This window comes from Symphodus melops (assembly GCF_947650265.1).
Source record: "Symphodus melops genome assembly, chromosome: 18".
NCBI classification, from domain to species: Eukaryota; Metazoa; Chordata; class Actinopteri; order Labriformes; family Labridae; genus Symphodus; species Symphodus melops.
Genome location: NC_136708.1, coordinates 17,804,085 through 18,380,800, shown reverse-complemented (window position 1 = coordinate 18,380,800; position 576,716 = coordinate 17,804,085). Strand labels below are relative to the sequence as shown.

The 576,716-nt window shown below is 41.7% G+C and overlaps 8 protein-coding genes and 4 long non-coding RNA genes across 25 annotated transcripts in view; 6 read left to right on the top strand and 6 right to left on the bottom strand.

Annotated features, from left to right (window-relative positions):
* Window positions 1-13,745, top strand: part of osbpl10a (oxysterol binding protein-like 10a) — a 52,684-nt gene extending 38,939 nt beyond the window's left edge. The window contains 6 exon segments of the mRNA XM_079368074.1: window positions 7,145-7,294; window positions 7,411-7,909; window positions 9,821-10,007; window positions 10,648-10,830; window positions 10,937-11,090; window positions 11,948-13,745. Of these exon segments, the coding sequence (XP_079224200.1) occupies window positions 7,145-7,294; window positions 7,411-7,909; window positions 9,821-10,007; window positions 10,648-10,830; window positions 10,937-11,090; window positions 11,948-11,992 (1,218 nt within the window). The 3' untranslated portion in view covers window positions 11,993-13,745.
* cratb (carnitine O-acetyltransferase b) overlaps window positions 1-69,706 on the bottom strand; it is a 184,389-nt gene extending 114,683 nt beyond the window's left edge. For both annotated transcript variants that reach the window (XM_079367927.1, XM_079367928.1), the window contains exon 1: window positions 69,694-69,706. The gene's annotated coding sequence lies outside the window, so the exon portion shown is untranslated. The remainder of the gene's footprint in view (window positions 1-69,693) is intronic.
* Window positions 15,659-94,653, bottom strand: LOC306839310 (dolichyl-diphosphooligosaccharide--protein glycosyltransferase subunit STT3B). Its single transcript, XM_079367926.1, has 16 exons — window positions 94,120-94,653; window positions 61,606-61,714; window positions 52,764-53,051; window positions 43,401-43,466; window positions 35,802-35,901; window positions 33,966-34,064; window positions 31,795-31,941; window positions 27,870-27,918; window positions 26,876-27,030; window positions 25,378-25,589; window positions 22,748-22,935; window positions 21,733-21,904; window positions 21,115-21,288; window positions 19,984-20,097; window positions 18,019-18,225; window positions 15,659-17,299 (listed from the first exon to the last, which is right to left on the bottom strand). Exons 1-16 carry the CDS (start codon window positions 94,398-94,400, stop codon window positions 17,225-17,227), a joined length of 2,436 nt encoding a protein of 811 aa, XP_079224052.1. The 5' UTR covers window positions 94,401-94,653; the 3' UTR covers window positions 15,659-17,224.
* A 12,410-nt stretch (window positions 94,654-107,063) lies between these two features.
* Window positions 107,064-126,212, bottom strand: tgfbr2a (transforming growth factor beta receptor 2a). Its single transcript, XM_079367383.1, has 7 exons — window positions 126,018-126,212; window positions 122,361-122,502; window positions 121,428-121,606; window positions 117,912-118,696; window positions 116,983-117,124; window positions 109,164-109,288; window positions 107,064-108,066 (listed from the first exon to the last, which is right to left on the bottom strand). Exons 1-7 carry the CDS (start codon window positions 126,088-126,090, stop codon window positions 107,887-107,889), a joined length of 1,626 nt encoding a protein of 541 aa, XP_079223509.1. The 5' UTR covers window positions 126,091-126,212; the 3' UTR covers window positions 107,064-107,886.
* Window positions 126,213-129,537: 3,325 nt separating this feature from the next.
* LOC306839281 lies at window positions 129,538-141,407 on the bottom strand. 2 transcript variants are annotated; one of them, XR_013781173.1, is made up of 3 exons: window positions 141,223-141,407; window positions 138,692-138,744; window positions 129,538-129,641 (listed from the first exon to the last, which is right to left on the bottom strand). It is a non-coding gene; the product is annotated as an uncharacterized lncRNA (long non-coding RNA). The 2 variants fall into 2 exon arrangements; XR_013781174.1 differs by lacking the exon at window positions 129,538-129,641 and adding an exon at window positions 138,242-138,607.
* A 10,256-nt stretch (window positions 141,408-151,663) lies between these two features.
* On the bottom strand, window positions 151,664-430,439 carry LOC306839969 (RNA-binding motif, single-stranded-interacting protein 3; the record flags this gene model as incomplete). 8 transcript variants are annotated; one of them, XM_079368934.1, is made up of 17 exons in its annotated part: window positions 430,335-430,439; window positions 430,121-430,233; window positions 428,064-428,255; window positions 376,111-376,335; window positions 317,191-317,348; window positions 300,803-300,861; window positions 273,593-273,684; window positions 227,300-227,457; window positions 220,776-220,855; window positions 196,290-196,396; window positions 189,554-189,594; window positions 187,041-187,137; window positions 182,776-182,826; window positions 169,971-170,081; window positions 161,301-161,390; window positions 159,350-159,474; window positions 151,664-158,447 (listed from the first exon to the last, which is right to left on the bottom strand). In XM_079368934.1, the coding sequence occupies exons 2-17, from the start codon at window positions 430,124-430,126 to the stop codon at window positions 158,444-158,446; spliced, it is 1,596 nt and encodes a 531-aa protein (XP_079225060.1). In that variant the 5' UTR covers window positions 430,127-430,233; window positions 430,335-430,439. The 8 variants fall into 8 exon arrangements, with proteins under 8 accessions (XP_079225060.1, XP_079225063.1, XP_079225061.1 ...); XM_079368937.1 differs by lacking the exon at window positions 376,111-376,335; XM_079368935.1 differs by having other exon boundaries at window positions 430,121-430,429.
* LOC306839976 lies at window positions 346,685-347,897 on the top strand. Its single transcript, XR_013781281.1, has 2 exons — window positions 346,685-347,330; window positions 347,366-347,897. It is a non-coding gene; the product is annotated as an uncharacterized lncRNA (long non-coding RNA).
* On the top strand, window positions 429,784-433,386 carry LOC306839974. Its single transcript, XR_013781280.1, has 3 exons — window positions 429,784-429,982; window positions 430,953-431,010; window positions 433,237-433,386. It is a non-coding gene; the product is annotated as an uncharacterized lncRNA (long non-coding RNA).
* A 51,544-nt stretch (window positions 433,387-484,930) lies between these two features.
* eomesa (eomesodermin homolog a) lies at window positions 484,931-489,747 on the top strand. 3 transcript variants are annotated; one of them, XM_079367494.1, is made up of 7 exons: window positions 484,931-486,503; window positions 486,908-487,062; window positions 487,735-487,856; window positions 488,041-488,199; window positions 488,339-488,400; window positions 488,547-489,268; window positions 489,395-489,747. In XM_079367494.1, the coding sequence occupies exons 1-7, from the start codon at window positions 485,806-485,808 to the stop codon at window positions 489,406-489,408; spliced, it is 1,932 nt and encodes a 643-aa protein (XP_079223620.1). In that variant the 5' UTR covers window positions 484,931-485,805; the 3' UTR covers window positions 489,409-489,747. The 3 variants fall into 3 exon arrangements, with proteins under 3 accessions (XP_079223620.1, XP_079223619.1, XP_079223621.1); XM_079367495.1 differs by having other exon boundaries at window positions 485,940-486,055; window positions 486,136-486,503; window positions 488,547-489,747; XM_079367493.1 differs by having other exon boundaries at window positions 484,932-486,503; window positions 488,547-489,747.
* A 6,905-nt stretch (window positions 489,748-496,652) lies between these two features.
* LOC306839859 (sodium bicarbonate cotransporter 3-like) lies at window positions 496,653-533,389 on the top strand. 2 transcript variants are annotated; one of them, XM_079368804.1, is made up of 24 exons: window positions 496,653-496,873; window positions 509,685-509,766; window positions 510,499-510,648; window positions 513,211-513,349; window positions 514,006-514,166; window positions 514,325-514,513; window positions 519,857-519,972; window positions 520,714-520,871; window positions 521,076-521,163; window positions 521,412-521,558; window positions 521,867-521,973; window positions 523,371-523,545; window positions 524,245-524,378; window positions 524,510-524,755; window positions 525,083-525,188; window positions 525,379-525,540; window positions 525,990-526,103; window positions 527,089-527,250; window positions 527,895-528,146; window positions 528,355-528,423; window positions 528,636-528,809; window positions 528,933-529,070; window positions 529,736-529,833; window positions 531,248-533,389. In XM_079368804.1, the coding sequence occupies exons 1-24, from the start codon at window positions 496,832-496,834 to the stop codon at window positions 531,327-531,329; spliced, it is 3,291 nt and encodes a 1,096-aa protein (XP_079224930.1). In that variant the 5' UTR covers window positions 496,653-496,831; the 3' UTR covers window positions 531,330-533,389. The 2 variants fall into 2 exon arrangements, with proteins under 2 accessions (XP_079224930.1, XP_079224931.1); XM_079368805.1 differs by lacking the exon at window positions 531,248-533,389 and adding an exon at window positions 530,146-530,525.
* A 1,121-nt stretch (window positions 533,390-534,510) lies between these two features.
* On the bottom strand, window positions 534,511-541,036 carry LOC306839860 (homocysteine-responsive endoplasmic reticulum-resident ubiquitin-like domain member 2 protein). The gene is made up of 9 exons (XM_079368806.1): window positions 540,931-541,036; window positions 540,167-540,512; window positions 538,320-538,397; window positions 537,382-537,495; window positions 537,077-537,207; window positions 536,496-536,609; window positions 536,107-536,394; window positions 535,514-535,622; window positions 534,511-535,253 (listed from the first exon to the last, which is right to left on the bottom strand). The coding sequence occupies exons 2-9, from the start codon at window positions 540,311-540,313 to the stop codon at window positions 535,086-535,088; spliced, it is 1,149 nt and encodes a 382-aa protein (XP_079224932.1). The 5' UTR covers window positions 540,314-540,512; window positions 540,931-541,036; the 3' UTR covers window positions 534,511-535,085.
* A 22,531-nt stretch (window positions 541,037-563,567) lies between these two features.
* On the top strand, window positions 563,568-576,512 carry LOC306839663. Of its 2 annotated transcripts, none has more exons than XR_013781229.1 (3): window positions 563,568-563,767; window positions 568,186-568,374; window positions 576,415-576,512. It is a non-coding gene; the product is annotated as an uncharacterized lncRNA (long non-coding RNA). The 2 variants fall into 2 exon arrangements; XR_013781230.1 differs by lacking the exon at window positions 576,415-576,512 and adding an exon at window positions 568,701-569,901.
* Window positions 576,513-576,716: the final 204 nt, after the last annotated feature.

Below are 576,716 nucleotides of genomic sequence, written 5' to 3'. Positions count from 1 at the left end.
TGTAAAGCTTAATAATACTGTATATCAATGAACACAAGTCAATTAGTAAGCTTCCAACAGTGGCAATAATGTTATCGTCTAATAATCTTTGTAGGTCTGTAATTATGCAACAACCTTTAAGGGGTTCATTTATTTCTCTGTTTATTAGAAGTGAATTACTTCAGGTTTATGACGCCTTAATAATCAGCTCAAGTATTAGAAAGTGTTGCGTGACAGTGCTTCAGTTTGACCTAAGTCTTATTAACTAGTACAAAGGTCGTGTCAATCCGAGGATGAAAACCTCACATAAAGAGCTGCGTGTTCTTCGGTTTGAGCTCAGCGTGGAAAATATCAACCCATGACTCACTCTCTGCCCCCTAATCCACACTCCTTATTGAACTCAGGATATACTTAAGGGATTCTGGAAAATACTGGCTGTAGGAAAATACTTTCCCCCTGTGTCGTGTTTTCAATTAAAACTCTCTACAGTTTTCCACAATCAAAGGCAGAAAATAACAGACAAATATAGTAGTTGTTTTAACAACCAAAATCTTTGATTAGCTGATGAGTTTTATAGACTGTTTTCTCTCTAAATGGTCCCTTGGTCTCATTTGAAGAGATTCCCTGATGTTCTGGAAAAGACACTAAACATTGTTTAAAATGTCTTTAAACTTCACATCAGCTAAAGAACACTTCTACAAAGACACACTGAGAAAGAATTTTTCCTGCCCTTGCTATGCCCATGTATTAATTCCTTTCAACTCTTTAATTGCTCACATTGGCCTCAGTATTACTCTATCCGAAGTGTAACATAACAAAGTACGTTTCCTTCCAAATTTGAGTGTGTATGTGCGCGTGTGAATGTGAGCCATAATTGCTGTGTCTGCACCGCCTGTGTTTCATATCCTCTCATTAGAGGCTGTGCTGATGAAACAGCTCATGATGATTTATATATGAAGCACTGAGACTCAACATCTCAGCCCTACTTGCCTCATGTTTTTGAAGAAGTGAAAGAGATTTGGGAGGTCTGATGCTGGCTCAGTGTTTATTAACTTTTACATTCAAAGCTGCTAAAGTGCTATTTAAAAGCACATTTCATGGCTTTATTCTTCCGGTACTTGGCTGCAGCTTAACTTTTGGTCATTTTTTAGGTACAGAAAACACTTGTTTAGTCCTTTGCCCAATATAACTTCTATTCAATAAAGCCCCTTAGCCCCAAATTGCTCCTGTAAAATCAACATACTGCAACTTCTTAATAACTGTTACATTAAATTTATGCCATTTAAATGGCAATTGTCCACTGATGAGTAAAGGAAGGAGTGTGTGTGTTAGGGGGTTAATGCTATTTTAAAACTCATAAGAGTTTATAGTGAAATATACTAAGATAAGAGAAAAAACAGAGGGATATTGGGGCATATGATACCATTTAATAGTTACATGATATGACAGACAAGAACAACCTGTAACTCTAGGTCAAATGTATCAAAGCCTAGGAGTAAAACACACTTGATGTAGCCTAATCAAACTGTTGTGTTAGCCAGAAAGTTGCTGAATGCTGAGGTTAGCACTCGTCTAAGGGGTTAACACTTCAGGAAACACAGCCAGCTAATTACAAATAAAGTCGGGGTGGGTGGAGATGGAAAAAAAATAATTTGCCCAACAAATCTGTCCTCTGCTGTGCTGGTGATGACTAATAAATAGGTTTCAATTTTACTTAGTTTCTGCTCACTTTGCCCAAAGGAGCAGAAGTAGGAAAAGGAGGAGAAAACCACTTTGCTCCAACATACAAACTTCAAAGGCAGAGCTAGAAAGAGGACGCTTCTGTTGGGGAATGGTTTCAAAGCACCATTCCCCATTTCTCAGGTGATGTTTTGACCAAAAATAAATTATCTGGCTTGTTCAAAATTCTGCAGTTGAAGGAGACTTTGAAGTGGGAGCATGCAGACTTGTCCTATCTAAGCCTTCTGTAGACGCCCACACTGGTCCCTGATGACTGAGGGAGAGAGAGAGAGAGAGAGAGATACAGAGAGAGTTAAAGAGGAAAGAAACAGAACAGGAAGCAGGAAGGAAACCATACTGAGACAGTGAAGGAGAAAGATGGTGATGAAACAGCATAGTGGATGGCTTGAATGAAGAGTGTGAATGGAAGAAATTATGACAAAGATGACAGTGCGGGGGTGGAGGAGCAGAGAGGAAGAATAAATCAAAAATGACATTGGAGTCAATTAAAAGAAAGATTGTGAAGCTCGAACGGATTATATAAGACGATGGTTGCAGAGAGAATTACATTTAGAGAGAGAAATTGTCTAAGAATGGAGATTAAGTATTTGAAGTGCCTGACAGGCGCTCATTCACAATATTCATGTGGTAGCCATTTTGTTCTGACATGGGTGGGATATTAAAACGTTGCTATGGTCTTTGGAAAAATACCTACCTAAAAACACGTTAACTACATTAGGACAATTCATCAAAAAAAAAAATGTGTGCACGTAAGCAAAGAGAACAACTAATGTTAGCTTATTTATAGTTAGCTAAAGTAAGAGAACAGCTAATGTTAGCTTATTTATAGTTAGCTAAAGTAAGAGAAGAGCTAATGTTAGCTTATATTTAGTTAACTACTGTAAGAGAACATCTAATGTTAGCTTATATTTAGTTAACTACAATGAGAGTACAGCTAATGTTTGTAACAAAAAGCCTACTTGTTGATACTTGAACTGTTGCAATATTCAAGCAAACTGGATTCTTATCTGTCTATGACACATTTTAAGGCCCCGTTTTAAACTCTTAAAAACTTTGCATCCTTTTTATTTTTTTTAACTAAGACTAATTTTATCTTTAAATGACTGAATGCTTACCAATGCTGTTGTCTTACCTTAGCTTTTGGTTATCAAAATGTTTGTTTAAACTTGAAATTTAGTGTAAATTTCAGGGGGTATTGGAAAGCAATGTTATAACAATATTTGAGATGCCCACCCTAAATATGACAGAGGAAAATAGTCACCATGTGAAAATGACAAGTGGGCTATCTAGGTTTGTTAGGTGGAGAAATAGATTATGTAGGAGGAGGAGGAGGGATGAACGCAGGGATGCATGTCAAAGGAGTACAGGAGCGACGGCAGTGCAGGGACAAGTGACAAGGAAAGCAGGGAGGGAGGAAGTAAAAATGGAAAGAGATGTAGGGAAGCACGCCAGAGGGATGAAGGGAGGAGGATGCAGAGGGAAACGTCACTGGGACTTTCCTTGAGCTTTTCTGTCTTCCCCCCACCTCCCCGTTTTGTCAGAGTGGGTGGTGGGAGAGACTCTGCAAGTCACGCATAGCAGCTCACCACCTTAACTCAGCCACATAGTTCGTCTCTGGAAACAAGACAAACGATTCCTAAAGGAAAGCAGCTCTGTTTTTTTTTGTCTATGGCACCCTTCAGAATTAAGAACTTTTAAAAGAAACACTCTTATGACAGGATTTCCATGGAGGCGACACCTCTTTGATTGGATATTGTACTGATTTCGACCGCGTGGAGTGGCTGTCTTGTTTGTGGAGGAAGAACTTCTCTTCCTTTTTCTGGATTCTATTTTTAATTGTTTACAGTTATTTGACTTTTCCTTTTTTTTTTGGAGATGAGATCCAGTTTTATTCCAGTCAAGCCTGTAGCGACACAGCAATGCAGCGTGAGTGTTAAGATGTTTGTGTTTGTGCCTGTGTCCTCACATGGTGTGCTGCTAGTCTTTGCATCTGTTTTTGGATATGGGTTGAAAAGGGAAGTTGCAGCCTAGGGGGCTACCCAGCATGCACTTGGAAGCAGTTTGCAGTAAACATCACTTATCAGAAATGTGAAGCAGTTTTCCTCCAACACAGAGTCTTTGTTGACTTCATAAATTATAGAACAAACTAGCCAGCTGGGCTTGTTCTGGCAGTAAACATTTACAAGCATCGCATCCTAAAAAGTTGCTATGCTGGATAGTTAATGGTGAAATAAAAAGTTTGTTCTTCTATCACGGCTAAGATGTCTTCATTGTATTTTTAATTAGGGGGTTCGATTTTGTAATGAAGCAGCATTTATCAAAAGATGTAACTAATTGCTTTATTGATTGCTTAGTCAATACATACTCATGCTGTATTGATCAGACATTAGCTGTAAATATAAAGTTCTAGCTTCTTTTCATCCTTTCTATTTTCTGTTAATATAATACAGAATTCACACTATTCCACTCCACAATTAAGTTTAGGCATATATATATATATATATATATATATATATATATATATATATATATATATATATATATATATATATATATAATTACTCCAATACTGTATAGTTTCAGGTTTATTTTAAAATGCATTGAACAACTTATGTAATCATATATATATATACATATATATGTAATCATATCACATTCAGACCTCCAACTTTTCAGCAAAGACATCTCTATAAATCCACTCCAGATAGCAACCCGCCCCAGAGATGATGGGGACTAAAAGTGTGTTGGGGGGGCCGACATTCATGAGCATATTTTGTTCTGTTCTGCTTAATGCGTAAAACGGTTTTCTTCAAATGTGCCATTTCAAGTTTAAAGGCGAAATCAAAAATTTCCTGATTAAAAAAAAAAAACAAAAACACATTACAACGTACAATCTTAGATCAAAATGGGCCAGTTCTCATTCAAAGTTTACAAATTTAACACTCTGTACCTACCTCTGTAATGTTACAGATGAAAGTTGATAATGGGGCAGCTATGGTTTAGTGTTAGAGACCCCTTGTCTCCAATACGAAAGGTTGCAGGTTCAATCCCCAGCTCCGATGCTTCATTGGCAGCGTATAAATGTGTATGAATGAGGTTAGCTAATACAGCAGCCCTTTATGTAGCAGCCATCAGTGTGTGAATGTGTGTGTGGCCTGCTGTGGAAAAAAAAGCTCAAGTCCATTTACCTTAACACACACACACACACACACACACACACACACACAAATTCTGCATTTATTAATCCTTCAACCCATTATTAATCCCTTCCGAACCAGTTAAACTAAACCGTCTTTGTGTGTGTAATGACAAGCATCAAATTTGCCAATATATTCACTGGAGGGTTTTTCTGCTGAGATGCGTCCACCTCTTCAGCAGCAATTTCCTGTTTCTGTCAAGAGCCTCTTTAATTAGTTAGAACCTCTGGAATCATAATAGACCTCCCCCTACAATACCTCCTCTCCTTTCCCCTCCACGTCTATATATATCGCTCTGCACAGAATACCAAACAAGCTCCTGGGACTCCTGTCCGTGTGTGTCTTCACGCATGCTCCCTCGTGTATTTGTGAGTGTGAGTGTGTGCGTGCGTGTCCATGTCTTATGTGTGAAATGTTATGGTGCAGAGTGTGTACTCAGGGTGCATATGTGGGGCATTTTGCATGCATGCAATGGAATGAAATATTCAGGTAACATCCGAGCAGGCACTTTCTTTACAGTTATTCTCCTTCATGCAATTATTATTCCCTCATCATTCCCTGTCATTTAGCTGTTTTTGTAGCAGCAGCTTCACTGAAATTAGATCTCTTAAATTGTATAAAAAGACATGTATGCATTGAGGACAGATTGAAACATAGGATAAAAAGCAGTGTGACGAAGACTGGAGCACAGAGAGTTGTTGTTGCCCACAGGCTTGAGCGCACTTTCTGCATTATACATCAGCCTCTTTCTTGGGTTTTTTTTTTTTTCTATCTTCCTTTCTGCCCCAAGTAACGGCAGGAGATATCAAAGGCATCAGCACTTCTTTAAACTCGACTAGATCCGTTTCCAGTTGAATGCTGGAGCACAAACGGAAGACACAACTACAAATACAACCTTTCCCTGCTGTACTCCCAGGAAGCCATTGTGTATGCCTATTGTCAAGAGGCACTCAGCTGCTCAGAGATATGTAGGCCTCTATATGAAACGCTGAAAGGGGCTTGAAAGGTGGGACGATATAGCTGAATGGAGGATGAGTGGGGTGCTGTGAGAAGTAAATGAGGTTGTGTCCTGTGGTATTTATAGGCTGCCTCTCTCACAGGTCTGCCTCTGGCCTCTTTAAGCTTTGAATGAGTTATGGTGACCTCATCATAGGTATTGACAGGTCAGTGTTTGGAGGAAGGAAACGGCTTCATCTTCCTCCGTTTGGCCTTTTCCGTGTGATGTCACCTGTCACTGCTGTGAGGATGTCGAACAGTCATCCTTGGCAGACTCCAGATAGAATACATTTTTCTCTTTACAGCTGTGTGTTTACTGTCCTTTTTTATTCTTGATCTGAATCTGTGATGGAGGCTTGAAAACTAAAATCACATGAGTTCATTACATAACAGCCTTCAAATATTGTTTGACACTTCTTTTTTTCTCTCCAAATCACTGGAAACACATTAACGGGTCGCACAGTTGTATTGAATGGTACAACCTCTTATCACCATGTTGTAATGAATGAATGATGAATGCATTAATCCAGAGCTGCCAAAGGTTTCCAACAAACGCTCTATTTACTCCCGTCCTAGTCAAAACTGCAGCGGTCGGCTCTTTGAAGAGACGAGTGTGTGACGTGTGTGACCTGGTTTTTAAAGACTTCCACCTTTAGTTGGAACTGGTGAGCGTTGAGCTGAGAGTGGAGAGGCGGTATGAATTAGATGGATAAACAAAGATTATGTTTCTCTTTTTATTGATTGATTGTATTTATTTGCGTGCCATTCGCTACAAAGAGCCCAACTCTCATTGGTTTATAAGACACCAGTAATTCAGGTACACTTACACAACAAACGTTAAACTCTTTCTTCCTCTGGAGTGACGTTAAACTGCTGGTCCTTAAAGCTTTTGAACAAATGATACTACCCTGTAACGATCCTTTAAGAGACAATACGTTTGTAGTTTTGGTGTACTCCCCATATCAGTAGACCATTTCACGCTCTACATCAGAAACATTTGACTCCCCTGAATATCACAGGGTAACTTCTTTAAAGAAGTTACAGATTTCAGCTCATTAGCTTAGTGATGACAAGTATCCTAAATAAAAAGTCTCTGAGCCGACCTCCTAACAAGTCTACTCAAAAGTCGAAGCTTTTCACATGTCATCCCAGTATATCAGCATGGTCTCACAGACTCTGAACAGCAAAGCTACAGTCAGCCCTGTGTTTAGTTTTTCTTCTTGTTTTAATAGCACCATCCAGGGCTTGAAGACATCAGCCCCAGTGAAGAGGTGACAGATACAGAGGACAATGAAGAGGAGGACCTGGGTGTCCTGGACGACCAGCGGAGCATCATCCTCCACCTGCTCTCCCAGCTCAAACTGGGCATGGACCTCACACGGGTAAGACACTGAGACTGACTGTTGAACTAAGAAAGACAAAACAGATGCACTTCTGACTCCTAGAAATAAACATATTATGATTTCTCATAGATAATTTTTTTTCTCGCATTTTCTAGGTGGTGTTGCCAACTTTTATTTTGGAAAAGCGATCACTTCTGGAGATGTACGCCAACTTCATGGCCCACCCTGACATGTTCCTGTCAATCACAGCCGGGGCAACAGCCGAAGACAGGATTGTACGTTTTGTCGAGTACTACCTGACCGCCTTCCACGAAGGGCGGAAAGGAGCCGTGGCCAAGAAGCCGTACAACCCGGTGCTGGGAGAGACCTTCCACTGTTCCTGGGACGTGCCTCGGGAAAAAGTCAAACCTTCGGTCAGATCCAACCAGGGGTCGTCATGGGAGCCGAGCAGAGGCCCTAACAACACACAGCAGGAGGACGATTCCCCGGGAGATTGCTGCAGGGTTCGGTTTGTGGCCGAGCAGGTCTCCCATCATCCACCAGTGTCAGGTTTTTACTGTGAGTGTCAGGAGAGGAGGATGTGCGTCAACGCTCACGTGTGGACCAAAAGCAAGTTCATGGGGATGTCGATAGGAGTGTCCATGATGGGGGAAGGTGAGCTGACACACATCTGAGGAAATACTGAAGATCTGAAACATTCTTTCACATTGGGTTGAACTTTCTCATCCTTTCATTGAGAAACATGAAATTGCCATTGAGATAAGGATTTGATATTCTGTCTTTACTGATGTATAAACAGATATCCAGACAGTCACAGTGTCGTACAGGGTGTTGCTTCACCCCCACTTCCGTGCCATATTTTTTACATCACTTCTCATCTCAGGAGACCTCTGTACCCCCTACAATCAGACCGCGATAGTTTCCATTGTAAGGGGAATATATGAATGAGCAGATTTAGAAGACTTCAGGGGCAGCCCTCCTGAAATTCTCTAGAAACTTTCAGGTGTGCATATGTGAAAACAGTGCCAGTGTCCTGTCCTTTATAAAGAAGAGAACAGGATCTTTCCAATGGCAATCAATAATCCAGTGCACCCTGTCAGCACCTTCACACCAAGTACTGTAGGCTTTTTTCCCCTTTTTTTTATGAGTCACCCTGAGCAGGGACAGAGGAAGTCTTTGAGCCTTATCGACTGAATCTGGATGTATGACCTGATCCGTTCAGACATCACAGCTCAGAGCTCCTCTGATCGCCCGTCAGCTGGTCGTGACGCAGCAGAACATCGGCGTGTTCGGACGCTCGTGCTCCCGTCAGAGAACAAAGTGACCCACGTAGACAGAGAATATTGATTGGTTGGGTTTTTCTTTGTTACTGCATTCCTGATAGCAGTCGACTGTGTGAGTTTATAATTGGCTCAGACTTTATGGATCGACTGTCAGTGAGCACGCAGAAAAAGGAAGAGAGGCTTCTCAAACGAGAATACTTTCTGGTGTTATCGCTCCCACTGTGACGGCACATGTCGTTGAAAAACCTTTTCCCAGGAGTAGACAAATCTGTTCAATGTGAAAAATATCAGCCAATTAGTTAATATTTTAAATCCCCAGACGCAACTCTGCAGCGCCCCCTGTGACCACAGTGTCCCCCCCCCCCCTCGGCCTGAGTAAAGGCCTCATAAATGAAGTTGGGTCACGGGTAAGCAGCTCATATCAGCGCCATTTAAATACTGCCTTTAAAATTCATGAGGAGGTATTTCTAAACTTTAAAAGATAACAGATCTCTTTCTCCACTTTGTGAGCTCCATAACTTCATGTTTTTTTCCTGCATTATTCATACTTTGACTCTTTAAGTTCATTTTAATTATAAAACGTCTGAACTTTATTTAACTTCCGGATACTAAACTTGCAGATTATCTTGACGCTCAATGATTTCCTCTGTCACGACTTAGAAATGAACTGAATCCCTGGTACCCACGTGGCGAGGCTTACAGACTGATCCACCACTTTTATGAACCGAGATGCAAACTGGAACATTCTCAGAACTCGATGTCTGCAGACCAGTGTTGTGATTAAACAGGTTAATCTCTCAGTGTGTGAAGCCTCTGTTTCATGACGGGACCGCACAATGGATGCAGGCGCTCCTGATCCTGTGTAAACATGTGATTATGGAGTAAGAACAGGAGGCTATTCATGGACATGTGAGGAGCAGAGGCGAATCAGAAAGACGTTGTTTACCACAAAATAAATCCACTTATGCACCGACTGTGTGACTCAGATGATGACTAACATGTGCTGAGAGGCAATCAGGAGCTTAACGTATAATAGGCTCTCTTCTGAGACACACTGCCTGGAGGAGATATCAGCTGCTTTATGTAATGTACTTCAATGTGGGACTTTATTATACTAAGTATTATATGTTAAGTACATGATACCAGCAGCAAACTGCAGTGATTGTTTATTATACTCTACTTAATTATCTTTTTCTAAATAAAACAATTTCCTTGCATTCTTTGCTAATCAGATTTTTCCCATCATGCATCTCATCTCCCCTCTCTCTCTTCCTCCTCTCAGGGGTCCTCTGTCTGCTGGAGCACGACGAGGAGTACGTCTTTACGTTACCCTGTGCCTACGCCCGCTCCATCCTCACTGTGCCCTGGGTCGAGCTGGGCGGAAAAGTCTCCATCAACTGTGCCAAGAGCGGCTACTCCGCCACCGTCACCTTTCACACGAAGCCGTTCTATGGAGGGAAGGTTCACCGGTGAGTGTTTATAACTCTTCATTCCTTCTCCGATGGAAAGACCTTCGTTCATGTGGTAAATACTGGATACCTTCATCGCTTTTCGTGAAGATATCTTTTAAACATTTCCTCTCCTGCATCTTCTTTATGACCACAGTGTGACTCCCTTTTACATCTTGATTTTATCGAACCAAAAACATCATCCACAGTCTGTCAAACTGTGAAACACATATTCCACTTTTCATACTGTCTACATCTGCACAGTTAAACAAGTCAGCAGTACATAAGCTTTATGCTCTAAAGACATTTCACTTTTTTTGATCTTTAAAACATTCGACAGACTAAACAATAAAAAAAAAATTCAGCACACGCAGTATGGATATTAAAACGTTATTAAAACGTTTCTACTTCGGTCTTCAGTAAAGTAAAATAATTCAGGTCCAGGATAGAAGAATAAGGTCACTCACTATTTGTAATTCTGCACATTGTGATGTCACTACCTGTCCTAAAAACTCAATGAATTCGTGTCCACTGAACACAGAGTGGGCAGCAAAGTTGTAGGTCAAGTGCAAATACAAATGTTGTTGGATGTTGAAAAAAAAAAAAAAAAAATATGGTCGACAACAATGTCAACAACAATGTCTCTGTTTGGCACACACAGAGTGACAGCAGAGGTCAAGCACAACCCGACCAACACCATCGTGTGTAAAGCTCAGGGCGAATGGAACGGCACGCTGGAGTTCACCTACAGCAGCGGAGAAACCAAAGTGATCGACACGGCCAAACTACCCGTCACCAGAAAGAAGCTCCGACCCGTGGACAGACAGAGCAGGACAGAATCGAGGTGAGGAAATCCATACAGGTAACATAATGCTGCTTTCTACACAGGTGAGGTGGTGCCAGGTAAGGGAACATTGTTCATTAATCTTATCCTCCACTTGCATTTCAAGGCGTTTATGGCAACATGTCACCAAGTCTCTGAAGGAAGGGAACATGGACGAGGCCACGGAGCAGAAACACAGACTGGAGGAGCGACAGAGAGGAGAGGAGAGGCAGAGAGCAGCTGACAACAAACCCTGGACTCCCAAATACTTCACCAAAGAGGTACAGTGGACGGATTGTGATGGCTGAGCAGCAGGTTTCCATGAAGGTTCAGGAGCGTGATCCTCATGCTGCATTCCTTCTTACATTTCTAAATAAGAAGTTCTGTTTACTCGATAGTGCTATTTATTTACCGTCTGACATTTAATACAAAAATAACGTGATGTTAAAGCTACCATGAGGAGTTTTGAGCTAGCTTTGAAAAAGACTGAAATTGAAATTAATGTCTCTTTATGATCCACACAATGAAAAGAGTCAGTCAGCCACCACATGAAATATTTCTGTAAAGTCATTTTAATGTTTAAAACTGCTGCCAGCAGTTTAACTTCAAGCCGCCCAAACAGCATTTGTCTTTTTTAAAATGTACAACCTAAAGATGGTTGATGAGAGATAAATCCTCTGTTACAAGAAAGCAGGAAAAGGATTTTGTTCAAAATATTCTACAAACACATGTTCAGGACTAAATTAGTGAAGAGAGACAATACAGCACTTTGTCCACAGGGGCCGCCAAAAACAACACAAACGCAAAGTTCCTCAAAGGAGCTTTAAGTTTGTTAACTCCAGGTGGCGCTCTGTTTACATCAACTTTCTCACTTTGGTATCTCGTTTTACTGAAGGTTTCCAAACATAAATGCTGCATTAATACTGTGTTCTCTTGTTTGGAAGGTAGTTATGGTTTCTGAAATCATTTCTGGGTGGATTTATATTTGGATTGAAGCAGAAATATTAGTTTTTTAATAGGTAAAAGAGGTAAAACAAATATTCTGCATGGCTACTTTGGGTAATTTGGGGGAATTGACGTTTACTCAAAGTTCGTAATTTTTCTTTTATTCTGCCATTTTTCTGCCTCACATGTGAAGGGAGACGGTTGGACCTACAACAGTCCCATGTGGAAGTCGACCTGAAAGCATCTCTCCTCTAGCGGACAATAACTGATCTCCTGCCTCACCACGCTGAGTCAGCGGTCAGGACGTCAAACAAAGGGAGCAGAGTCCTCCTGGATTACAGACTCCCAGAGTGACACACAAAGGAAAATGAAAGGTGCCAAAAGGGATCTCCACTGTTACAAGCAGGACCAAGCGGTTGGAGCTCTTGGGACAAAAGTAGATTTTTATAAATAGTATTACTATTCAAATTAGAGTATTTCTATTTTTCACCTTGCCAAGGCCTTTTCTGCACACACATACAAGCACACACACACACACACACACACGCACACACACACACACACACACGCACACACACACACACACAAACACACGCACACACACACACACACACACACACACACACACACACACACACACACACACACACACACACACAATGATGACGTTTTCCACAGGTGTTCAGTTTTGTGTTTTCTCAGACAGTGTCAATGTTTAGTTTCAAGCTTTTAGTTAAAAATGCAGCGTTATAGAATGAATATAAAAAAGTTCCTTGTTACACATTATACTGTAGCTGTAATTGAGTTGTTTATTAAAGCACTTTTCCCATAGAAATAAATTAAATCTTTTATATCTATGGCTTTTACCAGTCAGGGTGGTCTCTCACGGCTTTGCAGGAAATAAGGACACCTTAAATAAATCTGAACTTTAAATATAAACCAACAGGTGAAACATTAGATTGTGTGTTAATATAAAATAACGTGAGTTAAAGTATGCTTCTAGAAAGTGATTGTTTTGTCTGCACTATGAATGTATTTGGGCACATTTACACAAGATAGGATACTTCTTTTCCGTCTTTTACTGGTACTGCGTCGTGTTTTGCCTTTTTTTTCTTTTAAAGGTCTCTCAAAATATATGATCTCCAACAAGTGAGACGCAGACCTTTTACATTTCCATTACTACCTCTCGTACTCGGCTATTCCAGCCATTAGCAACTTATTATTCCAAAAGAAAACACGAGTTTGTGTGTGGCAGAATCCTCACTCTTTTCAATCTTTTCTTTCCTTTGTGTTTGTATCCGTGCCCTCAAGATAGCGCTTGTGTAATTAGACAGCCCGTACCTTCTGAAGTTCATACTTCTTGTAAGGTTGCTGTGGTTCTTGTAAGCTTGCAGAAATACACAAACAGGCTCTCATATATAGGGGATAATGGAAGTTTTCAAGGTTTTAAATCTGGGCTGTCTATGCCTTTATTTAGTGAGTGCACAGGGAAAATCAGGGAAAGAGAGAGTGGAGAATGAGCCCTCTGTCGGATTCGAACCCTGGGTCGCCCACTTTGAGGACACAATGGTCTCTGTTCGTGGGGCGCTGAACTGTAGGCTTCTGATTTAAAGATGTAAACATTTATCCATTGCAAACTTGCAAACTTGCATTTAGTATTTTTGCCTTATATTTTAATGTCCTGACTGCCTGCTTTCAGTTGTCGTTTCAGTTTGAATATTCATTCAGTATATAAAGCCAGGTGACTTTTACCAGATGCCTCTTTGTAGCGGACGTCATTTCCATGACAACATGCAGGACAGACCTGCCACCACTGAGAGAACCTGTTATCTGCAGCATACCACTGTTCATTACTGTTTGATGACACTCGCCTTACATGATACTTACAGATTTTTTTTTTTTTTTATATATATCTTATAAAGGATTTACTAAAGTAGAAAATGATTGTGATAAAAGAGGAACTGTCCATGAATAAAGACCTTTTACTTTTGTTTTTGTTTGAAATGAAACGCCTTCTTGTGACGTCTTATGTCAGTTATGTACACACAGCTTTAATTTTTCAGGTGGAATCTTTCATAAAAATGCTCAATAATTCACCTTCAGAGGACTTCTTAAACACTTTACATCGAATTACTAAAGTCATTAAATGATACTGCTTCAAGAGGAAGGTGCAGCTTTACATATATATGAAAGTGTTGTACGTCTCTGGACAAACTGGATTTGGAGATTTTACCTCGCACCACTGGATACCACCTGGTTGGCATGAAATAACAAACATGCTTCTGAAACCCATCACCAACCGCCCCCAGACTTTAAGTCACTCTGTGCACTCAACGCTGCAGAAGAAAATGTCTTCGACTGAAGGCTAATGCTGCCACCAAGTGGTCGGCTTTCAGCTGAAAGAAATGAATATATTTAATGCAATGTTTCAAATTCAGGATTGTCCAGTTTAAAATGGCATTCAGCTTCAGGAAGAGGAGGGGACACATGAATAACAACACCGTACACATTTTTTTTGTCATTAAGGTGTATATTTAAAGATGGCTGAACAGAACAACAATGAAAAAATGTAAACTTTGAAGGGGAGGGATTTCATCGAACTAAAACAGTGTTGAGGACAGACGGCACTGAGCAACTAAGACATAAGTAAACTTAGTAGAGGAAGGAAGCGTTTTGCTGCTCCTAATGAACCCAAAATGAAAAACAGAAAGAGGGCAAAGAAAAAAAAAAAAACTGTACATCACATTAAGGCTTAGTCTGAATTCTCTCTCCTCTTGAGAAAAAAAAAAAAGTCATGGGAAATCTAAGGACGTGACACAGTTTAGGCGAGTTACAAAAACAATGTGGCATTTGTCGAAGGTCTGACGCCTCCGAATAATGACACTGTGTTTGAGGGACGATCAAAGCGAAAAGAACAAAGCAACTCAGACAAAACACAAAAGACATGAACAGGTGATACGAATTAGAAAAGTCACTTTTCAGTGAGATGTGACAAAACAAGTTCGACTGTTTGATGTTTGAGTCGTTTGATGTGTCAGTTATTTGATACAAAAAACTGCTGAAGCGTGCGTACACGTACACACACACACACAGACACACACGCGCACACACACACTTATAGTGTTTGGACCTGGCATCTGTAAATCCAGACACAAAGAACAGTGCAGTGCCTGAAAAATTACAAGTCAAAGATTTATGTTCTTAGTTGAGCTGTGTCCTAAAAGTAAACCATAAGAAAGTGACAAAAGTTAGGAAGATGTTTATGATTCATTTGAGTCATATTTTAGGTAAAATAATAAAACTTTTCTTTGTTTCAATTAAAGAACGGGGTTTGGGCAAATATGTCAGCTGGTGAGAAAAGAGTTAACTAGTAATGTGATGTTTAACGGGGGACGGCTTCAACGATCCATTTAATCGAGCCAGTTCATTACAGCACAAACTGTAAATTGATTAGAGTGGTAAAAGGGTCATGTCACCATTGGTAATAATGGAAGCCAATGAAATATTAAGATCAGTATATACAAATTATTTTTCAAACATTTAACTTGTTACAAACTCAGGGCGAGTTATACGAAAGAAGTTTAATCGACATTAAGATGCATCATTTTTGGAGTCTAATTGAAGATGTGAAAGTGTACCGAAGAAGCACCAATCATTCTCCCCTTACGTTAGGTCTTCAATGTTACCACGTCATGTTTTATTGCCTAGTTCAAAGATAGTGCTGTTTTTGTTTCATATCAGAGCAAATTGTAGTTTTTGGAAGGTGAAAGGTCAAGGCTTAGAAAACATGACATTTCATGAAACCATGTTGGGCTCCAGGAAACGATCCGTTTTAAAGAATACAACCATCTGTGGTTGATAATGACCGTTACACACTTCTTAATGCTGGCATGTAATAACTGGAGTAGCTTTAGATTCTTTATGAGAATAATTTACATTTGGGGTGAAATGCATCCACCATGTTTTTTTTAGAACAAAGGTAAAGTGGTCAAGAAAAAAAAAACTTCTTCCATCTTCCCTGCATCACATTAATCTATTTTCTCCAAAACATTTTACTGACAAAACTCCACGTTGCAGCCCTCACGCGTTGACATGTTTAAGAATGATCAAGAGTACCTCTTCTTCTGTGTTTGCAGTATTGGGTTAGGACACAGCTCTTAAACACACACGGATGGCGAGTCCATCTTTGTCACAGACATCGATGGGAATGTTGATCTTTCCTGACCTTTCTGATCTTTCCTATTTTCAGTGCTCGTGTACCAACTACCCTTCTTCACAGTTCAGCAGTACATTTCCAGACATCTTGGAAAAAAACAAAAGTCTAGTCTCCAAAGCTTCAGCCTGGTAGAAGCACTAAATTCATGAGCTAAACTACTAAACAAAAAAGGTAGACAGTAACAAGTAAATGAGGCGATGATGACCAGCAATGAGGCACTAGGCTTTGCACATTGAACCAAGCCAGCTCCCCCTGCAGGGCGGGAGGCCTAATTTATTATCACTACTTTTTACACACAGTTGCCTGCTTCTGTCTTTAAAACCCTAGCAGCAGAAGAAATGTACAATCTATGCAATTTAATATGAAAAAGAGGGCCGGGGCGAAGGAGAACATTGTAAAAATTCACATTCATTCTTCCAACAAAATCTCAGGCCTTTCTATACAAGAATTATTGCATTCACTGATCTATTTGCTGTCATACAAAACAAAAAAGTCACAAAGAAATTAAGGAAAACAAAAACTGCATATTTTAAAAATCACCACAATAATCCAATATATTATCATCCTTTTAGACATTTTTTGTACACAACCTACACAACATATTTACACATTAGGCCAATTTTTTATTGAAGACTTTGTTGGAAAAGTAGGACGGGGAGCCAGGCAGACGTAAAGGAGATGACGAAGATGATAAAACGGTTAATATTACAAATGAACTGTGCCTAAATGTTGACGTTCCTCCATACCGCATACTCTCCTCTGTACACGTGTCAGGAACAAGTCCATAGCTTTCACTCCTGCGCTTCCTCTTGCTTAGTGATGAGTCCACACGTGTCATGGAGCAAGGTTGATGGGTCTTTGGTGCAAATGTTCCAAGTCTTCTCTCCTTCCCTCCCTCTCTTCACATCCACTCAACCAGATCCACGCACTGATAAGCAGTTAATTTAAGTACCACAAAAATTAATCGACACAGAACCAAGTAGAGCAGCCCGATGCCTCGCCACACATTCAAGTAAAAAACAAAAAAAACTGCAGAAAAAAAAATGAGCAAGAAAAAAATCCTCAGGATAAAACAGACAACCGATCTGGAACTAGCCAGATATGACACTTCAACCTCCTCACCACACGGTAGCGCTCTAATGGGAAGCGCTTGAGTGCCAAGTGCCAGATAAACGGCCCCCAGTGTTCTTCTTCATTGGTTGTTCGAGGTTTCTTCGCATTTGTTTGTTTTCCTAGAAGAGTCCGTGGTCATCGTTACTTTTTTTGGAGTTTCTTGCCTTTCCTCAGAGCAAGCTTGTTCTTGATGTGTCCTCGCTTCCTCTTGGCAGTCTGATGGAAGAGAGAAGAACACAATGTTTGAGGAATAGGTGGGTTTACATTGGTTCATGTCATTTAGCATTTCAATTCATAAAATGTTTTGAATCTGGACTGCAGTACCAAGTTTAAACACTGGGTGTCAGGGTTACATATTGCTCCTTTAATGTGCTGCTGATGAATATTGATCAAAAAGCAGAAACACAAGAAACAAAGCTACAGAATGAGCCGGGGCAGCGGTGAGGCGAGAAACAGGCGTGTTAAGATTTGTTAGATTTGGTAAAAGTTTTATTTTTGCATTTACACAGTATGATTAAACGCCAAGTTGTCATACTTTTTAATTTACACTCCTGGATGTTTGCAGGAGGGAACCGAGTCTGGTAACCACAAGGTGACCTTCAAGAAAAGTTATGCAGCAAGTACAAAATGCTGGTATAAATTTGCATACACAGACATTTAAAGAAACTCCCTGTAGGGTTAAATGTGGGCCGACAAACTATGAATGAAATTGTTTTTGCAGGATTTCTGAGCTCTAAATGATCGTCCCTTCGAGTGTGTAATTGTTTAGAAGTCTGTGAAATCAGAGTATGTTTGTAAAATACTTGAATATGATTCATCAAAAACTGCTTAGTTTCTGTACCGAGCCAGCTGTGTGAGACCGGCTGGAATGATGAAAGAATGGATTTAGACCAGGAGAGAAAAAGGCACCAATCAAACACAGCGTCTCACACTACCTTCTTGGACGTGTACTTCTGCCTGGGCACCACGCTGCGAGGCTTGTGGTCCAGCGGCTCTCTGTTGTCCAGCTTCTTGACCTTGTAGATCCTGACCAGCCAGTGCTCGGACGTGAACGCCTCCTCCAGGTGCTTGAACTTAATGTCCTTGTTGCCGATCTCTGCGTTACGCGTCCGGTCGAAACCAGGTGGCGTCCGGAAATCCAGCTTAGAGAGGAGTATGGATGTTTTAATAAACGCTACGTTTCAACAGTTTTTTGTAAGGTAATAATATGAGTGAATGGAGTCATGCAGGTTTGTCATCAATACAGTGAAGCAACAGCCAGCTGGTGATTAGCTTAGTGTTACACGTAGACTATAAACAGAAAAGCAGCTAGAATGGCTTCGTCTCAAGGTGACAAAACAAAAGAATGATTTTCGGGAGGAAACAAATGAGCTCTTCCCATTTCAAGATGTGAAGCGGATTCAAAGAAAGTAGCTGCTGGCTGTAGCTTCATACTTTCTGACATAAGGGAGGATTTTATCTGCTCATGGTATCATCTCTTTAAACAAAACTTTACCATGACATACTGTGATGAAGAAAAATAAACTGGACAGATAAAAACATAACCGAAAAAAAAAGAAAAGATGACGGCACTTAGTTTACAGTGCAGCGCCTGCCCTTATACCACTATTACATTACTCCCAGTATAACTTAATAACAACCTCTCATTGTTCCCATTGTGCTCTTAAAGCCTCTGGCTGCTCCTCGTACTGCATCCTTCTCACTTTTGATGTGCCCTTGTCACCTCCGTCTTCAAAGCTGCAGTCTCCATCCACCTCGCCTCTGTTTGCTGATTTCTCTTCACTCGCCTCTTTCTCTCCCCCTCTTATTGTGTACTCATCTAAAACACCTCGTGTATGCCTCCAGAGAGCCTCAGTGGACACACTGTGTGGTATTTAATTATTAGAAGTCACAACAGTTTAGTCTGCTGACTTGTATTTATTCCGATTGTTTAGCAAGACGTTAAAATGTGACGACAAATAATGAAATACGTGGATTTTCAGTAGATTAGGAGTCCCTACTTTTTATTCGGCGCTGTATTATTCATCGACTCCAGTCAGCTAAAATCTCCACTAGCCTGAATAGCTCAACAAAATCTACTCATTGTCTTTCTCCTGATGTCCTCTAAGCCTCAGTTTCTCCTTGTCACATCCTGTTCTGTAAATCTAATCCCACCCCCCCACTCTAACTCTTTTCTTCTTCCCTTGCCTGACTCATTCCCTCCTCTCCTCCCTCTCCTCTCACGCTGCAGTCTCTCTCTCTCTCTCCATCCTTTCACGTTAAAACAGCAGTGTGAGCTACACAGAGCTTTGGCTGTTTGTCTACGGATGGTGGCTGCATTGATTCTCCCATCTAAACCGAGCTGCTGTCCCGGCGAACAGGATCCCCCTCATCTCCCCTCTGCTACATGCCAGAAGTAGCTGTGGCACATTTCAAAGCTTCAGCCAATCCTTCGTATCCCCCCTCCATTCTTTCTTTCCACCCAGCTGCCTCTTCTCAGAACCTCAGGAGCTCCCGAAAGGCATCCCCTTAAATCCTCTTCTGCCTGCCCGCTCTGCTTTTAGGATACAGGAGCAAGAAGTTTTACACCTTTAGTGTTGGCAGCTGCTTGTCATTCTTTGGTAAAGCTGCATGCTGGATTTATATAGCAGCTGTACTTTTCTTTGGTGGTGCTGGCAGCCTGTTACTTTCTGATCCTGGCAGAGAACTGGAACTAAAATTATTTGTACCTACAAATCGGATCATAACCCCCCCCATTAAACACCTCTAAAAAATATATACAGTATATCAAAGGACAGTCTCTCTTTGGTCCTGACCTTCCCGTCCTCGTCTGGAGGTGAAACATCAATCAAAGACATGCAGACTGGAACTTTTTTTCTGAAAATGTTTTTGCTTGGCCCGAAGGTTACGTCTTTCATTACCTGCATTTCACCAAAGCGATAATAGGACATCTTGTACATGAGGCAGTTGAGCAGAGTTGGTGAACCGGCTTTGTCCACCCTGAACTCTCCCTGAGGGGTGAAGTAGTCACTTTCCTGAAGGAGACAAGGACGGAAGGATGTGAAGAGCACACAACACTCGGTGCAGCATGACCGTTAAAATAAAAATCAAACTACAGAAGTATAAACGAGTCGAGTCAAGTCAAACTTTGTATGAAACCATTCGGTGCTTGTACACGACTCACAACATTTCAAAATCAATCCGAGTTTCAACCGCGAGCCAATCGAGGGATTTCAAAACTCGGATAATGTTTTTATATTTTTTTGGGTTCAGGAGTTAATACAATAATATAAGTGAGTGTTAGTAAATAAAGATTGAATAGTAGTGGCCAGAGAATAGACCCTTGAGGAACTCCACAAGATGCACTGGCTTTGTTTGAGCTCTAATTTTCCTGAAGGTTTGTTCTGAACTGGAGCAGACGAGAGAATAGTTCAACATATGGGAAAGCACATCTATCATGTTTCAGTGATGAGCCAGGAGAGCTGTTTACAGTTGATAAGCTTGATTCAGTGCTCGACTTACAATCTGATGGTAAATGTCATCACACTCTTTGCAAAGAAGGATTTCTATTAAAATAGAACATGGTTACTATTATTGATGTAGTCATAGTTTCACTCCTACCCATGAGCATGACAAAGACTTCAGATGGTTCATTAATGCTGAGAGCACACAACAACACTGGCTGATACTGAAACTGTCACATAGTGTAGCTTCCAAGTTAGAGATAACACAGAAATCTGTTCTGCAGAATACCTGTCGATTTTTTTTTTTATGAGAGTGTAAGAATCAAATGAAGTGTTTTTTAGGGGTCTGACATGTAGTTATGAGTTGTGTGTTCATGTGCTGAAAAGATTTTGCCCTTGTGCCATAGAGATAATTAAACAGGGAAATGAAGGACAATAAAAAGGGCTCCCGTTCAGGATGTGTGATGAACAATGGGCTGAACATCGTCTGTCTCTGAGGAACACTTTAAAGAGCCACATGACACATGGCGACATGACTTCCTGGGGAGCGGCGTCAGAGACAGGTGGACGCTGCTGTCTCACACTTACCCTGATGTCCTTGGGGTGCTCTCCCTCCGCTATCCTCACCATCCACAGGAACTTGTTGATATCATCTCCTGAGTAGCCGATCACCCCCCCGAAGATGATCAGCACATAGTCCACGTCCAGCGACCTCATTATTTTGTAAGCTGCGCTCTCATTGGATGACATGGCTTTCCCCACCTTAAAGCAGAGTGAAGAGTGACAGAAGGTGGAGCTTAAATAAGGTTTCCTCTGCAATCAGTTAACAGAGATTTGTCTCGTCTTCCCTGGACAGATGTGGGCACAACAGGCAGCAGGTAGAGAGAAGAAAGCAACAGAGACAATAACATGCTCAGTATTTGGCAGCAGAGGTACAGTGAAAAACAAATTTAATCAAACGCAGAGAACCTGACAGCTATTAACAGAATTTTCGGCTCAGTGTAAATTGAGTGTGATAACAGTCTGAAACAAGATAATGTTGCTTGTAGTAGGGAGCAGTTTTATACAGTGCAGCAATAACATCAAAAAGTTCGCCAAAAGAGCTCGCTAATCATCCGATGGAAGCTACTAGAAGTCATCACTGCGTGCACAAATCCAAAGAATGAAAAAAAAAAAAAAAAAGAGAGAAGGAAACCCAGTGTTTACCAGTGCTATGTGACTGTTGTTCCACGTGTTGTTATCGACGAGCGTGGTCCTGTTAGCCATGCCGGCTATTTGGTAGCCGTAGTCCCACCACGACATGACGCGTGCGTGCTCGTCTGTATTCTGCCTGAGCCAGTAGTAGGCCTCCCTGAAGTCATCCAGAATGTTTCGTGTCCTAACAAGACAGAAGAAAAAAAAAAAACAGGTTGACAGGTAAAGACGTTGACGGGCTGCAAAGACATGAATATTTAATAAGACTTTAAATCAGGAGGGCAACAGGAGCTGGAAATAGATGATAAACAGAGGGTTAAAAAACACCTCGCTCTTTGACGATCATGTCCTAAATTTACCTCCGGGAGCGAGGAGCAGACATAAAGCCAGGCAACCAATTAAGTGAAGGTATGGTAATCACATTGAGTGTAAGTGTGTGCAGTTATGTGTGTGTGTGTGCGTGCCAGAGAAAAGAGCAGAGTGACAGCTCCTCTGCTCACAGAAGCGCGGCTGAAGCATTGTCTAAGAGCCGCCGTGCCACCCATTAATATATGTATGAGAACTTGATTCTACCATTTAGTCTTGGCATTCAATATTTCCTCCCTAATGCATAAAGAGAATAATTATGCCGGTAAAGAATGTCAGAGAGAATAATAAATCAGCCTTTTGTGAATTCAGAGAGGGTTCACAGATGTTTTCTGTGACCTAGAAACACCGAGTAAAGCAATCATATTAAAGGTGCACAGATCTATATTTCCCCAATCCTCTTAGGATACCTACATATCCTTATAAGACATTTTCCCTGCTGTGCCGAGTGCTCTCGCACACTTACGCACTCACATGTCATCAGCATGCAAGGAAGAACAATCGTACCTTCTGCATTATGGACTGTTAAGATTTGCATTAACATCCATCAACACATCTCAGCCTGTGTGTGTGTGTGTGTGTGTGTGTGTGTGTGTGTGTGTGTGTGTGTGTGTGTGTGTGTGTGTGTGTGTGTGTGTGTGCGTGTGTGTGCGTGTCGTACCCGTCGTGGTTGTACGAGGCGAGCACCACGCTGGGGCTGGAGTAGGCGTTGCTGGTCACCCAGGTGCAGTGGACGGCGAACATCATCAGCAGCATCAACATGAGCATGGTGACGATGGACTTGATGTTGGGACCCAGGCCCTCCTCTGCCTTCTCCTGCTCTGACACATGCTTGCGCACCTTTCCGGCCTGCAGGGGGAGACAAACACTATGACCGTGACGTGCTGCAGAGTCTGTGGCGTTTGCAGGAAGATGAATTATTGAGTGGGATAAATTATTGAATGAACTAATTGAGCAAAGTATATTAGGGCATCCAGAGCTTTTTTGCCTCCCCATGCTGTGTGATTAATAAATATTATTTTACACTTGCAGCAGAGAAAATGTGCACGATGAGAACATTTATCATCACCAGCTGTTTTAATTATTTGCTTTTACACCTAAAGCTGAACAACAGACGAACCACGAAGTTTGAAACAAAGTAGAATCAGACAATTCATTCAGGGAGGGAGAGTCTCCTGGTTATTGGTATTTAGATTGTTGACGAACTGATTCATGTTTAAAATTCTTTTTATAACTGATTAAAACAGACTTAATAATCTGACCTATCCATCAACATGAAAACTGTATGATGTTTAATGTATTAACAACAAAGACAGGAGGATGGGGTCTGTGTCTGAAAGCAACCATGTAGTACCATGAGTATTGTTTCTATGTAACATTGCTTTATAATTTTGACTTTTTAATTCCTTTCCTTTTGAGTTTTTTTGGTTGCAAGATACACATCTGCGCTGGGATGCATCATCAGTCATGTTCCTGGTCTCATGGAAGGTTTCAGGTCTTTCAACATCAGACCCACCTCAGGTGACCCATCCAAGGTTGATCAAGTCCCAGATGGCATCCTCGCAGCAGTAACCCACGGGCTCGCCTCCTTTATCTGAAGCCACCTGGAGGCTTTCTGTGCAGCTTCAGTAAAGTATGCCCTCACAGTTCCCATTACACCAAGAAACGCCAGAGTTTTGCTGATGGAGAGCCCAGCAAACCTCCGACAGCCCACTTTAAAATCGACTCATAAAGAGCCCGCCGGCCAGAGTTTCCTCTCGTAAGCCTCCTCCGTGTGTTCTTCCCAGAATTACTCTCATCTGTTACGGTTCAATGTTGATGGATTTTAAATGCATTCATTGTAACCAGTCACAATGATGCAATAGATTTATTTTTTTTCTCAGTTTTTAAATACATTTTATGTAATACCAATTCATTTTGGAGCCGTGCATTATTGTATTTTGATTTAGTTAAGTCTGTGCTCCACACTCATTACGTTTTAGACCCAGGCCTCGTTATCTGCAGAAAGAAGGTTTGCTGTATTTTTCCACCAGAGCAGCCAAAAAGGACGAACAGTGGAAGCTCACACAGACTGTTTTGGTGTACACATGATGGCTGGAAGATTTCCTTTTTGGTCACATAATTGTGTTGGAGTTAAATATTATTGGAGAAACACTTCGAGGGGAGGGAGAGACACTTGTGGGTAGCACATGTAATGGTGTCGTTGTGAAGAGGAGTGGCTAAAACAAAGCCACAGTGTGTCTCTGCTGTGAAAGCAGCCAGACTGCTCAAATCTATGCTAACAGGATCAAACGGTTGCAGCTGATTCACAGTTGAATCACAGTTTGTGGAAAGTGGTGAGCGAGACAGGAGAGTGAAGAGGGAAGCTGACAAACATGAAGTAACTCAACAAAGAGTGTTTAAGGTCCACGAGAAACTCCACGACATCACTTTTCTGTTGTTGAGTCTTTTCACGTTCGCTCTGGTGTGAGAGGAGAGGAAAGGACGACATTTTAATCCTCTGATGAGACCAATTAAAACACTGCAGTTTAAAAAGCGGTCAAAATGTTTCCCTACCAGAAGTTTTCAAATGATACAATCTCATTTAACAGATATTTTGTCTCCTCTCACACCACAGAAAGCGAGCGGAGTGACGGATTTACACAAACACATTGCCAAAATATTTGTGCAATTTAGACAAGGTGCAGTAATGATGGCTATTTTTTTGTAGCAAAAACCAAAAAACTTCTGAATACTTGCTGATATTAATGTTTACTGCTGAGGTATCGAAAAAGGTTCTGATGTTGTTTGGTCATAGATACCATCATATCTAAGGAAAAGTCCACACGTGCTAACTTCCCCAAAACATCGACGTCTTACGACTGTCATGAGCATGTCAAGTCAAAAACAACATGCTAAAGTGTTCTCGCTGTTCCCCTGCGATGACCATTTCACTTTTCAAAGTTGTCCACTCAGGCGCCTCCGCTCGTCAACATAGTGGAGGGCGCTAGCTCGGTGCCGTTTGCTATCGCACCAATCTCACGGAAACAAAAGTGACGACGATGACGTCAAACGGAGGCGCACAGTGTGACATCACAAGCCCCCCCCCCCCCCCCCCAAGTCTAAACGCAAACACTTCCTGAAAATCTTCACCCTGGAAGGAGTTCTCCATACAGTGTGTTTTCACTGACCCAAAACGCTGTTTTCCACGTGTAGGACAGGCCTCAGTCTGACACTGTGACAGCCCCAGTACTTAAGCTACAAGAGATATTCTGTTACTTCATATCTGTACATGATGGAGTGCATTTTGACCTTGTCATAAAGATTCCCAGAATTCCTCTTGTCGTCCTCGTCGCTGCTGTCCTCGGCGGGAGGTTTCTCCCTCTTTGTGTCGTCTCCCATGTAGTGCTCAAAGACGCTGGAGAAAGCCACCGCAGACAGCATGCACACCACCGGAGTCAGTGTCAGCATTAGACGCACCATCACTCCGGCGAAATAGACCGCACTGATGGCGTACAGGGCCACTGCGAGGTAATAGGAAAAGAAGGCGATGAGTGTGTGCAGGGAGAGAGGGGGGGGGGGGTTGGAGTAGATAAAGGTCGGACAAGGAGAGAGACGGCGTGAATGTAAAGAAGCGACAGGAAATGGAGCGGAGAGGGGGAGAAGGCGATAACGACATGAAAAAAGAGAAATCGAGTTGTTAGACTAACGCAGTATAATCAGTCGACGCTGGCTCTGCTGAAGTCAAACCCTAAATGAGGAGAGCGCTGGCTGCTCTCTCCGTCCTTGAAAAGTGGCGACCCTGCTCAACAGGTTTCGAGGCTAATCAATAGCTGTAATAGGCTGATTAAGTCGGAGGGAGAAAGGAGAGCGCAGAAGGACTGATTTCAGCGCTCAGAGGTTCTCTGCCCTTGATCCTGGCTTATATTAAAGTTTGAGTTGTTGTTAAAGAAAGTCAGTCTCACGCTCAGTTTTTCACTTTCAGGCAGTTAGACAGCTGAAAGTGCATCATGACATCACAGAAGATAAACTATTCACGAATGATAATTGTTAATTATAGCCGATTAGATAAATGACAGTCCAAACAGAACAATTAGCCATTTACGAACGACCCACTTAAGCTGACAAATGAGGAAAAGAGAAAAATAGAGTTCTGAAGTGGGAGGCCCATTAGCTTCAGACAATATGATCCGACTGACGACTGGAGACCTGCCAAGGCTGGGACAGAAAACTTCTGTTTAAATAAACTGTGTAATTTGGTCCTTTAATACAAAAGTCAAAAGGTAAAAACCTGTGTCATTAATTAGGTAGTGTAGTTAAAGTTTCACTTTGGTCCATAAACTTTGAAATGTAGTCGCTAGTTGTTAACAGAGTGAAGCCAAGCTAAAAATCCAGATGTTAAAAACACCAGAAATCCAACGTAGGTCACTTTTAGTCACGATTATAATGTGTTCTGAGAAATGCTCAACATGCTCACATCAACTGTTGTAGATTGAGAAACTGATCAGGTCATACGTATTTTCAAACACAGTAATAGAGAGCCTACAGACGTTTGATCTGATCATGTCGATGCAGTAAGAGAAAAGTCACAAGATCATCATCCTTATTGTACAACACAGAGGGGGGCAGCAATGTATGTCTGAAAAAATATAAACAGGCAGGAAATCTATTTTATTTTTATATGTAGATTAACATCCATTTAAGTAAAAGGCTAACCTGGGAATTCAAACACTTTCAGAAAAAATGGCTATGAAGATTTTAGAGCATCTAAAAAAAAAAAAACATGTACATGAAGATTTGAGTTGCCTACCAAACACTCGTTCATCATTAATGTTCTTGATGCAGAACCAGAGGCCTGCTGGGAATGTGCAGACCAGGATGTGGAGGTCGAAGAAGAAAGAGACCCACGTCGTCGGCTGGTGCTCCGACACAGACGCTATGATGGGGATGTGGATCTTAGCATAGCTGAGAGAGACAGGAGAGAGGAGGAGGAGAGGAGATGAGGAGAGGAAGGAGAGGAGAGGAGAGAAGAGGAAAGAGAGGAGAGGAAGGAGAGGAGAGAAGAGGAAAGAGAGGAGAAGGAGAGGAGAGGAGAGGAGAGGGAGGGGAGGAAGGAGAAGAGGAAGGAGAGAAGGAGAGGAAAGAGAAGAGAGGAAGGAGAGGAGAGGAGAGGAACAAGAGGAGTTAATTTGTGTTGTGTTAAGAGCGTTGGGAGCGCTGAGACAAATGATACAATAAAATTCTCCTGATTAACTCCTGAATTATGAGGAGCAAAAAATAATTTACCTCCCTAGAATGCTTGCGGTATAAAATGGACAAATTTGGCATCAGGGCTGAGTTACATTCTCTATGATGCTGTCAGTGTTTTTATCATCAGTGTGATCTCTCTTGGTCGACACAGCAGCAGTTTCTATCTGATTTGAAATATTTTTCTGTAAAGTGTTGTGTGATTACAGCTGGAAAAGAGAAAATACAGCGCATTAAGAAATTAGTCTCAGCCTTGAGAGGAAGGGGAGGGGGGAGGAGGGGGGGGGAAGAAAACCCTCCCATACTGCTTCAGTCAGCAGACAAGGGGAGAATTGATTGGCTGTGCTGAATTTAAAAACACGTTGCAGTGCGTTTGGAGAACACAGGGTGCTCGGTGCGATTTGGAAGAAAGACAATTTCTCAACATAGAGTCTGCACTGTTAGGTTTTCCCCTCTGGGACGCTGCAGGAGAGGGGGGGGGGAGAGAAACCCACACATGCACTCGATTGAACAAGTGTTTCATCGATAGTGAGAATGTGAAGGTCAGTAGAGCTTACCCGGTGTCCCAGAGAGAGTAGAAACGACCACTCCACGGAGCAATATATCCTGAAAAAAGAGAAGACAATCAATACAGAATATATATATATACGCCTCGTCATTTTCACACTCTGTATTTCAAAGAGTGTTCGTACGACCGCAGGAAGTTATGTTGAGCGTAAAAAGAAGGACCACTGGTTTTTTAATTATTAAAAGAAGAATGTCACTTCTGTTTTGTTTAATTTTTTTATCATTTATACGACACATTCAAGCTGGCTGTACAGCAGGAATACAGAACACCTCCTGAGCCACAGGCCAGTGAGGACGTGAGCAAAGAGTGCCTGAGGATAATACAAGGCCTGTTTACAGTCCAGTTTGTGTATTCCTCGGGTGAAACGATATGTTAATACGCGGCATAATGTTGAACCACACATCTGCTTACTGGAAAAACTAGAGGAAAGTTTCGACCCCAAGAAATGTTCTATGAGGGTAACTGATAGCTAGCTAGCTTTAGCCTCATCTGATTGCATCAAAATGGTGTGATGTTGGCCATTATCCTCAGGCCTCCATCAAATAGAGAAAACATTTTTTTTTTTGTTGCATTGAATAGTTTTTCTTTGTGCGGTTGATCATTTGCATGTAACTCTGAAATCCAGCCCTATCACGTTGAGTTTTCCTTACAAGCAGAGCGTCTCCGCTCTACTGAGAAGATTCTGTCATGTGCCTTCTTCAGTTCAAAACCAAGAAGAAGAAAAAAACCTCAGATGACAATTTGTCATCGCAGACAAATATGTTCAATTGATGGTTCTTAATGAGTGGAATTGACTTGTTTACAAATGTAACTGAAACCGTTTAGGCTGCAAATGAGAGTGCACATGGCTTTAAATGCACGCATACAAACATCTTATTCTGATGAGGCTTTGATCTAGGAATACATTTCAGCTGTGAACCGTTGCCTGGAGCCGCTCACACACACACACACACACACACACACACACACACACACACACACACACACACACAAAAAACACTATTTAAAATCATGTGATGTGTTGTCACCAGCGTACGGCTCCACCATGCCCTTTGATGCTCTTTTAAAGACACTGTGCCCAATCTGTTTCAAAATAATGACGGCATAAATCCCTGCCAACATCAGGAAGGAAAAAAAAGAAAGAGCATTCAAAGTAAGAAGCTGAGTCACAGCAGTGAAAAAAGGCAGAAAAGGGTGAGATGAGGAAGATATTCTAGAGGTGAATTAAAGGATGACTCTGATTTAACCAATCAATATTTGCTTCATGCTGAGGAGGCCGGAGAAACCGAGAGATATCCTGGAGATGAGACAGAATATGAGCGAGCGGAGCAGAACATGCGCAGTGCTACTGAAAGTCTGGCTAAATACAAACAGTCACTGACTCCCACTGCTCAATTCAGACATTGGACAGATCCCACCATGAAAACAGACGTCCAGCTGAAGCCTGGACCCTCAAGAGACCGGACTTTTGCAACCACGAGAGCGGCCAATCACTTCTAACGCAGACAGGAAACATAGCAGAGGATGCCAGAATTACTGTGGATGAAACGTGCCTGCCTGTTTTTGTTTTTTTGCTGCAGTTTTTACAGAATCTGGAGCAACAGTTACATTTTCAGTTGAGAGAAAGTAAATCATCTGCTTCCTATCCTGAACTAAGAAACAAATATGTGGCACTGTGTAAGAACAGTCACATTCTTTATCAAGGTTCATTAAACAGAGCAGAGGAGGTGTATATACACGGCCTGATGGGGGAGGCGAGCTCTCTTCTTACACATTAAAATATAATAGCTTTCTTGGGAGCCGTCTGAAGTAATACACCACTAGATAAGAGGCGTAAAGTCAGAGTGATGCTGCACGAAGGTGTTTTTAAATGACTTCTGTTTCTGTGCACGGAATTCTCCCTCCACTGGTGCTTCGAAAATAAACTGGTAAGCTATACAGTATACGTATATGTGAATAAGCCCTGACTCGGAGCATCAACTCCCATCTTGACTTCAGCAGAAGACAAATAAAATCAATAAAGAAGAAGGAGGCAACATTTGAAAGGTCTGAAACCTTGAGGCCTGCACTTTGACCACTGAGCCGGGCTGAGCTGAAAAATCACAAAGAAAAAAAAAAACATGTTCAGGGATAAAGTTCAGCCAGCTGGCTGTGTGCACCAGGGTTCAACCAGGGCAGGGAAAAGCAACACATATAGTCATGTATAAAAAGACACGCAGCATAGCAAAAAACCTCCACCAACGCTCACAGTTCTCCAACTTTCTAAGCTGCAGTGTCCATCTCAGTAGCAATATCCTTCCAGGTTGATTTTTCTGACAAACCTAAACATTGACTAGAAGCCCACTGAGGGCCTGTAGCTTAAACTATCCAGGCATGATGAAAGCAAGTGAAACTTTTGGCTAAAAAAAAGAAAAAGAAAACACACATTCTAACATGGCTAAAATCCCAGATCTGGATCACCATCGAAATCAAGCTAACTGTTCCGCGGAACAAAAGGCTAACGGTCTGCCACATCTCAGCAAAATCCAGGAAACATTTTTTAAACATATTGTACTTAAAAAAAAGGCAGACTGCTGGAGAGAATAATACCCATCTTTTTTTATTTAATTGAGTATTGTATTCAAAGGAAGAGTTTGGGACATTTTGATCCAGTAGATGTCGCCCTTGAGCACCAGCATGAAATCACAACAAACTGGCGTTTGACCACCGACCCCTCTCCACTCGCGTTCACACAGTTATCCATTAGAACACGATGTAATTAAGCACCCTTGGCGGACAAAATTGCTTCGCTCGAGCTGTCGGTGCTTGTGACCTGCATTTTTTTGTAAGCGGCTAATGCTAGCACACTTTGGTTAGCTCGTAGCTTTGTTGCACATGAATTGACACAGAATGGCCGTGATCTAAAGGCCCTTACGTGACATCCAAATGAGCAGCGAGTAGACTATGTTATTCTTCTTTCCTGTAGTTTTATATGAAAGGTCGTCCCATCCATATAAATGAGATGTAAACAACAATGCAGCCGGCGGGACTCTCGCTTCTCTCTTATGTAGACTGCTGTGACTCAGAGATATTAACGGAGGATAAACTTGATTTCTGCTATATTTATGTGTAAATGATTCTTCCTTTAAACAGGCATGTTGACAGTGGTAGCTAAGATGGCATGTGGAAATAACCCAGAACATATATAACGTAAATACAAGTTCTGTTTGCATTAGCAAACTTTAACTTTCACACGATATTTCACACGATATTAAACATTACAGCAGCGTGTTCAGTCTGAATTCAGTGAGTATTAATGAACCCAAAGGAAGCGTGAATTAATGTGCTGACATTTAGAAGAATATTCTGCCTGTGTTGTGTACAATAACGGGTACGAATAAAAAAAACATCCCGTAGTAAAGCTTTAATTAATAGATGAAAGTAATTCCATGTCATTTTTTTTCTCTTTGTTGATTGGCTGTTTGTTTATGTTCCGTAATACGTTTATATATAAACTGCCAGGCGTTGATAACGGTCGCGACTAATTATAATTGATTATATGGAGGGCTACAATCTATGATTGTTTTTGAATAAAAATGAATCCATCGATTTTTTTCTCCCTGAATTAATTGAGCTTCTAAAATGTCACAACACTGCGATAAATTCCCCAGAGCACAAGATACTCTTTAATTTGCTTTGTTAATGACTAAAAGTCTAAAACCAGTTTACTAATTTAAAAAGGAGAAAAACAACCACATTTTAGAAAGTCAGCGTGACTGGATCTTTGAGTATTATACCAAGAAAAAAACAAGTTAGCTGAAAAGGGAATCAAGTCATTGCATCATCTCCACTACAAGAAGAAAAAAAAGATGATATTTAACATAGTTCATGCGGACTGAGGACATCCTGAAACCATCGAGGGGAGAGGCACAAACCTGTGTATGTGAGATAGATGACAGTGAGGAAGACCGCGCCGGCAGCAAGGGACACCCCGAGGAAGAAAAGCGTCTGGAATTCCTGTCTGGTCAGCCGGTCCTTCAGGTACTGCAGCAAGGCGTACGCTTGGAGGAGTGCAAACACACCTGAGAAAAACCACAGAAGGAAACAAGGGAATGAGCAAACATCGAAGAGGGAAAACTAACGCTGGAAGATGTCCTCATTCGCGCTGCCTCCTGCAGGGCACAAGGGGGGGGGGGGGGGGGGGGGGGGGGGGGCTACGTGGTTAAAAGGCGCCTTTGTCAGATTGGCAGAATTCTCTACAAAGCACTTTGTGATATCCCTTTTGGCTGTTCATGTGAAAGACAAATACTGCAGGACAACATATTCTAAATGTATGAGACAGATTGGTGTGTCAAGCCCTTCTCCTTCTGCTCACATCGTCTTCGCAGCCGCTTCCATCATATTTTCCCAGCTCACTTCGTCAATCCCCGTCTCATTTCCTCTGTTTCTTCTGGTTTGTACAATGGATTCAAAAGACACTTTTTTTAAAAGAGGCATGGTTTCCCCTTACTGTCGTCTCTTCCAATCCTTTGACGAACCTTGTGTGATATCATCCTAATCCTCCACTGGCCCACTGATGCTCACAGCCGGCCTCACCCATTTCCAAGGTTAAGCCCCTGACTGTCTCCTGGAGAGCGGCCACAGTGCTAACACGCTTGTCACTCTGTGCCACCCTGCCTGCCTGCCTCAGGGGCTGACATCTCAAGGGTACCAACCGTGGTTCTGTCACTCTCTTCCTGTTTCCCACTGTGCTCCCTGAAAGCCACCACCAGATGTTCTGAGCAGCTGCTATCCCGGCGACATGAGAACACACTCAGTCTTTAAGATATGGAGAGCACGGAGAGCCAAAAGCAGAGGGTGGCAGAGATGATTTTGTTGGCGGTGTCTTTTTCAAAGCATCACATAATGCTGCTTGTTTTAGTCGGCACGGAGGAAAGCAGGGACACTTCAACGTACGCCTGCTGCAGTGTTATAAGACAAGGTGCGGCTCAGTCATCTCCAAATCTGGATGGAAATGATACAGGCGCCGCGCGTACACATATGTAACCATCCGTGCTGTCGGGCAGCAGATGGGCCCACACTTGAGTTTGAAGATGCAAAACTGAACGAGCTTTAATAAAGTACCCGCAAGCCAAAAATGAAAAGTACTTAAAATGCCGAACCCATATGGGCTGCTTACTTATTTTCTATTTTATAAATGTATTCTGAGACGTCCCTGTGTTCTTCTGAGGGGATTCAGTCCCCCGCTGCAGAACACCAAATCTTAAAGTGTGCGCTATAAGCGAGCGGCTTATGTAAAGTAACACCTTTAATACATGAACTACAGCAGAAAGCTTTAACCTTTCTTCTGTGTTCTGCGGCTTAAATTTATTGGCAGGGCTTAGGGCACGCTGGGAGTTGACACAAGAGCTCTTAAAATAAAAAGCTTGGCGATTGAAGAAGTGCGTCCTTGTAAACAGACGGTCTGTTCTAAACCTTGATGTGACTCTAAACAGGATTGTTCCCTGTAATTTAAGGCAGTGTTTGTCACAAGGGGAAACCAGAATCCCTCAGGGTTCTTTGGTGAACAGCAGGGGGTACTTCAGACTTTATTTGAATGTTAATTAAAAAAAACGAGTCGTGCATAATCCCTAAAACAATTATTGTCTTTTAAAAGTTCAATAGAAATGCTAATTTCAGTTCCAATCTTTTTTTCTTTTTCTTCTTCAAACAGCTCTAACATCGGTGAGAAAGCTAAAATAAAGATCAGAAATGTGTTGCCAGTCCTGCATGTCGCCGGACATTTCTATAAACTCAAATTTGACACCACTTCTGAACTCTCCATACAACCTTTAGAAATTTGAAGGGCACATGTTCTCCTCCTTTTCATGAAGTTTAAATCAGTCTCAGAGCTGCCCCATAACATGTCTAAAGTTTCTTTTTCTAAAATCCACTCTGATCCTGTATCTGTCATGTTGGCGTCTAACCAGATTATTTTACCTGCCATAACTAACTTTTATTTTTCTCTCAGGCAGATTTTATTCCCTAAAAACACAAAGATACATTTGAGGAGAAATAGTGATTTTTTTTTCTTCTCTTCCAGCAACTAGAGAGGAGCAGGACTTACCGGCTGCAGCCATGTGCTCGCTGGTCCTGATTGGCTGGAAGCCGACAAAAGGGATCTGCATCGACAGTACTAGACCCACGATGAAGAAAGTGCTGTAGGCTGTGGAGGGAGAAGGCAGAGACAGAGAGAGAGAGAGAGAGAGAGAGAGAGACAGAGACAGAGACAGAGACAGAGACAGAGACAGAGACAGAGAGAGAGAGAGAGAGAGAGAGAGAGAGAGAGACAGAGAGAGACAGAGAGAGAGAGAGAGAGAGATGTAAAATACATGAGAAATCGGGTAATCAAAATAAACTATTGCACGACTCTGTGCCACCATTGCTTGGGAGCCACTGAGGGAAATCAACCTCAATGGAGGTATTTAGAGTCTATTGATTTTCAGTGTCACACCTCAGAGGGAGTAAACACAAAATACCTAATCTAATGCTATTTAGGGAGAAAAAGGGAGCTGGCTCGGGCGCAGAGTGGCGGCGAGGCCCGGAGTGAATACGACAGTGCTGCAAACAGTGCGACTCCCACCTCTGTAGCTGGAGGGAAGCGAAACGCAGACGCAGTGGCTTAATTAAGATTTCATACTCTTCCTGAAGAGTGTGCCTCATTTTTTGAAGTAGTGGTGAACGCCCTCAGCGATCTCTCTCGCACACGTCTGTTATTGACTCAAGACAGAAGGAGATGAATTGTGAGGGGGGGAAAAAAAAAGTCTACAAGGTATTTTATTAAACTGGGATTTTTAGATTTTCGTCTCTTGAAGCGACAGAGACACCTGGCTCTGCAAAGACGAGCAGCGACATGCAAAGGATGAGGACGGGTGAGGAGTGCAAGGAGCACTCGAGGACCTAATTTCTTTTCCGTCAGAGGAATATGACTACAAATACATTTCTCCACTTCTCATTCGCCACCGAAAAGGTGCACAAGGTATGCCGGTATGACGCTCTGGCTGCACACATCCTTGAAGAACAATGAAGGCGGAGGGGAAATTTTCCACTTCATCTAACAGCCCTTCATTGTCAAGTAGAGTTTCATTGTTGAAGCAGCGTTTTGGAGACAGAGTACACGCAGGTCAAAATCCATCTCGCCGTGAAGGCCGTCATTCATTTTCAAAGCTTTCCAAAGACCGTGCCGAGCGGATACAATGAACACAGAGTCAAATTGTGTGTAAATGATACTTGACATGGTTTAATTTTTCTTGACTACAAGAGGAGTGCCTGACGATGAGCTCACGGCTAATCTGACAGAGGAGGGGCTGGAGTGGAGACGGTCTGAATGATTGAGTTCTCAGAGCTGCAGGATAATGAGCTGGAGCTGCCACATGTTGTGTGAAGCTGGGGAAAAAGGACGTCTATGTTTTTCTTCCCCCTGGTGCGCTGCACTTGCTATTTGCAACTACATTTCTATTCAATAAAGAAGTGAGACATGATCAGGAAGCAGGTGGCTGCGTTTACCGCAAAGTGTTGTGTGGGCGTGCGGACGCCGGCGCAGGTTTGTTTGGATGTGTGAGCTTGTTTCAGGGGGAAAACATTTGGGCAACGATGTACAGCGGAAGGACGAGGAGTTAGTCTGTGTGTGTGTGTGTGTGTGTGTGTCTCTGTGTGTGCGTGTGTGTGTTTATTTCTATTCTAATGGAAGAGGATCTGAAAACACTGACTTTACATTCTAGCTACGACATGAGGGGGAGTTCTAAACAACTCGCACACTACGGTCTGCTTTAATTGCATGTGAGTGTGTGTGTGAGTGTGTGTGTGTGTGTGTGTGTGTGTGTGTGTGTGTGTGTGTGTGTGTGTGTGTGTGTGTGTGTGTGTGTGTGTGTGTGTGTGTGTGTGTGTGTGTGTGTTAACTTACCAATGTACACTCTCCGGCTGTAGCGTTGCATCAGCAGCAGCACAAACACATGCAGAGGAATCAGGTTGATAATAAACACATAACCTCCCCATGCTGACACCTAGAACACACACACACACACACACATAAACACGTCAGTCGGTCGACTATCACAGTTTCTCTTAAACATTATTTACAGAAACGTGACCCTCATGATCAATTATTCAACATTAATTCTTCCTGACGCTCGCCTGTTGAAAGGCTACAAATTAGCTTTGTGTCAGGAACCAATCAGAAGCAGATGTAAGCATCCTATACTGCACTGTTAAATAAAACAAGCCTACTGCCAGCTTTGACTTTATTGGTTTAGATTTATTGAAGGATTAAGAGCTCTTTATGGATCGGAAGAAGCCTGGGGCCTTCATCAGTGGTAATAAGAAGAGTGTTCGATAGGCCCACTTAAATGCATTCACAGTAATCCATCATTAAAGCACATATCAGATAATCCCCTACTTATTAACAACCTATCACATCCCTCGATAGTGGCGGCGCTAGAAATGACAGTCAATCATTTTACAAGAGAGTGTTGCACCATCTACCTGTGACACAAGGAAGCGGTTAAAGGAGATCTTTTGTGCTGACCCGCATTTAAATACACACAAATAATGCTACGATGTTCAATGTCCATAATAAACGCTGGAAAAGCTTTTTTCTTTTTTTTTTTAAACATGACATACACAGTTGTTGGTGTAATCCCTGGACGCGTTTACTCTGCTGCTCTGAACAAGAAACCTCACGAGACTCGGCCTGGACATGATGTAACACTTCGCCGTAACGTCCAGTTTGTTTGACTCGTGTGAGCGGCCCTGGCACGCTTCGCCACAGTGCAGGTCGTGCATGAGCACAGGCGCACGCACACAACGTGGACAGTCCTTATCGAGAAATCACGAAGTCGCTGTGGTGTTCCCCGTGCTGTTCTCCGATGACTCCACCGTACGTCACTTTAATTTTTTTTATTCATTATGGCAGTATCGAACTAACATGACTCAAAAGAAGCCAGTCTGTAAAGTAGCTGTCATGTTCTGCGTTGTTCTCCGACGTGCAGACACGGGTGCGACAGCGCGTCACTTTCTCTCTCTTTTTTTTTTTTTGCTTGTGTCCGCCTGTCTTGGAAACTGAGCACGCCTCATGATAACATAAAGCCTCGCTCAGGCCCAGTTAGTCCTTGAGCAGTGTGAGTGCAGGCGAGCGGGGACAATCAGGCTTTGAGCACAGGACAGGAAGACTTTGCAAGAGTGACTTCGACCCAAGAGGGAAGCGTGGAGCAAAGTTGTAGGACATGCTTTACACCGGCAGCTCTTTCAAGGACACGCCCACCTGGAAAGCTCACTCTTAATTTCCCACACAATTACAAAAAGAGCTGGCCAATCAGAGCAAAGTGGGCACAGGGGGAGGGCCTTAAAGAGACAGCAGCGTTGAAGGATCCGTTTCAGGCAGAGGCTGAAATTAGGGATTTTACTGACACCAGTCTAAATAAATAAAGAGGTGTTAAACGACACATCTCACAACACTACTCAACAGGCGTCCCAGAGTGAGCATAACAGACCTCATTTAAATCTCTGAATTGTTCATTTATGTTAAAGCAGCTGAAATGAAGCAAAGTCATTTGAATGGTTCTGTTCTTCATTCCCAGGCCCGAGACGGTAAAATGACCTCTTGAGATAAACAAACGTTTAAAAAATGTCACAACACATTAGACGGTAACTGTTTAGAAATATTTATCACAGAAAAGCAGAAATATCTTCCATTCATTGAAGCGGAAACCACTTTGCTGTATTTATACATTTTACTTTCAAATATCTGAAAACAATTCAAAGCAGATTTATTGTCGTCTACCATAAATGGTGGAATTCATAATCCTCTAGATGTGATTCATGTGCTGCCTGAGTTTAACAAAAAGTCATTACATCCACGTACTGTGACATGTTTGCACGCCTGCCCACAAATCAAGGCACACTTGAATAAGAATTGTTCCAGAGTGGCAGTAAAAACATCTCACCGCTGTTTCTCTATTAGACACGAGCTCACAGCTATAAAAAAAACAAAGTATATAGAATCCATAAAAGCCGGGCAATCATACTTTACATGTTGGATGTAAAATGTGAGATGCTCCAATAATTTTAAAAGCTCCACTAAAATTACACCTCGAGCGTTTTGGAGGTCTACTAAGTATCACACCTCTGGATAAGGGCGCCATAAAACAAATTCACAAAAACACTACCAGCAAGTTTTCAATTGCCTGTACTTAACTAGAGCAAAGGGCAAATGTAAACGCTGAGAGCCCTCGAAAGATGAGAGCGAGTTGGAAGAGTGAAAGCTAACAAAGAAAGCTGGAAAGTAAAAGAAGAGTTGTCCTGGAAAGTGAAACGGAGAGACGGAGAGACAGCCGAGAGGGAGAGAGAATCAAACAGAAAAGGTAGCATGTAAGCAAATCATTTGATCCTTTTCACAGCAGCTTGTCAGACAGAGCCCCGCTGCACCTGCTAGGCAGGATGAAAAGAGCATTTATAACACTTCTGCTAGCGGAGGAGAAAAAGAGACACATCATTTGTAATTGATCAGAACATTAATATGCTACTTTAAAAAGGAGGGAGTGAAGGACAAAAACTGATTAGGTAGAATTATCATCCAGCAGATGTTTGCATCTGTTCTCTCAGATGGTGACGGCCAATTAGCAGCATGTGAACTGTAACTCTTCGTAACACCAGAGAAGACTTGAAAGTGTCGACACACGGTGGTGGATCCAGTCTTTGTCGCATGGCCACCGCCTCTGTGGGTGCACGCCGATGGATAAAACAGCTTGTATGTACATTTATAAAGGCTCAGGATTATTATACATTTTAAAATGAAAAGAAAAAAAAATCTAATGGAATTTGCCCAGAGCTGACCAAAATCTACTTTAGAAACCAAACATGCTTTAAGCACAGTATAAAGTCAGTAAAGGCACGAGTCACTCAAAGTCTGTCGTTTGTGAAATCCTGTTATGTGTTAATACACAAATACAAAACCTTCCACACCCGTGTCCCTGAGGCTTAACCAAAGAAGAGCCTCTTTAAATGATTGAGCTCTCTGCGTCTATCTGCACCTCTATCTGCCAGGTGCATTATTGACTCAGTGCGTCAATTTCAACATTATTCTTTTGGGCTTGTTTTTTTGCCCTTTGGACACTTCACTGTGCAACAGAGTGGGAGGCTCAATGTCAAGGTCAGAGGAGAGAAACATGTTGACGGTTAGTTTTTTCAAGTAACTCCGAATACCGATAGGTCGCAGAATAAATAACTGATCATTTACATGTTGGTGTTTCCATGTTTCCCTCCTAATTAAAGCTCCTATGAGAAGTTTTTATAAAGTCATGAAACAAACTTTTCAAATTAAGTCTGTCTTAGCAGAGCAGAGACCCGCTCATAATAATAACTACTCAGTTGTCAACATCGGACACGGGTATAAACCCTCAAATGCATCTTTCAGTTTTAGAGTTACCTCTTCACTTCGTAGCCTAAATGGCCTCCCCGCCGGTGGGAACTCCCACTGGAGGAAAAAGAAAGGGACAGACTCGCTATCTGGTCACATGAGCGGACCATTGCAAAGATGAACGCCTATGACAAAAGCAAAGCTGTGCGAAATGACGGTTCTGAGCTCGAGCCCTCTGACCGAGCCACGGGCTAACAGCTGAGGGCGGGAATCACAAAGCGTCTGGAGCAAAGTCTTTCAGCCGTTATCGCTCCCTGCATTTCACACCGGGCGTATCTGATGACCTCGGGGGGCCAATCCGAAGAGGATAGAGAGAGCACAGCATGCTACAGGGAGAACAGGTTTACATCTATATTGGTGGTGTTGGCTGGCTACCTTCAGGCTTTTGTTTGACGTCTTAATGTTCCTGTGGGCTTATTCAAACTCTGCTTTCTCTGGTTCGATCCAAACCCTGACTCTCAGACGGCATCAAAATCAACATTTTTAACGATCACGGATCGACACATACTGTGGGCAGAAGTTGCCAAAGAGACAGCTTTGTGAAGCTGCTGTTAGATAGGACGTCTCTATCATTCTGCCTGCGTGGGACTTGAATGGTGATCACATCTCAGCTCAAGATCAGACTATATACTTTTTTTTTCTTCTCCCAAATTACAATGATGTCAAGTTGAGACTAGTGGTGTTATTATAAAGTGCTAAGTGTCCCCAACCTTTGTAGGCGTAAGCATATTCACAAATTACAACAAATTACAGATGAGATGGTCTGGATTAAACCTTTAAGTTTTGCAGATATTTATTTGGTCGCAAACAGATTCAGGTTTTTTTTTTTTTTTTTTTAAGTGGCAGTGATATATGAAAAGCAGCAGAGAGAGAGAGAGAGAGAGAGAGAGAGAGAGAGAGAGAGAGAGAGAGAGAGAGAGAGAGAGAGAGAATATAACTTCCAGCGACGGGTATGTGCTGGGGTGGCACTCAGAAATGACTCAGACTTAAGTGTATGCACTCTACCACTTGAACAATGCAGCCTGAATACTTTAAGGGAGAACTGTTCAAAAAAAAAAAAAAAAAAAAAAAAAAAAAAAGGTGTGAAGATACTTCAACTGAAAATGACATGTTTACCTCACAGGAGCACAAGGTTGAAACATTTAGATGGAGGCGAGGTGGTGCAGATGCAGCTCATGCCTTGTGCATTGATTCGTCGAGCAGGTGTCGAGATATGCCACAGGACAGGTGAACTCTTTGATCTGCTGCTGGCTGTATTAGTGGGCCTCTTCCTCCTGGGGCCATGGCGGTCTACGTAACGTCTCACATGAATCCATCTATTAGCGGATCAGATGTTTCAGACGGGATCAAAGTCACAGAACAACCTCTCACTGACACGCGTTGCTCGTGTGGCTGAAGAGTAAATAGCCGCGTGATCAGGTAGACGAGCATCTGCTGTGTCCTAATGAGGCAGGAAACACAGGCCCCGGCTGCTGGAGGAGACTATGAAGGGGTTAAAGGGAAAAAGGAAAAAAAAAAAAAAAAAAAAAAAAAAAAGGGAAGGGAAGCGAGTAGGAATGAGCAGTGCGGTGCAATTGATCCGTGCATCTACTTCTGCTCTATCCTCCTCCTTTCCCCTCCTCTCGTTTCAGCCCAGCTCCTGCAGGGATGAAAGGAGGATGTTTCACGGTGAAGCTGTGGCTCCTGTCCATCAGCCGGTCCGGGCCGCTTCAGATCCTCCTCTTTATCTCGTCCTTCTCTGTCCTCTCCCTTCTGATTATGCCAATATACAGGCAGGGAATCTCTCCCTGTCCGTCTCCATCTCTGCTTTTAAGGGTGTCACATCTGATTAAGCCCCGAGGGAGAGCTAGCCGTGGCTACATCCTGATGAAATTGACAGGAAAAGGTGATGAAGTTGTCAAACAAAGTGGGGATAAGGTCAGCGGGTGTATAGGGTGCTTGGTGTGCAGGGCGAGGAAGAAGAGCAGGACGGAGGAGGCTGGTGTTTGCGGCACAGAGAGACATCACATCACTGAGGAGACGAGGGAGAAGATGGAGTGAGGGAGAGGTAGGAGGAATATGGAGACTCGATGTTCCCCTTCGCTGCTCACTCGGACAGTGCAGAGGTTGCAAACTCTCTCTTTTCTTATTATTCCGTTTCTCTCCGTCTTCTTCCCTCCTTTGCCCTCCGTCTCTGTCCGTCTGCCTCGGTCCCTCTGCTTTGACTCCTCTTCTTTTCATCCCTCCTCTCTTTTGTCTGTCCAGTCCTCTGATGTTGTGGCCCCGCGTGTGATCGATCAAGCTGGATTTGAGTAATCTGTTTCGTTTGATATCTGTCTCACAGCACGGCCGCAGAGATTAAACCCGAAATGAGCAAGAAGCTGCAGATTTTCATGGAAGCTCCCACACACACACACACACACACACACACACACACACACACACACACACACACACACACACACACACACACACACACACACACACACACACACACACACACACACACACACACACACACACACACACACACACACACACACACACACACACACACACACACAAACAATCTGTCGCTGAGGCTGTGTGCCTGGGTCGTCTTTTCATCTCATCTCGCTCATCAATGCCCCGATGGGCTCGCTCCTGAATTTATAAATAATGCAGGAAACACTGGCTCAACTGTTCGGCCTCTTTCTCCATGCATCACCATCATCATCCACGACGTCCACCATCTTAAGAAAACAGACAGAAACGGGCTCTCCAATTTCGCTCATCAACACTGAAAGGCAAAGTTTGGCTCTCCTGTAGTCGACGAGATTATCGGCACGCACTGTTTGGAAAGGGCCAGAGCTGGAACTTTTACAAAGACGGCTGCAATACATGGCAAGACTTTCACAGGACGACATGACGCAGCATTTCCTGCAGCCGATGCAGCGTGTTTGATGTCCGCTCGAGTAATCATCAAGCCAAAAGAATCAGTTATTGCTAGCTTGTTCTGCTCAAGCGGAGACGCCTTTGATACACTGAATGCTCTTTCTGCATGCTAAATCAAGCCCTATTTAGACTTCCTGGATTTTACTGTTTAACTAAACAGAGTCACTAAACCTTTTGATGCCGATGATTCACTGATTGTTTATGCCAGCACGAATACGCTGGGTGTATTTCTGGTGTCATCTCTGACTCAAAGACCAGGAGAAAATAGGTTTGTTGATGTGAATTAAAACCCAAATGCAGAAGATGAACTCAGGTTTAAGGGGTTTCTCTGATCAGTGATCTTTTCGGTGGGGCTGACATCACAGCAGTGAAAGAGAAAAACAACAAAAAGGACCGTCAGATGGATTCGCCCATTTCGGCTGGTACACGTGTCAGAAGTGTTACTTGACCGCGAGAATCTATCCATCCATTATTCTGCACAGCTTTTCATGTTCGGGGTGTCAGGGGGGGGCTGGAGCCGAGCCTAGATGTCGTTAGGGCGGGAGGCAGGGTGGTCGCCAGCCAATCACAATCACACCTACGGGCAATTTTGAGGCACGGAATCAGCTAACAGGCATTGGTTTCTGACAGCGAGAGGAAACGGGAGTACGCTGCAGGAGCCCACGGAGAGGACATGAAAACTCGTGTCGGGCCTTTCTGCTATGAGGCAACAACACAAACCAGCGTGCAGCCAAACATTCATGTGCTTTAAATAATCAAATGTTTCACTCAATGTGAATCACTGCCGAGGAAAAACTAAATACAGGAGAAAAAAGAAAGAAAAACAATCACGGCGTCTGTTAGCACCAAGCATTAACGATACGTTACATAAAAATAGTTGCTCGAGTCCTGATGGTCTCGTTTGCTTATCTAGAGGCGTCACTATTTATTTCACTCTTTAATAACCAGGTGCATTATTTTCCCAGGAGCTTTTAAGTTATTTAAAATTGGAGTCAGATTATGAATAATGCAAACAAGCAGACATAAAAATGGAAATAAGCCCATGTTATATTTCACCTTTAGTTTGAGCGGAGCAAAAGGAAAAATGATGATTAAATCCGTCCCGTCTTATCCGGTCGGATGGCGAGCACGTACCTGATGTTTGTGAGTCAACGTGTGCGTTTGATCTTTTCTTACCATGTAGAAATAGCAGAGGCAGCAGCCGATGGTCCAGAACACAGAGCCCGTCTTCACTGATTTCACCTGACAGACAGAGAGGATCGTTTCAGGGTTAAAGAGTAAAGACACTAATACCACAGCTGGAGTCACCGACAGAGAACACGTCACAGTTTGTTTTGCAAACTGGAAACAAGGCGCCACACGATGCATCAATCACACTTCATTTCTGTAGCATCACAAAATGCTTTAAATCATTAAACAGCAACAACACAACTCCCTCATCCACCCCACAATTCAAAAACTTAGGTCAAATTATTTGATGAAAACAGGTTCTGACGCGTGCATGTGTTCTTTCTTTGCTTTCACTGTGATCCAGCAGATCTCAGAGCAGGTTAGGATGTGTTTTTTTTTTACTTCCATCGACACACTTGCGCCTTGGATTAAAAGAAGACGACGCTTCATACGTCATCATGCTAATGATCAGAGCAGATACGGAACTGCCAGCTGTAGCGAGACAGGATTAGAGGAGAGCAGACTCGACCAACGAACAACATCTGAAGGTGTGAAACGTCACCACAGGTCCGTGAAGTCAACAAAGTATTCACGTCCACGTCCCGAAACACAGGAAGGATAACTCTTCAGTACTGTGGAGAGAAATGCTTCACATCGTCACCTTTAAAACCTCGAGCTCATCGGCAGGGAGGAGGAGGGTGCCAGTTCAAGTCCCGGCTGGACCAAAGTGTGGAATTTGCTTTTGGTTGCTGAAAAGATTCAGGTTGCCGGTTCACTTCCTGAGCACTTCAGAGGTGCTCTTGAGCAAGGCAGCAAACCCTGAAACTGCTCGTGTGCTCTTCCATGTGCAGTCTCTCTCTCTCTCTAGGTTCTTGTTGGTGAGTGTGTGTGTTGTGTAATCCTGGTGTGTGTGTGTGTGTGTGTGTGTGTGTGTGTGTGTGTGTGTGTGTGTGTGTGTGTGTGTGTGTGTGTGTGTGTGTGTGTGTGTGTGTGTGTGTGTGTGTGTGTATTTGCGCGCTTGTGTTTAAAAGCTATTTTAAAAAACAGGATTTTCTGCCGGGGATTAAAAAGGTATTTCTTCTTCTTCTTCTTCTTCTTGGAGCACTTTTGTCAAACTTCAAACAAAATGATCGGAGCCCGTCGGTGGCTTCACCTAAATAACCGGCAGAGCGTCACAGACCAGCCACACATTAATCACCTGCACTGATAGACACACCGCAGAGAGACCTGAATAATCGTCTTTCCCCGAGTGTCGAGGTGGGCTGCACTAAGTAGGTGACCTGATTATTATCGTCTCCTCTCACAAATATAGAGCCTGTGTTTGTGAAGGTAGGAAATGACAATTTTTCTAGCGCGCCGACGGCTCTGTTTGAGGCTGGCATAACAGGAATTAGACCCAATTCAGAGGAGATTTATTCCTCTCGGGGAGGTGATTTCATTCTGACACTGACGGTAACTGCTTGTGAAGCCGTCTTGTGCACAAAACGCCTGATAATTCATATGACAGAAGAAAGAAAAAGAAAAAATCACAGCTCTGTAAGCTTGCTGTTCGTCATCAAGCTTGCTGATAATTTAAGACCAGTCCAGGAAGACTTCTTTTTTTTTTTTTTTTTAACAGTTCATCTCAGTTCTAAGTCAGACTTCAAAGAGAGAAACACCAGAGAGCAAACTTGCAGCTTAAATCGGACCGCCAATTGGGAAAAGATGTGTTGTCAGGTGATTGTGTATGATGCATGTCAGGATGCAATCAGTGCAGCTCGAGTTGCTTGCTTCAACTAGCTCGCAGGCGTCCCCTCCATTTTTATTTATTTTTAATTTAACTTTCATTGAACCAGGAGAAAACGTGTTGAGATTAAAAATCTGCCCTGACTGAAACGAGGAGCAGCGCAGGCAGAAAAGTTTCTCGCAAACAACGAGCAGCCCAATTTTCAAACTGTACGGTTTTAAAGCTGCCAAGAACAGATAGCTGTAAATGAGTATGTGCTTCTTTTGTCAAAGTGTAACTCAGCACAACGGCAGATTAGTGAGACAACAGCTTTTTTTTTTTTTTTTGGAAAAGCTGGCAGGACAATACTTCCTCTCAGGCCGGGGCCGAGCCAGCGTGCAGCCTGGTGTTGTTTTATACGGAGGGCGAGTCGGAGTCGTTGTTCGCCTGGTGCCTCGGCCCGCTCTCCCCGCTGTCGCCCGGGCCGCCACCGTCTTTGTGAATCACAGAAGTCACGCAGCGGGAAACCAGTCCAGCTAATTAAATGTGAGCCGTGAGAGAAAGAGTGGAATTACTGTCAGCCACAATGTGGGCATGCAGCTCAGGGTTAGAGCACCGGGAGGAGGGCAGTGCTACTCTGTGTGTGTGTGTGTAGTCATCTTACCAAGAGCTATGGCGTTAAGAAGAGCAGCTCTCCTGGGTGTGAGAGGATTCAATTATAGATTATGGGAGTGTGATTGGGTGTGTGTGTGTGTGTTGGAATGGAAGGGGGGGGGGGGTAAACACAGATTAAGCGGGTGCAGTTGAATGGTTTATTAGCGGATAAAACGAAGGAGTCGGATAATGAAGATTGGGCTGAGACTTGAGAGTACAGCTTTCGCGCGCTTTTGCCATGTGGAGGAGAAAAGGGGGGGGGGGGAGAGAGAGAGAGAGAGAGAGAGAGACGGAGGAAGAAAATGAATGAGCAGAGCAAAGCAAAAGCAATACAAGGAACAGGAGGAGACAAAAGACAATTAAAAGGAAGATGAGATGGACGGAAGACAGGGAGGAGGACGGGAAAAACGCAATGACAAATGTGGGTAAATGAGAGCGATAATGGGAAGCAGTGGTGCGTGGCCAGGATGATTGTTTCTCAGGGCTCTTGCCAAATAGAACGAGAGACGTGAGAGACGAGGGAAGGAGGGGTGGTGATGACACATCACCGTCAGAGGCTATGACGGAGACGTATTGATCAAGCACACGAGATGACAAGAGGGCGCCAGCTCAAAGAGATCCCCTCAGACCCAGTTTCTTGGTGTGGGACTTGTGGGTCTGAAGAAGTCCTGGACGGCTTTTATGCGGCGTTAAGAAATCGTTTCAAATGGACACTGGAGGCGAACAGGCTCCAATGAAGGATAAGGATGCACGGCTTTCTCAAGGTTGTAGTTTGCCAAAAGTACTGCAAAATGTTACGCAATCCACGTCGAGAAGAAAGTCGTCTCCATAAAGAAGCTGACTAGCATTAAAAGCATTAGGAGGATTAAAGTCATGGCATCTTGGCTGAACCGGCTCTGACCTGAAGATATTCAGTCATTGTTCTGTTCCTCGGGATTTCTTTTTTTTCCCCTCAAACATCTAAAACTTTAAAATGGGGACTGATCATTTTAAATCAGACTCAAAAGAAAATCCCATTTTAGATGTTGCATATACTTTTTTTTTTTTCTTCTCCTCCTGTAGATTATTTAAGAGAGCGGGAGAATAAAGCAGTCGGTCCAGGTTTCAGTGCAGAGACGGTTCACCTGGAGTTCACCGCTTACTAAATTCACTTATCTGCCGCTCAGTGCAAAGTTTGCAGTCCTCGTTGCCCAGCTCTCAACATTCCCCGTGCCAGCTCCATCTTCTGCCTGACTTCTTATTATTTGCTTTGACTGGTTTATTTCAACACGACCACATCAAGGTAAACTGTCTTGTATTCTTAGTACAGTCATGCCTGGCGTGTCCCTGGTCATCAAGTCGAACTGATAGATTATACAAAAGTTCAATATTTAATACTTTCTGACCTAAGAGTCTGTTCATCTTTTCATTTGGTAAAAAAAATAAATAAATAAATGGTCCTGACATGTGCTGTGAGGTTCTCTGCTGATCCTGATAATCTTCCAGATGTTCCCCATTTCAATGAATTTACCATTCTGGCCTCTTATAGGCTGTTCATAGCTGATGGATAGATACTTTATTGATCCCGAGGGAAATTCAATTTTTTTTTTATTTTTTAAGATAGATAGATTTTATCCATACATGCATAATGTTGTATTTGTGGTTCTCAAATATGCCATTGACTGTATGTTTGAGGATGTGAATTATTTCAGTGAGTGGCACTGTCGACTGTTTGGCTTTAGGCTGGCGAGCCAGCACACAGACTCCCAGCCAGTTGTGTTGTAACAGGACTCACACTGTGGACACAACAGGCGTGCTCAGCCAGCTGCCTGGACACTGAACTGCAGGTTATTGCCAGATCAGTGACAGTCAGCGAGTTCTGAATGAGGCCAAGGAGCCAGAGTGACTCACACTACCTTGAACCAAATGTGGAGATGTGTCCACGCACGATTTGATAAAGTGACAAGAGCTGGGACGGCTGAATCCTCGGACAGATTTTTTATTTTTTATTTTTTTAAAAAGGTCTCTTCCAACCCGACGGCAACTGTACTGCCAAGCTTGTTATGCTGTGACGGACAGCAGCGAGGCATGACGAAATACCTGCATCACTATACTCCCGGGATAAAAGACTCCGCGCAACATTTCTTTACACTCAAACAGAAAAGGAAATCAATGCCTGGAAGGTAAAATAAAATAAGATACAAGCTACTATTACCACTCTGACTGCCTGTGGCCTGCATAAAAAAACGTGTTTACTTTTCTGAAACACTCAGTAAGGGATCCAGTCAGTCTAATGATGGCTAACTCATCCATTCAGAACATTGGTTTTGCTTCAACTGTGAATTCAGATCAGAGTTTATGAATGAGAAATTTAGAAATATACTCAAACAGATCAAGGCTGAATCTGCTCATTTAAATTCACAAAAGAAAAAAGAAATGATCCGAGTCAATTAATGATAAAGAGTGCTGAACATTATGTGAATGCTGCTGTCGATAATCTTTCTGGGACTACCAATTCTATTTGAGAATCACATACTGGTATACAGATCAGAGGTTTGTAGCACATGCATCCGAGTGTCTCGTTTGAGTCTCTTCGTGCAACACATCAAGTGACAACCTTGATTCGGCTGTTTACCAGGTAAACATCTGCGACTGTCAGGGGGGAAACACGTCCTTGCATTCTTTATGTGGAGAGTCGAGGATTAGCTGTCTGGATCTGTTGCCGAGTGCTGGGTGGTAATTGACTCACCAAACTCTCAGCTGAGGTGGGACCTTTATCCTGAATGCTGAAGAGCTGAGTGCTAACGGCCTCCAAATACCCGACTCCGCTAACGTTAGACTTTCAAATGTTGTAATAGTGAGTGTGTTCAGGAGGTCATGTCAGCACTGCAGAGATGATGAAGAATATAATAAAGCCTGATAAAACTGTTTGTTTTTTTTTCTTTAAAGTTCTTCAGTGATGTGACCGAGCCAGGACAGATGCTTCTCGAGACGACAGAAGAGCTGCGGCTGGTCATGAACGATCTGTACGAGCTTCTGCTGGCTTTGATCTTTTCTGACTGATAAGGAAGCCTGCGAGTTAAAACATTATATATTCTGATTGTTAAAGCAAAGCAAAGACGCCGACAAAAAGAAGCTTCAGTCAGGAGTAAATAATGGACACGACAGTTGATGTGCATTTCAATTCCTTCTTTCAGTATTTGAAAGATAAAAGGTGAAGAGAGCTTTAACTTCATAGCATGAATACAGGAAGGCAGTCAGAAGCCTGCTTCTTTTGTAAGTAAAGCATTAAAGAGAAATGAATCCTTTGTGCAGTCTCCTTTCACAGCGAGCGTGTTTGGGAGGAGGCCTTGAAGGTTTTGGGTCGGCTGGCTGCTCGCAGGTTCACTTTTAATAAATACAGGCTGGATAAACCGTCCTGAAAAATAATTTCCTTACAATCAATATCCCCCCCCTTTCCGTTATCGGCTAAAATCTCCGATATTACATTTGGAATTAATTTTCACCTCCAAACTCCTCAGACAGCTGCTGCTGCACAGGCTAAGTGCAGAAATGAAAATCCCTCCACACTGATGACTTTCATCGCTTCCATTTAACCTGCTCCCTTTCATTTCATCGCTGCCGTCTACAGGAACAGTGGGATATTTTGTTGATAGGAAATCATTTCCAGAAATTGCACTAGATGACGCTGAATAAAAAAAGAAAAAAAAAGAAAAATGAAATTTGCCCTTAGTGCTCCAATGGCAAGCAGAGACTGCTGGTAGAGTATCTGCAGCGAGCATCTCTAGCATCAGCAGCAGGAACAGGATTACTTTCACCTTTACCATCTATATATATATTAAGCTGATGTTCAGCATGACAGAAAAAGATATGCTAAGCATTTTAGTCGTTGCAGTGCACAGCTACCAGCATGCACTATGATCCTCAACAAATGGTCCACTGTGTTCATCCACATCGGATGAACACAGTCACCTCAATCATTATTGGACAATGCAAACATCTGTTGTTGTGCTTTGTAGACACACATACAACAGATTTTAAATTACAATTAATTTGAATATGTTTTTGCATGTTTTTCAGCTATTTTGTAGATAGAAACTGTTTGAAAAACAATATCTAAACTGACAGCACATTTCAGGGCGCCAAGAGAAAACTGGACTCTTCTCCCTTCAATGCCTTCAGCAAGTAAAAAGCATTCTCTGCTGCAGTTCAGATCAGGTAATTGATTTAGCGTTTCAGGAAGATGCCACTTTTTTTTTTTTCCTCCTGTAGAAGTCTGTGGTGGTGTTAGCGTCAGTCCTGCTGCAAGTGTGAAGTGTTGATGAAGTTTGAGGCCCTCAGTTCAAGCCGGGCGCAGCGGAGTGATCCGTACGCCACAAAATGTTTTCAACTTCTTTCGTCAGCAGTCATTGTCATCGACAAATACAAGATGGTTTATTAAGCGTCACTTCCACCATACTTGACAGACGAGGTGGTCTGCATAGGAAAATGGGCTTCTTTTTTTTTTCCCCACCAAAAAAAAATAATAATAAAAGGTCTGTATTTCGCCCACACTGCTGGTTGTTTATCAGTGCTTAATTAGTCAGCTCAGCGGTCGCTCCAGCGTATGTGATTTAAACCTAATCACCCCCGCCTGCCTCACATCCGTCTCTCCTCCACTATTGATCGTTTTGAGACTTACCTTAAAACCTTTTTTCTACTCAATTGCCTCCAATAACCCTTGAAGCTCAGGGATCCATTGCTCTGTATGTTTTGGGTTACACTGTACATAACTCTTACCCGTTCTTTCATCTACACTGTTGTTGTTCCTGTCTGTTGCTTCCTTCTTCTTTGTTATTCTTTATCTGCTCGGTTTAAACTTGTTCAGAGTTGGGTTGTGTGTACAGTATGTGTGAAGACTTGGAAGAGGCAGCTATCGTCTCATGATCTTTCTACTCTCCACATTTTGAAGCCTTTCTTGCTGTATAATGAACCGGCTTCTCGGGTGTGTTTGCACCTCATGGTGAACCCACTGCACTTATTGTGGCGACGTTTTCTCCCTATCGAGGCTTTTTGTCAGAAAAGTCTTAATATTTGAAAGATCTTTTGATGTGTGTGCAAGTTGAAAATTGGTTTTAATTAAGAAGCAAAGGATTCCTCAGTCATGCACAGCAACACTTCTTTTTCATATACTGTATATACCAAACACTTGATTGGGACAAACCTTATGTTTCTCCTTTTTTTTCCCAGATTGTTTGGATTTTTTATTTCACAAAGGTCTCCTATATAGTTACATAATCACAAGTTTTCATGTTGAGGGATACAAACTAAAACGCCACACTATAAGCCTCGTGTTAGCTGCTTTGTTCATGAAACACTGATACGATACACACACACACAGCCGAAGAGTCTAGACAGTTAAGGTCTTGGGGGATTGCAGGAATAAATGTCTGGCATTTCTAAATACAATTTACATGTAAATGTCTTTACATTAAAGTTGGAAAATGGAATCTAAATGCAACTATTTACATTCTTATTTTCTTCCAAATCCATTTCAGTGTAGCAAAGAGCCAAATCACCAAAATGGCACCATTTAGCAGAATAGTGAAGGAGCTGACTGTGAAGGTTACTTTATCTGCAAATGAACTTAGTGGCGGTTTATTGAGGTTGAAACAGGAAACGAGGCACTTCTATTAAAAGGCTTCTCGAACAAAAAAAATAAAATAAAAAATAGGGACTTTCTTATCTACAATGGCTGACTCTTTTTGTAGTCCCACTTTGATAAAGGTGTCTGGCAACTGAATACATTTTCTGTCAGCATTCAGCAAGAACTTCATAACACTGTCTTTTGTTTGTTTAAAAGTATTTCAGCTTCAATATTTGACATCCAAGTGCCTTTTCATTCAGCTGTATCTTTACTGCAACAAAAACATTTCAGCAGTGAAGTTTCCGAGAGACTTTTGCTTTGCTGCTCCTAAATTTGTTGATGTGGTGTTGAAACAACAAAATCTCAAAACCAAACTTCGAATATCATCAGAAACACATTCAGCAGCAGACGCTGATAATATGACATAATGAACACAATGTTTCTTCGCTTGAGTTTTCACATGCATCCTATTTCTAACTATCGCCAAAAGGATAAATCTACATGTTGAATGAAAAGCTCAGTAAAAGGTGGACGACTATAAACAAGAAGGGGATCGCTGATAAACGTGTTTGGCAAAGAGGAGTTCTTCGATTCCACACACAGGCACATATAGAGACACAAAAAGCATGAGGTGCATTTCAAGTACGATAGCTGCAGGCTCCGAGGTAGCTGCTGATGCAACTGAAGAGAGTGGACGCAGTCCGTCTGTTCCAGCTTGAAAAGCTTCTTCCCCTCACTACCTGTGAATGGCCATTTCCAAAATTCTCTTCAGTGGAAGCTCCCCCCCCCCCGTCGAGGTCTTTTGTCAAGAACAAGAGGAGCCATGGCCATGTATGTTTTAATCAATGAAGAGTGAGGTGTTATGTCACAATGGGAAAAATAAGGAAGGCAAAGATGAAGTAACCATAACAAGGTCAGCGTCCCTGTAAAGTCAAACACAAGCAGTTGTGTTTGCTTCGTGCATTTATGATAAGACAGAATAGGAGGGGGCGCTATCCAGACTTTAACCTAAGATCTTTTGAAATCTGCTCATGAAGGTCATTTTATTGTGAAGGTTTCATAGTGCGGCATGCGGTTTTCTTGGTCTCCAAATGGTCTGCACAGATGCCCAGTGTGCCTTTCAAGGGATCTCTGGATAAATAATTCAACGTGTGAGAGCAAGAAAGATGGAAAATAGGTCCACTTGATCAGGCTACATAAAGCCCATGACCTAAAAATGAACAAAAGACAGAACCCAAGAGATTTAAAAAAAAAAAAATTCTTCAGTTTTCCAAGCTAACTCAGATGGAGCATAGTAACAGGCTCTGCTCTATCCTCTCAGATCAGGAAGTTCATAATGTGTCACCCTCTGTACAGACGATGTTATCACATGTTTCTATATGGTAGGATTCTTAAGTGTACATACCCAGAGGTAGTAGGTGAATTGCAGCGCGAAGATGGCGATGCCCTCGTTGTCGAAAGAACCGGCGACGGAGCGGGAGATGTAGCCGGGCACGATGGCGATGAAGCAGGCCGCCAGCAGCCCGGCGCCCTGGTTCCACAGCTCCCGTGTCAGCAGGAAGGTGGAGATGGCGGTGAGACCGCTGAACACTGGCGCCAGAAAGACGCATACGTCACGGATGTGGACGGTGATGTGGAGCAGGTTGAGCACATAGTGGATGAGGCCAGCTGTCACCATTAGCCCTGGATAAACCTAGAGAGAGAGAGAGAGAGAGAGAGAGAGAGAGAGAGAGAGAGAGAGAGAGAGAGAGAGAGAGAGAGAGAGAGAGAGAGAGAGAGAGAGAGAGAGAGAGAGAGAGAGAGAGAGAGAGAGAGAGAGAGAGAGAGAGAGAGAGAGAGAGAGAGAGAGAGAGAGAGAGAGAGAGAGAGAGAGAGAGAGAGAGAGAGAGAGATTAAAACATACATTTAACTAATATGTATGTGCAGCAAAGATGACGTCGAGGCTTGTGGGGAATCATGGGAGTTCTCTCTGCAGCTCATATTTGTATGGTGAATTTGAACTCTGTAACGTAACAGCAGACTTCCCTCTCTCTCTTTCAGAGCCTGTATCAGTCGTACTCACACTACCTCAGCTATAGGTAGATAGTGAGATGGGTTTTTTTTTGATCCACATAGGATCATAGATGCTGCTTGCTTGTTCAAAAGTTGAGGATGTCAAGCAGCTTGTTGGAAACTCTCAAACAAGCACATGGTGGGGGATTTCAAAATAAGAGCGCACCATGAAGATGACCGTGTTATTTAGACGGATGTTTTGACTTTCCATCGATTTGATTCGATCTTTCCTCAATCACTGATCCAATCTATGACGGGATGCCAACTGGGTTTTGAAAACGGTCTTTTTGGAATTATGACTTCTGCTTAAAAGTAGTTGTTAGATTCTAGTCTTGGAAATGTTTTTACTCCATGGCCGACTCAGTTGTTTGTACCCTCCACATTTCCAACGGTAACGTGATTGAGGTTGATTGAGGGTTCTGTTCTATTCCTGAATGTTGTTTACATTTCTTAACCATTCACCACCTTCACTCCTACAGTCCACATTGCTCAGTTTAGTGTGAACTTCACGACTCTTTTTAAAGTTTATTTCTCTGACCTGAAACTGGTTTTGAGTCTGTTACCCTCCTTTGTTTCCCTCTACTCCTTTCTCTTCGGCCTGAGTGAATTATTTGATGTTGAACATACTGGACGTCTCCCTGTGGATTTAGCTTATTTGACTTGTCCTCCGCAGTTTGGTGTGGTGTGTGATTCATAACAGAAATCTGCCCCACAGAAATAACAGAGAGTAGAACGTTATAAATGACTAATCAACATTCACTGAAGCCCTGTAATAAAATGAATCAAACGCCTCCCCTCAGTGGAAGCTAGTGGGTGAGCATCCGATTAGGTGCTGGGTGCAGTCCACTGGCTGTCTGTAGTAAAACTTGAAATAAAACCTAAAGAGGCTCTGTTTAAGGCCTGAGTGATGTCCCTGATGTGTGCTCACTGGAGACCCGGTCTGTGCACTTTGCCTTGCAGCTTATAAACTGCGGTCTTCGCTCTCTAATTAGCTGGGTGCCAAGGAGACCGGAGCTTCATCAACCAGTTGTAAAAAATCAACAATGTCTGCCCTCCCTGCTCTGAGGGATGGACTCTTGTCTGATGCCATTTACAAAACTACTATTGTAATCATCAGGCATTTTGGACTCCTTGTGGTCGTAGGGCACAGATCTCCAAAACGTCAGAGAGATGACGGATAACGTTCGAGAAGGTTCTGCGGTGAAATTAAGCCTGATGAATAAAAAGCCGTTTGTAATTTGACACTTTGACAATTGGCTTTCAAGAGTGCATGACACTGCATGTTCATTATGAAAATATCATCAACCTGAGCTGACAGCGGCCGTTACCCAAAATGACCTTGAGTCATTGTTTTTTTTTTTTAATGGTAACGGAGAGTGGGTGATCGGCTTGGCAGCCCACTGTCGTAATAGACTGTCACGTCGGAGGAGCCTTCCGTTCTTATCAGTGGCTCAGGAGAAAGAGCAGCAGACAGTTGTCCTCAGGGGACTGGAGGGTGAAAAGGGGGATTTAAAAACACAGAGGGCAGCTGGACTGGTGCAGGCAGAGAGAGAGGGAAGCAGAGTGCCACATCACTGAAATCGGCTCGTCCGTCTTCCAAACGGTGCGACCCACACGACCGCTGAAGGACTTAACGCTATCATGCACAATTAATGAACACCGCCAGGATCATCTGTATAAATCTGAATAAAAGGAGGGGGGCGGGGTGATGGTGAGGATAGTGAGAGGAGACAGGGAGACTTTGGAGAAATGTGGAGGCAGACAGTTACAGGGAAATGATGAAAGATAAAAGAGGATGGGAAGATAGAGGAGAGAAAGGATGTGTAAAGGAAGGAAGGGAAAAGGTTGAATACAAAAGACTAAAGTCTCGGTTGTCGCTGTCAGTCGGAGCAAAGGTGGTGTTATGAATTCCACCTGGAGCCAGAAGAGTCCCGGACCACCGGTCGGCATGATAAAAGGAGTTTGACATTGTTCAAATGTCAGGACAGCTTTTTGGAAAACGCGGACGGAATGTAACTTTGTCATTCATAAACTTTTACCAAACAGCTGTGAGTGGATCGTAGGCTAGGAAACAGACTGTGCCAATCGGAGATGAGCCAACCACTTGTCCACACCCCTGCATGTTTTAAAAAGCACAGGCTTGATGCATATAAAGAGCTCTCTCATATTCATTTTTGTGGCTTTCGATGCAGCGTGGGAGTAAAACAAAATGCCCTTCTTCCCTGAAGCCCGACTATGTTCAGGAGAAACATTCCGTTAGGTAGGCAAATATGTGGGATTTTGACAATTAGCCCACACGCTTTAATGAGTAAGGCTTTCAGTTACTCTGTCAACCGATGCCATGATGCCTTCGAGCAACGCAATGGATTATCGCGTCTGCAGAAATAAACCAGCAGGTAAAAGACGGCGAGTGAGCAGGCTGGTTGAGCTTCTGCAGTAACTCTTTGAGATCTAATCTATTCACACGCTTCTATGTCTTGGAGCATTTTGCATAGATTTGCATGTTGTAGAAAGACATTTGCATCCAGGATGGCCAACAGAGTGACCTGCCCTCCTGCTAGAGAGCTCCACACAGAAGAACGTGACTAACCATCTGCCACTAAACTTCTCACAAGTCAAACACGGGTCATTAGGAGACAAAGCCACACAGCAGATGGACTCTGTAGTTTTTAGCAAACAAGAATGAATAATGCATTAGCAGGGGACTATTTTTGGCTGTAGATTACAGTTATTGATTCGATTAATATAATGACACATACTGTACAAAAAAAATAAAAAGCCTCGCCCTCAAATGCAGCACATGCTAGTTGAGTCAGTTCACTGTTCAATATGAGCTTGTTGGAAATAAAGCAAAAAAAAAAAATCTCCATCCTAAGCAAATGATCATGTAAAGAAAAGTATGGGTTGCAGGTAGGGATGTTCCTTGCGTCCTAGCTAAATGTATTTGTCCATTAAATTAAAAGCAAAGTTGAAATTAAGTTTCTAAGTGAGAATCAAAAACATTAGCACATTGACTTTAACACTGCTAAACACCTTATTCCTTTATAACACAGTGGATGGCTATTTTAAAGATAAACGTCATTAAGTGCTTTGTTTCATTTAGCTAACATTAGCAGTGTTAGCATCACCAGCCTGCCTAAGCTGAATGTGGTGACCGATCCCCCGGTCGAGTCATTCACCTTGACACAGCCTACATAAGTGGTCACATCCGTCCGCTGTGATGGTTCACATCTGGGCCCATCAACCAACCAGGGCTGCAGCCCCAGCTTGTGGCAGGAGGCTGCATTACAACTTAGACGCAACATGAAATCGACACTGCTGGCCTACCTTAATTGGAGTATTAATGATTTGTTAATCTACTGACGCACATCAGTAGGTGTAGGACACTTTATTAGTTGTTTCCAAATGCACAGCAAGTGGTCTTGGTTGCAGTGATGTGTAAACCATCATCCGCAGACAGTTCAACATAATAACATGCTGCAAGGACAGCATGACAGTCATCATTGCTCAGTAAATACTATATATGCAAGCCAGGCAATCACTTCACGCATAATACCCACTGAAATGACTACACTTACCTCCTCTGTAAGAGCACACTAACACGAAAAGGACATTATATAGGTCTCGCCTCACAGCAGCTTTTAGTTTTTCAATCTGCATTTGATTTGATGAAACTCTTATTAATATCAAATCACGATGTGAAAGTGATTTCCTGCGTAATAAAGTGTTCAAGGCTGTTTCACCTTAGTGAACCACAAGCGCATTCAAAAGCTGCTATAAATGACGGGTGTTCTGGCAGGAAATTGATGACATTGTTAATATTCAGAAAGGCAAACGACCGAGTGAACGACGTCTTCAAATTAGACGGACGCTCATCACGGCATCGTCTTCTCATCTAATACAACAACCTGAGAACTCTAAAACAGCAGAGGCTCTCTCCTGTCCTCTATTTGCTGGTTGAGGCTGAGGAGAGTCTGCTGAGCAAACCCAAAATATTCAAAGTGAAGTCGTCGTTGAAAATGAACTTGCTTTATGTAAAACTCAATTCAAGCGGAGAAAAAAAAAAAAAAAGAAGAGAAAAAAAAAAAAGATCAGCACAACTGGCTAATCTCTTTCAAAGAAACCATGTGTGAATAACTGCGGTTATTTGTTCTTTTGCTCATGCGTTCATGAAATGTGAATACAAGTGTGCAGGGGATATTTGTGAGCACTGTGGACTTATTTGTATGCAGAAGACAATGCATCTCGCAGTCAAGGGATCTTGTAAATGTCGTGAAAATTCATTTCATATTGTACGCCTTCCATTTCCGATTACCAGTCTAATCAGGAGTTTCAGCTTCCTCGCTATGACTGCAAGACCTATCCCAAGTATTCAGGTGCCCTAGCATAACCAGGACATCCATTATTAGGAGCTAGGCCTGTCAAATGCAATCACCAGCAGCAGATGGTAAATGCATATGACAGACTGCTGATGGACGGAGTTTGGGTTCTAATTCCTGTCCTTTCTTGTCCATTCGTGAAGACTGTTTTCAAACATCTGCATGTGGCATGGTTTAAGCTCCTGCCCTCCACCATCTGCTTCTTTATGCTGTAATGATGACGGCGACTGGTAACGATGTACAAACAAACAAACACGCTTTGTTGTCTCAACTGTGCAGCGGAACTGCCCAAACAGCCCCGAGTTTACACCAGAGACAGTTTGGTCAAGACAGGGGCAATAAGTGGATTAGTACACATCACATTACGCGCATCAAAGACTTATTTCATCTGGTTAAGAATACACAGGGCTCTGTTTCACAAGGACAGTTATTCATCAGTCTATAATCAGTGTGGACACAGGACACATAGCGGTCTGGTTGTTGTGGTGTAAAAAATGAAGAAGAAAATAGAAAGCTGGGAAAAAAACTGCAGAAAATGTCAAAGGAGAGAGATTTTCTATTTCAGCAAACACCAAAATAAGAGATCTAAACATAATTGTTTTTGGATGCCAAAAAGACTTGAGAAAAGTCCCTTTTCGCCAAGTTTAAATATTCAGATGGATCACAGCTGCCCTCTAGCTTGGGTTAATTTCAGTCGATCATTGACGCCATATTTTAAAACCACACATCTGAAGTGTATCTGAAATGTGTCACCCTCGACAACCTTAACAGGACCCATCTATTCTCATGCACAGCTATTCAATGCTGCAGTCAGGCCGCTGACTTGCCGTTACGTCATTATCACTGTCTCACGCACACTGGGGTTGTAGACTTGACAATGACATTGTCTGCTGACGACTGCTGTCATAGAAGAAGCCCTTCACATCCAAACACCATTTATAATCTAAAATAACACAGGACATCAACTTACCTGATTGGTACATTGATCAATTCAGTTAGTTCAACAATATGACACCAAACCATAAAGGACTGTAGAGATTGAAAGAGTGAGGTGACAATATACAGGCCCCTGGGCTCTAGACTGACTGACCGCAATGATAGAAACATGTTGGGAGAGGTTTCCATATTGTGTAATCCTGACCCATCATTATGTTGTGCAATCATAGCTCAGTGAAAACCTAGGGACCCATGAAGCCGAGTCAAAAGAGAAAAGGGGCAGGTGGGATTATCAAAGCGGACATGGGGATGGATGGGAGTGAGTTCTTCTCCTCACAGCTCACAGGATGCAGGACAGAGGGGATGAACAATGGAGGGGAGGCGGAGGAAATGACAGATAAAATCGTGTGCAATCATCATTTTTTTTCCACAGAAAAGGGTCCCTGTTTCACGACGCTGGTTGAGTAAAAAAAAAAAAAAAAAAAAGTGTATACAGAGTATACTAGGAAGCAGGATTTGGAGCTATCAGGGAGTTTTCAGTACGACTGAGGTGGCTTCCTTTCTTACAAGGGGAGATCACCATGGCAACTTCAGCTGAACACCGAAGCAGGTTTTGTTCAAGATAATGGCTCATCCTGTGAAAATACATCCACCCACTTGACCAAACAAAATCTCTTTATCGTGGAGCTTTGTGAGCTGATCGAGAAAGGCGAGGCGGGAGAGAGAGAGAGAGAGAGACGAAGAGTCCAGCAGATGTGTTCATAAGATGTAAAGTATCCTGACTGTGCATTTTCAGATTCCATTTTATTTGTTCCATAACGCTTTCATTTAAACCTGTCTATATACCAGAATGAGGTAGAGCAACTTCAGGAAATACATGCGAGTGGTTGCAATACACCTGGAGCCACCCAGCTTCGAGGGGGGAGGAGGTGAACCACTGGAACACGAGGGGAGTGGAGGAGTAAAGTCAAGAGAAAAATTTTAATTTCCCTTTTTGATAATCCCAATTTTCCACATGCCCAATTTATTGATCAGCCCGGTTTGTAGTGTCGGCCCCGGGTCAGCAGCAGAGGGGGAATCTGTCGAGTTAACAGCTCACTGTTGCAGCTTGAAACCAAGCTGGTGGATGGAAGCTTCCGGGGCTCGTTGGTACCCCTGCACTGACTTGTCTAACCCGAGATAACCCCACATAAAAAGAACACGGTGAGCAGTGAGGATAGCACAGACTGATCAAACACAGGTATAATCTCATCGTGCTCATGAGTATTAACAAGTCGAGAGAACATCGATTCATTTGCTTTCCATTTATTCAAAGAATTAATTGGCGCCTGACTTTCTTAATAATAGGCTGACTGCAACATGTTTGAATATCGCTCAAAATGTCTTTTAATGTAATGGGATTGAGACTGATTTTTTTTCATGTGCTGATTAAAAAAAATCTCTTTAACAAGGTCGGGGTCACAGTTAAAGCGCACAAAGCAAAGCAGTCCAGACGTCTTTTTTTTCTTTCCTGCAGGGAGCTCCTCCTGCGGGATCCTGGAGTTCTCCTGGGTCGGGTTTGATGTGATGATGAGTCTCTCTTCAGCCTGTTCTGAGGTCCGTCTGGGATGGTTTCCCAGTAGAAAAAAAAAAAGCTTGGACTTATTCAGCGAGCAGGGAGGAAAAGGAGGCGCTCCGATCAGATTCCCAAACAGTCTGATCCGTTTCCATTAACATGATAGAGCGGTACAATGAGATATTTTTATATGTCTGAGCTCCTCATCCAATCCCTAAGGATAAGACCAGAAACCCTGCGTAGAAAAACTCATTACAGCAGCGTGAATGTGTGTTCTTATTCTTTCAGTCACTACCCAAAGCTTATGACCACAGGTGAAAGATCAACCTCTCTGAGAGCTTTGCCGGCTTCAGGCTTAGCTCCCAAGTACAACAGCCACACCACTGTCAAGGCAATACTAACTTGAACAAGTTCCCAACTTACTTGTTCACCGAGGTCAAACTGCAGGAGGCAATCAAGCAGAGTAGCATGGCCTCACACTCCCAGTTGCTGACTCTCATTCCCCCCCTCGACTGCAAAGCAAGCCAGTTCACACAGGAGGTCACGGTCTGAACAAGCCAACACCATTATCATCAGCGAAATGTCGAAGATGCAATTTTGATATAACCAAACTGGAGACTCTGTGCGTCTCAGATGTGCCCACCATTTAAATCAAGACACTTCGAACCTTGGCAGAGCCCGGTGTCATCAGAAAATATCTTGAACTTTTTTTTAAATGTATAAACTTTAATTGCATAAATAAATGCTTAAATTGGATAAAGTAAAAAAAAAAAAAAGCCCAAAAAGACAAAACAAAAAAAGTTTGCTGACAGTAAACGCTCGTTTCCTGATCAGACACCAGGGATTAAAGTGAAAAAAATCCTGATCCTGAAATTTTTTTCTTCAAGGGCTATTGGCAAATACGGCTCTGAAATTCGTGAAAAATTCTGTTTGGGTGATTTCTCGATATCATCGATAATTCTTAAATTTCTGCCTTAAATGGGTGCAAAAGAACCTTGGCAGCATTTAACACGATGTGGACAGTGTCTCCTGAGACACTGAGTGGGGGACGGTTCTCTTTCCTTTCTTGTGACTACCTGCTGCCACTCAAGCCCACAGGACAGCAGGACAGCTTTCATTTCATGGATGCAATATTTATAGACAGATAAATAACGGGCTCTTTTCTATTTATCGGGCTAATTATTTCATTATTTCGTGCCGCATGCCCAACGCCTGAGTTCAGGCATGCAGGCCTCGATACACCCTGAAATTCAGGAACAACAAGAGAAAGGTGCAGACGTTTTAAGCATGGAGCCTGACTGCATCAATTAGGAGCTGAAACTTACTGTTCCACCTACGATCCTGCCCAAAGGGTACCACGCTCTTTCATCAAACCAGTTGAGGAACTCGTAGAAGCCATTGGTGGTGAGATGGTGCGTTGATCTGTAGTTGAACCTGAAGCAAGAAAAAAAAAAGGAAAAGAAGGATGGCTGAATAAAAGAAGACATAAGAAGCACATATAGAGGAAGGGGAACATCTATTTTCATTTACAGGACATGTTTGGTCTAAAAATAAAGGCGGTGACAGACCAACACTTAAACTCAAGGAAAGAATGGGTTATTTTATTTCCAGATTTTCTGAAGGCGGACTGAATGGGCGAGCTGCAGAGACTTTGCCTTGATAGGATAGAGGAGATAAAGCCTCCATTCACTGTGTGAGCCTTTGTGCTGATGCCAACGACTCCCAGGTCAGTTCTCGGTTTATATATTTATTTAAAAAAAAAAAAAAGAAGAGGGATGAAGGGCTCTCACACATACTGTTGTATTTTCAGGACAAAGCCAGCTTATTGTACAGATAATTCCTGTGTGCGGGGTGCTGAGGTGACAGCCGAGTAAAACGTGTCTGCTGTTAGAACACAGAAATAGCACAAAAAATAAAAAACAAAAAACAAATAAACCAACAAACAACAAAAAAAAAACCCTGGGAATAAATAGAAGGAATATCAGTGAGAACAGGTCCTGATTCAGTGTGTAGCTGTGGTAAGCCGAGGGGGCTGGATCACTGTCAAGCAGCAGAACGAAAGAGCTGACACTGTGGAGAACGCTGCTGCCAAAGAGAAAGAGGCGAGTGTTCAGTACATTTTCAGCGTTTCGCCTTCTCCGCTGCACGGCTCATTAATGTAGTCTGCTTTATGGTGCGTTCGGAGGCCCATATACCTCATGGAAGACCCTTCATGTACTGAGAATCTATAGGAAGGCAGAGCTGTGAGCTTAAGGAAAACTGCCTGTTCTGCAGCAGAAATAACAGACGATGACATCATCTCTGGGGTTTATTAGCTCATTTACACAGTTCCTTTAAATCTATACCAAGTATACCCATACTGACAGACTACAGACGAGGTTACAACATGGAAAAATGTCACGCTCTTTGAGTTTGTATTATGTTGAACAACCTTAGCTTTTTGTGTTAACTCCTCCCCCCCCTCTGATGCATGTGGAGCTGCTCTGCTGCAGTAATAGCAGGTCGGAGAGCTTTAAAACAGCTGATGCTGGTGAATTCATGCACATCTTTTTATCATACAAATGCCTCCCCTTGCTTTACAGTTTTTACAGCAGCATTGAACACAGACTTAAATCTGCCTTTTACCACGAAAAACATCACATTTCAGAATACAAGTCATCAGCGTTTAGGCGACATTTCTGTTACCCGACGAGGCTTTTTCACAGTCCAGGCCAACTGGGATTGCTGGTTTCCTACCACAAGATGCTCTTGCTCCCATCTGTTTGCCCACTGATGTGTTGGTCTAATATTAAGTGTGGTTCAGCACATTCATGGTGAATTGCTCTCTTGATGTTGCAGAAAGCTACAGCACTGTTAACCCACAGAAACATGGATTGTAGTCAATGGCTCTGTATTATTTTTGCGTTTTGGGGAATGCTCCCTTACACCACGCCTTTTCTCCTCAAAAGGACTCACAGCAGTACTTGTGAACATCAGTTAAGAACGAGTGCTTTGACTAATTTAAAGAGAGAGCGATCACGTTTGTGTCCCTGTCCTTTGATTGTGACACAGCCATTCCAGTGATGCCAGAAGGCTACACGCTAACTGCTAGCTCACCTTCAGTGGTCTAAAAAGTGAAAGTCCGTCTTCCACCACTGAGCCACAGCTGGCGCGCCGCTAAAATTCCTGCTCTCGACATGCATGCACCAAATACTCCAAAAAGCGAGCCAGCTTGGCGTCAGGCCCGCGAGGCATGTTACATCAGAACCAAACATGAGTAATTAAGAGAGTATATGAAAAGTGATATTAGCATTGCCCCTGGCTTCACACACAGATTATGTGCTGTTTGACTGAATCTGAAATGCCCTACATTCACTTTGGTCATGATTTTTAGACTGTCTGTTTTAACTGCGCACTAAGTCTTCTCATGTTTTTATAATTTAATACATATTGTTTGGGACACGTCTCAATGTCTATCTTTTAAAACAATCAGTGACAGTCCATTAAAAATAAATGAATATTTTTTACGTCATTCATTCATTCAAAAAAAAAGGTCAAAACTGTTTTGTATGAAACACAATCAATAACTAAATAAAGGAAGAGGCCAATCAGGAGCCCAAGACTTATTTTTGATTACCCTTAATATCACAACTCAACTCTAAACTCTTCCTTCTTTCTGAATCAGTTGATGTCTAATCATTCATTCATTTGCATTTTTATTAAACTCTGCAGAGAACTCGTCACTAACATGTTGGTGAAAAATGTTTAATTCATAAAGTGATTCGATCTGCACCTGGATCCACATCTGGGCAGAACCGTTACGAAGCATTGTTTAGTTTACAACACAGAGACACATCTGCATTTTTTGTGAATTGTCCTGACTGGTGTACTTCTTCACAAACTGGATCCTCTTCAGCGCCGATTGTCATGTTAATTGTGGACTGAATGGAAAGCAAACGCTGCACAGCCTCAGAAAAGTAGGCCTGTCAACTGTCCCCAAGCAACTCCACATTATTTCCTCACTTTCAAACATCGAGTCCACCGCAGCTTGAGATTTATTAGGTGCTGGCTCAGTTTAGGATTGTGTGTGTGTGTGTGTGTGTGTGTGTGTGTGTTGTCACACGGCTGCTGGAGTGTGTGCCACTTCCACTCCGGATCAGGACAGTGCGTTTCAAATTGCTGGCAGAAGGTGAAGCTCATTAATCATCACGAGGTGCCTGCGTTCCTGCCGCCTCCACATCGCACCTGAAGTCAGAGCTCTTCTCCCTCATGCAGGGCGTCCAATCCTGGCTCTGCTTCCCGGAGCGCACGCGGTGGTCGGGCATTAGTCATTTCAAGGCGGAGAAGCGGTCCGGTCTCTTGTGTCTATCTCGTGCTTCATTTGTCCTGGTTCCAGCGTCGCCACAGACGACAGCTTGCTCGAGTGTCTCCGCATCGTTCTATGTCTTTTTGTCGTCTATCATCCAACTTTGCTTTACATATTAACTACCAACTAGTGGTGCAATGGATCACAAATCTCACAGATTATTCTCACGGATCGGATCGTTTTCTTGATCTACACACACACACACACAAAAAAATTCTAATAAAACTTTTCTACTCCTTCGCTCGCCATGACTCAAACTGTATATTTGAACACTCAGAGTTTCTTCTTAGAGCTTTGACACTGCTGAATATGTAACAGACACACACTCTGCATTTAGCAGATGTGTGTGCACACGTTGCTCCTGTATCGCTCTGTGTGTGTGTGTGTGTGTGTGACTCAGACAAACACACGTTTAGGGACTACATAAGTCAGTTTTTTTTTAACTCAACAAAGCGCTCTGTAAGAGGGAGCGTTTGGCTACGTTTACAGCAGGCTGTAATGTCACGAAAGTCGAGCTCCTGATTTTGTTCCCACGCAGCCACCAGCTGATGCCGGCATGAACGCAAACGCGGCGAGATGAAAGGAGGAAATAGGAAGCAGCGTGTCTTCCTATTAATACCGTGGGGTCTCCATGGCACCAAATAAATAAACGCTGCCTTCTATTCACTGAGACTGTGCACGTGGATTTCGAGGAAGGATTTGTTTTTCCACAACGTTCAGACTTTCTTCGATCGATCGATCCGTAGAACACACGCGACCTTGCACAGTGGGAAGACGTTCACGGATCACCTGGGATCTGTTTCAACACTTCACTAAGATGAGCTGAAGCATCCTTCAGCTTCCTTTTTTTTTAATTAAAGCTGCATGTATATAGTATAGTTACTCAACAACCCGTCTATGTGCAGATCGAAAGCAGTCAAGGTTGACATCTTAGAGAAAGATTTCTGGGGACATTTCAAGGTCATTCGATTGATCCAGGAACACAAAGGCCCTTTTGGAATTCCCCCCCATCAGTCAGATGATATATTCATGAATGTGAAGTGAGTGATGGAAATCTGTGTGCAACATTCAGAAGGAAATAGATGAACACACTGAACAAATAGACCAGTGTGTAACATTGCATGCAGAGTTTTAGTGTGATCTGAAAAAGCCACCCAGCCGCTGACATGAATTCTTATTGCGGCCCTTGGGCAATTATATCATATTACTCAACGACCGCAGGCCTGGGGGCTTGAATCAGGGAACAGCACAAAGTAGGACAAACAAAGCAGCCAGCTGGAAAGCTAGAGTCACATGCAAAATAATTCATTTTCATTCAACTTGGAGGTACCTTTTTTTTTTTTTTTTTTTTAAAGCAGAATTCACCACCAATTTGACCAATTTTCATAACAACTTAGTATGAATCATTCAGGACTATTATGACTGCACACAGTTTGCAACAGCTAACCAAACTGTCTTTATTAACAGATGGTGGGCTCCAAAAACACTTCTTCTTTTTTTACACCATCGTGAGAGAGTGTTTCCTCACGCAAAAAGGTGCGTCAAGAACAACAAAGGGTAAAGCTACAATGGCAGCCTGGTGTGAAGGTTCTGCCACAGTGCGACCTTGAATGCTGATGGAACTGTCTGCCTACTTTTTGCCTCATTGTTCTGCAGCTGTCAAACCAGCAGGGCAGAAATGAAGCCAATTCAAAGCAGGATTCTAAAAAGACAACTCGCTGCCAAGCCCGAGCCACACAAAACCCACCCCCCCCATTTTCCAATGATCTCACGGACGGCCGAGCGGAGTGCTTTATCCCTGCCCTTGTCACTTTGATGGGGCGGATAATGTAGCACTGCCAGGCAAATAAGCAATTTAATGCATAGCTGCCAATATGGTCTCAGGCCAAAGAGCACATGACGACGAGACGTTCCACCGCCGCTCCTCCTGATACCACCGAGCGAGCGTCGAGTTAAATCATTTTAAAATAACACTCCTGGATTAATAGCTCAAGCGTTGAAGGGTAAAAAAATGGGCCTCTTTATCAACTCCTCAGATAATATATCAGAGAAATAAAGATAATTAGGAGCAACATATGATGCACTTTAGATCACTGGGGCCCCCTGCAGGCATCATAACTCATTTTAATCAAGGTCCGTCTCACTGATTACTGGTGTCCTGTAGAGACACGGCCATCGTCAGCTGCATGACTAAGTGACTTCTATCGCTGTTTACCAGCCAGCGATGCCTCATGCAGCATCCGCTTCCTAATCAGGTACATCCCTCCCTCTTCCCCGCCGACTCCAGACGTGCTCTGAACAGACTGTCGGTTCCAGCGGCGTAATCAGCATCTCCACAAATGATCTGCTTCCGTCAAACTCGGGAGTGAATAATCTGCTAACGGGAACCTGCGAAGGGACCTCGGGGGTTAGGTGAGTATACGCACACACATCAGCTTTACATCACCCATATGACAAAAAAAAAAGCTTTTACAATCTCCAAGGGTTTTATGTTTGCCGAAAGAAGCAGTCTCGAAAGTATCTGACGTACGACACAATCAAGAAAGGACAGATTGAAAGAATGAATTGGTATGCACGTCTTGCATTCAGAATTTTAGATGAATATGATTTTTAAAAAAAGTGTAAATGTGGACTTTGCTAAGGAGGAGAAACTTCAGAAAAAAAATCTGTTAGAGAAGCGAGAACCACCACGACGGATTACACCTACCGACCTCCAACATGATCTGCCTTTCATAGTTTTACAAAATCATGAAAATCTCTAAGCGTTACCTTTTAAGTGTTGCACAATGGATTCTTTTGAGTCACACTACAGTTTTCCATTCGCCTCCTAACTCGCACCTCCATGCAGGTAGAAAGGGTCACACTCCCTGCCTCATTGGAGAGCTGCCAGAGCTTTGATAGCGCTGAGTGTCCGGCATGCCCGCCATCACCTGCCGAGACGAGGCATCCTGGCATTTCATCGAGCGGCTGAGTCACTTCAATGGAAGGTTTGTGTGTGCGTGTGTGTGTGTGTGTGTGTGTGTGTTCAAACCATAAACCAGAAGGAGAAATTGTATTTGGTGGATAAGTGAGGGCATTATTGTTCACATGCTAACAAGACAAGACTTGGTAAAAGTGAAATTACATATTGGCTGCAGTGACTGCCAGCCTGCCAGAACAGGCAGCGTCTTTAATGAGACGCCGTCTCAGATGATGCTGGTGATGTTTATGGAAACTAGAGCAGCTAAATTGCAAGAACAGAACCGTGAGGAGATAAATGCCAAATGACGCTGATTATTCTGTCTGGTCGAACATTTCCAAAAGTCCCAACCAGCACAAGAAAAAAAAAAATTATTATGCTGATTTCCATATATGAACACTTGCTGACACGGCAGTGAGCGTTCTTGAAATTGAATCTTGAGAGCAGAGCTCATCTTTTAAGATAAAGAGGTCCAGGAAGACCAATTTATTCCTTTTTGCAATGCTTTTATAAATCAGACAAAATTCAGCTGACAATACTTTCTAATGAAATGAAAGTGTCTGTAATAAACTTGTTTAAGTTACAAGTTGTTGTATTTATTGACGTCATGTAAGCGCAGTCATCTGAGGTTAGATTGCAGCGAACCCTTCGAGAGGAGAAGAATGTCCGTCTGTTGGCAGATTAGACGCCTATTGAGTTGTCCCGTCCAACTCGTTGGTCATGGTGCCTGCATGGACAAAAGCATGCTTAAAAGAAGTGAAATGGGGACAGCAGAAATAGGCAAGGACAAGCATGCATTTGGCAGCTGAACCTTTTGCAAAGTAGACACAAACTGGGGTGAAAAATAAGACACATGAAGAAGCATGAATGAGGGCTGATTAAAGAGCTTGACGCCCCTCTACTCTTCTTCGTTGAACCAATAGAACCCGATGGTCTCCATGTTGGTGCCTGGGCTCTACCTTTCAATACGCCTTCCTGTTGAAGCTAATGATTGAAAATTGAAAAATGTAAAACACTTCATGAGACATAATGGCATAAATATTGACTTGCCCGGGGGAATGGCTTTGATGCACATTACTCTGCTCCAGCTCTAACTGGCAGCACCCATTAGACACAGAATAGCTATGAACTACGAGCACTGTTTATGTGCTCCGGTGGCTCCGCATTTAGAGAGTCAAGATAAAGATTCAGACATAAAACAGTTTGGAACTGTTGGGAGCGGAGTTATTGAATTCTGAAACGGAGAGGCGTCTGATAAAGATTCGTCTGTTCCTTGGAGCTGCTCGGTGAACGTGTCGATGCCGTGTGTCTCACAGGCCATTTTAAAAGAAGCTCGTTGCTTCCTGAGGTCGGTTCAGTCCTTAAAACTGGCTGCTTTTGGTGTTAAAAAACAAAAACAAGAAACATGTCAGAGTTATCTGAAGGCAATTAGCCAACAAGCTCAATGTTTTCCAGACAACAGACTTATAGAGCAGAGTCGCACCTATTGACATCCTCGTTATCTTTTCACGGGCTCTTATTCACACCTGTGTGAGAACAGCTTTGCAATACCATCACAGTGACACAGGCCTATAACGGCCCTATGGGTGTAATAGAACAATCGATCTTGAATTAGGCTATTTTCTTAGCCGAGCTCGACAGGTTGCTTACACAAGCGATACGAGGACACGGAGAGACACCTGAATAATAAATGATCACAGCAGAGCTCAGAACGCACAGGGGCCATTAGCGTTTTAAAACATGAAGAAAGAGCACGACCACTGGTCTGAGTCAAGCAGGACCAGACACAACAAGTACAGTTCTTGAAGTTTATTCAGATATTAAGCTAAAATGATTCCAATTCCACTTGTAAGGTGTTTTTGTTGTTTATAATGAGGCCAAGAAGAGTTTTAAAGTATGACTCATGACAGGTATAAAAAAAATGAAGCTTTCATCAGATAGATTTATTAATAAGTTCAATTATCCCTTTATATTTGAGAATTAATATCATGAAAATAAACAAGAATCTCATGTCAAATATCTCTGATTATTCTTGCTAAATACATTTGGGTATGTAAATGACACATAGCCAATAAGAGTGCCTCAAATGGGGAACAGGTTGATCCTAACTTGGCATCGTCCTCTGGCAGCGACACAAAGGTTTTTCAGCTGCAAATGAAAAACTTTGTTGAAAAAAAAAAAAAATACCTGTATAAAAGTTGTGTGAAAGTGAAAACAGAAAGCATTTAACCTCGTGACATCTGTGTGGAGGCCTGCTGCTTCTGCTGCTGGAGGAGGAGGGAACAGGGCTGAGGAGGTGTTTTAAGAGATTTCAAAAAGAGGGGTTTGGGGGGGGGGGGGGGTGTACACAGAACCATTTCACAGTCCAGTGCGTCCTGCATTTCACATTGAACAATGACAAAGACATTTGAGATTTAAACAATGCAGCTCTCTCTCCGTGTGATCGAGCTGCTCTCCAAAACTGTCATCCGTCTCAGAGACCCTTCCCCTACTGTCATGATTCAACTACAAACAGACCTTTTCCACCTTTAGTATTTACATTCAAACAGGAGACCAATGAAACATGTAAAAGCAGGATAAACTGTACCGTTGTGCTCAGCAGCACGGTAGGGGATGATAATTCAGACAGTGGGAGGACAATCTCCAGGACTGCTTTTATCATTAGTATTCTATGGAGGTATAGAAAATCTTACTAGTCTGAAGACTTCATTGCGTGTCCCTCTATTATATGTAAGTTGACGAGAGCATAAATATAACGTCGCCTCAGTATAAAATACAGTCTGAGAATCTGCATCTCTGTGAAAGCTCCTTTCTTTCTTATCAGAAGAAAAAGATTCAAAAGTGTAATTATCATTCACAGATAACTGAATACTGGTCTCGTCATTCGTAATGTCTAAGTGTACTGGGTGGATTTTTTTTTTCTTTCCACCAAACATATGGCAAGTGTAGTAAAAAAAATAAAAATAAATAAGCACCACAAAAATAGATCTTAACAACAGACGGTTGGCCAACTAAGAGCAGGGTCAGCCTTAACAGGCGGGGTCGGGGTAATCGGCACTTTGAAATCTGCAGGCTGACGTGCAGGGAATCCATCAATGACAAAACCATTAGGCAAGTGTGCTTTCTGTGTTCAATAAGAGAATACAGAGGTGGCCATGTGGCGTACAATTAAATAACTGCAGCGAGGTTAATATTGATTAGTTGTAAGAGAAGAAAGATGAGAACCCCGGACGGCACTGATTTATTCTTTGAGTAAGAAGCTGCCTGACATACACCTGCGCTGGACACAAACTGTACAAAATGTTCACTAGAAAATAGCTTAAAAGGGAGATTTGAATGATATTTCCTGGAATAATCTTTAAGTATATCTCCCGCTTAGACGTCATACTCAGATTATGAACGCAGCTGAGGAAACGCGTCTTCTTCTCAGTGTGGGCCGGAACGGTGTGAATTCTCCACGAAGCTTAGCGTCCGATCTCGCATGAACAACAATATTGGACTGAGTGAGGCTGAAAGCAAAACTTTTCACATGAATCCTCCAGTAAGGATGGTCAGGAACTAAAGCATCAACTTAGCTGAAGCAACACATTTACTGAAGTTATTTGTGTGATTTTTGTATTCCTGTCAGAGTCAAGCAGAACAGTGCTAGAACCAGTTCTCTAATTGCGTCTGAACTTGTAGATACATCATCTTAAAAACTAAGTTATGCCTCCATTTCAGTGGCATTAAGAAGTACTCGTAACGGTACTCTGCATCAGTGAGTACCCAAATGTACGTGCACTCGGTTTGCAAACAAGTTGTTTTGGTGCATCTCTAGTGTACACACACACACACACACACACATTACATAAATCAATAAATCATGCCTCAAACACGGCTTGTGTTTTTTGTTTTTTTTCGCGCTCAAACCAGAAAATGGCATCATGATAGTGATGCCCAAATCCCTAAAAAAACAAACTTTAAACTAGCTGTTAACAAACCGATATAACTGGGGCACTGGTGGGGTTTTATCTCGCACATCCTCACAGCCCGTTAATATCTCACAGGGGCTCAGATTGCTGGAGTAAAATCCACGATCCTGAGCCAAGATCGCACAGTTTCAAGTCATTGGCTTTCAATCTGCATCAGACTCGTCTAAAGGAAAGCTCTGAAAGATCCTGTGTGATGAACATGTTGGCTTGACAGCTGATGAGTGGACTTGATTTGTAACAGATGTTGCAGTGACAGTCTCTGAACACTACATGGGCACCAGATGGGGGAAGTTAAAGCTTGGTTCCTCACACTGGAGATCAAGAACATGCACAGAGATGAGAGGAACCGACTGCGATGTGGACTGCTGGTGGCGCTTGGTTTTTAGCTTTTAGCCTTCGCCTGAGTTACCTGAATGAAGCGCGTGATTTTGAGTTCTTCATTTTGGTCTTCTGTAACGTAATCAGGAAAACACCATGTGCCATATATGACAACTGAAGAGCGAAACACTTGACAGAAATGAGCCGTCTACAGGCTACCTGCAGGGCTCAGCCGCTGCTCTGACACAGACTGAGCTCAGCACGGTGCACGTCGGAGGTTAAGTGAGAATGTAGCAGGATGTTATGTGGAGAATTCCCCTCGAGTCAGTGGGGAGAAGGTGGTGAAGTTTATCTCCTGAGACATGTGGACGGTGCATAGACGTGATGTATGAGCACGAACTCTACCATCTCCACATACGTGATGTTAGTGCTGCGGTATGTTCGTGACTCTTCAGCGTGTTTTTATCCGCTCTTTTGTTGACTCTGTGATTCCATTGACCTATACGGACATAAAGGCAATCCTCCCGAAAGTATCTCGATATTTTTCAGGAGTGTAAATGTGACAACGACAGAGTTTACAGCTGCAGTGTCCAATTTATTTTAAAAAATATATTAAAAAAAGACGCGTAAATAAGCCATTGCAAACAAGCCGATACAGGGCTTTATTTCCTGTACATAAAAGGAAGGGGAACTTTTCTAATTTAGTTTTCTTTCATAACTTATCCATCAAGGTCAGTCCTGTGCTGTGGGTAAATAAACACTACTCCCTGAATCCTTTGATAAATGATGCATAGAAAGAAAGCTATACAGCGCTGGGTTAAGTAATATGTTGGACGTCCTTGAAACATGAGTGTTGCTCGGGCAAGTGAAGACTTTTTTAGTTGGAGTCCGTTTAAAAAGGTAAGGAGAGGGCTAGAAACAGGACGTTCCCAAAAGCGCAGTTGCTTGATTTCAAACTGAAAAAAAAAGAAAAGAAAAAAGAAGCTTGTATCGAATGAAATGGATGAAAGGCATGCCAATTCCACATTTAGCCAAGAAGTCCACTGGGACCAGAGGCTTCTCTTTCATCAAAACCCACTGTTACCATCGCCCCAAAAATAGGCAAGGCACTGGGAGAGCCAGGCAGACACAGCAGGTTGCAAGTGAATCCCGGAGTAATTACTGGCACACAAAGAGCTTTCCGTTATAACAGGCGGCTCATCAATTGGATATCACAAACACAAACACAGAGGACAAACAGCAGCAATAATTACCCGACTAATCATCACATGCTGAGATCTCAATTGAAGAGATTCTTAAAGGAGCTCACGTGAGAAGGCTTCAGCATTAAAATTTGTGTGGCGAAGGCAATAACATATTTATATAACGGCGAGAGCGTTAGCCCACAAAGTATCCCTGATTTGGATGTGAAGGAACTCGACTCAAAGGCTGTTGTGCTTAGACAGACCAGCACATTTTGGAGCTACACACCAGCAATACTAAATCCCCCACTGTGAAGCTCTAGGCTGAAAATCCTGCAGTGAGGGTTAACCGAGGGCAGCTGCCCACAGACATCCACAGCCTAAAAAAAAAAAAAAGGGAAAAAATCATCTCCTCTTCCATTCAAACATCCACCTGCTCCAGCAGAGCGGGAATCTGGGAGAGAAAAAAACCACAAAGGACTGAAATGAAAGCATCAAACTAGATGTTAAAAACACAGCTGTGGACAATTACATAGCCTACATGCAATGGCTTCCCCTTGGTCGAAAAAACGCTGTTATTGCTCTTTCCTTGAGCACATTCGCCGAGAGCTGTTGAGTCACTGAGAGACAGAAGAGAAAGTGGGTTAAGACATTTACGCCTCATTGGCTTAAACAGCAGTTTTAATACCGCTCCAGTCAGGAAGAAGATACTGAGCACTTTACACAATGTCTCTCTGCAAACTCCACAGTCGTTAATACAGAGCGCCAACATCATAAGACAAGTTATAGCTGCCCCAAAGCTGCCATATCTCCACCAATGGGCCAGCCACTCTGCTTCAGAAACCCTGAGGGGTCAAAATTTACAGCCAGCGCTGAGTAATTACACACTGTCTTCTGTACCACCGCTGTCCCTTCATCATTATTTCCCAACACATAGCTGCCTCTGCTGTTTCATATTTTTAGGCTTGAAGATAATGGAGGGAAAAAATAGATGCATGCCTCTCTCTCTCTCTCTCTCTCTCTCTCGTTCTCTCTCTGACATCTTTAAAGTCTCTTTTCCTAGAGTGGCAACAAAGCAATGCTTCATTCTTCCACGGGGGAGTCTTTTTGGTGGTACAAATTCCCAAATCGTGTCCTTTCTCCACCGCACGGAGAACACAGACACACCGAGTCTGGAGCTGGAGAAGTTACTCACTAGCTAAAAAAGAAGGGCTGTTTGCAGCCAGTAGCTGGTTGATTTGCAGTTAAATTTCAAGGGAATTAGACTCTGCTCTTTGAAAATCAAACACGCGTCAGCCCTCTGAGACCTGAACACACTTCAGTGATGAGCAGGATTTCCACTTTCCCCTACCACAAAAAAAAAAAAAAAATGAGTTTTTAATTAACATAAATCTTTTGATTCACACATCTGCCTGGAACACTTCTAATTCATCGCTATAGCATGATGAACCGAGTCATGTCTTACTTTCCACCCTTTCAGATAGCGCTTCAGCTATACTGCTCGATATAAAGAGAAGCAACAGAGCATAAATCTCATGAGTCATTTTAACTCTGCATGCACAGTGGTCATTTCTCTGACGACTGATGGTGACATCAGACGGGCTTTATTAAAACAATCAGCATGTCATGCTTTAGGTCACGCTGCACGTTCTGAGCCTGCGTACGTCACAATGGTAAACCCATTTATTCATCTGTACTAATCTGTTTGTAGTTAGCGCGTCACTGTCAACCAACCGTCGATCAAGTGTAAACTACAAATTCAAACAAGTTTTCTTAAAGCCGCCTTTCCAAGAAGCATCGACGGCAGGCGTTCTATGATCAGCACCACGGTGATGTTTCACAGACGGCCACCTTTGACCGACAGAAAGGAATCACACACACAGAGTAAACCGTTAGCTTTCCAGCTACAATACCTCCGTTTGTTTGTTCCCTTACAAGCTTGGTCCTGTGTTGTCGTGTACGAACCAATACTGCAGGAAAAACTTACCCACAGTTTAAAAAAAAAAAAAAAAGATTTTTCAGGAAGATACAACAGGTTTTTTTGTGCAGCTTCAAAACTCACCTGCCAAAAAAAAAAAAAAAAAAAGTGTCACTAACTGTCTGTGTGCTCCATTTTCTTCGACAGCAGCGCTCCTAACAGTCGCCGACATTTATAACAATGAAGTGTTACGTTCTGTTTGGAGAAACAGGGGAGGTGTTAACGCTAAACCATTCTGTTGGCAGACTGCGTCTACGCGTTCTGCATACAGAGCCATACCAACGTTTTAGAGCTCCCCATTAACTTTCATTTGAATTTTATTTAACCTGAGTGAACTAGTGTGACAGAGTGCATCGCTCATGCTTACAAAAGATGTTGCCCTTCAGTGAAGCGGAGAGACACTCAGAGTAAACATTCTCAGCAATTAAAGCTTTCGGCTGACTTACTCAAGTAGACTAATAAACAGTTGTCGGCCCTTTAATGTGTGTGTGTGTGTGTGTGTGTGTGTGTGTGTGTGTGTGTGTGTGTGTGTGTGTGTGTGTGTGTGTGTGTGTTTTGGCATTGAAAACAAATCACGTCGTATTTTATTCAAAAAGAAAGAGAAACTGCTCGTCAACTTCCGCGGTGGACGCAGAGAAAAGAAGGAATCCATGGGCTGCTTCGACGATGCGATGGCAGATCGGGTCTCCGTTGTCGAAGCTGGAGATGCACAGACAACATGAGCTCGCAACCAAAAAAGAAGGCGTGTTTGATGTCTCAGCTCTTAATGAGCCACGCAATCTAATGAGCAGCCATGCAGAACACAGATATCACCATGGGAGCCTTCTTGACTTTGTAAAACACGGGGAAAAGCTTCGCCATCAGGACTGTGGCTCTGCCGTTATAATGAAGCTGCAGGGAGAGGACGCCGATTGGTCTGCTGGGGGGGTAAGACTGCGGCGGTAATTTCCCGCAGACAGAAGACAATGAGCCTTTGGATGTGCTTCCAATTCAACGTCATCGACGACGTGGTGAGGCCTCGGTGCTCAGGGGTCGGGGTCTCCAACGAGGGAGAACAAGCTACCGGTAGCTCGCAGGCTCTCAATAAGTAGCTCGCCAAGCAAAAGCAAAATTAAAAAAAATTCTGAAAATAAAAAGAATCTACCCAATGCATAAAGGAAACCTCACTCATAGCAAACTGCATCTACTTAATACAACTCTAGATGTACCTAACCAGATTAAAATGCACGGGAGCTGACAGCATGCAGGGTCAGAAATTTAATTAAAAGGTAAGCATATAAGAATATTAATATAGACTGCAAAAACAAAATCAAAGTAAGGGGAGTAGAAGTTGCTCTTGACTCGGTTTATCTTTTGAAAGTTGCACTCATCCTAAAAAAGGTTGGAGACGCCGGCTGCAGGGCTTCAGTGCAGAGGATGAAGAATAGCAGATGCACTGTAGCTTTAAGAAGTTCCGTCTTATCAGTGAGGCCGAGGCATTCCTAATGCGTCTCAGCACTGGGACGACTTTTATTAAGTGTCTGAGACAGTGCAGAACAAGCTGTGAAGGTCCACACTTTAGTCCGAGTTAACGCAATTTTTTACAGCCCGCTCAACTCGCTGTGTTCTCTCAAACAGCTGTGTGACCTATTTTGGGTGGAACGGCATGAGCAGAACGATGGAGCTAATTCGCACTGGTTCCACATTCTCCCACTCGAAAGACAAAACTGGCTGCAGCCATGTGGATACATGTTCAGATTTTCACAACAGTTTACTGCTCGAAAGTGTCCTTTGCGCTCGCCCTATTGCCTCAGGTTGTCACTAAAACAGACAAACAAAAAAAGCCGGACAATTATGGGCCACGATGACGCAATTTGGTGGCCGCAAAACCGCGCTCGAAGGCAGTCGGCTCTGTGAGGCGACGAGAACGGTGTTTAAAAACTCCCCCAGCCACAGAAACCTAATCACTCATCCCTCCATGAAAAACACACAGCTGCCCTAATCCGACTTTAGAACTTCAGCAAAGATAAGAATCAAGCAGCGCAAATGCATGGTGATAGCATCTAAGCTAGCAAGCGGGGCTGCAGGCGAAGAGGATACATAAAAAGCAACGATGAGCTCATGCTGGATGAAGGATCCACACTCGACAGATTTTGGAGTGCTGAGTGAGAGAGAGGAGAGCTTCCTCGCGAGCTCTTGTCTAGGTAGCAAATCTGGAAAAAAATAAAAATAAAAATCCAAGCCGGGGGGGGGGGGGGGGGGGGGGAGTAGACGTGATCCAGCACCCAGTTACAGCTCGCCTGAGAGATGGGACTGTGGGACGTTTGCAGCCAAATTCTGCTTTTGTCTTGCAGGCCTGGTGAAATAGGGCTCAACCTTGGCTGTGAGTGTCATCGTGACATTACACCAGCTCAAGCTGCAGCACCCGCAGGTACAGTGTGTGTGTGTGTGTGCGTGCGTGTGTGTGTACACACATGTGGGATGAGGAGAGGGGGTGGCACTGTGGCAGAGAAGGAGAAAGAAACGGATGACTCTCTCAGGCCGACTCCTGATTGAACTGCAGCCCAGAAATGCAGAAGGGGGGGGGGGGGGGGGGGGAAATGGTCTCTCTGATTCCTTTCTACCAGTGAGTGATGCTGATGCAGACAGAGATGCTAATGTGACGAGCTGTTACAATGCAGCACCTTTAGGAGACATGCCTTGTGCCCGCTTCAGAATGTCCCCAAGTACGGCAAGGAGAGATATACAGTCATGTAAAGAATGAGTAGGGCAGCTTGCAGTAACACACTACCTTCAGCTTCTCTGAAAAGGCTCATTTACTCTTACTCTGGGTGAAATGAACTTATTAACACTTCGGCTGGACGAGAGCAGCTTGACTTGTCCCAGCCTGAATAAAATGTTAATCGGGTTGAACCAACCATCCCTAAACAGTCCCTCTGAGGAATCCATTCAACGGAAGAGCATCTGGCTAATGGCCACCTACTGGCCCAAAACTACGACCTCGCCATAATGCAGCCTTGCGTAGCAGCACCACAGTCTGCTATTTGTACAACATCGTTAAAAATTAAGGACTTCGCCTGGAGGGGTTCAAGCTCAGCCCGTTCAAATAAAAAAACATGTTCACATTTCGATGTGGTGAAATAATCCCTCTTTGCCTGTATAATGGCCGAGGAGGACGAGCAGGGCCGACTCCAAAGGTCAGGAAAGATGGGCCTTATGATTTGATCTAATTTGCCCGTTGCTTTCTTGGAAAGTCCAAAGACGGTTTTATCCATGAAATTTTAGAAAATGGGGAAAGGTCGAGGATATCCCAAAGCTAAAAAAAAAAACACGCTGCTTCTTTTCTCTTATTTAATGTATTCAAATAAGTTAGCAGTCATACAAAGGAAAAGAAGCAGAGAACATTTCCAACTGAGGCTCAACAATGATTGTGTTTGGCACTTTCTATTAAAAATATCTAATGTCTTTTTTTCTGCCTATCTACTGTTTTGACCTCATTTAAGGTCTAAAAAGGTCAACTTTAGTTTAAAGTATCCGCGGCGATAATCATAAACGGGACACATTGTTTATCAGAAGTTTCAGTCGAGGGACATTTAAAGTATCAGAATCCGTGTGAAACCCAGTCGAAAAAACCCACAGGAGTTTACATCACACGATGTACCAGATGGTAGCAGTGAGAGCATTATCCAATAATAATATCCCATAACAAGCTGACTGGCACAATGACAAACTACAGCTGTTAGCATTCAGCCAACGTTAGACAAATATTCAAAGACCTCAACAATCGTTGGTGACTCTAAATAAAGCAGGTGTGAATGTGAGCGTAGCTGGTGGTCCGTCTCTATACGTCAGCCCTGTGATTGACAGGTGACCAGTCCAGGGTCTACCCCGCCCCTCTCCCAATGACAGCTGGGATTGGCTCCAGCTGCCCCCGCGAGGAAAGCGGTAAAGAAAAAGGATGGAATGCACCTTAACAGTGCTATTTTTGAGGAGATTCCCAAAGGTTGGATGTAATATGATTGATAATGGTGAATAGGGGTTCCAGGTCTGTGACTTTATAAAACGATCTGTGGCAGGGCTTTTCAAGGCCTCCACAAGATGGTCATGCTTTGAAATGAAAGTTGTGGGAGCTTGGAGGCGCAGATGGGAGTTGGATCACAGTTTGAGAACGAAGCAACAAAGACGAGCCGACGGGAAGAGAACAAAGAAACGTGAACGAAAGAAAGAAAGAAAGAAAGCAAATAAGAAAGTGAGTGATGACTTGAGTACCTTCATCTCTTCAACGGAGAAAGTTTATTTCAAGGTCAAGATAAGCAGTCATGGTAAATGAAATTCTAATGGCCGTGGTAATTGCCAAATTGCTGGAGCTATATTGCAAGGGAAATGTGGATGTCTGAGGTCACTTATCTCTCCTGAGTGAAATCATATCAAGTGCCTAATGATCTCCTTCATATATTCCAGTGAAGCTTTGGAAGCATTTTTAATGGAGAGGCGCCATCATCAGAGGCAGATTCATCCCGTAAGTGTCGGAAATATCCCGCTTGATCTCCCTAACTGGGGTGCACCTGCTTTAAAGGAGACTTTGCTTTTGAAGGTCACGGGTTGAGATGAAACAGACGACGAGCCATCACAGGCCGACTGCATTGACTTCCCCCCTCTTTGATTTTAAGAGTCACACACACGAAAAAAAAGCAGCGAGGGGAGCGCTTTTCAAGTGACAAGCGGGTTAAGGATGTAATCGCCGCTGCGAGTGACGAAACCCTTTTGAAGAAATGTAACTTAAACGTTTGCACGAAGTTAAGAATGCGCAGAACTCCACGCAGACTGAGGAGGAAGTCGAAGGTCGCGGTTAACGCACGGCTACGTCTTTAATGGACTCTCGTCTGATCGAGAACACCAAAGCTTGACTTCCATCATCTCACATTTGATGCTTCTGGATATTTTTATTCATGCTGGTAACGGTTTTTACTTGAGCATTACAGAAACAGCTTGATTGGTCCTGATTGTTAATGCAGACCATTTTTAATGAATCCACTCGCCTTACTCTTGTTTCTGGACGGTATCTGAGGTGATCTAAATATCTGTGCTCGATTAATTGACTGAAGAAAGTGTGCATTTTATAGGTTTGGGGAAGAAAGCATAATGCTTGTTGTGTCAAGATGTCGGTGCGACGTCCACATTTTACTTCCTGCACAGCAGCACGATACTGCTGCCATGGTTTATAAATGTATACACTTAAACATGTTTGCTGGCAACAACTGGAATGTGAATAAATGTGTTTTCAAATCTGCTTGACTTTGTCTGTTTTAGATGATACATAGCCAACAAAGTCTCTAAATGTTCACCGTGTTTCTCTCGCTAAAAGCAGAAAGAAAGGAGAGGAATGTGAAGGCTTTGTTGGCATCACCATGGCGTCCATATGGAGTCTGACTCAGAGAGGAGCGTTGGAATCAGGCTGCCAAACTGCTGCTGTGACTCAAAACTACAAGAATAGTTGGCTTTCGTCTCCACCGACAAGAAAGAAAAAAAAAAAAATCATCTTCACAAAAACAGTGGAACAAGTGGAAGCGAGATTACAACGAGTGGCACCTGCTCTCGAGACAGCACGAGGCAAAGAGTGAGGCAGGATCACACAAGTGGCCTGCAGCGGACAGCTTGGCTCCTCTTTGACCCAGCTCTGACTTTTTTTTTTTTTCCCCCACACAGATTCTGATGTTTTAACATTTTATGAGGGCTACTTTCTTGTGGGTACACACTGGAGGTCTGATCCAGGCCACATTTAAAAATCAACGTGAAAAGCCAAAACAAAATATCAGATCTGAAAAATGTAGCATTAATGCTTGCAGTGCAAACGCAGTCCAAGGCTTGAAATCCAGAGGTTAAGTCCATCCAGTTGTTGGCAAATGTCAAAGGGCCTCAGCAGACGACAGGGGCCATGGCATTGGGGCCAATGATTAGCATGTGGAGGGAAGAGTTGTTCTACATGTTTCAAGGACACGTTACATGTTGAACTGTTGTCTCAACTTATTTATTAATTCCAGCAATCCGTCCTGAAGATTTCAAGATCAAGAAGAAGAAGCAGCATGAAAGGCAAAGTGGGAGGGCAGAGTCGAGTCCCAATGCATGGGCCTTGACCGGTGGAAACTGAAACCATGGCTAAGTGGTTCTTGTGATGTATTTTTTTTAGGCCCTAGCACTGGACATATGAAGCACAGTGTCAGGGTACAACCACATCGACAAACAGGGTTTAGCTGATTGTCGCATCGGTGGAAAATGAGTCCAAACTCGTGACATTCTGTGATGATGTTGACACCAATAAGATTTTTTTTTTTTTTTTATATACCGGAAAAGTAAAGCCAGTATGATTACCCAGCTGTTCTTTACCCAACATTTCATCAAGGCATTTCAGGTGACTGTTGGAGAGCTTGGTGTTTGCTCACAAACACAGAAGGAACATTGCCTCTGTAAACTCAAGCCTGTCTCCGACTGAGAAGTCCATTTCCCCTTTTTTCATTCCACCATTTATAGAGAGCAGTTTCTTTATCAAGCCGTCAAATAAGGGTTCAGAGGGAATCGGTGATAAGCCTATAATCTTTCAGTGGAATTTGAAAGCACTGCTTTTTTCTCTCTCTCTGTCTTTTTTTTTTTTTTTTAAATCAAAGATGTCTTAAGGCCTGAAACTAACGGTTTATCTAATGGCCTGAAAAGTGCTACGATGCCCCTTGTAGGTTGCCTGGAGCCCCAATGACTCACGCTGGTCTCAAAGCACACTTATTATAGCAGCATGCCAACAATGCTCGCAGTTTCCATGAGGGGGGGGGGGGGGGGGGGGGCCCTGTTCTCAGAGAGCGCTCGCATTACATCGGGCCTTCTGTCACCCTGGTCAGGGTGGACATCATAGTGGGAGCCAGCTGTTCAAATAATAACACTGACCTACGAGGTTCAGGCTGAAATGAAAGCAAACGCAGCATCCCAGAGTTTTTCTTCATGGGTCAATAAGTAAAATCCAATCAGATCTTATTGTCTTCTTTAAACCGTGTCCAAAAAAGTTGATTGCGCCAGAACGGGCTGGAAATGGTTAAAACCTCTGACGGTGAGTATTAAATCTCTTAAATGGATTTTTAAGGGCTTTTAACCTCATTGAATAAATTTGTTGCAAGTCATTAATTTAGATATTGATTTCCCTCCATTTTGGTGTCAAGCTGAAATCTCACATTTGCCATGCGTGGATCTTCAGCTTAATATGTGCTTTAGAAATCAGCAGCAAAAACAAAAAGGGGAGCTTTGCCAAATCTGCTAAAAAGCAATAACAGTCAACCCTACACAAAAATATTATGACCTTATGATCTACAGCATTTTTTTATATATATATTAATGGGCAACAACTCAATATTATGTGGCTATTTCAATGGAAGTTCAATATGTAACACACGTGGAAACTGAGAGTACGCTCTGTACAGAAGCAGCATCGACACAATCTTCAGGTTTCACTCGTCGTATGATGAGTAAAAGCCAAAAAGGAAAATTGATCCAGTTTTTTTTTTTTTTTCAGTTTTAGTGGTTAAATCTTTCTTGTCAAACGTCCAGTGTAATCCTTGATACTGGTAAGGTCCTTTACCTGCTGTTTGTATTTGTGTATTGAGATAACACTTGTTATAAATTGATGCTATACAAATAAAGATTGATTGGTTTATTGGTCGTGTAGTTAGTTTTTCCTGTTGGGAAAATGACCCAACAATGCGTCCTTGCTCTCCATAAGAACATGTAGACTGGAGGTTAGGTGTCACTTTTAACAGCTGGTATAGCACTGCACAGTAAGTGTAACCTATACACTGCGCTCCGCCTTGCTTCACAGCTGGTGTGACTCGGCCAGACTACCTGCTGCCAGATGCCCCGCTTGATAAGCGTGATGATATGACAGCGGCCTGACAGGCTCGTCTTTCTCTGCCGGCCGCAGATTGACAACCTATTCCAGCTGCCATTCTGTCCTGGTTGACAACCACTTCCTCCGTCCATCTGTCATTCCTCAATCTCTGCCCTGAGCTCTGCTCCGCCCACGCGCTTCCCCACCGCTGCTCCTCCACGCGCCTGTGCCCGACGAAGAACAAAAAGCCCTCCCTGGGCAGCTGTGTCCTTTGCCTGGCGCTCAGCTGTACTGCCGGCTTGAAACAAAGCCACGGCCTCAGACCATAATGCTGCATAATGTCACACCAGGTGGGCTTGCCAGCGCCTGTGCGGGGACAATAAAGTCATCTCCTCTGAATGGGCCGAGGAAAATGAACAAAAACACAACAGCTGAACAATGGACACATCTGCACCAGAAAACCCAGAGGCCAAGAGCTGCCACAATCGAGACAGAGATGTCAGTAATTCAATACTTGCTAATAGTTCAATCACTTCCCAAACCAAGGAAACAGGACGTTTGAATAGAAACAGTCAAATGAAGTCAAGGATTACTTGGCCGCTCAGTTGTTCTTATCTCTCTCTCCAAAAAAACTCAGAGCAGAGCAGCTCGTGTGAACTGTACTGGATAGAGTCCTGACTAATGCTGCCTTCCAGCTGAACTGGGGAAATTCCATGTTCCCAGTCGGGAAGTGTCGACTGAAGTCGTATTTACTAGTCTGAGAACATTTCGCTGCACGAGTTGGAATCCAACATGGCTGCTACGTTCATCAACCTCGCGTTAAATCTGGAACCGTCGTCTCTATTGGCCGCTTGAGTCTCTGTGGACGAGCTGCCATTTTTATTTTTGTGCACAAACTGTCTCGTAGTGTCGTCGTTATTGTCGTGTTGTACGCGTTGCTTCTTCCGACTGGAACACGTTCAACTCGGGCGTGACGTCATCGCCAGCTCCGAGGTAAACCGAACGCATCATCGTCATAAATACACAACGACTATTTCTGTTGAAATCAGTGAGATTTTCAAATGAAAAAAAAATGACAACCAAACTCAAGACATTTACAGGCTGCCGGCGTGAAAAATGGCCGACCATCTAACCAGGGCTCTGACCAGTATGTAACATAGACTCAATGTGGTTGTGAATTAACGTAACAGGTAATCAGCTCACTGGGTGGAAAACCCAAAGAACTTAATTCTGACACTGAGCATGGCGGCATACCTTCCAGCACCTGACCTTGAAAACAACCTCGACTTTGGGATTTAGTTCAGTAAGCCAACGCTTTGCACATCTACCTGGATTTGCTGCTGATGCTAAACAGTGAACTCCAGGGGAGTTTCTTACTAAATGTTGGAGGGATTATACGAAAAGGAGAAGCTGATGTGAGCTATTTTGACTATTGAGTAATTCTTTGGAGATGCTTTAAGCAGTGATGTTATTAAATAGGCTCTGCTGGAAGAAGTCTATCAGCTACTGAAGACATTCAATTTAACCTGAAGGCCACAAAATAATTAATCAAGCCTGTCCTCCGAGCACATGCACACAAAGCAAAAGACATTCCACGAGTGCGTGAGCATACAGACAGATGCATGGAGCCGCGTTTGGAACAATGGAAACCTCTTTGGCTCCACCACCAAAACCTCCCTCAGATTGGCTGCCTGGCAGGCACTCTCTCCCTCCCTCTCTCTCTCTCTCTCTCTCTCTCTCTCTCGCACCATCATACCATTGCTTCTCTCTGTATGCAGGTGTTCAGGCTCACAGAGCTGCCTGCTGACTCCTGTCAGTAAGAGGACAGGGATGTATGATAAGCACAGATTCTCCGCGCTTTTCAGATTTTGTATTTTTTTTTCCCTACCCCATCCAGAGGGCATCAAGAAGCACTTCAGAGCACAACATGAAGTAGAAAAGGAAAACACAGAGGCTGAGCCAACATTCAAGAACTGTCTGAGTAGAAATGATCTCCAGTAAGACTGACAAACAAGCAGATATTGCACAAGCGTATCTCCTGGTGTGTCCCCCTCGGGATAAGCCCTACTTAGGGGTTGAGTCTGCAGATGCATCGTCTCCACCTGTTGTTGCCTTTCACTGCAGCTTTCATCCAAAAATCTGCAGGAAAGGACTGCACGCTGCGAACTGCGGACAAACACGTCTTAGTTCACTGATACGGAAGAGTGAAGCGATGTCTGTGCTGAAACTCAAAAGCATGAAGACCGACCGCTGGCCACAAACATTTCTCCATCACCGATGCAGCGAATGCTATAGAGAGGGGGAAAAAAAACACACGGAGAAGAGAACACACGCTCGCACAGAGCGCTCTGAAGCGTCAACGTCAATTAGAGAGCGCCGCATTCGTTAAGCGAACACGTCTCTGCTTGTGTGGATGTTTTTTTTGTTTTTTTTTCTCCCCCGGACAGATGAGTTCTGCAGGATGGCTGGTCATGCAACAACAATCACATCAAAACGCACACGACAACGCAGAACAAACAGCTTGACAAAAGCGGCGCATTTCCGCTCGGCGTGATTCACTGATTGAGTGTGTGCGTGTGTGTGTGTGTGTGTGTGTGTGTGTGTGTGTGTGTGTGTGTGTGTGTGTGTGTGTGTGTGTGTGTGTGTGTGTGTGTGTGTGTGTGTGTGTGTGTGTAAAAAGTCTGTCCGGTGTTTTCTGTTGCATTCTCTTTAGATGAGGCCACAGGGGGATGAAGTCGGTTCAGCTAAACATGTCTTGTGGTTTTTTTTGGGCCCAGTCCACGCTCATCTCCACACAGCGATAGACTCAGTGCTTGTTGGACATTTATATCACAGCTTATCGAGTCTGCCAAGTGCAAGAAAAACAGTGCAACAATACCCCCCCCCCCTTTGATACAGCTTTATCTGAGCGTACTTTCTGAAATGTTATTGCAAACGCACACTTTGAAATTCTATCTTATAAATACTTTATCAACCTTAAACTTAGTGGCATAATCCCCTGATTAGAGTCGGCCTTATCTGTCTTTGCAACGACACCTTTCATGGGCTTCATTGCAACAGTTGAGGTAACATTTTCAAAGCCACTAACACTGACTGCATGAATAACGATGCCGTTTCAACGCAGCGGCTCATTCCTGTGCCAGCGCTAATAATAATAACAACGGCGTTGTGCTCTTTCAGATTTCAGCAGCTTGACGAAGTCTTCGCACACTTCGGAGCGTTTCAGAGACGGTGGCAGGACGTCCTTCAAGACGAACAACTCACCTGTCACAACACGTCAAGCGAGAAGAAGTGAGAGCAACCTCAAATGTGGCCGCATAACATAACCAAAGTTGTTCTTTTTTTTTTTTACCTCCCTTCTTTTTTTTTTTTTTTTAAAGATATGTTTTGGGCCATTTTTGCCTTAATTCGATGGGACAGCTAAAGAAAGAGAGAGAGAGAGAGAGAGAGAGAGAGAGAGAGAGAGAGAGAGAGAGAGAATGATGGGAGGACAGAGAGTAGAGAGAGAGAGAGAGAGAGAGAGAGAGAATGATGGGAGGACAGAGAGTAGAGGACGACGTGCAGCAAAGGGCCGAGGTGGGATTTGTAAACCACAGCCGCTGTGCCTCTATACATGGTGCCAACATAACAGCTAGCAGCGCTCTCCAAAGACATCCTTTATATATGCAACTTGCCTTCCTTGTTTGCATTTGAACAACATGGTGTAATGTATTGATTGGGCATGGAATGTCAATGAAACCACGCTGATTATTATTTTTAGCACTGCGACACAGGGATCTGTCGTATCACTTCAAATATGTGGAGTTTCTGAATTTCACAGGCGACAGTTCAGAAGGAGTTAGTGATGGGTACGATGTGCGAACCACAGACGGTCCTGCAGACACAGTACTGATGGGCGGGCTACCTCAGGAGAACGAGGCTGAACACTGGGAGGTCCGTGTTCCACTTTTTTCTTTCAGGTCAAAGTATAGAAGGAGCGGTTCGTGTTCGTAGGGTAACGTGAGTACTCAAGTATTTAGATTCCATTAAATCCAGAGTCGATCTAGACCAGCTCCGTTAGGCCCCGTTTCCACCAAGCAGTCCGGTTTGGTTCAGTTTGGTACGGTAAACTCTGATCTTGCTCGCGTTTCTACAGCCAACTGTAGCCATGTTTGATAAGCCGAGTGTGAACCAGGTGAAGATAGCCGTGAAAGAGTGCGAAATCATCCGCGTCGGCCACCAACGGGACACAGTACATAAAAGGAACCCTAACAGAAGGGTACCAAAAAAGTCGGACGGTACAGATCCCTCATTTTGGTACCATTCCCAACTTTTGACGGTGGAAACGCCAATAAAAGGGTAACAAACCGACCCGACCCGGAGCGCTCGGTGCAAACGGGGCTTTTCTCTATGAGCAGCACCAGGCGTGGTAGCAAGCAGCTGCTTGTGTTGCATTGCTGCCATCTCTTAAAGTTATAGTAAGACACGTTCACAGTCCTTACCTCCAATAAAGAGCAAAGAGTTGGAACACACGGTGCTCAATCTGTCAGAGGACAATGCTCTTAAAATCTCATTAGCGAGTGCCTGCCAAGACGAGCGAGGAGACTGCGGTTCAAAGAGGTGGGGCGGAGGAGCAGCTCAAGGTAATTTGCTATGAATAATAGCCGTAGCTACATTGTACTGTAGCAGCAGGTTACGCTGGACCTCTCCCACCCGCGTGCATTCAAATGTTAAATTAAAGAACACTTTAATTCGTCTCCAATCCTGCCGCGCAGCTCATAGAATAAACACACACAAAGACAAATACTGGTCTGAATGTGCAGCACGGCCAATTCATCAGGCTAACAAATTGGGCTAGCTCTCAGTGCCATTATCCTCTATCAAGGCTTCTGTGACTCTTGTAGCCTCGGGGATGCTGACAAGCACCTCTTGTTGGGTAGCAATCTCGCAAACAATGTCAGAAATGCCCAACCAATTTGGCTGACAGGCAAATTGCGGGCTTGAAACTGGGGCATCATCTTCCTCTTTTCAGTGTGAATGAGTCAAGAAAAGCTTTTTTCGCCTCACACTGCGTGTTGCCCTTCGCTAACTGCCGCCTGGACTCGCTAAAGAAAAACAATGCACAACTTTCTCTTTCATCCAACAGCATCACCTGAAAGAGGAGGGTATGAAGGCAGAGGGAGGGGATTCAACTAAGAAGTAATGACAGACATATCTTATACCGTCCTATGTAGAGTAGAAGACAAAGCAAAAGACGGAGCCTGGTCTGGTAGGAAATGTGCATTTCATTGTGCTTGGTGTCCTCGCCCTGATCCTTCTTGCGGCGGTTAGCTCATCTCCACATGCGACGATCGCTCTCCGTCTTGCAAAAGCACCCAAGCAGCGTAGCTCCGAGTCACAAACTCTCTTCTTCCACGCCTGACGCTGGGAGGCCCGGCCTCGGGGGAATAGCACTTAATCATCGGGGGGCTTGACATGAGGTCCCCTGACTGAGCGGTAAATAAAAAAGAGAGTTCTACCAGGGAGAATCAAAAGTGAGTGTGTTAGCTTTCTACTGTACGTGTTGTGGACTTCTGGAGCGGAGACAAAAGAGCCTCGGCCAGGATAGTCATTACCTTTGGCACTGAGATATGATGTGAAGTGACTAATATGTTGCCGTGGTAACTCCTAATCTTTTCCCAGAGAAATGATGTTTGCACTGAGGAAAACTTCTCCCGCTGCAGGTGAAAGGAAAAAGTCTCATCGCTGAATATTTCATGAGTGTTTGGACAGTGCAGTTGGTCGGGGGGGGGGGGGGTTAGGCCGGGATCACAGCTGCAGCCAAAACTCTGGTAGGAAGATCAATCATGAATAATCCATCCATTTTACCACAATGGCGTGCCAGCAGCAGGCGCTCCCGGGATGGCCTTATCTACTTTAAGACAGACGTGGTTTCTGTGTGGAAAAGGGAGAGAAGCCGAGGGAAAGAAAAGAACACACACACACACACACACACACGCGCACACACACACACACACACACACACACACAGCTACCTGTACTCATTTCTGCTGGCTTCCCAAAAAAAAAAAAAGCCGATGTGGCAACAACACTTGTGGGGGAGATTTCCTTATTCACAGCACTTTGTGCAGCAAAGACTACATAATCAAAGGAGGGTCAGAAAACCTCTGTTGAGGTGTTAACTGCTATCAAAGTGTTGTTTGAGAGAGTGGAGGGTGGAACAAAAGCTTCTGCAGGAACTACTGACGCAGCGTGCGTTTAATCACACGGCTCCTTTTTTTTTGATCAGGATCATCAAATGCACTCGGCGGTTGTCTTTGTGTGTTACATGCAGTGATGTCACCGGCTCGTCCCTTTCACTCTGCAGTAGCGTAAGAGCACTTAGGGTTCCCTCCCAAATAAGGATGTCGATGGGGGCGCTGGTAGCATCGCCTCCCGTACAGAGTCCTCGCCCCCCCAGTGGCCGTGAGTTTGAATCCCACCTCCTCCCTTCTCTGCACGTCTCCTCTCAACATTTCCACTCTCTCTCTTCAGCTGTCAAATCCAATAAAAGACACACGTGGCCCCAAAAGGATGCTGATGCAGAAGATGAAAGTGTTTTTTGTTTTTTTTTACAGTTTTTTGATACGTATTTCCAGAGTGAAAAAAAATAAATAATGACAAAAATCTAAATCGACTGCACGTCAAATGTAAAGGGTGCACGAAGAGAAACACATTCAAATATAGCAGCAAGCAGAATGGTGCTGAAAGAAAGAGCTGATATAAGCTGATGTGTTCTGATAGTTTCAGAGCACGTTAGGCACCTCTCCAAAGGCTCCTGGGCTGAAAAGCTTCTTCTAACCTGGCGACGCTGCTGAGTTGAGTCGGCACGCAGATGGCAAACAAACGCGACAGAACATCTGAGTCTTACTAGCTTAACCTGAACGCGAGCTTACCTGAAACAAAAAAAAAAAAAAAAAAAAGGGATGTTGCATGTGGCAAGCGTTGGTAAAAATCACTGTGCAGGGAGCAGACGTGCTGTTTCAGCTTGAAACAAATAGGAGGACCGAGCCAAGCTGTTTAATGCAGTGATGAGGAGAATCTTCCTGAAGAAGGCCGGACGCCAAAACAGAGTCAAAGATGCTGTTTTTTCTTCATGTTCTACTTTACAGTATGTGCCCACTTAATAAATGCATCTACACAGGTGACTGCCTATATTTGTTCAAGAGGTGCTCGGGCCCTCTAACAAACCTCACAGTCCTGTTTGCATTGATCTCGTTTTAAGAAGCTCACCAAGTTAGGCGTAATATGACATATACACTTTGAATATATGGATCTTTTTTGACTTGATCAGCTGTCGATTGAAACACTATTGACTGGTGTGTTTGTTCAGACTGCTGCTGCAGCGGACGTGTGCACTTGGGTTTTTAAACGCACAGCAGGGAAACGCGTCCCACAGGGCTCTCAATGAAAACGATGTTGAGGCTGGTGGGGAATCATGGGAGTGATTTTCTCTGCTACTCTGTGAACATTAGTAACTACATTCTACATATCGACAACAAGTGCCACAGAGGTGTAGTCCAGGCTTCGTAACGTCGCTGCGTTCAGGCAGTTCAGGGACCAGCAGACAAGCTGCGTCGAGCTATCTGAACACTGGAGGAGAATCGTGCAGAGCTCAAGCCACTGATCAAAACTTTCAAAAAATCGGATTATCTAACAGCACCTCGGAAACGGTGCTTTCTAACAGGACAGAATACTGAGGTGTTGTTTTTTCGTCCAATCAAAAAAAAAAAAAAAAAAGACGATTTCAGCACAAAAGTCCAAACACACTGTCTGAATAGAAGAAAGAAAGAAAAAAACAACCTGACATCCCAGGTGAAACACTGCGGGTATCCACGTAGACCTTGAACAAAGCTCCAGTCATGCGAAGCAGCAGCGGTTGTGATGTCGAGCAGAGGAAGAGAGAGGGAGAGTTTAAGTGTGGGAGTGAATGTGTCTGTCTGTGCTGCCATAGCCGAGTATCCTGCTCATTATTTGCCTGACAGAGATGCCTCTGGCTCCGTCTCCTGACACAGCCAAGGTGGAAAATACTGGCCTGCTACCAGGGAGAGTTCCACGCACACATGCATGGGCCTCAGCGTACAGCTTTCAGTCGAGTTCCCCGTCCATGAACTCGATGAACTGGACAGAATATGTGTACGAAAGTCAAGCAGGGAAGCGGGAACAAATGGTTCTCTTCAGCACGAGAAGCAGCTCGGCGTTACGCCGGTTGCTCAAAGGATGGGTCAATAACTTTCCGCCACAACGGCTGAAGTTTACGAGACAATTATGACAAGACTCTTAGCAGAATGCACCCACCGAATCATACCAATTAAAAACGTATAACTTGTAATCTGGAGTCAGCTAAAGCTGTGAAATTCAATTTTAAGTCAGGTCACAAGTTCTGAAACTAATTATGTTCCTGAAAAGGGGAAGAAGAAAAAAAGAGAGAGAGATGGAACAAAAAAAAACAAAAAAAACTCACTTGAATGCCGCTCTAAAAATAATCAACAAATATTAGTAAAGCAAAATGAGCAGAGGCAGATAACAGGCGGGTAATATCAGGGGCTCGCTTACAAAATCATTTCAGCTGGCGTTGCTTGCATACTGCAGAATAAGCCTGACATTTCAGAGCTTGTAAATCCAATCTTGATTCTTCAAATTGCCGGCTTGTTTAATGTAATGGTTAGCTGCAAATAATTTGAAGCTCTGCGCAGAGGAACAAATCAATAGCAGCATCCAAGCATTCAGAGGAAAATGGCACTAATCATGTGCGTCTGGGAGGGGGGGGGGGACGGTCACTTCCAATCAGCATCCGATACGCCTGCAGTTGTAGAACGCTTTCTCTCTTTAGTACTAAAATTAAAAAAAAAGGTGAGAAATCATTCACTCTAATGCAGCATAATGCTGAAAGAAAAAAAATCTGCCTTTACGAGTGATGCAGGCGGTTTTCATTTCTCTCAGTCAAGACAAGATATTAGAACAAATCTTTGAATAATGTTCCATTTAGTATGCTTGGCACAATACTTACTAGGGTCACGTTTCTGTGTTAAGACAGAAAGACTCTACAGACTGTTATGGCTGCTATGCATGCTGCAGAACTCCCCAGACTGTTAGCGATTGAATACATGCAGGATAATGGTTCAGAGTGATCTGATCAGCGAAAACACAAGAGGTCAAGACATGCAGAGGGAGGAGTGGGTTGCACCATATGTGTGAGATACATTTCAGATGTAACTCTGTGATATTAGATGTCAAATCTATGTACAATGAGTAGTTTAAGCCGTTTTAAAGGGGACATATTGTGGAAAAAAAAACGAAGAAAAAAAAAAACACTTTGGCAGTGCTTTTGAATGTTTATTTGGGTAACCCGAGTGTCTACCAACCCAGAACATATGAAATAAACCCATCCATTCCTTTGTTTGTGGTCTGCATGAGTCTTACAACACTGAGAAAAAAAGATCCATTTCAAAAAAAACAAAAAAAACAACCCCTCCCCTCTCCTGGTATCTCCGGGCATGGACACCAGCCCTGCCATTTTTTTTCTCGCTTGTGAAAGATTGACGTCAACCAGTTAAACTCGGGGGGGGGGGGGGGGGGGGTCATTGCATTTAAAGAGACACACACCTAAATGGAGCGTTCAGGGAGAGCTGGTCTATACAAGGTCACAAACGTCCCCTGGTGCTTGATTCTTTTTATATTTTGACCAAAGCAAAGCACAGTATAGATGTTTCATTACAACCGCAGGGGGGCTGTTTGAAAAGGTGAAAACATTGACGTAATATGTCTTCTTTAAAACCATACACTAAGCCTAATCCACCATTTGGCTCATATCAGCCTGCAATATTAAGTCTCATCCAAGTTTTGTTCTGTTCTCTGAGTTAAAGAGAACAACAGAGGTAGACTACACATAGCTAGAAGGGCTTTCAAACCTTGGAAAATCAAAGGGCGTCTATTTTCTGTACCAAGGGGCCAAAGCATTGTGCAGTTCTAACTCTGAAACTGATGCAGCTTTATTGCCTCAGACTGACTGACAGAGAACTGCTCCCACTTCCACTGTGAAAGGCTTCTGTGTACCGGCTGGATGACCACCCAGGGAACTTATAATCGGATCAAAGCCGTAGGAGAAAAAAAATGTTGAAAGAAAATTGCGGGGTCTAATGAGTGTGTGACAGGAGGGGGCCGGTGCAAGTTCCCCGTCTCGTGGCAGGATCAAGCTCTCCTGAACCGTGTGGGACCCCTGAAAGACATAAGCCTTGGCCCATGTAGGCTATAAAACACAATCAAGTTATCAACATAATTGAAGAGGCCAGTGTCACCCTGAGCAAGATGGAGCACCTGTCCTTGAAAATTAATAAATGAATGCATCAGTCGTGCACGTCTCACACGGAGAGAGTGCATGAGAGCAGCGAGGGGGGGATGACTGTGCATGTGCTTTTCAAGCAGGCAGGCTGACAGACACTTGTGGGCCCCATGTGACACTGTTACAAGGCGGAATAATCCTGCATTGTGATGGCAGACAGACAAAAAGGGATCAGCTGGCTTCCGGGTTAAAGCAGGTTACTGATGTGATGAGCAGCGGCTGTAATTTGCGTGGGAAATACCTGGCAGGGTTTTCAACTAACTTTGAAGTTATGTAAAAAAAAAAAAAAAAAGAAACAATCCCAGCAGTAGCAAAGGCTCGATCAATCATATCGACGTACGCCGAGGATAATCCCCCGTAGATGCAACCATTTCTCAACTTCAAGCACTCTGTCCGAAATAGGTTTTGAATGAGCTAAAACACACGCAGAGCACAGAGAGAGACCACGCAGGTCTCCATCCCAGTTATCTCCCCACATGTTTTTCCTCCAATCTCAACAAAAGTTGCACCTGCAGCTGAAGCCTCCTCGTGCACGCGACGGAATCACTGTTTCTCATACATCTGCACAATGTGAGAGTGGTCAAACCAGACGTGCCACTCAGGATCATCTCATTTAAATGTCAAGGTCCTGGAGACAAACATGAAGAAGCTCAGATCATATTCAAAGTGTGCGTGTCCCCTATATCATATCCAGCCTTAGGTCATTATAAGAGACTGGGAGGGGAGATCAGAAGTAGTTAAAGCTTTCTTTAAACAAGCAAACACAATACATTCAAATTCAGTCATGTTAGTTTCGAAAAAAAAAAGAAAAAAACACTTTACTCTGTCAATTACTCCTACTATAAGAAAGTGTTCCCGGACTGACACATGTAAAGACAGCTTACCATGGGTCAAACTCGTGGATGATGCTCTCGAACCGGATCACCGCGAAAAGTCTGGAGCTGAATCCTGCCAGACAGGCCAGAAAAAGAATGCTAAAGGAGAGTAAAGACTGCCACCCTGCCGGCTGTGTCAGCCCGCCAGACAGGCCTCCTTTCCCCCCTCCTCCTCCTCCTCCTCCTCCACCGGCTGCGGCTCCGGGTCTGCTGTTCCCGTGCACCGAGCCCCCGGCGTTGGTGGACGCTTTGTGCTGCTTGCCGTCGCTGGCAGTGTGGTGCTCCGCCATTTCTGCGCGCGGTGTCGGTCCCTCCTGCCACACACTCCTGTATCTCCCTCCACTCCGTGCTTTGTCGTAAACTCCCTTAGTTAAGCTCTTATCTCTCTTGTGAGTCCCCCAGTTATGATTTTTCCTTTAAATGCAGTATTGGTACTCCGGGTGAGAATCGTTACATCCCGAAACGCACACTCATGCGCCAGTCACACCGCCTGCCGATTGTACGCCGGTGGAAAGGGGGCGGGGTTTATTAAGAGGGCGGGGCGTTGGAAAGCCATGTCGTCCTCTCACAGATCGACAGGTACGAGAAAGCGGGGTTGCATGTCTTTTAGCCAATCAGAATGCAACCCTGGCTAGACAGTCAGATTAGTCCACCAATAGAAACTCAGTAATGTATTGCTGCTTCTGATTGAAATAAGGATTATCCCCTGTTATATATTAAATTGAGTCATGAGCACGAGCTCACTATAAATACAATCCCTTTTTTCTTGGCTCAAAATTACTGAGTTGAATTTGTCTTTTTTTTATGGAGAATAAGAAAAAGAAGATAATTTACAGTCAACGTAAATGCATAGGATGTTTCCTCACAGCTAAAGGCTATAGGCAGGTGTGTGAAGATAAATGTTCTCCGTGAGTGCAATATTTCTGTTGCCCTTGGATGTTCTGGACTGGGTTTGGTAGTAATAGAGATTGATGTGTCTCATCATTATTATGTCCCCCAGCAATGACAAAAACACAGCATTCATCATTCTCTTAAACTCAGGATGTACTTTCACAACTTTCCCCTGAAGCTTTGAAAGCCTATATTGGACTGAGACACCTTTTTTTTAAAACACATCAAATAAATGCTCAAGTTTTTTGATTGATTGTGTACATTCTTTTTTTTTTTTTGTGCCTGCACTGTTTCACATAACCACAAGACAGAGGCAGGAAGCGTTATTGATTTATTTAAGATGATTCACTCTCATAGAAGGAAAACAAAAGAGCAACAGTCCTATTCTGTGAAATGTCATCAATAGAGACAACTTTCCTTCACTGTGAGTTGGCAGAAAAATAAGTTGTTTTTCTACATTTCCCCTCGACATTGTTGCAGATATTGTTGCTTTATCTGGATCCATTGCACACTAGCTATAATACTGAGGTTAGTCCTGAATCATGGTACAGTCAAAGGAGCCTTTTATTCAATATGCTGCAATTGAAACAAATTACTGACCTCTAAAATGCAATTATAAATTATATAGTGTTTATGTACTGCAGTTTATTTCAATGCCAAATGCTTTAGGTAATTTATGGGAATGTTTAAAGATGCAGCACACTCACGCCATAAATACTTATTGGATGTATGATTAAGAAATACTGCATGCATTTTCAAAATCAAACAAGTTGTTAATTACATCATTTTTTAGCTCTACACTTCAATTCAAGAATATCTCATTTTAATGTTTGAAAACCTCTCAAATTGGCCCCATTTCCCCTTCCTTACTTTTCATCAGCAGTGTTTACAGCTACCCTGTCACCCGTAAGACGATGATGACTTAAAAAATGTAAATAAAATATTCATGTTGAAGAATTGGACTGAAGTTTGAGCCGGCTTAGTGAATCTGTGGATCGAGGCTATCTTCTGCGTAGACGAGGAGGAGATAAGAGGGAGATGAGACTGAGGCATTGGAGAGATGGGGAGATAAAAGGCTGATCAGAAAGGGAAGTACAAAAAAATTGGATTATGAAAAATGATGAGGGTCATCATGGAGAGTGTGTGGAGTGGCAGGAATGGATAAGAGTTTTGAGTTCATGAAGCAATCACAGACGGAATCAAAAGTCAGCGGCAAAAATGATTTACACGCACTTTCAAGATTCAGTGCATGAAAACACACAGAGTGCCACACACATGCACGCTGACATAAATACATCTTCATGTAGTCTACACAAGCCTATGCACACCAGATCCTCGGCCATTCATCAACGCCTGCTTATGCCCAGATGAGCACTCTACCCCTTCAACCTTTCCCCCTTCTACCTTCAAATTCTGAATGGATGACCTTTCAGACAAATAGAAATGCAGGCTGTGAAGATTGCTTCAATCGCATCTATTGTCAAAAGGCCAAGCCCAGATGAAAAGCAGCCAAAAGGAGGGCTGTTGCCAGGCAAGGCAGCTTTGCTTTCCTCCGTCGCAGGAGGCATACTCAAATGTTTGTGTTTGCTTTGTCTTTTCTGTTTTGTTTTTTCAAACTCCGCTGAGTTAATGCTTGGCATTCTTGGGCGTCTTCATGTCTTTACTTTGCCAAAGGCCAGTCGTGCTAAAAAGGCTTAAGATGCCTGACATGAAACACTCTTTGCACCTTTCTCTTTGTCTCCACTCTTTGCTCTGACTGTGTGAGGGTGTTAGACAGGGAGCGAGAGAGAGAGAGAGAGAGAGAGAAGGCACAGCTGGTCAAGATGATTACAATCATCATTTTGACATTTTTTGTCACGGCTGATCGCACTGAAAATGGTACATCCACAGAATCCTCCAATCTACAACCAGATAGGGTATTATCTTGTATTGACTCAATTCAGCAATTTGTCTCAAGATGCATAATCATCTCAAATCTCTCAATAATTGTGCACGGTGTTATGTAAGCATGTGGGACAAAGCGAAGACTCCTTTTTGAACATGCTGTCCCTGATTAAACCACAGTTTAAAGCAGACGATGATGAAGTGCACAGCGGGAAAGGAAACCCTTTTTTTTTTTTCTGTGAAAGACACATGGATGCCGTTTGAAGGATCTCTGAGAAACAGGGCACAACATGTTCCCAGATCCCTGACAACGTGGAACACATCTCAGAGGAGACTTTGTGCACCGGCAACAGGGGGCGGGATCACAAATGAGGATTATAGATCCATGTTTTATCTATACCCACTTTGTACTATTGAGGGTGGTTAGAATGGGTTGGAGTCTTTCTCAGCATTGTGGTGGGTGGAAGGAAGAAAAAACACTAGATTGATTGCCAATCCATCACCAAGAGAAAAAAAAAACAGAGTCCAACACGCCCACACCTGTGCAGAGTCTTCAATCCAGTTAAAAACAAATATTCTGTCGTTGTGTCTTGGCTTTTCTCGAATAATTACTTCCAACCAAACAGCACAGGGACTTGTGAGCACAAAAATGAGAAGAGAGAGTAATACATTGTCATACTGACTCCATCTGATTTAAATACTGTAGTATACTCTGCCTACGCCAAGGGGTTCTGAATACAGATATAATGATACAGTATAAACAATACATAGTAACACAGCAGATAGTGTTGGTATTCATTGATGTAACTAGTAACTTAGAATCACACAACAGACTCTTATTTCACTAGTCGTATGACACATTGGTCCACACAAAGACATGTACATATTACAAAGAAAACGTGTCTACCAAAGTGGCAAGGGTGTAGAATGACAAGAGTCGAGTCTCAGCCAAGTTTTTGAGCTAGCTGTGATGGTGAAGCCAGAACAATTATAATCCCATTTGTCTGATTGTTGTTCTGCTTGTAGAACCAAAAATGTTTGCCTGTTTTAATCGATATAAGACAAAAGATGTAAAACGCGGGAAAAACGGTTATCACACAGAATATCACACTTGAGGTTTTCACAACTGTGACTATCTTTTCAGTACCCAATCTCAGTGGTGCTAATAGTCCGTTTAATATCACTCCCTCTTATGAGATATTGCTTTGATCATTTGTTTCCAACCTAGGTACCACTGAGGAAATGGAAACACTCCGGACCCCTCTAGGGGGGTGTGAGGCTTTCTCTGCTCTGAGGTTATCAAAATTTGGATATCAGATTTTGATAAACTCTTGTTAGAACATAACTGGGAAACTTAGACAAGAGTATTTTTTGGTAAAAACAAATGCATAGGGATGTTGTGGTGTGATTTATTGAAAACTGTTTACATTTTATGTAAATCTTTGAAAGCAATGTATCCCTATTTTTTGCATGGGTGGGCTCCGCTTTTTCTCAGATACAAGTAGGAGGGTGGGTGGGGAGACTGGGACTCACTGGCTGAGACAGAATCCCAGAGAATCCTTTTAATATAAAAACCAACAGACAATTCGTTCTGTATTTCCGATCACAAAGCATGTTAAAACAGGATGTTGTGCACATCATGAAGGCTAGGAAGACTCCAAGGAGCATGTCTGTGAGATCCAGTGAACAACAATGATTAGCTTGTGCCTGGGGATTGCCACTGTGCACACCCATCTGCACCACAATCATTGACAGGAATGAGTGCACTTAAAGAAAACCACTTAGCATCCCATTGAGGTGAACTGTTGTTAAGAAGTTATTTACCTACTGACGCCAACAGAGCGCAAGAGTCAGTTTTCCCGAAGCTGTATAGCATCATAATTATCAACCCAAGGTCAAATGTTATGTGTCGTATGAAGAGTTGCTCGTTCAACCTGGAAATGTATTCAGGTGTCAAGCTGTTTCCCCGTGACAAACAGTCTTAGTGATGAGTCAAGACAAACTAACACACAAATATGAGTAATGACCTCCGGTGACTTCTACTAGGATGTGGGGCCTTTCACAGAGTGCGAGGGGCTACCAGGGTGCCCTCATCAGTGACACCCCATTTCACTCCGAGCATGCCTCATTTCTTCAGCAGTCAATGAGGCACAGAGAGGCAGTTAAATCTACCAGATGTGAACATGACCCACTCAGTCCCAGGCAACACGGTGTGCCGAATACTCCGCCCACTGCACAACATCTTCATCTTGACTTAGATGAAAGATGGGCTGTCACGAGACTTTCACCTTTTCTGATAGGACGGGTAATCTTGATGACGCCACGGCTGATTATGTACGGCACTGCAGCACTTAGCTATTCATACACACACCATTCTAAAGTGAACTCAGGCTCTTCTGCTTGTTGTGATAAGAAATGAAAGAGCACACAAAGTTCCTCTATTTTGTAACAGAATACAGCGTGCTTTATCATCCGGCAGATCGGAGAGCTTTGGCTCAATTTATAAAGTTGCATCAGCCTCTGGATGCTTTTGCATTCATTGCATTCATCTGTCATTTTCCAAAGCATATAAAAAGTTATGTCTCACCAAGAGGCTGCCAGCTGCAGAGACAGTGACAGTTTGGATTGTAAATGTCTTTTCACTTTTTATTTGACTGAAATAATCCTTTAAGCGTCTCCAAGACGGGAACAAAGCAATCAACACAACAATCTTGTCGAAGAAAGAATCTTTTTAAATGAAAAATGACAATATATTACCATTTGGTAAAAGTCAGATCTTTGCATTTTATGTTATCCTGATAAATTATTTCAAACAATAACACAATCACGAAAACATTAGTCTTAATTGTTTCAGCAAGGCTCCAATCACAGTAATTACCCCATGAAATGATGCAATAATTACACAATCGTACAACTTAAGAAATAAATCGTTTTGCATTCACTTTTAGCTCGTCTTATTTCTCTGCACCGCTCTTAAAAACTTACCGCCATAGAAGATTGCATGTAACATCCACAGTTCCCCACAGTCATCAAGATTGATTGTGACCTGTCGACACTGACAACGCTTGCAGCGATGCTCCGAATCCTATCAGCATGTTGCATAAAAAAAGTTTTATTCAAAAAAAGTTTCGATGAGAGAGTGATGGGGGAGGGGGGAGGGGGGAGGGGGGATAAGTAGGAGTGGGCTACCAACCTGAGCTCAACAGAGATATCAACTGTCTGCAGGCAGAATGTCAGACTCTGAAAAGTTGGCATTCCTCCCTCCTCAGAATAACAGCAGCCTTATCAACATTTCCCCTGCTCTGGCATAGTTTGAGCATCCTCTGCATGGTGTCTTTGGAGGGGGGGCCCCTGCCATTCAGATATGAGAAATGCAGTCCTACGTCGTAAACAGTTGAACTTGGTTTGACATTATCCCTGCAGGAGAGAAAAAAACATGACTCACTTGTTGACAATTGAAGTATGCCACCCAATTTCCCAGCAACCTCTGTTTGACAAATGACCCCCCCTCTTTCACTTTCCTGAGTGGCCGACATGGTCTCGATTCGCGAGACAACAGATTTATGTGGCGTTGCTTCAATGACAGCAGTGAAACCTCTGAGGTGAAATTACTGCAGCAGCACTCAAAAAACCAAAAAGGACAAGACAACTCAATTCTGCGGTCAAAAAGCACGTCAGTCGTGTTCTTCGGAAGTTTATAACGAGGTCAGACATGAATGAAAAACACTAACTTTTCCTATAAAGATGGATCTTTGTATTCAAAGACATGTTCTCACTGTGTTTACCTCCATCCATCTCAAATGTAGTTTTTGTTCAATGGACAGACTTGTTTTAATGGACTTTTGTATAATGGGCAAACACATTAAATTAAAAGGTCTCCTCTTCTCTTTCTCTCAGACCAAACAGCGCTCAGATGGTTCAATACCAAGTGGCCCCTCGTTCAGGACTGCACATCGCTGTGCTCAGACCATTTCCAATCGATTCTCCTCCTGGTTGCCCTCGATCGGTCATCTGACAGAGCAAAATTCACGCCTCTGAAATAAAGTTAAACATAGTTGGATGGGATGAAATAGGGAGCAGAGAGAGGGGGGGGGGGGGGGGGGCAATGAGAAGCGAGACAGGGTGGAGGAGAGAGAGACACCGCCAGCACTCTGTAGCCTGTTTAGAGCCGGTGATGTCATTACAGACAAAGTCCCTGTTGGTAAGAAACAACAGACATAATCACACATCATAAAAACAAAAATGTTTTTCCTTTTGTAATCGATATGTAATGAGACAATGATTTTATTTAACACAAAAAAGGCAGACAGAAGAAGTTGAACTCTAAATGACATCTTAAAAGGTCTGACATAATGGGAAATAGAATTGTTATCTTTCCTTGAGAGAATGAAGCAGAAACATTATTCCCATATCTGTTCATCTAATAAGGAACCAAAGGCACGAGACGGTAAAATGGCATTAAAACTAAAGGCAGGCCCTAAAAGCAAGTCAGTTAGCTTGGAGCCTCATCTTAAAATTTCACAGCAGTTAGCTTTATGGCTCATAAAGCCTTTTGAAGCTAACAACATGCAACAGTTTAATAACTTTCTATGGAAGGACGTGACCTTGGTATAAATATGAGAATATGTTCCTTTAAGAAACAAAAAAACACAAGAGGTTACAACAGTAAACATTTTGAGATGTGACAGTAAGACGTGTCACCAAAAACCAGGAGTCAACAATCTATAATTCACGTATGCAGACATTCTTATCCACAGCAATGCACATCAGAGCGTTAGTGCAACACAAGCAAAGATATGGAGGAGACGATGTCAGTGACTGCAAATGATCAGTTTTGAGTCCGATTGGACACACAGTAGCTGAAAGGAAGGGCACAGAGGCAAAGCACTACGTCGGAGGCTGTTCTTCAGAGCTCTAATCAGTATCTTAAAAAAATCTCTTTAGCTTTAGAACCAGAGATCTGGCTCATCTGAATGGAATGCAGACAGTAATAACGTTATGAATACAGCTGTGATTTCCTCCAAGTCCAAATGTCTGCAGTGCTTGAATCCTTTCTCTTCGAATAAGTGCAATTTGCAGCAGTGTAGTGATACTTTCATACAAGTGATGGGTTACAATTATCACCATCTTGTCATACTCTCACATTCCCAGTCATTCCACATTCAGCATTTACTGATAATAGTAAATGAAGGGTATTTTCTCTCATGTCCTGCATTGACTTTGGTTGACCTGTGAGGAAAACGTTTCTACATTTCAAAGCAGGTTTTAACTGCAGAGATTAACGTCACCATGTCAGGCTCGCTGCGGTCTCTCGTGCGACATTAACTGGCACAGCGAAGCAATCAGTACATTATTTCTAAACAGACAAATTAATGTGGAGCACAGATTAAAGGATATACGGAGCCAAATTAGTCCCGAATCATCATCACACCCTACATACAGTATGTACAACAAGAGGATGATTGATGCAGGGAAATAAGCAGAATGACATTGCCCTTGTTGGCTCTATTGATGAAATCATTCCTTCTTTGGTTGGAGGGGAAACACATCTGCAGTGGTGTTGTTAAATGTAAGCAAAAACACTTTCCCCCCGACAAACACCTTCAGATCAAACATTGTTCCATTTGTGACACAGCCGTGTTTGTCCTTGAAAAGCGTTTTTTTTTCTTCTTCTTCTTCTTTTAAAGCACACAAAAGGCTGCTAGCTGATTCAGGCATTAGGAATTTGAGCAATATCTGCACTATCAAGTCCAGAGCCATCAGACAGAAATGTGCGAGGGGACAGCAGGGGTAATGGCTCCTAATGCACCAGCACACTCCTCTCTCCATCTCCGGGCCTTGGCGGCCTGCTGCTCTTATCTTAACAGGCATATCATCCCCTGGACAATTGCTGCATCCAATTGTGGCTCAGGGCCTTAAAGTTTCCTCAAGAATGTGGCTCCCACTGCTGCCACTAATGCTGCCAATAGCACGGCTACACATCTCAAGTGTTGCTTTGTGATATGTGAAAGATAACGTCTAAATCTTATGAGTCTATGAAAGAGGACAAATGGGATGAGTTAACAGATGAGAAGGACACAAAGTGAGTATCGCACTTTTTTTTCTTTTCTTCGACCGAGGTGGCCAAACCGGGGCATTGTTTTATTTTTTTCACCATTTCTGTTTACATCAGTCATTTTTCACAGAGACCCAGCACACGCCCATCTTGAACAAGCACTTTGGCATTATATGTCAAACAGTGACAAGTACAACTTCCTTTAACCAGCAGAGTCCTCCAGACCAGAAGCAGCAGCAACAATTTCAAGCAACAAGGCAATGGACCACTGAAAGTCAATCAGTCAATCAAACCAAGATGACAAAGACACATGGTAAATCATTAGTGGGGCTTGAATACATGTGTAGCAACATGCAAATCCCTCATGCTTATTTTTTAAAATTCAAACTGCAGAAAAGAAACCCCCCCAAAAGAAGAAAACAATCGTATTCTAAGAATGACGAGGTGACCTTTGGGGCAGCCTATTAGCTTTCAGAGTGACCAATGTCAGTTCAGAGCCACCTCTTGTTACGTCCCTGGAGGGGAGTGGCCTAAGTCCTGAGTTGACCTGGAGGGGGAGATGAAATCAAAGCCTTCAGTAAGTCACTTCTTAAGTGGAGCTTAAAATGTTGTTTAAAGCTCTCACAAACCAACCAACACACTTCCAGAGACCTTGATTGGTGAATGAGGCATTACCATGGCAACCAGCATGCGAGAATGACAAGTGACTTTGGCAGGAGACTGTCTCCTTCTGGATTATTATGACCACCTCAGGGTTGAGTGAGTGTGTCTTCTGTATGTGTATATACATATATGGGTAAGCAATGATGAGTTGGCGAGACGCTCCGCATGCTGCTGCCTCCCACTCCAAGGGTTGATCGGGTTAGAATGTATCATGGCTGAATACATGCAGGAGTTTCACCGGCACACAGAGAGTGCTGCACACTTGTCTTGAGCCTACACTTTGTGATGCACAGTGACAGGCGAGTGATGGAAAGTGCTGTGAGGAGAGAGAAGAGGGAGAGACGCAGCCGAGTGAAGGAATCACTTGGAGAAAAATGTTAAGTTATGCTTGCCAACAGCAGCTGTTTAAATGCAATTAGGTCCCACCAGGATACAACATGACTCCAGTGTGTGGTGACTGGTTAGTGTGACTCAGTACTGTCACATCTTGAGCTCAGACCCTTCATTTTCACAGCGCAGTTCGGGTTGTTTTTTTTTTTAACCCTCAAAGCACAAACGCCAGCTCTCATTGGATGCGGCACTTCAGCACTGAAACCAGGCTGCTTCCAGAGGGCACAAGTGAGGGCTTTGTAGGCAGTGTCAAGTAGAACCATTACGCCCTCTACTGGTTGAAACATAAAATGCAGGTTATTGGCACATGGTGGCCAAGATTCTGCAGCTCTGTTTGCTGGCAATGAAGGAAAGTGGCGCTCACAACCTTTTATGTTGCCCTAATTTAAACTCACACTGAGAAAGTGAACATAACGAACAAGCAAATGAATAATCATCAACTACTGCATCATTTTGTTTTTGTAATGCTAAACTCCACTACTTTTTACAACCTTTGTGTTTGACCTTTTCTGGGTTTCTATTTTTAACTATTTTTGAGCTTTAATGCGGATTTTTGTGCAAGAACGTCGAAAGCAATGGGGAAAAAACGAGCTAAATGACTTGACAGAAATGACAGAAAATCTGACTACATTAAAGCCCAACGGGTAAAAAAAAAGAAGACAAATCACATCATATGATGTATTTGTTCTCTTTGTCGTGACAACAATTCCTAAATTCAAAGTTGACGGAATCCATTTGCGAGTTAAACTGGCATGCAGACAGGATTAAGAATAACAGGATTATTCTTTACTGACTGTGCGACCTACATCATTCACATGGAATTAATTTACAGTTGTCACACCCTGCTAAACAAAATGGAACAATGCCGTCTTTCCCCCCCCTCTCCCATGTCAATCAATCCATTGTATCCGAATCCTGCGAAGAACTGTTTCCATCCATAATGAACAAAATAACTGTGTCAATAAAGAAACATGTCTCCTGGAGGCTTTTAGAGAAATCATTTTCTTTAACATGAATCTCCTCTTTTTCTTGCTTTTCTGGAAATTAACATCCAATTATTTCATTGTGAAGAGAAATGACTACAACCCTGTGGTAATCCACTTCTAATACAAAGCATAAATATCATTTATCATCAGCTTATATTATCCTGCAGCCATGTCTGTAGTGCTGCCCACATCAAGCGGGCCCTTTGGCATAGTTTATGTAAATAGAGGATGTAAGCTGTGGGAAGGGCAACGGAAATCTCCCCGTGAGATGACAAGGAGGCCTGTTGAAGTTGATAAATCACTCTGCAAACTGTTCCCCAGTGCATGTGTTTACCACTTTGTGCTTTTTAAACATTGATGCTTCACCGTTAATGCGTTTTGAATTAATAAGACACAATCTTGATGTGGAAGAAGAACGATTGCTTGAGGCGGAGATTCTCTTAAAGCATGCGATGCTTCAGGGAATCACAGAAACATCGACGTGCTGCTGCATTGTTCAAATCTCTGCCTACAGATGTTATAGCACTACTTTCTTTTACAGTCTTTTTTGAGCTCCACTGCAAAACAGATTCAGAGAGCCTGTGGAACAAAAAAATAAAAAATTGAAAGCAGCTGCCTGCATCAGACACACAGACCTACGTACAGACACACTGGCAGAGAAACAGGCAAAAAAAAATAAAAATAAAAAAAAGTGTCAAAGACAGGTAGGCAGAAAGCCACAAACAGACAAACACACATTTTCCAGTCTGACTCAGCTGTGGGCTCAGGATGAAAAGTCTGCCAGCATCATATTCTGTCTGCATTCACACTCTGAGCCAAACACTGTTTCCTCCAGCTTTATGAGCCTCTTACCTTAGCCTCATCAGACACACACACACACACACACACACACACACACAGTCAATGTAAAAGCATTCATCTGTCAATCAATGACACTACCACCACTGAAATATGAACCAACACCTAAAACAACACCTACATTATGAAGCATCTTTGTGTCCCTATGCTGAACACACTTCCTGCGCAGGGATGAGTGATCGTGTCGACACCAGCGTGCACATGCATTGTGCATATAGTATGCATGATGGAATATACAGGTTTACGTGCAAGAAAAATGTTTATAGGCATGCCTGCTTTGCTTGTGCAGAGATGATTTAAGTTCGTTTCACAGCGTGCCAGAAGTGGAACATAAACTTCCTGCTCCAAGTCCCGATGTGCGACCTTGATCATAATTCTATGAAGCGTGTCACCGTGCAGGAGCAGGTTTCCTCCTGAAATTTATTACACCGCTATTTCAAGACCAGTATCATACTTTCAGTGCAGAAGGTGAATTAAAATGTGGACATTTCATACCCATCACTTTGTACAGATTGCATGAAGTCATTCCGTGGGTGTCCATTTGTAAACAGCATTACAGAATCTTACAGAAGAGTACACTTGAATTTCCCTCGGGATCAATAAAGTATCTATCTATCTATCTATCTACTCCTCAGCTAACACTAATGGATCAAGATTAACAAACCTGTTAATAAAAAAGTAAATGTCACTCACAGAGGTCACCGTTTTACAGAGTCTTGTGCTTTGATATTATACCTTAGATTAACACACAGGCTTTTGAACAAGGCTGTAAATGTGTTCATGTCTGCTGTAGGAATGAGCTTTCTTGAATGGCCGTGCATGTTACTTCAAATGCTTTTGCAGCCAGCCTCAGCCTCAAGTGGACATTTGAGGAACTGCGACTTTCTGCACTTCCCTCATTGGCTTCATTGATCAGACTTGAACCCAGGCTGATTAAATGGCGCCAGACCAAACAGCGAGGCTAACCAACGGGAAGCTGATGCAGGGAGTTCATCTGCCATAACAAAGCTTTTTTGTACATTATTTTTGTGGGATAACAGAGAGTAACGTGTGAGTATTGTGTTACATTTAGAGTAGAGGACAACATATGGTTCAGAGTTAAATAGTTCAGATGTTTATGGGAAAGAATGTAAAGTCAACAATCACGACTGTTCATGTCCCACACTCTGCAGGGAATAAAGTTTGAAAGCCATATAACTGCATTAAAAACTCCACTGATTCAAACAGGAAGTACTGTAATACTTTAATCATGGCTTTACATTTTTATACAAAAATTAAATGCATCTTTTTTTTCTGATCACTGGATCAGAATTTCCTTTTTCTGCAACAAAGAAGTTTAGCTTTTAAAACATTGTACACTGTAGGCGTCCAGTTTCAATCACGATATACACAAATGTATTCCTCCTATTTCTGTGATTCAACAGACAAAAAGATTTGGATCAGCTTCCTCTGAACACACACACAAGCGCACACACACACACACACAAGCGCGCGCACACACACACACACACTCACACACACACACAAACGCGCGCACACACACACACACACACACACACACACACACGCACACACACACACACACACACACGAATATATCTCTGTGTATTTTTGCTTTCAGGCTGGTTTTTCTGTCTTTATTTCACAATTCATAGCTCTTGAGATTTGATATCAGCTTTCCCTGCAGGTTCCTGCCATGGGTGGCTTTCTTCTATTTCTTTGTTGTGAATTCATCTTTTCCTTTTCATGCAACAACAATGCATAATGACACCATGGAAATACACAAACACAAAAGCATCCAGTCCTAAAATCTGTCAAAAGGTTATTTAGTGTTCTTTAGCATCTTTATAATGTACACGTCTCCCTTCACCGACTCCTCTGTGTGCTCTCCCTTTATTTCCTTTACCTGAAAAGTATTGCAAGATGAAGAAAAAGGGTTCTTTTTATTCATATCTATATATATCATTTGTTGTGCATAGATGTTGGTAAAGTGCAAAAGAACTTTGGTTTCCTGTGCCGCCTCAATGGGGGAAGAGTTTGTGTAAGGCTCTACTTCTCATCGACCACAATGATTTCTCCGGGGATCTTCTCCTCTGAGTCAGAGCGATCCGACAGCTTGTCCAGATATTCCATGTCGTTAAAGCGCTCGGCAACGCACTGGGCTGTGAGCCGGGCCTCTGGGTCGTGGTCCCAGCACTCGTCTATGGAGGCGCACACTATCTGGATGCCCTGCAGAGGGAGCAGTGGAGCACAGACACAGTCAGTGATACTTCCAGCTGAGACCGTACGTGTTCACGTTTATGTGTTAGCGCACCAGTGAGTTTTATATGAATGAAATGTAAAGTTTGGCAGTTTTTTACTTTTCTTAATCTTTTATATTCTAATACTAGACTCCTGAAATCAACCCAACCTGCATGGAGGTCACGATGTTTTTATGTAAGCTGTTAGAGAGGTTGTGGTTAAACAGGACGACGACATCAAAGACTGTAGTTATTGAAGCTGCTGAACTTTAATGACCTCACCTCACGGATGTGAATAAGAACAAACTGGACTGAAAATTCGGACTCACCTCTGGACTATCAGCAGGAAGATACTGTGTTTAAATGATCTAATCGGTTGATCTGTTTCTTGGGGTATTACCTCGGCCTGTTGATCAGTGAATCAGTGAAACCTTTGGTGTGATGCAGATTGTGTTCCCCGTTTGCTGACGTAGTAAAACTCAGCCTAAAAATGTCTCCACAGTGCAACCAGAGGTCCAGACAAAGGAACTCCAATTCCAGTATTTTCACTTCCCATTACTAAAACCTTTTTGTTCTCCTTTAGTTGCTGCTCGAGCATTGGTTGAACCTTTTAAGGTCAGCAAAACAAAAAACAAAAAACAAAAAAAAGACATGTTCTATGCCGTTAATGCTCATTCTTATATTTTATGTTTTAACTCATTAAAACCAAGCAGGACCTCGAGGAGCAAGTGTGTTTGAATATTATTGCTCAACTATTGCTTTCAACTTTCATCATCCCAATGATGCCATTAAACAGATTCATGTCAAAAATGCCCCGAGTTAGCTCTCGTCACAGAGGAAAACTAACTGTTTCAACCTTTCCTGGCCTTACACAGCTGAGTAATCAGGATTTCACTTAGTTCTGCTACCATAACAAGGTCACTGTTAAAAGGTTGGGTTTTTTTTTTTTTACTGTTTCGGGAGCTTTCGGTTTTGGATTTTGCAGCTTCAGCTATATTTCGAATTCAACTAAAAACAAAGGAAACACTGTAGGAGTTCAGTATTATTGATACAGTGAGAAAGTATAGTACGTGGGACGTCTCTTACCGAGTGGTTAATCCAGCCGTCGGGGATCTCAGGTCGTCCTTTGTCTCGCAGAATGCTGTCCTTCATGCTCTCCACACACGGGTTTTCCCTGAGGTTTCCAAAGGGTGGCACGTACTCTTTCACCTCTGCATGAAAACACACACACACACAAACAAAGAAATCAGCCTTTGAACTGTTGTTTGGTACTAGCTAAGAATTCTGGAACGTATTCCTAACAGCTCTGTTGAAGAGAGGGAGCAGATCAGATGGCAGAGCCCCACAGCGCTCACATCAACAACACCTCTCAAAGGATTCACTGTGCGCTCCAAATTAAAACTGCAGGTTGCAAACTTTAAATAGCACCGAAGCAGCACAAACAAGTCAAGAACCCTGTGCTGCTGAAGAAGGGCCAAGGGGGAGATTTGCTATAGAGAAACACTTATCACATTTTTACCCTCAGCGTCAGGGGGCTTAAAGTCTCTCCCCGGTGCAGCTCTGGCTTTCTGTCGGCTCGCTTACACAACAACGGCCGGAGTGCTTGTCAGGGCGATTTGCTCGGCGAGTTTACTCTGGGTGAGATTTCAAAGCACTGGCGTGGAGAATATAGTCTGGAAGCTGCGGGTCAGAAGTTTCCAAGTACAAGTCCTCTCTTCATGAATTAATGCATCCTCAGAGTAAAACAACAAATCCAAGTCGAAACAGGCTTTGAAGCGTGAAGGGCTCGTTTAAAGAAAACGCGCGTTTCAGAGAATCCATCGAGATCTGAGAAGAGCGAGACGAGATCAGGCACATGACTGAGGGAAGATTATTCAAGTAAATCATTCCACTGATTAAAAGATGACCGGGAGAAGAAAGAGCAGTCTGAGAAACACGAGACAATCCACAAATAACGTCTCGACAGAGACAGACGCCGTCGAGCGGAGAAAAGCTTGATCTGATTTTATTTTTGGCTGCTTTGAAAACTTTCGCTTTTTAGAAAGGAGGAACGTACGAGCTGCAATGGAAACTCTTGACGAAGAACGATGATGTCATGAAAAAAACAAACTGCTACAGCTGCTCCACTGGAGTTGAAATACCTGCTTTCTGGTGTCACATATATTCCGTTTCAATAAGAGCCCGACTGATTAAATATTTTCCCCTGATACAAGCTTATCCTGTGACTATCGGCTAACTTTATTGCAGATGTGCTCAGATAATACTCGACTTATCCACCAATCAAATACCATTTCATTTGAGTTTCATTGAATTACACTGACAGCTTCTCACTATGTGGATTACAACAACTATTGTCACTCTGTCATGTGATGATCGTACGCGTGCTGTTATTTTCCAGTCGAGTGACCATCTTCTCTTCATTGAACATCTTTTCCACAAGTTTTTGAGAACTGCATTTGAGGGATCAACATACTAAGTGTGTATATTTATATCCATCTATCTCTACAGATCGAGCATGGATAAAAAAAATAAACTTAATAGTCGCTCTATAAAATCGGTATTGGATGTTTTAACTCCCAAATATCGATATCGACATCGGCCTAAAAAATACGATATCGGTCAGGACTGTAGCAAGATATCTTCTTTTAGTCTATTACTGTTATTGAGGTTTATCTTGAATTTCCCTCGGGATCAATAAAGTATCTATCTGTCTGTCTGTCTTTATTTGTAAATAGCATTTAGAATCTTATTGTTGCAAAGTGCATTGTTGATGTTTCACTGCAAACTGAAGCTAAACCGTTTCTTGTTCAACTAATATTTCAAAAAAGACAAAGTCTGGGGTTCTTAAGAAGCCAGCGGGTTAAACGAGTAGGTTTGAGAGTAAATGTTCAGAGAAAGAAAGCATAGAGTGAATCAAGAGGCACCGTGTAGAGTCGTCTTGTGTTTGCCTGAACACTAAAGTGCAAATCTCCGTTTACATGAGACACTCGTCCAGTCACGAGGAAAACACGTCGCCTCCAAGAGAGCTGACATGGAGTGTGTGTGGATAAGAAAATAAGACCGTTAAAAGTTTTTTAAAAGACGCGTTTTTTTTTGCCTCATTAAAAGAAGCTCACAGAAAGATAGAAAGCCCCTGTGAAGGAATCAGAGGCTTCTGGGACTACGACCAGGACAACCCACGACTCTTTTCCTCAAATGAAACTTTTCTCTTTTTATTTGCAAGCCGATGTCTCTAGTTTGGTGTTTAATCTTAAAACACAGCCACTAACAAATCGAAGTCTGAATTTCAGCCAAAAAAAAAAAAAAAGGGACAGATGTTTCTTCTTGTTTTGACGGATCTGAGCGAGTGTAACACTGGTGTTCTGGGACTGAAATCCACTTTGCAAACATGTTTATGTGTTCCTTTCCAAACAATGGGTGGAAAAAAAAAAAAGATGTGCCGTGCAGAAAACTTCCAGAGTAAACAAAAGTGTGTATTCCAGGATGGAAAGATCGGTCAATCGTACCTCCACAAAAAGCAAAGCTGGGGTTTCCAGGCCAACCTTAAATTAAAAGTCTGAACGAGCAAAAAGCTTTCTGTAAACACAACAACACCGGGGAAGGCAGGAATGCTGCGGTGTGCAGAAGTCACTCACAACGTTTCTGCAAAGCAATCTAACAAGGTAACAATGAGGAACTTACACTATGCCTCCTACTACATGTAGTGATGTGGCTTTTGCAAAGCGTGCACATATTTCCTCCTCAGTGTCTCTTCCTCATGTGAGACATGGCTGCAGCCAGTCAGTCTGGGAATACACAGCCAAGAGAAACTCGGTTTAAATTTAGCTTCAAAGGCCGGCTGTGATACTTCTCTCTGATGTTACCCATCAGGAGCTCGGCGATATGAAGTTCAATCACCAGTTACACAGTTCAAACCACAATGACACTATTTCAAGGTCCAGCAGTTCCATGTGGCTGCTTTAAAGCTCCTGCGTGCTGATGTTGTCTTCACGTAACGTAGTGACACTTTTCATCTGCAGCTCAAAAGGTCTCAGAGGAGCTTTAAGCAGCACTGCTGCAGCCTGTTTCAAGCTTTATTGATACAAACTCGGTTGACACGTACAAAAATGATTTTTATGGTAATTTTTGGATTCCTTGTAGCAAAAGAACATTCTGGGTTAAGGAGAGTAAAAAAGCTGGATGGGGTTAATCTGTAGGCTTTTTTTTTTTTTTTTTTAACCCTAACCCTTTTTTAACTTAGTAATAGTCTTAGTTGATGCTTAATTCATTTCACAGCAGACGGTTTCAAGAAGTCTAAACTGAATGCTATTTGATATATTCTGTAAATCAGACTAAAGTCTTGGACTTTTATAAATGATCTTTTTCACAATTTACATTTCACTTGTACTGAATTGGACGTGTGATTGATGGATTTGGATCTGGGAGATATTTTTAAGTATCAATGGTCTAAACGCGGACGCCACCAAACGGATCCAAAAGCTACAGGAAAGGAGAAACAACAAATCCTCCCACATCCTCCCAGCGCAGTTGAAAGCGAGCAGAAAAAAAACACGATGCCAGCATCTGAAAACACTGCTTGATATTCGTGTCCCGCTGCCCTTCCAAGTTAACATTCTTCTCTAATTATGTTCGACAAAGCATAAATACAGAAAACAGAACAGAAACCCTTGTCACCTAAACACATAAATAATGCAGACAAACGGCTCCCCGCAGAGCGACGACATGTGCTTGGAAACAAATGAGTAACACAGTCATGCAAACATCTTTAAATTCCCCGAGTCTGCAACCAAAATCTTGACTAATCCTTTCCCAGCCGCCTCAGCTGCTTTTCATTAGACCGCGGTGGCTGCGACACTTGTTTGTGTTCCTTGCAGGTTGTTAAAAGTCATTTAGTACAGATGTATGCATGTACGTTACACGTTAGCGGGGGCTCACTTGTGGACATGTGGTGCAGTGTTACCCTGCCATTAACTATCCCCGGTACAGGCTCTAACCCCAGAGAAAAACAACAACCCAGAAAGCTTTTTCAGCACCTGGTGGAAGCATCTCCAATAAAAATAAAATAAAAGGAGGATACATTGTCTTTCACAATCAAACCAAACCATAGTCCACATGTTCTTAATCGTGGACTATGGCAGACGCACACCAGACGAGTATCAGCCCTCCCGGCCCGGGAGGACTTTGTGGTGTGACATCTGGAGAGCAGCTGCCCCAACCTCTCCAGTCTAGGCCAACCTCTTCCTCCAGGGAATGAAGGCATTTCTTCGTCTGCAGCTCCACACACACACACACACACCGCTCCACCATTATCCCTCTCCGTAGCCCCACCCGCCCGAGAAACGCCCTCGCTGTCTCTCCAAGCCCTAAATCTGGAACCAGCTAAATTATACAGAAGAGACATTTTAGGGAACAGAGGGAGAGATAAAAAAAAAAAAAAAAAAAAAAAAAAAGGGACTGAGGCTTTTGAATCCAGCTTTTGAATCCCTCTGAGGTACGTCGATCTCTCAGTTTTCAGCTCTTCCTCTGACTTTATAGTCATGGAAGATGAAGACAGGAAAGAGATGGCTCATGGCTGGCTGACTGGCGCTGACGACAGACGTCTGTGTTCTTCTCGCCTGGTAGATCTCAGATCAGACCGTGGCCTCAGGAGCTGTGACGGAGCTGTGGAGCTATGTGGTGCAGAGCAGACATCTGTCTTACACACACACACACACACACACAGAAAGGTGGCAACAGAGACTAGAAGAAACCAGGGCTTCACCCCAGTCATTATAATAATGCCCTGGGATGTGTCACCCTGAGTTTCGGGGGGAGAGCGCACGTGTTCTTATTTTGTCTCATGTGAGGTGAGGTGACTTTCAGGGGTCTTGTTTTGACTCGCTGACTTCCAGGAACATGTGGCAATTTCAAGAAAACCAAGAAGCACGAAAGTATGAAACTTTTTTTTTTTTGGTTCCACTGCGTAAACACGTCAGTTTCTGTCTCATGGGACTCCGATTTCAAATCAATACCAGATTTCTGCCAGCTTGTTTTGATTTGTTTCTAACATGTTAGATGTCAATCACAAAACATGTTCATCAAGGTCTGAAGCGGTTTGTGTTTTTAACACAGTCTGAACTCTTCTAGTCGAAATGTTCTCATTGGATTAAGGCCTTGATGAACGACAGATTTCTCCCCTCTGCTCTTGATAAAACTGGTAGCGATAACAAAAACACACACAGTGTATTCCGGCTCATCTTTAACCTCTATTCTGGAGCTGAGACACGAGCCCCCTCGGTTTCCCCCCTCGCTCCAAGAAATCCAAGCATGCCTGTCCTCCACGTCTGTCTGTGCTGACATGAGTGAAGCTGAATGTCTGTCTGCAGTGTGGCGGTGCAGTGGGAGAGTAATTAACTGCTGCTTCACCTGCCTGAGGGGAAGGAAGAGGAAAGACAGGAAAGGAAAGGAACATGTAGAAATACTGAGCAAGAAAGTTTGGAAGCAGAGAGCGTCACAGTTTCTTTGGGGGTTTTTTTTGGTGCGAGGAGTCAGAAAAAAAATAAGATCTCAACGGGGATCTGAAATCGAGGTTGATGCAGTGGGAAATGAGTTCGCAAAGGAGTGACAGGAATGGACAGGGGCAGTTAGTCGGATGAATGGAACTATTGTCCCTAAAATCCTTTAAAAGGAAACCAAGCAAAGCCCCGCAAAACTTCATCGAGCGAGTCTGGATTCATTGAGTCCACCTTTACCAACATGTGTCCTGTGGCGCTCTGTTCTCAGGAGACGTTCCCCGCAAAGCATCCTTAAGTTAAAGCAGACATCCATACAACGCCGGCCTCAGAACAGAACGTCTCGGGGACTCTGCGTCTCAGAACAAAACAGGATATCGCCTGTTTTTCTTTTCCAAAAGGTGTACCCACAGGGCCCACATATTCCTGCTGTTTGGGAGGAAAAGCAGAGGGTGGAGGGGGGGGGGGGGGGGGGATTTGTGGGTCACACGGCCATGTTGTTTCTTAAGGGCACTCTGGGGCAGTTGTGACTGTGTGGTACATTTTAGAAGGAGGCCTCACGGGGGGATCAAAACAGGAAAACGCCAAAGTAGAAGCGTTGGTGCCCATAAGCCGGCTTTCAATCACCGCTCTGACACAATGGAGACAGGAGCAGTCACAGAAACGAGCCGGACCACAGAGACACTAAAAGGAAGTGAACACAAACGACTGACTGCTGACATGAAATACTGCGGCTTCAGATAATCACCCATTTCTATTATTTGCACATTTCCTGGCCTTGTTTTTGCAACAGAATGACAAACACAAGTAACGGTACATTAGGAAAGTGAAGGCTTTGAATCCTTGGAACTACGACGAGATGGATCGTGTGTTTGTCACTTTAGGATATGGTTCCCACAGAGATGAATGGGTCATCGAGGACACACACACACACACACACACACACAAGTCCTGTCACTGATGTAGTGAGTAAGCTCGAGGCAGACGCAGTCGGGAAATGTTCAGTGTGTTTGTGTCCTTAGAGGTCAGACGAGCTCTTTTCTTTTACTGTATTTCGGAGGATATTTATAAACACTCTGAAGGGAATTTCATCAATCAATACTTGTATTGATTTCCTTTAGACTCAGCAGCCCAGGCTAATGTCTAATTTAGCAGATGCACAGTAGATATCTCTATTATTAACTACAGTAAAGGTCACGTGGGGTGTTTATGTGCACAGTGGGGACGTATCAGGTTGATCGGGATAAAGACGCAGGGTTGGATGTTTAAAGCAAATAAGTGAAAGTCGGACTCAAGGAAACGGTTTGGACATTTTGGGGTACATGCTTATCATTTTTTTTAACAATTAAAGCTTTGTGAGGAATTTTATTTTCTGACGAAACTGGAAATAGTCAAACTGTGTTCACATGGGGGAAACGAGAACAACACAAAGCGAAAGTTCCTCATAGGAGGTTTATCGTTTTGATTGTAGATTTACTTTTTTATTTGAGAGACAAGACAGCGGTTAGAGCGGGGAATCAGCCTCTGTACATGGTGCAGGCGAGCTAACCGCTAGGCCCATGTTCGCCCACGCACAGGAGGTTCCTGGCAGTCTTCATGTTCTGCCTCAGCAGACAGGATGTGTGCTTGGCTTTTCTTTCTGCTGTGGAGGCCACTTGGAAGTTGTTGCCTTAGAGGCTCTGGTATGCAGATTGTGTTTCTCTAGCTTGGGACAGATCCTGGCACAGCGCTTCCTACAGTGTTCCCTTTATCATATGCTTTCTGATATCTCGTAACAAACACTGGATTTAAAAAACAAACAAACAAAAAACATTCCATCAACGAGTCCATCTATTAGGAACTGTTAAAACATCACAGAACAGCAGAGTGTGCTGAATCTACTGAGTGGTCGAGAAGGACACGTCACTCACTTCTGGCCTGTTTTTTTTCAAGCTGTCCTGGTTTTATGAGAGAAGGGGACAAGCTACATGGGTAAAACAAAGTCTTACTCACATACTGTATGTGCTACGTAAGGAGTAACGCTAATCCAGCATGGACTCTGCCTGTCGAGGTATCTGCACCCTTCTCAACACAGCCGAGTCCATTCTCGGCTGTGTCATAATTTTTATATTTATTCCCTTAATCCTCCAGGATCTTATTCATATGAGGCTTATCTCAACAGTTTACTAAAAGCTGCCCAGACTAAAAAGTCAAATGTTGTGATTAGGTTTCTGAAGGTTTTACATCATGAAAATATTGATGACAAAAAGTAAACACAGAAACGTTCCAAGATTGTTTCCTTTCATGTGATGATCACGCTTTGAATTCAAACACTGACCAAGCGATAGCACGGGTGAGCTTTCTCAAAGCAGTCATATCTACCATCCAAACAGTTTGTCATCCTGGATATGGCGTGTTTGATCATGCCTTCTTACCTCCTATTGCGTCACACCTGGAGATGATCTCCCACAGCACCAGAGCCATGGAGTAAACATCAGCCTGTTTGAAGCACTCGATGTTTTCCAGGTTCATTCTGGACTCCAACATCTCCGGGGCCATGTACCTGGCTGTTCCCACCTTAGGCAACAAAAACAGGGGGGGGGGGGGCTTAGTGTCTTACAGTACGTCGTGCTCATTGAATGGGAATGCATCACATGGCTTTGAATATCTTAAACAGATCGCTACAGTTCAGGGAGCTGGTTAAAACAATCACTTCCTTTTTTATTATTACAGTCTAAAGACGTCCTTAGCAAAGTGTTATTTACCTGCTGTAGTAAGTTGTCCCATTACAGTTTAACCTGAATTACAACCACCTTCAGGAGTACATCATAATTGAAAAAACAAAAGGTGGCTCGAAGAACAACAACACGACGCTTGTCTGCACTTAATAACGACCTTCAAAATGAGTTCACGGCTGCCTGCTCGAAAATGCATTGAAGGCATTACAATGCGTCGAAAAAGTGAAGCCTTTTCATAACACAGTGTAATATGACTCTTGCTTTATTCCATCAGGGTAATGAGTCCATTAAAAATCAATCAGGCCTGTCTGTTACACCTAAGATCTCGAACAGCACTGCGTCTATCGGCGTTATCCATCAGAGGCCGAGATCGAGCCGGTGAATAATATTTAGAGACGGTGTCCTGCGAGTGATGAGACCAGGAATGAAAGCTTGATGGATAGGACGGCTGTTTTCATGGTCTGATAACCTCAAAGATAAAAACCACGGGGTTCGATTGGTCTGTGTCTGAGGTGCCGGTGCACATTATAACAGAGGAGTGTTCTTTCTTTTTTAATCTCTAAGGGAATAAAAGACAAGAAAAGACTCATTGGAAACCCAGAAATAAGGATTAAAAAAGGTTTCACCTGTCCACTGTTGGCTAACTCATCCACAGACAGAGTGTTGTCCAGGCGGAGGGCAAGGCCAAAGTCACACAGGCAGCAGGTCAGGTCGCTTTTCACCAGTATGTTGGAGCTCTTAATGTCCCTGTGGGCGATTGGCACCTTGTAGCGGCCGCAGAGCGTGTGGTCGCTGTGAATGTGCGCCACGCCTTGCGCTAGCGAAGCCCCCAGTCGACACAGTTCGTGCCAGCTGACAACATGGTGGATCAAGTATTCTTGGAGGTTCCCTCTCGGCTGGTACGCTGTGATCAACCAGTACTGTCTCTGCGCCTTCCTCTCCTCCGCTGTCAGGAAGTGGAGCACGTTTTCGTGCCTCAAATCCGCGTCCGAGAAAATGTCCTTCTCGTTCTTCCACGACGCGTACTCTTCGCACTGGAAAATCTTCACAGCCACGGTCTCGAACGCCTGCTCCTCGCTCACAGACGAGCCCTGCTTCAGCTTGGCTTTGTAAACCTCCGCAAAGCGTCCTTTTCCCACCTGGACGTCCAGCTCGATGGGCAGCAGCTCCGTGTTGTGGTTGAGGTTGTTGGCGTGCATGGAGCTGCTCTCGGAGCCCTCGTCGTCGATCATGATGGCGTGAGCGTCGCTGAAGTCGTGCGGGGTTCCCTTCTTGCGTCTGGAGCTGGCCTGTCTCTGGCGGTAGACCCGATAGCAGTAGAAGGAGGTGATGACGACGACAGCCATGACCAGCAGAGGCACCAGGCTCACCAAGATGACCGCCACCACATGGGACTCCTTATCTGAAGGAACTAAATCACAGGATGAAGATGATGACGATGCCAAAAATTATATTCTGTTAACAGCAGCAAAAAAAAACAAAACACAAAGAGGTTTTTCTAAACTCTGCTCATTCCCTTCGCATTTTAAAAGTTCAAGAACAGCAGCTACATTGAGTTTAATCATCGTATTTATGTGGTAAAAAAACCCCCTGTTTATTACTCTCTAGGATTTGTAATCTATTTTAAAACACTTTATTCCACTTGTTTTTTTACTAGGAATGATTGTAAATACACTAACAGTTTGCTTCCTAGAATAAACAAATGAAAAACTCAAATTCTGTCTCATCAGATTTGATCAGCAGCATCAAGTTAAAGGTAATTTAATGTTTTCTCGGAACGGCGGGGAAACCTGAACCCCACCCTTTGGAATGCCGAAAGAGCATCTGAAAGCTAAAGTTAGCGCCTGGACCACAAAGGCAAAGTGCTCCAAAGCCTTTACCCAGCCAACCACATATTGTTTCTCTTTATAGTCTGTCTGATTCTTTTTCATTTTAGACACGCTGTGTCTGGGAGCTGCTCGGGGTTTGGCAAACTGTGTTTATGGTCCACTTTTTGAAGCTGCAGTCATAAAAACAGGACTATAAAAGCTATTACTAGAAAACCTCAAGTGGTCCTCAGTTTGATGACTTCTAAATCATCATTTGCATAGTGTCTATTTTCGAGAGTGTCACACCTCTTTTCCAAACATTTACAAAATACTCTACATCTGAAACCTAGCTGAAGATTTGGATTGCAAAATGTGAAATGGTGATATTTCAAAAGCAGAAATATTCTTAAATGTTGACCATACTGCTCAAGAAAAAAAAAACATACATTTATTTTCCAGTACTGTGAGAACAGAGATGTGCTAAAGGAGGAGGAGACTGCCCAGTCAAGCCCTCTGGTTCTCTTTATTTTTCTTTATGCTAAACAGGAAACCGCATGTCTGAAATCCTCAACGTTGCCACAGACGGTTTGTTTTCACTTCCACTGAGTGAGAAGCTATTTCTCTCAACAAACCTGTCTCTGTGCCTCCTGGACTCGCTCAGCATTAGCCAAACATTTTTTAGGAGGATGAAATATTTAATGTTTGGGAGAACGGCTTCTGTGAGCAGAGTATATTGTGAGTAATCATGAGCAGGCTGCCATCGCGGACGAGCTTCGGTGTTTCTCCAGCTCGGCATCGGTCCGGAAACCTTTCGGAGCTTCTCCAATATCTCCGGGGATAAATATCTCCAATATCTCCCGTTTTATCACGTTCCTGTTTCTGGGGCGTATCAGAAACATGTGGAGAGCTTTAAGGTTGACCTACCTTCTCTGGTCCAAATAATCCAGACCTTTCTTCATCTTAGAACATAGTGTCTGCTGTGTTGTTGTGAGAGTTGGGAACGTTTCATCATAGCATGTTTCATTACACTGATGGACATCATTTCAATGTATTAAACTACAACTTAAAGCTCCCCCCTAAATTAATAATTGATACATTTAATAGAGTGTTTTTTTTCTTCTTCTGATTGACCTAGTAAGACAAGCTTATTGTTCTCAGGTTCAGTCCCTTTAACTTCCTGTTTTCCTGAGCAAAAGATTTCTGAAAAAATAAAAATTTCTTAATATGCTTAAAAGCACCATGAGCCTGCATGTGAAATAGCTCAGCTGACATTTGTCAGTAAGAGGAAGTTCTGTGTTTTTTGTGACATGTGCTTTGGGGTTATTTTGTATCCTTAGGTAGGAGCTTAAATCAGAGCAATGCTTTAAGCAACACCGACGCACCGGTCACTAGCCAGAATAAAAAACTCCTACCTGACTGGTATTGTTGCCTCACATTTGTTATTTCTCTTGCAGCACCTTCATTATACCGCTGTCTCATGTTAGTCCCCGAGAAGTCAGAGAGAGTGCACAGACATTCTCAGCAGCGAGACCATGTATTTCCATTGCGTGGTGGTTCGCACTGTGCAGATGCTTTCAATTTGGCTCTCGGTGCAGAGCCAGGTCGCGGAAATGCCTCAGTGTTATTATTGCCTGGATGCTATAGTCAAAATACATCTGATACCAGGGCTGGAGCTGTAACCGGATTTGAAAAGTCAATGTTTCCCAAACCTGTTTGTGATCACGTATCTGGAGGGTCTGACTGCACACAACACATGTGTTAGCGTTCATGCATGACGCCTTACATGACAAGCTGAGAGAAGGGGGCATTATATCAGGTCGACTGTGACTATGACGTTATGTTGGACAGATGTACGAACCAATGAGAATTTAGAAAAAAATCAAATAGATACAAGAGATATTGACCAAAAGGAAATGTATGTAACTGTTGTTAAATATGTATTTCTGCTCTTTTAACACAGTGCTAGGTGGAAAGATTGATATCGCTATTTTTCGGTGACTGTAAGGAGAAACAGTTAACCAGACTTGTAACTGACTTGTCAGACTTTGATAACCTCCAACACTGCAAACTAGCTGCACGTAAAAGCAAGATCTCTGGTCTTCATGCACAGCTACTTTAACTACTACTGTAGCTGCAGAGGAGTGTTTATTGTGATTGCACGTTATCATAGGTCTATAAACGTGGTGTTTCCCATGTTTTAATAGATGCACGATCACAGAGGACTTTTAAAATCTTTTTTTTTTTTTTTAAAAAGGCATCTGTGGAAAAAAACTCCACAGAGATGATGTTTGAATACATAAGATGAGAAGGTGAGAGTCTTGTGTTGAAACTTACGGGACTTGAAGAAGATGCGTTCGTTGCACTCGTCCTCGGAGCAGGAGCAGATGAACAAGCCCTTCCTCTCTTTCATCTCACACTTGCTGTTGTTGTAATCCTCCAGGACCAGGCCGTACAGCTTCTGGGACGGGTCGTGGCAGACCGTGTCAAAGGTGACGTTGTCATCCTTCTTCCTCCTGGAAAAAAGAGAGGAGACGCACAGAAAATGCTGCCTTTACTGGATTGAGTTTGATTGATACACTTTTGGCCCAAGTTCACTTTTTTTTGGAGATGCAATGTTATAATGTATCAAGCAAATGTTTGCACGTCTACAGCTGTGCAAATAAAGCATTTTTCAGTCGTACGGTGATAAAGCGGGAACTGTAAAAGTCAAATTTGTCTCCTTCAGCAGTCTACAGTCTCAGCAGTATGTAAATGATTGAATACACAGGTCACATTTGCAAACAGCAAGAGTTTTAAGCACCAGTACAAACAGGAAACAAGGAAAACCCTGAAACTGCACAAATATACATATTTAAAATTCACTCCCCTGCTGAGCAGCGACGTGAGAAACATTTTAAAGAGGCACTGCTGTCCATGAGCCGTTACCTTTCTGCTGACCTCAGCTCGTAACATGCCCGCAACTACGCCTAAAATAATGAGAAACAGCAGCACGGCCTTAAAGTTCGAACACAAACACAAATCTGCTTCCTGCTGCTTCTCACAATGAAAGTGAGATTTAATGCTGAGGGGGGCGGGGGGGGCGGGGCTGCTGTCATTATCCAGCTAACTGTCTCTCCAGACTGACAGAGGAAGACACTTTAACATCTGAGAGGAAATGATTCCTGAACTCATCCGCAAACAAGCGTCCCTCCTCGTTTATTCGAACACGTCGAATGAAGTAAGCGAACGACACAGTGGGGGAAAAATTTACCTTTTCATGAAACTCACCAGATACTGACGCACACGTCTTCATAGTTGGGACAAATGGACGTAATCTCACAGTCCGCATTGCAGCTCCCTTTGCCGTTGCAGTCGGTTTCCCGCACGTCACAGAACTTGCACAGCCTTCTCAACTTCATGATACTGGATTCTAGGAGAGGGAAAACAAAGATGCTGAGAGATGTATTGAACATGGTTTTGACTAAGTTTGGTTTCTTTTTGTTTTGTAACCAAAAGCGACCGTATCTGGACAAACAGCGTTTCCGGGCTGATACGTCACCGTCGTGCATTTTCATTCACACGTAGATAACTCTGATTCTTTTCATCCATTTCACTCCAAAAGGGACCATAATTCACTCTGTATAAGATAAAAAACTAGATAAAGAGACCAAAAAATCCACAGGGGAAAAAAAGTTGGCAGTGGTTACAAAAATCTATATGGGCTCTTTTTTTTTTTTTTTTTATCAAATCTTGTTTGGTACAATCAGCCTTCTTTTTATCAGACAGACGCTACAAAGTCCCAACAGTCGAGAAAAAATATCAACAAAAAAAAAAAACACACTCATTCCCTCAGCGGTAAGCGTTCTGAACAAAATGAAACTCTCTTTTTAGAAGCTCTTTTAATGTCTGAGTGACACTTTCTGTTTTTAATGTAAGTTGTGTTTATTGGTTGAGCACGGTCAAAGGAGAATTTGGGTCACTGTTGGGACAGACAAAGAAAGTTGATCTATCTTAAGCCAGCAGTGTAGTCAGCCTTGCTGGTCATTAAAAGAAAGGTAATTCAAATGACTTCACTTCACAAAAACTAAAAGTCTTTGAGTATCTTCTTATAGTTTAATCGACTCGACTCAGCAGCATTTGAAAAACAACTTTAAAATGATGAAACACATCTATGTTGATTAATAACTGTATATTAGCATTTTAATTAAAGGGACGGAGCCTTCTGGAATGTTTCAATAAGTAAAAGCAGATTTTTCAACCGACCACGAGAAAAAATCCAAACTATGTGATCCTAGAGGGCAGGACAGATTTCTTCCCCTGTGAAGTCTGAACAATAAGAGCAGCGCGCAGTGGCATCCACCTCCTTTGGTCTTGTTCAGACTTGACTTTGCCGCCAGGCAGGCAGGCAGGCAGGCAGGCAGGCAGGCAGACCCGTATCAGTGAGACAGACTGGATTGTGTGATGAGTGCCTGTGGGTTTGATAGTCATCTCAGGAGACAACTGGCAGACAGGCAAGAACAACAAACAAAGGAGAAGCGAATGCATCTCACTGCGCTGAGGAGTCTCCCATTTGTCACGCCGATGAATTAGCTCGCCACGTCGAGCGCTGCTGTGCCGTGGGTTGTTCACGAGTAGCGGAGACTTTGAATGTGCGAAGAGAGAAAAAAAAATTAAATGTGTGCACCTGTGTTTACATGTTGAGTTCTTGCATTGTACAGATGTTTTGAGTGTGTCCTTGGACTGATACAGAATCATCCAGGCATCATGCTCCTGTTCCAAATACAGAGGACAGATGGAGCACTAAGGAAGCTACACAATCTCTACACTCCTCTCAAACTTTCCTTTTTCCGAAATTAGAGTCCTTCCCCGCCACATTAAAAGGACTGGCGTTGGAAATGATCCTAAAAGAGGATCCTCCAACTTTCCCAGGATCAGTCTGAGAGGAGGAAGAAGAGGTTGAGGCGTCATCAGGAAAGAATGCTCCTTACATTTAAGTCCACGTGACTTTGGTGGGTTTGTGTAAGTGTGCACAAAGAAGAGTTGGGAGGCACGTTTAAGAAACAGCTGGGCGCGTCGCAGGGATTTTTTTTTTTTTTTAATCGAGAGAGGTCGAGGGTCACTAGCACGCTGAAGACGGTACTCTTTCAAGTTGTATTCAAGCTCACGTTGACAAACGACAGACGAGACACCGAAACAGGAAATGAAAAGACTTGACAGTTCTGCTGCAGCGCAACTGCACAAACCCTCTTGATGTATTCTCCACGTGCACAGGAAGTTGAACTTTGCATCAGAATAGACGAGCTGAGATCAAGGCTGGGAGAAAAATTAGGTTTACAAACTGTAGTTGAAAGCTCCCAGGGATAAGAAGTACTGCAAATAAATACGTGTGATGTACCTGAAGAGGTAGCTGGTTTTTCTAAAGATGGCATTGGCTGTGTCTTTGATCACATGACCACAAAGTGAGTCGAGTTGCAATATAACTACACTTCTCAGCAGTCAGAAGATTCTGTGAAGAAGTGTGCTGACTTGAGGAAAAGGTGCTGGGTGTGTGTGTGTGTGCGCTCTTAACCCCTACACAAGAAGCCGTCTGTGTCAATCGGACCAATCTACAGGGTGGAGTCAGACCTGCAGCATGTAGCAGCAGAAATAGAGCAACAACTTGAGAGTAACTGAGTAGTAGAGAGTAATAAGTGTTGAAAGCATCCCGGCCCTGCTGCCATTTAGTCCGATCCAGAAAGAGATAGTGATGATGAGCTTCTAACAAACGGCTCCTTGCTGGCTCGTGTGTCATATCCTGTCTCTGTGTCATCGTTAATTTATACGAGAAAAAAACAAAACATTCACATAACTTTCCCTTAAATATAAATCAAGAAATATCAATCAATAGCAACAAGAAAACCAGTGAAGCATGTGAGGCCTCTGTAACTTTTAATGGCCTCAGATATGCAAAGCTAATAAGAAGGTGCACACATACTACGCAATTCTGGCGTGATAAATTTAGCTTCAGTAATAATCCAGAGGGGATAATAATAAATGAATGAGAAGTTTGGGGGCCAGAAGCTCAGCTCCCTAAAAAGGATCTAAAAGCCCCACCACTGTAATAACAACATTGTACTTTTACTTCCTGGAACTCTCACAAACAATAACACAAAATTGATGATACTAGAACTCTGGTCTGAGAGCGATTTAAAACTCTTGGTGAGAGTTTGAAGTTAATCAGCACTGAGGGGGAGAGATAGGAAGGTGGTTGAGCTGGAGTAATTATATCATTAGAGCAATCCTCTGGAAGAGCATGTCATTTAAACCCAGGAGGCGGTGCTATGGAAGGGATGAATGGTAGTAATTGTCACCCAGGGCTAGCTATAATTGCAGAGAAGAGGGGGGAAAGAGGATTAGGAGCAGCCAAAGCCACTTGGTGCCTCTGGGACTCAGTCTGAGATACATGAAGGTAAAAACAGTGTACTCCAAAGGGGGGGATGTTACTGTATAGACCTGTTAGCAATGCGGGTGTGTACATCAAAGATGGAGATGCAGTAGGTGGGCTTTAGAGGAAGTACTGTAAGGACAGGTGATGGCCACCTCTGAGCGAATGTAGCATTTACAGGCAGGTATAGGAAAGAAGTTAAAGAACATAACAAGGAGACAGGAACTGTGCCAGCAAGTAGCCTAAACTCAAAGGCTCGTGAGCGACTTCAAGGCTAAATAACCTGCGCACTTAAATATCAAATATGGCGCTCTCTTTAAATCTAGGGCGCTTTAATTTGAAATTTAAAAACGTTTAAAACACTCCTGTTAAAAAGTAAAGAGCATAAAAACCCTATAATGTTTTCGGAGAGGAAGCAATTTGTCAATATGAAGCACGCTAATGGGTCACAGACGCAGCTCTTAATCAGACGCAGCCGCGTTCGCAGCTTTTGGCAACTTTTCGAAAAGCTTGAAACTCACCCGCTTCCTCCAGCAGAAGACCAGCAAAGAGTATCACTCCACAACAAAAAGCGGAAAACCGAAGTAGCTCCATTTAGAAACGGCGTGTGTGCTCCTTTCTCTGTCATTAATTAACCGAAGAAGTTTAAACGAGTAGACATCCAGACTTCTGCCAGCCTGTTGCTGCTCTGAACTCCCTCACAGCTCTGAGTAGTAGGAGCAGAGTAAACACACCAGGCAGGACTTGCCCTATATGACTCACAGTATGTGTGTACTTTTCCTGAAACAGGAAATCTTCTGAGGGGTTGGACAGTTTTTTTTTCTTCTTCTTCTTCTGCTCATGTGGCTCACACACACACAGTCTTGAACCATGTCATTAAGAGGCTAGGACTTGAAATGACATGCTTGAAAATAGCTAAACCAGAGGCTTCACCTATGGGCCACAAGTAAAAAAGCAAACACCATGATTTACTTCAAAGTAGTCACACCTTGAAGTAAAGAATGCTTGTATTTAATTTGATAATTTATACACAGTGAACTCCTTTAAGTGTCCATAAAATTACATTCCTCTGCTACCTTTCTGGAGAGGTGCCAAGCTCAGTTAATCAAGGACGACACAAGAAGTGTTGAGAGTAACTCCATATCTCATAGTGTTGGTTTTTATCGAAGACACACAGAGGTTAAGTCCACTCTAACACCCATAAATTAGCCGTTATTGCCGAGGCTTTGCAGATGTGTTTTTTGTTCTGCATACTCAAGAGGTGATGTCAGGTTTTTCACTCCTGACCCTGTGACCCCGGATCTTATAACTCTCCACACAGGACGTCTGCTCCCTCTTACGCCATCGCCTCACTAAGCTTTATTATCGGCTCTTGTACTGCTGAGCATATTAAGGCGTAGGTGTAGTGTGGAAGATGGAGTGCCTCAAATCTGCAGAACTTGACTTAAAATAGTCACTCGTCTTAACTTTCTTTAGTATATTCGAAATAATATATTCGAAGTGACTCCTCCTGTCTGTATATTCATGGTGTTGACTTTTAACAGGAACAAATACAGTTAGTAAATCAAATAAAAGAATACACATCTAAAATGTTATTATTATTTTAGTAATTTTAATAGCCTTAGAAAAGGTTATTAAAATGCAAGCATAAAATGAAAATAAATTGTCAGGGTCATTTGGTCATGATGGAATTCAATTCAACAAACATAACACTGAGTTAAATGAATTTCATGGTTGATGGCGTCAGTTTAGAAAAAAGTGACAAGTGGTTACAAACACAGGGCTCAGTTGTGTGACTCATAATGTGAGAGTTTGCACCTTTGTTTAGCCCATTTCACTGACCTTATTTGACTTTGGGCTCTGGTGGGCGTGTGCAGCTGGTGTGCGTTTCTGTGTGTGTGCCAATAGACAGTGGTTAAGCACTGCAAGACGGGGTCCAAGCCACAAGGTGGAGACCCGACAGCACTGTGGGCATTTCCCCATTGACATTTGCACATGTGGTGTCCCAGAAGGTCACAACATCCTGCTCGCTGACCACAACACCCAAACAAACTTTATTTGCTTCATTTTGACAGGAAACCTCCAGAAAAGCTTATTTAAAACGTGACTTCTTTTAGTGTCCTGCATGCCTTTTTCACTTTAAGCTTTTCCTCTGAACAAGTTTCAGTATTCTTCTGCCTCTAAACCTCCTCTTCCCTACCTCATTGCACAAACACGGATAAACAAGCAGCAGGCAAACATCCTGAGTGGTATTATGCTCGATAGCAGGTGGTTGGCGTTCCTGTAAACTGCTTTGGTCGAGTGGAAAGGTAAACAGAGCAACCCGATGACAAGTCTCTGGACGCATGCCTTGAGATAACACGATGGCAAACACGCGGCGTGCTGCAGCACATCACAAAGGCATTTGGAGGTGTTGGTCTCTTTGCACCCTGCTCTGCGCTTTAAAGGGCCAAAAAAAGTGGTATAACAAACGCAGCATCTCTCCCACACACAGGTTTATATGCATCTATTGTATGCACATTTTCTTATAAGATCTCTCACCCACACTGAGTGCAAACTGGAGGTATGCCACACACAGAGAGAGAAAGAGAGAGAGGCCTCACAGGGAACCTGAATCATCAGTCAGTACTAAGCTCAGGCCCCCCAAGTACTGCAGAGCTATGATGCTGAACTGCTGCTGCGGAAACTTAAAACCAATATCTGACGATTATGTAGAAATTCAGCTTTGACTAGTAGAAAGTGAAAATACAGCTCATGTCAGAGACTTAATAAAGAAGACTCCTTAGTCCTACAAGCTTAGGCATGTGTACAACAGACAAATGTCAAACAACTTGCAAATCACTTGAGAATAATGGCACAAAACAATCAGGTTTAAAACAGCACTGTCTTCAGTCACACAGCACATGATTAAGCTGCCAACGCCACACGAATATGGAATATGAATTTCCTCTTTGAGTGTGTTATTTTTTTCAACCTGTGAGGTGAATATGTACCTCGATTTCCCTCGGCAATCCTTCAAATACCCTTTTTCGTCCCCAGAGAGTTCTCATCATCTCTCAAAGTATTTTAATAACACTGCAGAGGATTCAGAAAAGAAAGCGTATTCTAAGGATGCGAGTGCACCTGCAGTACAGAAAGAGGAGGGCAGAAAGTTAAAGGTGAAGTTATGGTAAGGTATCTGTCCGTCTGTCGACACACGGGTTGCCGTTTCATGAACATGGAAGCTTCAGTGTTTAACCAGTCGGTTTTTTAGGGATGTTTATTTTTCAAAAGCATTTCCAGTGTTTTACCATGTTTCTGTTCATTAAGCGTGTTAGAAAAATACCTATATATAGGCTTTTTTGTTGGAGTAGAATCAGTTACAGCATCCAAACCAGTTCACTTACCCACTTCCATTGCTGTAGCACCAGTTGGTTTGCCAAGAAAACTGGTGTCATATCTGTCAAACTGAGGGACGTAGTAAACAGCCGCGTGGGGGTGCTTTAATTATCGTTTTTGATGCATATTTTACTAGCTCTTTAATTATTGTTTTGATGCATATTTTTTCTGCGCTTATATTTTTTAATCTTTTGCACTGTGTGATTTTCTTCTGCTATCCTGCTGTGCCGCTGTAACACTGTAAATGTCTCTGCTTGCGAGATGAATAAAGGATTATCTTATCTTCAAACAGCCTACAGTCTCTGCTTAAAACAATTACATACCAATTGGAACGAGAATCTGAACTCAGAAGAAAGACGTACTGGCTGCTGCGTTGTTGCCAGAGAGGCCAGCACTTCAACATGTTTCAGCATGTTTCCTTAAGATGTGATGATAAAGCAAAGTGTTTGTATGATTTATTTCACTAGATACAGCATCTTACATATCTTTAAACAGCTTTGAGTTTCATTGCCACCACTTTACTACAAATTCTACCAAAGTCCAGAGGAAATCTGAGTCAACACAACTGGCCAAATAGTTTGGCCACTATAAACACACATAGTGGTACACATGCAGTCATACACAATAACTCCCACACAATGGATTGGCACTGTTTACCTTTTGCCATTGGTTAATCTAAGGAAGTCGCAATGGCCCAATCAAACAACAACAGCCTCTCTCTGTCCGCTCCTGTCCGCTGTGCTTTGTCCAGCTGTAGGAGTCAGATGCTGTAAAGGAAGGGAAAGTTTATCTTATCAGCTTCAAAGGTTGCAACCTTTGATATCAGGACACTTTTAGGGCTATTGTTCTCTGGTAGAACATTGATAGGTGTCCCAAACACTCCCAAAAGTTGTTTAGAAAGAAGAATTAATAGCAGGGGGAAGCAAACTTGTGAGAAAAACATTGCGGTGTGACTCTCATCACTGTGTGACAGTGAACTTCCTGTTACCTGGTGCTGTTGAAATGCAGTGACAGACGTAAGGTAAGATGTGATTCAACTTTTCGTACACATTTCGCATGCAATGCTGTTCGATTAGTATACATTGTCTACCTGACAGCAACCTCTAGAGCTAAAAATATAAGTCACATAACTGCAAATACAGGAAATGAAACAAAGAGAGAAAAAAACAAGTTAACTAACAAAGCACAAAAAAACCCCACATCTTCTTTCATTTACTGAAAATGTTTGAAGAAACCCTTCTCCTTCGAGCGTAATGCCACTCATCAACCATTTCAGTGGCTTTTACCACAGATACATCCCACGTTTCTACAGTAAATGGTCTAAGGGGGGTTCATGAAGATCCTGAAGATGTTGGTCATATACGATTCACCAAACCAAGATTAAAGGGAACAGACTGTTTAAGCCAACAGAACTGTGGTTTAGCTGCCCTGCCCCCAATAAAACGTTTCAATATGAGTCCCTAATGTGGCCGAGGATACAGTTACACACAAATCCAACCAAGGTCTGGTCTGTTGCAAGAAGGGAAATACATCATATCAAAGAGGTTTTTTTTTTTTTTTTAAAGGAAACATACTGCATGTACTTTATGCATTAATAAAAGACAGCTGATTTGTTTGCAGGCCCGTTCAGCATAGAAAAAGACCGCATCATATCAGCAATCAGATCCACTCATACAGTACTGAGGAATGTTAGAACATTACAAATTGCATATTCAACTTCTAAAACCTGGGCAATTGTTGATAACTTAATGTTTCAGTCTACTGGGAAATAAAATGCTAATGCATCTGAAACCTCTCAGTCTTGTGTGTATTTCTAAGTTATGTTGTGTCTGGAGGCAACAATCATTCACTATAAATTACATATTTTGTTGTGAAATGTGCCTGTAGCTACATGCTAGGCTAGGAAGCAAGATGTAATTTAAATGGCTTTTTTTTTTCTCCAACATAATAAAAAGCTATTAGCAAAATTCAGGAACCCTCACTTTCAGTCTGTGTGGAATGTGGACTGCAAATACCCTTTGATTAATACTGATAAGAATGCAGAGTTGAATGGATTGAGCCATCTCTTGATTGCTAAATAAAAAGCCTTAATGTCTCATGATGCCGCCCTAAATACAAAGTCGTGATTGGTCTGACCTAATTCAGGCCAGATGGAAATCTGTCCAACTGGGAGAGTAATCAACACATCAACCACTGCAAACACGAATTAGCAAGTGGTTTTGCAGGGCTCCTAATTCACGTTATGAGTTAAACCTCGAGTATAATTAACTAGATTTATGCAACATAACATGTACTTTTTGTGCATGGAACTGTCAAATCCAAACGTTTTAATCTGGGAAGCATGTTTTGTAAGGTCTCAGTCACATCCACCTTCTAACTTAGAAAATGAAAAATGTAAGTGGTTAACTTGGATCTGCAGTACACAAACAGCATCCTCTGATTTACAGTTAGCTCTTTATGGGAGGCAGCTTGAAGATGGAGGAGATGGGCGTTTACATAGAAAACCGTATTTCCAATGACATGCAACGAGCCACACTCCAAATACATCTAGTGAGTGAGCCCAGCGATCATGGCTTCCCAAGAAACCCACTTCTAATGAACCTTCAGCATCAGACTGTTTGAAGGGCAGGTCCTGGTCTGTGCAGCCACATGCCTATTTACAAACAGCTGCAGATTTCCCCCCGATGAGACCAAAGATTGTGCCGTTTACTTCCCATGGGAAAGACGGCAGAGATCGAGATGAAACAACATTCAAGCCAAACAAGATTATCGCTATTAAAATAGTAGATGACAGTATGTTAATGTGACTCTGCTGGACTCACAGGGACGGTAAAAGAAGACGCCCGCTCTTAAAAGGATATTAATACAATACATACATAATTTTAATCATTCTTTTACTCTTAAAACAGGATGTTGTAAATCATTGTAGGTTAAACCAAACTTTAACTCAGCTAGGTTTGTTTTTGCCCTATTAGCATGAACCTGGATTTTTATTGTGACAATGATGTTCATTTGAAAACAGAAATAAAATGATGATCGAGTCCTCCTCATGTCTCAGACCTTTCTGACCCTTATTCAGTGAATTGCATGCTGTCCACACAAGCCAATGAACCCAGTAAAATTCAAATAAACTGCAAACCGCCTTCAGCCAACCACCCGTCAGTATCTCACCGCTGTCTTTGATCTCCTGCAAACTGATGCATGAGCTATTGGATGAAAACATGCTCTGTATATTGAGGGCATCGGTAACATTTCCTGTGACTGCGGTGCAGATCGGATCAGGCCAGTGCGTACACGTTGGGTGTGCCAGCACAGGAAGCAGCACTCATCCTGTGCCACCTTCTGCTCTTGTTGCAGGCAGGAAATACCACCATGACACAACACTGATAAGAACATGAGCTGAACCATGGCATGTGGCAACAACGCCAGACAATAGTGGAACCATATATATATATATGTAATTATGTGCATGTTGGAGAGAAAACAAGGGAAAGAGACTGATAGTGATGGGAGAAGAAGAGTAAAATACTGAAGTGCATCCATGTGGAAGAACCCTTATGTTAAGGTATCTTTACGTTTAGGATTAAAAAGAGAAGTCATATCTAAAACCGTCTCATGAACATGGTTTGAAATGCACGGTGCAAGGGCATGAAGAGCTTTTTAATCTCAATCTTTAATAGTAAAAAGGTGCAAAATCTGAGTGAAAAGCAAGGCTAGATTCAAAGATGATATTTAGTCACTTGATATCTTTGACCATAAAATACACTAATCCAAGTGTCATTGTTTTGATCCGATTTGTGACTAGTAAATGGGATTTTTTTCAGGAAAATGTCTGCATTTTTTGTGGGATGTTTCAGGGGAAACCTTTTTTGTTTTGATGCCAAGAGTCAGATGAAAGACCAAAACTACCTTCAGTTTTTTCACCATAACTTAAAAGACTCATCAAGTGGGTATAGCTTTGCATTAAGACTAGAACGAAAGGGAATCAGAGAGAGTAGCTCTATCAAATGTTTTAATACTCACACACCAGGACTACACCTTGTTGTCTTTTGGTCTTGCATGTTATTTGTAGTTTGTTTAATCTAAGTCTCTAAATGAAAGGGCCAAACATGGCCAAGTGATAGCCTAAGACTGAACTATTCTTGTACCAGTGTTAGACCTTACCTTTTGCCTATGACATAGCTGTTCTTGTTTTTTCAAAATTTGTAATTGTGGAAAAGCTGAATCTAGAAAAAAGTTATCTTAAACAAGAGGAGCACATGATATACAGTTAAACATTTGTATTTGCTTTCAATGAATGAGTGAAATATTTTAAACCTGTTTATATTGGGAGTTCAGTGATTGAATCCCATGATTCAAGTGTTGAGTCTAGATTTATTTCAGCACTGGCAATATACTCAAAAATGTGTTTAATATCACTTCCATCAACTAAGCACTCAGCCAACATGTTCAATGGGCTTTTTTGGTCCACTGAGAAATATTCAAGACATTTTAAGATTCAGCTGTAATGCATCGCTGTGACGTCAATAGACCAAATGGATTCAATTTGACGCCTCATTCCATGAGCTTTTACTCGGTCCAAGCAGTCCCTCTCCCTCGCCAGTTTCTAAATTCAGCGCGACTGTGAACATGCATTTTTTTTCCCCAGGCACTCCGTGGAAAAGTGAGGCGAAACTCAGCCCTTGTGGATGGCTTTGATCATGGAAACCCTGCATGCATTTTTTTCCTTTTAAACAAACTGTGCGTGACGTAAGAGTGTGATTGAATCTCCCCATGTCCCTCATAGCCTGCGCAGCATCACAGCGCGCAAACGACAGGAAAATTACAGCGCTACATTGATAGAGCCATTGTAGGCTTTGTTCAGTACAAACACTGTATGCAGCTGCATATAGAGCTGCATACATATGATATTGCTGCTGATGCAATATCATAAAATATTCTCCAGAGAATACAAGCTGCGCAGATTTGCACATGTCAAAGCTGAATACTGATGTCTTTTTCTGTTGAAAATGCTGCTTTCAGAAAAGATAATTTTCCATTTGGTCAAAGCGGGATCAATTTCACATTTAGTTATCAAATGATCTCATACAGTTTGCTCTTCCTGTTGGAGCCAGTCACCTCTTTTACTTTGCCAGCTTGCAGTGTGTTTATCCATACAGAGTGACTGCCAGCTTTCTCTCCGTTTCAGCTGTGAGGAATTTCCTTGCCGAGCGCTCCCACCACTTCCCCTGATACTGGCAATGATTTCGATATTACAGGAAGTCAGGCTTTAGCGCTTAGATCTGCTCTGGCACAATTCTGAGACACTAGAGTCCTTATTTATGAATTTTTATTTGCAGGAATTTCAACATTTGATCCAAATTGGCCATATGCTGTTTCTCAAACCTTCCCTGGAAAGTTGGCCAAATGATTTACAGTAAGTCGTTCCAAAACACATCTGACTCACCAAAAACAACATTAAGCAATAGTTTCGCAATATCAGGTTTTTATATCGGTGCATTGGAAAAGGCCACAAACAGCTCAAAGCCAAGCAGATATGAATAGTCTAACAACATTGTTTTTAAACTTACCTGGTCTGTTGTCCAGGCTTGAACTCCCATCTGTTCTGGTTAGTTGTGTATGGTAGCAACATGGAATGAGGAAAATAGAGGAGAGAAATACAGTGTGTTCCACATTGTTAAAAAAAGGGTCTTACAACATAATCAGCTAGTGCATGCACAATGCCAACACTGTCAGAGATGTGTCGGCCTTTGTTGACATGGTTAACAGAGTTGGTCTTTTCTATGTCAATGCTGCTCTCTCAAGCTGCTTTCCACCACTTGCCTCCAAAGATCAGAGTTTAAAGTGCTTTCAATCTTTCAGATGGCTGTTGAAATGTCCTTCTTGAGCAAGAAAGAGCATTCATCATGTTCTTTTTGACTGCAAGATTAAGACATTCACAGTTGAAATTCAGGGAGTTCAACATATTACATTGAATTTGCAAGATCTGGACGTCTCTCTCAGGCAGCCAAGCAGACCAGCTCTCAGCCATAATAGATTAGCAAAGGAAGGTTTCCTTAAATGTGCTTTCAGTGAGCTAAGATTAAATTCCGAGTGGGAGCAGGGGGGGCAGTCCACACAGCTCTTCATTCAGGACTATATATTCTGGCATAATGTGTTAGGCATAAAAGCCCATTTTCTCCACAGCAGCCCATTTTCATGCACGCCAGGCCCTGTCCTGAAACTCTGCAGAGGAAATGGACCACACTGCGTCTATTTCCAGGACTGCCTCATTAAAATGCATTGCCGTTATGGCTCAACTTTTGCCTCAAGTTGCTGCCTAAGCTCTTTGTTTTAAGTGCAGCTGCTGGGTGAGGTGAAATTCTCCTCCGCTGCAGGATGGCTGTAACCTCAGCACATTGTTCAAGGCACACAAGGTGAAAAGGTTGAATGTTTCCAATCTGATAACAGAAAGAGAGAGAGAGTATATATGAGTTCTAATCAATTGTAGGGAGGTTTTCCAACTGACCTAACTTTGTCTGCACCTGACCACTGGCCAAACAACATAACAATGATAGCAGTGACTGAATGGTACACGAGGGTTGTATTGTACTCACAGGAAAACCACAGGTGCTAATTCTGGCTGTTGCTGTCTATCGGAAAGAGTGTGGTCACCTGAAATCAGCCACAAAATTATAGCTGGCATTTTCATGCCTGGACTTTTCAAGTGGGTCTATTGTGTCTGAGACAATTTATGGTGTCTTGGAAAAGGAAAGTGTAGCAACAAAGTATGCACAATATTTTGGCAGAATGGTTTGCACGTTTATAAATCATATTCTCCTAATGTGGAGCCAATTACAGTAGTTTCACCTATGGGACATGCTCCCGACTGCCAGCACTGAATATAAGAGCTGCACACAGTCGTGAAAGAGCAAAGAGAATAAGCTCCACTTTTAAAATTAAAGGTCAAAAAAGTCAGAACACGACCATCATCGTAAAATGTCAACAGATAAATACTATTGAATGATAAGCTACTAACCTCAACAGCGCCCTATTTGACCTTGGTTCTCACTTTTTAAGCCACTTCCTGGATCTTACTGCTCAAAACCTAAATGGGAATTCCTGTATCTGCAGTTTTAGCTTTAAAGTATCAAACCTAGTTATTTGAATAAAAAAAACAAAAACATGTACCTACAATATCTTCTTGTCGTATTAAATTTCAGTTTTGTAAAGCGTTTTCACTGCCTTTAACCGCTGTAGTCCTTTTTTTTTCAGTTGGGGATCTTTGTGTTGGATGGTCGGGACCCTATAGATGTAAAAACTCTATGATGTTGTCTTTGTTTAAAACCTGTCACAACAACATCTCATTTTCAGTTGTATCTGTCCTTGCTTAATGCATGATTGCAGCGCAACAATTATTTGGAAATGAGATCATTGTGATTATACGCTTGTGCCTCCACCTAGTTCTTAGCTCCTGTGTGAACTGCTCGAGTCTGGGTGTGTGGAGAGGAGAGATGACTGTCGTATGGCTTGTCACTCTTCCTCTTTGAAGCATTATTCCAGTGTTGCTCTGTCAAACAAAAAAACCACATCTTCATAATCAATCAGAAATAAACAAAATATACTCAGAAGCAATGCTTATAATACCAATTCTCATGTGAATTAATATAGCAAAGTCAGACAACAACACTTTGAGAGAGAAATAAAAGAGAATACTGACCTGTATGAAGTCCCATTCAGAGTTGGGGTTTCTTCAGTAGCATGGAGACATGTTAACAGCAGGAGACTTCTTCTGGACAATAACATCTGTCTTCTTGGAAAAACCTTTGAACCAAATCAACAAAACATGTTAGTTCAGATACAACAGCCAAAGTGGTCTAACTACACTTTCAGAGGACAAGGATGACACTTGTTGAGCTTTCGAACAACTCCAACAGCAATCTGGCAAAACAGTCAAAATTTGTATACATTATTCTGTGCCACTATTATGCCACAGTCATTAACCAAAAGTGTCAAGGTTTTGTGTTTGATTTAAAAAAAAAAAATGATTAAAAAAAAAGAAAAACATTTTTTATGTGTACATAGGAATTTTTGGGTTAGGGGGGCGGGGGAGGGTGAGGTCACCGCGACCTCTCCTGACCCCGTGTCACTTCTCCTGGGGGGTGGGGGAGGGTGAGGTCACCGCGAACTCTCCTGACCCCGCGTCACTCATCCTGGAGGATATCTAAACTTTTTAACAGTTTAGATATCATGCCCAGTTGGAAAAATGTATATTCGCTTGTGAACACACTTTTCCAACTGGGCATAATATCTAAACTCTTAAAAAGAAAAAGAAAGTCTAAACATACCTCTTGAATCATTGTGAGATTGCAACAGTTGACAAAACACTGAATAATCAATAGATTGTCAAACAGATCATACACGTGTGAATCAATTCAGTCCGAATAATGTCTCACCAATACGTTTGATGATTCATTACCGATCAAGGAGTGAAGGCCAAGCTTCTAGGCTCTCAATTAATTTGAGAGTCCGGGCCCTCCGATCTTAGATCGCCCGGATCGGCTTTGAATTCGGACCGTAGTGACCACACCCTGATTTCTAATTCACAATGTATATCCCAGTAGTTACCTATAACCACCCTCTTCGTTCCCAATATGATTGACACTGACCGTGTGATATTGCCACCAATTCGAGTCTTCCCTGGGAAGTCTCTACGATGTCAATATACACGTCAAAAAGTTGTCATTTGTGTGTCAATCTCCCACCCTTTAACACATTTCTGCTCACATTTTAGTTGGGGGGCCCCCTTGAATTGTCTGCAGAGAAGTCCGCCGACTCCACCGCGCATGGTCCTCATTTTTATAGCAATAACTTTATTTATAAAGCGCTTTCAGACAAAGTGCTGTACAGGAACTAAAAAATTAACACAATAAAAACAAATCAGGACATATAGCGGAGTGTAAACAAGTGGGTCTTGAGCTATATATAGTTATACTAATGTAAAGAAACGTTTACTTTACTTGCTATAACAGTGCAAGGTTAGATATTACACCCAGTTGGAAAAGTTGCCAGATGCCCAAAGCTCATGACCATAGGTGAGGGTAGGAACGAAGGTCAACCAGCAAATCGAGAGCCTCGCCTTTCAGTTTAGCTCCTTCTTCACCACGACGGACCGATACAGTGACCGCATGACCCACGGACGCCGCATCCATCTGTTGATTTCACGCTCCATCCTCCCCCCCACTCGTGAACAAGACCCAGAGATACTTAAACTCCTTCCACCTGGGGCAAGGACTCCCCACCGACCCAGAGAGGGCAAGCCACCTTTTTCCGGTCAAGAACCATGACCTCAGATTGAGAGGATCTCGTCTCTGCTTATTGTGGATGATGTGGTCCTGCTGGCGCCATCGAACCTGGACCTCGAGAGCACACTGGGGCGGTTCGCTGCCGAGTGTGAGGCAGCTGGGGAGTTCTGAACAGCATCGTGGAAAATCACATATCACAGTTCTTTAAAAGGAACTGTTCAAATACCTGACACATGTCTTGTTAGTGCTCTGGTCTGGGCTGTGAAACAGATATCTCATGTTATTTGAGTCCCATTCCTCCGTATCAATCACAGCTGTGGTATGTTTTAAAACGCATACACCACCAAGGAGGCAGCGCCACACTTTGTGGTGAGTTCAAAGCCATGAACAAACATTGGGGAAACAGTGAATCATGACAAGGAAGTGAAGGTCCCACAGACTCCTGGTATCTTTAAGTAGAAGGAAAGACAAAAAAAGGCTTATGTACTTTTCCAAATATGTTTCACAGCTTCAAGCGAAAGCACAGAACTCACCTCACTGTCAGGAACAAACTGGAGATTTTCCTCCAGCATTATCTTCCTCACTCCTTTAAAGCAAACAGACAAGAAAATATTCAACAATTGTGACACAATCTTTTCCAACAGGCCTTTTAACTTTGTGCAACTGTTTCACGTTTCAATTTATCTTTTACCCATTAGCTTTGTTTAAAGAGCACCAAAAACCAACGCTACAAAGTTCTTTACATTATGTACTTATCCTGACAAGACACAAAGATTCAATAAAACCTTGAAAGAAAAACAACAATGTAGCAATATACATGACACAGGGCTTTTACACTTGCAGAAAACGCATGAACAACTCCTGATATATGCCAGAGAAGCTGAATGTGTGAATGCATAGGGCCACATTATTCAGTCCGACTTCACCTGGAGTTTCTCCTTCAGACCCCGAATATTTTTTCTGCAGCAAATCAAAGTGAGCTAATGTGAGATCTCAGCAGGATATTATCTGAAGAATTTACATTACGTACTGTACTTGTAAACAAGAGCTGACTGAAATTAAGCAATCACTGACAGAGTGAGTAAAACACTTCTGAGCCTTATGAGGGTCCATCATCTAGTGAGTCGTAACTTTATCACCCTGTGAAGAAAACAGTGTTACAAAAACCTACAGTATTAAAGGATGGTTTTCAAACTGACCAACATTTCTAAGAAAGATTGCAAAAGATTGTATAAAAGCATGCATTTAAATTCAGTAGATGTCGCTCCCTTGAGCACCACCATTAAATCAAAACAAACACCTCCGCTATTCTGAAGTCTCTGCTCTCCTCTGACACACCTCCAAATCCCTCTCCACTCGCATTCACACAAAGATTAATCAATTAGAAGACACTGTAATTAAGCACCATTTAGAGCAGGTGGTGAAAAAAAAAAAAGTCCTTTTTATCGAATAGCAAAATGCCATGGTCTGCATTGTTGTGTTAGCATGTTAATGTTAGCACACTGTTAACTGATTGACACAGAATGACCGATATCTAAACACATTTACATAACATCTGAATAAGCAGTAAGTATGTTATTCTGACTGTGACAACACTCATTGTAGACATTTAAAGAGACTTTATTTTTGCTGTGTTTCTGTGTAAAATGTTGCACAAGCTCCATTATCAAAAATATTTTATTATTTTTTTAAGTTTAGCTGTCATACACATTATTTTGGCTTACATATGTTCATTTGAGGAATATATGATCAGATGTATTATATTTATCAGAGACAATCACTTTAAGAAGATATCCTTTATTAATCCACATATACAGTATGTATACATATATACACATTCATTCACAGCAACAAAACCATGCAGAGCCACGATACAGAGAATGGTGGCCAATTCCTTATTCTGAACAAGTACGACTGAAGTCAGCTGTCACACAATGCAACGTAAACGATCTTTCTTCCCACTCTATGTTTAACAGAAGTTAGGTTTGAACTCTCTGCTTCTCCTGTCCTCTGTCTGTGAGCTGACGGTAAGTCATGTTGCTTCCTGTTTATGGCTCCAATGATGCTAATCGGCTGCTCCGATTGGTCAACAAAATCCTTTAACTCAAATTATATTTCATTAATCTCATCGTATCAAATTTAATTTACTTTCAAACAATAATCATTTTAACATTAGTTTTTTTTTTATTAACATGTTCTGTGACCTGGGTTACAGTAGCCATTTAGTTCATGGCAATAAACAAGGCCTTAAAAAGTACTTATTCTGCACAAATATAATATTTTACAGTAGTTTGGAGAATTAATTCACTTTATTAAATTAGACTGTATTTTATTTACCATGTAGAACTTCATAGGAGCAAAACTTTCTCAACTCTTCTCCTGTCTCTCCAACCGGCAATGTGAAATGTGTGGGAGACCTGGCGGAGCTAAGCTATTAATTAACTCTGTGCAGAGTGAGACTAACACCAACGGATCAACACTGAAACAACTCCAACACTAAACACCATTTAATTCAGAATGAATTAAAACAACACATTGGGAGTTAAAATAAACTCTGAAAAGTTCAACCCTGAAATTTTAACTCTTCATTTTTTGCTTTGCATGTGAAGAGGTGAACACACAGTTTCCTCTTAAAACATCTCCTACAAACCAAAACATGCTAATTTTACAAACAATAAAGGGCTTCATCAGCCTTTGAGACTAAGCAGCATCAAAATAATAACAAATAATATAATAAAATACTCTTTACATTCTTATGTTCAGACAAATACCCTGCCAGTTATTTCTAACTTTTTCTGTCGTAAAAAAGCTGATTAGTTTAACATTATACAGTAATCCTTGATTATTAAATTATCCATCATTAAAACATACTTCTGGTTTAAAAAAAAAAGGGGGGGGAAGGGTCCGTTTTATAGTGTATTTAAATTTGAGCTACTTTTGTATTTTTACATGACTACATTTTTAAACTGGTACTTTTACTTGTGTTTAAGTAGATGTGTTTTTAAGTAACACTACTTTTACTTGAGTATAATATTTTAGTACTCTTACACCTCTGCTGACTTACCTTTCCTGGGTATTCACCGGACCTGTAGGCCCTCGTTTGTTCCTTTGTAAAAATTAAAATAATACTTGCAAAAAGGGCCAAACAAACGAAGAGACTGAGCTTTAAACAATACCAGTCTGGGCCCTCGCAGCTCTGTACACTCCTCACTAAACTGTCGAAACGTACCAGTTCTGTTCCACTTCAACTCCAAACTCCAACTCAGAGGCTCTTAATTCTCCTCCTCTTATATAGGAGCTGGAACCAACCATAAGGGTGTGGAAATCAGTTAACTCTCAGGTGAGTATTACCTGTTCTAAAACAACACAAACTATCTGCAATAAAGCTAAAGCATGCAAAAATACATTTCAGTTCAGTAAATACTGATACGGAAATAAAACTGCCTTTTAATTAACATCTTTAATCTCAACAACCTAAACATCCCTCCACTTCTACCAAACATGGCACCTTCCACTTGACACACCCCCATATGAACCCAAGGCTGGGTTCAGCTCTGTTTGACACTTCCTGGTCTGTTTGACACTTCCTGGTTGCTCCACAGATTCAAGTCTGTGGAGCAACAGGTGACTGACTGACAATTTGATGTGTAACAATAAATAAAATATTTTAATGTGAAATTGTCAATGTGTAATGTGTATCAAAGTAGAATCTGAGTCCCCAAAAGCTGAACACGCAAACTATTCTAATATAGGTGTTCTGTCCTGTTTGAACATTGAAATATTGCATTTGTATGTGGTGCTATTCAAATGATCCTCCAAAGATTCTCCATTCAGGAGTTGATGGCTTTGGGTATTTTAATAAAGAAAAATAAGCAGTAGTATATGTTTAGAAACAATGTAGCATTGTAATGTCGCATCATAGGCTGTAAATAATACGCGCAGCATACACCCACAGGTTGTCATTAACATTACTGTATAAATTATCTAATCTTACCTTTGTCAACCAAATGAAATTGTTGAGTTAAATTATCCACACTCTCTTTATGTCTTGTGACCAGGTGATAGCTGCTGAATTCAAAAGCAGAAAAAAATGCGCAAAATAACATGAAGTGCTCGTCAACTAAAAACTGGCAGTAAATAAGCAGAATAAGCAGTTACTATCTTAAACATTTTTGTTTGAAAGTTACTAAAATAATTGCCACAAAATCAAGGACGCATTTATATTGAATACATCTTATCAGATATATTGTTAAATGTACATGATTATAGAATCAATTATTACAGTGTACAGCATGAGGATCCCAGCCTAAAACATCTACTGGCTTTTTAAAAATCAGCTCCGATGGAAAGTACCCAAGTAACCCTAACCCTAGGAAATGGCTAATGATGGGAACAAAAGGCCGGCCATTGCAGCAAGAAGAAACTGGGCCAACACCAACAGACAACTCTGATGGGCCTTCTGTCTTTCAGTATGTCTCTGCTCTGTTTTAGGAGCCTTGTTTAATGCTCACTCTTTATTGCTTTTCCTCCTGTTGGTCTGTTTTTCTGCCCAAATGTGGGAATGTGTGTGTCCATTCCAAACTCCAGATATCATAGTGAAGGTCTAGCAGAGTGAAGCCCCGTTGCCATAGTAGTAGCTGGACAACAAGTGTACACAGTGGTGAAGTTTAAGACCTGCAGGCAAAGAGCTCTGCTGTGGGTAATGATGCCGTAGAGTGCCAGCAGGGCATTCCTAACTGCTTTTCCATGGAACTAAACAAGAATTTCAAGAGAAATTTAAAACGACATACAACAGTACCTAGTGGCACTGGAAGGAGAGATGGCAGCCAGCTATTTAGACCTAAATATCTAAAGAACGGGGACTTGTTAGTTAAAAGTGTTTTGAATGAGTGTCTCTATAAAGTACAGTCTCTCTCTCTGGGAATGTCATGTGTCACTCTTGATGGGAAGACAAGAAAATGAATCATGGAGACTGAACTGATACGATACAATACACTTTATTGTCATCTTGGGGAAATTTGTCTTGGACTCAAAGTGCTGCCAAACATTCAGGTGCTCCCATTCAAATCAATAAACAAGAATAGTGTCACGAACAGAGGTAGAAAAACAGGGAGGAGGACCCACTTAAATAATAAATCCAGAATTCCAAAAACCAAGAACAGAACAAAGTAAATCCAAGGAGCAAACGACAGGCTAAGACTGACACTCATGACAGACTACAGACATCAATGAACCAACACAGAGGGTTACAAAGACAGAGACTAAATAGACAAGAGGTAATTAGACACAGGTGAGACTAATGACACAGGTGAGGACAATCGGGCAATCACACAGGCAGGAAACAAATTGCTGATAAAACAAAAACAGGATCTTATGGTCAACAACAAACAGCCTGAGTCTACGATAGAAGTACATTCTTTGTTGTAAATAAAACACAAATAATTCTCATGAGATTTCCAGCTAAAACAGGTCATTTATGTGTATACCAAGACACCTGTAGGAGCTGACCTGGCTTACTCTTTTGTCATGGATAACAACAAGGATGTGATCTCCCACAGATCGCGGATCCAGTTCCATCTCCTCTTTTTTAATTGCATTTAGAACAAGTGAACATCACACCACTGAACATCATCAGTGAACTGGGGATGGGGATGAGGATGAGGTGGGCATCGTTGTCAGAAAACTTAAAAAGGACATTACCTGGGATCTGTTACAAAAAAGTTTGATCTACACATTGAGAGTGCAAAAGGCAGATGTGTGCTACAGACAAATTCTTCCTTAAGTAGAGGCACGCAGCCATAGTTTTAAAATGTTGTAGCGAACTGACTTTTTTACTACGCTTCAGACGAGACGATAGATACCACTTATGTCTGTTTGTTACTTAAAGAGCCTCCAGCCAGAGGCTTGGCTTAACTTCAACAGTTGGAAACAGTTAGCCTTGCTCTTTCTAAGAGTAAAGTACACCGACAAGCATCACTAAATCTTTCCAATGCACAAGCTATTAACCTATGTTCTTTGTTTAATCCACAAAAACCACAGAGTGGAAACAACAATGTGAGGTTCTTGTGAGTTTTTCGCCAGCTTTCTCTGTTTGCTTTATATTTGCAGGTACAGGCATAGAGAGGTCTGAAGTATCTCACACAGAGTTTTACACACAAAAACAGAAGGAGAACAGAAGATTAAATAAATAGTTCTGTAAACATCCCCTGCATATAAGAATACTTGGCCAAATATGTCTTAAAGTAGGCATGAATGACAAGTTGAAAGTTTCCAAAAGTACAGTAAGAAAATGATTGCTTCATACAGGCCGCTGTGGAGTTAGATTCAATGATTACATCTCTTTCCACAGCTTCTCTTTTTCTCTGCTTTTGAGGATTTGGCTCAAGCGATCTTTTAACACTAACAACAGGTACGTTTTTTGCTGCTCGTTTTTTGTGCCCTTTTAAAGTTTTTTTTGTTTTCTTCAAGTATTTTGAAGAAAAGGCATTTTATGTTAAGCGCTGTAAAAAGAAGACAAGAAGGAGCTGAAAGAGATGAAACACAATGTAAAACTGCAAACCACAGAGTCAAGTAGTATAACTGTGTTACTGACCTAATGATGGACCCTGTTTGCATCACATTATGTGACAATGTGAACACCATCAGCATAAAAATAATCATTAAAGTGGCTTAAGGGATCAGGTCTTTGACACTGTGAAAATTGACTCTGCCAAGTTTGTCAAGTTGGGAGCATTTATTACAGGTTTGACTTGTGTGATTTATCAGAGGGAAACCAGACCAGACAGTTCTGGGGCCAAGATTCTGAGACAGCCAATGGTGGCTCTGATTTGTTCAGTTTAGTCCTGAGGGCTGAGGCCTTCAGACACATGCACAGACAGATACTAATTCAAGAAATGAAGTCTCACGTTATAGGTTAACTCAATTCCTCAGAAATGAATTCCAACCTAAAATGTACACTTACGAGCTAACGTTGGCTCAGAGCGCATGTGGGAGTACTCAGGCCTTTTTTCTGACTGCAGCTTCACGCACAGTGCGCATAGTTTCTTTGTAGTTCAGCAGACGGTTATTCTGCCGCAGACATAACATGTGTAGGGTTACATAACTCGGCTGAGATCAGAAAACATTCTGCTGGAAACACAAAGATAAATATGTCTTTGCAGTTTATCAGCATAAACAAAATGAGGGGCTTTGGTGCAGGGATTGGGCCACTGACCCACGATAAGTAGCACCCATTTCTTTTCTCTTCTTTACCATCCACACCCCTCTGCTTTATCTCAGCGTCAGTCATCAGACCTTTCACAGACTCACACACAGCACCTCTAACATATTTATAGCGTGGTATTTCCCTCACTTGTTGCCCTTAACTAAGTCCACCTTCCATTGTTATTCCGCATGAAGAGGGCACGACATTTCTGGTATATGCATCGTTCTTTCACATGCACTCTCACAACAAGGGCAAAGGGTGATCCAGCTGACAGACAAACTGAACAACACCCTGTAAAATGAAAAACAGGATCACCCTGAACATTACAATACTCGCCTTTTTTATAGGATCAAATCAAAATAGAAAGATACTGTATATTTCAAAGTGTGTTTTAACTGATTATTAAAACTTTGTTTTGTCCAGAACATTGATTATACTCTGACATCAGTATAAGAGACTGCTCTGAAAATAGACCAATGCAGGAAAAATTCAAAATCTGAGTTCAGGTTGGAAAAAATCTTAGATCTCTTTGCATTTTATTTATTTTATACACTAAAATGTGCAATCCAGAGCCAAGATTAAGGCCAAAGAGTCCCGACATTTAGTTCACTCCAACAGTTCACGGGTCAAACTGAACAGGAAAAAAAATCTGCATCCTACGATAACAATGAGGCAACACAATAGTGTCTTTCCTGACCTTCTCACTTCTTTAATACGTGACATGGGTGATACAGGCTTATGGCAAAAAAAATAAATCTTTCACAAGCCTTAGGGTCAGATCATTGTTATGCCTTTTTTAAGTTTGAACTCGTGGGAAGAATAGACTGAAGTTCTACTCTGTGTGTTTGTGAGTTAAAGCTGATAAGAAACAATCTTACTCTAGAATTTCCCTGTTTTACCTAGATTTATTTAGAGGAAATGTTTAAAAACACAAAGACACACTGCAGATCATTTTCTAAAGCTGCAACCTCCAGGGTTAAAAAAAAAAAAGGACCAATGGCCTCAAGTCCAGCAGGCCCATAAACAGGTGTTTTAAAATGCCCATTTTTAGGCAGAATTGAACATATTTACAGCCTGGTGAACGATGCTTCCGGTGGGTAAAACACACTACACAAAGGGGTCTGATATATTCTATTTCTTATCTGTTGAATATATAAAGGCTAATACTTGTGATGCATTTCAATAAGCTTATATCAGGGGTCTAGTTTATTCGCCTAACATGTGGGTGTGTTTTACCATTTTAGACAACAGGCTTTTTTAGATCTATCAAAAATTAGCATCTTGTTACATCGATCACCATTGGTGGTCTCAGAAATGTTAAGGGATTAAACCATTGAGACTGTATTATTCAGTCTGTGATTAAGCAGCTGAGCACCTTAACATGAATGTGCTGTGTGAAGAAGTACAGTTCAGATCTCATTTACTCGGTCTCAATAAAATACACTGTCATTTTAAGCTACTTTAAATAACATTTCTGAAATTGGAGTCCATTTCGATAATCTCTGTTTTGTGGCAGAAATTCTTATTTGTCTTCTTTGCATGTGCAGGCTGTCTTTTGAGTCTTAACTAATCCTTTGTATTAAGCACACAGACAGAGAGGGTTAGTGTTCTCTTCATTTAACTCTAAAGAAGAAACAAAATGAAAAACATTTTCCAAAAATAGGGTAAAATCAAGTTTCAATTTTTGTTTCATTCCAGCCAATTTCCCTAGATCATAGAATGATCCCTGGGGATTTACGACTGCATCACATTGAATTAATCTCTTTAAGAAAACTCAGTCAACCAGAAAGACTCTAATGAAACAAGAAAGTTTATATTTTTTAAAGTACATTTTTTATCAGTGCTTTTTTTAAATATCAGGACTGAACTTAATAAATCAATATGTCGCTCGTTATTTGAAGGAGATTTACTTAAAATAAACTTCACATTTCTCTCCATCATACATATCCGATCCCCTCAGGGTCACATCTGGAGGAGTTGAGGTGTTTTGGAGACCTTTGCAGCCGGAGCTGTGTTTTATGACCCTCCATGTCAGTAGCTTACACATGTTCCCATTACAGTCCCACAAATCTGCAGCGTGGGGGCGCAGGGTCAGCCCCCCGAGCGTGTGTGGTCTTCCTCTCGTTACCAGGACGACTGTTTATCCACCTGCTCACTGCTGCTGTAGATCACAGCAGTCAGCCTGGAGCTGATAGAGAGCTATTAGGATCTCATACACAGCCCTCAAGGTCTGCTGGGCTGCAGGGGGAAGAGAGGAATGATGAATCTTCCTCCCTCTTCTTTATTTTTGTTCCTGCTCTTGTTCTCGCTCCTTTGTTTCTCTTTCATAATCACTCTCCCCTCCACTGCTCTCTCTGCTTTGCTCGCCTTTCCATTCCTTAATAGACACTTTCTCTCTCGCTTTATTTTTCTCCCATTTTTCCCATCTGACAAGAGTCCCATCATTCCACACTTCTTCTTATTCTCTTCGTACCCTGCACACACACACACACACACACACACACATTCGCGCACACACACATTCATACATGCACACGGATTGGAAAAATTGTGCATTTTAGGTTATGGGGAAATGACTTCAAATGCAGTTGTCTAAAACAGGGACCATATAGGGAATTTTATTTTAACATGTTGAAAAATAACCAATGACCAAACTGTCACCTTTAAATTTCATGAGCACATGAGAACGGAAAATCCTTTCCCCTCCCGTCATCAGGAAACAGCTGTCTTCCAGTTGATTGGTCTTTGACTGTGAGTTAGCTCAGGGATAATGCTGGTTCATTTTTTGGTCAAAATATCATCGGAGTAACAGTGATACTTAAGAGCAGGCAGAGAATTTGAACAGTTATAAAAGAGAATATCTGAATCTTGCATCTGCCTGAGGACAGATGTGTGAATAATAGTCTTTGTTCACAGCCTGTTTGAAGAAAAACAGCCTGTTTGGATAAGAAAAATGACAGGAAGTGGTATATTGTTATAAAAATCATGAGCTGCTTTCCTCACATCCTCTATTAACACCTATTGTCACCATCATATTGAGAGCAGAGCTGGGTCACTGCCACAGACCTGCTGCAGTGCCACCTGGGGAACAATTCCTTCTGTGCAGCCCCCCGGATCTCCGGGGATACAATTGTTACACTAATGTCATCGTAAATTGCAAAAGGGTTTGGCGCTTTCCCAATTCCTGCGACACAATGACGGTAATTCATCATGGGAATATTGAAATGGAGCTGCTGTCTGAAAGAATGTGTCACCAAACTGTATTGTAGAGCAAGACATCTGTGTTTTTTCAATTGTCCTTCTGACCGCTGAAAGAGCACATCTGGTAAAGATGTCCTCACATTTTCTAACAATACTGTACAGGATAAAGAGCTACGTTTGCTCTATAGTCAAGAGGAACAATAGACAAACAGATTCAAAGCTGCATTCAGTTTATTTGCCAACTTCAGCGTCTTTGACATCAAGCCAACACAGCGCAACATTAGCGTCTGATAACAGTTGTTTCCTGTCCATTGGTCACTTCATCAGTGGGAAATATTTGGCTTTTTCGTAGATCAGTGCTTTAATATTCTCAACCGCTTGTTACCAACGTTCTGTCTGTTTCAAATGCTAGATGAGGAAAGTTAAGTTTGTTTTTCCCACTGGCTCCAAGTAGTGAAAACGAAACAAAAACTGTACATGCCATTGTGGTCATAAAACCAAAAATGTTAGAAAACAACTTCACAACATCAACATCTTCCTTCTTTCAGTTCTCAGTTTAAGGGCTCAACTTTGGTTGCACTGAAATCCAGTCATTTAAGAAGAAAAAAAGTGAAGTGAACATTACACATTCTTCTTCTTTTTTTTTTTTGGGGGGGGGGGGGGTGTAGATTATTTTACTGTAATTGTAGTAATCAATTTTATTTGAAAAAAAAATAGGGCCTTGAAGTCTTCTGTTTGGGTTACCTGTGGATATAATGAATTTACTGTTATTGTTTCATGCTGGTTTGAGTATTTGTTGAGAGAAATCCAACACCCCAAGAATTAAATGGATGAATGCTGTCTTGTTATACAGATAGGATGTCCAATATGACCAGATTGAGAACGACTTCAACATTTTCTAATATAGACCTAGATTACGGATACATTACCTTTGCAATATTTGAATCTAATAGATTTTTAAATATGAATTGTGAATATCCAGACTAATGACATCCTCACATTTCGCTGCTTGTAATGAGGTTTAGTGGCCTAATGTTGCATTCATGTATTACTAGATTAAGCGAATAATGAATTCCCCCTCAAAACACACCAAACCCCTCATGGGCATTTTTTCGACTTGAGCTCAGCAGTGCAGATCTCTTCTTTAGTTAATTACCCCTCTATTAGTGAAGTGTAAGCTAATGAGGGAGCACCAGGTGTGTTTAAGGATGCTGACGATCACAGATTTCTGATTAGATGCAGAGAAGCTCCGACTGCACCTGAAAGCTCTGGGTCATTAAAGGTCCCAAGACCAATAAAATCCAACTCCACCCGAATCATCTCTTTAGATTGTTCTGGAATCAAATCAACTGTGGTCAACTAGCTGGATCATGGATTCTTGTCACCCCAAGACGTCTATCAGATAATTTGTTGGAGGATATCTTTCAGAAAAAAAGAATGGATCTAACTTAATACTGGTGCTTGATTTGGATCACATGAGTCATGTTTATTGTATCCGTGTAATTCACTGTGGTTGCAGTGAGGAAAGACTGATGTAGAAAATACCAAAGAACAAAGCTTCTGAACCAAATACATCATTATTTCCTCATCTCCTTCAGCGGTGTCTTCAACGCAAAACCGTTACACAATGTCCTGCTGTCATTTCCTTCAGCATTTATTGTCCGATAAAGTCGGCTTAAGGAACTCTCATTTGCTCTCTTTTTCGGCCTGCATTTTAAAATTGACTTGACATTTATCTGACTTCTATATATATTATAATTCACAGTCGTCACTGTGAGGCTCCTGCCAAAAGATTCGCAATCAGCTTCCTTTTCAAAAAGCAAATCCCACATCCAGGACCCGTCAAAATGCACGTTTCTCCGAGATGACTGCACATCAATCAGATGTCTTTTAACAGCAATGAAGAAGAATATATTCTAATGCCCATCCAGGATTTTCCTTCCAAATCTTTATCCCTGATCTTTGCTTGATGGGGAGGCTGGTTGCTTTGTCGTGTTACGCTCCAACCGAAGATGTCCTCGATCTTTGATCTTTTTGCAGTGGTGGTGTGTGTGTGTGTGTGTGTGTGTGTGTGTGTGTGTGTGTGTGTGTGTACACATAGAGGGGTTCTCCCTCCTCTGTGAAATAAACACACCAGATAACATCTGTGTTGGTATGCTGCACCCTTGTGGTGCTCGGCTGCTACATCTCTATAAAGTCAGATAAGGAGGCTGCTTGGCTCCGAGGGAGTGAGATTGAATCTGTGGCATTTCACTTGATAAAGGATCCCTACTGCATTTTCCCAGGTTTACCAGCCACAGAGAGTGTGGAGGAGGAAACCACAGCTCCACGGAGAAGTCTCTCGAAGCGGCATAAATTGCTCTAAATGTACCACACAGACAGCTATCTCTGCCGAGCACAGAGGTCCTTCTGTGTGTTTTCGGAAGCAAAACATAAAGCCATTCGAGTTCACAAGCAACCACTCTCAGTCTAATCCAGCCAGTCAATTGTTCTCCATTAAGATATCCATTGTCTTGGAGTGCCAGCCGAGTAGCCTTGATCTTGCAGGGATGTCTCAGGTGATGCAAACTTGGCTACTGTGCCGACATTGGTATTGACAGAACAGGCATCCCGAGGAGGTGACAAGGACAGCGATTGATTGGGCCTAAATGAGAGTGAAGAGGGAGATTGATTGCCATCGATCCACTCCTTCCTCCAGCGGGCTCCTCCATCTTTGATTATGACCACTTTACGCCCAATCAAGTGTGTGTGAGGCGTGATGGTGGGAAATCCCACGGAGAGGTATTAGCTCCATTTGTGAAGGCTGTAATTATGAGAGGAAGTGAGGGACCAAGGTCAAGCGCAGCAGGTGCCATCAGGCGAGATGATAATAATAGGGCTTCCTCCTGCTTCCCACCGCAATTTAGTCATATAGATAATAGGCTATGTGGAGGACGGCGTGTTTTGTGTGTGTGTGTGTATGTGTGATGCCGAGGAGGCTTTCTGCATAATAAACGTTTCCGTGATAACGGCTCGAGGACATGCAGGAAAAACCGCTCGCCGTGATGAAACGCAATCATTCCCGATGCAGATTAAAGCACAACAGCGCATCCTTGCTTCATTTTTTTCTCCACATTTTTTTATTGAAAGCTTCATCAGAGAGAGAAAAAAAAAGGAACAACTCATAAAACCCAAGTCAAATCCTAAACATCCACAGATGTACAGAGAGTTTCTCAAAGATCACACACACCGAGCAGCGTGTGCGAGGCGTGACCATGTCCTCCTCGGCGCTGAAACAAAGAAAAAAACAAACAAACAAACAAGAAGAGAAAGCTAACTAATACAAATTAAAAACCGCTCTGCTGTCGGAATAAATAGTTCCACTTTCATCAGGCAAATGATTCCAATACTTATCACGCTTTCTGTGCCGGCTATCGCTAAACAATTTCATCGGCCATTTTCCTAGTGATTGTTGGATTTTGTGTTTCTCAGGGAGCTGTTTGAACTCCTGGCAGGGTGTGCTGGCTGGCTGCGCTCCTGGGGTTGTGTGGCCAATCGATAGCTCTCATCAAAGGTGGACCGAAGCATCAATTAAAAATCATGGGGGCATTGCTCTTGTAGGGGGTTACTTTGAGCAAATTTCCCACTGCATTATGTGTGTGGAGAGCATGTATGTGTGTGAGTGTGAGTGTGTGTGCGTGCTGCTCTGTGATGAGTTATTGAGCCACAGTTCTCCTTTACACTCAGTGGGAGACCGGGTGTGAGAGTAGCTGTTTTCTTAAACCACGACGATCAATGGGCTGCGGCTGCGGCGAGGACTCCGCTCACGAGGATGAATCTGGAAGAGTCTGGCAACAGCTGAGAGTGAATTTTTTCCTATGACAGCAGTGAAGCGTCTCTACATCGACGACTTCTGGATCAGATCACATTTATAACAGATTCTAAAAAAAAAAAAAAAGGGCAGTGAAATAAGCACCTTGTCTTAAAAACTGACTTTAGAGAGAAACAAGCTTTTGTAAAACCTCCTGATCGGTTGGTATCGACTTCCTCCAAGAATTGAAGCTCAAAAAAAGACAGAATGTTTGTTCATTGAAGAGGTGTATTTCCCCACACTAAGTCCAAATGTAACGTTTACTTCCTTCCACCTGCTTCAAACGATCAACAAATCTGTCTTTGGACACCAGATGAGCGGGATTTGCAGCATTAATGTATTTATATAATTGGTTACTCTCCCAGAAATGTGCCGAATACAGTTTCATAACTTTGTACATGATTGCATAAACATTTTGGCACCATCAAGGCACACAGTGCAACCCCTACTTTTACTAAGCGCTTTTCCCTGCAACCTTTGACAATCATTTGAACTTGTACATTTGGTTCAAAGAGATCTCTGGATTGTCAAAGAGTAGATGAGATTTCAGAATGATGTGTACATCCATCCATCCATTTTCCCTTCACTCGCATCCCTTTCTCACTTTTTAGTCTCCCCCGCTGAGGATGTAAAGTATCGGTAGACCGGCGAGGATAGAGGTCACGTGGAAAGAGGTTATGAGAGGAATACATTCAGCTGTTTCTGATGAAGGTGTCTGATGATCAAAGCTGATTTTGCAAGGAGCGGGTTCAACATCAAATGTACTGTATGAGACAGCAGTTCATTTTTGACTTCACCTAAAGCTGGTTGGGAGGCCGGCGAGGACTTTAAGAGGATAGGGAATGCACAGGATACAAAGTGATGGGATGGAAAGATGAGTAGTGTGTTGTTGGATGCAGAATTAAAAAGTGGAGGAGGTGGAAAACGATAAGCCACTGTGTAGGAAAGGAGAGAAAAGAGTCCATAATGGTGTGATGGTGCAGGAAAGAAAGAGCGTGTGTTTCTAATTAGTGACAGGTCAAGCAGGTCACCTCCTCGACTCCTGTACAGGGGACAGAGAAACTACAGGCCAAGGCAACTTCTGCCCGGCAACACTAGCTAATGATCCCCCTCTCTCGCTCTCTTTCTTCCTTGCACACAGACTCTTCCTCTCTCTCTCTTGGTAAAGCAGCTTTGTGCTGACACATGAGCTGACTGGAAGCTGCTGCAGCCTCCTTAAAATTGCAGGCATGCCCTCTGTACACTTTCACAAATGTATTGGTATTCTGAAAAGGTCCATTAAGCCATTGTGCTATTAAGAAAAAGCCATTTCTGTTTGTTCAGACTGCTAATCTTTCAGATGTATGAAACATTGGTTCTGTAAACCAAAAACAAACACCTGCCTTAAAAACTTTTACTTCCTTGAATCTCGAACAGCAGAATAGTTTATGTTGTGCATTTATTTCTATAATCTCTTGGCTATTTGTAATCCTATTTCCCATAATGCCATTAGTACTGAATCTCAGGCCATTTGCATGACACTTAGCTCTCTGTTGTGCAACTCCTGCATTATGATTCCTATTAAGCTTCAGAAATGTCTTCTGTACTCTATAAAATAGCAGCTGTAAAGTCTAGAGAAACAGTCATAGCAATGTTGAGTCATAACTTAAAATAGTTGAATACACACACACGCGCGCACACACACACTAGCTTAGACCTGGTAAAGTTAAAGTTCAGCAGCTGTAGGTTGTTTCATTAGGACACTTAAAATGTGTCACACAAGGAACACAGTGAGTTCAAACAGATGAGCCGAGAGCAGGGAGCTTTCAGATGTCACATTTGTAAGTTGTTTAAGACTGGGACGTGGTACGGGATCCTTCTTTGGGAGATAAGAGGGAATCACAGCCTCAAAGAAAATGAAAGCAGATGTTGAGTGGCAGATGAGATGAAAGGGAAGGGGCAGGTGTTGATTGGATTGGACAATAAAAAGCTGAACGGTCATCGAGAGACAGTTTGACCGACACATTTGGCTTTTTGACCTCTGTGGAGAAAAATCTGCGGCAGGTACTTCCATCCTGATTGACGACAAAGAAAAATACTTATGGCTTCTATGGTTGGTTCACTTCAGGAACCTGAGTGCCTGTTTTCCTTCTTTTGATGTCAAGAAGACAGGTGGCCTGATGAGGGCAAGTTTACGGCCAAAAGATTAACAATGGCCAGCCAACACCACGAAGGCACGAGCCCAAAACTGCTTCCTCTTTAGCACCATGGAGAGGCTGTGATATTGTTATCATTTATTTCAGCACAGCACAATCAAATAAGCTGTTCTATGTGTTTTTAAAAAAAAAACTTTGATCATTTGGAAGCTTCTTTTAAAGGCACTCAATGTACGTCATGATTGTAAAGTAATACATAACGCAATACATCGACTGTAATTCGCACAACGCGAAGCACAGCGCTGGACTTCCCTTTGAATGAGTCACATGAACTGCATGAGCTCAATTGCAATTGTCACCAAACAAAAAGTTCCCTCTCTGTCTGGAAGAAAGGGGTCTTTTGAGGGACACTGGAGTGGATCCTATTGCCCCGGAGGGAGACAAATTGGGCCCGTCAAGCCTCATTGCGAGAGTGACTGAAATTGGTTTGTGGTTCTGCTTCTGCGCCACCCAATAAAGAGAAGAAACCTCAGAGAAAGAGAGGGGAAAGAGGGAGAGAATGAGGGAAAATGAGAGCAAAAAAGGAGCCAGACTTGGCCATGGCACATAAATGCCATGAAGCGGGAGGCATAAGTGCCAGCGAAGCGGGAGAATAAAAAAAGAGGGTCTTTTTAGGCTCTTAAGCGTCACAGTGGAGCTACAGCGGCCGACATGGGCGAGCAGAGCAGACACACAAAGGCTGCTGTAATGGAGGGAAGGGAGGGGTGGGGGGGGGGGGCTGCTGTCCCAAAGGCAATTTCTTTGGGGACAATCCTCAGGGATGAAATCATTGAAAGCCTCCGCAGCTTGGGGATGGAAAGACGGGATAAGAGGAGACAGGGCTGTTTGTGCAACAAATTGGGACATCCGGGGCGTAACTGACACTCAGTAGCTGGGTAGGGGGAAGGAGCTGCCATCAACATCTTGTTGTGGCCGCTCAGGAGTCTAGTTAGTTCTCACAGGTGGGATGACCTCCCCCCCGTCTGGCAAATTATCAAGGGGGAATGTTCAAGACACACAGTCATAAAGCCCCCTTTAAACACTGCTGTCTTCGACTGTTGACAGGTTATGCGAAGTGAAATGAATCTCTGTTGGTTAAGGGGTACGTGTTTTAAAGTCATTTCCCAGAGCCTCTGTTAGTTACCTCAGTAAGACACCAGTCAATAACTGTGCCTGGCTCATACTCTGTATATAAGAAGTAGTCATAGATGTTTTCCTTCTTATTGCCAGCAGCTGGCGACTCCATCGAATAGTTGTAAAAGAAGCCCAATTGTATGAAACCAGATGGAACAATGACCTTTCTTCCACATGATTTATATCCACAGTTAACATTTTCCTGAAGAGTTTATGGTCTCAGTTTCTCGTTCAAGGCCTCTTTAATACAGCATGATCGTTCGTTTTGTTCCAATTCAGTCTAAAATCAGGGAATAAAGCAGCTACGTATGGCTGCCTGTGATTGAGAAGTCCCCTACCACCGCCTCCTGTCAACCAGGAAAAGAGGACGAAACAATTCCTTTTAACTTTGTCGTCAAAGTACGATCACTCCTGGCTCCAAAAACATTTAAGTTTACCAGCAGCAGATGGGCCAGTGCCACTAAGTGCCAAAACATTTATGCAATCATTTCCAGGGATTTGAAAATCAAACATGTACTCTTTCACTGTGACTAACTACTTACCTGCAGCAAACACCACTCATCTGGTATCCTGGAAGGAAAATACACAAAAAGTGACCCATGGTTTGGTGCTATTTACATGACAATGATTAACATGATCTCACACACCAGCTTTGGAGATTCCAAAACGTTTTGTGCTCAGCATAGTGAGCACAAAAGCTCAGCATGCTGAGCTTAAATGCCTGTGTTAGTTTTAGTGGATTGAAGAGATTGAAGAGTTTGAGGACAGAAATTGAGAATGAGGGCACAGCTGGAAGCAATGTGTGAACCACCATGGAGCGTAGCGAGCAGCATTCCCGAATTGTTTCCTATAGTTTTCCCTGCAGCATCGGAGAGAGAGAGAGAGAGAGAGAGAGACAGAGAGAGAGAGGTGGAATGCACCCTCGGAGAGAATCACAAAATTGATGAGACATTTAAAATAACGCAAAGCCAACACAAGGAGCTGAAGAAGAGCTTTTGGTAGGACTGCCACTGGTTGCATCACACTTTCAATACTGTTTGTTGGGTGTGTTTATGAGTTTGTACAGTACGTGTGTGTGCGTCAACGTAGGTGTATATGTGTGTGTTTGTTTGTGTGTAACAACTTGGACAACCGTGGAAAACTAGCTTAAACCCGGTGATGTCAAAGAAAGATGTCAAGAAGGATAGTAAGGACTGGTCCGGCCATCAAGGTCAAATAAAAAACAACGACAACAGCAACATCAACAACAACAATATCAACATTAACATCATCAACAACAACAACATCAACAACAACAAAATCAAACTGAAAAATGAAAAGGAAAAACAAAAGAAAACAAACAAACAAAAACTCTGGTTCAGAGTGTCTCTTCATCTTTGGTATAAAAATGGCCATCCATGGGCTGCATTTGATCCACAACTAGGAAAGACTACAGAAATTGTCAACAATTTCTTCTATTGCTTTTGCACTGATTGGTTTAAACCGTAAGCTCCTACTGAATCTACTGTTTTTTATTTCACTGCCAGAATTTTTTCCGTTCATTTTTTTTCTTTTTATTTATTTTTTTCTTCGTTTTTTTATTTTTTTTTTCGCAGTGTGACAAGCAAAGCGGGCTAAAAACATCTTAAAGCTCATAAAAAAGGTAAAATGTGGCAGATAAAAAGCACTAATGTCATCGACAGCAACTTTTTTTTGCCATGAAAAATCATAATTATGATAATAAAAAAACAAGTTCAGCGTTTGCAACAGACTGCATCCACAATGCAGCATGTTTTTTTTTTTTATGTTTTCATGTTTTCCTCACTGTGAAAAATCTCTTCAAAGCTTTACCCCCCCTCCCACACCCAACCCCACCCTGAACCCCTCCATGAGTCTTTTTTTTCCCCAAACAGACATTTTTGTTTTCTTCTGACACTTAGTTACCTCTGACATAATAATTATCAAAGTTTTCTTCTAATGAAGAAACAAAAAAGCTCTTCTCTATTAAATCTGTACAGCTTATGTGATAGATTCTTTTTCTCCTCTTTTAGAACAATTCCTCCAGTGTCTTGAACCCTCCAGGGGGTCCAAGAGACTGATTTTTTATTTTTTTTTCCTAACCAGACGTCAGACTTAAACTCTGTAAAAAGTTTCTGGCGCCCTTCAAATTAAGGCCATGAAGATTCAAGAAAGAAAAAAAAAACACTCTATTTTTGAATATATCTAGAAAACTAAAATTTAACACTAGAACATAAAAAAGAGTGAAAAGAAATTGTAGCTTAATATCTGAGGAAGACAATCTCTGTGTGTATCTCAAACTTGACTCCCCTTTTCTAATTACAAAATAAACTTCATCACCTACTTTTGCATTCAACCTTTTTTTTTTTGTCAGTTTTACTTGTTTTTCATCTTTTTTTTTTTTAATTAGTCGAGATTTTCCTTTGAGAAACTTTTCAAGCTGTAGCCCAGCCCTTCAGGGCAGACTAAACAATTTCACTTCTTTGCACTGTGCCCAGCAATTTTCCCATTCCCTTCCTCAGCACCTTTTACCTCCTTCTTGCGTTTTTTTTTTTTTTTTTTTTTTTTCTCACAGGCCAGGTAGGAAATGAAAAAAAGTGTCTCTTTTTTGGTGCCTGGGCAATCTGGAAGCAATCTCTTTCTTCTCTCTTTTCCTCACATTCACAGTGCAGCCACCTTCTGTCTCAAGGCAACGCTGTCACAGGAACATTCGCTCAGGCCGTTGCTATCTGATGAAACGGGAAAAAGCAATGGGGAGGGGGAGAGAGAAAGAGAGAGAGAGAGAGAGAGAGAGAGAGAGAGAGGGAGAGAGAGAGAGAGAGAGAGAGAAGGGGGTGCCGTTGTAATCAAAGCACAATATTACAAACACAGAAAAAGCAATAGAGCTGACAGCTGACAGCCCTGTCAAAAAACTGAAGCAAAATTGAAGCATTTTAAAACAGCTCTGATCGGGTCATAGAAGGAAAAAAAAAATCTGCCAAATTTGACGAGCAAATGACAACAGCAGCCAGGAATAATTAGAGTCATTCTCTAAAGGCACTGCTGTGTCTCTTTATACCCTAATTTCATCTTGTGATTATTCTGTTTTTGTACGGTATTGCCTTAACTAAACTATTTGTCAAAGAAAAGTCACTTGCAAATTGAATGCTGTTGTTGCTACACAATACACAAGAAAAAACAAAATGTTCGTTGTAATATTTTTCTCCCTGGAAGACGCTTCACTTCTCATGTTGGATTCATTCAGAGGGTGACAAAAGTGGATTTTGACTTATTCATTTAATATTAAGACTTCCTAATGACCCGATCCGAGTGAACAGATGTTGCTGAGAGAGAGCGGTATAAGACTCATGTTTAGCATAACATTTCTTTGTATTTTCAAAACTTTCAAAATTCTAAGATGATCGTTAAGGCCATTAATTAAACCAATGTTCAACAGAAGAAGCCACGAACTCGAGACAAGAAAAGCATACATTTGTATAAACGCGTGATCTGCATTTGTAGAACAACACAGAACGTAATATGATCCTAACCTTTACCATATCTCCTGATTAACATAATGCTAAAAAGAAATACTGTAATGCTGCCAAATCAAAGTTAAAAGGGTTGACTGTACTCGTCCTGCCTGACTTACTTGGACGTGTATGAGTAAGCAGGAACATGGTCGGCAGAGCTGTCCACCTGGATCTGTTGCTGCTGGCCGCCCACCTCCTGTGACGAGGGAGCCACGCTCTGTGGGGAGGCGTCCGTCACCACTCCCTGCAGAGACACACACAGACGAGAGGATATATGTCACATCTCAACTCCAACAAGCTCCTCTCTGTAATGCCGGGCACTTCCTGCTCACAGGTATTCGACTGAAAGTAGACACATTCTTCTTCTCTGTCTTCCCTGTACTAACTTCTTTACGATCACACGTCTTCCTTTCCTTTTAGAGTGAATTGTCCTTTTTTTTTACTGGATCCTTTTTAACCAACATCAATGGTCTAACTATAGATGATGTTCCACGCTGTACAGACTTTATAAACCCTTTTTAGAAAATGTAAAACATGAAATGAATGTATGCTGAATGAATGTTGTGAACTTCTCAGACTGACAGGTCCATCAATCTGAACTAATGTGAAGTGCAAACAAGCGTTCCTAACATCCCAAAAACTTAAACAGAAATCATTCACATCCCTCAATGCCAACAGAAATGCATTTAAAACAATGCTGGAGACAAGTGAAGTGCACAGAAAAGGTGCTGCCGAACAAAACCGGTAGCTCTGAAAGAACATTTAGGGTGAAAGAGCTTCAGTATAACACTGTTAGTAAAAAAGAAAAAATATATATCTAATGGAGACAAAAGTAAGGGGAATATTGGCAGAAAACTTTTGAAACGACGAACAGAATAATGAAAACAGAAGTCACATCATCTTGCTGAGATTCGACTTTCCAAAGGCATCCTGCGTGCTAAATTGCCTGCAAAATTTCCCCCCCAAAGTTTGAGATGAAAAACAACTTTAAAGTTAGACTTGAGCACTTAATTCATCAGAACAAACTCTTCGCCTCACTGTGTGCAACATTACTGATGGTCCCTCATTGTAGAGTCTTCTCAATCACCTTTAACAAGCTCTCAAGGAGACTGCGTCCCATCCATACATCAGCCCTGCAGACACAGGCTGAAGCAGTGATGTACACCCCGCTGCTGATGCCGGCATCGAGAGGACGACGGGGGGAGGATGGAATAGGTAAGAGACGCTGCGGGCTACACTGCAAGTACATCTCTCTCCTCTGTGCCACTCCTTCATGGAGAACTTTGTAAGGAGGGGGGTCCAAGAGCGGGGGGAGGAGCGACTAATGGTTCTGTCAGAGGAAGCTGTCATTGTCCGCGGCTGGTTGGCTAACCAGAGTTGTGTGGCTGACAGATGTGTGTGTTCCAGCTACCTACCAGCACGGAGAGAGAGAGAGAGAGAGAGAGAGAGAGAGAGAGAGAGAGAGAGAGAGAGAGAGAGAGAGAGAGAGAGACAGCACCGGCGGCACTGTGTCTCACTTCAGCTCCTGTCATCTGATACACGACTGATAGTCCATCTGAATATGAGCGCGCTGTCAGCCGCCAGACAGCCGAAGCCGCTCTCCTCGTCAGCCCCGCCTCTTTTTCCACGTTCATCATCTCTCAAGCTGGACTGCTCAAAACCCGCCACGAGCTCAGACAGCCTCCGAACAAGTGACAAAGTCTGAGCTGCACTTCAAATGTCTTTCCCAAATACGATAAAACTTCTGACTCATCTTGCTTTGCTTGCAGTTTTCCACCCTTGTTATTTGCTGCTGCCGCTGCTGCTGCGATGCCATTTGTTCCGAGAGAATAAGAGCACAATTTACAACGTGTTTGGAATGTAATCTGTCTGTTTAATGACTGTTTTGATCTGTTGATGAGGTGAGCAGGTTTAATAATGGACAAAGTGCAGTTGGTGGCTGTAAAAGAGTGGGCTGTCAGTGGTAATGATGTCCTCTGTTGGGGGTTAGGTTTTCTGATTGATCAGAAATGTGTGTGTGTGTGTGTGTGTGTGTGTGTGTGTGTGTGTGTGTGTGTGTGTGGCTCTTACTTCGACAGGGACGGCTGTTGGAGGCACAGGAGTGTACTGGGGAATGTAGGTCCCTTGCATAGGCGCCGCGGCAGCTGCAGCAGTCATGTACTGAAACAAAGACACAAACATCAAAATCCATGCACACAAAAACCATAATATCAATGAAAATAAACATATATATAATATTATGTATTATAATTTATATTATAAAGAGGCATAACCTCCTTTTATCAAGTTCATGTTCCCTTAAAAGCATTTATTTTTATTTGAAGCGTATATAGTTTTGATCTGTTCTTCTACTTAAGGAAAAATGTGTGTGATCTTCCCACGTCTGATTATTTGGGACACAAAATGCTCAAAATCCTCATCCAAACAAGACAATAAAGACTTTTCAGGTTTCTAACACTGATGTGATATTTTCTTGAAAGCACCTTTTTATTGAAATGATCGCTCAAATAATTGGTTACAGGAATTGCAGTGTCCTCTGCCTCCTTTAGAGGGTGCTAAAAGAATATATGTGCGACTGTCTGGACAGTGCAGAGCACAGCAGAGAGTGTGAGGCAGACAGTGGAGGAGGAGGAAAAAGAAGGAGATGTCCTGCTGTTACACCAAAACTTCACAGGCAGCCAGGCAAATGTACCAGACGAAAGCTGGGGGAGAGCAGAAAGAAAACAGAAAAAAGAAAGCTAAAAGGAATATAAAGGAGAGAGAAGGAGGAAGCAGGAGGTCTGTCGCCTGTGGCCTATATTCCTTTAGTCATACTTGGTATGGCTTTTAACTGGGCGCCCGCTCACTCCATGATGGCCATTTCACAGACGTGACACAAGCTCGGTTACATGACAGCCACAGGGCTTTCACATGCAATATGAATGAGGACACGACACTTTGTGTTAGGCTTCCTCAGAGACCTGCTGAGCGTGTGTATGTGTGTTTTTTTTTCGGGAACACGCATGCCCTAAGTGTAAGTCTGCTTTGCCTGCATGTGTGTGCTTCATTTTCAATTAACACAAGCCTGTGCCTAAAAGAGGCTTTATCATTATTTGCCTGCCCAACTGTGTGTGTGTGTGTGTGTGTGTGAGTCTATGAGAGACAAAGACAAAGAGGCTGTGAATGATAATGCTGCAGTGGAGCACCAACGGATGTGATCCCAGATAAAAGCCACCAGTCTGCCTCAATGCCTCTCCTCGTGTTCCTGACGCTTTTCCGGCCCCAGGAAAGAAAAACAGAGAATTACAATCCTTTTCTTTCTGTCTTTTTTTTTTTAAGTCCACGTGTTAAAAAAGCGTGGCAGCAGTATGCAGCAGGAGGCAATAATGGAGGGGCTGTGGCAGTCTGTGGAGCCTCTTCTTGGCTGTGGGCCCGACGGTACTGGTGAAGTGTCATTACCGGCAGCGTTGCTAATGGATCGGGTACGGCTCCACCGCTCACCGCTAATGAGAGCAGCTAAAGGCCATGGACACGGGTGATTAACTCCCCTACCGACGCTACACGGCCGGGAGGATGCCCTGGGATAGATGTTAGCGTCTGCATGTGTGTGCGTGTGAATTTTAAGCTTATCACACCTTCAGGAGCTGTCACACTCAGGACGGGGTGAGGTGGCGTATTCAGACTTCCTGACACATTACCACATTACCTCTCTGTGTAAACCCTCTCTCTCCTCTCACCTTCCTGTCACTCGTCCGCTCCCTCTCTCGACCTGCTCTCGTCTGAAAAGGGGCCTATCAGATTGTTGAAGTGACCTTCTCCCTTGGTGAATTGAAACCATGCATACCAATTTATTCCTGGGACTTTTTTTTTTTTTGTCTTCCTCCTCTCCTTCTGCCCATTAACTTATTCAGCGGACTCACCTGTGAGGGCCGCGTGAAAGCAAATGAAGGGAAGCGGGAGATAATTAGCAATATCAAAATCTCCCTGTCAAAAGGCGGACGTCTATTTGAAATGTTATATTTCTCTGCAGGACTGCAAAAGGAATTTAAATTAGATTTAACAAGAGAATTTAATAAGATAAGATTTTCTCTTTTACAGTAACCATTAGTTAACCTCTTTAATGTGGCAGGTTGAGCTGGGCATATTCCTGCTCTTGTTTCTGTGGCCAGTCAAGAGGTTGTCAAGCCTGGCTGCAGTGAATAGAGTTGCTATGGTGATAAAGATGATTTTAGTCCAATTTCAACTCTTTTAATACTTCCCCGTCCATAGTCGGGGGACAAGTTTGGGCGATATAAAGCATCCCTAATTGGCAATAAATGGTGTTTCCTTCTCACAGTCACAGGCATAGACACATATCTCCACACACACACCTGCACCTGAAGCAGATGGCATGTGCGTATGTTTGATGAACGGAAGGTCTGAATAGTTCCCTAACGAGGAGGGTGTGAGTAGACTCCTTAAGTCTCTTCACTGCCATCACTCTACATGACACGCAGCTCGGATTACAGTACAAAGTCACACCGCAATGCAGCAATGCCAGGGTATAAATCCACGCAATAGACTCATCCGCTCAGTGGTTTTGGCCTCTGGAGCACATAGGACAGTTACATTTTGGTTTGGTGGGTTTCAAGGTGCCAGGAGGACAGATAACTTCCTTTTTTTTATTTAGTGTATTATTCACCCCCATTCTGGACCAAAGATGGATGACACTGCAGCTTTCAAAAATTGATGCCAAAACATACCAAACGGTGTGAAATCATTAATGCAACTCCAAAGCTAATGCAAACACTTTGGCCGCTAGTGATGTCACAAATGCTTGGTGGCAGCAATGTTTTAGCTTGACTTTTTCTATGATGAGACATGTCGTCCATTTTTATACACTGACATGTAGCACAGCATGTTCGAATGTCCAAGACGTCAAAGTAATCATCTATCTCTTTGTCTGTCACTCGGCACATCCATCCATCCATCTTGTGTGTGTTAGCATGTTGTACGGTTGCATTGGAAACAAGGTGGAGGATACCAGTTGGTCAAGGCAAGCCACTCAGTGCAGGTTATAGATGGCAGAGCAGCATCAGGATGGGCTCTGATGACTATCGATCTGAGCTGTGGGGCTCCAACATGATGGGAACTATTGGAGCTGCACACCAGCAGCTGTGAATCACAGTACAGTAGTACTTCAGATCTCGATATCTGGGCCCCTGAACTTTGTTAACAAACTGCCTACAGCATGGAGATTTATACTGGAGGAAACAGTGTTACCATTTTATAAAGTTCTTGTTTTGTCTGCAGCCTAAGCATGCCTTTAAAACACATATTTAGTTGAGTTATATTCTGAATGTAAAAGGTACAAGGATCTGATATTTTTGACTGAACTATGTATAACTTGTTTTGAAGTGGGACTCCAATTGGTTTGTTACATCCAGGATGAAGCAACACAACTGATGATGCGATCAACAATACTGCTGATTATGTCCCAATAGCATTGTAGTGATATACAGCAGTTTGTGGATTACTGCAGAGTTTTTGGAGATACCAAATATCCAGTACATGGATTTATCAGCCTAAATGCAAAAGTACACCATATATCTCAATTTCATGCAGAGAACATTACATCAAAGAGACAGGAACAGATTGCCATTACAATGATCTTTCCTTATCTGAGTTAACTAGACAATGGACAGACAATGGATCATGTATGGTAACTGACATGCAGTAAATGGATTGGTGGGCACAGGACTAGACAGGGCAACCCTTCAGGCATATTGTTTTATTTCAGGATACCTACAATAATGATAGTTTAAATGTATGCATAAAAACATTTCAGAGCCCCTCCCACACTCACTGGATTTATTAGCCAACCCCTGATTTAGCATTCAAGGATGCAGCAGAGTTGTTCTTATCCATCACCATGACTACATGGAGACACAGGAGGCTCATGCATGGTGTGCCGAAAGGGATCAAATAGCATGCAATTCAATTGATCCCAGTTAAATAAATGTATGCAGTGATTTCTGGTCAAAAGCATGATGTTGATAGTATGTGATGTTATTATTTAACACCCCTTCAATGCTTATCATTGGGAACTTGCTACCCTCCTTTACTGTACATGTAGCCTACACATTGTCTACATTACTTGTTTTTTTGTGGTTTTAAATGTGCCTCATTATTTTAAAGTGTAACCTGATGTTGTATATATTTGCAGACACATGTCATAGACACATTTCTGCCTTTCCAAGCAAACAGGAAGTATTGTTATCTATTTGATTTCTATTGTAAATAAAAGTGTGATGCTTTGCTAGCTCTAGCAATTTTTTTTTTGCCAACTCAGTTTTGCATTTTTTAATACAGCAGACTGTTGAGCTGGAAATAATTAGCTTGATTTAACCACACCAGCTCAGCTAGGAGCATAAAACCAATGAGCTCAGAGACTTTAAAACACTTGGTAGAGCTGCAGTAAATCACTATGAGGTTGTCAAACACAGTGGCCCCTTTCAGAATACTAAGAATGATCTTTTTATTAGAAGTCATGTACTGTTGAATTTATGGTTCTGACTGTTGCAGCATGAAGTCAGGCTAATCAAGGGCCAGAGATTCAGGCAAAGATATCATTATGCTGCTGAGTTTGGTTCTGGCATTCCGATGCTACCTAGATTATACAAGTAAAACTTGAATTTAGCATTTTTTTCGGAGTGTAATTACAATACGTAAAGCCTAATTACTGAAACGTGTACATTTAGAAAAATAACTCACATTTAGTCAAATAAAATCATTGAAGAGCAGCACAGCTAACGTACAATGTAAAATGTAAAAACTTCATCAAAAGTTGTTCCTCTCTTCGCAACTACCTTCAAGGTCTCTCAAGGATCTAACCGCTCAATGGTAACAGCAAGATGTCAACATGTGTTACTGTTTGAATAAAAAGCAACAAGAGCAGAGAGTGCATCCTCAGATAGCTCTCTCCGGGTGAGTAAAGGTTAAATAAAGCCATGCACAGTTATGGAAATGGAGAAAAACATACAGTACTTAAACCTCCCCACAGAGAACCAAAGGGAAACAGGCCACATAATAGAGGAAAGCGCCTCACACAAATCTGTCTCACAGGAACAGAGCAACTGTCAATCACGGCTGTCACCATGACAACAGAGTCCTGGGTTCTACATGCCATGACAGGAATAGGATGGGAAGGTCACCTCTTGTCACGTCAAACACCGTCGCTAACACATAAACACACACACGCACACACACAAATAATAAAATGACAGAGCATGTGCACATCCACATGTCAACAAGCAGAGACACGCCATGACAGATAGACTCCTGTTAAGTGGTGAGAGCTCAAACACGGTAAATAAATCAGAAACAGAGGGATGTGTAGCGAACATGGTGAAATAAATCAGCCAGGAGCATGAAAGGCATGTTTGTGTGCGATCCATAAACATCAAGTGTGAGGTTCTTTAGCATTCTGTAATCAAGCTGTTCAAGATCGTCAAAAAAGTAAAAAATAAACAGAGCTACAGCCAGTCTAGAAAACCGCTTTGAGTTTTATTCTTCTGAGGAAGAATACATCCAAAGTGCTCGCCATGAAGGCACCAGTACACTCTTCCTCATTATTAAGGGAGGCTCTCTATTGAATCGTTTTGGATATGCTTAATTGGCATGAATTTAAAACAGCTCTGTTTACATAGATAAAATCACAATAAAAGCCTGATCAGAATAAAAATGCTTGATGTAAACACGTCAACTAGAAGAGACTGATCTGAGCCAGCCAATTCAGAAAGAACAGATATTGAAAGTCATAAACGGGAGAGAAATTTATGGAAGTGTGCAGAGATGGCAGCGTTGTTTTTTCTTTTTACATCACAGGTAGACGTGTTAGCAGAGGCAATCGAGCAGCGATGGTGTGCAAATCATTAAGTAGACCAAATATTATAATGTAGGAATAAACAGAGGGGCATCAGTTCTGACTGAATGACACCTCACTCTGGAGCAAAACTTATTTCACAGCCATCGACAGAAACATGCAATTCACGCACCAATACCAGCATAGAGATCGATTTCTCACAACATTCATTTATGTGAGAAGGAAGGAAGAGCTTCTTCTTCTGCTGCTGTTCTTAGAGGATTAGTTCGGCTTGGACAAATCTGGCATCTCAAAATGGTTTTATTCTGGTTTAATGGTTGATGTAAGTGTACGCACATCATAACCGTGAGGTTGGAATCCTTTATAAGAATGATTAAAAAAACAGGTTGACGAAATACTGCACGTGTAAACATCAGCTCATGCTGCTGAAGCCTCGAGTGATAACGTAACCGCGGAGTTGCCTGACCCCTATCTGACCAGTCATTCAAGTAATCCCCCCTCCCCCTGCACACAGGGCTATTACAACTTTAAGATACTTTAATATAACTGGTTAAACATCCATGATTAGTGGATACAGAAAATGTTATTCAGAGATGTGTAGTTCATTCCAATTCTGTATCGGTCAGTGCTCTACAGTGGTTAAGCCTGGTAAAAAGCCTGGTGATTCTGTCACTTGTGTGTTATATCAGGAAAAAGTCTCTTTCTATGCCGATACTATAGCCAGTCTGTGCTCATCCAGTTTCTTTTTCTTTTCTTGCTGCAGATGCTTCTTAACAGGCTTAACTCTCAATGCCAATCTTTGCTGCAAAACAACACAAACATTCTCGGAAAGCTACGCTCACAACACCAGTATCACAGCTTGGGCGTAGCAGGAACATTTGGTTCTTTTCCTGGAGAGCGGAAGAAAGCCACAGTTACACACAAACAGCCACAGTGAGCCCTGGAACCGCCAAGAAAGAGTATTCTGAGGTGTGGCTTCTCCTCCGGCTGACAGAAACAGTCGTGATAAGTTGTTGACTTTGGAGATGCTGCTCGTGGCAGGTGCTCCTCAGTCGCCAAGGTTGGGTCTTGTGACCAGCTAGGGGCAACGAAAACAAGCTCACCACATGCGTGCACACTTGAGGAATTTGGTGTCAGGTCCTGTTTACCACAGATCCTGGATCCTAACACTTTTTTTTTTTTTTTTTACAGGCTTTCTAAATCAGGCAGCATATAAGGGCTTCACATCTGGCTTAAGAGTATGCTTTACAGGAAACACGTCTCAATCCCCACAGATGATCAAATGTGGCATGCCGTGTGTGTGTGCAGCTCAGCTATAGAGATGCTATGCAACACAGCACATCGCCTCAGGATAGCTAAGCAGTCAGAGAGACGAGAGGCACACAGAGCAAAACAGAAACGTGAAAAAGAAGAGAGCGCCTTAACCCACTTTCTACTCAAACACAAGCCATCAAACATCAGAAGCCATCATCGTAGATTAGCCTGTCTCTAATCCTGCCTGTTAGCACAGCTGGGGCAGATTAGGGTGGGGGCATTCCTGACAGAGCCAACATGGCGTCACAGTCGCTGACAGCTCACCTGGAACCACATGGGGAACTGTACAATACAGCACTGTTTCAATCATACACATACACACACGCACACACACATACAGATCAAACAGTGCCGGAGCTTTGCCCCCGGGCCGCGGGGTTAGGGCAGGAAGTCAGGACTCAGAGCTGAGTGACACCTTTAAGTCGACTTGATCCTGAAACAGGGGGAGTTTCTTGGTTTTGGGGGGGCGCTGACTGTAGCGTGTGTGTTTGGAATAAAGATGGAGTGATAGATTTTAAGGTGATTTAGAGAGTGGGGGAGACAAAGTGTGAAGGGAAAACAGAAATTAGAGGGTAAAAGTGAGGACGGTGGAAAACAGAGAGCTCCGTCACACTGTTAAGCTTCTCAGGAAATCTGTTTAATGTGAAAGATCAGGAAGGAAATACGCTCTCTCAATGTCTGGAGCTGAAAGCATGCAGGGTAAGACAAATGAAACTGCAGCTCCATGGCTGAGCTCATGTAGCCGCAGCCTTGGTAGGTTTGGATTTCTTCAGAGGAAATCTAAAATCCATCTCTTACACAACGTGTACTTTGTTTTCATACATAAAGGGACAATGTTCCCTTAAGATGACAGACTTCTATGATTCCCCTGAACAATACTAACAGTGACATGAACTCCTGCTGTTCTTCCCCAATGTTTCATTTGGTCTCTTAGCTCTTATGAGCATGAGGGGTGTTTGAAAGGACCATCTGAGATTGTGTAGAATTAGCATGTGTGGATGCAGAGAGTGATTGTAGTGCTATAGTTCACATTCAATCTGTTACAGTTTCTTTTTTTTTGTTTTGTTATTTCACTAGAGTATTTCATAATCTGTTCATGCCTTCCCTACAGACCAACAAATAAAACAATCATGGTGAACTGTAGGTAGTGTATTGGATGTTATCATTCCTGTCCCCTTTAGATTTACAACAAAGCAGGATTCCTGGCCAAAAATAAAAATGAAACATAAAAGTTAGTCTTTAAAAAGGACCCTGTCTCTGATATATTTTGTTTGGTTATTTGTGCAAAGCTTCACAGATGTCAGATGGCTAAACACTGAAACTATATAATCTCCCACAGGCCTTTAAATGAGCTCCAGCAAAAACATGATACATTCAGGGAGTCAGAAATCAGAAAGCAGAGAAAGCATCCCATTGAAGTATTCCGGGACAAGAAGTTTCTCAGTTACAAAAAGCAGATTGTCCGATCATTGACTGTAAATACAAGTTAGGACTCTCATCTGGATTATGGCACGTAGACCCCCTTGTGTTGGTGTGTTTCATTATGTTTATGGTCCATTGCAGCAACAGCGAGGAGTACTCACACTTCCTGTAGTGCCCAGGGACAGATGGTTCATCTGCTGGGTGATAGGGCCCATCATGCTGGCAGGCTGCATGGACATAGTGTGGTCCATGGCTGGCGTGATCACTGCACCCTAACGAATTGAAAGAAAAGACAGGAAAAGTGAGACAGAAGAAAGACGACTAGGTTTTTATTTTTCTATGGCTTCACATCAGGATGATCGACCCTGCATGTTATATAAAGGACGTGTTTAAAAAAAAATAGACAAAGGAAAAGCAAAAGAACAGCAAACGAGAACCTAACATAATCTCACTCATTTAGAAGAGATAAAAGAGGGTTAAGGGTGTCTTGGGTGGAGGTTTGGGTTAGAGAGGAAAAAAAACCCAGAACGCAGAATAAAGAAAAATGTTGGAAGAGATGGAATCCTCATAAACATAAAATGAGTAAAGACGGTTCAGAGGGAGAGAGATGGGTGGAGGACCAGGGGAGTGGTGAAACGAGGACATCCTAACCAGAGAAGAAGAAGAGGAGGAAAGGAGGGACGGCATCAATAAACTGCAGAGGAACACAAGGACATTTCCGAGATCAATAACCCCCATTGTCTTTGGCCCATCAAAATGTTCAGTATCAGCTGCAGATGGGTTTGTGCAGTTCATTGATCTCTGAGCCAGGACGCTTTCTTTCTGTCCCTCCCTTCCTCCCTCCCTCCCTCTCCGTCTCTTGCTCACTCAGCTTAGAGTCCCTGCTCTCGGTGTAATGTGCGGCGTGTTTTCCCTAACGGGCGGAAGAGAACGCTAGAAGCTTCTTTTTCCACGCTACAGTGAAACATGAGGGAGAGTGATGAAACCATTGTTGCTCTTTTATCCCTTGTCATGATAGCTCCATTTCCCCAGCAGTGAAGCCCCGGGAGGAACGCGTTCAAAAACCAAGCCCTTTTCCTCTGCACATTCTCACTTTGTGTGTGTGTGTGTGTGTGTGTGTGTGTGTGTGTGTGTGTACTTGACATACTGTAAATGTGTCTGTGAGTGTTTGTGGTTAAGCCTGCAACACACTGTGTGGAGCAGCGTTTGTGCACAGAGAGACAGAGACTGACAGTGTCTGTGCGTGTGTTTGTGAATGTGCATCTCCTGTAAAGTAAGTCTGGGAGTGTTGCGTGCATGTGCGCACCCCACTGGTGACTCTGTGTGGGCCTATTGGAGAACAAACTGTGCAGACACAGCCTGTCAGAATCGCTCTGCTTGCCTACGCCCTGCATTCACAACACAGACAGCTGGCTCCATCTCCAGCTAGAAATGAAAGCTCCATGTGATCCTCCCCTCAGTTTCACCTCAGCACAAAAAGAAAGAAACTGGGTTGAATGCTAAGATCAGTGGTGGAGGAAACATTTCTATGGCACCAAAGTGTTTGTAAGGTCAAACAAAGTCCCCTTATTTCTTGTGGCAAGTGTTTTTCCTAAATTCAAACTTATGCAATACTTAATTTAAACATGTTGTAGTACACACACTTAATAGCCTGCTTTTCTAGTCCTCGGACTTTTCAAAGAGGTTGCTATGTTACCATGTGACCTTCATTACACTAATCTCGTTAGTGTAATGTCGTACACATTCACACACCGCACAAAGCAGAGGGAGCAACTTGTCAAGTCAAGTGTCTTGTAGAATAAAAGCATATTAAAACCCGACCCAAAAAATACTGTAAATAGTTTTCTACCTTTTTAAAATCTCTATTAGCAGTTCGACAGATCATGCAGCTAAACAGATCTTAACCTCACATCCAGGTACAGGTTTTTAAAGTTAACTGCTGTATGAAATATTTTTTTAAAAAAAGCCGATGATGCAACCAGATTACGTAAATCACAACCACTTGTATGACATATCCCGCTGTGAAAAAGGGGCTGTAGACAGAATATTATCTGACCATGTAATCTAACTACTAATGTGTTTTGTGGGAAAAATATGAGCCTGAAAAGTGATGGCTGAAGACTTCCAGGAAATGTTTTGGGACAAAAGGAACAATATTTCTTGCTATACTCTCCAAAGCAGAAAAAAAAAGGAAAGAAAAAAATACCCATTTCTCTCGTTAAGTTTCCCCTCACTGTGACCGATAAAAAAAAAAAGGAGGGGGAAAGGGAAATGAGGAGACAGACAGAAGGACTGCTCGGACAGAGAGAGGGATGATTAAGGAGAAAGCTGATGGAGGTCATGAAGAAGACGGGAGCGAGGAAGAGACAGACGGGGAGAGGGAGGAGAGAGAATTAAAGAGAAAGGGCTGAGGGGGAGAAAGTGAGGGAAGACAAAGAGAAAGAGAAAGAAGAGGAAGTACGGGAGAAGAGCGAGAGGGAAGCAGCAGGAGCTGTGGGCTACCTGTTACTGATTCAGCCTCTGACAATGCTTTTATAATGGGAAAGGGAGAGCAACGGAAAGGCTTAATTCACAGACGTGTCAGCGAGAGTTAAGCCGATTTGTGATTTCGATTTTCTGTGTTTGCGAGACTGAGTGTCTGTGAGAGAGGGAGGGGCGTGTGCGTATGTGGGTCTGTCGTTTTGTGCGTCCATCCACTGGCAGCACGGGGAGGACAGAAAATGAGAAAGAGGGAGACACCAACACACAATATATGCTTTTGATTTGTCCTCTGTGAGAGAATAAGAACAAGATAATAGATCCTGCAGACCTATGCCAATGCATGTGAGTGTGTTTTTGAGTGTGTATGCATTAGAGGGTATTGATCCTGGTCCAGACAGGAGACCGATGATATCAGCCCTGCGGTTGTTAAATACGTTGATAAAAGCTCAGCGGGCAGAGACAATGTACAGTAAATAAGAAATCCAGTAAAAAATCTTACAAGCAGCCGTGCTTTTTAATGGCCGCTCATTACAAGTAAATAAAAACACTCAGACTGAAGGAGTGCTGATCCATATCAGAAGAACTTCTTCAGCTTTAGAGTTACTGGTCAGGAATAACAATGGCAAAATGGGTGAGTAAAAACAAACATCACACAGTTACAGGGTGCTTTGACTGCCTGGACTGTTACTGCTAAAGAATATCCACAAGCAGCGTGCTTAACATTCCTGTCTGGATCCACAAGGACTCAATATGCAGTCAGGTACGTCAGGTCGGTATTCAATATTGAGTATTTGGTTTCTAGCTGCACAGAATTCTATCTAGTGTTGTGAATGCACACATGAGATCTCTCAGATCATAAGGTTTAAGGCCTCATGGAAATAAAGACAAGTACCATAACATCAGGTGAAGGTTCATTAAGTCACTAAGCTCCCTGCTGACCTGTGAAGCTGAAGCTTTATGTCTTTTGTAAATCTGTCTTTAAACAATTATTTTTTTCTCGTGTCTTTGTCTGAGTGTGAATGTGTGACTGAACTTGTGTTACAACGCCCACATTTCCTCCTCTGGGGATCAATAAAATCTTATCTGATCTTGTACTTGTACTTGTGAGCTGCAGCAGGACAAGGAGAAAGAATGTAAGAGCTATTTTTTTAAGTATTAAGATGTGTGCTGAATGTGCTGGTGCAAGTTTATTTTATACTACATGTGACTTTTTGCATTTGACCCTAACCCTCTTCCCCATGGAGATTATTTTGGGGCTGTGTTGCCTTTATTTTGATAAGACATTGGATAAAGTTTGAAAGAAAAGAGAGAGAGAGTCTGGAATGAGATGCTGTAAAGGAGCCACAAGTCGGAGTCGAACCCTGTCTGCCTGCTTTAAAGACCCATGTCTCTGTATGCAGCACGCAAACTAACCAGCACCCCAAGAACTGTGTGTTCTTTATTTAACTACAGAGCCTACATGTTAAAGACACATTAATTTTGGTTATTAGTTTATGGATAAATCAGTATTCTTTAGGTTATGGACAGCGAGTTACTGACACAAACCTCCTGTCCCCCCCCCCCCCTTCTCCATTGGCACTCCCACTCTCTGGAACTCACTTCAAACAAACACCAAAGACTCACCTCATCGTCGACAGTACACAAACAAACTGAGTTCTTATCCTCCTTCTCTTACATTATTTCTGCGTTCTTTTCTCTGTTTTGTTTTGTTGTTACTCTTTGTTTAGTGTCTTCGAGTACTTAGAAAGTATTTTAAAAATCATTATTATTATTGGTTCGACAGTTTAAAGACAATTTTCTCTATTTCTTTGTGTTAAGTGAGAATATGTTCCGCTTTCTTATCGATAATGAAATAAATGATTATTTTGTGCACTCCTCGTGTGTCAAACAGGCAGCAAAGAGTTTTATGTGAAAGGACAAAATTGTTCATTTAGGAGCAACTAAGAGAGTATTAGAACATGTAATGACGCTCTGCTCAAAGTCAATAGAAAATCATCATCAAAATGGATAAAGTAATTAGCATTTAGAGTGAAAAATAAATGGCGGAATCTTCAATCAAATGAGGAAAGCATTATGTTTTAATACAGGAAATCCTCTGCAGAAGCTCCAAATAAAATCCTGTACAGGTTGATATCAGATCCTTGGATTAAGATGACGTCTAATCTGCAATCAGTCCGTTAACACCCTATCAGGGCTCCCCTGCAGGCAGCCTGTTTGCGGGCCTCTTTTTCAGCTGCAGGTTATATGATTAAAAATGATTGCACTGTCGCTTATCCAGCGCAGATATATCACTATCTTCAGGTGGTGGCAATGCCTCTCGCTGAGTGAAGCAGCCTAAGGCCATACAGAGAAGCTCACACACTGATCCTCACCCTGAAGGACCTGGAGTTTCTCTTCTGGCAAAGAGGCCTCTGGTTACTGATGCTATCTCTCTGTATCCTCAGAAATTGTACACAAAATCACTTTGGTCTGCTAAGAAGTGTGAGTGGGGTTCGGAGAACGTGCGTGCATGCACTCCCTGACAGGTGAAATGTGAAATCTGAGGAGAAAAAAAAGACAATATATGAGGCTGTACTTCTCAGTTTTCTCCTTTATATAAAGCATAACTTGTGTTGTCCAGACGACTCAACACATTCCTCTCTCTATTTGACAGTCTGGTTCTCCATGTGAGGCTCTGTGGTTAGGATACCGATGCTTGTGTGTATACGTTCATATGTTTTATGTTGGGGTATCACTGCTGGATACCTGCAGAGGTGCTACGGCTCCAAACAGATGTTTCTCCATCTCCTGTAAACCACACAGACATGGATTGTTCACTCAGTCATTATTGGTCTGGAAAAAACCTGGTGCAGCAGAACATCTGCTGGTGATTGACTGGTAACTAAATCCTGAACAGAATGCCAGGGACCACTAATATTAAAGGCCTGCCTACCTGTAGGGGGCATATTTTAGGCAATGAAACCTGATCCATTTAAAACACTAATTAACACAAGTTACAAGTCATGGAATTCTATATTAAGAGAGTATACTGTGTGGAAGTTTTTCTTCACTTACTGTATGTTCTTGGCACTTTACTATCTTCTTGTATTACTGTTCTATTAAAGCGCACAATAGCATCCCATAACTTTGTGTCGACAATTTCCATATGTCCTTAGGCACCTTTTTGTTCGGGTAAGTGCTAAAAAATGAAGCAGCATTCTGGTTGTTTCCCTCTGATCCACAGTATGATTTTTTGCCTTTTGGCCAACAGAATGCGAGGGCTACAACTTTACAATCAAAGTCGTTTTATGAGCCGTAGTGTGCCTGTAACTCAGCTAGAGAGGTGAAGTACACACTGATGAATGGCAATGCAGAAGCATCACGTGTTGACATTGTTGCAGGTCGGAGCTTAACTACTTAAGGGGCTAAAGCAACTCTTACAACAGTAATAGTATTGGGAAGTGGATATTGTTAAAAATTACCTTAGGCAAGATCACAATCCAGTGCTTATGTATTTATCCTCAACAATGAAATAAATACCGTAAATTCCGGACTATAAGCCGCTACTTTTTTCTCACACTTCGAGCACTGCGGCTTCTACTCCGGTGCGGCTAATGCATGGATTTTTTATGGGGGACAATGAGCTTCTGCCGCAAAAACATTTGACTTCGTCACGTCGGATCTTAATATCAGTCATTTTGCGCTTCATGCACGCACCCTCATGATGGAAAACACACGGAGAAATACATATGATGCAGCTTTCAAGTTAAAGGCGATCGAGCTGGCTGTCAAAGAAGCTAACAGAGCTGCTGCACGTTAAGATGACACTGACAGCGACAACAGAGACTGAGGAAGTGAGTAATGAAGTCATTCTGAGGCAGTGAATGGATGGACTTTTTCTTGTGAAATATATTACGGTCATCTTTTTCATCAGCCGTGTTACAGACACCGTCGGCTAGGCTTCGTATTGTAACGGTTCATGTTGTAAAGTCAGTAGTTGATAATGTGTTCATAATTCCGATTATGTGGAGAGTCAGTGAATGCACCAGCGAGAACGTGTTGAGTGGCTGTATGAGAGAACGCTGGGGGAGAGAGTTGGATTGTTACGGCAAGTTATGTGTTGTTCTCTGCTGTAAACGGCGTGGTCACGGCCGACAGTGATCGGGTTATTAAAAGTTATTATTTGAACGCTCTCGTCGTCCTTTAACGTCCGTACGGACGCTACAGTATTTGCGGATGTTACCGGTAGCCTACGTCTGTGTAAATAGCTCTTGTTATAGCGTGGACATCTGCGGCTTATAATCAAGTGCGGCTTATATATGTACAAATACATTTATTTACTTATTTTTAGCCGGTGCGGCTTATATCCAGGTGCGCTCAATAGTACGGAATTTACGGTAAAACAGGGATGATTGATCAGTTTCCTTCTACTTATAGATTCAAGTGTCTGTCCCCCATGTGCTGTATCTTAAGAATGAAGGCATGATCTACAGTGAAATGTTCACAGCTGAAATGAGCACATTCAGATTTAACATGGTTGGAACGTGACGTGCTAAGAACATACAGTACATTTGCGGGACAAAATACCTCATCCTGCTGTACAATTTTATCCTGACATGATTGAGATACAATGGTATACAATGATAATAGAAATCCGGTTTTATTGAATAGAAAACATTAACTTTGCTTCAATGGTGATCACAAGACATTTATGCGAATTCAATATGTGTGATTGTGCATTTGTGTGTGTGATTGTGTGTTTATGTGTGTGTTTGCAAGAGGATCAGGGTGCTAGATGAAGCATGTAACAGTATTTGTCATGTCTCCACGGGAGGTCCATTCCTCTCCACGCTCGGATCAACCATTCTCCGACCGCCTTTTCTTTTCTTTTTTTTGCAGACAAATGGATCATTTCACACGTAAGGATCTCTCCACAATATTTACTCTATTTACAACAGAAATAAAAGATTAGAAATCCAATTAAAGAGACACAGCAAGATAATAAAGCCTGTCCAATAAAGCATATCAGCTTTTGTCACAAAATGTGTTTTTGCAACAATTGGAACGTTTTTCAAGGTGATATCCAAAAAGCCGTGAGTAAAACTGCAGCGGCTCAGTCTATGTGACAGTCACCCTGTGGCACTGCAACAATATCGCTCTTTTATGAAGGAAACTTTAACCCTGAACAGACGATTTCTTTTCTGGCACCCACACAGTAGCCGCAGTTGTACTCCTAAAGGGCACTAGGCAAGAGAGAGAGACAGAGGGAGAGAGAGAGGCAGGGGGAGAGGGAACAGGAGGAAATGTATAGAAAGAAAAAGAGAGGGATGAGAAGATTGAAAGCGGAGAGAAAGAGCAGAGACAGCACGTCAAGGACGACTCTAGCCGCGTCTCAAATTCTGCCTCGCCAGTCAAAATCCACGAGACCATAATAACGCCCCCTCCCTTCTGAATCCAAGGTGTGTTTTTCATGTCAAGCGGGGTAGATGGGTATCACACAGTGCTCTGATTCACCTCCATCCGATGAGGGCAGATAGTTACGGTTCAATTCTAAGGGACCTGGCAAGCGTCTATTCAAAGCTGGGGTGCAACCGAGAGGAATTCAATAATTCACCTCTAAAATGTAAGGGCCAATGCACTCCAGTAAATACACACTCGGAGCACAACTACAGTTCACTGTGAGGAAAAAAAAAAAGAGGCGGGATAAGTCATGGGGAAAGACAGCGAGGCTAGCTTCTCCAACACTTTTTGGCAATATGCAGAGAATTTAAGAGCTCATGTGGGGGATTAATGATCCGTTCATAAGTGAGATTTATATTAAGAACTTGCGCTGTGACAATCTTTGTGTTTAGACATGTGTGTGAGCTTCACGCATGGATTTGTCTTTTGGGGCCATACCCTCTTCTTCTACAAGGTCTGCTGACTTTGTGCAACGCCAGACTAAAGAACAGAGCGGTCACGCTGTTCCGACATCCGGTGCCTAACTGCCATTCAGTGCAAAGCATTAGCAGATCTGGGAGACAGTGTGTGATAGAAAAACAGAAGGAAGACAAATAATAAACAGAGAAGGAAAAAAAAGAAAAGAGAAGTGCATCGTCTGACAGAACGAGCTGCGAGCTGATTTAGCTGTCCACTTTAAGAAACACTGTCACTTTCGATCAGGTTCCACCTATCTGGGCCATTAATTGGGGATAAACAAATTTTGAAGAGTGTTCTCTCTCGTCACTTCTTCTCTCTCACTTACTGCTAACAAAGCACCGGCTCCTCTGCGGGATGAAGTCTGGCTTCGAATGGATGGACTTGTCAAACTTAATCTAGTCAGAAAGAAACAAACACCTTTGCTGAAGCAGTACATGCTGCGCTGCTTTCTGTTTACTGTGCAGAAAGAAAACTCTCGCTCGACTTCTTCTCAACTTCAACGTACTTTCATTTCTCACTTAAGATATCATCTGTTAAGTAAGACAAGTATTGCCTTCCACTCTTTTCAAATAAAACTTTTGTTGGCAAAGGGCATTAGAAAGCTAAAAGACATCCACATGTATAAACAACACGAGCAAATTAAAAGGCTTTAAAAGGATTAACAGCTCTAACATCCTTTTACATCATTCTTCAAACAAGGCAAATTTGCTCTTGTAAGAGCTGTTGCTACTAAACCCTTTCAAGGTCAGACAATCATTTCTTATCGAGGTCTTTATCTGAATGGACCATCCTCACCCAGACAACTTATCATGATTGGTTTCATACCTGGCATTAATATGGATGAGTGATTTTTATCACTCTTGTAGACAGTACAGATAAGTCAGAAGGATAAGCCCAAGAAAAACTGGATGAAAAAAAACAACACCCTGGTCTCATATATGCACACACAGCATTCACCCAACATACAGTATATAAAACACACCATGGCAACCAGACTACACCCCACAAGTTGTGATCACATATACACGTGGACAGGTATTTTTAAAAGTGAAGACAGTGGTGATAGACCTCAGGTTGACAGGCTGCTTGTTAGACAAGGTCCACAGTAACTTAATTGCCCACTTTGACAGGGTGTTTATTTTTTATCCTTCTCTAATAAAAATCTTTTAATTCATCCTGAAGTGACAGTGAATACATTTATGTGTGAATCAAGTTATTTTGTAATATACTATTTCATTTTTACAATAACTGCAGAAGTCCTTCTTGTGTATTTCTGATTTATTCTACTCAGTACCGTCTGTCTGGCTGGAATAGACTCCGTCCCCTTGCATGCTCGGCCGCCTCCATATTGCCTGGCCACCAGGAGCCTCATTGCACTACGCTCCATTGCTTTAACATGCAACACGTGCTGTAAACCGCCAAACTGCGCCACAATCAATTGGTTTTTAATGCTTTGAGAAGGCCCCTGAGCTCTTGAAGCTAGCATGCTTGGCTAATTTGGTGTAATTCACTGCAGCTTGTGGCCAGCTATGTGTGTGTAAGGGGCAGTCTGCCGTGAATGTAGCTGGTCGCAGATATAAATGTTGGTCATAAAGGGAGACAGATTGCTAGGCATCCACTGATGGCGGTGACAGCTGGGGTTATCGCCTAGCAGCCGTTTTGGTGACAGGGACAGACTTCGGAACACAATGGGGACGGGGCTATGGGGACAAAAATGGCCACATGTCTACTGCTGGCATGAAGGCCTCATAAGATGTAAACCATTCTACAATGAGGCTGCTAGCTTGTGGCTAACACTAATGGCTCCAAAAATCTTTATGACATAATGCTGGAGGATGGGTGGATCTCAAGGCAGCTCTACAGGCTGGTTGGGAGTAAATAGTATGGACCGCACATATGGAACTACATACCACATAGAGTACACATAAACATGAGACAGAGGCTGTATATGTTCTGTCTGCAAAACACAACAAAACATGACCTAAGGGTGTGGGAAGGTGCCAGAAGAATGACAATAATGCAATGTATATTTAAACAAACTTATGTTTTGGTATAGTCTAAATAAGAAAACAAATATACATAGACTCACAACTATGCAGACGCAAACCTCTATTCTCTCTAACACTGCAAACTACTCGCACATCAGAACTCTTCAGCAACTCACTGCCTGGTGTATATTTAGTCTATAATAGTTGTTGTTTTTTGTCTCGTCAAGTCTTTTTTAAGTAAATTTTAACTGAGTGCATTATATTGATATTATAAGTATGTTCATTATTTTACATGGCGTATTTTATGTGGTGAGTGTTTGTCCTTCATGTGAAAAAAGCCTATGATCAAGTGTTCATGTAAATTTGTATTTTTCTTGTTTCTGTGGATTTTTCGGGATAATTTGCTGCAGTTCCCATTTTTTTTGGATCCACCCATCTATCCACCAATCCATCCATTTGTCATTATAACATCCATCCATCCAAATAAACAGCACTGTACATCCTAAGCAGTTGCTTTTGTAAATATCCAGTCGTTATTATGCACCTTGTTATACAGTCTAGCACCCCTGGCATTATCACCCTCACAACAGGCAGACTAAGAAGCAACATCAAATAGAGTTAATTTGTTAGCGAGCTAGCTTAAATGATGCGTAAAACTAGAGGCACCAGGAAAGTGCAGCTCTAACTGCCAAAATAGTGAGAGACGTCAGGGAAGGGAAGGCAGGCTGTGTTAAGATACTTGCAGGAAGAGGCAGGAGGTCGCCTGGCTTGGAGGGCAGCTATAGCCAGATGTGTGTGTGCGAGTGTGTGTGCCTGCTGGTGGCCTGCTGTGACCAGATTACACGTTCACTGTCCCACAGCAGGAGTGGAATTGAGATGGGAAGGACTGAGTGGTAAATGGGCCCAGCAGGGAGCCATGCAGCTGGTTGGGCACTCCTCCACATGGACCAGTAGCTGTGGAGTCCAGAGATCCCCTATTTTGTGCAGTTAAAGGGAATCACAACGATCGTGCAGTTGTCTTTTTGAGGAAGTATAACAAGGCTATTGACTCACAGGGTCTCCTTTCAGTACTTGACAGTGTTGACATTCAAGATTTATAGTTTCTATAGTGAGTTATTATCTCAATATTTGAATATGAATATACCATATAGGAAAATAAAGCCATCTATCTGTCTACTTTACCATTAAACTGTAACACAGAGCAACACAAGTTGTCCTCTAAATACTTTGGGTCCGAATGGTAAAGCAACATTTAATAAAAACAGAACAGTGAACTTTGGTAGTAAAGAGATAACTCTTTCTGAGAGTGGCCCTCTTCACATGCATCCATTACATGCAACAATGGCTAACTGTACTACATGTTCAAGTAATATGACAAATCTCAACTACGTTTTACTATATGAAATACTGAGGTGCTTTTCCTGAAATGTACAACCGCACATTAACAGATTTGTTTGGACAGATTTTTCTCTCCAGTACAGTGAAACAGTTTGATGATGGTAAAAATCTATTACATGTGCTCTCTGGCTTTGGTTGAGTTAAATTAAGAACAGCATACTCTGAATGTGCTTCAGGGGCCACAAAAAGCCTCCAGCAAACATTAAAGCCTCTGGCAGAATGATTTAAATCCCCCAAGCAACAAAACGAGAACGCTCATAGCACAAGGATCAATTAAAGCTTAACTTAAGAACAATTTAGTAAACTACTGAAGCACTTTGTTGCTACAACATTAGGAAGGCAACTCTGGGATATATTCCAGCAAAACTAGGACTATGGCTCCAAAAAGTGAAGATAAATGCTGTACTAATCATGTCTGTCTAAACACATGCACGAAACATACTGTAGCCTATTCTCTGGCTTCTAATAAAACAGTGAAACATCCACCAACCCTCATGAGAAGGACTAGAAAATAACCTTACCAGAGATTTATTTTATAATAACTCACAAGTGCATTCATTCTTTGCAGACCCAGTGGCCCCCCACCCAAAAAAATCATGGATTCAATGTGATTACCTCACTTGTATTTAGTGTTGTTGGTGAACTAAATCTGGTGAATATATTTTTCCCTCCTGTCTGCTGTCTGGACTGTTACCCTGAGTAACAGTCTGCATTGTTTTGTGGTCAAGTTAATGAAACTTCCTGGCAAATCAAACACCTATAAACTTCCAACCAAAAATGTGTTTGTATATTTAGGAAAAATGGAAACATGTGGTTATCAGAATGAGACAATATGTTTTTATAGAGCTGAATATAGCAACTGAAAGACGAAAGCGGGGCAATCATCTAAGAGCTATGACGATGTAATGGTCGGTGCTAGTTACAATTTAGCGGGTTAAATATCTGACCTGCAATAAAAGATTGGACACTAATGTTTTTTCCAGATATTACTTTTCCAATTATTTGTACGGTTCTAGATAAAAAAAAAATCCTCCATTTTATAAAATTGTTTTAGCCTGAACTTGAAATGAACTTTTTTTTAACAAGTTGAACAACGTTTTGCAGAGACGACACACTGGAAGCCAACTCTAGTTTTCAACTAATAGTGGGTCCCAATGGGGAGTCAAGGGCAGCTACTGCAGGGGAATGGTATAGTACTTACTGTAGGTTGCATAACATATTGTTGATGAGGCATCCATGACGTACTCTGGACCTGAGGAGAAACACATGAAATGTAAATCACCATTGTGACTATATAAATGTTACTCAATCTTAGACTGATCCAATAAGTGTCTCATGTTCAGCAATAAACACTGCTGAAATATTCACAGTATGTATTTTTGAGTCTGCAGGTCTTTAAGAGGACTGCTCTGGTTTTAATGCACCAACACGTCGGACCTTTACACAGATTAAGTTGTGCTCAGGAATTATAAAAAGTATTTGCAAGACTGTAGCAGGAAATCTCCCTCACCCTCATTATTTCCAGCAGTATGACTTATGAATAAAGCCCAAACAACTCTATAATGATAATATTATAACATTAACAGCCAGTGAAGTTGCAAGATGGGGAGATGTGCTGATTGGAGGAGCGCGCTGCTTATTATTCAAATATAGAAATACAGAAAACTGAATAAAAGTGTTGGATGGGAGTTTTCCAATTCCTGGGCAAAAATTCAGAGGAATGCCGATCCATTACCAGAGGTAAACATTCACAGACATGGATATTTACAATTGAGGATGAGAAAGTTAAAGAGATATGAAACAGTGACAGAGATAATGATCAAGAGACTGGAGGAATGGAAGAACAAACGGAGCTTTTAGATGTGCTGGAGAGAGGAATTAGACAGCTTGTAGCAGACAAACACACAGGCTGGCCGATGATCCTGCTAAAATGATTAGATTAAACAAAGACAAACATGGAATAATCTGCTATAAGAGCAATCAATCCTCTGAGCCAACCCAAATGCGTGGTTTGGATCCAGACCTAAACAAGCTTGATATTCTATAACTTGACGCCAAGGCTGTTTGTTTATACATGGCAGTATTTGTTCTCCCCAGCTGAACAGGACAGCAGATAGACACACAGAAAGCTTATCTTTAATCACTTATCTGCAGTGTTTTCTGACTGAGATACTGCATGACCATCGTGGGTTTATTTAATCGAGAACAGAGCTGCAGTCTTTGGGAAGACTTTTTTTGTTTGAAGAAATAGATAAAATCTTTAGTTGTCTTTGATTTCTTTGGGAATAATGTAAAAATGTACTCACAGCCAGGTCATTTTCAAATATTTTAAGTCACTACAGCACGATGTTCCTTCGTAATTGATGGTCCCATTTGGTGTACCTTTTAGATAAAGCATTATATACTATAGGGCATGGCTTTCTGTGATTAAAAAGTCACTTTCACAGCAACCTGTCAACTAGAATAGACATTGCAATGTATCCACCCTATCCTCCAAATGTACTTCTACAACAAAATGCAAATCATAAAAAAAACAAGTGACCGCACTTCCACTTGTTTAAAACAGTTTAAGTGCCACAGACATGTTTACTGTCACAACTCCAAAAGTTCACCCCCTCCTCATGTTTTAAGGGTTGTACCAGTGCACCAGTTATGATCCAAATCATATATAGAATTGTTATGCTTCATATTTTATTGTACTATTTTTTATGTAGTCTTTTGCTTTTGTAGATTCACTTAAAGGGATATTTCACCCATTTACATGATGCTGTGTATCATTAGAAACATGGTAGTAGTGTTGAATGGTCGTGAATCCAGCCCTCATTTTTGGAAGTTTTCTTCATGTGATGCAATATGACGCTTTTTGCATCACATGAAGAAAACTTTCAAGCAAAGGGGCAAAATGAGGGTTGGATTCACGACCATTCAACACTTCTACCATGTTTCTAATGATACACAGCATCATGTAAATGGGTTAAGTATCCCTTTAACAATCTTAGATGCCTTGTTATCAAAGACCTTTAAACTATCCCTCACTTTCTCCGCAGTGATAGATCAAGTTGAAGCAGTTGATGGGTAGAATGAAGAGCAACAAAAAAGGCAATCATGGACACGGACTAAATGCTGACCACATCAGAATGTAAAAAATAACATTTTGATTAATGGTACCGCAGTTCCCTCTGATAAATTCTGACAGACTCTTCATTTGAGCACTGTTTAGTTGGAGAGCAGAACTTGGGGAAATTTAGAGTTGCACAAAGTTGAAATGTTCACTATCTTTTCTCCCAAAACAAAAACATGTAATCATAACTTTTGCTGCTCCAATGCCCGTTTCCGATAGGATGTGTGCTGAGGAGGTCGTGTTATTTGGAATCAAAGTTTACTTAAGTCAAACTTTTGTTGAACTGCCTGACAGAAAAAAAAAACAAAACAGTGGTGTTTCTGAAAGTTCATGCTGCCTGAAAGAGTGCAGCTTCTATTCCAGATGGAAATGATGTCCTTGCTTTATGCAGTGTAGACCTGGTACTTGTGATGTGAACGCCCCTGTTAGCCAAAACTTAACTTACTTGAGTGCTCTTGGCATCTTTGAAGATATTTTTAACTTACAATAATAATGATGTAAGATTTACTAACCGATTAAAAAGCAGGGCTGACGGCCACAGATGCATTGGTTATGTTTAAAAGTCACTTTAAAACAGCTCTTAGAAGTTGGATTTGATTATTTTTTATTACAACCGAAACTAACTGGACACGGTTGGCTATGACACTAGGTTCAGTTTGATTCAAAGATATGACTAAACATCATGACTAAAAAAAACTCTCCACCTTTGGCTGAACCTGGGCGCCTGATAATAAGCCAGAAAACTGACCAGTCAATTGTCCATCAGCCAGTTGGCTGATCAATCAACCATAACGCCAAACTACCAGCCAGTTAGCTAGTTAGTAAGCTAGCCAGAAACATATTTAGTCAACCAGTGAGCCAGTCTTCAATGATGTAAACCAGACCACAAGTTGGCTAGCGGCTCGAGCTGAGATCTTGGTCCTGTCATGTGGATCATTAAAGCTCCTTTTTTAGGAAACAAAGACAATCACCGGGCTTCAAAGAACGCCAGAACACTGGTGCTGGCATGGATCATTTGCACATTTGATAAATAAATGCCATCAAACTCATAGCACAGAGGCTATCCTCATACGTGGACAAATGCTATAAATGTTAGTTTCTATGCAGCCTGAGATTTCTTCACAAAGGGAATAGTTTCCATCATAAAAGGAAGTGATTTTCTTTTGTCTGGTGCATGTAGCTGCCCAGCCTGTCTTCTCTTTTCTTTTCCCTCTGTCTCTTTGTACTTGAACAGAAGATGAAGGACTCACCTTCCCGCCGTGACTGGCTGAAGGGCAATATTACAGGAAGCAGTGGCAGAGCTGCCCGATATTGAAACTGTGAGGATTAATATTCCTCAAAAGCCCAGCCATTGTTTTTGATAAATCAATTTGGGAAGCCTTCTGAGAGCGGATTAGAGATGCGCCCTGGCCCACTTTTCTCTCTCCTCCTCTGCCTCCTCCTCCTTTTTCCCCCCTTACCCCTCCACTACAGGTACTAGACCAGAGTTTTAATCAAGCTTGCCTCAAAGACGGGCACAGCAACCTTCAGCGACACCCCTCCTCCTCCTCCTCCCCACCTGAGCCATCAGCACCACCCGTACTATCCGTCCTCCTCTCCCTAGTTGTCTTTCTCTCCATCTGTCCCTTCTATTCTTCTATCTATCCTTCATCGCTTTTCTCTTGCTCACTCTCCACCCCTCCCTTCCTCTGCATACAAAAACAGAGACAATGTTAAAAGATAGCGTCGGAGCGCGAGGGCACGAAGGCGTCGGCTTGTGATGTTTCAAAGTGGCAAAGGGCGCCGCGTGAAATGCACGGTGACGGAAGACGGTCAACGCTCTTGACATCCCACACAGCCAATGTTTCACGTCACTGTTCTGCTTCATTACTAACACAGATCACAGCCGTGAGGTGTGTGGAAATTCACTGTGGAAGAGGAAGCGTTTTTATCCAAGAGAGTAGACACAAAATGTGAAAAAAAGGGAAAAGGAAAGCGCTTCATCGCGTTAGCAGCTATGCACAAAAGAGGTCAGGAAACTGGAAGGGAGAGAAGTTTTTGTTTTCCCAGACACTTTTAATCTTGATGGGTGATTTTACATCTTTCTACGCTGTCAGCCTTTTTTAATCCCTATTTTTTTCCCAGTGCTTGTTTTCTGATTCTGTTGTGTTCGCCGCCTACGAAACAGATGTCATCCAGCACAGCTGGACTAGCAAAGAAACGATGAGAGAAGAAGTAGAAGAGAGAAGCTCACACTGTGTTTGCAGCCCGCCCCCTCTCATCAATCCCTTTTTACACAAAACAAACCCTCCTGTTACACATACACAGTCAGCAATCTACTCATAATGCAGTGCATTAATGCCCACCTGATATGTGGAGACGGGGGAAGCAGCGATGAAGGGCGTGATGGAGGTCTGTGCGATCATGCGGTTGGTGGCAATGCTGTAAGGCGAGGAGTAGAACCTGAGAAGGGATGGAGAGGAAGAAGAAGAAAAGAGAAGAAGAAAACAAGGAAGTAGATGGAGGTGAAAGAAAGAGATGAGAGGATAAAGCAGAATTAGTTTGTCAAATTACTACAGAGCAGAATATAGATGTTAAATATTATTACCTTAGTTCAACAATGAAGCATTAACTGAGCTCTTTGTCTGTATAAATCGTTCGTAGTCTATATAAAAGACAAGACACTTGCAATTTACCACACACACGCACACACTCTGCTGCTTGTTCAGAGCAAACACTCGGCCATGTATTGTATTTCCAACACCTAATGAAAGTTTCATGAAGCGTCTTATAGTGTTCTCAATTGAAAAGTCGGGTTTTATCACGTCAAATTGAGCTTCGTCGTCATATGAAGCAATATTTTCTTCAACGTGGATTCCAGTATTAAGTCCATACTGTACCGAGCTGCAAGGCTTAAAGTAACAGGCTTGTACGCTGAGCTTGGAAAATGCTTAATGCATTTCTCGATGACATCAGTCGCACAGAAGGGAGGTGGTCTGTCACGCCAAGTTATCTCATTGCTTAGGGTTTAAAGCAAACCCGGGTCGCTGTGAAGTGGTCTCTGTCGCCTGAGTGAAGATCAGATCATATTACTGGCTGAGACTATTAGACTAATCATGTACCAGGGTTAACCAACATTACATTTCAAGGTACAGAATTAGCTCTTGGGGTTCTCTTTTGGTAGCAGGCGCCCCATGTACAGAGATAAAAGTCCTCATTGCACTGGTCGCAGGTTTGATCCCCGTCCTGAAGCTATATCTGTCTGTCATTTGGAATGACAATGATGAGTTGTAAAAATTCTGGCTTCCAGTGTTATCATGCATCATTTTATGTTCCCTTTCTACGAATAAACTTTGATTAGATGCTACCTGAACTAAAATCAATTGATGCCTCTAACTCAAACCTTTCTCTTTGTTCACGGGGTCTTCAGCTACGTGCTCACTTCAACTTGAATTAAACACATCAGGGGAGATTACAGCAGAGGCGACTGTCCTTAGGTTTTGCCTCTCTGTTTGAGACAGACGACTTCTCACGGCTGTCAACTTTTCTGAAGGCTGAACCCTCGTCCTGATTCCACTCTGGAGACTGGAATTACACAGCCCTACTTAACACAAAGTTTTGTAGCCAGGAAAACTTTTATTCTTTTGAAGAGATCAGAACTAGACATGAATGTTGGATTAATTGTAGCTGCAAGCACTCGCCTTAGCGGGAAGAAATCCTGCAGCATGCTGCCCCGCTGTAGCTTCAGCACCCTCGACTCGTAGAGGTAACAGACGCGCTCAAAGGCCTCCAGCCAACAGCTATTCAACGCGCTGTCAGAAACTGGATAAACATAGCCTACAGTGCCTGGGTTCGTGTTTAAGCCCACATGCTCTAAGGGAATGTTTTTTTAATTGATTAAATCACCTCTTCGATGTACTCTGGGCATCACTAGATTGCCCTCAGTATCAAAATCTGTCAAAACGATGGACAGTCTTCAAAATCTTCTGTCATTGAACAAAGAATCGTTTGTGTAATAATAGAAATACAAAAGTGCAAGCTCAGTTTTTTTTGCAATGGAAGCATTTCCAGAGTTTATTTAACTGACTATTATTCCACCATATCTGTAAAATGATTTACTCTATTAAACATTTTCCACTTTGCCTTGAATTTGGTTGACTACTTTCACATTATTTTCTACTAAACTCATCCTTTTCCCTTTATTTTCTGCGATATAATTATGAGGCTAAAGTTTCTGGCTGAATGTATTAAGAGCGAATCTTTCCTCTCGCAGCAGGTCTGTTGCTTAACACAAGTATCTGTGGGATTATAATTTAGCGGATTTGGAGCAAAGCAGGCTTTTACATGGCAGGCTGTGTGTAATGAGTGAAGCTATTCATCCCGTTTTTGGTAGTGTTTTTTTTTTTTAATATTTTTTTATTAAGATTGACTCGGAGTCACTAGGGGATAAGTGGTTTAGGAAGCGGGGAATAAGGAGCTTCCTGTGAACGACTGAGGCCACAGGGAGATACTGGGCGGCTTTAGAGCTCTCTTTCCTGTTTCAGAGCTGCAGGGACAAATAAAACATGTCGCCGGGTCGTTTATTTCTATAGCACCATTAAATCAAGACATAAAGACGTACAGGAACACACACACATATATAAAGACCAGATGCACGTAAACACACACGCTAACTCAGCTACCCTGTGCTATTTTTCAGTCGACCCCACCAATGGAAACAGATATTCGAAGTCCATACAGATTTCCTTAATCAAACAGTGACAAAGTGCAGACACTACATTAATCTTTATGTATGACAGTATTATTGACTGGGCCCCTATGAGCCAAGAGGTGAGTGTATTAGCTGGTGCCAAGGATGGATTGATTGTCAGACTCTTACCCGTTCTGCATTGCAGCTGGATCATATAACGCCATGCCGCTCTGAAAGAGAAAAAAAACCCAAATACATGCAGAATTAATCACAAAAAAGAAGTCTGTAATATGAAAAAAAAAAAAAAAAAAACTGCACAAGGGAACATTGTAAAATTGTAGAAAAAGTTTCTCATGAAACAACACTGACTCATACTTTTTTTTTTTTTAAATCTATTGATTTTACCATCTGGATTTATACAGTTAAAGAAACACCAAGGTTGAACTACAAGGACATGTTTTCTTTTCCTTTTTCAAAATAAAAACAAAGATCATAAAATTCTTCATTTATTTGTTTGTTTGGATTAACAAGAACAGGGTGTAAAACCTAATTCAGGAACGTAGACCACACCTCAGTTTCCCATTTCCCACCCATTTCAGTTTCATATGTATCTAAGCACGCCTTAATCACTCCATCCCACCCTCCTTGACCCTCACCTCCATCCCACACCCCCGTTCACATTCTTTCGATTATCCAACTCCACTCATCATTTCGATGTCTGCCATGCATATTACCCTAAAGTATTCCAAATCAGTATCTTTTTTGGTGTGGTCTTAGTAAGTGAACTGCAGAGATGCTGGTTGGCTTCAGACGGGGCCAGACATGTGTCCTGTTAGATCTCTTTAACATGCAGACAAGACCTTCCAAAGGAACCAGAAAGACGCTTACCCTTTTGGTCATTTTACTTAGTCACAACATTTTAGAAGGTAGACCCTCACTGGTACAGTTAATATCCATGAAGAGGTTAAGTGTATAGTATAGGTTTGTTGGACATTGGGAATCATTCTGTCACTGTCCTTTCTGTGTTTTTGTGTTTGTATCTGTCAATATGCTCCTGCAATGTCACCAAGAAAATTGTGAGGTACCTTTATCGTACCTGGAGAATGTGTTCATTAAAATCCTGATTCTCTTGTTCAAAAGTGATTAAATCAAATCAAAATCATTTCAAATTGAAAAATCTGGCAAGCGACAAATCCAATGTGGGAAACAGCTTTGTCAATAGGACAAAGGGAATTGATAGTGAGGACACGACTCTTCTCTCTATTTCAATCACGTACAATCATGGTTTTATGAATAAGACTGAATGAAGATGTGGCCTTTGCAGAGAAAAGGGAGTGAGTGAAAAATTCACTTCTTTGTCTGGTGGTGATGATGTGTGTGCGCGTGTGGAAGTGAGTGTGTGTGTGTGTGTGGCCCCCTAAGAGTCCAGGAGAGAAACCTGTGCGGCACAATCCGTCATCTGCATTCCTGAAGGTTCTCTCCCGGAGGAGGGCTAATCCGATTTCTTTTAACGGGAGGCTGCTGAGGACGGCAGATTTCATCAGCATACACACACATACCTACACACTTACTTACACACACACACACACACACACCCTCTTTTTCTTGTCCTTCCTCTCTCCCTCTCTCTCACTTTTCTCCTCTATTCTTCTAGTCTTCTCCTCCTTTCTCTCCTTACCTTTGTCTCCTTGTCCCTTGTCCCCCTCATCTCTTAATCTCCTCTCCTCCCTTCTCTCTGGACCTATTTTTTTGACCTTATTCCTCCTGAGGGTTACCTACACTCGGCTGTAATGTTAAGGGAATAGTGGCTCAGAGGAACAGGGGGGGGGATCAGTGCGCCTAACCCATGTCAGTGAGTAAAGACACAGAATCCCCTCTGAATGAATAAACCCTTTCTGGTTTTTCTGACTAAAAGTCCTTTAGTATACGTCTGGATGAAGGAACTTGCAGCTTCCCCTTGACATGTTAACAACTTTGAAACCTTCAGTGTTTTTAAAACTCTGTCTATGTTACACATTAATAGCAGTGGCTGACATGGCCAGCTGTCTGCTGAGGCTGATGACTCCCAGAAGGGCTGCCCTTGGTTGCATGTCCTGATGAATTCTGCAGCAGAGAAAACTCTGGATCAGGAACCTGCATGGCCGATGACTGTAAGCTTATGACTTTTCTATGGAGCCCCTGACAGGCTTCAGTGAGGAAAAAAAACAAAAAAAACCCTGCAGATTTTTATCAAAGGTTTGCAAACATGTACCCAATCCATTTGCAGATGTGCAAATTGTGGGCACAATGATTTGCATTGCAAAGGAAACTCTGATCGTTTTGGCAAACAGACAAATCCGTACATCTCACCACTTTACTAACGTTGTCTCGTGTACTGTTTGGGCAAAAAATCTCAACCTGCTTCTTAATCAGTTGAACATAAAACTCACTGTCAAACTTTTCAATGTGAAATGTTTTGGAAAAAAACTCTGTTTCAGCTGATCACCTTGTCAGACAATGACCCTCTGGAAGCAATCCTACTCATTTGGTCTTGTCTGCTTTAATAGCAACTATAGAGGCATCATTATAAGTTTGGATCCTTTTAATGACCTCTGCCCTGACTTTTTTAATTTACAGCCTCAAAAAACCTGCCTTTGAATGAAAAGCCATAACAGGTTGAAATGGATCAAAATTGTTTCCCAATAGATCATATTTTTTTAAGTTCAGGCACAAAAGTTGAACATTTCTTGAAGGTAATGTTTGTAGTTTAAAAAAGCTAAAATTAGTTTTTGCATTATGATCTTTATTTTACATTTAGCATACCAACACAGCAGATTTAAATGTGAGTATTTACATGAAAGCACAAGTTTAACACTCGATCTGGAAAAAGTTCAGGTGAGGACGGCTCTTATGAGGCAGCTGTAAGGGCACCTGCTCTCCACTGGACTATATATATTTATATAGGAGCGCCTTCAAGTCTGTTACACACACACACACACACACACACACACACACACACACACACACACACACACACACACACACACACACACACACACACACACACACACACACACACACACACACACACACACACACACACACACCATCACACGCTGACCAGCTCCATCCTGGTATTTTTGTCTTCCACACATTCGCTTTCTATTTTTTCTTCCAGCCTTGTGGCCAAACACACACACACACACACACACACAGTAAACCCTCACACACACTCGGACATCTGTCAGGCTTTCACACAGAGTGAAAAGCCGGATGTTTTTTTTTTTTTTCATCTACACTCATTCCCCCAGAGTAGGTGCTTGAGAAGTGTGACTTTGAAAGTTTTTGTGTGTGGGAGTGTGTGCTGGTGAAAGTGAGCGAGGAAGAGAAAAAAGAGAAAGAGAGAAAGAAAAAGGAAGAGAAAAAAGAACAAAAACCCATGGCGCTTGTGTGAGTGAGTGTGTGCGTGTGTGTGTGTTCGCTGCAGAAAAAAATGCAGTGACTAATATGTTTGTCAGCATGAGACAGCGAGAGACAGCACTTTCTAGACTCCCTCTTTGGGTAGTTTACAAGGAAATCTGTCATATATTTCTCAATCCTCACCAGCAGCCACCCTGCAGCACTCAACCCTGTGTAACTCCTGACTGATCATGCAATGTGTTCCCTCTCTCTTTCCTTCTCTCAGTCTCACTGAGGCTCTCTCTCTCGCTCGCTCTCCATATGTTGCTGTGGGATCTGGGAAGACTTCAAACGTCGGGAAGAAGAGATGGAGAGAATGACTAGAAGGAAAGAGCGCTGAAAGGCAGACAGAGAGACAGCCGGAGAAGAAGAGAGTGAGAGGAGGAGATATGAGCCGAGTGAGACACACTGTCGAGATGGAGAGAGGGGGGAAAAGGTGGAGGGACGTGGAGAAAAAAGAAAGAGAGAGAATAATGGACTGGTTACTTGTGTAAGTCTGCCTGGCACTGGGAGCGAGTTGAAGAATGGAGTCAGCTCTGATAAATAGACTTACATCTGATGCCTATCGCCTTTCTGCCCATGCTCTTCAAGAGCAGCTGATCACTGACCACACACACACACACACACAAACACACACAGATTACTATACTAAAGGCAGAAAGGCCTTTCTATAAAAAATTTAGTTGTAAATGCATCCTGAATGCAGAACAATCTGAGTGCTATCTGAAGGTGGTCTGACTTCCACCGTGACCCAATCTCCTCCATGTGAGGAGGAGGAAAAAAAAAAGGTTTCTAAAGCAAGTCAGATAAAAAACAACTTATGGGCTCCTAATCAATAATGGACAACGGAAATGTAACTAGTTTTACTCCTAAAGTTAGATTATTTAAAAGGACATCTACCTTTTAAGGGCAGACATGAATGCAAAGACCTAGTGTATAGGATGTTATCAGATCATGGTACACTCTCTGCTAAAGAGAGGCTGAGAGTAAGATTCAGCCCGAACTAAAGGCTCTGACACAACAAGCAGACGGCAAAGAAACATTAGTAACGAAGGCCGTCTGTGGCGTCCCCTCACGTCGCCCTTTGTCTTGGCCAAAAAGTTGGACTAGAGCACACCGCAAAGACCACAGCCGATGGTCAACCACCTTGTATGTTCTGTGCATGCGTGAGAGGGAATAACTCTTCATGCCAGCAGGCGGCGGTAGTCCATTGTTATGATACGAGAAGACCATTTTCACACCGCTGTGACAAAAAGTGGAAAATTGCACTGGTGTTGTCGGCCCTTGGTCTTTTAGTGGAAAAAGAAAAGAAGAGGTGAAGGCGACAAATATTGAGAAACCACACTAGTGTCTGAAAGCATGTATACTACAACATGCTCAAGATGCTTCCTGAAACTGTGTGGAGAGCAGAGAGCTGGAGATCAATTAAAACGGACTAAATCCTAGCTTTGTGTGACCAAGCTAAAAGAGCTACCATGTGCCACTGAATGCAAATAATCCATCCATAACCAATAATCCTTAATGAATCCATAATGAATCAAGGGGGCTGAAATGTGTGCACACAACTTTTAAAAATCATTGTTCATCCTCCTTGCACCTTGGTATTGTGATTTTTGAGTTAAAACCATGCATTACTTTAAAGAACATAAGGACTTTTTTTTTAAACAACTCTATTCGTTTCAAATGATTACAACATAAAAGATAGTATTGAAGCAACTCTTAATCTCGTCAACAATTTGAACTTATTTGAACCCTCTACTCACTTTAAATGCAAACCCCCTAATTATTATATTTCTCTGAGAAGTTTGTTTAATGAAATAACCTCAGTTTTAAAAACACCGTCCTCACTCTGAAGGTCTGTATCTCACACTCGCTCCCTTAAGGATAACAAAAGCACATACACACACACACACACACACACACACACACACACACACACACACACACACACACACACACACACACACACACACACACACACACACACACACACACACACACACACACACACACTCTGGCTGTTAAATCTCGGCCTCTCGGTCATGCTGCTGCAAAGGTGAGGGAGGAGGGATTCTTAATTGACACTCATGTGCTTTGTCTGTCCACAACTTGATATTCTCACTTGGATTTATAAACTGTAAGTAGAAGTCAAACCTTCTGGAAAGGAACGATGTTGCTGTTGGATGCGTTTCAGAGAAGCAAAATCGAGCAGAATATAATATAATATGTTGTTCTGGAGGTAGGATCAGTGTTACATGATACGAAGTGTTGTGTGATCAGTTCAAAGATAGTCAGGGTTAAAGTAAGGTAAAGAAAAGGGGGGGGGGGCAGCTTCTTTTTGTCCTTTATCCCTATGTCACCCAAGTTTCAGAATTCACATTCACACACACGCGCAAACACAATCACTCATTTTACCTCAAATCAAGTTAGCTGACCCTGTCAATGTGTGGAGCAGCAGGAGGATGTAGCAATTTGATTTAGGTTAAACACGCTTCACTGGCTTACAGGTGTGCGACCTGCTCAATATGTGACAGACAGACAGACACACACACACACACACACACACACACACACACACACACACACACACACACACACACATTTTGTGTTATAACCCACAAACTGCTTCCCGACACGCACTCACAACACCTGCACCACCCACACGGACACACGGGCAGCATGTTTGCTGAAGGACAAACGTTTCATCTCCTTTACCTTGCCGTTTCAGCACAACTGTCAGCTTCTCCAAATGTGTGCGTCTGTGTGTGCATTCACTCTGGTTCATATAGTCCAGTCTCTCTTGCTCTCCTCTGTGCGTCCTTCCCAGTATAGCTGCTCTCTATCCTATGAAGACACTTTAACCTTGTCTCTACATGTTGCTGATGAATATGTTACCATGGCGCTGTATCCAATTTCTGTTTTTCCCTTGCATCCTGATGTATGGCGGGAATATACGTGTTCACTGAGGCGTTCGGCTTGAGATGCAATTTACGTGACAGCGCCTATGCATCCGGGGGAAGTTTGATCGATATCTGGGGGTTTTTTTTCAGTTCTTTTTTTTTCACCGCCTTATACCTTAGAGTAAATACAAATGACAGGCAGTAATAGTTAACATAAAAACTAGATGTTAGAGCCAACTCAAGGGGCTTTGTAAGCAAGTACAGAAATACCATGACCTCAGAGGTAAATGCCTGGTTTATAATGTCATCCTGTTATATCAGAAAAGAGCTTGACACAATGTTGATCAATACGGCAATTGATGGGCAGGTAGGTATTGAAATTCTATCAGGAATGAAAATGTAGCATTGCTGCATCTCTAATGTGAAAAGGACTAACTTGTAGAGTTGTTTATTGTTGACAATGAACAAAATGTATTTGGTCATGTGATTTCAGGATAGCACTGATTTGTTACTGCACTGTATCAGCACTTTTTCTAAAGTAAATAAACACTTCAGGACATTTCAGGTGTCTCGGCGAAACCTCTTACCTCGCCTTCTCTGTGCCACGGCCTCCCGTTCTGAGGGTACTTGCTCTGACTCTGGCGTTTCTTCTGCCCTCCGTCTGCAAATTTGCACAGCAAAGGCTCCGTGGGAGCTGCGGAGACAGGGAGAGAGGACAACATCTTATTAGCAGGACTTCATTCTGTCACCTCTCTCAGGAGGAGGGACACCCTTTTGAACTGTGTTGCATGAGTCTGCTTTCTACCATCGCGTCTCTGTCTTCCCTCCACTCTCCCCCTCGCAGACAGATTCCCAAACCGACAATGTTGGCAGGCCCTCCCTTTCCCGGCGCAGGCTGGCAGCTCATGAAAGAGCATTGCAGGGTATTGTTGAAATAATAATCACAGTAATCGCTCTTGTAAATACCTCTGAGATGGTAAAGCAGGACTCCGGCTCCGTCAGCCAAGGCTTATTTCTAGAAGGCGTTCCTGCTCCTCTCACATATCCCCTCTGTGTTGTACTTTCACAGCCATGTTCTCTTTTATTTGAAATGTTTTCCACTCCGCAACCATCAATACATTGTGCTGTTTGAGAGGAGATACTTATGTTGCTTGTCTAAGAGTGTCCACTGGGGGCACTATAACCTTTTCTATCAGAAGGAAATCATGACATAAAAAAAGCTATCATTATTTCAAGTAGAATGCCAACACTAGTTTTTCCCACACTAGTGCTGCAGGTGAGCACAATATAAAAAGACTAAATTGATGCATGTGATGAGATACTGAAGAGAGAGAGACTCAATGACAAAAAAAGAGAGAAAAAAAATCAGAGGAGGAGGGGGGGGGGGGGTTCTCCGCAAGATCAGGAGAAAGGAGAGGCTCTCTTCGCTCGGGATCTGGGGGTCTTAGGAGTGCTGGTCCCCTTTTCAGTGCAAGTCAGCAAGATCAGAATCTCAAAGCAGACGAGGGAGATGAGAGAGGGAAATGAGCCAGTGAGAAACAAGAGAAAACCCCCCCCCCAAAAAAAGTGGACAGTGAGAGAGATTAGAGAAACAGGTGGGCGACTGGGGAAAGAAATGAGGAGAAAAACAAGAAGTCTTGGAAGAACCTACACCAGGATCAAACACTCAGTCCCTGGGAAGGTTGTACAGTTCAGCTGTACAGAACAGAACAGTACAAGCGAAGCCAGCAAGCTTGTCCAGACACTGAACCTATGCCGCCCTGCACCTGGCTGCTTATAAAGGACCTGGCTCGCCTGTCATCGCTTTTGCATTACAGGCCTGGCAGCTCGTGACACGGCCGCTCTGTGACAACACGTCGCTGTCTGTGGGAGGTGAGCAATGGGAGCTTTCATCACCCCGAGCAAGAGATGACACCAAATGAGAGAATGGTTGAAGCTTTAATCTGCAATCCCAGATGTTAGAGGCGCTTGGGCCTTGATAATAACACAGCACTGAAATCACGAGACAGGAGAGAGAGAAATCTTATCAGGGCTGAGCGAGCGATGACCGCATCAAACCGTCTGGAGTGATCTCATGACCAGTGTTTTCATTATTCAGTCTTGAATATCTGGCTTGATGTTTTGTCTTTTTATTTCTGTTTTCTGATATGTGGGTGCTACAAAAGTATTTTAGAGTTGTTAAACTTGCTTTACTAAGGAGAAAAAACAAACATTTTTTATTTAATTTAATTTAAAAAAATGCTCTAAAATGTCTTCCAGCATGTTTCCAAACGTTTCTGAATTACAGAAGTCAACATAAAGTATCCTGACAAGTTCAGGTACTAAAGCAGGGGTTATGCAACTGGTGATGTATTGGACAGTGGAGCCCAGGAGGGATGAAGTTATATAAAGTTTGATTCAGAATAGTTAGCGCTCATGCAGTTTGTCTTGTTTTGAGGTTTCTCTCTTCAAGTGTGTTCATAAAACGGCCAAATTAAAAATGATTTATTTTCAGCATTCAACCCATGTCAACTTCTTCTTTAAACTTCAACAAGGACAACATGTGTTCAAGGGCTGCCTTAAGACAAACTCCGGTAGTGAAAAGTGAAAGTGTTTTTATATGTTTTTGAGGGCCAATATGGGACCAAACTTTCAGAGTCTGCCCCGGAGAATGTTGCGGAGAATGGAGAGAGAGAAAGAAAAGAAGCCGAAGGAAAACAACAAAGCTGGTCCAAACCCCTCCTCTGGCACTCGGGGAGATAATTAGCTATTGGAGCGATTTGGAGAATCTGACACAGAGCACGCTGACGTTACCCCTGCGACTACATCCCAGTTCCCACAGTGAACCAGCCAATTTGTTTAAGACTCCTGCCCAAGATCAACAGCCTCACACCACCCCACCCAGCCTGTGATCACACTCACCCTGCTGTAGCAATGACACACATACACACACAAACACACTCCCTCCAACCCTGCAATAAAACCTCAAAAACACACCAAAATACCTGCAGACACATTCACACGCAATTCCAACTGCTGCCAACCTAAAAACCTTTTCGACCTCTCACCACACACACATCATCGTCATGACTGGCACAGCCCAGAATAAACCGGGCCACACCAGCTTGCTGATGCTGCGTCTTCAAGTCATCGACTCCAAGTACAACACATTAGAAGCTGGCTTCAGCTTGTGTTGAAAGGGGCACTTTGGAAAAACAAAAAAAGCTTCAGCTATGAACCAATTTGCTGATTTTAATGATCCAGAAACATGGGAGAAAGACATAAAGTGCTGTTGGTCAGAGGTCAAGAGCTGACGCTAACAAGGTGCTTCGTGGGAACTCTTAATTGTCTTTTTATGTGGGTTGCCGTAGGAACTGCAAAACACATTAACGAGGGCTGACCGCAGACATACTGTATGTACATGCATGTGTGCTTTGGACCAGCCAGAGACCAGGCATGCACATGTTTAAACACAAAAGTAAATAAGCTATTTAGCATGAACAAGATGTCCATGCTGCTAGCCCCATTTGATCGCAGCCTCGGCCCAATCACGCTCTCCGCTGTTTATGTGGCTCTGAAGAGATAGTCATGGCTTTCTGCTCATCAATAGACACATTACCACACAGTAAAAAGAACCAAGTGAGTGCAGATGTACTTCTGTGCGAGGCAGTGGAATTACAATAGGCTTTTAAATTGAAGCTTGTTGCACTTATTAGCGCTGCATGCATTAGTAATTGTTGCCGTTGCCTGCGTTTCCTGTGGGCCGGCATCTGGGGGAAATCAGCCCTTTGTCTGAAGAATAAGAGCCAGCACAGCGAGAACACCACATCACACCATTCCTTCTCTCTCTGCTGTGTGCAGACAAAGAGTGCTCGCGCGCTCCGGATGGTCTCGCAAGGCCAGCTGAACAACATCTGATCCATGAATGCAAATCAGCACACATGTATTATAATACATCAATGTCAGTAACGTCAGACTTTCATATACTGGCTGTACATCTGCTTGGACTGAATGGTGAAATCAATGCAGGAATGCCCACTCCCCCCCCCCCCCCCCCCCCACCACCCTTGAGTTGTCGAGGGCCTGTGTGAGAGATTGTGCTCAGTGTAACAGCCAGCTTTCCCCAAGACAGTTACAAAAGAGGCCTCTAACAAGGGCTGGAAGTCAACTGGCTTTGCTCTGTGCCCAGCAAACTCTTAAAGAGGGCTAACAGAGGGAACTCTTCTGACCAAAATACATCACTCTGAGAAGATTTGGTGATGGGAATCTTTGAACTTCTTGATTACAACTTTTGTTGGATCCTACAGGTTTCTGGCTTGCAAGTTCCACGAGATATGTGTCTCCAGAAAGTCATACGGATCTCTAAATGTGTTTGACGGCAAGGGCAATGTTTGAGGAGGAAAGGAAAGAAAGAAGACAGTGTTTTATATGGATTCTGCACTGCTCTGACGCTGCTCCAGGGGATCTCTAATTGGATCAACAACTGTCTGATTCCCATCAGCTAGCTTGACCTGTTTGCCCCAGACTGAGGAGGCAGTGTCTTATGGGAAAGGGGGAGGAAAAGAGTGGGAGGAAAAAAGAGAGAGACAGATTGAGAGACAATGAAAGACAGACAGATAGATAAAAAGAAAAGACACAAGGGTGTGAGTTCTAGGAATAGACAAATAAAAACGCAGGAGGTAGTTAAGATAGAACAACATGGCACAGAATACATGGAGGTCATGTTCAGGGTGGGGAGCTCACAGACTGTTGTTACGTCTTACTCGGTTTTCAAAGGTGTCAGCCATATACACATCAAGAGTCTGAAGCAGTATACTAAAAAGTCTAGACACATCAGGCCACATTAGCTGATTACTTTAGTAGCACACTCATTAATATTAATGCTCATTTTTGTGTGTAAAAGTACAGTAGATGCAGACGTTGATCACATAGAGTGTATAAAACATGGGTGTCGTTTCAGTGATGTCCCCCGTTGTTTCTGAGGTTTATTTACACTGCTTAAATTTCCCAGCCAGACTGTAATGTGAGCAGAAAATAGCCCCATTGGAAATATGGTCTTTTGGACGTCGACCGAAACCAAAATGGATGTATGTCAACTTTTTCGGAGTTAAAGGAACATGCTCAGAATGGCCCCGAACATGAAAGGCAGGCAACAGCGACTGCAACTTCCCTACAGGGAGGGTTTTGACAGATCCTAGTCGATAGCTCTCACAACTGCCACGCCGGCCTCGCATCCTTCAGTGTAGAGATGAAGACAGTCTGTGTGAGGCCGTTTTGCTGACAGGGACAGCACACATGGCTCAATGGCACACCCCTGATAAATGGTGGATGCGGCGCTGAGAGGAGAGCGCAGCGAAGAGTGAGACAAAGAGGGAAAAGAGTGGAGAGATAGATGGGGGCGAAGGATACGGTGTCATAGAGAGACAGAAAGACATGAGGAGACAGTGACGGAGAGTCAGAGGAGAGAGAGAGAGAGAGAGAGATTCAGCGAGGCTTGGAGTGACAGACCAAGCCCCCACCCCCCCCCCCCCCCCCCCCCCCCCCCCCCCCCCCCGATCCATACTCTGTAGATGATTGACTGAGATTAGCATTGGAAGAAGGATGTCAACAACGCCTTGCTTCTCTCCCTGCATCCGCTACATATGCTCGACTGCTATTGATCAAGCTTTTCTCAGACTTTCCCAAAGAGGGCTCTTGCAGCACGCCAGCCGCTGCAGGCCAGAGATGATATTATGGATTACGGGGAGGGGAAGTGGAGGGAAGAGCTGTGGATGCGGGTGGTAGAAGCCTGATCGATGAGCCATTGCACACTTAACAAGAGTAATGTTATGTAGGGTATCTGTGACATGCTAATCCATCTCTCACTCCATCGCATCACTCTCTGTCGTGGTTATCTATCTATCTATCTATCTATCTATCTATCTATCTATCTATCTATCTATCTATCTATCTATCTATCTATCTATCTATCTATCTATCTATCTATCTATCTATCTATCTATCTATCTATCTATCTATCTATCTATCTATCTATCCATCATCCATCCATCCATCCATCCATCCATCCATCCATCCATCCATCCATCCATCCATCCATCCATCCATCCATCCATCCATCCATCCATCCATCCATCCATCCATCCATCCATCCATCCATCCATCATAATAAAGCAAATTGATTTGCTGAAGCCTGCTGTGTGAGTGTCTGACACAGAGTTGGTCTGAAACGCTGCAGACAACTACAATTGACTCTGAAACAATCTCCTGTTAACGGGAATACTTAGAAAAGTGAGCGTGAGAGCATGTTTTTGTGCCTAACAGGAAATCCAGATCGATATGCAGACATCAATGTGAGAGCAGAAAAGGGTGATGAAGATTCAGCACAAATACACATCTGTAATTATTTCAGCAGATGAAAATATGGGTGAATATGTTAGCGCCTCCGAGTTCCGACTCTGAATTAATCTCCTCTTACAGTTAATGTGAGAGCAGTGCCAAACAGACCCTGAGATTCCAGCTTCAAGCCAACTCCTGCGAGACAAACTCAGGGGTAGCAGTTAACGAGAACTTCATTTTAGCTTAAACAGCTAATTCCACTTGGCATTCCCGACGCTTCGGTTGCCATGGTAAGTAAACAAAACAAGAAAAAAACCCAGACAGACGAGTGTGAGTAAGAAGAAGTTGGTGTATATGTTCAACTCACAATCCTTCTTCCATACATTAGAATAACATTTATAAAAGCAGACAGTCTTCACCACACTCATTCCTAAAGGCAGAGCTGAGTGTTGCTGGTTCCTACATACAGCTGCAGTTTTAAAGTGGCAGGGCAGATGTTTCCAATGCAAAACCCATACATGCTGCTTCACTCTGCCAAGATCTTTGTTACTGCAGTATCACTGGTCGATTTACACAGCTGGCCAGAGAGGCAATTACAACCCAGCCACATTGTGGTCGCTTCAAAATGGCAAGAGTATAGTTTAAGATTAAAACCAGTATTTGAGAAGATTCAAAATTAGATACCAGCTAAGAAAACAAAACAATCTGTAACAGATTCAAGATCCAAATTCATCACAGACGTGCTGTTTGGATTGGAGACTTATTTTGAGGCCTTCATCACTTCTTCAACACTCAGTTGATTAAAATGTATGGTGATGAGGCATTTCATTTGCCTCATCACCATTTCATTTCAATATCCAAATGTCTAAGCTTACCTTTTTAATATGGAACAAAGGTCGATGGTGAGCAAAAATATAAAGTTACAGACAGAGGCACAAATGATCCTATCAACAAGCAAACAAGATTTCTTACCCCGAGATAACAAGATAATACAAGATCTCCAGACAACAACTGAAATTAACTCATAGTTGGAAAAGCAGCGTTGCTATCTGGACATACAAAGACAAATAAGCAGAGATCTCAGGAAACAAGCTGAAATGACGGATAATTATGTAACTTAGAGTAAATGAGATGTATGGATGCATGTCCTTTTAGGGCTTCCATACAGGACTGATAAAAAGGCATATCTAAAAAGTTGCAGAATTTTTTGGCTCAATCATGAATTGAATGATGCAAAAAAAATTAAATTTTATTTTAGATTTAGAATCTAATCTATTGTCAAATATATAATAAAATAAATCTTTACATGTTTTCCTGCCATTTGATTTGAAAGGTTTGAGTAATAATTGGTTGGAAAATCTTTAATTGTAATGCAGAGCGATATAGGAATAGCAATTCTTCCAAAATTAAAACCAGATCAAGAGAAAAAGTCCTCACAGCTTATAGAAAAAAACAACATTGTTTTCCTTGAACAAACAGCTGCTTAGATTTCACTGTCCTTTGGCCTTGTGTGATTAGTCCGCTCCTTGCCTGTGGAGCTCTTTGCTCATGGCGAGCTGTTTTGGCTGTGGCACATGCATAGACTTTAGAGAAACTGTTCCTTAACGGAGCTGGTGGGGTTTGACCTCTGCTGCCACTGTCTGTGTCACTGCCTGTGTGGGCAGGCGGTGCAGCCAGCTCTGTCCCTGTTAGAGTATTATAACTCTGCCGACGCCTCCAGTGACCCGTGAAACCTCCCATCTATAGAGATGAATCATAAAGATGGGGGCTTTGTATTTGAACAGAACTTCCCATCTTCCAGACCTACAGCAAGGATTTCTCAATATATGACACTGAGTCAGAACAAATCAGTTCAGCGCTCAAAAAGTACAACAAGTACATGTTCTGTCGTGTGGTTTCATAACAGAAGCTACAGTATTTATCAAGCATTTTGAATCGAATACACTTTTCAGCCTTTTACTCAGCTCTACACAGCGTCTGCATAATGTTACAGCAAAGTTAGTTAGGTTTATTTATCATGGAGAATTTTCTGCTGAGTGTGCTGGGTGTTTTCCAGCCTTTCACTGCTTGACATTCAGAGAGCTAAACGTATTCACACTCAGAGTGCATTACAAATAGTCCGTCTTTGTAAGCCAGCATGAAAGTGAAAATAATAACGGTGGGAGCCTGTTAAACGGTGCTTCCCTCTCTGTGAACTTCATCATGATGGTTTTTGGATTCTAACATATGATTTTTTGGAGCTATGAATAGGATTATTTGCCCATTAAAGGAATACAAACAACAACATTTGTAGAGAAAATATGAGAAAGCTGTATCGGTTAGAGTAGCATGGAGACGCGAGGAAAAGGCTGTGCATTTGTTAACTAGGTTTCCACCGTGGGGGTTTCCCGTAACAACAGTATGGACAGGAAAGAAAATGAAATTACAGCACAATAAATGAATTATCAATACAGAGCCCTCAATACTGTATCTGAGGAAGGATCAATACGCCACAGCCAGGCTGAGGCGCTGAGGGCAGGCCTGTAGTGGAGGGAGCGGCTGGATCGATGATGTCACTGGGGGTGATTGACGATCAATGCCGCCAGTGACGTTGATTTATGATCAATGAAAGCAGGGCACCTGACTAATAAGGGGAGAACGGGTGGAGGGGTAGGGGTAGGGGTGTGGGGGGGGGGGGGGGGGGGGGGGGGGTTCCATAGCGTCCCCTTTACTGTAACGGATTGGAGATCGATGGGGAGTGGCACCGTGGCTGATTAGGGATCAGGCCGGTGTGTGGCAGCGGAAGGCGGCTCGGTGTGAGAGGATTTGGTTGGCTGAGAGGAGAGCGGCCTGTCTGAGCCGAGCAGAGCTGCAGACGCTGTAATTAAAGCTGTGCTGAAAGGAGCTTTCCACCAGTTGATAGGAGCTGCAGGTGCAGCCTTGGTTGCTCTTTCACTTCCAAAAGAGCAGCCACGCACACACACACACACATTTATTCACCTTCCTCATCCACAAACACACAGACACACACAAGGTCTATACTATTTAACAGCCATGCTCCCTTTAGAAACTCTCATCTCTTATAAACCTGGGTAAAAGAAGGAATGTTTTCTTTACTAGCAGATACTGCTTAGTCAATTTGCTTAGTCTTGTTTTGTTTTGTCTTTTAAACAGAGGAAGTCGGAGTAGAGTACTTCTTGAAGCACGAGGTGATGCTCATTGCTGTGAAACTGAAATTGAATCTCTCACCTGTAGAAGACAGAACTGCACAATGTAGGCACAAAACAACAGAGACATAAAGAGCTTTTGCCAGTGCCAGAGACATCTTTTTTGATTACAACATTTTCAGTATTATTCTGTGCATTGTTTAAGTTGATTTCTAAATATTAGTGGCTCCCTCATAACTGAGAGCTGGCAAAGTCATGGTGAAGATCTGGAGGGTTCATGTTAGAAACGCCACGTAGCCATCTTCACAAGACTAAAATCAGCAAAGTTCTGTCCAAAGTGAGACAGCTCGCCCTCTCATCTGCACTTTGTCTGACAGACCCCTGTGCTGAACTTCAAACAGTGCATCAGACGTTCCCAAGGCTCATAATATATTCATTTCTTAGGTATTCTCTTTGTTCTTCAGCAGCGTTGACACTAATTTCCCTCTGTCTATTCAAAAAAAATCAAGACAACAAAGTGTCATTTTTTTTTGTGTGAGCACAATGAATATATCAAATAGTTCCCATGAGTGTTGCATCATTGCCTGTCTTATCTGCAGAAATGTACTAAATGTTTTTGATTTTGAAGCTCATGTCAGGCTGATTAAGTGAATTAGAAACTCAATCAAAAATAGCCTTTTGCAAAGCATTATTACATTTTTGCATGCGTCGGCATGTTCCATCAATTTTAAAATCGATTGTTAGCTGTTCAATAAAATGTACATTGTCGAGTTCAATAATCATTTGAGATTATTAGGATAGAAAACAAATCTCTGGCCAAAACTTTTCTCCCTGTGTTAACACGAATATTCAAAGACAATAAGCTAAACAAAAACAAGGGTAATGCCACACGCCTTTATTCCCAGTGAACTCTTTACTATTATTTATGCGAGCTTTGCCTCTAAATGTTAGAGTGATAATCAGAGAGAACTGTTGACCTTTGGGAGCACAACTTTGAAGAAGTCCTTGCCAACACAACTCAGAAGTGATGAAAAGAGCTTTGCTTTTCTCAGATGGCGTTAATGGACTCAAATCCATACGGAAAGGGCTTTTTTTTTTTTTTTCCCTTCACATGTCCTGGCCCTTCAGGGTAAACACAGGGCGGTAATGTGGGAGGGGAGAGATATCGATGCACAACATCGATATCAAGCAACAGCGTAGTGAAGGTAACGGCTTTTTACTTTCAGCATCAGAAAAAGGACTAATCCAAGGAGTTGTCTCCTCTGTCCAAGGACAGAGGGGAAATAAAAATGAACACTGTTGCTACTCTGGTTATGTTCATTATAGCTAGAAATTCCTCTTGTAAAAGAGCTCGCCTGTCCCAGACTCTCAATTTACTCGATTTTTTTCATCCACGCTGTCAGGAATTCGAGGCAGCCCAGCACTGCTACAGGGACGAGCGAATCGCCGCAGCAGCTTCTCTCATCTGTCACCAACAGCAACCAGCCAGCCAGCCGCCATGATGTGCAGCTTAATTGGGGGAGCTGATGAGGTCTGATGAGGCCGGTACTTATTGAATTCCCCGGCCTGTTATTTAGATAATGCTGGAGGGGAGCGAGCGGCCTCCGTCATCTCCCCCATTCTCATCCATTCACTGTCCCAGCAGGGGGGGCGCCGGCTTATCCACTCTTGTTTGTAATGGCTGTGTGAACTGAGGGGATTTGGAAACACTCCCCCCCTTTCTGACTCGCTCACATCTAACACTCTTCAATGTTGGTTTTATCCCATAATGAGCCAATTTGATGAGCTAATCAGATCCTAGCCTACAATCTCAACCCCCTTTTAGATGGTCTTTCTCTTATTTTGGCCAAGTATTGTTAAATAATCAGAGTCTGAAGTGATGTTCTTTTCTGTTTGTAAGCTCCCTCTCCTCCCAAAGCTTACACCAAAATTGCTCAAGTACATATGCCTGCATATTGTCTGTATTGGTTTTAGTCAATGGAAAATAAAATTGGATGATGAAGAGAAAGAAAGCCTTGGAGAGAAGCGGGAGAAATGATGAAATTGCAGAAAACAAACTTCTGATTCCTTGCTTTAGTCTGGCAGAGGAGATGGGGACTCTGAAGTCACAGAGGGGTGCCAAGAGTGCCTCTCAGTATGGGACAGCACATCAAAAAGTATTTAGGCTGATGAAAATTCTCGTGATAAATGCCTCTGCTGCACAGAACTGAAAATGAAAGTCAAAGCATCTGGGTGGTCAGATGTTCATCAGTACCAGCTGTGGAGTGGAGAGGCTCCAACAACACAAATAAACTGAGAGGAAGACTGCCAAAGCAGCAACAAAAGGGTAAATATCTGTAAAATATACTCACAAGAACATCTAAAATGAGTTACACAACTGAAGAAATCTTAAACACTGACTTTATACAAAACAGATGTATCTCTAAAAGCAGCAATCCCCAATTAAAACATGGTGCTGTTGACTACATCTCTAAATATTCTGCCTGGTGCCTGATCGAGCCTTCGACCCAACAACTCAGATCAATACCTGGGATTTGATGATGCCAAAACATGCAAGTTGTTAGTGCTAGCCTTCTGGCTAAAACAAAACGTTTTGTACGTTTTGCTTAGATCAGTTTTTAGCACTCACTGAAAAAAAGTTATTGAACAAGTTATTGTTGGTGTCAGATTCCAAGGTGAGCTCCCTCCTATTGTTTGTGTTACAGCTTTTGTGCATTACTGGCTGAACAGTTAAAATGGGCTTGTCCATGACTTTAATGTTGTTAACCACAATAAAAGAATAACCTCATACCGTGTTAAGAAGAGAAGAGGGGGTTGACATTTCAAACAGTCTACATTTAACTGAAGCAATTGTATATTGTATAAAATGTATATATATATATATATATATTATCTCAAATGAAGTATGGACATTGTTTTTAATGACCTCTATGGGCCCCTGACATGTGGCTGGGCCCCTTTTTGATTTGATGAAGTGATGAACTTATTGGAACAGCCCAGGACCTTTCACTGCTTCATATACTACAGATAGGATTTTAAAATTGAACTTTTGACTGACAGGAAGCCAGTGGAGAGATCTAAGGGCTAATGTGATTTGTTCTACTTTCTCTGTGTTCGTGAGGACTCAGGTAGCAGCATTCTTGATGAGCTGCAGCTGTCGAATGGATTTTTTTTTTACTCAGACCTGCGAACACACCGTTCCAATAATCGAGCGTGCTGAGACTCAAAGCAAGAAGATGTTTCTCCGTGTCTTCCTTGGAGAGAAACCCTTTGATTCACGCTGTTATCTTAAGACAGTCATTCCAATTTAGGTCGCAGTTCATATATACACAAAGATTCCTGGCCGATTTTTATGTCATGGACTCAAGGTGGGCACTGACGTTTAACCTTTCTTCTGTAGGACACCACAAACGGTACACAGTTTTCCAATGCACCATCGGCCCATGAAATATCCCTAGACATCCTGTAAACAAAAGGCTACATTTATAAGGGTCAGCCGCATTTATAAGGGTCAGCTGTTGTGGTCTTATAGATCAGGGGGGCGATACTGACGATGGGGGACAGGAGCCATTAAGGCAGCAACATTTAAAAGCTTACATGGAGAAGGTACAACGGGGAGTTCACCGGGGGCAAAGCGAATCAATATCAACTCGACTTAGAAATCTGCTGTATAATCCTTGATCTCCAAGGCCATTTGCTTTGCAGCCTGAAATTGGATACACCCTGGCTGCATCCCCCCCCCCCATTCTGCACTCACATATACACAATCACACACACGCAAATACACAACCACCCCCCGCTGCATCGAGCTCACTGCTCACGCCACAAATAAGACATCCTGAAAAATTGATCTGGATGCATTTGAGGCAAGATTATGTCTAGGGCAAGAAGAGAGATATGACTTGCTCAAGGTAATTCATAAAGCTGTGTGTGTGTACGCGTAAGAGGATCCGGGCATAGACTGGCGAATGGAAAAACCAAGTGGTAGTATTACCATACCTACATCAATGCAACCTGGAAGAATGCTGCAGCAAAGAGGCCATTAAGTCAATACCACTATAAATGCTAAGGGCTGGTAGAGGCCACATGTTGGAAAACACTATTATAAACTTGTATACAGCGCACACAGCAGGTGTTATTAACAAGAGTGTTAGGAAAATAAATCATTTTTTGTTTTGCCTGTAAGCATCGAAACACATTTTAGACTCTAATACCATTTCTTGGATGAATGACTTGGCAAAATAGAAAGAAATGGATTAAAGTAGGACTGGATTATTTAACAATGCTGAAATTAGTCTTTTGTATGTATTTGCCTGTTAACTACAAAACCAGCATATTTGACATGACTTTCTGATTGCACGCCTGTTTTGTTCCATCAATAATAAACTTGCTTATTGGAGTCTTGTTAATTAAGGTTTAATGGAAGAAACACTCCAATTTGGCCATGTTTGTATAGCGTTGGATCGTCTGGAGTCAATATTTGAACGTTCATGAATTCATTCCGCTTTTAATTTCAGCTTGATGGTGTATGAGAGCAGTTTGTCGTCTTTGAAATGGGAACAGTGGAAAAACAATACAGCACAGCCAAGAGGTTATGTTGTACGTCCCGTGTAAAGAGCCTATGGTCCTCTGTCCCTTTGATGCATGTCACCACCCAGTCTCTTCTCCCGTGTCTGGATCATAAATAACATTTTATTCATAAAACGATGCTCAAGGTCAACCAAATGTGATAATGAGACTTTGATGTTACGTTAGACTGTTTCATTCCTTAAAGAGTTGCAGTTAAATGAATGGCTTGTTTATTTATTTTTTTTGTGTGTGAAGTAAGTTGTCATAAAGATAATCTTTATTGTGATTTCATAAAATTATTTGAAACATTTATATGAGAGTCACTATTAACTTGAATATTTGAGACTTCATTTGCCTTCTGGCATGTGAAACAATACAAAACACTTAGCATCTGCAGGAAAGCGGCAGTACAAAGATAACACTTACTGCTGTGTAGGAAGCAAGCAAGACATGGAGAGTGAGATTTCTAGGAAGGATATATCTTCAGGTGCCTCTCTGCTATAAGTGTTGGCTGCCTGCTTTTTTCCCTATTTATTCCCATGGCGGTGTGTATTGTTAGAGTGGCAGTCGTTGGACTCTCTGAGGCCTTTAAGCTCTCCGTTTTCGCCCTATTACTTGTGCCCGGTGGGGGGACAGGCAGTTGTAGCGAGATGCGGTGCGGCGCAGCAGGGGTGGTCCCCAGATACCACGGATTCATACTTTCCACCTGACGCACAGGATAGAGAGAACAGAGAGCTGGCAATTACCAGACTTCTCTCTCTCTATATATACTGCAATCGTGGCCAGCTCTGCTCAGCTGTACTCCACTCTGAAGGCTGTCTCAGGGCCAAGCTGGAGGTAATGAAAGCAACACACTCCTAATGGACTATTGATGTGTGTGTGTGTGTGTGTGAATGCGTGAGAGGAAGACGGAGGAAGAGAGAGAGAGAGAGGCTCAAAGAACAAAGGAGCGGAAAGGTAGCTGTAAGAAATTATTCTACTGGCCTTTCTTTTTTTTTGTGTTACTTTCGTGTTTTATCTGTGCTTTTGTTATGGCAAAAAGTATGCAACCATGTTTGAGAACTACTGTAAATCATCTATATAAACTGTGAAAAAATCTGCAGGAATAAACCACAAAGTTAGATCCAGTGTGTGTGTGTGTGTGTGTGTGTGTGTGTGTGTGCTGTGCTGCCAGTAAAGGAAGTGCAGACAGACAGAGAGACTGTGTGTCTGAGACATGAAGTCATTCTGAAACCAGGTGTGTTTCCATCGTCCTTCAGCCTTTTATATAAATACACTCATACGTGAAAAAAACACACAAATAACCCCAGGTAATAAAAAAATAAATAGGACGGTATCATAATAAGTTTTACCAAATGGAACAGGTCCCACTCCAACTGATCGTCCATTGGCAGAGCGTGGAGGTGTGTATGCATTTATTTTGTGTGCGTCGCTGCGTGTGTCCCCTTCCCTGCTGGCAGCAAGTCACATGAATGAGTAGGCGTCGACTCCTGCAGGTCCGGTGGCGCTACAGAAATAACTCTGCTGACCGCAGTGACCTCTGCTTGTTCCCACACAGCCTGCGTCCTGTTCTAATGGAGGCCTGAGCTCTATTTTGGGGGGTGAAGCGGCAAGATTTATCTCACTGCCCTCTGTGTCCTGGGACGGTGACAGTGACGAGGCCGGGTGTAACTGATGCCGCCTTTTTTTTTTTTAACGCTGCTTCCCTTACGCAGGCAAACAGAGGATACTATCAGTCCTGAGGTCAGTTCTAGTCAGTCAGATGACTTATACAAACCTTGATTTTTCTGTTTTAAATGCTTCCCTCAGAACAATTTCAAAACATCAAACTGTCACAGTGGCAACTATTTATAACACCTTAAATTCAGAGGGGGCATTCAATAACACATTTTAAATCTTACTTTTTGAAGTTGAGTTGTATAAGGTCCTTAGTAATAGTGGGCATACTAACACATTAGATGATATTTTGCATGGTTCCTGTTTGGAGAAGCTATGCAGCGCCCTACAATACAAGGAGTAATCCCCTGAATGATCTGATAGCACATGCATGTGTAAATACAGAACTGTTGCAGGATAGAAAACTATAGTCAAAGTCACCCAACCATCTTTGCAAAAGAGAAGTATTATGTTGGTAGACACAAGAACACATCTGCTTTTTCTGTTACTTTATATTTTCTCTTCTTCTACATCCGAAAAACTCATTATTTGTATGTTTTGGTACCTGACAACATGACAACATTGCAAATTGCAAGAAAATCGAGCTGAAGAAGTCACAATCTTTGAATAATAAAATAATAAAATGATGATTGAACTGAGGTTAGGTATGGCTGCATCACAGGCTAAAGTGTTATTTCTCCCATGGAAGATATTCATGTGACATCTTTTTGTCATGATACAAAGGCTTGATTGAGGCTGTGAAAAGGCCCTGACCTTTTTTCCAGTGGAATAGGTCTGCTTTAAAAGATGATAAAATATGCTCAAGTCGAAAAACACAGAAAGATCTAATGTTGTGAAACTCCACTACTACTCTCCTCGTATCTAATAAAAGGTGCAGGAGATAGAGAGGAGGTGACCAGTGAACCACAGAGACAGAGAGAGAGCCTGCTGAATTGCTGGCATACCACAGAGACCCTGGAGCATGATTATCCTCCTCAGTAAATGTAATCTTCATTCTGGAGGACAGGCGGGTGGGACGAGAGGCTGTGAGCTTGCTGACCTACAGTATCTGCTGAGAGGCTGAATATTATTCTTTCGAAAAGAAATGCGTTTGCCCCAGGTCCTGCATTAGATTAAGTTGACTGATAGGTAAAAAACCTGGAATCTGGGGGTCTGTGGAGATAACGTGGGCCTTTCATGACTGGTGGGGAGCACAGTTAGGGAGAAGACAAAAAAAAGCAGGGGGTGCTTAGGACATCAAGTCTGAGACGTGAGTCCGGAGCTTGCCTGAAAAACACATGAGAAGTGAATGTTCCCACATTCTTAAATAAACTGAATAAGTTTCATCCAGTCCAGGGGCCTGCACGAACCCTACATGCAGTCAGATATATCATAGATAAGATATAGGGAAGAGATAAAGAGGAATCTGTTCAATGTTTACACAAGCTAACAGAGAGGAGTGCAGCGAAAATATAGGATGATAGATGGATGAGACAGGAAAGATAAACGGGGGGGGGGGGAGGAGAGATGGATGACAGAGGGAGTAAAAGTAGGGACAAGGAAAAGTGCGAGAAGAGGAATGAGCATGCAGGTTGACAGGGAGAGAGATAAAGAGGGATCAGCATGGAGAACAGCTGGGCCGGGTCACTGGGGTCATGCTCAGGAAGCGAACACACCTCCAATGTCATCCTTTCAACTCGAATTTAACCTTCCAAAAGCATGCGTTGATCCAACTTTCAGTCCTGCTTCCCTATGCCGGCCATCACTTTCCTGCCCCCTCTGCCCTCTTCCATCTGTTCTCTTTTATCTCACTCTCTTTTCTTTTTCATCAGTTTCTTTTCCATCAAACCACAAGCTAGATGTCTCTCTACAAATCTCCCTTGTTATGTTTCTCAGTCCTCATTGGTCTGCTTCTACATGAGATGAGGTAAAGTGGAGAGCAAAGCTGATCGTTCCTGCCCAAACCCCTCGAGGAAGCCGAGCTCCTCTTCTCTTTCTTAACAAACTTTGACGCCAATCAAATGACTTATTTTCAATTTTTTGTGAATATTTTATTTCAATGACAGATTCCACTCACAGCCGCTGCTCTCTCCTCCTCCTCCTCCTCCTCCTCCTCCTCTCAGGCTTCGCTCATGATTGATACAGTTCAGTGGCAAAACAAACAAAGCGTGACAAATCCAGATTATTGTCTGTGGGCGAGATAAGGTTATAATGAGAAAGTGCATCGGGGGAAATTGATCCTTTTTCAGGAAGTCTGATTTAGTGGCGATGCCAATAATAACTTCCTGTGTGTCCTGTCTCTAAGGGGGGGGGGGGGGGTTAAAGGGTGGGGGTTTTGCGGTTCCAAGCACACAGGACAGATTTCATTACGATGCAATATCCTGAGAAGTGCATTTTGAAAGCAAGGATTTAGGGCTAATTATTATCCGTGTTGGTGTTTATTGAAAAGCTGTCTGATTGTCCTTGTGGATCACAAACACAGACCGAAAAATGTAGAGTTTACTCAGGGTGACAGCGGCTGTGAATGAATTGTCAATACATAATTGATTTGACCTTTTGTTTTGCCCAAAAAATAGAAGGAAAGCACTGCACATAAACAATTCATTGATCAGCACCCACACATGACACACGTATGCATAATGGGAAAATAAGTGCCTTGGCATACTTGGAGAGGCAGCCATGTCTGAGACACTCTGACAGCCAAGCCACCATCCTACTTGGCTGCACGTTAAATCTACTCGCCGTAGGGGAGAGAAATGGGCCCGCTGACAGGCCGGTTATTAGCCAGGGGAATGTGGGAGGGATTGCAGAAATTAACATGGATTACTCAAGTATGACTGACAGTTTCAGAAGGGCTTTTTGTGACTTACCAAGTGATTTGGGACTTGCCTTAATTCAGCGAGGGACGTTTTAATACCGTGGGCTGTCTCTGCTATCTTGGCACCGTTGCCTTGGTGAGAAAGCCAACAGGGAGGGAATTTTTCCTTTTTCTGCCACAACCCCCCCCCCCCTCCACCCGCAGTGGCACAGGCCTCATGTTCTGCAAATGATGACAGGATGTGTCGGCAGGCCAACACTAGAGGTTCAGGGCTGTCTTTAGGTCCGTGTTGTGTTTTGTTTAAAGGAGGGTCTGTCAAATTGTGGCTTCTTTGAACTCTAGCCGGCACAAGCTAGAAATTGACTCCTCAAAGTCTGTGTGTTATCGAGATCTAATACAGATTAGGAACAAATTGGGAAACTGTGATTTATGACAAATGTATCTTTAATAACATTTAAAATATTATCGTGTTCTGCTGATTATTGTAAATACTTAACATGGATAATTGGAATTATTTGTTGAAAAGACCTTAACTCGACAAACATTTGGCCAATCTCATTTCTGCACTTTTCTGTTTTAGCTGCATAACAGTACACAGTTTAAAAGAAGGGGCACTGCAAGCTCTTATCTTCTCAAAGCAAGCCTCTAAATGGCAGTTTGGACATGTATAACATGACATGTATAACACTGAAGCAAATAGTTCAATGTTTAAAATCAGTATCTCAGTATCTCCCTGGCCCTTATCAGCAAACGGTGGTCAGGCGAGCTCAGCTGCCGCTAGCTGTCCAGCAGCTGGTAGCTTTCTAGCTAGCTGGCTTATAAAATTGGATTCCTCAGGTGTTGAGCATTTACACGTTTTTTTAACGAGAGCAGTATTATCCACAGAGCTCACTTCCCCTGCAAAAGTAACAGAACCTGTGAATACAAACTGATCCAATCTTTAAATGTGTCTGTCCAACTCTCTTTGAGGGACTGCAGGGACCATGAGCTGTGCTGTTGCTAACGTTAGCTCACTAGCCGGCTCGAGTTCTTAAGTGAGAAAACACACTTAAAAAGTAAATCGAAACTTTAAGAAAGCAGCTAGCTGAGAATATCTTAAATGACCGGTAGAGAGCCTTTAATAATGAAAACTCTACATATGTCACAGGTAAAATATTCAGGTTAAATATAGTCTGGTACATGTGTGTCCTAAAGAACAGAAAAATAATATTCAAAGTTTTATTTCTAAAAGAATTCTGATTAAACTGAAAAATCCAAAATGAGGAACAGCTCTGGATTTGAACTTCTGAACTAAAATAGAGACTAAGTGAGGGAAGACAAAGAGATCGTAAAAACAGATGAGTAAAGAGAGAGGAACACCAGATTGTTTAAAAAAGAAGAAGAAGGAGCAGGAAAGCTTGTACATATTGCATGTTTCTGTTTGGTTCCGTCTCTCAGGGCTGCTGAGGCTGCTTCCTGATGTGGTTTCCATTATTTATCCAGCATCTATTGGACAATATTGGAGCCGACTCTCTGCTCTGCTGCCATATTGGCACGGAGCTACGGAGTGAACAACAACAACGGGAGTGAAAAGGAAGAAGCTGTAGTGTTACAGCACATTTAGTGTGGTCTGAATCTGTGTTTGCACAGTTAGACATTTATAATGGAAGCTTGATTCATCAGAGTCTGGTGCTGTCTTCTGGGAAAACACTCCCCGAACGTTTCTGGAAATGCACATTCATGTTTTTAAATGTGTTCTTTGGTTGTTGACAATGAAATTAAGCTAAATTGCACAAGAAGCAGTTATCAGCCTGGGCAGCAGGGAACAAACAGAGTATCAAATGTTATCCATTTCCTTCCTGACATGGAAGACACACAATACTGAATGTACACGAGATTACTTACCTGCCAAAACCAAACAATAGCTAATGTATCTCCGGTTCAAATTACATTTACCATAGGGTGTCATCTCTAAGCTGTTTAATGCATTGTGGGACGGAGAGCTTTAATCAGCAGGGCTCAGTGGAGCCAGCGGATTAAATCACTTTTTATCTGCTCTTCCTTTGACTTTCCCAGAGCTCAGGGTTGCAGTGTAAATCATAACCCGTCCCTGTTGGGCTCACTTCAGTATGGTTTATTGTTGTAGAAACATTTCATAAATTCCATTTATTTTGTGCATTGAGTAAATCCTCTTGCACTGAAAAACAAGAATAACTCTTTATTCTCTGTTCCTGTTGGAAAGTTGATCATTTCTCAGAGGAGTTTATTGAGTTTACTGTATACATCCTGTATATATAACCATTAAAGCTGTGCATTTTCGGAATACATGTACCCCACCCACGTTCATGCTTCAAGCATGTGTAAGACTTTCTACTGGTGTGCGGGTTTATGCACACTCACAGCCATCTTACAGCAACCGGGAGAGCGCCTGCCGCATTGCACAGAATAGCTAAACAGCTGAAGTGCTCCATCAGGGCTATCGATCATGTCCCTCTCTCTGAATCACAATCAGACGTGGGCAGAGCAGAGCGGCTGGAGCACACCTCAGTGGCTGGTATGTTGGACAAAAAGCTACGCACCTTTCATATCAACTAGAGCTCGACAAATAAAACCTGAGCTGGATAGCTTATTAGCTGCATCTATATGCAAGTGCTGTCACACTTGTTTCTGTTGAACTTCAATTCAAGTTCCTCGCCGGCATTGTCTTTTTTTCCACTGATGGTTTGTTTTGCTTTACAACATGGATACAAGTTGTCTTGTGTGTTTCAGGTAGGATAAAACACATAGTTTACCTTTGTAACAGAAACATAACCAAAAAGTGCTTTAAGCCATGTTTTGCATCTACATAACACATGTTACCACCACAAGAGCAGACATGCTTTCATAAAAAACTCTACTGTAAGAATAGTGAAGCTGTTTAAGTATCATTAGCTGCCATCTGCTTGTAAGCACACACACACACACACACACACACACACACACACACACACACACACACACACACACACACACAGTATATCAACCCGACATCTCATGTAATCACAAGGACACTAGCTGTTATTACATTAAATTTAAACTGGAAGTGTATGGAAGCTGTCTATGGCACCATTACCCGCCATCTGGAAGCATCTCCACCATCCGCTTCTGTGTGTTGTTACATTATCTGCAACTCAGTGGTAACCTACAGCCTATACAGCAGCCTTCTCTATATGTATTATTCCAGGGTAGGTTGAATTTAACAGATGACCCCACTCCTGACACCCACATATTCTCTTCCTGGCATCGGGCAGCAGGGTTACAACCCAATATCCGCTCCCATAGCCACTGGACACACCTGAGGGGAAGAGGGCAACTATAACAAGACCGACCCCATCAAACACACACACACACACACACACATGCATAGGCACACAGAGAAAAACCTCTACAGTCCTTGACACAGTGTGATAGAATGGCTATGCTGGAAATTTAGAGGCTTGTCAGATTGAGAGGATTGGTGTGCTAGCTACCTGCAAGAAGAGTGTGTGCATGTGTGTGTGTGCTTTTCTTGTTTTTTTCTGTCTGCATGGCCCTCCAGCTTCATTGTAAGTGTGTTTTTGGGCTTAGCTTCTTTACTACACGGTGGGGAAAAAAAGCCTTTTCATTAGCATTATATGGATGTTGACATTCCATTCAGGTCAAAGTTAGTGGTGCATGACTGTATTTGTGTTTATGCGGTTTTGTGCTTGTGTGTCAAGGCTCACATAGAGTGGTAGTCATGGCTGTCACACGAGCATACCCATGCTCGTGCACTGTCATACACACACATGCTCATGATGTGCCGCGTGTGGTGAGGGGCCCCCCAGGGGGTGCCGCTGAGCTGTCAAAGCAGGATGGATGAAGAAGCTGCCCTGCATAACAAGGGGCTCAGGGGAAATACCACCAACATGACACACACACGCACACACACTCTGTCAGCACACAAGTACAGTGTTTATGTGTTCCCACTTTAAAAAGCATAAATTGGAATATGCACGCCAGAATCAGGACAGAGACAAAAACATATGTAGTGAGAATGCATAACTTTCACACATGCACACATAAAATAACAACTCCAAAGGGCTATTGGCTGCCTGTGTGAGAAACAGACACAGCCCTGAGGTCGGCCAAAGAGGAACATCTGAGTTTGATAACGGAGGAATGTCCAGAGAGCTCCATTTAGAAGACAGAAGGTAAACATGGACAGCGTCAAAAAAGTGTAAAAAAAAAAAAAAAAAAAGCACACTTCCTCATCCCCCACCCTGTCATAAAATTCAAGCCTACAGAGAAAGTATCAAAGGACTCACAGAGGGAGCTTTTATGTATCAGTATTCATGGATAGAACATACGAGTGCATGCAGTGTTTTCCGTTTTGTAGAGTTTGAATGTGTTTTGAACACCTCTCTTAACAGTCATATTTCTCTCTTTCCTCTATTTACTTAGAGCTATCTGTAAAGAAGGTGTCATTGCTAAAAAACAAAACAAAAGTGATCCTTCCTCAACGCACGCACACACACACTGTTAATTCCCTCGTTCTTTGTTTGGGCTGCTGCCATTTTACTTATTTGGAAAAGGTTTGGACTATAGGCTGACATTTCTTCTGGAGTCAAGGGGACAGGAATGGATTTCACTACTGATCATGGGATTGGGACGGGACTGGGACAAATGTCAACAGGAGTGGTAATATTAATATTAAAAAAAATACTTATGTGGAAAAAGCAGAGCTGCAGTGCAAAGTTAAAATCAATGATTCGTCTGTTGAACTGACAGAGCTTTGGGGTCAGACGTACTTAGAAAGTTCCTGAGAGTCGAGAGCGACGGAAGTGCAACATCGTATGCTCTTTGTAAAACAGGTAACTAACTAACTAACTAACTAACAAATTGTTGACACATCTCTATCCTGGTTGACAAGCTACCTTAGTAGAGAATTGTCACAGTCACAGGTAGCCACACTTTAAACATGTTAAGACAACAGGATTATAAAGAAAAAAAAAACTTTGGATTGAAAGAAAAAACACTTGAAATTAGATTAGTATTAGTATTTATGTATAATTCTACTGGGATGGATCATGGCTGATGGTGTTTCTTGCGCTGTCATTTGTCCCCCATGGAACACAATGCCACCGGCAATATCAGTGTTACAAATTGTTCTTAGGCTTGCAAAAGTAACACAATGTGTAATAAAAAAAAAAGAAATCTATTCATGTGTGCATTTGTGTTGTGTCAGATTAGAAATGGCAGTAGCTCAAGGAACGGTAAAAGCATTTGTGACAGAACATCTACAGGTTTCATGGTCCCTTTAGCACAGACCATAGTGGCACCAGACCAGAGCAGACCTTGTAAACTAAAGCGTTCTTAATTCCACTGAAGGATTTCCTTGATCAGCGCAATAAATCTCCATGCTTGGCACGAGCCTGAACAATCCATTAACAATAATACAGCCCAAGCAGCCTGGAGATAGACCCTTAAAGGGGAAGGTCAGCCTGATATTACTGCTCTAAAGGTTTCCTATTACAGCTCAACTTCAATATAACCACTAACCTTGCCTTTGATGGCTGCTGGCTATGCAGCGGCTGAGCATATATGGAGATTCTAATTCCAGGATTCCAGATAGTGGAGAGCGATTCATGAATCTATTTCTGTGAAGGGGTGAGTATTGTTCATAAAAGTGCCACAGGGGTGAAGGAGATCTCACCGGTGTCACCCTGTCAGGCTCCTGCGTCCTGCTTGGGACGCATGGGAGGCGCCCAGCGCAGCAGCACCTGGCCCCAGAAGTGCTTAGGCAGCATGTTTTGTTTTTTTTCATCCTGACCTTTCCCTCTGACTCTTTCTTTTATATCTATACTCTCCTTCCACCTCACTTCCTTTTTTTTGCAACCACCTTTTGCCACCTTTACTCCCTCAGAGACTTGGGCTGCTTCCAGAAATTCCACCGCTTTGTCTCCTTTTGTTCCAAACTTTTGGGGACTTTCGGACAAATTTCTGTGCTAACTCTCTCGTTGGTACAATCTTGTCTGCACATCTGTCTCCATTATGTGACACTCTTTCTTTCCAACCTCTTTTTCCCTGCCGGTTCTCTCCTTGTTCCTCAGTCTAGGGTGACTGCAGGAAAGACAGATAGGAGGCAGAAAGGACACGGCAACAGAGAGCAGGAGCAGGAGAGGAAAAGAGGGGAGAGTGCAAGCTCTTAAGTAGATTGCAAAGAACAGCGCAGAGGCATGAGTGTGAATATTAAGAGGGTTTTCTCCTGCCCAAGAAGTTCCAGCCTGCAGCGGCAGCAGCAGCAAGAAGGGGCAGAGAGGGTGACAGAGAAAATAAAAGAGAGGGAGAGGGATTCGGAGAGGAAGAGACTCATAGAACCATCAGCTTTTAAGCCACGACAGCAAGCTTCAGGTGTCAGAAACAACGGTGTACACAATCTATCAAACTGTCTGGGCCGATTTAAAGATGAGAAATTACCATAATTGGATTAGAAAGAAAGTTTCTCATTTCAAAGTTGATGGTTTCCATGAAAGGGAAGAAAGGAAAGGGGCGATGTGAGCGTAATGTAAAGCAAAGGAGGGCAGACTCACCTGGGATGCCTGGTGGGGTTTTCAGGTATTTCCCGTTGAAATGCTGTATCACTACTTCACACTTCTCTGTGGATTCCATCCTGCAAGAAAAAAAAAGGGATTTCAAAATAAAACATAGCCACTTTCCATTTGTGGCAAAGGTTGAAACTGACCATTCTTTAGTCATCAAATAAAACATGATCCAGTCTTTCTAATAATCTATTGCACAAAAGCAGAGTTTCAGCTCCTGCAGAGAAGAGCTGCTCTCTACTTCATAATCTTTTAAAAACAATCAACAGAGTTTGTTTCAAGTTGTTGACTCTTCCTACATTGAGCCAAAGTTTAAATACTGCCTTCATTACAACAACAAAAAAGTCCAAAAGTTGTCACCCACTCAAATAAAACTATAAGTCCAATAAGACTATCTTGTGTCCGTCTGTCTGTCTTCAGGCAGCAGTTATATTGTTGGTATGAGTCAGAAGTTCATAATGAAATTCAGAGTTTGAAGCGGAGGAGTTTTTATGCAGCATTTCTTCCTGTCTAATAGAAAAGACAAAGTATGAGGCAAAACAACAACAACAACAACAAAAAAAACAGGATGCAAGGATTTAGGAGAAGAAGACGAAGGTATGATATGGTAATTATAACTCTGATTGAATGTGAGTGAGAGAAAGAGAGAGCAAGAGAAGAGCGAGCGAGCGAGCGAGAGAGAGAGAGAGAGAGAGAGAGAGAGAGAGAGAGAAAACAGGAAGCCAACTGACTCATCTCCTCTTCTCCAGCCATGATCAAACGTCTGTTGCATGAGCGGTTGACCAGCAGGAGGTCTCTGATCTCTCTCATGATCAGCACACAGACACAAATAGCCATTCATGCGGCACATTTTAACATGTAAAAACATTTATCAAACACATAATCAGCACAAGTACGTTGTTTATACATGACATAGTTCATCTAATGTTTTTAGGGGAAAAGCAGGGGAAGTCTGAGGCAGTTTTCCTCCCGCTTACATTGACTTCTTTTCCTTTAGAAACCAGTCACACAAGCACATCCTGTATCTTCACGCTCTATTGATTTAAAATCACATCCAAGTACTTTATTTGAATCTCAAACAACATGTTCAAGAACCAGTGTGGATTACTGTATCATTGAGTGACAAGACTGAAAGTCCAAAGCTTTGCCATTTGACCTTAAAGATATACAATGGGCTAAATACCTAAATGAAGACACTATGGTATAGAGTTTGACATGGTCCTAATTCACTTTCTTTAATGATACATTTTCTTATCAGCACTTACTAAGACACACACTCAAGAGGTTGGGAATGTCATTACCTCTGCATGTGTGCAAAACTGAAACATCAGACAAATGGAAATGTTGACCTAATGATGGTGCCACATAAAAAAAAAGTGAATAGCAATCTGTCAATACTGGAGGAGGAATCTCCCTGAAAACACAGTAAAGCCCCTTTACATATGGGCACTGCACTCCTGAACATTTCAGGGTGAGCTGCAGGTCTGAACTCAAAAAACAAGAGTTTGCACCCAGACTTTATCTGAACTTCTTTCTGCCAGCCCCCTTCAGTAAACATGTTCTCAAGAAATCAGGTTGACCCCATCTGTGAACACAGCGGGCAACATTCAGGTACATTCACAGAGTGCAAGTGGGTGAAGAAGATGATGCTTATATAATGCGCCCACTGTGAAACTGATGAGATCCTAAGTGCAAGCAATGAAGCTGCGTCATACTCTTTTCAGTTGCCAGCGTGTTCCTTTCCTCTCCTTTGATTATATTTGGAATAAGACCAATTACACTCAGCATTGATATAAAGGCCAACACTGTCATCATAGCATAGGGCTCTGTTGGTTTGTCACCTGCCATTGGATGTGTGGTTAACATTACACTGCAGCATCCTGTATGGATGTACATATTGCCAAAAACATGCAGTGGAGTTTGTAGGGTCAAGATATTTCAGTAAAGGCTGAAAGTCTAAGTCAAGTTCATGACAAGTCAAACAACCTCTAAATATTAACAAAGACTTTCTCACCATGCTTGTTTTATCGCTGCGTCTGTTTGTGTTAATATGCTTTATTTTTTTAAAATGTAGAATTCAGTGTTCTCTAGATTTTCATGCTTTAATCGCCAGCTCCACTGAGAATACTCATATCACCCCGTCAGCCTCCAACTCCTCTGTCCTCTGTCTCTCATCCCCCTCGCATCTCCACCTTCATCCGTCTTTTTTCCCCCCACAGCTTCTTTATCGCTCTCTCCGTCCCATCCATCTTACTCCCGGCCCGTCTGCACCTCTTCTTTTTGACGTCTCTCTCATTCCTCCCTGTCTTTCAACCTTGGTTATTTCCTCCATCTTTCAACGTTACCCCCCGTTCTCGCGCGCCCCATCTCTCTCACTTTCCGCTGTGCCCTCTTTTTCCTTTTTGTTTCTCTGTTACGCCCCGTCCACATCCACATCTTTCTCCCTTTTCCTCTGCCTACTTCTCTTTTTAGAATATGTAATCTCTCACACTTCCTGGCATCATCCATCTCTCACTGACCCTGAATGCACTCTTTTTCCCCATCTCTCTTTCTTTTCTCTCCATTCCCACTGAGTTTGGGAAGACTATTAAGCAGCCAGTGTGACCGAGCTGATCACAAATCATGGCAACTGGCCTTTAACACATCAATGGCACTCAGCAACGGGAAATTAGATTTAAAAACACTGGAGTCAAAGAATGTCTGATACCTGGAAACAGCTTTTCATTTTTCAAGAATCAGAAAGTCATGTTAATCTTTAGTTAATAAATGAGATCAGAGTATTTAGCTGTTACATATGTCAACACAAGCAGCCATACATTAACACAGAAAGAGCAATGACATTCAGTAAAGGAGCCACAGATTGGACTCAAACAATGCCGGTCGCTTGGAGGACTATTTCCTCCATACATGGAGCGTGACCTAACTATTAGGCCAACCACTTATTTAGTGACTTTTGATCCATAAAACAGAAAGTAAAAGGGGGACATGTAAAAGCAATCCTTCAATGGCAACGTTAAGCCCTTGGTTTAGTTCATAACTCACTGTTCCATCTGACAGAGTCCAGGAAATATAAAATGGTAACGACTTTATTATGTGAAACTATTTTGTGACTCGTGTGAAGAACAGACATTGACTTTTTGTTTCACCCAAAGAGAAGCGTTGATTTACTGGTTAAACTGGAAAATACAAACAAGCATGCTTTTGAGCAGCTTTTGTTTTCGTAGCTCGCTCTATATTTTCAGTTGTTTTATTCCTTGCGTTCCTTCTTTAGCAAAGAAAGAGTTGAAGTTGCAGACGTGAATGCTGTTTCTTGTTTTAAATCTGTCTGTTCCGCAGCGAGCTCGGGAAGAGAGCGTTGAGTTTTGCTCCTTCGACATGGAACATACCCTTTAGGCCAGATCACTGTTATTATGGGAAAATTACGTGGTTAAATAAAGGTTAAATAAATAACATTTCTCCATGAGATCCCACAGTCTGTTCATCTGTTGATTCTCAGTCTAACCATTACATTTATGTTACAGTGCACAGATGAACTGTATGAGCCATTGATTTACTGGTATGTGAAATTAAAGGTAATTCAGTTTGCCAAAATAACATCATCATGATGCAGATTTGTAAAGACTAAAAAGTCAAGCTTTTCCAGCTCTGCACTCAAACAAGGGGGAAACCTGGAGCTGATTGGCTGATTAGCTTTTGTGAAGCAGCGTCAAGCAGATTTGTTTCTGAAGTTAAAATATTTGATCTGTAGATGATTGCTAGCTGACGATATCTGTTTATAGAGAGGAATTAATTATCATCAGAATACAGCTGATAGGAGCTGGTATGTCATTAGCGCTGATAGCGTTGTGCCTACTTTTTGCCGTCCACATGGGCTGTTTTTTCCAAAGCTGCTTGGACTACAAATGTACTGCAAACTGAAGCCAGAACACTTCCCATTATGAACACCCAGACCCCAGTGTCCTCATTTCTATGTCAAACCTATAAGAAGACACATCATGTCCTGCTTGTATTATATGAACACTCTTCTAAAGTACATACTCTGACTTGATGAAAGCTTCCTGCAGAAAAGTAAATATTTATTGAGTTCATGATCACACGAGATGCACTTGTGTATGCACAGATAAGTCTTGGCTAATCCATGTACATACACATACAACTGCACATCAACATGGTTTCACACAAGCCTATACCCCTCTATTACGCTGACAGCCTGAGGACAAAGAGAGAGGACGCACAGTACACATCTTCATCACTTTCGCACTAAATCTAACTACCCTGTTCACAATCTTGTGAAAAGCGATTGCTAAATAAAATAATAAAAAATTAAACACGTTTTTCATCTATTTTATGTCTTAAAAATATGTATTTTAATCACTTGTCTGATGTTTTTCTGAAAGCGTGTGGAAAACAGGATAAAAGTGTTTATGTTTAGCATCCCGCACTATTCCCAAGCTTTCTTTATCCATCGTCCTCACAGCCCCTCTGGCCGTTCATTGCTCACCTCCTCCTCAAATTCTTTCAATTATTCCAGCAGGTAGGTAGACAGAAAACAGGTGGGTAGACAAGGAGTAAATAAGGCAGAGTGGACTGTTAGAGAGAAATACGAAAAACAAACCAGCCAGCCAGACTGTGTTTTGGTCGGTCACGGAGGCAGCCGGGTAGGTAAAGGGAAGCGAGGCAAGCTCTCTGTGTGCTGCTGGTTAATGGCATCAGGTGCTGCTGTCTGCAATGATTAGTACTGGGGCTGGAGTAATGGGCTCTGATAACAGTAATGGATCGGCCCACAAACACTTAGCTCAGTTTACTCTCTCTAATGCCCCTCATGGCCCAGCCCTCCACAGCTGTCTGTCCATCCGTCTGTTGACAGCAGCTCCACTCAACACCATCATTTCTTTTTTGTCTTAAAATTGCCTGCCTTCTTTTTCCTTCTCTTCTTTAGTTTTACTTCATAATGCCCACAAATACACGCACATGCTCCCTATCTCTGTCTTTTGTATTTAATTTCTTTTGACCGAACCAAAACATCACCCTTCGTTCTCTTTTCCCCTCCCTTGTTTCACTCTCTCTCTCGTCTCCCTCTCTGCGCTCTCCTTCCCATCACCTTCTCCTTTCTTTTTTCTAATAACCTCCATGATAAGTCATTTTACCTTGCCGGTGTTTCACACTCCTGTCCCTCTCTCTCCTGTCCCCACCGTCTCACTCTCCCTTTCCATCACGCCTCTTCCTCTTCCCACCGAGGGCTACTTGAACAGGTGGCTTGTGGCAGGTTGTTGCTGTGCTCTGCTTGCTGGTCCGCAGGAGGCTGCCTACCTGTCTGCGTGTGTACGTGTGAAAGTTGGTGTAATGTGTGTGTGTGTGTGTGTGTGTGTTTTTCACTCGTCTGTCCTGCTGTAACCCTTGGTAATAGAGCGGGGAATAGGAGAGGAGTTCAGCCAGAGTAGGTGATTAAGAAAAATCCCTGCAAGATGGCGGTTGTGTGGCCGTCAGTGGCCTCCTCTGGGTAAACAAGGGAGGCATGTGTGCAGAGGAATGAGAGCCTGGTGGCGGCTGCAGAGGACAAGGACAGAGCGCTTTATGACTTTGGGGGATTAACAAGCTGAAGTGGAAACTTTTATAAGTAGAAAAAGAAATAAACTGTTCAGTGGTAGGCTTGCTGGTGGAAATATAGCAGCCCTGGATATTCTATAAGGACAAGCGGGTAATTGCTGGTGTCTGTGAAAGTGTGTGAATACACACACACACACACACACACACACACACATACAATCTAATGCACAGGCATGAAAAAAGACATTCCCATCCACTGTCACACATACTGCCAAACAAACAAACAACCTTAAAAAGTTGCCACAACCTGGAGGCAGGATTCATCCTTCAAGTGTCTTTGAATTTAGATGTTCATTGTCCAAAGGAATCAGTGTCAAATATGCAGCGCATGTGCATGCATGTGTACATCAGGCCATTCGGGGGCCATTCATCCTGACATCATAATATCGCAATATGTTTTAGGCAGTATTGTGCCAAAACAACAACAAAAAACCCCCACAAACTATCAATAACAAAGTGTAGAAACTATGAGAGTAATAGTGGGGGAAAAAGCTCAACTCTGTGGTACAAGAATGATTTAAAAATTGACGAGAGTGACGTTTCTGCTGAGGTCAGCAGGGATTAGTTGGCCTTAAACAAAGACGAGGATGTGGTGTTTCTGTCTGTTTAAAGGACGTTTCTCCTTGCCACTGACACTTCTGCTAAATGTTCCTCAGTGATGTGCTCAAGATGGACTCATGTTGGGTCTTTGTAAATAATACAACAAAGAGCAAGGTCTTTAAACTGCTCTTTTTGTAGAGTGTCTTGAGATTACATTTGGTATTAACTGGCACTATACAAATAAAGACTGAGAGATTTGACTCGAGGAGTACAGTTCATGCAATCAAATAATTACAACACGTTATCATTGTGTTAGCATGATAAGCTTTCGATAAGAGGGGCTGACTGTCATCATTATCACTCCCTACCTTGCAAAGCCGACTCCTCTGCTGACCCCGTTGGCATCCCTCAGTATCCGCGTGGAGATCACGTGACCCAGAGGCTTCAGCATGTTCTCCAGCTCCTGCTCGTCCATCGACACTGGCAGGTTGGAGATGTACAGGTTGGTGGGGTCCTGCTCTTGTTGCTGTGAAGGAGAAGATGAAGAAAAAGATGAGGAACAACGTTTGAACAGTCGAAGGGATGATGAATTATACATGAGCTTTTTTGTCGTGAGTCGTCAACATGAAACACGCAGCAACGCTGCCAACTGGGGGACCAAAACTCGGGCTGAACTCGCATGACGTTTGGCCCTATTGACCTGCACACTCGTGTGCTCACATGCAATAAGGATGGATCGATAGTTCACTGTGCCTCAGGGTACGTGAGACACAGGGTGTAGGCTACATTATGGATTTGCGTGAGCGGAAAGTATTACGACGACACAAGTGTGGATTAACATTTTGCATGCTGTACATATTTTAAAAAGCTTGCATGGACTCCTCTGGGTGTTTCTTTTCCCTCGATTTTAAGTGTTAAGATTAAAGATCAAGAAAAAGAGAGACAGAGAGGGAGAGACTGTGTAGTGTGTATTGTAGAACAGCGTTTTCTCTGTAGTGCCCAGAGGCGGCTGCTAGCTAGGTGAGGCTGCACAGCTGGTGGTGGGTTGAGCCTGAGGTAGCAGAGGGCCCTGAGGGCTCTACAGGAGAACAGCTGGAATCAGCAGCCCAGCCCCAGCAGTCAATCAGTCACTGAACCAGGCAGCCGGTATGGAAGTCAACCAGCGCTCAATCCATCGATGCCACAAATCAGTCAGGCTTTAAATCACACAGGAAGGTACATTATGCCGTCCTTATTTCTAATTATGTATTGTTTATGATTCACATTAGAAGGCTTTTCCCAAAGTTTCATCTTGCAATCAATCCATCCTCCCACTCAGGTAGAAGGTAAAGTATCCAATCAGGCAGCCAGCCAATTTCAGATCTGTCTCCTTATCTCTCATTCATCAAATCTTCCCTCCACCCATCATCCACATCTCCAAACCGCTAATCCAACAGCACCGAGCACAACAAACGCAGAATGGCAAACAGTCTTAATGAGAGTGATGGTCAAACAAACATTGCTTCAGCTCTTAAGTGTGTGTAGTACACATTCGAGACTGCAGGGGGTTTGTGGGGGAAAACACTGACGGAGATGAGGGGTGGGAAACGATATAACATGCAGTTTGTGGCCTGGGATAACAATGATATCACGATGCAGCATTTCTGATATAACTGATAGATTCCCTGACAGTCAAGTCCCGATATCTGCTGCATGACTTCAGAATAAGACATCCCTCTTGAAGTGCAGGATTAACTACAGGCTCATAGGAAGCTTTGTAAGAAACATTTTTCCTGGTGTTGATCTGTTGATATGATATCAACAGGGAACATTAGAAATCAAGTCATTCCTGTTCCAGTACATATTAGAATAACAATGTGCATTTTAAAATCATGTGTCTCATTTCCTCTCCCTCCCGTGTCTTTTGTCCATGTCCATGTCCATGTCCTGCACATACAGGTTTCTATCCGATTGCTTCCTGGTTGCTGATGCAGGTTACTATATTACCCAGGATGATTCAGGTTTCTGTCTTATGACGTTCACGATGCATGACTTGCTTACTTTGACTTCCTTGAATTATGCATCACAACATCCTTGTTTATGTATTTAAGGCAATTCTGTACACTCTCTTCACACATTTCAATCACAGCCCCTCTCTAAGATGGGGATTTGTATCCAGTTTAGATCAATAATGCAGTAAAGGGCCTTTGAAAGCCAATGAACTATGTGATGATTTTGCGAAGCTCATTAAAAATTAGAAGAAAAGGCTACAGAACCTATCCAGGATATCAAGAGCAATTTAGCAAGATAAAAACACACTTTACGCATTAATATGAAGGAGAAGGAAAATGTGAGTGTCATTAGTCCGTGAGTGTTTTGGTTGAATTTGTGACATCCGGTCTAATAAACTTTAAAAGCTGGCATCAAGACAAGAGAAGGAGAGAAAAAGGGCAAGCAGAAGATTTCCTTCCTAAACCACACAGAGCCGTGTGATCTGCGAATAGCACCCTTTAACTTTAACTTCACTTGATTTGGACTCAAATAAACGGCCCAAAAAAGATTTTAAAAAAAAAGTGGATTTTCAGTGATCTATTTCACAGGCATATATGCAGCGCTGTTAACAGCAACTTCAATCCAGAAGTCTGTCATCTTCTCAGAGGGGGGTTGCTGAGACACTTCAGTTGCAGAAGCCTGCATGTAAACACTGTCTTTGAGAATCTTTACAGACTCTCTGCGGTTCGCCACAGGCAACGCTGTCTCTCTCTGTCTTGTTTTGCTTTCTGTTTGACGGCGGAGGAAGAGGTTAAGGAGGCGGAGAGGAAGTGCCTCCACCTGCCTTCATCTCTCCGTCTGTCTGAGGAGAAGACGGGTCCTTCCCCTGATTAATTAGCCGTCTTATCTGACAGGACATGTTTGATCTGATTAAAGCCTTTGGGAGAAAGCTGGTTCCCGGCGCTGGAAGAAAAAAAAAAAAAAAAAAACTCAGCTCAATTACCCAACTTTGGAGGCAAACTAGACTCCTTCTTCTGCAGGTTTGTCACATTTACGCTCTTCAGAGCGATTGAGAAAAGGGCTCACGGACATTTGTATAACACAGGATTTGGCAGAGAATGAAGCTAAATTAAATCTGCCCTTAAAAATCTACAGTACACGTGTCACTCTCCTGCCAAGTCCCTTATGTGTGCGCAGCAAAGCAGCTGTGCTTTCCTTTGAGTTTCTCCCGTAACGTGAGCCGATGTTTTTCAGGATTTTGTCAAATAGGTTTCATCTTCAAATGCAGACAGGAGGTCTGGATCAAAGGAGGAAACTGACTCACTCACTCACACAGCTAAGCCAATGACAGCAGAGCTTGTGACGATACACGCGGTGAAAGGAGTGCGTCGGAACGTGAGGCGGTAATTTGTGTGTGTGAGGGGGGCTTATAGTGGAGGGCTTCGTTTGCTCTGGGATTATCACTGGGAGGCCTCATGTATACGCACGGCTGCCTCACTGAGTTTTTCCCTTTTTTTTTTTTTTTGACGTTTCGCACCACAAAGCCCTAAATACCCACATGAGAAGGTTATACCGGGAGGAGTGGAAAATGGGAGCGTTTTGACGGGAGGTGAGACGGGCTGGCCCATTCCACGAAGAGATTTAATTTCCTTTAATGTCATCCTTCGCACACGCTCCGCCGTCAGGCTATGAATGAAATGGTAATTGAGGTCTGTGTGAACCTGTGCATATATCCTATCTTGTAGTAATTATGTGTGTGTGCGTGTTCCGTCAAATACTGTAATTCCAAGCGTGCGCGTGTGTGTGTCCTTTTCCTTAATGTGTGTATGTTTCCCAGAAGTGTGTGTGTCCTGCCATTGACCAGTGTTGTACCAGGCTAATGGAAAGGCTCCAGGCTGCGCTGGGCCTTTGATGAGCATAATTCCTTCACCTTGCCAAAAGGAGGACAGGAGAAACCTGTGTGTGTGTGTGTGTGCGTGTGTGTGTGTGTGACAGGGGGGGAGGAGGGGGAGTGGAGGTGGCAGACGTGTCATTTCCCACTGACGGATGGCCCCCTCGCTACAGCTGACAGCCCCGTGGCTGTTATTTCATTTCGACACCCTGCTCTGTTTACCTCACTGTAATTTCTGAGAACATTACCATGCTACACGGGAGGGGGGGGGGGGGGGGGCATTAGCAGGAAAAAAAAGAAGATGAGGATCGGAAAGAAGCAGAGGAAATAGGAGTTATGGATGATGGTGCGAGAGGTGAAAGAGTGAAAAGGCAAGAAAGAGAAAGCTGGAGAGAAAGACAGCTGACATGACAGGCTGATAGAGCACATTAAAGGAAGCCCTTGTTGCCTTTTGACAATGCTTGAGGGGGAAAAAGAGACGTCAAATGTTAGAAGCCTCACGTTCCGCCTATGGGGCTCTCAGGGCTGTATCCATTTAGGAGATAAAAGTTAGACAGTTAGATTTATGTCTTGACTACAGGCACTACATCTAACGCCACATTGAGGCTGTGGGCTGCCCTCTCTGCCTTGTCAACATCGCTCTCATTCTATATTCCTGTCTTTTTTATCCTCTTGTTCACACCGCTGACCTCTCCATAGCCTCTCTTTGTCCATCTCATCTTTTTGCCAACCCTTGACTTTGGCATACTCCAGCTGTCTCCCCCTTCCATTTCTGTGTATCCACAAAAAAAAAAAAAAAAAAATCTTTCCTTAAGGCCTCAGAATTTTTGGAGGTGGTTCTGGAAATGTCTAGAAAATGTCAGACAGGCTGCTGCTGAAATCTTCCTGACTTTCCTGCTAACATATGCCACTTAGAGAGAGACCTTCTCTGTTGGACAGGAGGGCGCAGGTCTCAGGAGGCAGAACAACATAAAAAAAAAAAAAAGAGCAGCAAATGGCGAATGAGACAAGAGTCGGACACAGTGACGGCAGAGTTTTGCCTCCAAATCAAAGCTAAGTCTTTTGACATATTCAAGGTATCAACGGAAGAGCAGAGAAGAACATAAAGGGAATGAAGCAGTCACATTAACCCATCCCCACTCGCTTGCAGTGAATTTTCCTAAATAATTCTCACATTGCGGTTATGCGTCAGGCTCACCGTGAAGATTTGAGGGAGATTTAAGGTTTTTGTGCATGTGTGAAACACCACCAAGTACTTAATTTTGCGCCTGGAAAAGTCAGTCTCCAGCGTAATACTTTCAGAAAATACAGGACTTTAGTAGTAGGCCTTGCAATAATAAACACTACTGAGTGGTCGAGAACGAGCGGGAATCAGAATACCACAATGGATGACAACACATCAGCAGACGAGTTTGCCATATTTTCACTGGTCCTTAGAACTTCCTGGAAACTCAGACAGTACCGGGCTGCAGGAACCTTTAGGTACATTGAAACAAATCTCCAGTTATTAAAAAGCACTTTTAGCTGGAAGGGCGTTTTTCTCTCCCTTTGTCTTTCTCCTCTCTTTTATCCATTCACTTTGCTCAGGAGATAAGATATAAATGTGTAATCAATTCTTGAGGAGTTCTCAGATTCCCCCTTAAAAACTCGGACACACATACTTACCACTGTGTGCGTGTGTGTGTGTTTTAAACCAACCCTTGTTTCTGCATCAGAAAAAGTCATTCCCTCTCAGGTATCCCTCTCTGGCCGGTTGTGTGACTAACCAGTGGCCTGAAGCAGCGCAATTAAATCTAAAGACAATGGGGTTCTGTGTTGTCTTGTCACAGAAAACTGCAAAGAAGCAGTACTCACAAAGTTGCTGCTGCTGTGAGGATGTGTTGCTGACATGTTTGCAGATGCCAGAGGGAGCTGCTCCTTTGCTGTTGTATGTAGGCTGTGCTCAGATCGTGCTGTGGGAGCCTGAGTCTGCAAAATGCATTCAAAAAGACAAGCACGCCAACCAAGTGGAAGGAAGGGCGTAAGGGGATTTAGGGAGAAGCATACGAGCGCATCAACTCACTTCAAACACGAGGAGTTTAACTTGTGAGGAGCCAGGAAATTCAGAGACAAAAAGGTAGCAGTACAAAGAAGCTATCATTCTGTCAGCTGGCTAGTCAGCTGGTCAGACAACAGCAGGAGAAGTCAGACGGGCAGCTTACTGCCCTTTGATGAGCGCTTCTCAACATTTTCTGTTGCCACTGATGAGCGGATGGCAGGATCACTTTACTTTTCTCTTTGTAGAGGCGGTCCTCAAACGCTTTCTCGACACTCTGCCATTCTGTCTGTTATTGAGCCCCTCTGTGACACTCCACTTCAAACCACAACCAGATCCTGGAGTTTACTTTGAAAGCTGGGTGATAAAACCATCTTGATAGGGACTCACAATAAATATGACATCAGTAGTGATGATAAACTTTGGAAATCTTCCTTCAATTTGCATACATTTAACCCGCTTATCACACAACAGAAATGGCAACAACAGCCTGTTAGTCTGCTTGAATATGGGTAAACATACTCTGCTCACCTCCAGCATTTGTTAGCGTGGAAGCTAAGCTAGCAAAGGCGATGATAGAAATGCTCTTGAACTTTCAGCAAATTTTATACAACAGATAGATTCAACGTATGAATCTGGCATTCCATGAATCATAATATATTGAACAACGGCACAGGGTCTTTTCCCTCATAACGTATATCACTCATGTTCACATATTTTGAGCAGACAAAGAAGAAAGTGTGCTGGACATTGTTCATGTCCTGCTTAACACCACCTACATGCACTCAGTTAGAGAACAGCGTGTCAGAGCATTAAAAAACAACACCGGGAGCGTAAGCTAGTGATGCGCGGGGTTCTTCTGCTGCCCACAGTTCTGATCAAATCCACGTCCCTGATTCACACCGTCGGTTGGAAACAAAGGGCTGTGAAGAGAAGGAAGGAGGGCGGCTATTTTCAATCCAATGACTGTTTTAACGTCTGAACAAACAGCCTTAAACATCTGTCACTTAAACATGTTTAAGTTTAAGTTAAGGGTGCAACATAACGTGGGCAGCACACAGCTGTCAGTCTTTAAGGAAGTGAATGAAACCTCTTTTTCGTTGCTCTATCTCTTCTCTGATTCAGTGCTTGAGTCATTCCTGTGGGTGGTATTGCTTTAAACACTTTGGTGTGTACATCCGTAGGTTTGAGAGTGATTAGTGAAGCTTGAATAATGTTCCGATGATACGCTAATTTATGCAATTTTTGCACAAAAGCTAAACAGGACACATTTCTATCAAAATGTACTTATGGATATATTCATGAGGATGAGTGATGGAATACTTACTCTTATAAACATCACCACTTTTTTTTATTGTGGCTTCCAACATAAGATGGTGATCAATAATCTATGTAACTTAAAGGTCACATCTTGTACTCCTTCATAAAAAGTTGAAATAAGTCTCAGAACTCAGAACAGGCTGTTTGAGTGTCTGTAACTTTAAATCTTTTTTACGACGCTCCTCTGGAAAGTCTTGGGTGGCTTGGCCTTATCTTGCACTAGGCCTAATAGTTTATAGAAGAGAAGGCAGACTCACAGTGAAGGGGAAAACAAACACCAAGCTGAGGGAATGTCACCCACCTGTGGTAGTGGAGCAGGCAAAACAGGAGACGATGGACTTTTTTTTATAATTGGGGGGTTTGTAGACGGGCTCGGGACACAGGACTTTACTTGTTGCATCTCTTTTGTTTTAAAATGTGGAAAATGTTTTTTTTTTGTTATATGGCCATCCTTTATTGTCAAAGTATTCTGGCTTTTTTCAACAGGTTTCCGGTTGAGATGCATGCATTAACTCTTATTATTTCTCATTTCTTACCTGATACATTGAGTGCCTTACACTTATAGGAGGTAGCGTCAGGCTTGCTATGCAGTAGAGCTGACTTGATGGCTTTGTATGACAAAAACCTCATTTTAAACTGAAGCTGTAATCAATGGCCAACTCTCAGTGTTCCTCCACTGGAAGCTTACCTTATTGAATCGTTCTTATGATCATACCTGAACAAAAATCATTCACGAGTAAGATCTGTTTTCCTTTACAGAGAGTAGTTTCTCAATGTCTGCAACAACATCATGCACCCATGGTCGCTGACGCCCATCAATTAACCTCTCATTTTCACACCGTAAAGTAATTCAAACTTGTCACAGGGCACAAAGTTTTATTAAAAAACAGATTTCTCCCAAGATACAGAGATAAAAAAGAGCCGACTATGAAGCTCAGGAACCAAAGATTAGACGCTCACCTTGCTCACGCAGTGTTCCATTTGGCTGGAATACAATGTTACCTGATTAAATAAAATCTTACAAATTACCATATACGTAGCTGCAGAGCACAGCTTAATACATCACATTATTCAGCTGCAGAATTCTTCCCAGGAGTGCAATCCAAGCCAATGACAACTGAGTGTGTCCTAGCAGCCCAGAGGCACTGAGGTGTTTAGTTTAGTTTTAAGATCTACACTCATTCACTCCCATAATTACACACACTGGGCTCCTGCACAGCACCGCATCCCATACATGCACACCCTCCCAGCCATGCACACACTGTCAATCTTTGTCCTATTACTGCTTATGGAAAATGGCTTTCTGGCTGCTCTGTATTATGCCGGGATGATAGATGCTGTGTGAGGAACAAAAGTGGGTGATACATTATTGAGCCTTTGAGTATGCTAACACAGCGGTGGGGCTTTGTTTTACCAAGTCTCTCAGCTTAGCCTGCTCGCTGCTGGTAAAGCTGGTGAAATATTCATCCAGCGTACAGCATGGTGAGCGCCATGGCAACAGAGGTGGCGTCTGGTAAATCCTTTCATGTGTGATTTAACTGCGATGTTGTATGTAAATCTCAGGGAGATGGAGGAAACGTGTTTCAACAGAGGACGCTAAAGGTCAGATTGTTGATCTTTGGCGTCCTTCAGTAGCCGATGTAGCTAGTTTAACGTTATTTTACAACATATGGAGGCAGGCCAACTTTAATGACACATTACTTTTTGTTAACTCAGAGGATATTGATGTTTCAATATGATTCATCCCTTTCGATTCTTTACAGAAATGAACTCTAGTGCTTGTGTTCATTGTAATGAGTTAAAATGTCACCAAGTGCAACAGTGCGGCTGGTCATGCGCTCATTATAGTTTTCAACAATACAGGTGTTGAACAGAATAATAAGCTACATCAGGCCTGGGCTACACATTTAGCACTAGTTAATAGGAGAATTTCTTAATGTTTTTTTTTTTTTTAAAGACGTGAAGAAAAGAAAGAAAAATGTTGAATATGCTTTTTATGAGTTTAAGCATCCAGGAGGGAGATTGACCATATCAATAGTTATTTCCCTTTTCTACAGTTTAAGATGGAGGATTCACACCTTCGACTTTGCAGAACAGACATAACACCACTAAATTATGTCTGCCATCAATGTCGTGGCTCATACATTTTGATGCCGGGTTAATGTGAATTTAAATGGGTCGATGTGCGCTTCACCCGCTTAATCACGACCCCCTGATTTGATTTTGTATCTCCCTCTGTGAGCTAATATTCCAGAGATTAAAATTTCATGTGGAGCTCATATCAAAAATTCATTATTAACATGGAAGACGGGCACACCCGCATTACCCCCGTGCTCCAGCAAAAGAAGACAAACCTCATGCATGCGTCGTATAAGAGGGCAAACACACGCATGTAAGGATACACCGAGCTGAGCTCCCTGAGGACTTCAACACAAATTCTTCTTGCCTTTGTTGAGATATTGAGGAATTTCCTCATAAGCTCTGGTTATGTCCTCAGTTGTACCCCCTCAGCTCAAGCGTAGACAACATTCACAAATGTCTTTCCGGTTTCATAATACATTTTCATCGCCGTAACCTTCACATTTTTCCATTAGGGGGTTTGCAACAACAGCTCATTGTGTTATAGCCGGGGTAAATGCATTTTTCCATCTTATGCATCATTCATGACATAATTTCTGAGATTGAATTCCTCCTGGCTGACATCATGTGGAGGTGGATGCTGGTGAGGGTTTTGGTTTCAGAGAAGGGTGTCAAAGGGAAACGGTGGTTTGATTTCCACTTCTGATCCAAAGGCAAATCTCTGTCGGCGGATGGAGAAAAGTTATGAGCATTTGCTGTGTTCAAATGCTCTCCCCTTTTTTCTCTTAACTCTGTTTTGTTATTTTGTTTGTCATTTAACAAAGAAGGTCTTAAGGTTTGCTACTCTTTAGGAACCTTTCTTTTTCTTGTCCAATCTGATCCACGTAGTTGATCAGATCATACTGACTAAACATCCTGTAATTGTTGTAGAAGGCAATATGTTCTAGAAATGTTCTGATATTAGTCAGGAATAGACTTCCTCCAGTTACCCGAGAAACAGAATTCAAGACGAAGAAGATTTAGTGAGATTCTAATATAAATGAGAGGTGAAAAAACTTATGTTGTTTAATTTTTTAATCAGAAAACATAAAAAAAAGCTAGACCGTATTCAACATAGACGTGGTTTCAGTGAAGTCACTCATCGGTTTCTGAAGAGGCATTATGAAGCACAATGAAGGTGGCTGCCATATTGTAGGATCACTCGGTCTTGTATAGGTTTACATGTGTCAGGAGTCGGCCAAAGCCACTGTGTTTACTCAACAGTTAAACAACTCAAATTAAACTGTATCCTCAGGTAACCATCAATACAAATGTTTGGTGTTTTCAAGCCCTTGTGTTAAAGCTGCTGCAGGAACAATGGTTCAAAGAGAATGGGATGACCTGGAATATATGCTTCAGTGCCCAGTGCAACTTTAAAAAGTCCTAAAAAGACCCATGTGTCTCCAACATGCTCTCTTTCACTTCAGTGTCCTGTCTCATTCAGTGCACGCTGCTCTCACATGTTCCACACCTACAGTTCTCAGAGCTGCCTTCGACAAGGTTCACTGCGTCATAAAACCACCATGCATGTTAACTCCACGGTGCATGGGTCAAATGAGCCATGGCGGTGGATGTTAAGTGACTTCAAAAGACTGCAACCATATGCCCTTCCCTCTGTCTGAATCACCACCATGTGTGTGTCTGTGTGTGTGTGTGTGTGTGTGTGTGTATGTGTAAAGAAATGTGTTCAGCAGACTGGTCAGAGAAAGTCACATGAACTTTGAGCATGCATCAGAGACTTTTTCAAGTGCTCAAAACACTCAAAAATACACAAGCACTTGCACAAAATAGCAGAGTTTCTTTTTCCAATCAAGTTAAAAAAAGAGTAACATAAAGTATGTTGACAGCCAGACTTCGAGTTAAGATGACAGGCAGGATGTGTGAGCCTTTAAGCATCATCACAAAGCAGGAGAGTGACAATTTCTTTGTTTCCCTCCACACTCCATCACCTGCTCTCCAAATGGAGACACAATGCAATTTTCACTTATGAATCTACTGCAAAGCAAATAGCAGACGCTGTTTCCCTGCTCCACAAATACACCCTGAGTAACTACCCTGGGTCATGGATTCATTTGTTATTCCTTAATGTGCCACTACTCACCGGGGACCACTGAGGCTGCCACGTGAAAGTACACCGCGAGCTGAGCATCATATGTCTAACTGCAGCAGAAATACCCCCGCCTTAGCTCCGTCACATCTGAGCAAAAGAAACAACAACACGGTGGAGGCGAGAGCGGCGGCAAAATATTGAAATATATATTAAAGAATTATTTCTCAATGGAAAACAGCAACAAGAAAAGTAATAAAAAAGCAATAATGGAAGTGTTGTGCGGTGAAAGCCACTCAGAACAAATCAACATTTATGTGACATCAGTCAGGTTCAGTGGTGGAACTGATGCAATGATTTTCAATTACACAACAGTGATATGCAGTATTAGTTCCCTCAGTCTCTTTCATAGCAAAACACAGGTTATTTAGAGCTGCAACCAAACAGCTTTTGAATAGAAATAAATTGGAAGTGAGGAAAGCAAGAGATACATAAATGAACATGAACAATGAACAATCACAAGTCGAGTAAAAGCTCATTAATCCATGATTTAAGTACTTTTTTTCAGAATCTATTCTTTGTGATCTCCTGTTTCCCCTGATGGCTTCATATGCATTTTTTTTTCCAGTGATGTGATGAATAATTCTTTGGTAACAATGCTTTGATTTGACTAGAAGGCTACTGGACACAGGTGGAGGACAGATCACCAAACTGCTACTTTTTAAAAAAAAGATAGCTATCAGATGATTTTTACCACGTGTTCATGTATTTTTGCCAACATGCTAAAAAGTGGTTTTGAAACATAAAAGAACACCTGACAGTGTCGACAGCTCCCCATAATCACATACAGTCACATCATTTCATTCTACACAGGAGCCCTTTTGTTTCTCTTGTGTTGACAGATGCCTCTGGGCCCTTGTTAATATGCATACATTTGAATCTGGACTTCAACATTTATACTCCCATTAAGATGCAGTGGTCCTGACAGATTATGGTTGTGACTGAATTTTAACAAGATGACATGTTTAAATTAGTGAAGAATGTGTTTAACCTTCATGGTTTGAGCGCAGGTTGAAAATGTGAGGCTGCTGTGGGCTTGTTAGTGTTAATGCATGGTGTCTTCCATCATTTATTTACAAATACATTTTTCATACATGGATGGTAATTATTCAGCGATTATGTTTAGACAATGTGATATGTCTCTCGACTATATGTGGTTAAATACAAATTGTACAAAGGAAATATAAAGACATTTATTTAAAAGAAACATGTCATACTATAGTAGCTAAGTATGCAACTCCATATGCATACAATCTGAGTAAAAGAGTTGTTTTTTTTCTTCCGCGACAACAACAATATCATCTGCATATTGTGTTATCACAAACATGAAGTGTATTGACCCCAATGGTATTCTCGTTCTTAGTGGATATTTTCTGAAAATGTTTTTTTTTTTCTGATTGTCTCTTTTTTCGGTCTAATTACCCAAGAAATAAAAAAAAAAAAAATCGCTTTTAGGAAATGTTTTGTCTTCCACTCCAGAATCAGTTTTGGGAAATGCCTTTCATAACACAGCTGTAACTAACCAAAGCCCTGTGTAGGCGATGAAAGCGATAGCCATGCCCAACATGCAACCATTATCCAATTAAAAAGGCTGCTAAGTTATTCTGTTGACCCATCAAAAAACGACTGCACTGAATTTCCGAACACCAACCCACTCTCCTCGGTGTGTATTTCACTGAGAGTCTATAGCAGCAGATGACCCATTTAGACAGGACGGCTGCCTGTTACAGTCTAATTCCCACCCTATGGCCTGAGAGAAGGGTGGTTCAGCTGGAGATAATGCGTCTGTTATGAACACTAATGATGCAGTGGAACAGACTAAAGACACACCCAGGGTGTCCCACCATGTTCATCGAGTCCATCAATACCATATACTGAAAAAAGTCTGCTCTTTTGCCGAGAAGTTGGTAAAACTGTGGAATGTGGCAAGAGAGGGAGAGGCGAGGAAAGTCAGGAGGGGAGTAATAAAAATGTCGTAAAAACAATAACAGCTACCCTAGTGCTTTTATTGATGCTCAGGCGAGGATGGGATGAGGTAAAGAGGCCTGTTAACCCCAAAGTGCAGCGGTGACATGATGTACTTGCAATCTAGAACAAATGTTGAGTTGGTGCATTAAATCGGGGAGTGCAGTTAAAAGGGCCTTTTGATAGGAGAACACACTAAAACATGAACGAGATTGCACCACTGAAGGCCTTTCTGTTGCAAGTATTAACCAGAAATAATCAATAAACGCTACATTTCAAATAAAGCAAACGAAAATGTTGTTAACATATGTTTCCACACACTCATTTAACCAGCTGGGATATTAAAGCCCTCTATATGCTGGTTCAATCTCAGCATAATGGGATGTTTTGACAATCATGTGTTCTTTAAGATCCATGGTTGAGCAGCTGTTAGACTGAAAACAAATCCTGCACACTACTTTGGGGATCTTACTTTCTTACTCTTTTCGAATGTGAGCAGCTGTGAGAAAATGCATGCTACAAGTAAGCATGATGTATTCGATCCCAACAACAAAGGACGCTGGATGTCGAATATGTTTTGGTATGTCCCTGGTTTGTGAACCGACTGCATAGAAGTGTCTAGAGAGACAGATGTCATGGGTGTTGGCAGGAGAGCTGAGGACGTCAGTGTCCACACGACAGTATGACAAAGTGGGTAAACTCTAGACTCTGGAGGGAAAGAGAACAAAGGGAAGTGGAGAAAAGGATGACCACATTGCAAGAAGGAAAAGGGTCACCTTACCCACAGGTCATCCTTGTTTATGGATCAGGAGGAGAAAGAAAATCAAGCGTGAGGTGACTTTGAATAAACACGGTCTGATGTCCACATCTGCTTTATGTCTCCTGATAATTAACTGTCATGTGTGCCCCTGTAGGTTTTAGTCTGTTCATAATCACATGCTCCATTTATCTTAAACATTCAAGAGGACTTTATCATGCTGGGTCCAAATACTGTAGTCCAGATTGCTTGCAGAGAGGTTTTACCAGAGTTGCAACTAAACACTGTACACAAACCTTAAGCAGGAAGCTCTCGCCTTCTTTATCAATCCTTCTACAAACTGCGCTGGCTCTTCAGTGTGTTATCAGAATGGCATCTAATGAGCTCTTAATTTGAGAGTGTCTGCATCGTTAACAAGACCCGCCGTTTGATGCCACAGCTGTCAAATAACACTTTCATCCCAACATGAATGTGTGGCGTTGGTGTGCGCTGTGATACATTTTTAATGGAAGTGTAAGTCTGCAGCGAGCGATGCTGGAGATGCGTGGAGATGAGCTCATGTGTTGGAATGTCTTCGTCGGTGAAGTGATGATTCATGACTTGAGGGGAACGCAGCATGGAAGAAGGAACAGGCATGAAGGTTATCAGACAGTCTTCCACAAAGAGACATTTTTGGTTTCATGTCTTTCAAAAAATAGGGCACCCCACCACCTTTGGTTTCTCCTCCTGGCCGGTCGGCTGTGAAAACAATCCCAGTGACCCCGAGCACGAGCACTTCCAGTGTGTGAACTGAGTCATCCTGTCCAATGACATCACACATGGCTACGGGGGCCTGCAGGTGTCAAACATGACTTCAGACAGGGAGGAGGGATTTGTTATACAATGTCCTTTTACAAGACAAACCAAGGGGATTAGTGTTCATCACGTCATAGTGTGATTAACAGCACCCGTGTCCTTCCATTAGCCTGACCTTGTTAAGCGTGTGTTGTGTGATTACACGGTCTATCACTATCATGCGTTCCCAACATTACCCACCGCAGCGAGCACTTGCCGAAATCTTCGCAGCTGTTGCTGTGATGTTGTTAGTGCTTTGTGTTGTTGGTTACTGTTGTTGTTGTTGTTGCTGCAATCGCAGTGACCTAAGGCTGCCCGAGTACACTCGCATTCCTGCTCTCTTAAGTGTGAAGGTTCGGCATGTTTTACTCTCTTACACTACGTCTCCCCCCTCGCTCACTCACATCTCTGGCTGCTATAATTAGGGTAATTGGAATCAGATGATGCTAGCCTAATTGGAAAGGAATGCAGACGGGGCAACAGGGCTTTTCCGCACGGGAAAATTGGCTGGAAGAGTGTGCACGAACCCTGGAAGGAGGCACGGTGAAGGACGAGATTTGCAGTCACGCACTGGGCTGCTCTGACTTAATGTAATTGGCTGGATTTTGTCGTAAACACACAAGCAAAAGCACAAGGCCTGATGAAGTCTGGATGCTGTTGTACGTTGGCAATACGAGAGGTATGATGTCAGGTAAGGCAATTAAATTAGTTTGGCAAAACATTTAAATTACAGGAGCATTATTTATTTACAGTAATGAGTCAAAGTTGGAATCCAGTTTTCCGATACGGCACAGGTTTAGACTTTGGTTTGAGCAACGCACAAACATTTCATAGCAAGGCCGAGGGGGCCGCAGGGCGATAATGATACATATTGCATGATGAAAGTCGGATACACACTCGCCAACAAAGGGCCAGAATATTAAAGGTTAGAATCCAGCGGTAAGAGGGCAAGTTTAATTTAAACTGTGCCAGAAGCAAACTCTCCTTCCAAGTTGAAAGAGAGACCGAAAGAGAGACAAAGAAATGGGAGAGAGAGACGGAGAGAGAGAGAGAGAGATCGAGAGAGAGAGCGAGCGAGAGAGAGAGAGAGAGAGAGGCTCATTCTGCTGAAAGTCACAGTTGAAAGTCAGCCTGATTGTTTGTGCTTGTGCGCCGTGTGGCCACTGATACGTGGGAAGAGTGTTAGATTCCCTGCAGGCGCTGGCAGCTTAATGAAGGAAAGAGACACACACCTGCTGCAGGAACTTCATCATCAAACACTGTAGTGGCCCTCCATATCAAAAGGTGGCAGTGTTCCCTTAGTGTGGACTTTTTTAGGACCGTAAATACGCATGTGTTCTTTGTTTATCTAGCTAAAGAGCTGGAACTGCATAGAGAGAGAGAGAGATTTAATTATCTCGACAACCCCACCATCGCTGCGCAACTCATTTTCTGCCAGCAGAGATTGCGCCGCGTGTCTGGCGAGCCTAATCGAGAGGCTCATTTTTTGGGTTCAAGCTCTCTATCTCAGGCTACATCTCATTACCCTTAACATGGGGGTGGTAACCAAGGCAGGCTCAGAGACAGCTGCATGCATGCCTCCATCTCTCTGTCTCTCACATTCAGTCCATCAGTCCAGTGGGTTTAAAATGTGTGTATGCAGCTCTTTTTTTTTTTCTTTTCTTTTGCCTGCCGCTTGCTTGCTTGCTTACTGCCGGACTGCTCAGAGCCTTTGTCTTCCTGCGATGCTCCCCAGATCTTGCTTCGTTACAGAGCGTAATTAGCGTGGCGCGTGTGGGCTCCCCAGCCAACACACAAAACTCATTAAATTCCACTAGCCTGCTTTTTTTTTTTCTGCTGGCACACTCTCCTCCTCGCCCCATATTAATCTTCCTTCCAACCCAAACTTTAATTCTCTGAGAAAATGTTTATGGGGGAATAACTGCTTCCGCCCTCACATGCAATAACAGTGTGCCTGTTTATTGTGTTCTTTCCCCCCCCCCCCTTTTTTCTCTCAAAATTCAATGCTGTGTTGTAGCGCTGTGATTCAAGGTTAGGTCTAATGAGTGTCTGGCTAATCAGATGCGAGGTGCCACACTGCCTCCCTCGATGAGTGCAGCAGGTCGAGGATGAGACCAGTGCACTTTCTCTCGCTCTCTGTGAGTGCCCGCCTGCAACTCCAGACAATGACCAGACTCATTTCCAGACTCCCTCCCGCAGTCACCCTCGCTACTAACAGGGCCACACAAACAAGGTCATTCAGACTGCTGTAAGAGGAAGATGTATCATTTACTGGGAGATGGATGACATGATGTCTCTGCAAAAAGCTTTTATTTTGAACAGAAGTATTACTGCAACCCTTCAGCTCTCGGTACCCCTCCCCTCTAATTGAACATGGAGGCAAAAGACAACTGCCACTTGAGCTGTAAAGGAAATTGCTTCTTCTGTAGCGTGAAAAAAACCCACACAAAACATTGATGAAAAATGGGTGTAGTTCTTCAGTGACTTGACCTAAGATAGGGAGAGACAGATGGAGAAAATTGGAGATGAGCACACTTAGTGAACTATTGGGCACAACGGTGCAAAGGGCAGTAAACCTCCACACATTTCTTCTCATATAGTTCCTATTTGACACATTTATACCAGTAATGTCCCTTAATAGAGACCACAAAGGAGTGAGTTGTGTCTGGAGATCCCTTTACTTCCAAGCCCAAGTTTGACTCAATCGAATGTCATAAATAGCCTCTTACGGCCTGGCCACACTTTGCAGTTACTGCTTATTAGACATTATAAGTTCATCTAAATGTTACACTGAGATAGTGAACAAGGTTATTATTAGCATTCTGATGGTAGCATTAAACTGTTAGCAACTGTGAGGAACTTTAACTATGTGTTGATATTAGCGACCTTGTGTGGAATAAGCATTACTTCTAATATCTCTGCTGTCTTTTAACAAAGAAGAGATTCCTGTAGTCTTTTACTTTTTTTACTGACTTTAAATCTTTTTCAAACAAACGGCAAACAGCAGCTCTGTCAGCAGTGTGTATGTGCTTCATGGGATACCGACCTGCTGGGAGCTATAAAAGGCTCTTTTCAATATGTCCTCTTACATTTGTAGTCATACTTTGAATAACAATACAGGCGTAATTTAAAACACTTTTCACTTAACCGCCTTCTTGAGCTGTTAAGTCATTACTTAGTATAACTGATCAGATTTACAGGGGTGTAAAGATAGATTTGTCAGTAAAACAGTAAATAAAAGCTGGTTTGACTTCCAAGGACCTCAGACAAGTGCTTGTGGTTGTAAAATGTTGATTCTAACAGCTCGTCTAGCAGAGCACAATGTAGTACAGTGCAGCGTTGTGTGCGGTAGAGCCTCCAGGTCTACATCAGTAATGTGAAGGTAAAAAGAGCAGCGATGTAGCCCAGCAGACTGACAGCTCCTGCAGGGCTCTGGAGTCAGACGAGTGCAGCCAGCGCACCCGTGGGTCCAACACCTGCCAGATGCAGCAGGATGTGAGCGGGTGACAGCGGGGGGTATCAGAACCCTTGTACCCACCTAAGCCTTCCCAGAAAGAGAAACCTCAGCAGGTATGGCCAGAGAGACAGCTACCACTGGGATTTCCACATCGCTGCCAAGCTTCAATTTAGGCCCCTCGTTGTGTGAGGCTGCATTAACTTGACATTTGCTTTCACACAACGTGTAAGCTAGCAGAGGATGCTCGCAAATTAGCAGAACCATCGCTCCCTGTCAGAGTTCTACTTTGAGTTATCAGAGTTTATATATATATTTATATATATACTCATCATATTATCATTTCATCACTGAGATGATGAGTTTTTAATTAGCCAAAGAATTATCTGCATCAGGAGCGATGACCTTGAGAGGGCAGAGGCTGATAACAGGGTTGAAAAATGAAGAAGAATTAAGTAGAATAGAACCGAGGAGAAGAAAGTAAACACTGCTTAACAATGTACCCGTCTAAAATCCACACCGAAAGAGACATCAAAGCAATTATCTCAGACAAAAGAAGTCCAGACTTCGGGACATGAACTTCTGAAGCTCCCACGGCTCCTGTTCCAGAGCCAAGTCCACTCAGTCCCATTAGCAAACTGCAGGTTCTGCTAATGTCTAAAGCTGCCCAGGCAGGTAGCAGTCCCCAGTTATGCTAATGGTTTGAACCAACTCTTTGAAGCAATGCTGGTCTTAATGGTGTCTGAAGAGAGCGATTGCAGGGTACAACCCTCCAGGGACTCATTAGCGAGAAGCGAAGTTATTTGAAGAAGGCTGTGTACGGAAGAGCGCCGAGAAAAACTGTGTTTTCCTTTTCCCTGGATATGTTTTTTTACTTACTTGTATCTTCATGTCCTTAAATAAAATAAATACACAAAGTGTGAACTTGCACGAGGGCAGACTGGGACAAACGGGTGGACTGTGCATGTTGTGGGCAGCAGTATTTGGCAGGGATGGCAGAGAGCTGAAGTAGCACTAAAAGACCCAGGAGGGAAGCCCAGAGAGGAGAATATGATGTGTTGGCAGGGTGCAAAGGAAGCACAGGGACAGACAAAGAGAGAGAGAGAGAGAGAGAGAGAGAGAGAGAGAGAGAGAGAGATGGAGAGAGAGAGAGAGATGGAGAGAGGGAGAGAGTGGGAAGGCAGGATAGCCACAGGATGGCGTCTCTTTGCTTCAACAGAAGCTCACAGCAGGATTCTGAGCAGGGTGCCATCACAGATGCGTTGGGAAAGCACATGCTGACAAGTACATTAGACTTTGACTCCTGTTACATCAATTTGATTCATGATAAGACGGAGGGTTGCTCTCTGCCTGGATGGGACAAGGAATTTTGAAATGTCTAACAATTGGTTAGTGGAACAGCCTTACACATATCACTCTGTGTGTGATGTCAAACAATGTTGTATAATCCTGATAAAAGACCATGCAACAGTGGAGCCTCACTGAAAATATACCTAAAAATTCATGGTTTCTGGACAAATAGCTTCTCCTATTCAGGCTTTTAATTACATTAGCTCTGCACTGATCTCCTATATTAGCATACAAGAGTTTTTTGTTTTACCACCTTCTCTAGACCTTTACTGTACATTGACACATTTCAAGCCCAGCTGTTAGGTTAGCGATTCAACTCAAATCATGTGCAAGGATGGAGGATTCCAATTAGTAAGCAACAGCCCAATTTGCTTTATAGCAACATCCAATAAGTGTCTAATAGATCCATGGTAGCCATGACACCACGCTCAGAGCGGGAAGCTCAAAATTGGTACCATTTTGTGTTATATTTCAGGTTTTGGTCATTTAAATGTTGGAAATGTGGGAAACGATTTCATAGCAAAGCTCTCCAGTTGACAAACACACCACATAGACAATAGATACTGGAAAATCAAGTGTCATTGGGGCGGTTTTGCTCCAGGTTTTCAGTATCCATTGTCTGTTTACTTTCCTAACAAGCATGAGGCTTTGAAATGGAAACAGTTGCTCAGTTATGACATATTTAAGAGACCAAAACCCTGAAAATAACAGTACGAAAGAAAGAAGTGGGGAAGAGGGACAGGGTGAAGTAAGAACTCCAGCCAACAAAGACACTTGTTAGTGTTGGTTGGACTTTACAGGACACAGAGTTTTACATAAGAGTCACTGCACATATTATTGACAAGGAGAGGGAAATGCTGCCCTATATGTTACAAACTGGGGTGCTGAACAAGACTCACTCTCGTCGTCCTATGACAGGAGTTTAAGGCTGTAGAAACTAAAGCTAACAGTTCTGGAGCTCAAGGCTCTATCGTAGTCGCTTTCAGCAATGGATATGGGGTCATCATGAGCACCCTGACCCTATGCAACCTATTCACAAAATGTGAACTTTGTGTTCTGACACCTCTTTATCGGAACCAGCATGATTTTTTTTTTTATAGCAATATAGGTTCCAGTTGCTCTTCAGTTGGATCGGACCCCACAGGACAATCATCGCTCCTCGACTTACCCCCTCATGACCCTGGTCACTGGTTTTCTGTCCTTGGATCATTTCTGCTACTGACTGCTGCAGACCGTGAACATTAAGAGCTGCAGTGTTGCACTTGCCGTGACCTTGTCTTCTAGTAGTCTGAATATGGCCATTGTCAAAGCCGCCCAAATCTCCCCCCCCCCGATCCTACTCACAACAACTTTCAACACAAAGATGTTCACTTGCTGACTTGCGTATTCCTCCGACTGAAAGGTGCCAATGTAAAGATGTAATCCATGTTAGTCATTTCAGCTATCAGTACTTCTAATGTTATGGCTGTATTGTGTAGAAATGTGTGTCAATTATCTCTCAATGAAATTTTGATATTGTTATTGCCTCTGTCACACTCTTTCATCAGCGTTTTTTTTTTTTTTTAACCCAAATCCATACAAATGACAAAGAAAGGACATTCAGAAATCAATTTTTCATCCCACTTTTTTGTCACTTGAAAAATAGGGGAAAAAAAGGGAAAGAAAGAGAAGTCAGCAGTGCAGAAAGAGCTGGAGCGTGAGGTGTTCGTTAACTGGAAGATCTCTTCCTTTAAAAAAGACCCCCAGCATTTACATTCCCCCTAAACCCTTGCCTTTCATGCCAGGCCTGCTTTCAATATCAAAGCTCCTTTTGAGAGCCTCTGGTGGAATGATAACAGAGAGAAGGGGACTTTAGTGAAAATGTAAGATCTTGAAAAGAGAGGGAGAGATGGGAAGAAGAGAGAAAGAGAGAGAGAGAGAGAGAGAGAGAGAGAGAGAGAGACAGAGAGGGAGGGTGGGAGCCGGGAAGACGGCATATCAATCGCCCCTTTAACTGACATAAGCATTTTGAAGTGCGCTTTTTCAAAATCTTTTTTTTTTTTTTTTTAAACATGCCGGGAAATGTGAACATGATGCTCAGAGCGTGATAAAACATCATTAGGCCTCCATGAAAGAGGCTCAGGATTTTTTTTTCTTTGTGACAGTAGGATTCTTCTGTCAGATACGCTGAGGATTACACACAGAATTGACTTGTTAAGGGAGGAGAAAGCTTCTTTATTTTGTCCCTTGGATGACATTTGTTTGCTTGTATTTGTGTGTATTGTGTGTTTGAATGTAAGTGTGCGGCTAAAGTATATGTTCTGTGTGCTAGCTGAGTGCACCTGGAAGCTGTTGGAGATACACCAAGGCCGTTCAGGATTACTCGGGACGGTTCAACATGCATGCCAATCTGGGTCTGCGTTTTTGTGTGTGAAAAAGCGTGGTCTGCAAAAGGTTATTTATATGTGCATATGTTCAGGTATTAATGTGGATTTGTGAAGAATATAAAACAAGGCAAACAACCCTTACAAGAAAAGAAAGTAATTGCAGGTTGTAAAGAAAGCCAAACATTGAGACATTCCAGCGAAGGCTCATTATTTTTCATGAGGCCAGAGTGGGAGACAAAAAAAGAGAACGTATGTTTACCTCCTTTGTTATTGAAGGAGTTTCTTTGTCATCAGATTAAAGGAAAGACTTGAATCTTTACGACCTTCACAGAATACAGCCCCCTCTGTCACTCAACCATGGGTTTGAACAGGAAAATAGACGAACAAATGGAGAAGGAAGTTACATAAAGGATATACAGTTGTAGAAATGACAATATGGAGAAACATAATTACAGTATAGAGTGTGCAGTAACAGGTCTTTTGTCCACTTGTAGGAGCTGTAATCATTGCAAAGACAGCACAACCCTGACTCCTTATATTTTGAGTTGATAAAGACGGCTGTTTAGTTAACAGTACCATTTTTTGCATGCCAGGTATCAGGGCATCACTCATCACTCACTCCCATCCTGCAGCTTGCGACACTGATGAGGGGAAGCCCCTTTTAACGCAAAAGCCCCCCCCCCCCCCCCCCCCCCCAACATGAGGGGACCAAATGTGTGAGAGAGTATTAAATAATTAAAGCACAGCAAGAAAAAGAAAAGGCTGCACACCTCCATCTGGCCTTGCGTCCATTTTCTTCACAGCGCACAGTTTTATGTGCATGTAAGTTATGAGAAGAAATGGGTTTACAGGGTTATTAAAAAGGAGCAAAACACTGAAGAGAAAAAAAAAACAAACCCTGTGTCAGCACTTGGCTTAGTTTCCTAAACTCAAACTGTAACCCAGCAATACACTGCTCTCTTCTTCCAACCATCCAATCCGACCCCAGAGAGTTCTAGGTAGGACCTCGACACAGATAATGACTTCTCCTGCCTCTCTCTTTAATCTCAGCTCTCTGTTCGAACAGTTTTACATGCCAGCAGAGGTGGTTTGACCCAAGCATGGTCCCCGGCTTCCTGGATACTTCCTCGGAAAAGCCCTGGATAACCTGGGTGGGTTTGGAGGGTCCTGGTGTCAGGGGGGAACCACACCACCTTGAAAAACACGTCTTACCAGAGAGCGCTATCTCCGCAAATGCTGCCAAATCTGAAAAACTGACCCAACCACTTCGAACAGATTAATCGTTTTATCTTTATTTAACTACTTCTAATTTTAATTTTTCCAAGATTTGTGTTTTGCTTTTTTACTCTCACCTTTCTGAATGCTTCCTCATAAGCTCAGGGAACTTAACATCTGATGTTCAGCTCTATTTTAGGTATACTGCTTTTTTCCACCTTTCATCTTCTGCTCACTCTGCTCACTCTGCACACAGTCAACAAAACCTCCAGAAATCAGACAGTGTACCTCCTAAAGCAACAAAACAGCAATTTTCTTCTTTTGTGTTTCTGAAGGGCTCAGTACCCGGGAGGAGAAACAAGTGAAGGTTTCCGTTTCGGGGTAGAGGGAGTTAAGAACATTGAAGCCTTTTCAGATGGAGGCGAGGCCTGGCATGTGTCACTGTAAACAAGCTGAAGTGCTGGGAAGTACAGTGAGTGAGCGGTGCCCCGAGTAAAGCCGCTCCGACACGACACGTTGGTCTTTGATGTGCCGGCCAAGCCTGTGCTCTGAAACGCTACAACATATACCCAGTCAGCTCCACAAACACACTCACAAACAAGAAAACACATAGTAGAAAACACTGTAAGCACATTCAATATTCAATAATATTACACAACTGAAATTACACATCCATTAATCCACACTATTCTTACACTGGATTAGGGGGGTGTCCAGAGATTTTTTAAATGGGGTGGTCCAAAAGGGGAACTGATGCCCTTATAGCATTTAGAGTTTTCACATAAATCTTCATCATTAAAAAACATCTATATTTATCCTATAAAAAAATCCTCAACATATAATTCATCTTGGTCAACTCAATCATTTAAGGACTCAAAAAGACAATGTCTGATTTCAGAGATGTCAATCAGAGTTTTGTCGTACTTTGTGTCAAGACAATGAAGTTGATTCTCTTCTACATCCATAAATCAAAGTAAAAATTCCCAACATAGAAAACACTCCACATCGAAAACAAACCAAAGCTGTTTGCAGACTGCTGCAGCACAACCTGATGACTGTTTTATATTTAAGTCCCGCCTCTGACCTGACACACTGCAAATCATAGGTCATTCAGTGGCGCCTGGGCTGGCCAATCAGATTTCACATGAGGGCCATGTCTCCCTAAGAGACCCCCCTGGAAACACCGCTGGCCTGGGAAATGTTACCACCATAGGCTTTGGAAACAAGTAACATTTTGACTGAGTGTTTTTCCAGTTTGAGTTTGCACTAAATTAAATGAAATAAATCCTTTTTTGAATGTAATGACGACAGACTTCATACAGTACTACATAGCTTGGGGGTGAACATTAAAAAGTTGAAGTTAAAAATCTAAGAAAGTAATCGGAAACACATAAAGCTATTGGAGGATTCTCCTGATGGAGGAATTCAGCAAATCTATCACCGTGTCAGGAAGAAACCACTCTGGGATTTGTCCAAGCTAAACAAGGGGGCTAAGAAAAACTGCTTGGGGTTGCATTTAATATGTTTTCTCCGACCATCTACACCATCTCCCTCCATCCACTTCCAATTCGCTGCTCCCTGGCTGTGGGTGTGTAGAAAAAAAAACTTGCCTCGACCAAAACATGATGAGCCTACAAATCTCCTTCGGCTGTCGGGGGAGATGTCTGCTGTCCTGTGTAGGAGGAGACTAGGATTTGATTACACTCTGTCACAGAGCGCGCTTGGATGAAAAACACAAACCTCTGCCAGAGCCAAAATGGCATCTGGACAGAGAGGACAGGCCTCACGCTGTGACTTGGATAGCAGTCCAAAACATAGTGTTGGAGACAACAAGGAAAACAGACGAGTCAAAGACGATTCAAGGTGAAACAAAAAAACTCCAAAAACATCAAAACACAAAAAAAAGGGTCTGTTTTGTCTCTTTTTTATTAAGAGATAAAGCGTATAAAATAACAATTACACGTGCGAACACATCACATTTGTTTTAATACCTCTTAAATGTGTGGTAATAAAGGTTTTATTTTGTTTTCTCTCACTAAAGGGTAAAATTATGCAAATACGAAAGTGAATGTCATGGTCATGCTTTGGTGTAGGATCTGTTGGGTTCTGCAAGGTGAGTCTTTAGCGTGATTGCTACCTTTTTTTTCCATTCGTTAATACAAGAAAATGTCACTGAAATTATTTTTACGAGATGGTCATTTTCTGCTTTGTCAGCCTTGACATTCACCAGGCACACTAAACACACTAAAATGTAAAAAGCTGGATATATATTTAAGGATCTTTGAACTTTTGAAAATTGAATCTCCATCTAACTCCTGGCTCGCAAAACAGACAGAAACAGTATGTAAATCCTTCCTGCCTGCTTGTACAGATCATTTTCTGGCTCTCCACTAGCAGAGCTGAGAGCAGTGACCATCTGGTTTCCCTGTGTTTACTTCTCTCTGGGTTCAGTCTAAGTAGTCCAGCCAGATTTTCATTGGGAGACACCACAGACACGCCGGATTTAAATCTCCACTTCCCATCCTGTCATTGATGCATGTGTTTTTGTGTGGTTGTCTGTGTCATTATCTATCTGCATGCATTTAGATCTCAGGACCCAGTTAGAAGACCACCTTTAGTTTACAGGACCGCCTCTTAGCTGGTGTTCCTCTACCAATAAAAGAATCCTGAATAATTGCCAGATAGCAAAAAACAAACACATACGTATGCACACACAAGTAAATAATAACTGGTATCCAGTGTGGATTGAGTTAGTGGGATTAAAATACATCATTTTGGTAATTAAAAGAGCAGATGTTTCCTCTGCCAGCCACGCTAGCTGGATTAGCCGTGCTGCAGCGTGGATCCCAGGAAGTGCAGGACAAGGTCAGCCTGCCAACCTGCCATGTGATGTGATGCCTGACAGTAGATGAAACACTTATCCAGCTGTTATTGTACGGCAGGCCGGGGGGGGGGAATTAAAGGAAGTCAACATCAAGATGAAAGTACGGAGGGGGTAAAGTTGCACGTGTAATTAAAGAGCGTAGGGAAAATCTAAAGCTGATCAAAACATTCATCTATGTGGACATAGAATAACGGAGTTTCAACACAAAATGTTCACGAATGCCGTCATTGTGCTGTCTGTTACACATGAAGGGATAAAGTGAAAGTTCATTCAAAGATGAATATGTGATTGCTTTCGATACAATGTCCAGCGTCAACATTACAATGTGTTTTTTTCAATAGTATCTAAAGGAACTGTTGACTTGCACTGTGTTTAATTTTCTTAATAACTTTAGTGTCTCTTCTCATAAAGTGTACACAGCTATCATTTTCCTTGTGAAACGAACAGTTTGTACAGATACATGACTTAACACTATTACTCTGCTGTGTTCTTCATTTTTGCTTTGGACATTAATCATGACTGGTTGGCAGAGGAACGCGCTCTCCCCTTCATTCAGGACTTTTCTCTTTCTAGTTGAACCATCTCCAACTTTTAGAAAGCACATTTTGTCAATCAGAGAGAATTAGTGAGACAAACAGTAAACATGGAGAAGGAAAGCCAAGAGGAAAAAAAAAAAAGCATGTGAGCCACCAGATTAGTATCAGAGAGCCTGGTAAGATGGCATTTGCCACGGCAGGCTAATAACTGGTTGGGCATGACGGGAAGTCAAGACTCTGCCAGCGGGCCCATGATGAGGTCATGGGACGAGGGAGCTTGTGGGCAGCCAGTTAGTCATGATCTTGGCTCATCCATCAAAGTTGTTATGAGAATAAATCTCAACTGACACCCAGTTATAGCCAAGCTTTAGCAATGTTGGGCTCAGCAGTCCCGTCCAAGCAATAAGGTGTTCAAGGTTTAGTGTGTTTAAATCTTTCTGCACCCAGAGAGAGAGAGAGAGAGAGAGAGAGAGAGAGAGAGAGAGAGAGAGAGAGAGAGAGAGAGAGAGAGAGAGAGAGTGTCTGACCGGGGATGGTAGTATTTCACACCGAGCAGTAACTCCAGTTAACAGCAACCATTAAGTTTCTGTTTATTTACTGAGAAAAATTAAGATAAGATTAAGAGGCTGCGGCTCTTTTTATCGGTCTTTACCATCTGTCTCTCTCTGCATCAATGTCTGTGTCGCTGCTATATGTCTTTGCCTCCGATTCCCCCTTTCTTTTATTTCTGTTTGTACCACAAGCTTAGAGAGCTGCTATACGCGCATACAGTATAACCAAAGTAATATCATTACCCCGTCCTCAAAATCAAGACAGAATAACTTTCGCCGTAAAAGTCAGGCCCCTTGTGAGAGTTCATCAGCTTTTGAGCATTCGAGTGGAGAAGGTATCATTTCTAGAAGGTGCTTGAAGGAGGGGGGTGGAAGTCTCTAAAGACCGCTAAAGTCCAAACAAAGAAGATGAGGTGCCGAGGTCTTGAAGGACACACAGAGCCGGGCCCTTTTACACCAGCCTGTCATGGTTTTGTGAGGAGCGTTGTTTAAAAAGGTTGAAGGCTCTATCAGCAGAGACCCTGCCCTGGGATTTGAACTCTCAACCCCTCCGGTGATTTTGTGAAGTATGCAGCCCAGTGACTGCTCTGCTTTGCTGACCAAAAATGTCACCCTGCCCTTTCCTCTTGTCAGAAGAGTCCTTGGGGCACTGACTAATTACTGCTCCCTGTGCTGGATAGGGGATGTGGAGGGGGTGTGTGATGTCCTTTGATTGTTTTGTGCTAGTGTGCGTGTGTGTGTGTGTGTGTGTGTGTGTGTGTGTGTGTGTGGTCTTCTAAATGACAAACCGCTTCTGTAAGGTCAGGCTCAACTTGTGTATCAGCTCCGTAATGGGATGACAAGCAGATGTGTAACAAACAAGGCGAAGCAAAAAGCCCTCACTCGCAATGACAGGTAGAGAAAGAGGAGGCAAGTGGAAGTAAACAAGGCGATATGGGGCTCATTCTTACAAAACAAGACAGAGAAACAGAAACCACAAAATGAATAGCCATCTTGCAGTTTAATAAACGGAAGGTAATTCATTATAATGATACCTTTTTTCATTAAAGATTGCATCCCAGGACACTCAAGGTCATAAACAATATCAAGTGCAAATTAAAAGAAAGATTTAAAGGAAGGCATCGGCACAGTTAATAGGGAATAACAAAAAAGGGTGGGCTTTGAGGGGGGGATTTATAAGGGGGGGTTCGAACAGTGCTTCAGACCTCTCCGGCAGAAGTATGGAGTCATCAGCAAGTTATCAGCCTATGTGGACAGAGAGCTTCATTAGCACAAACACTGCATGCCAGCTAACGCGGCATAATTTTACACCCCCGCTCAACCCCTGTGTTTCTGCAACACTGTGTGAGTGTGTCATTGTGCATCTTGAAGTGTGTGTGGGTATGTATACAGGGATAGAGTGGAGAGTTCTAATCTCTCCCACCTTTGTGTATGTGGAAAAAAAATAATGATATTTCAGGATGGCACAAGTCTTCAAAATAGTCACAGTACACTTTGTGAGTATTAAAAAGCGTTAGGGCTGGACATATTTTCTCATAGTTTACCTGCTGCCTCTTATTTGTAATTTTTAATGAGTGACAGGTTTGAATACAACATATTCCTGCTTGTTAATGTGCATGGCTACGATGTAGTAATGAAGTTGGCAAGCCAAGGTTGATTTAGTGTGTGTGTGTGTGTGTGTGTGTGTGTGTGCTTCAAAGGAGGAAAAGGCTTGCGAGTCAGCAGAACTGGGCAGTGGCTCAGTGTTTGCCCTGCTATGTGTTTAATGGGCCCTCCACACACATCGCCTCCCTGGTGAGAATGATGCTAATTACTGTACAGCACCTTGCCACACGTCTCATGCACCCCCCCCCTCCCCCCCCACAAACAACAAAACACACCTGTATGCAGATGTACACATGCGTTTACACACACATTACCATACAAAGACACACACACACACACACACACACACACACACACACACACACACACACACACACACACAGAGAAAGTGGCCCTGCAAAGATCTACATGAGTGAGCAGGTAGAATGCAAATGTAGCCACATGCAAAAAACATTCACACACGCACAGGTCGACAATCAAAACATAGTTTCGACAGACGGCTGTCTAACATGAGTGTGGTTCTGCTCGAGATTTCGTCCTGTTAAAAAGGCAGTTTTTCTTGATGCTGTTACAGAATGACTACAATTGTCATAACACCATGCCTGAAACCCATTACAGAAAATTACCCCGAAAGGAGCTGAAGGTGTGTGTCAATGTCGGCACCGTTGTGGAAAAAGTGGCGTGTCTTCTCTCTTTTTTTTTCCCTCTGATGTCGTTCCGTATGCAGGGATATGTTGTCTTTCTGGATGAAAAATTTTGTCCAGCTTTCTTTTAACAGTCAAATGCATCACTCATTGCGAAGGTGATTATTTGCAGTGGAACATAATGTGAAACAAAGGCTGTTGCGTCGACGTGCTGTAAATCACCTGGTCTGAAACCCCAGGCAGTGGTTAAAGGCATTTAAAATGACATTTACTTGAAAAACGATATAAAAGTTCACTGCATAATACAGCACTGACACGATCCAATGCTACACCAATTTTCCACACCCAAATGAAAATATAACCCGCCTCCACTTGTTCTTCTCTTATTGCCTTTATCCCTCTTTGCTCTTCCGATCCATGTGTTTGCCCATCCTCTCATTTTCCCACCCTGTCTCTAACCTTGGAACTCCTACCTCTCTCCCACTGTTTTGCTCCTGGTTTTAACTCTCTGACCCCTCACGTAAACATCACCTCATCACCCTGACCCCCTTACACCCCTTCAAGGATTATCCCAGTTCACAGGTCGTGCCCGGGCATTGATCCATATAGGAAGCGGATCAACATCTTCAGTCAGGGTAGCTCGAGCTTCTCGACAAGGACTTGGCCTTGAAGTCTAACCAAGCAACCATTAAAAGCTTCTTATTCAAATGGATGCAGTGAGGCAGAGCATAGGCATGTGTGTGTGCGCGTGTGTGTCTGTATACCATAACGGTATAAGCAGTAGTGTGCATGCATATAATATGCCTATCTGAGTGTTTGGAAGTGTGTTCACAAGAAAGAAAGAGATACACACTCTGGTACACACACATTAATAGCATGCAGGATGTGGTTGGGGCCTTGAGGAGAGAGTATGGGTGAGTGTGCTGTCCACGACTGCAATCAATTACAAAGCGTTGGGGCTGCATGTTCTAATCAGAGGCATAAATGTCAGCTCCTTTCCCCCGCACACGCCTCCATTTGCATCCATTAATGCAGTGGGAGAAAGAAAAAAAAAAAAAAAGAAAAAAAAAAAAGGAGCGTGAGAGCAAGAGAGGCAGTCTTGTGTTTCATAGGGAGGATGTGAAAGCAGGCTGGATGATGACAAACAGGCCAGAAAAAAAAAAAACAGACAGTGAAGCAGCACTGCTTGTGATAGCCTTTCTTCTCAGGTACGATGGAGGTAAACTACATGGCCAGAACTAAATTAACACCTTCTGAAAGGAACAACACACATAAATAAATGGGCTCCCTTGGTTAGTGTACTTGACTGGGGTGCATATAACACCAACCTTGAATCAATCAAACACCTTAGAATGATTGGCAATATCCGATGCATGTCCGGAAAACAGCTTTGCTCATGATTTATGATTGTAGACACAAGGGCTGCAAATGCTGGAATCTGGTATCGCAAACAACAAAGATGATGAACTTGCTCACAAATTGTAATAATCTAATATAAGACCCCCACCTGTTATAATCGTGTGGCTGAACAGGAGTCAACCTCTGAAATAAGAACACCAAATCTGGTGAAACGTGGCAGTTATACGAGCAAATGTGTTTGCAATGCTAAACTAATTTGTGTAGATGTAGTTTGTGGGTGTCAGCATAATGTTTTTTTGGGGGGAAGTTTATCTGCAACAAGAGTTAGGTTGGAAAACACTATTTGTTTGTAAGTGTTGGTGAACAGTTTTTAAATCCTTGTTAGATAGCAGTGAGAATCACTGGAAACAAGACCTTTGTGCATCACTGGAAACAAGGCCAACAAGGCCAGGAGGAAAGAACAGAAGGATGAATGTTTTCTAAGCAAGGGCAACAAAAAATATAGGAAAAAGATTTGTAAAAAAAAAAAAAAAAAGGGAAGTGCCCTGAGGCACAAGCCCATTACTGTGGCCTCTCTCCTTTCTGCAGAGTTCGAGAAGAGGAGTACCCGGCGCAAACCCAGACAGACAGACAGATGATGGAGCTGCAGCTGCTATAGCAATTAGCCTCTTATGTATTAAACATACCTTTGGTAAAGTGCAGAGAGAAAAGGAAGAGAGGGAAATGGAGAAAAGGAGTAGAGTGACGAGTAGCCAGCGGAGCCTCTGAATCATATCTCATCTTCTCTTCCTTCCTCTTTCACTACCTCCCCATCCTCCCTAAACAGCAAACCAGTGAAAGCTATTCCCCTCGCTGCTGTTCAGCATCTCCAAAGGTTCCAAAGTGATTAAAAGCCTGACAGAGGATGCCTGTATACATCAGTAAAGCATGTAAACAGCCAACTTCCCCTATTCCCGCTTCTTTCTTAGAGCTGTAGAAAAAGCAGCGGGTGCACATGACTTGCAGTGCGGCCCCTCTCCTTCCTTTTGAAGACTAATCGACCCTTCGCTTAAGCCTAATTGATGCTGCATCGGTGAGCACTGGCTCTCGGATTATTCAGTCAAACATGTTTAACTGGTTCTCAGGCTACTGGTTAAACATCTTGACTGTAATACAATGCCAACATGCAGCAGTTAAAATTCACATTCTTCACCAATGTGAACACAAAAGCTTATAGTCACTTGATATTCAGTAATATGTGGAACAAAATAGACAAAAAGCTTTTGAAAATTTAAAAGTACAATTTTACAATATAATGATTTGATATTGATGATAAATCTTAAACCCACAACTTTAAAGTTTTTTTTTTTTTTGGTCGTTTAATTGGCACTATCACTTTTTTTACAATGTATTTTTGGGGGGACTTTTTGACAGCCTCTCTATTTGATGGGACCGTAAATACAGTAGGAAACCAGGAGAGACAGTGGGGAAAAAAGGAGCCACAGGTCGGATTCGGACCCAGGCCACCAGCGTGGAGGCCGACCTCCGTTGATGGGGTGAGACTGAGCCGCGTAGCCATCTGTGCCCACGCTAGCTCCAGTTGCTTTGATTCTTAAACATGCGTTGTTTATCCTGGTGAAACATCAATACATACGAAGCAGACGACGTTAAGAAGTCTTTACATTGAAGTCAGAAATGCTGCTCAAGAATAATGTGTTGCTCAGACTGAAAGCTGTCAATATTCAAGTCTGTACTGTAAAAGTATTGTTTGCCATTAGCTTCCTTTTGATTGACACCTTAATTCACACATGCCGCCTTGTTTGTGGCGCATTTGATAGAGGGACCATATGTTTTATGAGATGAGGTTATTCATAGGTTGCTGTGTTAACCAGGAACACCGTTGAACCTGTCACTTCCTCTTGAGCTGATGAGCTTTATTAGCCAAGGGGAGGGCGCTTCGGTTTATTCATCCTCGCGTCTATACGGCACGTGGCGTGTGTCAGACCAGATCCACCATGCATAAGCTTGTTACGTCCGCTCAACTAGTGCCGCACTGGAACAATGGCTTTAGTCAGTCAGTTGTGATGGAAGCAGATTTATTCCTGAGAATAAGCATGTGGGAGAATAGGGAAACATGCCAAAATATTGCAAGAAGGCAGATAGCCAGCCCTCTAAAAAAAAGGGTGATTGCTCACTTATGGACACTTGCTGTGGTATCACAACAAGAGGCCTATTTTTTTTTTTTTTTACAGGCGCTTAACTGTCACCACCAAATAAGCATATGGCTGAAACGAGGAGTGCTTTCAGTCACAAATAGACGCACACGTACAGAAACTGACGCACTTCAAAACTCCCATTCTGTTTGGCTGTTGTTTTTGTCAGTTTACGACCTAAACCCCCCATTGTTGAATTAACCGCGAAGAGAAAGGGGTGGGTGGGTGGCAGGAGAAGCAGTGCCAGGGCTCGGAAAAAAAAAAAAAAAAAGCCACAACACAAACTAACTCTTGGCAGGGGATGGAGAGGCAGCATTTTCCAAAAGCTGATTACCTTCCCTCCCCCTCCACCCACTTTCTCCCCCCTCTATCACTTTCTCTCTCTCTCACTCTCTCTCTCTCTCTCTCTCTCTGCCTGACAAGCTGTTCCCTTGGCAGCTGTTTGGACAATGCGGCTCCCCAAGTGCAGCGGGGCGGTTGAAGTGAATATGTGTGGTTATGCATGGAGAATCGATAAGGTGGGTGGGGTCACTAATTCAGGAACCCTCCGAATGCAAATAAGCCTTGCCAGGCCTTTTTTCATCCAAGACCCTGGGATGTTAAAACTAAACATAACAAACACTGAACCAGTGTCAGATGTTTAAAACCCCAATATTAGCAATCAAGATTTAAAAAAAAAAGAAAAAAAAAGTCTATTCTTTTAAATGCACATCTGAGGGGACTTGATCAATTCAACACACTAGACCAGGTTTCAGAAATGGGACCAAAAAAATAGTATGCGAAAACCTCCAATTTTGGAGGCCTATTGTCATGTTTTTACAGGCTTACAATCTCACAAGTTATATTCGCCTCTTAGATATTAAGAGGTTTGCAGACAAGCCTACAGACTACTCTGCAATGTGCCATTACAATAACGCACAATCACATTACATTTTAAATACATAGCATGTGTGTTAAAAAATGCAATTGGAGGAAAGAATAACAACATGACACTAACTAGGTGTTTGTGGCAGGACTCATTAGCGGATAGATAATACTTCTCTACCTAAAGCATGAGTCAGATGTGGCACAGGGAGCCCATGGGCAGGAAACAAACACATCATAATCCTCCTCTGTAATTGGGCAAATGAGAGATGTTGCCATTGGACAATGGTGCTGAAACAGATGGCAACGGAGAGGCGATGTAAACCTCCCAGAACCACTCGCCTGGCTTTCTCTCCTTCACAGAATTGCTTTGAAAGGTGGAGAGGAAGGCAGTATTTCAACATCCCTAAAGCCTGTCCCTCTTTCTTTCTGCATTACACAAATAAACATGCACACTCACAGAAGTGAATTTCTTCTCTCCCATCTTCTCCTCGAAGACCCCCCACAGAGCAGGCTTGCTAAGAGCCATCCTTTGAGCCCCTAATGCATAAGCAATAAGATTAGGGCCGCCAATGTGAGCCTTGAATTACTCACGTTATGACTTGATTGGCCAATAATTCGATTGGAGTCACATCTCTACTTCCCCTGGTTCTTCAGATCACCCCCCCCCCCCCCTTCTCACTTGAGGCAGCAACAACAGCAGTATGATCAGCATAGAAATTGGAGGTACACATTTGCCAATACAGCTTCTTGCAGGTAAAAGGAAAAGACAGAGAGAACTTCATTTAATTTAAGAACACGATGATGAAATGTGTAGGTTTTCAGGTCAAACAGTGAGTCTGTTTAATACTTTAGAACAACAATGAAGTGTGTAGAAAAGCCACCTTCTGCCAGATCAGCAGACCTCGGGTCCATCAATTAGTCACATTTTCTCAAAGCCTCTGGGTGTTGAGGGATGAACTCTTCGCTATTATTGGTAGTTTGTTGCTCTTTGGTGGATTATTGGACCAATGGTTGGTGTCTGTAAAGAATATTACGTAAGAAATGCTTCATGTAAATTGCCATTTACTTTGGTTGGGATTCGGAGCTTGGTATATGGATTTGTTTTCTGATGACAAGGCGAGAAACTATTACTCCAACAAATTTCTTCCTTGATGCACAAACACTGATAAGGTCATCATCCACGATGAATTGTAAGCCTAGAGATAAAAACTCAATATCAAAATCTACTTTTTTCCCGCTGCTTCAGGGGGAACATACATGAGTATGTTTGGTAGACATTCCCTTTTTGATTCATTATCCATTGCTTATGAAAAATAGTCACCTCACCACTCACAAAAAGGAAGGAAGTTCTAGGACAGTCTTGCAATTCAAACAACTAGATTCTTGAAATCTCAAATTTGCGCTCTTTCTAAACACAGTTGCTTCGAATGAAGGTCCAGTCACTCCAGATAGAAAGCGATGTAGTGAACAAAAGAACCCGACGTGTTGACTTAATATCTCTAAGGGGCCTTCGAGAGTGTGATCATTATTCAAGATGCCAGAGTCTTCCTGCTAGCTAGCTTGTCAAAGCTGCCTCCTTCTCCTGACAGTTATGAGGTGTACCTGCCCTGTTAATAAGAAAGCCCTGACTGTGCTGTGGTTCAGCGGTTGCAATAGTGAGGGCCTTAAGACTGCTATGAAAACACGTGGCATACACATTTCTGGTTTGTTCTCTTGAGGGGAGAGCAGAGATTTAGGTGGCCAAAGGGCAGATATCCGGTAAAGGGAGATGTATGAGACACCAGACGAAGATGTAAACTTCACTGTTAAAAGCATAGCACACACATGAGGGAAAAGGAGGGAAGGAAAAGTAGCATTAGCAGATGAACTGATGTGCAAACAGCCTGGAGTACATATTTAAGGGATCTCCAGGCTCATTTCACCATGGAGGCAAAAAAGGCTGATTCTGTTTGACTGCTAACTTCAAAATGAATCTGTGAAGAGTGTGTACTGCTCTGCAAATTAGCCCCGGAGACATTTTGTATCTATGTCACACACCAAGCAGAGAGAAGGATGTGGATGGATGCGTCCTCTACTGAGCCGATGGTTTGATGGTAATCACTTCACAGTTATTTTCCTCCCTTCTTCCGATCCTGTCTTCCTCTCTGAGTTTTAACTTTCTTCATCTGTCACAGGAAGAAGGCAACCATCTGCTATGAATCATACAACGCTCCGAATCAAATGCAACAACAGACTTTCAGCCATGTAAACACACGCGTACGTAAATGAGGCAGACGAATATCAGTCGCAGCGAGGAAAACAAAGACATGCCTCAGAGGTAGACGGATGTTTGACAGATATCAAAATGTACGCATCCAAGAGAAAGATTTGAAGTGTGTAAAGCAGCTAAAAAGTATTCAAGTACCAACTGGAAAAATAAAATATTTTGGCATCCAAAAAAATACATTAAGATAATATTTTTGACAGATGAACAAAGAAGACAGAAGAACAAAGCGATCACCATGACATCCCGGTGAGCATTTTAAGATGCTGTGTGATACAAAGGTCACCACCTTGGTGGTGGCACAAGAGAACATTGAGGGACGACAGCACTGAGATGACCCGAAAGATAAAGTAAAGATAAAGACAGAGATGGCAGCAAGATAATCCGAACACAACACGAGCACCAACACCAAGACTGCACAAAGAATACTGAGATAAAACCCAAAACAATGACATCACAAGCAAAGCACAACAAGGCAGCGCGCAGGCCAATCATCAAACATACAGTAAGTGGAGGAGACAGAAGAACAGCTTTTAAGGGTGGAGGGGAGGACTGAGAACAGCGACAGATATAACAAAGACAAATGGAGATAAGAGGGCTGCCGGTAGGAGAGAGACAAGCCAGTGTGCAGTCGCACAAAAGACATCAGAAAACATGCAGGCCAAATACTGACACTGTGCAGAAACAAAAATACTGCGGGGAATTTTCTGATTCTAAAATAAATGTGCCCAAAAGTTAGATTTGCATGAAAGACTTTTTTAATGGAGTTTTTCACAAATAAACAGCTTGATTTACAAAAAGGACACAAAAAAGGTGCAACTGTATGGTTAAATTTGACAACTTATAGCTATGAGGCAATTTTAGCCTGTGTAGATTTTGGCGACCCTGCTGGACAAAGAGTTTACTAACATCTCTTTCTGATCCTGCATTGCCTGTCATGGTATTTGTCATTTAAAAATCGAGTCTGCTTCATTCATTGAATCCTAATGGGTATTTGATGGTAAAAATGTTAACTTAGCTCTTTTGAAAGCAAGATATTGATCACGCTGGGTCAGTCTGACCAGCTAGCTGTAGCATGCTACAATAAACTATTCTGACCTTGGCTACTGATACCTCTGTGTGAAGTTTTTGAGTCAGGAAGACATTTTTTTCTCTTCTCAATGTGAACAAAAATAACTGTACAAAATCCCGAAAGATCATTTGTAGACTCAAAAAAGTTTGGGTGTAAGACTTTATGGTCTCTTTTCGCATCCTTTAATCTATCCCTGGAACCGCCGTGTCCACACACTTACACACAAAGACTCATGGGAGCAGAGTCACTGAGATAAAAAGCATGAAAAAGGGAACGGGAACTCTGGCTCTTCTCTTCCTCATTAGTCAGAATGAAGGACTGTGTTGGTGTCAGAGCGCTGGTTCATCAGCCCTCAGCAGGACCGAGCTGCCGCCTTGATGCACCCTGCTCTACGCTGGACTCACTTCTCGCACCTCCTGCAGACCTTCCATATATGACTGAAGCCGTTAGAGATGGAAACAATCAGTGTAATTTAACATGGCATGCCAGGAGAATTCATTAAAGATGACAGGGGTGGTGTGCTTTAGATAAAAGGTAGGTAAGGACAGAGGGGACGAGAGAGGAGTCATTTAAGAAAGGTTGTGTTACATGATATAAGGACTGCTGGGATAATCAAAAGAAGCAGGCATGTCTGGGGGCATATATTTAATACAACAAAAGATTATAAATTGATTTAAGATCAAACATCAATCAACTTCCCTGAAAGCTTCTTTCAGTGTCCTGCTTTTGTTGCTTGGAAACATTTATTATATATATACTATACATGTACAACTCTGAAAGAACATTGTGTTTTTGTTCATTTTTACACAAAAGAGATGTCAAGCAAATAGAGCTATTTGGGGCACCTGTGGCTGCAAAAGTAGATATATTTTCTATGTCCTAAACACTGTGTTCTGCGAAAGCTGAAATCATCTTTTTTATCCTCAAGCTTTCAGAGAAAATAGCAGCGTAATAAGAACTAATGCAGGTGCACACCCGTTTTCAGTCAAAGTGACAGGTTGATTACGACATGTGGCATTCTTGCAGAACACCTCATATTGAGCTTCACTGTGGTGAAATGACAAATATACTGTAGGAGGATACTTGATGTTAATGTGTTGAGAAACTGAAAACACATTTAATTCCATTAATTCAATTAACTATAATCTAGGTCAATTTTAGTTGAATTGAGCAACTTTGGTTTGTTATGACTAAGTATTTTTTTATTTTACAACCTGTGACTGGCCTCTTCCGTTTTGCAACAGCAGGCCAAGATTATGGGTATTGTAGTATTTTGATATGTTGCCATGGCACCAATCCCAGAACATAACAGGAACTGCAACATAAACCAATGTTTCCGTGTGACATTGAGCACATAAAAACTCCACAGTATGGGAACACACTTCTGTAACCTGCACCCACTCATGCACCACATCTTAACTGTGCTATAGTGCAGCTATGTCTGGCATTACTGGAAGTGTTAGCACTGATACCGGCTCCGTTCTGACTGTGCGCCCAGAACTACCATTAAATATGATCTATGCAGAGTGATTCTCAGTGTGACCGGAACGCAAAGTCAAACAAGTAACTGGATGTGAGCAGTTGCTTGAAGCTGGAACTGCAGTGGAACGCTTTCATTAATCAAATGAATGTTCTGGTGAATTAAAAGAAAGTTAAGGCTCTATATGGTGTCACTTTATACAAATGTGTTCAACTTGACTATACCTCACATGGCCATGAGGCGCTACAGTGAAAGCAAGCCTGTAGTTTGTTCCTTGAAAAAGACACGTTTTTACAGCGGCATGCAGATTTGGATGGTTTCACAATCTTCTGAATTCTAATAATGTAATGGGTTGAAGCGCTGTTTTAACAGTTGCCTTCTTCAAACACTTTAGATTTGTCACTCTCTTTCCATTTTGCTTTCGGCCTTTAACAGCCTTTTCATGATATAACTGTTCAAATGAGTTTTTTTAATATCCCTTTAAAAAGTTTTGAATAAATAAGACTTTAGATCATAAGAATGATCAAACTTAGCAACTGAATCTGGACTGAGAACACTCTGCCACTAAAACTCAACTTGTACAATCAGACCCTAAATCTGCCGATGCAGAAGTCCTGACATTATTTTTAAAAATAAAAGCTGGGTTAAATTCAAACAGCAAAGTTTTCGCTTAAGCTAGCACAATGCCGAACACTTTTTATCTTAAATGCAAAATTACTGAATTTCACATGTGATTAAAAATGTGATTAATCACGATTAATTATTCAAATGGAGTGATTAATTTTCATAAAATAAAAATTGTCACGGTTTGACAGCACTTGCAATGACAAACAAGTTCTCTCTCTGTTTTTTGTTGATCTACGTCAATATATCGAGTACTTGTTTGGTTGTTGACCATCATTTAAGTGTGCAGTGACAGCACTGTATAGGAGATGCAAGTAAGCATTGATGAAGGGCTAAATGGAGAGATGGCAGGATGCAGGGGGGACTCGGGGTGGCTGGCATCGAGGAATCTAATCCCCGAGTTAATGGGTATGACTGATGAAGACAAATTGAAATGGGTCAGCTTAATCAGGGACGAGAGGACGGCCGGAAGAGAAGGCCCATTGTGTATTGTGGACACGTAGTGAAACACAAATGGGATATGTACACACACAATAAATCACCGGAGCCAAATACATTTAGATTGTGGTGAGATTGTGATTCTCCAATATTTACACCCCACGTGTACAGGTTGTGTTCTTAGGGCCAGTGTAATTGAAAGCAAGTGCTTCACCTGGTCTATATGTGTCAGTGTGGGCGCCTGGTCCTTTGAACGCCATCTCTGCGGGCCTGCTAATTGAACCAGATCAATTCACAGCGACGGTGAGCAGGTTGGCACAGTTGCCACATCAAAGAGATTCTAATAACTGCACACTGTGGCCATTACCAAGCCTGAAAGAAAGCCATATTTATGTTTGCTTCAAAGCAAGCATGGTGGCATTGAACACTCTGAGAATGCAGGACTTCGATGTTCTTTTTCAGTCAATTTAAGCACAGGGCTGCTTCAGAGAAATCTGAGGATAGAATATAGATCCAAATTGTAGTTTAATTGGATGCATACACATGCATACAAAAACTCTGTGAGTGTCAAGCTTGAAATAGAAGAAATTGAAATTACATGCAGAGATTTTCCAATTTAAAGTTATCCTTCTTGCTACCAATTTCAAAACCAATACGCCTTAACTACTGGCGGACACAGAGTATCCCTTTAATGCCAGACGTGTCAAACTAAATGTACTTGTTATGGCTTATTGTTTATGCGTTAAAGTGACAATACTATAATCCATAACAATACTATTATCATCGCTAATACTAGCGCCGTTACAAGTCATACACATCATAGCAATCTGCATCTTCGGCAAGATAAGCAATGCAAGTTTCTGCTTCCCCCCCTCATCTCTCCATCTTTCTCTTCCTCGCCCTCCTTCCACCTCCTGAAAAGTGATAACTTTGTAACTTTGTTCATTAGTGCTGTCCTGTCTCCTGCTGTACCGGCTGTCTGAGGCCACTTTATGTCTGGCTGGTCTCTCACTCTTACCTTCCAGCATGCTCCCTTTCCGCAGTGTCCCTCACTTTTTTTGTTTCCCTTTCACCTCCATTTGTCTCACACTCTTTCCTTAACTTCTTTTACCTCATCCCTTTTCACCCCCCCCCCCCCCCCCCCCCCCCCCCCCCTCCAGCTTTCACTTTTGTCTTACTTTTCTCACTGTTTGTCACTCTCCCTCTCTCCCTTCACAGCTCGGCACGTCCCTTCACTGCTCTGCGAAATAATTTACCGCACGCAGCGCCCCCGCGGATGATTGAAGCGTAATTAGACGGTAGAGACAGTGGAAGCCAGCGGAGGAGCTCGGGAGCTGGCGCTCGTCAGATGGGCCGTCTCACTCTCACTGGCTTTGCCCTTCAAAACTATCAGTTCTGCAGGAGAGGCAGGGAGAGGACGTTGCACCGAGCTCCACTACAGCTAACTAAACTTCAAGAAAAATACATGTTGAAAAGACATGGTGTCCTTTTAAGGAATTTTTTCATATTCTATTGGTATCTGCATGTTGCTATGTTTTCTATGATTTTAAGAACAACTTCTCTGAATTCATCAGATCTAGTGTTATGCATTAAGATGTTTAAACTGAATTGAATTGTATTGAATTAGCCTTATCCTATGCAGTGTGTGACACTGGGACTCTCATCATGGCGCAGCAGCTAGCGGCTTGCTAATTGCCGAAGCTAGAAAACGAAGGTTTCTTACACCAAATTCTTGCATGCTGACTTGCATCAGCTGCTGTATTTAGATATGGAGCACAGCAGAGTGAAAATATGAAGGCAAAATGAGCTGCGAGTGAGTGACTGCGATCACGAGGACGTCCTTGTTGATGGAAGCTTTGGAGAGCGAGTGCTGATCACTGCTCTCTGCTCTTGACACCATATGCTTTACTAAAAAAAAAAAAAAAAAACACCGCAGTGGATGTCAGAGGGGAGACGGCATCGCATTCAAGGTGGTGAACATCGAACGGAGAGGTGAGTGATGCTGCTGAGTGGGCACCTGTATCCCCAAAAGTCTGTCCAATTATCCCGCTGTATTCACAGTGCAATGCATTCCCCCGACATTCTCCCCTGGATTTAACCCATGCTTGGGGGAAGGCAGGTTTTACTGAGCTGGCTGTTGTCAGCAACCAAATGTAAGAGCACTGTCAGCCATCCCTTTGATCATCACCTAGAGGTCACCCTGTGTTGAGCCGAAGCGTGGGGTCCTGGGTGTCAACAGAGCTAAGACGTCAGAGGAGTCACCTTTAGAGTCTAATATAAAGACTGCTGACGGCCTGCGGACCACCCAGAGTGAGATCTGTGCTTTTCACATGAATATAAATGTGATATTGATGGGAATTCTTTCCCGGAGAGAGCAAAGGAAGAGACGGAGGAAGTTAAAGGGAGTGAGAATAAATGAGAGGGAGGGAGAGGGAGCAAAAGGAGTGAGCACTCTGGTTCGATTCACACCGTTAAACCATCTGAAGCATCCACTAGTGACTACTGCTTGATGGGCCAGCACGAGCAGTGTGTTATCATAAACATTTGGGATTCACTTCATGGAGGCACTTTAATGACGCTTTTAGCATAATTTCCCCACTGTAATGTGAAGTGAAGGGCAAGCAGCGCCTTTCTGTCTGCCTGCAGCTCGGGTGAAGCGTATAAATATCGGTTATTGGGACGAAGGCACACTGCACCACACACTTCTTTCCTACTGCCGTAACCAGGATGTAGACCAGAAACTCTGCAAAGTCAATACCACTGATTTGTTTGACGGCTCTGTGAGAAATAACCCACCATCACCATACGGCCTCTTCCAACCAATCGAGTATGGCCGCCCTATTTGTGGCCCTAAACCTCAAAATTTGACAATCTAGAAAATAAAAGAATCAGGCTACTTTCACCTTCAAAATAAAGCATTAATGTAGCCGACAAGAAACAGGCAGCTGTGTTGGAAGCAACCGACAGCCAGCCAGTGAGGACTTAACATGTCTTTATACAACATCACCTGACTAAAATGCCACATTCAGACAATAAGCTTTCAGAAACGTCATTAGGTTGTATCTTTGAGGCATCAGGCTACTGATCAGGCTGCAACATTTGACAATATGCGATAAATTTACTGTATAATTGACTAAAAAAGAAAAAAAAGAGGAAGTCTTGGACAGGCCAGAATTCGCAAGTGGAAAACATTTGAAGATGATATGTAAGGAAAGATTAAAAATAACAACTTCACATGAAGCTGTGAGTAGTATGTATAGCTTCAAAGCAGGATGCACATAGGATGTTAAAATTGTCTTTTGCCTTCTTCACCGGCTTGTAAGAAAAAGAAGAGCATGGAGAAAAAAAAAAGGAAAAAGGAAGTGGAAAAGGAAAAGGACAGCTTTGTTTTCATTCAGGCTTTTATCAGCAGAAGCCGACTGCAGCCAGAATAGGGAGGGATGATTTCCATAAAGACTGGCTGTTGTCTGAAAGCAAGCAGCTGTCAGGCGGAATTACCTCTCCGACACAGACACCACAATCGAGGGTGCCCTTCCCATAATTCAGTCTGATTGGCTCAAGGGGAAAATGGCAGCCTGTGGAGAGCGAGGCCAGCGGCTGCTTGACAGGTTTGCATTTGCGAAGCCCGACGTGGCTTTTACCCGTTATCATTCTGTCTGCTCAACGTGTCAGTTTTCCTGGTTCGGAAAGCTACCTGAACAACGTGACAGAAAGAATGGAGTCCACTGAGTGAAGAAGTAAATCTGTTAACTCAATGTACCCCTCTTCGGCACACATACACACACATACAAGTGAGTTTATAATTTCTTCCAAATACTGTGGTATCAGTTCTCTGCTAACTTATAATGTATATTTTGTAGCCAGATTTTGTATGTGCGTATGTAATAGATCAATTTATTCAACTTTACACAAACAGCTTCGATATCTGCCCTCGAAACTGTTCATTTCAGTCAACTCTTTGTAACTAAGTGGCAAAGTCTTTTTTCCAAATTGTCAAAAAACTGTTTTTAAGCAGTCTGAGACAAAATTACTTCAATTAAAAATCATTTAAGTTTTATAAATGGATGTTTTTGTTTATGCATCATATCCAAACGCTTACTCACATGTTAAAGGAAATCTTCATGAAGCTAACCTTATGGCTCAAAGTGATCAAACTGTCACAAAACAGTCCAACAGATTTAAAAGATTAAACACACAAAAAGTGAGTATGGCTGTGTTCATGTTCAGGAAAATAATAACACAATATATGTGTAAAGTCTGACGTGCATAAGGAGCCGGGCACTTGCAAATATGTTCACTGTCGAGTTCAAGCAAAAACCTACTCATGTACACACACACACACACACACACACACACACACACACAAATACTCCACACCTATGCTAAGTGCTCTTATCTGTGACTTGTGTAGAGGTGAGTGACAGGAAGTGAGGCGCAGGGGGGAAGTGTCCTTTAGGTGTCTTAATTATGGCTCCTCTCCTCCCTCTTGCTGTCACCATCCCCCGGGGAGGGCAAGACAAAAGGAAGGCAATGTTTCATCTCCGCTGCCTTGGTATTTCAAATTCCAAGGGGAGTAAGAGGAGAGCGACGGCAGGCTGTTACACTGGAGGAATAAGAGGAAACCAAGTGACGCTTTCCTTTTTCCCTGCTCAGTTTCTCTCTGCTCTGCAGCTGTGTTTAAAATAAGGCACCGTAATAAAAGCGTTTTAATGGCGTCAAGGCAGGAAAAAGGCGCAACTTGATTACTGTGACGGTTTTATTTAATGAGCTCAAAGCCTCTGGCTCTGACTTGCTATTCCTTTATTACTTTGTTGTGGAGAGATATATGTGACAAAACGGAGCGGAGGGAGTGAGAGAATGAGGCGGAATGCTCTTATTGTGGCATTACCAAAAACCGTCTTTGTGATTTACACCTTTTTGAATGTGCACCTGGGTTTTTCATCCTGCCTCGCCATGCAGGGGAAACGCTGCTCCGCCATGACAGAGACACCTTGGCAGGTAGACGGACACAAAGACAGCCGGCTGTTAATTATTGATTGGAATAAATTGCACCTATTGGATGTTTTGCGGGGGCGACCCGAGGCGGTTGTGAATGCAAATGTGTTTTCCGAAGACGTGAGTGCAGACGAAACAGCGTCGACCACAAGGGGAGGAGCTGATAAGAGTGATGGTCTTGACACCTGCTAAAGAGATGTTAAAGACATGAAGAGCGAGTCTATAAAGGCAAACTACTCCTTTATGTCCCTCACTAGTGTGATAAAAGAACTGAGCCAGCAGAGAATAATACTGGCCTTTCCATTTTATGAATAGAACATGGAGTTGCTATAAAAAAAAGAAAGAAAAAAAAAAAGCAGAACATAATGCTAATAGGAAATGATTTTGAACACACATACATGCAAACAAACATTCTTACAAAAGGTCAGCTCTTTGTTTTAAGGGACAAGACCTCTCTGGTGACAATATTGACTGAGTGAAGGGGAGCGATGCAAAGTGTGGTCTTAAAACGAGAAAGGCAAAGAGCACGGCTTCTTATCTGTATTCTGAGTGCCCGGCCTCTTATAAATATTGGAAGAAGGACACCAGTGGGGGAGAGGAAACGGCCAAATGGTGCGTTTGAGAAATGGCACACCTGAGCACCGCACGGAATATCATCTCCTCCTGTCAGATCTCATCCCATTTGATCAAAATAATTGCTGCCTTCATCGTTGTCATCAATTCTGTCATCTTCAGCGGCGCCATCGCCATTCTCCATCTCATCATTTGGCTTCGGGGCGGGGGGGATTTTGGATTAGATCAAATGCGGACTATCTCGTCTGAGAAAATCACTCACGGTGTATCGTCATAGTAATCACCATATTCATTGCTTTAATGCTACTGACATTTTGTTCACCTATTTAGATATTCTGACACCTGCAAATCATCGGCTGGTTCAAAAATAGCCTCGTCGATCACAGACGTCCTGGGGGTCCTGCTGTGCGCTAGATGATTCGCTGTGCAGTCAGCGAGGAAATAAAAAAAGCTGGGAACAGAAAACCCTCACCCTCACCCAGTATGAACCTCGACAGTATGAACTGAAAGTCACGATCTTTAACAAAAAGATTCTGAGGTTGACTGTTAAATGATTACATTCCCTCCCTTCCAGTGTTTTCCCCCTCAAAGTCGTTCATCTCCGTTTGTACTTCTCACACAGCCTGTCTCATCTGCTTCCACTTTAGCGGCTTAATAATACCGCACAACAGGACAAACGCTCGGTCAAACTTTGATTACAAACAGGACCGGTTTACATGCTTACATGTCATGGAATAATGCAGTTCACATCCATGTATTCTCATGCACGACTACATCCACAAAACCACTTGAAACAAGCCAAGCACACATGTTGTGAAGCAAAGTCTTGATACTGGACTGCGTGAGACGACAGCTCGGGCCTGTCACTTAGTGTCAGGGACATAAAACAGACCTACATGCACCACAGTGGCCTCTAACTTGCCGTATGACACACATACGCAGTTACAAGCCCACATTTAAGAGTTGTCTTACACCAGGGAAGATGTTTTTCATTCAACAGCAAAGCTCTGTGGAAAATGACTTTCTATAAAAGTGTGTTTATGGAGAAAACCGGTTTGTAAGTGGGAAACTTTCAGATCCACTAAAACTGATTAAGTGTGTTAAGTGCACAATATTAAATCCCTGGAGGGAGCTGAATGTGCAACAACTGCTAATAAGAATGTAAGGGGAGGACGTGCTTTTCAACCGTTCTTACCTTGGCCATTTGGGCCTGAACCCCGGTGGCTTTGAGAGACGACACGGCCTTCTGTGCTGCAGCTGGGCTGTCAAAATCCACAAAGCCATAGCCTGGAGAGAGAACAAAAGAGAGGGGGGAAGAAGAAGAAAAAAAAACAAGCTTTAGTTCTGTAAAAATGAAGGCAGATGACTAACAAGGAGACTGACAGGCTCTTGGTAATTGTAGCAGTAATAGGTCGGTAACATGACTACAGAGGCTGCCAGTTCTCATATCTAGTGAGCACTACATTGTTTGATAATTAGCGACATTGACGTTCATAGGGGGATGCTATGCATCTTAATTAGCAGCACGGTTGAGCGATTTAGTAATAACAAACCCCGGCACCCTGCCCACCTCCACCTCCACCTCCGACTCCACAGACAGATGCAAACACTGATACACACACTTCACAGCACAGACGCACACACACACACACAAACTAACCCAGGAGCATGCAAATCCAAAATAAAGGCCATCAGTGTTGAAGAGAAATTCTTTTTAGCTGCAGATAGTTTAATGAGACTCCGATGCATTAATTTCACCCAGTAGAATAATTCATGGAATGGTAATTTTCTAATTGAAAGTCCATGATTAAAGAAATAGTACAGCCTCACAAACATGCAGACGAGTCAATTAAGTCTTCAGAACATCAGCGAGTCGTTTTCAGTTTTCACTTGTTCAGCCTTTTGATTTTCAGAGACTGTGAAGTTGGCTGGCCCACATCGCATTCCTCAACACCCGGCATATTATCACATCCCCATTTCACAGCCTCCATAATCCTCTCCACGGTAACAAATCTCTCAAAGGTTGACAGCATACCAGTGATGCTGCCATTTCTCTCTCTCTTTCTCTCCCTCTCTCTCTTAAAATACAGCTCTTTTCCATGCATATAAACACTTCAATGTATTTCTCACAAATCTGGCATTTCTGTCGATCTTTCACGTCTTCCCTTGTCCCTCTCTGCCTCTTACAATATCTCTCGGAGTCTTTCTCCCTCCTTCATATTTTTCCCGACATTAACAGCCACCAGCCCCCATCTGGAAATTCATCACGGTGAGGGAAGCGGGGGGGAATGAATTCTGCCGTGTGTGATTTATGAGTTATTGTGATCCCGACGTTCTGCGGGATGTATCGGAGACGGGGGTCACGTCTGTGTTAATTAAAATTTGGTGGCAGATTAAAAGCAGTCAATGGCGCCCTCTGATCCGCTGTTTCAGAAGGAAAGTGTAATTAGAAAAGGATAATGGGTGTGTGGCGGGGAGAGACTCGCGGCCGTGGTTACCCCGTCATGTAGTAACTCAGATGTGAGCGCACACACAATACTTGATTTTCTCATTGCCTCCAACAAACAGCAAACACCTCACGATGGAGATGTGAGAGTGGTTGAGGTGGTGGTTAGCGGGAGCAGGAGGGTGTTAGGTCATTTTGCCGCCTGATGGAGGTAAAGGAGTGTGAAGTAATGTGAAAATCATAACCTGTGGCGGAGGAGAATTGGAGTGTGATTGATTAATGGCTAGCTGCTGGAGTGCGGCTGGGAGGGATCAGCCCCTAATTGTAGAAATATGAAGAGCCAGAGTGAGCGATTCAAATACCTGAGACGGTCTGTCGAACACCTTTTCTACCTTTTCAAAAGGTAAATATTATCAAGTGTACTTTTTTTTTTTCAACAGCAAGAACTCACCAACTTGGCTTATTTTGTCAGTAAAAGAGCAAAAAGAGCCATTTCTTCAAAACGAGATGAGGAGAAAAAAATGGTTGTATCTAGCAATGCTCATAGTTTGAATATTCTCTAGCTAGGAATGATGATATCTTTCCAACACAATTTTCTCCTTCCAAATATAATAGAGGGGAATTTTGGCTGCGGTGGAAGTAAAAAATGTGTGTTTTCACAGTCTCCCTGTTACACTGCAGATATTCCAAACACCCCATGTTGTGCACAGGTTTCATGGAACAGGTTAGAGATGGGTGACAGAAAAACTACACAACGCATTTTTGTAAGGTGTTAGACCAACAATCGCATCTCCAACAAGCCTTAGCATAGACTGTAAAGTGCTATGCACACACGTCCTTGAGGACATGTCCTCGTTTGGTGTTTTTCATGATTGTTGGTGGAGATTTAAATTCCACATGGAAAGCATATATTTGTAGTTTCGGGATGTTTTTTTTCTCAATCAACTCAAAAGGAGAAATCTTTACAGATTCACTGTTCAATGTTTTAAAAGTAATGCCATTACCTTTAACACTTCATTTGCAGATTCTCAATTAAATCTTTGATACATTGTTGTATTTTTCCCATGGGTCTTTTTGTGTTCACACTTTAATATCGCGAAGCAATCGAAAAATACAAACCAGCCCAGGGATGTCATTATACTATCACGCCAAAGCATCCTTTCCCCTCTAAGTTGGTAAATAAATATCATGCTTAGAAGTCACTATTTTTGCATTGTAGGGTAGCGCTAAGAAACTAACTCACGTTAGCTAGTTAACCGAAAAAAACAAAACGATTCCAGGGTTGAGTAGGAGCAGCGAGGAGGTCAAATCCTCATTGACACCACTCACAAAAATGCAGAAGCTTCCAAATGTGCATGTCAGTGCATGACCAAGGGGGGCTCTCAAAAGCACTGGCGCGCCAACACCGAAACTCCACTGGCAATTTATAAAGTAGAGACCAGCTTTGAAAAAGTGGAGGTTCCAGTGGTGGGATTCCCCTGGTTCAAAGCACATCTCTGAACTAAACCAGCTGTTGAACCAGAAGACGTTAAGTTCTGTGATGATTTGATGGTGTGGATGGAGAATGGCGATTAACATTGCCCTATTGCTATTTTTATGCTGATTATCAATTGTCATCGGTATTGCCTCGTAGTTTTATTCTGCCACCATCTACCAGTAGCCCACTACTACTATGACTACTTCTACTGCTACCAATGCGTATACATATACTGTACTACTGCTAACAGCTACCACTCCTATAGAGTCAAGCAGTTATTTGTTCAGGTTTCTGGGTTGATTAAGTTTTCACAGCAAATGAACCGCTCCATTGGACGATAGTAAAGACGAGCTTATCTCGGCGATCTCAGCTTGCTTGTGTTGTTCCACATCAGAGTGGGATTGCTTTATTCACATATGACCCGGGCCTGGGAGGAAAACAACTCCTGTTTTAAGAACAACTTTTACAAACAGGTCCAATCCAAGTGTGAAAGCACCCTATTGATTAATTCTTTGGTTTTCATTTTAGTTAAATTCCTAAATGGCTTTTTCATAACACCTTAATTCTAAATTATTCATCTTGATGACAAAAAGGAGTGTGGCTTCTATTCTCAGGAGCTGTACTGCTGCTGAGGACAGAGATGTAGAAGATGTACACTCACTTACACTGGGACTTCCCAGTAACATGCAGTATCTCTCTTTATTGAATTTTAGGTTGAGATATTGTGATGGTTTATGTCAGCATGTCATTCACATCACATTCAGATGTATTGAAAATGGCCTGAAAACACAGTTTCTTCTCTTACTTGCTTCTCCATTAATTTTGTTTTCAGGGTTTTCCCTCTTATTTCTGAAAGATCTGTTCTTATGTACATTGTGGCTCTGAAAACATGGATACTGTTTTTGTATTGGAGAGTGATTGCTGTGGATTTTTTTTTGTGTTACATTTTTTATTGGTTTCAGCACCGCAAAGAGATTAATGTGTCTGTTTAAACGTGGCCAAGAAAAACAAAAGTAGGCTACACACCACCAGAGGGAAGTGTTTGTGTGATTTATGGGAAAGAACCCCTTAAACAGTAAAAAAAAAATTAAATTATGAATAAATAAAATTCGATCTGAGAACATATAAACAGCACATTAAGAAAACCACAGAATATTACTGAGGCTCTCTCGACGATGGCTGATTATCTTTAATCATCAGAGTATCCCTAATGTGGACACTTGGACCCACACAATATAATATTCTGCCGACTACCACCTGGAGTGCACTTATCAAACTTTCAGCAGGATGAGGATTTTAGAGAATGCTGACCTATATTCAGGCGTCTCTGAATGAAGGAAGAAGTGAGAGGAAGGAGGAGAGAGAGAAAAAGAGTGCGCTCTAAAGAGAGGCAGAGTGAGGACGGGGGGTTATTTGGGGTCAGCTGACTGCACTGAGGAAGACTGAACTGACACTCAGCAAGCTGCCTGCAGTAATAGATCAAGTTCGCTCCTCGCCTCTTCTGTTATTGTGGATGATATGTGCGTAATGATTCTGTAATGTGGGATGTTTGATTTGTAGCCACAGGGTAAAGCTCTTAAAGGCAGGTTGAGTTGGAAAAGAGAATAATAATTCAAAGACAGGTACGTCTATCTTGTGCTCTTATCAGGCAGGATGATTGTGGAGCTGACAGAACAGTCAGAGTCTTTGCGCGAATGAGTGAACTCTGCTTTGAGTACTTAATGACTTTCAGTTTGAAACTAACTGCTCAGACTGTAAAGTTAAGAAGGTCAACATATTTCATGTATACACCTAAAAGCTGCTCATAAAAGGGACATTTACAAAAACCAGAAGCTGCTTTTGTACATGCGTTCCTATTTCGTTAAATAGCTTTGAAAAAAAATATGAGCATATTGGGATATAGTTGTTGGCAGCAGCTGACTGACATCAAAGGTCTATAGCATTTTTGTGTATTCAGAGATAATGTATGGTGAGTATGCTGTAAGCAGAGAGGGGTTACTTCTCCCTCAATGGGTTCATTTTCAGTCAAACTTACCTGCTGTACTTTATGCCGCTTATTACACAGCCTCAGAAAAAGCTTCTTAAACTTTGTCATTTCAGTGAACCGGTCTTTAAACACAGCCCATGCTCCCTTTAAAGCTGACTTCAAGAGGCTTCCGTAGATTTCCCTCTCATCCTTTCCTTCGCCCATCGTTTCAGTCAGTTATTCTGTCTTATAAACAGGCTGATGTCACATTAGCACGACCGCATTCTGCAGATTTCAACCAACAGAGACAGTGATCAGAACTACATCTGTACAGTCAATTACTTATAGCAGCTGTCTGCTATACAGAAATAACACTTCGTAGAGCGTCATTATTAACCAATCAGAATCAAGTACTCGACAAAACAGCCTTTGTCCATATATATCTGTAAGGTCCAGTTACTTTGACAAATTTGCATTCTCTTTGATTATGTGGAATATGAAGATTATTCCTTAAACTATCACAGGGCTTAATACCATCACAACTTTGAGTTAGAGTGTTTCTTTATGATGTCCATATTATGTTTTCACTTTTAAATCTTTCTGTTTGACCTGTTACACCTCCGTCTTCGTGATCAGACCCCGACAGGTTTTCTTCATGAACAATCTCTCGTTTCATTTTTTTATTTTTCTCTTCGACTCCTCGTCTTGGCATATTCACTTCTTACGCCTGTGTTTAGGTTGCGTCACTTTATTGTTGTTTGCGGACTGTGTAAAGTGAGTAGTATTAACTTCAAGATCAGCAACAGAGCATGAGTAGCCACCACATAACTATTCGCCATTACCAGAAGTCAAGAATGTTTCTTTTACTCAGAAAACTGTCTAGTTCTATAATGTATAGTGTTAATAGAAGAGCTACACACTGGCTTTGAGTGAGTGAATGTTTGCAAGTGCATCGATTGATCATGGGTCAGTCACTGAGCAGAAGAAAAAAGAAGACTGAGTCGCGAAGCTGCGTCAGGGTCAGGAGACGTTACACTAAATTCAAAGCATCACAGCTCACACACTTCGACAACACACACACACACACACACACACACACACACACAGAGGTATGAAGGTACCGCTTTAAGAAAGTGAAGCTGAGTACAGTACGTGTTGTATTGCTGCAGGTACTCTTGTGTTACGATCTCAAGTGGGAGGCAGAGGGCAAGGTGCAGCTTTGAAGCCTCTGCAACAACACCAACGTCCGATCGATAGCTGTCACTTAAAAGCAGCTCAAAGTGACCGACTACATGCACAGTTGCTGATAAAGCTGTCCAGCTGCAACACAGGAATGCACACACAGAGTGGCTTCAAGTGCAAATATACAGACAAGAAGACATGTAAGTACATACACTTCATGCACAGAGACAAAGGCTGTCTTTCAGAAAAGGAATAAAGAGAACACGAGCTGCTGTATCATATTTCCTGGTCTGCCTCAAACTGGGAGCCTTTCAAGATAAAAGCACAGTCTTCAGTCAGTTATTTCAGGATGGTGCAATGCTACCACTGCTCTTACTTTACTGTAGCCTCGGAGTTTCTGCTCGTGTGAACGTGTCTGTGTGCATAGGGCAGCCCTCCTCCCCTATACCCCCCTTGGGAAGTCTACAACTACACTAGATGGCACCTCGGGTTAGCTCCACACAAAAGTCTTCAGTGGAGAGTGGAGATAAGGGACTCATTACACTGCGTGTATCGACATATCAATCATCCATGCATCATTCATGCGCCGTCAAATTATGCTAATCCTAATTACTTCTGGGAACATTACCATTCTTTCTCTGCTAATAGTGGGGATTGTTTGGGGTTTCCTACCCCACTATATCCACCACCAATTTCCCCAATATTTCCATTTTTCACATTCTCATACTCCATGCTAATGATCCCATTTTGTAGCGCATACAATGGAATAATAATGCCCTAAGTATGAATAATGAATCAACGACAAGTCACGGAGCCTTACAATGGTGTACGGGGCAAACAGTGTAATTGTTTACTTCCTCGTGAGTCATCAAGAAGAGTTCTGAAGCTGCTGTTGCACATGTGTGATTAATCAGCGTGGTAGCCCGCATGTTAATAATTCGTACTTTGCATGTATAAAAGTGATTACGGTTAATAGAGGAGATAGATGGGCCACTCCATGGACAAATATGCATAACAATGCTTGTAATATGATTCTTATGATTCATGATACAGCAGTATTACAGCTTCATGTTCCAGCCTGCATTGTGTGCATCTTGTTGACCTGGCTCTGCGTACCATTAGCAGATTAAGTAACACGTTTACACGTGTGAGTGTGTCTGCGTGAACAAATACAACTATTAGGAGTTCCATTTTTTTTACACGTGTATCTATGAGAAAGAACTGCACATGTACCATGTGCTGAAGTGATGAGGATTGAAGACATCTGACGAAAGATAGCTAAATTATTTGAGGATGGAGAATCTTTATTTTTCATTTATCAAGAAAAAAAGACAAATATTTGATGGTTGAGTTGCTGTTTAATATACAAGTAGAAGAAAAAAAATCAAATCCAATCAGCAAACATGTGAAACTTGAATTAACTGAATTAATATTTGTCTCTGGGAATGACTATTAATTAGATTTTACAGCCTATCAGTCAATATTTTTTTCAGACAACTTTCAATATAATTCCCTGTAAATATCCTTTGCTAGTTGATTCGCAGCAGGTGTCTTAATACTTTATTAATTTCTGAGGGAATTTTGGGTTTACACTCTGTTATTTTAGGGACATTCTTCTCACACACAAAGGCCCAAATCACACATACACAAACCTGTGGACCAGCAATGGTGGAGAGATGTCAGAGTAAGGCTGCTTTACGATGCAGGGAATGCATCAGAGCAGTTTTTGGGTTTGGTGCTGTGCTCAAGGGCACCTCGACAGTGCCCGAGAAGTGCCCTGGCACCTCTCCAGCTACCAGTATAACTTCAATATTTTTGGTCCGCATCGGTCCTCCGGTTCCCAACCCAAGTCCCTGTAGACTGAGCTACTGCCACCCCAAAGAAAACATAAGTCAATTATAATTTGAAGGACACAAATGATCCGATCCCTCTTTGAGAAATGACGCATCTTTTGAAACATGCCCGTTAAGAATAGAACGGAGAACACCATGAATGAAAATAATCTTTTGAAACACTTTAGAACTTGTGCATTTAAATATGTCTTGGTCCAATTTTGGTCCTCAACCAGCCCCTCTGTGCCGTGCAGGGAGGGTAGGTGGTAGTTTAGGGAGGCTGTGGTGAGCTGTGCAAACACTGAGGGGAGAACATGGGATTTTAAATAGCAAGATGGCATCCATGACTATAACTGTGGCCAATTTAAGACCGACTTGGTCCCTGTCCAAACCCAGAGGAGAGCATCCTCGCTGGAACTGCATTCCTCCGTCCTCCTCCATTTATCCAGCACCAACCAGCAGCTGACGGGTGATGCATTTTGTGGTAACCCTCTGTGAAAGCCATGTGGGGAAATGCGTGTGCGTGGTCGCATGTTTCTGTGCTTGTGTGTTTGTCGCATGGGCGGGTAACAAACGCTTGCGTGTGACCTCCAGCTTTCTCGTTTGCATGTGCGCATTTGTGAGTAAACAAGGGAGGAACACAAATCTGTCTTTCAATAGAAGGATCCCACAGAGAAACATCTGCAATTCATTTCTTTTGAATTAAAATGTTAGCTTTAGGCAACAGACTTCTGACCACATCCATGTTGTCAGAGCGTTAACACCACAGAGAAGTGACAAGTCATACAGCAAATCTTACTCCAAAAATACGACATCCCCGTCTCATCTTGCATCCTATAAAAATCCACAGGCACGCTTCCCTCTGCAAACACCACATTTCCACATAATGTTTGTGCTCCAAGATGAGTTAAAATTAGCCAAATGTGCAAACACAAACTCATGCAAAATGTTTCGTGCGTACACAGACTGTAGCTCTTGGTACTTTTCAAAAGAAAGGTCCCTCATTTTCTTATCCGGTGTCCCTATCCTGTTTGTCCTATGCTTGAAGACAGTACCTATTTGTTGTCAAATAACTCTCACAGACGGTTCTTCTATATGAGACACAAGCAAAAAAAAGATAGCAGTACAGGCAATTAACTTATCAACCCTGCAACATGGATTTATAGCTAAGGCATTGGTCTCGGGCTGAAGCAGCCAGCCTACTGGCCGTATTGTATTTCTTGTCATCTTCTCTCGCAGGTGGAGGAGTGTCCTTGTCAGGGAGCTGCAGTCGGGATCCGCAGAGGGCAACGTGCCAGGGATCAGGGCCAATGGGGCCACTGGCAGCTCATTGTGCAGAAGACAAACTGAACAGGAGGCTGAAAAAACAAATTCCTCATCCAATATCTGTGCAAGTGTTACAGATGAGTCCTGCACAACAGCACTGCAGCGACGGAATAGATGCATATAGCTGCAACAACAAAAAAGGGAACTGTTTTGCATTCACGCAACTCTGATGCTATAGCAACACATTTCACCTGTTCCTTCCAAACGACTTTGTGACAGCAAATGCACAGTAAAAAGAGCCATTTTAAAATGTGCAGCTCTATGCCATATTAACATTTTAACAGCTCAATATTAAAGTATTTTAACATATGGCTCTCCTCTCTATCTCAGCATTTCTTTCTTGTTCATTTTACCGCTTGTAACCCACATGAATATGGAGTTACTAAATGGACATATCTCAGATAGAGGTGTAATCTCACACCAGAACAGTGGGTGGCGCAACCACTCTCTAACTCTCTGTTAGCGCGCACTCTCAAGGTCTCTTCCTTTTTGGCTGAGACGTCGTCCTGAAAGGTCGTTCCGAACAAGGTTAAGACTTCCCGGTATGAAAACACGATATAAAAGACATATATCAATGAATAATATCCTCATATCAATCGCTGATAAGTTGTCTGTTTAATAGGACGTGATTTGTGTGTGTGAGAGAGTGAAGCTGAGGAGCCGCATCTTTCTTGTTGGTCCCCTCGTGAGCTCCGGTAAGCATAGCCCTATGTTGCTAATAGGCTAAGCCTCCGTGTTAGCTTGTTGAAACTAATTGACATCAAGATATCTTGTTCTGATACTTTTCTTAAAACCAATCGGAGTTATGGTATTGATGCCAAATGTTTAACACTACCGTGGTACAGACTGTATCACTGTAAATTGTGAGAATGTCCTTGAAAAAGATCGCTAATGGCGCTAGCCGCTATGCTAACGGCTATCGTTGTCAATGGAGTTTAATATGAATGCTAGTGCTGCAGTGATCGCAGCTAAGCTAATTTAATAGCACAGCAGTGATAGTGTGGTGCTGCATTGAAGGTGTATTGCACCTATTTCTTGTATTCAGATCATTTTGTTGAAAGAGTATCCACTCAATATATTTGCATAAATGCAGTTTGAATTATTTCATTGTGGTTGTTAAAATGCAATTGGTATAAATTGAGATAAAGTTCATCTGATGTTTAACAGGTTAAATAGATTAAAAGGGTGTACATTTAAAGGAGTGTAAGTTATATGTAAAAACTGTTTAAAAAGATAAATAGTGCTTCAAAAGAGAAACCAATTCATTGTTATATTACATGGGAATTGTGATATGGAGTTCATGATGTATAATTCTCTCATAGCACTAAGATACTTATGTTGTGATGCATGTCAATTCATTTTACAAGGATTGAAATAATTTATAACCTGAGTAACTGGTTATATCTGATAAGATATTTGAATGATGGATATAAGCAATGAGGTTGAGTGATGAAGAGAAAGAGAAGATAGTAATTTGTACTTTCTGCACTGTGTGTGTAGATTGGTTTTTTTATTTGATCATAGATCTGGACTGGATCGTTCAGAATCTGAACCTTTGTGGGTTCAGTGGCGAGCTAACCCAAGAGACATCGACTGTGGACGGACCAGAACCCCGGTGTGGCCAGCCGTGGGTCCGCCCTCAGAGGACATCAGGACCATCCATTCATTTCATTCATTCAGGAACCAGATAAGAACTAACACATTCAAACTACCCGGGTAGTGTTAGGGACATTTACATAGTGTGCACACAACAAGTCGAGGAAAATCTCTTTTCTCTTAAAGGAGAACTGCAGCAAAAGGAAACCAAACTTGGACCGTCTGTTTTTCTTTGTTTTATTTATTTTAGTGAAGATTCTTTTGATACTTTGGAAGAGTGTATTTTGTATGGTGATATCTTTTGTTCATTCACTTGCATTGCCATATGTTTGTTGCTGAGGCAATAAAGGTGGTCACTGTTCACTTCCACGTTTACTCTCTCCTAGTGAGTCAATTAAGTAATTCCAGGTATCTTTTCCCGAACCTAGATGAATGTTAGCGCTCTTAAGTTTAGTTATCAGTGTGGTAAGGCTAGAGGGCGCTACATAAAACTTGGCGAGCTAGCCAGGAGAAGTCTAAATCCTTGGTAGCGTGAAGGTTGAACAGTCTGACATTTTTATTGCACTCCATCTGTGAACACTGGTATCATCCAAATATGGATACAGTTACATCTGAAAATGTTAAGGTGCCAAATTCTCTTCTAGTAAGTGGCATGGGTAATAGTAAAGCAGATGCTGAAGTTCTTGAGCATTTGGGACAGTATGGTAAAATTGGAAGAGTAATTGAGATTACTAGCACTGAAGCTAAGTTCGAAGATGCAGCCATAGTGGAATATGAATCCGGTGGAGCTGTTGAGTTTATTCAGGATAGCTTACCTTGCGACAGACCTACCAGCATTCCAAATGTTATCCACCACATTCAGCTTCTGTCTGAACTATACACTGCTGACAGAGGTTCTACCTTAACTCAGACTTACTTAAATGAACTGAAGGATGTTGCTAAATTAAGTGGGGCAGATTTCGAGAAAGTTTTGATAGACGAGTTAGCTAGAATTCAAGCGTCTACCCAACCTAAGACGACTGAACCAGACACATCAAAGAATCCGGTATCTCAGCATACCAGTTCCCCACCCGCAACTGATCCAGCAGTTAATGGAAGTCCCCTGAGGATAGCTACAGACTTGATCCACTCCCATGAACGTGACTCACTTCTACTCGATGCAGGTGCAGAGGCATCATCCCTTCAAAGGAAACAGCCCCTGTACTTACCTTCTGAGCACCTAACCACTCCAGAGGTGCAAAAAGTAGTAGTCGAGCATGTGATTAAGAATAGTGACTTGCCTTCTCATTTTCATGGCAATACCAGACTCAGACCCTTCTCAGGGAAAATCCCCTGTCCACCTTCAGAGTCTGATTATGACACATGGCGCAGCAATGTTGAGTTCTACCTCGCAGACCCTGCCATGTCTGACAAACATACAACCAGGAAAATGGTTGATGGCCTTCTTCCACCTGCTGCCACTATAGTCAAGCATCTTGGGCCCAACTCTTCTCCTCATGAATATCTTGTTCTTCTTGACTCTGCTTATGGTATTATTGAAGATGGAGATGAACTTTTTGCAAAGTTTCTAAACATGAACCAAGACTCTGGTGAAAAGCCCTCTGGATATCTGCAACGCTTGCAGACGATCCTGAGTAAAGTCGTCAAACGAGGCGGCCTGGCTGCTCATGATTCAGATCGCCAACTGCTTAAGCAATTCTGCAGAGGCTGCTGGAACAATGGTTTAATTACCAGTCTCCAGCTTGAGCAAAAGAAAAACGATCCATCCTCCTTTGCTGAATTACTGCTCTCGATACGTTCTGAAGAGGACAGGCAAGCTGCTAAGTCCAGTCGAATGAAACAGCACTTTGGGATTACCAAAACAAAAGCCCAGTCAAATTCCCTCTCAGTGGAAGAATGTGTCCCCAAAATTGACGCAGCAACGCCTGCTTCCCATAACACACAACAACTAGAAAAGCAAATGGCTCAATTACAAGCCCAAATAGCTTCTCTTAAGGCCTCCTTAAGTTCAAGCCAGGTGTCTGCTAAACCAAGTAAGAAAGCAAAGGCTAAACTCAAAACTCCTCCTGTAGAAGAAACGTTGTCCCCTACAGAGCTGAAACTCACAAAGAAACCCCGCCCATGGTATTGTTTCAAGTGTGGAGAGGATGGCCACATTGTGCCTTCCTGCAGCAATGAGGCAAACCCTGAGCTAGTTGAAAGGAAGCGCAAAGAGTTTAAACAAAGACAAGCAACATGGGAGGAAAGTTTAAACTGAATGCAGTTCCTGACGAGGGACTACCAGGAACTGGAACTGAAACTAAATGTCCCAAATCAAAAACTAAGACAAAAGTAAAGGCAAATCCTAAGACTAGAGCATTAATTCAATCCAACAATGTAGAACACCAAATTCAACTACCTAAAAAACTTGTAGGACAGAAATGTACAGCTAATGTTGGTGTGTCAGGAGTCAACACAGCATGTCTCCTTGACTCTGGGTCCCAAGTGACCACAGTAACTCACTCTTTCTATAACAGCCATCTGTCAGAGCACCCCATACAACCGCTTGATACCCTCGAGGTTGAAGGTGCTAATGGGCAGAATGTCCCATATTTAGGCTATGTCCCCATCAATCTCAAGTTTCCAAAAGAATTTGTCAAGACTGAGCCCGAAGTTTCTGCTTTAGCCTTAGTAGTCCCAGACCGGCGCAGTACCTGTAACTTACCTGTACTAATTGGGACAAACGCACTCGATCTCTTGTATGAAGAGTACTGTAGTGACAAAAACCCAAACGAGCTGTCCTCTGCTTATGGCTACAGGCAGATCATCCGTGTACTCAAGCTCAGGAACACATTGAATTCTATAGGAAAAGTAGGATTAGCAACTCTCAAAGGCAAAGTGCAGCAAGTAATACCTGCGCAAGAGAGAGTCTGCCTTGAAAGCTACGTCAGAGCTGACACCACCAGCGAGTGTGCAATCGTTGAACAGCCTGAATCCTCTACCTTGCCTGGTGGAGTATTTGTGGAGTGCTGCCTCGTCACCTTGCCCAAGCAGCGGCCTCACAAATTATCTGTGTGGGTGAGAAATGAAAATGACCATGATGTTACACTTACGTCAAACTGTGTCATTGCTGAGCTCCATACTCCTGACGAGATCTATGACCACTCACCAGATCCAAACAAAAACACTGACACAGTGAAGTGTTGTTCTGCCACTCCTCAACCAGTCAATGAACCTGCCACGTCCAATCTCAAATTTGACTTTAGCGATTCCCCCCTCTCTAACGAGTGGAAGGACAGAATAACACAAAGTCTAACTGAGTATGGCGACGTGTTCGCACAAAGTGACTTAGATTTTGGACATGCAACTAAAGTAAAGCATCACATCAAGCTAAAAGACGAAACACCATTCAAGCAAAGGTCCCGACCGATCCACCCAAACGACTATGAAGCAGTGAGAAAACACCTACAAACGCTCCTTGATGCAGGAGTGATTCGGGAATCAGAATCCCCTTACGCTTCACCAATTGTAGTGGTTCGCAAAAAGAATGGAGAAGTCCGTCTTTGCATTGATTATCGCAAATTGAACGCACTAACGATCCGCGACGCCTATGCACTCCCCAACCTTGAAGAAGCCTTCTCGGCTCTTGCTGGATCCAGATGGTTCTCTGTCATGGACCTAAAATCTGGATATTACCAGATTGAGATGGAGGAGTGTGATAAGCCTAAGACAGCTTTTGTATGCCCCTTGGGGTTTTACGAGTTCAATCGTATGCCCCAGGGCATTACCAATGCTCCCAGTACTTTCCAACGATTGATGGAGAGAGTCATGGGTAGCATGAATCTGAAGGAAGTACTAGTTTTCTTAGATGATATCATTGTGTTCTCACACTCATTAGAGGAACACGAAACCAGGCTTAAGCATGTCCTTCAGCAACTGAGAGAACATGGCCTGAAACTTTCGCCAAAAAAGTGCCACTTCTTCCAAAGCTCAGTGAGGTATTTGGGCCACATTGTCTCGAGCAAAGGGGTAGAGACTGATCCTGACAAGGTCAGTGCTCTCCGCACTTGGCCTAGACCTCAAACCCTTGGCGAGCTCAAGTCTTTCTTAGGCTTTGCTGGGTATTACCGCCGCTTTGTCAGAGACTATTCGAAAATAGTCAGACCCTTGAATGACCTCACCAGCGGCTACCCACCCTGCAAGAAGGGCCAAAAAACATCTAGCCTGGGAGGGTACTTCAACCCCAAAGAGCCCTTTAATGAGCGATGGACACAGGAATGTCAAAAAGCCTTTGACACAATCATCGAAAAGCTTACCTCTGCACCTGTCCTAGGTTTTGCTGACCCAAAATTACCGTACGTCCTCCACACTGACGCAAGTACTTCAGGTTTAGGAGCTGCCCTGTACCAGGAGCAGGACGGTGAAATGCGTGTTATTGCCTATGCTAGCAGAGGGCTTTCACCCAGTGAAAAGCGATATCCAGCCCACAAGCTGGAGTTCCTAGCCTTGAAGTGGTCCATTGTAGAGAAGTTTCAAGATTACCTCTATGGAAACACATTCACCGTCATAACCGATAACAATCCGTTGACGTACATCCTGAAGTCAGCAAAACTCGACGCCGCCAGTTATCGGTGGCTGGCTGCTCTCTCCACCTTTGACTTTCACATCAAGTATCGTGCTGGAAAGAGCAACCAAGATGCAGATGGTCTCTCCCGACGGCCTCAAGATACTCTGGCCGACAACCAAGCTTCTCTCGAGGAAAGGGAGCGAATTAAACAATTCACCTCGCACCATCTCTCTTCCTTCCCTGACCAGCAGGACCTACCAGCTGACACAATTACTGCCTTGTGTCAACGCCATCTCTTAGGTACGGGTGACAACCACATACCTTCCATCACCATTGTGGAATCACTTGCTATTCACTCTGATGCAGTGCCAGACACCTATGTAGATGAGGGAGTCCTAGGTTTTTCCACCATACCAACCTGCAGCCCAGCAGAACTCCAACAACATCAAAGGTCTGACCCCGTCATTGGACAGGTTCTCAAGGTCTTGGAAGCTGGAGGTGAAGTCAAACCCAACCTCACGTCTGACTCCGATGAGCTCAAGCTGATGTTCAAAGAGTGGAAAAAGTTGGAGGTGAAGGATGGCCTCCTGTACAGAACTCGTTGGTCAGGAGAGGATGTGACGTACCAGTTTGTTGCCCCCAAGTCCCTTAGACCCACCATTCTCACGTGCCTGCATGAAGATATGGGGCATATGGGTTTGGAAAGAACACTGGACTTGGTAAGAGCAAGGTTTTACTGGCCAAAAATGGCTGGGGACGTGGAGAAAAAGATCAAGTCATGCGGACGTTGTGTTAGGAGAAAAACGCAGCCAGAGAAATCAGCACCCCTTGTGAACATCCAGACAACTCGACCCATGGAACTGGTGTGCATAGACTACTTATCCCTAGAGCCTGACAGTCACAACACCAAAGACATCTTGGTAATAACCGATCATTTTACCAAGTACGCTGTTGCCATACCAACAAAAGATCAGAAAGCCACAACAGTTGCAAAGACTCTGTGGGAACAGTTCTTAGTGCACTACGGGTTTCCAGAACGGTTGCTAAGTGATCAGGGCAGGGATTTTGAATCTCAACTCATCAAAGAACTCTGCGCCCTTGCAGGTATCACTAAGGTGCGCACAAGTCCCTATCACCCAAGAGGAAACCCTGTAGAGCGGTTTAACCGCACACTTTTAGGCATGTTGGGAACCTTAAAAGACAAAGAGAAAGGCCACTGGCGAGACTATGTAAAACCGCTAACCCATGCCTATAATTGCACCAAGAACGACGTCACTGGGTTTAGCCCATACGAATTGATGTTTGGTCGCCAACCTAGGTTGCCAGTGGACATCGCGTTCCGTCTACCTGTAAAAGATGGCTCTCCTAAATCTCACTCCCAGTACGTCAAAAATCTGAAAGCACGCCTCGAGGAGAGTTATCAGATTGCCACCGGAAATTCACAAAAGGTTGCTGATCGGAACAAACGCCGTTTTGACAAAAAAGTGAGAGAGTCAACACTAGAACCAGGTGATCAAGTTCTAGTGCGGAACCTGCGGCTGCGGAGCAAACACAAGCTTGCGGATAAGTGGGAGTCAACTGTGTACAAAGTTCTGGAAAGGATGGGAGACTTACCTGTGTATAAAGTACAGCCTACCAACGGAGATGGACCCATCCGAACTCTACATAGGGATCTCCTACTCCCTTGCGGTGACCTGTCAGAAGTGGAGGAAACTGAACCAGCCAGACCCAAGGTCCGCAGGCCGAGAACCAGACAGAGTCACCCTCAACTCTTAGAGGAACACTCAGAGTCTGAGGACGATTCACCTTTCTATCCCTCTGTTATTCCTGAGGAAAGGTTCATCCAAGTTTGTGAAATTCCAAGGAGACACCGTACAACTGTAACTCGAGCAGTAGAGGATAGACACTTACCATCCATACCAGCAAACCCTGCTGTATCCCATCCCCAGGATGAGCCCAATGACAGCAGCCTTCCTGCTGAACCTGTTGGAACACTTCCTGAGGTGGTTGAAAGTGAGGAGCTGGGGGTCATGGGTGAGCAAACCCCTACTGGAAAAGACATCACGCAACCGGATATGACAAATGAGAATGAAATTGAGACAAATGAGAATGAAATGGATAAGTCAGATGAAAACCAACCGGACATGACAAATGAAACTCCAGCTCTTGCTGATGAAGGAAAGGATGAGTCTTCTGGTGATATGGAGCATCCTGCAGATGGAGAAACAAATGACTCCACACGGAGGTCAGAAAGATCACGACAACCCCCTGACCGCTTTCACTACGTTCAGTTGGGAAAACCCTTAATCTCTTTTGCACAGAGTCTCTTACAAAGCTTTAACCAAGCTCTTGACACAATAGGTAGCTATGATAGTTCACCTATGAACCACATAACAGCATGAAGAGACTCATGCACATTCAGGAGGGGAGGGTGTAACCCACATGAATATGGAGTTACTAAATGGACATATCTCAGATAGAGGTGTAATCTCACACCAGAACAGTGGGTGGCGCAACCACTCTCTAACTCTCTGTTAGCGCGCACTCTCAAGGTCTCTTCCTTTTTGGCTGAGACGTCGTCCTGAAAGGTCGTTCCGAACAAGGTTAAGACTTCCCGGTATGAAAACACGATATAAAAGACATATATCAATGAATAATATCCTCATATCAATCGCTGATAAGTTGTCTGTTTAATAGGACGTGATTTGTGTGTGTGAGAGAGTGAAGCTGAGGAGCCGCATCTTTCTTGTTGGTCCCCTCGTGAGCTCCGGTAAGCATAGCCCTATGTTGCTAATAGGCTAAGCCTCCGTGTTAGCTTGTTGAAACTAATTGACATCAAGATATCTTGTTCTGATACTTTTCTTAAAACCAATCGGAGTTATGGTATTGATGCCAAATGTTTAACACTACCGTGGTACAGACTGTATCACTGTAAATTGTGAGAATGTCCTTGAAAAAGATCGCTAATGGCGCTAGCCGCTATGCTAACGGCTATCGTTGTCAATGGAGTTTAATATGAATGCTAGTGCTGCAGTGATCGCAGCTAAGCTAATTTAATAGCACAGCAGTGATAGTGTGGTGCTGCATTGAAGGTGTATTGCACCTATTTCTTGTATTCAGATCATTTTGTTGAAAGAGTATCCACTCAATATATTTGCATAAATGCAGTTTGAATTATTTCATTGTGGTTGTTAAAATGCAATTGGTATAAATTGAGATAAAGTTCATCTGATGTTTAACAGGTTAAATAGATTAAAAGGGTGTACATTTAAAGGAGTGTAAGTTATATGTAAAAACTGTTTAAAAAGATAAATAGTGCTTCAAAAGAGAAACCAATTCATTGTTATATTACATGGGAATTGTGATATGGAGTTCATGATGTATAATTCTCTCATAGCACTAAGATACTTATGTTGTGATGCATGTCAATTCATTTTACAAGGATTGAAATAATTTATAACCTGAGTAACTGGTTATATCTGATAAGATATTTGAATGATGGATATAAGCAATGAGGTTGAGTGATGAAGAGAAAGAGAAGATAGTAATTTGTACTTTCTGCACTGTGTGTGTAGATTGGTTTTTTTATTTGATCATAGATCTGGACTGGATCGTTCAGAATCTGAACCTTTGTGGGTTCAGTGGCGAGCTAACCCAAGAGACATCGACTGTGGACGGACCAGAACCCCGGTGTGGCCAGCCGTGGGTCCGCCCTCAGAGGACATCAGGACCATCCATTCATTTCATTCATTCAGGAACCAGATAAGAACTAACACATTCAAACTACCCGGGTAGTGTTAGGGACATTTACATAGTGTGCACACAACAAGTCGAGGAAAATCTCTTTTCTCTTAAAGGAGAACTGCAGCAAAAGGAAACCAAACTTGGACCGTCTGTTTTTCTTTGTTTTATTTATTTTAGTGAAGATTCTTTTGATACTTTGGAAGAGTGTATTTTGTATGGTGATATCTTTTGTTCATTCACTTGCATTGCCATATGTTTGTTGCTGAGGCAATAAAGGTGGTCACTGTTCACTTCCACGTTTACTCTCTCCTAGTGAGTCAATTAAGTAATTCCAGGTATCTTTTCCCGAACCTAGATGAATGTTAGCGCTCTTAAGTTTAGTTATCAGTGTGGTAAGGCTAGAGGGCGCTACACGCTCATCATTTTTCTTCCTCTTTTGCTCTCTTAATGAATTCATATGTATTCACACTCATTAGCTCTAATGCAGCACCATATGGCTTCCCACTACATCTCCCGCTCTAAATTCAGCACGACTGTCGAGAGACTATTTGATATATATAAGACAGTGCTTGACTTATGTTGCAGTCCACACTGCGGTGCTTAAAAACGGTATTAAGACATATGTAGAAAGATTTCGGAGGATCTACAGTCTAGCTGACATAAGAGTTCTTTAGATACACAGGATTATCTTTTCAGGCACTTTAAATAAGATATTAAGACATTTAAAGAATATCTACCCATTGCTGGTAGTGATGTCAAAATTGTAAAAAAAAATTCTTGAAATATAAATGGAATCACTCAGCTGGCTGGTGGCTCCATCAGCTTACTTGTTTAATAGCACAAGCCTGATGTGTTTGCTGCAACATGTGAAGAGCACTTGAGAAATGTTTGAGTCCTGATGGGTGTTAATTACTTGTCAAGAGGTTGTTAAAATGAGACCTGTGGCAAAATCACTGAGTGGCTACCAACACCAGTATCTCAAAGTACACACAGACACACTCTGGTACACTAAAGCACTTAGGCTGAGGTAGCCTTGTAAATGCCAGCATTCACACACATGTTTGTGCACATACAGGCACGCATGTTCACATATGGTATATTCATGGTAGAACAAGTGCAGCAGCAGTTTCACACTCACACCCAGGTTAGAATGTCAAACAACCTTGAATAGCAGCTCATTATGGTTCCCGTTAATGTGAAAATGCCACAAGCTGTATAAGCACCACAATCTCCACACAATGAGCAGGTGCAAGTCCCGTTCGTTCACACTTCTCCTTCACTTCCCCCTATAGAAAATCTCAAAATACCTGCCCGCCCATCATTCTAATAATACCTGGAGATTACGCACTCTGGTATTCACGCTGGGTGCTGTGCTGTGCGCAAACGTGTTTGTAATATGCAATGTAATCGCGTCAGGTATTTCGCCTGACAGCAACACCAGCGAGATGAAACGATTGGTTAAATATTTGAACGAGGCGCGATCGATGGAGATCAAGCATCCTCGGGTAGAGACAAACTAAAAACTAAAATATGGACAAAGTGTTCTGTGAACAATTACAAAGCCCATTTCTTTTCTTTCTTTTTTTTTTTCCAACCGTTAGTCATTCAAGAGGAACGGCCTCGTCGCCCCCAGCTAGCCTTTTTCTTCTTCTTCTTCTTTTTCATTGCAGTTATGATTTATGCCTTCCTTAACTAATCAAGGGGATGATCATTAGTCAAAGGATGTGCGAGAGGGCCAGGGCCTTGGCAGGTGGCTGCAAGGCTATATCCTCGCGCTGTGGTCCCCCCCTGCCATCCTCGGGTTAGGTCCAGGATAAGAGATGACTCTGGGTCCGCCCCCTCACCTTCCACGAGTGCCTTCAGAGGCATCCGTCAACAAACAGGACATTCAACAGCTCTGGGATAAGTTGTGAAATGAACTGAGCCACAAACTACGAGAGGAAAGCCAAGTGATGACAAAAATAATCTGCAACAGAGAGACTCCTCTATGTTGAAATGCATCGCATTTTTTGCACTCTTTGGATCCCATATACAGGAATTGAAGAATAACACAAAGAAATAAGCAAATTCCCCAAATTTTCTACGGACCAGTGTGCAAAAACACTCCAGGGAAACCTTGGTTTATTTTGATCCTTGATTCTGTGGCTCGTAACCTCAGTACGACCTTCACTCTGCACACACAGATTATAAACACACACGAATTTCATGACCCAACTGCGTGCAAAAAAACAGAACAGGAAGTGAAAGAGTACAAAAGGTCAAAGCTCGAGGAATGCAGCTCTGATGGCCTGGCTGCTTCTATTTATGACAAACTTGGCCAATCGGATGCTTCTTGTATGAATAGCCAACTGGAGGTTACGCATGGGAGGGGGGTTGAGGGCAAAGAAGAGGGACTTTTGTGTGTGTATGCAACTTTGGGTTCTAACAAAGGCTTCGGATGTTATCCAGTAAGGGCGTGCATGCTGAACTGTCGGAATCAATGTGATTATCCCTCAGCTATTGCTAATTAGAGTCATTAATACGCAATGCAAGCAGGAAATGGCCCTCTCTCTTTCTCTCTCTCCTTCGGCCAATCTCTCTTCTTTCTGGAACGGCTTTGAGGTAACAGAGGCATTTGGAAAAGGTCCGCTGTTGGCCGCACTTCAGTCGAGATTCTCATCTGCACATAATTCACTTTCAAAGGGCAGAGGGGGCGGCAGAGAGAATCCTTAATTGCGCCGGCACAATGTACAACATAGACAAATGTTTATATCTCAGCCCACTAATGAGAAACCAATATCGAATGCAGAAAGCCCTCTCTGCCTCCCCCCCCCCCCCCCCCCTCCACCCTCCACCCTCCACCCTCCCCTCCCTCAATACCCCCAAATACACAGATACGCATGACAATGAGAAACAGGCCTTTTTGGAGAGCTTCACTTCATTTATCAATAGCCCTTATGCTCCGAGTCATGCAATACTCCACTCAAGCTCTGGTGCTGCAATAAATCTGCTTTTATAGAATGTAGCATTGCCTATATTTCTCCATTAGGCTGATCCTGTGGTAGGAGAAAGGGATGCTTCAGATTGTAATGGTCAAGCCTGAGACAGGCTTTTAAACTGGATTGCATGGAGGCTGCATACAGTATGCTGTTAAAATTGATTTAGTATTCAACAGCAGGAGGGTGGAGCGTGCGCGACTGAAGGCACGGACTACCCAGACGTTTAGCTTTAAAAAATAAAAATAAAAAAAAATCTCAATAACTTTGTGTTTTTAAGATAGCAATGAACCAATTAGATGCTTTAATCTCTGTGATGAAAAGTTAGAATAGTTTCAACATGATTCAATCTTTGGGGACAAAACGAAGAAGTATGCATGTTTCACATCAAGTCACCCACGTAATAGACTAAAGGCGACAGTAATTCTTTCAAGATGTGACTTTATGTAATGCCCTTGCGAGTTTTTAGCATTCTCATACAAAATGGATGGCAACTTCCAGGGCAGAGAAATGAACAACAACAAACTGCCGAACACACAGGCCACGGGAGACTATCTCCTCATCTCATCAATCTCCCACAATTCAGTGCGGTGGTCCGTTGCGGCATAGCGCCAGTCAGTCCCGGTGAATCTCGGGCGCAGCCTTATCTCCCAGCGGCGGAGGAGGAAGCGGAGGTCCTTTAAAGGGGCTGAGGTCATTTCCTCTGCCTGCAGGCTCCGGCAGGGAAAATAAAACGTCTCCATTCGGTCAGCCCTGCTTTATTTCAAAAGCCTCCGCCGCCGCCTTTTTAAGAGGCCCTTGTGGGCAGGGGATGGCAAATGAGCGGTTTTGGGGTTTTCCTTTTCTCTCTCCCCGTCTGCCATCCTCAATACCCGGCTCCATCTGTGATGCTAACCCCCAAATCTCTGCTGTATTTCGACAGTAAATGTGAAAGTGCACAGACAGATGTATAGATAGAGTATGAGAGCGAGGGAGAAAAAAAAAAAAAAAAAACACAAAGAGGGAAGGAGTGTTAGAGTGCGGAGGAGCATGAGAGCGAGAGAGATGAAGAGCTGAATGCCTCCTCTTACCCACAGCGCTTGACAGCCCTAAAGCCCTTTCACAACTTCCCGTTCCCATTTTCCTCTGAGCCGGGCTACATCCAAAACATGTGTGTGTGTGTGTGTGTGTGTGTATTTATCTGCATGCACAGTTGATGTGCTTCTGTTGTGACCCCTGCGTGTGTGTGTTTGTGTTTGTGCCTGGAAGCCTCTGTGTGTGTGTGTGTGTCATAGAGTAAGGTAGGGAGAGGAAGTGAGTCAGTGCTGGGAAAGATAGAGAGGCTCATTGAAAGGCCTGCGTGGTGGGGTGGTGCAGGAAAGCAGCCAGAAACAGGCAGACAGGCAGGCAGGCAGGCAAGCACACATGCTGTGATGTTAGAGAGAGGATTGATAGATCTGTTGCACGGCCACTGATGCTGCAAGAGCCTCACGCACCTCGGGCAGATGGATGGCGAGTGCGTGCGGGGGTTCGATTAGTCTTTGTGTGTGCGCACCCTTTGTGTTTGAGTGCGTGGGAGAGGTGTATTACATGGTCTTAGTGTGTCCTTTTTGTGATGTGCTACTTCAAACAGGGGCTCTATAGAAGCTGCACAGACTTGTCTATGACGCTGTAACATATAGACGCACAGTGGCTGGGAGAACAGTGTGTGTTTTTTTTTTTTTTTTGTGATTCTGCGTGGGCTCCATCCATACCCGTTTGTATGCACAGTAAAACACGCGTCTCACGAACACCTGACCCCTGAAATACGGAAAGCATCATCACGGTTTTTCTGCCTTTTCCACAACAGACCGCCTCCACTCCCACGCGCACCATTCCATCTCAAACATCAACAGCTTTCCATCTTCCTATCATGTCTCTCACACTCAGTGTCATCCTGTTTTTAAAGGCGTTTATTTACACTAGGACTAAAGCACTCATATGCGTGGAAGGCATTCGTCAGCTTTTAACAGTCGCATATTCAGTTTAAGTGGGATTCTACGTCTTATTTGAGTGGATGCATTTAATGGCACAGACACACTCACACTGTGTAACTCTACAGCTCCACTCCGGTTTGTTCACTGAAGGACACAAGCTGCCGTAGCACCTTACTCGCAAACCAGCATAATGGTATAAGTATATTCAGTGATCTTGTTGAGCCTGCTCAAGCTTCGCCGCTTACATGCTGAAATATAGTCGTAAAAAAAAACATTTTTGTGCTTTTTAAAATCTATAAAAAGTCAAACCTGGTTCTACTAGTGAGCTGCGACAATAAACAACAAACCCCCCCCAAATAAACCCCACACGCCACGTGAAAGAAATCTGGGTCTAACTGTAAACTTTGGATGGTTCCTTTCTGCAATGTCTCAGTTTCATTTTCAATATTATCTGACTACAATGTGAAACAGTTTCTACTTTCTATTCATTAGCTCTGGAATTGAAAGCTTAAAAAAAAAAGGAAAAAACTACACAGCAGATTATAACACAATAAAACAGGATTAGATAACTTTGAAAAGTTGCTGCAGAGGCAAATCCACAGGTAATTGAAGAGAGGAGACTCTAGGAATACACTCTTGAATGATTGACAAATGAAACACCCTGCCACATGATCATTGATGATTCATGATCACATTGCATCGTGGGTAATAATAATAATCATGACAGGTTGAATAAGGGCAGAATAAGCAGAGTCAGAAAATGGGCGTACCAGAGGGTGCAATATGTAAATTAACTGGCTCCAAGTGTTTTATATGCAAACATGTTAATCGCAGGGAAACTAGCGCTACGATACGACGCGACACAATATCTTTATTTCACCTTCACTTATCCAGGAAAGGTCCCGTTGAGGTTAAAAACTTCTTTTTCAAAGGAGTCCTGCAGACTATGACATGCAACACATACAATCTTGACACTGGGATTCTGCAATAGTTGGTATATTGCGAGACGATGATATTTTAATTCATTGACAAATGGCATGAGGTGCAGAATACAGAGAGTCAAACTGAAGGATGAAGTTGTTTATTCACTGCGTTTTAGTAATCACCCCTTATCACGCTTTGTCCTTCTTTTCCCCGCTCTCATTATCGCGCTGTCTTCTTCAAATCCACTTTAATCAACTTCTCTTCGACTACTGAGGTTCTGTTTGCATTACAACATATATTTGATAAGCACCGCCGTGAGGAGCTATATGAAATAGTGATGAAGTTGGCCCAAATCTTTTTATTAAATGGTATGTATGTATATACAGTATTGTGTAACAGCAATTTGATTGACGACGATGACTTATTAGTTTTTTCTAACGCCTGACATATAAAGTCCAACCACACCAAAAGAGAAGACAGCCAGAGTGTGAGATGTATGTTGCCCTTTTTGTTTTCACTCATACTATCTCTCTCTCAGAGATGACTGCTCCTGACCTCGTCTCTCTCCCATTTTTCTCACGTTGTTTTGTCAGTGTGCTCGCTGGGCTGAACTAAACACAAATAACACGAGGGGGAGGAGAGGAGGTGGAGCAGGAGGAGAGGGGCAGCCTGCTCGCCGTGTGATGGTGGCGCGTGGTGATAAGCTGCCGCTCTGACATTTAAACAAGTGTCAGGGTCGGGGGGGTCAGCTGACTGGAAACAATGCGTGACTAGATCAGGGCGATGTGCCGATTCCACTTTGTTGCATGGAGCGCAGACACACGGCAGCACGTCAGGATTTCAATGTGAAAACTTTTCTGCTTGACTCTGTGAATCCCGCTCACCTTTCAGGAGATAGTCAGATATTTATGGGAGATATGTTTCGTTTTAGCTGCTGACTTTCAAACTGTAAAGATATAGTATTTTCCCTTCAAGGTTACTCAGCACTTCTCACTTTATTCTTCTTCTGTGTCCACTTCCCTCTCTCTCTCTCTCTCTCTCTCTCTCTCTCTCTGTCTGGCTGCAGAGCAGGACCATCTTTTCCACTTATAAACTACGTCTGCTTATATTTTTTTTTCCTCGCATTAGCACAGCGCAGCATTCCAGGAGGATGACTTATGGGAAACGTTGTCTCCCACATAACTCGGTGCTTGGCTGAGCTAGTTTTTGTGTGTGCTGCGCATAACTCAGGTCAGCTGGACACATAGAGAAATAACCTGGAATAGAGCACACTCTCTTTTTTTTTTTTATTATTTTTTTTTTTTCATAAACTCAGAGGTTTTTTTCTCTTCTTGTGCTCGTCTGAATCTGCCTTAGCGCCCTCCACTCTGTTTGAGTCCTATTTAATCCAGCCTTTGTAGTGTCCTGTGACCTGCAGATGCATCCTCTCTTACTAACATGCCTCCAGTCTTGTCTGTAATAACGTTTCGGACTCAGGGGGGCAAAAAAAAAAAAAAAAAAAAAAGCCCTGCTAAGCTAATCAGCCCCCTTTTTCAGAGGCACAGGTTTCTTTCCTGAACATTTTGACCCAGAGCAGGCCTAGAAGGATAAACTGAGGTGGAGTGGAGGTGTGGAGCAGGGTTAAGAAGGCAGCTTCACCTTGAAAGGCCACACGTCAGAGCCCGGGAAACCACAAAAAGCAATTAAAAGTATTGATGGAACTTCAATAGCTCTTAAACAGTCCTGCCAGACACCTCGGGGCAAGTAGCACACACTAATCTTTTTTTTTTTTTTTTTCCCTCTTTGCACGGAACGAACGGTGGAGAGAGAGCCTCTCCACTGTTCGTTCTTTATTCTCTGAAGATTGTCTCTATCATTATGAACTGATTGCGATGTGAAAAACAGAGAAGCATGTGTAATGCATTTACAGCCATGTCAAGCAGGTGGCTGAAGAGAAAACAGAGCCAAGACTCTCAAGAAGGTGACTGTAAAAACAATTCATGTTGATCTAATCCTCACCAGCTTGTTAGCTCACTAATTGGGCTGCTATGCATGTATGCTCAAGCATGGAAATGTGTGTAGAAATTTCAAAAGAGACACTAATGTCTTTGCTGTTTGTGCGCATCATTTAGACACAAATGAACCTCTCATAGAAACACCCCCTTTTTTAAAAGATCGTCTTCCATATGGGGGAGAAAAAAAAAATCGGAAAAGGAGGAGCATGCAGGGAGGGGCTGAGAAGGTGGCTGTGTGCCTACTTCCTCCGACTTCCTCTGAAGCAGGGCAGAACCAGACAAAAACAGGTTGTTTACCCAGAACCTTCCAGCAGTATAAGGCCAGCGAGTGCCTAAATCACTTATTTACGAGGCAGGGTTTCCAGGCTGATGTCTAAATGTAGGCAAGGGCTTGGACACAGGCTAAAAACTGGGTACATGAGACATTAAAAGAATGACTTACCTTTGCACTGGTTGGTGTTTTTATCCAGTATGGCCTTGGTTGACACTATTTTCCCATACCTGCAAAGACAAAAACACAAAATGTTTTGACTCCGAATGACCTTTCATAACCTTTTGAAGACTCTGGCGATACACTAGAATAAGTTATCTCGAGCTCAGCATAGATGTCATACTTTCCATTCTCACTGCCATTTAGTTAAAAAACAAGCAATTTGCTAAGTAGCCTAAATGTCAAAATATACTGGAAAGAGAAATCAGTTGAGGTTAATAACATTATGTTTATGGCTGACTTCAAATGAATGTGAAGTCCTTTGGCATTTAAGGGAGTTGATGGACATTTTTAAAAGGTCCAAAAGCACTCGCAGTGATCTATCCTGAGAGTTAGAGTTAGTTAAATATTTGTTTGTAGAAAAAGATGACTTTAGAACTCATTTATTGAACGTTTATAAAACCAGGAGAAAACTCATTGAGATTATAAATCTTTTCCAAAAGAGGACTATAGTCCAGACAGGGAGCAGCACAGTTCAAAAAGTCTCCTTAAAACAATGAGCAGTCAAACAAAAGTGCTACAAACTGAAGCACATTTACCATTTACCAGTTTTTCCTGGATGTATAATATTGTTCCTGATTAAGGCTTCAGGCTGACTTGTTTCAAAAAAGATCACAATTGATCTCTGTGTGTTTACGGGGAATATTTGCTTGTTTAATATAACTTTATTAAAAGCAAAAGATGTGATGTCCAGCTCTGTAAAACACAACTTAAAGACTCCACTGTGTTTTTATATCTATGATGAAGAAAGGTTACTCAACACAGAGTACTGAATACAATTGAGGTCCTTTATGAATGTTTTTTACATCGATACACTGACCTTACTGACTGACTGACATTCAGAATGTGCCAGTCTGCAAGTTCATCTTAGTATGCATGATTGTGCGTGTGTGCAGGCCGCAACCTAGCTTTCACGGTAACTCTTGTGCACGGGATGTATTCATGTCTGTGTATAAATACAAAAGTGAGAACAATTCCCCGTGTTGAGCGCACATCACAATGAGTGAGCAGACGAAAGACAGCTATGCTCTGTGTGTTTGGCACACACATCAAACGCGCACGCACACACGCACACACACACACACAAACACACAAACACACATTGTGTAGGGAAGAAGCAGTGGCGCATCCCGGCCCATATTTCACCAGCGGGGGATAATTGTGCCATTTCTCAACGAGTGGCGGAGACTCTATTTACTGCATGCTGCGGTGGGGTGGGTGGTGGATATGAACTGATGAGCTTCGAGAGGAAAACTACCAGCTTACACACACACACGCACACACACATACATTCATACATACAGATAATACACAAGTACACACACACACACACACAATACACTGATATAAACATGCAGACAGACAGCATTTACCAATTGGTGGAGTGTCTCTGTTCTGCTGATAAATTGGCGTTTTTAGCTAAAGGGATCCATAATCTGCTGCAACAGGATGTGACTGAAGCGCAATATTTGATCACGCTGAGACACTCTCAACATAAGTACACAAGAAGAGCAGAGCAGTGAGGGTTAGATATGAGAACATGCTGAGCTGGGTTCGCAACTGCTGTTGGTCTATTTGTTTCAGGAACAAACCATAGAGCGGTAACAAAGGCCGTAAATACACTGTACGATCGTAGTCAGGGTGGGATGTCGTCTCACACTGTGTCAGTGAGTCGTGAAGGAGCATTGACAATGAATGAATGAAGTTTCCTTCAAGAACTCTCACAAATAGTAGTTGAGGTCAGATCTTATTGTAGTCTAGTTGGCTCAAATACAAACAACGTTGAAAACCCTCTCACAAACACTCAGCTGGACAACAGTGCCTGGCAAGAGTGTTTCTGTTGAACGCAAGCTAACTAGCAAGCAAAACAATGAGGTCGCACTGAGGTCGGGGAATCTGCTCATGGCTTAGCAATCACGATACGATCACGAGTGCGGGAACCTGGCGCTCAAAGTTTCAAAGATGCCAGAAATCGGTCAGTCTGGTTAAGAGCAGCAGATCGGGCAGAAATCGTGATTGGGCTAAAATTCGGTCCACTTTCACGATCAGTCATGTGACTCAGAGATGGAGCTTTGAATTACACATGTATCCCTGGAATAAGAGTTACAATTTGGTATAAGAAAAGCCTTTTTAAGTCACTGAGCTAACTCCTATATGTGTGTATTTGCTCACATGTGTCATTGCTGCTTCAGTTTTTAAGTGAAATATTTTGTGTGCCACCAGTTTGGAAAGCAGTTAAAAAGCTCAGTGCTGTTGGCACATATTAGGGGAAAGTTCTCATTAAAACTTAGTTTGGACTCTGGGGGAGCAGGAGACGGTAGCTTCCCAATGCCAGCTCATCACTGCTCCCCTCATTAAATGTTAAAGATGGCTCATCAATGCATCCTCTCCGCAGTCCAAATACACAGCACAAAGACACTGCAGCAAGATGAAAAGGTGAGGTGGAAGGAGCCAGCTTTGTCTCCATAATGGAGACATATTGAGGATAGATGGAGAATGTGATCTGCATGTTCATGTATGTGGTGTGTGTGTGTGTGTGTGTGTGTGTGTGTGTGTGTGAGTGGCTGTGGTTGACCCTGCTGGTGGCTCCTTCGCCTCTCTGCCAGGCATGCTTGCCGAGGCTTTGATGTGACAGAGGCGGTCCCTGTGAAGCGCAGGTTTAACACTGTGATGCTGTGGCCGGGATGCAGAGCCTGTCTCCACTAATCCTATTTCAATCACTCTCGCTGCCTCTTATCTCTGACTCCGCTGGCCCTCGGCCCTGCCTCCTCCTCACAAATCTTCCCCTCTCTCCTGCACTCGGCCTCTTTCTCCCTCCACTACCCTCTCCATTCCTCTTTCCTGTACTGTATCCTTCATTCCCCCCTCCCTTTGTCTCTTTCTTCCTCCTCTCTCCTAATAGGAATCCCATGGCAATCACTCTGATGCAATATCACATAAAGCGTCAGAAAAAAGAATACGGCAGAAATGAAACTGCCTATAAAAAACACAGGCTTTATGTTCTATTTTAGTTTGATGAAAATGCTGAAATTGTGGCGGATGTAAAACATGTCATTCGGTTGACAGCTGTCTGGGCGTCCAAATGCGATACATTTTGAAGCCGAGCCGATAGCTCGGTTACATTTTTTAAGAGGGCAGCTGCGAGTACACGAGTGACATCCTGGTGCTTGTATTTCTTTCTTTTCTGGCTCTTTTTGCTGGATGAAATGATACAGGAGTATTCCATTTCCGGCATCTGAGCTGGGAGAGTGAAGAGCCTCTTTGCTGCATGTGGGCAGAAAGAGAGAGAGAGAAAAAAAAAAAACAGAGCGCTGGCCAGAACCACAAGACGTCACTGTGGGTGTTGCTGGTATACACAGGAAAGCACAGCAATGGAAATGATGAGCAGACCACCCAGGTGCTGTGAGGAGAACTTGCCCTCGGCCTTTGGATGCACTCTTAAAAACATGTATCGGGTAATCAAACAACATGGTAATGCCTTAGATAGTAGGTGGATATGAACCACTTTCTCCCATCTGTACTTTCTAAGGTTTGTTGTACGTATATGCTAGGTAAGGTGCAGAATATTATGCTGTATCGGCATTTGACTTCTCCTCTGTGCGTACAGAATCGGACTTGAATACAGTGCATGCATCATCCGAATAAACCGCTTCCAGCTCTTCAATAAAAGGGACAAAAAAGAGAAAAGCAAGAAGCGAAACAAAACAAAGAGAGCTTCACTTTGTTCAGCTGTGATTCTGAGTTGTACAAAAGCAGCTTCAGGCGTGTTCAGCACATCTGAAGCACCTGTGCAAGGTGGGTGGGTGGGGGATGGGTGCAGGTGTGAAACGAACACTATGGAAAACAATAACTTTAATTCATCACCTCTTGTAAGCCTTTACGCAGAATAATAAGCAGTGGAGATGCTGCGGCTGGAGAAGCGAAGGTGCTGCAATAAGAGTTTTACTCATGCAGGAGGAGCAGGTGCAGCTAACACCCACAATCCAAATTTACTATCTGCTCTGTGCAGAAAATATCATCCAGGCTAGATAAGTGCATGTGTTTATTTTAGAAGGTGTACTGTTAAACCATTGTCCTTGTCAGATGCACAGCACAGAATTCAGAAATGTTATACATAGCATTTATGTCAAGATAGAGTCAGCTGCTTTTTCCAAAAAAAAAAGAAAGTAAAATAGACTAGTAAAAAAATGCTACTCAATCATCAGCCTCCATATATGTGTGGTGGTGACTATGTCTGCAGAAACCCTGATACGGTGAGGTGAAATGCAATGTGAAAAGTATTCATATATTATTATTAATTGCTGATATCCATTCAATGTTGTTGTTTAAAGAACCTGTTCGGAGATTTTAGCTGGTGATGAAACATAATGAAATGAATACCAAGGCCTCTATTTGACCCAGAAAAGCAAATAACAGCAACATATAGAGGAACCTAATGATTTCAATAGTTAATAATAATAACACTTACGCCCTGCTGCAGTGTAGGCGTCAGACAAGGAGATTAATAGTAAGCTTTAAATCTTTCCAAATGTTCATGTGAATTTGATGTTAGAAATCTAAATTAAAGACGGTTAAGATTAAAGTCAGAAAACATTACTTGCACATGCAAAGGACAAGATTAGCAAAAACATCACAATTATCCCGTATTGTCCACAGGGGCCAACAAAACTGACACAACTGTTTGAGCATACATTGAGCCACTAGTTGTAGTGAAAGAAGGAGATGCCTGCTGAAAAATTTAATGGAATCCCAGAATAAGGTTGGTGTTGGTCTGTTTTTTTTTTTTTTTAGTCAGTTTAAGGATTTGCACACGTACTGAAATTCTATTCTGTAATATTCTTGCAGACTTATACTTGAGGTAACCTGCAATTTCATAGGCTGTATGTATTTTCTTAAAGTCTTTGATACCAAAGCAGGAGACAGGTGTCACCATGTAGACACACAAAAGAGGACAGAGCAGAGGAAAGGAGATGGAAAAGAAACACGACTTCTTTATTCTTTCATGTCAAAGATAAAAAAAACAAACAAATAAAAAAATCCGGAGTAACAGGATCTGAGAGAGAGCAAAATAGGATGGGGGATAAAAAAAAAATGAAAATTTTCAGACAAACAGCACAAACAAACACAATAGAGTGAGTAAGACACAGAGAGGGGAAGAGTTGAGAGGTGTTTTTATTTTGCCTTTTGTAAATGCATGGATGTTTGTGTGAGTAAGTGCATGTGCCTGCCTTGTCACTGAGAATCAGCAGGAGTCATCGCGCTGAACAAAAGCAGTGTGTGGCGGCTGCCCTTTACTGTCGTCCCCTGTTATATAGTAGCTTACATCCCACATCGCACATCTCACACAGATCAGCCTCCTGAACACCAGGCAGCTTTTTGGATAGAAACATGATGAAGAGGATGTTGTAATAAAGTGTTGTTTCTACATTCTTCTGCTGAATAAGTAGCCTACATAGGATAATTGCTGCAGTTGCATTGTAAACAGATCTGAGGAAAACTGCCCTTTTTCTATCATACACCTGTCATGCACCATGCATGGAATAGTCTTCAAAAAGAGCCATAATTAGAAACATTCATTAACATCAATAGTTCTGTCTTCATACTGTCTCAGCGTACAAGCACTAGAGGAGAATCGATATATTGATGGGAGTATGTCTGACTCTACTATATGCTAGGGGGCGATATGCCCCTTTAAGCTAGTCACTGTGGGACCCTTCTCTGTTTGACATAGCTAACAAGTAAACAGCAAATGGAAAAGTGGTTGTATGTTGGACAGCATTGCAGCTCTGTATATTTTGTTCAAAGTTTACGTTTCATCTGCGATGCACGCTAGCGAATTCCATCTAATTTATGAAGATATCCCTCGGCAGCATCAACACGACTTCTGCTACGCTAGGTACTCATGCTGTTGGAACTTAAGGTCAAAACTGGCACACGAATGGTGGTACATCCAGAGTGCTGCGTCCAGCTCCAAAAAAACATTCCCAACTGGATTATCGATGTGTCATCGTCCAACTTTCAAAAACATGTCTTAGTATTATTGTAATTGTGTACATGAATTTTAAAAGGTATTTTGGACAAATTTAGGAGCATCATTTGAAAGGTCACTGTGTATTTCACAGTTTTTAACTTGCATTGACTTTCCCATTTTGGGTTCTTAACAGTATATATATTTTTTAAGTTTTCAGTTTAATTCAGGGAAATAAAAAACAGCATAACTTAAATAACTTGTTTCCATCATTAACTGAAATGTGGGTCAGTGTTTCATCTGCTTTATATTCATTTGAAAATGTTTGAATCTCCAGCTGTTGTGTTTTTGTTGTAACCATGTCAAACATTGAGGGGAAAGTCTATCTGTCCATAGAGATGATGTAAATAGAAAAACAAAGGCTACCAAGTATAGATTTTTTTTAAATGTTAAATGAGAAAAAGACCAGTAGGTAAACTAAAAAGGATGGACACAGGAATGGTGCAAAAATTAAAAAAAAAATAGAAAGAAATCGAAGACAGAGCCAGAGAGAGAGTCTACCTTTTACCCTCTCACCTTTTATCTTAAACACAATGGATCACGGTAATGAATCAAAGCTATGGGATGCGTTACTTGTTTAGTGAAGTGTACTTTTTTCTTTTTTTTATCTTGACATCAGTGATTTATTTAAGTAGTCCATACCTTCAGAAGTAGACCATATGTTTGCTTCAGGATAATGGTGCTTAAATTACAAAAGCATTACGGTATAAATATCAAAACACATTGTTGGCAAGAAGCAGCAGCAATAAATCAAAAAGCCTTGACAAATTGGATAATTTCTTTTTTGGCTTAAGCTCTCAATGTTTTTCTTGGCACACTATCATCATGTTTTTTAGGTGCTGGGATTCCCCCGTGTTTTGTTGGTGGGTTTGCGGTAAACTGGCAAAGGCTTACTTTCAAACCTCTAACTCTCTAAATGTGGTGAACATCTTGGAACAGAAGGAAAAAAAACAGCTGCAAGTGCTTTTTTCCTTTTCTTTTTCTTATTCCCTCTATTTCAATAGCTAGCATTACAATGAGGCTAAAACACACTGAGAGGCACACACGAATATGCATGGAGGTTGGAAAGCCATTAATTTCCAATAGATTAGAATGGCCACAGTACCTTGGCCAATGTGTCTTTGCACCCGGCTGTTCAAATTGGCCGTGGTCAAACCCTCTGTGGTCATTAGTTGTCATCAGCTATTCTGATTTCAATTTCTCTTTATTTCCCTGCTGATGTGATTACCTCCAATGAACATTCATTTCACCTGGCAAGTGTGAAATGGATGACAAGTTGATTAGAACCATTCAAACTTTCCCACCTCCCTACTTAATAGAAAAGGATTACTACCGCTAGCAGCAACGCGGCCGCCGGGCTCCACTCAGGCAATTTCTAAAGGAAAAGAAGGTGATTTAAAAGTTTGAGTAACTGTTCGGAATACATTGTTGGAGAGATATATTTAAAACATCTTTGCATTTAGGGATTTTCAATAAAAGACTGTTTTAAAATTCACATAACCATGGAGCCTCCATCAGGTAAATTGTTCCAGCAATTTAGTCACTATGGATGAGACTTGATCAGTCTGCAAAGTGTGGTCCATGTGTTACCTTGTGAATGTATTCCCCTTCTGTCCTGCTGTTAAGCTATCTCATGAATTTCAATTGCTTGCTCTTTTTTTATTATCATTTAATCAATACAAAACTCAAAGATTTACCAAAGTTGTACTTTAGAAGACAAATGGAATGAATCCACCAAACTTACTCTGCAGCAATATTTCGTTGAAATTCACATTCACACACAGGTGGTGTGCGTACTGCCTTCTGTATAATATTAGAAAGTAACAACCATGAAGATACATTTGGAATCCTTGTTTATCTTTTAGGTTTGGCAGATTTGGAAATAAAATGAACATGAAGAATCTTAAAGACAAACGATGGCAATGTATGTACAGTATGAAACTTGAGACAGAATCTCTGCTTCAGAGTAGTGAGTCATCAACGAAGTGTGCACTTCACAATAACAGGATTGCAGGCCATTGCTGAAACTCTGGTATGAAGTCAGGAGGGCTTTTAAAGAAAATGAATCTCAGTGTGCTCTCAAAGGTCGTCCACCCGTTTCTAAATGCATCATTGGGAAGAGACGCCAGCACAAGCAGAGCAGCTCAAGGTCTATTTGTAATTTTACCAAGTTGCGAGCATCGGTGCAATATGACTTTTAACTCATTTAGATGGGATTCGGATAAGTTCCAGCTTGATGTTGAAAAATGTGATTATGGTTCACTGTATATCATCAACAAATACCATTGCATTTTGTTTATTGGTTTTATAGAATAAAAAAGCTGACAAGCAGATTATGTTTTTGGTGAAGTTGTCTGTCAGCAGGATTTAAAAAAAAAAAAAGGGACAAACTTTCAGGAAACTTTGTGGAAGGATGTTGGACAAACCAAGGATGAACTGATTATAATTTGGGCTTCATCCAGTCTCTTTAAAACAAGCTATAAATGCAGATATGACTCACAAAGAAGTCAAACATTTTCATGGTGACCTCTACTTTTTTTAAAATTTTGTCTCCGAGAACGAGCTACCCTGTAAAAGCTCTTTCGATCCATCAACGTGTTCTCTGTATATACAGTATGGCCACAGTAATAATGTGTCAACTGCTTTTTTTTAAAAATGTATGATCAGTAGTACAGTATATGCATGTAAAGTATATTAAGAGACACATTTGCATTTTAGAAGGACATAGCAAAAGTACAGCTTCTTTGGATGACAAAGTGCAGCTCAGCACAACTATTGTGCAAATTATAAATAGGTTGCAGAGATTTCCGAAACATAGAAAACAGGACTGGAGGCTCAGAAGGAGGTCCAGTTGATTTATGTTTTTGTTTAATATTGGTTTTCTTATAGCCTAAGTAAGATTTGCTTAAAATAAGATGTTACAAAAATGATTGATGGTTTTTGCTTCTGAATAAACATTTGGTGAAAGGCAATTATCAGCCCAGGCACAAGGATATTGAATTCATGAAGGATATTCAGGTCAAGAAAGTTGAGAGGAAAATTCACTCGATGCAGGAAAGATGTTTGCTGTAAAAATGCAGTGCCCTAAAAGTCTGTAAAACTAAGTCTGGGAAAGTGAACTATTGACTGTGTGTGTGTGTGTGTGTGTGTGTGTGTGTGTGTGTGTGTGTGTGTGTGTGTTAATCAAGCTTGTATAAAGAAAAGAATAAGTCAAGAGAAGCATTAAGTGGGTGTTTTAAGTGCAGCTAAATAGTTTGTCTCTTTCTAGAGACAGAAACACCCAAGTCTTCTTCGAGCCCTGCAGAGTGGCCCCTGTTTGTTTGGGATTGTCCAACCTGTCAAACCCACACGCCATGCAACGCTGTCTGATACGCACAAATGAACACATCTCATCTGGGATGCTGCTGCTGCTTGTGCTTTCTAGATACTTCGTCAAAAGAATGGGAAAGTCAGGAGAGGGACGAGTCCAGTGATCTAAGGTTTTGTCCCTCACGTCAATCAGTCGTAAAACAGACTCGGCTGCTGCTTCTGTTTTAGCTTTGATTGTCCCCAGCAGTTTGGCTGGAAGAAGATAAAATGCATGGTTGGGGAAAGCACAATACAGTGTTTCATAGAGCAGCGTGGCACACCAATGGTTACCCTCTAAATGCTGAGATGAATTAAGCCAATACCCCCTTCAAAGTTCTTGTGCATTTTGGTGAATCTAAGTACGAAAGTATAAACAAGAGTGAAGAATTATTGTCAGAGCATTAACTGTTAACAGAGTCAGCTCCAGTGAAAAAGTGGAAGAGAAGCTTTTTCCAGCCTCTAAATAGGCAAACTGTCTACGTGTCATGTATACAGTAATGGGGGGATAAATAATTCAAAAAACTAGCCGGAGGCCAAATCAGCTCCTCTGTTCACCCTCGCTGTAAAATCAATGTTTGGGGAGGAAAAAGGCGGAGCATTTTAGACAGTTTGGCCCCAGCCAGTGGAATGTCATCGGCCCTTCTCCATGTTTCTCACATGGAGAAATGAAAGAGAGAGAGAGAGCAATAGAGGATAAAAGGGAGAAGAGAAGACTAGAGAGTGAAACAGAAAAGGGGGATAGAAAGAGAGCAAGAAAGGCTGTCACACACAGAGAAAGTCGCTGTGGAGGGTTGTGGTTCCAGGAATAGCAGATGCTTCTCCTCAGCGTGAAGCTGTAGCTGTAGGAGTAGTTTAGTTTGGGCATTCCTGTGGCTGTCTCAGTACTTTGCAGAGGTTAAGCACCACTATCTGTTTCTGCTCCGAGTGACGCATTACTTGACTCGGCATGGTTGACTTGAAGAGGGTGTGTTAGGGTTTAGAGGGAGGAGACGACGGTTTCAAAGAAGATTTTAGAAAGACAGGTAGAGAGAGATAAGAAAAAAAAAACATGAAAAGGAAACTTATAGCAAGGATTACAACTCAACCGACACTGGGTTTTTGATACAGTACATGCATCATAAAAAGTTCTTACAGCTGGACACCCCTCATTAGTGTGAGTGTGCGACTGACCTCTCATCTGGAGTGTCTGTTTGTGATTGAGAGTACGTGTGTGTTTATGTGTGCACCCACCAGGATTGATCATCCACCTGTGCTGCGGACTGAGGAGGCTTGATTGGCGCACAGCTTCAAGGAAAGAATTAACTAATCAGAGGAGAGCATCAGCCAATTCTCCCCTTCAACATTTTGGCCAGCCATCAGTCTGGGCACAGCTTCGTTGGGATCATCTCACCACCGAGCCTGTCTTTGTTAGTGTTTGTTTTTCAGAGAACTCATCATAAGGCATGAGGCAGTCGTTTGTCTGCAGGTAATAGTCACGGTTTAGAATCACACGGACAGGAAATGATTTGTTTTACACACACTAGGTTTTCTTTTGTTTTTTTGATTTTATCATGTAAAAGTAACCGACCTTGACTCTCCCTTCTGTTTTACTTTGTTATTGATTTAAAGAGCACTCGTTGGTCCATTTCAGTTTGCCTCACACTGATGTTTTACTCAAATTAGCTTATTTTGTAATAATTTAATGGAATTTCAAAAATATCTGGTTTCATGTCACTTTGCTTTTCCCCTGTTGCCTGGGTCAAAGCAAAATATGTTTAAAAAAAATAGTTCAGTTAACATTACAGTCATAGAAACATTTTCAAACCACTCTGACTGTGTGTTCAAAGCACAGAGCAGCGCTGGGTTCAACATCCTCTGCATAAATCTATCTCTCATTCACTTTCCTGTCTCTATCCACAGTCCTGTCCTCTAAATAAAAGTATCAATAGCCCAAAGAATTATCTTTTAAAAAAGCTATAAAATAATGTGCACTGAAATGGAAATTTTATAACTAAAGGAATACTAAAAAAAAAAGAAAACGATTGGTTTACAAAGATTGGTTACTTTTATGGGCAATAAAGCTCCAATGAAGAGTCCTTGACTGATTATGAAATAGACTGAAATTTACACTAGTGCTCCAATGTGACCATCAAAAGACTTATAATTTCTTCAAAGTGATTTTAAATACAAGGTACATGAAAAACAAAGTGAATTACATAATGCAGCCAACACAGCCTGTATTTACATTTTCAATGGTAAAGATTGACAGCGAGTGATATGTTTGCTGTTTAAAGACAGCAGGATGGTGGTTGTGTTATGCACTCTATCGATGAGGGCTATCGTCCTCCATGCAGGGCACTCAAGTTTGACTCCGATCTAATCTGCATTTCTGTTTTCCAAACATCATCCTCCACTCTCTTATTCCTGACTCTATCCAATGTCCTACCAATAAAGAATTAAAAGACCAAAATATAGCTAAATTAAAACAACAGCAGGACAAGATGTTTTGTTTAAAAAAAAACAAAAAAAAAACAAAAAACTGCTGTACAGGAAAAAGGCAACAAAAGGTGGGAGGTACCACTTCTTCACAAGGATTGCCAAAATCAATACAAATGGAAAGTTCTTCACAGAATCTTGAACTGATGTTTTGATCTCAAAATATAATGGTAAATTCCTTCTACTTACTGGCTCACATGTGGAACTCAGACAAGTTTGTAAAAGCAACAAAGGACAGATGCTACTTGGCAATCTATCTGTCTGGCTCTAGTGTGGTGTGGTTAATGTATAGTGGTGGGAGTGATGATAGGGAGTACACGGCTGGACTTTGCTTACACATCTCCCTTCTGTCAGTTTTCTGAATCAGAGCCACGGGACAGGCTGGCACAGACAGCCAGTCAGCTAATGTCAACACTGCACCTCAGAGAGTCATTAGGGATAATGTGGCACTGCTGAGTGCCCAGACCACTGCTCCATAAAACAGGTGGTCCCAGGGTCACCCCTTTCTTCTCCTCCCATCAGCCCCTCTACTTAGCATACCTTATGTCTCTCTCCCTCTTCTCATTCTCCAGCTCCCCCTTTGCTATTCCCTCAGCACATACAGGAAAGGTTATTTGGACAATTGGTGGTGATTAGCTCTTGATTTGGCTCATTCCATTCGTTTGATCATGCCGTGGCACAGAGGCAAAAGCCAGTGGTGACTGAGGGCACAGCTGTGGCTGGTCCACGACTGAAATACGGGGTGGGGAGAACCAAAGGAAAAGAGAGGAAAAGGAGCAAGCACATGAGAAGAAATAGAGTTGAAGGAAGAAGAGGAGGAGCTACAAGCAGGGGGCTTTAGGTACCTCTTGGGGCTTTTGCTTTCAAGGCTGTATGAGTTATGGATTTGGGCTGCTGGCAAAAAATGTGAACTGATTTGTCCCTGTTATTCCAGGTGTGGGCCCTTGTAAAGAAAAAAAAAAGAAACCCCTCTCAATTTACTATTAAACCCTTTATCCAACAACCTGTTTCCATCCTCTCAATGCCTCTCCTGGGTGGTGGATTGCAAAGAAGAAAAACGTGGGTTCTACATAATAGCGAGCTGTTAAATTTGCGTATAAAGTCAGTCTTTAAGTGTTTGAGGTTTGTTTTGAATGAGCTAGCTGCACTTATCTTTGAGTTGGATGGGGTTGGTATTGGGCTTAGGGTTGGCCCAATGCCTCCAACTGGCTGGTACGGCCAAGAAATTTTTCCCAGAGAACCGGCTGTTCTCCCCGTCCCGCCATTCCTTCATCCGTCCAATCATACAGGCAGCAAGGCAAGCAGGAAGGCTTCTCACTCTCTGGGTGTTTAGCCAACAAATCCCTTCCCACTCCTTTGGCCTCTTCTCTACGCCCATATATCAGTCTGACGGCTGCAGAGAACCCCGACAACCAACCATCTGAATAAAACAGAGATTAAGCACCCACCCGAATCCATTTAATTACTCATTCAACAGCTCGCGGCATGTAACTCCAACCGCTGTGAGAACTTTGGCGTACTTTGGACTTTACTTTTGCTCCCAGTGACCACAGGGAGTTGACAGGTCACAAAGAAATCTTGGCCCTTAGTATTTAAAATGATTGCATATTAAGTTGTTGAATGGATGTTTGGGTTCTGGAATTCAAGGCTTGGTTACCTGGGTTTGGACTCCTCTAAACCTGAAAACCTAGACACCTTTAAATAAAATAGAAATAACCTCTACATATGGTCAACATTGAAGAGCCAGTATTACTTAGAGGAAAAACAAAAAGCCATAACATCCTGCTGCTAATGAGATCAGCTTGTACATTCTTATGCAAGACATGGCTTCCTTTTGCTACTTACCCTATGTTGCAACACTTTTGGGAAAATAGGGGGTAGGAATGAACCTTTTTTAATAAGCAATCCGTTAATTATACAATAGGGAAACAGTATATAATTACTGCTTTTCATTGGTGAACACATTTAAGGGCTAGTTTGGGTGAAGAAATGTAAAGTTCTGATTTGTTGTACTTAAAGAGAAACTATGAACTTTGGTTAGTTTGAGAGGCCTTGACAAAGGGTGCTGAAAATGTGACAGAATCTTGGCAACAGAATACAAAAGTTCACGTGGACAAGGTCATAACCACAATGGACGGCATTTATTTTTTTGGCATCTCCCAGGCGGCGTGCAACAGCCTGCAATCAAGCAGCTACAATATGGCCGGCGGTCAAGAATGCATCGCTTTGGCCATGGCATGTTTGCTTTTGAGATAGTGGTGAACCAGGGCTGCAAGAGCTGCTTTTCAATGTGTGTGACCAAACAAACCCAGGCCAACAAATCAGCTCTGATTTGTCTCTCTGCCAGCACTTGCATGGATCTGTGCAGGAGTGTGTGCATGCAAACACTCAGGCTCATTCTACTGGTGAGTAGGAATCACTAAGCCAGCATCAATGACATCGCAGTTCTATATTATATAATGATATGAAATGTAACATTATGTGAGGATTTATGTTGAACACAGCTCCATAAGGGGGATTTGATGAGGCTCAGAGCCAGGAAAGGCGGCATTGGGTGCTTGAGGGGGACTAAGCATCTGGGGGGAAACCTGAGGGGAACCCGGGGTGCTGCAGACTGCAGAACAGCCACATGACCTTTTCTAGAATGCTGCCACCCGCCTGACACTGAAACACGGTCTGGCTAATTAAAGTTTCAGTGGCATTGGATTTTTACTGGCACAGCACACCTCGGGCAACCTTGGGGGCAGTTAGGCAGGCGATACACACCGAGGGAAGGATGGGATAGGAGCTGTGGATGCAGTTGAACAAGAGGACAGACGTTAGAGGACGGCGAGGCAGATCCAAGCGATAGCAGACAAAGTCAAAAGCTTTGCATAGCACACGGTGGAAAAGCTATGTATTAGAATGCAAATTTAAAGTCAAAAGCATGCGCAACGCTTGGGATGTTTTACATAAGCTCTGACATGATTCGCCCTTCCAAATAAGTATGCTCCAAATATTCAACATCATATGGAATTAGAAATGAAATTGAAACTGTCCGACTCTCTACAACTGGGTGCATGTAGCAGCTAAGCAAGAGATATGCAATGTCAAAACGCTGAGTGCTTTTCCAAATCTTATCCGGGCCGCCTCTCAGGCTAATGGAATTTTGATGGGTCAGTATCAAGAATAAATCTGTGACTTCTGACACGGCTACTGGGAGCATTACCAAATATACTGGACAGCATGTTCCCATCTCCAAAGCATCATTGAATAATTGGCTACGTTTGACCGGGACATTTCTGGAAAAGTGGCCAAGAAAAGGTTATGCAACCAGACAGACTCGCTCATGGCCTGTATTTCACAATCTGCTGGCCCTGTCTCCATTAATGATCTTGACCCCCTTTTCACCATTTTAGAAGTGAAAGGGCCTAATGGAGCTGAACAAAGCTGCTTGTGTGTGTCCGTGTGAGTGAGTGTGTGTGTGTGTGTGTGTGTGTGTGTGTGAGAGAGACAAGACGACACAGAGTGAGAGAAAGCCCCTGTGACTGTTTGTTACAGCTTGATGAGGTCTTGGTCTGTGATTCCTGAGGGAGGTGGTCCAATCTAAGCTTTATTAGGCCGTATTGAGCTGTGTGCAGGCAGGTGTGTGTGCGTGTTTTCTCTATCAAGAAAATTTGGCAGGGCTTTATGAGAACCTTTGTGTGTGTCCCTAAAATACACTCAGTTGGTAGCAGTTTAATGAGGTGTGCAAGGTATTGTGCATAGAAGGTTTTTTTTTTTTCCCAGCCTGTAATTTTCTCCTCAGAGGTGAACTTTTGAGTTTGATCAGTTTGGCATTTAAAGCTTTAATATTTCTTTCTTGTATATGTTACATGAACAGTCTACCAAGATGACAGCTGCAGGGGTCTAATTATGTCTAAGTATTTAGCAGACTCTTTCTTATAAGATTCAACAATATTTATTACATGTATACACAGATGCATAATCCTTGAATATTTCCAAACATACATTGGTCTTTCTATCTCTTCTGTGTAAAACATCTCCCATACACAATACGTCTCATGTGTCTTCAGCCTTTCATCCTTTACCACAGTCAGTGACTGAAATATGATCGCGTTGACTTATTTGGAGCGCGAGGCAGCACATGAGAGTTTTCCCTCCCCATGAAAAGTCTTAATCATACTCAACTTGAGATATTGTTTCCATTAAATGCTTTTAAAGATGACAGTTTTGAATTAGTGGCTCTACATTCTCAGAATGGATTTCACTTCTCAGCCATAATGACGAATATAAACTCCCAGCAGAGAAAGAATGGAAAAATGACTTGTTTTTAAGAGCTGACATCAGTATGAAGTGATTGATATGGAAACATCAAGTTTCCACATTCAATAAATTGAAGTAGATGATATTTATTCAGGCTATAGTTACATCAGTTGGGCCTCATAGTGTTACATATATGTGTTACAGGGGGTGTTTGTGTTTTACAGGAATTGTTGACAGTACTCACGGTTGGCAGAGTTTGATGAGGTCCTGGTCGGTGGTCCCAGGTGGCAGGCCTCGGATATACAGGTTGGTCTTACTCAGCTGCTCAGCCCCTCCCTGGCTGCAGCTGTTGGTGCTCGGGCTGGGAGGAGCCATGGGGTGAGGGGGAGGAGCATAGGGCTGCTGGGAGAAGAAGAGGGGAGAGAGGAAAGACTTAACACAAAACAGTTCCAAGACAGCGGATGATTAAGTCAGAAAACACTTCAAGGTTCGGCTTGAAAGGCATGTGAGGGAACATTTGCGAGACAGCAGGTGAAAGTTTAAGAAAGAGTCAAAAGAATACATTTCTCTAAAATACAGCAGCTTCGACAAGTTCAGAGTCACTGCAATTATGAGGGGAGACTTTTTTTTTTTTTAAAGAAGAGAGACTGAGATCAAGGTCACAAAGAGTTGAAAACACTCAACTTGAAAGCAAAATGAATGATTAAAAGTGAAAGAAATCAAAGATGTAGCCTCAGTCAAGAGACAAGATCTTCTTTATGAAGAGAACAAAGGTGACAAAGAAGTCAGAAAAGCTCTGTTGTCACATTCAGAACGAATTATATAGAGCAATGAATTGCAAATGGAGTTCTTTGTCATTCTTTTTCCCCCTCTAGATCTGGGAAGTCAGAAGTGCACACTTTTCAACTTTTTATTTTAAGTAAACATGTCAGCAAGGGGTCTCACTAAAATTAGAGTCCACAAGACTTCCAGCAGCTTCTAACAGCTTTAAATGATGCCAACTTTCTGCTTACGATTCATACCCTCAAAACCAATCTCAATACAGTGTAAAACAATTTACACCTCACAGGGTGTCACATCTCCACGCAGTAATCCTCCACAGCCTGCTGCAGAAACATCTCAGTATGGGCGTCCTTTTTCAGTTTAATCTCGCTCTTCCAAGATGTATTCAAAATGTGTTAGGTATGTGATACCCTCTTTTCCTTTTTTTTTTTTTTTTATCTCTCTACCCCTCCCCTGCTTGCTCACGTGTCTGTTGTGCTGTTAGGATAGATTTATGATACAGGAGTCAGGGCCCCCTGCTCACAGCCCATTTAGATCTCTATTGCAGGGACACTGCGCATATAGTGACAGAGCGGGAGAACCGGGCCCTTTGGGCATGAGTGGAGAGAGAGGGAGAGAGAGAGAGAGAGAGAGAGAGAGAGCAAGCACACTGCTATAAAGTAAGTGAGCGATGGATGAAACAGAAATGAAAAAAAAAATGGCCAAGGAGAGAAGTGACATGACTAAATACCGGCATCAGCTCCAGTTAACCGTTTTAACCCTTTATCCTCCCGAGAGTCAGCAACAGGACTTCATACTCTGGTGTAAAAAAAACCCGCCAAAAAACATGCACTCTTCAACACTCACATACTGTACAGTGTGCACACGTTCAAAATCAGCCCCCCAATACGCCGCACACGTTAGCAGCGGCCGCCGAAGCATGGCTGATTTGATGCGCTATTTTAAGCGTGTGGGCCATGCCAGCGTGTTGCCGCTCTCTCGCCAGACAAAGAGCCGGGGTCCCCGGAGCGTGAAGAGGGAGGCACGTCCATCAATGGACGGCCAATTACCACGCTGAGCTAAGTGGAACTGATGGGCAGCCGCTTGCTGTGCTGAGCGCACACACACACACACACACACACACACACGGATACTGTACATTTTTTACATTTTTGTGTACACAGGCCCAAATGCCATGTGACGGCAGAAACAACTTTTTCAGAAGCAGTAACTACAGTCAATGAACCATTGTCAAACCTGAAGTGTCATGTTATTTCAGACCAGTCTCAGGTCCTGAAGGGTCTATGTTAAGTGCTTATGGGAACTGGCAAAGTTGACAACTGATCTTCTCTTCTGTTAATAATTAAAGCTTCCATAAGTGACTTTGGCACAATCACGTCCTGCTTTGTTTAACAGTCAAAAATGGATTTATTTTAAGTGATTGTGGAGGGCTGTTTGTTCAGCATGCAGTTAAATGCTATGTCTGACAGCTACCCTGTGGCATTAACACTTGTGCTGATGCTCTTGCTTGCGTCCGTCGATCATATAGTGGCCTCTGTATTCATTTCAGACTTTTCCATAACCAATTAAAAATTCCCCACAGGAGCTTTACTTTTGCATAATGTGCAGATTTTTAAAGGATCAAAACTAGAGGGAAGAGATATTTTACTTGTCCTTTTCTCGACTTTGGCAGTCTAAACAAATAAAGGCATGACATTTTTTTCAAAATATGACGCTGAAGTCTCAAATGGCCGTTTTTGTAATTGAAGTCTACAACTCTCCGAAGTGGATAAAGACACAGACACCAATTTCCCCTGTCTTCCAGCCCATTGTGCCTCGTCCTGTTTTGGTAGTCTTGGTTGCACATGCCAGAGTGAAAAGTAGCAGAACTGGCCTCCAATCGCTCACGTTTTCATGTCATGGTCCAAGTGTGGAAGAATTTAATCTCCTGAGTGCTCCATGGGAGTTACTTTCTCCCACACAAAGTCACTGGAATGTGCACAGCTGCAGTTCAAAGCTCGACTTTGGGACTTTCACCTTGCGCCCCCTACCCCTCCCTTTTCCTCCCCAAACATCGGGCCTTGTTCCCCTTAAGTCCGTCGTAGCTTACATTATAAACAAAGCATTTACTAAACTGTGTGTCACTTACAAAGCAGCACAAACAGGCGACACTGCACAGAGTTGCTGTCAGCGCTGAAGGTTAATTGAAAGCCTCTCTTTTTAGCTTTCCTTCTTTGTTTTAGCCCCTCAGTAATACACACAACCCTCCTCCTACCACTCCTCCCTGGGCTCTGTACTTTGGCTTGCATCCTGGGCTTTGGAATTCATGTGTCCCGCCCTATTGATTTGCTTTCATTTTTTAAGGTCAGAAGCTGAAATCTTACACAATGAGGCATGGAGGGTCAAAACCAGCCCATTACTTACAATGCTGGATGAGAAGTCAGGGAGCAAAGTTATCCAAGGGGCAAGAAAAAAAAGGAAAAAAAAATAAAAAAAGGCCACAAGAATCCCCAAGGAGGAAGAACGGAATGGGTGCTTAAGGTCCCAGAGGAGTGGCAATGGTGTGGTGGATGATGGGATGGGGTTAGTGGGTTTAAATGTAGGATTCTTGAGGGCTTATGGATGTGATGGTGGGGTTTTTTTCTATTCGTGGCAAGATGTAAAAAATAGTTTTTTTTATTCCAGTAGCCTAGGAGTGCAAATGATAGACAAAATAGAGGAGGGCCTCCAAAAGAGTAAATGGAAGAAAAAAAAAGGGGGGGGGGTTGGGTTTTTTTGCAGGGGGGGAAATGTACCCTTTGCTTTTCAGATCTGATTAAAGGGCTGCAGGTTGAGCTGGTGCAAACTCTGCTCAAATTGCTAATTGCTGGTGTGATGACTAGGATAACAATGTTTTCCAGAATAACATACTGTACAGCTCGAAGTAAGAACAACACAAGCACGGATCTAGACAGGATGTAACAACACGAGTAAGTGCCAACAAAAAGATTGAATACAGGTGCTGTGTATGAGCATTTTATCGATCATCATCAAGAACATCCACAGCATCGTCTTCACTATGAATACTCTAATCAACATCAACCTTCTCAATATCATCATCATCATGAGAATCATTACTCGGATCAATTTCACTGAGTGGCTCACTCTTTAGGGAATAGCTTGGTGTAAAACTTAAGGCAGCAAAACTTTAGAATTTTCATTAAATTAAATTCAATAGTTTAACAAGGCCAAGTTCTAAAAAAGGATGGTGATGTTTCTTACACTGTAATAAAGAAGTTAGTCGCAATGCTTTTCATGCAAACTATCAAAATCTTGCAAAGAATGACCTTTGAGTGTTTGTCTTTCCCGCTGTGTGATAGGCTGTTCCATCTGTACTGAGTACAAACTCACCAGCCTTCATCATCCTTTTTTTTGAAGCACCGCCTGACAGTACACTTGTACAAACGAGGGCCTAAAAACATGCAGGAAGATGTGATTACAACCCACAAGCACATATTTCCAACCCAAAATGTTTCCTCTTTTTAGCGGTAAATCAAATTCTCTCTTGACTTCCTCTGGTTGCCCTACAGGAGGTTAATAACCGAGCTTGTTTTTTTTTTGTTTTTTTTTTGACTTCCCGGACGTTTCTGTGACTGCTGTTTATCCTCAGCCTGTCAGCCTGTAAGATCCGGCTTCTCAAATATATAATAAATACAAATCCTTGTGTGTCAGAATGATGGGGATTGAATATAACACTTGACAAAGGGTCTTTTAGCTGGAGAGGAAACAGGGCTGGAACAGTGAGGGAAAGGGAGGGACAGACAAAGGAAGAAAGAGCGAGTTAAATAAAAAAAAATAAAAAAACAGAAGAGAGTGTGGGGGAGTAGCTGGTTATGACACTTCAAAAACCTCCAGGTGGTAAATGAGAAAAAAACCTCAATTCTACCTCCTCTCTACCCAGCTGTGACATGCCGCTACAGAGGCTTACCGGGGATTTCAATTTGCTGCACTGTATTTTAGACGGGCAGAATGGTTTACACAGGCCCAATTTACAGAGACAGCCGTGAGTGTGTGTGTGTGTGTGTGTGTGTGTGTGTGTGTGAGAGAGAGAGAGAGAGAGTGGGGGTTGACATGTTTATGAGGATATTAAGTGACAATGATAAATGTTGCGTACGTTACATAGGCTGAGGGCACACAGCGCTGATCAGTATATTCATGCACCCACACAACGACAACACTGTTTTATCATCACAGACCAAAGCTAGCTCTCTCTCTCTCTCTCTCTCTCTCTCTCTCTCTCTCACTGAGAGTAACATGTCGACCTGCACCTCCGGAGCGTAATGTTACTCACATGTTCCGGCACTGTATAGAATATCCTTACACTGTATGAAATCTTAATGCATCCGGTATATGTGCTTCAGCTCACTCACGCTGCACACTGCATGCTTTGAAAGCCAACAGATCTTTGGAGGTTGACATGGAAACCAGTTTCAGAGGGCATCAATTCCCTAATCTCTGATAGGGAAGCAGATACAGTGAAGTTTTTTCGGCTGGATTGTGCAATAAGACATTGTAAATATGACTAGAGGGTGACTTTATGACACCGATATGTCTTCACTGGACAAACTAATAATAATAGGATTTCTTAATCATCCCCAGTATTGTGGTTTTGCATAATGTGTTCTATAAAAAGACATTTCCTATGGGCACGATATTTAATTTAATCAAACATCCCAAAATCAATACCTGACTTAAGGCTAATATCCTATATAGTCTTTTTACCAAATTATCTGATATGCACTTGTTCCAATTAAAGGTAACAACCCCCCAAAATTCTGCTTTGTTTTGTTTGCAGGTATGTGAAAACACATTTTTGGACACTAAACTGTTTTTTTCTCTAGTACTGACATTTTGAAGATAGATGTTTTTCATCAATGAACTCTTAAACCTCCAGTTGATAGAATCCAATCTGTAAATGCATACTGGAGGTAAAGCATGTCTACTGATAACACAGAGATACCATTTCTTGACCTTGAAAGAAGAATCTCAGCGTCGCAGGCAGTACGCCTCTACAGTAACATTCAAAATGTTTTGTTTTTTTAACATTGCAACTTTGCACTTGGAATGTGTGTTACCTTTTCTTTCCTCGTTGAAGATATCTTCTGATAAGATTTCCCTGCTTGTACGAAAACTAGCAAAAGGCACTATGTGTGTGCACGATGTGTACCAAACAGAGGAGGGCAGCTGTAGCAGTAATTGGACTGAAAGCAGGGCTATGGCTTCCCTGCCTCTCTCCCTTCCTCCCTGCACTCTGCAGGGCAGGGCTGCGACTGGAGGAGAGGCGGCTGTGCACTACTGTGGTAATTGGCCCTGATTTATAGGAGGCCAGAGCAGTCACCGAGAGCTAGCTCAACACTGGCAAGAGGCCAGACAAGGCCATGCTGTCAATATCAGTAAACCAACCCCAACCCAGCCCAAACCTCCCACGGCCAGGACGCCACCACCCGAGATCAGCTGTCACTGTGCAGGAGAGGAGCCTGTGAGTGTGTGTTTGAGTTCAATAAGTCACTGGCACACATATGCAGAGGAAAAAGCTGCCACAAGAAATGACAAGCAGTCTCTTTAAATTGAAGAAAAAAGCCTCTCAGCTCATCCTCCATTAATTCATGCTGGCAAAGTCTGTGCAAAGACTCTTAAAGACAAGCACAGTCCCAGAGGCATCCCTTTCCAAACTGCCAGGACCAACAGCTACCTCGGCGGTCGGCTGCATTCACAGCAGCAGCTAAGCACAAAGAAGAACACAAATCCCCCATCCATCCTGGATAGCTGCTTCCAAACCTTTAGCCCTTAAACATGTGTTTTGAGAACCGCCGCTGCATCCTAATGCTGGAGGGGGGGGAAAAAAAGAGAGAGAGAGGGAGGGACACTAAAACACAGAAGGGAGAGAGAGCTTTTGAGTGTCCTCTTTTTGCCTCTGGTTTTCACGCCTCGCTCTCTTTTCTCTCTTTGTCTCCGCCTGTCGAAGGAAACTCATAGCCAGAGGAGTGAATAGCAAATCATCCCCAACTCACCTGGGAGAGCGGCGCTGCTGATTCTACAGCCAAAATGAATCCTAATAGGGAAGTGGGAGCGCTCTTTGTATGGAGAAAGAGCATAGAGGGGAAAATAGATGTTGTTACAGGTCTAAAGGACATAAAAAAAAAAAAACAGGAAGAAAGAAAAAGAAAAAAAGAAGAAATAAGAGAAACAGCCCAATGAGAAACGGATTAAAGTACAGGAGTTCTAAATGTTTCTTTCAGGCTTTTATTCGACTGTGGGCCTTCTTCTACAGTTAAAACAAAACGCCATGGGATCTGGGATGCTAGTTAACCAACACTGCTGTGGACAATGATGCAGGCGGGGCTAATTGTACACACGCTGATTGGTCCATCTTCAGTATTTCTCAAAGAGATGATTGACGGAGCTCTCGCGCTCTTCCCGTTTCTCATCTTTTTTTTTTCTCGCTTGCCTTTCATGTCTTTACAACCTAAATCTCTTACTTCCTTTCTTCTATCTGCCTCATCCTCTTTTTGCCTCTTTCCCACCCACTGGCTCCTCTTTTCCCTCTCGCTTTCTCTCCAGGGCAGATAACAGCCGGATGCTGTCTTCCATGTCAGGACCCTTGTGTCTGGATACAGAGCCCCAGAGGTAAAATAGAGGCCATATCTTTCTTTTTCCACATGGGGGGAGAGATAGGATGCATACATTTTATCTGACAGAGAGGACGAGCGCCATGGAGGTAAACAAGGCGAGCTTTATGTAGCATCCCTGTTCGAAAACAAAGAGTCGTCTGTTCAAACGAGGAGCGGTTGACATTAAAGTAAAGAAAGTCGAGCATAATGTCGAGAAAAACTGTGTCATGTCGGTAATACATCACTTCACTTTAAGACACCAATAAGACCACCAACCTGTCTAAAAAATGCATATTTAAAAGGGATTCTTAGCCATTGTAATTCAGGCATTACCAAGCTGCCTCTTCTCGGCCAAACCGCTTAAAATTAACTTCAAGTACTTTTACTTTGAAGCTCGGGAAGCTCTCGTTGAGGTCTCCCTTCAACTCACATTCCTGTTTAGTTTCTACAAAGTGGGTGGGAGCTTAAAGAAACACACGTCATGCTGAAAGATACAACACATTACATTTACAGTACGGGCCGGTCACACACAAAAATCTACATAAGCACACGATAAACGTGTAGGTCTAAACCGCTCCTCTGCCGAATGTAAACCTGGTTCTTTGCTGACATGAACAGTCACTGGTGTTTAAGTGACATAACCAAGGCCGAGGGCTGTTTGTAGAGAGCGATTATGACTGTTTGGCTGCAAAGAGGTGACCACCGCAGAGGGATCCGAGGGGGAAAAAAAAAAAAGTAGAGAGTGAGCAAACGGTGGGCAGAGCCAAAGTGAAACTCAATGGACATAAATATTTGGGCTGATTTGTCATCATTATGGCCAGCTGGGTCTGTTTGCAACTAACCGGTGTGGGAGTGGAGACATGCAGGGCGAATAGAGCGAAGAAGTGAGACGACAGAGACGCGACAGAGGGGAGTGGAGAGTGCGGAAAAGAGAGAAAATGACGACATACTACTAAATACTCAACTTTGGCCTCCGACTGAACCTGAGACGGTTTCCACTGTGGCTAACTGATTGACTGATACTCGAGGGCACTGCTCCATGGACTAATCAGTTAGAGATTATTTCCAGGTCAGTGATTTGACCAAACCAACTAACCTCAAATCAAACAATTCATGCTTTAGTCTACCGAATACGTCAAATAGGAAAAACACCAGACTGTGTGACAGATCAGATTTGGATGTTAAATAAAAACCATTGACTGTTTTTTTGTTTTTTTTTCTTCAGGACAGTTCATCAAATTGCTTTATTAGCCCCCATGAGTCTCATGTTTTCCACTTAAGACCAACGTCAGGGTTCAGGGTTCATGACAACAAGATAAGTTTCTCTCAGAGTCTTCTCAACAGATGATGTTTCGATCAACTTTTAGGAAGCAGTTTGAGAAATGTTTTTAGGAGGAATAAAAAATAACACTGTATCAGCAAAACTTTATCTGAACCTTTCCCAATTGCGAACCACACATTTGCTCTCTTAGACTGCTGGGGCAGCTTATTTGAGCGTTACTTGTGACTTACATCGATGACAAATGGCAACTGTGAGGGGTAGAAGGGAGCTCTGGAGGCCGAGGACCGAGGTATGAGGTTTCATTTCTGTGTAAAACAACACCAGATATATGAAATCAAGAGTGCCTTCCCTGCTGGCACCCTCCCCTCTGCGTCTAATTGGTCACATTCCTCAGGAGTCAGTTATGTGTTTCGCAGGAAGCGTAAGCACAAACAGAGGACTGTGGACGATGTGGGGAGGGAGCAGAGAGTGGGGTTAGCTCTTTTCCAGTCACACACACACACATGGGCTGGCACCCTTCACTGCAAATGTGGGAGAGACTCTGGATAACACACACACACACACACACACACACACACACACACATATCTGTGAGTCTCTTAGATCTACTCACGGCGATTTCTAAAGGACTGACTAGATAGCTGACCGTCTGACAGCTTTCAAGAGTTATGGCTGCAGCGTGGAGAATGCCAGCGGAGGGACAGATTGATAGAGAGGAAGCTAGAGCTATCCCAGAAGGCCATTTGTTACTCTGCTCTCCAGACAAACAAATTTATGTCTCCTCTTTCAGAAGGTCAACTGTGCCCAAATTCATAAATACGGCTGTAATTGGTGCAGGAGCCGCTAAAGAGGCTCACCAACAGCCTCATGCATGAGTTACTGCCTGACACTGACCTCACTGTGTTTATGACGGCGTGCCCACAGCCGTATGTTCAAGGTGCCGTACGTAATGTTTGCTGTTAACCTTAAAATAGTCTGGACAAATGTAGGCTAGGGTTATAGGGTTAACACAGACAGAGTTATCTTTTGAGCTACGGTATGTTCATGTTTCATCAACGTCTAACTAAGCTGAGGACAAACCATGAAGCAGACTAGAAGATTCACCATCGATGCAATCAATTTATAAAATAAGACACGCCATACTGCTGGTCAGGAAAAGAAAACGTCTGATTTAACATGCCCAATCCGTATCAAAGAGACGAGTTCAGATCAGGACAGCAGAGGCAGAAAGGCAATAATCAAAGCAAGTCTCATATCAAAGTGGAAACATCTCATACGGTAACATTTACGGAAACAAATCTGACCAAAAACATGGGGACATCTTTTTACTCAAGGACTTTTTTCGACAACATAATGCGAACCACTGATTCGTGAATTTAATTGTTTGTAATTATCGACAAATCAAAAGTCTTAGACCCTGGAGATGTGGCTCTCCTCTTGGTTTGTCATTGCAGCCTGCTGGATCAGTAATAAGCTGCTGCCTCATATTAAGACTCGGAGGCCACACAAACATCCGTAAAAAACATGTTCAATAAAGTGAGCGGTGTGCTCAGATGTTCACGAGGGATGGGCATTTCAAGACAAATAACTGATCCAAAATCCTGCAGTGATTCCAAGACAATTTGAATCCATGCATGTATAAATAGTCGCTCGTTCTCTCTTTGCGAAATCAACCCGTGTACAGTACATCGCAGAGCACTGCGGGTGGTGGCATCAGAACACAACTGTACAGAGATGAGAAGATAAAATGCACACAAATGCAGATCTGTTGATGTCGAGCTATGCAGAGGACAGAACACACATCCTGTCTCCTTTGAATATTCATCTTCTTTCACATGCAAAGTAGTTGCACTGGGTCTGGAATGTCACTTTTGGCCCCAAAGGAATACACTCAGTGGAGCGCCGCTGACAATCGGCAGACTAAACACTGGCACTAAACGCCAGTTGCTGTTGTGGCAGGAAGGCTTGAGACAACCATAACAAATCAGCTCGGGGAGGAGAGAAAACGAGCGCTTTGTGGTAGTTTATAGGTTATTTTATGGTGTACATCTGAAAAATATATCCAGGGACTCACACAGGGATTCTAATAAAACAGGCCGAGTTCCTTCTTTACTCGTGTCGGAGAGATCAGGTGCACAAGGAAGAATGGGTGGATGCTGATGTTTAAACCCTTAAGAATGTAAGATTTGTATCAGCGTCTATCTGGCCCATATTCTTCTCCATTATTGCTCAAACGCTTCCACTTTAGACACATAATTTAAATGAGAGAGCATCTCAGGTTTCAATTTATTTGTCGACACGAGGACTGAAAAAAAAAAGAATAGAAAAGAAGAAGCAGTTTTGTGTGAGAAACAGACCTGCTTTGAAACGGTACATTATCCAGCCCCTCTCTAATTGCGAGGCGAGCAGTAAATGAGGTTTTGATGGATGTGAACTTCTGGATGAGTTAGAGAAAAGGTCGCGCAGCAGCAGGCAATCAAACCAACAAGAAATTTGTTTTAAACACGAGGAGGGAAGGAAAAGAGCAGGAGGAACATTGCGTGAATATTGTATCCAAATATTTGCACGGCAAATGTTCCCCTTCTTAGTGAAAATATTAAGCTTCATCAAGACACGAGGACACAATCTTGATTGGACGTTAGGTAACAGAAAATAAAAATTATATCAGTATAAAAAAGTCTAAGATACCGCTCTGTTTTCATGTAAAGAGACTGAGTAAGTTTGCATTAATGGGGCTGACGAGAAATTGGATCAAACCAAAGGAATAACACAAACTTTTTACTGTAACTTTACATGAAGTTGTACTGTAACATTACATGAAGTTGTACTGTCACTTTACATGAAGTTTTACTGTCACTTTACATGAAGTTTTACTGTCACTTTACATGAAGTTGTACTGTCACTTTACATGAAGTTTTACTGTCACTTTACATGAAGTTTTACTGTCACTTTACATGAAGTTTTACTGTCACTTTACATGAAGTTGTACTGTAACTTTACATTAAGTTGTACTGTCACTTTACATGAAGTTTTACTGTCACTTTACATGAAGTTTTACTGTCACTTTACATGAAGTTTTACTGTCACTTTACATGAAGTTGTACTGTCACTTTACATGAAGTTTTACTGTCACTTTACATGAAGTTTTACTGTCACTTTACATGAAGTTGTACTGTAACTTTACATGAAGTTGTACTGTCACTTTACATGAAGTTGTACTGTCACTTTACATGAAGTTGTACTGTCACTTTACATGAAGTTTTACTGTCACTTTACATGAAGTTTTACTGTCACTTTACATTAAGTTGTACTGTCACTTTACATGAAGTTTTACTGTCACTTTACATGAAGTTGTACTGTCACTTTACATGAAGTTGTACTGTCACTTTACATGAAGTTTTACTGTCACTTTACATGAAGTTTTACTGTCACTTTACATTAAGTTGTACTGTCACTTTACATGAAGTTGTACTGTCACTTTACATGAAGTTGTACTGTCACTTTACATGAAGTTGTACTGTCACTTTACATGAAGTTGTACTGTCACTTTACATGAAGTTTTACTGTCACTTTACATGAAGTTGTACTGTCACTTTACATGAAGTTGTACTGTCACTTTACATGAAGTTTTACTGTCACTTTACATGAAGTTTTACTGTCACTTTACATTAAGTTGTACTGTCACTTTACATGAAGTTGTACTGTCACTTTACATGAAGTTGTACTGTCACTTTACATGAAGTTGTACTGTCACTTTACATGAAGTTGTACTGTCACTTTACATGAAGTTTTACTGTCACTTTACATGAAGTTTTACTGTCACTTTACATGAAGTTGTACTGTCACTTTACATGAAGTTTTACTGTCACTTTACATGAAGTTTTACTGTCACTTTACATGAAGTTTTACTGTCACTTTACATGAAGTTTTACTGTCACTTTACATGGACATTTTGGATAATTTTAGGTAAAATTGGAGTAATTCAGGGCGGCTGTGGGGTAAAAAACAGTCCTAGAGAAAGAGGCATTGTGACATCAAGGTGAAGTTTGAACATATTCAACACATAGCTCACACTTTAAATGAAAAAATCACGTTTTTTTTTTTTACATCAGTGGCTCAGGTTTGTTTCTGTGATCCCATTCAAAGTGGAATATACCTCAACTTCTGTGTAGTAAATCCCGTTGCTTCCTCCAAACAGAGGCTCTGCTGACTCTTTCTTTTAATGTTAAACCCACGATTGAAAAGTACTGAATACCCCAATTCAGAAAATCCAAGCAATCCAATTAGCCATGTGTGGAACCTTGACCTCACCAGACATACATCCTGGAGGCTGAGATTGTCCGCAAATCTGACGTGGAAGGCTTTCTGCTTCACACCATGAATCTTTGATCTACGTGACCAAACAAATTGAATTCCATCCGGTATGTGAAGAATTCAAAGAGGAGGTGGTCTGAGGACTACATGGTGCCATGGCAACGAAAAAATGGGACAATGCTTTTGTATTAATGACTTAGTTTGACAGTAGTTTGAAGTGTTGCATCTTTTTCAATTTGTAATATTCAAGAATGTGGGCCTTTGATGGATAGGACACCTTCAGAGAGATAGGAAATGAGGGAAAGAGATTGTTGAACCAAAGTTGAACCAGTGACCAGCACGTCCTGGATTTTGTTATTTATGAGGAATCTTCTCTTGGAACTAGTGCCCCCCTCTTACTATAAATGTATGTATCTGTAAAACTGTGTAAAGTTACCACTGGTGTTTTGGCTTTTAAAGAAAACTGTCCAGTGAAACACAACAAGGACCCCAGACTGCACCTACATTAATTTATTCTAGAGATACTAACCCCCCCCCCCCCCCCCCCCCCCCCCCCCCTTTGTGACTCATCTTTCAGAGTCTCCTTCTTCTGATTTGGCACTTGGCTCACCGCTGATTAATTCTTTCCTACCTGCAGGCATTTATTCCTTCAGTCACTTTGTTGTGGCCCTGGATGAGATCTAATTTGTCACAACATTATTTGCTGCAGGTTTTTACTTTGAAGTGGGCTGATAGTGTACTTCAGGCACTGACTCATCATCTTTACTGAACAAGTACACTTTGTCAAAGCAGTAAATCACACTCTAGCAAACACGTCGCCATTTTAGTTCATCATTACAGTCTAAATACTGTTTTCAAGTAAAAAAAGATTTTCCACAGTTTAAGCGCCTCGTTTTGTCCATGAATTGAACTGTCTGCACTGTTACATAACCAATCTTTGAACCGACATGCCCACACGTTTCCCCTCTCTGTAACCCTCCATAACTGAAGCTATCCCCCAGCTAGTCCTCCATCCATCCTCTCCTCACCTTCTCCAATCCTTTCAGTCAGCTCTCATCTATCCCTAAATCCAGCCCAATCCTCATCTGGCTGCTCGTCCTCCATTTCTCCTTCCCCGCTCCCCGCTTCCTCTTCAGAGTCTCTTCTTCCTCTGACTCTCCACCCACTTTCTGCTCGCTGTCTAACGGCCATTGGGGAGTTTTTACACAGTGTTGAGCAGAGTTTAGTAGGCCAAAGACAACGCTGGGCCAGATTGTGCACTGAGTGTTAAGCAACTATCCCCCCTTGCAGGAACATCAGCATTACTCAACATTAAAGAAAGGCAAGCAGCCGCCTCCTCGGGCAGACAGCGAGGCTGTGAAACAGATTGGTTTACTCAGGGATACAAAGAGAACAATACTGCACTGCTTCCAAGTCAGCCTCCGTGCACCTGGACATGTCATACCGAGAATGACATGTCACAATAACAAAGACAAAGCTCAAATGTACATCGCCACAAACATACAGTATAGATGTTCTGAGCCCATTTCTTTTCAACTTTATTACACCAATTCAGTCGATGCCAAGAACCAACCTGAAACAGTGTGAACTGAATGCCAACAACCCTGAATAGATGATGGTGATACAATGGTTACAAACATTTTTTTTGTTTAACCAAACTGGGAGAATGTTTGACATTTGGAGGTTTAGCGGCCAGTCATAGAAGAAAAAACAAAACAAAACACGATAATTATTCGTAAAGGGATAAATAACGATTTAATTCTGAGAGGTTTTTTTTGTTTTTTATTTTGGAAAGCTTCTTGTTTGTTAGGTTTTACTTTATTAAGGGTTTTAAACACTTTTATTCACCGGGTAAGTTTGTCATTCAGAAGACATCTGAATAAAATTTTGCTCCAATTCAAAATCTCAGGAGCAAAATTATTAATTGGATTTAACTAACCTTAGAATTGGCAGAGCACCTCCAAGCAAACAGCTAATACAAGCTTCCAGGAGCGCTAAGCTATCGTTACTGCCGAGCGTCAGAGGAACTGATTTAAAACATGAAATTTCAATATTTAGTTTAGACAGAAGGACTGTTGTTGTATCATTACTGATGTCTCTTCTTTGCTTTCTGAAACAGTAGCAACCAGTGGCAGACATACCGCTGTACAGCACAGTTCATCATGAAGGCAGGGAGATTAAATGATTCATGGTCAGAATAGTTGATGTTATCGGTGACTGAGAAATTAGTGTTTAGGAGGTATTTCAGATATTGTGATCTCTGTTGGAGCAGCACTACACACACATTGTTTCCGACTGAGCGTTTTTCCATTTTTAATTTGGACATACCTGCATGCTGTATTTCTGTTGGCTGGCGTTTCGGAATTGCAGCTGAGTTAGGGACCCTTCTGAGGCATCTCTCCAAGTGATTTAAAGGAAAACCGTCGAGCCTCTGCTGGACAGGTCATCCCAAACTGTCAATCCCATGACTTACTGGAAACCAAAGGGGAATGATCTGTGCTTCGCAGCTCTCACAAGCAAGAGTTCAATCAGCGCGGGTGTGGAGCCTTATCCAAAAGTGCCACAATCGTGTGATAAATAAAGTGAGCGCTGTCTGGCAGCTATCTAGAGCGAGAGATGTAAGAAATAAGACTGGAGGGAGAGAGAGAGAGAGAGAAAGCAGATAAAAAGAGGTAGCAGAGAGGGGAAGATGGATGGGGATGCATTTGTCTGCCAAAGAAGAGGTGCAGGGTCGGAGTAGTTCGGACCTTGGTAGTGTGATTTATTCAGGAGATAAGTTACTGAGGCTGTGGAACAGGTGAGTGTAATGGTGTAATGTTACCCTCTCGCCTGACTGCTTGCCTCACTGACTCCGGCCTGCTGGGTTTTTGTCGGTCAGGCTGCTGGAAGAGTTTAAATGCAAGCAACACTTTGGACACGGTTAAAGATCACAGCCGGTGGAGATAAACACAGGCCATCTGGGTTCAAACAGGTTAGAACAAACCAAACAGTGATGCTATCAGGGCTTCTATATCTTCAAAGGTGGCTGAGGTAATTCATTCTTTCCACGTTACACTGCGTTTACACTTCATTCATAAATGTGTCTGTCTTGCTTCAATGGGCATGTAGGAGTAAAGAAAGACTTTTTTCTCCAACAGCGTTCACTGGATCAGTTCAGAAAGCTTCTCACGGGTCTAATTCAGCATCAAACTGCCGACTGAATGACCATAAATTTCAGAAAGACGTGCGATCGTCTCATATCAGCAGTCCCATTGCACGCCACTTTATGAATCAAAAGCGTTTGGATTATGGTTCCTCCCTTTGACAATTTGCTTAAGTGCTTTCATAAGGGTCTCTTACTGAGATGCTTTCACTCACACAACAACTTTCCGAAAACACAAAGCAGCAATCAAAATCGTCTTAATTCTGCTCGTGCAAACTCACAAGGCCATTCGGTTTTTCTATTTTGATTTCTTTTCTTTTCATGATGTCACCCTTGAGTCTAATGTGCACACTGCGGGATGAAAAATGTGCTCTTGAATCCTCTCTGTGCTAATTATTTTGACAATTGACTTTTATTTCAATTTGAATTTTAAATGTTGCACGATGAAAATGATATCAGTGCTTTTTTTTTTGTTTTTGTTTTCTCTTCAAAAAAGCCCTCAGAGCTCCACTTCAAGGTAAAATCGCAATTGAGTTTTTACAGTCTTTTCAGCATTTTTCTTTTCCCAGCCTGACATAATATTTTTATAAGGCTGGGAAAAAAAAGTGTAAAGAGACATCAAAGATGAAAAAATCAGCGGTGGTCTGGCCTATTGTACTTGCTAAAAGGTTTCTAAACTATTTATTTACCCTCCAATGGAGACTTTTCATGAGATGATAGCGGTGGACTGTTATTGTTGTGGTGTGTGGCCCTTCATTCTGGGTCTGAATGTGCGGGGCCGGGCTCTGAGAGAACAGCGCTCGCTCCATTGTACCGCCTCGCAGATTACCACATGAACAGGAAGCTCCAAGGCTCAGACCACCTCTTAAATACCCGAGACAGCAGAGTCATTGTGGGCCTGAATATGAAGGGGTCTGCCCACAGACATGGACGGACCATTACCATCACAATGGTCCTCATGCTGTTTATAATTTCAGAGACTTGGCGGAGGGTGAGGATGTGAGGCTTGCCACACACATAAAGCAGGCGCCAATCCAGGGTGGCATTCCTTCCTTTTTTGTGTTTTTTGGGGGGTTAAGAAAGACTGTCTTTGAAATGTATAGTTAATTAATTAAAGGCTGCTTATTGTTCCACAAGAGGCCAAAGTTGTACTGCTCCAATCCAACCAGTCTCCAGTATATCTAAACATTCATTCTGAGACTCATCCATCCATGGAACTTAACTTGACTTATCTGCACTTTAGTTTCAGAAGTGTGGTTTCTGACGGTAATGCTAATGACTGCAAACATTAAGTAAACATGAAGCAGAGCAGACACAAACAAAAGGCCATCAATACACAGTTTGATGTTCAGTGTGTGGTGAAGGCCACAGCTGGAAGGCAGGTGTAGGAGGGACGAGACATAATGAGGCTGAGTCACGATCGAGCGGAAGTAAACAAGTCGGGCCTGACTGACATCGAGACAGAACACTGCAGAACTATCAGGCTAAGTCTGGTCCCATTTCTGGTCAACTTTGTCCATCAAGAAAATGTAACAGCTTTCATAAGTCCTTTGATCCAGCATAAAATAGAAAGAAACTACATCTATCAGGTCAGAGAGAAAGTAAGCAGCTCGTCAGCATCTGATTCTGACACAGAGCCGTTTAAATCCTCAGACATCAGCACTTCTAAGTCAGTCTATTTTGGTTTCTCAGGACTAAAATTAGAGAGCAGTTTTAGGCAAATCTTTGATTACTGAGAACATCTTTCTGTTTCACTTTGTTTTTAGACCTCGCATCCGTTCGTGAAACTGCAGTTCTTTTTGTGACTTTGACATACTTAAGCAGTTATGTTCAGCCCAAATCCACCCTGAAGTATCCAAGCATCTCTAGGAGCAATTTGCAGTCCTTCTATCGGGCAACTCAGGATCTTTTCTCAATTTCAGATTTGTGTCAGGATGGCTCTCCATACCCAAACTCAGACCACAAAATCTGAATTATTCCACTGATTAAGGACTAAAGTTGGGAGTTATAAGAGTGTGTTCAGGTCTTAAAAGGTGTATTTTCATTTTCAGTCCTTTTCTAAGACCTATATGTGTTCAGATTGAATCATGTCTGTCAATATGAAAAACAAAATCTCACAGTCAATACCTCATCATCATATTTTGACTCCTGCCTCGTTGTCATTCTGCTGCCACAGCAACCAAAAACAAGATCCTAACATGCACACATCTTGTTATATATTCTGTAAGACTGGGGAAATTGCCGTTTTTTTAAAAAGCCAGGGGGAGCAATAAAGTGTTCGAGGGAGAAATACAAAGAGAGAAAACAGAAGAAGAGGAGAAATTGAGGAACATCATTTTTGTGCAATTTTTGGATTCATGCCTGAGTGTGGTATTGTGTGTCATCGTATTTGTGTTTTTAACACAGGGAGTCGCACTGATAAACGAGCAAAGCGCTGCTATTGCCGGCGCATTAAACTGCATCCGCCCGGTGGTTTTTCAGAAACAAGGGAGCAACAAAGAAGAAAACACTGCATCTAATGTCAGCTAAAGGGCACTTCAGCTATTCTGGTGACAAACAGGACCATGGCTAATGTATATTACCAAGCGGAGATTGAAGCAGCCATTTCTGAAAACAAGCGAGCAGGCGAGTAGGCCGTCAGGATCTCTATTTAAAGACATCTGAGAGAGCCGGCATTCTCTTCTCGCTCCGTTCCCCGCAGCAAAACAATAAATAACTAAATCACAACACACTTAAAAGCCCCGCCGTGCCACAATATCCACATATATCCTTCTCACCACAGTCCCACTCCTCCCTTAACTGCTCTAAATTATTTCAATTCTGCACAAAGGAAAAAAAGTGATTCACATAAAGTAATCAGTCTTGGCTGCGTCTTTCTCCGAGACAGACCTATTTGACAACTCTGCTACATTAAACAGTCCACTGGTGGAAAGAGAGAGGGAGGGGGAAAAAAATAAAGGAATGCATCCAATTATTCATGCATAATAATAGCTGTGTTATCGAGTAAGGCAGGGACTCCAACACAAAGCAACCCACCCACCCGATACAGCTAATACATCTTAAAAGCTGACAATCGCTGGGAGTGGCATTTGATGGGCAACTCATTTTGCAGGGTTCCCATCATTCCTTGAGAGTTACGGCCAATTGGCGCCATTTTAAAGACATACAGTATTTATGATGAGGTTTTAGTCCGGGTGAATGTTAGCTTAGTATTTGCCCTAAATCACTGCTTTTAATCAAAATATTGATGACCATAATTTCATCCACATAGCACCTTATAAATCTGGTCTACTAAGTCCTTTGACAGAGATGCAAACACAACATTAGAACAAACTAAAAGGAACCGGTAGAACACAAAAAAAAAAAAAAAACAACAGTAAAAAAGGCTGTCATATGAAGTCAATCAATCAATCAAAAAAAAAAAAAAAATCAGGGACACCAGCGGGCCTTGGACCCCACCATCACGGGGTCATGTTGTCCGGCCCTGGAACAGTTAACAAGCAGGATTCTCCCCCCCACTATATGGCTATGAAGACCTTCTATATAGACATGAGCTCAAGGTTCACAGCACCTCATTGCCTTCGCTTCAAGCAGGCGATAAATTCTACAGCAGGGATGAATTGGTTGACCTTGAGGGTAGCCTGTGTAGCAAGATGCAATCTAATACCACACATTATCCTATCAGTCTATCCTGGCTGTGTCTATTTTTGCTCCTGTGGGAGCTCGAATTAATAAATGCTGCAATTATCTCATTTGTAGTTGGAAAATAGTCTTAAAAAAAGAGCATTTCGGATTATGTGTGCTTAATTTGTGCAGTACACTGACAGTTTATATGCTCGAACAGATGCAGCTGTGGTGCTCAGGTGTCTCGGCTCGCTCTCTTGCCCTCCATCACCGCTCCAAGTCGATGGGCTGCTCTTAATAATTCATGGGCTGTAAGAATCGGCATGCCCTAATTGGTGGGCAGGCTTAATACTCTGAGCACTACTGGGAACAAAAAATAAAAGCCGCCAGTGCTTTCCTTTTTTTTTTTGGTCAGAGAAAGAATTGACTGGCCTCTCTTTGGTTTCAAGTTAAAAGGCGCCTCCTGAAATCCAAGAAGCACCTTGAAGCACTGCAGCTACCTGCATGTGAGAGCAAACAGTGCAAGAAGTCGAATCAGGCGTCCTTTTGCCTACTTTGAGAGTGAAGAAGTAAAGTGTAGTGAGGAGTATTCACCCTTCAAACGAGACCTGAGCTCTCCTTCTGTGCCTTCTTAGGGAAATATAAAGTGTCACTGGGTGCCAGTGTAAAAGGGACATGTTGAAAGTGCTCTCTTAGTGACAGTGATCCCGCTGCATAAAACATTGACGTCTGTTCAGCAGTAAGCAATCACAGAGGGAGGCTTCAGGGAGCAGGTTTTGCATTGTATGCATTATGTTAATCTTTTATACATATATTCATTTTTGTTATAAGATGGTACAGTCTGCATTAATTCTATGTTAAAAAAAAAGGTACTGGAAACACTGACACCTGGTAACCCAGAGCCCAATAAAGTCTGACTTAAAGGCAGGGTTGGTCGTTTTCATTTTGAAATATTTCCTCAGTGCTCTGTCTGCAGCCACCCCTTCCCTCTGTGCTCCCTCAAAAGCCACGCCCCTCACTTACATGCACAAGCGCCATTGGTCCAGAAGCGAACCTCAAGCTCGGCTTGTGCACGCATGAGCAAGAGATCTAGCAGGGAGTCAGGGAGGCGTGATTGGTCCATCAGACTGGGACCTTGTGGCAGACATTGGTCGACTTTTTTTTTTTTGTGTTTACGACTGCTAAAGATGAGAGATTTTCTTTGTTCCTTTTTCAGAGCACTTGGATTATTAATTTCTGTCAAGACCTGAAGACACTTTCAACCACAATCTTAAAAAAAGTGTATCTGTGGGAAATGACCAACCCCGCCTTTAAGAGGGAAAAGGAGACAGTAGAAGATGTTTGAGGGGTTTTGTGATAGCTATCAATATGTGACTGTTTGTGACAGAGAAGCTGGTATTGACCGTATACTATCTGCAGCGAGTTGATAATCTGCTATAACGTGTCTTTTTAAGCATCTTGTATTAATTGAAGCATTGTGTGAAATAGTGGAAATCAATAAACAAGACGGCTGTTAAGGGATATTGTATTTACAGGATTTGTGCATCAGACTGATGAAGGACGGCTTTATTTAAACAGAGTATCCAAAAACAAATATTCCCACATGATAAGATTATCAACAACAGGTTGCTCCATTGGTTGGCTGAATTATACCTACATCTTGATACTGTATTTATAAAAAAGTGTGATGTGAGTACTCACAACTGATTCACATCAAAACCTCCTAATTTGGTTTAATGTAATATACTGATATGATATGAGATGAATAAACACAATCAGGCACCTACAAAAACACTGATGTCTATATATTTTAAACCAATTTTGTCTGCACTACATTTCCACATTTTCCAGCTCATCAAAACAGTTCCCATTTACCCATCCAGCTTCTTTTTTTTTTTTTCTAATCGCTTCTCTCGCTCACTCTAATTATTTTGAATTCTCCAGTTGCCAGCCATCTCAGGATAAGCAACGGCGTTAACTATCTCGTCTCAGAATTAGACTGAAGACTCTCAGCAGGTTGCTGATGTCTGATTGTAATCGTTGTCGTCGTCGTCTCTCCTTCCCTGAGATCCAAACACAATTTCTCCAACTTCATTTCATACTGGAGCAACAAAAAGGCTCCCTCTGCTTTGGTTTTTACGTCTTCAACCTTTCAGAGAAACATCTCGCTGTAAGCTCAAGAGTGTGTTGAAGTCTTTTTTTTTTTATGGATTCTCAGGCTCAAGCACAGAGTGACTGTATGGCACTTTATGAACAGTGTGAAAAGTATGTGTACACCTGAGAATGACAAAGACGGAGAAAGAAAGAAAGAAAGAAAAAAAGACCTTCAGCGGATGCTCTTCACCTTGAAATTCTGCTGATGAGCCGCTCTCCCGCTGCTCTCAGTTTTCTCCTGTTTTTCTTTTTACCCCCGTTTTTTCCTCCCAACATTCACCTTTTATTAAATCACAGGGGTGCAGTGTCAGTCCGCACCACGTTTGGAACGCCATTAATGCATCTCAGCATGAGGTGGGGAGCTGCGTCAGAGCCGATGACTTCTGGAAAATGACCACCAGTGACGAGCGTCCGAACGGAGACGCGACGAAAAAGTGTGGAGAAGAACTCCTTCTGGATGACTCATTGAACAACAAAGCCGCGATGGCCCTGTGTGATTTCAGTTTCCCTTTTAGTGCCTTGACGATGTCACTTGTCCATAGCTATTGATTCCTCACTCCTCAGCTTGTAATTGAAAGAAGAGTAAGTGTAATATGAAACCACAAGACGAAAGCAGCTGTTTCAGATGATACAATCACTCATCTTCTATGGTTCTAATTATAAAATGTTCATTTAATGTAGTACTATTGATTGTAATTGTAATTCAGTGGAGCAAATAGGCCCTATTGATTAGCAGTGGCTTTACGTTCGACCCTTCAGTCACTCTCCTAAAAGGAATCTATTAGCATACAACCTAAAGGTGATGGGCATTTGATATTACCTGCTGCTCTATTTATATGTAATTAAAAATGGGCTTCCTTACTAATGACAGAAAAATTTGAGATTTTATTGTCTCATAACGCTCTAGGAAAAGAGAGCAGTAAGGGAGTAATGTGATTAAACCGTGAGCCAAAACCTCCTCCTAACTCGGGTCATCACAGGTGAAAAAAAAAACACACCAGATTTTTATTCGAGGAATGATTGACACTTTGGCGAAGGCAAGGGGTTGGGTTGGTGTGTGTGTGTGTGTGTGGGGGGGGGTCAAAGTTTTCAAAGCGTACCGTTAAAACATGCACCATATCCCAGCACGGAGATTGGATTCCAACTACAGGCTCAGGGCAGCAGCAGCGAGGTCGCTCCACAATCTGCACGGGTCAGAGCCAAGGCAGCGCTACAAGCCGGTTTGACGTTCTCCATTAACTCACACAGCAATAACACACAACATTACACCTGTGCTGCTAAACAGAAAGACGCTGAGAGAGAGAGGGGACTAACACAAAAGAGTCGAGAATTTCTTTCTGTGAAAGAGGGTAAATTGCATCAACATTAAGAGTTGTAAAGCTACTTTAGAAATACACACAAATTAGATTAAGAATGAAAATAAAAAATGGTCAAACAAAGCCTTATTAATTGAATATTAACAAAAACCAAAGCTTTGGAATATTATACAAATCACAGGCTTAAGTCATTTCTCTAGAAAAAAAAAAAGTATTTTAAAGTCTTAACATCCACTGAAAGCTGCTGTCTTCACTCAGTCTCTGGTTTTAGCTCCAACAGCCTCATGTAGACACAGAACTAGATTCTGAGTCACCAGCCTACTGTTTGGAAACATGATCGCTCAAGAGCATATTTGGCAAAGGCAGTGCCCGGGCTAGTGTATACAATGCATATGGAGTCAGCGAGTCGCCACAAGCCACATCTTTATTTAAAGCTTCCCTCCGCCCTCAAATGACTCGTGGAAGTCAGAATCCTCAAGGAAGGTTATTCGAGGTAGTTGTGTGCTCCAAAACATCTGAACCATCAACACAGCCTCCAGAAATGCCATGCGTACAAGCAGAAAAAAAAAAAGCAAGGGCCGACACATGCAAGTGCATCCGGTGTGGACTCTACTCTGCTCTGTGGGAAACAAAAAAAAGTGGGTGTTTAACACTGGTGGTGCTGTAAATGTCTTCCCACAGTGGAATAGGCAGCTGGAATGTCATTACAGTGTTCAGGGATTAGAATGACAGTGCTTGTATTGTAGATGTAGTAGGTGTAGCTGTCTCGAGAAAAAAAAAAAAAAAGACTTTTTTTTTATGCTTCATTTCACACCATTTTACCTCTAGGCCTGTGGAAAGAGAAGCTCTTTCTATATAAAGCGCTTCAATAAGAGATGTTAAAGCACACTTCATACTCAAAGTGTTCACAATGTTATACCAGAACTTTAAATTAGCCTTAAAGGTACTTTTCTTCCCAACTTATAAACGTGATTTACTGTAATTATTTAATGACTTGAATTTCCTCTTTTCCCGTCTAAAAGCAGAACCCTTCATCCTCACAACGAGACCTCACAGAAGCAGGATCTCGCCAGCTCTGCGATGCAGACTTATGGTGCCTGCAACAATGATCAGCTCTGTCGGAGGCATCATGGGGGCTGCTGATAACCTCCAACAAAAACAACAAACCAGGCCAGAGCAATTATGCATGTCCGTTTTAACATAATATGGGAAGAACATGAGATGCGTGGGAGCAAGAGGTGACTCTCGTGTCGTGTGGGGGTGGGAGCTCTCGTGTGTGTGTGTTTGCAAGAGCAGGAATGTGTGCATCGCCATGGGTATGTGTGCGTGTGTGTGTGTGTGTGTGTGTGTGTGTGTGTGTGTGTGTGTGTGTCTACGCTGCATGCTTGTGTGACAAGGAAACAGGAGCCGGGATCTAAAGAACACATGTTTAGGGTCCTTTTTTGGAGCAGTGCTTTGAGTTGACAGCATTGTTTGGGTTTGGTGGATATTTCAAAGGGCTGCTTGGGATAAAAGACGAGTCTCTCGAGCTTACACATTTTCCATTTTAAGATTCCAACATTTCATAGCCATCACTTTTGAGACAAGGCAGACAGTATTGTTTAAAGCTAACAGGCTAGAACTATGTCACAGATACTTTGGCCCAATTACAGACTCGAACGGATTCACAATTCATTAGTTTAGGGTTTTCTTTTTGATCTATTTGTGATTTATTGCACTTGATTTCTTATTTCAAAAGAATGATATTGCGTGAATACAACTTTCTAATAGTTGAGAACAGTGAAACTGAAAATGTTATCATTTTAATGAATTCTTTGATGCTATTGTTTTTGTTTTTCTAAATATTTTAATTATTTCCCTACATCGCTATTGACAAATCTCTGTAAAGATTACTTTATTTAAATGGAAAAATGAGATAAAATGAGTACTTTACACTTGAAATGTTGCTCAATAATGCCAACATCATGTGCGGTTTATTAAAGTGGTACGTCTTTAAACTGATTGATGCTGACAAGTGACAGTTTGTGTGAGAATTTGTTTTATCGTCCAAAAACCATTGACTAATCTGTCGCTTTGATTGATACCTGCGTGATCATCAAACGGCTCATTTCTTGCCACGTCTGACACTGATCTTGGGACGTTGCCATGTTCACACAGCTCTAAATAATCTGGGAGAGTACAATTACTGAAGCACAAAACTGGGGAAAGAAGACCCCCATTAAAGTCTGAATGGTCATTTATAAAAGCTTTATGATTGAAGAGTGCATATAAAGTAATTCTTGTGTTTCCAGGGATGGATACGGAAAGCTTGTAAATCAAGGAGTTTTTGTTATTTTTGATTTTTTTTTAGATACAAGGTTTTAACATAACGGCAATGGAGGAATGGAGGCAGGCTGGCAGGCAGGCTGGATCAGTCAGTCAGGGTGACCTCATGTGTTTGGCACAGGGAATGCCTATCAGGTTTCCCTCTGTGCAGATTCCAACTCACTCACTCTACACCAACTCAATCCCCCCCCCCCCCCCCCCCCCCCCCCCCCCACACACTCCCCCAGAGGCATGTGTGTGTGTATGTCTGTGTTTATGTGGAAAGGGGGGTAATTGCATGTCTGTGTGTGAGTGTGTGTTTGTGTGTGAGAGTGACTGAGATAGAGGTAGAGAGATAAATTATAGGAGATAAATTATTCAGATCAACCATAGTTCAGAGAGAGAGAGAGAGAGAGAGAGAGAGAGAGAGAGAGAGAGAGAGAGAGAGAGAGAGAGAGAGAGAGAGAGAGAGAGAGAGATGGATGGTGAGCGATGTGTCAGTCTCTTCCAGTGAACTCATTGAACCCAACAGGACTCCCACCCTTCCTCTCCCCACCCCCACCTCCTTCCTCAATGATAAACGTCCGACTCTCTCATGTTTCCTCGCAGGCTGTTGTGTATGCACATGATAATGTTGGTCTTTGTGTGTGTTGGGATTCTAAAAGTGTGTGAAACTTTTTTTTTTTTCCTCACATGCCTTGAGCGTTCATGAGGAGTCACATGATTTATAACGAGACAAAGAAGAAGAGAGACTTGTTCAATTGGATGTTACACGTTTGAGATGAAGACCAGTTGATTCCGATGAGCTCTTAACTTCATCTGGAAACACATTTTGTAAAATATATGAACTATGTCTTTCTTTTCTGCAAAACTTTCTCAGCCAACATAAAATGAAAACAGGAAAAGGTAAAGGATTTGGTTGAAGCTTAATTGATAAAACTGTATTATTTAATTGGGTGGTTCTTAAATCACACTGGAAACCTACATTAACATTGTAGCAGTTACCCTTCAATAACCTTGTTTGACCCTCTGTCAAACTGTAAGCTAGGTAAGAACACACTGTTGGCCACTATCACTATGGTAACAATACAGCACATGCTGCCAGCCATCCTCTTATAAAGCCTCAACGGACTCAGAAACTTCCCGTTCTACAAATCACTGTGGCAACCACTGTGCGGTCACGCTAGCAGGGAAATGTTAAACGTACAAACACACACAAACTCACACGAAGGTTAAGCAGATGCGATATGCTAGTTAATGTTGCCACACATCCGCCATGAGTAGGGAGCGTTCAACATAAGCCTTCAGAGGGAAATGAAGAAGCAGGAGCAGGCTGCTGTATCTCGAGCTGGCTGTTAAACTGCTATCTATGACTAAACAGATCAGCCTGCGCTCTACAGGAAGTCTATACAACTGGGGCTGGGAATTCCTAAACATTTCAGAAAGAGAGCTAACGTCAACGGACGTCTTAATGAGTTTACCGGGTCTGTGGTGGAGAACGTTGTCTTGCCGTTTCGCGAGTGTTTATCCAAAGTTCCCAGGAAGGCGGGGTAACGTCAGCTTTGTGATTAATTGCTGGCCCAAAGTGCTGAGGACACAGAATCTGCTTTGAATGGCGCCGACTGCAGCTTCTACAAGGGTTTATTGCTTTATCGGCTGAATACTAATGTAACCCTCTTCCCTTCGCTCCTTGTGTTCATTCCACCAGTGTGAGTGCATCCAAAATATTCTGCAAGGTATTTGTGGTTAATTGCCCAATATAGTTTAAAGCTGAGGGAAATTCTTACTGTCTTTCCCGGTGATAGCCTGAATGAAAAGCACATTTTCAGTGGGCTTAATGCAGATCTCTGTGGGTTGCCTGAAGATCCATATACAGCATGATTCCACCCAATATGTTGGGAGAAGCGTAACATATGGCGATTACACAAGCATGCAGCTGTTGTTTTTTTGGGACTAGAGATAAATAATGGATACAAGTCCTCCACGGGGTACTCAAGGCAGCTAATGAGAGAGAGAAAGCAGACAGGGAATTAGCAGCTAACTGTTTTTCAAAGCCGCTGTTTTCAAACATTTTCACCAGAGCCCAAGGACAAAAAAATACAGGGAGGTAAAAACATCAATATTCATCTCCTGGAAAAGTACTCGAATGCTAACATTTGCATTTATTTAAAAAAAAAAATGGTGCTTGTAATATTATGCATATTTTAATATGGGCAAAGATTAAGACTTGCTTAAATGCATGACAAAGAATTGATTTCTGGAGCATTTCCTTTTTTCAGACACTCTCTGTCCTGATCTTTCTCCCTCAAATGGGGTGAAGTTGAATAATTTGTGGCAGAGGAGATAGTATCAGGCTAAGTGCCGATTGTACAGATGGTTGTCCTGCAGACCCTTCAGTGGGTTTTTCATTTTAAGGCATTCATGTGCCACTTACTGAAGCCATACGCTCACAGTGTGTGCACAGGGGGTGTCTGCAAGGCGACATGATAAACTATTGAAAAGCAAGAGAAGCGGCATCTTGCTCGGAGACCACATATCATAATGACACTTTTTAATTCTGTTGCCAATGGCTGTTTATGTGCTGCTAATTACTGGTGAAGAATAATTATCTCTCCTCCAATTGGACTCTATCACGTCGAGGGCTTTCTCCTCGGCTATGCTTTCCATTTATCCTGGTTTGAGGCTCTGTTGGCTCGGCTTGCTCCCCGCATCAGTGTCCTTGCAATCTAATTCATGCCGCCTACCTGTCCCGCTCAGTGTTTTTCCATACGCTGACTAATGCACGCACATTCTGGCCTCAGAAACGTCTGCAGCAGTGGAAAGGTTTGCCAGGCAAAAACCCATTCAGGCAACATCTGAGAGGGTGGCTCGAGTCATTTAACTCAAATAAAGCCGGGAGAAAGGCCTGTTTGCTCTTGGTAATCCCCCACTTGCTCGACAAGGCTTCGCAAGGTTCATCTGCCGCGCTAAATTGGTGCACGCATCCTTATTTGTATAGGAGCTCATTGTGGCTGGGTGTGTGTGTGTGCGGGGGGGGGGAGAATCTGACAGGACTGGCAGCTATTCAAGCCCTCATGCCTATTTGCTTATCCTCATTCATGGCAGAATTGGCTTTTTCCGGAGCCATTTTTCAAGCTATGCGTGACACGGTATTTTCAATGAGCCTGCCTCTACTAATGCAGCTGTGTCGAGTAAATATTGCAGAGCAGCCATGTATGTGTTTAGGAGAGCAGAGACCTGGGCCTCCTGCAGTAATCACAGTGGTAAGGTTACACTTGGCCATTTGCATGTCTGTGACTGGTGTTCCCTCCGATTTCCACATCGGAACATCTGGGGGGAAAAAACACTTGGTCATCGGTCCCTTCGAGCAAAACATTGTGAGAGGATTGTATTTGTCAGACTGCAACATCGTTAGGTAAATGAAAAACGTCTGTGAAAAATGAGACTGTTGAACTCTCCGTCCTTCCCCACAGGTGGTTTTCTCAGTCCTTTACGGCTCCTGATTCTCGGGTGCAAAAGAGAGATACATTGTAAATTTAATGTGCTGCATATAAATAAGACACAAAGACATTCCAGGAAAATAGTTTTAGGGAGACTCAGTACCGTCTAGGTAGTAGATTGTTTAGATTATGATGCTGTTAGGCCCTCTTAAATATCCCCCCAAAAAATGTGTCTCATGGGACAGAGCACAAATGAGAACTACTACCTCATAATAAATCGAAACCGAAGAGAATAGCACCCTCCCTCACTTAAACTAAAAAGGCTACATTTGGCTGAAAGAACAACCACACCAGTCGAGGCATTGAGGAGACATACTACGTTGAATGTTTCGGGTAGAATTATAGGGCTCATTTCTTTGGATGATAATATTAGTAATGCTTTTGATTCCACTAAAATTGCAGGATTGTGTATCAGCGAGTACTCCAGTCCAAAACCATTACCTCTGCTCTGTGAAACAATCAACATGCTCCACCTGAAAACAATTCTTCGTTGCACAGAAACAGTAGTCTAAACTGCCATCATGGATTAATTATGACTTCCAAAAGTGGATACTTGTTGATAACAGTGGAAAAGCAGATAGCAAACAACTAAAGTGACCTGCAAGTCGAAAATGTACAATTAGTCGAAGCTAGCACAGGGGATCAGCTGTCTGATCCTAACTATAGCATAATGTAGTCTAATAATGGAATAATAAAACTTTGTACTTGGCATTTCACAAGTTCAGGTGTTGAATTAAGTTAAAGAAGGAAATGACGGTATTGGAGCATGTCCAGTAGTGAATGTTTAAAGCAAGCCTCTGCCTCCATCATATGCCCTCCATCAGGAAGGTGAAAAAGCAATTCTGCAGCTGCAGGATTCATGTGAAGATCCTCTGGTGCACTGCTCCTCAAAGTTTACACTGCAGCCACTCGTTAAAAATGCAGGAGCAATTACTCTGGCTGATTCTGAGTCAGTGAACGCCACCAAGCCCTCCTCCCTCTAGCCTTCCACTTCCAGCAACCCGAGCATTTCTTCATGTGAACCGGCATGCCAAAGGTAGGGCAGCAGACGCAGCAGACACCCAAAGCTTCAGTTACACTAGAACAACAAAAGAGCTCGGCTTGACTGCCTGTCTGTCTGTCACGAGATGCCGTTACTTCCCCCATCCCTCAGTCCTCGTCAGAACGTGAGCTGCAGTCTGACACCGTTCATCAGCAGCTCAGTGTCCTGACCCGACTCCTCTGCTGCCCATCTCTTTCCCTGCCAAAAAAAGGCACATCACTCTTTAAATGCAAGTTATCTGGTTTAATAAAAAGGCTCATTATAGTTGTTGATATACTAAATCCCGCTTTAATGGTTGCTACTGGCTCACGATTAAGAGAAACTTCTAGATCCTTCGTCCTAGCTTGTGTTGAACTGACCCTCAGGTGGACGTTGGACAGACGCATGCGCTCCATGAATTTTGTAATTGTAGAAACATACAAGCAGACAATTAAAAATGCACTGCAACCAATGACCACCATAATGAAATGGAAACAACTCCATTGTTCACATGTGACAGGTGGTGTTTGCTATTTTTATTCAAAGGATGGAAGAGAAACGTATTGAACGACCCTCTGAGAGGAGCCGTTTTTATTCAGACGCATTATTTGGTATCTATTGAGCAGAAACAGGAGCCAATTGAAGTTTCAACAAAGTTTGTAATCCCTTTATCTCTTTTCCCACAAAGTTGATAATCCCCGACCAAACTTATTCAGTCAAATGTATTCCATTCAGATGAAAAAATATTGACTACAATGTTACCAAAGAGATGTTAGGCAAAGATACAGATTCGATACTGGCCTAGCAATTTGAACTGTTCTAAAATTAAACACATACAGTACTCACAAAAGAAAAATAAACACTTTGAATGGCAAAAAAAAAGGTTTGACTTTTTATTAAACCCCATGTGCTTTTCTTTGTGTTTAAGTGGGTTGTATGTATTTAAAGCGTATACACAGGAGGTGTCGCATGTGATCCTGCACAGATGGAGGGACACCTTGGCCAGCAGACAGCAAGGGGCTCACGGAGGTTTGAGGCACACGAAAGCAAGGGAGGATGGCGAAAGAGTAATTACAAAGAGGGACATGAAAGAGAATTTCAAGATGAAGAGAGGCTTAGCAAAAATAGGAGCAGGAAAGATTGATTTCAGCAAAAGTGAGAAGGGTATATAAGCAGTCAAAGATGAAAAGGGACAGAATTCTGTGGCTGTGCCCCATCGTACGCCGAGGGAACGGGGGAGACAGAAAATAGAGCATGAAAACCAGGGTCCAGGACCAGGCCAGACCCGACTGAAAAAAACAACAACAAAGCATCGTGCGAGGGGAGACAGCTGCAAGCAAATGCTTTGCTTCAGAAAAGGAATGTGAGTAAAACTAAGAAAGTGGAAGATCCAGGTATTTGTAGTCCTGCCATGTTGGTTGGTTTGAAGGGCGCGTCACGCGTCGCCTTTCATCTGACTTTAAATCTGAAGCAACATTGTTCCTGTCTCCCTTTATGTTGAGCGCCTTTTTCTCTCTGTGGGAACATTCCAGAAATACAGACACACACACAGAAATGTTTCATTTCAGCACCTCCTAAGGAAAAGCTCCGCTTCCTGGAACAAAAAATGCTAATGCAGATTAAAGTGTTTGGAAATTCAAATTATGCCTAAGGCCACCTGGTAAAAACGATCCTCGTAAGGATCCTTTGTGTGACTCTTTAAACAACAGCACCATCTGCAAAACTGTCGAGAATCAATGTCTTTACCCAGCTTTTTTAACTAAGAGGGAACTGGCCCAACTCACGTCACCATCTCTCTCCCCTTATTCCCCGTTTCACCCAAGACGTTAGGGTTTCCTCTCTGTCGCAGCACAGACAGGGGGGGGGGGAGTTCAGGGTCAAGAGCTCTACCACGAAGAACATCATTTTCGATTTCATGCATTTACAGTATATCTTGGATGCTCTTTTCTGCTGCGAGCTCCGATGGGAGCAGATTCTTTGGTCTGTGTCTTACTCAAAGACGCTTCAATAGAGCACAGAAAAAATGACCTGGCTCTGAGACATTCAGTCAAAGCGTTGGAAGATGCAACAGATTTACCCCCAACTTGCAACTTTAACAAACAGGAAGACATTTGTGTGTTCATAAGCCCTTTACTTAATGCAAGCACATGCCTATTCTTGCTGTGACATTCTGAAGTTTTAGAAGACCGTGGAGACAAAGGACCATTTTTTGGTGCATACAGGTTTAGCCAGCGGATATTTGGATAAGCGTTGAAAGATATCCAGCAGACATTTCCTTTTTGACTATTGACATATGATGTTAGCAACCAGATGTTTGCTTATAGGGATTTATAATTTGCACCAAAATAGTACGACCATCCCAAAATTTGCTCTTCTTTTTTTCTTTCTTTTTTTTTTTTTTTTTACAGTAAAAGCTTGCTGGCTCCTAATTTAACATTAATATTTACATTATTAATTAAATTAAGTGCACCAGAATCGGAATCTATAAAGAGATGCTGATTCCAAGTTGATGCTTTTTTCCCCCAAATTCTTATAGATACAGCCAATGAAATCATTGCTTTTTTTGTTTTTCAGTATCTTTGGTCTTCGGACTACATCAGTGTTGAGGGAGCACTCAAAAGCCGCTGCAAAGTAGACGGCAGGGTGCAGAAGGCAGGGTGCCAGCACCCAACTCTGTGGCTTCTAAGAGGCTGCGGGGAAGAAGTAATGCACACACAACCTCTAATGCATGGGTGTGCAGACAGGGCAGAGCTGTCAGTTGATAGATGAGAAGGGTTAAGAGTACCCCTTAATGCAGTGTGTGTACATGTGTGCATGTACACACAGGCCACAGCAAATAAATGGAGCTGTCAGCTCCAGTGACTGACAGTTACACAAAGAGGAATTGTGTGACTGGATGAAGCCGTCGGCATATGCAGATAAAAAGCAAGAGAATTAGTTGATTAATGATCCACAAGCTTCCTGACCATGTGAGGTGAAAGATCAAGGGGAAAAAAAATAATAATTAAAAAAAAAAAGATGGAGCTCTTGCTGAAAAGCCTGCCATTTGAGCTAGCAAAGAGAGAGCACATGATGAGCTGAGATTTACAGCCAGACTAGGACAGTATTTTGGATTGGGCAGTCAGTCGTGAAGCACGTATCAAGAATTACAAGTGGGGAAATGAGTTATGCCACCCCTGTCTTAGCACTAATAAGAACATATCGTCCCGGCCTGGAAATAGAGCTGGGCTTTAGTAAATGTAATATAAGAAGTGTATCTTTGCAGCCCTAAAAGCCCTTGATAAACTCTTCAAAGCAGATCCACATCAGCAGAGACAGAGGGGACTAAGCTGCAAGCCGAATTTTACGCCACTGATAACTGATTCCATGGAAGACTTTGAAAACGTGTCCTTTTTTTTTGTACCGCCTTTGATTTCACTTGCTCTCTATGTCTATGTATATCTGTCTTTCCCTTGTTGTCTCCGTGCCTCTCTGTCTCTGCTGTCAAAGCATTACAGGATGATTTAGATGGCTCTGTTGTTATTTCTGTAGCACAATGATTCAGCCAATGTAACAAAACCTAACCCCTCGTTGTTGCTTTAACTGCATAACGTCTATCGACTGCATTCGCTCTTGTACCCTTCCACACGTGCATCCTCCTTCCTCAATTCTCTCCTCCGGTTCCAAAGACTTACACATAGCGTACATGAAGACTATAGCGAGGGCTGAAACAAACATAAATCCTCTCAAAGGGCTCCATTGACTGGTGTTTACTTAACAAGCAGGGACATTAGCTGCTGCTAAATCAGCCTCAATTTGCCCCTCTTGGCTCCTCAGGTTCTGTATGCGCTAGTCTTACTGTAGCAGACGCCTGTGTGTGTTTACAGTGCGTCCTTGTGTATGTTTGTGCTTTTTTGCATGAGTGTACCATTAGTGACATTAGGCAGGTAATGGCCAAGCCTATTAGTGACGTAGCTAGCACGAGGGTACAGCAGGGTGATGCCTTTCCATACGAAAGTGTGACTACGGAGACAGAAGTTATTGCGGCGATGCAATGCAAATGATCAGAAACGTGAGACTTCCTTCAGAGAGTTGCGGGTAATAATGAAACAGGAAACCAAGAAAATGCCTGTCAAAGAGAGAAATTTAGACACAATGCACGCCAAGACAAGCAGACACTCAGCACACACATTCAGCAGGAATTTATATTCTTTGCTAAACGCTATCATAACATAACAATAATTGATCAGTGAGCTGTAATTGCTCTTGTGGGCGAGGGGAGGGAACAGGCCACAGCGAGGCGTTTTACTGTAATTTTCCCATTTATGATGCACGTCTATTACCTATCATTAAAGTTGAATGCAGAGCAAGCTGCGAACAGCACCACACATCACACTCACAGAGAAAGACAAAGGCTGGATGAAGGCCGAATTTCAGCAAATGACTCCATGGACTGATCAGCTGGGGAATAGACAGAAATAGGGCCTTTAAAGGATTCTCTCATCAAAGCAGCATCCTGCCAGCTCCCCCCAGCTATAACCTCATATAAAAAGACACACACACACACACACTCGTAGACACATTGACGTGCACACACAGACGCACAAATCCTCTTTCGGGAATCAATAATTCAGCTAAAGAGAAGCACATGCTACGCCCCACTGCACTAATCAATAGAAAGCCAAATGTTATTGTTTCATCTCATTCTCTGACTTTCACATTCTAATCTAGGCTGACTAGTAACATGCTGGACAGCATCAGAGAACTCCATTAAATTAGAATATAATACAGACATACAGAGGGGATAAAGAGACCCCAAATGCAGAAGGGGCCTCCGTTTATTCTGCCGGGCCATTACAACCATGTCTTTACTATACAGTCCTTAGTCATAACCAAGCACAGATGCTCTATAAATTTCCAATGCATAGATTCTAAAATATGTCATAAAATGGAGGCGAGAGAAGGCGAACGGCTCCACTTTTGGTATGAGTTACGCCCCGCTCCCGCTTTCCATGCTGAAAACATATTTATGGCCGACCGAATCTCGATGCAAGTCTCTTGGGAGAATGAAAGCATGAAGATGCATGGACGTGCCTGTTTGAATCGGATGCCTAAATGTGAGCGGCAATGAGTCTCGGTGTTTCGTTTGTGGTCATGTGGAATTTGGTCGGCTTTTTGGACTGAACCTTGAAGCTTGGACCCCTCATGTCTTTGTGTAATCAAGCTATCAATGATAATTAATGAGAGAGTGAGAAAGCTCTTGGCCACAATGCTCAACCCCCTGCCCCCCCCCCGCCCCCCTTCTCCAACTGACTCCATCTTTGGCTCATATCACAGTATTAAGCCACTGGCTATTTTACCAAACCATGAAAATGATTACAAATGTTTGCTGCTGATTTAAAAAAGGAAATGTACGCTGATTAACCCTCCAAACATGGCTCTTGTTTGCATGACACTGGACCCCAGCGACTCGCTCAAGGATACATCAATCGCTGACGGTGGCAAGATCAGATCTGCGCTGACCTTGGGAGTGAACTGCAGCATCGGCGAAGATGGCAGGGGGCCCTGTTGCAACCGAGAAGGAAGGCAGAAGGAGAGGAGGGAGGAGGGAGGGGGGGATGGACATGAGGGAAGGAGGGAGGGAGGCCGAATGGAGGGGTATATCCTGATTGAGAGGCCCCCGAGATGAGCAACTCTAAGATATGGGATGGGCGGGAGGGAGGGAGAGGGGGTGATGGAGGGAGGGGGTGGGAAGGAGAGGGAAGCCATATGGCAGCAGCACAAATGTATTAAACTATAAATCAGGGAGAGAGCGAGTGGACTGCCAGGTGGGGCTGCAGGCAGGTCCTCCCTGCTGGAAGCAAACTGGTTCACCCCAAATGGAAAAGGAATGAAAACATCGCTGGTATTTTTGCTTTATCTCTTTCTTCCAAATCAGTAATTACTTGAAGATTTTTTTCTGACTTATTTTCTTGTTATAATAGGGGACATTTGTAACATTAAAACGTGTCATTCTCAGGCTAAGTATCATTGGAGCCAATACCAAAAGAATATCTTCTTTTCCCAATAATTTTCATATGGCGTAAATAGATACAGATCAATACTCTGATGGTTTAGTTTTAAATAAAGAACTTTGCTTGGATAGAAAACAAAGTCAAGCTGGTAAAAATTAGCAATTAAGATCAGGAAATAGCTTTATAAAAAAAAAGGGATAAACATCTGTCAAGTCCTTTAATTCAATCCAATCCAAAACCCTGTCAAAATGCTAACACAGTTTGACAGTCAACGCTAAGGGCGCATTTGGGTCGGTGTTCAAAAAACGTTTTAGTTCAATATCAAATCCAGAAATTAACTTCAGACCTTCATTATGTTGTCTAAGCATTGCAAGACCATCACGCAGACACAATAATTGGCAGAAATAAGTGTTAAACATGTAAGAAAGCAAAAGGAGTAATCCCCTGAAAAGGCTCCCATTTGATGTGGTCTGGGTAGTGCACCCAGCCAGGATCCTGGCAGCCACCAGGGCTCAGTCCTGGGCTCCCATCCCAGAGGCACTGATGCATAGTAGGGCTAGAGCAAACACAAGCAGCCGTCCTCATGCCTGTTCTGTCTCTGAACCAGACACACCATCAACATGGAAAAAAGAGGGGTCATAACCTGTTTGTCCTGTTTTTTTGTAAAGCACAAAAAAAACAACGTGTGGTGTTAAGTGAATTAGAAACTTCCAAATGAAATGTTTAATTTGCCTATTTAGAAACACAGCATTGAAGCTTTTAAAGAATGGCAGACATTCAGCTTGCAATTACTTTATTAGTCGATTTAATTGGGAGCCTGATTCGCTTGTTTGTTTAATGTTTGACAGCACAAAATGAGCGGTCAGTCTGTTTTTTTTATTATTAGCTAACCAGAGTTTTGTAATTGTTGATATTGTTGAACAGTGTCACATCTAGAGCTTATCAGTTCGCAGGGGAGAGATGGATGGAGGTTGCAGGACAGCTTCTCGTCACGGTCTAGTAGGCTGGACCAACAGTAGCCCTAAGCATCCAGCCTTGATCTCTGATCCTTCATTCAGAGACGCACACACACACACACACACACACACACACACACACACACACACACACACACACACACACACACACATACACACACACTAACACAGCCATCCACACTCCAACGAGGTACCTCGGTACCTGCCATCTGAAACCATCACAGTCAAGGCCAGCTATCCATCAAATCCCAACTCCAGTCAGGGATGACAGGGGGGATGAATGGGAGTGCGTTGGAAGACAGGAGGTGGGGGGGGGGGGGGGGGATGAGTGTAGGTGTAGATGAGGAGGGATTAGGGAATGCAAGAAGAGCAGAAGAGCTGGCATACCTTGGTCTGGAGATAATGGGGGTAGTAGTAGGTGTACTGAGGGTACATTGGCTGCTGCTCCAATCGCTTGCCCATGTAGCTGGAATCCTTAGCACTGAGGCAGGGAATGGTGACACAGGGGCGGGAGCTGCCAAGTAGCTAGCGATGGGATAGAGGCAGCGGCGGGGCTGTGTGATTCCTTGTCTTGGCTGTCCGCACTGATGTGTCGCTCGTCGGATCTCCAGGGAGAAGGCAGGGTATGCGTTCTGGAGAGCCTTTTGGAGTAAGTCTTCCTCTGATGTGGATAGCTTACTGCTCCAGAGTCTCAATATCAGCTGGTTAGTGCTGGATCAATGGGAATATTTCCACAAGTGCCAGAACCGAAAGCAGCGTTTCTGTGTGCTGCCGGTATCTGATAGTAATGCGCGATAAGGGTGAGGTAGAAGAAGAAGAGAAAAGAGAAGAGGGTGCAGGTGGCAGTAGCTCTGACAGTCCTGTGAATGTTGGACAACGGGAGAGGAAGAGGAGGAGGAGGAGGAGAGGAGGAAGAAGGAAAGGGATGGCAAGGAAAAACGGGAGAGGATGTATAGGTTCACTACTCTATTTAGAGCTGTTTCGGTCCAGTCTTTCGCCGGGGCTTTAATCTGCCTCTGTCTCAACTGAATCTGACTCTGTCTCACTGCCCCTCTCTCTCTTTACAAACACTGGCTCTCTCTCTGTCTCTCTCTCTCTCTCTCTCTTGCTCTCTCTCTCTCTCTCTCCTCTGTAGTCTGATTCGACGGTGGCTGCGTGCTGTCCTGTTTGACAGAGGGGGAGATATCCTCAGCACCGGTGGCCGACGGATGCACTTTGTTGCACAGAGCAGAATCACAACACAAGTCGATGATAGAACCACAGAACAATCTCAGTCCGAAGCAGTGGAGTCGGCAGGAGGGCAGATAATTATCCCAGCTCCTAAATGATGTGGCAAAAGCGTGTGTTAAAAAAAAAAATCCACCGGTTGGTTAGTCCACTGGGTACGAGATAGAAGACGCGTGAAAAAAAAAGCAGTGACTGTGTCCCAGGTGCCCAGTAGAGAAGGAGTCCCTCGTCTGCGATCCTCCCTCTTCCTGCTCTTGTAAAATGTGTTCCTTATTCCGTCCTTGGCACTCTCGCTCCTCTAAGCAGCCTGCCTCGTTCTCTTTCCCTCTATTGCACAGTGACTCTCTCTCTCTCTCTCTCTCTCTCTCTCTCTCGTGTGTATTCTCTGTCACTCAGCCTCTCTCTCTCTCTCTCTCTCTCTCTCTCTCTCTCCTTCTCCTACACACTGACAGGGCGGTAAAGGGGGCTCGTCCAAGGCTTGCGAGTAGAGCAGACTGCCTCCTCCTTCCCCAAGCCCAGCCGGTAGGAGGGTCTTGAGCAGCTCTGTACGAGAGAGGGACCCAGACACAGAGCAGCGGGCTGCAGCGTTTCCACAACCTGGGAGAACGCAGGGAAGAGGAGGAGAGGAGTACAGAGAGACCAGAGAGCGGGGGATGGCATCAACGCGAGCAGTCGATTCCCCCTACTGGCTGCATCTGGTGCTGCTGCCTGGAACACACTGTGTCCTCAAAGCAATACTTTCAAACTAGGCTGAGTTTATCTGTTAGCCAGGAAAGTGGGATAAACCATTTTCAACACTCTTAAATAATAGAGATTTGTTTGTGTCAATGACGTTTTTTCCTTGTAAATAAAGTTTAAAAAAAATATCTATAACTGTGTTTTATAGTTAGATTTACTGTCTACATATTTTATGCATAAATCGATATAAAAGAATAATTTGACGATATTAGGTCACATCCAGGAAGTCGAGGATTTTTATATCACTAAGTAAGAGAAGAAGAAAAACTTAAGTAGTTCCTATATACATGTTTGAAATAAACAAAAGATTCTTGTGACCTAATGAAAGGATGCGTGCTCAGTGAAGACACCCGTGGCCATAAATTGCCCCCAAAAAACAAGTACAAATTTATCAACCCCACCTTCATGAAAATGTGAAATGACATATGAAGTTGTTATTAATAAGGCACCATGTTTTTTTTAGTAAAATTGTGCACTTGCCATGTTTAGATGTCAAATTGGAAATCTCCTATACTGACGGAAATGTGGCGTTCCTTTTTGTTTACTATCATGACTTTAGGAGTCGACAACAAGGATAAAAGCATTTGTGCTATAAAGACAAACCATGTGCATTTAAAGGCACTGATCATTATTCTATATAATAGACTGAAGATGCAGACAGAACATTTTCTCTTGTGTAAATTCAAACAACAAGGGATGAGATCATCTCTTTTGATTGACCATGACCAAAAGTCATTTGTCGATGAGTGTTTGCCTCATCAAAAGTAACCGCAGCACTCTTACTTCTTCAAACATCACATCTCTCAACATGTCCCACAGATCATCCTCATGCATTCGGAGGGACTCAACCTCCGGAGGGTTCTAAGTTACTCTGAGGACACAAGTTCAGCAGGCCTCATTTTTCACTTAATTAGCAACTCAACTTGGTTTTCATTTAAATTACCTGATACGAGTCCTGCAGGAAACCGCGGCTAAAAACTACACCATGAAACCACTGGACTGAAAACAATTACATCTTGGCAATTTCTTTCATCTGAAAGTAGACCCGCATTTTGATGAGTTTAGTTTTGTGTTTCATTGGTTACACATGAGAGCATTACTCCAAAAAAATAAAAATAAAAAAACCTAACAAGGGGGACGTCTCCTCGGACAAAAGACAGTTTTCAGATCACAGATTTCTAGAGTAATATTCAAGATGAGTGAGTTCAGCTGTCAGTATTTTGATAATTGCTTCTATTGCATCAATTTGTATTACATCGTACATTCTGTAACACTGAAATGATCATAAGACTTATTCAACGGATGAGCTGCAGGAGAAAATATATTACATTCATTGCAGTTTCACCAATAGTGCAAATCCACTTGTTTTGATGAGACTCGTAGTCTTTCACACATGCATAAAACCCTTGAAAATGTACCCCAGAGTTTTGGTTTGAGTTACATGCATGAGCACAAATGTCCATTGATTTTCACTACAACTAAAATCAGGATTTTTTTTTTCAGCTGGCCCTCTGGGAGCATTTCTGCTAGAAGCTAAACGTGTGAACGCAGCAGGTAACATACAAGAAAATTCCTCAGCGCTAAATGGACATGTATATCCTGCGACTGCTGTGTGAACAGTTTGATCTTTGTTAACTCCATTAGTTTCTGCTGGGCAGCATGTTCTTTCTTCAAGTCGTTATAGATACTGTGGAGAAATCTAATAACGCGTAGAAAGGGCAACTCAGGATGATTTCAGGGCAACTCTGTCCTGAAATGTTTCTTCAGGTTTTAAGGAGTACATGTATTTAAAAGAATCTTTAGTCATGTATCCTGTGTATGATGAAAGACCTCATCAATACAAGAAGAAGAATTCCAGCAATGTGAATAAAGCAAGAAGGAAAGGGCAGCTTTTAGAAAGAGAAGACTTTTATCAGATTGACCGTTTTTTATCTGTCTGAAAGAGATTAGGTTGATATTGATTGTGAATTTCCAGATTAACAGCCTCTGGATCAACTAGATACCCAAACGCTCAGCATCTGGGGGAAGGATGAACATAGAACACAAAGCAGGTAAGACAGACAAAGAGCGAATGGAGTAACAGAAGAAAAGATATGGAGAGAGAAGAAAGTGAGACACGATGGAGGCGCAGAGACACCGTGTGTCCACTTTTTTGACCATGTGAAAAGACCAATCATCATCAAGAAAGAGCAAATATGGACACATTGGGATTGCTTTAAACGGTGTGTTGGCGCTGTCTGGTGTCGTTTCTCTGCCTTCTGGATTATTGAATAAACAGCGTTTTGAATAAATCCCTTTTGAAAATGAGAAATAAATGTATTTTCTACTTTTTTTTTACGTGAGTTAGAAACAAAACAGATAAAGTAGAAGTATAAATTAATCTTTAAATAAAAATATCGATCAGTTGAAAAATGATATTTGTGACTTAATATAATACGAAACACTTAAAAATATGCTTTTTTCTTCTGCTGTTTAATATGCGACCTGATGAACTCTTTGCTCAAATGTATTCAAATTAGCTGACACAGAATGGAAACACAAGAGAGTCCAATTTCAGATGCATTGGTCAGTTAAACCATAAATATTCAGTGTGCCAACCATTAAGAATTAAGAGCTGAGACTCGAGACTCGAGACTCGAGACTCGACGATGGAACCTGAAGAACTTGACCTCCGACCACAGAGACAACACTGGAAACTACCTTGAGGAGCAGCTGATTTGAACTCTCTGCCTCCAGCTATGAGTGGGCAAAGGTTAGTTTATAAAAGCAACTTCAATAATGTGAGTGGAGAGCAGAAGTGCACAATGTGTGTAAATGAATGTCGTCATTGCTTGGCTTTCTGTGGAAGCAGACCTTGAAGACAGGATGTGTGTCTGTGTGTGTGTTTTTTTTCCCTGATTGTGACGAGAAGCCATAGTCTGAATCACTGGGCTCACGTCACAGAGAGGTGATACAAAGCCAGAGAGAGCAAGAATAAGTATTTTGTTTGTTTTGTGCAGATGGGCATCCGAAACTCAACATGGGCTGCCCACATTCTGATTTTTTTTCTTCAAAAAATTCACTTTAAATAATCCCTAGAACTTCTGAAAGGGTGCATAAAATATGCAGATTTAAAGTGATTTCTGTCAAGATTCGTATCATTTCAACCTTCTTTGTTCTCCATTTATACCTGCCGCCCAGAACAGAACACTAAGTGCCAGACAATTTCAAAGTACGTTCGGTGTTACTCACAGCTGATTTGACGGAGCACTTGTCAAGATGAAGCTCGAACTGTGCCTGTGTGCTGTTTCAAATATTTTAAAAACTCAGCTTTAACTATAAAAAAAAAATATATATAAAAATCTGCTAATACCCTGCAGTCGGGTCTGTCGAACATTTTCATAAAACAAAGCAGAAGCCATCTGCTGCTCCTCTGTTCTCATGTCTTTGATGCTCCATTCATTTTCTAAATTGAGAGCACGAGTGAGTCATTCGCAGGACTTTAAAAAAAAAAGGGGAAAGAGGAAGAAAGCTGAGGGCGCATCGTGCCCCTGAAGGTGTTAAGTAGTTACAATTGGCCTGAAAAGAATCAAGGCTAGTAACAAGAATAATAACAACACAAAAACTCAGCTTGGCCTCTCAAAAACAGTGTGAGTATTCTTTGGATTTTTACAGTTATTCAACTAGATCTGTTGCAATCCTGTTTGGCAAGTTTCCACATAAATGAAAGAGTGTTTTTTTTTTTCCTCCAACAATTAGGATACAGGATGATTCACATCCATGAAATGTGTCTGGAGGAGGCATTGAAAGAAAAACACCAGCAAGTCTTGTTGTTCTTGCAATTCATCTTGTTGTTCTGCTTCGTGTTCCTATTGTCGTTCTTTTACATGTTCTTGTTCTCTTTCTTCTTGGTGTTGTTTGTTCTTGTTCTCCTTTTGAATTGCACAATAATGCCATTGAAAAAGAATTCCTGAAGAGAATCCACTCTAAACTACTACCTGACCCCCCCGCCCTTTCTGAAAGGGGGCCATAGGACTTCTTCAAACTGCTACAGAAACCACAAGGCTTTCTTCCATGCAGTTTGCTAGACAGTCCTTTCATGGGTGTTTCCCAGAAATGATCAGATGTGTGGAATTCGAGGGAGGGCTGGCACCGTGCCATGGGAGGGGCAATGGGAGAGGCTGATGAGGAGAAAGAGGGTTTGGAGAATGGAGGATGAGAGAGGAAGGGGGGGGGGATGTTAGGGAACAGCAGGGTCTGGTATTCCTGGAAAAACCCCTTCTGCTTTTGGCGGCAGCCCTACTGGGAGATACCCCGGCAGCAAAAGATCATCTTGCATGTTTTATGCAAACGCACTGATGTAGCATGACTAACCAACTTCCCCAGGGCGTTCTGTTCATCATCAAGTGAAAGATGAACTGTCCAAGCAGTCCAGCTATGGCAGGGTTGATGTGCACATGCTGTCGGAAAACAGACACCAGCATCCATCAAAAAAAGTTTGACTTTATTTGAAGTTTGGATTCCAGCAAAGATCCTCAGATTAAATAGTACAACTAACTCAGACTAAATGTCTGTGATCACTTCAGTTAAGAACAGACTGATAAACAGATGTGTTCATCATTCCACTGAGTGCTCTGTTTGTCTGGAAAACTAAAGAGGGTTTTTTCATCATTAAAGCCACATTTAATTTAACTTCAACTGAAGGCATGCAATGACCCGTTGCAACAAATTTGAGATCAAAAAATGAAAATAAGGAAATAATTTGATAACATTCAGTATTTAAATGTATAGGGGAAAACAAAGATCTTTTTATTTTTCTTCAGTTTAAACTCAAAGGTCAAACTGCAAGAAAAGTGTTTCTAGAGGAAAATGAAGGAAAAAGTTATTCTTCGTTGTTCATTCCCATTGCATGACAAGATATTTGATCATTCAGGCCCTGCAGATTGCTGTCCAAAGATGAGTCTGCTTCTGGTCGGAGTTTCTGCCTCTTTAAAGGAAGCTTTGACTTGCTGCTGCTGCCAAGTGCTGCTCATTGTTGGTTATTGTTCTGTCTCCTTATAAATAAAACACAGAGGAGAGGTCCAGACCATAGACTCTGTTAAAATATGGATGACATGACAGCTGCCCAAAAGTAATGCCTCTAAACATGTGGAGCTCCCCCTACTGACTGGCTACAGGGTCCAAAGCTTCTTCTCCTTAATGACGATGCATTGATCAATAAAATCTAAATACATGGAAAACATTTTTTGAGGGAAAAATAAAAACAATTGAACCTTTTTTTTGGTTTTGTTTTACATGCCTTCACATGGGTTTTCGTGCCTTCACAACAGACATAGGGCAGTGGCTAGAGCTGGAAACCTGGAGAGAGAGAGAGCGTAGCAAAGGAGTAGCAGGTCAAATTCAGACTCAGGCTGCCCGCTTTGACGACTTTAGCCTCTATACATGAGGTCCAGGAAATAACCACTAAGCCACAGGTGCACCATCGTCGTTTTATTCTTAACTTGTGTCCATGTTTTTATATTTCTGTCAAGTGCCGTTTGTTTTTGTTGGCGGGAGGCACAGGACGCCAAAAACTGACCCTCAACCATCAAACGTCTACTCGGCCATCTCTGGCTCCAAACTCCAGAGTAACATGTCAGCGCCGGTCGTGAAGGGTATTGTGGCTTGATTCTTGTACAACGAGATGAAGTGGAGGCGTGCTGTCCATCTTCATATTTAGTCAAAGGTTAAACCAGCTCTATATGCAGAGTTACATTACATACTTTTTGGTAATGATTTGGCACTTTATAAATGGAAACTGCTTGATTGACTATGTAATTACGAAAAAAAAAAAAAAAAACACTGACTGTAACGAGCCCCGTAGGTTTCATTTCTATCTCCAATTACTCACAACAAATTGAATTTGCAAAGACAAGGGAGTGTGTTAAATTCAAATCAGTGTTGATTTTTGTATTTGTACAAAAGTTGCACTTTGCTCAGTTGCTGTGTAATTTAACTGGCATCCACACAAGCTTTGTCTCTAAAAACACTGTCCTCTGAGAAGCAGACCACATTTATGGAAATACAGGAAGTATATGGACTGAACCATGCATACAGTCTTTACATAACCTATCCATCTATCTCTTATTATACTCTTATTAGAGTATGGAAAGATGACAGTCTGAGGTAATTCAAACACATTCCCCCTCTGAGAGTATCATCTTCCACAGTGCAAAGAGCAGAGTGATGTAGTCAAGATAATATTGCAGAGCGCTTCCATTTATCTCTCTTACTTTATATATGATGGACTCATCACATGGTTTTGTTTGCTTATCTAATTCTTCATAATAACGTTAAAGGGCGGACTGACTTCAGACCACCAGTCCAGCACTGAGACATTTGATAAACACCAGGCAGATTTCCAGTGAGTCATTAGCCTCTATCACAACACAGAGTACATGAACACCGGCCTAATGGGGAGGAAATATGAGACCAGACGAGCATGAGTAAAAATGACTCACACAGCACCCTTTACTATACCCAATGAGAGACAGGCAAACCACTGAAAGACTAAATTGCCTCCATACTTACTAGATCTCTGTTCCAAATGTGAAATGTATATACAAGTCATACAGACAGACTCATTTCCTCATTAACGGGATTCTTAGAAAAGATCAGAGCGGTTACAAATGAGGTTTTACTGGGAAAAGAGGCCAACTTTCAGAGTGGCTTCAACATATTGTACGTGAGTGTGCAAGTGAGTGGCTGTGCTTGCCTCTTCTTTAGTGTTTGTGAAACTTTGAAAAGCCACAAGATTTTTTTTTTGCTTGAAGTAGTCAGAGCAGGGCTGATTGGTTTCTAGAATGCATTAGAGCTGATGTGTTCTTCTTCTTGTGCTTTCTATACTGTGCGTCTACTTTCCTGTATAAAGCCAAAGTTCACTGGAACAACAAAACTGCTTGGACTGCAGGCGAAAACCAGAACGCTTCCAACACAAAGAAATGACCAACTACCGCAAGATTTTGTTTGAATATAAATATGTTTCTTGGTAGAGATTAGAACTTAGCCCCACTCTGACATCTCTCCACTAATGCATGTCCTCAGGTCCTGCTTGTGAATGTGTGCAATTCAAGTCTATGTGTGTGAGAAGCATGTCTCTCAATAACAAGATTTAGAACCAGAATTTCCCTCAGGGATTAATAAAGTCATTTAAAATTAAACCTAAAAACTATCATGGGACTATATTCCCTTTGCCAAAACATTTAATACGGTTTGTAGCCAACTCTTAAAGTCCCCTAGCGAAAAAAAGTCAACAAGACTCTACAGCCAACACGTGCTTCCAACAATAATCACTTGCAGACAACTGTAACGCTGTTTGTGTAGCTTTATCAATGATTGGATCACCAAATTGTTTACGTACGAAATACCCAAGCATAACCCTCCACAAATTAAATCTAACATCAGAAAGGTCGATAGAAACTAAAAGGGGACAAAGTTTGGATTTGGGATTCCAATGGCTTTACAGTTAGATAGTCTACAGCTTGTGTTAGAGCAATGTGTGTGCTGACGCAAGCACAGGTAAGTACTGTGTGTGTGTGTGTGTGTGTGTGTGTGTGTGTGTGTGTGTGTGTGTGTGTGTGTAAAGCCAAACATGAGTGAGAAAAAAAAGTCTGTGATCATAGAAGAGTCAGGGTTATTCTGACTCCAAAGGTGAAAACACTCCAGTGGAGCTCAGAGATCAGACTTCCTGTGTGGCCTCATGCTAACCCCAATATAACAACTAGCAAAGGAAAGAAGCCATGTCCTTCTGCGAACCAGCAACCAATCTCACAGCCAAGGACAGCAGAGCTACATGCACGAAGATGAGCGAGAGAGGAAGGCAAGAAGATCTCTCTGTAATAAGGAATTATGTGCTGCAAAGGCATGGAGTGTGGGTTTTAAACAATAGATATTTCCCATGTGGACGTGCTAAGCCAAAATATTCACATTCCATATTGTTTAGAGCATGAAAAAGGCTGCAGGAAAAAAAAACCCAAAAAGAGGCATAAATCACTCAGGAGTCACACCGCGGGGAAATGGAATCGAGGCCTATCGAAGCTTCATCACAGCAACACTGTGTGTTTCATGTGCGTTTTGTTTTATTCATTGTGTTAATGCCCTACATACATCTAAGTGCTAAGTCATTCGTTTTTTGTCAGTTCAACTGTGTGTGCTACTTTTTCCTGTCTTTTTTGAGGATGCTGAGGCGTAGGAAGGAAGAAGCGTTTGACAATTTGCTATCAAAAAAAACCCTGAGCATGCTATTCGAAAGAAGAAGGCGCATGAATACTTGACGTTGGGTCTGCCCGCACATGTGCAGGAAACGGTGATCCAAGGCAAGGTATGCAAGAGGCTCACAGGCTGAAGAGTAAAATAGTAATGGAGAAAGGTGTTGAAGGCTTTGCCCACAGCAGATAGACATTACAGATAGGGGAAAGAGTTATGGTGAGCAGTGACAGATCCGTATAGGGGTATGGAGCCGAACGCTGCCTGCAATTGAGCAGGATGGGATGGGAGGAGAGCAGCAGTGTTTTAAAGCACTGCTAAGTCATCGTGGAATGAAGTGAAATGACCACATGTCACAGCGAGATGAGGAGTGAGAGGGAGGGGACAAGGCAGAGAGAAACAGTGCAGAGAGTAAGGAGAGAGAGAAAACAGAGTGTGTCGTTCTAAGAGGAATATTTCAGGGTGGTAAATGGAGCAGAACTCCATTCCAGCTCCTCTCTTAACCTCCCCCAGTGTCTCATCCTCTGCATGCAAAGCATGAAGCCCCGGAGACAAAGACAACAGAGAGAGAAAGAGAGAGGAAGAGAGAGAGAGAGAGAGCTGGAGAGACATGCTTCAGGACAAAATAACACTGAATTAATAGGAAAGACATGTTGTTCATGCATTTACTTAACATAACAGGAAACACACAGAGGCGTAGGATAACAAGTCGTAGGTGAAATTCTGATTCATTTTTTGGTTAAAAACATGAGGAAGGTTAAGGCAACCACTGAGCATGTTAGCCACTGGCAGTTTTTTTTTTTCACAGCATTTGAGGAGGGGAACACCCTGGACTGATCTCCAGTCAATTGCTGCCTTATTGCAGAGTCATAATGAATCTTTATGCTTCAGTAACATTTTAATGTCAACAACAGCTCACATGACTATTTGTACATCGCTCATGGTCATGATTTTACAGGGAATTATTTCCCAACATTTCAGTTTCTCCCAGCTTTACCCAAGATGAATGTGTCTTTCTACTCATTGTTTTGGTTTTCTAGCCTACAATTACACAATTCAGTTTCACTCTTGCTGTTCTGATAACATATCTGCTGCCAATAGCGTGATCGTTTTTTTTTTTTTCCAGACACAAGGCTCTGGACAAACGAAGACAAGGTGAATGATTAGTTGTTGAATATTGTAGCTGTCAAAGCCAGGTGTTTTTTTTTTTCTTTTCTCTTTGGTTGGAGGTGAACATCATGGGGGGGAAAGCAGGACGGCTAGTGGACTTGAATTGGTCAAGCAGAGTTCTTCACATCATGTTTGAAGGTTATAACATATCCATGTCATTTTAGAAATCGTTTTACATCGTCCCTAAGAATTCATAAATTGTTAAATCAGATGGCTCAAAACATCCTGATAGTGAAACTTCACTCTGAGCAAATCTCAGACTGGGTGTTTTACTTGCCAAAGACAAATAGGTTCCAAAAAAAGGCATTTCTTTTTCTTATCAACAAACAAAAGGTTTTTCACTATAAGGCCTTGATACCAAAACTGAGATAAAACAACATTGCTGTACATAATTCAAGATGAGATGATGAGGATTGAGATTAAATGTGACCTTTATTGACCCCCCCATAGGGGCAAAATAAGAAAATAGCAGACAGTTTTGGAGGCTCAACTGTGGGGGTAACGGCCGCCAAATGTCTCTTTTCTCTTTGAATGTAAATTGTGAAACTTACTCATCACCTTGGACAGTTCCACTATTAATATCCGCTGTGTATGTCTTTAAAAAGCAGACATGCTTTGAGAGTACCTGGCATGCTTTACACACACAATAATAGCGCAAATCAAAATTTGTAAGCATATCCTTGGCATGCAGTGCATTCTTTGGAACAGTATTATGGGATTTGTATGGTGTAATACTGCCAGATGGCAGCGAGGTACATGAAAGCACATAATAGATGATTAAGAACGTTCACTTTATGGTGCAACTCCACCGGGTAACATTTAGATATGAGCATATAAGACTTTCAGGGTGATGCACTTTGAGATTGCCTCCTTGGCGGCGCCTCTATAATTAGTAGTAGTGAAGTCATCAAAGTGCACCAACTAAATGGAGCAAAGCGGCTCCAACAGACCCGCCACCTTTCTCACAATCAAGGCTGAATGCTTGGAGAGGAGGAATGGGCTTAGGGGGGGGGGGGGTAGAAAATCATGAAAAAAAAAAAAAATCACCATAAAAACTTTAAAGGCAGACAAACTGTAATAGACACTTAGTTGGTCTCTGTGTGGGGCTTGACAGCAGCACAAAAACAAACATGTTAACCATCAAACTCTTCCTCCAAAAAGAGTTTCTCAATCTCAAGCACTGCTTGTCTGCTGCCAAAACAACACACAGTGGAACCTTCAAGAATGACAAGCTTGTCAAACAAATTCAAAAATACCCCCCAGCTGAGCTCAGTAGCAAAACAGAATCCAACATTCAGACTTTATTCGTTTTGTGTTTCATTGACTTTTCCAAATGAAAGTTTGCGCATCGATTCAAAAATCCTGTTCATAGCTCACTAATGAGCAAATGATGAAGCCAGTTCTTGCTTGTGTTGAAAGGACATTTTGTTGAGTAAAACAACCATTCAAATCTGACAAAAATGTGAAGAAAAAAAAACTGGGACGACAATGTTCGATACTGTGCAGATAAGTGGACAGATAACCAACCTTCAGGAGTTCTGTCCCTAACATTAGTGTTACACTTAGAACCATGTATGTTTTTGTAACATATGTTTCAACTTGTAGCAGGAAATTAAGGTGTTCAATTATTACTACTAATGCTAATGTAATGGTCTTATAATTCAGTATTTACTGTTTTATACTGTAGCTACAAACCCAACTGCTTGTTTATATTACTGCATACAAAGAACATTTAATGGCTACAGCCACTAACACTCTGCACTCTCCAGAGTGCATTGTAAGCAAAGTGGACTAATGTGTTTTTCTTCTTTAACAGTAAATGACTGATTGTGCTTCAACACAGTCAGCCTGGAAAGAAGCATTTGCTCTTTGATTCAATGTAGCCTGATGCTCATAATAAATGTTTCATATCACAGCTTGTAAAACAAGATAAGTTCAGCAGTTTGATCCTCTGATGAAAATCGTTGGGCTTGTATATAATAGATAGTTGTGGGTAAAGGAATTCATGTTAGGTCCTCGATAGTATATGAATAATTAAATCTGATCCTGAGAAATTCATTTGTTCAAGTGGGTGCATGTGTGTATGTAGCCACAGGCCTTAAGCTCTGGTCAGAATAGTCAAGGCCTCATCATGGCTTTCTTTCCCATACGGTTCATGTTCAGCCTTCTCTGAGGCCCATATTGCATGATTGCGCTGAAGAACCAGTATAATCAGCCATAATGCTTTACAGATGTTATGGGTGTTTTTAAAGCCAAAACTACAGCCCAAGGCAACCATATATGAAATCCCATCTGTGCATGGATGTCAATGTGTGTGATTGTGTGTTTGTGTCTGTATGTGTGGCTGAAAACCAGGGCAAGATGGGAGCGAAACATTGTGAATTAAGGTCACATCTATAGCTCAGGATGTGTGATTTATGTTCCCCTGCTTCACCCTGTCATTGACTAATCACCTGAAGTGAAAGTAACAGGTGCAAACTGATTTGCCGAAGAGCGATTTCGCAGATGAGATGCTCTGAATTTGCCGTCAAACATGGCTGAGCAACAGCAAAAAAAACCCACAATGACATGTAAATATGACAGTGCACATGATCTGAACAAGCTTGACACCCATTTAAATCCCTGCATGATCTGCCATCACCCTTTCTAATCCAGCCTCTAAGACCTTAAATCCTGTCCAACATCTAATATCAACCACAAAACTGTGGCTAAATGAAGACTGGAGGCATACCGCAGACTGGAATTTGCATGGACCTCCCGCTCTTGTGAAATAGGAAATGAAACATGCGGAGGCTTGGAAGCGCCTTCAGATTCTGGATATTCCTGTGGTCTGGTGCTTGGGATCATGTGGCCCAGAGTCTTTTATTCCTAATGGTGGAGAACACCATGCTCTGGTCACGACAGGAAATGCCTGCTAGGTGAAACATCCGCCCAAAAAAAGCAATCATTCAGAAGTGTCAGAAACACAACGTTGTGTAGATGTGATGGAATCAAGTCAACTGTGATGAATTAGAGAGGAATTCCATTTTTTTTTTCAGGTCTGGATCAGGATTTTTTATTTGCAAATCAAAGACTGCAGTTAAAGGGTCCATGGAAAACCAGACATTTATTTGAATTAACACCACAAAAATGTGGAAAAAAACACTTGTTACAAAGGTGCGATGTACTGGGCTTATGCTGTTGATTTCAAAGCGTGAAAATACAAACACAGTGTGAAACATGTAATTTCCACTTCCCTCACAGCATTTTACCAGATTTTACTCAAACTGCCAAGGAGGACAGGTGCTGCCCCCCAAAAAATGGGCAACATTTACGACAGGATTATGGAGAAAAAGATGAAGACAAATGTGAAGGTTCTGTATTTAACCAATCTGCATAACGGGAGTTAATACATGTGGAAAATACTAGCTGACAAGGATTGGAGAATTCAGTTTGAATTTAATGTTGCAATGCCTTTACATACAACTGTTATAATAAGAGCTGTTTACATTGTGCTCCTAACAGTTTACAGAACATAGTGACTCAGAAAACTTGTTAATGCTGACAGGAGTTTTAATGGTTTAATGCGTTTGTGTAAATAAGCAGAAATTGGCCATTATAGTGAATTCCAGAAGAAAAATGGACATATTTATTCCACAGCTACTAGATGGTGTTGATAGTGTCAACGTGCGTGCGTATGTGTGTGTGTGTGTGTGTGAGTGTGTGTGTGTGAGTGTGTGTAGGCGATGCTGTGGAGGTGGTGGAAGTCATGTCATAGGAAGCAAATGCACATCGGCACACAGAGACACACTCACAGCACTCAGTCACTCAGCCTCAGTGTGCTTCACTGTTGAAGCAAATTAAGGAAGCCTTGGCAGCCTTTTAATGGTCTGTCACAGTCTAACAGGTTTAGAGCGCTTACAATGGACCCAGGCACTAAGCCCGACAGCTCGCGCTTAATTGTTCAGAACCTCTGAGTGTGTGTGTGTAAGTGTGTTAACTGTTAGGGCCATTTTGTGCCTGTAACTACAGTCATTGATTCTCATTATGAGGGCAGATAAGATATGTGCTTCCGGTCTGTCTGTTTGTCGGTGTGACTGGTTCAATAACTCGAGCACTTAAGCCAATATGTTATGATGAACGTGGTGCCAAATGTTGCTTTTCAAAAAACAATATACCTTTTCATTTTAGAGGAAGTGATAAACATGAAGTGTTCACGTACACTTGTTTGCTCATCCGGCGAGGAAGTGTTGGATGTTAACTCGGGGCTATTCTCCACAAAGCAGAATCACAAAGTTTCCTTGTGATTCTAAATGGACCATCCTCAAAAAACCACAAAGACATGCAGGGAACAAAGCCAAAAAGTAGATTGAGATATTGACTCAAGCAGGGGATAAAAAAACAAATCATCAAGTGTCTCATTTTTCAAGTGGTGCCTGAAGGAATCAACAAAGCAAATAAAGGGGTTTGTTTTTGTCTCTGATAGCCGCTCCATCAGCCAGCAAACTGGTCCTCAGTGGACGGATCTGCGGGGCCTGTAAATTCCTCCTAAATGGTCGGAGATTTTGAGCAGAGTGACCTAGAATATGTTTGACAATCTTCTTTTAATTAGGCCTTGAAGACACGACTCATTCCAAGTGCTGTCCCGAGAGCTAAATTAATTAATGAGACAAAGCCCATTCCAGCTCGTGGTGACGATGAATCATTGCAGTATTTGGGGAATGAGCAATGCTCTTCATTCAAGGGCTAATGAAAGAGACTTAGACTGTAGCATGGGAGCTGATGGACTTCGCCATGTACAGTACACAAAGGCATCTGCTGCTTCTGGGGAAAAGAATTCATCTTTCAAATGATCTTCTAAAGGATGGGATTTATCTTTAGAAAAAGATCTTAGCCTTCAAAATGGTTCGACTTTTCTCGATCTGTTTTGCTCCTTTCACTTCCAACTTCTCAGGACTCCAACTCAACTTTTGTTTTCATTCTTTAGGTATTTTCCTTCCTGGGCGATCCACTGATAACTAACCTCTACTCAACTGCCTTGTTCAGGCCATCAGCCAGCAGACGTGTACTCACCCACCGCCAGCAGGCAGGCCATTCATTTAGCTAAATGACTGTGTCATCTGTCAGCCTGTATTAATGGATGTTTGTGAGTTATGGCTAATTAAGCTAATCACAACACCAAGGGTTGTGCCAGAGATCAGGACTAACAAAGAGAGACGGATGAAAAGGTGATTTGGTGGGGATGGTGGTGTTTCATAATACACCTGAATTGTAGATTTGTTTTAATAGAAATCATATTGTTTTTTTACCTATTTTACTTATGGGATAAACAAACAGTCTCACTATTAACGTTTGGTTGCTTGAAATTACAGCAGATCCACAATTTGCAATTCAAATACTTTCCTCATTAGTCTAAATCACTTCCTTGTTGACTTTTTTCTGTCAATTCCTCCCGCTGATCCTTTGCAATGTCCTTTCTGTCGCATCACTTAGTTTTCAGGGACACGGTGAAACAAGGGATGTGCCAGGAATCCTGACTCGCAGGTTTGTATTGACTGAAAGATTGACCAGTATGTGCCCAGCATGTCTAATTAAGTAACAACTCAAGTTTACCCTGGGGACATGTCCAGGTTAAACTGGAGGGCTCATGGGGATGTCCATGCCCCCTGATAAAACAGTGATAACCCACTTACATTTAATTAGGGGAACAATTGGTCCTATCAATAACTGATACGATTCCCCAAAATAAAGAAAAACCTGTTCAATTGGTTGACCAGTGAAAATGAACAACTCTTGCACCAGTTCTCATAAGTGTAGAATTTGTTTTGCTCAAGCGCAGGTATGCTAGCTTTGTTCTGTGCTGCATGTGTGTCTCTATCTGTATGTTATGAGGAGAGATGAACTCTGCAGCAGTACATAGACGCAATGCGGGCTGAGCCCTGAGCTCAGAATTCCTCTGAAGACTTACCACATATATCTTGTCATAAGAAGACCAAAGGACTTTGACTTTTGTTTCCTTTGATACAAACAGTGCCACATCTGCATGTGCTCTGATTAATGTGCTTATTAGAGCACAACATGGATGCTGTTAGCAGCAGACCACAAAAGTAAGACAATTGTGCCCTTTTGTACATAGTTAAGTACTTCAATAAGGCAATTAAACCAGGACAAATGCAAGATCAAGTTTCCAAAGCACGCATCACATACATCATATCACAAAATAATGAAACACTATCACAAAAATTAGGAATATCTGGACAGAGGCGACCCGGATGATTAAAGCAATTTCAGAACCATCTGGATGTTAAGCACTTCAGAGATAATCAGTGGAGAGGAGATCTACAATCATATATGAAACACCTTAGGGTTTGCACACAAAAATGTGTTCATATAAGCAAATAAAGTTGACTAACAACATGGAAATTCCCATTTGGCTTAATATTAAAATACCCATCTTCATAACTTCATAGTAACTAGAATTTGCCAAACATTTTCTCCTCTCCAGTCTTACTTCTGGATTGAATAGGGTAACTTTCTGGTCCAGATAAACGCAACCTGACAGATACCAGTGTGCTGTATCTGAGGCTTTAAAAAGGCAGTCCACATACCAATGGGTGACATCACAGTGGCAATGTCCATGACTTGTGTAGTTTATGGTAGTCACACATAAAAGAGTGGCAACACGCTAAGTAAGCTAAAGAGCAGTTCCTCCTTAAGTCTTTGCACTAAAGACAACTTACAATGCAGAAAATATTAAGCACCTTCCGGATAGCTATCATATGCAAAAATAATGGTCATGTGTTCGACAGTGGTGGAACAAGTGGATCAGGAAGAAGTTGAGTACTGTTGAGTACTAAACGTGGAGCAGTTATAGTGCTCTGTAACAAAGCATGATTAAAAACAAAGGCAGGGAAAGGAACACATACAATTAAGTCAGAAGTTTCTGAACAAACATCCCAAGAGCAACCCTCCACAAGCAGGGTGGAAATTCATTTATGTCTACACATTACCGGACAATGTTTGTCCGGCATTATTGCTTTTACACATAAATGGGTTCTGTCACACCAATTAGTAGAAAGTACCTGCACTGAATGTTTCCCTTTCTTTGCCATTGTGCTTAAGATCAATTCTCCATAGACGAGAAAATCTATAACATGAGGCTTAGGCTGAAGGAGTGTTTGCTGCCCATGTGGCTTAAAGTAAGGAATCCTGTGACACTGTGTGCAATCATTAGCTTGTCAGGCTTTATTACAGTAAACCTTCTGACGCCTGGCTACTCACCATGGCAGTAATCTAACCTGTTTGGCTGTCTGGTTAACAGCATACATACAGTATACTGAAGGAGGAGAGGTTTGATGTCACTACGGTCCAGTTTCTCCGCTACTTCACATTTCTCTCTCCAACTCTTCTTTAGACCTCTCTACTGTTTGTCTTTCTCCATCTGTGTCTTCATAGTTGTCACTGGAGTGTGTAAGCATGCTTACATATAAGTACTGGTTACTAATTAAAAAAAAGGTTAAGCTAATGCGAATGCTATCAGTTAGCATGAAAGTAACAGAAGAGTCTGGACATTTAAAAAAAAAAAGATATCAACAGTGAAACTAATCCAGCCAGCAATGACTTTCCCATGAAACATATTCCGGAGCGGAAATCCACTGTATACAACAGTGTTTAGTGGGAGTAGACATTGCATATTCAGGACATAACACAATCTCTCACTTTGACTATTTTTCCAGTCATATCTCCTGACTTCTACATGACTTTCTCCACAGCTTTTTGTCATACCATCTTCCCCCCCTGAGGGATCTTCATCCCCCCATATTAAGAGTGGAAATGTATCCGCTTCCATTGTAATTACAAACCCACTGGAGGCAAAGCTTCTTGATCTCCGCTGGATCCTTGCTTGCTTCCCTTTTTTCTCTTTATTTACTCACCTCTCTCAGCCGAGGGGACAGACACATGCTGAGCTATCAGTTCTGTTTTTCTTCCCCTTCTGCTTGGGCTTTCTTTGCATCTAATCTGCTTGAAATTACAATAGCATTTAGGAAGGCAATAAAAGAAGTATTGTACATTGGGAGGGCGTTTGAAAGAAAGAATGGGGAGGGGGTGGTGGAATTTGTTTGTTTGTTCATTCTGGGGTTTTCTCTTCTGTGAAGCATATGTGTTGCTTTTACAATGCCGTAAAAGTGCACCCTGCAGACCCAAACATTGGATCCATGTTAGTGTCTGGAATAACCATCTCAGGGCACTGACTTATCTGTCTTCAGGTGAAAAGTGTCAGTAACAGCCCAGGACAAAAGCTTGATGGTGGAAAGAAGTTGCTTTCTGCATGGATGATGTGATAACTTTAGAAATTGCTTTCAGATGAAAAACAGTCCAGTCATAGTCAGCAGACTAAACAGGTTTGAAGGTAAAGGTCAACCCCCATGGTTATCTGAAACCAAGACCGTTTCAGCAAGTACCGGAGAGTTGTGATCTACAAACATGCCACAATAACAAAAGAAAACTAAAATAAGAAAAAAGCCAAAGGTGTATTTCAAATCATTTCCAGAGTGTTGTTTTGTCTCATATGGACCAGGGGAAAAAAATGAATTCTTGTTTTCTGGCTTTGAGATACGTCCAATGTGTATTTTCTAGAATGTCGAAGACTAGCAAGGCTATCACACACAGGGGTCCATGCAATAGGAAGAAGAATGAAATTACAAGTTATTGGACTTTTTTCTGTTAGACTAACAGACCGTAGAAGAAATCAAATATTCAGGTTTTTATTTGAATCAATGTATAAATCTGTCCAGCTTAAACTTGAGCTTGAATTTCCCTCGGGATCAATAAAGTATCTATCTATCTATCTATCTATCTATCTGTCTGTCTGTCTGTCTGTCTGTCTGTCTGTCTATCTATCTAAACAGAGTAAAGATTCAAATGTGATCCATAAATTAAGTATACTTGACTTGACAATTTTGATCCATTACAATTAAGCACAGGGAATAGTTGACCATTTAACTGGGTATTGGGTTTTTTTCCAGCCACGTTTACGATAACAGAAATACAGTAATATAACTACTTTTTGGTGAGTGCCAACATAAGTGATTATGTCACATAATAAATGTTTCAGTCCCGATACCAAAACAATACTTTTCCTCAAGTAGCTTGGAGAATATCATTGTTTTTTTGAGACAAAAAAAAAAAAAAAAAAAGATTGAATTGTGATGTACCATAAGAGGAAGTAATATAAGTTGATCACTAGAGTTTTAGCTTGTCAGTCTCCTAATGAAAGCGCCACCCTCAGCACCGCGAGAGGTGCAGGGTGACATATCACTAGATCCAGAGCAGAGGGATGGTCGCTGCAGTGAAGGTTGGAACTTTTTGAAATGTTACAAAAACAGCAGAATCCTTAGAGTCAGGTCTCTAAATCGAGCAGTGTGGCAGCAGACCTGTAGATGCAAACGAGTGAGCAGATTACTGTTGCTATGAGAACATGGCCGTGTGGGTGCAGCAGCAGATTAAAGAAGCTTGGTACTCAATACTGTGTCTGGTAAGAAAACTGCAGAGTATTCCTTTGGCCAGGGATGGATTCTTTTATCAGTGAGATGCCGAGGACTTTGTTAAGAGGAGGACAAAAATGGCGTCTTGTTTGCCAAACAGACACAAGTTAGCTCAATTAGAAACAGCATTCACACACTGCTGTGTCCTGTTCTGGGATGTTAATGGCAATGACTGTGATTTCCCTGGGGTGGTTGCAGTAAAAGACAGAAAGGATCATTTTGTTCCCCCCCAAAAAAAACATGTGACAGAGACACACCACATGAAGGACCACAGTGTTATGTCTGCCTCATGGAATGTTTTTGCTTTCTGTTTTGCATTACACAGTTTTAACGCTTTAGGTGACAACAAATAACAGAAGTTATATTGATGCATTTGTAAAAAAAAATAAAAAAATAAAAAAATGATGAACATACAAAGATTAATTGCTCCCTGCTATGTAAAAAAGAGCTGATGTCTGCATGAATGTGTACCTTGATATATTGATATCCCAGGAACAAAATAAAAGGAACGCTGTGTTCAACCAGGAGCCAGTCTGCAGTGATGATTATCATCGTCTAAATCCAATCCAATTTCTTCACTCACATGCAAGCTTTCCAGGGGAGTCTCAACACGTGAGCATAAAAAGCGGCTAGATATTTGAGTGGTGCGTATGTGCCATGAGAGAGTCTCGCTGCGCAGTAATGGAATATACGACAAAATGGGAGAAAGATTTGGTGTGAAGCCTCGTGACTATATTTATTAGAGGAAGAAATCAATTAAAAACACGCCAAATGTTTGTTTCCAGCTCTGTGACCGTGTCAGCAACATGACGCTAATAAAATACAAATCCAGAAATTGGCCCGTGTCTGAGTTGCAGTCACACCCTTAAGATTACTTTGGGAAACCAGATCGCACCAATAAAGTCGAATCAAACGGATTGCGGAGCAGCAATTAATTCCAAGGATAATGACGAGGGAAGCTGTTCAAAAGTGTTTCTACCTCAATTAGTCTCTTAATGCACTGTCACTGTAGGAGATGGATGAAAACATAATAAAAGATGCAGACAATGAGGAGTGAAAGGAAGAGGAGGGAGAAAGGGATCACAGTATATATGATGAGGGCTGGAGAGGAGTAAGTGTGGAAAAGGAAGAGATTAAAGCGAAGAGATAGAGAATCTGAGTGTGCATAAGAGCCTCCCTGACAAAAGAGACTAATGGACACCGTAGAGACAACTGAGAGAAAGGAGAGATCAGCTGTACTCACAGCTGAATGGGCTGAGCAGTAGGCGTAGCTTGTGTGCCTGGACTGAGGGTGATAATGCGGCTGTTGTTGATGCTGGGAAAGGTTGTGTTGCAGACTTAGACGGTTGAAGGAGGAGCTGCCACTTGCCCCTTGAAAGCCACTGCCACCAGTTATCCAATTGGAGCCAACACTTGGATTCATGGCTGCTGCCTTACTGCTGTGGTAACCTCTCACTGCTGCACTGGGCTGGTGGAGGAAAAAAAAAAAAAGAAGAAAAAGAAAATGGGGGGGGGGGGGGGGGGGGGTGTTAGAGCGTGTGAGAGGCAGAAAAGAAGCGAGCAAGTGTGAGTGGGTTGCATGACAAATGATTCTGTCGAGAATTTCACTGCCGTAACCTAGATCAGGCTAAAATCTGCAGACAGGCAAGCACTGACAACTGGCTGCCCGCTCAGCGACCTGCATCGAAAGAGAGAGCAGAACGTGCTGTTGATCTGATAACTCCATACCAGAGCATCAAGATTGTTCTCACACTTTTTTCATTTTTTTTTTCAACCCAACTCACTTTCTCCCGCCCCCCTCTTCTCAAGTACTCAAAGCACCAGATGTTCTGAACCCCCCACCAACACCACCACCTCTCTGTCACAGTTGAGGTGCGTTCAGGATGGAGATAGTGCTGATTGGTTTGATGAGATTCTCCGATTACAGGCTGAGCAATGGTTCTTCCCAGTGTGGCATCATGCATTGGGTATCAACAGGGTCCAGGAAACACAGGGCTAAAGCTGCTGACAGGCTGGATTATGCTGCTCTGAGACGGGTTACCTGGGCTGTCACGGCTGTTGGAGCACAGGAACGAAGGACACACATGCCGATCGTTGGCATTTTAACGAGACACTCACAAGGCACATACTGGAATCTTTAAATACTGCTCAACAATGCCACTATTACATCACTAAATCAGTGATCACTAATTAATTAGTGATTAGTGTTTGTGTAGGTCATTCCAGATGTGTTTGTTCACCACCTTATTTGCCTTTATGAAGGTTTATTCTCTGTTTATTCTCAACGGAAACATAGTTTTGTTTATGTAAATTATGTAATCTGATTTGATTTTTTTTATATTATGTAATCTGAATTTTTTTTTCACTAATCACATTTTTTAGTATTAAAAAGATAAGGCAAAAATAAATAGCCAAAGGTGAATATGTCATATTATGTCTGTTTTGTATTGTTATAAATTGGAATTTGTAGTTGAAAAACAAAAGCTCAAAAACACAGGTTCTTAAAAGTTACTCTATGACAAAACTGTAATAAACAGGAGATTAAATGAATACCCTCTTGAGTTGCAGCCTGGGTATTGAATGCTTTCGGAATAACAGATGTATTAAGTAATGTGAAAAGGATGCTTTGGAATAATAAACAGCCTTTAATATATGACTTCTGCTGCAGTGATCTGTCTGATTCAGACTTCTGACCCTCTCTGAAAGAGTAAGTCATATTGCGTCATCCAAAGACCGTTTTGCCATGATTTATTTTACGTCAGTGAATGGTGTGTAGAGCAAAGACAAACCACCTTGAACGAATCACAGCTGTACATCACTAGTGAGCATTAACAGTCCCCTTTGGCCCCTCTTGGATTTTCACAGAGGTTAGAGGTCATCCCACACAGGGGCTCCCGACAGAGAGTGCTGGCAGCAATATAGACTCACAGCTGCTCTTAGAAGGCCTGCCAGTCTCGTATTCTTCATCACGAAAGAACCGGAGGGGGAAAACGTAAGCCAGAGTTCAGCCTAATTCATACAATATATAACGACAGGTTTAGGGTTGATGTTAATATAAAACAGGAGGAGGCTTTCCCCCCCCCCTAAAGCAAGATAACTGCTTTTATAACAAAAAGTCCATAGAGGAGCATGGAAGAGGCCCACTACACCCGGGAAAGGACCCGGGTCCTGGGAAAAAATTGACAAGAGAAGGAGAAGAACTGAGTTTGAATCACCAGGCTTTCAACATTGTCAAAAATGGAAACTTCAGTTACAAAAACAAACTAGCAACTTTGTGTTTTCCCTGCTTTTGTCAAACACATCAAATGCACTCAGCTGTTATTTTCTTGTAGGCCTTCAATGATAGATTTAGTCATAGGGTCAAAATTTGAGAACTGTGTGTGGGCAGGATATTTTGTGCTAACAACACATCAGCATTTAGAGCGATGCCTCACTGATGCAAGTTATTGACTGTGATAGAGACATTCTCGCTCTATTATGCAGCCACTGTAAAAGACAGAAGGGAAAGAAACAGCCCAGAGTACGGTAGATTAAGCTGCATGGCTACAGCTGCTTCTTTAAAGGTGACATATTATGAAAAATTCACTTTGAGAGTATTTTTTACCATTTATTTGGGTAACCTGAGTGTCTATTGAACCACAGAATTTGAAAGAAATCCATTCGGTCCTTTGTTTGTGGTCTGCTTAAGTCTTACCACACAGAGAAAAATGCTCAGTTTCAATTTTTTTCAGTTTGTGACATCACAAGTTGGATTCTGGTAAGAAAAGACCCTCCCCTCCCCTGGTATCTCCACCCATAGACTTCACCCCCAGCCTTATTATCTCTACAGACGAGTGATGTCAACTGGGAAAGCTCAGGGGGGAGGGGTCATTGCATTTAAAGAGACACACACACCAAAACGGAGCGTTCTGAGAGAGCTGGTTTCCACAGGGTCACAAACCTTCTCTGGTGTTTGGTTCATGTTACATTTTGACCAAAGCACAGCAGGGATGTTTTATTTAGATCACAGGGGGACTGTTTGAAAAGGTGAAAAAGGGGTACAATATGTCCTCTTTAAGGCAAGTATTCTGCAGTTCATACATGCAACAAACTCCATTGGCCATATAAATGAGGATTATTAAGGCAAAAAGAAGATGTTTAGAAGCAACACGTCCGTAGAGGTACACTGTTAAAGAGTATCTCAGGGGAGGGATTGTTTTAAATGTTTCAAGCTTTTAAGTTATACAGGATAACAGAGACATGATGACATGGTTATAACACTTGGTTTTTACGCTGCAGGAGTGACAAGATTGTCGGCGTTTATATCACAGGGGGCCAGACTGTGTTTTAACACAAGGCTGAGATCCAAGGGTCTTGACGTTTTTTTCCACTGGAATGCATGATCGGTCCCTAGACTCAGATTCATGTCACAGACTTTCAGCTGCTCGTCAGAGAGCAACACCCTGCCCATATTTCTCCGTTTTATATGAGGGCTATTTGGACCTGGTTACACAAGGCTTTTTTTTCTCTTCCTGTTTCTAAGGGAGGATGTTTTTCGTGTAGGCCAACAGATGTGTGTATGTACTGCCTGCTTTCTACTTGTGTTTTTATTAGAATCAGAATCTGGTTTCATTGCCAAGTACATTCACACATACAAGGAATTTGACTTGGTGTATCAGTGAAACACAGTGAGCAAAGGAAATATAAACAGAACTAGAAATAATAAAAAATACAAAATGTAAACTGTATGAAAGGTGCAATAGATGGGGGGTATGTATCTGTGTTTGAACAATTCATCAGATGCAATGACGAGGAATGTTTCTTTTGTTACTTTCTTTTTAAGGCTAAATCAAATTGAAGGTTGAACATGAAGGTCTTGGAAAAGATGTGTCAATAATATTGCAAAATACTTGTCAAGGGAGTTTTATTCTAACGCTTTCATTGTTATAGTGTAAATAGGTACCACTTAAACCTGGACACCGCTACATGACCTTGCTGCACAGCCAGTTTATATCTCATATGCTTCCCAGTATGTTAACCTTAGACTATAATAAATGTGACAAACAAAGGGATGTACATTATCTTCTTCATACAAGATATTTACATGGCCAACATGGAAGAAAAATGTAACTTGTTCAGCAAGCCGGTACGTTATCAGCACCATTTATTATTACTAAACATGCAAGACGGGGCGGGATAATGCTTCACCTTCAACTGTATGAAAAAGTGAGTGGAGGTTGTGGCTACATTAATACGCAGAGATGAACCAGAGTATTGCACCCTTCCTGAGTTCATTTGTCAGCGGTTAAGTGATTTCCTTCCCTCTCCACACTCTCCCTGGTGACATTGTGTGTTTCAGGGTGTCAGGGGGATGGACATTTACAATTGCAGTGCCATTCTTTATAAATGTGAAGAAGATACACGGAATCCAACCTGACTTCAGCCTAGATTTAATTTAGTTGGCTAAAGGTTGTTTTATGTGTCCATGTGTGAACTTTGAAAGTCTAAAAACGAATGCATAAATATGAAAAGGTATCGCTGTTTTAGAATACAATAAATTTAATCAGGTCTGGGTACTGTGGAACTAGAAGTATCAAGTCCTTGGACGATGGACGTAAACTCAATTAAAGTGGCGTATTTTATTATTCTTGAACTGAAAATACTCTAAATAAATAAATAAAAAGGAAAGACAATGTTCCCCCTTGTTCACGAGTCCTTTATATGTGAACACTATGTGACCCCATAACTGTGATGAAACCTCCCCATGAGGTTTGCGCAAAGGAGTAATATGCTCATACAGAACAATTCCTTGCTTTCCAGGAAATATTCCCACCATGAAATCTATGACACAATTGAACAAAAACACACAGTGTGAGGTGTTGGGGAGGAACACTGTGGCCTATTGCTGAGACATCAAATTGCTTTTGTATTACAGAAAGTTTAACAGCAAAGTGTTTTTTATGGTTCCCTGTGAAATCATACAGTCTTATTGTTTCAGCTTGCCGTATCGACTTTCTTGGGGGAAAAATCAAAACCAGCCTAGAGCAACAGATTGGGTTTTTTACTTCTGTGGTATTTTTTTCCTGGACTGTATCTTTAAGTGAAACCTTTATTTCAGGTTGTAAAAGGAAGCATTTTGACCAATTGTCTTTGTGCCTTTTCTTCATTCTCTGTGCAGTTAATAACACTGTACTGTGATTATCTGATCGTCCTTAGGACAGTGTTCACTTCAGCTGTTGTTAGAAAACATGGATACTCTGTGACAGAGAAGTTCATTTCCCACAACGCAGATCCAAATCAAAATATCCTGGTTTCCGGTTGGACTTACTGTCTTATCTTGGCTCAGACTTTTTTTTTTTTGTTAAGAGACTGGAAGGCTGCCAAAGTGGCCCCTTTTCCTCTTCTGTGTCATCTCCATATTTCATACAAAGCACATACAGAATACAAACTGCAGCACACTTATTCCTATTGAAAATCCCATCAAAAGAACAAAAATGAGGTCCCTAAAATATGACAAACGACTAAATAACCAAGTGCCAAAGTCTTTTGAAATGAAGGTTGAAATGAATGGTTTAAGGGTGAGAGGCTTCAGCATAAGGACCAGGAAAGTCATCCCAGATGGCATTAGTTAGGGGATATTGTCTTCTAGAGGGCCCTCCACGCCTGGTTGCTCCATTTGGCAGGCTATGAAAGAGAAGCAGCTTTCCTTTGGCATCTCTGATGACTGACTTCCTGGAAGCTGTGTTGCGTGAAATGGCCTCCTCTGTACCAGTCGCCCTCCTTTGCCAATCCTCATCCCCTCACACAAGTTGGATTCCCACTACCAAAGACACAGGATTTAACTGTGACTTTTGGCAAAAGGCAGCAGATGGAGGCATGATGGGTTCTGTGGGTCACCAGCACTGACAACCCAAATGGCATCTATGTCCACCCAATGGCATCTTTTCTTCAACACCCGAGGGCTGACTTTAAACCTAACCAAGACAATGCAGTGGCAGTGCATGTGTTGATTTTGGCGTGTGGGAAAAGTGTCAAGTTTGAAGCTGTTCTCAGTTAGACATGAAAAGGAGTGGAGTGAGTTGAAGAACTTAGCTTCTTCTACTTGCGTCCAGGCTCATTGGAGAGGCCAAGAAAACAAATCTGTCTCTTTTTACCCTCCATTTCTTCAGATAAAACGCTGAGGAAACACTGCCATCTAAGAGGAAAGTCTGGAGTGAGACAGACGCTGGTAGCCAAGGCAACTTGGTCACAGGGTGACATTACACAGGGGATAGCTGACAGCCACTCATACAAGCAGTGCAGCACTGTACTTGGGTCAAATGTGACAAGTTTGGAGTGTGGTGTATACTGTTAAGATTTCTTCACTGACCTTACATGACTGAGAAATCTCTCTTGACTTGAGTCCCAATACAAACTTTTTTGACCCTACTTGCTGAGGTCTCTACATCAGTCCCCAGAGGTGTTCCAAATACAGTACCTGTCCTCAGCTACTTCATGGTTATTTCAACGTTTTTAAGCTCAAAAAGATAGTATTTACTCCTAAATACCTTTGATGTGTGAAAAGGGGAGGTGGAGGAGAAAGGAGGACATACAGAGAGACAAAAAAAGAGGAGGCAGAAAAACCTGAGGCTTTGACCTCTAAGAATCTTTTACTAACAATAATATGAACCTTTCACACTTTCAGCTCTAAGTAAACCTAACATCTTTCCGTGTCTGTTATCCATCTCTCCAAATATTTTCCTTGGCCCGACACGTGTTTATGCTCTGATGAACTGTGAGCCTTGGGGGCTGCTGCTGCTGTGAAGCGGATGTAGAGCCTCAAATTTGCATCTAGATATCCCATGGGAAGCAAAATGGAAAGACATGGGGGGGGTGATCTGACTAACAGACCAAACCACAATATTGAAGTGGCATGATTGTGATAAAAACCTACAACAGAAAAACAGATAGAGGCAGCTCCATCCACTCCCCATGTGGAGAGAGGCCATAAACATGGATTCAAAATAGCTAAAGGGAAGATGGAGGCCAATGTGGAAGGTTCTCAATGTCGAATTACTTTGAAAAAACAATACATTTTTTATCCAAAAATGAATCAAGTTGATAAATGATTTATTCCTTTAAGTAGTTTTTCAGTTGCTGCTTCAAACTTTCCAGACATTGAGCCTTTACAAACCTTCCCTGACATAATCAGAGAACCAAGTTTGCTTGGACTTGGTTTTGGCTGGAATCAAATTATATTCAATGTTCTGTTACTGTACATCGCTGCAGGCCCCTTTTTTTTATCAACATCATTGTCTTTACCTCAGTGGATCAAAGCATACTCACTCCAGGAAGTTGTTATTATTATTATACTCTTCCCTGCATCCAAAATTACAATGTACTTCTAGACTGATAGGGATGAACAAAAAAAAGATATACTGAGAAATAGTTTTGGGATTTTTCACCTCCGTTTCTCAAAACTGGAAGAACAACACATAGTTGTCTAACTGGTCTTTTCTCTCTGTGTTGATATCATCGGGTCTAATTTGGACCATGTTTTATTTGCTTTTCACTCTTTTAGATTGAAAAAAACAAACACATTTTGGGTATGCTTTCCATGGTTTGGTTAGGGTCACAAAGTCATTACTGTCGTATGAGGATCAAACCTTCCAAAGTCTTTCAAATGATTTTCAAAGCGGTATATGATTAATTATAAAAGACTATACAAATAAAATGTTTTAGTCCTTTTATTTGTATTTTCAGTCAGTAATAAAACCATAGAAATGTAAATTGAAAATAGGGTGTCATCTGCATAGCAGCTCACTTTTAGACTCAGGGCTGAGCCATTTACCAACAAATGCACAAAACTGGGGAAACAGTTCCACTTATCTAAATACGAGAAAATCAAGTAAGTGTTTTCAATGATTGGTTTCCTGGATGTAATGTAGAACACTTCAACCTGTTAACAGCAGTAAAACGTCCGACTGTTACTGTCTACTGCTAAACTATGATTACAGCTGTTTACCCAATGGGGCAGCTGAACTGTTTCTGAGTGGCTCACACCTCCAGACAAATGCTTTCACACTGACATTTTAGTCCTCTTCTTATGTATGCTTTTTATACACCCACCTCTCTGCTCTGTCACTTTGTCACTTTTCCTCGCTCTGTCACTGCCTCCCGTTTTCTCTCTCTCTCTTATTATTTCTCAAGTTCTTTATACCCCTCCTGCTCTCACTCTCTTCCTCCCTCCTTCCATCACTCTATAAACTGTGGGGATGATGGATGCCTCTGATCGCCGCAGCCCTTTTTGAGCTCAGTGCACTAAGTCCTGAGTGTTGTTCAGATCTCTGTGCCATTAAAACAACACCTACACAACGCAGACATAGCCACACATAGGTCACTGAGTGTGTGGTGCTCAATATGGACAGAATAAGTTAGAGTGAAGAAAACGGGCCACATCCACCTTTTGATCATTTTGTGCATTGTACTACAGTTAGCTTCAAGCTAGTTTGTATTTGTAGTCTCTTGGCAGGTCACAATTAAAACCTCTCATAGGTAAAAACAAACAACTTTTACTCTTTGGAACTACAGTATATTATTACATAGATTGATGCTATGTTTTTATCTTAAATACACCATTTGCTACAATCTGATATTTTTTCAAACTATGTGGACTAAGAGAAAGAAGGTAGTTATACGCATATCACACAGGTGTAGGGCAGTGCAAAATCAGCAGACTGCGGAAGAAGATAAGCCCACGAATAGTTTTCATTTATCACAACGTTTCTTCATGAAGACACCTGGTTGAAACGTTATCGGTTGTGACGAAAAACAATATTATGAAAGTCTTATCTTCCAATACGGCAACTTTAAATACTATCTTAAGAGCGACATCAGCTAAAACAAACTGTGATATCTAACTTACAAAAAAAAAAAAAAAGGACAAACCATTCAAGCAAACAGGCATCTTTGGGAGCTCAAAATTCCATTCGAGCACATCTGGCCATATATACAGTTTAGGCAGACAAGATTATAAATGTGATTTCTGTTCAAGCAGTCCAGAGCCACACAAAAGGCCTGTATGAGGCATCAATGCATCTTCATACCAAATTTGAAAACAATATTTGGTAACCGTGGAAATGAAACCTAAAAACACCGGTCTTCTGTTGGTAGTACAAAAACAGACATGGCATGACTGCAGTGGGTGGGATACGTCCTCGCGGGACCCTGAAGGTCTGAGGACAAATTGTATTCTACTGTTTTAATTTTTGGGTCTGAACCAACATAGTGACCTCACATCAATTCCCATTCCCATCAATTCTCATTGGATATTTGACCACAGTATACTGTAGATTTCCGATCATACCTCTAAGCCCTTGCTGCAATCATTCCAACAAACCTGGTAAAGTGAAAGTCAAATGAGCAGAGGAGCCACAGAAAGTATGGCTCTCAACTCAGTGTAGCTCGCGACAGCACAAGCCCGCACGTATGTTGGGGAAGAGGAGGGGAGTAAGATGAGCATGGCTTTGAGGTGACGTATATTCTTCCGTGCCAGCGTCTTGTCTGTCTGTTAGAGGTTGTTTAAGACTGACTTCTGTCTGTGTCTGCGATTGCAAAAAGGAGCCTGTAGAAAACGGTCTTTAAGTTTCCAAACATCCAATGACAAGTCCAATAAAAACAGAAAAAAAAGGTCTCTCATCATGTCTCCTTCTTCTGCAGTGTCCTTGGCTTTGTCTTTCCTCCAGATGGGCCCTGGATGCAGCAGCATCTCTCAGAATGACGTGGACTCCAGCTGCCTACTGTTGCTGCTGCTGCTGCTATTTCTGGGGCCTTGTAACCCTTTTCACCTCCAAGGAACTCGATAGCACCTTCAAACGTGCACATCTGTTCGGCATCATGGAACGCGCCATCTCATCAGTAGGGCAGGAACTGAGGGAAACCAGACCTTTGTTTATCAGTCAATACTACTTTTAAAAGGGCTACTTTTAAAACGGCCTGCTAAGCACCAAGAACACACACGAAAAGAAATCTAAAAGTTTAGCAGACATACACATTCGTCATAAGAACGAAAACCCTGAAGGCTTAGGATCAAAAGATGCACACGTAACGCCGTTCTCCTCTACATAGTTGCTCTTTTCTCCTCTCAGCCTTGAAATCTTTTTTGTTTTTTTTTGTTTTTTTTGCTGTCTCTGTCGGGTCCCTGTGGAGGCTGGAAATGAAGAATTAAGACAAGAGCAAGAGAAAACAAAGTAACTTGCAACAAAGTCAGCAAACACTGCAGCCGTCCAATAACAACACTTCTTGATAAAAGTCTATTTTCTCCTCACACTGTCTCCACATGATGTTATCATTTTTCTTTAAATTCAATAAAGTCTTCTCTCGCTGCTCGGATGAAAACTGTATCGTTTGGAGATGAGCTCACATTTGTGTGTGTGTGCGTTTCCAATATGAGACTGCCTCCTGCGATATGACTTGCTGAAATGCGGAGGATGTTCCGCTGTGAGAAGCCGTAATGAACATGGATCTTCATGAAACCTTCGTCTTTGTTTGGATTTCCACTTAAAAAGAAGAACAGGAAAATTATCCACCGCAATTTCCTCGCACTGTCGAGCTTAATAATCACCCTCTCTCATATTTGGATAAGCAGAGGGTATCTTTGTCCTAAACATCCACAAGAGTAAAACAACTTCCGGAGGACACATGCGAACACTTTCTTTCTTTCTGTGTTTTCAGCCTTGGGTAAGAGGCGGGTAAGTGACCGTGAGGCCCAAGCAGAGGAAAATACATGTGACACATCCCACTCAAAAAGAAAAGGCCACTTTTTTTTTTTCCACATTTGAATACTTAGTTTAGCTGCATTCACTGGCAGTGAATGTGTGAACTTGTATTCTCCTAAATTTGAAGAGACACTTGAGTGAAGTGTTTACACTCGTTTTGCATGGTCATTTTCTGAATGAAAATGAACGTTGAGCCTCTTTTGTGTCACGGCAATGAACACAGAGAAGAGGCAATGCTTCACGTTGCATGCTTTATCTCCCGCTTCGTTATCCCTCTATCTCACTCAGCCAACCTATGAAAGACAAGGTTTAAGGGACTGTGTTGGAGGGGGGGAAGGGGGGGGGGGGGGGGGGGTTTGCACCCCAGTGGAGCATAACAGGGTACGCGTGTAGAGTCATGAAGACATTCCAGCTCCTCAACAGACCGCTGACACAAGGACATGTCAGAACAGTGGCTCTTAGCTCCTTGAGAGAGCTATGGCTATACTGTCACTGTACTGGAAAAAAAAAACTGTACTGTGAAAGCAATACACCACAACCTGTCAGATAATAGGACTTTGTCTTTTTTCTTTTTTTCTTTTTCTTTTGGACTGCTCTGTTGGTCAAATTGTGTCAACCTCCCGAGCAGAAAAAAACAAGCACAGACATTTACTACTACAGCGCGTACAAGAAGATATCTGGAAACGTTCACAAAGACCCTTCAGCGTTAAAAAACATGAGCACATGAAGAGGGGAAATCTGCATCTTTTGGGTTAAACCATCATCCGAGATCCACTTGGGTCCCTCATGCTTTTTTCCACACCTTTAGCTTTACAAGCACTGCCCGAGTAAACAGTTATGGAAGATGCAATTAAAAGCCCTTAGGCCACTAATGTGAGGAAGTAGCAAGGCACTTCAACTTGTGTGCATTCAGTAATTAATTAAGTTAATGAAGTGCATGCACTCATGTGCTAGTGCTGTAGTGATGGAGAGCAAAGGGATTACTTGCTGCATGTGGTGTTGGCGATAGATAGCCCTCAGTACCTCGAGCACAGCTTCGTGACAATCACAGGAACTCTGGAACAACAATGCATTTTATGTTATGCTTTTTAATCCTGGAAGACAGATACACTGTTTCCATTTAACTACAGGATTTGACCTGAGATGAAAATGGCCGCTGGTGATTTGGTGCATCGCCGTCCCCCTCCCCCCCCCTTAAAACACAACCACACATCCTCGAAGTCATAAGCTGTTATCCTTTCAGTGCATACAGTCTGTGCGTAGTAGTACAAGCCTGTTGGCAGTCAGTTAAAAGTGAACACCATGTCATGCACAGTGTGGAAAAGGATGACGTGCAAACTAACGAACATCACTTTCTGCTGCTGTCGTCATTCCTCAGGGGCCAAATGATTTGGTGCACACTGGAGTGTTCACCAAGATCCAGCGAACGGCCAAACTAACAATAAATCAGAGAACAGCAGGGAGGGTACACCCAGGAACACTGAGTCAGCTCAGGAAAAATGTGTGATTTATGCCCGTCTGAGCCATCAATCTCTGTAATTCATATATGAAAAAAAAAAAGAATTAAGCTTCCGAATCCCCACCGCAAGTCTTCCTTAAGCTCAGACGCCTTAATAAAACTATCATTTGAGGTTTTGGTTTATGTGTGTTGGTCAAAGTTTTCAGAGACGGGATCTATTTCACTGCAATGCTCAATACAAATCGTCCCACTGCAGCTCAAGTCCTCCAGGGGCTGAGAGAAGCCTTACACGCCACTGCAGATGGAGGATCACAGTTTCCACATGTTCCACACCCCGTTTTAGATCGCCCGCTCAAGCTTCGAGACAGAGAGACTTCTGCCAGCCTGAACTGAATTACTTATACGACACATACGTAGCAAGGTTCTAAAGAACCATGTGTGAACTTGTGCACATGCAGCAAGAAACAATAAATAATGCATACAGCCTTTGTGACTCTAAACCCTTTCAGATTCCATGTTTTTACCATCTTGCCACATCATCCAGAACCAGACCACAACGCACACACTCAGACCTCTTTTTTTTTTTTTGCACATCACATCTCTCAGATAGATGAGTGAGATTTGATTCGACAGCTCGGGTTTGGAAACAGAGCCACGGGGCTAAAAGAGGTGACATGATATAGACAACAATGTCAAGTGAGGAGTTGGGGGAGAAACAAGGACCCCCTGAAGTGAGATCCAAATCCAGGACCCCTGCATGTCGATGTGCTAGTCTGTCAAAAGTGACGGGAGAGACTGACAGGAAACAAAGAGGCGTCACAAAATACACCCAGACTGAACAGAGAAAACCCTGATCCATGGATACATAGAGAAACATACTGTCACACTTTGTCATAGCCATCACACACTTTGTTTTTTTTGTTTTCTGAGCTTCTACACTGATAGTGTGGAAGAATTGACCGAATTTTGCTTTTCGGAAGTGACTGCTCGACAGGTCGCTATGAGCTTTTTGGCAAGGAAGTTCAAACACGTGCCAGAAAGAGCTTACGAAAACATGTGTTTTCTGCTCTATAATATGACCTCATGTGGCCAAATCCCTTAAACGCAGCAGGGCAAGAGAGAACTTAGCTTCCACACTGGGAGCACTAATGTGGCTTCTGCTTCAGACGTCCACTAAATTGCAAATTGCTTGAGCAATAGAACCTCGCAGGTTAGCAACACGAGCTGACCCTCACAGTAAGAAGCTTCGCCTAAAGGGCAAAGTTCAAGAGACCGAGGTACAGGCTGCGACTGAGTTAGACTCTCTGGTAGAGGCTGAGGTCACAAAGCAATGAAACCCAACACATCCATCTAATCTTCCCTTCTTAAATGTAGGAATCCATGACCTCTACGACGCCGCGCGAGAAAGCGTCGGAGCAACGAGGAGATCGGCATAAACATCATGAATCATTGAAGACGTTCAAAGCGAGGTGGCCGGGTCAGCGGAGAGGACGAGGAGAAGGGCAGCAGAAACCCTTTGAAACATCAGATGATAAAGGATAACAAATTCTAACATCCTCTGTAACAGATTTGTGATTTCCACAGCACAATTATGCCTCAAGAGAAGCAGCAGCATCAAGCAAACAGAAGCGCAGATACAGCTCTGAACATTCAGCTGTGAAACCTTCGACAGGTTGAGCGGGATGACTAAGGATGACAGGGATGGCTAATGTGACTTTCATTAATGATACGCTACAGGCCGGAAGCAGAGGCAGAGGCAGGCCAAGCTCAAATTGAAATGTGCTGAAGCAGAACTGTGTCGGATGCCCAGCTTCCTACCCCCATAGTCCGACTGATTGAATTCCTGCCTCGCCCAGTCAAAGAACTCCCAGACTTCACTTATTCCCATATCAAGCCGCCGGGTGTGGCTGGTTGACATCCGAACAAACCTGCCATGAACTATCACAATCATGGAAGTAAAACATGATATAATCAGTTCCTGCGATTATTAAAGAAAATACAAAATGTTTTGGTTAACACTTTATAGTAAGGTACCCCTATTTATTAGCATGCAAATTAGTAACATATTGGCTCTTAATTATTAAGTCATTATTAAGTATTTATTAATGACTTATTCTGCATGGCCTTATTATACAAGCAGTAAGCCATTAACTCAGAGTTTTCCCTCAGTAAACTCAGAATTATTGCTTATTAGTAGTAAGTAAGGAAGTTGCTGTGTATGAATCACAATCTCAATATGCTTTCCTGGTAACACTTTATGTTAAGGTACACCTATTCACCATTAATTGGATGCTTATTAGCATGTACATTAGTAAATAGGTGTACCTTAATATAAAGTGTTACCAATGTTTGTGTTTTTTTACTTAAAAAAATGTATGTGATGAGAAAAAACTCCAGCTGTAGGTCAGACAACACATAATTCATAACCTTTAATACCAACATAACAGACATAGACTGCACTTAATCTTCATCCATGCCAACTGGTTGGTTTTTTTAAGTTTTGCCGATGGAGTGCTTGAGCTCAGTGTTGACGGAAAAAGCGAGGGTTTTCCGATGGTTTACGGGACCCATTCCAAAAGCCCCTCCCGCATGGCACATCAGACCTTGTATGAAGGGAGCGTTGCAGTGTCGAATGGCCCTCCTCTCCTCCTCTGTGGGTGTTGTATCTTGTAGCCCTGTATATGTGGCCCTGTCGTGTCTGTGTTTCATGTGTTTCTTTTTGTTCAAAAATTACATAAAATAGTGCTTAAAAAAAGACAATTGTGAGACAGCTGTGTAAAAAGTTTGTTTTTATAACAGCAAAGCAGTCTGAAACTGAGCATCAATTTGTCATTGGATTTTAGGTGTGCTGTATTTGCTATATTTCAAGCACATTGAGCAGCTTTTTTGTATATCCATTTTTCATCCTCCATTATCTCTTCTACTCCTTTTGTTCACATACTGCTCAAACAACCTGCTGTGTTTAGCAGGTGTTTACACATCGGCTTTTCACAATCACAAAGGTCAGGCAGTCCAGGTAAGAAAAAAAAACCCCGCTCACATCCATGCAACGACGTGTTGATTTGAGGTGTCAGACTGTATGAGGACGAGTGCAGCTGCTAATTAAAACTTGATTCTAATGCAAAAGGCTCTTCTCCAGTGTGGAGGCTCTTGTTAGCTGACAGGGGGAATCCGAGCGCTCGGGCTGAGGAGTTGGCTGGCATCTGAAGAGCTGTCTCCCTTCACTGACATCGATAGGGGCTCCACAGTAGGCTGAGGAAACAATGGTGTTGACAAGCAGGATCAGGCCTAGCAGCATGAAGGCAGGGCCAAACGATTCCATTTCCCAGCCAATTCCATTATCAGGACACACAGACTTTACTAATGCCTGCAAACAAACAATACACAAGCATCCTTCTAATTAAGCCCTGGAGTAGTGCTGCTTAGTGCACCGGGCATATCTGTGTTGGATGCCTGCGAACAGACTGATTGGATTCATCAGCACTTTTAATGTGCTCCTGTTTCCTTACGTGGACCTCGAGAAGGCTTCTGGCTGACTCCACGGCCCGACCAAACATCGCGCAAGGCCTTTAGACGATCGAGAGGAAGACTGTGCTATCGAGGCTGTCGTTCATTTATTCAGAGGTACACAACAACACAACCAGCCAATGAGGATGATGATGATGACAATGTGGATGAGGGGCTGACCAAGTGTGTCACAAATGATGATCTTAATGTGTTGTGGGCCCAAGTATTGTGACTTTGTGGTCATACGTTTTGTCACACAATGTTTCACTGTACGCCAGCTGCTGCTGTGAAGTGTAGTCGAAATATTTGATTTGATTTAAATTGTTGGTTTTTTTTGCACCAATTACACCAAGACAAATTCCTTGTATATGTAAATGTAATGGCAATAGAAAACGATTCTGATTCTAACCTCACAAAAAGCACAAAACACATCTTAAATACTGTACTTGCAAAAATGTGCCCAAGAAATGTGACAAAATAATTGAAAAGGCTGTGGTTTGATGGAGGGTGCTGTCACACCTCGATTTGGTGTACGCATTATTAATGAACAGACAAATTCTTCTGACTAAAACTCGGCCCTACCAGAAAGTGCCTGAAACGCTTCTTCGGAGTCACTCTCCTTGACCATTAGAAATCTTCAGATTGGCTTTTATACCAACTCGAACTTGCCAAAGTGAACTGTCAAACACAACTGCTTTAGCAATATTGGGAGAAAGCTTTCGATCTGCAAGATGCTGCCGACATAATTCGAAAAGTGCCACACTGAAATACCGAGCTATTACAACATTTATCAACCATCTTTATCCTGATTAAATTGTTTGCGGACCACAACACACTGCTAAACACACATATCCATCATCAGAGCTTCTGTACACAATATTATAGGAAAATACACCCTCTAACTGGATAGTCATGTCGGCAGGATTACTATAAAGAATTGTCCAAACCATCTGGAGTCATATGACGACGTTCTGCTGTACAATGAACAGCTTAGGCCATAAGAAGATATATAAATAATCATTATTGTTGGAAATGAAGCAGTAAATGGAGACAGTTTAATCATTTAAGTTGTGGAGTTCCTGTGAGATTCAACCTCGTCCCATGTTGACTGTATTCTTTAGAGGTTAAAAAAAAGTGAAGAAGTTATCATTCTAGAGAGGCTTTCAGTGTTTTTGCAAAGATAAAGAAGTTAATGACAAAAGACCCAGAGAGCGAGGGGTTGGAGAACGAGATAAACAAAGTGAGTGAAATAGACGAGAAATGGTCATTTAGGAAAACGTTTGAAAGAGAAGTGGACTCTCAATTCCCCCGAGGTGATCGGAAATTAATTAAATGGCAGCACACATTCACACTGTCCGCTGCTTTTCAGAGGGAAGCAAATTAATGAGGTGATAACCTGAGGACTCCGCTCACTTTTTCTTTTTCTTTTTCTTTTTTTTTGAAGATGACTGCTTTCTTGAACGCTTCATTTGATGTAGAGGAGAGAGCGATACGCAGCAGTGAGGATCCATAACTCGCCTGCTTGTAATTCTTTCCCTTTTCAGTGAATGAACTGTGCAGCACCAAGGCTTCAGCCGGCTCGAGTGCTTGGATTTACAAATGGATGTTTTTGCTCTTCTCAAAGGACATTCTTGAATGTGTAAGGATATATCCTGCAACAAAACCCATTGTAAAAGAACATGTCGTAATATTTTCAGGTTTCAAGATGTCTTTTGTAAAAAATCTGGTATTGTTGGAGCTCACAAAATGGTCAATATTAGTAGTCAACACGCAATGAATTAATTAATTAATACATGTATTAATTAATAATTAATATATGTCACATGGTAACCGAGCATTTTATTTATGGATCAGGATGAGATTTAACTTCAGGGTATTTTTCTATATTCAACACAGTTTCAGTAAGGCTCGAGTGCCAAGCATCTTGAGCATGTACTTCATATAAAAAGGACCTTCATCATCCATTAAAGCCACGTTACTCTAAGTGATACTGACCTCCATCAAGTAGTTCAACTCTTGTAATTTCTCTGAAGTACAATGAAGCAGACTTCACTTCCACGGATTTCTTCAAGGTTCGCCCTCAAGTTCAACAAGCCTCTCCAGTTCATCTTACCACACAGGGCAGAGCACAGGAGTGGACTGTGAGCCATTTGAAGCCATAAGCTTTGCATGCAGAGGCGTCTGTCTTTGTACATTATCCGAGAAGACCCTCGTCGGTTGTAAAGAGATCGAGGGGGAAAGTTTTAAAATCTCTGATAAATAGTAAAACATCATCGGCATATGAAGAAACGTTACAAGTTGGGATGATTAATTAATTAAAGCTTCTGTAAGGGTTTGAGATTGGTCAGATCATTTGTCGATACATTTTCTCACTTGGTTGTTGCCAATGCGTCACAGTGACATTGGATCACAATTTGGTGAATGGGAGCAGGAAGCACAAGTGGCACTACATTTAAAAATGTATCCAGGAGTCTAGTGTCTTCACCAAAAACTTTAACAAGAATATAAGCAAGTAAAACATTTTGTCTGAACTCTGTGTCCCCCTTTCTACTACTCCCTTTATACTCATACATACAGCATGAAAGGCCTTTCATACAAGAATGTGGAGTTTGGGCCAAAGTCTTTCCCCCAACAAGGTTTGTGGTTGAACTGCAGTGCTTTAAGGGGCATCCGAACTGGTCCCAATGCATGCACTGGAATGGATGGAGAAAAGGCTGCCAATCTCCTCTCTTGGGAAGTTGAAATAGAATCAGTAACATTTTCTTCTCCTGCTCACTGAATAAAAAGCAGGGCTGGATTTAACTTCTGGCTGGGTGACCCTTACTTCACCAGGTTTCAAGTGTAACATACATATTCAATCCAACTGAGCTAATAAGTTTTATTACGTCTATTGACTGTGCAGCGGCGCCTGTGGACTTGCATGCCGAGAGAGATATGGAAGCACTATTGCAGTGTAAGATACTGTGTAGGTTAGAGTGATTACGTTAAAGGTCAGTGTCTTTTTGCACCTCGGCGAAGGAGGAATGTGATAACAATACTAAAGTAATGGAAGTCCGCTGTGGTCAAACAAAGGCTATACATACCACCTCCAAACAATGGAGAGAAAAAAAAAAAGAGATAAAAGGAGAAAGAGTGAGTAGGAAGAGTAAAGATTGTTTACTGTAGGGTAAGGCATGCAGAGATGGAGAAAAGGAGAAACGAGCAGTTCAATTAGATCCCTTTTCAGGCGTACAGTCTGTGAGCATAGTTTGTGCTGTCAGTTGGTGTTGAAGGTCTCCTCCTCCACACACGTTCCGTGCACATCTGTCTGAGTACAGCTAGGAGGGATCGGGATGGTACCTCCCCTCTCTCTCCCTACTCTCCCTCACTTCACTGGGGGAGAGAGAGAAAAGAGCAGATAAAAGAGGGCGTTTAAGCTCTGCCACTTGTGGAGAGGTCTCATCTCCAGCCTCAGGTGGTGTTTCAACGCACGGCGCAGATTGAAGGCGAATCACAGACCCCGCTCGAGGCCAAGCTGCTTCCTACAGCGGTACTAGTGTAAGAGTACAGGGAGTGCAGGGAGAGCAGAACGATACGGAGAGGAGAGACAGTAAACAAAGAGATGGAGGGATGGAGGGAATATCTCTCATCACTGGAAGAAATATCAAGAAGCAGAGGCTTCATTTGATGCCTCTACAGATACGAAACATAAAGGCAAAAGGCTAACTCTCTCACATTCATCAAGGGGTTCAGATTTGATTTCAAGCCAAGCACAAGTCTCGATTCCTTCCTTCCTTCCTCGCTTGTTTCCCTCCAGACAGACAGACGCACACATAGATAGTCAATCTCTTCATCCCCGGACTCGCATCCTGCTGGCCTTTTGTTCGCGCTCCACGAATCACAGACAAAAAAAAAAATATATATATATAAAAAAAAGTGCCGGCAGTAATTCTAGCACTCATTATTCTTCATTACAGAGTCGAAAAGCACCCAGAGCTAGATCATATTCGCTGTTAACTAAAGTTTCAGGAGACAATTAGCTCAGGTTGTTAAAATTAATCTTTGTTACAGCCGTAATCTCTGAGGCCAGCAGAAGCACCCGGCATTTATGGTTTGTTTATTTGAGCGCCTCCTGTGGATATCGACCCGGCTCTGTTGTAAACAACAGGATAAGGCCTTCTGTGATCGCCGGGTGGATTTGCTTTCTGCAGAGGCATGAGCCATCCAATTGTGAACTAGATTAGACACACAGAGAGGGAAAACACAGGCGTTCACTATTTAATGATTACTGGAGTGGTGTTGTTCAGACATAGGTTTATCTGAACACGCTCGTTATTATATCCACACTGAATCATGAGATGGGTTTTTTTTTTCCATACTTCTCCTCAGTTATGAGGAATGCTCCTTTCTTCGGGGGGGGGGGGTATATGACTTGGAATTCCAGTCATTATTGCGTCTTAAAAACCCTTACGGCAGCATTCCTGTGTTCCCGCCGCTTGTTGTCATTCCATCGATGATTGACTGTAAACATCGGAGGCTCATAGGATCTGATAGCAGGCTCCATTATGCTAGTCTGAGCAATCTCTTTTTCATGGCACTGCCGAAACGAGCTGAATAAAACATATCCCTGAAATAAAGATAAGATTTGCATTTCTCCTTTTCAATAGTCGTCCTCGAATGCATTTGATTCTATAAAGTTTTGTGTGCAACTAGAGCCTATATCCGGCTTAAATTAATTGGCCAGCTTCTTTTTATTTAATAGGCCTTTTGGTCTGCATCTTAGCAGAGACCAGAAGTTAATAGCCCCGGTCACGCTGGATGAAAACCATATAAACATCCCGGGTCTGTTCCACAGAAACGTTCACTCACAGTCCATCGCCTCTTTTCTTTTTTCTTTTTTTCTGGATTTTTCGGGAATCCTGAGACGGGGGCTCTGTCTCTTCAAAGACAGCTTAGATCAAGATACATATTTATGCTGTCACGCTTGGCTATTTAAGGTTGGTCATTTGCATTAAACCCTTGCCGGCTTTGCGTTGAGAGACAGGACACCTGAGAGACATATGGCGATGAATGGAGACTGAAGAAAAGGGCATGTGCAAACACACACACACACACAATTGCAGGCCCACAATTCCTTGGACCTGGGTCAGAGCCCAGAGGACTCTGATTATACCCTGTTTAATACAGCACATTAGAAAAGGAGAATATCTGCAGAAGGCAGACTCATTTAGAAAAGACATGCTTCAGGCGGCTATAAGGAATGTTATTATTGCTTTTTTATTAAACAATTATCTATATGGATTTCTTTTTCGGCCTGTATGGACCTGCTGTTCAGTTACATGTTAATATAAGAGTAATTAACGATTCCTCAACAAAAGGGCCAACTGATGCAGAAAGAGGCACATATCTGGTTACTGTTGGAATAATCAGCAGACGTGTAGATAAACACACCTGTTCTCCTGTTGGCATTGAAAAGACCTCACACAGGAATGAAGTTATTGCATCGAACAAAAACCTGTTCTTTTGATATAACATTTTAGATATCTAAAGAAAAAAAAAAAAAAAACGATGAGTCAAAAGGTTTCAATATTTTCAAACAGATTTACACAAACGGACTTCAGGAAAAAAAAGAAAAGAAAAAGGTCATTCACAACGAGTTTCCTGCAACAGGTCGATTTAATCTGAATGTTTTTTAAAGGTCTTTTAATATTTTATCTTAAAGGTTTGTAAATTACATGTAAATCAGTGCAATGTCCTTGCTGTAGAAAGTTGAATTAGTAAAATGCTAGTTTTGATTTCAAGGAATTTAATGGGGTCCTCATGTGGTAGAAATGCCATGTGGATTAAACAAACGGTTGACAGACAAAACACATTTAAGTTTCAATATAACAATACCAACAAGATGTGCAATTTTTTTCTGTTTGGAGCTTTAGTTCAGAGCAAAAACGATGTTGTTGTTTTGGTCGCAAATATGTTGGTCGAGCCCACTTTCAAGTACTGTAAGAAAGATACGAGATGAACTTTTATGATGCACATTGATGGAACACTACTGTATGGAGGTGTCAATGAACATGCTTCAAAGCCATGAGTAATCATGAGAGGAACGCTGCTAATCTGCCAGAGAGCATATACAGTAACAAAATGCATGTGCGTCTTTGTTGATTGCCAATCTGATCCCACACGACACAATACTCTGTTTGGCTCGTTCCCACCTCTCCGTCACTATCCTATTCCTCCATCTGTTATTAGCACTTCTTTAATAATGAACCCAACAGGCATCCTCTTCATTAGACAGGCAGGGCAGAGAGTGGCCAGCGAGCCAGGGCTGACCCTGCTACCGTCTCCCCCTCATAGGGGATCTGGCACAGGAATTTTAATAGGAGAGCAGCAGCACAGGCAGGCAGGTCAGTGTAGGAGACACACTATGCATGCCAATCTGAGCTGACCGGCCAGCGTGAACGCAGCACGTGTGATCCGCCGCAAGCCTGACAGCCTGTGCAGAGGACGAAGACGGGGTGTGATGTCGGGGGGGGGGAGGGAAGGAGGAGGACAGGGGGGTATGAAGTAGAGAAGCAGTGGTTAAGGGATCAAGAGGGACAACACTGAGATGTTGAGGAGCTGCTCTGGTGAGAGGAGGAGGAGGAGGAGGAGGATGGAAAGCCAGGGTGAAAAGGGCCTCGTGGCAAACTGAGAACGCCGTCAGCGTGCTCCTCATACTAATAAGGCAGGTATGGCTCCTGCTAATTGCCTTTTTATTTATGCCAAACCCAAAGCTTGTTGTGAAAATATAAAAAGTGGATGCAACTCGGGGACTGTTTCGAAGCCTCTTAATTGTAATCTGAGACTAAAAATTCTAATATGCTAAAAGGGATAAGTCCCGGAGGAAACAGAATGAGTTGTATCTCATGTCCCCTTTCGCCAAATAATACAAGCAAACAAAAAAAAAAGTTGTGAGCTTGCAGTAAGCATTTAGAGCGACTCCGCTGGGTGAGGTAATAAACTATTCACTCTCTTCCTCCATGCTTAAACAGTCTGCCTGTGAGCTGCACTTTATATCACCTCTTTTTAAATTTCCCTGCCCCGAACAGCACAGGTGATTTGTTGTGTACTCACCACAGGGCCGCTGGATTTTCTCTTTTAGCCTCTCTCCCACGGTAGTAATTGCAACGTCGACCTTGATGCAGATAGGATAAATGGAACATATCCTCTGTCAAGACACCGCCATCAGTTGTGCCACAGTATTACCTCATTTACTCAGTGATCTGTGTAAACATTTTCTGATTCCGGGAATGCTTTTCCATTCCACAATGCTTTCCTCGCCTCTCTCGAGAAGTGCATTTAGAAATATGCCTCCATCAAAGATATTGCAACCAGACACATCAATCACTTTTTCAATATAAATTTTGCTTTTGGTTGAAAAATCTGTGTGCACAACTTCCATTCAGGGGCAAGCTTAGACTGATAAACTTAAATACTTTAAGATTTGGGGATCTGGCTCTGGGGGAGATAAATGATAGGGTATTAGTACATCAACATTTGGCAGACTATCATAAAGTCTTATATCAATTCAGAGGGATGGGTGGGTTATGGTTATAAAGCACATCTAAAGGCACAATTCTTCCTCTGATCCCAAAGATTTGATCCCTGATACTTTAACTCTGATAAAACAGAATATTTACTCAGTAGTTATCAAATCAACTTTCCCATACTGGAGATTACTTCACTGTCTGCTTCGCTCAGCCTCCTGTGCTTTCTGTTGGTATTCCTGTTAAGATTGCCTTTGTATCAGGGTAGATGTACAGTCGATCAAAGACCAAAGAAGAAGAGCTTGGTATTGTCCACAACCTCATAATTCGATTGGATTTGGATTCTTTGGGTCAGGGTTTGATTATATATTGATTTAATAATACATACAGATGACAGGAATGTCCAGATAGCTTTGTTCAATAATTATGTTTACATTGTTTGTGTAGGTTTGGACTAAATTGACTCAAAAAATTTACTTCATGATCGCATTAATCTTTAATAAACACTGAATAAAACCTACGATCTAATGTGCACATTTGTGCCTGAACTGAATTTACTGTGAGATTCTCATAAACATAACAGTGCTGTAACACTATGGGAAACAGGACCTGAATTCACAGCACTAACACTGATCCCCCTAGTGGAGGAGGGTGTCATTACAATGAAAAACAAATCGATCTAGGGATTTTGAATCAGGAAAAAAATTATTTCAATGAATTCATGATTTATTATTTGTTTTAAACCAGTCCAACGAAGATGGCTCAATGGGATATGTTATTAATACAAGGGGAATGTTAATAATAAATCTTTTTAAAATTGAACTCAGTAACGTTGGCCCTTGGAATTGGAAATAAAAACAAATTCTAAGCTGATGAAACCTCTTACTCCAGTCATGTTAACACATGAGAACATCCAGAGCTGGAAAACAACCTGTTGAGTACAGTAACAGTTGCTTCTGTTTTTTCCACCAAGGTATATATTCAGGTAAACAGCTTGTACGATGAACTTGTGCTCGACGTGTCTGTTATCACGGCAAAAGGAAAGGATGGTGAGTCAATGGATGTCTTTGTTTGGTTGCATTCTTCTGCAGAAAGAAGGAACAAAGCTTCAGAGTGTCGAGACAGTGTGAAGGAAAGCTCACAGTAATCACAACATGTTTGGGGCTTTATACTCATGCTTCATAGAAAAACACAATTCATGCCAAAATAAGGAGTGACTATACATGCGCAGTCTGAAATATCAAAGACGTTTTGTCATACTTTTCATCACGTCGCACAACAGTCATGTCAAGAAAACTTCATATTTGGGTATCTTTGATATTAAGCTATTTATGAGAAACCTTCGTTCATGCATTACTGACGAAACAAACCATTACTTATCAAATTATTGTTTCATGAGCTGTGAGTTTCTATTACATACTACAAAAGGCACCGAATGGAAACAACATGTGGACAACAACCACTGAGGGACCGACTGGAGCTGCCCTCTTTAAGCTGCATATTTGTTTTCATGCGTTACTATGCGTTACCAACACTTTGAATTGTGTTCCCCTTTTATCTGTAATACATTGGACTGAGTCTTTGGCACATTACGAATGACGCAAGAGAAACGGGTGTTGTATAACACATGGCAAAGTTCAAAGTGGACGGAGACTAGGAGAACAATTTCTGCTCTATTTTCTTGGAAATCAGGGTGAAGAGTAACGCCGCGTGTGATTGGTTGCCCAAAGAAGAGTTCACAGATATCAACTATAAGGGAATAAAAGCTGCATTAAAAGTTAAAAAAAGTAATAAAAAAAAAAAACACTATTTGTCTTTACTTTTTTTCTGTGCAGTCACATGTTGACACATACGCTCTCTCCATACTAAAATGATGTCGGTGGTCAGGACTTATCCGGCCCCATAACATTTCTTTCCACTTTATTTCTTCTATTCATATGCTCCAAAACAGATAGATTACAATCTGGGAAGAGAACCACAAACCACATAGTCAACCAAATAACAACATATCTGTCTTTGCCCCACAGACAGAGGGATACATTTTCTTCCACAAATATTCAGAATAAGTCTATAAATCTGCAGAAGGAACAACAATACACTAAACAGGAGAAGTAATAAAAATAAATCACCTCTCTAAAAACAAATGCTCTCTGACTTTTCCACATTACTGAGTATCGACTGGGCTCCTTCTCATTAGAATATAGACTCAGGTGAGCTCTGGTGATGCACTTCTATATGGTTTGTTTTCAGCATTAACGGCGGCTATATTTCACATCAAACTGAAAATCTACAAACACATCACTTGTTATTGTCAACGGCCTGTCAGCGCCACAATCACAATCTATTTTGTCATGTGTGGAGGACAAAGCCCATAATGAAGCCCCACGTACCGGGCCTTCATATTGTTCTCATTTCTTGCCCTGTCAGCTTCCCAAATTAAGAATGATGTTCTTATTTGTCTCCCCCGTTATTTGTCGCAAAATACTTGATTTAGCTCAAGCTCACACATGATGCACCGCTTCCGCCATTAGTCCTCAGGCAGTAAACACTGTAGTGAGAGCTGCTTTTGAACGGGGAAGTGGGCGGAAAGAAATAACACATCTGAATAGTTTCCTTTGTTTTAATGATGTCTCTGACTTTTGATAAGCGACGACAGTGACGCCATCAGAATGACTGAGAGCTCAACAACACATCCTGCTGCTTTTAATGGATAAACATTCGAACAGACGTTACCATTATTGCATTTTAAATGGATTACGTGAGACTTCATCCTCGCACACTCAAAATGACCCTGGCACAAGTGCAGCTGAAATCTAACCAGTATATGATTCACCCTTAACTGTGATATCGTTGAGCAATCAACTCTGTTCTCTGGCTGAGAGACTGCACAGTGTTGGCTCATCAGAGGCTTTGAAATTGGATTCCAAAAACAAACTCTGATCGTCTTGGCCAAATGACACATCTTTCTTATTTTGAGTTAAGTCGTCAGCAGAAGCACAATGAGAGTATCTCGCCTTTGAAACCAAGCAGAAGTCTGGAGTCGGAACGGATGAAAGGGTTATAAAATGGGCTGTGTTGTGTCTCCAGCCAACAAACAGCATTAAACTTAAGAGTTGTTCAATTCTACTACCAGAAGCAGAATTGACCAACAATCCTGTCTAAGATGTGGTACCATGTATCAGAAAGGCTTCAACTGGCTTCTTGTGAATTCTCATCATTATTCTTTAACACCACGAGTACGGCTGGGCCATACGGACCATAACTCTACATTTTTAAGTGTTTAGTGGCCATACATAATATGTCGTACATCTTGATTTTGTTTCTGCAAAGAAATTCCGTTCTTTGTCAAATCTATATCCAAATGGCACACAGGCACTCTTATCAACAGCCAGTTGCACAATGTCAACATGAGCATAAAAAATTAGTTCAACATGAAATAAAAGAAACGATATTCAATAAAAAAAGAAGAAGAAGAAGGAGAAAGGTGAGGCAGGACAGGGTTGAAGAAGAACACAGTGAGAGGAGAAAATAGACAAACTGGCAGTCATACAAAGAAATGTGAAAAATGTTAACAGGCATCAAAAAAGCTTTTTCGGTTACTTCTGCTCAGCCAATATAAAAATGTTCTACCAGATACAATCCTAATGTCTCCAATAATCCACTGGTTTCAGGTTGATGTGACATTATTGATAGCACATAACTAGAGACCAATGTCATTTGAAGCTAACAGAATGTCAAAACAATTATGAATATATTTTATTCACAATAGTTTCAGAGGAGTAATCAGTACGTCTGTATGTACTAGAATCAGTATCAGATAAAAATAAGTGGCGCTGCAAAGCCTTTTTGATGGGTATATTTATGAACAAACAATTTAGTTCTCGCCAAAGGATGCTTTTGAACACTTTGAATAATCAATTAGCATCTTTACTGTATTAGCAAGCAGCATGAAGTAGCCGGAAATAGAAGCACACTCTCGTCCTATATGATACTGATTCATCTAAAGTGAAGAAAGAAGTGAGACGTGTCATTGTCTGCTTAAAGACAGAGCATTTCAAAAAGGGCTTGTGTCTGTATTTGCTTTCCAGCTCATGGTGGGTGTGGGTGTACAAAAATGTCCAAGAGTCTTTCCTCAGTCTCATATCGGGTCTGATGCATCAGATTACCCCATCAGACTCTGCACGTCTAGTGCGGCCATCAGTGCGACACTGATCCTCCTTTGATGAGTCGAGCTTCACGAGAAAGGCACTGACATTTTGCACTAAGGCCTTCTCCCTTTCCTTCAGCCACGCACCGACGGACCTCGGCTCCTGTGAGATGCTCTTTCATCCCGACCTTGGTGAGATGACGCTCTGGATTCAGATGACTGGTGGATTAGATGGCAGCACGCAGGGGACTGAGAGACTGATGTCTGAGAGACGGACTCAGGAGACGCGGGCACAAGAGCGGAGGAAGCAAAGGTCCCGATCAGGGTTAGTTAGAAAAGGCCGAAAAGCGTGTGGTGAAAGTGCGACTCCTAAGTCAAATTGTAGCTCCACACTGTAACCCAAAGGTTTTTAAATTCAACTCTAATGTTGGTCATGAGTTCGGTCATTGTTTTCCAGCAAAATCATAAATCCGAGTTCGAACCAAAGCAATGACATTAGCAGGATTTTTTTTTTTTTAAATTACATTATGGAGAGAAGTGAATCTAATAAAAATGAAAATGACTGTGTGATTTCAGTTTCCCTATCGTGCTCTTCTTTGCTAACTTGGCTGTAAATTCGGCTAGCTTTCCTCCTCTCATGTTGCTCTTTCACCCCTCCGTTGACAAGCATTCGGACAGAACAACATTTTCTGGATTAAATAAAGAAAAATATCCGTTCAAGGAAGTGGAAGGACGGCAAAAGTATCTGTTGTCTGAATGGTCCATGTCCACGACCCAGCTGGTTCTGCTGTTTTCTGTTTCAGCGCTCAGTGGGCGTGACTGGTGACTCTGGATGGAGAACACTTGGGCCCTGTGTTCTCCCTCCCTAAAGAGCCGGCCCCACTTCCACCTTAGTGGGAGACTTGGAGAAATAGACTGTGTCATGTGCTTTATATTGCTGTTGTGTAAATAAACGTACATGTATTGTTGAGCGTAACTCCTTGTCTCCTCCATTCATTTGTCGTTGGTTTTGAGCTGGCTGTGACAATGCAGAATTATACATTAAGTTGGTGAAAAGAAGTGAACAAAATGTCAATTAGGATGCTAACGTGATCTCTTCCAGCCTCATCTTCCTGAAGTCAAAACTGACCCAAACAATCACGTTTAAAACTTCTGCCATAAGACGTTATCTAAAATAAGCTAATCTCCTTAAACATGGAGTTTGTCCTCACAGACAGATTGCTTTTAAATGTCACCCAAATACATCAAGTAGACTGCTTCAACTTCTGCTCACGTGCTCAACATGCACGCTGTCTGTAGAAAACACAAGAACATGTTAAGTGTTTCAATTATTCACGGGACAAATAAAAGCAATTCCATCGTTTTTATTTAATGAGTTTGTTTTGCTGTTTAAAAGTCATTAGGGAGAGCCACTTCACATCAACATGCTGGTGCACTAAATTACCGTTAAATGGAGTTCTATCAACACAGTGTTAACTAATAATCACCGCTGTGTCATTGCTTTGACAGAGAGAACAATGAAGAGAGTCATTTATGTACAGCCTATGTTGCTTTCTTTGTGCAAATGAAATGTGTCCAAAAGTCAATGAGAAATCTGCTGCCTTTATGAAATGAAATCATGAAATCTTGAAGATAATTTAAGCTCCTTTTTTTGTCTCATTTGCAAGATAAAATCACTCCAAATAAATAGTTACAAGTCAACGTTTAGCACACTGGTTTAAGTTCTCCTATCAGTAAATGTAGTAAAGGAATTGTGTTTCTAAAAAAAAACAAAAGGAAAGTTAAGCACTTACTGCTTCAATTAACAGTCTAGTATCGTCCCTTTAATAACTTTACGATATGGTTGAATATAAAGCACACATGAACGTCAGCTCAGCTACTCGCTCACCCGTTGGGACAGTATTCGATGTCTGGTGTTATTAGCCACCCTAAACACAGTATCAAAGACATTCCCAGTGCGGACTGCAAACAACCAAAACGTCTCATTTGTTAATAAAGTTGATCTTCACGCTGTAAGGCCTCTTTAAGCACCTTGGTCGTCGGTAAAGTTGTGTCAGAAGATCCACTCTGCAGTCCCAATGTTGAACAGTTAGCATTAGCTTCACAGCTATTCTCGTAATTTCAACATAGAGTTAGCTTTGATCAGAGTTGCTGTTTGCTCAGTTGAAATCGGACACATCACAACCGTGTACACTTTTTCACTATGAATCTTAGAAATGTACTCTCTGCGGTTTATCTGCATCTAATGGTACACGATGCAAGATTGTTTTCAGATATTGTACTCTTTATTGTTTATCTCAATGCTCACTGTAGAACGTATTCTCTGTTAACCATGGATGACACAATCGGCCTTCCTTGGCTTGTTTGTTTCTTTCGGAGAACAGTTCACTAAGTTCCAAACAGCACAGGATTATCTTCATGAAGGGAAACACTTCTCCTCGTTTTTTTTATGAATAACAGTACCGTGTCAATTTATCTTCAAAACAACAATAAATTGTACAAGAATAGTTGCACCCAAATACATTGGCTGCCTCTCCGTTTCTTTCAGCGCCTCTGTCATAATATTGTGACTGTGTCACACTGTGAACCTTGTTTTGTAGAACACTGTGCACCGACTAAAAGTAAATAATGTGTGGCTCTTCAAGTCTTCACCTCTTGACTGTACGGAGCACCGACACAGAGGACAGACAGTCAAGTTCCAAATCAAAATGGACCAAATGTTGCAGTTTTGTGTTCTATACAAAATTAAAAAGGCATTTATTGCTTAACTAGAGCCACAGCTATAAATAATAATACAAAGCAGTAAATGTTGCATGTCCTGGGGTAGCATGTAACTGGGAAGTGGAGAGGCGGATGTCTCCTCCTATAATCCCACCATGTATAACCAGGAAGTCACACTGCATTAACAACATTGCACAACAGCAGCCACTGCTGTGATTCCTGGAATACAAGAGAGAGAAAGAGGGAAAAAACATTGTTGCTTTCAGAGCACAGGATCAATATCTTCATATACTGCTTTCAGAGGCATGTTGGTTTTATGAAGGGGGAGCTCTATGGCTGATTCTGCCTCCACTCTGATAGGTTAGCACTGCAGACCTGACTGATTTAAGAAATAATAAAAAGCTAACAGCTGGTCCACTGCTCAGCTATTGATTCCCCTCAGCAGAGGCAGATCAAGAGGTACATTTATGATCAGACGGGGCGCAAGAAATTATACCACAGCACAAGACCAATATTGATTAGAAGGTGCAGTGTGTACTGGTAAAAAGTTAACCACTGTGTACACAATTTTGCCAATTTTTTGGAGGAGAGAGGAGGAGAGAGGAGAGAAGAGAGAGGAGAGAAGAGGACAGAGGAGAGGAGGGGAGGGAGGAAAACAGAGGAGAGGGAAGAAGAGGAAAGAGAAGGAGGAGAGAGGAGGAGAGGAGAGGAGACAAGAGGAGAGAGGAGGAGAGAGGGGAGGAGAGGAGAGGAGACAAGAGGAGACAAGAGGAGAGAGGCTCTACAGTGGGACAAATAAGACTGAAGTTTGTTTGATACATCCAGGGAAATTCAACCACACCTAAAATCTCAATCATTCCATTAATGTGACTAGAAAAACATCTATCAATGAGATGTTTTGCACACATTTCCATCACAACGAGTCCATAATTTGTCCTGATATTTGTGTCACGGCTGATGATTGTTTTGCATCAAAATAAGCCTACAGTGAATTGGAGAGCGAATAGTCCGGTTTTTTGAACATGGTTAAATCTGCATGCAGCTGCAGAATGAAGAGAGAGAGGAAGGGGCAGCAGAAGGGAAGACGGGGGAGATGAATGAAGGAGGATTACTATAGGGAATACATCTTACACTGTGCGGTGTATCAGGTTATTACTGTCCTCCACATTCTGCACAGCTTCTTAATTCACTTTTCACATTATATGCAGTGAAGATTAGTGATGTAGTACTTGAAATCGGTCTTGGTCTAAAGACCAGTCTCAAGACCCCTTTTGGAATGTCTCGCCTATGAATCAAACATTTTTACTCGGTCTCAGACGGGGTGGACTCAGATGAGGATCTTTCTGTCATATTAATGGTCTCTGTGTTGTCTCAGTCTCGCCATGCCTTGGTCCTGGTCTTGGTCTTGGTCTTGGTCCTGGTCCTGGTCCTGGTCTTGATTAAATGTCTCTTTCGGTCTCAGAGCACTCTGGTCTCAGTTAGTGTGGTCTTTACTGAAATACTAGTTAAGACATAAAAAGGTACAGGTAATAGAGGAGCTATAAAATTCTTATTTATATTCCATAGGTCTTACACCATTCAGTTACTCTGCCTCTATGTGCATATAAGATTGTATTCTCCCTATAACATCCTGTTCAGCTTACACTGTGACCTCAATATTTGATGACGCGCGATCTGCAGCAGCCTTTGAGGTACACCGATAATGATGCAGGACTCCTCCAGTGACTACGACTCAAATGATCTCTTTCCACAAGCAAATGAAGCTTTAACATGAAACACGCAAAGTGATATTTTGCATAAAACAAGATTGGCTTGTCTGCTCCATTACCAAACTGAGCAGGTGAGTGGCTGATTAATTGAATGAACAAATGACTGTGTTCTAAAAAGAGAAAAAAAAAGGGAAAAAAAATCCTCCAGCCACAGTAAGGTGTGTCACTGCCTCCCTCTGGTACAGCAAGGGAACACACACCTCACCAAGAGTCACAGTTCCCTCTTACAGCTTTGATTTTTCTTCTTTTTTTCCCCATTACACAGCTGAACTGGACTCCGCAGTCTCTTTAATTTCATTTATTCGTAAAAAAATTAAGTTTTCATATAACTGACCGTGTTGAATTGAACAGTACAGCTTAATACAGCTTGAAAATGATGCACTTGCAGCAAGCAAAGAAAGTGCTCGACAGTTTTGTCTGAGCATTAAATGACAGAAATTTTTAGAAGCGCTCGTAGCCGACGTTCCTTATGTAACTCGAGTCATCTGTGGCATCGTATGGCAAGCTGAAAGGATCAAACCGAATGTGCATCAGCTCTGTTTGCCTTCTCGGAGACTTCTGATGCGTGATCATGTGCTGAAAGGATCCATTTATCCAAAACATGCATTACAGGATCAAGACGTGATGACATGAATGGAGGTATCAGCTGCAAGAGGATGGAAAACGAGTTATGCTAAATAACACCTTTAACAAAGCTGCAAATGACGGCCCAGGTTGGATGTCGCTCTGTGGCACTGATCAGATTATTTGTTTCTTTTTGATAAGATTCACAAGGTTTAAGAGAGGATCTGAATCAGTGTCGATGTGAACAGAGCTGTTTCTCAGCAGCTAAAACAATGACGCTCGTCACACTATTCTTTTGCCTCTCGTTCTGTGTGTGTTTGATAAGAGGCTCCAAAGCGTTTGTCTTTCAGTATCACTCACATTAATCGTCCTCCCCCACACACATACACACACACACACACACACACACACACTTTCCACATCTCTGCTTTCTCCGTCTCCGTGGGCTCTATAATGACATTGGTCACTGTAAACAGCCATGATGGCGCTGTTAACTGCGAAGAGGGAGGTGGTTGTCACGGTTACCTGATGCGGCATGGAGCTGGACCATCTGCCATGCAAAAAGAAGACAGCTCCCTGCTCACTGCTGTAATTACAGAAAACCCCAAGCAGCCAGTGAGCCCGGGCACACACGAGAACGAGACACGTGCGTGTGTGTGTGTGTGTGTGTAGGTGTGTGTAGGTGTGTGTGTGTGTTTGTGTTTAGGTGTGTGTGTGTGTATGTGTATGTGTAGGGGTGTGTGCGTGCGACTGTGTGTGTGTGTGAGTGACAGAACAAGAGAGAGGAGTAACAGGGAGTTGTGTTTGTGTGTGCGCTGCAGAAACTGATTCAGCGAGTGTATACAAAATGGTTTAAGATGATCTCTCATAACAAGATGTCTCAATGCAATCTGGGCAGATCAAAGCAGTTTCTTTATAAATTCATCCATTCCAGATAGTGCACATAAAGCATGTTTCTGCTCTTTCTTTGTTTCTTGTTACCCATTGTGTTCCGCACACACCAGCTGTCAAATACGCCCCATTGTGCTCCAATAAACACTAGAAGGGATTCCTTTCATACAGTGAAGTGAGAATCACAGGCATGAAGTGCACCAAACAGAATCACAGCCAGGCGTTTCAGTTCATGACAACAACAAAAACACGCAAAACAAAAGTTGCTTCAATCGTCGGTTTGTTTCCGAGCACACACCGCACACTCGAGTGGCCGGTGGTGTTGGTTGAAATTGTGCGTTCAATCTTGTTGACCATGCTGGGAACGAAACCGACTGTGCGAATGATCAAAGAAACTGCCTGCTGAAGGATTTCAAAAGCTGGGTTCCTCTGTCGTAAGATGTTTCAGGCTGCACGTGTCAAAGTCAGCTGTTAGAGTTTGTATTTTAAAGCCAATCGTTCAATTCAATAAATTAAATAAATGCTGAATGACGAGATGAATGCATAGAGATTTTACATGCATTGACTTCAATTTGAACAGTTGATCAGATTCAAAGAGCAGTAATAATGTTACCAACAGACGTGAAAGGTTTACACACACATGATCAGAAGAATGTCAGAGACTGCAGCGCTGAGCTCGAAACACACAGTTTAACACAGCCTGCATCGTTGGCATGTAAAGTTCACTTGCAGGGCAGGTTTCTTTTTTTTTTTAAGATCCCGATCTCCGCTTGCGCTTGGAAAGATGGATCCCACCTCAATCTGACCCGACTGTAGGGTCAGATTCACTGCTTCAACTTTTCCCTCGCTGTTCTCATCATCCCACTGGGTTTTTTTTAGTGATCTTTCATCTTCTTTAACTCATTTTGTAATTAGCAGACATCCAAAAGGCGGTGGCACTCGGACCTTTGGACGACACCTCATTTGGCCAATCACGAGCTTCCACTCACTTTTCCCAGCCTATAACAGCCAATGGGAACACACGTTTAATAAAAGGTGCCTGCCCCTATGCCTGGCTAATTGCACATGATTCTATAGATGACGGATGTTTCTTGAATCTAATGAAATTCCAAACATGTGGACGTGCTGCGTCTTTGTTTACACCTGTGATTTTTACTGCAAGGAATTCCGACCATGAGGGAGCATTGTCCTCTCCCGGTCCCTGCGTGGACACAAACAAAGCGATTCGGACCAGAGAAAACAAACTACAGGTGTGAATATGTGCAAGATTTGCTGCTCCGATGACTTCAGACGAATAAGAAAAAGACCTCAAACCTAACGAGCTGATCTTATTGGACGCTCATCTGCCTCTAGACGATGTCCCTGATATATTTATAGTTGTGGGCGATCTGGACAAATATTTGCTGTTTAAGTGTGTTAATTGAATGTTTTATAATTATGTATCTTCATTATGTATGGAAGCTCATCGTTGGTCAGAAACTGTTGATTGTGCTGCTGCTTGTCTTGTACAGGAAACTCTCGAAACGGACATTTTAAATCTCAACAAGTTTCCCTGGTTGAAAAAATGTTAAACAAAAAAAAAAAAGATGTTTGCAGCTCCACAGTGGTTAGATAACGTTAACTTGCTCATTGGAGATGCTGAGCGTGTGAAAAGTCTCCCAAGATGTGTGTCTCTCACAGTGAACGTTCCTGTGCAGCGACCCTCATGAAACGAGAAGCAGCAGAATGTGACTCAGCTGTGGCTCCTCTGCTTGCCCTCCTTGTCTCTAATCCCCCGACGTCAGCAACATCGAGAGGGTGAGTGCACTGGACACTTTGGAACAAGGATCACAAACTGTCCCTGTGGGGGTGACTTACCAAGGGCAACAGCACACTGTAGGTCAGAGACTGGTATCGCTGCGCTGCATTGACCGGGCGAACAATCCTGTGGATAGCTGCTGCTGCTGTACTTTTAATAATAAAGTGCAAAAAAAAGCAATTAAGAACCAAATGTGGTTGGAATTGCTCGGTGATCCAATTAAAAGAAACGCCCTGCAGAAAGAAGTCGGCTTCTAATGAGCTAAAATGAACAGTGTTAGCCCTGCCTCCTCTTCACTGTCTTCATGTAAGAACTTCCACCTTTGTGCCTTTTTATAATTTCTTTGCTGCGGGCATGTCCTATCTGAAAGTCTGTGGAAAATAAATATGTGTATTTGGAGTTATTATCACACTCTAATTTAGCGTAATGAAAGTGCTAGCCTTCGCTGGCGGATGAGCCATTTTAATTTGAGCATCAAATGCAGGCTTGCATATTAATTACCTCATTTGCATAAATCATGTCACTCCACTCGGGATTCCAATTAAACCCTTGATTAATTGCTCGGCTGACCCGTTAAATAGAATCCTTTAAGTGGTTCAACAGGCCACCAAAGCCTGTTGACACACACGCACACACACACTCTCAAACACACATTTACTTTGAATAAAATTAATCTGAAGAAAAGGATCTGCTCGTTATGAAACGTGTGCATCCTCCTAAAAAGGTGTGAAACCTGCAGGATGGAACTCAACTCACCCAACTCACCAGTCACAAGTCAAGTTTGGTAGAAAGATGTTTTCTCTGACAAAAAAAATGATGTCATAAAATCCCAGCCACATTAAGATGTTTCAGAGTTTCTGCATGAGTGATCAGCATATGGCTGGTTTAGTATCACAGAAACCACAAAAACAGTTTGCACAGATGACTCGGAGAGAAAGTCACCAACAAAATAAACATAATAGAGACTTCTTGGAATGAACAAAACAACCCAAACACGTGCTTTATTCAAACTCTGCTCCTTCTGTGGTCGTGTTTACGCTGTGTTGTAGGGTCAGAAATGAGCTTTTGGTTCTCCTTGTTTTCACATAAACGCTCATAGACGCTGCTGGGATACAGCCGAACTGTGTGAAGAAGACTTGGATGTTTGTAGTGTTTCTTCTTCATGAGAACAAATATTTCCTCTTGTCAAATGTCCGTTCCATGAATATAAAGGGAATTAATTAAAGGCACAAAACAAAAAGTTTTAGGACTAAACGTGGATTGCCAGCTTTAACTCCAACATGTTTTTGTCTTTTTTAAATTGCATTGGTGTCAATCAGAATCTGGCTTTTGATTTTCTAGCAATTCTATAATTTATTTGAAAAATGAGAAAGATATGAAGACGTGACTTTGAATGTCAACACGGATTTTCTGCTTTCCCGATCGTACAACCAGCTACGTCCAATGACATCATGTCTACATGCAGAAATAACCAGGTAACTTTCAATGTATTTTTGCTCATACTATCACAGCCCTTAAAATCAAAGGGCTTTTTTTGCAAAAATCCTCACAATATATGCAAACATGGTTGATATGGTGTAATCAGATTTTCCATTGTTAAATATTGATATTAGTATTTGCATACAGTCTGTGTGAGAGAATGAGTGTCAGAAGAAGATCAACTCTCAAAGGACGGGCGACAGAGGTGCTGGTGGGGGGGTGTAAAGTATCTGGACCTGACTCCGTGCTGTACCTGCTGAATTTGGCAAGGACAGGTGCTGTCATCTGACCCGCTCTTCTCTTTTGGCTGGCTTAAATCCACCCCGAGCGAGCCGAGCCAAGCACATCGGATTAATATCTGCTGGCCTGTTCCATGGCTCTGTCCTTACATCACTGTCCTCTGCTGCTGCTGACTATACTGTGCAGCTGAGTCAACGGTCAACACAAATACTTTGATACTCGCGAAGAGGCAGACTCAGGTGGATGAGGGGAACATTTCTGCACACTTCTCTTGTATTTGAGCGTTTGCTCTGAGAAGGACGCAAATCTCCATAATTTGCTACTATATTTAGCATTTTGGGCTTTTTCTTAGTGCACCTGCAAGACAGGCCCTGGAATAAAGAAGGAAGTTTTTTTTGTTTTCCTTTTTCACTAGCCAAACTGGACTTCAGCCATTTGCAGCTGAGCGCCAAAGCCTGAAAAGGCAAGTGGTTTTGGAAGCCTGCAATACAGACTTGACTTTATTGGCCTCTGTCTCAAATAAAAAAAAAAATGTTTGCAATTGAATTTTCCGCTTTTAATGTATGTAATCAAAGAAAGGCAGGACGTTCTGTCCTTTATATGGCTCTGACTTTAAAAGTTGCACCAAGCTATAAATATAACTCCAGATGAGTGGAGGATGAGTCAATCTAGATACGTCCCAAAATATACTGCTTCAGTTTCTGAACCCGTATATTGCACTGAAACTCTCAAATCTGATTTCCTTGGCCTTTTTGAGCAGAGAGCCTATCATATTTTGTGACAAGTTTGTTAAATAAAAAGAAATGTTTTTTCTTTTTTTTGTTTCGCAGATTTCCCAATAGATCTGCTGAGGAGGAAAGTCATAAAAAATGTGTTATTTTAGAATTGTCCCTGAATTTGCTCGGATTGGCCTAGATGCATCTATTCTTCAATATCAAAAGCTCCCCACAGAAACAGTGTACTTTAAAGCATTAGAGGATCTCAGAGTTATCAGTCTACATACAGGAGCCTATAGCTTGCCAGCTTTTACTCTGGGAATTTTTCTCATAACAATAGTGAAGCCGCCTCGAGGCCCCTTTTTAAGCCTCGCTCATTTCATTTCCATCTCTATTGCTCTCTGAGTTCAGTTACATTTGGCTGTGCATCACCATGGCAGCGGATGTTGGACCTCACGCCCGATTTAGACATCATCCGGAGCGTTTCAGCAATGAGTGAGCCATAATCAGTCCCACTCTCCGCTGCTACAGCACTCAGAGTGGGCTCACTTTCCTCCTTAAGGTTTCTCCCGGGAGGAACGTCTGTGATCCTCTCTCAAAACATTCCTTTCATTCTCAAACAAACACATCCCAAAATTAGAGAGAGCGAGGAATGTTGGAATATGGACAAGTAGATTCGACTTTTTTTTTGTTGTTGTTGTTATTGTGTGTTAACAGGAGATTAAAAAAAAGCAGAAAAAAGACATCCGGAAAGAAAGAGGTAAAAAATAGCTCCAAGACATGAAGTTAGAGCCTGTAAAGTAGAAGTGAGATACATTCTCCTGTATGCAGTGTGTGTGACCGTGTGTGTGTGTGTGTGTGTGTGTGTCTGTGTTACATGGGTTTCTGTGACATAGCCTCCAGGTCCACAGTTCTGCAAAATGAGAAGCTTCCTTTTAAGGGTGATGGGAGGGGAATACGGAGGAGACACGGGGAGGGAAGGGTATTTTCGAGGCTGAATTTCCTAAATGAGATTTGGTAACCCTGGGCGCGACATTCATTCTGGGTCCCACCTCTGAAGGGAAAAGTAATTTCTGTGTCTCCCCAGTCTATGAAATCTATACATCCCAACCAGGGTGAAGAACAGGGCACAGGCTCTATGCTGGCTTGTCAATCACTGACTTCATTAAAACCGTTGTGGCTTGATCTGTCGTCGTTTCAGGGAGCACGTTGAAGTTTCTGCACGTCCCTCTGTTTAGAAGTCGTGAGATGATTAAAACTTGTTCTTAAAGACGTGACTTACATCCTAAGTATTTCAATCACTGGTTGAATGTAGCACATCTTCCATCGATATGGAGCAAATGCTACATGCTAACTTCATCATTAAACCCATATGCAACTTGTTGACATTTTCATCCCAGTATGCATCATTATCAAACAAGCAACGTCCAAAACCATTTCAGCACGTGTTCTGGATGTTTAACATTGCATAGGTCATTTTTTACTTCAATTTTCTTAAACATTGCCGCCATGTTGTCGTTTCTGTTGCTACGCGTCTAAAATGAGGTTAAAGCTGCATGAACTAACACTCCAATCTGAACCCTGTGCACACAACACAAAGGCTCAAAGATCCTAACACAATGAAGGTGATTAGCAACTGAGCACAAGGCCGCAACAAAATGAGCTCGCCGTCCAATAAAACCAGCAGTGTGCTAATAATAGGCTAATTCAGAAGAGTGTATAAAGAGGATCTGCTCCAGCTTTCTTGGCACAACAGTCCGTGCTCTAAATCCAACTCAGCACCCTTCCGATGGGATTTGCTAACCTTGTGCTAATGTGCCAATGACCCCGTCTCCAAGCTTTCTCCTCAAGGCCTGTTATGGTCTCCTAGGACAGCGATTAACATCATTGGAAGTGTTACTTAAGTCTGCTTGTGGGTGAGGTGAGTGCAGAAATGTTATATGTTAAATGATATTATAAAGATGTAGAGAGGAAAGGGGGCAGCCAATGATGAGTGAGTATAGCACCTGTCACTACAAAACCACAGAACAGAAGAGAGACCTGTAAAGTATACAGCCTACCTGGGGGAAGGCTTTACCGGGATAGGATAATGTCAATACACCTGTTTGGGGGGATCATGGATGTGGAAAGCCTTTGACAATTGCTCTGTACTTGGGCTGTCAAATGAAAATATGATTCATCTCTGAATTTTAGCAGTTAATGGTGATGAATTGCATTTTTATTACATGTTTAAAATTCCATGATTTTGCATCTTAAAACAGATTTTTTTAGTCAATATTAAAAACATTAAAAAAAAATCTTATGAGTGTCTTGATCTGGAAATGAAATGAAATGAAAAGAATTTTATGATTTTGAATCTTAAATATCTTTTTTTTTTTTTTTATTCTGAAGTTCTCCTCTGCTCCACCAGTGTTATCTGAAACCATGGCGAGGAGGAAACAGCTGCAGAGTGCTGCAAAATACAGCGTTCATTTCTGTTATGGATATCATTGTTACACACTAAGTTATCTGGGCTTCAACATACAAAACTGACTCACTGATGTCCAATGATCTCCGCTTCGAATTCATGACTGATTAATGATGAGACGCGCTGCATTTAAGTAACAATAATCAAAACACCTGGCTGAAGCCAAGTGATAAAAGCCAAAGTGCTGTGTTACTGAGTATTAGCCCTCATGTTACACATCTAATTCAATCACATGACTTGGTGAATATAAACTGTTGTATATTCAACACAATGCAGAGGGCAGAAATAGAACAGTAGGGGGCCTTTAAGGGGGGGGGGGGCTGCTTGAAAAAGTGCAAAGGAATAAGGGAGTCAATGGCAGCACGAGGAGAGTGTCATTGAGATTAGAGGGCAATCTGGATTAGTCAGAGGATCTGGGGCTCATGCTTCTGCCACGAGGCATTGGATGACACTTGCAAGAAAAATGCCAAGTCAGACAGAAAGTCTGACACAAAAAGTGTGTGACATTATTTCATTGATTTTTTTTTTTTTTTTTTTTTTTTTGAGCTCACTGAAGCCTTCTGCACTTTTAAAGCCAGAAAAGTTCCATCGTCATATTTTCATTTTCTCAGAAGGAAACCCCTATGGGTGGAGGACGGAGTTTAAATTGCCATACACTCTGCTAATTCACTGTGTAATAGCTCTCTGCTTTAATATCTTGAAAGTTAACAAAGCCCAGTCAAATATGTATTCTATCTGTTTCAGTATAACAAGCTCATATAACAAGCAGGCTAATAATACTTGAGAAATCACTTAATTACCACTCACTCTCCACAGCGCTCTAATTATAGCTTTTACAAAAGAGCAGCAGTAATGCACTTTTAAGTGTAATGGGAGTTTACCTAATTAGGCCTATCACACAGGCAAACGCATGCACACACACACACACACACACACACACACACACACTTACACACTGGTGAGAAAACTGTCATTTAGTAATTAGTAGTGGTGATGAAACCCTCTATTACCGTTTCATTTACACACCATCACAGGGCACAGGCGGCTGACCTGTGTGCTCACATACAGTCCAGCTTTGTTAACAGCTTTTTAAAACAGTAATATCTTTATGACACAGCTGTGGCCCGGCCCAGTGCGATCCATTTGGCTTTTTTATATCAACCATCAGTTTAAAGCCCGCACAGTATTTTACAATCATCCGCCCTTGAAACGGTGGCCTGACTGTATATGGCGATTGCTGGTGTTAATGAGTTGATCAGGCGTGGTCAAACGGCTGTCATTAATAGGGCTGGTCACACAGTATAACTAAGTTTATATTACTGGGAAAAGGGATTATAATAGAGGTGTTTGCACATATGATTACAGAGCCTGGATGACGCCCATAAGAGCTGAACAGCCAAGCAGCAAATCACCCAACCAGACAGCCATCAGTTTAAATATCTTTGTTTTATACCTCAATATAGATATGTGTCCTTCTTGGCCTCTCCAGTATAGTTTTAAAGATCAGGTTTTTAAAATTAGGAAATTGAAAAGTGTTGCCTGGATTACTTCTTATTGTCGCCAATATGAAGGAAATATTCTGCTGTCGCTAAATCTCCAAACATCTGGAAACCAACATGTGACCCTGAATATTGTGGATTCCTTTAACATTCGGTGTTTCTTTGAACACTATTGTCATGGATAAATCAGGAAGATAGCACTCATTCACCATTCAGATGATGTACTGTATATTCAGAAGCCTTCTGACTGTTCTTCCAGTAATGTAAATGGATTGACTGTTAAATACCATCCTGCCATTTAAGGCCCTATCCTGGGTTTAAAGAATAGACTGGGGTGAGACTGTGTGAGTGAAGATAAATAGCTAACTATCCACAACCTACCAACCAAACCAAACTAGTTGGGGCCGAACTAGTTTCTTTCTTACCAGTGTGTGTTTGCTAAACGTTGAGCTCATGGTTGATTAATGATGTTTTTTGGTAAATAATATAGTAATTATTTCAGTGTTGACCTGCTCCTTTTTTTTTTGAGTTAACATTTCTTGTCATGAACTGGTGTTATACAAATGACAGCGTGAAGAAGCTAGGACCCACAAACAGCATCCTTTCAGTTTGTAATCACTGGCAAATTCAGCTGAATTAAAAGTACAGCTTCTGAAGTGAATATAGGAAAACGACCTGTATGATAGGGACACTTTATTAATGTCACATGACTTTTGGACCAATCACAAAGAACTTCTTTTTTTTTGTTTCTAGCCAGGCAGGATTACATTCAAGTGCTCGTTGGAACACGTGAATTAGTGCTTGGATACAGATGGACACAGGATGATGTTTATTTTCTAAACATGTCTTGGCAATAAAAAAAAAAGGAAGGATTAGTTCAATTGCACATGAAATACTTTATAGATTCAAAACAGATTGATTTCTTCTATACTGATTTAAACGAGGCAAGAAAAACAACATCTGCAATGCAGTTCTCTTGGCGACGTGACACTCTGTGGTTTCTGTTCACAAAGGAAAACTATTGGTACTTAGAAAAGTACGTTGGGATGCCCCGCTGATTTCAGATAATAATCAAACACATAAACCCCACTGGATCTAAAGAGGAAACATCGTCACTGTTGTTGTTTCATGTTCGTCTTCTTTCATTCCATCTCTTGTTGGCACTGTTTCGACGGGAAACTATTCAGATCCGACTAACTTCACTGTAACGTTGCAGCCATTCGTTTCCGATCAGTACACCCTGTTTATGTTTTTTATGTTGTGATAAAAATGCAATAAATATCATCTTCAATATTTGGTTTCTTTTCAGTTTTTCCAGCCAAGTCCCATCTAAACACGAGGAAATATCGATGCTGAGGGCTTGATCATATCTAATCAAACCACATTTCCAAGTGGAAACAGATTGTCCAACTGGAAATATTTGAGTGTGTGTGTCACGACTAAACAGTGTGGCATCTGCCAGAGCAGACAGAACCGAGCGGAGGTCATACTCCCATGTGAAGGTCTTTGTCACGAAGGTGGCCTGAAAAGTACCGTTAATCTGTGTCAGGACGTTTCAGACTTTCACTTACTGTGGGAAGTAATTATCATTTAACAATGACAGGACCGGTCAGTGAGCTTGAATGTCATTTAGTGAGTCTGTTGCCTACTGCAAAACTACCCAAGGCTTTAATGTAGTTTATGTGAAAAGGCTGTGCAATGTCACAAACGCGATACAGAGTAAACAAACAGTTTGGTAGCAAATGCAAAAGAAAATCAAGGAAAAATGCAATAACCGCAGCTTCAGAGTCTGCCTCTGCTTTCTGCACAAATTGGATTTAAATCGAACCAGGAACCAAACACCAAGAGGAGGAAATGAAACATTGTGTATTTTTAGGGCAAATCAAAAGTACAAGCAGTTTAGTAGCATGACTAATAAGAAATTAAGCCAAGCGGTCTCCGTCTCTCTTTGTTCCAGCAGTGTGCAACTGGTTGAAAAAGCTCCTTTTAGGTTCTTTAACCTGATAAATAAATAATAAATAAAAACATGTGTGCATATTTGGCACATTACAGATCTTAATGATTGCATTACTTTGTTAAAAGAATGTTGTATGCACTGAATAAAAATGACAATAAGGTGCACACGTTTTTACAATGGTGTATGTACCATCAGTGTGAGAAACAGCAGAAAGCAATTATAAAGAAAAATAAGATGAACAGTAATAACAGATGGTTTTGTTTAACTAGATTTCTATTCTATTTTTCACTCTTTTAGTTAAATACTTAAAACAATAACATGCTCAGAGTGAGGATTCTTCCAAAGTTTTAGATTGACCTCATTTAAAAGAATTTGTTTCATGACTTTTAGTGCACATGAAGTACAATCCACTGCCAGAAATGAGATCATTAAAAAAATAGACATTCTCTGGCATCGTATACAAGTCTTTCGAAAACATTCCTTCCTGTGTAAACTAGGTTTGACTACTGCTAATGTAGCACATTTGGCAATTCTGCACGTCTTTCATGACCTTTCCTCTGCTGCCAAGTCATCCCAAACACACACAGAGAACAGTTCCCAGCCTCGGCACTGAGTCACACACAAACTTTGAACAACACACATGCCTCTACACAGTGCACATAGCAAACAGGGTGCACGATTCATTAAAAAAAAACTGAAAATGCAAAGGGCTGATTTATTTATTTATTTATTTCAATCAGTGCAAAGGATTTTCCAGATGGCCTCCTGAACAGGGTGTTCTCATGCTTATGTTCCCATGCCAAATTACTGGCCAGCAAATCACGTCACACGTCCAACAAACACTTCATTAAGAAGCAAATAAAAGCACGACAGCTTAGTGTCTAAATGACCTTAAGGTTTGAACATTTCTCAGGATGAAGACTCATGTATGTACGCAAAAAGGTCTCGCAAATGTAGAACAAAACAACGACAACCAAACAATCGGCACTCATTCAATGCATATCCACACTATTATCAGTCAATCATTTTATCTGAGAGACAGTTGTTATTGCTAACGTTGCTAACATATAAGAAATCTTTTATCTTGTTACTTTTGTTTTGCAGTCTCTTTCTTTCTGCCTCGCCTATTTTACTACAGAGGCAGATCATGGAAGACGGCTACTGTTTCTACTCGGGATGTTACTCACAACTCACTTCCAAGTTGATTCACTGCAAACTAAAGTAGAAACTAAAGCACGAGTTTTGAGTCTAAAATAATAGCATCTGCGGATCAACGTTGCCCAACCGCTCCGTGCTCTGGGATGCAGTCTGCTGCTGGTTTAAATCCTGGTCGTAGAGCTTCATAGAAGAAGGGAAGTAGCCAGAAAATGAACCAGAGCTCCAACCTCCAGATAGAGGTAGCTTGCTTACAGCTTACAAAAAACAACTAAAGAACGAATGAAAACAATATTATCTATTATTTCTTGTGATAACTGGCAAACCAACATGAAATCAATAAATCCTTTACTCAGTGATTCTGCCTGTAAAGTTGGGCTTTCCCAAATACCATTTTTTGTGCTCCGGACATTCAGTAGTTATCAACAGTAAATAGTGGTGTGGTGTGGCTCAATAATAATAATAATAATAATAGACACTGAACAAATGTCAACCAAAACACTGAATGTTGTTTAAATGCCATTCTGTGGGAGTAAAGGTCACCTGGGCAGGATGTTGAAGTCAGGAGGGACTGGAGTCATGACTGGTGACTCTGCTGAGTCCAATGAGCCCCTGAGGTCATCTGTGTCGAGGGGGGATTAGGAGCTCGCTGTGATCCCATCAAAGCGATGTGTCACCAGCACCGTGTCTTACCACCGAGCCGAACACTCCAGCAAGCACTGATCCCCTTAACTGACTCTCAGCGAGCCCGGAAACTAAGGCGAGCTGACAGCAGGGCTATTTTTGTGCCGAAATCGCCCCTGTTTGGACAGGGCCACAGATAAAGATGGCGGGGGCCCATACCATCGCTCTCTCTTAGAGAGAATACAAAAACAGAGTGAGGAGTCGAGTTTCCAACATTGCAGAAGAGCGCAACCTCTGGAAGCGACAGTTCCCAGAAACAGATGAGGGATAAATGTGTTGTGACAGTAGCTAATAAGGTCCCTTTCATCTGCTGGTAGTGTGTCTCAGTGTGTGTGTGTGTGTGTGTGTGTGTGTGTGTGTGTGTGTGTGTGTTAATGTTTCATTTATGTTTAAACTAAGAATTTGCTTTAAAGAAATCCCCCCAAAAAAAATGCACAAATGAGAGATAAATGGACTAACCAAAAGTGGCTGCTGTGTCTTGACGCACATTTGACATGCTTGATCATCCTCTCTTCTTTTATTTGACAGATAAAAGAGCCAATGGTCTAAAATAGCAGCAGGAACATGAATAATGTCTCTGAAGCCGCGGCCATGAAACAAACTATCACACTGCTTAGCATTACTGACTGCCTATCGCTGTTACTTAACAAAATGTAGCAGACTGTTTGCATCTGAATCATATTATTTGAGGTCCACATTTGCCTTGAAAGCTGAAGGTTGCAGTAATGCACCCATTCAGCGATCCGATCACGTGGAGCTAAGGATTACTTTTGAAAAGTGCAATACTTTTTGCACCTTCTCACTAATGATAATCCGTCCCTAATACAGGAGATCATGGACTAATGCCTGATTTTGGTCACCAAACTAGGCACTAACCCAATTACTTCCTGCTCTGGACACTCCAGAGACTGTATTTGACCTCACCTCACCTGATAGGAATACTGAGTGAACAGCAACAACGGTCCAGGTTCTATCATTAAATGAAGTGTATTCACTTTAAAACAACAAGGCTGTGACACATTGGGTGTCTAAACGCTCTAACATCTTGACTTCTGGCATTTTATTTTATATTTTTGTCAAATTAGCACTTTGCAGAAGTGTCAGAAGTGTCTGTTAAAATGTGTTCAGAAATAGGATTTAGCTTTGTGCTAAACTATATTGGTCGTCCATGAACTGCAGTAGCTCAGCAGTATTTGTGAAGACGTCACAGTGTATCCAAAACAACTCAAGCCTAACTTCTTCTAACTTATCGTGTAAAAGCAAGGACAGTTTGGGCTATTGTTTCATTGTCGTTGTTATCCAACATGTCAGACATGCCACGCTCACACACAAAGGAAGGCAATCATTTGGTCAATGCATGTTTAAATTGTTACAGTGAAGTCTGGTGCCAGTTACCATCCAAATAGCCTTTCTGCACAGAGCACATTTTAATCTGTAGCTTAATCAATCTAATGCGAAAAAGCTCATTCTGTCCATTTCTGGAGCCCCTGCGAATGAAGCAATAAATCTTTTCTCTTTAATGACCCTGCACACGTGTAGTTTTTAAGGTTAGAAACATCGAAGGGTTATGTCTTTCTACTGTCTGTTAACTGTCTACTATACTTCTCACAGTGAAACCGTATATGTTTCATGCATTGTAGACAGTTTCAGGTAAACTGGAATATTGATTTAGCTTTCGGAATCATGCAGATGCTCTGTGCAGACTCCTGGTTCGCTCCCCTCCACGACCCATCAGCCCACCTTCACTCCCCCTTCATATCCGGCCGATGGGTGAGGGATCGATGGCATGCCGGGATGCTATTAAAGCTGAGGCAGCCAGGCAGCCACAACTTCAAAAGCAAAGTGTGGGAGGAGAAATAACACAAGGTAATTATCCAGGCCCCGCTCGCTCGCACAGAGGTAATCTGTGGAGTGGAGGACGGGGGGGGGGGGGCGGTGGAGGTGGTGTTCGGGATGTCTGTCTGTATTTACCTCAACTCAATGCACTCTGCTCACTCCAGCGAAGCTAACAGACGAGACAAAAGTTCACCTTTAACACCTTTTTTTTGTAAAGTATATATTATCTGTCTGTTAAACTACTGTTGTCAGCTATGAGAGTTTACAGACAACACACCTGACGCTGCTGTAAAAGTCATCAGGGTGAATAAGAATCTCAACCTGTCATACTGTTACTGTAGCCAAATTGCCTCACAAGGAAAGCAGCCATCTGCTATTCCAGTCATCCTAAAAGTCATGATGAGAGAGAATCCATCAGGTGAAAACTCAAGAGAGCATCTGGATGACAAGTCAGCCCAAAGTCACCCAAAGTTCCACTTACACGACTGCGGCTCACGCGAGTTGATTTCATTGGTTAACAAACACGAAATCCAATCAAACACTTCGGAACATCTGCCACATTTTAATTCTCTGATTCCTCATTTGGGAGTGTATACGCAAATATTTCATTCAGAATAATGTCATGTAGTTTGCTCCCTCTCCTTCCTGAATGTTTCTTATTTTGTGTCATTGAATAACTGCTAACGACGACTGGTTCAACTATTCCACTCCGCGCATAAAAGACCAATCTCCATTCACTCTTTTCTAATGGTTAGACAACACAAATGATCACAGCTGAAAAAAGGTTGGTCGGTCTTTTACATACATGAGAGAAGGGGAAAAAAAACTCTAACAGTATTGTGCACGGACATAAACTCACTCACATACAGTAAGCTCTTAAAATAGAGAGCAATTATAAAAACTGCCGCATCAGCGAGCTAACTCCTATGTGAAGCTATAGGCTTTGTGCTTGCTGACTTATTTCTGCTTCCAGTGCAGGTAATGAGTAAAGGGCAGTAGGTTGTTATGACTCCAATTAGTGCAACACTTCAAATCACTGCTGTAGCTCATCATCTGCGGTGGTCTGCTGATGCTTTGAGAGCTCAACAAAACTAATTGCTGCCGTAATGAGCACACACCGAGGCCACTGCACTGAAGGGTGCTAGCAGAAACAATCGCTTGGGGTTGGTTTAAAGGTCGCGTACAGCACTTCGACTAGTGTCGCGAGTTGGCCCAGAGGTCAGGAGACCGAGGTTGTGGTTCCAAATGCAGGGTCAGCTTTAAGACCCGCCCAGCCGATGACAGAAAAACTCCACCATCTATTCTATCCAAAAAAAAAAAAAAAAAAAAAGGATTCTTTAAGGCAGAGCTTATCTGTTTCTTTCAATTAGCACCTAAAATGGAGATATTTAAAGGTAGAAATATTTATTTATTTTTGTATGCAGTAATAGCCCCTCATTTATTGGTTTGCTGTTTTTCTTTTGGTTTGGACTGATAAAATAAGATAATCCTTTATTAATCTCGCAAACTGAGAAATTGACAGTGTTACAGCGGCAAAGTAGGATATAGCGGAAGAAAATCTTACAGTGCAAAATTAAATGAGATAAAAAATATAAGAATGTAAAAAAAAATGTGCATCAAAAAAATTATTAAAAGAGCCAGTAACTTAAAGCTAAACTGAGGGGGGCGCAGGTGGTTAAGTGCGCGCGTCCCCATGTATTGAGGCCACAGTCCTCACGCGGGCGGCCCAGGTCCACGTCTGGCCTGTGGCTCTATTCCCGCATGTCCATCCTCTCTCCCTGATTTCCGTCTCTATCCACTGTCCTTCCTCTGTAATAAAGGCGCAAAAAAAATGCTCAATAAAAAAAAAAGTCTGTTTTAACTGACGTAGTCTTCAATAGTCACTTGAATATGACAGTGAGTGGAAACCTTTTTTTTCTTTTTTGGCCCCATCCTTGATCCGAGCACTCCCTCTCACATCTTCAGCTTATTGAGATAGTTGTAGTTTTTGGTCCTGGCTATTCAGATTGTAAAGACAGTTTTCAGATTCAGACTGTCAAATGTCTTTTTACCACCTGACATTCTTCACCTTAAGGCGAGAGCTGACTTCAGACAGTGAACCACAGCTCCTCTGACCCTGAGCGCACCGATCAGACTACGCCACCTCCTTCTCCATGATATATCACTGTAAACAACGAGGCGTGACAGGCCAGAGGCGAGCACTCTTTAACAAGGCCAAAACACTGGTCCACTTCCACCGATGACACTTTGACAAATATACTCTGCAGAATAATCAATGACACCACGGCATGAGGAGCCCGTCTGCCACCCTGCTGCTCAGGCACAGACCCAGGCTTACACTCCGACAGACATGCTTCTGTATGTTTCAGCAGTTGTTGACTCGGCTGTAAGTGAAGTTAAAGAGAGGTCATAAAACAAAGATGCTACTTATTCCTTTCACATACATGAACACCCTCAAAACTTTAACAAAAGGACCTTTGAGCTGTTGGTGCATTATTGAGTTGTGTCGAAGAATTTGTCTGATAACTGTAGAATTAAAATCAATGTTTGATATTGCGAGCTGAGAGCTTGTTTGAAAACTTGCCTCACAGTGTGGCACCACCAACCGTGCTGAAAAGAAAATGCCGGGGTACAAGATGTACTCTGTGTGCTTGAGATTCTGCAGCGAGGAACGAACAACAACAGAACGGCTTTCATCGTGCGTCGACAAAAAAAAAAGATACTCTAACACATCAGTGCACAATATAAGCAGACATTTAGTGTCAATGTTGGATTTAAAGAGCGTAGCGCTGAGGTTCAATACAACTTTCAAAGCCAATTGTTGGAACTCATTGTGTGAATGCAACCAGAAAGCCCTGCAGTGTGTGTGTGTGTGTGTGTGTGTGTGTGTGTGTGTGTGTGTCTGTGTGTGTGTGTGTGTATAAGCTTGTTACATTGAGCCAATTACATCAGAGAGAAGAAGCGATCTCTTCTCCAGCAGTGAGCAGAGTGTGTATTGAATTTCCTTACAAGACGTCTACGGTATAGGATTTCAATGAACTGTCTGAGAAAACCTCGGCATTCTCCTTTACACTTACAGATAGTTGAACCATGCACCGCAGGTTATGAAGGTTTTATTAACCTCTGACACTCTAACACCATAACTATGACATGAATTAGTTTAAGGCTGCCTGTGTGGAGCGCAAACTGTTGAATCTAAGGCGACCAAAGGCTACTATACGATTCCACATCTCGTTTCCACAGGCTGCAAATGAATTGTTAAGGAGTTGCAGAGGAGTGAGGCACCTTGCATCCTTACTATCTCTGCTGAGAGTTACCGATGCAAAACAGGAACTAGAAGGCATAGGTAAACAAAATACGGCCTGATGGCGGCAGTCGATGCTGCAGGCATTGTCCTGAGACTACTAAAATGTCCGCTCCAATGTAGAAGTTGTTGCTAACTTCAGGGCTGACCCCCGTCATATGAACCTATCAGCAGCAAGCAGAGGAGCCTGACTCAAGTCTTGAGGAGTCGGGGTGTTACTGTTGCACACGCATTCACCCTGCCACTTCTAACAGCTACCGATCACTCGTGATAACTTAACTGATACACACACACACACTTAGTGAGCTCCATTCTCCCTCTTTGTATCATGTCATGGTGAAGTGTAGACACCTGAAGAGAAGGCCCCATTGGACGTCTCTTTAAAAATCTTATTTCAACCTAACAGTCCACAGTCACAGAGCGATTTGTTCTGTCCTTTACATTTTAAGTCCCTCATCTTCCTCCCTCCTTCCGTTAAACCGCGGAGCCACCTCTGACCACATCACTATGGTAACCATCGACTCATTGAAATAAAATCATTCATTTTACATTAACATGACAAGACAAAAGTGTGGCTTGAATTTTAAATTCAAAGGGCATTTTTTGAGCTTGAAAGAGTCATGTTGAATTTAAAGGCTGATGAAAAAGTTATCCGATCAGTTGATTCAGAGTTCAATAATTGATGACTCTTCGACGATCAAAATAGTCATTGGTACAGATGAGATATCTGACAATAGCAAAAAAAAAAAGAACATTTTCATGATGTTGACTTACTGTATGTATAAAGGTGGGCCGCTTTAATAGAACCAGTGGAAAATAATTCTGCAGATTGAGTAAAAAGGTTTAAAAAGTAGCCGGCTTTGAAAAGATGCAATGACTAAATTAATCATATTGTTTTACATTTTCACAAGTGTTGATTTTAATTCCAAAGAAAGTCTCTGTTCCTCGCCAAGATGAAGCCCCTAAAGGGTTACGTGTTACTGTTTGCTCAAAAGGACTCAAAATTGATACAGCAAGCCATGACAAGCATCCCATTCACAGCTGCCAGCAGCAGTCAGTCCCGTCATCAAGTGAATGTTTTCGTATATCTGTGCTGTTTATTCTGCTGCTATCTCCTCTCCGCTCCGAAGCCTATAGAGCCTCTCAGGCTGATTGACAGAAAGAGGTTCAGACTCCTGCCAGAGAAGCATGATTGACTTTCCTGAGATGGATGAGAGCCAGTGAGGATTTTTACTGTCACTCTTTGGACGTGAAGAGGGCTCCAAGATGGCAGAAGGTTAATGTTCTTAAGAATCAGCGCTCCCATGTGAAGACTGCTTCGGCTAATTTACGTCATAATAAGCCCGTCTTCATCTAAAGATCACAGATGAGGTTTGTAGTGTGCAGAGCTTCGAGGTATGCTTACCGTGGCAGAATTGCAAAAACAGTACTTCCTTAAAAACCACTGAAGCCAAAACCAAATGTCGCTACCTATAGTTTCACTTTATCTTGCAAAGACTCTTAAGATAGTCCTTCACCTGCTGCAGTGGCTTAGCCATATATCCCTGCATCAACTTTTACAACACCACAAAACACGTCAACTCCAGAGCCACTTGACCTTTAGCACTCCAAAAGACAACGTGTGTCAATGTATAGGAAATGTCACCCAGCTGAGCTCAACAGACCGAATCTCATCACTCAGCACAAACATGGAGACACACCCTGACACAAACACACAGCAGCAGCAGCAGCTGTGGTTGCACCATTCAGGTTCTCTAACTCACCTTTTTGTTGTCTCTCTGGCTCGCTAACTGCCCGTCCCTGCTGAGGTTGTCAGCAGAAGGTTGTCTGCTGCAGGTATCCGTCTGCTGCTCGTCCAGTTCATTCTGCTGGTTGGCCTCTGGTGGAGGAGAGAGCAGAGGGCGAGGCTCCAGCTCCTCAAGACCACTCTGGACCTCCATCTTCCTCTGCTGTGCCTTGATAAGGAAGAGTAAGATGGAGAAGAATTCATTTGCCTGCACACAAAGAAATCTGTGATTTTTCTTTAAAACCACCTGATCAAAACACACATCGACTAGCTTAATGGCTTTAGTGTTCACTGATGCACTACTGCATGCAAGAGGAGAGAAAATACTGTCTGGACATGATCAGAAACTGGAAGAGAAAATAGATACCGAACAGAATGTAAAATAACGCACTGTTGTTCAGAGAGACCTGTCCTACATTTAGGTCTTATAAAAAACACTCATTATTTTTCACCGGTGAGCAAAATTCTTCAAACCATCCCCGTGAATACAAATGAAAGCATTGTTATGGTAATAATGATATTAAGACCAAAAAAAAGTAAGCAACTTTAATGCAATGCATTACAGAAAACACCAAGTCAGAGAAGACTGTGATAAAATATCATTTTCCTTTGTTTTTGATTTATAATACAGAATACACCCAGAGCTTCAGTCCCTTATAATAAAAACGGTATCTTTATGTCAAGACTAAACGGATCAAACATGATCAGAAACAGCTGCTGGATGTGTGTTTTGTTGTCTTGAAATTTGTTGTAATCCAATGCAGAAAATGTTCATAAAATCCAAAATGCTCTTATCAGACCCAACGTGTCCATAAAAACATCAAACGAAGACATCAAAAATGTGCTTTGAAATGTGCTGACCAATAACTCCTGCATGACGAGTCATCAATTTTGGGAACAAGAAACTGTGGGAAAGCAATATGTCTTTCGTTTAATAATAAAGGAGGCTCCCTTTACATATATGGGAAAGTAAGCACATGAAAGACAGGAATATATTTGATTTACTTTTCGCCTGTCATAGATTGAGGGTTCTGGTATTTTGCATGCTAGTTCACCGTCATGGGTGACTGTCCCAGTCTTAATGTGTAATGTTAATTCACTGTTGCATGTCAGTCAGACCTGATACAGGTTTTGTTTTTTTTAAGTTTGTGTGTTTGTTTCGGAAGACTTGTTGTTCACTCCGGGAGGCGCCTTAACCTCACAGGTAAACACACCTGTTGGCCCGAGTCAATTATCCCCCCCAGTAACGTAGGCCTATAGTGCTGGTTCACCTTCTTATTGACAACTACTATTTAGACCAGTGGTGTCCAAACTTTTTTTCTTGCGGGCCAAAATTGTCGCGTTAGAATCGCTCAGGGGCCACAGGGTTTTTTTGTTTGTTTTTGTTTTTTTTAAATATTGGAAGGAACTTTTTGTATTTTGACCTCTTCAAAAAATAATGTAAATACAAAATAACTAATTGCAGTGGGAAACTGCTGTGTTCTAATTTTTTTGGAAAGAATAGTCAGGCTTTTATAGGTCTCCCTCGCTGACATGAAAAAGAAAAAAAGAACGAAATATGCCATCTGATGAGACCTGGGGCCAAAATCTTCTGATTCTTCGATTTGAAGTCAAGGGCCACAAAAAATATCCACTCAAGGGCCACAAATGGCCCCCGGGCCGCACTTTGGACACCCCTGATTTAGACTAATGCATACTAATTTTGACTTATTTTAAGAGCCATATCATAAAAAACATATAAGAATATTTACTACCGCTCGTTACCTAACTGGACATTTTGTGCAAAACCTTAAGAAGTTTGGCTCCTTCCTGAGCTGTTGCTGCTGATGAGCATCCGCCTGCTCTGCCTCTAAGCTACAGCTGCAGACAGCTCGTTGGACATTTTCCTTCACACAGGTAAAAACAACTATGAACTCAGGATACGAGCGACTTCGCTGACGGGGATCAAATTGTCCGTGCTATTACGGTACCTGAACAGCGAGGTGGCTCAGTGGCTAATACTGTAAACAAGCTGCAAAAAGAGTGAGGAAATACCTCCATGACTTCTCAGGCTCCTCGCTATGTCAGAAGCATATCGAGAGGAAGATGCGGTAGTGCAACTTGCTTTACATCTCTGTGGTTGCTGTGACGCGGAAAGCCACGAGAGTCTGGGGCAGAATAAAAAAGGCAAGCCAGTTAATTTTAGTTGTCTGAGAAGTTATTCCGTCAGAAACCGGTCGGAGAGAATAAAAGACACTTCATTCACTACCGAAGAGAAAGCAGTTCACGGTGCCAAAAGCCGCACAACTCGCCGCCGCCGCCTCCGCTGCTGCTGTCAGGGCGGGCGTGGCCCCGCGAGCTGTCACCAAACGAACCCTCCTCCCGGTTACATCGAGCCAGTGTCAAAGTGGTGCCTTCAGGTGCACCTGGAAATGTCCTGTAACCAAGTGGCAAAACGTTTTTAATAAATTGCAAATGGGGTTTTGTTGTTTGTTTGTTGTTTTACCTTCACTTAGGCTCAGTTTAAAAACAGCTTGCCGCTATACACATATACAATGTGTTTACAATATGTCATGAACAAGGTTATTAACTTGGACGAACCTTGTATGACTCACTGACACCTCTATGTTAAATAACAAAATCACAGTGAGGGTTTATGCGTCAAGATCAACAAGGCTTACATTTCAATGTTATTCTGTATCATCCTTTTTTTTTTTACATTTGAGTGTGTATTTGGAGTGAAAATGCTATAGCTGAATTGCATTTTCTATATTACACTATAACACAACATAGTTCTGAATTACTTAAGTTGATTGCGAAAGTGAAACATTGCAGATCTAACAAGTAGACTACTAAAAGACCTATCTTTATTTATTTTTCCCCACAGGTATTGAAAGCAGCCAAAGCTCCACTACCTTGGGAGGAGCCACCGGATCCTGTTGGAGGTGAGGTTGACCCAGGCCAGCTACAGGTGAACAGACAGTGCCATCGCTGAGTGAAGAGGTAGTTTAAATTTAACCTATAGTGTTGGGGTTATGCTTCAAATATAAACTAATTTCATAGCAGCTGAAAGTAATCACTAAACACAACTTTGAGAATGTACTTTGTGTTGTGGCTAAATGTGCCCATGCACATGGAAATTCATTTTCCATATTGCAACTTTGAAAGTTAATGATAATAGTGTAACCTGTGTGGGTGTCATTTTACCATGATACTATAATCAGGCTTATATCATTATTTTGAACACACATTTGTTTTATATTAGTGCTTAAATTAGCATAAATATCATATATAAACCACTTTGATTCATCTTACTATCCCTCGGTGGAATTCCAACCCCAGAGGTTTGAAAACAATTGAGAAAGAATTACTGTCAGTAACCAGTAAACCTCAATAATCACCACAAGGTGGCAACATAAACTCAAGAAACATGGAGTAAACCAAGACATGTTTCAACTTCACTGGTTTGGATATGTATAGAAATTTTAATACCCACAAAAACAGACCTTGTTAATGTTAATTTGATTCTGGGGCATGTAGCTGTTTCATGGTCCTATTTTTTTCTGTGTGTGTGTGTGTTGGGAAGACATAATTAGACTCCAATAGGTACACTTAAGTATTTGTATATGTTTATATAACTACATTTTATGCTCTTTGGATCATTGTGCTCAGATGCTAATACTGTTAAGGTTATTGATTAATTGGATTATTGTGTACTGTGTTTACCCCAAAGAGGGATCCTCCCAATCTGCAGGGAGGTTATAACATGAGGAGAAATCATATGGGGTGTTGGTCTATTGTGCCATCTTTATTGCTTTCTTTTCTGCCTCAATTTAGAGACCATATTCGATAATCATCTCATCCAAGCAGACTGAAAGAATTCCCCCCAATAGAACAACTGCTCTGACAGGCGGATCTTCATCTGTTACAGCCGAGCTGCCCCTGCCAGAGCGGGCAGACAGACAGTCAGAGAGGCAGGTGGAGGAGCAGGAGACTGGGCCCTGTACTCTCAGGCCTCTCAGCATATCCAGACAGGCATGTGTCCTCTGTGTAAGCCAGCAGGGACACACAGTCAGGCATGTCAGTGGCCCCAGCCGGCACCAGCAGATGTTTTTCTGGGTATTGTTGTTCCGCTTCTCCGATAATTGTTTTCCTTCAGGGCCAGCCTGCGGGACAAGGTGCCAGGTTGTGTTGTGGGAAGGAGTAATGGAGGGATGGCGAGACAGGGTATATGATCAATCAGCTACGTCGTTGGAAGCTGTTCTACGCAGACTGTCCATCTTTTTCCTTGTGCTCAATTTGGCTTCAAATACAACAGTACAAATGGAGACCCTTGATTTCATGTTGTAGAGAAAAAAGGCTTGTGTAAATTGTGGTTGTGAACTGTCATTCAAAAGCTGTGAAGGAATTTAAGGAATAGTTTTTGCTGCAGTAAGATGGAAAACTGAGTTCAGAAAATACAGCATTTTATGTAAGACCCCATTTGATATGAAATGATTCGTCCACACTTCTGCTGAAGCCTAAAGATGAGATCAGTAATTTAGGATGGTAATAACATTTTCGCAAGAGTAATACCATAAATATCTGGATATTGTTTTCATTACTTTTATATGATTATAGGTTTATACATCATGGTGAATGCAATTGCTCCTGTGTGACAGTTTTGCATCTTGGTATTGTGAAGTCAGTTTACCCTCACAGACACTTAGCGGTTTGTTAGAAAACAGCTTATACCCTCCAACTGTGTAAGACTCGGGAGTGTTATCCTGTGATTCCTTGTTGCCCTCTTAATTAGCACAGTGAACCACAGAAACCCTTGCGATAAGGTCAAATGTTCTGCAGATCTTATTCAGAGCAGAGACAGAGATGAGCCACTAGGGGGCACTTTGGGACTTTTGTTTGAAAGCAGAAGCAACAGAGCCTCTTATTGAAGGAGTAAACTGCGACTAAAGTTTAAAGTTACTGCTTTGAACATTTTGTACTCTCAAAATGAAATGATGTTTTTGCAGGGATTTTCCTTTTTTTTTCCTTTTCCTTCTTGCAGTTCTTTATTGTCACCAATTAGTACTGTACCTGCTTTTATTGCAGGCTGTCATGGCTTATTTGAAATCCTTTCTAGCTACCTCATCACTCAATGTTTCTGTATTTGTTATCTCTTTTTGTCTTTTCAGGACCAAACTGACAAGATGTGCTGCCACCTTCGACTAGAAGATGCACAAGTTCAAGAGATGGGTCTCAAGCAGAAGCTGCTCTCATCCGTCATCTTTCCAGGGGACACCTCTGGGAGACTTCAGCCATCACTAAAAGCAAGTGCCATGATGTTCAGATTTTTACAGACTGACGCAAGATGTAAGTAATTTTGTTCCAACCGTGTTTTCATGTTTTTTTATATATATATATATATATATTTATATAAATATATAATTGTAGGTGTTAAGAGCGTTGTTAAGAGCATGTGGGGAAGGCAGACAGAAAAAGCTGCAGCCATGGAATCTGCTGTTCACACGCAGAGCATTGGATGAAGACTGTATTTCATAATATGCCATCACTGCCAATAGATGCAAGTGAAAATAGAACCAATGTCACATCTGCCTCTTCACAATTTTTTTTTTTTTTTTTTTGCGCCGTGCAGCATCAATTTGTCTCCTCCTATAGTGAACATCATCCATGCCATACAGCAGGTTTGGACCCTGTTGCTGTGTGTTGTCTGTATTTCTGGTTGTTTGGTGCCTTTAAAGCTGCCTGAGGCCCTGTGGCTCGACTGGGTCACACAGCAGCCTTGTGAAGTTGTGGCGGTTGCCAGCATGTCTGACTGTACAAGACGAGGCTCAACAGTCTAGCCTGATTACAAGAGTAGCACCTTTGGCCCAATATTTCTCACACCCGGGATGAAGGAGTGACGGCATCCGTGGGATAAACCTGTTTTGGAGGAGATTGATTTACACAGGAGAAAGTGGGTAGTATACCTGAGCAGACAGGAAAAAGGATGCAGGAGGGATAAGTCAGCACAGCATTTTGATTTTAGAAATTAAATGTCATTTATGTTTTTTCGCTGGCTCAAGATTTAACTTCCTTCCTTGACCTACAAATATTATCACTCTTATTTTTTTAGGTCTGCATGTTATTCATTGTGTTTGTTTGTGCACATGCATGCTCACTCCTCATCACTGAATCATACCTGTCAAAATCACATCGTCTGTGACTCAAACCCCACCCACTGTCGGCTTGATTGGCAGCTCAGGCAAAGTTCAAACACCACGCTCCAGATCATCACCAAAATACAGCTGCTGCCGCATGAGAGAATAAACACCTCTGAGTCACAGAACAGGACCTTGAAAAATATTAGTCACACATTCATTTTTTTAGTCATTGTTTACTGGTCAATGGAAAACTCAGGGAGAAGTAGCTAGCTCTTGCAGAGACTGAATATCTGTGTCCGCTGAGAAAAATTAATGAAACAAATAGACCCTCCTGCCTAAAGGTAATTAAAAAAATATTAGAAATCGCTTATGCAAAGCGAAACATGTCTTCTTAATTCTTCTCTGCTATTTTAATAGTAATTATGGGGATTACTTTAAATACAACTCTTGTTTTCCGTTCTCGTTTCACATTTGCATCGTTCATTCTCAGAACAAAAGCCCGATGTGTTCCAAGAGTAGTGCTGTTTCTAAAACTAGAAGAGGACAAAAGAACTGCGCCTGCTGATATACCATGTGTCAACTGCCCTGTTTCTTTGTGTGTGTATGTGTGTGCATGCGTGTGCACGTGTGTGTCTGTGGGTGCCGATGAGCAAGCACATGCATACATTTGTGTCAGCCACAGTGTGCATAGAGGTGGCAATTTTCTCCGTTCTTTTCTTCATTTCATGGGTGTGAACTGTAAAAAGAATTACAAGCCAATTAGGTTTAGAAAGATTTAAAAATCCTTCCAAAAAAATGTGCAACACACAATTTCTTTAATTCATGAATTTAGCTTTCGATTTTCAAAAATTATGCAGGGTAAAAATAAATGATAAAAAAAATTCTCCAGAAAAAAAGCAACAACTTTCATTCAGACAATTTCTTGAATTTTATTTTTTAAGTCCAATTCTTGTTGGTATGTTTAGAAGTTGTTCTTTACTCATTTTTTCATTTCCTTTTTTTTCCATAAACAATGAATTTCCGATTTTCAGTTGTGGATTTATATTTACTTCATTTACATTTCTTATTTCTTGTATCTTAAAAGAACCTCTTCTAGCAGCTGCACATCAGTGAATCTGTTGAACGTTTTGTAGGCTACGTTACTTCATGTAAAACTGTGTGCCCAAGTGTTACTTTGAGTGTGTTGATGTTTCCAAGCTGGGTTGAATCATTAGGAAGTGATTCTCTCTAACAAGGGCTTAGGAGCTGTCAGGAGACATTCACAGGCAGGTTTCGCCATGGAGAGTGTGAGGAGTCTTATCAGGGTCTTAGCTGTTTTGCTGCGCCTGTTTATAAAGAGCCTGCTTTATTTGGAGTGAATGCATTCTAGCAAGGTCTCTACTGTTTCTGTGCGTTGATTAAAAGTGTTTTCACGATTACCCGTAGTGAGTCTATTCCAGCCTAACAGGGTTACTAGCAGTTTTAATGAAGGGGAATCATCATTACATGTGAAAGGGGTTATGTCAGGGTCTCGTGCCGTTTTTCTCTGTCTGATTGTTTTGAGTGTGACTGAGAACCGTGTCTTTATTTGGTTGTTATAGACGACACTTTTACGCTTATTTGTTTAGAGCGCTGACGTTTTTTTTTTATTTAGTCGCAAAAATAACATGACAGGCTATAACACATAGCTTTATGTCATTATCAACATTCATAATAACACTTTCCTCCTCTGCAAATGTCTCCTCTCTTAAACCTGAAGAAAATTGAGTGAACTGTAGTGAGAGCTGTGTATCTTTATTTTTCTCTCTGTTTTTGGGTGTTCTGCATCTCCCCTTCCTCTTCTACAGTTACAGTTGCCGGCTCGCTACTGTGGCTTTCTTGCTCTGCTCCTTTTGTTGGCTGTGGTCAGCTTTTGCATTCGCTGGTGTGAGTGAATTTCTCACAGCTTCTCGTGAATGTGTTTTTTGAAAGTCCTATTCAACATTTGGTGCAACTATAATCGGCACTAAGCCACTACGCGCATGCAGACGTGTCTGTGGATTCACACATTCGGGCCTTCAGAAGTGTTGTGCCATCTCTTTTTTAATATAATTTTTTTATCAGGCCAAGTAGCTGCTAAAGAAATGGTTTAAGTTGATTAAAGGAATTCAGATTTGAGGATTGTTTATAGGATTTAACTGGCCTGATCAAAGAATTGAAAAGCAGGAAAAGCAGCTAAATATTGTAGATGGACGCAATTCATTTTGAAACAATTAAACTGTCAAATTATAACTTTGATTTTACTGAATTATTCTGACATTGTAAAACAAATTGCTCAATAAATGCAACAGAAATTGTTAATTTTGCCAACATTCATGAAAACAAGCATCTATTTTTTAACAGCTTTAAAATGTTGAATTTTATTATTTTCTTAACATGTGCAATAAAAGCTTACTGCTTTTGTTTCTTGCACATTTGGTAATAATTGTAGAAGTGTGTCTTGGCACTATCAAGGTTCCCCTTATCAGCAACCCTCCAATCGTTCTCTCACTTCTCTTTTTTAATAAAGAACGGCCTGTTGTCTTAAATTTAAACATCAATTCAGGCCGGGAGCTTTAACTATATTTGTAAGCATTTGCAAGAATGCGTGCACAGCTCTGCCACTGCATGGGCACACTATCTACTTCTGTTATCAAATCAAACAATTAGATCTGCAGCCCTGGAGCAGAAAATTGCATTTTGACACAACGGTGTGTCTTCCATTAATATACTGTAACATCTGACTCCGTGCTCTGTCGTTCTCTGATGGGGCCAATAGATAATAAATAGATGACTTGTGAAGCTATAATGAAGTGACTGTCTTGTTGTCGACGGGGGAGGCGCCGATGCTTTAGTGCAAAGTAGAGCTTCCAAACGGAGGCCCTCTGGTGCACAGATTATTACACTGGCCGTTAAAATGAGCTAATGTTCTTGCTGCCAGTGCTCCTCTCCAAAGGGACACGCTGAATTCCCCACTCACAGCTGCAAAACAGAGGTGTAAATTAAAGCCAAACAAAGTTTAAAAAAAAAATCCAAGACCAGGCTACAGTTTTTGTTTGATAAAAATGTGGGATTTCCTCAGTTTGTGGTGGAAACTGATGTGGGCGTAAGGTTCCTCTTATTGTGTTATGTATGACAGATGATGCTTGTGCAGCTTTAGTCGTGAACTGTGTTTGTGTTGTTGACTTCTCAATAACAACATTTCCAATTAAAAAGTCACAGTTATATTTTTAACAAGGTTGTTTTGATATTTCTTTTTTTGTGAATGCAGATTTTCTTTTTTAGGATTTTGGTGAAACAGTTCTGGGACTTTGGAAGGTTGAAAACTAAATGTGTGTTTGTGTGTTGCAATTGAGCTTTAGCTGAATAAGCGAAAGGAGGCTTTTATTACTTTCAATCCTAAGGTGCCGCTACTTCCCCCAGGTACTTATTAGCAATGACAGGGGATGTCTGATTTGACAGCAGTGTGACAGGTGTAAATTTCACACACACAATTCAACTCCACACATTAATCCAATTAATTTTGAACATGTTCTCCTCACTCACAGTCTGCCAGCAGAACTGAATCAAGAGAGCTTTGAGATAACAGTTTGTGTTTGAAAAAAAGGAAATCCTTTTTCATTTAATGTTGAAGTTATAAAACATAATAAATGTCTCTAATAAAATGAAACTATAAATTGCTCATTTTAATTCAAGGTAAGACAACAAAGACGAAGACACAGTGTGGTTGTTCAAGGGTTAAAAAAAAAGCACTTCGCAAACAAGACGGCATCGTTGGGGGTGGTGAGTTGGGGGTTTAAGGGGGATAACAGTGAAAAAATATTCCACTTTGAGAATGTGCAAGATCTCATGCAGTTGCCTCTCTCTCACTTTCTATCCCTCCTCTCTGTTGGCGCTAAATCACACGTTAGTACAGCCAGTGGATGTGTTGACAGTTTTACAAACAGAAATGTAAAACGCCATACTCAAGGGGGTCTAAGAGATAAGGGGGGAACTGAACAGGGCAGGAAACGGAACAAACATGGCCCAGGGAAACACAGAATGCCACGATCAAACACCTTGGCCATGTTTTTTTTGTTTTTTTAATTACATAGGGTATGTAACAGTATCAACGTTGGCCACGATTGGTGTCATACAGGGAGAGGAAGCTACTCCAGTCGTCTGGGATTTCCTATTTCTTGGAGTCTGCCAAGCCGGATGTAAAGAGAAACACGTGTAAGAATAGAACAGAAAAAAGGTAAAAGTTCTCCATTAATGAACAACTGACAAAAACCCTGTGGCCCAAGTGTTGACTGTTTTGGCATGTTACCATTAGCAGAAAAAAGAAACTTTTGTGATTCTCTGCTGTCTTCAGCTCTCTCTGGATAGCTGTGGCCTGCAGATGTGCGAGACATTCCCAGTGGATTCTTTTAGCCTGCTGAGCACACAGCAAGGAGGAAGATTGACAGATAGACACATCCAGAGGTTTTCCCTTAACCAGTTAAAATCAGTCAGGGTTAGACTGACTCAGTCTGACTGACACCACAAAAAAACCCAAAAAAAAACTGACGCAGGAAGTTTGACCCATAGGTCTACAATTTAACACTGATTTGGTGAACATGTTCAAGTTTTGCAGTGTTTTCCATGGATGTAACATTAAGCATGGCCTTATGCATAGTAATCAAAGAAAGATATATTATTTAATCTGATGTTCGGACTGATTTGGTTTTAAGTTGTTTATTCTGAATTTGCAAAGTTAAAAAACTACATGTCTCTAAAAGAGTCTGCAACTATCAGTTTTTATCCAAACAAATTCTTTGTTTCTAAGCTTTTTGTTATTTATCTAAACCAATAACAAACATTAGTATTATTTTTGAAAGTCAAACTGTGCCTTTACTATATGATAATACAGTACAATATGTTACCTTATGATATCATAAGACATAATGCGCTTTATTTTCCCTGAGGTAAACTGGTTTGGACTGACATAGTGCATAAATTTAGCAGCCTCCACAGCAGAATTCATGATAATAATAACAAAACGAAACGGTCAGCATGTAAACAGATAACACATACCAATGTCAACCACAATCATCATACGTTCCTATAAATCACAAGTTTTGCAAATCCAAACTCAACAAGATTCCCAGTGAACTGACAGTGACTTGCAGAAACCCTAAATCTGTTTGATTTACGGCCTTCAGTACATTAATCCAACCCCGATGCAAAAAGTGGAAATAAGAGTATGCATCTCATTTTAAGAAATGGATTAATACATCTGTATTCAGTACATTCAGTACCTGTTTTGCTTTTTTTTGCTTTTAATATCTTGAATCAAGATGTGTATCTCGACTTCTCAGGTGAGCATGGCTTATATTTAGTGTAATGAGATATTTTTCAGTGGAAATTAGACAAATACACTTTGTAAGATGTGACTCCCACCCTGAGCATGACACCAGAGGAAAAATGCTGCCATGTGAGTGTATTCAACAGCCCATCTATAGACGACAAGGTCTCTTCTTTTGGTCTCCCTTTGATTGATTTGATTGACATGATTTAACAAACTTAACAAAAGACATTCATAATTTAAAGGGGTCATTTCACTGGGCCTTTTTTTATGCCTTTATTGGAGAGATGGGACAGTGAACATAGTCAGACATTAAGGAGAGAAAGAGAGTGGGGAATGACATGCTGGAGAGAGTCACAGGATCAGATTTGAACCCATGCAGGCCGTGCGCTTGGAGGACTATAGCCTTTGTACATGGGGTGTGCACACTAACCACTAGGCTACCAGCACCAATTACTTTAATTATGGATTATTATCTTCCAATTAAAGAGAGGCAGGTGAAACTTTCAGCAACACAGTTTTGTATGTCATGTTTATGTGATATCTATATGTTAGGGAGTTTGCTTTCGGCCATATTTAAGGCTTTTTATTAGACAGAGAGAGGTTGGCAGGAAGACAACGCCTGGTCCCAACTGGTCCTGGTGCTAGTAGGACACAGGCCCTGCCTCTGAAAAGGCATCATTAGAAAGTGACAAAACTGCCAGGGGCAAAACTGGCCCTGCACAATGATCAATCCGGCAGACAGGATTGAATTATAGGGGGGAGAGGGGGCTTTAAAGAAGGAGAATCAGAGGGAGTTGGTATAGTACAAGACCCCCTACTGCTTTAATTACTGATGTGTGCGTCTCCCAATTAACAGCGCACCTATGGTCCACTGGCCACTCTGGACCGGCACAAAGCTGGAGAGGAGAAAGAACGTTCTGCAGAGAGAGAGAGAGAGGGAAAGAAACGCAAGGAGACACACAAACCGGGGTGCTCATTAGCGAATGGTAATCAGCGGTCGAGAGGTTGGGCACTCACCTCACAAAACGCCACATGTCAATTCGTCCCCCTCCATTCATGAGCTCTCTCTCAATTTTAGCCTGCTCCCTCATGTTCTCTTGTTGAGAAGAATTGGATGGAGCGCCGTGGGGGGAAACACTCGAAGGGAAACGTAAACACGGGCCTGGAGTGGGGACTCCTGCTTCGTCAGCAAGGAGGGGGTCACACTCCTCAGCTGTGGCCCTTTGGCTTCTTCTCACACACCACATACAACCTCCGCTTCAGACCAACGAAGTTCAGCTCTTTTTTTGTGATCTTTGAGTGCTGCCCTGGATTTTCTTTTTTGGAGATGTCAACTCTCTCTGTTGGCCAGCAGATGGAAAATCCATGAGAAAATGATGCATTACTCCAGAACACTTTTCCTGATGAAGTGACTGGTCGCAATCACTATGTATGTCCTTTTAGGTACACCATGATGATAATTTGGTAAATTATGGCCCGATAGGTGTTAAAATGATGGAGGGGAAAAGTACAAAATTCACCAGTCAATCAGGATAGAAGTGTAGAAATATCTTCTCACCCTCTCATCCAAATATGGTCACTTTTAGCTGCTAAAAAAAACCAAGACGCCTGCAGCCAAAATGTTAAACTTAAGGCTTCAGGCTTCAGTTCAGAGAACATTTGGTGACATCATAATTGCTACATCTACTTCTTGTATTGAAAATAATTTTCTACACCATCTTCAGAATAATCGCCACAATTCTTTAAATTGTTCATAAAACGTACAATTCTCAATAATCTTAAGAGATAAGCTTTTTGCAGACTATCAGACCAAGAGGACACATTTTTACTGACACATTTAAGAGTCATATCAATCTTGTCATCTAATTTTAAAAAAATGTATTGATTGTTTTCTAAACTATTCCACTACATTTTTTCCACAAAAGAAAAGTTCAAAAACCACCAACATGTTATCAAAGAAAATCCCAGCAGATATTGTTCTGATATGTGACATATAAAAGGAAAGTGAAAATGTATAGGTATGATCCTTTTCGGTCTTCGTGTGACTCTTTGGAGCTGGAGTGTTATCATCAGGGATGAGAGAAGTTTGCTCTGGCATCATGTACAGGCACGCCCTCCAGCTGAACAGGTGCGTGTTACACCACCCTTGTATTCTTAAGTCCTTACAATGTGACAAAACACTGCTCCCTGCATGCTCCGCTGGGCAGGAGGAAAATATCTCATGCAACAAACCCAATTTCATCTGAACTGAGAGTGGGGAGGGCTGGCTCACCCTCTCACATTCAAAATTTAAATCAGATCTCCTCTCAGTCGAGTGGAATCAATACGACCCTCCATCTTACTTTGAAATGAGACCTGGTCGTCCTCATGGATTACAGTTGGCTCATCACGGGATGACACCGCTTGTAGATATCTCTAGAGATCCAACTCCATCCGATCCTTCTGATCTCCATCTTTCTATCAGTCCTCCATTCAATCTTTCCATCCCTTCCTCTGTTTGTGGATGAGATCTAGGTGGCAGGAATGGAGATAATCCATTCTTTAATCAGAAGCATCATTTCACATTTAACCTCTAAGCCTGCACACAAATTCTCACCCAGGCATTCATATTCTAAAATGAAAAAAGTGAAAATTGTATAACTGCAACAATTTTAAAAAATGCTACTTCTTATGAATGTCCTTAAAAAGAAGTCACATAACTAAAAACTGTGCATGGCTGCGATGTGTTTCGCTATTCCTCACCTTTTGCGCCTCCATTTTTCTCATCACCGCAGCTTCAACAAGGTTTAATTGGTATGGAAATAGAAGTGGTAAAACATGACAGGAACTTCCCAAGCTGGGCTATTTAGACCCTTTATTACTGTATACTGTCCTTCAACCAATTATCGCCAATCTGCTGCTCTGCAACCCCCTACCAGCCGCCTCCCCCATGAGTTAACCAGGCCTCATGCAGCTGCAGGGAGACAGCTACGGGTCGATAAATACAGCATGTAATCCAATGTGGTGCAAATTGACTTTCTATTGGAGAATAATAGTTTGAAGAGCTTATTTCAGATTTTGCGCCCCCCTACCTACACTGCCTCAACTCGTGCACATGTCAAATAAAGCTCAAATACACAAGCAGCTTTGACATTTTAGCATAATTTCATAATGCCTAATTCCCCATTTGAAGAGCTGTAGTAATCTATCGCAATTGCCACCCATAAAAATCTTAATTCAAATTAAAATGATGTTATCTCTTGCACTAAGAACCACCTCAGTCTTTGTCTGTGACAGTGTTTCTGTGTCTGCTTTATTTGCACATAGCCAGGAAATGTCACCTTGCAAAGAAAATTCACAGCTCAAGCTGTGTGTGTTTGCCACATAACGGAAAATGACTGGACCTCCAAAGAAGCAGATAAAAAGATGAGAAGTTACATCTGCATGAACAGATTACTCCGTCACATTCAAACAAAAACATTTCCGATTTTTGAAGCTTGTTTTGTGAAATTAGAATTAACGCTGCAGTTACCTTTCCCTCTGGTTGACATTGTGAGGTAAACATAACAAATAAGGTAACAGAGCAGAATTCTAAAATAAACAACTGCATGAGTGCACTACTGTTACACTTCCTGCAAGAATTCATCCCTGGCACACTCGTTTGGCATGATCTGCCCATAGACCAGCTTGTTGTCTGGGCCATTGTTAGCCCAGGAGGCTGGCCTGAGCCCTGAGGGCTTGGTCAGCGTTTAGGGTGTTTTGAAGGGTGGGGAGGAGAAGGAGGAGGGACTACATAGATGGGTGCAGGCCAAGGCTGCAGGGCTCATCGCCAGGGTCTCAGTGGGACGCCCTCCTTTCTGGGAGCCTGCTCGGCACCCTCCTGGGGCCCCAGCAGGGTGCAGGGATACATGGTCAGTGCAAGACAGGTCCATCTGCCCCACTACCTCCGTCCCGCTCATGCCAGCACCCTCCTATCACCTGCTCCATCGGCACCTTATGGAAATGAGCTACTGCTGCCTGACCTAGCTGACACGCATGGCTCACCTTCAGCATATGCCACCACGGCTTCTGTGGTTCTTTTGGTGTATGAATGCTTGAAGCAAGTTTTCTGTGCCTATATTTCTCTTTCTCTCTTGTACTTAAACTATTTGCTATTACAGGAAAACAAAAACTAAACATGTCTTGTGTAGAAGCTGACATGAGTCATTTTCTTCTCTTACGGTATTCACAGGCTTGAGTTGTTTTTCAGTAAAGCTAGCGGGGAAGGACATACAGCGAGCGAAGTGTGTCTGTGATGTGGTTGAGTGTCAGAGTGGAGAGGATTTCCTTTTCGATCCTTTAAGTGATGTTTTTAAAAGAGTTCTGGCCATCACAGTGCCTGCAGAGCATGGTTGGCTCTGCGTGCTTTTCACTGTGTACCTTTTTCAAGTTTACAGCAACTAAACACTAATATCACGAGCAAGCGAAAACGTGGAGTCTCATTGCTAAAAATAAGACGTCCTGTAGTCGAAAAGCTAACACCTTCTACAAAAACGCTCATGGTGTGAAAAAGAACGCAGTACTTTAAAAAAAAGTTAAGAGTTGTAAGACAGTGACAGCAGTTTTTTTTTTTTTTTTTTCGACAGAAGCACAGGCAGCTGACTATTCTGAATAGATGTAACATTAAGTTGAATTAATGATCAACTATCCTTTTATACTTTTCTTAATAGATTAAAAGGGAAGACATTTTCGTGTACCATCTGTTTAAATGCAGTTGTATTTGGAGCCAAGTACGTCTATTTATCAAGCTAACATCTATGGGCATTTCCTCTTTTGGACAGTGTGGTGAGGGTTCAGGGTTTTTGTGCTTTTGTATAAGAATAATTTCTTCCTGGTAGAGGTGTTAAGCGAAGTTGGGCTCAAAAGGAGAACTTCAGTGTCATTTTAAGGTCCCTTTTCCACACTGCAATTTAAGAAACATCAGGGTTTTATTTCCATTCGCAACCATATAGTGATGGAAGATAATTCACTTCATTGCACTTATGGACAACTTCAATGTCTCTGTGCTCGGCGAAGTGTCTCTGGCTCAAAGGTTTAATTACAGAAAACTTTGAATTATTTTTTGCGCGTTTACTTTCTCTGGATGCTGTCCCTCTTCATTTCCTTCAGCCTATTTGTACCAATTTAGGGGAATTTAAAGTAAAGAAATGTGCTTTTATATCATTTCAGTAAAACCAATGTGTTATTTTTAGGGGCCAATTATGCCCACTTTTTGTTCTAATGATATAATAATGCCTCCATAAATATACAAATTGTTTTATATCACATATTCAGACTTGCATGCAGTTAGCAGCCACTTAGTTTAACCCAAAGTTGTTCATATCTGAGCTGGACAGCTGGCATCACAAGTTGTAGCTACATTATGACAAAAAAAAAAATCTTTTTTGAACATTAAGACATATTTCTGTCATAAACAGAATTTTCCCACCCACCACTAGAAGAGCAAAAGGGATCCCATTTACTAAGTCAAGAACTCATCTCAAACACAACCAAAATGAAGTAGTCCTCCTCCTTCACAAATGGGGCAGGCGGTCGGCCTATTGTGATGCTGTGGCTGCCACCATGCTGAATGCGCTGAATAGGGAGCAGTCGTGCCCTCTGTGCAGCCCCAGCTGTCTTTGACTGATAGGCTGGATGAGGGGGGAGGCGCGAGGTGTAAGGCAGTTCACGAGGCCTGTAGAACTACAACAAAACTGAGCAGACTGTCGTGTTAGTCATCGTAACCTACCAAAGCAAGCAGAGAGGCAGTGGGCTGCTGCACTAACACCCAGCTCGAGCTAATTAATGCAGCCAAATGAGATCAGCGGCAGAGGCCCAGGCCAGGGCCATACTGCTAAATAGCTTCCTTCAGTATGGGTCGGTGCGGTATAATTACCACCGGGCCCGTCCCACAATGCTGCCTTTATGTCCCACTGAAAATGATTTCATGTCCCTCGTTCCCCCATTAGCGGCGTGTTATTCAAATGTGATGAGAGGAGTCCGTCAATGCTTATTGTGCCTGTTTGTGTGAGAGAGTGCCAGTTTGCTTTGAATATAATGGACCGCTTCGTGAACGTGTTGTAGTGGGCACATGTTCTTTGATCGCAATGAATCTGAGGCTGCAGCCCACCAACATCTAACAATAGTCTGATGGACATTTAAAGAGGAAAAGCTGCAGTAGTGCTAATGCTAACCTGTGTTTGATTTAAAAGCATGGGGATACAATGGCATCGTGAAAAATATGCCTAAAAAAGTGAAATAACGAATAAAACAATAGTGCAGCAATCATGTGTAGCACATGGTCCTCAATTTAAATATATTAATACATATTTGATTAATAATTGAAGGTCTCCATGATTTCCAAGTTCTTTACAGTCGTGCAGTTTGACAGTCTTCTATAATCTTCAACCTACGTTGTGTTCAGTTAATTTAGGACCTGTGCATGTCACTAACATGTGCCAGCCAATTTTGTTCTCATCACCTTGTGTATGTTAGTGAATCAGAAACTAAATCGTCAGGCGCGTGCCCGCAACCTACAATCAGCACACTACCACGCCCCTATCTCTCCATATAAGGACATTTGATTGCTGTATTAGAATGAGAGCGGTGAGGTGGAAACATGTAGAAGTTTTTAGGAGATGGCCCCAATAGGCAAAAAGGAGCGGTGTGTCTAGCATAGTTGCAGCTGTACGTGCATTGTCATCCTGATAAGTCATTCGTCAAACTGTTTACATGTTGTGACGGTCTGATGCGCTCTCTTCTGAAGGCACCGGCTGCAATTCATCTTTCAGCTCGTCTGGATCTCTACACTGTCTGAGATCATGTATATGTTTGCTTCATGCTCTTAAATAGGCTCCAATCAATGAGCTGCTTTTGGTAACAGATTTGATATATTTCATGGCATTATTAGTGGGATTAGTCGACGATTAGATTTTAGATTGAAGGATAACAAAAGGAAAAAATTCCTGATTTCTTCATACATTTAGTCAATGAATTAGTAAATTTACGTTTTTTATTCTTGACTTTTATAAAAAAATAAAAATAGATTTATATAAATATTATTTTCTACAAAATGTATTTTTAATAGTCATGCATTTAGTTAAGAGTGTATGTTAACGTTTTCTGAGAAAGCTGGTCAATCATTTGTGAGTAAGCATGGTCTCAGGAGGTTGTAAATTGTGTTTGCAGAGTAGAGCAAATTCAAATAGGAATATATTGATGAATCACAGATTTGTGCTTCAAACGTTCATGCACACAATATAAGCACATATGTGTGCGTGCGCACTGTTAGTGAATGAGGCCCATTGTCTTTATGGTTTTCCTTCTATGATGAGAATGCTGTCACCTTTGCTGTCGTCATTCAGCTTTTTGGTTGTAATTTAATTCCTCTCTAATGATTTTGATATTAAACCTTTAAAGAAAATCTTGAACAAATTCAGTATAACTGTAAATGAGTAAAGGTAAAGTGCTAAACTACGCAGTGAATCAAAAGTAAATAAATATCCCAGTTTTTCTTTTTTTCCTCATCCGTATGCTGCGTCTGTCCTCCATCATAATCCCTCCATTCAAGCCAGCATGAATGTAGACACCAACAACCGTTTGGTGTGTAATGTAGCAGAAGCATCTCGCTGGCCGCCGCTATAGTGCCACCCTGACACTGTCAAAGGTGCCACGTTTAGCCCCAGGCACTACTACTCAATCACTGCCTGGTTCACAGGGGCCAGCACACCAGCAGGGCCCACTAATGCTTTACTTACCCACTCCACCTCTGCTCCTCCGCCGCCCCTCTTTTACTTGTTAGGACACCCGGGTCTTGTGGATAAAACTCATCCCCCAGCAGCAAGGAGAGAGAGGAGAGGCCGTGTTTTGCAGGGTCCTGCAGCAGCAGCTCTAAGGGTCCTGAGGCTGAATCCGCGCAGATCACTAGCAGAGCCCCCCAGACAAGACATGTGAGGTAGTTTGCTGCGACCTATAACTGTGAAGCCCTGCAGCGTGCACTGACATATGCCTGAATGCACTAACAAGGGAAAACCACATTTAATGTAAATACAAACTGCTTGTTTTTAGCTTTATTTTCACATTCAAAGGATTTATGGGCACTAACATTTAAACCAGGAGTTATACTTCCATTGTATGAGAACATTTCATATACACACAGTATAAGGAATATAAGGCATATAAAGCTTTCAAATCTGATGGTAGAGAAAAGGAGAGGCACAGAATATTCTGAAAAAGAAAACTCCATTATATTGAGAGGAGATTGCAGACAAGTACAAAAAGAAAGTAGACAAGAGATGAGAGAAAAGTGAAAAAGCAATAGCCAAGCTATATAGATCAGATCCAGTATTCACAGGTCCAGCTGGATAGGAGGTGAGAATCCAGGGTCAGGCTCCGACACGACTGCCTGACTCCTAATTTGGAGATTCTCATTTTCAGCTGCCGAACCGATGGCAAGAAATCGTACCTGTGAGAAGCCTTCAGGCAGAACAGGGAGAGGTGTGGAAGAATCTGTTTCTGTCAGAGAGGATGCTGCTCAGCTTCTTGTCTTTGTTCCAGCTGGTCTTCAACACAGTGGGGAGTTTCAGGTTTATGCACAAACTTGCGTCTGAAGTATAGTGCAAATAAAAGCCTTTTTCTTATCCCCTTTTATAACCCTGTGAACACTTATACCATTTATATTAAACAGTTCAAACATAACTTTTTAAATACAATTAGTGTCTACAACATCAATATTTTGCATAGAAGGTTGTCTTATTTCCAAATGTAATGGAAATAAACAGTCATATTTTTTTTTTTTTAAAAGGGTAAAAGGCCTACAAACTAACCATTGAAAACCTTTTACAATTATTGTATCATTTACTAAAGCCAACACAGTTTGTTATTAAGGTTGTGAAACTGTGTATTCTGTACTGACCATTAGTTCACTGTGCTGCTTCCTGATCTAGTATTTTAACAACAAGTTGTACATATATGCTGCATTTTAAAGAGCTTCAAAACAAATGTGCTTGCGATTCTATCAGAAAAACTTAATTAGAATTGTAAAGTCTGTTATTCACACATAATATTGTCAATAAGGACCTGGAGGGGTTTTCACACACACTTGATACAAAGCGTTACAAAGCGTCCTGAATTTCCCTCGGGATCAATAAAGTATCTATCTATCTATCTATCTATCTATCTATCTATCTATCTATCTATCTATCTATCTATCTATCTATCTATCTATCTATCTATCTATCTATCTATCTATCTATCTATCTATCTATCTATCTATCTATCTATCTATCTATCTATCTATCTATCTATCTATCTATCTGTTAACCCTTACTATAAGTAAACCCTTTTTCTACTTTATTGTTCCGTTTCTCAAGCACTGATGCCTGACGTCAAAGCATTGTTTAAATCAAGAGGGCAGTAGAGTCATCCTTTCATCATCAAACTAAAGTCGTTGCTGTCTATAACACACACACACACACACACACACACACACACACACACACACACACACACATACACACACATTTTAACATAACACAAATTTCTCCATCGTGATTTTCTGCATGGCTTCACACGCTGCCACACACACGTGCACCCCCTCTTTCTGACAAACTCTCACACATACTGACTGCATGTCCTGAGCCTCTGACGCTGGTGTCTCATGACTTCTGCGGTCAGGTCAACTAGTTGAAGATATGAGTATGACCTTTCTCTGTCATGGTCACAACAGGTGATGATCTGAAGTCCCCTTTTTTTACGTTGGTACTATGACAGCCCACATACACAATCGCACACACAATTATTTAGCGTAGTATTTACATTGGGTGGAGAAATGAAAATTGTGTTTGTTCACAGGAACTCCTTTAACCTCTCAAGTATTTTGCTTTCCTTTAAAAGTAACCGAGAGGTGAAGTAATCAAGAGGCTCTTAAAATAATCCAATAGCAAATTGTGATGTGTTTTTTTATACACATTGTACATTCTAATCTGCTGTAACCCAATCTCTCCACCTCTTCCTGATCAGTTGACCAACAGTTTGGTCTCTGAGATCAGAGAGGCCATTTTGCTGCAATGTTTTCCTGAGTACAGCCAAAAAACAACCCTGAAACACTAGTTGATGTTACAATTTGAATCCCAAACCGAAACAGACTTTTTCAGACTCTACATCTCAATCCAGAAACTAAGATTAGTAAAGACCAGTCTAAATGAGGAGTCAAGTTCTTGGGGGTAGATCAAGGACAATTTCGAATTCCACATAAGCAAAGGTTTATAAAGTTTGTGTGAGACAAATTGGATTTCAGTCAAGTGGGGGTTGAGGTAAGGGTAAGGGGGATTATGACTACAGCTGAGGTTGCCTTCAGGTTCTGGTCATTTAAGGGGGTTTAGAGTTGGGGGTTAAGGTTAAGGTTAGCCCAAGCTATTCAAAAGCACAAATGCACAAACTACCACCCTGTTAATTAACATGTTTACAATCATGCAGTTACTTAAAGCTTTAGATGTGCTTCACTTCAGAGACTTGATTACCATTTAATACATCTTCTATCATTCAGTTTTTAACTCATTCATATTTAGTCTGTGTAATATAAGGAAAGGTTGCAGTATTTATTATCTGTTGCCCTGTTATGTTGCTGTAGTTTAAATTGCATTAGTCAATGTCTTTTTATCCTTTTTTGTTTTGTACCATTTCAAATCTTAAAGCCGGACTTCTTAAGGTGTCCAGGGATTCGGTTTGTCCATGTTTTGAGAAGACCTTCCTCCCTGTTAGCCTTTTGCTCTCCATGCTTGCAGGGTTCACTGAAGCAAAGAAATGACATCCCCTCCTTTCCACAGAGAGCACCATGTATCTCTCCAGAACCTAGAGAACACACACACACACACACACACACACACACACACACAAGTCCCTAGCCACACACTCTCTAACCCTCCACCCAGAATCCTGCTCCTTGTGCCCCCTGCTCCCCCAGCCTTCTCCTCCTCTCGTCCTCTGAGGAGAGGATTGTATTGAGCGGGAGCTTGAAACCATTCTTGTATTGTCAAAGGACTTGGCGGCACTTACCTCCACTTGAACATTTAGTGCTGTCTTGCTGGGCCTGGACAGAGAATTGCACTATAGGGTCACTGAAGAATTGCTATTTATGGACAAGAGATAAACACACTGCTTTGTAGGGATTATCTCTTCAGTCTGGGTAGGCAGAACTGAGATTTATATCTTATACTTGTAGTGACAAATAAATCAGCCTTGATTTAAGCAATTGACCCTTCTTTAAAGTCAGTTTAAACGTGCTCAGCTTAGTTTAAACAACAGCTTGTATTTTTTTCACGATTGCTGAACTTGACTGTGACCTCTCGTATGTCAGTTTGTATTTCTTTAGGAAAATTAATACTCAATTGCTCTGTTGAAATTTTTGTGATTTTCTACACCTCACATTTTCCTCCTGTTTTTCTTCATTGGCAATTTTATCTCAAGAAGCATAGCCCACATCACAGTGTCTCCACCTGAATGCAGCAGTTTTTACAACAAAACATACAAAACTTTTCATTCACAACAACTAAAGAAAACAACCTCAGCTTAAACACAAGAAACATTTTCGACCAATTTTTTTTCACTTTAAGCAAAAGTCTCAATTATTCTGTGCTCAAGAAAATGTCCTATTTTCAAAACTCCTAAGACCTATGCTGGATAACTTTAACTATTTATTATTCCCAAAGCAAATATAATGTGATGCAATGTTTCCTTTTTTAGAGCCGAAAGTCCATAAAGATGTGTTCTTCTTTATTTAGTAGCTTTAAGTTCAAAGTTTTCAGTTTTCTTCTCAGAAATATTAAGAATTGATAATCATGTAATTTTGTTTAGTTATTGGGATTAACATAGATATGTATTGGGGGTTTTTTCCACACAAAAGTATAACGTAAAAATTGAAACGTGGTATCAGAGTTTTCAGTGCCTGCTTCAGCTACCTCAGGAAGAATTCACGTGTCCTAAGATCTGTAACCTATGAGAGCCCCGGAGTGTATTAGACGCCCTAAACAGCTGCCACTGTGCATGTGTGTGTTTCTGCATGTGTATGTGAGCACATGTGGGTGTCTGGGCATTTTAATAATAAGGTGTTGACTCTGCCCTCCAAGGCTCACCTGTGGGGATTCCCAATTGTGTGTTGTTTCGGACCGGTGTTCATGCACATGTGTGCGCGTGTGTGTATGTGTGTCACTTTGGGAATCGAATATCTGTGCACCACAGCGCAACACCTGCCAGAGGCTGTGGCTGTTTATGACAGAGGCTGTGTGAGCCGGAGAGGACACATTTGAGCATCACAAGCACGCACACATGTGCACGCACGCACACACACACACACACACACACACACACACACCAAAAGATTTTATTGGAATAATTCCATTTTACAACTGTAGCACAAATGCAGCATTCACTCAAGCAGATCCTTCTAAAACATGAGGTGTCCCATCGCTGTTGAATTACGGACTAAAACCCTCCCCTTTTTTGGTACACACACAAACACACACACACACACACACACACACACACACACATACACACAGGAGTAAATGTAATAACCACAGGGCCGGTGTGATCTGTGTCTCTCTCCCTGGGTCTTGCTGGCTGTGCAGGTCCCCAGCAGCTCCTATATTACAGCAGTAGCAGGGGAGCCTGGCAGAGGCTGTGGCCTACAAAGTTCAATATAAACGAACAGTGGGATCTCCCAGGGACCTGGCAGGAAAAAGCTTAGCAAAGTTAAAGCCTGAACAGCCCTTCCTGGCTGCCCATGCCAAGGGAACAACACACATACGGCACATATGGGCATACAAACCTGCACACAGCTGACAGCACATCTACTTTCTGTGGTTGTCGGTATGGGGTTTTAACCTCTTTTCAAGGTTATGGACTACCAGAGCTTTAAAAATGTATGCAATTAATTGACCAATTTGAGGAACAGAACAGAACACAACACCAAGAAACTAAGAGAAAATGTTGAATTTAATTGATAATCAAAAAATTAAAATGAAATAAACTTCAAAAAGCAGAAGCAGAGTAGGTAACCAGAAAAGACTTATGACTCGCCTGAAAAAAACATTTCAATAAATGTGGAGTGCTAAAATTGTTCTGTGGAAAAAAGCCAACCTGACCTCACAATCAATAAAACTACAATCCATATCTGGTCAAGATGTCCTCTGATGGTGGTATGCCTCTGAACAGCTTACATTTTTATTTTTATAGCACTGTTTGCTTAAATGTGATTTATAATGTTAAGAAGAATGACTAAGAATGGGGTGCGTACGGATTTGAGCCCTGCAGCTCCTTTCCTGTGTGTCATTCCCCATTCTCTCTCCCTGTTTCCTGTGTCCAAATAAAGGAAAAAGACTAAAAAGTCAAAAGAAGATATAAGAATGACAAGGACCAGTAAAAAACTTGATACTGCCTTTTTAATGAGCTTATCATAACCAATTGTTGGAAAAGCATTGAGCAGAAAAAGGAAGAGATGTCATGCTGAGGAGATAGAAAAATAAAGACATTATTTACAACAGGATTTTTTTTTAATAAGAATTGTCCACTGCATGAATTAGGTCTCACTTTTTCCTTTACAAAAGACAAAACAAGTTTCATTTGTAGGACTGGGCGGAGTGTGTCACTTTCCATCTTGCTCAGCCTCCTCTCTGTCTGCTTCTTAGGATTCTTTCTCTCTTCAGATGGCTGTGGATCCAATAATGACCCAACAGATGGGTTTATTAGAGGGCGGTTAAGGCAGCCAGCGGGTGGTTTGTTCATGGGGAACCGCCAGGAGCTGCGGGTGAAAAGGAGACGGACAGGAATCGTGTGACTCTGCCTCTCTCATCGCTTGTTGATCCAATAGGCAGTCTCTTCCTCATAATGATCTCGGCCTCTGCAACTGGTGTGTAGCTGTCAGTATTTATGTGTGTGCGTGTGTGTTTGTGTCACACCCACGCATATGTGCACTCTCGCTTATGTAGTGCATCCACACTTTGCATTTGTGCATTTTGGTACATATGCCTCCATGTGAAGCATGTGCACGGCTTTTGACATGTTAATGAGGTTGAGCTGGCTTTGTTCTACCTGCATGTTAATGCTTGTTTAAGATGTCATCTGTCTCTTTTCTGCCTTTCCATTCAGTGGGACGGGTGGCGGGCTTTGTGTTTCCAACCCCCAGGTGTCAAAGGAGGTTCTTCAAACCCTCGTTAGTGTCCTAGAGAGCGTGTGTGTTTGTGCTCTGCTGGTGCATGCCTCTATAGATCACAGGACAATATGGGCCACATCAGATCATACAGAGACGCTTATTGTACTCTCTGCACTTCTGTCTCTCCGACATTTGTTAGCTAATAGAGTTGATTTGGCAAATTAAGGGTAAAAAGTGGGAGATTGACTTGAGCATATGGATGGGAATCAGACATCAATGGGAAGGAAATGAGTCACTAATTGGCAGATTATGAGAAGAGAAGATTGGTTAACTTTCATTAAAAGAGAATCAAGAGTTAATTTTTTTAAAGATTTATTTTTGGCCTTTAGTCTTCATTTAGATAGAACAGAACGGAGGTAAGCTCAACTCAACTCTTTTTATGTAGCACAGTAAACACAACATAGTTGATCCAAAGTGCTGAACATTACAGAAGCTGGTCCGCTGTTGTGTTTTCTTGCATTTAAACTACTTTGGAGACACAGGAACAATAACTGAACCCGGAACATAAGCATGTGTTTGGCTGTAACTATACATGTGCATTAATACTCTCATTAATATTCAGACCTGCAGGATGTCCTCCATTCAAGCTGAACTAGATTGAACATTTGTTCTTGTGTAAACTGACTCTAAATCTGTGTTAAAATCTCACTCTTTGACTTGGATTTCTTCTTGAACCTGGCTTCTTCTTCTTGCAATAAATGTTCATGTTTAACATTTATTTGGTCCGAGTTATTTGTAGTTCTAATATGTAGATTTATTTGTTTGTTTTATTTTGTTTTGATAGAAACTTGCTCTAGGAATCATCAGTAATCAAAAAAGGCTTTATTTACAGCATTTCAATTTCTATCCTGGGTTTTAAAAGGATAAAATCATCACACAATCACCAGTTAGATTTATTATTGCTCCTCCATGCTTTGCACGCAGAGGAATGGCCTCAGAGGATACGCTGCTGCTTCGAGACCACTCATCTGAGGAGTATGAGGCACACGACACCTGGAGGGAGAAATCAAATGCTTGTAAGGGCCTGGTGGAGGGACCTTCACGGTCTCTCACCTCTGAAACCTCAGCCCAGGACCCCCCCCCCCCCAAAACCCTATCCGGATGCTGGTGCCCCCACCCTCCTGTATCCTCCCCTCCTCTTCTCCCCAAAGGTCATCCAATCCTGCCCACCTCCCCACCCCACCCCCAAAAGCAGAGGAATAGAAAGAAGGGTATGAACACTGAGCTTTTAGCCCCTATTCCTCTCTGGGGGTGTATCTATCACCTTTTGTTGTCTCACTCATGCAATGTATACATCACCTTGTCTCTCTATCTATTAAGTATGGACACCATGCCCTCATACAGTGATAAAAACACACTCTTTTTTTTAGAACTGCAGAGAAAGAGAGGAAAAAAGTAAAAAGTATTATCAAGTCGTCTGCATAGAAATGTGTTCAATGTTGAAAGCTATTATTACTTACTTTTTAAATCGGTGTTTGGAATGACCTTTTTGTTTTTACTTAACCACGTTTATTGGAATATTTTGTTGCATATAATTGTTTCAAATTCTACATTAAATTACAACACACTCACATTTACACATTCAAGCATTCAAAACAGTACACCTTATGAACCCCCCCCCCCCCGCACAGACACAATTCACCCATGTCTGTAATCCTCCTAATCTGTCACCATGACCCACGGTGATTCCATGTCACCACAAGTGTTTGGCTCCGAAATCACATCAGCCATGTTGACACCCCACGTCTCCTCAGAAACTCTCCCTGACCCTGGCTGCAGCCCTCTGGCCTCCCCCTCTCTCCCCTCCCAGTGACACCACGGCTCCTCCTGCCCCCTGTCTTGAGCTCCTACCATCGTCTCAGTCTCATCTTGGCCTGGAGCCGACGCGCCGATTCGAAGCAACCCTGAATAAGGTGTTGTAAGTATAGCCCGGCCTGACACTGAGTGGACGCTACATGCACCTGTAAACAAACTTAAGCATCAAAAACACCAAAGCTCCCCCGAGCCTACAACATCGCTCACAAAAGCTTACAATATCCAACGTTGCCAGAATCTCTCGCGTCTCACTTTTGCCTCTTTTCCTTCTTTGCATGACATGGGCGTTTGCACCGAGCACCAATTGGCATGACAGTGTGACCCCCAACCCTTTTCTCCTTCCTTTCCTTGTCCCCACATCATCCATGTCATCCCCCCCTCCTTTCTAGTCTCACCCATACCCCTGCTCTCCCCTCAATGACAATATCCTGGTAATGGTGGCCTTTGTTTTTCTTGGCCTGAGCGCCTGGATTTGTCAGGACGCATTTCCTGCCCGCAGACTGAGGGGGCTGCTGCTGCGTGGCAATCTGGGCTCACTTCTCAGGCAGCTAAACCCTTTGACACTGTGCTTTTTAATTAAAATTACATTATGATTAATCAGGCAGAAGGAGGGGCCCTCCCCCTCACTTGCACTCCCCCCGCTCCCCCTCAGCCTCCTCTCTCCTCCTGCTCAGTTTCCAGGCAGGTTTGATTACAACCTGTGACGGACGCTCCTCACTGCCAAGCCGCTAAAGATGTGCTGGCAGATGCGGTGGCCGGGCCAGCTTGTTGAGCCCCAGGGTTGCAGGCGGCCGGGGAGAAGAGAGAAATGGAGAGAAAGAGGAGAGAAAAAAACCGAACAGAAGGAGGAGAGAGGGAAAAAAAATGTGTAATGAATGACCAGGTATGTGACAAGAGAGGAAGATAAAGAAGAATTCTGGAGTGAAAACCAGAGACATCAAAATCCAGGCACTCCAGAGACTGTGACAAGCCATCAGGCCGACTGACAAGCAGAAATCGTGAAAGGCCGTATTGATCCGAAGAGCTGTGTAGCGGCACACGCTCACTCCCATAACAGACGAAGGAGACAGAACAGATATGAAGCAGGGAATCATTTCTCCCTACAGCAGTACAAGGCGCCTGGATACAAGGGCCTATACTTAACTCCAGTGTCTGGGCTGGTACTCTGGGTCTGTTATAGCACAGGTGACATGGTAGAATGTAACCTGAAGCTGTGTGCGCTCGCGTTTGCTTACTCAGGCTGAAACACTCATGTAACATGTATGTAGAAACATAAAAACAAAAGGTAGAGCTGATGAAGAGCATGTCAATAAGAGACCACAGCAGGGACAATGACACTCTGCAGTGATTTTGTGATACTTATGATGCTTGAGTTATTGTTTAATTCTATTCAGAAATTGTTGCAAGCTAATTTTAGGAGACAACACAGCTTTAACAATTGCTTTTTTCTTTATGTACACAAAAAGAAACATATACTATTTATAATGAATATTAGCAGCTGCTTTGCACTTATTGTAAATCAGGTCAAATGGTCGTTAGCACATCATATAGAGTGCTGTGACCCCCCTCCTGCATGATCTACAGTAGCAGTGAATGACGTGTCATTTTGCGGATGTGTCACAAGGATTGACCGTGTGTGACGTTGTGCGTTTATGTGTGTAAGTGTATGAGAGCAGGGGTCATATATTTGTTAATGTTTATGCATGCTTGTGTGTGTGTGTGTGTGTGTGTGTTTAGCATTTGTGTGTGTTTGGGGTGCCAGTGAAGAGGGGGTTAAGCAGGCGTGATCAGGGTGTTAGCTTGCACATTTCAACTGATCACGAGACACGATCTGAAAAACAAGTGCTACTTACTTAAAGGAAGAAAAATAAAATAGTTATTTTAATTTTGAATCGTAAAGTTCAAGCCATCATTTTTTGTTGAGTAAATCATTGCATATAGGCTTTTGATTTATGTAGTCAAACCAGACTTTTCAAATATTAAATGTTGCTTTGTTTGAATACTTTTCTCTGCTTCGGACATACTGCAGTGGAAAGAAATGGAAGAAAGGCAACAACATTTTAAAGTAGATTTTTTTTTTTTAAATGTACTTATTTTTCTCTATAATGAACTAATTCCCATTTCTCTATGATTAACTAATTCCCATCACATACAAAAAAAAGACATTTTCATGCTCCCTTTCTGGTGCCTGGTGATCCATATAGTTCACCCCCATTCAGCCCCCAAGCAGAAACAAGCCTGTATTGAGCGTCCTGCGGCCACATTGACAGGCAGTATTAAAAGCCAGTAGGTGGTCTTTGACTGTCACCGGGCAGAAGCCCCTCGTCACAGCACATTAATTACACACTCTCACCAACTCAAACAAGCCTCGTCTGCTCATGCATGGAGAAGGATTAGGGATGGAGTGAAGTGTGTGGCTTGCAAATCAACAATTTAACTGCTCTTTTCTGTTATAATATTTTTAAGGACATGGAGTGATATTGGTAACAAAGGGATGTGAACAGTCTCTATTTTAAAAATGTGAAAATGAGTTGCATCAACTTGGGTGGACCTTGTGATGTGGTGAGTGGGCAGGAAAGAGAGTACAATCTGGTTGCGTTTGCCATTTGTTATTAACTCTATAAATACCAGTGTTGTGGCTGCTGTGAGGAAAAGAAAATGTCAGTGAGTTTCCCCGTCAATCCATCCGTGATGTCGCCCCTTGTGCATGAGTGTCTGCACAAATGTGGGTGCATGTACCTGTGCATGTAAATACAGGTACAATTTGTGTGTATATCGAGTGCAGGTGGTTGCATGCAGGTGTGCATTTTGCAACTTGTTTATGCCTGGATTGTCTCAGCATTCAGGACTCTTTCCTTATGACCTGACCCAGCCGTGAACTTTGCTGCCCTTACAATCCATACATATCATTTACCCAACGCCTTCCCTGTCGTCTCGCCTAATGCACAGAGGCGTGAAACACCTCGTAATGCTCAATCACAGCGGGACAGAGTGTGCTAGGAGCCATCCAGAGTGACAGCGCCGGGCCGAGGAGGGGGCTGGCCGAGGGTAGAAATACCACATCGCCCTCAGGGAGAGGCAGAGAGCGAGGTAGAGGAGGGGGAAGAAGTATGGGGGAAGACAGGGGTTTCAATGTAGGGGGCAAGGGGGAAGGGATTGGGGTCCAAGTTTGGAGAAGATGGTCGATGAATATGCAGCTTTTTTACCTTTTTTCAGCAACATAAAAAGTTGCATGAGTAGATACACCTTTATGGGAAGTATAGCAGGAATAGCAGGCTATTTTCCACCACCTAACATATTTTGTTTTAACAAAGCTGATAGTGAAGTGTTGTCATTAACACCTCTCTTTTTGGTGGTTCAACATCTGCTCATGCAACAAATGAATCCATCACCTGTGTTATTCAGCCAATTAAAATCCAAGTCTGAGGCTTTAAGTTCCTGACAGTTTTAAAATACAATGGCAGTATCATGTATTGAATTGAAAACCTAACATTGTAATTATAGCACATATATCCTCCCAGGTAGTCTTTGGTCTATCTAATTTTTTTTCCAACCTCAAACCTCAAATTATCCATTATGCTGTCTGTCATTATCCTTACGGGGAATGGGTTGTTGGTGAGTTAGCTTTATTGCTAGCAAGAGCGAACATATATCACTAAAGAAAGATACAAATAGCTACTGGAAAAACCAAAAGGAAACAGATGAACAGTATAGCACGTCTGCAGGTATGCGACAGCTGCATAAACTCATTTGATGGGGCAAAAGTTCAAGAGACAAATCATTAGCCTTTGCTAAAGCTAGCACTAGCCTTAAATTAAGAGGAATCATGATATTTTTGTAATTCAATGTTTAGTCAGTACAGGCCTTTAGTGTAGGGAAATAAACAGCTTCAGGTGTTACATGAGAGGCCAACACTATTGTTTTCTGTTTGTCAGATTACCCATGTTAAAGTGAATGTGACATGGTTGCTGAGAAATCTGTTGATTTTCATCTGCTTGCAAAGCCAGTGCAGTGCTTTGAATTAACAACCCAGAAAATATTAAAGCAAAGAGAATTAGAGGAGGAGGAGGAAGGGAGAAAAAATTGTTAAGAGAGAGAGAGAGAGACGCAACAGACGGAAGTCACACTTGTGAAGTTGAGGTGTGAAGGAAAAAGACTTGTTCATGTTTAAAGGCAGCTTTTTGGACTGCTGTTTTAAAACCCATCAATGTGCTGCTTAACTCTTTCCCTTCTGAAGGAGCTGAGCTGATGTCTGAAGAATTGGCAACAAATTTGGAGCAATCCAAGAAAAGAAAAAAAAAACAGCACAGTGTTGTCAGTATGTTAGTGTACATTTAGGGTGTACCTTCAAGTTATAATTAATCTACAAAATTATAAAGCATTACATTTCAATGATCCGTTTTCTATATTGTAAATAAAATGTATACACAACATGCGACACCACAACCATCATTCGAGACACATTTTTCTGACTCACTGGCACCTTCTCTACTTGTAAAAACCTGACTTGCTAGCATCTGAAGAATTTTACACATACATACATAAGCCTCAGGAAGTGTGAGACACTGATGTTGGCAGAGGGATCTATCTGATGCAATTGAGAATATAACTGCTCTACGCTCAAAGTCAGCACAAAAATTACATGAAAAAAAAGAAATGTAAACAAGAGGAGAGCTCTACTTCCACCCTGGCAAAGCCTCCCTTGTCCTTGCCCGTGCCCTGTGGACTCATGCCCAGGACCTGGGCCTCTCACGGGCCAAGCTGCCCAATGGTCCAGTTAAAATATGCAGCGCCACAAGAAAGCTTATGCTGCCCTATGCCAGTTTATGCCTCCATAACTGCAGGGTGTTGAGGCCAGAACCGCAGCGAGAGGGGGGCCTGACAGACTGGCTTGGCATCCAAGGCCTTGGCTTTGATTTGAAGATGAGTGGACCCCTCAGAACCCGAGCTAGTGCCCCCTCCCTGTGTTTCTCCCAGTGTCCAGGTCCTGCTGTGGGGCTTTTGACCCTGTTGACTGTGTGGACAGAGACCCCGCTGACCAACACAAACACTGACATTACTGCCCCTCAGCAGGGAGACACAAACTCTGAAGGGCAGTGTGTGGGTTTGTGTGAGTCATGTCTGTACATGTGTCACTTTAGACAAGAAAGGATGCATCAGGATGTCAATATGTTAAATGCCCATGACCACTACTCCCTCTTTGACTTATACCAATCCATATTTCCTGTCATTTAATACATTTGAAAATGTTAGTTTTAATGGTGACTGACAGAGTCCAGCTTTCTACATGGAGAATCATAAATATGTATATTTGCATTTGTACATCTGGCACTCAGAGGGAGCTGACCTATGTAGAGGTAACGCAAACACACAAAAATGAATCACTTTTATAGCGACTTAAACTACAGATAAGAATAAAACTGTGTTGCATTGGCAGGTAGTGCAAGATAAAAAAAACAGCAGCAAGTATTTACATAAGGAAAGTAGTATTTAAAAAATTAAATATTTAAATATAGGTAGATAAAGTGAATGTATCTCCTTGAAGGTGTTTTCCAAATGGCATTCCATCCATTCCTTGATGACACGTTTCAGTTAAAAGGTCAAACGGTAAATACTTTGTGGACGATGAACACATCATGTATAGTTGTTCAGCAGCAGTCTGAGTGTTGGACTTACAGTGTTGGACAGAAGGATTGGCTCATATTGCCATCCGCAGAGACAAAGTGAAAGCGTGGCTAAAAATGAACAAAAAGTCACAGTTTACATTATTCTGTGCGAGAAACATTAATTAAAAAGGACCTTGATGTCTTCAAAGATCAATTTCTGGGAGCACGCCAAATCAAACTCATGCAAACAAACTACTTGAACACACACCAGCCCATCTGTAATTATCTGTTTTCTAAACAGCTGAGAGACCTTGTTTGTGTGAGTGTGTGCTGTAACAAAGCACACAGGAGGTGTGAGCCTTCAAATGAGGAGACAAAAGAAGTCTGCTCGCACAAAAGAAACCAAGATTTTCTGTTAAGAAGCACTCGAGATGGGCCAATATTCCCGAGTATGTTTAGCTTACACAGAGGAGCGTCAGAAAGCACATGAGCTCACATCAATGCATGCATGGTGAAGTGTAAATAAAAGGTGTGGCGCAAATAGGTGGCTTTAGAATAAAAGCATGAGTGCATTTTATGTGTGCGTTCATGCATTTTGCATCCCAGTGCACCGCCACAAAAGAGCAGCGGTGGGGATTGACAGCGTATTGGGGCTGGCCTCTGGCCGACTGTGACCTTTGACAAGTCTCTGTCACTTCTCACCTCTGAAAGACGAGCTCTGTCATACCAAGGCTCACGACATCACATGAGCCCCCCCCCCTTCCCTCCCCGTACTACCGTCTCTTCGATTAAAAGCTTAATGGATGTTTTCGTACTCTGCCACTTTGATGACAGCATGCTAATCTGCCACTGTAGGATCTCTGAGAAGCTGACGGAAGGAGGAGGAGGAGGGGTGAAGATATCTTACAGGTTAGGAGGGGGCACTGACAATCTAATCATGGTGAGACAGTACAGCATGAGGATTTTTCCCCCCCTTTTTCTTTTCTTTTTTTATCTTTTCACACCCAGACCCAAAGGGGTGGTCCTGGTCAGGGCATCTAGCCGGAGAGCCTGGTCTCACCTCGCTGACATGGAAGCCACCCTGGCTGTCACTTTGCATCTCTGACGCCTAGAGAGGGAGACCATGAGCAGGCTGACAGGGGCACACGAAGGTGAGGACCCAAAACGCTTGAGACACACTTGGCTCAGAGCCAAACTCTACTGCTCCATCGCCATCTTCCGCTGTCGCCCCCTGTTTCTTCCTTCACCCTCCCTTCCTCCTGACACATCAGAGTGTCCATGTGAACTTTTATACTTTATGATCTTTCTAACCTTTACAATTCATGAGTAAAATCTTAAAATGACCTGAAAGACCCGATAGTTTATTCCCTTCGAGCTAGCCAAAACTTTGAAAAAAAAAAAAATGCCAGAGAGCTTAACGTCAGAAAACATCCTTCTACAAAAACTTTAGTGTTGAATTTCTTCAATATGCAGACAACACTTTTAACTACATAGGACTCTGAAGGCCCCTTGTTCTTGCAAACAACTGGATTCTTCTGAAAAAGCCAAAAAGATATGTACTTGTAAAACAAACGTTTTTTACTGTGTCTAAATTACACTCCCTGCCTTAAGTCTATTTCCTTTGTTCCGTTCCTGTCCAATTAGTCATCTCTAAACTCGCTGTCAACTGCCAAGAAATGCTTGAAGATGTAGAAGAAGGAAAGGAAGAAAAAATAAGAAATCCAGAGTCCTTTGGTTTGAGTTAATAAAGAAAATGTGTCAAATCAAAACACATTAACAAATGATAACATTTATTCAGATTTACTCATTTGGCAGTCTTTTTAATAAATATACATTGTTTTAAAGTAATTTAGTGCTAAAGGATGTCATTAACAACGCAGCTTTTGGCTTACTTGCAATATTTTTGGTTTCTAAGTAATGCAGAAGATTAAATGGCAAACTCAGTGCTTGTGTCAATTCAGATAATCCCATGCACCATTAAAAACAAGTAAAGGTTCACATATTGTTTCTTTGATTATGTCACATTAAGAATAAAATACATGACATTTAAAGCAAAGATTAACAAATCTTTTCACCATATTACTAATAAATAAATAAATACAGATACCGGTCCTCAGAATGCAAAAGAACTTAATGGGCAGTGATGGACTTATCAGAAGATACGCTTACCAGAATTCTCAGGAAACATATGTGAAACAAAATGGACACTTGTGACTTGAAGCAACTCGTCAGGACCGATAGCTGTGATACCCATGACTAATGTTTTTGTGGGTGTTGGAAAGCAAATGATGAATTTAGAATCGTTTGCTAAACTATCTGAAAGCTGTGGGTGCATCAACAGTTTCAGTGGTCTTCTGGTTGTTTTTTTTGTTTTTTTTCAAGTGCTAAAAAAAAAAGTGATTTGTTCAGGTGTTAATTAAATACAAGATAATCAAATCAATAAAACATACTGGAAACAAGAATGTCCCTGAGTTAAACTGTAAAAATTGTAAAAATAGCAAAGTATTTTCTGTTATATAAATAGTATTCTCTTGGGATGCATTGCACTGGCTGTATTTAAAAACTAATAGTTAAGAATCTTACTCATCGAAAAACCTTTCCTCCTGTGACATATCAGGTGTTCGCTGTGTGTAACCTTTCCTCCTGTGACATATCAGGTGTTCGCTGTGTGTAACTTGCTTATCTGTGTGCAAAATTAACAGTATGAGAGAAAAGTGTGAGTGTTGCCTCTCAGCTTGTCACAGTAAGACGTCTCCTGAGACATCGAACTGAGAGAAAAAAATCAACGCTGCACATACCTTCTGTTTTTGCTGTGTGTGCATTTTAGGTTAAGAATAAAAGATGAGACAATTTAATGTGCTTATATTTTCTGTGCTGTTCTATGCTTTTTTCCCCCTAGAGTAGTTTTGACAACTCCCACCCGGTTTTAGTTTCATTAGTAAAGGCTAAAAGGGCAACTGAAGTATTGGAAAGTCTAAACTTGTAGCAAGTCCAAACACATATTTTACATCTTTCCAAAACCAACATGGGATGTTGTTTGAATGACGTAGATATTGAAAGTATAGGGAAGGAAAAGTAATTAAGTTGTGATACGTGAAACATATAGTAAAGTGTTCTGCAATTAAAAACAATACCCCCAACATTTGGGGGGTATTGGAGACAATGTTTTTAGATTCACTGTTAAGTTGTATTTAACCCCCCTTTCCCCACCCCAAGTCCGCGAAGTGACGAGAAACGCTATCTGAAAGTTCCAGAAACCAGTAGGTGCACATTTGCAGGTTGCACAGATTTTCCAAAATGACTAATTGGGAGTTCACGATTGTGCAGCCTCTATCATGATGTTCATAATGACAGTAGCGTGGGCTGGTCTTTTGTTTTTCTTTTACTTTGTAGTTACTGGGGAAGCCATTTAGAACCCACAGATCATTTTCTGATCTCATTATCAAGAGGATTTCTTTCCTCCCCTTGACTTCCAAATCTGCCATAGACTACTGTTTAGGAAATACAGCTGTTCTCTAATCTGGAATTGTTAAAGTTAGGGGTTTGGCCTTATGTGAACATAATAACCGTCTTCATAATGGATCGGAGGAAAACATTTACGATAGTACTGGTTTTGCTCAGTCAGCAGAGCAGGCGTCCCTTACAGGGCGGATTGGGTTTAACATTGGCTCTGCAGCGTGTCATCTCCACTTTCTCCTCCCCATTCTTGTTTCTCATTCGCTGTCCTGCCAACAAATGCAAGAATGTCCCCCCCCCAAAAAGAACTTTTTTTTTTTTTTTTTTTCAAGAAAATCACACAATATTCACGCTCAGTAATGGGGGGGGAAAACAGTGTTGGTCGGATTCAAACAGCTGTTACTAATTTTAATAGTTCAAAGTTTTGATGCAATATCCCCCAAAAGGACTGTTATTGCATTGATGTCCTCCCCTGTCCAAATTAATCCTTCCATCCATCATACACATTTTGGTCTTTTCCCCCTGTGTTTTTGATCCCATCCTTCTTTGTCGCACACTTGAACTTGTGCCCCCTGCCTCCTTGTTGACCTCCTCCGTAGAGTGCTGTGAACCCTCCACTGCCCCCACCTTGCCCTCCCTCTCCCTATCCACTCCTCCTCTTCCCCCTCCCCTTGTATCAGCTCTTTCAGTACAGCAGACTGCCGATCCCGCCTGGCCGCCCCTCGCCGTCTCGCAGAAGTGCGAAAATAAGATGGCATTGGATCTATTAACACATTGGGCTGAGTGTTAGTGAGGGGGCCCCAGCCGAGACCACTCTCCCAAGGTCCACCGACCGCCATTCTGCCCCCGCTCTGGCCGGGGGCACACTGGAAGGTTGTGTGTGTGTGTGTGTGTGTGTGTGTGTGTGTGTGTGTGTGTGTGTGTGTGTGTGTGTGTGTGTGTGTAGGGGGGAAGGCGATGTAGGCAATTAGAGATCTCTAAGAGCCATAGGAGGGGGTAACAAGGGGGAAGAAGACGATTTTCTACACAGGGCATGCTTACACTTGTCCGATTGAAATTTCACCTGATCATCAACAGCACTTGGGCACATTGATGGATTGATTGGTGGGATGATCGATAGTAGCATGTCAGCACATGTGTTTCTGACAAACTAGAATCCCTGCACTCATTGACGACAAAAAAAAGGAAGTCGACCGTTGGTAACGTTGTGAAAAAATAAGTGTGACTCTGTGATACTTGTGTACATTTCTAAGTTGATCTGGGGTTTGTTTCCTAGAAGCATAGGTTTCGTAGGGAAGAGCATGTCGCTTCTGCCTGTGATTCTGTGTGTAATTTGCGTATTCCAGAATGTGCAAAATCCTCCCAATCAGTCAGCATATTTTCTATTCATGAAGGTAAAACATAAACTGCCACATAAACTGCCATTTCTCAGATAACCTTGTTCCAATGTTATGATGACTTTACATGTGCTCGCATCCGCAGGATTTCACTCCTGAACTTGTTGGCACGTCGAGATGTAATGTGTGCCTCTCTCTCTCTCCGAGTGTGCCTCTACCTCGGTGCGATTACACGCCCACAGATCTACCAGCTCCATCACAACAGCAACACACAAAAAAATAAACCTCACAACTTTTTGTCACACTTCAATCACATAACATTAAGCAACCGCATGTTCGGAATTAATAGACGGTGTTTGCTGCTATTTATTCGACTCTTTCTTATTTGGGAAATGATGAATGAAATCACTCACACACAAAGAAACAGCAGCACAGTTTCATATATTCTCATCTAATATCTTTATTAAGATTGCTGTTTAACATGATTTTTTTTATTCTGTTTTTTCGGGTTGGCAGCGGAGGCAAATTCAGCTATCGCCCCTCTGCTGTACAGCATGTGGCCCTCCCTCAGAGGGGCTGGTTACCAAGCAGATTAGACAAGATATTTACAGGTGTGAAAAGATGCATTCTTCTAATACAGTGTGAAATTCTTCTGTTAAGTGCGCTCCATCCAATAAGCCTGTTCACAATGGGATGAGAGAGACGCAAAGACAGAGAGAGAAAGAGAGAGAGAGAGAATCCAAGAAGCGAGTTGTCTTGTTTTTTTTGGCTCTGTGTTTTAAAGGAGCTGAGGCGTAGCTGAGCGCAAGTCTTAAGAAAAAGTGATAAAATATACAGCGAGAAAAGCTTTCAAAGTGTCGGGAAATTAAAGCGGAGTGCAGCAGCAGCAGGGTGGGGGGTGGTGGGGGGGGGGGGGGGACGCGGGCAGGGGGTTGGTTGTCGGAGGGTGGTGGTAGAGCAGCATTCAAGATGACTGCAATCTGCTTATGTGACTCCAGAGAGGAGTCGTCCTCAGAGGCCTCCGACTCGTCCTTGTTTTCTGACATATCACCTGGAAAATCATTTGCATGTCAAGAATTGTTTTTCGAGCAGAGTGAATGCAGCTGACTGACACAATCTGCAACTTTTCGTAGGAACAAATGTATGCGTGTAGGAAAACGCTAGTGTCCCTTTGTAGTCACCTTTTGTGGCCCCGGAATCTCTAAAGATTTTGGAGAAAGTTAAGAGGAGGGGGAGCAGATTTCTCAGTCGGTCCCAAATTCAGCGGAAGGAAAAAGGATAGGAGGTTGAAGGAGCAGGATTTGGGTGAACGTAATGGAGTGGGGAGGAACGGGTGGGGTGGCGTAGGAGTGTTGTGACCACACGCCATCACCCGTTGAGCGTGGCGCAGAGCCCAGACAAGCCTACGCTGGGCCGGCCCGCCTCGCTATGGAGAGAGAGGGTCATTCTGTACAGGAGTCAGGAACAGCAGCGCAGGGATCAAAATGCTGCAAGTGCCAACTCTCCACCCCGTGAAAAACAAACAAATTCCTCGAACTGGCAAATTGTTACGACCAGCGTTACCAGTAATGAGTCTCAAGGTGGAGAATGCAACGCAAGTGTAAACTATGAAGTTAAGGCCAGGAGCGAGGAAAGATCCGCTATTAAAATCATCAGGATTTATATCCAATTTAAATCAATGAAATTGAATAAAATACAAATAAAACTGGTGAGAAAAAAAGTGATTGGACAATCTGCCCTAATAGAATTATTTTCAGCACCTTCTTAGGGCTTTTGCTATTTTTCTGAACAGAGAAACACCTTATCTTTAGCTCCATATCTACCAACAACTGTGAGATTTCACCAAAGAGCAGGGTGCACTGACGCTTCTACAACCACGGCTTCATTGATGCCTCCCTAAATAAAACCCTGGCTCCTCTTTCATCTGTTCCTGCCAGTTTTATTAGCAGTTTGTACGGCCCGCGGCCCTCTCTTTCTGCAGCCCGATCTCACCGTTTAAATTCACCGCTGACACACAGGCTTGGACAAGCACTGGGGCAGAGAGAGACCCCCCTAATTAATGGAGGCAATCTTGCAGCTTTCAACCAGCTTTACATTGCTTTTAATGAAAGGATTAACACGGTGCATTAAGATGTATTTAACCTCCAGCAACAGCTCTGTTTCAGTCAGTATTAAACAGGCCATTAAATGGAGTGAGGGGGCTCAATTAAAGCAGACAAAGGCCAGAGTCCTGAATGTGGAGTGAGGGGTGGATCCAGAGAGCGCTGTTCGCATTAAGCATCTGCCCAAACAGCTCATGGAGGGCTGGAGGAGAAAAGAGAGGGACTGAGTGCAGACACAGATTGCTGAAGGCCAAACGAAGACTATTATGTTTCGATAAATGTACGTATAAGAAGAAAATATAGAACATATATGCAAATTTATGTCACTTTATTTTTTTTCTGTTTTCTGTTTTCTGCTTTCTGCGTTCAGCTCGCATGCTGAGGTGACATTGTTTTTAAAAGATGTATGTAGTCTACCCACATTGGGAAACAGGAGCCAGAAATCTCATAAATCTATTTTCTAAGTTGTTGATTTTACAAAACAATCAGCCGCCACCATGCGCGCCGTGCCAGAGCCCCTGCTGAACAATGATGGTATTGTTCACTTGGAAAAGAAACCTGGCGTGGGTTGCTGCATTTATCAATTTTCCCTTTCTCTTTTTCGCCCACTACTTGTTTGTCGTGGCATGGCGAAGGCCCATTTTGGGCCCAGCAGGTTGTCCTGTGCGCATGGCATCACCTAAAATTAGTTCAATCAGCGGTGGCCTTTTTGCAGCTTTGCCACTGCGGATGTTTGGGATCCAAAAAAACTGCTTTGTCTCACTCCGTTTTCATGTTTGTGACCAGCTTTGTTTCTTTCTTTCTTTCTCGTCACTGGCAAAACAATTAACACAAGTACACAATAAATGCATGACTTATTAAGAATCACAACTTTTTAATTTGATATAATTATTGATGTTGTGAATAAATAAAAACCAAAAGAAAAGTCTGTCTCAGTTTTCTTTTCTTCAAAGAAAACACAAATGAGGAAAATCAAGGCTCCAGATCTCCTCAACATAACGCACATGACAGCCTTGTCATGCATTTAAGTGTTAATTAGTTTTTAAATTCTCTGCTCGCTCCCCATCTATCTTTCCATGGTGAGCGTATTGAGAATGACGTGGCTCACTAGTTAAATACATTCCCTATCACATGTCATTAGCCCCCTCCTGCTGCCGGATGTGGGGAAAAACAGCTTTTCTCGGGTTGTCTTCCATTGAGATGATTAGCCTGAAACTACATTTCAAACGTGTTTGTCAGGGCGCCTAGCATGCTACATGGCTAACAGATGGATCCGTTCACGGAAGGACCGGCTGAACATGGTGCGCCCCTTAACCTTCAGTCGGCATTACTGTAGCCTTTAAAGCCCAAGTATTTAAGAGAGCCTGCAGGCGCACATCATGGTGTCCTGTCTGCTGTTAGAGCAAATGAGAGAGACAACTAGAGTGAATTACATGGGTTATGGTTGAGCAAACATTGGCTGAATGTCTTGTCTGATAGCTTCCTTCATGCGGGTTGTTAGAAATAACTGGATATAGCTTGTAAAAGAAGAGGAGCACCTGAAGAACAATTTACCTACGTTGCAGAAAATTGATACAAAAGGAAAACGTTTCTTCCTTTCCCTCTAAACATCTCAATAAATGTTCCTACATGGGTAAAAAATAAAAGCAATTTAAAATACATTTACATTCATTATCACATGAAAAAAACTGTGATTTTCACAGCGTACCTTGTCAACTCTTAAAAGTCCAAAAATAATCTTTATTCATATTTTAAAAAACTTCCTGAATTTTACTTTCTGTTTCTTACAAGCAAACAAACAACAACAACAACTAATGATGACATTCAATATGTTCACTTAAAAATACAGAACCCGCTGGGGTGTTGTAGCAGTTTGTACCGAGGCAATAGTTCTCCAACCTGGCAGGTCGGATTTAAGTCCAACCTGCAGCTCCTTTCCTGCATGTCATTCCCCTCTTTTCCTTAAGGATTAAGGGTTCTTCTTCTTTCAATTCTGAGCAATAAAGCTTGACAACCTGAAGAACTTTACACGTTATAACTGACTTGTTCTAATTTTCAGGAAAGTAAAAAAAAGTGTCAGAAGTTTGATGTGAGGAGATTTTTTTTAGAAGCATTTCAGAAGGAGTATATTCAGGCTTTCACGGAGTTGACTGGGGAAGTGCCAGGAACGCCAAATACCACTCCTGCTGTGTTCTTTGCACCCCGGTCGCAGCTCTCAGAGGTATCCCCAGCCTGTTGATCCTGTGAGGGAGAGAGCGCGCATCAAATGAGAGGAAAAGCAGGAGAGAGAAAACATATGAGAAGGGAAAGAGAGATGGGGGAGTCATATGGAAGTGTAAAACAAAGAGATGAGTGATGAGGTGAGACACGCCTCGTGCAATGTTGCTGCTGGAGAATCACAGCTTCAGTCCTGAGATCTGACTTTTTAGCTTGTTCGCTCCTTCTTTGAGAACTCTCATTAAGTCATATGATCAGGTGAAGTGTAAAAAACTAAATGAGTCACTCAGCACCGTGTGAGTGTCGAATGTGTGGTTGTGTTTGTGTGTGTTTGTGTATCTTAAAGTGGGTTCTGCTTCAGGTCGCACTTGAAAAATATTTATTTGAAGGTTGTAAGTAGACCTGAAGGTCAGGATATTCTTCTTATTTTCCCTATTCGAAAAGTAAACAGATAAAATCAAATGAAATAATTTATCACCATGAAAAGGACACGATCCCTCACTGGCTCTCCACCAGCAAACACTGCCAGTTGTGTTCTTTTTTTGTCACCTGTGTGCCTTGTTTTAAGCACCTCTACGTTAATATTTAGACCTGGTCATATCCATATCCATGATATCATTCTGACAGACTCGGCCTATTATAATAATATATAATTTAATGTTTAACTATGTGTACACCATGTCAAATTCTTTGTATGAGTAAATGTACTTGGCAATAAAACCTGATTCTGATTCTGATGTGTCGAAGAAACCAGGGTATACCAGGGACTCTTGATCTTGCAGGAAAAGGGACAATGAATGGAGGAGGAATTCAAATTAAAAATTAGGAAATGCAATAGACACACAACTCTCCCACAGGGAGTAGAGCAAAAAAAACAAAACAATGAAAGATAATATAAGAGGTCAGACAGGAATCAAACCCCAGTGTTCTGGTGAAGTCACTTGTTTAGTTTTTTTTTTACCAACGCTTATCTTCAGACGGCAACAACAAGCAAACTTTTGCGCTCATTATATCACCCAAGAATAGATGCAAATTAACCTAGAGGATAGTTTCCTCAAATGACATGCGGGATAACTTTAGCTTCATATTTTGACACATTACACCATTTAAACCTCATCTGGACATTCAACCTTCTCTGGAGCTCTGATATGGTCATTCTGCTCAACCTAAAATGCAACACGGTTTGAATCTTTGTAAGAAAGGTATTAAATCATGGATGAAGAAAAAATACAATCATTCCCACACATAATCGTACATGGATGACAAATGTCTTCTCCATAATTTTAATTTTAATTAAATTTTCTTCTCCTTGTTTTTTTTTCTTCCTATCTGTTATTCTTCAAAGCCTCCTGTGGACAGGTGGTGCAAATGAACATTTTGCAAAAAGAGAAGTGCGTCTGGGACTTTTGCATAGTTAAATGTTATAGCCCCAATGTTACTGTACATCCATTTCAAATAAATAAATGCATTGATTTAAACCTTATTTAACCAGGAAAGAAAACTCATTGAAATTAAAAATCTCTCTTTCAAGAGTGTCCTAGATAAAAAAAAATGTATCAAGCAACTTTTCTAACAAGTTTGTAGTTGAAATGGGTTGGATACCGGGAGAAAAGTCATTTTTAACACACTGCCTCTATAAAAGTAGCAAAGTAGCTCACTGTGGAGGAGAACAAGAAGAATTTACATTATATTAAGTTCTATGAACTGAGAGCTGCATCGCTTCCCGTCGTGTCACTTTCCTGAACTGTAACAAAGTTGAACTGGCCCAAGCCAAGACTTGAGGCCTCAGCTGTGGCTGAGCGGAGCCAACGCATGCTGAAGGCCTTTACTGGGGTGACGGGAGCAGGGAGCCAGTGCATGTTAGCTAGCTAGAGCGTTTGGTAAAAGTGCAGACAGCTTGGGAGGTGCTAATGAATGCCGGGCATTGCTAACCGTACTGTACCCAGGCTCCGGGCGCAGCCTGGCAGCCTCCTGTCCCTCCTGCCCGTGCGAAATGTGAAAGATCAACCGGTTGGAGGGAGCAGACGGGAGCAAACACACACACAAGTGCACACATACTTGTTCTTGTGCACAAACACAAGTGTGTACGTGTAGATCTGTACACACACCACTGTGCCTACACTTGTATAATATACAAAGACTCACAAAGACAAAAATCCTACACACAAAGACTCACAAAAACACTGCCACTCAAAAAGTGCACCCACTCTCCAGCACAAACACACACACACACACACACACACACACACACACACACACACACACACACACACACACACACACACACACACACACAGGCCTGGCTCACTATGGTATCACATCATGAGGGCTCCAGCCAGGCCAAGCCATGAGGCCTCAGCTGAGATGATTCAAGGCTCCCTGCTGGGTCGTCACTCAATCAGCCAGGTGGAGCTCGACTCCAGAATGACAGCAGAACTCCAACACTCCACGCTACAGCCTCCAAATGTGGAAATTAATTCCTGCTACTCACAGGGAGTGCTTGTGTGTGGAAATGTATATTTTTACTTAACAACAAGGCAAATGATTTTAGTCATTTGAAACCAATGAAGTCACAAGAAGAAATAGAATAATAGTTTTGCTCTAAATTAAACAGAAATAATGCAATGTGATGAGTGTGCTGAGATCCAACTTCAGCACAGTGAATTATTGAATTAATGAGGGTTTTTACTACAAGCTTAGGCTACGTATCTTGCTTTCTAAACTTAAGGATCACATACAAAATCAGTCTCTCCCACAGCCTGAATAATCTTCAACGTCCACCTTTGCGTCAACAAATGGTAAGTTATGATCTACATTCTGCCTTCAGCTCTGTAGCTGCCAAAAACGTCATTTGTCTTCAAGTTTTAGCCCTAAAAAAAACAGCTGAACAAATGCACACACATTTGTTTCTACTGCACAGCCAATACAATTTCTGAATCTTTGCTGTATTTTATTTCCTCAATTTAGACATGATTTGTAAGTTTCACTCTTCCATGCCTTTGTCAATTAATGGTCATACGCAACACGCTTCAAAAACACATAAAATTAAAGACGGAGAAGAAAAAAAAATCATAATTTCTGAGTTGCCATTTAAAAAAAGGCTGCACTTATGCAAACACAGGCAACTAAGTGTGAATCTCACAAATTTTACGAATAATCTCAATCTTTACACAACATACATGTGCATCTAATAACATGAGTGACCACCATTCTCCTGTCTGAAATATTCTTTATTCTGTTGTTATAAAGTCTTCTCTTTCAATAGAAGAAAGAAAAAAATGCTAAATTTAAGAAGTAGATGAGGAACTTGTCTCTTGCTGTACCAAATGTTCTTATCTTACAGCAGAGAGATTGAAAATAAAAATCTGGAAGAGCAGCGTGCTAAGTAGTACAAATGTACCTCCTGTAGTGACCCGGCTCTAAAGAGAATCACTGTGAAAGCTGTGAACTCTCGACAGGACTACATCCTGATAACAGAGAGATCAGCGGCTCAGAATCTAAGTAAATGATTTATTTTTTTTCCCTTTTGACAACCTGGCAGGAAGACTGTGCTCTATTCTACACATTGTCTCTGTGAATTATACCCAGCTGTATACGATGAATCATATTTACCATTTATACTAATGAATATTCATAAATTCATGTTTTGCATATAGCTTATCGCAATAGAAATGGAAGCATGATGATTTTACATTTTATAATCCGTGACCTACCATCTGTACTGTTCCTACATATTATAACAAATGATGATTTGAAGAACTTTTTATTCAGTGTGAAAAGACAAACACATATTTTCTACATGAACAGGCAGCATTAAATATGCATATAAATCACGATCGCTGAACTGAATATGCGCCAAATCATACTGTATTATCAGGTTTTAATATCCAACTCCCGTCTGACCTTAAAGGTTCAGAATGTAACGCCTCAGATTTCCTTCCCAACTTTCTTCATCACTGTAACAGCCACTCTTAAGTAAGTTGAGTCTCATTAAACGCTCTTTGCGAGTTGTCTGGAGATGTATCTATTCATTAGCTTCAAAAGGGTGTCATGTGTATGAATTATGCTAACAGGATCTAATTAGCAGATGCAAATGAGGTTAGTCAAAATTGTACTGAAAAGACAGAAGAAAAGCTCCATGGGATAGTTGGAGCTCGACAGCTCACCAACCGCCCCCACGCTGGGCACCAAATGTGATGGTTCGCCCCTGCTGCTGCTCTATACAGGAGGCAGGACTGAACCATAAACATGGATACGGGGAGGACAGCTGTTCATAGGTGTTATTATCGAACTTAGTTCTTTGTTTTATTTCAAATTACAGAAATTCAGACTTCCTAAATGACTGTTATATTAGCTTAATACCAAGTCATCAGTCTGGATTTGGGTCCTATCCTGCTGCTCTGCTTACAGCCTAAAGTTATCCCCCAAACTCCCCTCATCCTGTACAAACACACACACAGCACGGACGTGCGTCCACCTCCCTCTCCGACAAGAAACAAGTTACACAACCAGCTGATGGAACTCCAGAATCCGGCGTGAAGAGGACTCACTTACAGCAGCCGCCTACAAGCTCCTGCCTTTCTGACATCAGTGGCCCCAGACTGTGGAGTAGCTGGCAGGAGTCGGGGAGCATGCCTTCTGGCCTCGGCAGGGAGGAAGGCCAGCAGGCTGCAGCATAACACACATACAGTATGCACATGCATAGACACTCACTTTGTGAGTCGTGGTTTAGCACGCTCATTATACTAAGAGGGTTCAAGGGGGAGGCAGCAACTTGTGACCCTGTTTATGTCAGCAATCAAAAATCAACAAAGAGTAGAAAATGGACTGCTTGTTGTTGGCACCAGTGGCTTAGTCTGCCCAACTTTGAGTTGAGGACCAAAGTCATATCGGCCCTGCCAAGACACATGTCACAAATTGGCAATGGAAGCACATCTATCTATCTCAGGCGTAAAACAAGAGGCTAGAGCACAGAATGGTAAAATACCTGAAAAATCCAGGCGTGCCTGTTAGCTTAACTGCTTAGCATGAGTCTTGAACTTGTACACGATTTCTAGCTTGGGACCTTAGTTTAATCTCTCCACTAGTGTATCGTCAACTTCATATTTAAGCCCGCAAAATCCCCCAGAATATGCTGCATTATAAATTCACTTGCAACAGACAGCGATTTTGAAATGTTATAACAGGAAGAGCCCACATGTTATTTGTAAAATGGACAATATAGAACAACTTATAAATTTTTGTATAGTCAAAAAAATCTTCTGAACTGTTTGGAGCCTGATGAAATTTTTCTCATGAAGATTTCCTCAGATTGATCTTGTTCAACATCTGACAGAAAGTGGTAACGGACGGATTTGAACTCATTTTAATGAAGTAACTGTTGATATACTGTATGCAATTATTGCAACGAATGCACAGTTAGGATTGTACAGTATGTGCACATCTGGTGCGATCTCCACAGACGTGATGAAACTGTGTCAGTTTCTGTTTGCCAGTATTATCTTCCTTTGCTTTTTTGTCGATGCTGTGAATATGTTTAGCTAAACGTAGCAATGACACTCTTGGATTAAAGTAAAAAAACCAAAAAACAACTGTCATCATAGTGTCGGACTCTTCTGCATAGTTCTTTTTGCGTCATCTAATGCCTCCTGCGACACCCCCTTACGGTCAGCAGGGAAAGCCTCCCACTGTGAGATGGATGTGTGAACAAGCTAGTCAGAAAGATTTCAGGGGCAGCCTGTCTGAAATGTTTTCAGGAGTGAATTTAAAAAGAAACACTTACGACAATAGAACAGTTTTGGTTGGGAAGTTGCAACTGTGACAAGTTTAAAACTCTACGGAGGAATAAAAGCTGTGTCTTTGTAGGTTTTCATACAAATCACATGCACCCATACTACCAGGTTACTTATAGTACTCATGCAAAAGAAGCTGGAAGTGTTTAAATGCTGAAATGCAAATTATGAAAGTGAAAGTGTTTTTTTTTTCCACCAGTAAGTTTTAAGGTAAAGTTCTATCGGGGGTCTGAGGAGTAGAAAAACATGTCTGAAATACACTCGCTATAAACATAGACTACTGTCTCAGAATTGTCAACTTAGACATCTTATTTCTCATTGATTTTGAATAACATTCAGCTGAATCCAGTCAAGAAAGTGACAGAAAAAAAATAGCTTTACAGTATAGTGAAAAACCACCCACTCACATCCTTTGCCGCTCTTGGTGACTCACTGCCAGCCACCACGAACCACACAGGTGGGACACACCGTATTTCTGCCCCCGCCAGCTACATAGATCACCTCAAAAGTGAAATTAAAAAGTTTTTGTGGGTTCTACAAAGATTTGCCCCAGTTTTCCCATGTAGCATTTGGAGAGAAAATATTTTTGCAGGCCTTATTGCTCATGCATCAGTGATCATTCCTTCTGTTGAGAGTGCCCTGATAAATACAAAATCTAATAATTAACAACTCTATAGGCAACCAGCAAAACTAAAAAGCCTAACAAGGATCATCATTAATTTCAGTTTCTGAAGACGTGAAAACAAAGCAAAGGCAGTTTTCTTCTTTGTTCATTTTGACTGCAGCAGATCCCCTGTCTTCACACCTCCCACATTGGTATAACGTGTTGCATTGTCCCCCACACAGCTATTCACGTACACACACACACACACACACACAAACACAGGGACACGGCAGAAACACAGGACCCACACACACACTCACACACACAGCTATACGAAGACCACATCAGCCTGGGGCTCCCCTTTTCGTCTGCCTCTGCACTAAAAGGTGTGATCGCTGTTCGGGCTGATGAAGAGGTGGGGGACGTTCTTTTAACCATGTGTGGAAGGTATTAGCCCTGTGTCCCCCCCCAACTGCCAAGTCATAGTTTGAACTGAAGGTTGCCCCCTGTTGCATCCATCAGAGCTGTAATGACAGTTATTGTGAGGTGTTCACCACGCAAAACATGTGATTCCCTACACTGACATGGGCTGATGTCTGCCTTTTTATTTTTCATCATCCTCTAAAAAAGGTAGTCAGCAAGTGTTTTGAGTGAACTTAATATCACCTTAATGTTTGTTAAATAATAACACTGCCAACGTTAACCCCATATTCAGTTTGCTACTTTGACTGACTGTAGGCACGTTCTCCGTCCAATGTGAGTAAAGATATTCGCCAATAGACAAGAACAATTTGTTGCGTAACATAAGAGCAGCTATAGAATGTGTGCTAACAATGCCAAGAACAAACAGGAAAGAAGCGCCATTGATTTAGGAGGCAAAGTAAGTTCAGTTTCTGTTATTTCAAGGTCAGCCGGATGGGAAAACTTAGAAAGTTTTCTATTTTCAGTTTTGGAAATAACACAACATTCAGGAAATAATGAAGTTTCTGTTCTTGCCCACAAGGGAAGTAAAACACTGCACACTTTTTTTCTGTAAAGAGGATCTCTGTTGAATAAACTGTAAGTATTAGTGTACAAATAAGTAGTTTAAAGCATATGACCACCTGTGTAGTAGCTTCATCACATCATTAAATATGTATTTGCTCACATTCACTTAGCATGTTTTTTCATCTTAATCCGCTTGATATTTATTTAAATCTGGTATTGTTTGTGTGATCACCCTGCTGTTTGATGGTTGTAACAGAACCAAAGTCACCACTGCTGCACTGTTATATTTTTACAGGTGCCAAATATCATGTTGTCGTGATTGCTTTCAATTACGGTGATATTGTGTTGTTGTGTTGGGTGGGAGATGTGAGCACATTTCTTGTAGATTCCTGTTATTCAGTGTTTGGAGAACATTTCTGCACATCTCCGTGTCTTACTTCCATTTTCTTCTCTGCATCTACTTATCCTCTTCAAAATTCTCCCCACTTCTCTTTTTTCAGTTTTTCATACTAGGAGCTATCTTAAGGCCAAAAACGATTTTATCTTTACCAGGAGGTAGTCTCAACTTTAAGGGGAGTATCATTAACTCTTCATAAAAGGAAGCTTTCTGAATATGTCATCTGTGGCTAGTTTTTTTCCCCCCCACTTCTTCTTATCACAGTTAAGATGTGAGAGTGGTTTCAAACTTTGAATCTTATTCTAAAATAATGTGCTTTTCCAGAAAATGTACATTGAATAAGTAGCTGCAGTGAAGTCATAGTATAAAAGCATACGCATGAATGGTCATAAGTTTGTTCATTTGCAAACCAAGTAAATACAGTTCTTTTTTTTATTGTTCATATTGATTACAACTACTTCAATGTATTCAGACACTAAGACATTATTCATTCCACAGTGTGTGAAACACATGAACAACTAAAAGTCCCAATTTTTTTGGGACTTTGCGATCTAAACACAGACCAGATTTTTGAAATAAAGTCTGGACCATTATCACTGGGTTTGGGTCCAGCCTGTCTCGGCTGTTCTGTTCTATCAAGGTCCGCAACCATCAGATGAACCTCGAAACAAGCGCTCCCCCGTCAGACAGAATGTTTGCTCCATGTGTCTAGACCTCCACCATATCTGACCCGCCAGCACAGAAGGACACACAAACACTCGACAGACGATCATACGGAACAAACACAGGCAGGCTCCTTCCCTGCGCCATGTGACTTGGATATGCTTGCTCACTGCTGTTCATAATTTCTTATCATTGACACCCACCCCTCCACATCCACATATACACTTGTCAAATATGACACCTCTACCCACAAGGAAGGGACCAGGTTTTCAGCCCTCTTCTGAGAACCTGAATAAACTGTCCCACCTACTTTTAAAACACAAGATAAACACGAGTGTGCCTCCCTTTAAGGTAACTGTTGCCTTCTTTGGTCTCAACTCTTTGACACAGACAGAAACAGACAGGCCATTTGCTTCATCCTTTACATCCCTTCTCTGCTCTTCAGTCATAGAAAGAAGACCAAACCATGGACCTCATCCATGATATGTGGGAGTCCCTGCTGTTTCAGTGGCTGCCAGGCAGGCAGCCTCTTCTCTCTCGATTTCGAGCGTTTGGCTCCATAACTACGGGAGCCCATCTGATGTGGTCCCCCCATCTGACTAGTAGCTCTCTTCCGCAGGCCCAGACGGCTGCAGGGACCGAGCAGACGAGAGGGGCCGCAGATTGTTGTAGACCATTTACATGTAAATACAGAGACCGGGCCTGGGTCTGGGTTCAATATTGAAGGTGTCCGCTGCACTGAGGTCCCTCTGTGTGTGCATATATGAGCGTGTGTGCATGCTCGCTGACATGTGTACGTGTTTGTGTGTGAGCATGTGCGTGCATGTTTGTTGTGCATGTATGTGCATGGCATGATCCAGTACATCTAAATTATACAGCTGCCAAATTGCTGCAAATGTTTTAATACAAGAGCATTCTGTGGTCTCTAATTATATCTAATGGCTGCTGGATGCATTTCTCCAGTGCAGCAAACAGAGCCTATTTAGTGGATAATTTGGCATTTTATCAACTATCTTTATTGCACAAAACACTGAAAAGACATAACAATATTGACTTTATTGTGCCCAGTCTTATATAAATGAAGCCGTTAAGAGGGATATGACCATGTTTTTGTTGCACAGAGGGGCATCTGAGGGCCCTCTAGCACTGTGAATGTAGGCCCAACTCCCAAGAGGAGGCTAAAGAAGCTGAGGCTTCACCAGGGGGGTCAACCTTAAACCATTAATCATGTCTACATAACCTCTCTGCCACGAGCATATGCCGGTGGCTGGTAGACAGTAAGTCAGTTAGGGCTTTCCTCTGTGTTGCTCTAGAAGCTTTCATACCAGGAGAGAGAAGTGTTAAAACTCTACATTCTCACTTCTGACTCACTGATTTAACCACATTGAGGCAGGAGCAGCAGCAGAATACTCCTGTGGTGTAAATCTGTTAGTGTTCCCTGTCCAAAAAAAAAAAAAAAAAGGCAAGAGGAGAAAAAAATAAAGAGTCCTCCTGAAATGCAGTTTCTGAGTCAGGGTTAGCGATGTGATAAAAGCCCAGCTTGTTTGGCAGTAATAGTGCTATGGGAAAGGACAGAGGAACAGGGGTGAGCTGGGTTGGGTTGTCTTGGTGGCCGTGGTTGGTTGACTGGAGAGTGAGATCCCCCCCCCCGACCCCCCCGCGCCATGGCTCACCCCAACTCTCCTCAGCCAAGAGAGTATATGCCTGTTAGAGAGGGTACGTTATCATGGGGGCTTACTGCCGAGTCGATATGACAACACCACCCTTCCTTACACCTCACGTTCCAGGGAACACGTATGTCCAGTCTACGCTGTCAAACTTTTAGCACCTCCTATTTTGCCCTGGTCCCTCAAGTCAATTCCTCTAGTGTTGTAGGAAGAAGGGGCTGGGAGAAGTGGGTCAACAAAGGTTGATGCTAAAACAGGGATGAGGGTGAGATTCGGGCCACTGATATTTTTACCATTCGTTTACAGCCCCATTTGCTTCATGACGACACAGTGGTTGAGAGTAAAGAGGCGGATGTGTCAAAGTCAGTATAGTGATCTGCTTACCAAGTTCAAAGAAAAAAATATGGTGAAATAAATTACGTTAAATTAGATATTGCCTGCGGTAAATTTACTTAAAGATCCATGTATGACGGAATCAGCTGAAAATATCATCAATTAGTTTTTAAGTAGCTTTTTATATAGAGCAACTTTTTTTTAAATGGAGCACATAAAATGAGACGAAAAAAATAGTGTTGACCAAAATGCTTCATAAATGTGATCACTCAAACATTTCCCAAGCAGGAGCAATATGTAAAATACAAATAAAAGATAGCAGCTTGGCAAGTCTAAATTAAGGAACAAAAGATGTGTAAGTTTTGAAGATATTCATGGGGGGAAGATTTAGTAGTTGGTCAACAATTGAGGGCCAATAAATGCTCACTTATCTGAGAGGGATGAAGAGCAGTGATTGGTCTGTTGATCGATGGCGTAATTGTCAAAAACAAGCCAACAGAAGACGGTCGTAAAGGGTGTAAAATTGTACATCTTCAAAGCAGAGGTAAATACTTCCTAGATCACAAAATTAAGTGGGAGGTACATCTGCATATCTGTGTTGTTTTGTTTTTTTAATGGACCCTATTTATAAAGCATATTCTCAACATCTGAAAAACGTCATTACAGCTATGCCTGAAGATAATTTTATTTGTGAGAAAGAAAAGAGCAGCACGTATTGTTGAAACTCACGCTCCCTTCCATAGTGTGTACCTGCTGCTTTCCCCACAGGCCCTGGGTGACACTTTCTATAATGCAGTAATCCAAAAATCATGTTATCATGCCTTGGGGAATCAAATACAGAGTGCAGCTTCAATCCTATTTCCCTGAATCCAGTCAGTACACCTTCTTTTTCTAAGATTTGTCTTAACACACTGGATTACCATTGCCCCCTGAAAACCTCTGCATCAAAGTATAGGGCTCACATATCCCCAGATACATTTGTGCCATAATCCACACTCCACATACCACACACAGACAAATAAGGAGAACACGCAAACACGCACACATGCATGCATGCATGCAGCAACATGCTGACATTGAGACTTATTTGTCGATATGACGCAAAGTGGCATCTGATGTTTTTTATGCAATCCAGCGTGTTTTAATGTATTTTGAGGAACTCGAACGTGCTGCATATACAGAGACAATTCCCCAGGGTTTCACTCACTGACTGGTTGCAGATGGGGAAGATTCCCATTTCATGATAATTTGCTCTGCTGGAATGACATCTGAAATAGCCTAAACATGAATATACTTTACATATTGTAATGTTCTGTGAGTATAGGTAAAAGAAAATGCATTCTGACAAAAAATATGAAGCCCTTGTTTTACACAAATGCATTTTGTCCAGTCCAGAGGGAGTACCTAGTGAGGTGTAAATCGGGAGGAAAACGGTACTGACAAGGAAATAAGAAAAAGAATTGATGAAAGCAATATGTACCCAAATGGAAATTCATGAAAGCTGTCACCTAGGTATCTTTGAAGACAGCAGCATGTCTGTAACATAAGCTCTCCTCGTGTAAAGACTACTGCTTTGATTACATGTTAGACATCCCCACACACTGGAAAATATACTGAGGGACATCTTTGATAAACTTGTGAAATAAATTCTTTCCAATAAAAATGTTACTGAGGATGATGATTTGCGGAGGAGCACAGCGCTGACACGGTGCACATTGCACTTGGTTCTGTTCCCAGCACCCCTCCCTCCAGGGGTCTCGGTGGCGAGGATCTCTAATGAGACTTTCGTTATTAATCCTTGCAATGGGGTACATGAATTCACTCCAGAGCAAAGGCTTCAGCAGCCACCTCGGCCCATAAAACCTGGAATGTATTCCTTTCATGTGCTCTCTTGATGATCTATTCTGACAACAATATGGTAAGACTTCCCTTCCCCTGTCGCGCAGGCCCTGGCTCGGGGCCAAAGAGGGTCATCTCAGACACACTTGGACTTTTATAGGTGGTCAAGAAACATGCTGACAGGTCACAAGCAGGAGCTCCTTTATGAGTCGCACTGAAACATCCACCTCATTTGGAATTAGTTTATTTATAGGTGGCCTGTAAATCACGTTTATTTTGTTTCCAAACTTTCAAACAGCAGCTCGGTCTTCGGGGTCGTTTTTGGAAAACCGACAGAGTTTCAACCAGGGTAGTTAAAAGCAAAAGCATTAAGTTTGTTTTAGCAAGATTTTCCCTCAACGGGCTTGTAATCATGTGTGAAACATCACCGTAAAGTGCAATGATCAGTGTGGAAATATTTCATGCAAAGAAAATGTCTCTTGACTTTTATTTTAATACGATTTTTAAGGACCAAAGAGGCTGGGCTTGAGCAGCTGGTGTTAAACAATGACAATGCACAGAAACAAAAAAGCTACAAGAAAGGTTTGCACTAATAACATGTTAACAGCTCAGGTGCGAAATTGCTCGACTTTGTGTCTTATACAAATGCAGTTTTTTTTAACAATAGACTCCCCTTTTTCATAGAATGCGGCAACACAGAGTCAAGAGAGCGGCCCCTCTGCACACATTGACAAAAAAGCAGAGAGTGTGAAATGTTCATTCTTCATATTTCTGTCCTTGTTCATTTCCCCCTTTTTTCAAATACATTTCCATTCCCTTGAAGCTTTGGGGAACTGCTGGAAATCCTGATTTTTAAAAAAATATGGAATCAATAACAGTCAGTGGCCTCGTTTTGTAGATCTAACTGCTGCTACAGTGTCTTCATTTGACTGGTTTCTCTGAGGAATTCTGCATTGTTTTACCAAAAGCAAACAGAAAGAAGATGATTTGGTGAAAATCAGGATTTGGTTATGTGGCAGATAAGTGTTGAGAGATGGGTCAAAATAAATAATAGAACTGGTTTTGATTTTTGTTGTGTGGGAAAAAAAGTCTTTATATAGCAGAGAAAGGCCTGGGATTTTGATTTTGATTGACAGCTTGTTTGCTGTATGCATGTAGCTCTGGTCCCCCGATGGCCCAATAGCCAGCTTTACTGTCCCATTCATGACACCAGCCAATCTGCCTCCAGCCGAGATTCTCCCTCAGCTTTTCACAGATTTGTATCCCCATTTTCCCCAAATTCATCTCACCCCCTGCTCCCCCTCCAGCTTCCTTTAAGGCTCACACATGCACGAACTGCCCAGACACACACTCTCTCTCTCTCTCTCTCTCTCTCTCTCACACACACACTCACACAGTTGCAAACACAGACACAAGCTGAGTTCACTGCAGCTGAAGATGATGTAAAGTGAGATTCGAGTGGAAGAAGTGAGAGTTTAAGGTCTGCATGCAGCTCTCCTGCAGTGTTAAATTACTTTAATCTGAGAAATGGAAATGTTACACAGTCATCCCGATTGGTCGCTAGAGAGCGCTGTTTCGGTTTATCATCAGGTCTGTGTGCATTTTGAACGTTTGTTGTGAGACATGTTTCCCTGATTATTTCTGTTTTCGCTCTCTCATGCTTGCTCTTAATGTGCTTGTGTAGGCCCAGACCCTCTTGTTGCAGTAAATGCTCATTCTTAAATCCTAAATATTTTTATTTTAAATAACCCCCCCCCCCCCCCCCCCCCCCCCCCCCCCCCCCCCCCCCCCCGAATAACCACACAAACGTTTTTCTGTACTTTTAATGTCTTCGGCTCCCAAAGGCTTTACATGAAGTGTTCCTTTGATTTCTCAAAATCAACTCTCTTAACCCTTTTTGGGTTTTTTTCAAATGCAAAACGAATGCATTTTTCTCTTGGACTTAGTCTAATTATTTCCATATTTTTATTGTAACGTAATAAACAAATGTAATCGATTTCATTTATCAAAGTGTGTTTTTCTCCTTATTTTAAATAAGCAACTTTTAATACAAAAGAACTTCTTAATATTGTTTTAATAAAAAATAAATACTTTAATAATATGAGAAAAAAATGAAATTTGAAGGGCCTATTTGACTTTTTCCAATTAACAGGAAGTAAAAGCAAAACAATGTGTGTCACACACGATGAGGCGGAAAAGGAGGGAAATCTGTGTCCGGGAAAGAACTAAACACTAATTAACTTTCATTTACTCGACGTTTTTTTTTTCTTTTTTTTTAAATTAAAACAAATTCATTGTGGAAATAAATGCTGGTCTGTTAAATATCAGGCCTTTAATCAGGCCGTTGACAGCCGATTTTTTTTTTTATTACAGCCTAGACTGAAAACCTGGAAGAGGCAACGAAGGCCAATTATAGGAAACAAGGTGCACATGTGATTTTTCTTTTTTCTAAACGTGCTGGAGCGTTTGCACGGGGGGAATGGGTCTTGCTAAACATCGAGTATAAGCCTTTTTGGTGAAGTGGGAGTCATTTGAAAAGCTAAATCTGAAAGTGGATATAGCTGAGCTGTGTTGGAAGTAATGACTTGAAGCTGAACTTTAGAGTTGATTGTGCTCGCGTGCGGGGGAAATTAAGGCTGCGAGTGATTTTGTCCATTTTGTGTTAGTGTTTGAGGTGAAACGTGAAAAAAACATCTGCATGTCGTTTTTGTCTTTAAGGAAAAAAAATGATTCACTTAATTTATACAAGTTTGAACGATATTTTCGCTTGGGATTTATCTAAATGGTTTAAGATATTCGACTTGTGAAGAGATTCCTACTTCGGTTACTAGTCCATGCTTTCACAGTAAGTATACCTTAACGACTATCAGGACAATTTGTCTCCATTATTTCCACCATACGCTTTCTAATTGAATTAAAGTAGGGCTTCCATTGGCTATGGAGAGGGCTCGTGTCCCCGCATGCCGCTCCAAAAGCTCCTCCTCTTTCGCTTGCAATCAGTTGTGTGTGGAGAAGTACATCTTATAAGAGCTGCTGAACAGCCCATGTCCAGCCCATAATCTGAGTTGAAAATCCGAAGGTTTCTCACCTTCCTCCGGTTAAACCTCCTTCTATCATTCTGTCAGGGAGGGGAGGCGCGTGCAGAGAAACAGAAACAAACAGGGCGCGCGGTGGTTTTGTGTCGCCTTCTTGGCTGCGATTCACTCGTGGACTCTTGAAACTCTTCTTTTTTTTCATTGTAAGATCTAAAACAATGCAGCTAGAGAACATCCTACCCAGCACGAGCATCAATTTACCCAAAACGTTTTACAACCTCTCATCGTCGGACAGTGCCAACAACAGCCCGAGGCCGTCACCACAGATAGAGTATCAAGAAGTGGACCGGACCGAATCAGACTCCAGCGCACCGAAGAAGTACCTGGGTAACGGGATGCTGGGAGAGGGAGAGGGGGACTCTTTCACTAAAACCGGGCCAGATGGAAGGAAAGGTTCTCCGGTGCTTGGTGAGGACGAGTTGACGACTGCGCGGCGTTACAACATAGACGAACTTGGCTCTGACAGATACTTCATCTCGTCCTCCCAGACGAGTTCCGACATGGCGAACCCCTGTTCACTCTTCCCTTACGCAGGACAGACTGGGTCAGTGTACACCGGCTCCAGCAGCTCCAGGTACCCGGCTTCGCTTCATTACGGTTCCGTCTTGCCACCAACGGGCTTCTCGTCCTCGTCCGTGTGCACCGGCCGGAGTCAGTTCAGCAGCGGAGGGTATCAGTTTAGCCAGGGGCCGGGCTGTTTGTACCCCTCCTATCCCGGGACAGGGACGGGGATCAGCTCAATGTCTCTACCAGGGTCTGCTGCCGGAGCCAGGGCACAGGTCTATCTTTGCAACCGGCCTCTGTGGCTCAAATTCCACCGGCATCAGACGGAGATGATCATCACCAAGCAGGGCAGGTAAGCAGATGCGCTGACGGAGGCTCCAAAGGCCCATTTTAAACATAAGATGTATTAACGTAACAAAAAATAGTTTTTCGTTTTTGTAAATTAGTTTTTATTAATTTACAGAATGCTGGCCTTTCTAAAACATGAGCAAAACATTACGCACACACTTAAGATCTTCTTTACACGCATTTCTGTAGTCTTTTGATTTATAACACTGCAAGTTTTCGATCCTCCTAAATTTTAAATTCACTATTACACAGGAGGCTAAACAGTACAGGTGGAATTTTACATTAAAAGGGAAATACACTCGACAAATAATGCCAAGCGCCACTCCTTCATAGCAAAAGTCTTTTTTACTTTTAACTTTTTATTTGCGCATGTTAGAATTAATTCTATTTTTATTTTTTTTCCTCTAGACGGATGTTCCCATTTCTCAGTTTCAACATCACCGGACTCAGCCTCACGGCCCATTACAACGTCTTCGTAGAAGTCGTTTTGGCCGACCCGAATCACTGGCGCTTTCAGGGAGGAAAGTGGGTCACGTGTGGAAAAGCAGACAATAATATGCAAGGTGGGTAAGAGAATCAACAAAGCTCGAACAGCTCCAGATATGTGATTTTGTGTTAAAAAGATTCTAGAAAAATAATTTTGGATCGAAAAAATGGACAGATGTTGGAATAAATAATGGCAGCATAAACCATCCAAATCAGTGTCTGGATAATTAAAGAAAAAACAAACAAGTTCTTGAAATCATAACAAGCATCTTTGATAGGCTGCAATGTGGAGTGATTTTATTAAACAATTTTGACTCCTCAGAAAACTTAAGTAAAGTAAAAATAAGTGAAGTGTGCACTTTAAGGTTGTATATACTTTTGCGTTAAATTTAGTAATTAAAAGTTACACAATTAAAAGATGCATATATTTAATGGAAATAATGTTCAGCTTCTGTGAACATTTTTTTTTTTTTTAAACTTTAGTAAAAAAAAAAAAACATTTCTTCTTTCTATAGTTGTTTTAATTTATCTTCAAAGCATAATCAAAAATCAGGTTTGGGGTATTTTGTTTAAAATTTTAGATACATTTATCAACAATTTTAAAAAAATGTCAGCCAAAAAAAACCCCCAACAAACAAGATATCATGTACATGTTTTGCATAGAATTGATCTCTACTATTTCTTTTTTTTTTTTTTTTTTTTTTTTTTTACTGACAAGAGACGAGTAGTAAATGTCATTTCTATTTCAGGTAACAAAATGTATGTTCATCCTGAATCCCCGAACACTGGAGCTCACTGGATGAGGCAAGAAATCTCTTTTGGCAAACTGAAGCTGACCAACAATAAAGGAGCAAACAACAACAACACACAGGTTCGATACTGGTTTCTTTCTTTTACTTTTTTCTGGTTGTGTTTTCTCTAAAATGTTTTATGGAATTTGTCTTTAATGTTTCACTGCATCCTAAGATATTAAATATCTGGATTTTGGTGGAGTGCACAAATACATTGATGCAGGCTGCAAAAAGCTGACAGCGTTACACTTTTCTCCTCTGCAGATGATCGTCTTGCAGTCTCTTCACAAATACCAACCGCGGCTGCACATTGTGGAGGTAACGGAAGAAGGCGTGGAGGACATGAGCAACGAGGCCAGAACTCAAACCTTCACTTTCCCAGAGAACCAGTTTATAGCAGTCACTGCTTACCAGAACACAGATGTAAGCATTTACTTTTTGTCTGACTTGTGAATTACAAAATTAAATGAAATATGCTGCTCTTGTTTACTTTTGTTTTTTATTTATTTGTGAAGTGGTTTGCAGTTTGATCCTTATTCATGCAGCATTTTTTTTCTTTCAGATCACACAGCTCAAGATAGATCACAACCCCTTTGCAAAAGGCTTCCGGGACAACTATGACTCGTACGTGTCTTGCACAGAAAGCAGTGTGGTCGATCTGTTTTTTTTGTTGTTGTTTTTTTTGCGGTCCATAAATTGATGCATAATTCTGACCCTGAATATTTTCTCACATCCTTTTTTCTTGTGTTTTGCCATCATTTGTTAAGCAGGATGTACACAGCCCCCGAGAGCGACAGGCTGACACCGTCCCCCACAGACTCCCCTCGCTCCACCCAAATCGTTCCCGGTGCTCGCTACGCCATGCAGCCTTTCTTTCAGGACCAGTTTGTCAACAACCTGCCACAAAACCGCTTCTACACCAGTGAACGGGCAGTCCCCCAAACCAACAGCCTTCTTTCCCCGCAGAGTGAGGATGCCAGCGCAGCAGCCGCCTCAGCCCAGCGCTGGTTCGTCCCCCAAGTTCAGCAGCCGGGCTCTAACAAGCTGGATCTGTCGTATGAGAACGACTACTCCACCAGCAGCCTACTCTCATACGGCATCAAACCACTCTCCCTGCAGACGTCCCACGCCCTCAGCTACTACCCAGACTCTGCCTTCGCTTCTATGGCAGCAGGATGGGGCACCAGAAGCTCGTATCAGCGCAAGATGACTACTGGTCTGCCCTGGTCCCCTCGTCCGAGTCCCCCAGCCTTCCCTGAGGACCAGCTCGGTGTTACAAAAGACAAGCTACCAGAGGAGAGCGCTCCGCCTGCTTCAACCTGGATCGAGACGTCCCACTCGCTAAAATCAGTGGACTCTACCGATTCTGGTGTGTACTCGGTGGTGTGCAAGAGACGCAGAATGTCTCCTGGGGGCTCTAGCACAGAGAACTCCCCGACAATCAAGTGTGAGGACTTGACTACAGAAGAGTACAACAAGGACAACCCAAAAGGCATGGGTTATTATGCATTCTACACAAGCCCCTAAGACTGTATTTATTGACGCTCAAATCTTATTCTTTGGTTTTATTGAGTGCTCTCCATTCCTTGTTAATGTATTTTTTCTCTTTTCTCTAAAGGTGCCAAAGCTTAGTGTTCTCTCCCCAAGCAAGCTGCACAAGGTTTTTTTCCCAGGCCAGCCCCTCTCACATACCTGAGCAGAAACATGCATAGTGATTGTTGTTTTTCAAAAAGCATGTCCCCCCCCCCCCTTTTTTTTAAATCAATTTATTTCAAAAACAATTTTATTTAATTTTACAAATGTAATTTTGATTTTATGCCCCCTGCCCTCCTCGCCCCTCCCTGCGTATTTAAGTCAATTTCGTTGTACAGTATTCGTGCACTTTAGAATGTGATGTATCTTGTACAAATCGTCTTCATGGAGGTGTTATTAAATGGAAAATAAAAACAGCTTTTCACAAAGCGGTGTCCACATGGTTTTCTAAGTATGTTTTATTCATATAAAGACAGGTCAGAGACTGTGCTTTGTTGATAAAAGTCCTCAAATCCTCCTCCTGAAAACGGTTCGAGTATCACAGAGAATGACCCTTATATGATGCATTGTCAGATGAATCAAATAAAAATGTGATTTCCTTGTAATGCAGACAATGTGTTAATATAACCCTACTGAATCAGGAGTTTTGTAACAGGTTGCCATTGGTTTGCCCCTGAAAATGAAACCTAAAAAAATAAAAAACTGTAAAAAGTCATATGAACATAAGAACCTACCCTGCATTTTAATAAAAGCTTTCCATTTGGCTATGAAAAGACCAATTGCATCATTATCTTTTCAACAAGATTACATGTAAAACATCTCTTCTGTAATAAATATAAAGCATACAGCACGGAGGTAGGGGAATTATAACCATCAACATCACTGTTCAGTCTGATCGTTTTGCTACAGGTCATTCTCCTCATAAATCATGTTTTGTACAATTTGGAACATTTTCTCATTCATAAATATTTTAAAAACAGGTGCCCAATTATGAACAATAATAGCACAGTAATGACAACGATGAAAGCCTGATGTCATATGGAGGGTAAAGGCTGTTTCTGTTTCAGAGTTAAAGTCAATGCTCAGATATTTTGACTGTATTGTATAGGTTTCTGGATAAAGGTTGATCATACTTTGTGAGTCTGCATTGTTTCAAAAGACTTACAGTAAATATACATATATGTTCATTTATATTGAAACCTATCTCGGTAGGTTTACCTGGTATAATGATGAGGTTATGCTCGTATTTGTAGAGTAAATGTGTTGTTGTAAGTTTTGTTTTATTTAATTTTCCGCTGATGTGGATTTTTATATTTTGGAAAATCTAAATAAAGATTTTTAACAAAACATACCGTCGATAGTCTAATATTTTTTCACTTCTGGAAATAGCAGCATTCTTAGAAACTATAATGTTTCTGCACACAAAAGCTGAGCAATCCTTCACAAACTACAAATAAGAGTAACAAGGTAACACCACAGCTCTCAATTCACTCGAGCAAAGTGTGATTTAAATAAGAGATTTACATGTCTTACATGACACGACTCACAACACAAACCCAATTAGGTGAAAAGCACCATGTCCTGCTATCCCTTCTGTTGTTGCCATGGATTTTTCACACATTCTACCATTTATTCAAGTAACGCAACTGCATTCGAGACTTGTGCACTTGGAAAATATGAACGCAGGCTAAATGAAAATTGGTCCGTCAACCATCCAACTAAGGGCAATGTACAGTTTAACACATCTATTTATACAGTGCATCAATGATCTCTCCAAAAGTGGATAAGAGGAGATAAAATCCATGAAAAGAGAAGTCATAATATTCTCACACATCATACTTGGCTCCTGTTCACAGCACCTGTTTTTCCTCGGTGAAAATACTTTAACCCCCCACCCCACCCCTCCTTCTTCATTAGAACCACAATTTGAATTGATTTACATACTCGAATTCTAATTAATTCTGTTGTCAGACTTCTTGACAAAGTGAGGAGTCTGACTAACTCCAATTAACACCTCCTAACAAGGTAGAGAGCATGATTGCCCCGGCCTCTCAGGAAAGCTGTAAGAAATAATGCTCTGGGGGGGGCTCGAGTCTGGAGAATAAAAATGTTTGCACTTGCGCTTGTCAGCAAATTATATTTCTGAGCATCTGATGATGTTTTTCTTCTCTTTTTCATGTTGTCTTGACCTCGGCTCGTTTGTGTTTGAGGTGAGGAATGGCTGTCAAGATGAACTATAGCAACAACGGGAAGAAGAAAAGACTGTAGTAGAGTGTTAAATATTGATACACTGGCTATTGGAGCTAAAACAATAGTTCTACACACGTACAGTATTGCTATGAATGCGAACTAACCTTTATATTTGTGGGTATAAAAACTGCTGCTTTGACCTTGTCTTTCTCAGTCAAGGTTAAAAGTTAAGGTTGTTGCAGCAACTTTTCAGGTCATTTTAGGTCAAAAACATGTACTTTGTATGGATCTCAAATTGTTTGACACATATAATGTAAATCACTGCTGTTTAAATCCACTTAGTTAATTTCTTGTATTAAACTTTTAATGTGGGATTTCAGCCCAAGAACACAAACACAGTTTTAACTGCGACTGCTGTGCTCTTGAGTCCATCTTCCTATTTAAAGCTCTATAAAGAACTTTCAATTTGGGTCGATTTTAGCGCCCTCTGTTGACTTAGTGATACCCTTTTCCTTTGCTGATCTTGTCCTTAACGAGTGTGAGTAGTATTTTCTTATGAAGAAAGCTACCTTTAGAGTACAGTTAACAGAGACACTGGACATTCCTTTTTGTCGTGGAAAATGTACAAAAAAGGATGCATTTGGAGTGTGTTATTAGTCTTCTTTTCTGACACCTTGCAGGCTTTAAAAAATACTTTAAAAGAAATTGTCAATCTTCTCACCGATGGAATTGTTTGTCTCTGTCTGTTTCATAGCCAGCTAAAAACTCCTCGCAGGAGCTTTAAATGCTAAATTGAATTCATGTTGGCATTGCTAACAGGCTCTAAAAATGCCATCTCTGCCATCCTCCCACTTTCATGATCTCCTGTCCAAAAAGCAGCACAGACATCTATCTAGCATATAAACGACAAAAGTCCCCTTCAGTCTCCTCTGCAGTTCTGCAAACATCACCACCTCTTTCATTTATGGGGTATTCCTCGACAACATACAAATTATGGGGGCTTCTGACTGCCCCGAAAACCCAACAACAAGTCAATAGATTATTTCTCAACCATTCATGCAAGAGGTAGAGTAATCAATAGACACCTCTGCAACATGCTTCCACAAATTCAGAGCGTGTTGACTTATAGGAGATATGTGCATTGGGATGAGACCTGAGGAATTGACTGATGCGTTGTAAACATTGCTAACTACAATCTCAGTCATTGACTGAGTTGTTGCTTTGTCTGTAATCTGAGTCCTAGCAGGACCAAGTTGTCTTGTGCCGACTCAAGATCGACCCCGTAGAACTTTATAAAATATAAATGATGCAGCAGTTGCGTGTCTGTGCCCTTCCCTCAGGCCATCCATTGGTGGCCATGTTGTGAGTTCATGTAAGAAAAGGCCAAGCAGGCTGCTAAGACATTGTAGCCGAGGAGGGCTGACATGTAAACCCAGATGAAGTCCTGAGGCTGTTTCCTCACCTTCAGTCACACACTATTACTGCTCTCACTGACTAAATGCAGCCACAGGCACGCGTGTGTGTCTGGGTCAATATTTTGTAGATGCCCTCTTTTTTTTTTAAAGTAACCTATAGACCAGCCAGACTGATTATGTTTCCTCTTCACACTATATTCCCATTTTGATGTGTTGATAAATGTCACCTCTGTTACATGATTAAGAAGCCAGATAGAATTACGGTAGAATTTTTCCTCAGGGACGTTTTGGGCCTCATATAAGCACTCATCTTTTAAATGTTGATCTAGTTAATCGCCATTAGCTTACAAGGCGGTCTGAGCCCCTCTGAGCTTAATATCATGAGTCGTATAAGTCAGATCTATTCTCAATAATTGCATCACAAATGTTGGACAAATTCCTTTTCAAGAGTACTGTTTTTTTCTGCAGCACCCTTTGGGACAAAAGAATTACGAGCATATGTTCTTTGCATTATTAAGAGGAGGTCATGAACACATTGATGCTGACAAAGGCCCTCCATTTAGCTCACACCAGGTGTCAATGTACACAAAACAAGCTTTATTTAGCCACCTTTGGACCTGGTAAATCTGCAGTTAAAGTGGGTTGGGCTGACTACAGCGTGGGTGAAGGGCTCACAGGTTTTGTTGGAGTGAGACCCTGGTGTGAGATGAGTCTCAAGTTAGCAGGGCCACAACTGTTTGTGGAAGGGCGTTGAGTGTTGGCACAAAGTGCGGAGGTGAGAGGAACCAGAGGCCTCTTGTCTGTGCCCTCAAACCGTATGTGTATGGTGAAGGAAAAAGGCCCTGACTCGCTGGTGCATGGATAACGTTGGGGAGAGTATCCCGCAGCTAAGCTGCACTTAACAGCACATTGATTTCAAACCTCTGTGTCCCCTCTGGGGGGCAGTGGGACGCTCCTCAACAGGCATGACTCCCCTTGGCCACTGATTTTCCCTACCTTCCACTATCTACTCCTCCCATCCCTGAGTCGATTTGGGTACACCATGCTGGTCACTGGCCTTTACCCCTCCTCCCTCCTATAAGTGTCCCACAGGATTTGAACAGAATTCGGGGGGCACTATATCTCCCGCAAGACCCTGCATGGTCTTGAGAGCCATGTTTTGGGTCGGGCACGCAGAGGCAGCCGTGTGGAACAGATCTGTGGTCAAAATCAATGCATTGGCACTTTGATGGAGCGCTCAAACAGATGTGGGAATTTCACATTCTACTCTTTCTCTCCTGGCACCATCAGAGGGGCCTCAACACTGGAGAAAAACAACAGCCACTAAACCTTCAGGGAAAGGGGGACTCCTTATTTCTGCAGCTTCTGGGACAAAACATGACACAGTCAATAATCATTTGATGGCCTAAACCTTTCATGTTACACTCTCAAATGTGTCACTTATTGCAGCTTCTGAGCTGGATGACAGAAGTTCCAATTTGAACCCCCCCCCCCCCATATTGATTCTACCTATAGTAGGCTACTGGATGGGGGGGCATTGGAACAAAATATCAATATGGCAGTATATCATTGACATGACTCTTTAATAATCATTGAATGGTATCCTATTTTGGTATTTTAATTAACAGAAACAAAATTACTCCAAAACCTTTTCCTGGCCAAGTTGAAACTTGATAAGTCGTCACACGAGTGGCGCTAATGACAAAAACGAGGGCAACGTGAATGAAGCTAAAGAAGCACCAGACAGCAAGTCAAGAAGAAGCCAGCAAGATAATGATAGACAGGAAATGAGGTCAAAGGATAAAGCATTATACAAGAACATAACAACATACAACCTGCACTTGACTATTAAAGGGGAATTGAATTTCTCTATCAGATGTCAGGATGTATGATTACATGATTGTCTTGCATTAAATGAGTTACCATTGACTATGATCGCAATCATCATCATGTGCCATGTGTCACATAAAACACCAGTTATCTACCTTTAATACTGACTATACCTGTCCTAGTGGTGTGATAAAAGAATTATTCGAACATTTGTGGAAAAACTCTGATATGACATTATACTAACGCTGATGAACATTACACTCTTTGTTAGCACTGCACTACTGTCCCTTGACACCTCACAAAAAATCACTTTCTCCCTTTAACAAAGCACGGTAAAACTTTTTCTTTTTCTTTGGAAGACACAAAACTTTCTTCCTCCTCACAACAACACCTCTGCGGGTCTTTATGTGAGTCTCAGCACAGGTTGATGCCAGTGTGATGCTTCTTCCACTTTATGTCGAACTTCTGACTCATCTCCCAGCTGCATTATGTGGATGCATGTTGCAGGAGAGGTACACAGCACTCTTCTTTGTGCGCTAATGGGCTCTCAGCATCTTTAAGACTCAGGGTACAATTAAGAGGTGATAGTTTGATCTCCCACCTCGCAGTTCTATTTCTGAGCTGCCGTGTGATTCTGCCGGAGGTTGATGTGCGCGTGAGGAGCAGTCTCTATTTAAAGGAAGAAACCTACAAACTCCCCTGAAAGAACATACTTTTTTTTCCTCTTGGCACCTGTCTGATTGTTATTCCAGATGTATCATAATTCACTTTGGATGCGTTTATGTCAGGATTTTGTGATAATGTGACTCAGGGTTATAATGGCAAAAGCTGACTGTATTTTTTAAGTCCAACAGATGTGGAAAAAAATGATAGTCCTCCAACTTTGCCATGGTAAGCCATTAAAGGTTGCAGAGTCCAAGAGTATCATTTATCTTTCCACATAAACAGACTTGCCTCATTTTCAAACAACGCCCAAAATGATTTCTTACATCCAAAGCTTTGTATTTGATCCTAAAAGATAATTTAAGGTTGTTTAAAAAGTCTGTTTTTTTTTAGGTAATTACTGGCTATCTAACTTGAACAGTGATGTATCCACAATTAAAAAAATAAAATGTTTTACATCTTAAGAAGGAATTAAATGCAAGCGAGACAAAGAGTGAAACAGCAGCGCCACTTGCTGGTGAACATCGTTTATTACAAAATGTTACTAACAGTTTATAGCATTTGATGACGTTTTTTTTGGATAATAAACACATGCCAGGAGGCCAGAGGGTGACGAGAGGATTTCATGAAAATATTTTATATATTTTTTGAGGCTTCTTCATAGCATAGGTGCAATTTAGAAAAAAAAAAAACACTTGGTGGGATGAAGATGGTTTAGCTTACTCTTCAAGACAAAGATTAAGCTGTGAGTGATTTTATTTTATTTAAGAAAACAACCTATAGGCTAGTGGTACAGTTGATACAAACTATAGAACATTTTAAATATAAGTTTAGTTTAGTATTTGAGTAAGCTGATTTATTTTTATAAATGCAGTTCTATTTTATATACCTGCATGTAGGCTATAGTATAATTTTTATATCTCCTCTCCTGGTATTAATTTTTGTCTTTGTATTGCGAAATAAATAAAATAACAACAACAAAAAAATCAAACAAAAAAAAAAGGATTTGATTAAACGTTGAGCATTTTTAACGTTCTCGCCCGTCAATAATTATGTTATAAACCATAGGAAGCGCGAGTCGGCAGCATTGACTGTATTTGTACAGTCGGCGCAGCAGCAGGGTTAAAATAACACAACAACCAACAAAAAGCCCGCTTGGGACTTTGAGCTGACACAGAGACAACCCCGCCCCTAGTCGTTACATTCCGGGATTTGATTGGCTGAGAACGCATGTCATGGAAGACCAATTGGCAATTAACCACTGTCAATCATTCAGAGGCGTGTCCTAACGGTGTCGTTGAAGGAAAGCTCAACAGCCAGTAGTCTCAGTTCACTGAAGTATCACTCGGTTCGGCCCAGAGTGACTCCAACATATTCAGCAGGCGAATTTAAAGATTAGTAAACGTAAACCACCGGAAGTTAATATGGACGAACCTTCGGAACAAATGAAGCCCCTCTTGAGAACAGTGAGTAGACGCTGAATACATTTTACACCACGATAATGTTTGTGAGGCTCTTTGTCCTGCGTTGCCCCCCTCCATGGTTGCCCCCTCGTTTGCCAAACTGCAGTGGAAGTACAGTACAGTACGAGGGATGCTTGGGGAGTCCTGCTTTTGTTAGCCGGCTTTTTCTTCCAGACACATTGCATGGTTTAAAAAAAGTTGTGTTTAGGTGTCTTCCTAAAGTTCGCGAAAGCTTTCATTCAAATGTAAACTTTGAAAGATGCTTTTTCCCACACAGTTTGTCAGAGTTTAGTTTAGTTTTCTTGCTGACGTCAATGAAGTAGCAGCGCGCGAGCCGAGTCAGTCCATGACGTAATTATCTTTAATTAAATTATAAGATGTCTCGTTACAGGAGGTTGCAAGTCTTTTCTTTTCTTAAATTAATGAACACGTACAAAATATGTACAATTCTCGGTGTTGTTTTCATAAACGTAAGAACCAGCGTCGTAGCATTTCCCCCCTCAAGTTCAACAGGTCCTTTCTTTGTAATGTGTCATGTTGATAAGACCCGCCTGTGAAATAACATAAGTAAAATGGTTCATTTGCATATGAAATTTGCACAAAAATAGCTCTTGTGTGACACCTCCTAGTCTGGAAGTGCTGCTAATTTTACTGTTAAAGTGTGTACAGTGCAGCTAGAGGGAGAAATATAGACATAGAACCAGAAGGAATCGCAGTAGGTTAGATTGACCAAACTCCTTTTAAGATGTTATATTTTCACAGAGTTGTAGCTGAGTATACAAAACTCACTGCTGTTGGGTTGAAACTTTACAGCCACAGATGGGGTGAGGAGAATCAAACACAGAGCAGCGTTTACAAGCCCCAAAAAAGAAAATGGTTGCAGTGCTAAGTTTAAAAAGCATACTGACTGTCACACATCAATGCTGGTGTTGGGTTTTCCACTACAGTGTGTGTGTGTGTGTGTGTGTGTGTGTGTGTGTGTTGTGTGTGTGCGCGTGCAACTGTGCATGCATATGAGGAAACTTGACCCCTTGCTGCCCAATGAAAAGCTCAATAGCTTTACTCCTTTCCCAAGCATGAACGTTGGTGTGTTCACAGTGTCACAGGACCATTCAAGCAGAGGTTCAGCTGTGTTACCTAATAATGGACAAATTAGTTATTAACCCATGCCAATGTACATTTTAAGGAACACTAAACTCATGTGAACTTTGAGTTGAATACTCTATTGATTGCAGGTGCAAGTTTGAAAACGCATTAATCTGGTTTCAAGTGGATGTGTTTTAGGCTTGCTGGGTGACCTATGCAAATGATAGAGGGTCTTTGAAAAAAAAGTTAAAAATAAAATACAGCTGTTATTGACCTGGTAAATGGATGTTCGAGTCAGGACGACACATGCAAATGAATGTATTGTCATCACGTTGTTTTTCTGCTGCCTTCAAGCCACTGATGGTTACAGACCATGTTGCTTGTAACTTTAACAGAATGCTTCTAGGAGGCTGTTTTACTGAAACTTTTTAACATATACATTTGATAAGGAAATTCCTTCTCCAGCTATGTCTGTCATGTTTAACCTCTACTGTTTTGTGGCCAGAGATTTGGCCAGGTTCTATCAAAGCTCTGATGGACTTCAGTTTCAAACACAATTCTCAGCTTAGTATTGACAGAACCAATTAGAGAAAACCATCCAGAAGAAGATTTGTGTTGATCCTGTAAGACAAAATAATGTGAAAAAAAAAAACGTGATAGCAGACTTGTGTTTTTATTATATAATTGGGTACAATTTATAACCGGTGATTGATGGAATTTCATAACACCAGGAGGATTCCATTTGTTTGTTCTGTGCTTAGTACTTTGGCAAACACACATTTATGTCAGTGACATCTGATCACTGTTTTTTTTGCGCTGGAATAATTAAGCTTTACATCATCTGATAACTTTGATTTTTTTTTCTTGCTTTAGGGGTACTGTATGTGCTGTGCTTGGCATGAAAACAGAGATTTAGTGTGTGCGAGCAGGTTTAGTCTAGCTAGTGTAAAGTAGGATCTTTGACCTGGACTATAACTGACTCAGCACTTACTGTCTGGGTTATTGAGTTTTATACAGAGCTTACTCATTGTGAAGCATTACTTTGAAAAGGTAATTACAACTAATAAACCTCTTTGCCAGTCTGGAGGAGCGTTGTTCTTTTCAGCATCAGTATTATTATATTACAATTTAAACATGAACATTATAGTTCCAACTATAGCCTTATTGGTGTTCATTTATTATATCCAATATTTTTGTAATAATGACTATTATAAATAAGGTGTGATTTAAAAGTTTGCTGGTGGAGGTAGGTAATAAAGCGTTGAATTTCTTAAACCCCTCTACATTCTCTAAACTAGTCTGAACATGAAAAGCAACAACTTTTCATCGGTCTCTTTTTCTAAACTCAATGATTGTATGTGTACAAGACAATGCCCCAGAGGTTATTTTTATCATGTAAAGACATAGCAGCAGATCAAAGGGCTTAAGATTGTCCTAATCTTAATTGGATTATGCCTCTTTGTCTCTTTGTTTACGGCAAGGCTTTAAGAAGTCATCCAATAATGGGAAATTTACAAAGCTCATCAACCCCATAATGCTGCTTAGTGTGGTCCTGGTGGTTGCATTTAATGGGATCTCAGCGTGTTGTTGTTTGCTGCTCGTCTAAATGAGGATGGATAATGGATCTGAGACATTTGGCTTGGTTTCATGTCTCATTGTTTTGTTAAACCATTAAAGGGTTCACATGTACCCAGGCTCTCTGTTCCTTACAAGTGGCAGAAATTATAAAATGGCATTTTTTTAAAGATCCACTAAGAATGGATTGCACCCATGGATAGCACCTTGAACTGCGCAGAAATCTCACTGGCAACCTTCTACATTTTAGCACCCTTTCTAAAAAAGCATTTAAACTAATATACCTGGGCTAACATGCCCACAAAGTGGTCCTGCTCTGCACAGTTTTTTCTATTTTTGTGACTTAATTTGAAAATAGGCCGTCTGCACCTTTACTCTGTGCGGAGCTGTGCTCTAATCCATAATTTCTACAGTGCTATGTTTTTAATCAGCACCACTGTCTATTTGTGGACAGTCCGAAAGCGCGCGCCCCACTTGGTCTGTTTCTGCAGCGTAAGTGCATCCATGTGCAGCTGTACACATGGTTCACAAGGTCAAAAGAGAACTATAAGATGACATGAACATAAAGAGAATAACATGAAAACAGCATGAGGCATCTGAGGCTGACTTGTTTGGGTTTAATTTTGATAAAATGATTAAACACAATATATATTGTTTTATTTTGAAATATAAGGGATGCCCTGTGCATTCCTTTGTCTGACATTTAACTATTATAGGACGTTTTATAGGATTTTTTTGTAAATGTCCACATTTACATAAATGCAAATAAGATAAGTGCACCCAGGACGCAGTCTGCTCTGCACTGAAGTTTGCACACATTTAACCCTTTGACTGTCCTTTAAGGATCCCAGGCAATCTTTTTTTCTTTCATTTGCACAGGTTTAGCACCCACAAAAGTGGTGGAATCCTTTTTTTATTTTTTTATTTATTGAGCGAAACAATAGGAAAAAAATAGACATTTTTTCGAGAGATGTGCGCAATTAGTTTGCAAGACATTTAACGTTGTGACCTTCGACTGCAAAAAATAAAGTCAGTTAAAGTAATTATTTCTATTTCTATAAATATTGGCCCTAATGCTTGTTGTGTCTAAGCTGTATCGCAGCAATCAGCAGCTAGCTGGGGCTGTAGATGAGGATCATCCCACTTTACTTGATGGATGTGAACCAGTGCAGTAGACAGATGGCATCTCGTAGCTGAAGTGCAGGTAAACTGGCACATTTGATCGGAGCCGTGAATGAAGCACAGGCGTGTGCTGCTAGCACTGATAGCTTTAGCCATGACAAAACAATTAGACATTGTTTACCTGTTGAGTGATGCCTCCTCAGTGTTGTTATTGACAAATGTGATTCACTTTTTTATATCGGAATGAAATGGGCCACACACAATATGGGTTTGGACCATGTTTACTGTTTAATTACCTTTAGATTACTCCACTAGTCCTTGTTTGTATATCTATTTAATTGACAGGATATTAGTTGCTGTGAAAATCCCCAAATTTAAATCGATGAAATATTTTGTAATTTTTTAAACTCAATTTTTTTTTCTCCTACTAGAGAATTGAACCTGCCAATTGATTGTGAGATTTCTATTCAGTGATCGGATTCAGTAGTCGGATCAACAAATACATAAAATACAAAAAAATACATTTGATGCACCAAGTTGTGAAGCTAAAGCTGGAATTTCTAATGCTGATCCTCATTTACAGAAATCAGTTGTCCTTAATCTTTTACCTCAAATGTTTGTCCTGCTGAATAACACTTGTGTATTTGCTCTGTGTTTGTGTTCACTCTGGACTATTCACAGGCTCTTAGATAGTTGAGTCAAAATTTCCTGATGCCTCGTCTCAGCCTTTAGATGTCACTGTTTCGATTTAAATGCGTGCACTCTTTATATTCCTTATCATCAGGTGTCACAGTTTTTAATTTTGTTTCACCTTCATCTTTCTGGTTGTGTGGTTCATGTTCTTAGAGCTGACTTGGGATCTAATGAATGTCATGTGAACAGAGTATGTCCGGACTGGACAAGGATAGCCAGCATTCCTTTGAATTAATCTGTTTTTAGGAACATGGTCTTTTTGTCCTTCTCATGTAACAGTTCTTTTTGTGGACAGGAAACAAGTGACCCACAGTTCTTAGTATAATAACAGTTTGTTGAAAGACGTTTATAACCTTCAGGCTCTGATCAATATCGTCAATGTCAAAGTCAAAGACAGAGAGGCATTGGGGTATCGTGCCTTTTCAATTCATTGCACCCTGTGAGGAATGTACAGCCTACACGTGTGCTTGTTTCTATTTATCTGTGTTGGGGGTGGGTCTTCATTTGTGACCTGAATACCTCAGCGGGTGAGCTTTGAATGTCCTCCAAATGCGTGTGCGTGTCCTCCATGGGGCAGTGTTTATGTGCATGTGTGTTTGGGCTCTTGGCTGGTCGAATGAAATATTCATGGTGGCACGGTGGGATTGGCTGCTGAGCAAAGAGCGGGCTGACAGGATAAAGCCGAGCAGTGTGCGTTTTAAAGCAGCACTCTCTCTCGCTCGCTCTCTCTCTCTCTTTTCTTTTCTCTGTATAAAGAGATGTGCAGAGGAAGAGGGAACAGACGAGTGCGACAGTGTCTCTGTGAGCACGTAGCTCTCACACACCTTCTACAGTAGAGCAAAGCGACAACAGAACGGAGGAACTGGCTATCGTCCCGGCTTCTTTGCTTTGATGTTTTAGTCTAAATGGAGGAACAGAGCGAAGGGGGGCATGTGCTCACGGTACGTCTGGTCCTCTGTGTGTGTATGTGTGTGTGTGTGTGTGTGTGTGTGTGTGCGTGTGTGTGTGTGTGGTTTTTATGTGTGTCTAACGGTCGTGTCTACACTTCATCAGGAATCAAGTGGCTGTGTTTGAGCAGCGTTATTAGTGAGGTTGTGTTAAATATGGATTTAATCCATTTTGGGTCTTCATTTGTAGAGTGAGTAGTGGTCCGTGGTAATGAATGGAGCAGGTGGTCAATACATATGAGCAGACTGAAATAGGCAGAGGTGTCAGGATGTGTGCGGTGGGGGATGAGAAGCCGTTGCCTCATCGGACATGCGTTTTGAAATAGAAACGTTTCCTTCCCTCTGTTTGATCGCCTCGAGGAGCAGAAAGGAGAGGAAAGAGGCAGGCACAGTTATGGCTGCTTGTAGGAGCGGGACAAGGAGAACAGGAAGGAAGAGAGGAGAGAGGCAAGGAGTGTCAGGGAGAGGACCACAATATATTGGTCTGCCAAGGCAGCTAAAAGCAAAACAAGCTGCACGCTATCAATAGAGATGTTTGCTGTCTGACTTAAAATAAATAAAATGCTTGTTTTCATTCAGGCTTGTGATTATGCCCAGTGTGGGAGCGATGAGCTCGGAGGTTCTGTTAAAATCAGATGATCATTTAAAGAGGGATATGTTTGTTGGATAGAGAAACCTATTGGTTTCCATCTTTGTGTTTATGTGTGTTTCTAAATATTCATTTAATCCAGGAAAGACTACCTGTTTGTTCCTTTAACATTCATTCCAAATTAAATGTGTTTCCAGCATGTGGAACAACGCCTCCCTTTTTGAGCCCTGTGTAAAGGTTGTAGGGAGGTCCATAATTGTATGGCTCAACCAAAATATTGCTGCTCACTCAACTAATGTATTTACTATTTGTTGTAACATTTATCTTACAGCTTCTTGTCTGTTATTGGATTTGATTTAGTTCCTAAAACAAAAGTTGATAAAATAAAAATGTTTGCTCTTTTTAACAGGACCATTGTCCCCATTTCATTTTATACATAGAGCATAAAGACACTAAACAAACAGACATTTACGAGAAAGCACAAAAGAATGAAAGCACATTAAACACACTAAAGTATCACAGGACTAAAAGAGGGATTTTAGGTGCTGATTGGATTAGTATTGTGACTCTGAAGTATTCCAATTGAACACGGATCAGTAACGTCCATAATTGTGTTTTTTTTCCTCTTTAAACAAAAGCAAAACTCAAAACATACAATCGTAGATGGGGTTGAATATTATGTGTCAAATTTTCAAAAACAATACACATGTAAAAAAAAAAAATAGACCTTATAAAATAAATCAATCCGAAACCAAACTCTTTTTTTGTCCCACCCCTAACGCCATGACCTTACTTTGCTAGCAGCTGTCTATAACCTTTAAATTGTCTGTCACTTTTTCTGTTTTCAGTCATGATTTAATTAGTTACATAATATAACAATAGTTGGCGTAAATAGAAGCCAATATTCTGATCCTTAGTATTCAATTGTGCATTGGCAGAAAGAAATATTCAGTCATCTCGAGGGATAGGTCTCTCACTATGTAACACATTTCTTACGTCAGTCTCTATTGATTGGACCAGGTCCCAGTAAAGCAACGCTGGCAAGGGACCGAGATTAGAGGGAAGCAGGCCTGTTGGCTTGTTGGATTGCTGGTTGTTTCCTTTAATGGTTGGCTAAAGAGGTGTTTGGCTGCTGCTGAGTTTAATCATCCCACAAAAACAAGCGAGGTAAACCGTCTTGTTGACAGCTTACGGTCTGTAAAAGAAGAAGGCATTGTCAATCAGTGACTTTTTTTTTTTCTTTCCATTTTGTCTTTGGAATTAATTTACACTAAGAGTTCAACAAAGATAGCCTGATGACATGTGTCCACAAAAATGTACTCTGTGGGCACTATTTATGCATGAAATGTCGATGGAGTATTAAAGAAAATATGTTTTGTTTTTTATAAAGAAGATTTCTAGTGCAATCGTTTGTACAATTATAGCTATGTTAAGTCTTTTCATTTATTGAAGCCTCATTGTAGACAAGTAAGGCTGTGGTATTTGGGTGAATTGTCTTTAGAGAGGAAAAGGACCTGTATTAAGCAACTGTGGTATCACACACACTGTACTATGTTGTACTTTCATTAAGCAGCACCCTGAACATGAACCATTTCAACATAATGAACCAATCTGAAACCGTCTCCGACTCAGCCAGCCACTGCTGCTGTAACACTGTACATTTCTGAGTTTGTGAGATGAATAAAGGATTATCTTATCTTATCACTTTTGTTGTCCCTCCTATGAAAACCTTCACTGAGTGAGTGCATCTCTCGGTTCAAGAGCTCAACTGGCAGAAATGAACTGATTGGTTCAGTAATGGATTCAACACAGCCACTCTTACCCTAAAGAAATTCAGGGGCCTGCTATCAATTTCACGCACAAGCTAAAGCACCAAACAATTTAAGCAATAAACAATACTGAAAACATGAATTTAGAATTTGGAATATATTGAACATGGATCATAGGACAACCTTTATTTTGTACTTCCTTGTTTACATATGATAATCCTTGTGTTCACTCTTTAAGGTTCATATGAACCGTACATCCCCTTCCTGCTTACAGCCCAACACTCGTGAGCTGCTGTAAAGGCCACTGAAAATCACAGACACACTGACAGCAGTGTTTCCCCTACCATCATTTTAGGGGGGGCGCCCCTCCCCACCAAACCCCCGAAGATGAAGTTTATAAAAAATAAAAGTATTTATCTATTTTTTGCGAGCTTTTGTGCCTTTATTGTAGAGCTAGGATAGTGATCTGGAAATCAGGGAAAGAGATGTTGAATGACCTGCAGGAAAAGAAGCCACAGGTCAGATTCGAACCCAGGCCGCTTAGAGGACTACCGCCTCCGTACACGGGGCGCGCACACTAACCACTGCACTGGCAATAGCACAACTCAACCACGTGTGAAAGAAAAGAAGGTAAGGGGCAAGTGCTAGAGATCTAAAAATGAGAAATGATGAAGACAAGAGTGACACTTTTAGTTGTTATCATCTCACTTTTCATTGCCACGTGGAATGTACTCTATACTCCTCCACATTTGTCCCCTCTGAGGTGTACTGAGAAAAGCCAGGGTTGGCTTAACCTGCTGTACGCTGCTTTCAGTTCTTCTCAAAAGAGGTGAAGTTATGTTCCCATGTGACATGGAGGGGCTTCTGATGACAATTCCCCACTATGCTAGACATCTGTTTACTCAGTGGTATTGGGAGCTGACTGGTTTGAATCCCTCAAGAAATGTGTCTCATGTGGCAGCCCACGTCTTTCTGGGAAGTTATGGGTCATGAAACACAGCGCTGACACACAAATCCTCTGAGTTTTCTTTTTTTTCCCCTTCATCCCGAAGTGAAATGTAGTGTGAAGTATTACTGCTTTGTTGATCAGGTTTGGTGGTATATTTGATTTAAAAAAAAGTCTGAATCCTTGTATCCACTATACAAACAATATCTCTCTATTGACAGGACAGAAAACAGTGCCAGACTCATATTAGCTCGTCTGGCTTTTTTTAACTGTATAAACATGAGCAGAAAACATATCTGCCGTCCATCAACAGCCTATCGGTTTGCTTTTCTGACACAGCTTGCCTTTTTTTTTTTTTTTGCCTGTCAAGCCCGACCTCCTGTCACTGCTGGTGTAGCCCAACCACAGCTGGGCTTTGTGGGCACAATGGCCAATCGCCTGGCCAGCCTGTGGACTGCTGCCGTGATAGACTCCAAAGTTTATTTTGGACAAAGCTATGTGACAGATTGCATCACGCGTTCTTAAATTGTCTCGAGCCATTCAGGGTCAAGGGCACAACAGTATTCAACACGTGCATGTTCTTGATGATACAGGCATGACGACAACATGGACAGAAAAGATGTTAATTGATGTTTGTACATAAACAAGTGTTAATACAGTCGCATTAAGAGATTTGTGAATGTGGTATTTTAAGAAGATTAGAAATACTCATGAAGAAGGGATAGTTAAACGCTAGATTTTCTGTGACCTGCTTGTATGGATTTATGTGAGTCCTGCAGAATAGGATATTACAACTCGAGCCATTAGCCAAACTCATTTTAAACATTTCTCTCTCACCAAATACATGTTTTTAATCACTAATAGAAAGACTAAAGAAAGGGTTATTACACAGCTCAAGTCATCATATGACCTTTATTACACATTAGAACCTTTAAATCTTTTACATTTACATTTGCTCTTTCATTTAAAAGTGATTACACTACAATGCAAATAAACTATTCATATGTAGACAGATGTACATTTTCAATTTCATGTTATTATTCAGTGCCTCTAAATAACACAAAACCTGGAGAGAGCCGTCCAGTTTTGGTCACCTTTTGTTTCTGCTGAATTATAACTGGTCGTCATCGAGGAGCTGTCAGAGAGCAGGGCAGCTCATTATCATGCAAATCCACAAGCAACTGACACACACACACACACACACACACACACACACACACACACACACACACACACACACACACACACACACACACACACACACACACATGATCACAGCTGGCATCTTTAATTTGAGGTGGAGCTCATCGAGGAGACTGATTATGGTAATATATGTGTTGCGATGTGAATGTCATCATAGACAGGGGTTGTTGTACAGCCGTAATGTGACAGAAAGAGTGTAGGATGCTATGTGCTTTCCATCAGAATGAAAGTTTAGTGAGGTCAGCCAGGAGAAGTGAGGCACACACGAGGCCCTGATGTCATCCACGTATCAAGTATCCTAAAAACACGTGACATGATGTCGCCTTATGTGTCCTCTCTCCTTTCCTTACTCGCAGTGCGTTTTTACATAAGGTCAGAGCACACAAAAGGATCCTACTGTTTGGGACTTTGTTGGATGAAAGTGTTTAAGGTGTACTCTTTTTTCCACGTAAATCTGCCCATTCTTTAAGTGGCAGCGAGCTCGTGTTGCCACTTGCCAGTTATAGGCACACTAAGTCCCTGCCTTGTTACAAAGACAGACGTGTGTGGGTTGTAGGGTGTATTGGCTCATGTGATTAGACATGTTAGCTTTAAAAGAATAACTGACATTTTCAGAATCAGATTACTTTCTTAATCCCATTCGGAGTCTGGTTTTCCAACTATTTTTATGGTTTTGGCATACAGGTACATCGGTATCAGTTGCTGATGCTGGTCGTAAACCAGCAGGAACCTCTCCCAGCACATTCAGTTTAGTTTTGCCCCTATGCTGACCCAGTCTCTATGAGTGGCCCCAATATTCTCTGACTTAATTCCAGGGAGCCATGGTTTATGGTTTTATTTTTACTTATGTGTGTGAGTTTTGACTTTTAAATTACTTTTTCAAAGTAAGAATTTGGAATCAACTGGGGTCAAATGTTTGGGTTCATCATGGAGGAGAGTCTCCTTACATTTAATGTGTCACAGTTGTAACCCACACTTTCTCTTGCTTCATAAATACTTTCTAATCTTATCTTGTCCTTTTAGCTGGTGGTCACTGTTGTATTAAATACACTAAAGAAACATCCACAGGACTTGTCCACTTTGAGTAAAATAATGTCGGGTTTGCCAGAATTATTGGAAAGTATCATCCATCAGTAATTATTATGTAACTCATTCAAAGCAGTCTGATGGATCTGTTCATCTGCAGTTGGCACGTTATCTCAACAACAGTAGCTAACAGTAGCTGTGTCCCAGTTTCAACATTGAACGTCTTTACTTTCTCCTCACTACTTGTGTCAGAAGTTGAAAAACCTTTAGTAGTTTAAAATGCAGATATTTATACCCACATATGTCATATTTTACAGCTAACAACCAAAATATGTTTTTCAACCAATGAAACAAGTAATAAGGAATGACAAGGGAGAAATGTTCAAATCATGGCAACTCTACCCTACTGCTGGTTAAGGATAGGGCGACACCAAGCAGCAACCTCCGGCCTTAAAAAGATGAAGCCAATGTGGTAGTGCAGATTCCTTCAGTTCCTCAAGTGTCCGCTTGAAGGTAGCTCCAGGAACCCCGAAAGACACATGACTGGTAAATAATCAGTTCTTACAGCATAAGTTAACATGTTTACTGCCTGGTCCAAAAAAAACCCCAAATATGTCTGATTAGTTTTTGTCATCACTGACACACACTGTACGGGGGTAAATTTAAAAAAATTAAATAAAATGCTCTGTTTTGATTTTGAAAACGACTTAGGCGTGTAGCTGACATGATTGACAGGTGGGCGCGATGTAACGGTTGATCAAGAGCCTCAGCTTCAGCTCTAAACCTGACATTCGGTAGATTAAAGTTAGGTTGAGCTGTGTGTGTTGTGCACTGTTTTTTTCCCCCGCGGTTAAAGTTTGTCTCCACTGTTGGAGCAGTTGACATTGTTGTAAAAGGTGAAGTGTCATTGAGTGTAATGTTAAAATAAGAAAACGTTCACTTTTTAGAACAGCTCACACTCAAACCTGCAGCTGTAAAAAGGAGTTGGACCACAGTAATAGCAGCTTGTCATCTTCTGTTTTTCGCCGGCTTCATCTATAGTGACAGTTTGTCTGTTTGGTTCTTTACTCATGGTTTGAAGCCACTATTATTTGATAGCTTTGCTTTTTGTGTACACATCCTGACAGCTTTAGGTCTCTCTCAAATTGTCTCACATGTCTCCTTGACTTTGCTATCAGGCTGATTAATTTAACCAAGTTCTTAACCCCTTATATTTAATGAGAGCAGCCAGCTTCTAGTCGTTGCTATGAAACTCGACCTTTATTACAAGGACAGTAACTGTGAACTGATTTTCCAATACATACTCATTAGTTTGTAGGTATGAGCACACAGATAAGACCTCATAACATCCAGTTTTATCTTGCTGTACAAAGGTTGTCTAAGGAAATGAAGTATTTAATTAACTAGACAAAGGTTTATATCAAATCTTCTGCCAAAGTTAATAAATCAGAGTGAACTTATTTTTCCTCCCCAGAACATTTTTTAACAAGATAAAGTATCACATTCTTTCAATCATAAAGCTCACTAAATTTAGTTAAGATCACTTTTCAAGCTTTTAGGTTTGGCTGTCATGTTAAAGTTGTTGCAATGTTTTAAATTCAGAGCGAATAAGAATGGGGAGTATGTGGGGAAAAATAGGAATATATAAACCAACAGAATTTCTTTTGGACCTCTTTCTCGAAAGTGAAGTTTCCATTAAGAGAGTGAGAGGCAATGCAAGAGTAGCTGAGCTGTATTGCCCTTCAGTCTGAAAGAGAGAGTCCTCACTTTGCATTGACTTACAACATTTGTCTTTGTTTCACCAGCATCTCCTGTAACTTCTCTCATGTCTGTTTCTTCTCTCTTCTGTCAATTTCAGGGTCTCGATGAGGAGGCACTAGTTGACCATGGGAAATCCAGCTTCACCACAAACACAAACTATGAAAGAGAAGATTTGGAAAGTAAGTGCAAAACTAAACCGAATTTCTCTTTTTTTAAGCAACGGACAGATTTAGTTCCAAAATCAGCTCACATTAATCAGAAGCCCTGATCAATAAATCTAAATCTATACTATACTGTCCCTTTAAGTGTTCGCTTCTTGTCCTGATATCCTCCCCCTACATCTCAATGTGCATCCTTTACGTGGGCCTGTCACTCCTTGTATCCTCCATCCATTAATATCTCCTTCTCTCCTTTTATGACACCCCTTGAGCCCTCTGCTTTCTGTCCATCTAAGCTGTCAGGTTTTTTTTCCCCCCTCTCCATGCTCTTTCATCTTCTCCGTTTTCTCCATCTCCCTCTTTCTTCCTCTCTGTTTTTCTCCATCTGCTCAGCTCGTGTGCGTGTGTGTCGCTTGTGCCTTCCTCTGAGTGCTGCATCTCGGTTACACTCCTGGGTTCCCTCTCAAATCAAAGAGAGATGACTCATCTATGGAAAATGACTATTGGTAGAGAATGTAGGGCGAAAGCAGGGCGTTTACAACCCAGAACACAGTCCCTGTGCGGCACTAACAATAATGAGGGGAAGTAGATAAAACATTGAATGGATTAAGTGAGAATTGTGAGTACTTTGGTTTCCTTCAAGTAGGTTATCCAGAGAAACCCAAAAAGATAGACAGATTCTTGGTCTTCTGTGTAAAAGAGGTTGTATATGAAAGGCGTCTGATTTGGTATTGCACTCTTTGTTTCCCCCAGGCCACAGAGCCGTCTATGTAGGGGTCCATGTTCCTCTTGGAAGGGAGAGCAAACGGAGGCATCGCCATCGAGGACACAAACACCACCGAAAGAAAAAAGAAAGAGACAACGAGGAAGGCAAGGATGATGGAAGAGAATCCCCCTCTTATGGTACATTTGAAATGCTTTCGATTTACTGCCCAACTCTACCAATGTTTTTCTTCATTATCCTCCTCTGAATTCCCCTCTCTACTGAGTTTACGTCCTACAGCTCATATCAACCACTTTTAAATGTATTTATTTACACAGTCACAGCACTCAGCCACTGACGATAAACAAACACCTCTTGAATCCAGAAAGACAGACCTGGTTTTGACTCGGCCCATCTTTGAATATCGTTTTGCTCGTTGGATTTTTGTGGTGTTTAATTAATTTGTACTACGAAAAAAAATCTCATGCATGTGAACATCATCTGTCACTTTCAACTTTGCTTGACAAACCAGTGACAGGAAAGTTGTAAACGAGTGCACACTATGCTTTTTATTGATATTGCCACGTTAGAGAAACACTCACCCACAAACAGCTTCAGCGAACACTTCTGTATAAAATATTCAGCTCTAAAAGGCGTTAAAGGCCACTGGGTACCTGCCTCTGACATTGACTGAAGGCTATGACATTTTAAGCAATGTTCGCGTGCATCTGTGTGCTGAATCATCTCAGCTGAAAAACTCATTACCAATGCTTACAAACAATACAAACAATGCTTTCAAATAAGATTTGAAACAAACACTGCATATTACATCATTTTGACTGCATGAAATTATCATATCATACAAAAAACTCCACACTAGATTTCAGAATTTGAAGAAAATGTACACCACAATATACTCAACTGTTTGACGTAAGAACGTCAAACAGTTGCCTTCTTTTTCTTCCATTGCCTAATGAACAGCTGTGCTCAGAGCAGTCCACTTGTGGTCAAATCAGTACACACCACTAATTACTCTCTCTCTCTCTCTCTCTCTCTCTCTCTCTCTCTCTCTCTCTCTCTCTCTCTCTCTCTCTCTCTCTCTCTCTCTCTCTCTCTCTCTCTCTCTCTCTCTCTCTCTAACCCCACTCTCCTCTCCTCAATGTTTGTATTCACTTTGATAGACATTGCAAGTAACTTTATTATTTGACTCTTCACTGAGAGTGAGTGAGTGAGTTAATATGTTTTAGATTTTCCCAAAACATATAAATCTAGTGTTTTTGTTGTTTTTGTTGTAAGACGTACATATGAAAGATAACAAAGGTAATCCAATGTGGTCGGCACGTCTTAATATGCAGCCTTTCTTTTGAAAACAACATCTCGCTCTAAAAGAAACTCATTCTGAAGCAGCCCTCTGCTCACCCACTCAGTTGGACCTTCATTACATATCCCACAGAGAGACACCCACATTCCCTTTCTAGCTGCTGAATTGGGTGTAAATCAAGTTTGTGGAGACTTGTGCTGTGATGTTGTTATTTGTACTCTTTCTGCATAATGATGCACCATATTTCATTTATTTCTTGTTTTATTTGAAAAGGGACAATATTAATTCATCAACTTTTGGACATCATAAAAATTCCCCAAGGTAGACTAAAGAATAATTGTCAGCAGTCCCTTTGCCAGATGCTGTTTGGCATCTAAATATTGAAAATAACAATTTTCAAACATCAATAGGGGAAGAACAAACGTATACATAAAAATCAAATGAAGAGCAGACAGTATCCAGTCTTGGATGTAATCAGATGATACCGTTACGAGGCTTTGAGTATAGGATGGCAAATGTAGACAGAAGATCATTTTTAAATATCCCTCCTTATTTACCAATAAATGATGGAAAGCAGTAAGTGCTGACTTTTCCACCTACTGTATCAGCTGAAAAACTCCACTAACTTACTGTAACAGTGTTTATTGATTAAACCACGTTAATGCATTCGTAGATTGTACTTCTACTGCTATTTTGTGTCCAACTGTATTGTCTCATAGAAGTTACTCTTGTATCCTCTTTTCCAGAAAGGACCACGCAAATTGTCCTATTCAGAAAAACAAGTTATTAGCCTGGCTGTAATTTGGTCCATGGCCACGCAAAGTTATGAAGTAAGGCAAGGCAGGTTTATTGATCTTGTCTTTAATGTCTGGATTTCAAAGAGCCGAGAGTTTCAGCGGACCTGCAGTTGAATTAGTAATTGAACGCAGCAGCAACATATTGTGAATATGAAGCCATCTCACACGTGCGTTTGTACACCAGACCGCTTCACACTGTTCCTACGTGTTAATAAGAAATAACTCCTGTTTGCTCTCATCACTTCATCTTTGCCCATCTGTGGCGTTTAGTCTTGTAAGCTGCCATATCTCTCTGTTTTCTTTCTGGTTTCAGAAGCTTTAAATCTGTGCTGTTATTCAGTCAGTCATCAAAGGTGGCTCATGGATACTGTGTTATATGAACATGTGATTTGTTACCCCTCAGCGTTACTCACCAAAATGCTTTGTTTGTGTACTTGACGTCTTTCAAACGAGAGTTTTCGAATGATTTTGACCTGAATACTTTCAGCCATGTCAATCTCTGCCTTGAGTCTATATTCTTGGTCTATTACTGCCCCTTCGGGATGATTGGTATGACATTTTTGTCTCAACTGTACATTGTGTCTATTGTTATGGAAACATTGCTGAAATGACTTCTGGCCTTTCCCCACTTATGACTTGTGCAGACACACCATCCCAGAGGGTCCAGTTCATCTTGGGTACAGAAGACGATGACCTGGAGCACGTCCCCCATGACCTTTTTACTGAGCTGGATGAGCTCTCCTTTAGAGATGGCAGTGCCACTGAATGGAAGGAGACTGCCAGGTCAGAAAGCAACTCAAGGGGGACATCTTTTGTTTCAAATGAGAGCAATAGAGCGCGTCAAAGAGTTTTTTTCTTTTGTTTTTGTTTTTTTGTTTTTTGCTCAAAATGTGAGGTCTTTAATGTACCTTTGTGATGGCTTTGTTGAATGTAACATTTAACTTGAAACCCAGAGATGTTTAGTCACAATAATCAGATGACAAACTTTGATTTCTCACGACACAAAAGTCAAAAACTGTTGTTCTAAGAACATGAACATTTGAGCCCATTGCCCCGTTTCAATATCTCATTCTTTTTCTTGTTCTATGACTGTATTGGGAAACAGTGTTGAAACAGTTCTCTTCTCTTTAAAAAAATAAAATAAAAACGGCCTCTAATTTGAGCTGAAGAGACAGACTCTAACTGTGACATAACTTAACATAACTTTGTTTTTCCCTCTCTGACAAAAAAGCAAGCTCCATATGAGAATAGCTTGAAATCAATTGTGTTTCACTATACTCTCTGATAAATGGAATTAGCAAAAGAACATTTAGCCAGGAATGAGACACTTTACATTGAACTCAAATATAACAATTTTTTTGCAAGTTGAAAAGTTGAATTGTAGATTCAAGAAAAGCATTTGGGTCTCAGTGTGTATCTGTCTGTATGATTATGTGCAGATGGTTGAAGTTTGAAGAGGACGTAGAAGATGGTGGGGAGAGGTGGAGTAAACCCTACGTGGCTACTTTGTCACTACACAGCTTATTTGAACTGCGGAGCTGCATACTCAATGGCACAGTCATGCTGGATATGAGGGCCAACAGCATTGAGGAAATTGCAGGTAAAATAAATTAAAAGGAAATATGCTTTGAGACCCATTTCTCATGTTAAAAAATCCAACAAATACATGAACTACCTCAATAACCTACATTTCCTTGCTCAATGCAGAACTGTTTGTTTCCTTGCTGTGTTCATGTCTTTGCCTTTGTTACCCCTCAGACATGGTGATAGACAGCATGGTAGCAACAGGCCAGCTGAAGGAGGATTTACGCAACATGGTGCGGGAAGCCATGCTGAAGAAACATCACCACCAGAACGAGAGAAAGCTCAGCAATCGCATCCCTCTGGTGCGCTCCATCGCTGACATAGGCAAGAAACATTCTGATCCGCTCTTGCTTGAACGAAACGGTGAGATCCTCCTATGCGCTTGCATTTCTTTTTCCTCCATTATTTTCCACCACCGGGGAGCTGTTCCTAAAAAATATATATATATCCATTGTTCAAATCCCTCAATGCCAGCGTAGAAGGTGGATGGTAAAAGTGAGTAAAATCTAGAGAATGATCAGCACTGAAACAGCTGTCCCCTTAGTGAAAGAGAAATCTGGGTGCTAGTGACTGTGCTAACCTGAATGGCTGGCCTGGCTTGGGGTTTGAATTAATGATTGTTTTTACTCCATAGGGTGACACTCAGGAATTATTGCTTTTCAGTCAGCATTGTTTATACTTTGGACTGGGCATGCCCACAGTGGTGCTAATGTATGGTGTGCATTTTACATTGTGAAAGAAATATGAAATTCTCCACTTCTCTGCTTGTGTGTTTTTTTTGTTTTCTCGGGCTTGCATTTTCATACCATTAAACCTGAAACACAGGTGTGAAAGGTCAAACATAATATTTGTGATGATGGTTGGTGATGGTGATTGCTGCAGTGTGATCGATTTATGCTCTGTGCCAAATAGATGTATGTGGAGAATTTAAGACTGGCCTGTTGTTGAAGAGCACATGTATGCTGACAGCGCACTGACGTCGTGCTAACTCCATCCTGTCCTGCATGCAGGCCTCTCTGAACATTGAGTTCACCTCAGTCTTGTTGTGTGACTGGTTTGTTTGGATTTAAATGAGACAAGTTGTTTGGCTCTGTGGACCCTCCTACATGCCTCTCTGAATCATTCTCAGTGTCCTCTGCACACAGCCATGCTTTCGCTCACGTTTATGCAAGCACGAGTCTCTCTAACTACACCTCTGCCACGCTCTTGCTGCCCACCCCTTCCGGCTGCGTCTCCTCCAGATACCATCCCCGTGATGTACTCCTACCTCATTTGTTTTTTCCTCTCTGCTCCATCCCTTATTCCTTTCCTTCCTTTTCTCTCTCCCCTTTCCTCTCCTCCTTGTGCATTTGTCTCCTTTGTTAGGAGAGGGCCTGTCCTCTTCACGTCTCTCTCTCCACAAGCCAGGGGCGGCCTCCTCTGTCTCCAACCTCTACCAGAGACAAGAGTCCAAGGTCTCCGTCCTGCTCAACCATCTCCTGCCCTCTTCTTCCTTCAACACTGGGCCCTTCGCAGGCCAATCCACCCTCACCACCCCTCAAAATACCCCCAGTCCCTCCCGTTCCCACGGCGCAGGCCCTGGCCCTCAAGGTATCCCTGAGGTGGTAGTTTCTCCCCCTGAGGATGACGACCCTCCAAACTCTGCGGGAGAAGCGGCAGCATCAACACAGCTCAGCCGGAGAACATCCTCTGCATCCCAGGGTCTTGAGCTGCTGCCCTTAGAAGGCAAATATCTGTGTAGCCCGCCAGTGTGAGTCACGGCTTGAACAGAGAACACTAGCACTAGCATGAAAGCTCTGCTTCCTGTAACTTCTAACTCTCCCCACCTGCCGCCATCCCATTCATATCTCACAGCAAGGTTCACAAGCTAAGACATTCCTCCTATTTTTATCCACAAAGATTTTTAAACATTTCACATTTTCCACTTCATGATTCTTTCTTCTGTTCCTTCTTTGTTTTAATTTGTTCCGCTCAGCCATTTTTTTTTTACTAACATCTTCCTTCATTCTTAACTTTTTTTTTAAAAATTTCTTTCTGCCATTCAAAACATTTCTGTTACCTCCCTAAATTTTTTTTTTTTTTAGGATTTTCCTCAGCATCAAAGCCTTGCTTGGCACTGTTCCCTTCACACCTACTTCACTGTGATTCCATGGCTTCCTTCTCAAATGTTGGAGTCTGTGCATAATGCATCATGTGTCCTGTGATGTTTGATTTTCAGTCACCAACCCTATCAAACTATTTCCAGTTGATGGGTTGATTTCATATAGGACAAGATAGAAAGGTTGTGTATATTTTAGATCCTGATTATTTGTGTTTACTTAAGTTATTACCACCATCATAGTCATTTAGTTCTGGATGTCTGATAATGTAATTTAATGTATAAGCAAGCTGTAGGTGCAGGTACACTGTGGGAGGGAACTCTATCAAAACGCTTAAAGCCAATCTCAATGTAGCTGTCACAGTTTGCTTCAGTATTTGTCAGGGTCACACCCCTCTTCTTTCCCCTACTCCCCTCTTCCATCTTCCCACTCCAATCCAGGAAGTGCTGATTACTAGGGACAGCTACAACAAGTCCTATGAGCTGAGACTAATGCAGTGTTCGCCATTATAATAAGAAGAGAGGAATTCCATTAGGGATCTGTTTTTGCAAACCGTCGTCTATGTTTTAATCATTAACACAAAATGATTGCACTGCACTTTGGAGTGTACTATGATGCACCTGTAAAATGTGTAAAGGTTGCACATTGAGAGCATAATTTATAATGTAACACACTGCAGAGTCTGGGGCTTTTGACCTTACAGTGCTTTCAAGTCGTAAATCTTTCCAGGCTACCTCCACATTTAAAGTATACACAAATATCTTGCAGCTTGTGTGTTTTCCATCCCTTCATTTTGGCACCCATGCTCTTCTGCCGCCATCAATTCCTGGGTATAAACATTCTTTTACCCGATAGAATGAGGTAGTGAGGGCAGCTTGTGCCAGCAGCATGGCTAAATATAAGCCAGAAACCAGGGTGCTGTGTTTGTACTGTATGTGCTATCATATTGGCAACTACAGTGACTTTTCCTTCCTCTCAAACCGACCCATGTCTGTTTATTTTTAGACTGTGTGTGTGTGTGTGTGTGCGCGCGCATGTGTGACTGTGTTTGTGATCGCTCAACTTCAAAGGATGGAATAGTAACAGCGATCACTTGGTGGGAGCTGACTCTTAAAGGTTGGGGTGGTCTGATTATAGCTGACAAGCTTCTGTAATTGTAACCCTTTCTCGGAAAATATACATAATTTCCCAAGAGGCATGACAGGTCTTGACATCAGCTTTCTGTTTACTATTCAGAGGGGGGTTTTAAGCCTTCATTATTACATTTAAATCACCCTGCAGGATGTAACGATGGTGTTATTTACACTGCTGGTGTTAAACATCACTTGGTCTGTTCATTGTACAGTGAGAAGGTTACACAGTAAAATGTCTTATTGTGAAATCTGTCAGGATGAAAGTAATCGATTCGCTTATGTACTTTAAAGCTATTTATTTGCTTGATACGTCATTGATGGAACCCCTGTACACAGGGCATGCAGGCAGTCAGCAGTACACTTGCTCTGTTTTAATATCCCTCTGCTACTCCTGGTCATTTTTATAATGCATGAAGTGAACCATTTCTTTATGAAGGCAAATGGTTGTACCATTCACATGGTTACCTTATGCCATTTTATAATCCCCCGTATATACACAGATACTTGTAAACTGCAGAAAGATACCAGCATTAGCTTGATCTCACAACACACCATGTCTGCACAACTACTACTAAAAAACAACGTGAATACATTTGACATCCTGATTTTATTTTATTTTTTTAGAAAAGACAGAAAGTCTACAGCCCAACAAAAAAAGACGATATTTGCATAATTGAGTTATTTATGTTTCTCTTCCCATCACTGTTGAATGGCTAGTATGGGGGAGCATTCCAGGGCTTAGCCTTCCTGAATGAAGTGTGTTGGCGGACGCAACCTAAACTAATCCCTCCCTGATTCCAAGGGGCTTTGTTGGGTATGTGAGCAATCATGCTCCTGTTCAGCAGCCACAGCTACCCAGAATCCACTGGGGTTACTTCAGGGTATAGTTTGAGTGTAAGGATCCTTTGCCAAAAAGTCTGCTGGTAGAACACATTTTTGATTCAGGATCCAATGTAAATGAGCATGTGCTTTATTGTTCGAGCACTGTTATCTTTTCTTTTTTTTCCTTTCTTTTTTTAAACTCCTGAAGTAAAACAAAAAAGACTTCCTGGTGGTGAAATGAGAAATGTTTTCATGTGTAAACCAAGACAAAGAAAAATCTGGTAAAAGAAGTGTTAATCTGAATTTCAGAGGATAGTGTCCAATATGCTATCCTTGGATTCAAATACATCACTCCCTCATTTCATCTCCCTCTATCGTGTCACCTCAAGTGCTAGCGTTTCCTGGATCTGGTATGGCTCGAATCAAATAAAGCAATGTGGAAGTGTGCTGCCAATTATGCACAAAAATACCAGAGCTTCAACACTTGAAGGTGCTGAAGTCTGAAGAAGATGAACTGTCAGGCATATCAGACATTCTCTCACCTTAAAATCAGGGCTGGCAATATTCAGTCTCAGTAGAACTAACTTAAGCGGCAAAATAATGAGCTCAACAAATGAGGAGCAACCAGTCAGATATATCCTGTCCCCTGTGGAGAGACATCACAGTCTTACAGCAGCTCTGTGCTAAATCAACAAATTCTGCACTTATGGTTTTACTGCAAGAAATCCTTTTAGTTGTTGTCAAACATCGGAAAAGCAAACGGCAAATGTTGCGCAGCATTTGAACTAGTTTGTGTTTTATCAGTTTAAAGCTTGTCTTTTGTAAGTCAGACACACTTTGATCATTGTAGAACACTGAGTCTCTGCAAACCCTAATGTGGTCGTCAAGTTTTCTGACCAAAAGTGGAACAGACAGAGGCGCTGCTTATCAACAGGCAAGACAGGCAACTGCTTGGGGGGGCCCCGGGCCAGAAAGGCCCCCCCCCCCGAGGCAGATGAACTGAGAACCGCAGCAGTAGCTCAAAATGTAAAATTTTGCAATGACAGAAGAAAGCCTCCCTAATAGAGCCCCATTTAACAGCACTCACTCTCGCTGCCTTGCTGAGCATCTCATGTGTTATTCCTTCATTACAGTTAGACCATTAAAGGGTAATGAAGAGGAATGATCTGTCTGGGAGTGAAAAAAGAACACTGGCATACATAATTGTGTTTGGAGGGGCCCCCAGTGAATTTCTGCCTTGGGCCCCAACAGACTAGAATCGCAACTGGGAATAGATACATTTCACATACACTAAACTGCAGAGCTTAGACTCTGGGATTATGTGGCTGGTTTGTTTGCCAACAGATAATCTCTGATAAACTTCATCAGTGAAACTGTCCTTGGTTTATTGAGCCCATTTGAAAAAGAACTGCTCAATCACAGTGGAAAATTACTGTGAACATGTTTTCTGTTGTGTTCTTAAAAATGAAAGCCTGACTAGAGGGAAAGAGAGAAAGATAACAGACTGTTGATTTTGAATAACAACATCACAAGTGGTATGTTATTGTGAATCACACTGGTATTCTGCACCAGTCTTTGCTCCCTGAGTACTAACTCAGCATCCATCACTGCTTTGTCTCCCCCTGCCTCTCCTCTCCTCCTTTCCCTTCCAGGACCAATGGTGTCTCCAAACTCTGTCCCAAACAACCTGGACGGCAACAAGGCGATGGAAAGAAGGCCGTCCAAAGTAGGGGTCAGTAGAGAAAGCAGCAGTGTCGACTTAAGCAAGGTAACATGAGCACAGCACTGAGCACAGAACCAGTCCCATCATGGTGGAGGGGCCCATGAGTTCATTAGTTTTCCACAGACGCTTCAGTGTTCTGTGTTGAAAACTGCCTGTATGGAAGCAACCATCACATTCCCATCAGCCTCTTTCTTTTGGTCTCAGTAAAAGGCATCTGAGGACATTATCCCACCTGTGATGGACAAAGAATTGATCATCAAAGTAAAAGTCTTACACGGTTATGTAACTGTGTTTGGTTTTTAAAACATTCCTCCCTCGCATGGCCCTCATTCGTCCTACCATTTTGAAGCTCTTCATCCATTCAAAGAAATGGCAGACTGCCATAAGTAGTTATCATTCTAAAACAGCAACGACTGCCAAAACAACAAGATGCAGTGTTTAGATGAGTCAGAGGATCCGAAGGAGGGGACCACGGCGCAGTCTTTTCTACACAAGGATGAAGAAAATGTCCTGCTCAGATCTGTTTTTAGTCAATATTAAAATAGCAAAACAAGTAATGCTTCACATTGATGGACGATCTTTGCTCAGTACCTTGTAGAATATGAAACTATCAGCTTTCAAAGCATCTGAGCGACCTGCTGCATTCCCTTTCATTCAATCTACTTCATCTTTTTGTGTTTGTCTTTGTACATTGTCTATTGTTTCATTTTTTCCATTTATTATTTGCATGTTCCTACATATCCAGTTCCTTAATTTCATTGGTTTTCTTGGTTGTACTGGTGTTAGGTGGACATGAATTTCATGAAAAAGATACCCCCTGGTGCTGAAGCTTCCAACGTACTGGTGGGAGAAGTGGATTTCCTGGAGAAACCCATAATTGCCTTCGTAAGGCTTTCCCCTGCAGTCCTTATCACAGGCCTCACAGAGGTGCCTGTGCCTACAAGGTACAATAATTACATTCAGTTTAATCAAGTCATTTGTAAAAGCTCCCTCAGTTGAGACTAATAAATCCTAAGGAATAACTTTGATTCTCACTGAAATTGTATCCACGTCCAAAGAATCAATGGGTCTTTCAAAATTGGGATTCCCAATTAACTGATTATACTCAGTGATTATTATTGTTTTATGTATATTTGTCTTCTTCAAAGGTTTCTATTCCTGCTTCTGGGTCCTCATGGCAAAGGGCCACAATACCATGAGATTGGGAGATCGATGGCAACATTAATGACAGATGAGGTGAGAGAAAGAAAGATGGACCCCTTTCTTTGACTCGTTGTTTCAGCTTGGCATGTCCTGGAACTTAAGACACGGGAATATAATAAATGTGTAATTTTTGAATGATGATACTGGTTTAATATAGTATTTTATTGTGCTCTATTTTAACATGCGACGCCTTTCTGTTGTTTCTGTGAACAGTACCATTTGTAATTGCTGAGATGTTTAAGTAACTCCCATGAACAATCATTATCTTTCTTATTTAAAAGATTTTCCACGACGTAGCGTACAAGGCTAAAGACCGAACAGATCTCCTCTCAGGGATAGATGAGTTCCTCGATCAAGTGACTGTCCTGCCTCCTGGAGAATGGGACCCTACTATCCGGATTGAGCCCCCTAAGAATGTCCCATCTCAGGTGAAAGTCTTTTTCTTTCATTACTTTTGATTCATTTTGATGAACAGAGACATTCAAATACAATGTGAAATAAAAGAACAGAAATTTGCCTCGTAATGTTATTGCACAGTACATATTTACCTCATCCTTACATCTCTATTCAGAAACAATATCCTTAAGCTTTCCGCTCACTACAGTGGGTCTCCTGTATTTACCTTAGCTTATACCACTATGATCACACTGAGAGTGCCCCCTTATGGATTTAAAGAAACATGACAGTGAAGGAACTTTGAAAGATTTAAATGCATTTCATTTCCTTTGGCATGCAGATGAAGAGGAAGAGACCGTCCCAGCCCAATGGCACTGCGTCTCCATCGGGTGAGCAGGAAAAGGAGGAGGACAATCATACAGGGCCTGAGCTGCAGCGGACCGGAAGGTATGTTTATCTTATTTTCATTGCAGACCTTTGACTATAGCTTTTTTCAGCTTGCTTTTTTTTTTACGTAACAGTGCCGAGACTAAGCTCAGCCTTCATCACATCTTAATACAATCACATTGATTCTGCGCCAACTTAACATCGGTGCCCCAGGCTGTGAATACAGACATGCACCTGCTCTGTTTCTACCTCTACAGTACAGCGGGGGGATCACTTCGTCCCTCTATTACACCTCCGCAAGATTCAGCTTGAAGGCGAAACGGCACAGGGACTTAAATATTGCTTCTTAAACCGGCAGTCATAAAAGGACTGACCAATCATTGGACTCATTGGAATAGGAATTATTATTAACTTCACTAGCATCAAAAAGCCTACATTTATTATGTGTGTCCTCATTTAATGAACACCCTTGTTAGCACTAGTATTAATGTTGAATAAATCATGTTTATCATGTGTCATGTTAACAGGACCTGCAAACTTATTAGCAGTTACAATGGAGAGGATATCTTTGCTGCCAATGCTCTCCAATCAAGATCAGATTAATAACACCATGAAAAATGTTTCCTTGTAAATTGTTTTACCTACAGCAACAATCATGCTTCTATCTTCTATATCTCAACATTACTGTTTGTTAGCAAATACCTTTGTGCTGTATTCTGTCCATCTCAGTGGCTGATTGACATTTATCAATAACTCATGCTGCCTCTCCTGATCCCAGGCCACACAGCAAGAAAAATGTGTTTATTTGAAAACCTCAGCAAGACACACACCCACACACATCAGCTGGGAGGCACTGTATTATTTACAGATTCACTCTCCCTTCAAACTGCTACTATAAAAGGCTCCTGCTACGAGGGAGTGACAAGGGGACAGAAGAGTGCAAGTAGCTAATGCAAAGAAAGCTGGAGGCTGGAAATAGAGGTTATTCCAGAGGTGTGAGGGAAATCAAAATCAAATAAGACCTCCAGCGCAAAGAATTTGGACAGGTTTCAGGGGGAAGTGATGAAGAATTACAAGGTGTGAAATCAAATCCCTCAAAAGCAATGTTGAAAGAACAGAAACAAAGAGAGGAGGCTTCGTGGACGGTGACATTCTGTACAATATGAGCATGAAGATGAATTCTGTCCCTGTTTTAAACATTTTGGACTTAAGCATCTGTTTTTAGTATTTTATATCCTAAAGATGCATGATCATAAGGTCATGATACTACCTGATTTTCCAAACATTTAGATGTTCATATAATGCATCTTTTGAATTAACTCGTAAAAACAATGGCAATAAACCATCTTTTTTTTTTTTTTATTGATTATTTAAAAGAGAGTTTGTCAGTGTTGAGTGATCCAATCATGCATTCCTGTACATGTCAAACATTAAATGAAACCTCCGTTCCCTTCCAGGATATTTGGAGGTCTGATCTTGGACATCAAACGGAAGCTGCCGTTTTACTGGAGCGACATCAGGGACTCGTTCAGCCTGCAGTGTCTAGCCTCCATCCTGTTCCTCTACTGCGCCTGCATGTCCCCTGTCATCACATTCGGAGGGCTTCTAGGAGAGGCAACAAAAAACAACATTGTAAGTCCACAATTTGGGCACTTAAGAGTCAGCACTTGGGCTTTTTGTGAACCCAATGGGAATAAAACTCTGCACAACTTTTGTCTAAGTGCTGTATTGTACAAACTGCCATATATAGAAGGAATTATAACATTTAGCTACCAAGTGCTGATATGCAAATCATGTGGCACTTGATAAATGGATGTTGTCATGGTATGTTAGATGACAATGACACCTCAAGCTGCGGAGTTTAAAGCAAAGATCTCATCTCATTTAAAAATAGATGTACAAACAACAACACTCATTTGAGTAGTTTTCCAACATGGTCTTTGTCTCTTCTTATCTGTTATCACACTGAAAGCTTTTCTGTAAAGTGTCTCTGTCTTTTTGCGGCTCTTTCCATTTGCCTATCATGTCTTGCTCGGACGGGGACTGTTGTTATAGGGACTGTCTGCGTGCTGGTGTGTTATGCGTCTGGGTAAACTCAGCAGCAGGCGAGGTCTAGTCTGCGGGATGAAAACAATCAAACCGTTTATCTTGTCTCTCAGACACAGCCAAGGATGTCAGTTTAATCAAAACTCTGTTTTATTCCGACGGTCTTCTCTTCACCTCTGTCTTTTCTCCTTCAGCCTTTCCCCCTCTGTCCTCCTCGGTGTGGTTTCACCTCCTCTACCCATGCTTCTCACTCCCTCACCCCTTCCCTCTCGTCTGTGTCTACAGAGTGCCATAGAGTCTCTGTTTGGGGCCTCACTGACAGGAGTGGCATACTCCCTCTTCGCAGGCCAACCCCTCACTATTCTAGGCAGCACAGGTCCTGTTTTAGTGTTTGAGAAGATCCTTTTCAAGTTCTGCACGTACGTTCATGCAAGTCTTCTTTTGATTTAAAATTGAAAACAGTCACAAAATGGAAAATTGTCTGCATGGCATTTATCATGAATTGTGTTCATTTTCATATAACGTACACATGTAACAATTCTCATTCCAGTGACTATGGACTATCCTATCTGTCCCTGCGGACCAGCATCGGCCTTTGGACTGCCTTCCTGTGTATCGTCCTGGTGGCCACAGATGCTAGCTCCCTGGTCTGCTACATCACTCGATTCACAGAGGAGGCCTTTGCTGCACTCATCTGCATCATCTTCATTTATGAAGCGCTGGAGAAGCTCTTTCACCTGGGAGAACACTTCCCTGTCAACAAGCACAACAACCTGGAAAACCTTACATTTTATTCGTGAGTATTTTTTATTTTTAATCTGTTTTTATAGGAGATCTTTTGCTTAACGAGTCAGTGGAATAAACTAAAATGAAGGTCTCGGTTTGTATATGCATTCTTAAATTGATATCCGGACGGTATATTTTACAACAGATCTCATCATATTTAGTTGCAGTGGAAACTCTATTTTCTTAAGAGCTGTTCTTGTTGTTGATAACTCCTTTTAGAGCTGCGCGTTGAGCCAATGCATGTCTTCCTTGGGGCTAACTAATTTTCCAATGAACCCACCTTCTTTATTTTTTACTCTTAATATATGTGTGTTATGATTTGTTCTTCCATCTTTAGGTGCCATTGCTCCCCACCAGCCAACATATCAGAAAAGCTCATACAGGAGTGGAACCAGACGGGGTACACCCCAGATACCATCCCATGGACCAGCCTCGATGTTTCGGTGAGGCCAGCACACACAAACGCACAACACATTCGCTCATCTCGGCTCTTTGTATGTCACCCCTCCTAAGGAATAAATGTCCCGTGAGAATAATAAACATTTTCAGATAGTTAAAGTTGTACACAGTATGCCAAAAAATTATTTTTTTTACAATGCTAACCTTATGCCTTTTTTTTATTTTCTTATATAGACGTGTAAGATGCTGAAAGGGGAGTTTGTGGGCGAGGCCTGCGGTCATCATGGACCTTACATCCCAGATGTTCTCTTCTGGTCCATCATCCTCTTCTTCACCACCTTCTTCCTGTCCGCCTTCCTGAAGCAGTTCAAGACACAGAGATATTTTCCCACCAAGGTGAGATGCTTCAAACATCACGTTTAACTGCACACAGGGCGGCTTTAATTCACTGTTTGAAATCCAAACCTCTATAAATTCAAAGTGGAAAGAGATGATCTTGTTTTTATCACTCTGCACACTATATTGCTTCTCACACTATGCAAATGTTTACATTGTGTCAGTTGTTAGTATGCAGCAGCAGTCTCCTCTTTCATCCTCCCACACAGTACCAGCTTGTCTGTTATCACTTAGTGTTCTTTGTAGACAGGTGCCGCTATTGTGTGCATTATTATGATGTCGCTGTGTAATTATTTCTGCCGTGTCTCTCGCCTGAAGTATAAAGAGTGTGGTTTGTATTAGAAACAGGTTCTATTTGTTGCTGTGTGTGTGACTGACAATTCTATGCTGCATCTCTCAGAAACACAGATAAACATAGCTGTGTTGTTGTGTCATCCTTTGTTGTGTAGCTGCGATCCACTACGAGTGACTTTGCTGTCTTTATAACCATCATGGTCATGGTGTTGGTGGATTATCTTATGGGGATCCCCTCTCCGAAACTTAATGTTCCCGACCGCTTTGAGGTAGGCTTCTATTCCAGCATGTCTGAACACTGCATGAGACATCACACATAAACACTTCCTCTTTAAATGGATTTATTTGTAAGCTAATTTCTAAATGAAGCTCTTAACCTTCTGCTTCCCTATGTACACTTTTTGGACACTTCAAAACGTATTTTATGATGGGGTTTTTTGCCATTTTTGATGGTTTGGCATTAATTTTTCACAAAGGTGTGTATTTTTACTAAGTCTTTATAATTTGAACCTTACCAGTTATAAAAGGCCTATAATGGATAGGATATAACTTTATTGATCCCCAATGGGGAAATTTGGGCATTACAGCAGCAGCAGCAGTGCAGAATCAAAAACAAAAAGTCAAAAAATCGAATAAAATAATAACATAAACATAAATACAATCCAGGTAGTAAGGGGGGGATATATACAGAGGACTATATTGTGGTGGACTCAGCAGGACAATGAAAAGATAGTAATAATACTGTGCAGTAAATGGCATGTTAAAGTGACATTTGTGATCAGAAGGTTATGTAAACAGTATTGACAGTTTAATAAATATAGTGCAGTTTTGACTAGAATGCTCTGTAGAACAAAAACAGATGTTTGAACTTATAACCATTGCAGCATACAAATGTGAATTTTGTTTTGATAGATAATAAATTTGCAGATTTGACCATTTTCCATCTTATTGTGCCATTTTTCCATTTGAGCCCACCAGCACAAATAACATGCAATTTTCCTAGGAACCACTAGGGACAGTGTTGAATCTCCTACAGCCATAGTAATGAAAGAGCTGTACTAAAATGAGATGTGAATGTAGATGTGGCTGTCAGAGAGTGATATATGTGTGTAAAGAGAAACTAGTGTGTGTGTGCACGTGTGTGTGTGTGTGCATGTATGCAAATGAAGAAAAGAAAAAACATTCACAAAGAGAATTCACTTTATTGTATGCCTAGTATTCTAAATATAGCCTTTTGCTGCATTTTCCCAACAGCCAACTTCAAAGAACCGAGGCTGGCTGATGGACCCGTTAGGAGAGAATCCCTGGTGGACGCTGCTGGTTGCAGTGCTGCCTGCCCTGCTGTGCACCATCCTCATCTTTATGGACCAACAGATTACCGCAGTCATCATCAACCGCAAGGAGCACAAGCTTAAGGTCAGCACCTGCCTTCCTACAGGAAAGTTCACCTTACACCTTCTGTAATATCCAACTGTACAAACTCTACCAATGCAGCATTTACAACTCCCATACAAAGAAACATCAACTGGAAATGAAAGAGTGAGGATGGTTTATCCCAATCCCTGAGTTTATTTACCTGATAAGGAAAAGATGTTCCAAATTAAATATAAACCACAAAGCACAGTTTTTAAGGAGCATTGTGGGGAGTGAGAGTGGAGAATGCACCAGACAGCATCAGCATTAAGAGTTGAACATACAACCGGTGCAAAGAGGGACATTTAGAATAATCCAAAATGTTACACACACCGCTTCTTGTTTTGTCTCGACCTTAATACTCTGTCTCTTTTATCTCTGTCCCTGTCCGTCATAGATTCTCTAGTCTGTCCTTCTACCCTACATCAGAGGAACTAGAATCTCGGTCAGCCTTTTTCTGGCCTCAGAGTTCTTTAATCAGGACTATCATTAGACAAAAAATTACCCAGAATTCCAAGAATATTATGTTCAAATTTGATCTTTTACAGATTATGATTTTTTTCTCAAGGATTGCATTTGCTGCACAGGGAATAACCAAGGCTGCTGAGCTGGCTTTCAGGCTGTCTATCTCCCTGTGTGTCTTACAGAAAGGCTGTGGCTATCACCTGGACTTGCTGATAGTGGCGGTGATGCTGGGCGTGTGCTCGATCATGGGCCTGCCATGGTTCGTAGCAGCCACCGTCCTCTCCATCTCCCACGTGAACAGCCTGAAAGTGGAGTCTGGCTGCGCTGCGCCTGGAGAGCAGCCCAAGTTCCTGGGTATCAGGGAGCAGCGGGTCACTGGATTCATGATCTTTGTTCTCATGGGTTGTTCTGTATTTATGACCTCAGTGCTTAAGGTGAGATATCGATATAATACACCCTCCATTGCCTCACGTTTTAGACCCTCCTTAATAGGTCAAGTCACTCATTTGTGGCCAGAGGTTGTGAATAATTAGCAACGATTTCACGACTGTCTTTTTCATTTGACACTGCAGCAAATTCCATCATTTCCTCTCATTTCCTGTGAGCTGTGATTGATTACTGTAGTTCTGCTGTCCCTCACAGTTTATCCCTATGCCAGTGCTGTACGGAGTCTTTCTCTACATGGGAGTCTCTTCGCTCAAAGGCATTCAAGTAAGACTCTCCTCTGCTGCTCTTTGAAGATAATACACCCTCATACTCTGAACAGAAACAGCAGTCAGGAACTGTTGCTGAAGATAATTGTGCTTCTTGTGCTTCCAAACCTTTGATCGTAATTCAGAACCCTAAAGGGCTTCATTTAAACGTGTTCCTTCTTCTGAATAATGGATGGAATGGCCGCTTTTATTTCCTCGTTTTCTCTGCAGTTCTTTGACAGGATCAAGCTGTTCGGCATGCCTGCCAAGCACCAGCCGGACCTGATCTACCTGCGCTACGTACCGCTGTGGAAGGTCCACATCTTCACCCTGGTGCAGCTCACCTGTTTGGTGCTGCTCTGGGTCATCAAGGCCTCTGCAGCAGCGGTTGTGTTTCCCATGATGGTAATGATTTGAAAGACTGTCAGTGATTCTGATGTCGGCCGTTTTTAAATGAACTGATTCAAACTTCCGTCTTGTGATGTTAATGCTTTTTTTAAAATAAATGTCTTGTCTGCATGTCTCCAGGTTTTGGCGCTGGTCTTTATCCGAAAGCTTCTCGACTTTTTCTTCACAAAGAGAGAGCTGAGCTGGCTTGATGATTTGATTCCAGAGAGCAAGAAGAAGAAGGAAGATGACAAGAAAAAGAAAGCTCGAGAAAAGCTGGTAAACCCCCTTGATTTATTTAGATATTGTTTGATTCAAGCAGACGTTTTTCTTCTTCTGACTGGATGACCGTACTCACCTTTTTTATAATTAACTGTTACTGTTCTAAACTATGGGGACAAAACAGAACAGATATCTCAGACTGTGTTGTATGTACTTTCCTGTAGAACCAACACAAGAATGTTTGCCTAATTTTCACATTTCAAATGGCCCTGATTTGTTTTCATGTACCAGAACGTGTTTAAAAAATCCTGCAGGATCGCCTTATCTACTTTGCATCCAACGCACTGTTCAGACCTGTACTGTTTCAGTAGGATCTGAATAAAGGGTGTTCAACACATGACGTTAAGTTTCAAGTCATGGATAATATTGTAATATCTGGCTGCATCAAAAACTGTAAATAACTTTGAGATAATAGTGTTCTGTATATTAAACGGCTTTGTGATGTAAAAAAGGGACATTTTTAAGATTTGAGAAAAAGAAACCACATGAGACTCATAACAGCCAATTTAATATACGAGTGACTACGGAGCAATAAAGCCCGAAGGAAAACATCCGGAGGAAAAAGACGGTCGTAAACTCATTCTTGTGTTTTTCCCTCGTTGGGTCTTATTGATCTGACAGCTAGTGTTGTGATTAATGCTTCCAATGCACGTTTCATTCAGCAAGAAGAGTCCAAACTGCAGGGGGAAGACATGGGACTGAAGGTCGGCTATGAAGGCTCCGACCTGCTGAAAATCCCTGTGAAAGCACTCTCAGGAAGGTGAGTTTGACTCCATATGAGGCCCACTTTGAGTATTACAGGGATTGTGTTTATTTGAAATGACTAATAATGAGTGTTTTCCATTTTTACTTCTATATGGTATGTGGTTAATTTGTATTGTTTTGAGTCTTTTAAAGAGGCAAAAAAACCCTCATTTGATAATGGTGAAAATGTTTTTGGGACGTTACAAGTTCATCGTTCACTTATCAGCATTAAAAGACAAGTAAATGATAAACAAGCACCGCGCACAACTTCCAGTGCTCATCATGACAGTGTCGGTCAGCTTTGTGTTATTATGTCCATCCTGAACAGATCTTACAGAATAGGACTAGTGACCCACAGCATCCCAATGGAAGAAGAGGTAGCAGGGCTGTGTGTCTGATGCAACACATTTGAGCCACATGGCTGCGCTCTAACCTCACTGATGCTCAGATAGTCAGCGCATGGCTCACTCATCAGCTGATTCAAACACACTGTCACTGGCTTTTAAACCTGCTGCTTTGTGTGCTGTTGGGTTTGATTTTGAGGGCCTTTATCTAACTTGATGAGACTGCACAGTCGTAATAAATAACTCCCATCTAATGCAGTAATTAATCCCACAGTAGTTGAACGTTTGAACATGTCTGACTGGAACTTGAGCTGGTCATTTAATTGAACTCTGCATGTTTGTGTCTGCTTGTTTGAACTGTCCTGCACTGTGATTTGACATCAACAAGTTGTTTTCTCTTTGTGTGTGTGTGTGTGTGTGTGTGTGTGTGTGTGTGTGTGTGTGTGTGTGTGTGTGTGTGTGTGTGTGTGTGTGTGTGTGTGTGTGTGTGTGTGTGTGTGTGTGTGTGTGTGTGTGTGTGTGTTTGCATGTTTTTGTAGTTGTGATTATGACCCCTTGGTTGTAAATATCTCTGATGAAATGACCAAAACAGCAGCGTGGAAAGCAGTGAACTCGAGTGCACAGTCATGTGCCCAACCTAAGAAATGAAGTGGAACGCCTCCCCCCCCTCTGCCCCGCCAACCTTCATCTAGCAATAAAAAAAATAAAAAAATAAACCCCATCCTATTACTACAGGTGACTACTTCTGAGGCACACATTTACTGCAGTGAAGTAAACAAAGCTTAATGCAAAGTCTTTGCTGTTGATGTCTCGAGGATTTGGTATCACAGTTTAAAACTGAACAAGTACAGATATGGGTTGGGCTTTGTCTCCTTAAGCTCCTCAGACTTAAAAGAAAAAAAGGCTTTGATGGCTTTATTTAGAGAGAGGAGAGTGTATAGAGTCTGTAGTCAGGGAGAGAGAAGGTGGAGAATGAAATGCAAGAAAGGAGCCACAGGACAGATTCAGAAAAACAAACAAATGCAGTTGTCCTCCACCCTGAAACACCAGCGTACATTTCAATGAGCGCTCATCTTCTTTATTCAGTCAGGAAAAGGTGGCCTGTGTTAGAGTTGATGTCAGCCCAGATACACCGGGAGGAAGCTCCACTGCCGAGGCCTTCCTGTGATCAGAGGCCCTCCTCCCACACAACACTCTATCCCGCTGACGGGTACCACCTCGAAGCTCTGAGGGGGCTGCTGCAGGATCTCCCCCCCCCCCCCCCCCCCCAGTCCTGGAGGGGTGTGTGCAGACGGCTGCCTCGCTTTTCTGCAGAGGGCACATCTCCGAGGAATTCTGCAGTTACTGCCCACCGACCCTCACTGTTTAGGAACTCTTGCAAACATGTCACCCATTAAAGCCACAGATGCCAAAGGAACAGGCCTCACTGGTGGGGATCTTGGAACAGAATTTTTCTGTATATTTTAAGTTAATTTTTCTGTTATCATTTTAGCTGGTCTTAGTATTGTTCTGTGTTATTCATGCACTTCTTCAGTTTTATCTTACATAGAAACTCATTAGGTGAAAGCCATACATGCACTGTTAGTGCCAGTGGATTATATTTAATCATTTGGTTTGGGACTGTTTTATACACAAACCAAAACAAGGGTACATTCAGACAGAACTACACCACACTACTAATTCAAACATGTTTGTAGTAGGAGAACTCAGTATTGATATTGCTGCTCATACGTTGTTCAGTTCTTTCACTGTAAACCTCACTGTTAATACTGTACGTGAAGTTGTAGAAATGTCAGTATGTATGTTTGTATTTAAGCTCTAATATTTTCATATGTAACATAGTAGAAAGCCTACGTAAGAGGCCATATGAAGTCTGTACTGTACAGGAAGCACTTTGCCAGTCTAGTTTCTTACTTAAAACAGAGTATAACGTATTCATGACTTAAAAAAGGTTCCTCCTCTCACCGCATCTCTACAGCTGTAGTGCAAACATCAGTTAAAGAACTCAGGAATCTGGAGCGATTTCTGACTGTGGTCACTTGATATTTTTGTCACAAGGCGGCGATAATTAACTGCCCACCTCTCATCGCTGGTGTCACAACTGTTTGAATAAATGCTGTAAATCCTAAAACATAGCAAAGGTGCGAAGTAAAAAAAGAGAACATTCATGACCCAGGGTTGTGGCACCTGTTTTTTATACCGTCTGTGTTAGTGTTGGTATTGGTGTGTTTGTGTGCAGTGTAGAGATAAATCTGTATGTTTCACGCTGCAAATCATTTTATGCAAAATATTTCTACAGTAAATGTAAAAAAGAAATAGAATATTCTATGAAGTTGTACTTATTTTGCTACGTGCAGTCGTGTTTTAGCAATAAGTATCCCCTACTGTGCAGCGTATGGACTCATGAATGTGGCTACTGTTCAGGCAGATAATAATTAGTGAGATGATTTCTGTGCGTTTCATCGGCTCTGTCTGCGTGTAGCTACAGTGACAAATACGGACATTAGCTTGCGTGCCTTGTCAAAGCTGGTTATGTATCTTACGTGCTCAGAGCGGATGTACAGGTACACACAAGGTGGCACATACATGCCAAAGACAGACTGTCATTATTGTACAAGATGGAAGCAGTAAACGGCTCTTCATATCTGTCGTAGTGTTATTTGGCATCTGTGTGAAGGTGGCAGTCTGAGCCCCTGACTTAAACAATGTCATTTATCTTCCATGCAAGTGTAACTCTAAATTCAGTGTCTGTTTACTGTCACAGTGTCGTATATGCTCACGTTTAAAGCTCTGTAATCAATATTGAGGTACTGTTTTTTTAATGATCAGTGAATGTCAAACGATTGTACCGTCAACGACAAAAAGGAAGTCAGTAACATCACATTACATTACATTATGTTTTTACACAAATAATTATTTCCCTAGATATACTGTATGGACCATTTGATATAGAGTGAGAGACATCAGATCTGCTGAATATCCTCCATTCATGTTCTTCTAATTTCATAATAATAGTGTTTATTTTGATGGAAAATGCCTATTTTCACATATCATTTTAAACATGTTCGCTCTGAAGAGTGGATGTCAACAACGTGGAAAAGAGAGTTGAGCCTTTATCACTTCATAAATACGTGTGTTGTGCTGTACAGACACATGACATCAATGAAGCACACAAGGACCTTTGTGTCAATGCCGATTTGTGCAAAGCAATAAAAGTGAATACATGGTGATTATTTTCTTCTGTCTTCATTTAAATAACAGTGTTTCAGCATGTTCAAGAGGAGAGGTATCATTTTATGTTGGTTTGACTGTAAAATGCAAAATCAGTAGTTATCTTGTCTCATAAAACAAATGAAAGGGATCCTCAGGAAAATGTTTAGGTGATAACTAAAATAAGGGCTTACATTTACACAATATTCTTGAAATCATTGAAATATATACCTCATTGAAATTGGTATTGCACCATTAAATATCCAGAGTTGGAGGAGTTACAGTCAGACCAATGTGAAGATAAAAAATGATAAAATCCTTTTCTGAACCTTGGATCTATTTCATGTTGGAGACAGAAGGTGGCAGCAGAGATCTGTCTCAGGAGAGAAAACCGGAACTGAAGAAACGCAACCTTTTTATACTGAATCATCTTTTCCACAGTCATTGTCTCAGTTGTAGAGACAGGTTTGTATTTTCATCTAATTCTAGTCTTGGATGAGCTTTTGTGTAGATAGCAAGAAATAATTGTTAACATAGACTGGTATAAACATTGCGGGTAAAATTAAATAGTAAAAAGAAAATTGTGTTATGTCCCAAGTTCTAATTATAAACTGATGCATCGTGCTGTTTACTTCATACCCAAACTGGGATTCAAAGGAAATACCACCCATACAGTATGTGAATAAAGAAGGCCTTTCTTGTGATTCTTCACACTTCATAGCGATGATTAAAAGGTTTAATAAACATAAATATAATTGTGTGTTTATGTTTGAGTTTTTCTGTTCTCAACCTCACCTTGTTCAACATGATTTATGTACATTTATGTATTTTCCTCACGGTATTAATTATTCAATTACTTTAATTTATAACACACTTTGTAATTTTTTTTTTTTGAAGAGCCATATAAATGAAGTCTTACTTATTAGTACACAAAATGTTTAAGGTAACAGTAGCCATGTTGAATACATCTCAAGGCATTAGTTTGGTCCTACATGAGCTGTGGAGTGACTCAGGGCTTCATGTAACAAGCAGACGAGTGGAACGTAATTCTTTACTCTTGAAGATAAGTGGTACACTGTTTCACCACTCACCAGCACACACACACACACGCACACAGTGCAGACACATACAAACACATGTTAAGTTATCACAGGCGCTACACGTTTCATTTATTCAGGTTCAGCCTTTGGACTAATGTTGCCTTATTTTAAGTTGCCTTATTTGGATACAACAAATGTAACAAAAAAAATCTTTACAATACAAATTAAACTATTTCAACAAATAACAGTTTGTTAAAGGAAAAAAAAAAAACAGGTTGTTAAGCAAAAGTAGTGCTATATTGGTTTCACTTTATACATGTGCCGTTGTCTCTATTTTATATGTGACACAAGTAACGAATGTACAACTATTTTTTACAAGGCGTCACTAGCACTCCTCACATGTAGCAGGCTGACTAAAAAGGGTGTCATCTGACAGATGTTGTTTTTCTGCAGACAAAAGAAATCCTAATCAAGGGACCACTTTCTTTTTTACAGGTAAAATCAGTCATTTGTGTCTCAAAGTCCTTGATTTGTAACAAAGTGGACAAAACGGGAAAATATAACACTGCACTGTAACAGGAGGAGTTTCCCCAAGCATGTAGGATATACAGTATGTCCTCCTGTTAGAGAGAAAAGACGACATGTCCCAGTGGTGATCTGTAGTGGCTCATGGTTCAGTTTGCAGCATTTTGCGGACCCTCTGGGATGAGTGACATGAAGAAGGTGATGATGAAGGACCACGTGGAGGACAGGAAGCCCGTGTGGGGGCCGCTGTTAGGATCATCTCCTCCTTCCTCGCCGCTTTCCCCGTCGTCATCCGAGCCGTCATCCATCAGCCCTTCCTGCAAAAGATAAAGTGACATTTAAAGAGGAGAATCAAGACAGTTTGTTTTACAAATCTAACCCATCAGATAACATGACATAGTAATATAAATACGAAACTTGAGTATTTGAACCCAAATGCAAAGTAACCCTTTACTACAGCAGAATTTTAAATGTAGATAAGTATTGTCAAAAAGGCTCCAATTATCTGTAAGCTTGTCCAAATGTGAAGGGGATGTGCTGCAGACTCTTAAAGCTCAGACAGATGTAAGGCAGCAACCATTTCTTGCAGGTCCAGGTTATGCAGCTCCGCCTCCATCTCATCCTGATTGGCTCTTTCAGGAAAGAGTTCGTTCTCCAAGTTGAAGGGAAACCAGCCGGCTTGATGCCTAAAAAAAAGAAATTAAAAAAAAACAAGATTACAAAGTTTCGACAGTGAGCATAGAACATGATTCTTTCATCTGAGTAATGCTTCAGTTGTCCTGGCTCTGGGAAAGAAATTATAGATTTTTTGGCCCAAAGTTAGCCTGGTTATCTGATAACTTTCCATAAACCTTATTACACACATTTAAGGTGTAATTATAAAAGGAAACCTATCAGATTCCATCCCTTTGATGGATTAAACATTTAATTTCTCATTGAGTAACACAAATGTCCTTAAATGCTGCAGAAGACTCAGAGCATCATCAAATATTTTAGTGAGAAATAAGGTGAGTTTTTTCCTGAATGTTTCCTTTGAAGCTAAAATCTTTCTGAAGAACTTGTAAAAATCATGGGTCAAATATTTTAAACTTGGAGAAATGAATGCCTTTAAATAAAGAGCTTTTCAAAAAAAATGTTAAGTGAGCACCAGGATATAGCCGACTGACTCACAAGTAGAGCACCAGCATGGCCATCATCACCATGATGAATCGGCTGAAGGACGAGTAGAAGTAAACTACGCTCAGTAAGATTGCGGCGCGTGCGAACGTGTACACCCAGTCCAGCCAATCTCGGTTCAGCTCCTCCTCGTTCATGATCTCCCCTCCCTGCGCGTTCATCTGAACTTCAGGGTTGCCACGGCGATTTCTCTGAGGTAGCTGGGCCAGAGGATCGTGCTGGTTAAACGGAGGAGAGGGCTGATCTGGCAGCAGGTGCTGAGAGGACGCGGCCAGTAAGTGACTGGCAGGAGGGGAGAGAAGTTAAAAAAAAAAAAAAAAAAAAACGTTACCTCTAATAGAGTCTTAGTAAAGAGTCAGAAGGAAAACATGAGTGGAACTTACTAATGCATGTAGTACTGCTGGGCGTAAAGCTGCTGCCACCACATCAGTGTTAAGGGGTTGTAGTAAGCAGGCGAGTTTGTGGCAGGAAATGTCTGAGGAGGATACTGATTCCAGCTGGGATAAAAGCATGTCCAGTTAGAACAGTTTGATTTAAACACACACACGTTTCTCATGTTTTTAACTGTAAAGACTCTTACTGTAGAAAGAAGTTCAGGGATACATTTTAAATAAACCAAAAAGTGCACACTGCCTGTATTCAGAGGCGACAGGACTCAGGTTGACTTCCACATGCAGATCTTTTATTTTATTTTTTTACTTTATTGACAAGACAACACCAACAACAACAACAAATGTAGTTGTGAAGAATTTTGAGAGAAATGTGGAACTTAACGCCACAGCCCGATCAGCTGGCAGATTTAAAAAGTAGAACATGCGAGTCCCCTCTGATTTCGACGCAATTCTTCACACTTTGAATTTAAATTCTCGTTTTATTTTTCCCCCTCTTTTCTTGCTGTAGTAAGTTTGCTCAGTTGAACTCTACTCTGCAGTGGTTTCAAACTTTCAGCAGGCCAAAGGCGTACCTGTGCATAAATTGTGGATACATATGTGGATTTGGAACGTGTCCAGTTCTCTGTCTGAGTCCATCAAAGCTCTCTGCTGGATGAGGCCCGCTTTGCTGACCGGTGAAAGAACCAGCAGAGTTCTGCAGAGGCTGGAAGCAGAATTATAGAAGTCATGGTTAATGATCCTTTTTCAATGAGAGACAAACGACGCCTCTTTAATCCTCAGGGACGTGGAGAGAACAGCAGACAGCTGGATGATGAAAGGGGAATGCGTGGCTGATGAAATGAATGGAAAGGTGTGACGAGTCGTGTGGCCGACCTACCGTGGGACCGGACGAGCTCTCCGGAGGCTTGTTACTGTGGCTGCGGGGGGGCTTCGGGGAGCTGGGGGGGGTTCTTGAGGCGCACACCAGATGGAGCATATGGTACTCATCCTGCTGTGGAAGGGAACGCAGCCCATCATCAAACAGAGCACAGGTACTGCAGGTTCAGAGCAGATTCACTTCTCAACTTTTCTGTTCTGTGCAGCACTGAATACTTGCAAACTCTTCCGAGTAGACTTTTTGAATAATTTGCTTCGGAAAAACTGAAATTAAAGATCCGATTTCAAAGCTTTGAATTCAGGATAACTGCCTTATGTCGACACATTTTCTCCTGATGAATGTTTGAAACTCCTTAATGATGACACAATTTCAAGTTAGTGACCTTGAACCAAAGCAGCAAAACACAAAGCTTAATTTAGCTGCTATTGTAGGAGCCTGTCAAAGTCAGCGTAAACACAAACTCCACATGTAATGTTGTTTACATTCAAAATCAAAGGAATACCATCAAATCGTGCCTGAGCAAGAAATCTTTTTGCATCAGATCAAAAATACTGTGTCGCAGTACATCTTACCGAAGCATACAAGTGACTTCTACAACAGCCTCTACTCTGTTTTTTCCTAAAAGGTGAAAAAGATAATAAATGGAGTTGGAGAAATGTTTTAGTGCAGGTCAGTCCAGTTACCCCTGAGAAAACCTTTTCTATGTGAGCAGTGGTAGCTGTTAGAAGCACATGATCATCTCAAAAGTCATTGTACTTTTTAGGGTTTACTTTCCCACCACATAACAGCACACAAAAGCTTGGGTGCTTCTTGATAGCTTTAATATCATGTTTACACACCGTTTCGTTTACACACTGGATAGAGTCATGGAGAGGGAGAGTCACAGGTCAATCACCACCACATGTGAGGCACAAAGCTAACGCTGCTCCAGCACTTACTTTTCGGAGTACGTCCTTTAAGGTGAAGTGATCCAAAAGCAGCTTCCCAGAATACACCAGCCTCTGGTCTTTTGAGCTCTGGAAATACAAACTTGTACTTTTAATGGGGTCAAAGGAGAGAAGTATTTATCAGCGAAAAAAAAATAATGTTATTATAATTGAATGTAATCACTTTGAAAATGTCAAGTTAGCATTAATGCTGCTGATATGAAAATATAGATCATGACCTCTGAGATAGACATTTTAAGTGAGTGAGTGAGTGACAAGGATGACATCACATTGACCTTAATTGGGATGAATAGGTCTTAACGGTGGATTACACTTGCAGGAAAGAGAGCTCAGAGTGTCTCGTCTTTAAGCCCACTTTGACTGCTCGTCCATCATTAGAGATGTGGACCTTTTACTCTCGATTCATTTGGCCTCTACATACGTCTTTAGTTAACGTGTGCATGTCAAAAGCACATCCTAACAGAGGTGAAGTGTGAAGCTTCACACGGAGGCCGTTTGTCTCTGTGTGTTTACAAAGACGGCATCAGAACAAGCAGGACTGTAAACACCTGTTCACTCTGAGACTACGCGCCTTTTCAGCTGCAATGACTGTGGACATCCTTACAATGGAGAATAGACAAAGGTCCATGGTTCGGTTCCTGATTTAAAGAGGAATATCGAAACACAAGTTCAACATGTATTGGTTGTTTTTTTTGTTTTAGTTTTTGTTCTGTCAAAGTGGAAAACTTTCAATCAGGTGAATTATTTCAACACTGATCGTCAGTTACTCATTGATAGCATCACAAGCCGGGCTCACTGTCTGTCCAGCTCTTCTTCTATGTATACAAAAGCTGGATTTCTACTGTGGGAACTTTACACGGATCCTAAAAATTAAGGAGACAACAGCGTCTAAATCCAGTCCCACTGGGTTTTATTTAACCTGAAAGTGTCTGCCTCTGTGTGAAGAACTTTATTAAAAAAAAAAAAAAACTTGTCAAAAGAGTTTAAACATATCTTCTACTTTAGGATGAGTTCACACACTAATTAACAGTTTAGATGTTGCACCAGCTGTGATCCAACATAGGCATAAATTACAGCTTCAGTCTTACACTGAGCTGTGTGAAGTCGACATAAAAATACGAGCTGTCGGGGTGGATCTTTCTGAAAGGTGGGAGAACTCCGGGCACGAGGCGGAGCAGAGGGTTTCACCAGCTCTCTGGTGTTGGCAGTTTATTCTCTGTTAAAGTTTATACCTTTTCAGAATGAGGATCAGCTTTATTGGCCAGGTGTGTTTAACACACAAGGATTTTAACTTGGGGAGACTGTGCTCTCTTTGTACAAATGTAAACATTAAATATTAACAATTAACTAAAAACATAAACAAGTAATTCAATAGTAGTATGTACAAGACTCTAAGGAATGTATGACTTTGTATTGTTCAGGCTTTCTTTCTCCATGTGTGGGTATCATTACATCCAGATGAACATCATGTCTCTGTGGTGCAACCAAAAAAACCTACAAATTTAAGTTATAAACTAAATAGTTTCAACTATATGTGTGCACATAGAGTAGATGGTTACTTTTTGTGGAAACATAGCTGGATTAACTGATGGATTGTGATACGAAGGGAACATTTGTAACATGTCTCTGCGATCTGTTTGTTATGTTTCTGTTCTTTAAGTCACACTCAGCAGTCAAAGTGCTCGGCATAACTGGATGTAAATGTCCCTTGTGACTTCACAAAGGAGATTATCTGATTTGCATGACAGAGGAAAAATTGCTTTGACTGTAGTGTAAAACTCGGCCTCTATCCTCGGCCTCTCATTCATCACTGAAGTGGCTACAGCCCCATTACTCACTGGTTTGCTTGGGTACACATCGGACAGGTGAGCTTTCAGCTTCTCCACAGTCCAGTTCTGACAACAGTTGATGGTCTGGTCATTGTACTTTTGGTTGGGTGCCCTGATGACAAGGGTAACAAGACCATCCACAACACCTGGATCCATGACACAAAACCATTTGTCTCAGGTGGAAAAGAGAAGGGAAAAAAGGGTTCTACAGTAGATGAAGACCTTCTAGTGGTTTTCCAGCTGATCCCTCTTGGTCACCATTGGAGCAATAATGTTATGCAAAGTCGGATGATTTTAATCTGCAGCAACAGTGTGTGTATCCTGTGGGTTTGTCCACACGGGACACAGCTAGAGCCTGAGGAATGACAGCAAATCACGAGTTTAGAGTGAGCACAGTAGCTGCGTATAACAGTCTAACATGTAGTTTTATATCATGTATGGCGTCTAATATCACAATATATTTAACAAGGAGATATCCGTTAGTAAGACACGCCTTTAATCAGCCATTTAATGTCTATTAGTATTACTTTGTTACAACATTATAACGGCCTGGTTATTCACTTGAAGTTGTGGGACAATTGACATTTACAAATAACTAACCAGCCCTGTTAAAAGAGCGATATTGTACTTGCTAAGCTAACATTAGCTTGAGTAGGTTTTCTGATACCGACGCAAGTCAACTTATACCGAGAGAGTCGTCAGATAACGTTTTTAATTTGCACTTATTATAAAGATATTCGTCTTTCAACCGAGAGGTGTTAAATTCAGTTTACCTTTCTAGTTCAGCCCCAGTGACAGCCGACTTGTAACTCCAATCCTTAAATGAACCTGCTGCTGCTGCTGGGTGTTCGTCTTCTTCGTTAGGTTTTTTTTAAAATGGTGTACGTGAAATGTTTACAGTTCACTATCGACATCTAGTGGTAGAAATATGAGTTACAGTAGAAATATCCATTAAAAACCAGTCCTGGGCTAGGCTATAGTAATGATAATACAGGGTTTTTTCTGTATGATCCTAATATGTGACATTTTTAATAATAAATGTTGAAATGAGTTATTTTGTTTAAGTGTGTTTTGGTTGGGAAAAAAAGGCATCACTTACAAAAAACATCAAAGGCTCCAAAATGTTTATAAATAAAAATCATCTTATTGATGATAATGTTTCTCAGTTTCTGGGTCTTTGACTCATAAACTTGTGGGGCAGGGTATTTTAACATGCATGTTTTCAATTAAATATATTCTCAATATATATGTATGATGTTAAATGATGGAAATGAAAGGGAATAACAACACAACATTGATCACTGGCTAAATTAGTAATTGAGTAAATGGAATTATTTGTGGTCGAGTGATTCCATTTGACTGCCATCTAGTGGTGACACAGAGGAACAACCCTGCCACTATCCAGCCCTTTCTCAAAAAGATATTTGTCTAAACTAATATGAACACAGAAATAATTTACTCATGTGAAGATATAATTATGGTTCCCCTCAAGGTCAATGTCTAAATATTTTACCTGCAGCAAATATATGTCACCTGCTGAAAATCATATTTTACAAATTAGAAAGGGTATGCCCACACTACAGCAGGAGCTATATTTTGCAACAGGTGAAATAGATTTTTAGCAAGTTAAATATTTAGACAGTTCACCTTCAGGGCCACAGTAAAAAGTAAATTTAGCAACGTTAAGACCAGCACTATCTGCTTTCACACTGATCTAATATAACACAGTGACAGTGTTGCACATTAATGCCAAACAAAGGAGACGCCGGCTTGGTGTGACGACACAAGTCCAAAAATCATTTTTCCCTGTCTTCACATGAACACATTAAAATCTTCACCTTGGTAGGGCTTTTATTACAAAAGGTGCATTTTCAATGGCATAGAAGCAATTTCCGTGTGTATGAAAGGTCAAAAAGCACACAGACAAATCCCTGTTTTAAAAAATAACCACCTATGTGTAGACGAGGACACAGAGATTCCAACCTGAGGGTAATTCAACTCAGGGCTCAGGGTTAGACTGAGAGGTTTTTTTCTTTCTTTCTGAAATGGCCCCGGTACACTCACCATTGCGCCCAATACTGGTCATCATTGAAAGCAAGATTGCATTCTTTTATCAACAGCCTACTCGTTGGTAAACCTCCTTCTTACATGACATTTCAGGCCTTACAAGCAGATCTCAAAACTACGTCACTTAGGATGGAAATGGGAAAGAAGGCTCTTAGTGTTGCTTCATCTATTCTGTAGAACAATTTTCAAATGCTGGCTGCTCTTGTATGTAAGAGCTAGTTTCTGATCTACCAAGGACAAGCAATTGCAGCTGTTTTAAAGTGTGACTTAATAACTGGGGCATGAGTTTCCTTTATGTATTTGTAATTATTTGAACTGTGTTATATGTTTTTCTTGTTCTGTCTTTTATTGAATTGCTGCAGGTCACCCCTGGAAAAGAGACCTCAGAGTCACTGGATTCTTCTTGCTAAAATAAATGACAAGTACATGTGTTACATGGCAGCCAATCTGTGTTTTTTTAGGAACATCTGGGAATGAATTTGTCCTGAAAACTACAACAAATGTGCCAAACAACAGAAAATGCTACCAGTAAATCTACAATGTGTGATTCTCGAGTGGGTTTGAGGACCATATGATTTAACCTCTTTAGTAAATAACCCACTTTTTGACCTATATTTTCTTCAGCTGCTCCACTTTCCTCACATAGCCTGGACGGACAATTTCTGGTGGTCTGCCTGGAAATGGAAACCATCATTTGATCTACAGTATGTCCCTGTGATGGCCAGAGCCAAACATGGGTGATATCAATTGATTTCAGTGTATTCACATGATTTCAGTTTGGAAAGTCGGAATGATGTAACAGAAAAAAAAACAGTTAGGTTTGTATTAGTTATATTAAGTTATATTTGAACAAAAAGTTAAACAACATCTCAGTCAAGGACAGGAGCTTAGTCTGACTCTCTTTCTCTCTCTGTCTTTTTTCTTAGGTTCTGAGTCGTTGTTCCGACTTGAGCTGGTGTTTATGTACATTTTGATTCTCGGAAAATGATTTTTCCAATGTGTCTGACACCATACAGTATGAATGCTGAAGCCAGTTTATTGGAGCAGACCATGTGCTGTGATGTCTTGGGGATGGTTTGGGTTTAGTTGGTTTTTCCTTGTTTGCAGTTAATTGGCCGTCCATTTATTGTTTAACCTTAGTGTTGGAGTTGGTTTGGCCAAACAACTATATACGTTCATATAATCTTTGTATAACATTTGATCTTTGTCAAAAATAGTCACAGCAAATAAAAAGCTGTTATTCAACAATGCTGCAATGTTTCCTTCTCTATTATACTGTGCATGCTTCTCATACCCTCTCTGTACATAACGCGTGCCTACATTAATGACTCACTGGTATGAAAGGATCACTGGCATGAAGAGGTTTTAATTAACTCAGTTTTCATAATGAGGTCACTGCGGTTTGTTTCTTTTTTTTTGGTTTTGTGTTTCCAATCGCATTTATAAAGACAAAAGTGTATCTAATACAATGTAATGCAATTTTTTAAGTTCAGTAGTTTTACTCAGTAAATGGACTGTAAAACCATAAATTCAATCTTTCTCATTGTTACTGCTTCATGAACTCTGGGCAGAGCCCTGTACACCTTTAACCTGAGCCATCTATGAAACAAGTGTAGTAAGTTATGTCAAGAATAACCAAGTATGAAGATAAATAGTCCAAGGAAACGACTGTGACCTTTAAAGTTTCAGGCCAATATAAAATTAATTAATTCATTATTACCGCATCAGGTTTTTTTTCTTTCTTTCTGTAGCTCTGACTGAATTGTAGACCTTTATGTTGAAAAATTAGAATCAGAAATAATTTATTAGTCCCAGGGGGAAATTTGTTGACAACTTTAGTAAACTGCATATGGCATCTTACAAATGTGTTAAACAGAAGCTAGTCATATCTTCCTGTACGAACTAGGACTTGTTCTTGTCTTGTTTCTCCTTTTTCTACAAGCTACCTGGTACGAGACCTGACTTCATGATTACTGAGCAGTCTGCTCAACTCATAAAAGTTTAACCAGTGAGGTGTACTTACGCTGAAGCTGTGCTTAATTTTTCAACATGCAGTGGCTGTCTTACCGTCAAAAACCTGTCATCTTTTAGCAGGTGATGCACTTTTCTAACAGTGATGTATTTACAGTGTTGTAAATCATACGCACTAGGTACCTTGGCTGTGCGTCACTTTTATGCGAATTTCTGCTGATGTCAAGTCGTATCTTGAAGTAGAAGGCGTTCTGCACACAGCTCACATCTGGCAGCAGTGCACAGAGGGTTGCATTTGCTTTCCATTGTATTGCTGCAGTGTTAGGCAAGGAAGCAAAAGTATTTGAAACCTTTGCGAATGGATTGTGATGTAAGTGATTAAGTTACCCCTGCGAACCATGGAGGAGGGTAAACTGAGTTTCCTCCATGTACTCATGACCTTACATTTAATAGTTTTCTCTTTCAAACATCACAACTCGTTTTCTTGACATTTGCCCTTTGAAATGGGATTAGTCACAAGCATTGAAAAGAAAGCAACTATGATTCATGCCGTATTGTTTGGAGCAGATTGTAAAGCCCTTGTTTCCCCGAGCTAAATTACATACCGTCTACAATTAGTGACTCATGCAAATGGTAAAAAGTCACTGGGTCGGTGAGGGGAGGCTTAGACTGCATGTCTAAACTCTGGTTATGACTTGCTAAGGACTATAGTGGTCCATTTAATTCTTAATGGGAAGTATCACTCCTTAACAGAGTATACCACAGTCTTTATCATTCACTATCTCATTATTGTTAACTTTATGTATGGTTTACTAACTGCCTTTAGATCAAAATATAAGTCTTCAGAAGAATCATAACAAGAAAAATACCAGAGCTATACTCATGAGTCTCACTTTCACACCTTTTAACAAACATGTTGCTTACACTGGGTGGCAGTATGCATTCATTTTAACTCCCAAACCATGTGACGTATTTGCCTGCAATAAGCACTATTGCTGTTTACTACATCTGCACCTCCAGTAACATTTAAATGAATAAATAAATAGAGAGCTTATGAGATGTTAAAAATGATAAAGCTTGCAGTGCACTGCATGCCACTGAACTTTTGCATTTGAAATGAGTCTCAAGTCTTAATGGAAAAACTGCTTAAACTTTTTGCCTCTGCTTTGTGAAAGATGTGCAACACAGGGTCGATCTGTGCTCTGGTTTCCACTACAAGGTGTAATAAAGATTTTATACATACTTCTGCATGTAAAAACAGTAACCAAACATTTGTGTAAGAAAACTGATTAATCAAACCTTGCATTTAAATTGGACATATTTTGCTGTGTTTAAAAGGGATTCTTGATCCACTATCAGCATTAACAGTGTTTCTGATCTAACAACAACTTTAACTTTGTTGAATCATTGTGCAGCAACCATTCCTTCAGTTTAAAACTCTACATGCTGGCCTATTTGTTATGCTGCAAAAGAACATTTATTGACTGGAGTGAAACTTGGAGATTCTTCAGTTTCAGTAGGTTATGTAGATGACACAGTGAAAACTTTTATTGTTGAACTGCATGACTGTCTTACGCACACGCGTCTAGCCATTCTAAAAGACAGCCGTCCCCATGGAAACAGGTTTCCTGTACTCCTTAAGCGGATATCCTGATAGAGCAGGAGGAGAGGAGAGAAAGACAGGACAAAAGTCACATTTTCACCTCTGTACCATATGCTTCATGTTGATATGCAATCGTTGATATGCACATATATTCTTAGAGTTTTTGGATGCAATTTTCTTTTTTCATTTTCAAGTGCTTATGACTCACCAACCAACTTATCAGCACTGAGTTATTTTCTGTTAGTGGTCAAACCATTAGTTTTACGTCTACACAAACATTCAGAGGAAGGATGAATGAAAGCAGACATTACACTATGGGAAGACTCCGGGAAAAATGTCATGAGGTTAAAGGAAAGATATTAGGAGAATTTATAAATGACTAAGGGAAAGGTGATCACATTGCTCAGAGAATCCAACCACATTTCCTCTAGGCTGGGTTTTTAATGCAACAGTGGAGGTTAATGACGTGGGTCTGCCTTGGTGAAACTACATGTCATTTCACTCAGTTAGGAACCTTCCTAAGCAATAAAGACAATATGAATGCACCCTATCACTTGTTTTAAATTGCTGTCTGCCACAGAAGAAATAAGGATGTAAGGGGATGTCAGGTCAAATGTATGCTATTTGGCTGAAAGAAATCTCCCACACGTGGCCTGGTTATGGATGCGGGTCCCTGTAATTCCATTCACAGAAGGTGGGTTACAGGTTGCATCACAGGAAGGATGACCCTGTGCCTCGTCTTCACAAAGGGCCTGTCACTTATACATGTGTCACCTGCAGATCTGTGTAACACTTCCTTGTAACTGTTTTATTTCAGGCGGGCTCATTGCGTACAAACTATGAATAGGGTACTCAGCAGATACTGGGTGTGCACTATTCTGGCAGAGACATCTTGGCAGAGGCTTTGTGATCCATAATGGTTCTCCCACATGGGTAAATTATTAGTTCCACTGACTAAAAATAGTTCCCTTAATCCACCCACAAAAATTACACATTGCTGGTGATGTTCAGCTGTTGCCTCAATTTGAACACATGTATTTAAAGTAAAATGTGATCTAATATTGGCCTCTTGTAGCCGGAATCTGATCTAAAAATAAATAATAATACATGTTTTGAAAGACATTGTGTTAAAAAAAAAGCATACTTAAACTTTCCTTTTAGTTTTATCAAATAGATAGAACAAATATGTATCTTTGTACAATCTCAAACACAACAAAACGCAGTTTTCAGTCAACAAAATGTATCACATGAAAAAAAGAAGTTTCATGACTTGTTTTATCTCCTAATATTTGGACATGAAAACCATTGAAATTGGTTTAAATATTGCTACTGTACCATCTTTAGATGAAAATGCATAATTCAAGTCAAGGAGGAACTTAGTATTTAGTTTGAAACCATGTCTGTATTTACTAAATGATATGACAGATTAAAAAAAAAAAGAAAAACAGAGCGTGTGTTGGTGTATTCTACTTTGAAGTATATTGACAGGAAAAAGGTTTGACAGCTGCAGCCCACCAAAATCGAAGAGGTGTTTTGTAAAAGGACAAGAGACACTTTTTTTATAACACCCACTTTTAAACAAATGAATGAAAACAAATGTACTTCAGGAAAAACAACAGGATGGAGAGTTACTTTTTAAAAAAACGCACAAGTAGTTTTAAACTTAAAAATACCTTTAAGATTCTTCAGGTAGTTTAATAATCGCAATGAAAAAGGTTTATAGGTTTCACCAGTTTTATACAGTTTGTTTTCTTTTTTGGTTGAACACCTGTTTGTCTGAACATGTTGTTTTTTTTGGTGTAATCTTGGCAAATCAGGGCCTCATACCATATTTATATTTATAGCCACTAGAATGGACAGTATATCTGTCAGTCAGAGGAGCTGGCACCCCACAGAGGCTTTCTGTCTCTACATGTCTTGTCTCTTTATATCTGTCCTACGAAATAAAGGTCATGAAGCCCCAGAAATAATCAGAAAACAACCTTTAAAGAGCAACATGTTTGTCGTGATAAAAGCTGTAAAGGCCAAAAGTCATGACTTGCAGCTCTTGTTAGCATTATTTGTTCCATCAATTCCTAACCTCCTCCTACAGTTTGATTTCTGATTAATTCTATCTCAGTAAACAAACTTGTTTACTGTCATGCCACTGAATAAAACGTAAAGGGGTTGGTCGTCTGAGGCATGACAACTCGTAAACCTCCTTCCTCTGAGTTCTCCACAAACTAAGAAACAAAACATGAATAGAGGTGCAGACTGAGACATGTCAGCACTGTCAATGGGCTTGACTACTCATTCACAAAAAAACTGCTGCAGTGCACAATGAAAATTGACTCTGTGTATGTCATTTCACTCTATCTACTTTGTAAGAATGGGTGCAAAGCCTGTGCAATAGGCGTGTCAAGCGGAAAACGGCACTTAGTAAGTAAAAGCACTGCGCAATGCTCAAAGTGTCTGGCAAATTGAAAGTTGGCACTTGATGGTGAGTTACCATGGCTACGGGTTTATCAGAATGCAGAACACGTGTTGTCCAACTCCACTTGAGATGTGAGCAGGGGGACAACCAGGTTAAATGAATGCACTCTGCAAAGTCACAAATGGTACCATTAAGTTCAATTAGGAGGCTGCCATCTGATAACTTAGCACTGTTGCCTGTTTAGTTAGTCCTAATGGTCTTTCATTCCACAGGAGATCACTTTATGACTTCTACATGCTTTACAGATGACATGCCTGTGGGTCAGCACTCAGGGGGTTGCCTGGTTTCAGATGCCTGAATAGTGCCTGCATATCTGAATGAATCACACATGAGAAAAGATATTCAGTCACATTTTTGGACAACTCAGAGTTAAATGATAATAATAACAATAATAATAATAATAATAATAATAATAATAATAAAGCTGTAGCCACTGAGTGCAGGTAAAGTTGGACGATATGTCTTCAACTCCTCCAAATCAAGTGCCAATAATTGAAAAAATAATTTGAGCCACAATCTCCTCTAGTCTGACAATGCGATGCACACAGAGTCCCATTTGTCAATAGAGCTGTCAATCATTGAACTCCATTTTATAGCATACATTTTTTTTTATAAACATATAGTAGTTTTTCAGAATGTGAGATCATTAGCATGAGAAACAAGTATTACAAATGTGACATGTGGATCGTCTTAGCATTAATTGCTAAGTCAATTTGGAGCAGTTACTGCATAAGTATTCAACAAAATAGAAGATTTTACATTATGTTAAAATAATACCAAACAGTGTTTTTCCAAATATCTAATGTATGTACTAAGTGAATTGAGAAGCCATGTTGGTTAAACAAGCGATTATAATGTTACAGCTAATCGATATATAAAAACGTTTAGCTTCTTTAATATATAACAATTAGAGTAGCAGTTGCTATAGTCCCGACCTCTTGATAGCACTCCTGGGAAATTAAAAATTAAGTCAGAGTTGGGGTTTAAGACTTATTCACATTTGCAAATGTATTCAATGAAGCCAGACTAATTAAAGGCACTTTAACCTACTGTAGCTTTTGCATGTAGCTAGCTCACAACTCTTTTAAATCTCACTCTGGAATGAAACACCACCCAAACCATCTCCACAGACTTAATGCTTTGGGGGACGCCGGGCCGGATCTCTGTAACCCCCTGCTACATCATGTCCCATCCACTAACCTCTAATTTCTTGTGGATAATAACACTTGTTTTGCCAAGATTAAAAGTAGGATTACAATGATTCAATATTTTTTTATTTGAAAATTTAAAAGCTTAATGAAATACGAAGGCAAATCCTAATAACACTGTAGTTGCATGAGTAGTATAATGAGCAAGATTGAGGTGAGAGGCTGAAAAGAGCAGGAAAGTAATAATCAATTTGAAATGATTTGTTGTTGCTGGGGTGACTTGGGCTCCACGTGTTTTCTCTGTTAATGTGGATCATGTTTATTCGTTCAAATTACCCCAATTAGATACGTATTATGCTCGTTAAAATGTAATCTTAAACTACATCATACAATTTGAAAACTTGGCCTTTCTTTCTTTTATTTTACTGAAAGTATGCTATGTTTTATACATTAATGTTAGGCTGAATTCAACAGGACACGTGCAACCAACCTAGACATTGTTGCTGGTGTGAACACGTTTTATTTATTACACCCACCCTCAAAATATTGAATGCTAGCTCCAAATATGGAGATCAGATCTGTCTTGTGACATAAGTTGGAGTTAAGAGTTAAAAAACAAAGGAAATTATCTGTGCCCTAAATCATTAGTTACATAAAGCAAAAAATGCTTAACACTCAGTTTGCATGGAAATTATTCACTTACCTAATCTGCAAAGAAAATCAATTCCTGAACTTTTTTATGTTATAATATTTCATATTCTGGATGCAGAGACAGGGTCAGAACCTGCTAGGACAGCAGTACAAAAGACGTGTACAAGTAGCTTCTTCTCTCCATTGTCAGAGAGATTACTGTGATGAACCTTTAGCACTTGACCTTGACATGACCCTGACCTCCCACAGCCTGCGGCCATGTGGGTCAGTGGGGTCCTTAGGTGCCCTAATGTTCCAGCTTTCCTCTCAAATCTGTGCAGAGAGTGTTTGACACCTAAGCAGCCACTAGAGCCTGTCAGTATCAGAGCGATTTATTCATCTCCATACTCTCTTCTCCCCTCAAGGGCAGTCGACTTCCTGTTGCTGGGATACACTAATTGCAGCATTAGTATTCTGTATTGATCCGCTGCCGGAAGCTGAGACTCCACCAGACACTGATGGCCAGTGCAAGCCATTGTAATTACAACAGAGGCCCTCTTTATGCTTTGTCTGGGTGTCTTTAACTCATGCAGCTTCCGTTTGGGCTTTGTCTGTTTTGCTCTTACTCATTCTTATACTGACCTTATAGTTAGAGGGGCTACAGGGGTCCCTCATCCATTGGAGGCTGCGTCTGGTGATGCAGGACTTCATGTGGATCTGTCAAGTCATACTAAATGATGCTGTACAAATGATGCTTGCAAAGGGCCGTCAGCTCAGGAAATGGTCAGTTCGGCTAAGATTTAGTATAGTTTCTAAACTGCCATAATGTGTGAAAAAGACCACAACTGTCCCATTGGCAATGTTAAGTCTTATTGTTTCACACATTAAGAAAAGGATCTTTAACTGTGGACTAATATTCTTTGTAAGTGCATTTGCATTGAAGAAATATTATCCTTTGATGAGCATTTGAGCGCCCTGTTGCCTTCAATTTTTCACACAGTTCTTGTCAAGTTCATATTGATTTATATAGAAAAATCACCACGGCAACATTGCTACCACATGCTAGCACAGAGAAGCTCACTGCAACTTAATTAAGGAAACTCAAATTGGAGATCAAATAACAGCAGGCCTCGTCTTAAATCTAGAAAAATATTCAAAATGTTTACCTCTGGTAATGATCTGTGTCACACTTACCTTGCAGGGTCCTCTGCAGTCTTTATGTGGACGTGCATGGGCCTATGAGTCTGAGTGGATTTTGCATGCAACAGAGTTTCTTTCTGCTCATTTATTGACGCAGAGGATGGAAGGAATTGTCTTTATTGTTAGAAGTATTCTCTTACTTGATGATTAACAGCAGCAGCTGTGTGCACAGAATCACTAAAGTATCAAATTCAATTGCAGTAGAAACTTTAAAATGTTTACTTTTTAGTAACTTTGCATGCAAACCATGATTCTGTCCTCCTGAAGAGAGCTTCACTGATCCTTCATAGCATGGGTAGCACGTCTCTGCTGTTCACCTGCTTTCTGCCTCACCAGGCGCTGTTTTTTTCCAGCGATATGTGCGTCATTGGACCTGGCGGGGCTAATCTTTCTGCAGAAGCATCTCTGCCACGATCAGATGGAGTCACTAAGTCCATTTGACATAAAGCCATTGTTTCTGCCTTTCTGTGAGGCGCAGATAGCTAATTTGTAGGTTAAGAACAGTGGTGTTTCTGTCTGTAATAAAAGAGGTCATGAAAAAGCTTGACCAAATGACTTTTTTTTTTAAAAAGAAGAGGAAATGGATTACATGACCTAATTCTGGGGTCACATTTTGTATAACATTTCAGTTGCAATGACTCAGATAACTGTTTAGAGATATTCACAGTAATTTAATACAGTGGTCAGTAATGAAATTTCAGCCAGTGTTATAGAGATCAGTGAATATCTACAGGCAATTGCCATTTTACTGAAACATTTTAATGGTGACCTGATGAATGTCTTTTAAATACTAAACTGATGAAATATGATTTTCAAGCTACAACATGCAAGTAGCAAACTATGGCTACACACGCTGCCTGTCTAGAACCAAATAGCACATAGTTTGAGTTAATGGTGAGCTGATAAATAATAAATTAGTTTGAAAGAATGATAGACCTTATTTTAAACAAAATACTCAGAATAAGATGATGATGATAATTAACAACTATGAAAAGGAGAAGGTGATGCTAAACTCATCATTATCCCTTTCTCTCTTTTCTTTGATTAACTCGTATATTATTCCAATAAGGGCCATAATGTATTTACAACTAACATAAGTTATAGAACCATGTGTTACTATGTTCACTATACCCCTCATTGTGTTATCTCCTGATCGCTATGTTTTGAAGTATTATCCCCAATCTTCCACACAGTAAGTCAGATATGGTAACACAAGTAAAGATACAGAATCGGCATTGATTTGTGGACCAGTATGTGATGTAATTTGTGTCTAACTATGCATGACATAAATTGGTTAGGCTAGCCTTACCAACCTTCTTTTACTCTTGACGTCAGTGACATTTGAAAGGAGAAAATGAACACCTACGACAATCACTTCAAAGTGACAGCTCACCGTGGCAATTAAAAGGAAAAGGACGTTTTGAGTGATAAAAAAAATGGTTCCTTTCATTCGCTGTAATTGTCAGGAGGAAATACCTTTCTCTCTGTTGCAGGATTTCCTTTTCTCCTCAGAGTTGTACTGCCATACTGTCACACAGCTATGTCAGAAACTGAGCAGTTAGAGCTCTTTATCCAACTTTCTTTAAAGAGAAATGTCCTGACTTGTTGCACACAATTCAAACTAAAATTACTGAGGATTAATACATTTTACATGCATGTGTGTAACATATAACATACAATTGCATTGTCTTATAGTACATATAATTGATTAGTTTAAAAAGACTACTACTGCTCATTTGATGGACAGGCGCACCTCTGTAGGGCTCCCTGTATTTCAGAGATTAATTCATACAAGAAAAATAACAGGATCAAAGTGATAAAAAGGAAATTAATTTTAAAGGTGCTGCACAGTGAGGAGGGAAAGAAATATCAGAGTGACAACTAGGGCCCGACCTACGTATGTGGGATTTTTTTGGGCTGATAAAGACATTGATATGGTGGAGATATGCTGCGTTCAATCTGTAGAAATAGAGTGATATAGATTTACACATTTACATCTACTTGATTTGACACATAGAGCTACCTGGAGAGAGCTCAAGCAAGGATTTGCAGACTCTGAAAATCCTTTAGGCTGCAGGCTTTACCTGCAGCCTAAGGTACCTACCTGTAAAAACCTGAAGGCTTTGTAGAAGGTTTAGCTCTTCACCCACTGTGCAGATTTGACTAATCTCTAATTGAATATTTTGATTCAAATCTTATTGAAGGGGATTTCTATTTCTTAAAGCCTTTTTTTATGTCTAATAGAGACATTGCTGTTTTCATCATTTGATCCAGTACGGCTTTAAGTAACCCATCATCTCTGAAGTCATACTGTTAAAAAAAGTAGTTTTTCAGAGAAAACAGCCATGCTAGCTGCTTTTTGAGGCTACGATTGGGTGCTTGAGCGGTTTCGCATAATCATATTCCCATTGAGAATTCAATATGCCGAAGTAAAACAATGCTCACAATCACCATGTTGTGGCGAAGTGAAATCTTTCCAGCAGATTCTAATGCTAATGTCTAGTCACTGGTCTGTTTTAAATTCAAGCTCTCTCTTCAAAAAGCACTACCATCCCGAGAATGCAATTTGATAGCTTGTTGTGAGGGCATCTCCTGGCCGGTTCTCTCCACTTAGCTTAGCTCATTTAAACCTCATTCCAATAAATCCTTGTCAGAGTGGCGGCCTCTGTGATTGTTACTGTGACAAACAGTGCAGAGCTTAACAGATTGGCTATGTCGCAACAACATCATTGATTCAATCAGCCTTCCAAAATTGGAAATTGACGTCAGCACCTTTATTAGATATCTGGGTTTTTTTTCAGTTTATTGTACTGATAAGTCTCTGCTCCCCTGTCTGCCTGAACATCCTGTGAGATGGAAACAAGTGTACAGATACTGTGAAAGAGAACATTAAAGAAAAAACACAGATTTTGTTATGCTTAACTTATATAACAGCGTTTGACATATGACCAGCATGTCATATTAGGTCATAGTTTTAAGTGGGATCACGGAAGAATTTAGTTAACCTCCTATAATACCAAGCTGTCACTGAACAAAGCTTGCTTTGAAATATCTCACGGGAACCGGAAGTACATTTTAATACACTTCCTTACTTCCTTGTATTAGAATGTTAAAATGAAAACCAACATCCCCTCGCATGAACCAATTCAAAGTTTTATTATACGCCACCAGATCTCTTAATGAATATGGAGGAGATGGTGTTGGGGAAGGCCTGTGCGTCATCGTCCTCATCATGTTTGGGTTGCATTGAGGAACTGAGGTTGAAACCACTTAATGTGTGTTGTACAATTTGGATTGCTAACACAGGCGCCCACCTGATGGCTCCACAATTACTGCATTACGCATTCACGCACACACAATAGGCAATAATTAATCATTTGTTAGAGCAAGGACGAATGAACTTATAAAAACAGGCCCTTATATTATGGGCTTTTACAAGCTGGGAAAAAAAACAAAGAAATTAGTAAATCTAGTGTCTCTGTGGGGCATGACACACATTTCTTTTTGGATTTGAATCATCGCTCAAAGTGTTAAAGAAATTAAGGTTAAATGAGGTACTGGTGCATTGAAGAGCCAACATTTGTGTATTGTCAAGAAATATTATTTTAATGGTTTTTTGTATATACTTTGCAAATTCCAGGAAGAAGACTTTTCTTTCCTGCCTGTGATATTTCCAAGCTACTTCACTGGACAAGAGGTATTCCATGAGTTAGAGAGCTCAGCTTTTCAGTGACTTTTTACTTTGTGCATCACTCCGCCTCAGCCGGGGGTTCTGATAACAGTTAATTATTGTTGTCAGCATAATCAAGGTGGTACTTCGTAATTCACAGTAATAGAATCTGTCAACAAAGCATCTGTAAGGCCCTAAGAATTACAAGATGCAAAAAACATTGACAGAGTTAGGTAATGGGAGAATGAAAATGGAATCGACTGTAAAGTGAGAAATATTGCACAACTTGCCAAAATATGTTTGAAATTTGAAAAAAAACATTTTTTTTCATTAGTTGTCTGTCCTTCGTCTCTGCTGTCAAAGCGTTTGGTTAAAACTCACCAAAAATACAAATAGTGTTTACTTTTCGTGCAGCGTCACGCAGTCCGTAACGACCAAGTCTTTTTGGTCAGAAACGTAGATGATGTAATCAAACAATTGGTTTGTCTTTTCTACATTTACTCTCACAGACAAGTTCTGGTCTAAAACTAGGAAGGTTCCAGCCAGCTTAGCTGAGTGAAGGGAAATTTGCGATGAATACAATGAGTCGTTGTCAGGCTTTGTTTGGGCTGAGCATTGAAGTTTCATTCTGTGAGCATCAACAGGAGAGGTAAGTTGACGAGGGTCGATCACTTGTTTGATTCCAAGCTGAAAATCAGTTCGGGGTTTAAGAGAGAATGAGTCTGAAATGACATGTGCTGGTACAAACATGCTTGTCCCCTACAAACAGTCCTGAAGACTCCGTAGAAGGGTTTGTTCATGTGCATAATATATCAAGGTCGACAGTTCCTCTGGTCTCTGGGTGAGTAATTGTGTAACTTCCCCAGAGTCATGGGAAGATTTAAGGTTATTATTGCCTGCAGTTTTGCAAACTGTTCTGCAACTGACTTACATAATATTTTCACATAATGTAATAGGAGTTAATTGTCAACAGTGCATCCTCAAACACATCAGTTGATTTCTCATAATGAAGTTGCTGTCTGATACTGAATAGGGTTAAGTAGAATCTGAGTATAGTGCCTATCTGATAGCCACTTCTACACACAGGTCAGGTAATTCAGGTTAACTTTTAGTTCACACAATATTTTGGACTGCAAAGTTCAACCTCTCCTCCAATACAAAGTGTTTGAAGTATTCAGTAACGTAATTGGCTCTATGATCACTTTTATAAAGCACGCTACAAAAGAGCTTTTAGGAATGATACAAGCATTAATGGCTTGTTTTTTGATGAAGTGCTTTTACACGTGTTAAATAGAGGAGTGACGGGAGAATACTTGTATTAATTGCTCTTTAAAATGGATGGACCATCAATGATGTATTTTGTTCAACCCAGCTAACTTGCTAAATAATTATTTGCAATCGCTGCAGCACCAGGCTAAGAAAAAGGATAAAATCCATATTGATTGCAGAGTTCGAAAAAAAAAATCAGTAAATCAGGACGTAGTTGAAAAGTGATGTTATAATCCAATTTATAGTGAATAAACAAGTATTGCAACATTAACATTCAGTGTGCTCTCTGCTTTCCAATGTTCTCCCAACAATGACTCACAAAACAGATGCAGCACCATAAGAGAAAAATGTAATAGTTCAGTAAATGTCTCATAACAAATTAGATACAGACAAAGATGAAAAAAACAATAATGCTGGATATCTTATCAGAAGAATGGTACAGAACGTAACAGATGAAGAAACCAGAATGAACAATAAACATGAAGCCTTTGTGAAGTCACCCATTGTTTACTGATGGGGCTTTTGAAGCCCATTGATTTCAGTTGCCATATTGGAATTGCAGTCTGCAACAAACTGTCTGTGAACCTGATGAAAGGTATAGAGCTGCAGCTGAGGCCGGTCTGAAACCGAGAAGTGTTTTACCCTTTTGACAGGCCTGCTCTTTTCTTTTGGTGAAGCCATTTCTAAGAAAGGATTCATCTGGTGCTCATGTGTTGGCTTAGTAAGGTCCTTTGTATTGCATGGTATTGTATAACTTGTCTAACTATTGAGTACAAGTACTCTTTTCCAGCTCCTTGCACGGTCACTTTGTCTTTCTCTCTTAGTTGTAAATAGGCCTCTTTGCCACATTGTCTTTATACAAGCTAAGACCAATCAAAGGACGTGTTTCCCTTCCAGAAAGTTCTAAAGAATAAAAACCCTCTCAGCCTCATGTCATACAGTATGGTGCATGACAAGGCACAAAGAGCAACTACAGGGACCATCTGAGTTTTGAATTAAATTTTAGTTGCATAATATTGCTTTTCAAATGCCAATGATATCCTTTTTCATGACTCTAATAAAGCGTGTGTTTATGCTAAGTCAGCAGTCTACAGCAGACAAATAAAATACCTCCCAACAAATATAACACAACTTCTTATTAGATTCTTCTAACAAAATCTCGGGGAAATCACGTGTACTATCAAATGTTTTCAAAGTAAAACTTGAACAGTGAACTCTTGTTCCTCGCAACATTTACGTCTCCTGATAATCTCATAATTTATATTTATTTCTTTGATGTTGTTACATATTAGTTTTGTTCCTAAAGCAACTATTTTCAAAATGTTATTGGAAAGTCAACATTTGATTTGATTTGATTATTCAAACATAAACACATGCAGCTTTATACAAACTTTAATTGTATCTCAAAAGATAATTTGAGCTTGTGTGTTTGGGACATTGAGATAGAAGCAGACAGATATTTGAATTCAGTGTTCTTTTTTGCTGGCTTATTATTTGTTTTTTGTGTCCAGGGGTATTGCGGTCACAAATAACCTCCTCTGAGCCAGCTCACGTGGAACACGTTATTGTTGTTACAGTGAGTGTCTTGATATTTATCATCTCGGCTTGTTTTCTTTTGAACAGTCTGCAACTTCAGGACAAAGAAATCAAGGACAAAGTCGTCTGACTTACTTTACACTGGCAAAGCGTAAGGGCAGCAACAATGTCTGATGGTTTATCTCTCCGGAGCAGTTCAAAGAGTTTGAACCTTGATCTCAGGCAGAAATTCTAACAGGAAAGTCCAGCCTGTATTTGTGAACTCATGATATATTAGCATGGAGAAAACTTTGTTCTCAAATCTTGTCACAAACGGGGCAGAGCCAAAAACTGTAGAAAACAACTCTTAGAAGTAGCTGAAAAACAACAACTTCTCAACGATGGTGGCAATTATGCTAATTTTAGCTTTTTAGACAAAGTATTTTCTATTTCGTCTCCGGGTTTGACAATCAAAATAGTAGTCAAAAGCATCATAAAGACACATGACTACAGCATTTAAATGTATAAACGTAGCAATCACGCAACTGAACACTCTGCTACAATCAAGCATACACGCTCTATAGAGTAAGTAAACTACATTTAACACAATGTGCTAACTCTCTTTTAATGATGATTTAAGGACTGAAAAGCTTACTGATTAAAATGACACATGCAGAGTGCGCTATAAAGAGAAACTCCACATCTGCTTGAGTAAGCTGAGCTACTGTTGATAGTCTTCCCCTCATCCTTGTACCAATCATTGGGTGTATTTAAAAATGCTGAACACATTTTTTGTTCCTATACCTACACGTGTGGCTTTTGCTTGGATAAAGGCAATATCCAAGTAAATTAAACTTGGATATATTAGCTCATCGGCAAACATAAGGTCAACTCTAAATTAGTTTTCATTGGGGGTGGGATAGCAGAAAGAACTACATCCAATAATCCCCACCAACACAGAGCTCCCTGACAGTGGGATTTACATGTGTCTAAATGAGGGAACATGCATGCTAACGATGACACATTGTTCATGCAGATTTCTTATTGATAAATAATCAAATATTTTCCCCAAAACAATATCCATCAACTTGACTTTGACATTATACTGTCCAGACTGCTCTGGCCATCAATTACGTCTATATGTCGTGTTAATACCACAAGGCCGATTAGATTTGCAATAACAAGCATTTGAACAGCTGTACCTAATAAATTGGTCGGTGAGTGTTTAATTGTCAGAATAGCTGCCTTTCTAAATTCAAAGTTGCAGTTGAACTCAGTTATATAGATGTATTTTTTATCCCCATCCCTTTTGGTAGCTGAGAGATTAAAAGCCATCATACACTCCCTTCCCTGCCCGTGAGAAACACAGCTGTAAAGGTAAAACAACAGAGACAGTAGTGATTCACTATCAACCCTGACACCCTCCTTTCTTCCTCCGTCAGGGGAGAGCTCCTTGGCTGCTTAGTGGCCTCCAGTAACACAGAAGGAGTACGTCACATGTCAAGAAACTCAACCCTGTAGTACAGCTGAGTCCATGGCGTAGGTTGTAAAAAGGGTTTATAAAAAATATGTGTGCGTAAATCCCCGCCTGTGTGAGCAGGTGTTAATGCACAATTGACCAAATGGATTTTCTGTCATACGGTGGTGGTGGGGGTGGGGAAATGGGGGGGGCAGGGGGGGGGATATCTCTGTGGCTCCAAGCCTGTTTGTCGTCTGTGTTTTCCTGTGGGCGTTTAGCACTCTATGTGGCACATGACTCAATCATGTGTAGAATAGTTTTAACTGTGCTGTCTATGCTTTTGCATCATAGGGTACGTAAGCGCTAACCCAAGCCAAGTGTACTGAATGGCTCATTCCACATAAATCTAAATACTAAAACATCTATATGTATTTCAATGCCAAGATTTCCTGCACTTGATTTCGTCTCCCGATGTGGAAAACTAAATTTACATTGCTTTTTTTTTTTTTTTTTTTTTTTTTAATCTTCAGCGTCTGCCAGCCCCAGAAGGCTCTTACACTGGTGTATCAGATCTTTTTTAGAATATGCAAACCAGCCTATGTATAGATATAAGTATTTAACATGCATTCTAGGGTTTACATCTTATTTCATAGTGAATAGTTTTTAAGATTTCACACTCATACAAAATAAGTTAAAGCTATGCAGATTTGAAAGCTTTCACACTTGCAGAAAACTCCTGAAAAACTCTGGATATTTGCTTAATTTTTCCCACAGACTTTACACAGAGTTTTTCTGACTGACTCCTTGTATTTTTATAGGAGAATTCTCCTTGAGCCAATGGGTGGTGATGTTTTATATACTGTGACTGCTGCAAAGTGAATAGCGTGTGCATGCCACCTCTACGGTCTCCGTTCACGTAATTAATCTGCTGTATTTTGTTTTATGTTCACCAGTCTGTTGTTCTCTTTGTGCTTTTGATGATATTTTGATTCCATTGAACTACACGTAGTATTGATATGAAGGAAAATATTCTCATGATAGCATCATGTAGATATTTTCAGGAGTACATACTGTATGTAAAAATGGCTTCACAGTCATGGTTGCCATTGGAAAATAAGAGGCAGACACTCATTTCTCCCTGAAGAACAATTTGCCCCCAACAGATTTTTAATTAGTGTGGCTGCTCAGCTCTTTGTAATTTCCTGATTGAAATGATAAATTCTGTGTTTTCCCCATACTTAAATCTCTTTCATGAAGCATTCTAAAACCTTGTCTAAATAATTCCTAGATCTGAGAAAATAAAACAAAAAAAGTACTGCATCAAATTGTCTACAATGCATTGTATTGTTGTATGAAAAAAAGTTTAGCTGTTAAACAGCTACCACGTAGATCTTCGATTTAAGTGCACAAGTGCTGGAAACACATTTTGTTTATAATTGCCACTCTGTATCTTTGCTTTTAGAAAAACAGAGTTTGAATTTGTTGCAAAGTTAAAATGCCTTAACAAAAATTTGGAATTGCAGAGAACAGGGCAACACATACTACATAAAGCATTTATCATAAAAGCAACGCCACCAAATTGCCCAAACCCTCACTGGGATAATTGTACTAAAGGAAATGTAGCAAACTGAAAGTCTCCCTCACACAGTCCCCGAAACATGAAGGCCAGGTTTGACTGAAGAGCACAGACAAAGTTAATGCTGTTTTTTCTACAAAGCGAGGTTATGCAGGATTCTGTGGGGGAGTGTAAGGTCATTTGATGTGTCACTTCCTGTGAAAGAGGAATTCAGAGTGAATGAGAGTGATAATAAAGCGTTAATACCAACCTCAACTCGGCTTCACAAGACACATCATTACACCAAAATGAAACTGAATGTATGAGAGCGATTACTCACCATAGGCCATCTGCAAATGCATGTGCAAATGTCCAGATAAAGCCCCCTTACCCCTGTGATACTTGATTTCTAAACATGTTTTAATGGATATAAGTCTTTTTCAGACTATAGGCTGCAGATGCATGATTCTTGCTCAAATGTGAATCACCACTATTCTTCATGAGAACTGAGATCACAAATCTCTCGAGATTTTTATTTAAACGGATCATCGGTGTCCCGCTCCCCTCTCTTCTGGACCTCTACGGCACCCGCCTCACCCGCAAAGCAACCCGCATTGTGAGTGACCCCACCCACCCCTCACACAGCCTCTTCAGCCTCCTGCCATCGGGGAGACGGTACCGCAGCCTGCGGGCCGGCTCTACCAGACTGAGAAACAGCTTCTTCCACCAAGTTGTCAGGAAGCTGAACTCTCTTCCCTCTCTTCCCTCCCCTCTCTCCCCTCCCTCCCCTCCCCTCTCTCCCCTCTCTCCCCTCCCTCCCCTCCCCTCTCTCCCCTCTCTCCCCTCTGCCCCCATGAACACTGAATCACTGGAACCTCCTCCTGTTTGAACATTGAAACAGAACCCTGGTTACTTATTGCACATTGCACGCATGCACAAGTTCACTTTTCTTATAATCTGGTTCTATACTCCATTTTATTTAACTTAATACTTTTGCACATTTAGGTTTATTAATGTAAATATTATTTATCTTTTTACATCTTTTTTACCTCTTTTACCTTGTTTTATTTTATTTACCTTTTTCTTATCTACATTGCACCGTGGGGAGGGGGGAAACGTAATTTCGATTTCACTGTATGTCTGACATATTTTGGAATTGACAAATAAAGAACCTTGAACCTTGAACCTTGAACCTTAAACACTTTAATTGCAACCTTCATCACGGGTTTCCCACAGAAGAGTTTGAGCTCCATGCAGTTCTTTACTTGCATTGTAATACATTTGTATGCAGCACGTTGTGACTTTCCTTCACAACTTTATGATTATCATCTAGTCTTTTTGACTTATTATTTGTTTTTGTTTCTCAAATCTCTTTCAGTGTTCATTAGACACAGGTTCACTCAATAAAGAATACAATCATTAGAATACTTGAATAAATACGTGGACTGGAGAGTTGTACTTTGACTTGACTTCTGTTGTCTATTTTATTTTATTTTATTTATTCATTTCTTTTTTTTAATTTTGGAGGGGGGGGGGTTCCCACACTTCTTTTCCAGCATGTAACATATCACTGAGAAATTCTTTACAATGATTAACTCAGAACAATCTCAAGACAAGCATGTTTAACTGAGAAACAATTAACAACAACAATTGAATCCTGTTAAACTGTAAATCCAGAAAAGTTTAACAAGAAAGGACTTTCAGTAAAGTACGTAGTATGTTGCTTGGTAGTGAATCACTTATCAATTGTTAATCCTTTACCAAATACTATTTTAATATTGTATAGCTATAGTAAAATGAGCTCTCATTTTCCTACAGAAAAGAGCACTTCATCCTCCACAATCTTTAATTAGCCTCTCCATGAATCATGATTCTCTCAATAAGACATGATGAGTTGTGTTCTGTGCCTGACAGGGTGACAGTAGAAATCATGCAGATGACACATTTGAAAGCGTAGGATGTGATGGAATATTTATGAATGGCATCAAGTTTATCATACAAGGATGTGTCAAAACAAACAAGAGCGAAAGCAATATTTTTACATTACATTCTATATTTAAGGATCAATGCACAACAACGGTTTTGTGGACAGAATAGGTTGTATTATTTTAGATAGAGTTTCATGTAAGAATTCACATTAAGAGCCTCAAATCTTAAGTAATGTTACAACAAATGTACGAGAATCATTGAACAATTGTTTCTGGTATTAAGATAGTCACTAATAATGTAATTCATCTCAAATCTGGATAATATGTTGAGAATTGAGGGATTTGTTAGCTCACCAGCCATCTGTCTGAGCTGAGCGGAGTTACTGTTGCTATGGAGGCCACAATCACTGCAATACACCAGGGGCTGCTGACCTGCAATCAATCTAACTAGACCAGTGTAAATAACTAAAAAACAACATCCCAGTTAGATGGACCCTTTCTTGTCTTCAGTTGTTTTTTGACAAAGTCAACCAAAACACAATAGTTCACAGATGCAAAATTTAAAAATGACTGTGCAAGACAACGAAGTCACAGTTATATTGACCACTTTGCATTTTGTCATTGTTTCATGTTTTGCTTCCTTTATGCGTCAATAAAGTTTTAGTTTTTTCCTTTTTTCTGGCAAAGAAAATTCAAGCGTAAAAACTGTCTAACAGTACTGAGACGGACTGCTTCTTTTTAGCTGAAGGCTGGTGGGTAAACTCAATAAGGCTTTGAAATATGGACCAAAAATAATTCTTTTAAACCTACAACCAATAAGAGGTTAAAATGTGGGATATAGCGTTAGCCTGCTTGGCTCCAACGTCCCATTTATATTGCTTTTTGTTATAACTCACTGTTGAGCTGAATTGTGGGCCTTGCCCCTCCAGCCTGGATACACCAGGTTGGGTGCACCAGGTGAGGGTGGTTTACTAATCATCTGGATTGGAAGTCATACCCACACAGAATCACTACAGAGCAACATGGGAGCAAGCAGCATGAAAGTTGACTGAGATCTGGTGATTTGGACTGAAACACCAAGACTGTTTGTGCAGAACAAAGCATTCAAAGGAGATGCAGCTGGTGAGCTCTCTGCATTTTTCTTGGATGTAACTGGACCTTATTTGCTGCATTGTTGTAGTCCATTGTCATTTAATGGTCTGATTGGAAGTATCAATGGTTAAAATCATGTTAGATGCATATTACCAAAAATAGTTTCATGGTAGTTAAATTCAGTTAAAAAACAAATGCTTTTAAATACCATGTGAGCTGAAAACAATTAAGGTGTAATTTCTATAGATTTAAATTAGAAAGGCTATTAATATATTGTGTAGTTAAAATCATGAGGTCAAATAAAATTACACATCATTGACATCAAACATCTAAAATAAAACAAAGAATAAACAGAGAGCAAAATTGTGATGAGTGAAACTTATAAAGCCATTACAGGTAATTTAAATGAAAAGGAGGAAACACAGGAAGGAGCTAAGAAGAGGCTGGCAGGCCATACCATTGATATCCAAAACACATCCTCAAGTGAAGGATTATGTAAAGCACCAGAATGCTTCCTTCAGGGCAGCAGGTTAGGTTTTTAAAAGTTCTCTTGGGATAACTTTATTCTGCAGCTCATTTAATGCCCAGGTTGCACGAAAGAGGAAGCAATCCGTACCGAGCTCTGAGGGACCTGGGGACATCCAATTAAATGGATCTCATTCAGGGGTGTTAGTGGTATATTCTCTAGTATTAAAAGACTTGAGATGTATTTTTAAATAATGTCTTTGTTGACCACTTAAAGCAATATTTGTATTTTCTGGTTGGGAAAACTAAACTAAACATGAATATAAAAGTACTCATGAAATGACATTCTTGGCATTTATGTCACAGAGTGTTAAATGCATGAGCTTCAAACTGCTTTTTACAGACTCTAATTGAAAAGATTCTTCTTTCAGAGGGAAGAAAAAGTTTTTCTCTTTTTTTTTTCCAATGACAATCAACAAACCCTTTTAAAGGCAGCTTTTCATGAAGATAAATGAAGAATCCAATAGATTTAAGAAGACTCTGTCTATTTATGAATTAGTAAATAATTCAGGATCTACTCCAACGAATAACATCTTAGAAAAAAAACAGAGGAAATTGATGGCAGACGCTTTGCTGGAAACAAAAGAACTCACTTTTCTAAATTGATCAAAACATGTCTGCCTTGTAGCTAACACTGACTGAAAGTGACAGCTGGCAGTGATTTTGAAACTATCAATCATTTGTACAGTGTGTATAATAAGTGTCATCGAGAGACCCTAAATGTACTACTGCTCACATGTAGTGCAACTTCCTTGCTATTCATTTCTCAAACAGAAGTAATACAGATCCAGCTTTGTTGAAACACATAAAGCTGTCCGTACTTTAGTTTGCTTTCATCCTGCTGGTGGTGGAGGTTTTCTGTTTTGGAAGGTGGAAAATGGTCAATGGTTAAGCCAAACAGTCTTCAAATAAGAAAACGGCTACTGTCCTCAGCTCTTTTTGCCTTATAGGTCTCTGCGTCACTCACTTGCCGTGGAATTATGAGAGAAAATAGTGCTCTTTGTGAGAGCATTGAAGGCACTAGACATTACCAGTGCAAAGGAAGGGAATTAAATGTTTTGATTTTTAAATGCCTTTATTCATATGTATTAATCTGAGCAACAAACCTGCGTATGTTACTTGGAGGTCGTTTACAAAGGTGGAGTGGTTCACCCTGAGGACAAACAAAACGAAATTTTATGACTACTCAGTTCTGATGAAGACAGATAACAATATAAAGAACTCATCCAACTTGAGACCTTACCACCAGCTGATAATAGCCCGTGTTATTCATAAAAAGACCCATTTAGAAGAATGTCTTTCTCTGCTATGTCCAATTGAAAGTTCATGACATACGATGGTCTTTAATATGTTAATTAAAGACATGTGGACAATACGCAGCTTGATAGTTGTGAAGAAGGACCCTTATCAAGAACTTCTTTTGTGCAGCTTATTTTCAAATGAACCGATGTGGAGTAATGGCTGAGTTTAAAGCAATAGATCTCTCAGCCTGTTCCAGGCTTTAAGTGGTGACCCTTAACTCATTTAAGACAGGTGGACAGATATCCCATCTTTGTGAAAAAGCATTCTAATCTGAAGTCTGACAAAATAAGCTCCATGCACAAGAGTGGTGACAAACTTCATGCTGTACCAAGGGGTCGGCTAATCAGATTCTGGTTTACTTCGCGTATTGGTCAACACAAATTGAAGATGAGCTCTGTACAGAAGAGGTAGAACATATGCCCACACCTGCACACTAAATAGACAAGAGAAGCCTATTTGGCATCTGACGTTGGTTGGGAACCGAAGGGGTTGCTGATTCAAGTCCCAGTGCTGACCAATCTGGAAGTTAGTCTGGTAGATGGAGAGTTGCAAGGCCACTATCCAAGTACTGCCGATGTTCCCCTCGAGGAAGGCACCGAATCTCCAACATTTCTGATGAGCTGCCTGTGCTGCAGCCCAGCTATGACATCCTTTCACTAATGCATGACGTCCACAGGTCCTGTGTATTTTGGGCCAATGTGTGAGCAAGTAAACCAAAGCAAGTAACTAATAATATTGTCGTACAACAGTGCTCAACGGTGACCTCCCACTTTTGGCTCGGGTTCCACCAGTAGATTTCCCCATTTAGTTCCTCCCTTAATTTTTCACAAAATCCATATATCACCAGATTGGCACCTGGGACTAAAACAATACGCTACCCCAATACTTGTGAGATAGTACATTTAATTCTGCACCAAAACAGCATTGGAAAAACATTTTGTGTTAGAAAAAAGTCTGCCAGCTGCTCACCTTTCTTGGGCAGTTGCTAAATGTTTTCTGTGCTGAAGTCATCCCCCGCATGCCCTGACTCTTCCTTGCAGATAAGCATTACTCACGTGTTTCCCTTAGTCCACAGAGGGTGACTCATCCCATATCAAAGACGCAAGCAGTGCACAATATGAACTTTACAGACACATAATCCCAAAAGACACGGGGAAATTCAACCGTTTTAAATGGCAACCCAACCCCGTTTGAAAGGGGGACAAAGTGTGTACATGTGCACATAATTGCTTTTTAACTGACTGCAATATTAAAAGTGAAGATATAGATAGATAGATAGATAGATAGATAGATAGATAGATACTTTATTGATCCCGAGGGAAATTCAAGGCATATATATATACAACCACTACTGTGATGAATTCTGCCTGAACTCTGTCCATAAACCAGATTGGCAACATGTGATGGAACTATTAACAAATTTAAATAGACCCAACGAGCTGGTTGTCCGTAACAGCAAGATGTCTCTCAAACCTGTAATAATCAAGGGCTTAAAGGCTGCGGATCTGATGCAAGAGCTACCTGAACTGTTCGTACGTTAGCAGCAACATAGGCCAGCAGCTGTCAAGTGTGAGCCAGATATACTTTCCTTCTTGAAAACAATATTCCCCTAAATCTAGTTTATTCAACAAATTAGAACCATGCTGCTTTGCAAGCTTGACATGACATATGTGATGTTTTTTCAGAGGTTTTCTCCAACATGAGTGAGACTAGCAGCAAAGGAGAGAGCAAACCACTTTTAAGAAAACACCTGCCACCTACTACAGAAACCTGCTGCTGCTATTTATCATCATTAGTCTGTGCTTTATTTCCCATAAGGTGCAACATGGAGTGATTTAAGTGCTCTTCTGTGCTCATGTACTATGCTACACTTCCTGTATGAAAGAGTCTCAAAATGTCTTCAATAGAATGACGTAGGAAAAGTAATTGATACATTTGTACCATTTACACAACACATTTCCTGGAAATCATCATTTAATATCCATTATTTTTGTTTCTGGGGTATTTTTCTTAATGACCAGGAAAAAAAAAAAGAGAGGTTTGACAGAAAACGCCAAGGTCTGGAATGAAACACGGCTGGAAGAACTCGGGCTTAATACACGTATTAGTGCATGTAACACAGTATGCTGTCATCTGCATGCATCAACTTTCAGCTACTATAGTTTACAAGCTGCAGGGAGCAAATCAAATTTTGATATAGATTAGTTAGAATAGTTGTAGAATATGAATTTTTGATGATGCATATAAAGTTGTCTTGATGTATCGTCCTTGAAACATACTCTCTGATCCTGCTGCTGCTGCTGCTACAGATTATCACCTCAATGAATAAGGCAGCTGCTCTCCTACTTTTTATATTCAATTGCTATCTGATCTTCTGGTATCCAAGTTTCCCCCCAGGATAAGCACTAGCATGTTTTTCTTGCAATTGGCCACAATAATATAATAAAGGCTGTGTGTAAACATCATGGTGCATTTACTATTTTTATAATCATGCTTATTTCACCATATTCCTTGTTTTTTTTAATGCACTTTGAAGTCCCTAAGGTATACATTAACATGCAAACATGACATTGCTTTTCAACAACATCACTGGACATGGTGTATATATTCCCTCTTTGCAGATATCTCTTCAAGAACAAGCTTAAAGATTGAGAGAGGGAGGAGGACTGTAGCATCACAGGAATACAAAAGAGAATGACGACCGGAAGTGCTGCTTCTCCCAATTCAGCCTGAGAGGGGCAGAAGAGAGCTAGAGATGCAGTCTCTCAGAAGGGTCAATAACTCTGCAAGAGGAAAGACCAGACTGTGAGGTAACTACAGGACATGTCATCTGTTTAGTCATACAGCTGCAGTTCAGGCTTTGATTCTGAATGTTTTATAAAGTATTGATAATGAAAGAGAACCTTTTTAAATTGTAACGATGCAGACACGTGATAAAAAAATAATTTGATGCCAAATTACCTCACAATTTAATAGTTAATTTCCAATAATTTTTTTAAATCTGCTTTTTCCTCATCCTGCACATGTCCTGCAAACACGTGTATAAGAGCACATCTTCATGCTTACATTATCCACAGGATGCTTCTAAGTGAAAACCTTGATCCCATGACGCACTTCATTTTCTTACATATTACAGATGACATCAACACTTTCAACAAGTTACACACTGATCTGTCAGTGACTCATTGCATCAAGGTTTTCTCATCAAACATGAAAGCTACAACTGAAAACTAGAGGAAGTCCACAACCTAATAAGTGTTGTAAATGGATCACTGCGAGTAGATTTGGGTATTTGTCAATTTCCATGATGGATAATTTGGTGTCTCCTGGGCTGCTGGTAGCTGTGGTAGCTGAAGTTTGCACCTTCAGAAGCATTTTAAATGACCTTTTAATAGGATAACATTACATTTAGCAACCATTTTTGTTACATTTCTGTCAGCAACCTGCAGTTCTTAAGTTCTAATCCAAATTATCTTTTGCTATAAGTTAATCAAATCGAAACAATTGAAAAAAACTTGTATTGAGATTTTTTTAGAACTTTGTTGCAAGGAACCCTGATATTTCTTGCCTTTAGGTACTTCTATGTATTTCTTGTGGTAACTCTGGACTGTTGTCATGCATATAAACAAAGCTGGTTTTAACTTTTAGTGGGAGTAAACTTAAGGGCGAGTGAGTGTGGGATGGTGTTAAGTGCAAAGCTGCTCCATCTTTATGTGGGGGTGTGGGACCGTTTCTGTTGGAGGAGCAGGAGATCGGGATCTTTTTTAGACCAAGAGCCTCGTGCTTTAGACTTACCCATTTCACAGCCCACACCCGGGGCCGAGGCGGGAGCGGACGGTGTGTCAGAGCTTAGTCATACTACGATTCGTAGCATTGGATCAATAATCAGCAACATGATTTTAGGGTGTCCTTTGTCTTATTTTGCAGATTGTGTCAGATTTTATTCACACATCTCACCGCTCTATTGTATCTTCTTTTATTACAGTAAGTGGGGAAGTCACAGAGACCTGCTGGCAGTAGGATATGCATTAATGATGGAAGTGTAGGAATTAAACAGTCTGGTGCCTTTGGCACATTCAAACATTTGATCGTGAGTATTGCCCCAAAAAATAAACATCACAGAAGCATATCTGTGGCGAAGAAGAAGTCCTGCGCAGTGGGAATAAAGCCTTACAACCACAATAAAAATATCAAGAAGCTAGAGATCACTTTTATTTTTCCTTAAACTGTGAAACAGACTGAAAGTAGTCAATTAAAAAGTGAAAGCTTAGTCTAAGACTGACAAAGCATTCGCAGGAGGACAACTATAAAACTGTGCACCATATCAATAAGAACATTTCAGTCGTGTCACGATTAGCAGGCAGGAAACAGGGGGGAGGACCCAAGTGCAGAATGACAAAATTTATTAACAAAAGATAAACAAAAACTTACGAGGAGAAAACTAAATCCAAAAACGAAGAACATCCAAAATCCAAAACCACGATGAGAAACACATTCCAGGACGACAGACCACGAGACATTGACAAAACATGACAATACAATGAACCGACAAGAAACTGAGGCAGACACAGAGACTAAATAGACATGGGGTAATCAGACACAGGTGAGACTAACGAGACAGGTGAGGAACATCAGGGTAATCACTAAGGCGGGAAACACAAGGAACAAAGAACACTGAGGACAAGTACAAAGTACAACCTGACACCACAACCAAAACCAGATATACAAAATAAAACAGGAAACACTAAAGACTAGACTTGGAAACATTAAACACCAAACTAAGAAACTGAAAACACAAGTAACAGGAAAACAAGCCTACAGACAACGTAGAAGAACACAAGGACACAGGGAAACACACTAAGGACAGAATGAAACAAAACCAAACCATGACAAGTCGCTATTGCAGATCAGATAGATTTGTTATTGTGGGATGTTATTTGACTCTTTCTATGAAGGTCATACTGCATTTTTCTTCTTGTACTACAGTAACATTGCATTTAAGAAATGTTGCTCCTGGCTGTTCCCTTTGTTCAAAAGAGACATACATGTATTACAAATTGTATGGAAAAACTGTACATATACATGTAAAATAAATCTATAAATCAATATATGGAGGAGTAAAGAAGCTCCTATTTAAGCCTGCCTTAAAGTTGAGATTGTTGACTTGAAGAATGTTTTTAACTGTAAGTATAGGATGATGAAGTTGGCTGAAAAGTTAATAAACTTCTTGTTTGAGCTTTTTTTCAATTTCCAATTTAAAAATCAAAGCTAGGTCCAAAAAATTGGCAACTAGATCAAGTTGTGCAAGTTGTTTGACAGGTCTACCATTATGGAACATCAAACTTTTTAATCTGAACTGCACACTTTGAAAAAGACTTAGATTTATATTGATTATAAATGGGTAGGCTGAGTCATCATCCCAACATCTCTTTGTGTCTCAGTTTTGCCTTGAATGATTCTTGCAATTAGCACTCCTCAGATAAGAGTATACAAATAGACCTGGGGCTGTTTGATTGCACATAAACTGCCGTAGAAAAAAAGATGTGCCTTGTTTGAAATGACTGTTTCACTGTTCTGTCAGTGAAGCATTAAATTAGGAAGAGATGCTATGCTAACGATGTAGTTGGAATGTAGAAGAAGTTAAATGTTTAAATGCTTCCCCGATTTCATTCTGATTCTCTGACATTGTAAATTTCTCTGCTTGCGAGATGAATAAAGGATTATCTTATCTTATCTTAGCTTATCTTATAAGGGAGAATCTGCTCAGAGATCTGATTTCCTGTGTGTGTATATATTGAAGAGACTCCAGAGTTTTCAGGTTTTCACTGGGAACACTTTCGCATTGCCAACTAGTCATTGCAAATGATCCCCAGCAGTTATCCTCTTGTTTGTGTAAACGTCCTCAGATATATACAGTGTCAGGACAAGGGGGAGTGTGCCAGGAGGCTGGCTCCATATGGGGACAGATGGCTTATAACTCCTCCAAGACATCTGCTTGCTGTTGTTTACACCCTTGGTCCCAGATGATAAGTAAAATGTGTAACGAAGGCCCCATCACATATCTCTGCCTATGTGAGGGGCACTCAGTGTTCTTCTAACCCTATACAGTATAGTGCGGTATTATGTGTTGAACTATAATCCTTATTTTTATTGTCATATTTGATTATTGTAAGTGGATTTACAGATATGTTCCATCACTGTAAAAAACAATAGAAGAACTTTGATACTAAAGAAACACTCCTGCATTAACAATGGATCATAACTAAGAAAAGAGATGGGGAGTCCCACCAGTTCAACTTACTTAGCATCGGTGTTTTTCTTCAGCTTGACATCAAATGACCGAAAAAAAACAAACAAACTATTAGAAGCTGTTTTTTAAACTATTACATAAAGAACCCGCCAACTAAATTAGAGTAAGTAATTTGGGTTAACAACATGCTGTTAAGATGTCCATTTACTGACACCACAAACTGTGGGGTGTACTCCGTCACCTTGTTTTGTAGTTTAATGTTCAATTGGTAGGACAAGCAAAAAATAGCTTTCAAATTGTCGACCCCACTTTGTAATTCAATTTTAAGAGCACAGTCAATTATGTTACATCTTTCTTGGCTGAGATTGTTTAGTGCTAAATGAAAACAAATACAGATGTCAGTCAGGTTAGTGCTTCCATAAGTGGACCAATCAATCTGTTTTTCAAGGTAAGACTGTGGTGATATACAATCTATTTTCTTCCAATAAGAGGTCTCTTTGAGAGGTAATTGGAGGGCATGAATTTGAAAACCCTCTCTCATAAAACCTGGTTTAATAAATCTCTATTTTTGCTATGTTGCAGTACTTTCGCTGACAGTAAATTACTCGCCTCATCAAGATAGAGTCATGTACCAAGAATAGTGTTTTAATGATTGAAAGTTCATTCTTGGATTCAAAAACATACCATTTAGGTTTGGTTCCAATGAAAGCTGCAAAAGCCTGGTGACTCTTTTTCTAAATGGCAGTTATGAATAAAGCCACTGGAGATGGACTCAGTCCAGTGCAAATTGGCTGCATTTCTAGAAAATTTAGTTTTTGCCTTCCGTGAAATGTCAGGATCAGAGTGCAATTTACTAGTGGGCACCTCAGAAGCATGTGTTTGCTGCTATGTAAAAGTGTATAAGTATGTGTATTTATCCCTAACCATCACAGTACATGCGTCACAGTTGGGTGCGTGCAGTTATACGTCTGATTGGCAATCGCACATGGCAGTAGCTACCTTGCAATCCAAGTCTCTGTGAAACTGTTTGCCAACTTCTATCAAAAAAAAATAACAATGAAGAAGAATCAATCGCATCAAAACACAAGAAGATTTTAGCAACAGGTCTGCAAGACCCGCCTGTCCTTGTCAATCAGTTGTGTGAGAAAATGTCAGGTTTGCAGTGCCATAAGTCATTGCGCGCACATCTACACATTAGACAGCACCATGCAGCTCACCAGAGCTAGGCAAAAGGAAACAGTTGTGGATCAGTGGGTAGAGTTGGTCATCACACAAACAGAAGGTTAGGGGTTTGATCTCTCCTGTAGATCTACTGTATGTGTCCTTGGGCAAGACACTTCATCCCAAATTGGTCCCGCTGCTGTGTCAGCAGTGTATGGATGGATTAGCTTATACTGTTGAACACTGTATTTGTTGTCCAGCTTACCAATTTCTTGTTGATGAGAACCTAAAATATCTGACTCGACATGCCAACTACTGTATATTTGGTGAGACATTAAAAACTATGGGTGAAGGGGTTGAATGCTAACTGCAGCTGTTGTCAAACAGTAGTTTAGAGGCTGTCAAATATTTTGATCGGTCCAAAGTTTCTCAAGGGTCCTACAATTTCTGAGCATCCTGGAAGTGCTAATGAATGACAATAATGAATGAATTGTATTGATTTTTTTTCTTCTTGCAACCTTGAGAACAATAATTTTCTACATTGTGCAAGCATTCTGGAAATAAAGGCCAGTTGCAACACAACTTACTTACTGATACTTCTGCAACCTCCTGTTCTTTTGCAAAAAATAAGAGGGATCATGAGAGACAGAATGAGACATGAGGACTGATGTAGGATCTGCAGAGCTTTATTGTGCTCTCCTGTTGCACCTTATGTTTTAATTCACATTAGTGCTTCCTGAATCCCTGCCATTGCTTACTTTAAAGCACCATTCTTGATCAAGTAAAAGCTTTTGAGAGCTTACTTTTATAAAAAATCATCAGCCCAGAGACGGGGAAAATATTTCAGCTGTCTGTCAATCCGTGCTGTAAAATTACAGCTCGTCTTCCACCTGACAAGATATCTGAAATTTGGTAACATCACCATGATGAACATTCAGTTGCATTTTCCAACCTTTTCAGCTTTGAGAGCAATTGAATGTTGTTAGAAATTATGTCAGCCAGTGCTGAATAGGCTGATCACACATTGCTTGAACTAGTCTAGAAGGTGCTGACAGAGAAAAGTAAAAAGGTTTTGTGTTATTATAGGAGGCAGGCGTTTACAGCACCACTGGAAGGCTCAAAGCACACTTACTACCCTTTCACATGAATGCATATGTAGGCTTCATGTTGTCTATTGTGAGGCAGTGGACAAGGGAAATATAAAAAGGTTGGAGAGCTTTCCAGTAAAGGTCAATATTTTCTCACAGTAAGTATTGGATTTGCTGTCATGTATCGAACACCAACATTTTCTTTGCAGACTTGCTTGCAGAGAGGACAGACCTGAACTCCACCATGGCCTCAGTTTACTTTAGTTCTTTCAAAGCTTTTATAAAGCAAAGGGCATTAGCAGAGCTTTAATGAAATAATAGACTTAATAGTCTCCACTACAATTCAGTCCTTTTTGTTTCTTATTTGCGATAGTGACTACTCAAACTCCAATTACTTTTTATTTGTTTAATTGAATACATTTATATCCTTAATTCAATAATTTGACAATGAATTATCTAGTAAATGAACATACTTGACTTTGACATGAGTGTTCTTGGTAAAGCATTATACAAGACATGAAATATTTACTAAAGGATGAGACAGTAAAATAAAAGACTAACTTAGTTTTGTATTGAAAGGAAAAAAAGAGTAAATATAGTTTTGGAAGGAATGCAATTATATATATATACATAATGCAATTATTTTAGTTACTCAAGTCATCTATTGAACTTGTAGCAATGGGTTGCATAAAAAAGTACCCAACAGATTGACAGAGTGGGGAAACCAGTGGCAAATGACTTCAGATATAAGCATTATAAAATATGATGCAGAAATATTGATGCAAACTTCATAAATCACTACAGTACTTGACAGACAGTTGGTGTCCTTTTTAAAACTTTCACTACTCACTGACTCTTTTGGATCTTTTATTTCCCTTGAAGTGTTTCCGGAAGTGGAAAAGCTACATCTAATGCATGTCCCTGAGAATTCACCACCTGCCTGTGAATCTCTGTCCCCATGGTAACCCAATCTGCTGAGAGGGATAGAGTGACAGACACAGGCAGTGTGTGAGAAAGAGGAGGGTGAACAAGTGTTTTTTTTTTTTTTTTTATTATTGGGTGTGAGGAGAACCTGTCACTGGTTCTCTCCTCACGTGTTTTATTAATTCAGACTCTTGAGCCTGGCTCAGACTGCAGAATAGTTGAGACATTTTGAGGTCCGATTCCTGCTTCCGGACAGTCTAGAGGTCGTTCCCAACTTGAGGCTGCTCTTGTATAAAGATTCAATCCTAACATCCCTGTTCTGCTCGGAGATCATGGGGAGGTCCTGATTCATTGCAGACATGTTGGACATTTTGAATTTGAAATCTTTACAAGTAAGCCTACGACATGAAAGGGTTTAGCAAAAGTCATGTGGAACTAAAATAACCATGAGAGACGAGGGACAGTTGGCGGCCGGATACAACCTGCAGTTGTTCCAGATAACTGTAATGAATGTGACAATCTTACCTCCAGCGCTTGCTGAGAAATGAAAAAAACCATATAAATGTTTTTCCCTCTCTACACAAAGCATTAGAATCACAAATGTAACCACTCGCCCCACAGTAAATGTGTGGTCACGTGATGTGCATTTTTGATGAACACAGCTTCTGAATTCACTTAAAAATCAAACTAAATCCTCGGGCCATGAAATTAAAGCAAAAAGCTAAAAGACACGACAAAGGAAGTGAAGCCATTCAGTGTTTATGTAAAACAAACAATTGAGATTGAATTGCATGATGAACAGAAGGAAAAATCAAACGTTGTCTTTGCACTGCGACCTTATTAATATTCAGAAAAAACTGCATTTTATGTCTTTTAGTAACATTAAACGTGCTATATTCTTTTCATCACCCTTGAGTGTTCAGAAACGTTCAGGCTTGTAGACAAAACATTCCCTCCCTCTCCTCTGTATTCACTTGATGTTAGTGTTTATGCATCTGTGTTAAGGAGACTGACCTCTCTGCCTCTGTGCAGCTCTCTTGTCCTTGATCAGCTCTATATTTCAGTCTCCCGACACCAATTTATCAACTCTCCACTACAGAGCTGTCTCTGTCCTCTGCCCTACAGCAGCTCTCCTTTTCTCTGATCTCTGTTTTTCTATCAGACCTTCACAAACTCAACATTATATTGTCTGCCCCCTGCCTCGCCCACCACTTCCGCTCGCTCCCGGTTTTACTCTCCCTCCCTCCCTCCCTCCCTCCCTGTCGTTTTTGCTGTAGCTCATGTCTCACAGTCAGGTTCACGTCAGCATAATGTGAGACTGCTTCTGCCAACAGCTGGAATCAGTCTCTTTCTGCTGTGCTATTCTTTTATTTTTGCCTGTCTGTTATCTCCTGCCGTCTTTTCATTGATATTGAAATCTTTTTCAGTGCCCGAGGAAACCTTCTGCCCTCAGGCCAGAGTGACATCAAGCTGTATTCATACCATCCACAATGACTGCTTTGAACCAGACTGACACATACATGCATTGTTTCTTTAATTCCTAAAAAAAATTTATTATATTATTTATATATATTATATAATATTTGTTTTGCTAAGTTTTGTAAATAAAGCAAACCAAATAAAAAAAAAACTTCAATCTTAATAGACTAATTTATTAGTATTTAAAGAAGTTTTCTTTCAAGGTCAGTCACTGCTGGCCATGTAAGATAGCAATATCTTTAGAAGCAAC

What these genes read in the sequence shown, in the direction of transcription:
- LOC306839310 (XM_079367926.1), bottom strand. Translation starts at nt 94,400, where the DNA reads ATGGCGGAGCACCACACTGCCAGCGACGGCAAGCAGCACAAAGCGTCC. An exon ending in AATTCACCTACTACCTCTGG is followed by an intron (nt 43,467 to 52,763) that starts GTATGTACACTT and finishes TCTGTCTGTCAG; the next exon opens with GTGAAATCAGTGAAGACGGG. An exon ending in AGCACCCCAAGGACATCAGG is followed by an intron (nt 20,098 to 21,114) that starts GTAAGTGTGAGA and finishes TGTCTCCTTCAG; the next exon opens with GAAAGTGACTACTTCACCCC.
- tgfbr2a (XM_079367383.1), bottom strand. Translation starts at nt 126,090, where the DNA reads ATGGAGCTACTTCGGTTTTCCGCTTTTTGTTGTGGAGTGATACTCTTT. An exon ending in AGTTAGCCAACAGTGGACAG is followed by an intron (nt 117,125 to 117,911) that starts GTGAAACCTTTT and finishes TTGTTGCCTAAG; the next exon opens with GTGGGAACAGCCAGGTACAT. An exon ending in ACGGCTGGATTAACCACTCG is followed by an intron (nt 108,067 to 109,163) that starts GTAAGAGACGTC and finishes CTCCCTCTGCAG; the next exon opens with GGCATCCAGATAGTGTGCGC.
- eomesa (XM_079367493.1), top strand. Translation starts at nt 485,806, where the DNA reads ATGCAGCTAGAGAACATCCTACCCAGCACGAGCATCAATTTACCCAAA. An exon ending in ATCATCACCAAGCAGGGCAG is followed by an intron (nt 486,504 to 486,907) that starts GTAAGCAGATGC and finishes TTTTTCCTCTAG; the next exon opens with ACGGATGTTCCCATTTCTCA. An exon ending in TTCCGGGACAACTATGACTC is followed by an intron (nt 488,401 to 488,546) that starts GTACGTGTCTTG and finishes TTTGTTAAGCAG; the next exon opens with GATGTACACAGCCCCCGAGA.
- LOC306839859 (XM_079368804.1), top strand. Translation starts at nt 496,832, where the DNA reads ATGGACGAACCTTCGGAACAAATGAAGCCCCTCTTGAGAACA. An exon ending in TGAAAGAGAAGATTTGGAAA is followed by an intron (nt 509,767 to 510,498) that starts GTAAGTGCAAAA and finishes TGTTTCCCCCAG; the next exon opens with GCCACAGAGCCGTCTATGTA. An exon ending in AAGAGAATCCCCCTCTTATG is followed by an intron (nt 510,649 to 513,210) that starts GTACATTTGAAA and finishes TGACTTGTGCAG; the next exon opens with ACACACCATCCCAGAGGGTC.
- LOC306839860 (XM_079368806.1), bottom strand. Translation starts at nt 540,313, where the DNA reads ATGGATCCAGGTGTTGTGGATGGTCTTGTTACCCTTGTCATCAGGGCA. An exon ending in TAAAGGACGTACTCCGAAAA is followed by an intron (nt 537,496 to 538,319) that starts GTAAGTGCTGGA and finishes TCCCTTCCACAG; the next exon opens with CAGGATGAGTACCATATGCT. An exon ending in AGAGCTCGTCCGGTCCCACG is followed by an intron (nt 537,208 to 537,381) that starts GTAGGTCGGCCA and finishes TTCTGCTTCCAG; the next exon opens with CCTCTGCAGAACTCTGCTGG.